Source organism: Pinus tabuliformis, chromosome Q (assembly GCF_031772625.1).
Source record: "Pinus tabuliformis cultivar Carrire ecotype Pingquan chromosome Q, CPIR1, whole genome shotgun sequence".
Classification (NCBI taxonomy): Eukaryota; Viridiplantae; Streptophyta; class Pinopsida; order Pinales; family Pinaceae; genus Pinus; species Pinus tabuliformis.
Genome location: NC_142296.1, coordinates 127,433,467 through 128,010,182, shown reverse-complemented (window position 1 = coordinate 128,010,182; position 576,716 = coordinate 127,433,467). Strand labels below are relative to the sequence as shown.

The 576,716-nt window shown below is 38.5% G+C and overlaps 2 protein-coding genes and 1 pseudogene across 2 annotated transcripts; 1 reads left to right on the top strand and 2 right to left on the bottom strand.

Annotated features, from left to right (window-relative positions):
• Nucleotides 1-151,170: 151,170 nt before the first annotated feature.
• LOC149218580 (KH domain-containing protein At4g18375-like) lies at nt 151,171-152,638 on the top strand (annotated as a pseudogene).
• A 28,001-nt stretch (nt 152,639-180,639) lies between these two features.
• On the bottom strand, nt 180,640-490,810 carry SPY (Tetratricopeptide repeat (TPR)-like superfamily protein). Its single transcript, XM_089384094.1, has 18 exons — nt 490,599-490,810; nt 489,647-490,224; nt 456,787-456,948; nt 456,511-456,686; nt 456,351-456,426; nt 424,454-424,582; nt 423,986-424,105; nt 423,799-423,867; nt 423,608-423,689; nt 379,180-379,274; nt 324,015-324,079; nt 292,882-293,080; nt 290,247-290,441; nt 289,861-289,955; nt 289,549-289,684; nt 220,137-220,354; nt 209,392-209,519; nt 180,640-181,731 (listed from the first exon to the last, which is right to left on the bottom strand). Exons 2-18 carry the CDS (start codon nt 490,169-490,171, stop codon nt 181,307-181,309), a joined length of 2,895 nt encoding a protein of 964 aa, XP_089240220.1. The 5' UTR covers nt 490,172-490,224; nt 490,599-490,810; the 3' UTR covers nt 180,640-181,306.
• On the bottom strand, nt 225,093-228,384 carry LOC149218579 (uncharacterized). Its single transcript, XM_089382420.1, has 2 exons — nt 225,903-228,384; nt 225,093-225,778 (listed from the first exon to the last, which is right to left on the bottom strand). The coding sequence occupies exon 1, from the start codon at nt 227,834-227,836 to the stop codon at nt 226,148-226,150; it is 1,689 nt and encodes a 562-aa protein (XP_089238546.1). The 5' UTR covers nt 227,837-228,384; the 3' UTR covers nt 225,093-225,778; nt 225,903-226,147.
• Nucleotides 490,811-576,716: the final 85,906 nt, after the last annotated feature.

The following is a 576,716-nucleotide window of genomic DNA, read 5'->3' as shown; positions in this document are numbered from 1 at the left end:
TGAGGTTCATACCTCATGAACCAAAATTGAAGAGCTAATTTGGAATTTATGGGAAGGATTTTTGGCACATTTTTTAAGGGTTTTGGCTTATTTGGGAAGGTTTTTTTGGTTTATTTTGGAAGTATTTCGGCACACATTTTGAAGGTTTTTGCATTGTTTAGAATATAGATTACATACATGTTCTTGAGGGATGATTTTTTTCCCCTTTGAATTGTGAATTTCAGATCTATGTAGAGGGTCAAATTCTAGTGTGAAAGGTCGAATTCCAGGCTTCTCCTAAGAGCAGTGACCTGTCCCTATTGAGGCTGAATTTCATGACCAAAGTTCTACTACAAAGAAGGCCAAACTCAAGTCTATTTTGAGGGCTAAATCTTGGAGCATTTGAAGGCGAGTTTGAGGTATGTTTTAAATATCTAGCAATGTTCTCTGTTAAGGAGGTTGATTTCTACTGAGAAGGAGGTCAAGCTCAAGGATCAATTGTTGAGGGAAGTTATGTTTCTAAGAAGCCCACATTTAGGAAGCTAAGTGGTTGTGTGAAGGATAGAGGAGAAACTACCAAAATGGCATACTTTCTTTGACTAATATTTAATCTTATACAAGCTTTGGTGCTAATAAATCCGGGATTTGGTGCTTCCTTTTATTTGTTGTTGACCAATCAAGGAGTTGGTTCTTCCTTTTAGTTGATGCTGATAAATTTGAGTGTAATATTTGTACATATTATGAAAGCAATTTTGAGGTTTTCACGTAAAAATACATGTTTCCAGTATATTTATGTGCTTTTCTTTATACTTGTGGATGCATTTACAAGTTTTTGAAGTTTAAAATAGTTAATACTAATTCACCCATCCCTCTCTCAGTATTGTTGAATATTCCAACATCTTGGACTTGTATGACATTTCACCTACCTACACACCAACCCCAACGGAGTAGGTGCCTAACATTTCCCATATTAATATGAAGGGGTGTACATAAGTCCAAGAAGAGAGATAAAATGAAAAGGTGTACAACAACCAGTGGTTGGATGTGCTCTCTAAAATGGTGGTTTAAGGAAGACCACAAACCAAATGAGGTAACATAAGTTGAAGTCTTCTACAAAGTGGAAGTGCTCCTTGATGATGGTTTAAGGATGACCACAAACTAATGAAATGGATAGAAAAGGCCAAATTATTCTATTAGTAGTGGTTTAAGGTGGGCCACCAACCAATTCATGCTCATGGAACATGAATCTGTGTATGGCTACATCTCCAACTCTAGCATTAGTTGACTCTAGCTCTAGGCTCTTGTTCAAGCTCACCTGATATTACTTCGAAACTAGTAAATGGCCATCAATTCCCCCCTATCAAATACAAGGTGAGAGGATGAAGATATCTCCACTACAAGACATTTCAATATTCTATAATGAACTCTAAGGTATGATCAATATATCTTCTTTTTTGTTGAAGACCATTTCCAAGAAGTGATTCATCAAATCTCTCGTGTTTGTAACATATATTTGAATGATGAGTATGTTTCCACAATACTTAAAAGGGTGAAGATTCAAACAAAAATATTTCACATGGCCAACCCGATCACAATGTTGGCATTTAACAATATGAAGTGGTTCTAGAGTAGGTGGAGATGAATCAACCTAAACAAACCCAACTATCTGAAACTTGACGGGTTTAGAGTAGTCTAAAATGTGAAAGGTAACATCATAAGGGGAATTTTGAGGTATAAAATGGGCCTCAAAACAAAAAATATATTAACCAAATAACTTGATAAGAACCATAGGATTCAAGATTATGATGTCATCTCCAAGGGTAAATATTTTGGAGGGAAAAGAATAAAATTAACTTTTTTTAATTGTATTTTTTCATATCTCTTCATGGGTTTACTCAAATTTCAAGTGTAGACAACAGTTAGATGCTAAATTAAATTTCACATCCAACGAGTACCCACTCTACATACTTGTGACTAGATGCACATTGAAAACAATTGAAATTTCATGAAAACATAATGTTGTACATGCTTTTTTCATGTATTCTTATTTTTTTCAATGTGGGTCTACTCAGAAATATGCATAATGGGTACTTATTAGATGTGTAATTTAATTCCACATCCAATGGGTATTTACACTTTACATTTGAGTAAACCTATGAGAGGATAAGATGAAAATTCAATTAAAAAAATAGTTTTCTTTCTTTTTCTTTCAAAAGTCATCTCTTATTTTACTATTTTCCTTGGGAGGCCTATTTAGACCTAAAATTTCCTCTAATGTCTTTCCATATCCAAGACTGATTTTTTTCTTATTACTGATAACTTCTTCCAAAGGTCCGATAATGGGTTTGGGAAGTGTATTATGAACTTATGCATATTCATGTGAATCTACTCCTCAAATCTGGTCAAGTGTCAAACGCTTATGGGAGTCTTTCTCTAACTCAAAAAAAGAATTGTTATAAACAAGAACTAGTTCAGAATGATGACTCTTCAATTGTATTTCATCTTGTTGGAGCTGACAGGTTTGAATATCAACAACACTAGCTTTGTCAATTTTGACTATATCATCCATAATAGAGAGAATGAAATTATTCAATAACTCTACTACTCCACCGATTATAGTCATTTTTCAACAAATAAGGCTCAATAAATTAAAGGTTTCGGCTTCAACCAAAAATGCACCTTTCCTTTAAAAGCTAGAGATGATGCCAACTTTTCCAATCTCCTTCGAGAACTTCCAATCTCCCAAGGAATATCTCCATGAGGAACAATAAAAAAATAATCATGACAACCAATTAGAAAGAGGCCATGCCCACTTTGGCCTCCATGCAAATTTTCACAAGAGATGAAGAATTGTTATAACAATTAGTTATTGGCCGATGTAATATGAGTTTCTTCTCAAATTTGAAATCTTAATAACACTTTCCAAGAAAGCTTCTACAAAAACCATATGTCAAGCTCATCACCACTTCTTTAGTAACTCCAAACACTTTAGATAAAAATAAATGCTAGATGAATGAGAAAGACTATGATAACGGGCTACAGATTTCAAGCTTCTCCCAAATGAAGGCAACAATTGTTGCAATTCACCTTGAACCCAAGCTCAAAGGATAAAGGCTTACACATTAATCCCAAGATCATTGTGACAGACCTACAAATTCCATAGAAATTCTTGTGCAAGAAAAAATCATTTCATTTCTTATAAATGCAAAGCGCAATTATTTCCTTCATTTGAAAAGTATATTTTCTTATAGGCCACTTCAACGAGGTGTCAAATTTGAATAATTTATAGAATGAAGTGCAAACTTATGTAGAGAACCCCTGGAATTGCACATAGGTTCCTAACCAAAGTTATGGTTAGAACCTTAGTTGATATTGTGAAAACCCTATGTAGAGACTTAGATTCAAAGAAATATTTAGGAACATGAAAGGATAATAACATAAGTGAAATGGCCACAAGTCCTCTTCCTATGGGTTGTATCCTTTGATGCATGAGGGTTTTTGGACCATAGTAAAATCGAGAGCCAAGAAAAGTTGAGGATTATTTCAAGTGTTTCCCTCTCCTTTTGCATGAGCCATCAATGGAGAGTTGAGAATGGGCACAAAAGAGTCTAAGTGCAAAGAGAAACAACTGAAAGAAAATAGTGAGGTTGTTGACTACACTCCATGGACAAAATATGGCATCAAATCTCTAGCTAAGAATAATGATTCCCCTCTCTCTTCACAATGTGAGATATTGAAGTTGAGGTATAGAGAAGAAGAGAGAACACATACTCAAGATGAGTGGAATGTAACTAGGGCACTCAAAGAAAGGAAATGGTAGTCACATGCACCTTTTAGCAAATCCATTGAAAAGGAGGCCATCAACACTAACTGAAAGAGTAATAAAGATTCAACCTATACATGAAGCCAAAGAGGAAGAAATATTGCTTGCATTATGTTCTCAAACCTTTATTTTTAAAGTAGTTATAGTCAACGACATCAAGCAAGCAGCACATTGCTTAAAAAAATTATTCATACTCTCATACTTGAAAGTTGTTGAGTTGCATGGAAATATCATTCAAGCACAATGGCTTGATTCCCTTTAACAATTCAAGAAAAAAAAGGAGTTGAATTTCTTATTCCAACCGACGTATCAGCTCAAGGCCTTTGGGCATAAATGTGTTGCAGATGGATGACATGCAAATGGAGCATAGCCGTAACAAGTCTGAAGTGTGTCTAAGTTCTAACAGGGTTGGATTTGTAAGTAAATGGATGAGAGGTCAAACAAAATAAAGGAGGAACATGGGCTCGCTTGTGTAACCCAGTTCAGCAAATTACAATGAGAGTAGATTTATTTTAGCATCGAACTCCCCCATTTTAGAGATAACATCAAGTACGCATATATCATTACTAGTGAAACAAACAACACTCAAGGAATCTATGAGGGAAATGATCTGGTTAGGCAGGTAATGCACAGAATGGAAGAGTGCCCAATTCAAGGAAGACCAGAAAACTAGTGGTTGGGGAAGGTCACACACCATGGATTTGATACCATGTCAAACTCACATATGATACACATTAATTCATTGTGTGACCCCTTTTTTTCATTTTCTAAGAGGTACCTTAGACTTCTATGATAGCTCACATTCCTTCACACCAACCCTAATATATTAGTTGTCCAACACTTAGGAATTAAGGCATAGTAGGTGGAACCAAATATCCTAAGATGACTTACTAAAGGAATGTGGCCATACCACATTTCATGAGGAGTCCTATTTCTGAAAGCATGAGATTGACATATATTTCACATAGAACTGCATCATCCCAAAACATCAACTTTACATTTTTGAAAAACATCATTGAGAGAAACATATTTAAGATAGTCATGTTCATTCTTTCGATTACAACATTTTATTAAGGATTGTATGGAACAAAAGTTTGATGTTGAATCCCATGTTGGCGAAGATAGTTTACAAATTCATTAGAAGTATTTTCTTTTCCATTATCAGTATGAAGGGAGCCAATATGTGATTGTGCATCATTTTCAATCATATATGAAAAATTCTGAAAGTTTCAAAAGCTTTTGATTTACTTTTCAATAAGTACAATACATCCTGGTGTAATCATCAATGAAAGTAATCATATATCTATTTTCATTTGTAGAAGGAACAAGCATAGGGCCACAAAAATCAGAATGAATCAGCATTAGTTTTCTACATGAGTATGGAAGTAGAACCATGAAATGGTCATTCGCTATGTTTTTCTAGGATGCAACAAGCACATTGCTTCATTCCTTATAATAGTTGGCAAACTAGAAACACCATTCCCTTACAACAAACGAACATTGTCATAATTAAGATGTCCAAATATTCCATGGCATAGATGATTGGATGGAAATGTACCTCCATTGTACTGAGAACTACATGCAGAATTCTATGTAGGAGAAAATGTTCCTTGCACCTTTAGCAGTCTTTCCTCCTCAACTCCAATCATGGTAATTGTGTTGTCATATTATTCCCTTATCTCTACTTTTCCATCAAACATATGAATGGAGTGTTGTTGCAGACGAATGTGAACAAGGGACTACAAGTTTCTTTGTAGCTTTGGAAGGTATAGTACATCATGTAGAAGAATGTTAGGAAGTCTAGGAAGTTTAAGTGTGATGGTGCCAAATTTAGATGGCTTGAGACTTGACTTGTTTGAAAAGTATACTAGTCCATCTACATTGCCACTAAGGTATTCAAATAAGCCTCTCCAAAATTCATATGGAAAATTGCACCTATATCAAGCAGCGATGCATCTTTCCAAGAAGCAAATGAAGTATAAAACAAGTCTTTAGTTACTCTAATATTGCAATGGGTAACAATATATTGTGTAGATTCATGTGCTTTACCTTTTGTTGGATATGGTTTTTTACCTTTGTCTTCTTTATGATCTTTCTTGATTCTCTTCTAGGGGATTATGCATGTGGATGCATCATGTACATGTTTGTCAAAGCAAATGCGGTGGAGATAAAAGCTTTCTCCTTAATAATGTTTACCCACCCTGTCTCTTAAATTGTTTCTTACAAATCCTCTTCCATTACCTCTTCCTTTAGGAGAATCACAAGATTGATTCTTCTCTTTTTGTGAATATCACATTACTTCTTCAAGATACTAGTATTTTTTCTTCCTCTTCCCGAAATATTTGTCCCGATCTAGAAACTTCTCCACAAGAGAGTCAAAGGTAATCGCTTTAAGTTGCGCACTAGGTTGTAGGGATTGAAGATAGTGAGAGGATGTGGTATAGAGGGCCTTAAAAAAGGCTATGAAAGGTATGTCAATATGAAATCCAATAGCATTTACATAATGCATGATGACTCTAATTTCATAGGCTATGGCCAGGGGGTCATTGTCTTTCAATTCAAGGTTGAAGATTTTGACCAATAACTAAACAACTTCCAATTTTGAGTGTCAGTCATAGATCTTTTAGATTTTTAAATGCACAATAAGAACTTGTAATTGAAAATACATGATGATTCATCTCTTCACTTATATAAGCAACAATCAGGGCATACGATTTTTTGTCCTTGTTCTCCCAAATGGCCAGTTTTTAATCTGATGTGGGCTTGGCAGGTTCGTTATCATCCTTGCCTTCATAAATGCATTTCCATAAGTCATTACAGATAAGGGTGTCTAATATTAATGGACCATTCTTTGTAATTTTATATTCCAATCAACACTACTCCAACTATAGAAATGAGTGAATGTGTTCTTAACAACGCTATCAGTTGAAAATATTTTGAAGGTTTTGTAGTAGACTTGAAGTGAGAGGTTAAAAATATTAAGAATTTTTTTAAGCTTCCTGATGGTGATACAAACACACTCCTCCTAACTTACTTCAATAGTTTCTCTATTACTTTTAATGATCAAAACAATGATCAAAATATCAATTCCTTCTTCCCGTAGCTAACTTTGTGATTTAGCATTTTTCCTAATTTAATATGATCGTAATCTATTGCATCCGTGAAGGGAAGGACCACCCACACATATGCATCCATGAAGGGGAATTTTACACAAAGAATATTAGCATGGCATTTGTGTAAGGATGAGATGCACAAATCAAGAATGGTCCAAATGTTTTCTCTCATCATCTAGACTATTTGATTTATTTAGGCATTTTCAAGTGTTGGAGGGGTATGTTATTCGCCCTATTTTGTATTTTGATATATGCTCATCTCTCTGCTATTCACGGAGAATGTCTCTGGGTCATCTAGACCTACAGATAGGAAATATGTATTTGATCTATGGAAAGCTCTGTTTTTTCTGTTGAAAAAAAAATCACCACACATGCTCATAGTATGTGACTCGTGTGCTCTCATATCTATTATACAACAGTTGTCAACAACAAAAAAGGAAAATTGGTTTATATAACATCAATTAACAAGGGAAAATGATACTAGTGGGCCACACCTCACAACCAAAGTTTGCTTTGAACGCAAAGTTGTTATCTTCCATGGGGTTTGAAAAAAGGTATTTGAATCGCTATGGGGATAAGTGTAAACATTGAATTGATAAATAAATATGAAATTGAGGGATACTTCTTTTGAAGAATTCAAGAGTATGTTTTTCACCATCAACCATTCATGGAGGCACTAGAAGTGCGTGGGAGAAAAATTTTCAAATGGTAGACAAGACAAGAGAAAAAGAAGGGTTTTTAGGTTTCTTTTTTCTTTTTTCAAACAAAAAAAACACTTCAATTGATTTAATAAGAGAAAGTACATTGGTCCAATAATAGAGCTTCTCATTTTCGTCCATTTGAAAAACTTATAAACTTTTACCAAACAGTTCTCTATAGAAAAACATAAAGCTATCTTCATTCAATAAATAGATGCTTAATAAAAAAACAGAGGAAAGTAATCCTAGAAAACAAAGTAGGATAGGAGTCCTCTCATGAAACCAATATCGTGAAGTACACAATGTATTCTCTCTAGAAGAAAAACCAAGGAAAATTCCTTGCTCTAGAAACAAGAAGCAGATAAAAAACAAATGGCAAAGAATGCAAGAGATCATCTTAGAAAACTAGTAAATTAGAGTTGAATGTATCCTGACCCCTGCAAAATGCCATTGTCATAAAATTGAAAATTGATCTGGTCGGACTCCGAGATGCATCCATCCTTGGTAGAACAAGCACAATACGGCTTCAAAAATTTAGTGAAAATGAAGTGTCAAAATTGATCTAGCTATGAATGAGACGAGGGAGAAGAACGGTAGAGTAATGCCCAGCCTCTCACTTCACTAGGTCACGCGTTTGAGGAACCAAAATGGAGAGTGACGCTTGCATGACAAGAGACTAACAGGTATGGGCAAGAGATAGCGATAGTGGAGCATTTCAAGTCTGAGCATGATAGTGGATTGTTTCATTTTAGGTCTTTTCCGGAGACTGGACCATTTTAGGGGTAACACTGGCCTCCACTACCATTTTTTTTCAAGCAAAAAACAACGATATTTCATTATAAATTAAAGTTACATATGCAAGATTTTGAGAAGCTTCAAAGTCCCTAGTAGATTAACCAATGCAGAATCATTAGAACACAATGCCTACAATAGAGCAAAAGAAGACTGAATGTCTGAGAAACCTAGCCACCAAGAAGACTAGCATTGTGGATATCATCTGTCACTAGATCGAACATGGAAATTTTATGTCACGATCAGTAACTAGTGATCTACCAGCGAAGATAGAAAGATAAATAGTGAGTTGAAAAATAGAGAAAATGTACACCTATTTGTTTGTGACATCACCAAACCACTAGTATAGGAGGTCATCATCGCCGCCCCTATTCCAAGGAATGGTGTTTTTTATAAGGTGAAAGATCCCTCGCTATGAATAGATCTGTCAATCAGAAATTTAAAGCATATCTACCTGTCCTTGACTGTAGTCCCTCTCTTGGAGAAGGAGCATGCCAATGAATATTTCTCTATGTAAATACAACAGAAAGAGATGGAGGGGAAAGTGGCAATTAAGGCTCAAATCCACTCCATTCAGTGGGAGAGTGAAGAAACAGTAACCGAGGAGAGACCATTGACCCAGTCAATGGTAGTATTTGAGAAACCTACGATCAGAATCTGGTCAATAGCCAACCATTTGGCACACCCAATCACCCCCATAATGCTAAAACCTCTGCCCAAATATTAGATCCAAGTCCAAGTCCAGCAGACCAGAAAAAAATGAAAAGCCATAGCATGGCTGAAATAGATAATATCACTGCATACACAAACATTAGTCACTATTGCACCATCAAAGTAACCTATAGGGAATATGTTCTCAAGGTTCCTTTCAGACCATCTGCAAAGGTGGGGTGGAGGGATCCAAGGACTAGTCTCCATGAAATAGGTATCGATAGAGAAAGCAGTGGACAATAGATCAGGATATTTATTCTCAAAGATGAAGGTGTTTTCGCTACACCAAATTCCCCAGCAGATGTATATAGGAAGAGCCTGAAAGACCTTATTGAGGGACCAGGTTTGTAAGCACACAAAAAATAGATGATTGGTCCACTGGAGTGGTGATCTTGAGAATATTCAAAACCTCCCTCCAAACAAAAATCGAGAAGGGAAAGAGAAAAAAAGAGATGATTCACCTCCTCATTAGCATATCTGCACAATGGACAAAACCTAGGCACTATGAATCCTCTCTTGATTAATTTTACCCAAGTGAGGATTCTATTATGGAATATAAGCTAGATGAAACATTTTAATTTCACTAGGGCTTCCCATCTCCACATGCTAGCCAACCAGATAGTACTTGGGTTCCGAAGGGAGGGATTTATGATGAATGAGTAGGCCACCTTGGTAGAGATAGAGTTTCCATTTGTGTTTCCATCCCAGGAAATATTGTCAGCATGAATGGAAATGGAAATGCTAGCTTGCAACAAGTGAAGATGGAACCTTTCCCATTCGAGCACCAATTCTTGATCCGAATAGAAAATGGCATCAACCCATGGTATTCATCCACCCATGGAATTTACCCATGGTATTGTAAGTGACATCCACCCATGGTATTTTCCCATGGTATTGTGACATCCACCTATGGTATTCATTCAGCCATGGAATTGACCTGTGGTATTTTAACATCCACCCATGGTATTCATTCACCCATGGGATTGACCCGTGGTATTGTAACTAAAAAGCATTATAAGTAACAAGTCGCATTTTGTAAAAGGACAGTTTATCTGCCACAATGTAGATTTTACAACTATTCTCCGTTTTAATAAAAAAATCTTTGTGGTTTTTCTTATTGGGCATTCTCCTCTTTCTATTATGGCATTTCAATTTTTCACATGTTGGGGGCTTCTCCCCCAAAATCCATTTCAATCTTTTAGATCTTGGGGGCCTCCCCCCAAGATCTGGATCAGTGGTATCAAATAAGGTTACGATTCCATGGGAATGAGGGTTTCATGAATATTTCAGTTTCAAATTTTTGCAGCAATAGTCAACAAACTTCATGCACACACTACGACCTCCACAGAGCACTTTCTTGGGCCAAACAAGAAGAATTTTTCTTTTTCCATTTTTTTGCAAGATTTTTTTTTTTTTGCGGCGAGTTTTTAGATCATCTCTAAAACATTTGATGAAATATTTACAAAAAAATAACATATCTGGATTCCTTGCGAAAAAATACTAAAATTCAAACAAAAAAATCGACCGAATCGAAGTCTGGATGAGGGAGATATCGCTGATTTAAAATCAACTATGTTGTAGAATGTTTTCTGATGACAATTGGTGGACGATGACTCTCCTATCATTTTTTGAAGTTTTTGTGAATAATTTCAGAAAAATGATTGTATATTTGAGCTCCTCTTAAAAAATCACCCAATTTCGAAAACAAAATGGGTCGAATCGGAGTTTAGATGTGGGAGATATCGCTGATTTAAAATCAACTATTTTTTAAGAACTTTTGTAACGAGGGAAAAATTGCAGCACGAATATGAGAGTCTAGAGTGTCAAGATAAGGATTTCCAACACGTGGGAAGATGAAAAATGGTCCTTCTACTTCCAAAAACAAGTTATAATAAATATTATGAGCTATATTGACCGAGTTATGTCCATTTTAATTCTGGAGCAACATTCGATGTGCCCTCCCACCCCACTTTAGTAGGCACTTGCTTCATATTCATCAGTTTCAGCATAACAGCATTTGGCTTGGGTTATTTGGAGACGTTACCTCCCACCCCAGGCTATGTAGGCACCTACTACTCCATCAACAACCAACATCACAGTTATGGGTCAACCGCACAAAATCTTTGTCATCGAAGTCCATTTGCTAGGCCACACACTGTTAGTATCACAGTTGGTCACAAGCATTACAGGGTATCTCTATCCTCGGATCTTCATTTTTCATGGTTATGGGTCGTCCACAAACCCACACTTCATCGAAGTCCATTTGCTAAGTTGCACACTATCAGTATCACAGTTGATCACAAGCATTACAAGGTATCTCTATCCTCGGATCTTCGTTCATCATGGTTATGGGTCATCCACAAACCCACGCTTCATCGAAGTCCATTTGCTAGGTTGCACATTGTTAGTATCACAGCTGGTCACAAGAATTACAGGGTATTTCTATCCTCGGATCTTCGTTCATCATGGTTATGGGTCATCCACAAACCCACACTTCATCGATGTCCATTTGCTAGGCCGCACATTGTCAGTATCATAGTTGGTGACAAGCATTACAAGGTATCTCTATCCTCGGATCTTAATTCATCATGGTTATGGGTTAACCACATAAAACCTTTCTCTTCAATGGCTCTTCATATTCAACAAAGGCTTCACAGGAGGTAACTTCACGCAATGGGGACCATTGCTTCTTAAGGAGAGAGGAATGATCCGAATAGAAAATGGCATCAACCCATGGTATTCATTCACCCATGTTATTCATCCACCCATGGAATTGTAAGTGACATCCACCCATGGTATTTTCCCATGGTATTGTGACATCCACTCATGTTATTCATTCAGCCATGGAATGACCCGTGGTATTGTGACATCCACCAATGGTATTCATTCACCCATGGAATTGACCCGTGGTATTGTAACTGAAAAACACTATAAGTAACAAGTCACATTTTGTAAAAGGACAGTTTGTCTGTCACAATGTAGCTTTTACAACGATTCTCCATTTTAATAAAAAAAATATTTGTGGTTTTTCTTACTGGACATTCTCGTCTTTTTATTCTAACATTTCAATTTTTCATATCTTGGGGCCTCTACCCCAAAATCCATTTCAATCTTTTAGATCTTGGGGGCCTCCCCCCAAGATCTGGATCAATTCTAGGGGCAAGTCTAACTCATTCGCATGCAACCAGTGAGTAGTAGATGGTCCAGCATCCAATGGGAGGTCGATATCAATGAAGTGGAAGTAGCCCTGCCCCTGAAGAAAGTGAATCAAGGGAGGCGAAAGAATATGTGCTCCTTCCATACCAAAAATGGCATCATGCCCCACAAGGTTGTTGTTGCCATAGCCAACCTTCCACTTCAGGTTGTTGTAAAACCATGGCTTGGTTTTCATTAGAATGCACTAAATAAAAGAAGTCCATTTCTTCACTAGCGCCCTAGCCTTTACCCACTCCTCCATATTAGCATTATTAAGGTATTTTGTTGTGATAATTTCATGCGAGATTCTAGATCCCTTGAATTTCGTCCATAAGTTCTTTGTTAGTAGTGCCATATTGAAGAGCTTAGTGTATTTAATACCCCAGCCGCCATCCTCCTTTAGTATACAAATTGCAGAGAGCTTGCGAAGGTGGTATTTAGATCTATTTCCATCCCCAACCCAAATGAATTTAGCGATAATAGAGTAAATCTTCTTGAACACTGACATGGGAAGGAGAAAGAGGTGTATCCAATAAATAGAGATTCCTTCAAGAACAACCATAGTCATGACCATCTTGCCTCCCAGTCAAAAACATTTGTTCTCCCAAAGATTCAATTTCCTTTGGATTTTCCTAGTGATCTAAGACCAATCCCTTTCCACATAGTTGCAGTGCTTCAAGTAGAATCCTAGGTAATTGAAGCCATCAGCCATTGGCTTGATGCTAATCCCATACAGAACAATAATTTGTTTGGTTTCCTCATCCTCAAGACAATCCATTATGAGCTCAGATTTTTCTGTTTTAATGATAAGACCTGAGGCATTCCCAAACTTCTTAAAGACTAGATGGAAGTAGTGTCATTCTGCCAACATAGATAGTCCCATGCAAAGGACATCATCCACAAATAATAAGTGTGAAAGATGCTAGTTAGAAGTGACCCTGCAATCAGATATCAAACCATCTTGCTTAGCTTCTAATATTCCTCTGCTCAACCTATCCATTACCAGGATGAAGAGGAGGCAAGAGCGAACAACCTTGCCTCAACCCTCTGAAGATCCTAAAGAAGTTTTTAGGCATGCCATTAATCAGAATGACCATTTTTATGTTGTAACATATGCCATAATCCAATTAATGTGTCGTCAAGGGAGTCCAATCCTGAATAAAATTAATCGGAGAAGGTCCCACTCAACTCGATCATATGCTTTAATGAGATTGATTTTCAACAAAATGGCTTTTAATTTATTGGGTTTTAGGGAGTGGATGCATTCCTAGGCGATTCCAATTGCGTCCCGTATGTGCCTATCTACAAGAAAACCAAATTGTTCTGCAAAAATGTGTTCGGACAACATATTTTTGAGTTTTTTTACTAATAACTTAGAAATAATTTTATATGTGATGCTGCAAAGAGAAATAGGCCTTGTTGACCTTGCTTCCTACACCTACTTACAAGTCAATGAGAAAGGCCTTCAACCCCACAAGGTGTGGTTGGTGACAAGGAACTCAAAGAAGGAGTTGTCACACTAATACTGACTCTCTCCATTTGAGATATCTCCTAGGTTCGCTAAGGGGGGTGGTCCCTAATGAAAAGCTATTTAAACAAGATGTGAGTTTCTAAGAGAATTGTTAGATTTAAATAGATATACTCTTTAAGATTTATAAGCAAAAAATTGATATGAGAAATAACCATCATAATATAAGCATCAAATACATAAACAACCAGTGCCTTCCAAGCATTTTCTATTTAAGAGATGAAATTGTATTTTGCCTAAAATGAAGTGAAATGCTTTCAAATGGAAAGCCAAAATAAACCTGAAAGGTGAAACACTAAATTGTTAGCACAATATATTATAAATGCTTTCAAGATAAATAAGTCTACAAATGAAAGCATGGAAACTATTTTGCTCAAAAGGATACAAAAATAACTCAAATGTTAGACCAAGATGACAACAATGTATGTTACAAAAATAATCTACAAGAGTCTAGGCCAAAGAGTATAAACAAGCTCTCCTCTTTGAATAGTCATGACTTAGCTATTTGAAATAGCCAAATATTGATAAATGAAGTACAATACGTAAAAAATAAATTTTTCCAAGTTTGATATTTTGATGCAAGAAATAAAAGCTTTAAGACACTTGAAAGAATCCTAGCAAGACACAAATAAGATATAGATGAGACTTTAGAATTCAAACATGCGGGTTCTCCTTGAATATTTTTCAAGAATGGGTTGATTCCTTCGAGAATTTCCTCTCACGCTTGAAACACTTGACCAAATAATGATTTAGCTACAAAAATTTACCACAAATCATTAAATCGACATGAAATTAAATAAGTGCAATGGAAATAATTCCTAGTGATACATTTATTATCCACTAGAATATATCTTTTCATAAAGAAAATAATTAATTCTTATGCTAATATGAGATAGTTGCCTACTAACATAACTTGAAACAAGCATGAAAAAAATAATGACATGAGGAAATAAATAGAAGCATAACAACAAGTCAAGAATTTACCACACATGCAAGGAGAAGAATACCGTCACACATTACCCCAAAGAATGTTGTATTATATTGCAAGTAGTGAATACAATCCCGTAGAGTCTCCTCAAGCACAATCGCTTGTATTACAGGATACAATGTGAGAACCCATGGCTCTATTACATAGAGAGTTGGGAGCAAATAAAAATGAAGAATGACAATGACAAATGGCAATGAAGTCAATCCCAATGTAGAAGTGATTAAACAAGTGGCATGAGGTGAAAATCCCAAAGAGAAATTCGAATTTATTGAATGGAGCTCCAACGCCAAGTGTAAAAATCGAATTCTAGCAAGTGGACATCATTTTCTTCTTCCCTTATGTGCCAAATTTGAATTTTATGATAGAATGACAAGTGTATCTAGGTGGTCACCCATGTGGGAACAATTTCGCACAAAAATCTCCACAAAATATTCTCTCAAATCCTATCAAATGTGAGTTAACTTCACAAATTCGAATTTCCAAGTACGCAATTTTCTCTTTTAATGCCAGAAATTAAATTTTATTTGAGTACATGTCATTTCCTTGATTTTAGAAGCCCACATCACCTTGGGACTTCACTTTAACTTCCCCATAATTTTCCACCTTATTTCCACAACATTTAGCATTTGTGGATATTTATTTTTCTCCATTTATTTAATTTTTGGCTTAATTAATTGCTAAATTTTCCACTAAACTTAGAAAAAGTGGGTTTCGAGAGTTAAAACACATTTTTAACACTTCAAAGTGTGTCATAGTAGAAATTTGAGGGTGATAAGTGTAAATTCCATTAATCATACCCAATGCGACTTCTCTAGAATACACTTATTACAATTTAAATACAATTTTATTTGCAATTTTTTATTTGTGAGAAATCTAAAAAATTAAAAAATAACTATCTAGACCTAACCAAATTCCACGAAACTTTTTGTGTGATCTATTATGGCAATATACATCGAATCTAGAAACTAAGATGTGTTAGAGGCTCAACCTTCAAACTGTCACCCTGTCTTTGGGGTAAAAAGTGAGTGAAAAAACCTAGAAAATTATCCGCCTCTGAAAAAGCGATAACTAAGCAAATAAAAAAGACACTCCAAGGTGTACTTGTTTGTTGATCAAGTCCCAACATCATAGGTCCATTACGTACTCAAAACTCATCATTGCTAGTATCACTTATTACAATGCCCCATATGGTGTGAAATCTAGGTACAAGAAAGATGATGAGAAGATAGAAGTAGAGTTAAAAAACTTTGTTGATTAATGATATTTGATGGTACAAGTGTCCTCTCGATCATCCTTAGGCATGGATTCTTCATATAATCATCAGGTGCCACTCCAGTGGTCAACATTTGGCTCCATATGGGGATGCATGCTAGATATGAAGTGATACTGTGCAAGAACCTGGATCTGCATCCACCGACAAAAGACATATATCAGCAGTATCCATTCAATATATCATCAAATGAAATAAAGTACCGAAAAGAAAAAATGGAAATTTATTCTAAAAGCATAAATAACAATTTATTTATGAAATAAAATGACTTAAACAAAAATGACAAGGGATAAGGTTAGAAATATGATACAAAAGATGCCCTATAGCATCTGATGTCCTCAATGAAGTTCATGCTAAGAACTTGCTTACTTTGACGAAAATCCAAGGGTGGTTTTTTTGATGTTCCCTGTCCAATTCTGAATATTTAAGGACTTTGATCAATCCCAACATTATGTTGTACATGGCCATTAGATTTACCAAATCCTTTCAGCTTTTTTCTTTTCTACTTAACAAATTGTGATGTTGATGTTGAGGTGATCAAAGTAGACCTTTCTGTGCCATTTTGAAGATGCTCTAATGGAAAATTCAAAGTATCCAAGACTTCTTTGAATTGCCTTTGTCCATTCTGTTTATGCTCTGACATGGGTGATGGATCAATCTCATAAGTATAAACTTGATTCTCCTGAGTTTCGTTGCTATTCAAGTCTCCATCAATTAGCCATTTTTTAATGGAGTAAACAACCTCTTGATAATGAGGTGAAGATTGCTTTAGTGGATTAGGAGGTTTATGATTTTTTTTTGTTTTTTTCCCATTCGTCATTTAACCTAAGTTGAATTTTTGTACTTGTAATCTTTCCATTTCATCCAATCTATTCTGAAAAGTGACTTGATTAGCCTTCATAACAGTTATTTCCTTGGCATGATTTGTTTCCATAGTGTTGATTAATTTCACTTGTTTTACTTCCATGGAGAGCAACTTCTTTTAAAGAGTGGCCATCTAATTAGAATGATTTACTTCTATGGTCTTTATTACTTGTGCATGATTTTCCTCCATGGTCTTAATGTGTTGAGATTGGTTGAGTTGCATATCCGTAATCATTTGAGTCAACCCCTTAATGAGATCCTTATCACTCTCATCAACTTTCGCTTTGATCTTTCTTTCATCTCCATATTTTTCTTCAAAGGCATCAATGATTGATTCTAGGGAATCAAAATTGTTAGTACATAATTCTATTAACCAATCCATAGCATCACCATCTAATGAAAAGGTGAAAAGTATCATTTTAATATCCTCATGGTTAATATCATGGCACCATTTTCTCACACAAAGGAGGAAATTCCTAAGGTGAGTTTCAGTACTGATGGCATTGTTACCTAGAAAACTAGGAAACTCTTCAATAGCCTCAATGGATTCATCGGGAATGAAATTTGGATAGCCTGAAATGTTAGTAAAATAACAAGGGGCAAACAAATCATTCATGATGCCATGCTCACTTGACCCTGAAAGAGAAAATGGATACTAGAGAGAGGCTCATGTCCAATATTAGCAAGAAATATATAAGAAGCAAGCTTCAAGCAAAAATCCTTGCAGAAAATGAAATAAGTGGAATCGCCACTTGACTAGGTATCTAACTCTAAAATCCAACATGCAAAAACAAAAATTTAGTCGATTTTCCAGGTACAAGAAGACTCGTCCCTGGCAACGACGCCAAAAATGTTGACCCTACTGCCTACACCTACCAACAAGTCAGTGAGAAAATTATTCAACCCCACAAGGTATGGTTGGTGGTAGGGAACTTAGAGAAAGTGTTGTCACACTAATCCCGACTCTCTCCGTTTGAGATATCTCCTAGGTTAGCTAAGGGGGGTGGTTCCTAATAAAAAGTTAATTTAAAAAGGATGTGAGTTTCTAGGAGAATTTTTAGAGTTAAATACATTATCTCTTTAAGATTTATAAGCAAAAAATTGATATGAGCAATAAGTATACAAATTAAAGCATGGAAACTATCTTGCTCAAAAGGATACAAAAATAACTCAAATGTTAGACCAAGATGACAACAAAGTATGTTACAAAAATAATCTACAAGAAGCTAGCCCAAAGAGTATGAGAAATCTCTCCTCTTTGACTAACCATGACTTAGCTCTTTGAAATAGCCAGACATTGATAAATGAAGTACAATACGTAAAAAATAATTTTTTCCACGATTGATATTTTGATGCAAGAAATAAAAGCTTTAAGAAACTTGAAAAAATCCCTGCAAGACACAAATAAGATATAGATGAGACTTTGGAATTCAAAACATGCTGGTTCTACTTAAATATTTTTCAAGAATGGGTTGATTCCTCTGAGAATTTCCCCTCGTGCTTGAAAAGCTTGACCAAATAATGATTCATCTACAAAACTTTACCACAAATCATTAAATCGACATAAAATTAAATAAGTGCAGTGGAAATAATTCTTAGAGATACATCTATTATCCACTAGAATATTTCTTTTTTCGAAAGCAAATAATTAATTATTATGCTAATATGAGATAGATGCATATTAACATAACTTGAAACAAGCATGAAAGAAATAATGACATGAGGAAATAAATAAAAGCATAACAACAAGTCAAAAATTTACCACACATGCAAGGAGAAGAACACCATCATACTTTACCCCAAAGACTATTGTATTATATTGCAAGTAGTGAATACAATCCCACAGAGTTTCCTTAAGCACAATAGCTCGTATTACATGATATAATGTGAGAGTCCATGGGTCTATTATATAGAGAGTTGGGAGCAAATACAAATGAAGAATGACAATGAAAAATGGCAATGGATTCAATCCCAATGTAGAATTGATTAAACAAGTGCCATGAGGTGACAATCCCAAAGAGAAATTTGAATTTGTTGAATGGAGCTCCAATGCTAAGTGTAAAAATCGAATTCTGGCAAGTGGACATCATTTTCTTCTTCCCTTATGTGCAAAATTCGAATTTTATGATAAATAACAAATGTATATGGGTGGTAACTCATGTGGGGACAATTTCTCACAAAAATCTCCAACAAATATTCTCCCAAATCCTCCAAAATGTGCATTAACTTTACAAAAACGAATTTCCAAGTAAGCAGTTTTCTCCTTTAACGCCAGAAATTCGATTTTATTTCAGCACATGTCATTTCCTTGATTTTAAGAGTCCACATCAACTTGAGAATTCACTTTAATTCCCCCATAATTTTACACCTCATTTCCACAACATTTAGAATGTGTGGATATTTATTTATCTCCATTTATTTAATTTTTGGCTTAATTAATTGCCAAATTTCTTATTAAACTTAGGAAAAGTGGGTTTTGAGGGTTAAAACATATTTTTAACACCTCAAAGTGTGTCATAGTAGAATGTTGAGGGTGAGAGGTGTTGTATTTCGTTACTCATACCCCATACAACTTCTCTAGAATACACTTATTACAATTTAAACATAATTTTATTTGCAATTTTTGACTTGCGGGAAATCTAAAAAATTAAAAACTGACTACCTAAACCTAACCAAATTCCACGAAATTTTGTGTGATCTAATATGGTAATATATATCGAATATAAACACTAATATGTGTTATGAGCTCAACCTTCAAATTGTCACCCTTGCTTTGGGGTAAAATGTGATTGAAAAAACCAAAAATTTATCCGCCTCTGAAAAAGAAGGGATAAGTAACCAGATAAAAACAACGCTCCAAGGTGTACTCATTTTTTGATCTAATCCCAACATCATAGACTTGTTACATACTCAAAATTCATCATTACTAGTATCACTTATTACAATTCCTATTGAGTTTAGAATCTGGGTATAAGAAAGATGATGAGTAGATAGAAGTAAAGTTAAAAAACTTTGTTGACTAATGATATTTGATGGTACAAGTGTCCTCTAGATCATCCTTGAGCATGGAGTTTTCATATAATCATCAGGTGCCACTCCAGTGGTCAACATTTGGCTCCATATGGGGGATGCATGTTAGATATGAAGTGATAGTGTGCAAGAACATGGAATCTGCATCCACTGACAAAAGACATATATCAACAGTATCACTTCAAAATATCATCAAATGAAATAAAGTACCAAAATGAAGAAATGGAAATTTATTCTAAAAGAATAAATGACAATTTATTCATGAAATAAAATGACTTAAACAAAAATGACAAAGCATAAGGTTAGAAATATGATACAAAAGATGCCCTATAGCATCAAATGTCCTCAATGAAGTTCATGCTAAGAACTTGCTTACTTTCAGGAAAATCCATGGGTGGCTTTTCTAATGTGCCCTGTACAATTCTGAATATTTGAGGACTTTGATCAATCCCAACACTATGTTGTACATGGCCATTAGATTTACCAAATCCTTTCCTCTTTTTTCTTTTCTTCTTAACAGATTGTGATGTTGATGTTGAGGTGATCAAAGTAGACCTTTCTGTCTGATTCTGAAAATGCTTTGATGGAAAATTCGAAGTATCCAAGACTTATTTCACTTGTCTTTGTCCATTTTGCTTATGCTTTGACATGGGTGATGGATCAATCTCATAAGTATAAACCTAATTCTCCCGAGTTTCCTTGCTATCAAAGTCTCCAGCAATTAACCATTTTTTAATGGAGTAAATGACCTCCTCATAATGAGATGAAGATTGCTTCAGTGGACTAGGAGGTCTATAATTTGTTTCTTTGTTCTTTTCCCATTCGTCATTTAACCTACGTTGGAATTTTTATACTCGTAATATTTCCATTACGTCCAACCTATTCTGAAATGTGACATGAGTAGCCTTCATAGCAATTATTTCCTTGGCATGATTTGTTTCCATGGTGTTGATTAATTTCACTTGTTCTACTTCCATTGAGAGCAACTTATTTTGAAGAGGGGCCATCTGATTAGAATGATTTACTTCCATGGTCTTTATTTCTTATGCGTGATTTACCTCCATGGTATTAATGAATTGAGCTTGGTTGAGTTGCATATCCTTATTCATTTGAGTTAACCCCTTGATGAGATCCTTATCATTCTCATCAGCGTTCTCTTTGATCTTTCCTTCATCTCCATATTTTTCTTCAAAGGCATCAATGATTCATTCTAGATAATCAAAATTGTTAGCAGGTAATTCTATGAACCAATCCATAGCATCGCCATCTAATGAAAAGATGAAAAGTCTCATTTTAACATCCTCATGGTAAATATCATGGCACCATTTGCTCAAACAAAGATGGAAATTCCTAAGTGAGTTTCAGTACCGATGGCATTGTTACCTAAAAAACTATGCAAATCTTCAATATCCTCAATGGATTCATCTGGAATGAAATTTGGATAGACTGAAATGTTAGTAAAATCGCAAGGTGCGAAAAAATCATTCATGATGTCATGCTCACTTGACCCTGAAAGAGAAAATGGATACCAGAGAGAAGTTCCTGTACAAGATTAGCAACAAATCTACAAGAATCAAGCTTCAAGTAGAAATCCTTGCAGAAAATGAAATAAGTGGAGTCGCCACTTGAACAGGAATCCAACTTTAAAATCCAACATGCAAAAACCAAAAGTTAGTTGATTTGTTAGGTACAAGAAAACTTGTCCCCAACAACGGTGCCAAAAATGTTTACCCTGCCGCCTACACCTAGCTACAAGCCAGTGAGAAACTACTTTAACCCCACAAGGTGTGGTTGGTGGCAGGGAACTCAAAGAAGGGATTGTCACACTAATCCCAACTCTCTCCGTGTGAGCTATCTCCTAGGTTAGCTAAGGGGGGTGGTCCCTAATGAAAAGTTAATTTAAAAAGGATGTGAGTTTCTAGGAGAATTGTTAGAGTTAAATAGATTATCTCTTTAAGATTTATACGCAAAAAATTGATATGAGCAATAACTATCATAAGATAAGCATCAAATATATAAACAACCAGTGCCTTCCAAGTATTTTCTCTTTAATAAATGAAATTGTATTTTGCTTAAAATGAAGTGAAATGTTTTCAAATGGAAATCCAAAATAAACCTGAAAATTGAAACACTAAATTGTTAATACAATATATTATAAATGCTTTCAAGATGAATAAGTCTACAAATCGAAGCATGGAAACTATCTTGCTCAAAAGGATATAAAAATAACTCAAATGTTAGACCAAGATGACCACAAAGTATGTTACAAAAATAATCTACGAGAAACTAGGCCAAAAAGTATGAGAAAACTCTCCTCTTTAACTAGCCATGATTTGGCTCTTTGAAATAGTCACATATTGATAAATGAAGTACAATACGTAAAAAAAAAAAAAAAAAAAAATAATAATAATAATAATAATAATAATTCAAGTTTGATATTTTGATGCAAGAAATGAAATATTTAAGAAACTTGAAAGAATCCCTACAAGACACAAACAAAATATATATGAGACTTTGGAATTCAAAACATGTCGGTTCTCCTTGAATATTTTTCAAGGAGAGTTGATTCCTCCGAGAATTTCCCCTTATGCTTAAAAAGCTTGGCCAAATAACGATTCATCTACAAAACTTTACCACAAATCATTAAATTGACATGAAATTAAATAAGTTTAGTGGAAAGAATTCGTAGAGATACATCTATTATCCACTAGAACGTTTCTTTTCCTAAAGCAAATAATTAATTCTTATGTTAATATGAGATAGTTGCATACTAACATAACTTGAAACAAGCATGAAAGAAATAATGACATGAGGAAATAAATAGAAGCATAACAACAAGTCAAGAATTTACCACACATGCAAGGAGAAGAACATCATCATGCTTTACTCCAAACACTGTTGTAATATATTACAAGTAGTGAATACAATCCCGCAGTCTCCTCAAGCACAATAGTTCGTATTAATGATACAATGTGAAAGCCCATGGCTCTATTATATAGAGAGTTAGGAGAAAATCCCAATGAAGAATGAAAATAACAAATGGAATTGGAGCCAGTCCAAATGTAGAAGTAATTAAACAAGTGGAATTAGGTGACAATCTCAAAGAGAAATTCGAATTTGTTAATTGGAGCTCCAATGCCAAGTGTAAAAATCAAATTCTAGCAAGTGGACATCATTTTTTTCTTTCCTTATGTGTCAGATTTGAATTTTATGATAGAATAGAAAGTGTATAAGGGTGGTAACCCATGTGGGGACAATTTCTCACAAAAATATCCACCAAATATTCTCCCAAATCCTCCCAAATGTGCATTAACTTCACAAATTCGAATTTCCAAGTAAGCAATTTTCTCTTTTAATGCCAGAAATTTGATTTTATTTGAGCACGTCATTTCCTTGATTTTAGGAGTCCACATCACCTTGGGACCTTACTTTAACTCCCCCATAATTTTCCACCTCATTTTCACAACATTTAGCATGTGTGGATATTTATTTTTCTCCATTTATTTAATTCTCGCATAAGTAATTGCTAAATTTCCCACTAAACTTAGGAAAAATGGGTTTTGAGGGTTAAAAACACATTTTTAACACTTCAAAGTGTGTCATAGTAGAATGTTGAGGGTGAGACGTGTAAATTTCATTACTCATACCCCATACAACTTCTCTAGACTACACTTATTACAATTTAAATACAATTTTATTTGTAATTTTTGACTTGCGAAAAATCTAAAAAAATTTAAAATGACTACCTAAACCTAACCAAATTCCACGAAAATTTTTGTGTGATCTAGTATGGTAATATACATCGAATCTAGACACTAAGATGTGTTAGGAGCTCAACTTTCAAACCGTCACCCCATTTTTGGGGTAAAAATTAAGTGAAAAAAACCCAGAAAATTATCCACCTCTGAAAAAGAAAGGATAATTAACCAGATAAAAAAAAAAAAAACACTCCAATGTGTACTTGTTTGTTGAATGAGTCCCAACATCCTAGGCCTGTTACATACTCAAAATTCATCATTACTAGTATCACTTATTATAATTCCCTGAAGGGTGTGGAATCTGGGTACAAGAAAGATGATGAGAAGATAGGAGAGTTAAAAAACTTTGTTGACTAATGATATCTGATGGTACAAGTGTCCTCTCGATCATCCTTGGGCATGGAGTCTTCATATAATCATCAGGTGCCACTCCAGTGGTCAACATTTGGCTCCATATGGAGATGCATGCTAGATATGAAGTGATAGTGTGCAAGAACCTAGATCTGCATCCACCGACAAAAGACATATATCAGAATTATCCATTCAAAATATCATCAAATGAAATAACGTACCGAAAAGAAAAAATGGAAATTTATTCTAAAAGCATAAATAACAATTTATTCATGAAATAAAATGACTTAAACAAAAATGACAAGGGATAAGATTAGAAATATGATACAAAAGATGCCCCATAGCATCATATGTCCTCAATGAAGTTCATGTTGAGAACTTGCTTACTTTCAGGCAAATACATGTGTTGTTTTCTAATGTGCCCTGTCCAATTCTAAATATTTGAGGGCTTTGATCAATTCCAACACTGTGTTGCACATGGCCATCAGATTTACCAAATCCTTTCTACTTTTTTCTTTTCTTCTTAACAGATTGTGATGTTGATGTTGAAGTGATCAAAGGAGACCTTTCTGTCCGATTTTGAAGATGCTCTGATGGAAAATTCGAAGTATCCAAGACTTCTTTCATTTGCCTTTGTCCATTCTGCTTATTCTCTCAAATGGGTGATGGATCAATCTCATAAGTATAAACCTTATTCTCCTAAGTTTCCTTGCTATCCAAGTCTATCAATTAGCCATTTTTTAATGGAGTGAATGACTTCCACATAATGAGATGAAGATTGCTTCAGTGGATTAGAAGGTTTATGATTTGTTTCTTTGTTCTTTTCCCATTCGTCATTTAACCTAAGTTGGAATTTTTTTACTTGTAATCTTTCCATTTCATCCAACATAAGATGAAAAGTGACTTCATTAGCCTTCATAACAGTTATTTCCTTGGCATGATTTGTTTCCATGGTGTTGATTAATTGCACTTGTTTTACTTCCATGGAGAGCAACTTATTTTGAAGAGTGGTCATCTGATTAGAATGATTTACTTCCATGGTATTTATTGCTTGTGCATGATTTTCTTCCATGGTCTTAATGAGTTGAGCTTGGTTGAGTTGCATATCCTTAATAATTTGAGTCAACCCCTTGATGAGATCCTTATCATTCTCATCAGCTTTTGCTTTGATCTTTCTTTCATCTCCATATTTTTCTTCAAAGGTATCATGATAGATTCTATAGAATCAAAATTGTTAGCACGTAAGTCTATGAACCAATATATAGCATCACCATCTAATGAAAAGATGAAAAGTCTCATTTTAACGTCCTCATGGTTAATATCATGGCACCATTTTCTCACACAAAGGTGGAAGTTCCTAAGGTGAGTTTCAGTATTGATGGCATTGTTACCTAGAAAACTAGGCAACTCTTCAATAACCTCAATGGCTTCATCCAGAATGAAATTTGGATAGCCTGAAATGTTAGTAAGACCACAAGGTGCGAACAAAGCATTCATGATATCATGCTCACTTGAACCTGAAAGAGTAAATGGATACCAGAAAGAGGCTCATGTCCAATATTAGCAAGAAATCTACAAGAAGAAAGCTTCAAGAAGAAAATGAAACAAGTGGAGTCGCCACTTGAACAAAAATCCAACTCTAAAATCCAACATGAAAAAACAAAAAGTTAGCCGATTTGCTAAGTACAAGAAGACTTGTCCTCGACAATGGTGCCAAAAATGTTGACCCTGCCGCCTACACCTACCTACAAGTCAGTGAGAAAATACTTTAACCTCACAAGGTGTGGTTAGGATTATTACGCTAATCTCAACTCTCTCCATTTGAGCTATCTCCTAGGTTAGCTAAGGGGGGTGGTCCCTAATGAAAAATTAATTTAAAAAGGATGTGAGTTTCTAGGAGAATTGTTAGATTTAAATAGATTATCTCTTTAATATTTATACGCAAAAAATTGATATGAGAAATAACTATGATAAGACAAGCATCAATACATAAACAACTAGTGTCTTCCAGGTATTTGCTCTTTACGAAATGAAATTGTATTTTTCTTAAAATGAAGTGAAATGCTTTCAAATGGAAAGCCAATATAAACCTGAAAAGTGAAACACTAAATTGTTAGCACAATATATTATAAATGCTTTCAAGATGAATAAATCTACAAATCAAAACATGGAAACTATCTTGTTCAAAAGCATACAAAAATAACTCAAATGTTAGAGCAAGATGACAACAAAATATGTTACAAGAATAATCTACAAGAGGCTAGGTCAAAGAGTATGAACAAGCTCTCCTCTTTGACTAGTCATGACTTAACTCTTTGAAATAGCTAGATATTGATAAATGAAGTACAATACGTAAAGTAAATTTTTCCATGTTTGATATTCTTATGCAAGAAATAAAAGCTTTAAGAAGCTTGAAAGAATCCCTGCAAGACAAAAATAAGATATAGATGATACTTTGGAATTCAAAACATATAGGTTCTCCTTGAATATTTTTCAAGAATGGGTTGATTCCTCTGAGAATTTCCAATCATGCTTGAAAAGATTGACCAAATAATGATTCATCTGCAAAACTTTACCACAAATAATTAAATCAACGTGAAATTAAATAAGTGCAGTGGAAAAATTTCCTAGAGATACATCTATTATCTACTAGAAGATTTCTTTTCCTAAAGCAAATAGTTAATTCTTATGCTAATATGAGATATTTGCATAATAACATAACTTGAAACAAGCATGAAAGAAATAATGACATGAGGAAATAAATAGAAGCATAACAACAAGTCAAGAATTTACCACACATGCAAGGAGAAGAACATCATCACACATTACTCCAAATACTATTGTATTATATTGCAAGTAGTGAATACAATCTCGCAGAGTCTCCTCAAGCACAATAGCTCGTATTACAGGATACAATGTGAGAACCCATGGCTCTATTATATAGAGAGTTGGGAGAAAATAAAAATGAAGAATGACAATGACAAATGGCATTGGAGTCAATCTCTATGTAGAAGTGATTAAACAAGTGGCATGAGGTGACAATCCCAAAGAGAAATTCAAATTTGTTGAATGGAGCTCCAATGCCAAGTGTAAAAATCAAATTCTAGCAAGTGGACATCATTTTCTTCTTCCCTTATGTGTCAAATTCGAATTTTATGATAGAATGACAAGTGTATATGGGTGGTCACCCATATGAGGACAATTTCCCACAAAAATCTCCACCAAATATTATCTCAAATCCTACCAAATGTGAATTAATTTCACAAATTCAAATTTCCAAGTAAGCAGTTTTCTCCTTTAATGCCAGAAATTTGATTTTATTTGAGCACATGTCATTTCCTTGATTTTAGAAGCCCACATCCCCTTGGGACTTCACTTTAACTCCCCCATAATTTTCCACCTCATTTCCACAACATTTAGCATGTGTGGATATTTATTTTTTTTCCATTTATTTAATTTTTGGCTTAATTAATTGCTAAAATTTCCACTAAACCTAGGAAATTTGGGTTTTGAAAGTTAAAACACATTTTTAACACCTCAAAGTGTGTCATAGTAGAAATTTGAGGGTGATACGTGTAAATTTCATTAATCACACCCCATACAACTTCTCTAGAATACACTTATTACAATTTAAATACAATTTTATTTGCAATTTTTTATTTGTGGGGAATCTAAAAAATTAAAAAATGACTACCTAGACCCAACCAAATTCCACGAAATTTTTTGTGTGATCTATTATGGTAATATACATCGACTCTGGACACTAAGATGTGTTAGGGGCTCAACCTTCAAACCGTCACCCCGTCTTTGGGGTAAACAGTAAGTTAAAAAAACCTAAAAAATTATCTGCCTCTAAAAAAAAGGATAATTAACCATATAAAAAAGACACTCCAAGGTGTACTCATTTGTTGATCGAGCCCCAATATCATAGGTCTGTTACGTACTCAAAACTCATCATTGCTAGTATCACTTATTACAATGCCCCATATGGTGTGGAAAATGGGTACAAGAAAGATGATGAGAAGATAGAAGCAGAGTTAAAAAACTTTGTTGATTAATGATATTTGATTGTACAAGTGTCCTCTCGATCATCCTTGGGCATGGAGTCTTCATATAATCATCAAGTGCCACTCCAGTGGTCAACATTTGGCTCCATATGGGGATACATGCTAGATATGAAGTAACAGTGTGCAAGAACTTGGAATCTGCATCCACCGACAAAAAACATATATCAGAGGTATCCATTCAATATATCATCAAATGAAATAAAGTACCAAAATGAAGAAATGGAAATTTATTCTAAAATCATAAATTGCAATTTATTTATGAAATAAAATGACTTAAAACAAAAATAACAAGGGATAAAGTTAGAAATATGATACAAAATATGCCCCATAACATCAGATGTCCTCAATGAATTTCATGCTAAGAACTTGCTTACTTTCAGGAAAATCCATGGGTGGTTTTTCTGATGTGCCCTATCCAATTCTAAATATTTGAGTACTTTGATCAATCCCACACTGTGTTGTACATGGCTGTCAAATTTACCAAATCCTTTCCACTTTTTCTTTTCTTCTTAACAGATTGTGATGTTGATGTTGAGGTGATCAAAGTAGACCTTTCTGTCTGATTTTGAAGATGCTCCAATGGAAAATTCGAAGTATACAGGACTTCTTTGACTTGCCTTTGTCCATTTTGTTTATGCTCTTACATGGGTCATAGATCAATCTCATAAGTATAAACCTGATTCTCTTGAGTTTCCTTGCTATCCGAGTCTCCATCAATTAGCCATTTTTTAATGGAGTAAATGACCTCCTAATAATGAGGTGAAGATTGCTTTAGTCGATCAGGAGGTTTATGATTTGGTTTTTTGTTCTTTTCCCATTCATAATTTAACCTAAGTTGGAATTTTTGTACTTCTAATCTTTCCATTTCATCCAACCTATTCTAAAAAGTGGCTTGATTAGCCTTCATAACAATTATTTCCTTGGCATGATTTCTTTCCATGGTGTTGATTAATTTCACTTGTTTTACTTCCATGGAGAGCAACTTATTTTGAAGAGTGGCCATCTAACTAGAATGATTTTCCTCCATGGTCTTAATGAGTTTACATTGGTTTAGTTTCATATCCTTAATCATTTGAGTCAACCCCTTGATGAGATTCTTATCATTCTCATCAGCCTTCGCTTTCATCTTTCTTTCATCTCCATATTTTTTTTCAAAGGCATCAATGATTGATTTTAGAGAATCAAAATTGTTAGCACGTAATTCTATGAACCAATCCATAGCATCACCATCTAATGAAAAGGTGAAAAGTATCATTTCAATGTCCTCATGGTTAATATCATGGCACCATTTGCTCACAGAAAGGTGGAAATCCCTAAGGTGAGTTTCAGTACTGATGACATTGTTACCTAGAAAACTAGGCAACTCTTCAATAACCTCAATAGCTTCATCGAGAATGAAATTTCGATAGCCTAAAATGTTCGTAAAATAATAAGGGGAAAATAAATCATTCATGATGTCATGCTCACTTGACCCTAAAAGAGAAAATGGATACCAGAGAGAGGCTCATGTCCAAGATTAGCAAGAAATCTATAAGAAGCAAGCTTCAAGCAGAAATCCTTGCAGAAAATGAAATAAGTGGAGTCGCCACTTGAACAGGTATCTAACTCTAAAATCCAACATGCAAAAACCAAAAGTTAGACGATTTTTTAGGTACAAAAAGACTCGTCCCCAGCAACGACACCAAAATTGTTGACCCTGCCGCCTACACCTACCTACAAGTCAATGAGAAAATTCTTCAACCCTACAAGGTAAGGTTGGTGGCAGGGAACTCAGAGAAAGTGTTGTCACACTAATCCCGACTCTATCTATTTGAGCTATCTCCTAGGTTAACTAATGCGGGTGATCCCTAATGAAAAGTTAATTTAAAAAGGATGTGAGTTTCAAGGAGAATTGTTAGAGTTAAATACATTATCTCTTTAAGATTTATAAGCAAAAAGATGATATGAGCAATAAGTCTACAAATCAAAGCATAGAAACTATCTTGCTCAAAAGGATACAAAAATAACTCAAATGTAAGACCAAGATGACAACAAAGCATGTTACAAAAATAATCTACAAGAGGCTATGCCAAAGAGTATGAGCAATCTCTCCTATTTGACTAACCATGACTTAGCTCTTTAAAATAGTCAGATATTGATAAATGAAGTACAATACATAAAAAATAAAATTTTCCAAGTTTGATATTTTGATACAAAAAATAAAAGCTTTAAGAAACTTGAAAGAATCCCTGCAAGACACAAATAATATATAGATGAGACTTTGGAATTCAAAACATGTTGGTTCTTAAATATTTTTCAAGAATGGATTGATTTCTCCGAGAATTTCCCCTCATGCTTGAAAAGCTTGATCAAATAATGATTCATCTACAAAACTTTACTACAAATCATTAAATTGACATGAAATTAAATAAGTGCAGTGGAAAGAATTCTTAGAAATGCATCTATTATCCACTAAAATATTTCTTTTTCTAAAGCAAATAATTAATTCTTATGCTAATATGAGATAGATGCATACTAACATAACTTGAAACAAGCATGAAAGAAATAATGACATGAGAAAATAAATAGAAGCATAACAACAAGTCAAGAATTTACCACACATGCAAGGAAAAGAACACCATCATGCTTTACTCCAAAGACTGTTGTATTATATTGCAAGTAGTGAATACAATCCCACAGAGTTTCCTTAAGCACAATAGCTCGTATTACATGATACAATGTGAGAGTCCATGGGTCTATCATATACAGAGTTGGGAGCAAATACAAATAAAGAATGACAATGAAAAATGGCATTAGATTCAATCCCAATGTAAAAATGATTAAACAAATGCCATGATGTGACAATTCCAAAGAGAAATTCGAATTTGTTGAATGGAGCTCCAATGCTAAGTGTAAAAATCGAATTCTAACAAGTGGACATCATTTTCTTCTTCCCTTATGTGCCAAATTAGAATTTTATGATAGAATAACAAATGTATATGGGTGGTAACTCATGTGGGGACAATTTCCCACAAAAATCTCCAACAAATATTCTCCCAAATCCTCCCAAATGTGCATTAACTTTACATAAACGAATTTCCAAGTAAGCAGTTTTCTCCTTTAATGCCAGAAATTCGATTTTATTTTAGCACATGTCATTTCCTTGATTTTAAGAGTCCACATCACCTTGAGACTTCACTTTAACTCCCCCATAATTTTCCACCTCATTTCCACAACATTTAGCATGTGTGGATATTTATTTGTCTTCATTTATTTAATTTTTGGCTTAATTAATTGCCAAATTTCCCACTAAACTTAGGAAAAGTGGGTTTTGAGGGTTAAAAACACATTTTTAACACCGCAAAGTATGTCATAGTAGAATGTTGAGGGTGAGAGATGTAAATTTCATTACTCATACACCATACAACTTCTCTAGACTACACTTATTACAATTTAAATACAATTTTATTTGCAATTTTTTATTTGCGAGAAATCTACAAAATTAAAAACTGACTACCTAAACCTAACCAAATTCCATGAAATTTTTTGTGTGATCTAATATGGTAATATACATCGACTCTAAACACTAATATGTGTTATGGTCTCAACCTTCAGACCGTTACCCTGGCTTTGGGGTAAAAAGTGATTGAAAAAAAACAAAAAATTTATCCGCCTCTGAAAAAGAAGGGATAATTAACTAGATAAAAACAATGCTCCAAAGTGTACTCATTTGTTGATCGAATCCCAACATCATAGGCATGTTACATACTCAGAACTCATCATTACTAGCATCACTTATTATAATTCCTGTAGGGTTTGGAATCTGGGTATAAGAAAAATGATGAGAAGATAGAAGTAGAGTTTAAAAACTTTGTTGACTAATGATATTTGATGGTACAACACTATGTTGTACATGGCCATCAGATTTACCAAATCCTTTCCTCTTTTTTCGTTTCTTCTTAATAGATTGTGATGTTGATGTTGAGGTGATAAAAGTACACCTTTCTGTCTGATTTTGAAGATGCTCTGATGGAAAATTCGAAGTATACAAGACTTCTTTCACTTGCCTTTGTCCATTCTACTTATGCTCTGACATGGGTGATGGATCAATCTCATAAGTATAAACTTGATTCTCTCAAGTTTCCTTACTATCCAAGTCTCCAGCAATTAGCCATTTTTTAATGGAGTAAATGACCTCCTCATGATGAGATGAAGATTGCTTCAGTGGACCAGGAGGTCTATAATTTGTTTCTTTGTTCTTTTCCCATTTGTTATTTAACCTAAATTGGAATTTTTGTACTCGTAATCTTTCCATTGCATCCAACCTATTCTGAAAAGTGACATGATTAGCCTTCATAATAGTTATTTCCTTGGCATGATTTGTTTCCATGGTGTTGATTAATTGCACTTGTTTTACTTCCATGGAGAGCAACTTATTTTGAAGAGTGGTCATCTGATTAGAATGATTTACTTCCATGGTGTTTATTTCTTATGCATGATTTTCCTCGATGGTCTTAATGAATTGAGCTTGGTTAAGTTTCATATCCTTAATCATTTGAGTCAACCCCTTCATGAGATCCTTATCTTTCTCATCAGCTTTCACTTTGATCTTTCTTTCATATCCATATTTTTCTTCAAAGGCGTCAATGATTGATTCTAGAGAATCAAAATTGTTAGCAAGTAAGTCTATGAACCAATTGATAGCATCGTCATCTAATGAAAAGATGAAAAGTCTCATTTTAACATCCTCATGGTTAATATCATGGCACCATTTGCTCACACAAAGATGGAAATTCCGAAGGTGAGTTTCAGTATTGATGGCATTGTTACCTAGAAAACTAGGCAACTCTTCAATAGCCTCAATGGCTTCATCCGGAATGAAATTTGGATAGCCTGAAATGTTAGTAAAACCACAAGGTGTGAACAAATCATTCATGATGTCATGCTCACTTGATCCTGAAAGAGCAAATGGATACCAGAGAGAGGTTCATGTCCAAGATTAGCAAGAAATCTACAAGAAGCAAGCTTCAAGTAGAAATCCTTGCAGAGAATGAAATAAGTGGAGTCGCCACTTGAACAGGAATCCAACATGCAAAAACCAAAAGTTAGTCAATTTTTCAGGTACAAGAAAACTTGTCCCCAGCAACGGTGCCAAAAATGTTGACCCTACCGCCTACACTTGCCCACAAGTCAGTGAGAAACTACTTTAACCCCACAAGGTGTAGTTGGTGGTAGGGAACTCAGAGAAGGGGTTGCCACACTAATCCCGACTCTCTCCGTTTGAGCTATCTCCTAGGTTAGCTAAGGGAGGTGGTCCCTAATGAAATGTTAATTTAAAATTGATGTAAGTTTCTCGGAGAATTTTTAGAGTTAAATAGATTATCTCTTTAAGATTTATATGCAAAAAATTGATATGAGCAATAAGCATCATAAGATAAACATAAAATACATAAACAGTTAGTGCCTTCCAAGTATTTGCTCTTTAATAAATGAAATTGTATTTTGCTTAAAATGAAGTTAAATGCTTTCAAATGGAAAGCCAAAATAAATCTGAAAAGCGAAACAATAAATTGTTAGCACAATATATTATAAATGCTTTCAAGATGAATAAGTCTACAAATCAAAGCATGGGAACTATCTCGCTCAAAAGGATACAAAAATAACTCAAATGTTAGACCAAGATGACCACAAATTATGTTACAAAAGTAATCTATAAGAAACTAGGCCAAAAAGTATGAGCAAACTCTCCTCTTTGACTAGCCAAGACTTGGATCTTTAAAATAACAACATATTGATTAAAAAAAAAAAAAAAATCCAAATTTGATATTTTGATGCAAGAAATAAAATATTTAAAAAACTTGAAAGAATCCCTACAAAACACAAACAAGATATATATGAGAATTTGGAATTCAAAACATGTCATTTCTCCTTGAATATTTTTCAAGAATGGATTGATTCCTCTGAGAATTTCCCCTTATGCTTAAAAAGCTTTACCAAATAATGATTCATCTACAAAACTTTACCACAAATCATTAAATCGACATGAAATTAAATAAGTTTAGTGGAAAGAATTCCTAGAGATACATCTATTATCCACTAGAAGATTTCTTTTCCTAAAGAAAATAATTAATTCTTATGCTAATATGAGATAGTTGCATACTAACATAACTTGAAACAAACATGAAAGAAATAATAACATGAGAAAATAAATAGAAGCATAACAACAAGTCAATAATTTACCACACATGCAAGGAGAAGAACATCATCACGCTTTACCCCAAAGACTGTTGTAATATATTACAAGTAGTGAATACAATCTCGTAGAGTCTCCTCAAGCACAATAGCTCGTATTACATGATACAATGTGAGAGCCCATGGCTCTATTATATAGAGAGTTGGGAGCAAATCCCAATGAAGAATGAAAATGACAAATGGCATTGGATCCAATCCAAATGTGAAAGTAATTAAACAAGTGGCATGAGGTGACAATCCCAAAGAGAAATTTGAATTTGTTGAATGGAGCTCCAATGCCAAGTGTAAAAATCGAATTCTATCAAGCAGACATCATTGTTTCTTTCCTTATGTGTCAAATTCGAATTTTATGATAGAATGGCAAGTGTATATGGGTGGTAACCCATGTGGGGAAAATCTCCCACAAAAATATCCACCAAATATTCTCCCAAATCCTCCCAAATGTGCATTAATTTCACAAATTCAAATTTCCAAGTAAGCAGTTTTCTCTTTTAATGCTAGAAATTCGATTTTATTTGAGCACATGTCATTTCCATGATTTTAGGAGTTCACACCACCTTGGGACTTCACTTTAACTCCCCCATAATTTTCCACCTCATTTCCACAACATTTAGCATGTGTGGATATTTATTTTTCTCCATTTATTTAATTTCTTGCATAATTAATTGCCAAATTTCCTACTAAACTTAGGGAAAATGGGTTTTGAGGCTTAAAAACACATTTTTAACACCTCAAAGTGTGTCATAGTAAAATGATGAGGGTGAGAAGTGTAAATTTCATTACTCATACCCCATACAACTTCTCTAGACTACACTTATTACAATTTAAATACAATTTTATTTGCAAATTTTGACTTGCGGAAAATCTAAAAAATTAAAAATGACTACCTAGACGTAACCAAATTCCATGAATTTTGTTTTGTGATCTAGTATGGTAATATACATCGACTCTAGACACTAAGATGTGTTAGGAGCTCAAATTTCAAACCATCACCCCATTTTTGGGGTAAAAAATGAGTGAAAAAACCCAGAAAATTATCCGCCTCTGAAAATAAGGGAAAATTAACCAGATAAAAAAAACACTCTGAAGTGTACTCATTTGTTGATCAAGTCCCAACATCTTAGGCTTTTTACATACTCAAAATTCATCATTACTAGTATCACTTATTACATTTCCCTGTAGGGTGTGGAATCTGGGTACAAAAAAGATGATGAGAAGATAGAAGTAGAGTTAAAAACCTCTGTTGACTAATGATATCTGATGGTACAAGTGTCCTCTTGATCATCCTTGGGCATGGAGTCTTCATATAATCATCAAGTGCCACTCCAGTGGTCAACATTTGGCTCCATATGGAGATGCATGCTAGATACGAAGTGATAGTGTGCAAGAACCTGGATCTGCATCCACCGACAAAGGACATATATCAGCAGTATCCATTCAAAATATAGTCAAATGAAATAAAGTACTGAAATGAAGAAATGGAAATTTATTCTAAAAGCATAAATAACAATTTATTCATGATATAAAATGACTTAAACAAAAATGACAAGGGATAAGGTTAGAAATATGATACAAAAGATGCCCCATAGCATCATATGTCCTCAATGAAGTTCATGTTGAGAACTTGCTTACTTTCAGGCAAATCCATGGGTTGTTTTCTGATGTGCCCTGTCCAATTCTGAATATTTGAGGACTTTGATCAATCCCAACACTGTGTTGTACATGGTCATCAAATTTATCAAATCCTTTCTGCTTTTTTCTTTTCTTCTTAACAGATTGTGATGTTGATGTTGAGGTGATCAAAGGAGACCTTTCTGTCCGATTTTGAAGAATCTGCTATGATGGAAAATTTGAAGTATCCAAGACTTCTTTCATTTTTCTTTGTCCATTTTGCTTATTCTCTCACATGGGTGATGGATCAATCTCATAAGTATAAACCTGATTCTCCTGAGTTTCCTTGGTATCCAAGTCTCCATCAATTAGCCATTTTTTAATGGAGTAAATGACTTCTTCATAATGAGATGAAGATTTCTTCAGTGGATCAAGAGGTTTATGATTTGTTTCTTTGTTCTTTTCCCATTTGTCATTTAACCTAAGTTGAAAATTTTTTACTTGTAATCTTTCCATTTCATCTAACCTAAGATGAAAAGTTACTTGATTAGCCTTCATAACATTTATTTCCTTGGCATGATTTGTTTCCATGGTGTTGATTAATTTCACTTATTTTACTTCCATGGAGAGCAATTTATTTTGAAGAGTAGTCATTTGATTAGAATGATTTACTTCCATGATCTTTATTTCTTGTGCGTAATTTTCTTCCATGGTCTTAATGAGTTGAGCTTGGTTGAGTTGCATATCCTTAATCATTTGAGTCAACCCCTTGATGAGATCCTTATCATTCTCATCAGCTTTCACTTTGATCTTTCCTTCATCTCCATATGTTTCTTCAAAGGCATCAATGATTGATTGTATAGAATCAAAATTGTAAGCACATAAGTCTATGAACCAATCCATAGCATCACCATCTAATGAAAAGATGAAAAGTCTCATTTTAACATCCTCATGGTTAATATCATGGCACCATTTGCTCACACAAAGGTGGAAGTTCCTAAGGTGAGTTTCAGTACTGATGGCATTGTTACCTAGAAAACTAGGCAACTCTTCAATAGCCTCAATGGCTTCATCCGGAATGAAATTTGGATAGCCTGAAATGTTAGTAAAACCACAAGGTACGAACAAATCATTCATGATGTCATGCTCACTTGACCCTGAAAGAGCAAATGGATACCAAAAAGAGGCTCATGTCGAAGATTAGCAAGAAATATACAAGAAGCAAGCTTCAAGTGGAAATTCTTGCAGAAAATGAAATAAGAGGAGTCGCCACTTAAACATGAATCCAACTCTAAAATCCAACATGCAAAAACCAAAAGTTAGTCGATTTTCCAAGTACAAGAAGACTTGTCCCCGGCAACGGTGCCAAAAATATTGACCGTGCCGCTTACACCTACCTACAAGTCAGTGAGAAAATACTTTAACCCCACAAGGTGTGGTTGGTGGCACGGAACTCAGAGAAGGGGTTGTCACACTAATCTTGACTCTCTCCATTTGAGCTATCTCCTAGGTTAGCTAAGGGGGATGGTCTCTAATGAAAATTTAATTTAAAAAGGATGTGAGTTTATAGGAGAATTTTTAGAGCTAAATAAATTATCTCTTTAAGATTTATACACAAAAAATTGATATGAGAAATAACCATCATAAGACAAGCATCAAATACATAAACAACTAGTGTCTTCCAGGTATTTGCTCTTTACGAAATGAAATTGTATTTTGCTTAAAATGAAGTGAAATGCTTTCAAATGGAAAGCCAAAATAACCCTGAAAAGTGAAACACTAAATTGTTAGCACAATATATTATAAATGCTTTCAAGATGAATAAGTCTACAAATCAAAACATGGAAACTATCTTGCTCAAAAGGATACAAAAATAACTCAAATGTTAGGCCAAGATGACAAAAAACTATGTTACAAAAATAATCTACAAGAGGCTAGGCCAAAGAGTATGAGTAAGCTCTCCTCTTTGACTAGCCATAACTTAACTCTTTGAAATAGCCAGATATTGATAAATGAAGTACAATACATAAAGTAATTTTTTCCAAGTTTGATATTTTTATGCAAAAAAAAAAAAGCTTTAAGAAACTTGAAAGAATCCCTGCAAGACACAAATAAGATATAGATGATACTTTTGAATTCAAAACATGTGGGTTCTCCTTGAATATTTTTCAAGAATGGGTTGATTCCTCTGAGAATTTCTCCTTACACTTGGAAAGATTGACCAAATAATGATTTTAATTAAATCAACATGAAATTAAATAAGTGAAATGCAAATAATTCTTAGAGATACATCTATTATCCACTAGAATATTTCTTTTCCTAAAACAAATAATTAATTCTTATGCTAATATGAGATATTTGCATACTAACATAACTTGAAACAAATATGAAAGAAATAATGACATGAGAAAATAAATAGAAACATATCAACAAGTCAAGAATTTACCACACATGCAAGGATAATAACACTATCACTCTTTACCCCAAAGACTATTGTATTATATTGCAAGTAGTGAATACAATCCTGCAAAGTCTCCTCAAGCACAATAGCTCGTATTACATGATACAATGTGAGAGCCCATTGCACTATTATATAGAGAGATGGGAGGAAATCCCAATGAAAATGACAATGAAAAATTGAATTGCAGCCAATCCCAATGTATAAGTGATTAAACAAGTGGCAAGAGGTGACAATCCCAAAGAGAAATTCGAATTTGTTGAACAGAACTCCAATGCCAAGTGTAAAATTCGAATTTTGGCAAGTGGACATCATTTTCTTCTTCCCTTATGTGCCAAATTCGAATTTTACGATAGAATGACAAGTGTATATGGGTGGTAACCCATGTGGGGACAATTTCCCACAAAAATCTCCACCAAATATTCTCCCAAATCCTCCCAAATGTGCATTAACTTCCCAAATTTGAATTTCCAAGTAAGCAGCTTTCTTCTTTAATGCCATAAATTCTATTTTATTTGAGCACATGTCATTTCCTTGATTTTAGGAGTCCACATCACCTTGGGACTTCACTTTAACTCCCCCATAATTTTCCACCTCATTTCCACAACATTTAGCATGTGTGGATATTTATTTTTCTCCATTGACTTAATTTCTGGCTTAATTAATTATCAAATATCCCACTAAACTTAGGATAAGTGGATTTTGAGGGTTAAAAACACATTTTTAGCACCTCAAAGTGTGTCATAGTATAAATTTGAAGGTGAGTGGTGTAAATTCCATTACTTGTACTCCATACAACTTCTCTAGACTACACTTATTACAATTTAAATACAATTTTATTTGCAATTTTTGATTTGCGAGAAATCTAAAAAATTAAAAAATGACCACCTAGACCTAACCAAATTCCACGAATTTTTTTTTGTGATTTAGTATGGTAATATACATTGAATCTAGACACTAAGATGTGTTAGGGTCTCAACTTTCAAATCGTCGCCCCGCTTTGGGGTAAAAAGTGAGTGAAAAAACCCAAAAAATTATCCTCCTTTGAAAAATAAGGGATAATTAACTAGATAAAAAAAACACTCCAAGGTGTACTCATTTGTTGATTGAGTCCCAACATCCTATGCCCGTTACATATTCAAAACTCATCATTACTAGTATCACTTATTACAATTCCCCCTAGGGTGTGGAACCTGGGTACAAGAAAGATGATGAGAAGATAAAAGTAGAGTTGAAAAACTCTGTTGACTAACGATATCTGATGGTACAAGTGTCCTATGGATCATCTTTGGGCATGGAATCTTCATATAATCATCAAGTTCCACTCCAGTGGTTAATAGGCCTATAGTCAAAGAAGCGAGAGGATTGAGCTTTTTTAGGAATGAGTTCAAGAAAAGTGGCATTGATTGCACCTGATATATTTCCAGTAAGTCAAGATTCCTCTTCCATATCAATGAGATGGGAAGCCATAAAGTCAAAGAAAAAAATTAATAGCTTGATAGGCTAGCCATCCGGACCTGGGCTTTTGTCCTTCGCTGACTCTTTAAGGACTCCTAGAATTTCTTCTACGAAGATAGATCTATTCAGGAATTCTATGACTTCCTCATTGACCATGTGGGGGAATAGTTGGGAAATTTCCCTTTGGTTTTCAACACTAACCACTTCCAAAGTAGAATATTGTCACACCAAGAGGTAACTCCATGAATTGAATTGTGTTTTTCATTAAGATGGAACATGAATATATACATGGAGAGGGAAACTATTGGGTTTCATCTACCAATGTCTCTTCCTCTTCCAATTCTGTTTATTTTGTTATTTACAATATTTACATGGATTTAACTAATCCAAAATATTAGGTGTCATCATTCCCCCCCATAATCTGAAGGGATGTTGGTGAGTCCAAGCATCATTCTGAATCTTTCAAACTTTTCTCTTCCAAGCACTTTGGTGAATATGTCTGCGATCTGCTTATTTGTGGAACATGTTGAAGAAATTGTAACTAGGTTCGGTCTTTATAATGACATGATCTTTGTAAATAATGAAATAAAATAAGTATAATTATTTTTGTATACCTTGTTGCATGGGTTTCATGAGCAAGAGGTTTATTTGTTAGTGGCTCGCATTGAGAGGCTTAGGATTTATTATTGAGTCAAAGAGTCAATGTCATGTATGAAGATCTCTTCTTGAGCCTATGTTAATTATATACAAATCTATAGAAATGTTTAACAACCCTCCAAAGACAAGCACAATCCCTCTTCAAGAAGTCAGCCTCCAAACAATAGCAAAAGAATTCATGTCAGCTCACCTATGGAGACAAACCCATTCAGCATGACCTGTCGTTTCATTTATGAAGGTCAAACTTCTATAAATAACCTGCTGATATTTTCACATAAGGACAGGTTCGGGATCTTGAATACCTCTAAACTTCGGTGGTAATTACATTGGGTAATTATTGTAACAACTCGGCTATCTCTGAGATTTTCGGAAGTCACCACAGTGGTTCAGTATTTCAGATAAATCAGCCTCTCTGTATTTTTCATATGGGTACCCCAAAAGTAAAGTCTCGGCATCCTCACAATCATCATGATCACTGTCTCGGCATACTAGACAGATTCAACATATCTATAATGATAATGATCTCGATGCAGGAGGAGAACACTCTGTCTCGGCATACTTCTAGATGCAGTCATGATATCTGTATATTTGTGATGAGGAGATCTCATAGTGACAAGCTCTGTCTCAGCATACCTCTATATGTAGTCATGATCCATTATGATCTTGGTATAGATCTAGTCATGATCTTAATGGAGATGTAGTTACAATATGAAGATCTCAATGAAGGTATAGCTATGGTGCCATAGTAATGATCTCGCTGGTATGATGAATATCTCATTGAAGGCGCAGTAATGATGACCTCAGTGAAGCAGTAGTGATGATGATGATCTCAGCAATGACAAAGAATAAGATTGGTGTCTTGGTCTTAGAGTGGCTTAATAGGTCAAGGGTCATGGTCTTGGTATTCATCAATTGGAATCTCTATAAGAAGAATTTTTTGTAGCTTTTCCTCTCAAAGAGTGAGAGGTTTTGGCCCTAACAGAAAGCCAAGATCTTGTGTTCTTGTCTCTTTTGTTTTGGTAGCTATTTGATGAACTAAGAAGACACACTCTAATAATAACAAGTGAAGTGTGTGCTAAGAAGGAAAAGTTAAAGTACCTCACAAATAATTATCATGGCAAGAAGAATCATATTAAACTTAACTTTACCTAGATTCTTCAACATGGTAGCAAAGCTAAGGTGTTGAAGTCAAAGGAAGGGAAGCAAAAAGAGACATTCAAGGATCAAGTTTCGAGAAGGGCATCAAAGCAAGTTGAAGTTCATCAAAGAAAAGGGTCAAGATCTACATTGAATAATCAAACCTTGATTTTGATAAAACCCTAGATCAAAGAAGCATTCTACAACAACAAGAGATTTTGTTTTGGCAATCATCATCAAAAGGCCACCAAGACCCTCATCAAGTTGTCTACAAAGCAAGGTAGCTCAAAGGACCTCAAAAATGAATATCACATCATCTTGGAGAAAGTTGAAACCTTAGAAGCAGTGTTGATCTACACTACAAAAGAAGGCAAAGCATATTGAAGGCAATAAGGCATGGTCATCTTCAAGGATATAAAAACAAGCAAGGATTGTCTCCTTTCCCTACAAGAAGATCATACGAGGAAGCATAAAATCATCCTCATCAAAAGGAGTAACCTTTTATATTGAAGAAATGATTTTTCATCTGAAAGAAGATAATCCAAGAGGAAGCTCAGAATACATATTCTTCAACCATCATCAAAATGATCAAGTGGAAGAGTTCATCTTGTCAAGTAAGTATCTTTTATTTTATAATCAAGTTTGGTTAAATGACTTCGTGTGTGCAAGGATATCTATAAATCGGTTGGGTCATTGAAATTCCTTGCATAAGAAAGGAGGATAGATATAGTCCCCAGAAGAGAAGTCATTGATGTCCATGGAAAAGTCTCTGGAGGTCAAGCATTGTTTGCATGCATGTAAAAGGAACAAGGGACTCATAGGATTCTTATGAAATTAGTCAATGGTCCTATCATCCCTATGTAGTAGGAGAGAAGACATAAAAGAGATATATGAAATACTAGAAGATATATTCTCTGAAAATGCAGTAAAGAAGGTCCTATCACTTAGACCTGATCTACACAAAATTGAAGTTATCAAAGAGTGAAGGTATATCTTCATGAGATCTCAATTGGGATATCTGGGAGAAATGATAATAAGATAATCATCATTGTTCTAATTGATAAGCAAGGTAACAAATGACAAGAAAGTTACCTCATTCAACTTGTGGTCTCTATGCTAGATAGAAAAACGCAAGTTGAGGGAAAAAGTGTTGAAGGTTAAAAGAATCAAACATTTGCAGAAAGGAAAGGAAAGTTTGGTCCTCAAAACAATACAAAACAATATAGCTAAGATTCAATTCTATAGAAATATTGTGAAAATAAAGCTCATATCACCAGAAAGATGGAGGAAGATGAAGAAAAGGGCTAAGGAAAGAGGGAGTAATAGATCTCTACTATGATTGAGATGGTATCCCTCACAAAAGGGTATTATTATAAGCTCTTAAATCTTTAGTTATAGATATAACCATGATAATAAGATTCATCATGGCATCATGGAAGCATTAGAAACAAGATCTCATGATATCACCATGGGGAATCATGAAGGACAGAAGGATCAAAATCCATGGCAGTCAAACATGAAGGATATAGCTCTTGGGAAGCTCATTGGACATTGAAGGAAAAGAAGATGTCATCCAGGACAAGGCTCATCATACATCAAGACAAAAAGGAAAGATCTGACAAATGGGGATATGCGAGATCCTCAAGATTTTCTAATGAAATCCTCATCGGAGGGTTCACCAATTTAGAAAGGAAGCAAGTGTTTCATCAGAAACTCCAACTTGTGGAATTCATGGATGATGTTATGATGCCATATGAGATGAAGCAGATTAAGGGGTTCAAGATCTTTTCAATCAAGGAAACTATTGAAAGAATCCTAGATGACCTAAAGGTAAAATGAGGTATGTATGCTCATATTTAATATTACAAAGTCATGTCGTATGGTTGCAGGAAGCATGGATCACTACTTCTATCTTGAGAAGCATGATCAATAGAAAAAGGATATCCTCCTCTAAAAGGATGCAGGAAGGCATAAGTCACACTAGATGAAATCAACATAATATGTCCTCATATGAAGTATGAGGTGGTTGACTACAATTAAGAAAATCTGACTAAAAGCTCCTGGGAATGGAATGTGTGAGAAAGGAAGAGATAGTGAGATATGAAACCATGATGAAAGTGATCAACATCCAAAGTACCAAGAATATTTGACTAAGAAATATCCCAAAAAGATATGAAAACTCTAATTCAAGTCTGAATAAGATAGATATCATTGACAATGGATATCTTTGGGAGATGTGTCAACATGTATGCAGGATGTTGATACCTACAGGAAGATGTCATGATGAAGAGCCATCTCATAAGGTACTCTTTAAATTAATGTTATGTATTTATTTCTTGAATAATATATGGATTAGTTCATGCAGGGCTACTAAAATAAGAATTGTAAGTACAAGTACAACTAGCATTCATGTAGTGGATGGAAATTCCTGAAAGAAACATGATGAGGAAGAAGTAGCCATATGACGAAGGTTCCAGATATATATCAAGAATGCCACTTTCCATGAATAAAGGAATCACATGATGAACCAAGAGGGAAAGTGATGGATGGTTAATGCCCTACAAGGAATAAGCTCCACTGAATTTCATGAAATAAAGGAAAGAAATTAATCAAGTAGTTGAAGGACCCATGAAGAATAAGTTGTTGATGAAAAGAGAGTCCCTAATTAAGAGGGAGCTTTGACAAGTATCTAATTAAGAGGGAGCTTAGGCAAGTTCCTGGTCAAAGGGAACTTGGGTACATTCCTTTACAGGAATGGGCATATCTTCTCTAGTTGAGAGGGAGAGATAGACACAACATTCTTGTCTTCACTTGGGAAGAAAGAATGGAGGATTGGGTAATCATCTAGCATACGATGCTCTTTGAGGATGGGTAGGGAATCTAAGATAAGAGTAGGCAAGAAAACTGATATTCTTTGAGGGTTGGGAACCCAAGACAAGAATATTCCTAGAAGGTCATACTTAGTGAACACCCAAGTGGGTATGCACATTGAGAGACAATTATGAAGGTGTCTATAGTCATTGGTCTCGCCCAAATTGTGCTCCAATCTAAAAGAGTTGTCAGTCAAGGCCTTGTTGTGGAAACAATGTTGGTTATTATGATGCTATACAAATGGGTTACCAATATTATTCTTCTTATGAGAAATTCTTCAGATTGAGAATAACAAAGTACCATTATGAATAGATCCCTAGTTAAGAGCGAGTGTTGAAGAAAGTGTAACTAGGTACGGTCTTCATAATGACATGATCTCTGTAAAGAATGAAATAAAAGAAGTAAAAGTATTTTTGTATACCTTGCTGCATGGGTTTCATGAGCAAGAGGTTTATTTGTTAGCGGCTCCCATCGATAGCCTTAGGAATTATTATTGAGTCAAAGAGTTAATGTCATGTATGAAAAGCTCTTCTTGAGCCTATGTTAATTATATACAAGTCTATAGAAATGTCTAACAGCCCTCCAAAGAAAAGCACAATCCCTCTTGAATAATTTGGCCTACAAACAATAGCAAAAGAATTCATGTCATCTCACCTATGGAGACACACCCATTCAGCATGACATGTCAGCTCATTTATGGAGGTCAAACTACTATAAATACCCTAATGAGATTTTCGCATAAGGACAGTTTTAGGATCTCAGATACCTCTGAAACTTCGGTGGTAATTAAAGTGGGTAATTACTGTAACAACTCAATTATCTCTAAGATTTTTGGACGTCACCACAGTGGTTCATTATTTCGGATACATCATCCTCTCTGTATTTTTCGGATGGGTACCCTAGAAGTAAAGTATCGGCATCCTCACAATCATCATGATCATTATCTCAGCATACTAGATAGTCTCGACATATCTATAATGATAAGGATATCGATGCGGGAGGAGAACACTCTATCTCGGCATACCTCTAGATGCAATCATGATTTCAGTATATTTGTGATTAGGAGATCTCATAGTGGCACACCCTGTTTCGGCATACCTCTAGATGCATTCGCGATCTCGACATGATCTCGGTATAAATCTAGCCATGATCCTAATGGAGATGTAGTTACAAGATGAAGATCTCAATGAAGGTATAGCTATGGTGTAGTAGTAATGATCTCGTTGTTATGATGAATATCTCAGTGAAGGTACAGTAATGATGACCTCAGTGGAGCAACAGTGATGATGATGATCTCAACAATGACAAAGAAGAGGATTGGTGTCTTGCTCTTGGAGTGGCATAATAGGTCAAGGGTCATGGTCTTGGTATTCGTCAATTGGAATATCTATAAGAAGAATTTTGTGTGGATTTTCCTCTCAAAGAGTGAGAGGTTTTGGCCCTAGGAGAAATCCAACATCTTGTGTTCTTGTCACTTTTGTTTTCGTAGATGTTTGATGAACTAAGAAGACACACTCTAATAATAACAAGTGAAGATTGTGCTAAGAAGAAAAAGTTAAAACATCTCACAAATAGTTATCATGGCAAGAAGAACCTTATAAAACTTAACTTGCCTTATATTTTTCAACAGAACAATGGCGTAGGTGGATTGTCTTGTCCTCAACATGATGTTGGATCAAATGGTAATTTGTATTGATGTGCTTCATTCGATCATGGACTTTGGGTTCTTGTCCAATTTTATTGCAGAAGTGTTGCCAATAAAAAGAGGAGTTGAATGCACTTGTTTCTCCTACAAATCTTCCATAATTTTTTTGAACCACAGAATTTATTTTGCTTCTTCAGTTGTTGCCACATATTCTGCCTCAGTTGTAGAATCTGCTAGAACTGATTGTTTACGTGACCTTCAAGAGGCAACTCCTGATCCAAGACTCATAACATAACCTGAAGTAGATACCCCAATTTCTTTATCTCCATCGAAGTCTGAATCAGAGTATCCAATCAAGCTCAATTCGCCCACCTGTATGTACTTAAGTCCAAAGTCTTGTGTACACTTCAAGTACTTTAGAACTCTTTTTGTAGTAGACAAATAACCCTCACAAGGCTTTTGCATAAACTTGGAGAGGATTCCAACAACAAATGAAATGTATGGTTTGGTACTAGTCAGGTAGTTGAGACTTCCTACGAGTTGTCTATACTTCATTGCATCCTCAAATTCTTTTCCTTCAGTGGGTGTGATATTTTTTGTTCCAATGGAGTAGTCAAAAGATTGCACTCAACCATGCCAAAACTATTCAGCATATCTCCAATGTACTTCTTCTAAGAGAGGAATATAAACTTCAGATTTTTAGTTACTTCAAAACCAAGATAGTAGTAAACATAGCCCAAATCTGTCATTTCAAAACCTTCCTCAATTCTTTCTTTATGGATGCAATGTAGCTCTCGTTGTTCCCTGTCGTCAGAAGATTATCTACATATACCACAATATATACAAATAATTTTCGAACTTTCTTGACAAACAAATTTGCATCACCAAGATCATAATGTTTGAAATTGAGTTTCAGAAGATGTTAAGTTAACTTCTCGTACCAAGCTCTCAGTGCTTGCTTGAGGCCATACATGGATTTTACAAGCTTGCATACTTTGTGTTCCTAACCCTTCACAACAAATCCTTCTAGTTGGGACATAGACACATTCTCCTTCAAATCTCCATTCAAGAAAGTAGTTTTTACATCCATTTGATGGACTTTCCAACCGTTTTGAGCTGCCAAGGCAAAGAGTTTCTAGATGGTAGCCCATTTTTCATGGTGGAAAAAGTCTCCTCATATTCGAGCCCTTCCTTCTGTGAAAAACCTTTTTCCACACCTTGATTTGTGCTTGTCAAGTTAGTCATATGCTTTATACTTTTTCTTGAAGACCCACTTGCACCCTATTGGTTTGGTTCCCAATGGAGGATCAACTAGCTTCCAAGTGCCATTATTTATCAAGGCATCATATTCTTTCTTCATCGCTTCTTTACATTCATCATGAGAAGCGACTTCTTTAAAGGAAGTTGGTTCAAAATTTGTAGAAAAATTCAGTTCACAACCATAAGAAACATCCATATAAATAGGTGAATCAGAATCATCTACATTACCTCCATTTTGTCTAGTTGAGCTTCTTGTTCCTATCTTTCCAACCTCATCAAGACGAAAAATTTCAAGTGTCTTTTTCAGCCGTTTTGGAGGACCTTTCAGAGATGGCCCAAGCTACTCAGTTGACTCAGTTGGGGCTGAATCAAGATTTAGTCTCCCAATTTTATGAATCATGTCACTCAAAGTGTCATCAATGGTTGGAGCTTCATGCGGGGGAGAGAGTGCTTCAGAAGAATATTACACATATTGATGTAATATAGGAATCCCCCCTTCAAGATGGGAATCTCATTATCAAACTCTTGAAAATACTTTGCGTGACTGAATCTATCCAAGCGATTAAGCTGCCTCTCAACAACATTGTCAATCTTGAAAGATTCAATAAATATCACATCTCTAGATACTATAAACTTCTTGTTAACTTCATCATGGGGACGGTGTGCTTTGGAGGTAGTTTATTACCCCAAGGAGATAGACTTGTGACTCCTTGCACCGAGTTTTTTCTTTTTTTCCTTGGGTATCAATGCATTAATAGGTGGAACCAAAAACCCTGAGATGCCTTACCGAAAGAATGTGGCCATACCACATTTCATAGGGAGCTTTGTTTTTTATAGCATTAGATGGACACGTATTCTTTATACACATAGCACATAGAACTGTAGCAGCCCAAAACATCAATTTAACATTCTTGAAAAACATCATGGAACGTACCATATTTAAGATTGTCTCGTTCATTCTTTCAGCTACTTCGTTTTGTTGGGGATTATACGACACATTTTTTTTATGTTTGATCCCATGTTCAGAAGATAGTTTTCAAATTCATTTGAAGTGTATTATTTTCCATTATCAGTGTGAATAGAGCCAATATGAGAGTGTGCACCATTTTCAATCCATGCATGAGAGTTCTTGAATGTTTCAAAAGCTTCAGATTTGTTCTTCGATAAATAAACCCAACACATTCTAGTGTAGTCATCAACAAATGTCATCATAAAATGCAACAAGAAAATCCTAATTTAATGTTGTCCTTGAATTAAATTAAGAATTAAATTGTAATTCCATATCTCATGACATCTTGTAATAGATAACTAAGTTAATTTGACTTAATTGGCTCAGTTAATTCGAGTTGAGGGTCTAACTAGAGTCATGTAGAGTGTCTCCTACTTTTTAGGAGCCCTGGTTGAGTTTATTTTGAATTGTAAATATTTAATTCAGTCTAACTGAATTAAATTCAGTTAAACTAGTTCCAACTGATGGAGGAATTAGCAGGAGATCCAGTAGTGGGGTGTAACTAGTAGTGATCAACCAGTAAACTAAATATTCGCTCATAATTAACTCATGTGTGTTAGATCAGAGAAAGACCCAGTTGAGATTGGAGTTTAGGGACAATGTACTATCATTTGTATAATCATCTGAATTGTACAGGTGGTGCATGCAATCATAGGAATGCCTATGAGGATTGCGCAATTCATATTTTTTCAATTTCCCAATTAAATATGGGATAATTCCCAAGGAAACTGTGCAAGGAAATAGGAGCTTGGCAGGCAGCAAAATTGGCTAAGTATTGGCTTGATCTTGTCTGGGAAGCAGTAAGATAGATAGAGATAGTGTAGAGGTTTCTCGGGCTTGAGAAAAGCATTATAATATTCTCATATTTTCTAATTAATGCAATATGCAGATAGCAAGGGTTTTTAGTTGTGGCTTTCCCCTGAAAATTATTGGGTTGTGAGATTGAATTGTTTTTCTTTTATGCTTCATAATTTCATCGATCATTTATTCTTTCCACTAATGAGTAGAATAGATTCAAGTCAATTTTTTTAGCATATTATAATATGCAGTTTGAATCTACAAGCAATTTCTAACATGGTATCAAAGTTGAAATCACTATAGGAGAGGAGAATATGAGTTTGTCTTTTGCAGGAGAAATCGAATTTGCAGTATCATACTTTAGAGCCAGCAGGATGTCACTCCACGGATTGAGACTCGATTATGCCCTCGAGGGTAGTTCGAACTATATTGCTTGGAAGAACTAGATGGAGGTAGTGTTGGGAGACAATAGGCATAAGGAATTCATAGAAAAAGATATTCCTAAGGCGGTTGATGCTCAAGATCTAGAAGAGTGGAGAAAATATGTGGAAAAGGCAAGAAGGATTTATCCTAGAAGGAGTTAGAGATCATATTGTATCGTAACCTCCACGGTAAGGAAACTCCATTTGCAGTGTGGAAAGCCTTGACAGACTTGCTTCAAAACAATAGTGACCACAGGAAGTTGGCACTAAAGGACAAGCTCATAAAAATCAAGATGGAGAAGGGTGACACAATAATGAAGTACTTAACCAATTTCACCTAATGTTGGTATGAGCTTGAAAGTGTTGATGTTATAGTTGTTGAAGACGATTCAATGAGCCTAGCACTTCTAGGTCTTCCCAAGAGTTGGCACAGCTACCAGGACTCAGTTAATGGGAGGGAGAAGCTACCATAGTGGGAGAGATTATGGTCTGACTTGGTACAAGAAGAGATTCGATGGAAAACCAGAGATGGATCCTCATCCAAGCATGATGATGAGGAGAATTGTGCCTTAGCTAGAAAGGCGAAGAAAGGGAAGGGGAAGTCATCCCATTATAAATCATATTCCAGTAAGTGCAGAAAGAAGAAGGACATTTCGAAGATTAAATGTTTTCACTATCACAAGCTGGGACATTATGCCACAAAGTGTTTGCACAAGAAGGCTAGTAAGAATCCCTTACGAGGAGTAGCAAGTGAAGCTCTTGATTCACAATTTGAGCTAGATTTCACCCTCATCACTTGCATGGTGACATCGGCAATGGGTAGTGTGTTGTACTTGGATAGTGGAGCCTCATTCCATATGACTTACAACAAAGATTTCTTTAGTGACTTGGAGGAGAAGGGCCTCCAGATGTACATCGAGATGAGACATGATGGGAGGTATAGCATGATCGGCATTAGTTACTCCTCTCACATTAAAAGATGTCATGTATGTTCCAGGTTTGAATAATAATTTGGTTTTAGTTGCCATGTTGGAGGATCGTGGCTATGATGTGATATCTAGCAAGGGAAAGGCTTCCTTCGTCACGTAGCCTCAGGATAGGTGTAGCAGTTTAGGGTTCGGTTGAAGAACCTCTATAAATTGGATGTAGAAGGTTTCATTTCTTTTAGCACATAAGAAGAGAAGGTGTAGATCTGAGACATTGGTGAGTTGTGGCATAGAATATTGGGTCACTTGCACCAAGAAGCTTCGAATATCATGCAACAAATTTCTACAGGACTTCCCAAGGGTACACTAGAGAAAAGATATTTTAACTCCAAAGGAGGAACCTTAGGATGATGTGGAGAAGCCACATGCATAGGAGAAGAGAGTGGAAGCACCCACTCATGCAGAGAATTCCAGAGATGGAAGGAAGCACACTAAAGAGTCGACAAGATTGATGCATAATGCTAGAGAGAATGTGGGAGAACCCATATCACAGCGCAAGCAAAGAAGGTCACCATATCAGTACATTAGCTACATGGTTCTGATGAGTGAGAGTGTAGAGGTTGAACCATCCTCATTCGAAGAAGCAGTGCAGCAACCAATATAGGTTGATGCCATGGTTGAGGAGTATGACTCCATTATCATAAATAATGTTTGGGAAGTGGTCCCAAGACTAGTAGACAAGTCAGTGGTGAGTTCCATAGGCTTTCAAAGGTAAATAAAGCAGGATATGGGATTTTGGAGAAACACAAGGCCAAACTTTTGGCTAAAGGGTTCTATCGGGTGGAGGGAATTGAATACGATGAGACCTTTTCTACAGTAGCAAGGTACTCTTCAATCATATCTATGTTGATTTATAGTAGCATCGGATGTTCTCTAAGTCTAAAATTTTGTAGGTAGGCTTGGGCATATGTATTCCAAAGAACCCAAAATGCATTTTTGGAAATTCCACCCAGAAATAGTTGTATTAAAATAATTAATTATTTTTAAAGGGACCCTAAGTATAAACTTAGGAAAATAAAATAATTAAAGGGTATTAATATAATTTTGGGTGTAACTTCTAGAAGAATACGAAGATCAAGGAAAAATGATCTTAGCCATTGATTAGCTTCTAATATGAGCCATTGAATATCAATGAGGAGATTATTTAAGGAGGCTTGAGGGTCACTTGGAAGACACACATAGAGTTCAGAAGTTTGATTTTCTGAAGCAGAGCAGAGGAGTTATTGGGAGAATTTAGATATTGAGATTTCACATTGAGGGGCAAGGATATTTGGGTTGGAGTATCTTCTCTAGAGCCCAGGATACACAGCAGAGAGGCAGAGAGATACCAGGAGGAGGTAGTGTAGACCTAGGAGCGGTTGATGCTAGGGCAGAAGGACCCACACAGAGCTAGAAGGGCCCACACAGAGCTAGAAGGGCTCACGCAAGAGCAGCACAGTAGCTTCCAGCGCAAAGGTCCTATTTTTTTAAAGGAGTTGTCGTTTCTAAGTCAGGAGGGATGGAAAAGGCTCCTGAAGGCAAATCGATTCTCAATTAGGTTGACACAGTAACTTAGATGTTGATGCAGGGGTAGCATAGAAGTAGACGAGGAACTCGCAGTTCAATTGTCAGATCAGCCGGGATCAACAGTGTTGAGTGAGGTAATCTCACCAATATTTCCTGCCAAGTGATTTTCTCTATAACTAGATTGTCGGGAGGGCATCCAGAGTTGTATTCAAAAACTACTACTTAATAATATAAAAACCCTCAGATCTGTTGCACCAGTTTTCCCACATTGGGTTTTTCTAGGGACATTTGTCCATAAAATATTGTGTCACTTGTGTGTATCTTTCTATATTGTTATGTCCTTGTTTTGGGCAATTTAATTAATTAATTGAAGGTTGCAATTGTATTAGATTTGATATTTGTTGTAGGAAGCAGTAGATAATTTGTTTCAGTAATTAACAAATAGGAGAAGTTTAATCAGTTGTTGCAATAGTAGATTCGAGTGGGATTCTCGAATTTTCACAATCTATTCTAGCATTGTTAGTGTAGATGGGATGGAAGATACATCAGATGGATGTGAAGACAACATTCCTCAATGGTATGGTTAAGGAAGAGGTGTATATTGAGCAGCCAGAAGGATTTGAGACCTTCAACAGAGATTCACATGTGCACAGACTCAAGTGAGCACTATATGGACTCAAACAAGCACCATGTCCTTGGTACACCAGGATTGACAACTATTTCACCAGGTTGGGCTTCACCAAAAGTGAAGCAGATGTGAACCTTTACCATATTGTGGTTGAAGGTAAATTTTTTATTATAGTATTATATGTCGATGATTTTATTCTAAGAGGTGATGAGAAACTAATAAAATCTTGAAAATAGGATCTTGCAAGATAATTTGAGATGAAGGACCCGGGGATCATGCATTACTTTCTTGGTATGGAAGTATGTCAAGGAGATGAGGAATTATTTGTCTCTCAGGGAAAGTATGCTAACGAGATACTGAAGAAGTTCCACATGGAGACCAGGAAACCCATGGAGACTCCTCTAGTAGGTAATTAGAGGAAGGAAGATGCTACTTTAGGGGAAGTAGTTGAGTCTACTCTTTATAGACATCTTGTGGGTTCACTTATGTATTTGGTGAACACATGACCGAACATGTGTTTTGCAGTTCCTTAGTCAAGTCATGGTTAAGACAAAAAACTTTATTGGAAGGAAACTAAACATGTGTTGAGATACCTCAGAGGCACCACTCTGTTTGGTCTTTGGCACTGACAGATAGAGGGAATGAATTTTCAAGGCTTCACATATGTAGATTAGGCATGGATTCCATCTGACAGCAAGAGAACATTAGGGGTTATCTTCAGTACTGGGTCAGCAACATTTTGTTACTACAGCAGGAAGCAGAGATCAGTTGCACTTAGTTCAACAAAAGAAGAGTACATGGTTGTTAGTCAAGCCGCTTGTGAGGCTATCTAGATGAGAAATATCCTTGCTGGGTTATTTGGTCCACAGATGGATCCTATAGTGATTTACTGTGACAATCATAGTTGTATCAAATTCTCTGAGAATCTAGGTTTTCATCATCGATCTAAGCATTTGGACATCAAGTATCACCATCTATGAGATTGTGTGCAGAGGAGAATCATGTTGCTGGAGTACATTCCTATTGAGGAGCAAGATGCAGATATATTAAGGCATTGTCAAGATGCAAATTCTAGTTTCACAGAGGTAAGATCAGGGTAGAAGATAATCCTTTTCTTGTTGAGAGGGAGTGTTGAAAATGCAACAAAAAAATCCTAATTTAATTTTGTCCTTGAATTAAATTAGGAAATAAATTGTAATCCCATATCTCATAACAACTTGTGATAGTTAACTAAGTTAATTTGATTGATTTGGCTTATTTAATTTGAGTTGAGGGTCTAACTAGAGTCATGTAGAGTGTCTCCTAATTTTTAGGAGCCCTGGTTGAGTTTATTTTGAGTTGTAATTATTTAATTCAATCTAACTGAGTTAAATTCAGTTAAACAAGTTCCAATTGATGGAGGAATTAGTGGGAGATCCAGTAGTGGGGTGTAAGCAGTACTGATTAGCCAATAAACTAAAGATTCACTCATAATTAACTCATTCATGTCATTTCAGAGAAAGACCCCTTTGAGCTTGGAGTTTAGGGACAGTGTACTATCAGTTGTATAATCATCTGAATTGTACAGATGGTGCATGAAATCAGAGGAAGGACTGTGAGGATTGTGCAATTCATATTTGTGGAACTTCCCAATTAAATATGGACTAATTCCCAAGGAAACTGCGCAAGGTAATAGGAGCTTGGCAGGTAGCAAAATTGGCTAAGTATTGGCTTAAGCTTGTCTAGGAAGCAGGTTGATAGATAGAGATAGTGTAGAGGTTTCTCGGGATTGAGCAAGGCATTGTAATCTTCTCATATTTTCTGATTAATGCAATATACATATAGCAAGGGTTTTTAGTTGTGGCTTTCCCTAGAAAATTATTGTGTTATGTGTGATTGAATTCTTTCTCTTTTGTGCTTTTTAATTTCATCGATCGTTTATTGTTTTCACTAATGAGTAGAGTGGATTCAAGTCAATTGTTTTAGCATATTACAATCTACAGTTTGAATATACAAGGAATTTCTACATATATTTATTACCATTTGCATAAGGAACAGATATCGGTCCATATAAATTAGAGTGAATGAGTTCAAGTTTTCAATGTGCTCTAGAATGAGAATCATGAGAAGACTATTCGATGTGATTTCCTAAGATACAAGCATCACATTGTTTAAGTTTCCTAGGAATTGTAGGCAAACTAGTAACACCATTTTTCTTCAACAAACAGAGGTTTTCATAGTTCAAGTGTCCAAATCTAGCATGCCATAAAAGACTTAATTGAAATGTACCTTCATCATATTGAGAGTTGTATGAGAAGTTATGTGGATTAGTAGAGGTTCCTTGCAGCTTCAGAAGTATTTCTTCTTCTATCCCCGTCATAACAAGTGAGTGATCTAATGCTTTTCTGACCTCATCTTTGCCATAAAAAATGTGAATGGAGTGTCCTTGCTAGCAGATGTGAACCAAAGACAAAAAAAATTCCCTCGGCTCCGGGAGGTATAGAACATCATGTAGAAGAAAGTCTGGAATACCATGCAATTTTATCCTGATGGTTCCAAGCCCTTATGGCTTGAGTACTAACTTGTCTGCAAAGTATACTGCTCCATCAAAATTGTTAATGAATTCTTAAAAGAAATCTCTCCTAAAATTCATGTGGGAAGTTTCTCCTGAATCAAGCAACCAATCATCTTTCCATGAAGCAAGTAAAGCATTGAATAAGTCTTCAGTTACTCCAATATTGCAATGTGCCACAACATAATGAGTGGACTCGAGTGCTTTACCTTTCCCTTTGTTAGTTGTTTTACCTTTCCCTTCATTTCTTTCTTGCTCAATCAGGTCCCAAGGCAACTTACAAGTGGAAGCATCATGACCATCTCTATTGGATCGTATGCAATGAAGATCAAGCTTTTCTCCTCGGAATTGCATGCCCCCCTTGCCTCTAAAATTCCTCCTTCCTCTTCCTTTTCAGCCACATCTTCCTCTAGAAGAATCTTGTGCATTATTCTTCTCCTTTTGTGCAAGGCACACAACTTCTTCATTAGACTGGGGATTTGTCTTCTTCCCAAAATCCTTCTCTCCTTCAACAAACTTCTTCTCAAGGAAGTCAAAGCTAATCTCTTTAAGTTTACCACTTTCTTGTAATGACTCAAGATGATGTGAATAGGTGGGATATAGTGCCTTCACATAAGCTATGAGAGGAATATCTATTTTAACACCAGCGGATTTTATGTCATGCATAATCAATCTTACTTCTGATGCTAAGGCAATAGGGTCATCATTTTTCAACTCAAGGCTAAACAACTTGATCATTAATTGAACAACTTCAAGTTCAAAGTGTAAGTCATACAATTCCTTAAACTTCTTTAAGACTTCAAAATCATTTGAAAATGAAGAAATATGGTGACTCACCTCTTCATTTACTGATGTTGCAATCAAGACATAGGCCTTGTTTTTATTGTTTTCCCAAATGGCAAGCTCCTTATGTGAAGTGGGCTTTTCAGGTGCATTGTCTCATTTTCTTTCACAAACCCCTTTCCACAACTCATTGAAAATGAGGATGTGGTTTATATTCGGTACCACTCGGGATAGCTCTCTTTTCCAGTGATAACTACTCCCACTATAGATATGAGTGAATGCATCATCTGAAAAAATTTCTTCACAACTTTACTTGGTGTCTTCTATTTAAGTAACAGGTCAATTTAATATGTGAATGACATACCTTCACTCTTTATTACGAAATTATGACTTATATGATGATTCCTTCCCTACCATACAACCATTCCATACCATATATCCATTAAAAATAAGAGCTCAACCATAAATGAATCACATTAGATATATATATCAGAACCTCCTTTTTTTTAAAAGTCCATTATTTACCACTCCATGTAAAAATCGCAACGCACAACTAAATAGGCATTCAAATCAACTCAGATAATTAATATGAAATATATGAATTATATATATGCACTCATTTAAAAACCTTAATGATTATATATATGCATCCATGGTCTTCAAAAAATGGCTAACGCACAATTAATTTTACCAATACCAAATGCAACGCTTTAAAATTTCATCGCAACATACCAGGAGTTATGCATGGAGACTACACATCATTTTGTATTCCTTCGACCTTCAAATAATTAAAATAATGATTCAGATCAGGTTCAAGTTCAATTTAAAAGTAGCAATGATTGATTCACAATTCATAACATTTATAAACAATACAAAAATGATCAATGCTCCACTCTCTGTTCCAGCGTTAATTCAATCCAATGACAATTGTTTTCCCTTCAACCAATGTAGGAACCCAACATTCGATTCAATGTATCAGCTTCACTGCAATGTGGTGTACTGTTCGGGCTTGAACTCAGTCATTGAAACAAAACAACCAAAACATTCCAAACTTCAATGAATTTAAAAACATACCATCTCTGTCTAGCGTTCGATTCAATGTAGTTAGCATTCACCATGGTTCTAACAATGATCAACATGAATCCATTATTCAGATTCAGCTCCTTCGATCTCAATGAATATTAAGAACCCACAAGTTTTTTCTATCTGCCATGGATGAGCCTTCACCACTATATCGATCGTTTCCTTGTAATGTTGCTTCTGTGACTATCAACAGTCCTCAACATAGAAAATAGCGAACAGTGAGGAGATAAAGCATTCAGTGCACATCGCAGGGAATCAAAGACATATTCTTTATCAAGGGAGTGAGGATTTACAAGGACCGGGAAACTAAAAATAGGGTTGGCTCTGATTACATGTCAATCCAAGAGGTAACTCCATGAATTGAAAGTGTTTTGCATTAAGATGGAACATGAATATATACATGGAGAGGGAGACTATTGGGCTTCATCTCCCAATGCATCTTCGTCTTCTAATTCCCTTTATTTTTCTATTTACAATATTTACATGGATGTACCTAATCTCAAAGATTAGGTGTCAACAAAAATTATTTTCGAAAGTGTCGAATGGCTTCATGTCAAATATCCTGAAATGACATAAGAATTCGACCCTCAGAGTCCCGAATGTTAGATTGATTTGATCCCTCTTCTTTTTGAAGCAAACATGTGGAACTATTTTGTATTTTTATCACCTACCTAGACCCAAGCCAATCTACTTTTTATTCTTCATTCGCCTTCCTAAAACTTTAATATATTTTCCTGCCATGCTGATAAATCCAAAATCATCCTCTTCAGTTGTTCAAAGAAGCATACAAGTAGCAAGGGATCCCCGAGTCTAGCAATTTCATTGTCTATAAGGACCAGTTTCTTGGATTGTTGATTCATGCGATTGACAACCCAAGATTTGACTAGGGGTTTCAAGCATCTAAGCTTGTATGTAACGACATCCATCTTTTTAGGGAGAACAATGTCAATATAAGAAGTCCATGAATCATGTATCAGGTCTATAAGCTTTTCCTCCTAGAGCCACGAGTGATAAAATTTGAAGGAAAGAGCTCCAGTGTTGTATTCCCCTTCCCATTCTAAAAATATGGCATCGTGATTTGAGGTCCCAACAAAAGTGGATGAAGAGGTCATTTTTTCAAGTCTCAGTAGCAAGGATCCATGAACCAGATACTTGTCAAGCCTATTTGCTATACCATCCCCTCCAATCTATCCATTTTTCGAAGTAGGACCAAGAGGACAGGGAATGATATCCATCAATTATTTACATTGAAATACCTCTTTGGAATATCGCTCTAAAGGATCAGCTCTACAATTTTGTCCCCAAGTCTCACAAGCACTCAATATGAGATTCAAATCGTCCACGATGATGAGTGAATGTATATCAAAAATTCCACAGGCATTTAGATTCTTCCAGAAGATGTTTTGATATGGAGTACATGTGTTAAGAAATTGAAATCTCAATGGATACCCTCTAAAATAACCAGATAGAATAATACATGTCGAGGAATTATTTGCCTTGATCGATAAGAATTTTGGATCCCACAAAGTTGCAAGACCCTTAGATATGCCCAGTGTGTTTGTAGCACAAATTTCCCAATTTGGATAAACCCTATGATGAATTTCCAACGAATTTTTCTTATTGATCATGGTTTCCTACAGTAGAACCATGGTTGGTTTTTTAGATCAAATTAGTTTAAGTAATGATAATCAAGTACAAGACGATCCCAGTCCTCTAACATTAAGTGACATAATCTTTATTTTAAAAAGGATATAGAGGGATGGATTTCTCTAAGAACTCGTGCTTCGATTAGATCATAGGCATCATCATATGGGGCAGATGTGCCAGTATCAATGGGAGGATACAGATCCTCTTCTAGGGCTTTAGAAAAATGAGTATTAAGGTCAATATTATTCCTTATACATGTAGAAATATTTTTGTATTTCACCCCCCTCTTTTTCTTGTTCTTTCCATCTTGCTTCAAATCAGAAGCAGAGTTTTCTTGTCTTCTTGGAAAAAAACTATTTTCACTGTGAGAGGGGCAAGAGCCAAAGACTCTTCACCCACAAGGTTCTCTAGTTCAGAGTCATTGGAGAGAGGTGAGGAGTTTTCCTCAATAGTAGAAAAATTACCAAGAAGATAGGATGATGTCGCCCTTTGGTCAATGGGTTGTGTACGCTCTGTCTCAATGTGTATTTGGCCTAAAGAGGAATCAAGTTCCTTGGCAGTGTCTGAACAACCATTTATCTTTTCTCCGCCTATCAATTGGTTTATTGAAAAATAAATTAACTCAGACAAATATATAAAGCACACATAATAAACTAGACACCAAATAATGGCACAAAAGGCATCAACCTCATGGCTTCCTCAGGTATACTCTCGCTTTTTCATTAAAATAATTGAATATAGTGTTACAAATAAATAGATGAGAGACAGTGTTCTCAAGATAGTGCGTGCTATCTTAGACACCTTTGGTTGAGATAATTTCTCACCAGACACACCAATATAGGAGTTACCTAAACTAACCCCTATCTTAGAGAAACAACCCAAGAGTTAGGCACAAATTCCTAACTTGGAATATTTAATTTATTTATTTATTTTTGGATTTATTATTGTTTTGTGAGAGAGGCTAACATTCCCCCCTTCAATGATAAATCCAAAATAAGAACAAGGAATCATCTTCCAAGTTCTCATGTTGATCCTCAAAAACATTGCCTGAAAAACTGCCAAAACTAGATGTTGAAGAAACTGCAATATGAAGATATCGAGTTAGCTGCATGATTGATTCATCTCTGAATGTCGCTTGAAAACTCCATCACGTGCCAAGCTATAAAAGGATTCAACTATCCTTTGCTTGAAAACAGCATCCAGATTCCACTGACACAATTTGATGAACGCCCACTGGCGTATTTGCTAATGATGATCGCCCACTGGCTGATGAGTTGAAAAACAACTCAATGTTTCTTTTGCTATGATGAAAGCTTCTCACTGCTACTTTTGTTGTCGATCGCCCACTAGCGAATTTGCTGATGCTCATTGTTGAAGAATATTCCCACTCGCTGATGAAGATGCCCACTGGCTACTTCGCTGATGTTGTCGATACTTTTAGTCTGACAACCACTTGTCAATTTCATTGGCATTCCCCCCCTTTGTCAGCTGAAAGGAGAGACCATCTTCTTCAAATTATATCTGAACTCCCCCCCTTCAAGTGTAGGAGATTTTCACTATTGTACTCCCTCATTCATCTGCATGAGAGTACCATCATCCGTTCACTGTTGGTTGCACTATGTGTGATTTTAGTCGGTTGTAGAACTGAGACAATATTTTGACTGTGGATGACCATTCCCAAGGATCAATCCATTCATACAGTATCTTCAATCTGGCTAATTTTTGTTGGTTGCGACATTTTTCTGAGGAATGATTGGGCTTGCCACAATGGCGACAAGAATGGAGATCAAAACATTGATCTTCCATATGACCGGTTCTTTGACAATGAGAACATTTCGGTTGGACTTCAACTTCAGGTTGTGTGCAATTTGTTTGTCTGCAACTTTCTTAGAACCTACTGAGGTGAGTTGTGCAAGAAATCCTGCATTGACGAACTTAATTGGCTTGTAATAATCTGGGATATGTAAGTTGGTGTCATCAGTGACATATCCTAAGCCTCGTCGATTCTTGTTTTTCAATTTCTTCCCAAGGCTTGATGATGGGTATGGAAGAAATTTTAACTGGAACAACTTCGACACTTAAAGTTGTTAGGATGAATGACTGATCATCTGGATGGTTCAAAGACTTGAAAGTATCACTCTTTTCTTGAAATTCATTCCTTTGAAGTTGAGACTCGAGTTGAAGAAACTCAATGGTTTCATGTGTTTGTCATAGATGCTGTGAAAGATCAGCAAGAGTTTCTTTGTTGATGTGCACCATGTCTTCATCACTAGAGATTATCAAACTGTGAAGAATGTTTAAAAACTAAATATGTTGCGCCATCTGAACTTGCTCACTTGAAATCAGGCTCTCTTTTCATAGATGTCATGCTGTGAACTGCTTTACTTGATTTTGTTACTTGCATGACAGGCTCGCTTGCTATGGGACTTGAATGGCACGCTCGCTTGATTTTTTGCTTATTGTACTTGCTGGAAACACTTGCTAGAGTTGTATAACTTTCTTGCTTAAACTCTGGAATTCACGCTCGCTTGATGACGATTATGTTTGCGTGAATGCTCACTTGCCTTACTTGATGACTTCACACTCACTTACAGGAATATCTACGCTCGCTTGATGTCGATATCAACTTGCTTGATTGGTGTTAGAGTTGAACTTGTTTGGTTGCTTTGATGGTTGTTGCAATGAACTTCACTCTGGCTCACTTGAAGGTTTGAACTTTGTACTGTTTTGACACAAATTGCTTGAATGAATACTCACACTCGCATGCAAGGGATGTGAACTTGTTTGTTTCATTTAGAGTTAAAACTCGTGGACTCACTTGATTGTGCTTTAAGTGAAGGGTGTCGAACACCATCGAAAATGCACCCAAAAAGCTTACAATGATTTTAATGACTCCCATAAAACAAGGAATTCACTTGTCTTAATTTGACTAAGTTGAAGAGAATTGACGCGCTTGACTTCTGATCAAATCAAAATGTGGGTGTCGGTTTCAACCGAGAATGCACCCTTACAATTCAATGCAATTGGAATTTGATTTACAAGTTCTTAAATTTGTTTGCAAGAATGTTGATGTAGACTTTGCGTTGAAATGCTTTAACTTGATTAAGTGAATTTGCTTGTTGAGGTAGAATGTTGATGTTGACAATCTTTGATTATGAGTTGTAGTTGCATAGATGCATGTGTTGAGTTTAATTATCCTTCCTTCAAGCTATTTTGTTTCAAGTGTTGTGCTTGCCTGCATTGAACTTTATGCGTGTTAAATGAGATCATTTATGTGTCAAAACTAGACACAAATCAAAAAGCAACAACATGAAGCATGCACCATCATCAACACACTCTTCGTGTACCTAAGATCCCCTTATCCAATTTCAAATGGATCTAGGACACAATCACCACAAAAATGATATGTTTTTATTAATGATTGGAGTACATCATTTTTCAACTTCTGAAGCAATGAGAATGTCAAGCTCACAAATGCTTGAAGCAACTTGTCTTCAAAAATTACCTGCACTGACTCAATCTCTCAAAATAAAATATTACTTTGAAGTACATGATTGATTTTTCTCTAAAAAAAAATTCACTTATCACTCCAAATACAAAAATATTTATAACTCCAAAATTACAAAATATACCCCTTATTTCTCCATTACAAATAAATAATTTTATCCACTCCTTATCTCTCCTAAAAATCACTCATTTAAAAAATATACCTTTATTATTCCACTCACTTATCACTCAAAATAAAAACACACCTTATCACTCCAATAATTTCTTTTAAACTCCCATTGAATAGAATTTTATGAAATTCTTTTAAAAAGGTGAATTAAAATGTGAATGGAGTCACTTTAAAAATGAGCATATCCCCTTTAAAAATTTCAAAGCAAACTTTAAAAAAAAAAATGTATTTTGAGAAGTCACGTAAGACAGCATATGGTGAAGTCCAACTTGCATTGTACCTTGCAGAAAGAGATCGAGCTACAGGCCATGCACAGTTTGCCCGCAAAATTTTTTAACGTTCCACAGCTTCATTGCTCCAGATCAGATTTTTTTAATTCTCCATAGCTTTACTCCACGAATACTCATTACAATACTATGATATCATCTTTGCGTAGGTATTCTCACGCACAGGACTTCTCCAACCTTCTGCTGGGCGCATTTTATCTACTGAAGGTCTCGCTCCTTCCTGGGCTTGATTTACACCATTCAGATGGGCGTGTCATCCTTAGCCCTTCTATTCATTCCACACACTCCTCTTCACTGACACACTTAATATTTACCTTGCTCTAATAGCACATATTGAAAAAGAAATTAACTCGGACAAATATATAAAGCACACATAATAAACCAGACACCAAATAATGGCGGAAAAGGCTTCAGCTACATGGCTTCCTCAGGTATACTCTCTCTTTTTCATTAAAATAATTGAATATAGTGTTACAAATAAATAGATGAGAGACAGTGTTCTCAAGATAGTGTTTGCTATCTTAGACACCTTTAGTTGAGATAATTTCTCCTTTGGTTGAGATAATTTCTCACTAGACACACACCAATATAGGAGTTACCTAAACTAACTCCTATCTTAGAGAAACAACCCAAGAGTTAGGCACAAATTCCTAACTTGGAATATTTAATTAATTAATTTATTATTGTTTTGTGAGAGAGGCTAACACAGTTGGCCTTCCCAGACATCGATATAGGAAAGATCTAATGGCGATAGTTAGGTGTGGTAAACTGCTCGAGGACTAGCGAGTTGAGGTCAGTGGCGATTCTTGTTCATACCAGTTCCTTTGTGAGGTTAGGAGCCCTATTAACATTTGTGTCCACATTTTTCTTTCGAGGGAGATTCCCCCAATCCTGAGAGGACACTCCGCAATAAGGTGTCCAATTTTGTGACATCTCATGCATCTAAATGGGATTCCCTAATAGTCCACCTTTTGTCATATGTAAAAGGAATCCTAGAATATGTCGAGGGTTTCCATGAGACCACCAGCCAAGTCAAGTTCCACCAAAAACCAAGCAACTCTCTTATCAAGAATATCGACACACCTGTTATAGACATTTTTGGGCCCTACAACCCCAAGCATGAAATGTCCATAAACCAAGGGCTCCTAAGTCCCTAAAAGTGTTGTTCTAACCCCTAAAGGAACAAGGTCAACAGATTACAGCTTCTCCCAGAAGTTCTCCATAAAAAACTGCTCAGAATTGGTCAAAACAGGATCATTTCAGCTGCTCCACTGGCTAGGTGCGTTGCATCTCACCTAAATGCACTATGTGGGTGCGTTGCATTTCAAAAATCCCTTCTGTGGGGTGCGATGGGCGAGAAATGACAAATGGCAGTGTCATTCCGCGAGGTGGAGAGGCAATGGAAGCTTCCAGAATCTTCTCCTGTGACACTTGCCTCACTGAATTCAACCAAGGATGAGTAAGAGGCCATCAGTCTCCAAGTGGAAGCAAGAACTATCAGAGAGAAGACACTAATCAAATCACAAGCTGACTCATCCCCCTTACAGATATCTATATATGGATCCCTCATCCCAGAGATCCAGAGGCTGGAATTTTGCATATTGTAAGGAATTGTTGTTGGTTTCTTGAGATAAACATCAGATTGTTGGGTGATCTAATCTTTGTTTGAGGTGAAGAGGGGCTTCTTTGCTGGGAGGTTGATGCTGGGTCAGAACAACTGGTTGTAACTCCTCCTGGATATTTTCTTGTTTATCAATAAAAGCTATTCGATTTTTCCTCCATGCTTTTGTATCATTGATGCTTGCTACATTTGTATGGTCAATTTACATCTGATCCTAGATTGTTTATGATTATAGATCCATGTCTTTGTATAGTGCTATGCTTCTGTGATCTTACAGGTACTTTGTGAAGCTGGGCGTGCAAGGGAGCAGGTAGCTGAAGGACTATCAAAGAAGAGAGGGATCAAATCGAGAGATTAGCGCAAGACAGAGGTTGGTCTTTCTGTTCCTCTCTATCTATAATTCATAAAGGAAAAACTAAAGTAGCTTTTCTCTATTTGTTTCTAAGGCAGTTGTCACACCTTAGTGGGATAGAGCAGTTCTATATAGAAACTTTTCCCTGTAACAAAATGGCGACTCCACTGGGGAAGTAATTAGTTTGTTTGTTTATCATTCTTTGTTGTTTGTTTCATAAACTTACAAGTAGCATTCGAACTGCATTTGCCATAAAAAATGAAAAGTAGATAACTGCTACTTCAATCCATCTACTGGATCTGTTTATGATTTAAACAACTAATTCACAAACTATCTGATTGCCCTTGTGATAGCTCTTAGATCCTCCTTATATCCACCCTTGATTGTTGCATTACTGATTGCTTTTTGCTTGACCAAAACTCAAGAACTGAACTGCAAACTGTGACCCGGAACCCAAACAGAGTCTCATTTCTAGCCCAGCGCAGGTACTATTCAGAGATTCTGAATTTCAGCACACTTCCCGAGTGGACAAGATGCGCTGCATTTCAGATTCTCTGTGTTACAGGTGCGCTGATTAGACTAGCTCTGTGCAGTTGTGGCTTCTGTGGTTCATTCTTTCCAGTTCTATTCCTGAATTTTGTTGCTTGTGATCAGTATATGTCTGTTTGAAACCCCTTTTCCTTGCTGTTATTCCGCCTCCTTTGTACAAAATAACTGTAGATGTTTTTGTGTGTTTGTTGAGTCATTTACAGTTCTCATTTGCAAAAGTAGCATAATCGTACTGTCGTCATTTGATTTGAAACTGTCGTAAGTGTCGATTTCAATCATAGGAAAGAGTCTCTTTGCTGTTGATGGTCGATTATCCTATTACTATTGCTTTTGGTCTGAATTTGTAATTTTCTAGTGTCTAGAACAAGTATTCATTTCGAAATCGTAAGGTGTTGTGATCGTCTCCATTTTTTATTTCGAAAAGAAACTTGTTGATATTTGTCGCTTGAAAAGAAATTCAGATTTGTGCATCAACTTTCTTTTTAGCATTCATATACTAAGAAAGTCGAAAACAAATACATGCATGTGCATTTGCATATAGACAGTCTGATTGGCTTGATTTAGGAAAGTGCATTTAGAGTGTGCTCTTTGCTCTTTGTGAAAAGATTATGTCTTTCTTTTCCCTAGTAGCTAGGATTTTCATTGCACAAAGAGATAAAAAGTTTGTTTATCATCTTAGATTGCATTTTAGGAATTACATCTACATCTCGTGGTGAACCTGAAAGGCAAACTTCATAAACAAGATCAACTTAAAATAAATTCAATGAATCTAACAAGGCTTTGGAACTTAACGCACAAAATTTAGAAGTCTAGGCTAGAGACGTATTCCGGCGTCGTAAGCCTGGTAACTGTTGCTCTCACTGATGGTTGGGTGATTCCTCCACTTTGAGACGATAAGTGCCAGTACGGACTTGTGCTCCCACGTACCATCGAGTATATTTTGGGAGACCCCAATAGGCTTAATCCTTTATCCATAGGAAGCCGTGTCTGCTTCCCTATCGATCGCAATGCACTGAACACAGCATTCGAGAAGATTGACTGCCATACCGTAAAAAGTATTCTGCAATTTTGCGATTGGTTTGGTAATCCCTCTACCTAGATTTCCATAGCAGTCCCTTTCGTTCCTTTTCAGACTCCTTAACGGAAAAGGTCCATCTGAGCACTTGTCACTTCAGGCTCATTAAAAATCGAAGGAGACTAGAGTCATCTTTTGTTTTTTCTCGACACTTAAAAATTGAAAAAACAAGTTGTGTCAAAGCGTCTAAAATTTATTTTAAATGGAATATTCATTACCCTTTTCTACGTTGATCTTGGGTTGAGAAAATGGAATACACCAACCAAGGAATTCCCCTTGGAGGAAATCCTAGTCCTTTCTCCTCTTGGGGAGATGTTGGTGCACCCCATATGGCCACATTGTCGCTTCCAGGACTGACAATTGGTTTGCCTGTATGGCTCTTCTCAACCTCTGTCGTTCAGAACACCACAATTCCTGAACAATCGAACCAACAACTAGACGAGTCCAGAGTTACCCACCAACCTTCTACTTCCTCTAATTCTTCCTCTCCTCCTTCCTCTTCGCTTGATGGGGCTGGTAAAGCCAAAAGTCAAGTACCTAAGGAGAAGAAGGAAAAGAAGAAGAAAGAGAAGAAGAAGAAGCAGCCAAAAGCGAATGGGGGCAAACAAGTGTCCTCTAGCGAAAATCCACACACTGCACCGACCAGGCCTAAATCGCCATGTGTCATTTGCAAAGGAGACCACTATCACAGAGATTGTCCTTGCATCCCTAGGATATTAAGGGACTGGTCTCCTCGTTTGCACAACCCGGTGTCGTCAACCTCTGATGATCATGTTGAAAACACACTGTCAACTAGTGAAAGTGAAGCCCCAGGACAAAAAGGAAAATATAGATTTCCTTGTAAACTGTGGGAAGGTGATCATGCCGTCCACCGTTGTCCCTTCTTAGACGAGGCTAAAAGAGTTTTGGACGATCGTCCGGTTTCACCGTTACGACTTCCTCCTGGATATAAAAAACTCTTGCTGAATCCATCACTAGTTGAAAATCTGGTTAGCCTGCTCAGGTGGTCAGCTGAAGCATCTGTCATTGAAGATAAACCATCTGAACCCATACCAGATGAAAGTCAAAAGGTCGAGGCGGCAGTTGACCCGGTCTTGCCTTCAGAGGTTCCATCTTCAGATGATACGGTCACTGAAGAGAACAAGGATGACACCTCCAAATTCTTTTCATAAGCACAGAATCCAACGAACATGGGGGCAATTTACCCGTTCTTTTACTGCAGGAAGGAAGTTCGTCAGAGTCGTACCTGGCCATCTATTCGGTCCCACCTCCAAGCAACCTAGTTGTCTCCTTCGACTGGAATCAACTAGGCAGACCCCGTTTACCAGCTAGAATACCATTCTGAATCATTGTTCAAATATATAGAATGGTTATCGCTGGTACCATCATAGATGAGGGGCTTCTGTGAGTATCCTTTCCTCAACTGGTTGGAAAGCGCTTGGTTCGCCATCGGTTTTGCCTGAAATGAGAAATCTAACAGGATTTGATAAAGGAACCAGTCGACCGTTAGGGATCCTTCCCAATGTGCCCATAACATTAAGAGGGAAAACCGTTCACATGAACGTTATGGTAGTTCAAGGACCCCTGGATTACAATCTACTCCTTGGACGAGACTATATTTATTGCATGAGAGCCAGTGTCTCATCACTCTTTAGAGTGATGTGTTTTCCGCACGAAGGAAGAGTGGTCAAGCTCGTAGACCAGCTTTCATTTCCCGAATCACGCATAGCAAATAGCCATGTACCATCCCTGAATGGTCTTTTCACGCAATAAATGTCTCAATCACCAGTCCGTCCACCTGATGAGTGCGAGTGATTCGGGGGGACATGACTGAAACCCAGGGGGCATGCACCCTGGTCTGCTTCGGCAGGAAAAATTTGGGTATAGGGTAGGTTTCCGCGAGAGAATATGACTAGTTTGTACCCCCGTCCATGATTGGAACAGGGGGTTATTCTAGAACAAGATCCTCTTGTAAAAGTTATGTGAGTTGGCGGGCATCGCCGCTCACCTTTGTTTATCTCGATAGACATCGCCGAAGAGGTGTTTTGTTTACGCCGTAAATAGAACAATCTTTGGTAACCTATAAGAGGTAGGCCTCTCTCGGTAAAACAAATGTTTTAACAGACTAAAGAAGGGGTACCTTGAAACTCTGTTTTATACCTGGGGGCATGCAAGCCTTTTGGCGTGCAAGCAAAGAGCGACTATTTATTTTTTAAATTTGTAGGTCCTCTAACCCTTTAAACTCGTAGGATTGGTCGTTTCCTAACTTGCATAAAGAAAGGATGTGGGGCAAAACTCTAAAATTTGTCGTTTCTATATGAGACATTCTTATCACACGACTGGATTAATCAAGCAGTGTTACCGCAAGGTTCAAGCTCATTAAAAAATAAACCCGCATCGAGCAGTGTTACCGCAAGGTTCAAGCTCGTTAAAAGATAAACCCGCATCGAGCAGTTTTAGCACATAGTTCAAGCTCGTTAAAAAATAAACATAAGCCATGAGCAAATGTTTCCCCCCGCGTTTAAGCTCGTTAAAAAATGAACTATTCCCCGGTAAATAACCATCGTGAATGTAGTACTTCAGCCATTAAAGCCTTGGTCGTGTTTGCACCGTCACCTCCACTTTTGCATTGGCCGATCATTCACCCCCATTTGATTGTTTACCCATTTTGAGGAACAGCTGTGAAGAGTGATCTCACTAGCCATCCTTGTAACATTGCCGTGATTGGAAAATTCCAAACCTTAACTGGAATCAGCTGCTACCCATTTTATCACTCGTTCCTCAAAAGATGAGTCTCCTTTAAGCTCTTTTCAACTGACTCGTAAAATATGAAAAGATTGCCAAGCCATTGGCCTCTCCAGCTCGTTAAAGGGACAGGAAGTGCTATCCCTCCTCTAGATTTTAATCTTTTTGGACCTGAGGGATTATTACACAAAAAGATCAAGCGCTTGTTTTGTTCGGCTCCTTAAAAGTATTGAAAATTCATCCCTTCTGTATTGTTTTATACTTTTTCGGACTTAAGGGATTAGATGACGAAAAAGGAATTTTGGAGTTTCCTTTACGTTCCTTCTCAGACTCTCTAAAATTGAAAAGGACCGAGTTATCTTTGTCGTTAAACTCATTAAAATTTTAATAGCAACAAACTTGTCTATAGACGAGAACGAGTTTCACTATCGCTAGGCTCGTTAAAACATAGTGATGGGTTTGCCCGAAGGGAAAATTATAGAACAAACATATGTTATCCTCCTCAAGCTTGAAAAAAATAAAGAGGTACTGGTCAACAATGACTGGGGAAAATTGGGAAGAAAACTTGAAGAAACTTTGTTGGTAGCAAGTCGCTCTTGAACATGACACTTCCACTCCGTGTCCGAGTCAGGTTGGGTTGTTTCATTCACCGGTCACATCACCATGGTCACATCATACCATCCACATTTGGGGTTAATGCTACCAATCCATCACATCAGTGTCGTCGATATGTTCAAGAGAAGTCATTCAGAGAATTCACCTGTGTCTCACCCACTACCATACATTATACTCCATTCTTTCATGACCGCCACCCTGAACCTTATATCACCAGATCGTTTTCGCCTCCATTAAAATCATTTGCTCCGTTCCGTGTCACTGATGTGGGATTCATTAAGGGCCTCCTGTGACGGATCACTTCTTGTCGACATCAGCTCATTATCCAAGAAGTTGATCTAGGAACACCCCATTCATTACTTTGAAGCTTGCATGCCTCAATGGCAAGTTTCTCACTTCCGGCGATAGGTTTACATCAATGGCCTTCGACCGAAAGATTTTGCGTGGTATTCGATGCCAAGTCCTTTATTCACACCACGTGAATTGTACTGCAGTACCTTGAGGGTCATTATCATTATCGGTGATTCCTCTCGCGCTTGTTAACAGTGTACATCATTGGCTGGTAATCAAGCGATGTCTTTCCATGTTTGACTTCAGAACATTTCTCACATGGATCGACTTGTACTTCGAGTGAAGATCGAACGAGATTGAAGACCCCGGATCTAGTTTCATCCATCCAAACTGCGATATATATTCAGGGAAATAAAGACATTAAATGTACATCATTGCTGCACAGATAATCATCCACTCAAAAGGATGATGGCTCTATCAGAATCATCAGTCTACACTCAGACAATTGTCTGTCCTATGTACATGAAAATGAATTTATAAAGCTGAGCATGGGAATGCCCGCCTCAGCTAGATCATGAAAATATTATGAAGATAATGTATTGTATTGTATATTATTACAGGTCTCCTCCCAGCATTGAAAGAACTTCGGATCCTCATAATAAAGCATTTCACCCGACATCAAAAGATTAACGACCCATGCTTTAGGGGGAAACTGTTATAGACATTTTGGGCCCTACAACCCCAAGCATGAAATGTCCATAAACCAAGGGCTCCTAAGTCCCTAAAAGTGTTGTTCTAACCCCTAAAGGAACAAGGTCAACAGATTACAGCTTCTCCCAGAAATTCTCCATAAAAAACTACTCAGAATTGGTCAAAACAGGATCATTTCAGCTGCTCCACTGGCTAGGTGCATTACATCTCACCTAAATGCACTGTGTGGGTGCGTTTGTTGTGGGGAAAAGTATCCGATGCGGATGACACTAACCCTTCTAAAGGTGACAGTCTTTAGCAACAACTGAATGATAAAGTTTTCATGTTCCACTTTATGAAAGTACAGAGAGAATAGTAAGAAGGTCAACCAACCTGGTGTCTTGCGCTTAGTCGATCCTTGTCCTTCTCTCTTTGTATCCTGCTCCCAGCTCTTTGCTCTCCTAGCCGATCCAGCTACATACAGATCCTGCACAAAACAAGAGAGCGAACTACAAGATACATGTACTCATAACTGAAGCATGGATTAGGGTGCATCAAATATACATGTAAACACAAAGCATCTATGTAAAACAAGTATATAGGAGAACATGCAAACTTTATTGATAGAAAGTAACAGGGTTCTAGAGGAAGTTACAACCAATGATGTTGGATCCAATCCAGCAGCACTTCCTCGGCAGCAAGAACTCTCCTCTTCACCTCTAGTAAAACAATCACCCAATAATCCTGGCGGTATACCAACATCACCTCCTTGCTTATACAAAATTCCAGCCTCCCTAGACCTCATAGAAGAGCTCTATATATAGGAGGGAAGAGGAAAGGATGAGTCAGCTGGAGGCTGGCATATAGCTGACTAGTGTCCTCTCCATCTTCAGTTAATCTTCAGTTCGTGTGTCCACTTGGAGGTCCTTGCTTACACATGGTGATCAAGTACCTCTTACTCATCACAAGGCGAATCTGATGAACCAAGTGTCAGTTTGGAAGCTTCCTGGGCAGTTGACACCTTGCAGGATGACTGTGCCACTTGGCCAATCTCGCCCAGCGCAGGTAGCCTTCATTGTTTTTGACTTCCAGCGCAGGTACAGAGTGGGACAGTTGCAATACAGCGCAGATGCTCAGTTAAGCAGCTGACATGATCCAAAATAAGCCTGTTTTGAAGTGTTTTCAGGTGGAGAACTGATTGGAAGTGCTGTTGTTTGATGACCTTGTTCTTTTAGGGGTAAGAACAACATATTTAGGGACTGAGGATCCCTGTAATTATTGACATTCCATGCTCCTTGACGCGAGGCACAAAAATGTCTATAACAGTTGCCCCCTAAAGTATGAGGCCGTTTATCGGGTGAAATGCTTTAGCTAGAGGATCCGAAGTTCGTTCCAGTGCTGAGGAGAGTGCCCTGTAATACAATACAATACAATACATTATTTTTCATTCATCATTATTCTCATGATCTAGCTGAGGAGGGCATTCCCATGCTCAGCTTTCTATAAATACATTTTGGTACATATGACAGACGATCGTCTGAAGATAGACTGATAATTTTCTGCTGAAACTATCATCCTTTGAATAGGATGATCATCTGCTGCAATGATGTACATGGCAAATGTTTTTATATTTCCTGAATATATATCGCAGCCCGGATGGATGAAACTAGATCCGGGGTCTTCAAACTCGTTCGATCTTCACTCTAAGTACAAGTCGATCCATGTGAGAATTGCGCTGAAGTTGAACATGGAAAGACATCGCTTGATTACCGGTCAATAATGAAAACCGTTAACAAGCGCGAGAGGGATCACCAATAATGACGATGACCCTCAAGGTACTGCAGTACAATTCACGTGGCGTGAAAAAGGACTTGGCGTCGAACGCCACGCAAAATCTTCTGGTCGAAGGTCATTGATGTATACCTGTCGCCGGAAGTGAGAAACTTGCCATTGAGGCATGCAAGCTTCAAAGTACTGATGGGGGTGTTCCTAGATCAACTTCTTGGATAATGAGCTGAAGTCGACAAGAAGCGATCCGTCAAAGGAGGGCCTTAATGAATCCCACATCAATGACACGGAACGGAGCTAATGACTTTAGTGGAGGTGAAAACAAACTGTGAAATATGATTCAGGGTGGCGATCATGAATGGATGAAGGATAATGTATGGTAGTGGATGGGACACGGTTGACACTTCCAGAATGACCCCTCTTGAACATATAACGACACTGATGCGATGGATCGGTAGCATTACCCCAAATGTGGATGGTGTGGCGAGGACCATGGTGATGAGACCGGTGAATGAAACAACCCAACCCGATAAGGTACGGAGGAAAAGTGTCATGTCCAAGAGTGACTTGCTACCTTTAAACTTTGATGTTCTCCCAATTTTTCCCCAGTCATTTCTGACCAGTACCTCTTTATTTTTGTCAAGCTTGAGGAGGATAACATATGCTTGTTCTATAACCTGCCCTTCGGGCAAGCCCATCGCTATGATTTAACGAGCCTAGCGATAGGGAAACTCGTTCTCGTCTAAAGACAAGTTTGTCGCTATTTAATCATTTTAACGAGTCTAACGACAAAGAAAACTCAGTCCTTTTCATTTTTAGAGAGTCTAAAAAGGTACATAAAGTTAACTCCGTAATGCCTTTTTCGTCATCTAATCCCTTAAGTCCGAAAAAGTATAAAACAATACAGAAGGGATGGTTATTCGGTACTTTTACGAGCCGAACAAGACAAGCGCTCGATCTTTTTGTGCAATAATCCCTCAGGTCCAAAAAGATTAAAATCTAGAGGAGGGATAGCTTTCGGTCGTTTAACGAGCTAGAAGGCCAAAAAACTCGGCAAACTTTTCATATTTTACGAGTCAGTGAAAAGAGCTCAAAGAAGACTCGTCTTTTGAGGAACGAGTGATAAACAGGGATAGCAACTGATTCCAGGTACAAATTGGAATTTTCCAATCACGGTAGTGTCACAAGGATGGCTAGGTGAAATCACTCTTCGCAGCTGTTCCTCAAAATAGGTAAACACACATATGGGGGTGAACGATCGGCCAAATGAAATGGAGGTGATGGATGAAAACACGACCAAGGCTTTTAAGGCTTATAAATTTGCGATCGCAATGGCTATTTACCGAGATAGGTTCATTTTTTAATGAGCTTGAACTTTGGCGGAAAAACTCTGCTCGCACTTTTCTATTTTTTAACGAGCATAAATTTCGTGGTAAAACTGCTCGATTCATGGTCAAATTTAATTTTTTACTTTTACTAGCTTTTCTCTTTTCAAATGTAGTACTTCATCTTCAATTGCTGCAACAAATTTTGTTAGAAATGGATAATATTTGCATGAAAACGAGATTATAACCCTAATATTTAACTTTAAACTGTGTAAAAAGTCATAAAAAGGTGTTTTTACCTCTCATTTACCATTTCATTTGCATTTTGCTTGTTGGAGCTCTGGAGGTGCCTCTTCTTCCTTGATTTTCACCAGCTGATTCCGGGAGATTCTGTGGACGATTTTCGGCGCCGTTTGGACCAGGTAGGAGCTAAACCTTAGCCCTTTACTTTCATGGTTTCCTTTTTTAGTTTCATGCACATTTTTCAGGGTTTCTGGGCCCCAGGGGTTTCATTAGAGCGCCCTGGCATCAGCGCAGGTTTCCCTTTCGAAACTTGCGCTGTATTTCAGGTGGTCTTAAAGCAGACTGCCTCTCAGCGCAAGGGGAAACTTCTCTGCCTGCGTTGGGCCTAGAAAGACTGATCCTACATGTGTTTTTTGATGATTTTTTCGCCAGTTTTTCATCAAAATTAGGAACTTACTCCTTCTCTTGTTTGCTTGCAGGGAACTTTGAACAAAATGTCCTTTACATGGCGAGAACGAGAACATGAAGCAGAGGACATGGTTGCACTCCATGACCCGGTTACGGTGAGCGCGCTTTGGAACGGTGGCCTACTAAAGTTCTTCCGTATCTCTAGCATGAGAGCACAGATTTCTTTACTACAGTATATGCTTGATGCTTGGGATCCTGTTAACCAAGTATTCCAGATTAGGGGGAAGTCCTTCCCTTTGACCATAGAGGACATGTACTTCTTGACTGGGCTGTCAAGGCGGGGTGCTCCCATTTCTTTGTCACTTAAAATGTCTGAACAACCGTCGACATCTAGGACTGTGCCAAACGACACAGCGACAGCAGAAGCTCCTGCTGCCATTCCAACGATGTTTGCCGGCATACCAGCCGTCCCGACTAGCTCTCATCAGCTAGAAGGAGTCCACCCAGGGACTATTATGGCAACTTGGTCTGTTCCAGTTTGTTCTTCCGGTATAATACCCGGTAATTCTTATGTTGAAACTAGAAAAATTGACCCCTTTGGGAATCATTTTGGACCATCCAGTCCTCAAAGGCCATCTATACCCTTGAGCTCCGGATTGTTACCGTATGGGGGGCAATATGCTTTTTCACTTCCCCTTTCGGGGGGATACCCATACGGCAGTTATCAACCGCATTCAGGTTTGACTGAAGTAACGACGAGTGGTTGGGTGCCTATGTTACCCCAACAACCGAGAGTTGTATATTCTATGCAACAATCTGTACCTATGTCTAGTATCCCGACGACGCCAGCAATTGTAACTGTGTCGCAAGTTCAATCGATGCCTGTTGTATGTCAACCCCAAGTTGTAATGCAACAGCCTATTGACCCCGCAACACAACCACAATCGCCAATTGCCGGGACGACACAGATACAAATGGGGACTATAACCCCGCATCTTGGTCCGTCGGTTAGTGTCGCACAGCAAAACATGGCTTCACAACCATGGATGGTGCAATACCAACAACCTCAGTTTCAACAGGTGTACCAACTCCTCCCATTTCTTTAGGGTGCTCCCATTTCTTTGTCCTAGATGTCTTTGTGCGGATTGTGTTCCCCAGCGGAGTCGCCAGTTCGTTGTGGGGAAAAGTATCCGATGCGGATGACACTAACCCTTCTAAAGGTGACAGTCTTTAGCAACAACTGAATGATAAAGTTTTCATGTTCCACTTTATGAAAGTACAGAGAGAATAGTAAGAAGGTCAACCAACCTGGTGTCTTGCGCTTAGTCGATCCTTGTCCTTCTCTCTTTGTATCCTGCTCCCAGCTCTTTGCTCTCCTAGCCGATCCAGCTACATACAGATCCTGCACAAAACAAGAGAGCGAACTACAAGATACATGTACTCATAACTGAAGCATGGATTAGGGTGCATCAAATATACATGTAAACACAAAGCATCTATGTAAAACAAGTATATAGGAGAAGTATGTAAACGGTTGCGGATTACTTGATCAACTAAAATACAAAAAAGGGGATTATGTTTCCCTATTGAATGAATTTTATTAGACGCTTTTAGACACAACTTTGCTTTTTCATGTTTTAAGAGTCGAGAAAAAGCTAAAGATGACTCTAGTCGCCTTCGATGTATTAACGAGCCTGAAGTGACAAATGCTCGGTTGGACCTTTTCAATTATAGAGTTTGAAAAGAGCCAAAAGAAACTGCTCTGGAGATCTAGGCAGAGGGTGTGCCAAACCTTTCGCGAAACCACAGAATACGTTTTACGGTACGGGTGGTCGATCTTCGTGAATGCTGTGTTCACTGCATCGCGATTAGTAGGGCGGTCGACACGGCTTCCTAAGGATAAAGGATAATTGCCTATAGGGGTCTCCCAATATACGCGACGGTACGCGGGAGCTCAAATCCGTATTAGTGCTATCGTCCCTCAGGAGGAATCACCCACCTTCGTAGAGATCGACAGTCACTACGTTTAACGACGCCGGAACACGTCTCTACCTAGACCTCTATTGTGAGCGTTATGTTACAATGCGTTGTTAGATTCATTCAATATATTTTAAGTTGATCTTGTTTATCAGTTTGTCTTTCAGGATCACCACGAGATGTATTGGTACAAATTCCTAAATGCAGCTAAAATGATAAGCAAGCTTTCACAATCTTTTTAGCTTTGAAAATCCTAGCTACTGAAGGGAGAGAAAAACAATATCTTTCCACACAGAGCACAAAGCACAAACTAATGCACTTTCTCCTAGATCAGACACCCAAACTTATCAAAAATGCAAATGCAAGATGCATGTATTTCTTTTCTTTTCCTTTAATGTTGATGCTAACAAAAGGAAAACTGTTGTATGACTTTCGAATTCAATTTGAAGTGTAAACAAACAAGTATTGTCTAAATGAAAAGACGCTTTACAGGTACTTGTTTTACACTAAAAATGTATGAATTCAAACCATAAAGCAAAAAACAAACCAACTCAAACAGCCATGAACAGTAATAACACTAACTCATAAGATCGCAAAGATACTTTTACAGTTCAGGATCTAAGAGGATGAAGATCTATCACAAAGAGTAAAGATTCATCTGTAGATTAGCTCTTTAAATCTTGAATTTGCTCAGCAAAGGAGCAAGAGTAGCAGTCCCTCTACTTCGCTTTTGATATATTCAAAAGCTTTTCGATTGGGTACTCTTTTCTTCAAGAAATGAATAGCAAAATACTACAAACACCAACAAGATACTAGGCTCCCCAGCGGAGTCGCCAGTTTGTTGTGGGGAAAAGTATCCGATGCGGATGACACTAACCCTTCTAAAGGTGACAGTCTTTAGCAACAACTGAATGATAAAGTTTTCATGTTCCACTTTATGAAAGTACAGAGAGAATAGTAAGAAGGTCAACCAACCTGGTGTCTTGCGCTTAGTCGATCCTTGTCCTTCTCTCTTTGTATCCTGCTCCCAGCTCTTTGCTCTCCTAGCCGATCCAGCTACATACAGATCCTGCACAAAACAAGAGAGCGAACTACAAGATACATGTACTCATAACTGAAGCATGGATTAGGGTGCATCAAATATACATGTAAACACAAAGCATCTATGTAAAACAAGTATATAGGAGAACATGCAAACTTTATTGATAGAAAGTAACAGGGTTCCAGAGGAAGTTACAACCAATGATGTTGGATCCAATCCAGCAGCACTTCCTCGGCAGCAAGAACTCTCCTCTTCACCTCTAGTAAAACAATCACCCAATAATCCTGGCGGTATACCAACAGCACCTCCTTGCTTATACAAAATTCCAGCCTCCCTAGACCTCATAGAAGAGCTCTATATATAGGAGGGAAGAGGAAAGGATGAGTCAGCTGGAGGCTGGCATATAGCTGACTAGTGTCCTCTCCATCTTCAGTTAATCTTCAGTTCGTGTGTCCACTTGGAGGTCCTTGCTTACACATGGTGATCAAGTACCTCTTACTCATCACAAGGCGAATCTGATGAACCAAGTGTCAGTTTGGAAGCTTCCTGGGCAGTTGACACCTTGCAGGATGACTATGCCACTTGGCCAATCTCGCCCAGCGCAGGTAGCCTTCATTGTTTTTGACTTCCAGCGCAGGTACAGAGTGGGACAGTTGCAATACAGCGCAGATGCTCAGTTAAGCAGCTGACATGATCCAAAATAAGCCTGTTTTGAAGTGTTTTCAGGTGGAGAACTGATTGGAAGTGCTGTTGTTTGATGACCTTGTTCTTTTAGGGGTAAGAACAACATATTTAGGGACTGAGGATCCCTGTAATTATTGACATTCCATGCTCCTTGACGCGAGGCACAAAAATGTCTATAACAGTTGCCCCCTAAAGTATGAGGTTGTTTATCGGGTGAAATGCTTTAGCTAGAGGATCCGAAGTTCGTTCCAGTGCTGAGGAGAGTGCCCTGTAATACAATACAATACAATACATTATTTTTCATTCATCATTATTCTCATGATCTAGCTGAGGCGGGCATTCCCATGCTCAGCTTTCTATAAATACATTTTGGTACATATGACAGACGATCGTCTGAAGATAGACTGATAATTTTCTGCTGAAACTATCATCCTTTGAATAGGATGATCATCTGCTGCAATGATGTACATGGCAAATGTTTTTATATTTCCTGAATATATATCGCAGCCCGGATGGATGAAACTAGATCCGGGGTCTTCAAACTCGTTCGATCTTCACTCTAAGTACAAGTCGATCCATGTGAGAATTGCGTTGAAGTCGAACATGGAAAGACATCGCTTGATTACCGATCAATAATGAAAACTGTTAACAAGCGCGAGAGGAATCACCAATAATGACGATGACCCTCAAGGTACTGCAGTACAATTCACGTGGCGTGAAAAAGGACCTGGCGTCGAACGCCACGCAAAATCTTCTGGTCGAAGGTCATTGATGTATACCTGTCGCCGGAAGTGAGAAACTTGCCATTGAGGCATGCAAGCTTCAAAGTACTGATGGGGGTGTTCCTAGATCAACTTCTTGGATAATGAGCTGAAGTCGACAAGAAGCGATCCGTCAAAGGAGGGCCTTAATGAATCCCACATCAATGACACGGAACGGAGCTAATGACTTTAGTGGAGGTGAAAACAAACTGTGACACATGATTCAGGGTGGCGATCATGAATGGATGAAGGATAATGTATGGCAATGGATGGGACACGGTTGACACTTTCAGAATGACCCCTCTTGAACATATAACGACACTGATGCGATGGATCGGTAGCATTACCCCAAACGTGGATGGTGTGGCGAGGACCATGGTGATGAGACCGGTGAATGAAACAACCCAACCCGATGTGATACGGAGGAAAAGTGTCATGTTCAAGAGTGACTTGCTACCTTTAAACTTTGATGTTCTCCCAATTTTTCCCCAGTCATTTCTGACCAGTACCTCTTTATTTTTGTCAAGCTTGAGGAGGATAACATATGCTTGTTCTATAACCTGCCCTTCGGGCAAGCCCGTCGCTAAGATTTAACGAGCCTAGCGATAGGGAAACTCGTTCTCGTCTAAAGACAAGTTTGTCGCTACTTAATCATTTTAACGAGTCTAACGACAAAGAAAACTCGGTCCTTTTCATTTTTAGAGAGTCTGAAAAGGTACAGAAAGTCAACTCCGTAATTCCTTTTTCGTCATCTAATCCCTTAAGTCCGAAAAAGTATAAAACAATACAGAAGGGATGAATTTTCGATTGCTTTAACGAGCCGAACAAAACAAGCGCTCGATCTTTTTGTGCAATAATCCCTCAGGTCCAAAAAGATTAAAATCTAGAGGAGGGATAGCGTTCCAGTCGTTTAACGAGCTGGAAGGCCAAAACTCGGCAAACTTTTCATTTTTTTACGAGTCAGTGAAAAGAGCTCAAAGAAGACTCGTCTTTTGAGGAACGAGTGATAAAAAGGGATAGCAGCAGATTCCAGGTACAGGTTGGAATTTTCCAATCACAGCAGTGTCACAAGGATGGCTAAGTGAAATCACTCTTCGCAGATGTTCCTCAAAATGGGTAAACACACAAATGGAAGTGAATGATCGGCCAAATGAAAAGTGGAGGTGACGGTGTACAAACATGACCAAGGCTTTTATGGCTGATGAATTTACGATCTCAAAAGGTTATTTACCGGTACTGGGTTCATTTTTTAAAGAGCTTGAATGCGCCAAAACACTACTCAAAAGCTTATGTTTATTTTTTAACGAGCATGAACTATGACGCTAAAACTGCTCGGATCTTTTGCATGCCCCCAGCATCATAATAATGCATGTCAAAGGAGGGTGCCCCCCAAGCTTCATTGTATTCAACTTGGTGATTGGAATGAAGGTTTACCTTTGAATTTTGAAAAGGGGATTTGTTTCATTTTTTAATGAGGTTGACATAATAAAAGAACTATCCTCATGACTCCTTGTTTCATTTTTTAACGAGGTTGACACGAGATAAGAACCGTCCTCGGTGCCCACTGTATTTACAGTATTTCCATTAGGGCGACGATCCATGCTGACAAAATATTTAGGAATCTTCTGAATCCGTTGGATATAGAAGATTTCATATTGTAGGTTTCCACTGTGGCTACTTCCGCCAGATTACTTGCCGGCGGTAGGGCAAAAGTACCCATTAAGGCAGGGTCTTTTAGGAGACCTACTCCGATATTTTGGAGTGATTGATTACTTTCATGGATCATTGTGCTGCTTCCCGTAACTTGAGAACTGTTGGGGAGAAATGTTTGTTGGTCGACGATTGTAATTTTTCCTTGAAAAGGAAATACAATCCTCCTGAAGTAGGTCGACACAACTGCGGTCATGGCATATATCCAAGGCCTTCCCAGTAGGATGTTGTAATCGAGGTTTCCGTCGATTACTTCAACATCAACTTCTACTGTTTTTCCTCCTAGTTCAACCTTAAAGTTATTTAGGATACCGTACGGAGTGTACGACCTACCGTCAAATGCTTTTAATGTCGTCGAAGATCGCGACAAGGTTGGAGATCCAAGAGTTTTCCAGCAACTCATCGACATGATACATGTCGATGCACCCTCATCAATAATCGTTCTATGAACAGTTTTGTTGAGTGCTTTCACTTGAATAAGGAAAGCTAATTGTGCTGGTAACTGAGGATCATATCCTTTGTGATCAAAGGATATAAGATTGGAATCTTTAGGATCCACTCCACCAATTGTTGATAACAATGCCTGCCTTTGGGATGGGCAATTTTGTAGTACCTCAAGAGTCGACATAGCAGATGGCGATTGGGCCAAATCCTCCACTACATTATAGTGTTGCGCCGCTCTGGCGCGAGGGTTGAATGTCGACTTGTGGACTACTCCCTTAGGCGGCTTTATTGTTAATTCATGCGTGAGGGGGGTTACAGCTTCTGCCGAAGTTGTTGTCGAACTACTGGGTTGATCTTTCCCTTTGTCGTTCGACACCGGCGGATTCCCATAATCTTTATTCCTAGTCGATATCAAAGCATCACTTTGCTTAGAAACCGACAGCATAAGCACTTGAGACGGGGAAGCATTTCCACTATCAACCATATTCTGACCTGGGGCAGGAAACGGATCAGTCAACACAGCTGAAGTTTGGGAACTTTTTAGGAACCTCTTTAACTCAGCTTTGAACGGACAGTTCTTTGTTGAATGATTTTCATCACATATTTGACATGGAGGAAATTGTTTCTTTTGCCCAGGAGGGTTTGAAGAAGTTTTTTGAGGGGATGATCCACCTTGTTTCTTCTTCTTCCCTTTGTTTTGTTTCTTCTTGCTTCCTGGTTGATTGGAGTTTTTGTCTTTATCCGTAGATACAGCGTTTACCTCCGAAGCAAGAATTTCCTGATTTGCTTTTTGATTCGAAGTCTTACGGGCTTTCTTATTCGAATCCCTTGTAGACTTAGCGTTTGCAGTTCCAATCACGCCATCACCGGCATGAGAGTCACTGTTCGATCCGGGAGGAGGAGGGATTGAAAATTCCGGTCTGGGGGCATCAGGTATCTTATCATAGAGCGTGCCCGACTGAGTATATACTAAGTCCAAATATTGAGCACGAGCAATAACCTGCTCCTCTGTTACGACGCCTCCCTTGGCCACATCTTCTGTAATTGCCGGCAGAAGTGACTTTATAAACCACTCAGCTAATAGCTGATCTGGAACATAGGTCTTTACCATTCTGCGACGACGACGCCACTCATGTATATGATCAGATATATGTGTGGCCGTTGTCTGCTTGAAATTGGTCAAGATCTCTGTTCCAGTTTCGTACCTTATAGGTAACTGAAAGTGTGTTAAGAAAGTCGTGGCTAGGGAACTAAAATTGTCGAAAGAGGCTCTAGGTAATTCAATATACCATTTGGCCGCCGGACCAGTCAATGTCCTCTGGAAAAGGCGAAGCCTTATCGAATCATCATTCAAGGTATTCGACGAACACCACAGATGGAATGTCATCACATGATTCGACGGGTCTTCGCCCGGATTTCCATTGAATTTAGGAATGTCCGAAGGAAGTTTGTGAGGAATCGCTGGCCACCAATGGGCATAGGCGATTGGATCGTTCGTCAAACGATGTATTGTATTGTATTGTATTACAGGGCACTCTCCTCAGCACTGGAACGAACTTCGGATCCTCTAGCTAAAGCATTTCACCCGATAAACGGCCTCATACTTTAGGGGGCAACTGTTATAGACATTTTTGTGCCTCGCGTCAAGGAGCATGGAATGTCAATAATTACAGGGATCCTCAGTCCCTAAATATGTTGTTCTTACCCCTAAAAGAACAAGGTCATCAAACAACAACACTTCCAATCAGTTCTCCACCTGAAAACACTTCAAAACAGGCTTATTTTGGATCATGTCAGCTGCTTAACTGAGCATCTGCGCTGTATTGCAACTGTCCCACTCTGTACCTGCGCTGGAAGTCAAAAACAATGAAGGCTACCTGCGCTGGGCGAGATTGGCCAAGTGGCACAGTCATCCTGCAAGGTGTCAACTGCCCAGGAAGCTTCCAAACTGACACTTGGTTCATCAGATTCGCCTTGTGATGAGTAAGAGGTACTTGATCACCATGTGTAAGCAAGGACCTCCAAGTGGACACACGAACTGAAGATTAACTGAAGATGGAGAGGACACTAGTCAGCTATATGCCAGCCTCCAGCTGACTCATCCTTTCCTCTTCCCTCCTATATATAGAGCTCTTCTATGAGGTCTAGGGAGGCTGGAATTTTGTATAAGCAAGGAGGTGCTGTTGGTATACCGCCAGGATTATTGGGTGATTGTTTTACTAGAGGTGAAGAGGAGAGTTCTTGCTGCCGAGGAAGTGCTGCTGGATTGGATCCAACATCATTGGTTGTAACTTCCTCTGGAACCCTGTTACTTTCTATCAATAAAGTTTGCATGTTCTCCTATATACTTGTTTTACATAGATGCTTTGTGTTTACATGTATATTTGATGCACCCTAATCCATGCTTCAGTTATGAGTACATGTATCTTGTAGTTCGCTCTCTTGTTTTGTGCAAGATCTGTATGTAGCTGGATCGGCTAGGAGAGCAAAGAGCTGGGAGCAGGATACAAAGAGAGAAGGACAAGGATCGACTAAGCGCAAGACACCAGGTTGGTTGACCTTCTTACTATTCTCTCTGTACTTTCATAAAGTGGAACATGAAAACTTTATCATTCAGTTGTTGCTAAAGACTGTCACCTTTAGAAGGGTTAGTGTCATCCGCATCGGATACTTTTCCCCACAACAAACTGGCGACTCCGCTGGGGAGCCTAGTATCTTGTTGGTGTTTGTAGTATTTTGCTATTCATTTCTTGAAGAAAAGAGTACCCAATCGAAAAGCTTTTGACTATATCAAAAGCGAAGTAGAGGGACTGCTACTCTTGCTCCTTTGCTGAGCAAATTCAAGATTTAAAGAGCTAATCTACAGATGAATCTTTACTCTTTGTGATAGATCTTTATCCTCTTGATCATCCCTTAGCCTGTACTTGACCTATAGCTTTTTATTTCAGCAAATACAGTGCATTTTTGAGCTTTTTATGACCCGGAATTCTTAGCAGACGTAACTCTCGCAAGTCAGTGCAGGCTGTCCACAGGCAGTCTGCATTACAGCGCATGTGCTCCCTTCGGGAACTGCGCTGAGAGTGAGATTGGCAGACTAGAACCTGCGCTGGTCCAGTTAGCCCTTGTCTTGTTCAGTCTTCCTTTTGTGTCTTGGCCCTGTTTGCACTTGTTTTTGGCTGATTGCTTGCTGGTTATTGTACTTGCTGTAAACCACTTCTCCTTGACTTTATTCCGCCTCAGTTGTGTGATGAAATTGTAAACGTTCTTTCAGTATTTCTTGTTTCAGTTACAATTTCCCATTGTGAAAAGCGAACCTAGTAGCTGTGGCCTCTTAGATCCTGAGCTGTAAAAGTATCTTTGCGATCTTATGAGTTAGTGTTATTACTGTTCATGGCTGTTTGAGTTGGTTTGTTTTTTGCTTTATGGTTTGAATTCATACATTTTTAGTGTAAAACAAGTACCTGTAAAGCGTCTTTTCATTTAGACAATACTTGTTTGTTTACACTTCAAATTGAATTCGAAAGGCATACAACAGTTTTCCTTTTGTTAGCATCAACATTAAAGGAAAAGAAAAGAAATACATGCATCTTGCATTTGCATTTTTGATAAGTTTGGGTGTCTGATCTAGGAGAAAGTGCATTAGTTTGTGCTTTGTGCTCTGTGTGAAAAGATATTGTTTTTCTCTCCCTTCAGTAGCTAGGATTTTCAAAGCTAAAAAGATTGTGAAAGCTTGCTTATCATTTTAGCTGCATTTAGGAATTTGTACCAATACATCTCGTGGTGATCCTGAAAGACAAACTGATAAACAAGATCAACTTAAAATATATTGAATGAATCTAACAACGCATTGTAACATAACGCTCACAATAGAGGTCTAGGTAGAGACGTGTTCCGGCGTCGTTAATCGTAGTGACTGTCGATCTCTACGAAGGTGGGTGATTCCTCCTGAGGGACGATAGCACTAATACGGATTTGAGCTCCCGCGTACCGTCGCGTATATTGGGAGACCCCTATAGGCAATTATCCTTTATCCTTAGGAAGCCATGTCGACCGCCCTACTGATCGCGATGCAGTGAACACAGCATTCACGAAGATCGACCACCCGTACCGTAAAACGTATTCTGTGGTTTCGCGAAAGGTTTGGCACACCCTCTGCCTAGATCTCCAGAGCAGTTTCTTTTGGCTCTTTTCAAACTCTATAATTGAAAAGGTCCAACCGAGCATTTGTCACTTCGGGCTCGTTAATACATCGAAGGCGACTAGAGTCATCTTTAGCTTTTTCTCGACTCTTAAAACATGAAAAAGCAAAGTTGTGTCTAAAAGCGTCTAATAAAATTCATTCAATACGGAAACATAATCCCCTTTTTTGTATTTTAGTTGATCAAGTAATCCGCAACCGTGGAGGAAAGTCAATTAAAACCCCGTCGTTCAGGGAGACTTGCGAGTCAACCACCTTTGTCTCCGGAACCGAGAGTAGTACGGACGAAGCGAACTCGCTTGACCAGGTCAAAATCTCCTTTTAAAGTTAGAACGGAAGTTCCAACAACATCCGAGATTCTGGTCACTCCCAATATTTCTGGAATCCCTGCCTCTATTGAAGAAGTTCAACAGCAACAGAAGGACAGTTGTACTGATCCTAGTCTGAAAACAAGTACTTGCATAACTGAACCAGTTCCATCTGAAACCGGTCCACAGAGTCTTGTTGTTCAAACAACTGTCGCTGTCGAACAACCCCTTCTTCGGCACCAGAAATCTTTTACGGACCTGACGGTCTGCCTCTTCCTCCTGGTCTGATTGCAATAGAGGAAATCGTAGAGGACCAGCAAGCAAATACTCCAATTCATTTTGGAGTAGGTACCACTCTTTTTCCTTCTGCATCAGAAGTTTGTCTATCGCCACTGGAAGTTCCTGAAGAATCGTTAGGAAGTTTATTGGATAGACTTAAAATGTCTGAACAACCGTCGACATCTAGGACTGTGCCAAACGACACAGCAACAGCAGAAGCTCCTGCTGCCATTCCAACGATGTTTGCCGGCATACCAGCCGTCCCGACTAGCTCTCATCAGCTAGAAGGAGTCCACCCAGGGACTATTATGACAACTTGGTCTGTTCCAGTTTGTTCTTCCGGTATAATACCCGGTAATTCTTATGTTGAAACTAGACAAATTGACCCCTTTGGGAATCATTTTGGACCATCCAGTCCTCAAAGGCCATCTATACCCTTGAGCTCCGGATTGTTACCGTATGGGGGGCAATATGCTTTTTCACTTCCCCTTTCGGGGGATACCCATACGGCAGTTATCAACTGCATTCAGGTTTGACTGAAGTAACGACGAGTGGTTGGGTGCCTATGTTACCCCAACAACCGAGAGTTGTATATTCTATGCAACAATCTGTACCTATGTCTAGTATCCCGACGACGCCAGCAATTGTAACCGTGTCGCAAGTTCAATCGATGCCTGTTGTATGTCAACCCCAAGTTGTAATGCAACAGCCTATTGACCCCGCAACACAACCACAATCGCCAATTGCCGGGACGACACAGATACAAATGGGGACTATAACCCCGCATCTTGGTCCGTCGGTTAGTGTCGCACAGCAAAACATGGCTTCACAACCATGGATGGTGCAATACCAACAACCTCAGTTTCAACAGGTGTACCAGGGATCTGAGCAACAGATCTTTGCAAATAGTGGGCAACCCTATATTCAGAACGGGTTAAACCAACCACTTTACAGTGGCCAAGCCCACCAGCCATATCAGTCATATCAACATCAGTTGCATTATGCTGGTGTGCAAAGACCTACTGCTCAGGCGATTCCATCATATCCAAGGTACGCCTCGCCAAACCTGAATCAACAGTTGCCATTCGTGGCAACCTTAGAATTACCAGATTTACATCGTTTGACGAACGATCCAATCGCCTATGCCCATTGGTGGCCAGCGATTCCTCACAAACTTCCTTCGGACATTCCTAAATTCAATGGAAATCCGGGCGAAGACCCGTCGAATCATGTGATGACATTCCATCTGTGGTGTTCGTCGAATACCTTGAATGATGATTCGATAAGGCTTCGCCTTTTCCAGAGGACATTGACTGGTCCGGCGGCCAAATGGTATATTGAATTACCTAGAGCCTCTTTCGACAATTTTAGTTCCCTAGCCACGACTTTCTTAACACACTTTCAGTTACCTATAAGGTACAAAACTGGAACAAAGATCTTGACCAATTTCAAGCAGACAACGGCCACACATATATCTGATCATATACATGAGTGGCGTCGTCGTCGCAGAATGGTAAAGACCTATGTTCCAGATCAGCTATTAGCTGAGTGGTTTATAAAGTCGCTTCTGCCGGCAATTACAGAAGATGTGGCCAAGGGAGGCGTCGTAACAGAGGAGCAGGTTATTGCTCGTGCTCAATATTTGGACTTAGTATATACTCAGTCGGGCACGCTCTATGATAAGATACCTGATGCCCCCAGACCGGAATTTTCAATCCCTCCTCCTCCCGGATCGAACAGTGACTCTCATGCCGGTGATGGCGTGATTGGAACTGCAAACGCTAAGTCTACAAGGGATTCGAATAAGAAGGCTCGTAAGACTTCGAATCAAAAAGAAAATCAGGAGATTCTTGCTTCGGAGGTAAACGCTGTATCTACGGATAAAGACAAAAACTCCAATCAACCAGGAAGCAAGAAGAAACAAAACAAAGGGAAGAAGAAGAAACAAGGTGGATCATCCCCTCAAAAAACTTCTTCAAACCCTCCTGGGCAAAAGAAACAATTTCCTCCATGTCAAATATGTGATGAAAATCATTCAACAAAGAACTGTCCGTTCAAAGCTGAGTTAAAGAGGTTCCTAAAAAGTTCCCAAACTTCAGCTGTGTTGACTGATCCGTTTCCTGCCCCAGGTCAGAATATGGTTGATAGTGGAAATGCTTCCCCGTCTCAAGTGCTTATGCTGTCGGTTTCTAAGCAAAGTGATGCTTTGATATCGACTAGGAATAAAGATTATGGGAATCCGCCGGTGTCGAACGACAAAGGGAAAGATCAACCCAGTAGTTCGACAACAACTTCGGCAGAAGCTGTAACCCCCCTCACGCATGAATTAACAATAAAGCCGCCTAAGGGAGTAGTCCACAAGTCGACATTCAACCCTCGCGCCAGAGCGGCGCAACACTATAATGTAGTGGAGGATTTGGCCCAATCGCCATCTGCTATGTCGACTCTTGAGGTACTACAAAATTGCCCATCCCAAAGGCAGGCATTGTTATCAGCAATTGGTGGAGTGGATCCTAAAGATTCCAATCTTGTATCCTTTGATCACAAAGGATATGATCCTCAGTTACCAGCACAATTAGCTTTCCTTATTCAAGTGAAAGCACTCAACAAAACTGTTCATAGAACGATTATTGATGAGGGTGCATCGACATGTATCATGTCGATGAGTTGCTGGAAAACTCTTGGATCTCCAACCTTGTCGCGATCTTCGACGACATTAAAAGCATTTGACGGTAGGTTGTACACTCCGTACGGTATCCTAAATAACTTTAAGGTTGAACTAGGAGGAAAAACAGTAGAGATTGATGTTGAAGTCATTGATGGCAATCTTGACTATAACATCCTACTGGGAAGACCATGGATATATGCCATGGCAGCTGTAGTGTTGACATATTTTAGGAAGATCGCATTCCCGTTTGAAGGAGGGATTACGATCGTCGACCAACAGAATTTCCTCCCTAATGGTTCACAAGTTACTGGAAGCATTCCCCTGATCCATGGGAGCGACCATTCGATAAAAGATATAGGAGTAGGCTTGCTAAAAGATCCCACAATGATGGGGACTTTCGCGTTGCCACCTCCTTTCCATGAAGGGAATATCCCGTTTGTAGCAACATGCAACATGGTATCTTCGTCAAAGGTCGCAGAGGACAAAGTCGTCATGGATCATCAAGTGGTATTGCCACCTAGCCCTATTGAAATATTGTAGCAATCAATGTTTCAGGCATGGGAGGCAAGCCCAAATGAATGCTCGTCAAGCGTTTGGGTAGATAGGTCCGAAGAATATGGTACCCCATTAGATCCATGGTCAAAAGTTCATGGGACTGACGAAGGAATCTTACAATCAATGATGATTGAGGGGGCACCATGGAATGATCACCACCATCGTTCCCTTCTTCCAGAGTGTGAAGAAGAAACTCATCACGACCTATACCACCCTTCAGTGTTTGAATTCCTAACAAATACTGTAAATACGGTCGATTCAGAGAGAAACCTATCCAATATTGAAGAGACCGTAGCCATAAACATCTCGACAAAATCTGATGTTGTTGAGAATATTCATGTCGGCAAAAGTTGTTCCCCTTCAGAACTGGAAATATATAGTGCTCTCTTTCGCGAATTTAGAGATGTCTTTGCATGGTCATATGATGAAATGCCAGGCATTGACTCGAGCATAGTTGAACATGAAATTAAAATGTATCCTGATGTCAAACCAGTAAGACAACGGCTTCGGCAGGTACATCCGAAGAAATCTGCTGCCATTAAGGCGGAAGTTGAAAAACTCCTCCATGCTGGATTCATCTACCCGGTTCCTCTAACCGATTGGGTATCGAATATTGTCCCTGTTATGAAAAAACAAGGGACGATAAGAGTGTGCGTCGACTATAGGGATGTAAACAAAGCTTGTCCAAAGGACAACTACCCTACACCCTTCATCGACCAGATAATTGATGAATGCGCCGGATGTGAAATCTTTTCCTTTATGGATGGATTTTCCGGGTATAATCAAATAAATATCCGCCCACAGGACCAGTCTAAGACTGCATTCATCTGTCCGTGGGGCACATTCGCTTATCGAAAATTACCCTTTGGTTTAAAGAACGCAGGGGCGACGTTTCAGAGGGCAATGAATTATGCCTTTCATGACATCAAGAACATTGTTCAACCTTATCTCGACGATCTTCCGGCTCATTCGCGAAAACGGACTGATCATCCGCGGCATTTGAGAGCAATATTTCTGCGTTGCCGACATTATAAGATAAGACTCAATCCACACAAGTGTGTGTTTTGCGTTGGTTCTGGTCGTTTACTTGGCTTTGTTGTCTCTAAGGATGGGATTCGTCTCGACCCCTGTAAGGTTCAGGCAATCATTAATTTGCCTCCACCTTCAAATTTACTTCAGATTCAGAAACTCCAAGGGAAAGCAAACTTTCTGAGGAGGTTCATTCCAAATTATGCAGAACTTGCCAAAGGTTACACTCATCTTTTGAAAAAGGATGTACCTTTTGTCTGGGACCAGGTTGCGCAAGCTTCCTTTGACGCTCTGAAAGATTGTCTAGTAAGAGCATCATTAATGTACGCCCCGGACTATCAAAGAGATTTTAACCTGTATCTAGCTGCAGCAGATACGACCATTGCGATGGTCTTGGTGCAAGAAGTCGATGGAATTGAACATCCTATATATTATTTAAGTAAAAACTTAAATGATACAGAAAGTAAATATTCCTATGTTGAAAAACTAGCGCTTGCTGCTGTTCAAGCGATTCAAAGGTTTCGACATTATGTCCTCTTTAGGAAAACTACCGTTTTGTCAGATTGCAATCCCATGACATATATACTGTCGCGACAGTTGCTTGGGGGCAAATATTCAAAATGGATAGCCATCCTTCAAGAGTTTGATTTAGATTTTGTAAAATCCAAATCGAAGAAAGCTCTAGTTTTCGCGGAATTATTGTGCGATCTCCCATCGTCGTCCAACGATGAAACATCAGAAGAGTCAATCGTGGATGAAAATTTGTTTCTGATATCAGTAAGCGATGAGTGGTATGGAGATATCATTGTTTATCTCCAAACCCAAAAATTTAGGCCTAATACCTCACACTCAGAACGGAAACGTATACGATACCAATCAAAAGACTACATGATCGTCGGTGATACACTTTACCGTCGGGGCGTCGATACGGTTCTGAGGAGGTGCCTTACCCATGAGGAGGCCGAAAAAGCCCTGAATGATTGTCACTCAGGCGCGTGCGGGGGACATCAATCTGGATATGCAACAGCACAAAGAATCTTACGAGCAGGATATTTCTGGCCAACTATGTTTAAAGATTGCATAATAGCTGTCAGAAGTTGCCATGCATGTCAGATCTTTGATAGCAAAACCAGAAGACCACCCGCACCCTTACAGCCGATAGTTGCTGTTGGGCCCTTCGCCAAGTGGGGCATCGATTTCATGCATTGTAACCCCACCTCGACCGGGGGCATGGGTATATTATAGTCGCTGTTGACTATTTTACCAAATGGGCCGAGGCGATGCCTACATTGGATAACACTGGTGAAACAGCTGCCCTTTTCTTTTTCAATCATGTAGTCGCCAGGTTCGGCGTCCCGCAAGCTATAGTGACAGATCATGGATCGCATTTTCGCAATCACATGATGGTTGAATTAGCTGCCAAACTAGGGCTATCACACGACAGCTCTACCCCGTATTATCCACAAGCCAACGGACAAGTTGAGGCAATCAACAAGGTCCTGAAGCGTATGTTGCAAAGGATGATCGGGGTTCACAAGAGAAGATGGCATCTAATCCTGTACTCAGCATTATGGGCTTACCGAACCTCGGTAAAGAACGCCACTGGGTTCACACCATTCCAATTGGTGTATGGCCTGGAGGCAGTCTTACCGATCCAGTGCGAAATTTCGTCTCTTAAACTCGCAATTGACCTCCTCCCCGGAACCTCAGAAGAAGAGGCTCGTTTCCTGGAATTGATCCAGTTGGATGAAAACCGTCGTGATGCCGCTTTGGCGAACGAGGCTCATAAGAAACGAGTCAAAGCACAGTTTGACAAGAATGTCAAACCGCGCAACTTCTCTGAAGGTGAATTGGTTTTGCTTTACGACCAAGAATCCGATAAATTAGGAGCAGGAAAATTTCAGTCCTTATGGATGGGTCCCTATATTGTTAAAAGGGTGTTAGCAAAAGGAGCCTACGAGTTAATGGATTATGACGGAATACCACTGGCGCAACCCCGTAACGGGTTGTACCTCAAGCGTTACTATGCCTAAATAGTAACCTGAGTGCTTTTGTTGTATTTTGTTTTCGCTAAAATGTTTGTTTCGGTAGTAATCCACCCTTCTCGTTTGTTGCAGATGTCAAATTATTCTGATACATATGTGGGATATGCCGACGGAGCGAGTCGTAGTACGCGGAATTTGTCCTCCGCTGCCTGGGCCATTTTTGATCCAAGCGGCGAGTTAGTGAGTTTCAGAAGTGTGTGTATTGGACGGTCAACAAACAATATCGCTGAGTATAGTGCGTTGATCGAACTCCTCTCTGATACCATCGCTCATGGTATACGCCGACTAATTGTTAGGCTAGACTCACAACTTGTGATACTACAACTCACTGGTATATATTCAGTCCGCAATCCAGCTATTTATCGTATGTTTCTAAGAGTTAAGATTTTGGAAAGAGAGTTTGATTCAATTCAATACCAGCATATTTCCAGAAACTTGAACACATTAACAGATTCATTGGCAAACTATGTATTAGATAGACATTTACAACATATATAAAAAGAGATGCATCGGTGCTATGTAAGTGGATCACAAATAAACTGAAATAAACTCCGAAAATCAAAATATATAAAGCTGTTTATAGTTTGTACATAATGTGCTGTAATCAAAACAAAATTGGTCATCTGACCTAGAACTCAAAAAGATGCTAGGGGGCACCCTAGCCTAGTGGTGCTCATGAAAGTACGTCACGGTCTGTGCGATCATGCGCAAGAGACGAGTCCATCGTCTAGGCACGCCGATGGTGTGCCGCTGCAACTGTAAAGGTAACTCGTCAATCTGTACATCCGGAAGACCACGAGTAAGGCTCTCAACCTGCTCCTGCACAGCTGCAAGTATCTCAGTATCACCAAGGTCGCGAATAACAACTCTCCTAGCAGGCTCTGCTGCTGGGGCAGCAACTGGCGATCGTGGACGAGCTACTGGACGAACAGGACCAACATCTGCATGCACCCAAGAGTTCGATCAGTTTTGAATAGTAAACATCATGAATGAAAACAATAAACAGTGATATGGTCAGAGATTTTACCAATAGCACCCCATTGCTCGCCGTCCGGAAGCACCAAGTCCGGATCACCTCGGTAGTCCATACCCACATATGGATACTCAAAAAATACCATCTCCTGACGCTCAAACCACCTAAAGAAGGACTCAGTGAATGTAATATGAGGTTGACCAGCATGCCGGGACATATGGTCAACCCACCTCTGCATGCGTGGCTCGGTCGGAGAAGGCACATCAAGCAAGATGTACTGAGGTTGCATCAATGGGATTTTCTCCAAGACAAAGGCAGTCAGAATAGAACCAAATCCAAAGTTCTTCAGCCCCCCGTCCTTTACCTTGGTCAATTGACTTTTCATCTGAATAAGTACTGCATCACACCAGTTAAACACTTTCGGTTGGAGACACTCCAAGGCGTGCTGCATATAAGATCTGTTGGCAACATGCAAAGCTGCGCTACCGGCCATCCTGCCAATAGTAAACAGAATGGACCTGAGAGACCTATCAGTAATGTCACGGATATTGATCTTGCCGTCTTTGCTCGGCTGTGAACCTTCCCGGCAATACTGACGGATATAGTCTCTGGTGGAAGTAGTCCCTCGAGACGTACCTGACAAAGAAATGGGAGCACCCCGCCTTGACAGCCCAGTCAAGAAGTACATGTCCTCTATGGTCAAAGGGAAGGACTTCCCCCTAATCTGGAATACTTGGTTAACAGGATCCCAAGCATCAAGCATATACTGCAGTAAAGAAATCTGTGCTCTCATGCTAGAGATACGGAAGAACTTCAGTAGGCCACAGTTCCGAAGCGCGCTCACCGTAACCGGGTCATGGAGTGCAACCATGTCCTCTGCTTCATGTTCTCGTTCTCGCCATGTAAGGGACATTTTGTTCAAAGTTCCCTGCAAGCAAACAAGAGAAGGAGTAAGTTGTTGCTTTGATATCGACTAGGAATAAAGATTATGGGAATCCGCCGGTGTCGAACGACAAAGGGAAAGATCAACCCAGTAGTTCGACAACAACTTCGGCAGAAGCTGTAACCCCCCTCATGCATGAATTAACAATAAAGCCGCCTAAGGGAGTAGTCCACAAGTCGACATTCAACCCTCGCGCCAGAGCGGCGCAACACTATAATGTAGTGGAGGATTTGGCCCAATCGCCATCTGCTATGTCGACTCTTGAGGTACTACAAAATTGCCCATCCCAAAGGCAGGCATTGTTATCAGCAATTGGTGGAGTGGATCCTAAAGATTCCAATCTTATATCCTTTGATCACAAAGGATATGATCCTCAGTTACCAGCACAATTAGCTTTCCTTATTCAAGTGAAAGCACTCAACAAAACTGTTCATAGAACGATTATTGATGAGGGTGCATCGACATGTATCATGTCGATGAGTTGCTGGAAAACTCTTGGATCTCCAACCTTGTCGCGATCTTCGACGACATTAAAAGCATTTGACGGTAGGTCGTACACTCCGTACGGTATCCTAAATAACTTTAAGGTTGAACTAGGAGGAAAAACAGTAGAGATTGATGTTGAAGTCATTGATGGCAATCTTGACTATAACATCCTACTGGGAAGACCATGGATATATGCCATGGCAGCTGTAGTGTCGACATATTTTAGGAAGATCGCATTCCCGTTTGAAGGAGGGATTACGATCGTCGACCAACAGAATTTCCTCCCTAATGGTTCACAAGTTACTGGAAGCATTCCCCTGATCCATCGGAGCGACCATTCGATAAAAGATATAGGAGTAGGCTTGCTAAAAGATCCCACAATGATGGGGACTTTCGCGTTGCCACCTCCTTTCCATGAAGGGAATATCCCGTTTGTAGCAACATGCAACATGGTATCTTCGTCAAAGGTCGCGGAGGACAAAGTCGTCATGGATCATCAAGTGGTATTGCCACCTAGCCCTATTGAAATATTGTAGCAATCAATGTTTCAGGCATGGGAGGCAAGCCCAAATGAACGCTCGTCAAGCGTTTGGGTAGATAGGTCCGAAGAATATGGTACCCCATTAGATCCATGGTCAAAAGTTCATGGGACTGACGAAGGAATCTTACAATCAATGATGATTGAGGGGGCACCATGGAATGATCACCACCATCGTTCCCTTCTTCCAGAGTGTGAAGAAGAAACTCATCACGACCTATACCACCCTTCAGTGTTTGAATTCCTAACAAATACTGTAAATACGGTGGATTCAGAGAGAAACCTATCCAATATTGAAGAGACCGTAGCCATAAACATCTCGACAAAATCTGATGTTGTTGAGAATATTCATGTCGGCAAAAGTTGTTCCCCTTCAGAACTGGAAATATATAGTGCTCTCTTTCGCGAATTTAGAGATGTCTTTGCATGGTCATATGATGAAATGCCAGGCATTGACTCGAGCATAGTTGAACATGAAATTAAAATGTATCCTGATGTCAAACCAGTAAGACAACGGCTTCGGCAGGTACATCCGAAGAAATCCGCTACCATTAAGGCGGAAGTTGAAAAACTCCTCCATGCTGGATTCATCTACCCGGTTCCTCTAACCGATTGGGTATCGAATATTGTCCCTGTTATGAAAAAACAAGGGACGATAAGAGTGTGCGTCGACTATAGGGATGTAAACAAAGCTTGTCCAAAGGACAACTACCCTACACCCTTCACCGACCAGATAATTGATGAATGCGCCGGATGTGAAATCTTTTCCTTTATGGATGGATTTTCCGGGTATAATCAAATAAATATCCGCCCACAGGACCAGTCTAAGACTGCATTCATCTGTCCATGGGGCACATTCGCTTATCGAAAATTACCCTTTGGTTTAAAGAACGCAGGGGCGACGTTTCAGAGGGCAATGAATTATGCCTTTCATGACATCAAGAACATTGTTCAACCTTATCTCGACGATCTTCCGGCTCATTCGCGAAAACGGACTGATCATCCGCGGCATTTGAGAGCAATATTTCTGCGTTGCCGACATTATAAGATAAGACTCAATCCGCACAAGTGTGTGTTTTGCGTTCGTTCTGGTCGTTTACTTGGCTTTGTTGTCTCTAAGGATGGGATTCGTCTCGACCCCTGTAAGGTTCAGGCAATCATTAATTTGCCTCCACCTTCAAATTTACTTCAGATTCAGAAACTCCAAGGGAAAGCAAACTTTCTGAGGAGGTTCATTCCAAATTACGCAGAACTTGCCAAAGGTTACACTCATCTTTTGAAAAAGGATGTACCTTTTGTCTGGGACCAGGTTGCGCAAGCTTCCTTTGACGCTCTGAAAGATTGTCTAGTAAGAGCATCATTAATGTACGCCCCGGACTATCAAAGAGATTTTAACCTGTATCTAGCTGCAGCAGATACGACCATTGCGATGGTCTTGGTGCAAGAAGTCGATGGAATTGAACATCCTATATATTATTTAAGTAAAAACTTAAATGATACAGAAAGTAAATATTCCTATGTTGAAAAACTAGCGCTTGCTGCTGTTCAAGCGATTCAAAGGTTTCGACATTATGTCCTCTTTAGGAAAACCACCGTTTTGTCAGATTGCAATCCCATGACATATATACTGTCGCGACAGTTGCTTGGGGGCAAATATTCAAAATGGATAGCCATCCTTCAAGAGTTCGATTTAGATTTTGTAAAATCCAAATCGAAGAAAGCTCTAGTTTTCGCGGAATTATTATGCGATCTCCCATCGTCGTCCAACGATGAAACATCAGAAGAGTCAATCGTGGATGAAAATTTGTTTCTGATATCAGTAAGCAATGAGTGGTATGGAGACATCATTATTTATCTCCAAACCCAAAAATTTAGGCCTAATACCTCACACTCAGAACGGAAACGTATACGATACCAATCAAAAGACTACATGATCATCGGTGATACACTTTACCGTCGGGGCGTCGATACGGTTCTGAGGAGGTGCCTTACCCATGAGGAGGCCGAAAAAGCCCTGAATGATTGTCACTCAGGCGCGTGCGGGGGACATCAATCTGGATATGCAACAGCACAAAGAATCTTACGAGCAGGATATTTCTGGCCAACTATGTTTAAAGATTGCATAATAGCTGTCAGAAGTTGCCATGCATGTCAGATCTTTGATAGCAAAACCAGAAGACCACCCACACCCTTACAGCCGATAGTTGCTGTTGGGCCCTTCGCCAAGTGGGGCATCGATTTCATGCATTGTAACCCCACCTCGACCGGGGGGCATGGGTATATTATAGTCGCTGTTGACTATTTTACCAAATGGGCCGAGGCGATGCCTACATTGGATAACACTGGTGAAACAGCTGCCCTTTTCTTTTTCAATCATGTAGTCGCCAGGTTCGGCGTCCCGCAAGCTATAGTGACAGATCATGGATCGCATTTTCGCAATCACATGATGGTTGAATTAGCTGCCAAACTAGGGCTATCACACGACAGCTCTACCCCGTATTATCCACAAGCCAACGGACAAGTTGAGGCAATCAACAAGGTCCTGAAGCGTATGTTGCAAAGGATGATCGGGGTTCACAAGAGAAGATGGCATCTAATCCTGTACTCAGCATTATGGGCTTACCGAACCTCGGTAAAGAACGCCACTGGGTTCACACCATTCCAATTGGTGTATGGCCTGGAGGCAGTCTTACCGATCCAGTGCGAAATTTCGTCTCTTAAACTCGCAATTGACCTCCTCCCCGGAACCTCAGAAGAAGAGGCTCGTTTCCTGGAATTGATCCAGTTGGATGAAAACCGTCGTGATGCCGCTTTGGCGAACGAGGCTCATAAGAAACGAGTCAAAGCACAGTTTGACAAGAATGTCAAACCGCGCAACTTCTCTGAAGGTGACTTGGTTTTGCTTTACGACCAAGAATCCGATAAATTAGGAGAAGGAAAATTTCAGTCCTTATGGATGGGTCCCTATATTGTTAAAAGGGTGTTAGCAAAAGGAGCCTACGAGTTAATGGATTATGACGGAATACCACTGGCGCAACCCCGTAACGGGTTGTACCTCAAGCGTTACTATGCCTAAATAGTAACCTGAGTGCTTTTGTTGTATTTTGTTTTCGCTAAAATGTTTGTTTCGGTAGTAATCCACCCTTCTCGTTTGTTGCAGATGTCAAATTATTCTGATACATATGTGGGATATGCCGACGGAGCGAGTCGTAGTACGCGGAATTTGTCCTCCGCTGCCTGGGCCATTTTTGATCCAAGCGGCGAGTTAGTGAGTTTCAGAGGTGTGTGTATTGGACGGTCAACAAACAATATCGCTGAGTATAGTGCGTTGATCGAACTCCTCTCTGATACCATCGCTCATGGTATACGCCGACTAATTGTTAGGCTAGACTCACAACTTGTGATACTACAACTCACTGGTATATATTCAGTCCGCAATCCAGCTATTTATCGTATGTTTCTAAGAGTTAAGATTTTGGAAAGAGAGTTTGATTCAATTCAATACCAGCATATTTCCAGAAACTTGAACACATTAACAGATTCATTGGCAAACTATGTATTAGATAGACATTTACAACATATATAAAAAGAGATGCATCGGTGCTATGTAAGTGGATCACAAATAAACTGAAATAAACTCCGAAAATCAAAATATATAAAGTTGTTTATAGTTTGTACATAATGTGCTGTAATCAAAACAAAATTGGTCATCTGACCTAGAACTCAAAAAGATGCTAGGGGGCACCCTAGCCTAGTGGTGCTCATGAAAGTACGTCACGGTCTGTGCGATCATGCGCAAGAGACGAGTCCATCGTCTAAGCACGCTGATGGTGTGCCGCTGCAACTGTAAAGGTAACTCGTCAATCTGTACATCCGGAAGACCACGAGTAAGGCTCTCAACCTGCTCCTGCACAGCTGCAAGTATCTCAGTATCACCAAGGTCGCGAATAATAACTCTCATAGCAGGCTCTGCTGCTGGGGCAGCAACTGGCGATCGTGGACGAGCTACTGGACGAACAGGACCAACATCTGCATGCACCCAAGAGTTTGATCAGTTTTGAACAGTAAACATCATGAATGAAAACAATAAACAGTGATATGGTCAGAGATTTTACCAATAGCGCCCCATTGCTCGCCATCCGGAAGCACCAAGTCCGGATCACCTCGGTAGTCCATACCCACATATGGATACTCAGAAAATGCCATCTCCTGATGCTCGAACCACCTAAAGAAGGACTCAGTGAATGTAATATGAGGTTGACCAGCATGCCGGGACATATGGTCAACCCACCTCTGCATGCGTGGCTCGGTCGGAGAAGGCACATCAAGCAAGATGTACTGAGGTTGCATCAATGGGATTTTCTCCAAGACAAAGGCAGTCAGAATAGAACCAAATCCAAAGTTCTTCAGCCCCCGTCCTTTACCTTGGTCAATTGACTTTTCATCTGAATAAGTACTGCATCACACCAGTTAAACACTTTCGGTTGGAGACACTCCAAGGCGTGCTGCATATAAGATCTGTTGGCAACATGCAAAGCTGCGCTACCGGCCATCCTGCCAATAGTAAACAGAATGGACCTGAGAGACCTATCAGTAATGTCACGGATATTGATCTTGCCGTCTTTGCTCGGCTGTGAACCTTCCCAGCAATACTGACGGATATAGTCTCTGGTGGAAGTAGTCCCTCGAGACGTACCTGACAAAGAAATGGGAGCACCCCGCCTTGACAGCCCAGTCAAGAAGTACATGTCCTCTATGGTCAAAGGGAAGGACTTCCCCCTAATCTGGAATACTTGGTTAACAGGATCCCAAGCATCAAGCATATACTGCAGTAAAGAAATCTGTGCTCTCATGCTAGAGATACGGAAGAACTTCAGTAGGCCACAGTTCCGAAGCGCGCTCACCGTAACCGGGTCATGGAGTGCAACCATGTCCTCTGCTTCATGTTCTCGTTCTCGCCATGTAAGGGACATTTTGTTCAAAGTTCCCTGCAAGCAAACAAGAGAAGGAGTAAGTTCCTAATTTTGATGAAAAACTGGCGAAAAAATCATCAAAAAACACATGCAGGATCAGTCTTTCTAGGCCCAACGCAGGCAGAGAAGCTTCCCCTTGCGCTGAGAGGCAGTCTGCTTTAAGACCACCTGAAATACAGCGCAAGTTTCGAAAGGGAAACCTGCGCTGATGCCAGGGCGCTCTAATGAAACCCCTGGGGCCCAGAAACCCTGAAAAATGTGCATGAAACTGAAAAAGGAAACCATGAAAGTAAAGGGCTAAGGTTTAGCTCCTACCTGGTCCAAACGGCGCCGAAAATCGTCCACAGAATCTCCCGGAATCAGCTGGTAAAAATCAAGGAAGAAGAGGCACCTCCAGAGCTCCAACAAGCAAAATGCAAATGAAATGGTAAATGAGAGGTAAAAACACCTTTTTATGACTTTTTACATAGTTTAAAGTTAAATATTAGGGTTATAATCTCGTTTTCATGCAAATATTGTCCATTTCTAACAAAATTTGTTGCAGCAATTGAAGATGAAGTACTACATTTGAAAAGAGAAAAGCTAGTAAAAGTAAAAAATTAAATTTGACCATGAATCGAGCAGTTTTACCACGGAATTTATGCTCGTTAAAAAATAGAAAAGTGCGAGCAGAGTTTTTCCGCCAAAGTTCAAGCTCATTAAAAAATGAACCTATCTCGGTAAATAGCCATTGCGATCGCAAATTTATAAGCCTTAAAAGCCTTGGTCGTGTTTTCATCCATCACCTCCATTTCATTTGGCCGATCGTTCACCCCCATATGTGTGTTTACCTATTTTGAGGAACAGCTGCGAAGAGTGATTTCACCTAGCCATCCTTGTGACACTACCGTGATTGGAAAATTCCAATTTGTACCTGGAATCAGTTGCTATCCCTGTTTATCACTCGTTCCTCAAAAGACGAGTCTTCTTTGAGCTCTTTTCACTGACTCGTAAAATATGAAAAGTTTGCCGAGTTTTTTGGCCTTCTAGCTCGTTAAACGACCGAAAGCTATCCCTCCTCTAGATTTTAATCTTTTTGGACCTGAGGGATTATTGCACAAAAAGATCGAGCGCTTGTCTTGTTCGGCTCGTAAAAGTACCGAATAGCCATCCCTTCTGTATTGTTTTATATTTTTTCGGACTTAAGGGATTAGATGACGAAAAAGGCATTACGGAGTTAACTTTATGTACCTTTTTAGACTCTCTAAAAATGAAAAGGACCGAGTTTTCTTTGTCGTTAGACTCGTTAAAATGATTAAATAGCGACAAACTTGTCTTTAGACGAGAACGAGTTTCCCTATCGCTAGGCTCGTTAAATCATAGCGATGGGCTTGCCCGAAGGGCAGGTTATAGAACAAGCATATGTTATCCTCCTCAAGCTTGACAAAAATAAAGAGGTACTGGTCAGAAATGACTGGGGAAAAATTGGGAGAACATCAAAGTTTAAAGGTAGCCAGTCACTCTTGGACATGACACTTTTCCTCCGTACCTTATCGGGTTGGGTTGTTTCATTCACCGGTCTCATCACCATGGTCCTCGCCACACCATCCACATTTGGGGTAATGCAACCGATCCATCGCATCAGTGTCGTTATATGTTCAAGAGGGGTCATTCTGGAAGTGTCAACCGTGTCCCATCCACTACCATACATTATCCTTCATCCATTCATGATCGCCACCCTGAATCATATTTCACAGTTTGTTTTCACCTCCACTAAAGTCATTAGCTCCGTTCCGTGTCATTGATGTGGGAGTCATTAAGGCCCTCCTTTGACGGATCGCTTCTTGTCGACTTCAGCTCATTATCCAAGAAGTTGATCTAGGAACACCCCCATCAGTACTTTGAAGCTTGCATGCCTCAATGGCAAGTTTCTCACTTCCGGCGACAGGTATACATCAATGACCTTCGACCAGAAGATTTTGCGTGGCGTTCGACGCCAAGTCCTTTTTCACGCCACGTGAATTGTACTGCAGTACCTTGATTAATCATTTGTATTTTTTGTATTTTAGCTATAATCAAATCACAAGCTGACTCATCCCCCTTACAGATATCTATATATGGATCCCTCATCCCAGAGATCCAGAGGCTGGAATTTTGCATATTGTAAGGAATTGATGTTGGTTTCTTGAGATAAACATCATATTGTTGGGTGATCTAAGCTTTGTTTGAGGTGAAGAGGGGCTTCTTTGCTGGGAGGTTGATGCTGGGTCAGAACAACTGGTTGTAACTCCTCCTGGCTCTTTTCTTGTTTATCAATAAAAGCTATTCGAGTTTTCCTCCATGCTTTTGTATCATTGATGCTTGCTACATTTGTATGGTCAATTTACATCTGATCCTAGAATTTTTATGATTATAGATCCATGTCTTTTTATAGTGCTATGCTTCTGTGATCTTACAGGTACTTTGTGAAGCTGGGCGTGCAAGGGAGCAGGTAGCTGAAGGACTATCAAAGAAGAGAGGGATCAAATTGGGAAATTAGCGCAAGACAGAGGTTGGTCTTTCTGTTCCTCTCTATCTATAATTCATAAAGGAAAAACTAAAGTAGCTTTTCTCTGTTTGTTTCTAAGGCAGCTGTCACACCTTAGTGGGATAGAGCAGTTCTATATAGACACTTTTCCCTGTAAGTACACCCATCATCAACATAGAAGAACTTCCCATTTTTCTTGGTAATCTCCATAATTGCCTTCTTAGTCCAAAGCTCCATTGGAAGGCCTACTAGCTTCACCCAAATCCATATGCGCTTAGGCACTTCTTTGATTGTGATAAATCCAACAGACAATTTTCGAACACTGAGGAAACCCCTGCCTTAAACGCATGGCATCGAAACAATTTTGTTTGCATCATTGTCTACCATAAAGTGTAATTCGAACCACCCATTCAGCAAAACACTAACTTTTGGTTTGTATCCTACAATGGATGACCAACTTTTCTCGAGTCGGGCCTATTACCCACCACCTATTGGTAGTATGGATAGGAGAAAATTTTTCTCCTAGTTGGTCCTCAGCTGGCAGCTAGCATCCTCTTGTAGACACCAGATAACTTGATGTACCATTATCTCTGCAACCTGAGCCATCCATGTGGTCCCTCACCCACTTGTTATGATTGTATGTTTGAAGGTGGGCCTCTTAACCTCAAAGATATGGATTTTCATTGGTATAGTTGAGTAATTTTCCTTACTTGTCATGGGCACTTTTGGACATGGATTTTGGTGGAGAGATTTGGCGGAAAGAGTGGGTTAGGTCTGTACTCTTGTCTCCACTTCCTACTTCTGTGGTTAGCCTTGGACCCTAGTCTCATGGGATCTACTTTACTGGTCATTAGCTTTAGGGTTGGCACTACATGGGAAATATCAATTTTGGTTACATGGTCCCACTTCCCGACACCATATACATCACTCCCTTCCTCCCATTTTAGCCTCATTCATCTATTTCCCTGTCCGAATACTACATGTGTCCACTGGGTCCACATAGGGTTAGCCTCCCCCCCCTTGTCCACACCCTAGGTAGGCCTTGAAAAGATTCCCATGAGGTTGATGTAGCTAAAAAGAAAATAAAAAGCATAATTTTACCACTCTCAATAGGAAATGTACCACAAAATACAAAAGATGGTCAGGACATAAAACTTTAACATGTGGGTAAAATCCAACCATGAGCTCTACCCCTTATCCATGGCCATCACCCTAGTTCCTATGAGCCCTAGATAAGCCCCCCTCCATAATTAAGGAACCCATGATTATCCTAACACCTGGTAGGCGATGAACTCCTCCACCTTAAGCGGGTGTCCATTGTTATATACTACACATCATGCTCTCATCCCTCGAAGCCCCGAGTAGTTATGAAGAAAAATCAATCAAAGGAAAAAGGCATATGAAGAAGTGTGGAAAAACAAAGGCCGGAGTAAATCATGTACCATGATTTTTTCCCTCCTACACTTATACACCCAGGTGTGGGCTTCTCTTATTATAGCTACCCTTGTACCATGGCATGCGACTTGGAGCATTCCCTCAATCCCCACTCCATTCTATCACTATATCATTAGACACCTACCACCTGATGGATGTAACATGAACATGTCACACTCTCTAAAGGTTGAAACCACCTAATAGGGTCCTTGTTTAACCCCCTTATTGATCTTGGAGACATTTTTTCATGCCAAAGCCCACTATGGAAGGGGGGCGTGCCACCATGAAGTGCCCCATCAGTTCCATGATTTGTACGTTGTTTTACATTAATATTCTGATGATTTCTTGTATTGGAGAGAAAGGGGACACGTTGGATCTTATGCAAGATTGCAGGTGGGTCTCCATTTGGGGTTTGTTCTCCCTATGCAGGGTCCTAACTTTCCAGAGGCCCACATTGGCGCTTCTAGGGTGAGCATTGAGAGCCATGGGCCTCCACCATAGAAGATAGTACTTCATGAAACCCCAACATCGTTCATTGATTAGTTATGTTCTACCTTTTGGATGAGGATAATGGACCTGGTTCACCATGTCCAGTTAGCTCCACACTTGCACCATACACTTGGCATATGTTTTAGGGCCCAGATGAAGATGTGTCTTACTACAAGAGACAAATGGAGGGCTTATGTCATCATCCTAGCCGATACATATGGTTTATAATCATTTTCGTTCCACGTAGAAACCCGTGAGGATGTCCTTGTGCCCCCACACCCACTTGGGAGCACCACAGGGACTTGCTTGGAAAAAAATGGGCCAACCCCTTCTCCACTATTTTTGGAGTCCATTTTCTCAACATGGCACATTTTGGACTTTATTAGACCCAATGGCTCATTTTATTGATCATTCATCCCTCTTGAGAGCCTTATTTTTATGTGATTGTGCAATCTTGGTGGGCTTGTCACCAAGGGAAGTTATTATTGCACATTATTTTATTATTTGGGGCTTAATTAGACCAATTAGGTAAATCAAACTCATTAGAGATGGTATAAATAGATGAGAGGTGATTCATTTCTCTCATCATCACTTGGATGGGGTTATTAGTTCTTGTCAGAATTTTTCATTCCCTTTTGGAGGACGATTTTGGTTTCATGGAATGAATTTTGATGTTTGGATTCTATCTTCTTGGTCTTGGAGCTTCATTATTGACATAATTTGATGATTGGATATACTCATTTGTACATGTAAGTGATATTTTTCATGTTTATTCTTGTTATTTACTTTGTCACGTAAATATTGTTAGTATTTTTGCTCTATAGGCCTAAAATTTATTGTTATTATATGCGAAATTGTGGAAATTTTGGTCTCTTGAAGTGTGGCATCATTGCATGTGTCATGTATGAATGGATGAATGTTCCTAGAGGTTAGCTTTGTTGAAAGACCTTGATAAGTCATCAATTATTGCATATCGAAGTATAAAATCTTCTGGCAGCTACTCTTATACCCTAATTTCCATGAAAAGTTATCTAGAGGTCTCCTTGATTAGGTATAGTCTCTCCAAATCACAAGTTCATCTTGACTCCATATCTTCCAAAGACAAGGAACCATTCCATCCACTGGTGGTCACCTAAACGCTTATTTTTCTTGCCTCCTCTCTCTCTTTTTAGGCCTAGCCATCATAGGTCACCTAGGGCTTCAAATAAATATCATTGTAGCCATAAAACACTTTGATGTTTTGTCCATAACTACATTAGGGTTTCCTCTAGAGGCCCTCCAAACTTGAAGCAATTCCGGCAGTGGGATCCCGAGATATAGCAAACCATAGCTATAGGATTGTTTCTTGCCCTAGGTTTCCCTTAGCTAGTGTCCTCATTTGGATCATTATATTTAATCCTCAAAACAAAATTTGTCCTTTGGTCCTATTCTCTTCCCTAATTAGGTCAAGCCCCTCCTTGGTCAATCAACTCCATACCCTTAACCTAATTCTGGGCCCACTTGGTCTTTTGTGGTCCCGCAACTTTATAACTCTAATTTCACAAAGATAACATAAAGGCCAATCTACACAAGGATTTTTGATTCTAGGAACCATCTTGACAAGATATATTCCCAAACCCCAGCCTCAAGAATCCTCTTATCCCTTCCTAGAGAACCCATCATCGTGCTTTCAAAGAAAGAAAACTATCTAATTGAGTCTATCTTGTGAATAGGCCTTAAGAATCACTCTATTAACCACTACGTGTCAACGACCCATAGCAGTACAACCCTTTTTTCACAAAAGGGATAGCGCCTAATCGATGTGTCTGTGTCGTCCAACTATTATCATCAGCTTGATCATCATGTTATAATGTAAACCCATTCTGCGTATATATGATGTAAATAATTTCAGCAGTTCCGTGTCATGTATGTAATTGCCTAGGTAAACCTACTTTTCTGGTGACGATCTACATTTTGGGAGGTTTTTTGTCTCACCGATCCATTTTCGGATGGTCGGTAGAGTTTTCCTCTAGTCTTACCCCAAAGCCGGAATGGATTTTTCCACTGGGATCTTAGGTGAGTCCTAATGTTCTAGATCGACTCTATGTAAAAGTGATTTGAGAATAGTCATAACTACTTGGTTAGGTTATTTTATTACAAATTGCTTGGTCTGCTGAATTATATTTGTGTTGCAGAAATGGGTAGTTTGTGAGGGTCTATTACTAATGGGTTTTCCCCCTTGTGATGTAAAAAAATATGAAAATCATGTAAAGTGTTTTGAGGGTTGAAAAAATAACTTGTCCCCTCATAAGTTAATAAATTAAATTTTTTGGCCAAGAATTTATTAAAATCCTAAGCCAGAAATTTAATTAATTCTAGGTCCTAGGTAAATTTAAAATCTCCAAAAGAAAAATATGTTGGTCCTTAAAAATAAAATTTTAAGAGGTCTAAAAACTAAGCTAAATTAATTATTTTGATAAATTTTAAACCTTTGATCCTTAAAATTAAGTCAAAGTCAAAATTTTGGGGAAATTAACTCAAAATTTTAATTTTTGAGTTAATTAAACTGCATTTAATTGAAAATTTTGAATTTCCCCAAATATTTAAATATTTCGACGAATGAGATTAAAATAAATTTTAATCTTCATCAATGGTCAAGATTTCTTTGACAAGGATCACTCAAACTAGCTGTTGGACGATTTATCTTTAAATAAGAAGTCATTTGTCAGTCGATCCATCTGATCTCTGAGTTATGTGCTAAGCAAAAATCTCTTGTGTAATTTTTCCTGGATAATAAAAAAATACTTTGGGGTTAAATTTCACTGGTGTTACTCTTCATGAAAATACTGTAAGATGTGTTGTTTTCATGCATAATTTTTTTGTAGCCATAGATGATAGCTTCCGAAGAGTGATTTGAGTACATGTATCTTGCTCAGTGGTTGGGATTTAAATGATAATTCAAATTTTGAATGTAATAGCAAGTATCTCTATTTATCTAAATTTTAATATCATTTTCTCACTCTATTTTAATGGTAGGATTGAGTTTTGCAGGAAAATCTTGATTTTTAGATCCTCTGGCGTTGGGGGAAGTTTTCAGTTGGACCAGCCAACTCTCATTTTATGTTTTCTGAAGAGCCTAGCCAAATTAGCTATGGACTTATCATAAGATTTTATATGTGATATACGGTTGGTTTTGAGTTAAGCACCTCCTTTAAAATTTAAAAATTAAATTTTTGTGTGAAAATTTGATAAATCTGGTTGTTGAAAGTCTTAGATTATCAGATCTGGAAGTGGAGTTGGACTTATCCTCCTCATATCTGGTAGATATACCATTCTTGTGCATAAATCTGTAAAAAAAAATTGGTTTTCTGACTTGGGTTTGTGGGGTTTTATTTAGTTTTTTGTATATCTAGGTTCTGGGTGTTTTTGTTCTCAGATACAGGTTGCAAATCTAAAAGAGAAGTTTGATTTGAAGTCGGATTTAAACCCTAGAGAATAAGATTTAGCCTCAATATTATTTTGTAGGGGCATTATTTTTCAGTCCAAGGGTTTGAAACATTTTTTTTAATCTAAAAATTTTTGTAAGGGTTTCACTGAAGTAGAAGTATAACATTTTAATCAAAATTTCTAGGAAATTTTCTTAGGTTTTATTTTGCTACCATTTTCTTTGTTTGCTACCTTATTGAGCCTCTAGAAAATTTCGAAATTTCTTTTTTTTTGTTGTTTGCATTTTGGAGTTTCTAAAAAAATTTTGAAATACTTTTGCTGTCTGGGGTTTTCCGTTTTCTGCTACTACAAATTTCGAATCATTCGTTGCCCACCTTTCTCTATTGCATTCTCCTTCATTGCACTTGCAAAACCCTGTGATTTCCTCATCACTTCATTGTTTCTTTATCGAACTACATTGCACCCTCACTGGCCCCTCAAAACTGTGCCATTCTCCTTGACCTGTGGATCCCTCTGTGTGCTGCCTCAAATCCATTGATTTTCCTTCCTTAGCCACATTGCAATTTCTCCTCTCTACTAGCTTGTGGCCTCTGCTCCTCGACCCTCATTTCCTAACCCTTCACGCTGCATCTCCAACTCTTAGTTTCTATAGTTGCATCCTTCATTCCATCTCCTTGCGTCCTTCATCCTCATCTCTTCGTTTCTCCTTCCGTTGTGTCATTCATCAAACGATGCCCTCATTTGTTGCAATCCATCCTCCATCTGTGTCGTCGTCAAGCCCTCCCGTCAAACCTACATAAACAACAAACAACACTTCAACCTTTTATTTTTTTATTTATTAGCATGAGCATGAGTTAGGGTTAGACCTTTTTTTCTTTTTCTTTATGAAATTCGATTTCATTTTTTTATTTAACTAGACTTTAGGTTAGACTTATTCCATTTTAAAATTTTGATTTTTTTGTTTATTATTTTTCAATTTCCCTTTTATTTTTTTTTTCTAATTTGATTTTATTTGTATTTTACATTTTATCATTTTTATGGTTTTGATTTTGTTTTGACTTTCATTCAAATATATATATATATATATATATATATATATATATATATATATATATATATATATATATATATATATCTAAAATTTAAAAATCTAAATATCTAAAAAAAATAAAAGATTAGTGACTTTGCAATTGAGAATAAAATAAACTAAAAGGGGATTTGCGCTTTCACATTTTATGTGGCCTATGGCCCATTAAAATTTTAAATTATTGACCCTTTGATTTAGTTTTATTTCTTTATTTTCCACATTAAAGGTATTGCCTAAGGAATAATTAAAATTCTAATTTAAAGTTCCTTGGTGTTTTTGGTGATTAAATGCAATTTTTGTGATTTCTCTATTGCCAGGTGCGATAAATGTTTTAAATCATATTGACTATTGGAGAAAGATAAATTTTATTAGATTGTCCTGCATGCTAAATTTTTTAGCATTTTACATTTAATTGTTCATGATCGTCGTTTTGCCACATTTATAATTTTTCTTTCGATAACTAGTTTTCATTTAGTCTATGGTTAATTGAATATAAGGCACTGGTCTATAAACATTTGTTTTATCTTGTGGTTGTGTCTTATTTATATTAATTGTCTAATATATCCATCTCAGTTGACCAATATTTTCTCTAAGTTCATCGTTAAAATCTCCTGGAGCCTGTGTTCCACAGGCTTTCTTCATCCATTCACCTTAGGAACTACCCCGCTTGACTTGTCTAGGAGAGAGTCTAAACGGAGTGAGTAAGGATTAGAGTGACAACCCTTACCCTGAGCATTGTCATGGTGCCTAGACACTTTGTGTGACAACACACTCCTTATCCTCTAGTGATTCCCCTTATACAAGTCTCCTCCCATCGGTGAAAGTCTGTAAAGAGTAGGGAGCTTTAGCTGAGGCGACAGTAGGCTATTGATCCATTGTTTCCCCTTGACCTAGTAATTGCTTCATAGTATCGTCCCAAATATGTCTAGGTCATTCACTCCCTATGAGGATGATAGACTCAATATAGTTCTTCATCAAAGGTTCATGTATTTGATCATTGACGTTTCCATCTTTGGTTAGAGGATCAAATTCAATCATCTTGGTTGGTGTCTTTCCCTTCTTCTAGGATTACTTTCTAAGGAATATGGGTCTCTTGTTTTCCCATTTGCCGCCCTTAAAATCCCTCATACTACTCCCATTTGTGTTTATTGATCTATTACATGAATAATCATAGAAAAACATGTTTCTATAATGATCAATTGACATGATGGTTGCATTGGATCTATGATTATACTTAGGACTTGACATTGTATCATATGCATGTTAGGGTAAGATGCCTTGCATGCTTGTTTTCTCATTAGAATTAACATCATATGATATTTTCATGGTAGATTAGCAGCATTTAGATTAAAATTTCATTTTATTTTCTTGTTGATTTTATGGCCTAATACTAAGCACGGATGATCATAAGACACCACAAAAACATGTTCCCCATGTGCTTGGTCTTTGATATATGTAGGTAATAGGTCTACAGTACCAAGAGATTGTTGGTGTTCTCAAGACCTCCCATTCGAGTAGTTTTGCACACCCTTCCAAGAGCTCATGTCCTAGTTGGAGCCGGATATTACCCACCACATGTGGGTAGTATGTATAGGAGAAATTTTTTCTCCTAGATGGTCCTCAACTGGTAGTTAGCAGCCTCTTGCAGCCACCAGATAGCTCAATGTGCTATTATCTCTACCACCTGAGCTAGCCATGTGGTCCCTCACCCACTTGTTATGATTGTATGTTTGAAGGTGGGCCTCCCGACCCCGAAGATATGGCTTTTCATTGGTATAGTTGAGTAATTTTCCATACTTGTCATGGGCACTTTTAGACATGGATTGTTGGGGGAATTTAGCAGAAAGAGTAGGCTAGGTCTATACTCTTGTCTCCACTATCTGATTTTGTGGTTAGCCCTGTACCCTAGTCTCATGGGATCCTTTACTAACCATTAGATTTAGGGTTGGCGATACATGGGAAATCCTGATTTTGGTTGCGTGGTCCCGCTTCCCGACACCATATACATCACTCCCATCCGCCCATTTTAGTCGCATTTATATCTTTCCCCATCTAAGGCCACATAGGGTCAGCCTCCCCCTCCCTTTGTCCACACCTTGGGTCGGGCTTGGAACGATGCCCCGGAGGTTGATGTAACAAAAAAGAAAAGAAAAAGCATAATTTGGTCGCTCTCAATAGGAAATGTATGACAAAATACAAAAGATAGTCGAGAGAAAATCCAAACATGAGTTCTACCCCTTATCCATGGCCATCACCCTGGTTCCTATGGGCCCTAGATGAGCCCCCCTCCATCAATAAGGAACCCATTATTTTCCCAACCCTTAGTGGGCAATGAACTTCCCCACTTTAAGGGAGTGTCCACTGCTATATACTACACATCATGCTCACATCCCCGAGAGCCACGAGTAGTTATGAAGAAAAATCGATCAAAGGAAAAAGGCATATGAAGAGGGGTGGAAAAACAAAGGTCAGGATAACTCATGTACCATGATTTTCTCCCTCCTACACTTATATAAGCCGGTGTGGGCTAACCTTATTATAGTTATCCTTGTACCATGGAATGCGTCTTGGAGCATTCCCCTGATCCCCACTCCATTCCATCATTATATCTTTGGCCACCTACCACCTGATGGATGTACCATGGACATGTCACCTCCTCTAAAGGTTGAAACCACCTAATAGGGTCCTTGATTAACCCCCTTATTGAGCTTGGAGACACTTGTACATGCCAAAGCCCACTATGGAAAGGCATGCCAACATGAAGTGCCACATCGGTTCCATGACTTGTAAGCTCTTTTACTTAATTATTCTAATGATTTGTAGTATTGGAGGGAAGGGGGTGCATTGGATCTTATGCAAGATTGCAGGTGGGTCTCCATTTGGGGCTTAGTCTCCCTATATAGGGTCCTAGCCCTCTAGAAGGCCATATTGGCACTTGTAGGGTGAGATTTGAGAGCCATGGGCCTCCACCATATTAGATAGTACTTCATGAATCTCCAACACCGCTCATTGAATGCTCGTGTTCCACCTTTTAATGAGAATGATTCACCTAGTTCACCATGTCCAAACGGCTCCACACTTGCACCATATAGTTGGCAAATGTTCTAGGGCCCAAATGAGGATGTATCTTACTGCAAGAGACAAAGGGAGGCATCATGTCATCATCCTAGCTCGTACATATGGTTTACAGGCATTTTTGATCCACTTAGAGACTCATGAGGATGTCCTTGTGCCCCCGCACCCACTTGGGAGTACCATAGGGACTTACTTGGAAAACAAGGGGCCAAGCCCTTGTCCACTATGTTTAGAGTCCATTTTCTCACCATGACACGTTTTGGACTTTATTAGGCCTCCTCAAAGGGCAAAGGACTCATTTTATTGATCATTTTTCTCTCTTGAGAGACTTATTTTTATGTTATTGAGCAATCATGGTGGGCTTGTCACCAACAGATGTTACTATTGTACATTATGGTATAAATAGATGATAGGAGATTCATTTCTCTCAACATCAATTGGGTGGGGTTATTAGCTCTTGTCAGAATTCTGCATTCCCTTTTGAAGGGCGAGTTGGGTTTCATGGAATGAATTTTGATGTTTGGATTCTATCTTCTTGGTCTTAAAGCTTCATTATTGGCATAATTTGATGATTGGATATACTCATTTTTACATGTAAGTGATATTTTTCATATTTATTCTTGTTATTTGCTTTATCATATGAATGTTGTTGGGATTTTCGTTCTATAGGTCTAAAATTTACTGTTATACTATGCAAAATTGTGGAAATTTTGGCCTCTTGAAGTGTTTCATCATTGCATGTGTCATGTATGAATGGATGAATGTTCCTAGAGGTTATATTTGTTGAAAATACCTTGATAAGTCATCAATTATTGCATATCAAAGTATAAAATCTTCTAGCAGCTACTCTCATGCCCTAATTTCCATGCAAAGTTGTCTAAAGGCCTCCTTGATTGGGTATAGTCTCTCCAAATCACAAGTTTATCTTGACTCCATCTCTCCCAAAGGAAAGACGATAATTCATCCATTGGTGGTCACCTAAACACTTATTTTCCTTACCTCCTCTCTTTCTTTCTAGGCCTAACCATCATAGGTCACCTAAAGCATCAAATAAATCTCATTGTAGCCATCAAAACACACTGATTTTTTATCCATAACTACGTCAGGGTTTCCTCTAGAGGCCCTCCAAATTTGAGGTAATTCCAACGGTGGGATCCCAAGATATAGCAATCCCTAGCTCTAGGACCCTTTCTTGCCCTAGGTTTCCCTTTGTTAGTGTCCTCATTTGGATCATTGTATTCAATCCTCAAACTAAAATTTGTCCTTTTGTCCTCTTATCTTCCCTAATTATGTCAAGCCCCTCATTGGTTGATCAACTCCATACCCTTAACCTAATTCTAGATCCACTTGGTAATTTGTGGTCGTGCAACTTTATAACTATAATTTCACAAAGATCACATAAAGGCCAATTCTCCACGTGGATTTTCTGGTCTAGGAACCATCTTGACAGGATCTATTCCTAAACCCTAGCCTCGAGAATCCTCAAAGCCAGCAAACTATCTAATTGAGTCTCTCTCGTGAATAGGCCTTAAGAATCACTCAATGTCCTCTTATTGATCCATTCGTCTAGTGATTCTCGTTATATCAAGTCTCCTCCCATTGGTGAAAGTCCGTAAAGCGTAAGGAGTTTTAGTTGAGGTGACAATGGTCTATTTCTCCATTGTTGCCCCTTGACCTAGTAGTTGCTTCATAGGATCCCCTCCAAGGACCCTTGCTAGTTTGAGCAGTAACAAGGCCAAGGAATGATTTTGGAATCTTCATACTATTGCATTAATGTGAATAGAATTTATAACATTAACGTGTGACCTTTGGTATTCATCTTCTAAAGTTAGCGCCTATTCTAATTGTTAAGTTTTCCTTTCTTTACGCATTTACAAATATTCACCCAATTCCTAAGGATTAGGTATCTAACACTATCCTCAAGGGACTCTCTTGGAAACAAGGCTTGAACCCATTATAAGGATATACCCATTATGAACTCAAGATATCAAATGTTGGAATTGAACCTAGCTGGGGAGGATAACATTTCTTCCAACCACTCAACTTATATCCAATAAACTATTTTATCAATTTATAAATATTGATGTTTCATGTATTTAATTTTGCAATATAAATTTATTATTCCTTTATCATGGTTTTGATTATAAAAATTATCAATAGGTTTTCAATAAATGTGAAACATATATTTACTTTTTTAGTAAATATTTAAATACAACTTAAAATATTTATTTATTTTTTATGAAGATAACCTAGTGGGTTAGTTTGAGTAGTTGAGTGTTTGAATTACAAGTAGGAGCGCACAAGGTGAAGCCCCCATACTAATTACCTTTGTAGTATCATTAGGCCGCACTCTATGTTCCCACTAGGTTAGGATGTCAAACTACAACTGACCAATCTACCTCGTGTACCATCCTCAAAATTTGGGCAAATGCCCAAAGGATTTCCCCAAGATGTTATTCCGCTAATTAACAAAAATGAAAATATAATCATAAAAATATTAGAAAATTACATTTAATTTCTCAAACAGAAAATTATAGTAAGTACTAAAATTCAATATTTTTTAGCATTTATATTTAGTGATCAAAAGTTATAGAGCTAATGCTTTTCCTTTAAATAAATTTGCAAACATTAAAATTTTATTACAAAAATAATGATTATATTTATGTAAATAATGTATCATTGTGCTAGCAAAATATAAAAAAATGTGAGTTTCATCAACTTGATTATGCAACTAAATTTATGTAACTTTCAAGATAATTAATTGTACTAGTTTCAATGTTCGGAAGTTTCACATTTTAAATCAATAATTTGGAAAAACAACCCCTATAGTGATTATTGAAATATAATCATTATTACAAAAATAAAGATTATATTTATGTAAATAATTTATCATTGTACTAGCAAAATATATAAAAAAAAATAAGTTTCATTAACTTGATTATTGTTAAAATTAGGTCATCTTATTTATGGCGGCTGATATTTTTCTTGGACTCCTCTCATCGAGAGGTGTAGGATTGATCTAAATATCATCCGATTCCGATAAGTATTCATGGAGTTATGAATTTATTTGTGTTATAAGACAATTCGTCAAGGTCGGCCAGCAACCAAATAACCCACACATGTGCTAAACTTTTTAGTATAAAAGGAGGTGACTTGATAGTCATTTCTACACACACATCACTATTGATTTCTCTCCACTTGTTCTGGGTTTTAGTGGAAGAGAAATCTAATAGAGGAAGCCCTTACTGTAGAAGGTAAGGAGCCCTAGTATGAGACCTAGATGCAGTCAAGAAGGAAGGCTACACGCTGCCCCATATGTTGGACTCTACAAGCCCTAACACAGACCTAAGGAGGATGCCCTAACGCAGTCTAAGGAGGATGCCCTAACGCAATCCTAAGGAGGATGATCTAGCAACAATTCAAGGGAGGAGACCCCTACTTATATACACTGCCTAAAGGAGCCTAACTGTAGTCCAAGGATGGAGAAACAATACAATGGACGAGGCCCTACTCGCCCCCCTTATATGCAGGTGTAATATTCCCTAATCGCAAGTCTACCCAACCCTAACCATAGGTCTTTCCAAGCCCTAGCGCATGTCACTTCAAGTGACCAAATTGATGGATGAAGGGCCAAGTATCTAGGGCTGAGAGGGTAGGCTACTAGGCCAAGTAGAGGGAAGCTAAACGTTGGAATTTGAGTGGCTGTTTGGGCACGTTGAGGACTCTGAGAGCTACAGCAAGCTAGGCTGTAGGCCATAGCAAGCTCTTGGAGTTATTCCATGGCTACGTTGAAAGGATAATGTGGCATGGGAGGAGCCTCTTCAAGGTTGGCCACTAGAGAGCTAGTATTTTTGTGTGTTGGGTGCAGTGACATCAACAACAATGGGACAACAGCACAATGGGACAGTAGCATGATGGGATAACAACAATGATGGAACAGCAGCAATGTGCACTAAAAAACATGGTTGGAGCATCATGCCAAAATGTGAAGATTGTTGTTGATAAAGCTTGCCTAGAATAGATGGAATAGTATGACAGTAGTATGGAAAACATGGAATAGCAATGTCACTAACATTGGGACAGCAGTGCTAGTAGTATAATGGCATAGTGCAATGATGGCACAACGGGACAACAACAACAGCAAGGACAACAAGCAATCATGGTGCAGCAGTATGAGCAGTATGATGTGAAGTGCTACAGCACAATGATGGGCATCATGACAATGTGAAGTGTAGCATGTTGTGTGCAGCACTTGCTAGCATAGTACAGTGATATTAAATGCTACAAAGAGATGCAGCATGATGGGCACAGGAAGATACAGGATGAGGCAACACTGGTAAGTGCAACAAGACAATAAGGTACAGCAAGATGTTCAGTACCAGAAGGTGTAGCATAAGGTGCAACAGTATGATGTGTGCGGCGTGGTAATGAGGTCCAGCGTAGTGATGATGGGTGCAGCACGATGCAACACAGTGAGGTGCAGCATGATCACAAGGTGCAGCACAATGCATGGTGATGGAGGCACCTAGGAGAATCAGTTGAAGCAACATGTCTTCAACTGACTTCAACTACCTCATGTATCATCTACTTAGAGATGATCTATGCTCTTATTTAAGATAAGTTAAAGTGTTGACTTTTGTTGTAAATGCACTCTCTCTCTCTCTCTGCTAAACTATTGAAGAACATATAAGAAGAATTGATCAAGGGTTTCCCCACATTGGGGTTTGTCCCTAGCTAGCGCCACATCTTGTGTCCTCTTGTCTTGGCTTGTCTTCTGCGATCTATGTTTATGTTCTATCTGTAATTTACTTTAATGTTGATGTGATTGCTAATCTGGAAAAGATATTGAGCAAACTGTGAAAATTGAAATAAATTGCTCTAAGCATAGAACATACCTAAAATTAACATGGTATTAGAGGTGAGGTGAAGACAAAGCCCAAGCAAGAGTGAAAGAGCAATCACCGAAGACAGTTGGGAAAGGAAAAAAGAATCAATGGATTCCTCATCCCTCTTCAAATTCACCAAGGGTGAAGTCGAAGCAGAGAATATTATCAGAATGTGTTGTGCCCTACAACAACCCCCCATTTCATATCATCTGTATTTACAAACAATTAACATATGAAATGGGTCCCTTTTAAAAAATTAATTGGTATTAATGAATTTGTTCGAAAAAGGTATGATAATCAAAAGTGTTTGTGAATTGGAGCCTTTTTCGAATAACAATGTTTCCAAAATAAAACAATCTTTTGTTATTGCGATAAAGCGATCGCAAGATCGCATATCGCAATGACAAGAGAGATGCATTTAAACGGCACTTCGGTCTTTGCCGATGCGATATCGCTATCGGCGATCGGCGGTATTCAATGCATACACAAAAAAGAGCACATATCTTATACCCCGATTCGACGCTATATCGGCGATCGGCTATCGGCACTGCCTCTTGTGGGAAAACGCTTTAAGTTATAAACCCCGACCCGATGCGATATCGCTATCGGCCGTCGGCGGTATCCCATGCACTTTCATAAGGCGCTCAGGTCTTTCCCCGATGCGATGCGATATCGCTATCGGAAGTCGGCAAATCACTTAATATGCATCTGGTAATGTGTTCACATGCTAGTCCGATGCGATATCGCAATCGGCGTTCGCCAGGGCTACTTTCAAACGATAGTGTAACTCTTTCCCCCATGCGATGCGACATTGTTCATCGGTAATCGGCATTTTCAAAAAAGCGATTGCTTTAAGCTTTAAAGTTATATTTAAATCCGGTTGATAAAGCGCAGATTTCAAAATGCCGTTAAATCCAGGGATAAGGTAATGCATGCGTATTTAATAACTTTGCCCCTTCGATTAACGAATACTTGCGTCCAAGGCATTATCATATCTGTTGCACGCGTTAGGAGGTCATTCAACTGAATAACAGTGTAAAGGTCATTTAATGGGTAGCAGGCCTTAAAAACACCATTAATGCATATGCGATCTCTTACCAGTGATTGGATCCGCAGCCACTTTTTGAAAATTAATAGCGCCACGCTTCTAGTGATATATATCTTTCCCTTTATGCTTTGTCTTCATTATTTCTCGTGTCACGATTTCTCTTGCACTTGTGTAGAGTTCGTTTATTGAGAAAAGCCTGAACATGATGGGGAAGAAAAATAAGAGGAGCTCTGGTTCCACTACAACACCTGTTGCAGGTCAAGCTGCTTCAATTTCGAAGAAAGGCCTAATCTCGGACACTACGTGCACTGGTCTTGCTAGGACCACATGGCAGGGCACATATAATCTGTTGGAGGCCGAGCAACCAAAAGTGACAGTGAGAACAGTTAGTGTAGATGTACTAAGGAAGTCTGATGCAACGCTCAAAAACTTGGCCGACTCCTTTTTACACAGAATAGCGGCCAGAGAGCAGGTTCTCCCTTACACAGATGTGGTGCGCTGGGTAATTGAAGAAATCCCCATCACTGATAGAACTTTCCATACAAGGGACGGAAGGATTTTCGGGTCATTCAAGCCTGATGACCTGAGGCGAATGTATCATCTGCCTGAACCGGAGCTAGTCTACAACAGAGCCTTCGTGGAGAAATTCGCAAAAGAAAATGAATCACCATCTGAACCCCTGCGAGATTGGAGGCAGAACCCAGCCAAGCACAAGCATGAAAGTTCGGGTAAGTACTCCAACGTTTCTTTGGCTTCTCCCTATTGCTATGCAGGGATTATGATGTGTAGATTGTGGGGATTACATGACTCCGTTAATATCAATATTGACATGGTTCCCTTAATGGAAGCGGCTATCAATGCTATAATCATGGATTGGGCCACTATTCTTTCTGATAAGTTGGTCGTAGCTGTTCATGAATTTAGAGCCAAAACTATAGTCACCGAAAGGAAAATCCAGCCATTTTATTATTCTGCTTACATTATGGATACCCTGTGTCTTAATTCTGAGTTTCCTGTCCTTGGTTGGAGATGGACCACCCAAGATCCAACACCCATTCATTTATACCATCAGAAATTGTGGAAGTCCTCTTACAAGGACCATTTGTACCAAATTTGTAATGGTTTCATGGTGCCCATTTACTATTCTATTTATGACAGACCCATTTCCAGAATTTCCTATGAAGCTTCTTTTGACTTACCAGCCGTAGCAAGTTGGTTCGGGAGGAGTATTTCACCTATATCAGAGTTTTTGGGAGTAAGGCTAGGCCACATGTCCTCCCTTTATATATCCCAGACAAGCTGTTAGCTCGGGAAATCTGCTACCAGATTATGGCCGAGAGTGTCACACAAACTCTCAAAGAAGAGAAGAAGAAAGGTTGGCCCTCTTTTCCTTTAAGAATTGGGGTTTTTACTCTGCTTAATTACAAGCACGTAGAAAAAGAAGCGACAAAACTCCAAGCTTTATCCCTGGCCACTCTCCCAAGCAGACTCTATGATCCAAAGCAAATTGCCTACATTGCCCTAGAACAAGCAAAATTAACAAAAGTTGATCATCAAGAGGATATGTTTGATGACCTGTTCGTAGGTGTCGAGACAATAAGCCAAGCCAAACAGCTTGCAATAATGAAATACAATGATGAGGCGTTGACAGAGTTTAATAAACTTAGGGAACAGAGGTTGCAAACTCTGCCCCTAGAGTTATTATCCACAACCCCAGTGCCTTCCTCAAGCGAGCCTGGTCGGCAACAGATACATTCACCTTCTGTTACAACTAAACAACAGGATAAACAACAGGAGGAAAGGCAGAAGAAGCTGCAGGCTGAGAAGCAGAGAAAAGAGCAAGCAGAGAGGCAGAAAAAGGAGCAGATAGAAAGGCAGCAAAAGGCAAAGAAGGAAGAAGAGCAGAGGAAGAAGAAGGAAGAAGAAAAACTGAAGAAAGAACTAGCAGATAGGCAGAAAAAGGAATTGGAGGAGCAGCAGCGGAAAACGCAAGAGGAGCAACAGCGAAAAGCACTTGAAGAACAGCAGAAGTTAGAACAAGAAAAAGAACGGAGCAAAGCCCATACAGAGCAACATAAGCAAACCTCCATCGATCCTGAATTGATTAAACAATGGAACCAATTCGATTCCATTATCAGTGGTAAGGAAGGCTCCAAAGACACAGGCTCCTCTAAAACAAGCGATGCGCCCGATACCACTTCTTCTCAGGTTCTAGGAGGAACCAGCGGCCCACCCATTTCACAGGATGTCGAGATAATCAATAAGGACCCTTCCGATCAAATTGTTCTCCAGGTGGAAGAAATTCCTCCCCTGGATATTTTCTACAGCCCAAAGCATAGAGCCGTTATTAAGCACTCTAAGAAAAGACGAAGGCTTGATCAACCTTCTATCTTGCCTGAGCAAACAGTCACGGGCAATATGGTCTGGAAGGAGGATTTGGATCCCTCCGATGATCTAACAAAGCTGTCTCAATTTGCAGGAGCTTATTCCGCAGCAACTATCGACAAAGCATCGGAGGTGAGTCTTCTGTTGAAGACTAAGGACCATGAAATATATGCATTACAGGCAGAGGTAATAGAAGCGAAAAACAAAGCAGCACAGGTGGAAGAGCAGTTGCTGGCTCAACAGCAGGAAAACAATTTGTTAACCCAGCAACTGCAAATTGAAAGACAAAAGATAAACCAAAGTGAAACGCAGAAGGCAAAAGAATTGTCGGAGGCATTGTCACAGTTGAAAGCATCAAATGAGCTGATGATGCAATCGAAAGATGAGCGAATAGCTCAACTATCAGCACAGCTCGAAGGTATCAAGAGCACACAGAATGTAAAAAATTTCAGAGTAGAGGCAACTCAAATAAATAGCGCATTACTGTCTCAGATCAGACTTCTATGTCAACAACTTGCTAAGGCTGAGCCATTATGCGAAATATCTACAACAGTGTGTGAGCAAATAGAGAAGGCCAGAAATGAGCTGGATCAGGCCGAAGATGCCATATCCGATTATATTGAGTGGCAAGACACTGACGAAGGGAAAGCGGCGAATTTGTCCCGAACCCATGAAGCGTACAAAGACATCCTCTTCACGGAATGGAACACTCAGGTAATGAAAGCAGAAAGGGCGGCTTCCAGGTGTAAAATAATTGCCAGCAATATGATCGACCTAGTCAATGATACACTTTATTTGGCAAACATGATCTCCAAGTGCACACCTAGAAGCATAACAACAGCAGATATGCTTGAAGAAGCAAGTTATCATGGCTTGGAGGAACAGAGGAAGTTAATTACCAGAGTAAACACTTTAACCTCTGAAGCATATTGGCTCTTTCTAGTCAAGCCACATACGCAAAGGTCTACTTTCAAGTGTTTAACAGATGCCCTCGGATGCCTGATCCCCAACATTCAGGATGCTACATATGATGCCCAGCTAACTTCGCGTCTCAACACTCCACCAGAAGTAGAGCCAATGCTGGCGATATGTCAGCTAAGGAGTAAAGGCAAAGAACCCACCGAATGAAGCATTGCCGCCAACTGCCAGATCGCCAAGAAAGATGGAAAAAACATTTATTGATGCCAATTTAATAGCTTTTCAGTTGTTTAGATATTTAGATTAGTATAGTATTTATAGACCCTTTCATTGTTTTGGAAAGGGTCGTAAAATTTTGTAATAGACTTAAAGGCTGAAGTTTGCACTATTGTGCTTCAGTCTATATTCTTTTGTGAAACTCGACCAATGGTTCTTAATTTTGATTAGAAGGCTGTTTTACAAAATTGCGCACGACTGTCTGTTGTTTGGAATGCTTTCTGATTTGAAGGAAGGACTGCGACATAGTGATTAATATACTGGATTGATCGAGCAGCTTACATGGTACTATTATCTGTATCTGTGTTCTTTCTTATTATATGAATTACTGTGTTATTATCTTTGTTATTGTTGAATGCATGTATGCGATATAACAGCGAATCTTCATTTCGTTTCACTATTGAATGTTCTGATGATTTGTTATCTCTTTCACCCATGCATGTATCAATGATATGAATGATTAAGTGTAGTAATTCGCTCTAATCGCTCTGCATAACTAATTATGCAGAGCAATGTTTAAATGATTTAAACATCTATGCTTAAAGTGTTAGAGTCATCTATATGCCTGCCTTAAAGCACAGATCATCAAACGCTACGCTTTACCAAGTGATAAGTCCCGGGATTAGTTTATAGTTATTACATTTCGCTTATAGATTAGATGTTCGCTTATTACCATCTTATGTCATAAGTCACTCATCCATCCCGTTTACTTATAATTCTTGGGAAACTGGTCCCATTATCCCCAGTCGGAACCACTATTCCAAACGGAAAAGGAGCTGCACTAAGGTCCGGACCGGGTGGCTTCCCCTTTGTTGTGGCAGCGATTTTCGAGGCCTCAACAAAATTGGCGCTAGAAGGAGGGCTTTAACTGTGAATGGCAAGCCGACCCAAATCGGCAAGTCATTCTAAGAGTAATTCTCCCTCCAAATCTCCTCGTTCTTCTCAATTACATGCTGGTTCGCCAGCCCATAACCAAGAAGAAGAGGAATCTACCACCACTGCTCAATCCCATCATATCCCAGAACAGCTAAGTCTTGAATCTCCTGAAGTCCATTCTCTAATCCATAAACTTCAGAGCTTCTCGATCTCACCACAGAAATCTGAGATATCAGAAAGCAGTGCGACTTCGCAGTTCAACCTCACTCATCCTCTTACCAGACTTCAGAGCGAAAAACTTGGTATTGAACCCACTGAGTTTCCTTTACCCAAAAGAAAAAAGCCAAAGAAAAATACTGAAGGATCTGACAGTGGGGATTTTTCCTCCACGTCCTCCATTTCATCTCCTCATCTGCAAAGTCAACCACCCACCCCTCCATTACAAATTGTTGTTCATCAGGGAACAGGAGCCTCAATATCCCAACCTATTCACTCTTCATCTTTAATACCTCACCAAACATCTGGAATCCCGACAGTAGTGACAACCACTGTCGCTAGCATAATGGCAGATCCATGGACTAGGCCGGGTGCAGTCAACATGCCTGGACCATTACATGATCTACCAGATGCACCCGAAAAATGGCTGCCTAAATTTAATCCAGATAATGGAACCCAAGCTGAAGAACACATCAACAACTTCATGTTAGCAGTTAACCTAAAAGGAGTGACAGAGCAAGATGTCGTAGTAAGACTTTTCCCTTACACTTTACAAGGATCAGCAGGATCCTGGTATTTTTCCTTACCCTCTGGTTCGATTACCAGTTGGAATACATGCCAAGAGCAGTTTCTCACCAAATATGGAGATGATAGGTCCTTAGCAACTTTAATAAATGACCTCTCCAATTTGAGAATAGAGCACAGGGAACCAATAAAGGAGTTTAACGCCAGATTTAATAAACTACTGAATAGAATCCCTACCGCTTCTAAACCAAGTGAGCAAATCCGAAGCGAATGGTACATCACTGCCCTACCTGCCAACATAGCTATCTTTGTAGACAGGGCTGGCAAACCTACCTTAGCTGAAAATATGAAAGAAGCACTTGCTGTTGAAAAGCGCATCAATGCTCTTGAAAAGAAAGCTGCTCTAGAAGATAGAAAAGCTAAAAAAGTCTCGTTTAAAGAAGATTCCAAGAAGAAAACCCCAAAGGACCCATATGACATGGAAGGTTTACAAAAGGTCCTTAAAACATTGTCTAATGAAATGGTTGAGATTAAAAAGCAGGTGGCCGAAACTTCAAGCAAAAGACCATTTAGGACTTTTAAGAAATCCGAATCAAAGCCACCTAATGTTATATCTAACGCCGATTCAGACCAAGAAGAAGAGGAAGAGGAAACACCTTCACAGACCGATGATGATGAAGAAGTAGCTGAATGTCACGGAATGTGGGATTTTATACTCCCAAACTCTGATACTGAGAATGAAGAAGAAGCCTTTCCGGTTACTACAAGAAGTAAAATTACCTCTGAACTTCCCCAGGCAACTTCAAAGAAGAGGAGCGCAGGTGCTACTACAGCAAAGGAAAAAGTTCCCCCAAAGAAGTCACCTGTGGTAGTTCCTCAAAACCAGCCTTCAACTTCTAGTTCTCCTTCAACATCCAAGACTCTAGTGGTATCCGATTCAATGGAATATAACATTGTTGATGATATGAAGAAAACCAAGGCAAATATAACCATGTTTGAACTCAGTAAACTGAAGCATCAGCAAAAGCTACTTCTCAAAGACTTAAACGTTGTTCCCTCTATTCCCCTTCCCAGTGCAAGAGCTGCCAACGATTCAGGCCAGCCTCCTGCAGGCATGGTTGAAATTACCGATTCAGTCTTAATCGGAGATAAATCAAATTCTCACACTCCACCCTTCCTGCTCACTTATGAGATTTATAATAGAAACCTACACAACTGTTTAATAGATTCAGGGGCCTCATCTAATATAATGCCAGCTTTAGTTTGCTCTAAGCTGAACATTGAACCCCAGAAGTCTGCCATTCATATTGTACAGTTGGATAGAACTAAGGTGCAGGTTGTGGGAGAAATTAATTCTGTAACCATCAGGTTGTCAGCCGACCCTAGAATTGTTCAAAGGATTGACATCTTAATCGCTGACATACCTGAATTTTATGGTTTGATTTTAAGCAGAGATTGGTCCGAAAAACTACACGGGTATATTTCTACAGATTGGTCACATATGTGGCTTCCCTACAAGGGAAAGCCAAATCAAATAAGGATCGATCGTGAGAAGCATATGACCCACACAGTTACTGAATTCGAGCAAGAAAACCAACCTGTGGCATTCAATAATAACATCTTGGGGAACTATTTAGCAGAATCATTCTTTGGCAACTTTGTTGCCCAACCATCTCCTTTTTCAGTCAATCATTTTACATCTCAAATAGAAAATTTTTCACAAACTGATCGGTCCAGGTGTTTTAATGATGCTGAGAAAATTGTAGATACTTTTGTTAATATTCCTTTATTTTGGTCTCTGTATTTTGATGGCTCTAAGTCCTCTGAAGGTTCAGGAGCTGGATGTGTATTGGTTAGTCCGCAAGGAGAAAAGACAATGTTGTCTTGTAGGTTAGAGTTTGAGTGCACTAATAATACAGCCGAATATGAGGCTTTAATCCAAGGATTATACAAAGCAATCGGCCTAGAGGTGCTATATCTAAAGGTATTCGGCGATTCGGAAATCATTGTCAAACAGGTTAGAAATGCAATTCATTGCCTTTCGACTCACCTTAAACATTACCAATCGCTCATTCAAGAGCTTACCTCACACTTTTTGGCATTCAACATTTCTTCTATACCTCGATCTCAAAATTCAGCCGCAGATTTACTAGCCAGTGTAGCTTCAAAGCTTCTACCTTCTGAAGACTACAGCCTTGATAGATTTTCTGTAGAATTACTTTTCAGACCTTCAATTCCTGACAATGTCACTAATTGGAGAGTATTTAATCATGATGATGATATTTTGCAATTTTTAACTTCTGAGAATTCTTATGATAAGCAAGTTATTGAGGAAGATGATCATGATTCCCAGATGAAAGAAGTGCCCAAAGAAAATTCGATCCCTAAACCAGTGGTAAAATTAGAAGATCTTTATGATATCAAAGACAGGTTTAAACCTGTAATTAACACAAACCTTCAAAGTTCTACCCTTAGGTTTGAATTGATAAATCTAGGAACCAAAGAGTCTCCTCAAAACATCAATTTAGGAACAGGACTATCTCAGAATGAAAAGGAAGCATTTATTAAATTGTTAAGAAAAAACAAACAGGTTTTTGCTTGGAAATATGATGACTTAAAGACATATGATACATCTATTGTCCAGCATACCATTCCTATGCTTCCTGATAAAAAACCAATTCAGCAAAAATTAAGAAAAATACACCCAAATTTGGAGAGCCAGATTAAGTCGGAGCTTAATAAGCTCTTGAAAGCCAAAATTATTTTTCCAGTCCGACATTCAAACTGAGTCTCTAATATGGTGCCAGTCAGAAAGAAAAATGGCGACATACGAATTTGTATTGATTTCAGGAATTTGAACAAAGCGAGCTTAAAGGACAACTTCCCATTGCCTACTATGGAACAAATTCTCCAATCGGTGGCAGGTTCTGAATTGATGTCTTTTCTAGATGGTTTTTCAGGGTACAATCAAGTTCTGGTACATCCTGATGACCAGCTTAAAACTACATTCAGAACAAAATGGGGAACCTATGCATATCAGAAAATGCCTTTTGGTCTTATAAACGCCGGAGCGACATTTCAGAGAGCTATGGACATGGCCTTCAGAGGGTTAATTAATCGATCAGTAGTCGTCTATCTAGACGATATTACTGTGTATTCTAAGAAGAGAGATAATCATTTGCACGACTTAAATCAGATCTTTCAGCGATGCAAAAGATATGGTATTTCTCTAAACCCAAAGAAGTCCTTCTTTGCTCTTGACCAAGGAAAACTCTTAGGCTTTATAGTATCCAAAGATGGTATTTATATTGATCCTGATCGGATTAATGAAATTTCTAAAATCCCTTTCCCACATAACAAAAAATCAATGCAGTCATTTTTGGGTCAGATTAATTTTGTCAAACGATTTGTTCCAGATTTTTCGCAGATTGTATTACCACTTCAGACAATGATGAAGAAGAATTCAGTCTTCAAATGGGGATCAGAAAAAAAGCAAGCTTTTGATGTTATCAAACAATCAATAATCAATGCCCCAGCCTTGAATACTCCAAATTTTTCTAATCATTTTACACTATATACTATTGCATCCAACACTTCATATGCCGCAGTACTCACACAACTGAATGATAACAACTTAGAAGCACCCATATCATTTTTCAGTTCAAATCTTCAAGGTGCCGAATTGAATTATTCGGATGTGGAGAAACAAGCCTTTGCTGTGTTCAAAGCAGTCAAACATTATAGACCCTTCCTTTTGAAAACCCACACGAAAGTTATAGTTCCTTTCCCAGCGGTAAGACAACTATTAATTCAGAAAGAATTGGGTGAAAAAAGAGCCAATTGGGTTACAGCGCTTCAAGAGTATGACTTAGAAATAAAGCCAGCAAAGATTGTTAGGGGCCAAGGTTTTTGCAGGATATTGGTAGGAGCATCAAACATTCACGAATCAAGCGATGAGGATCAGATTAAATCCATCAATCAGATAAGTGTCACTGATTCTGAATCTCAATATGCTGATTTGATATTTTATTTGAAGAACGGTTATGCTCCTCCAAATTTATCTTACAAAAATAAAAGGGCCATTAGGTTGAAAGCTAAGAATTTCACTCTCATTGATGATGTGTTGTTTAAACAAAATTATGATTCTATCCTGTTAAGATGTCTTGAGAAACCTGAAGCCCAAAAGGTTTTGCAGGAGCTACATGATGGACCAGCTGGGGGACATTTTGGAGCTGACACAACAGCTCACAAGATTATTCATGCTGGATATTATTGGCCTACTCTATTTAGAGATTGCCATGAGCACGTAAGAAAATGCCTTAATTGCCAAACGTCTGGTGGAAGACAACGAAAATCAGCTTTCCCTCTGCAACCTGTCAACATTGAACAGCCATTCGAACAATGGGGATTAGATATCATCGAGGAAATTACTCCACCATCTTCCAAACAACATAGGTATATCCTTACCGCTACTGATTATTTTACTAAATGGGTAGAGGCTATTCCTTTGAAGGCGGCAAATGCAGAGGCAATTATCGAGTTCATTGACCAGTTCATCATTACCAGGTTTGGTGTTCCAAACGCTCTTGTTTTTTATAATGCTTCCTATTTCTCAGGAAACGCTATATATGATTTTGCTATTAAAAGAGGGTTTAAACTGAAATATTCTTCCAATTATTATCCCCAGGGAAACGGTTTAGCCGAATCTACTAATAAGAACCTCATCAAAATCATTAAGCGAACTGTTGAACAGAATCATAGAAACTGGCATAAATCTTTGGTCTTTGCATTATGGGCTGATAGAATAACACAAAAGGCTTCTATAGGGACCTCTCCTTTCAATCTGGTATATGGAAAAGAAGTCGTGTTGCCTACAAATCTTGTTCTTCCATCTTTAGCCCTAGTGCAGTTCATTCAAGAGACTCCTTCTTCTTCTATCCAACTTAGACATGACCAAATTCTCAAATTAGAAGAAGACAGGGAAAAGGCCAGAATCACTCATGCCAAACATCAACAAATCATCAAAGCATCTTTTGACTCAGCATCATCCGATTCCAAACAACTTCAAGTTGGTGACTTAGTTCTCAAATGGGACAAGGCCCATGAGGATAAAGGCAAGCATACCAAATTTCAGAAAATGTGGCTTGGACCATTTCAGATCTGTGAAAAGATAGGCCATTCAACTTTTATATTGCAAGACTTATCAGGGTTGAGAGATTCTCTCCCCGTCAATGGCCTGATCCTGAAGAAATTCTTTAATTGAGAAGGTAACCCCTTCTCCTTTTGTAGATTTGTGTAGTTTGTAGGATTGGTAGGAAATAAAACTGTAGAGTATCTCCATTGACCTTTTGTTGTGTTTGAGAAAGCTGTCTCACAAAAATAATATAAATACTTGTTTTTAGATAATAGAACCCTCAATCAAAAGAAATAGTTTCTAGGAAATTAGATATCCTTGTGTTCTGAAACTATAATCTAAATTTTGAAGACTCCTCTCAAGAGGTAAAAGTTCTGAATCATTTTCTGTTTCCAAAACTAGTCTCCAAAGGTTATCTGTTAAAAGAAAGAGGCTAACCCATTTTCAGTATCTTCAACTCTTCCCCTGTCATCCATCTGCTCTTAAGGAGAAAATTGTTCACCCCATTCACTAAAGGTTATGATTACTCAGAGTGTAATTCTAAAATATAAAAGATTAAAGATAAGAGGTCTTATCATAAGCCTGCTTACCATGTTCATAGGGAAATAGGTTAACTGACATTACCAATACTGCCTACCAAAACAGGGTAATGGCTTGAAATTTCAAGACAAGGGGTCTCATCACGAGCCAGCTTGATCAGTTAAATTATTACCAGTGAATGGCATTGTCATAAACTGTCTACCAAACCAGGACAGTGGCTTTTTATCTTATTAATTACAAAGAAAAACAGATATGAAAACATTTTATGGATTCATTCTGTTAATCACACTCTTATGTGAATGGAAAAGTAGACAATACTATGGTTAAAAGGTATCCCTGTCGAGACTATAAATGTCTGCTGGCAACAGAGGCTCTACCTATGACAAAGGAGTTAATTATAAAAGTTGATTTGGGAAAGTTTTCTATTTTATCACTATGAACCAATAAAGACTTGTTTTAGAAACTTATTATGTATTTAGTTTCTTGAAACTAAATGGGACGAAGTTAACAAAATGGAATTCACTTTAGTCAGAACACATGAATATCTAGTTATATTAGAAATTTCTCCTTCTGATTGAGTTTCTATTTTTGAAAAGCTTGAATGTTTATGTTAATTTCAGAGATAACTGGTTCTACCAACGAATCGCCAATTGTTGTGCCCTACAACAACCCCCCATTTCATATCATCTGTATTTACAAACAATTAACATATGAAATGGATCCCTTTTAAAAAATTAATTTGTATTAATGAATTTGTTCGAAAAAGGTATGATAATCAAAAGTGTTTGTGAATTGGAGCCTTTTTCGAATAACAATGTTTCCAAAATAAAGCAATCTTTTGTTATTGCGATAAAGCGATCGCAAGATCGCATATCGCAATGACAAGAGAGATGCATTTAAACGGCACTTCGGTCTTTGCCGATGCGATATCGCTATCGGCGATCGGCGGTATTCAATGCATACACAAAAAAGAGCACATATCTTATACCCCGATGCGACGCTATATCGGCGATCGGCTATCGGCACTGCCTCTTGTGGGAAAACGCTTTAAGTTATAAACCCCGACCCGATGCGATATCGCTATCGGCCGTCGGCGGTATCCCATGCACTTTCATAAGGCGCTCAGGTCTTTCCCCGATGCGATGCGATATCGCTATCGGAAGTCGGCAAATCACTTAATATGCATCTGGTAATGTGTTCACATGCTAGTCCGATGCGATATCGCAATCGGCGTTCGCCAGGGTTACTTTCAAACGATAGTGTAACTCTTTCCCCCATGCGATGCGACATTGTTCATCGGTTATCGGCATTTTCAAAAAAGCGATTGCTTTAAGCTTTAAAGTTATATTTAAATCCGGTTGATAAAGCGCAGATTTCAAAATGCCGTTAAATCCAGGGATAAGGTAATGCATGCGTATTTAATAACTTTGCCCCTTCGATTAACGAATACTTGCGTCCAAGGCATTATCATATCTGTTGCACGCGTTAGGAGGTCATTCAACTGAATAACAGTGTAAAGGTCATTTAATGGGTAGCAGGCCTTAAAAACACCATTAATGCATATGCGATCTCTTACCAGTGATTGGATCCGCAGCCACTTTTTGAAAATTAATAGCGCCACGCTTCTAGTGATATATATCTTTCCCTTTATGCTTTGTCTTCATTATTTCTCGTGTTACGATTTCTCTTGCACTTGTGTAGAGTTCGTTTATTGAGAAAAGCCTGAACATGATGGGGAAGAAAAATAAGAGGAGCTCTGGTTCCACTACAACACCTGTTGCAGGTCAAGCTGCTTCAATTTCGAAGAAAGGCCTAATCTCGGACACTACGTGCACTGGTCTTGCTAGGACCACATGGCAGGGCACATATAATCTGTTGGAGGCCGAGCAACCAAAAGTGACAGTGAGAACAGTTAGTGTAGATGTACTAAGGAAGTCTGATGCAACGCTCAAAGACTTGGCCGACTCCTTTTTACACAGAATAGCGGCCAGAGAGCAGGTTCTCCCTTACACAGATGTGGTGCGCTGGGCAATTGAAGAAATCCCCATCACTGATAGAACTTTCCATACAAGGGACGGAAGGATTTTCGGGTCATTCAAGCCTGATGACCTGAGGCGAATGTATCATCTGCCTGAACCAGAGCTAGTCTACAACAGAGCCTTCGTGGAGAAATTCGCAAAAGAAAATGAATCACCATCTGAACCCCTGCGAGATTGGAGGCAGAACCCAGCCAAGCACAAGCATGAAAGTTCGGGTAAGTACTCCAACGTTTCTTTGGCTTCTCCCTATTGCTATGCGGGGATTATGATGTGTAGATTGTGGGGATTACATGACTCCGTTAATATCAATATTGACATGGTTCCCTTAATGGAAGCGGCTATCAATGCTATAATCATGGATTGGGCCACTATTCTTTCTGATAAGTTGGTCGTAGCTGTTCGTGAATTTAGAGCCAAAACTATAGTCACCGAAAGGAAAATCCTGCCATTTTATTATTCTGCTTACATTATGGATACCCTGTGTCTTAATTCTGAGTTTCCTGTCCTCGGTTGGAGATGGACCACCCAAGATCCAACACCCATTCATTTATACCATCAGAAATTGTGGAAGTCCTCTTACAAGGACCATTTGTACCAAATTTGTAATGGTTTCATGGTGCCCATTTACTATTCTATTTATGACAGACCCATTTCCAGAATTTCCTATGAAGCTTCTTTTGACTTACCAGCCGTAGCAAGTTGGTTCGGGGAGGAGTATTTCACCTATATCAGAGTTTTTTGGAGTAAGGCTAGGCCACATGTCCTCCCTTTATATATCCCAGACAAGCTGTTAGCCCGGGAAATCTGCTACCAAATTATGGCCGAGAGTGTCACACAAACTCTCAAAGAAGAGAAGAAGAAAGGTTGGCCCTCTTTTCCTTTAAGAATTGGGGTTTTTACTCTGCTTAATTACAAGCACGCAGAAAAAGAAGCGACAAAACTCCAAGCTTTATCCCTGGCCACTCTCCCAAGCAGACTCTATGATCCAAAGCAAACTGCCTACATTGCCCTAGAACAAGCAAAATTAACAAAAGTTGATCATCAAGAGGATATGTTTGATGACCTGTTCGTAGGTGTCGAGACAATAAGCCAAGCCAAACAGCTTGCAATAATGAAATACAATGATGAGGCGTTGACAGAGTTTAATAAACTTAGGGAACAGAGGTTGCAAACTCTGCCCCTAGAGTTATTATCCACAACCCCAGCGTCTTCCTCAAGCGAGCCTGGTCGGCAACAGATACATTCACCTCCTGTTACAACTAAACAACAGGATAAACAACAGGAGGAAAGGCAGAAGAAGTTGCAGGCTGAGAAGCAGAGAAAAGAGCAAGCAGAGAGGCAGGAAAAGGAGCAGATAGAAAGGCAGCAAAAGGCAAAGAAGGAAGAAGAGCAGAGAAAGAAGAAGGAAGAAGAAAAACTGAAGAAAGAACTAGCAGATAGGCAGAAAAAGGAATTGGAGGAGCAGCAGCGGAAAACGCAAGAGGAGCAACAGCGAAAAGCACTTGAAGAACAGCAGAAGTTAGAACAAGAAAAAGAACGGAGCAAAGCCCATACAGAGCAACATAAGCAAACCTCCATCGATCCTGAATTGATTAAACAATGGAACCAATTCGATTCCATTATCAGTGGTAAGGAAGGCTCCAAAGACACAGGCTCCTCTAAAACAAGCGATGCGCCCGATACCACTTCTTCTCAGGTTCTAGGAGGAACCAGCGGCCCACCCATTTCACAGGATGTCGAGATAATCAATAAGGACCCTTCCGATCAAATTGTTCTCCATGTGGAAGAAATTCCTCCCCTGGATATTTTCTACAGCCCAAAGCATAGAGCCGTTATTAAGCGCTCTAAGAAAAGACGAAGGCTTGATCAACCTTCTATCTTGCATGAGCAAACAGTCACGGGCAATATGGTCTGGAAGGAGGATTTGGATCCCTCCGATGATCTAACAAAGCTGTCTCAATTTGCGGGAGCTTATTCCGCATCAACTATCGACAAAGCATCGGAGGTGAGTCTTCTGTTGAAGACTAAGGACCATGAAATATATGCATTACAGGCAGAGGTAATAGAAGCGAAAAACAAAGCAGCACAGGTGGAAGAGCAGTTGCTGGCTCAACAGCAGGAAAACAATTTGTTAACCCAGCAACTGTAAATTGAAAGACAAAAGATAAACCAAAGTGAAACGCAGAAGGCAAAAGAATTGTCGGAGGCATTGTCACAGTTGAAAGCATCAAATGAGCTGATGATGCAATCGAAAGATGAGCGAATAGCTCAACTATCAGCACAGCTCGAAGGTATCAAGAGCACACAGAATGTAAAAAATTTCAGAGCAGAGGCAACTCAAATAAATAGCGCATTACTGTCTCAGATCAGACTTCTATGTCAACAACTTGCTAAGGCTGAGCCATTATGCGAAATATCTACAACAGTGTGTGAGCAAATAGAGAAGGCCAGAAATGAGCTGGATCAGGCCGAAGATGCCATATCCGATTATATTGAGTGGCAAGACACTGACGAAGGGAAAGCGGCGAATTTGTCCCGAATCCATGAAGCGTACAAAGACATCCTCTTCACGGAATGGAACACTCAGGTAATGAAAGCAGAAAGGGCGGCTTCCAGGTGTAAAATAATTGCCAGCAATATGATCGACCTAGTCAATGATACACTTTATTTGGCAAACATGATCTCCAAGTGCACACCTGGAAGCATAACAACAGCAGATATGCTTGAAGAAGCAAGTTATCATGGCTTGGAGGAACAGAGGAAGTTAATTACCGGAGTAAACACTTTAACCTCTGAAGCATATTGGCTCTTTCTAGTCAAGCCACATACGCAAAGGTCTGCTCTCAAGTGTTTAACAGATGCCCTCGGATGCCTGATCCCCGACATTCAGGATGCTACATATGATGCCCAGCTAACTTCGCGTCTCAACACTCCACCAGAAGTAGAGCCAATGCTGGCGATATGTCAGCTAAGGAGTAAAGGCAAAGAACCCACCGAATGAAGCATTGCCGCCAACTGCCAGATCGCCAAGAAAGATGGAAAAAACATTTATTGATGCCAATTTAATAGCTTTTCAGTTGTTTAGATATTTAGATTAGTATAGTATTTATAGACCCTTTCATTGTTTTGGAAAGGGTCGTAAAATTTTGTAATAGACTTAAAGGCTGAAGTTTGCACTATTGTGCTTCAGTCTATATTCTTTTGTGAAACTCGACCAATGGTTCTTAATTTTGATTAGAAGGTTGTTTTACACAATTGCGCACGACTGTCTGTTGTTTGGAATGCTTTCTGATTTGAAGGAAGGACTGCGACATAGTGATTAATATACTGGATTGATCGAGCAGCTTACATGGTACTATTATCTGTATCTGTGTTCTTTCTTATTATATGAATTACTGTGTTATTATCTTTGCTATTGTTGAATGCATGTATGCGATATAACAGCGAATCTTCATTTCGTTTCACTATTGAATGTTTTGATGATTTGTTATCTCTTTCACCCATGCATGTATCAATGATATGAATGATTAAGTGTAGTAATTCGCTCTAATCGCTCTGCATAACTAATTATGCAGAGCAATGTTTAAATGATTTAAACATCTATGCTTAAAGTGTTAGAGTCATCTATATGCCTGCCTTAAAGCACAGATCATCAAACGCTACGCTTTACCAAGTGATAAGTCCCAGGATTAGTTTATAGTTACTACATTTCGCTTATAGATTAGCTGTTCGCTTATTACCATCTTATGTCATAAGTCACTCATCCATCCCGTTTACTTATAATTCTTGGGAAACTGGTCCCATTATCCCCAGTCGGAACCACTATTCCAAACGGAAAAGGAGCTGCACTAAGGTCCGGACCGGGTGGCTTCCCCTTTGTTGTGGCAGCGATTTTCGAGGCCTCAACAGAATGGTGCAGCAAAATCTTCTAATGGCCTACCTAAAGATCACTTCAATGGGAAGTCCACGTCTAAGGGTGGAAAGAAAGGCAAATGCCTTGTTTGTACTAAGTTATGCCATTATGTTGAGGAGTGTCCGAATGGTAGGGACACATCACTTGATGATGATAAAAATCATCCCTGGGACATCTTCAATGATCGAAGGAATGCATGTCATCAAGGAAACAACCAACTCTTCAAAGAAAGCAAAGAACCCTAGTGCTTCAAAGCACTTCATCGGATAGAAGGGTGCTCTCCCTAATTCAGTAGAGATGGAAACAATCATGGGATTATACTTCGATTCGATGCAACCTATCCCAGAAAGGGTGAGGGAATGTTACCCCTTAATTGAATGAGTGTAACTTGATTCATTTACGGGAATCTCTTTATGTACATGATCGCAAGAAGAACCTGGTGTCCATTTCGACAATGGAAATCAAAGGTTTCAGGGTGGCATTCATCAATGGAAAGGTAAGTGTTTGAAAATGGAATTTTTCAAATATGTTTTTACTCATGGGTTCAGGGTTGGCAATTTGTATCAAATTTCAAGATGGTCCATTAGGGACCATGTTAGTTGACACATCTCATATATAGCACCGAAGGTCTACTTATTATGGGGCCCTACCCAATGTGAGTCAAATGGTGACAAGGATGCCTGAATTCAAGAAGAGCATGAAGGTACATGTCTGAGATGTACCGAAGGAAAATCTTGCAAGGGGACCATTCCCCTCATGTATGTTAAGATATTCCGACACATAGGAAATAGTTAAGTATAACTTGGTCTAGTATAGAGTTAGGTAAAGTGTGTTTATTTACTATGTACATTTTGTAACTTACAATCCGACGGTCACGATATGTAGTGATTCGACAGTTCATTCTCTCCTCGGTATTACAGACACTTTATCCATGGCTTAACACCTGATTGGTCCATGATCTCTATTTAAAGAGAATGGAGGGTCATTTGTAGGTTAACCGTGCATGAGACAAGCTTATGTAAATTTTCATTCTTTTATTAATAAATTGCCTGAAGTGGCCGCGTTGGCTCAGGCCGTGGACTGTTTCCCTCTTTGAGGGTTTTAACCACGTCAAAAGTACTGGGGTATTGATCTGTGATCTGTTTGTGAGCGGTGTCCTTTGGTGTTATGTCTGAGGAACTTACCCTGTAAATTCCTACATGGTATCAAAGCTATTTGAGGGCCGCGTCCGTTGGTGATCCAAATCTGAAGCCGGTAGAACTGCATCCGACTACCGTTTCCTAGATCTATTGTTTCTAACTGCTTTCGGGCTGAGAGGACTGCTCTGTTATGTTGGGAGCATCTATTCCAGTGAGGAACCCCTTTCGTTTCATGCGAAAAGGTTTCTGGTAACCCTAGCTACGTCATTTTTAAGATCTGGAGGTATACAGTGTTTATTTGCAGTTTACAATTATTTTCTCTCTGTTTATTTCGGTTTCGGTTTATTTAGCCTTTTTTATTACCGGATCTATACCTTTCATTTCTGCATATTCTCTTTGCCCCGCGACTCTGTGCGATTTGGGCAAATCAGAAATAGAAAGGAAGGATTTTTCTCATGCGTATGCTCTTTTCCGCTATGCCTTAGTGTGATCTCGGAAAATCAGAAACATTGAGGAAAATATTTAGTTTTCGGCTAAAGCTAACTTTGAGTCGCAAGGTTTGTTTTTTTTGTATGTCCTTGTTGAGTTTTTTGTTTTTTGTTTTGTACGGAAAAAGAGCTTTCTCAAAGAAAGCACGCAACCCAAAGCTTCAACCCCCCCTCTCTCTCTCTCTCTCTCTCTCTCAAACGTTTTGTATAGCTCACTTGGTTCAAAGCTAATTTATGAGAGTAAAGGTCTTGAGTTCAAGTCTCCTTTTTGTGGGGGCGGATTTTTCATTTCCGCACATTCCCGTACTTCGTCGGCATCTTCTCCTTTTTGTGGGGGCGGATTTTTCATTTCCGCACATGCCCGCACTTCATCGGCATCTTCATCAAAAAAAATGTCAAAAAGCCATAACTTCTTCATCCGGAAGCCGTTTTCAGAACCGTTTTTTTCGAAACAACCTAATTTTTCGAGATCTTTCCATTGGAACACTTAGTTTCAGCATCTATAGCTTCAGTTTCTGTTAAAATGGAAAGTCCATGCCAAGTTATTCTTGACAGCACCAACTACTTCCAATGGTGGTCCTACATTGTGGATTTACTTAGAAGTAAAGGTCTCTACAGAATAGCCTCAGGCCAAGAAACCAAACCAAAAGATGAAGATAAGGCAGCTAAATGGGAAAATAGGCAAGATCAAGCACGTGGGTTGATAGGGATGTCTATTTCTCTAGATCTTAGATTCCATATTGCAGAACTTGATACTCCTAATGAAGCATTGAAACAGATTACTAAAGTTTTTGGAATCAAAAATGAACTTAGAGCCCATCAACTTGAAAATGAGTTTCTTACATTGGACCCTAATAATTTTTCTTACATTGAAGATTTTTTGTCCAAGTTCAAGACCCTTAGACTTCTCTTGGAAGGTGTTAAGGTTAAGAAAGAAGATAGTAACCTTAGTTATTCCATTCTTACTAAGTTGGGACCAACCTACTCTGTGTTTGTTTCCACCTTCCATTCTACAAGAGAAACCTTCATTTCTCAAGGACAAGACTACAAGTCCCCTTCCTTTGATTCTTTTTGTGATTCTTTAATAAGAGAACAAGAAAAACTCTTACACCTTGGTCTTCTTAATCTTGGAAACTCTTCTAAGAAAGCGTTAGCCGCCCAGCAGCAACCAAATCCAAAGAATCCTAAGAAGTTGTATCGTAAAAGGAATGGTCCTAAAGCAAACAAGGGTCCTAAGCAATTTCAGCCTCAAAATGAAAAATCATTTCAACAAAATGATAAGACAAATAAAAACAAAGGGAAGAAGACTGATAGACATTGCAACTTTTGTAATCGATATGGCCACTTAGAATCCAAATGCTTTAACAAGATGGAAGCCTTGGAAGCAGCAATGAAGAAGCATAATATCCATTTGGAGCACTCTTCAACTTCAACTTCATCTTCAGGAATGGCACTTTCTGGATGTGGTTGTCAAGCATCTCGGTCTGGCTATGCACTGAATGTATCTTCTTCTTCTCATTCTCATGAGTGGCTCATTGATTCTGGAGCTTCTTATCACATGGCCAAAAACAAAGCCATTTTTTCTTCTTTAAATGATTGTAACACCAAAAATATATATGTTGGTGATGATAGATCTCTTAGTGTTGTAGGGACTGGAACTGTTCATATAGGCAATGGTCAATTTAATGATGTATTATGTGTTCCAACCTTATCCTGCAACCTTCTATCTGTATATCAGATAACTCATTCAGGTGAAGGTAAAATCGTTGAATTTTCACCTCACGATGTTGTAATTAAGGACCTAAGAGATCCTAGACAGATTTTAGCTACTGGCATTGCTGATGATTCTACAAGGTTGTATAAGTTTCACAACTTTGGGTCATCAAATCTTCCCTTGATATTTGTTGCTCATAATGATGAAGTGAGCAAACTTTGGCATGAGTGATTTGGTCACTTAAACTATCGCTCTCTTCAGAACCTATGTAAAGAAAATATGGTGACAAGTCTTCCAATGGTATCTTGCAGAGATGGTGTTTGTTCCGGATGTGTACTCGGAAAACATCATCGGGACAGTTTTGAAAAACGTGCCTCTTGGCACGCCTCAGCCCCTTTACAGCTCGTGCATAGTGATTTATGTGGTCCACTTCCAGTTGTTTCATTCTCTGGCTACAAGTATTTCTTAACTTTCATTGACGATCTCTCCAGACGCACTTGGGTATACTTCTTAAAACTCAAGAGTGAAGTATTTAACATGTTTTTGGCCTTTAAGGCCTTTGTTGAAAAACAATCTGGACATCAAATTCTTAAGCTAAGATCTGATAATGGCGGAGAATATGTTAACAACAAATTCATCAACTTTTGCACTGAGAATGGAATTCAAATGCAACATACTGTTCCATATACTCCACAACAAAATGGTGTAGCTGAAAGGAAAAATCGCACCTTAAAGGAAATGGCTAATTGTATGCTTCAATTTAAAGGACTTAGTCTTAATTATTGGGCAGAAGCAATTAACTGTGCAAATTAGATAATAAATCGCACTCCTACTAAGGTTTTAAAGAATATCACTCTAGAAGAAGCATGGAGCTCAATTAAACCAGATGTAAGTCACTTTCATGTTTTTGGAAGTGAAGCATGGGCCCATATTCCAGATGAGAAACATAAAGCTTTAGAACCTAAGAGTGAAAAATGTATTTTTGTTGGATATTCTAAAGATGTCAAAGGATATAGACTTATTCCACTTAAGTCCAAAAATGTTATCATTAGAAGAGATGTAAAGTTTGCTGAAAATATATCGACCTACGAGCCTAGTTCAGCGGATGTGCCACCTCTCCCTATCTCTTCTACTTTTGAAAATATTTCTTCTTCAGATGATGAAAGCGAGGATGAAAATCCTCCCCCACCTTCTCAGGATCCTCCTTCAGCTCCTCAGCTTCCAAAATGGGTATGTGCTACTCGGGATGCAGCAGGTGATCTTGCCGGTGATCCTACAGATCAGCAACGCACACGTTCTCAGTTTGATAGAGCCTCTTCTTTACTGGCTCAAGCTTCAGTGAATTATGATCCTGACACCTTTGCAGAAGCTTCAGGCCATCCAGATTGGGAAGCAGCTATGAATGAAGAATATCATTCATTATTGGCAAATGATACATGGGATCTTGTTCCTCTACCAAAGGGACGAAAACTTGTTAGATGCAAATGGGTTTACAGAACCAAGTATGGACCAGATGGGAAAGTTGATAAACATAAAGCTCGTCTTGTCGCTAAGGGTTTTTCACAAGTTGAAGGCATTGACTATACTGAAACCTTCTCCCATGTTGCCAAAATGAACTCTATCCGCCTTGTTCTTTCCCTTGCTGCCTCTTTCAAATGGGAAGTCCATCAGATGGATGTTAAATCCGCCTTCTTGCATGGGGACTTGCATGAAGAAATCTATATGGACAACCTATTGGCTTTATACAAACAGACTCCAGCCTTGTATGTTGGCTTAAGAAATCCCTTTATGGTCTCAAGCAAGCTTCTCGAGCTTGGTATGCCAAAATGGATAACTTTCTTTTAGAAAATGTCTTTTCTAGGTGTCATTCTGAAAATACTGTCTACACCAAGAAAGTGGGCAAGTCTCTTATCATTCTCGTTCTTTATGTTGATGATCTTATCCTGACTAGTAGTGATCCCAACCTTATAAACCATGTGAAGACTGGCCTTAAAAGGAAGTTTGAAATGACAGACTTAAGACACTTAGATTATTTTCTTGGTCTTCAAGTCTTGCAATCGAAGGAAGGTATTTCCCTTTCCCAGTGCAAGTATGCTTGTGATATTCTATGCCATTTTCACATGGAAACTGTAAGCCAGCCCCTTCTCCCTTTCAGTCTGGAGTCAAACTTTCAGTCACTTGTACTTCTCCTGAAGTTGATGCTACCTTATATCGTCAACTTGTAGGAAAACTTTTGTATCTAACCCATACTCGTCCTGACCTTTCCTTTGATGTTGGCCTTGTTGCTCGGTTTATGCAAAACCCACGTGGAAGTCATTGGAAAGTAGCTAAAATAATACTTCATTATGTTCGATGTACAGTTCAGTTTGGGATTCATTACAGTGCCGAAGCATCTCCTCTATTGGTTGGTTTCACTGATTCCGATTGGGCTGGTGACCCTGATGATCGGAAGTCTATTGCAAGTTATGTGTTCACTCTTGGTTCAGGACCTATTACATGGGCTTGCAAGAAACAAGGTGCCATTTCTCTTTCTTCAGTAGAAGCAGAGTATCGTGGTGCCGTAGAAGCTAGTAAGGAATCCTTGTGGCTTCGTCAGATCCTATCAGAGTTTGGCTTTCAGCAGCAACATCCGACTACACTTTGTGTGATAATCAAAGTGCCATTCAGCTATGCAAAGATCCAGTCCAACATCAGCACAGCAAACACATTGAACTGCACATGCACCTCATCAGAAAGCTCATTCACGACCATGTTCTTGAAGTGCAATATTTTTCAACAGATGATCAAGTTGCAGACATCTTTACAAAGGCTCTCACAGAGGCGAAGTTCACTAAACTTCGATTTATGGTTGGAGTTCAGGAAGTTGTCACTAAGGGGGCATAGGCTCTAGTGCCTCCTTCCTTCTCCTATTGTGTCATATTTGTAAATCCTTCAATCCTATCCCAAGTTGTTCTTTGTTAGGATATTCCGACACATAGGAAATAGTTAAGTACAACTTGGTCTAGTGTAGAGTTAGGTAAAGTGTGGTTCTTTACCGTTGTACATTTTGTAACTTACAATCCGACGGTCACGATATGTAGTGATCCGACGGTTCATTCTCTCCTCGGTATTACCGACACTTGATCCGTGGCTTCACACCCGATTGGTCCATGAATTCTATTTAAAGCGCATGGAGGGTCATTTGTAGGGTAATCCGTGCATGAGAGAAACATATGTAAATTTTCATTCTTTTATTAATAAATTGCCTGAAGTGGTCGCGTTGGCTCAGCCCATGGACTGTTTCCCTCTTTGAGGGTTTTAACCACGTCAAAATACTGGTGTATTGATCTGCGATCTGGTTGTGAGCAGTGTCCTTTTGGTGTTCTGTCTAAGGAACTTACCCTGTAAATTCCTACATGGTATCAGAGCTATTTGAGGGCCGCGTCCGTTGGTGATCCAAATCTGAAGCCGGTAGAACTGCATCCGACTGTCGTTTCCTAGATCTGCTGTTTCTGACTGCTTTCGGGCCGAGAGGACTGCTCTGTTGTGTTCGGAGCATCTGTTCCAGTGAGGAAACCCTTTCGTTTCACGCGAAAAGGTTTCCGGTAGCCCTAGCTGCGTCATTTTTAAGATCTGGAGGTATACAGTGTTTATTTGCAGTTCACTGTTATTTTCTCTCTATTTATTTCGGTTTCGGTTTATTTAGCCTTTTTATTACCGGATCTATACCTTTCATTTCTGCATATGCTCTTTGCCCTGCGACTCTGTGCGATCTGGGCAAATCAGAAACAAAAAGGAAGGATTTTTCTCATGCGTATGCTCTTTTCCCTGCGCCTTAGGGTGATCTCGGAAAATCAAAAACATTGAGAAAAATATTTAGTTTCCAGCCAAAGCTAACTTTGAGCCACAAGGTTCATTTTTGAAAATATTTAGTTTTTCGGCTAAAGCTAACTTCGAGCCATAAGGTTCGTTTTCTTTGCATGTCCGTGTTGGGTTTTGTGTTTTGTGTTTTGTAGGGAAAAAGAGCTTTCTCAAGGCAAGCACGCAACCCAAAGCAATTTTTCGAGATCTATCCACTGAAACACTTATTTTCAGCATCTTTAGCTTCAGTTTCCATTGAAATGGAAAGTCAATACCAAGTTACCCTTGACAGCACCAACTACTTCCAATGGTTGGCTTACATTGAGGATTTACTTAGAAGTAAAGGTCTCTTCAGAATAGCCTCAGGCCAAGAAAAGAAACCGAAGGATGAAGATAAGGCTGCTAAATGGGAAAATAGGCAAGATCAAGCACGTGGATTGATAGGGATGTCTATTTCTCCAGATCTTAGATTCCATATTGCAGAAATTGATTCTCCTGATGAAGCAATGAAACAAATCAATAAAGTTTTTGGCATTAAAAATGAAATTAGAGCCCATCAACTTGAAAATGAGTTGCTTACATTGGACCCTAATAATTTTTCTTGCATTGAAGATTTCTTGTCCAAGTTCAAGACCCTTAGATATCTTTTGGAAGGTGTTAAAGTTAAGAAAGAAGATAGTAATCTTATCTATTCGATTCTTACAAAGTTGGGACCAGCCTAATCTGTGTTTTTTTCCACCTTCCATTCTACAAGAGAAGCCTTCATTTCTCAAAGAACAGACTACAAGTCCCCTACCTTTGACTCTTTTTGTGATTCTTTAATAAGAGAACAAGAAAAACTCTTACACCTTGGTCTTCTTAATCTTGGAAACTCTTCCAAGAAAGCATTAGCCGCCCAACAGCAACCAAATTCAAAGAATCCCAAGAGGTCATATCCTAAAAAGAATGGTCCTAAACCAAACAAGGGTCCTAAGCAATTTCAGCCCCAAAATGAAAAATCATTTCAACAAAATGATAAGACAAATAAAAACAAAGGGAAGAAGACTGATAGACATTGCAATTTTTGTAATCGAGAGGGCCACTTAGAATCAAAATGCTTTAAGAAGATGGAAGCCTTGGAAGCAGCAATGAAGAAGCATAACATCCATTTGGGGCAATCTTCAACTTCAACTTCATCTTCAGGAATGGCACTTTCTGCATGTGGTTGTCAAGCATCTCGGTCTGGCTATGCATTAAATGTATCTTCTTCTTCTCATTCTCATGAGTGGCTCATTGATTCTGGAGCTTCTTATCACATGGCCAAAAACAAAGCCATGTTTTCTTCTTTAAATGATTGTAACACCAAAAATATATATGTTGGTGATGATAGATCTCTTAATGTTGTAGGGACTGGAACTGTTCATCTAGACAATGGTCAGTTTAATGATGTATTATGTGTTCCAACCTTATCCTGCAACCTTCTATCTGTATATCAGATAACTCATTCAGGTGAAGGTAAAATCGTTGAATTTTCACCTCATGATGTTGTAATCAAGGACTTAAGAGATCCTAAACAGATTTTGGCTACTGGCATTGTTGATGATTCCACAAGGTTGTATAAGTTTCACAACTTTGGGTCATCAAATCTTCCCTCAGTATTTGTTGCTCATAACGATGAAGTGAGCAAACTTTGGCATGAGCGATTTGGTCACTTAAACTATCGCTCCCTTCAGCATCTATGTAAAGAAAATATGGTGACAGGTCTTCCTATGGTATCTTGCAGAGATGGTGTTTGTTCCGGATGTGTACTCGGAAAACATCATCGGGACAGTTTTGAAAAACGTGCCTCTTGGCACGCTTCAGCCCCTTTACAGCTTGTGCATAGTGATTTATGTGGTCCACTTCCAGTTGTGTCATTCTCTGGCTGCAAGTATTTCTTAACTTTCATTGATGATTTCTCCAGACGCACTTGGGTATACTTCTTAAAACTCAAGAGTGAAGTATTTAACACTTTTTTGGCCTTCAAGGCCTTTGTTGAAAAACAATCTGGACATCAAATTCTTAAGTTAAGATCTGATAATGGCGGAGAATATGTTAAAAACACATTCATCAACTATTGCACTGAGAATGGAATTCAAATGCAACATACTGTTCCATATACTCCACAACAAAATGGTGTAGCTGAAAGGAAGAATCGCACCTTAAAGGAAATGGCTAATTGTATGCTACAATCTAAAGGACTTGGTCTTAGTTTTTGGGCAGAAGCAATTAACTGTGCAAATTACATAATAAATCGCACACCTACTAAGGCTTTAAAGAATATCACTCCAGAAGAAGCATGGAGCTCAATCAAACCAGATGTAAGTCACTTTCGTGTTTTTGGAAGTGAAGCGTGGGCCCATATTCCAGATGAAAAGCATAAAGCTTTAGAACCTAAGAGTGAAAAATGTACTTTTGTTGGATATTCTGAAGATGTCAAAGGCTATAGACTTATTCCATTTAAGTCCAAAAATGTTATCATTAGAAGAGATGTAAAATTTGATGAAAATATATCGGCCTGCGAGCCTAGTCCGGCGGTTGTGCCACCTCTCCCTATCTCTTCTACTTTTGAAAACATTTCTTCTTCAGATGATGAAAGTGAGGATGACAATCCTCCCCCACCATCTCAGGATCCTCCTTCAGCTCCTGAGCTTCCAAAATGGGTTCGCGCTACTCGAGATGCAGCAGGTGATCTCGCCGGTGATCCTACAGATCAACGACGTACACGTTCTCAGTTCGAGAGAGCCTCTTCTTTACTGGCTCAAGCTCCAGTAAATTATGATCCTGACACCTTTGCAGAGGCTTCAGGCCATCCAGATTGGGAAGCAGCTATGAATGAAGAATATCATTCATTATTGGCAAATGATACATGGGATCTTGTTCCTCTACCAAAGGGACGAAAACTTGTCAGATGCAAATGGGTTTACAGAACCAAGTATGGACCAGATGGGAAAGTTGATAAACATAAAGCTCGTCTTGTTGCTAAAAGTTTTTCACAGGTTGAAGGCATTGACTACACCGAAACCTTCTCCCCTGTTGCCAAAATGAACTCTATCCGCCTTGTTCTTTCCCTTGCTGCCTCTTTCAAATGGGAAGTCCACCAGATGGATGTTAAATCCGCCTTCTTGCATGGGGACTTGCATGAAGAAATCTATATGGAACAACCCATTGGCTTCATACAAACAGACTCCAGCCTTGTATGTTGACTTAAGAAATCCCTTTATGGTCTCAAGCAAGCTCCTCGGGCTTGGTATGCCAAAATGGATAGCTTTCTTTTAGAATCTGGCTTTTCTAGGTGTCATTCTGACAATACTGTCTACACCAAGAAAGTGGGCAACTCTCTTATCATCCTTGTTCTTTATGTTGATGATCTTATCCTTACTGGTAGTGATCCCAACCTTATAAACCATGTGAAGTCTAGCCTTAAAAGGAAATTTGAAATGACAGACTTAGGACACTTATACTATTTTCTCGGTCTTCAAGTCTTGCAATCCAAGGAGGGTATTTCCCTTTCCCAGTCCAAGTATGCTTGTGATATTCTACGTCATTTTCACATGGAAGACTGTAAGCCAGCCCCTTCTCCCTTTCAGTCTGGAGTCAAACTTTCAGTCACTTGTACTTCTCCTGAAGTTGATGCTACATTATACCGTCAACTTGTAGGAAAACTCTTGTATCTAACTCATACTTGTCCCGACCTTTCCTTTGCTGTTGGCCTTGTTGCTCGGTTCATGCAAAACCCCCGTGAAAGTCATTGGAAAGCAGCTAAAAGAATACTTCGTTATGTTCGAGGTACAGTTCAGTTTGGGATTCATTACAGTGCCGAAGCATCTCCTCTATTGGTTGGTTTCACTGATTCTGATTGGGCTGGTGACCCTGATGATCGGAAGTCTACTGCCGGTTATGTGTTCACTCTTGGTTCAGGACCTATTACATGGGCTTGTAAGAAACAAGCTGCCATTTCTCTTTCATCAGCAGAAGCAGAGTATCGTGGTGCCGTAGAAGCTAGTAAGGAAGCCTTGTGGCTTCGTCAGATCCTGTCTGAGTTTGGCTTTCAGCAGCAGCATCCGACTACACTTTGGTGTGATAATCAAAGTGCCATTCAGCTATGCAAAGATCCAGTCCAACATCAGCGCAGCAAACACATTGAACTGCACATGCACTTCATCAGAAAGCTCATTCATGACCATGTTCTTGAAGTGCAATATTGTTCAACAGATGATCAAGTTGCAGACATCTTCACAAAGGCTCTCACAGAGGCGAAGTTCACTAAACTTCGATTTATGGTTGGAGTTCAGGAAGTTGTCACTAAGGGGGGATAGGCTCTAGTGCCTCCTTCCTTCTCCTATTGTGTCATATTTGTAAATCCTTCAATCCTATCCCAAGTTGTTCTTAAGGGGGGATGTTAGGATATTCTGACACATAGGAAATAGTTAAGTACAACTTGGTCTAGTGTAGAGTTAGGCATAGGGTTAGGTAAAGTGTGTTTCTTTACCGTTGTACATTTTGTAACTTACAATCTGACGGTCACGATATGTAGTGATCCGACGGTTCATTCTCTCCTTGGTATTACCGACACTTGATCTGTGGCTTGACACCCGATTGGTCCATGAATTCTATTTAAAGCGCATGGAGGGTCATTTGTAGGGTAATCCGTGCATGAGAGAAACATATGTAAATTTTCATTCTTTTATTAATAAATTGCCTGAAGTGGCCGCGTTGGCTCAGGCCTTGGACTGTTTCCCTCTTTGAGCGTTTTAACCACGTCAAAATACTGGTGTATTGATCTGCGATCTGGTTGTGAGCGGTGTCCTTTTGGTGTTCTGTCTGAGGAACTTACCCTGTAAATTCCTACATTCTTAAGGGGGGATGTTAGGATATTCTGACACATAGGAAATAATTAAGTATAACTTGGTCTAGTATAGAGTTAGGTAAAGTGAGTTTCTTTACTATGTACATTTTGTAACTTACAATCCAACAGTCACGATATGTAGTGATCCGACGGTTCATTCTCTCCTTGGTATTACCGACACTTGATCCGTGGCTTAACACCCGATTGGTCCATGATCTCTATTTAAAGAGCATGGAGGGTCATTTGTAGGTTAACCGTGCATGAGAGAAGCTTATGTAAATTTTCATTCTTTTATTAATAAATTGCCTGAAGTGGCCACGTTGGCTCAGGCTGTGGACTGTTTCCCTCTTTGAGGGTTTTAACCACGTCAAAAGTACTGGTGTATTGATCTGTGATCTGTTTGTGAGCGGTGTCCTTTGGTGTTCTGTCTTAGGAACTTACCCTGTAAATTCCTACAATGTAGCAGGTCCATAGGTTTAGAACAACCCAAGGGGTTTGAGATTCATGATCAGGAATCTCATGTATGTAGGGGAAAGAAAGCCCTCCATGGCTTGAAGCAAAACACCCCAGGCTTATTATGAGAGGACTGATAGCTGTCTGATGAATTTGAGATTCACTAGGAGTGAAGCCGATCCAAACCATTGCTTGAAGGTTGTGGATGATACACCTCTCAAACCAGCACCTTCTGAAGGCGACCTCTTTCTGACGGGTGCAGACCCTCTCATTTGCAAAAGTAAAAGGGAGTTGGATTCCAGATTTGGAATGGTGAACTACAAACCCGTGACTACCTCGATGGATCTTAACTTTCAAAAGTTATGTGGTAAGGATACTGGACCTGTTTTGGGAAATGTCTCTGAGTTTCATAAACTCATATAAGCATTGATGTTCTTGGTGAACTCTCGTCCAGATATATGTTTTGCAGTTAGCATGTTGGGCACATATTTGGTTGAGCCTCACTGAATTGATGCCAAGAACCCTCCAAGATATCTTTAGGGCACAATCTCTCATGAATTGAGATACACTGTCGGAAATGTGAAGCTGCATTACTAATGGGCAGGCAGTGTGGAGGATCGCAAGATCACTTATGGGTGTTGATTCTCTTTGGGTTCTACTCGATATCCTGGATGAGCAGGAAGTAGAATATGGTTTCTTTGAGCACCATTGAGACCGAATACATAGCTACGACTACGACCTCGTGTGAAGCTTCCTGGTTGTGGAAGCTCTTCAATGAGTTGTTTGTACACATGATGGATACCACCATGATCTTTTGTGTCAACTAGGGGGGATTCGATTATTGAAGAATCTCGTATTCTATGATTGCTCCAGTGTATAGACATCAAATACTACCTTATCTGGGATATGGTACATCGATAAGTAAGAAGGCTCCATCGCCTTGAGACTGATATACAGGGTGCTGACATTCTGTCGAAGTCCTGGGGAAAGATCAAATTTGTGACTTTCCCGAACGACTTGGAGTCATTGAGAGACCCTCTTATGAGGGTCCTGCATGATGCATGCATTGAGCTCTTGGAGCTCCGAGAGGCTTGGGGTACTTCTTGGGGCAACAAGCGACCATAGGGCGACTCACCCTCCCCTAATGGTGCGCTGTGTACAGGGTGAATGGTTCAACCTTCCCCAGTGATACCCCATGCGACTTATGGACAAGATGAGTGGTTCTCTTGTCGAGACATCCTACCCATGCAGTCTGGGACTCATGGTAAGTACCTCTCATCTAGCCAATGAGTAGGGAAATGGGGTTAGAGACCATAGTAGTACTATCGATGGATGCATCGTTGTCTCTACCGTACTCCCTATGCTAGGATGACTTCCATTGACCTAGGATCAATGAAACTAATATGGGATCAGTATGAGTGGTTTGAGACACTCTCTTTTGATATTGCTTTGGAATCATAGAAATTGATCTAGGATCAGTATGAGTGGTTTGAGAAACTATCTTTTGATATTGATCTAGGATCAGTGTGAGTGGTTTGAGACACTGTTGGGCCTCAAAATAGTCCCTATTTTCACTCCATTATTCACCAATATCTTCACATTTTACCTTCATGTCACCTCCATTCCACCTCCACATCATTAAATTTACCTCATTATTGGGTCATAACTATGCTTTTCCAAAGTTTATTAATTCTTAACATTTTTAAGTGGATTTATGGCTAAACTTTAGAAAATAAGATGCTTATACTTATACCTAACAATTAGAATGAGTTTGTTGACATGTGTAGGCACAAAGGAAGCTTCCAGGGCATCTTTATGTGGCCTTGAATGATCAAATTCGAATTTGATCAGATAAGCCTCATGGAAAAGATCATGATCTCATGGAGAAGATCATGGAACTCATGGAGGATAGGGTTATGTGTCTAGATGGTTGAGAAATGTATGAAACTAAAGAGAGATTAGTGGATCATTATTATGAGTTTGTTATCTCATCTCATTGTATAAATAGGAGTACCTCCTCCATTCCAAAGGGAGGACTCTTGGAGCATTGTATCCAACTTATGATGGAATAGAATAAAGCTTCATTTTACATATATTTTCATTATGTAGTTTTAGATATAAGTTGTACATATATTTCCATTATGTAGTTTTAGATATAAGTTGCCTTAATGTAGTATATGGAATAGCTTGTCACTTTGTTCTTAGGAGAATTGAGCTCACTCTAGAAGGATCAAAGGAACATGTTATTTCATATTAGATCTTATTTCATTTAATTGCTTAGATGTTTGAGGATTTGTTTGTGATTGATGAATGAGTTTTAAATTAGAATCTTATCAGCATATGAGAGGATAACCAAGGGTCTAAGTTAGGCTCTCTCTCTATTTGATTTGCATGATAATTGAAATTCATTATTTTGCTTTTAAGTTTCAAGTTATTTCATTTCTTATGCTTATGGATGAATCTTAGTTTAGTTTGGATTAGTACATGAGAGGACAATCAAGAGACTAAGTTAGTCTTCCTCTCTCTTTGAATCTGAACAACAATTAAAGTTCATTCTCTTGTCTTCATTTCAAGTTTCTAGTTTTATGTAATCAATGATTTCTCTATGATACTGTAGGGAAGGACAACCAGGACCTCCTTAGTTAAGAGCCTCTTCCCTTGCATATTATATTGAATCGTAAATAATTTAGCTAGACATAGAGTTAGTTGCCTACTCCTGCATATATTTTGTTGGCATCATCACAAGCTTACGAGTTTCCCTAGTCGATAATTTAATGCAGCAATTTAAGCCCAATAAATTGCCCAACATTTTGACGTCGTTTCCGGGGATGGTGCTAAGGGATTAGGCATTAGGAATTTAATTCAATACTAGTATTTTTATTTAGAAAAACTAACTTGTGAAACCTGGTGACAGCAAGATCTTCACAAAGGAGTTCAAGTTTGAGTTTTCTGATGTTTTAGTATTTAGCTAGTTTTAAATTTAGTCCTTTTTAAAAACCCCCCTGCACAAATAAAAATAAATCAAGCGATTAGTATGCTCTCTTCCTGCGCTTCGTGCGATCAGGAAGATCAGAAAATCTATTGATTTATTCCAAATAAAAATACTCTTGCTGAAGAACTAATCTGCAATGCAACAATAAAGAATTTTGTGAATGAGTGAAAAATCATCTTAAAACAATATAAAAAAAAAAAAAAAAATTAAGATAAAACTTAATCTTTTTAAATTTTAGTTTTTTAAATAATAAAAAATAAATAATAAATAATAATAAAAAATTCCCATGTAATAACATATATATATATATATATATATATATATATATATATATATAGATATATATTATTATTATTAAAAAAAAAAAAAAAGAAGAAGAATTGACTTTCATTCTTTTGTTTTTTTCATGAACGATGAGATGGATTGTTATGTGGAGTGACTTAGACACTGTCCATGGCTCGAATTGATATATTGAATGATTTCCACAATACCATTCCCTCCATACCGCTGAATCATTTCTCCATTGGCATTGGTACTACCTTTTTGGTGCATCCCTATTGTATTACGACTCCCAATCAAATGACAAGGCTCATTATTTCGATATGTTGCGTTTCGATTGATGCTGGTAGGTTGTGGTTTCTTGTTCCTCTTGAACGACCAAGGAGAGTCAAGAAGGCGATTAAGGTTCAAGTCCACAAACACTGGAGAGCGTTTTCTTCTAGCTTATTTCTCAATAGCTCGCCTGTCATTACCAGGTGTGCTTCCTTAAGAGAAGGAGAAGACCCTATTTGTGAAAGGATTTTCTGCCATGGCAGGGTTGCACTCTGCGATTAGAAAGCGAACACGCTTGGAAAATGACCTTGCGGATACCAATGACAGAAATAAGAGGCGGAACCCTGACAGTGCTAGAGAGCAAGCTTGGCCTGTCGCTGATAGTGTTGTGTATCGCATATTGTGCCCTGGCAATGTTGTCGGAAATGTTATAGGAAAAAGGGGGTAAAGTAATAATATCTTTGAGACAAGAGACGCGTTCGAAAATCAGAGTTGCAGATGTTGTTCCAGGCATTGAAGAGCGCGTGATAGTAGTCTTCATCCCACCTCCCAGCAAGGAGAAGGAGAAGGATAATGAGAACGGGGGTGAAAACGAACCTAGTTGTCCTGCCCAGGATGCTCTTCTTAGAGTCCATTCTGTTATTGCCCAAGAATCTTTTGTTAAAGATAAAGATAACGACGCTGACAAAAAGGGGCAACAGAATGCTCGTTTGCTAGTTGCTAACAGCCAGATTGGAAGTTTGATTGGAAAAGGTGGAAATAACATTCAAAAAAATGAGAACCGAATCTGGTGCACAAATTCAGATACCGCGAAAGGATGAGTTGCTAGGCTGTGCTTTTAGTTTTGATGAACTCGTTGTGATATCTAGAGATGCAGCAGCTGTAAATAAAGCATTATATTTTGTTTCAGCATTTCTTTATAAACACCCACCCAAGGAGCAAATTCCTTGGAGTCTTATCTTACCCGCAACTGACCAAAGTTCAGCCGTTCCTGCTGGGTTGCCTGCATTACCTCCGGCAAATTATCTTCCACAAGGAGATTCACTGTTTTCACATCAAAATGTAGGTGCTCCAATTCTTGGTTATGCCTCACATTTATTAGGACTTGGGGGATATGGAAGTGAAGCTGGAAGTGCATGGCCTCTTAGTAACGCTAATCTTCCCATTCTTTCAAAAATTGGTAATTCTGCTACTAAGAAAAGTTCTGATGAGTTTTTATTCGAGTACTATGCCCAAGTGATAAAATTGGAGGGGTGATTGGTAAGGGTGGTAATACTATCAAAACCATGAGGAAGGATACAAGAGCAAATATTAAGGTTGAAGGCGAACAAGCAGAGTCAGATGAGCGTGTGATTGTAGTTTCTGCGACAGAGTCGGCTGATGATCGTGTTTCACCTACTATTGAGGCCGTTCTCCAATTGCAAGGAAAGACTACAGGAACCACTGATAAAGACGGTGCCATTTCTTCAAGGACTTCGGTTGCTCAATCCACTTCAAAAACGTTGTCAACAATTGTACCTGCGGTTTCAGTTTCATTTGCTGAGATGGGGCAAATGCTCAATCCATCCAAAATCTTCATATGCCTGCAATCCTGTTTTGTTTTGCATTTCTTTTGGTTTGTTTTGTATTTTTAGGTTTATTTTGTTTTTATTTATTTTGTTTTGATTCTGCTTTAATGTTTGTTATTATAATTATATTAATATATTAATCTAATTATAATATGTTATAATATGTTATGTTCGTTATGTTATTTGTATTAATATGTGAATATATTAAATGTATTAATATATTAATATGTAGGTATAATAGTTTTAATATATTATTTTTTTAATTATAATTTGTTGTATATATTTGTTAGTTATGTTATTAATTAATGTTTGTTATAAAAATTGTATTAATATATTAATATATTAATTGTATTAATTGTATTAATATATTAATATATTAATTGTATTAATTATATTAATATATTAATATATTAATTATATTAATATATTAATATCTTTTATAATTGCATTAATTAATATAGTTATAATTTTTTGTTATGTTGGTAATGTCTTTTGTTATTATGTTGTATGCTTGTCATAATACATTAGGTTATCATAGTCATGTTATGATTGTTAAAAATAATATAAAAAAATTTATGTTAAGTATTTTGTGATTGTTTTTGGCATAAAACAAAACTTTGGAGGCATGAAAATTGCGAGAATCATGAGAAATACAAGAACTGGATGAAAGCAAAAAAAACAAAACAAAAAACAAAAAAACAAAAAAAAACAAACACACTTTTCACAAAATTCACGCAGGTTTGAAAATAAATAATGGAACATTTGGAAGAATAATTTAAAAGAACATTTGGTGGATTATTTAAATGCTGATTAACTTGCTTAGAGTTGGCAATTTGATATTGTTGTATGCTTTTATAACGTACTAATCTGCAGGACACAACAAATCTATAATGCCAAGCTTTTCGCCATGCACAAAAGTCAGCGGACACAAACAGGGAGTATTACTTTTCATGGTTATTTTTAAAAAATGGATTGATATTAATATCATGATTAAGTCAATTTTAACACTTTTTTTGTCCTTAATTTGTTTTATTTGGTATGAAATTTTTTCGTAAGAATCATGAAGAAACTGGCCATTTCTTCTAGAGCACACTTATGTTCTCTTTGTACCAAGTTTTTTACAGGTTACAGGATAATCAAGTGACCATAAGGAGATTACATTGTGACGACAATTGGTATTCCAAAGACTAAAGTCATGACAGATTCTAAAGACAAATCCAACTCTACAACCACTCCTTTGCAACTCCCTTTTTGCAAAAGATTTTGAATTCCACCAATTGATAAACCATAAAGCATGACCTTTCCATATCCATTTTTCACAGCAAGAGTTCTTATTCATACACCATGCATTTCCTTACATCCATTCCTTACAAGATTATTGTCATTTTCCATGTCATTACCATTCCCCTTCATTTCCGCAAATAAAACCCTGCTTCTATGGATATCATTGAGTCAAAGTCCTAGAGTCTAAGTATCTTTGTAAAAAAAAACACCTAGAGACTTGCATGCCTTAATGGCAAGTACTCTTGCCAATGAACAATGGGAGTACATTAATATCCCTTGTTCGTTGGATCTTGTAGGTGACTCGACCACGACAAATTTATTTGTACCTACAAAGATGTGTTAGGTATCCTGACTCCCATTAGAATCAATGGTGGGAGCTCTTGTGTTGGCTAGAGGCATTCATTAACGGCCACTAAGTCAACAAATTCTTGCTATGTTCGACATCGACACATTTAATGACATAGTAAGATTTGTGCCATCGAGCGTTGAAGACTTGAAGACCCATATTTTGTAGCAGATGAAGCCAATTTCTTTTCATTGTTTTTCAGTTTGTCATAACTTGAGGACAAGTCAATCAATAAGGCTGGGAGGGCAATGTAACTTATATATTTTTTATACCTTCCAAGCCTTATAGATTTTCAGCCATATTTAGCAGACTCATCAGATTCATCATCCAGCAACAGATACGACTTTCAGCCATGTTCAGCAGACTCCTCAGATTCATCATCTAGTAGCAGAGGATCCAGCAGCCGATACGACAATGCAGATCCATCTTTCATCCACAACTTAAAGAATAAGCTTCAGAGCAGAATTGTGGCAGCTTAACATGCATGATTCATCCACCATTTTCCCAACCAAGTAAAGAAGACTACGAACAACAGTTTTTGCAGCCACACGTGCACGACTCTCATCTATTTTTGGAAGGGTAAGTTAAGGTATGATATTTTCTAACTTTTAACCATTAAATTACTTGAAAAGTTAGAATAATAATTTTTGGAAAAACTTCACTTCCTTTTCCCTTCCTTTCCCCATTTCACATAACTGCCCAAACCATCCGTTTAAGGGAAAGGATACATTTACATACATACTTTGCCACATTCATATAACATCCACATTCATATATCACATTCTTAACCCCACTTACCTTCAAAATATATTCACTATTACATGAGCATACAAATGGCTTTGACAAAAGTATTTAAAAGTTAATTGGATGCCAATACAATCATGGTTGTTACACAAGAACCAACCATGATGCATTCCAACAAAAATACTCTGCAATAAAAATCACATTATCAATATGCAAAGATCATACATTGAATGCAACAAACAAAATATGGTTGAAACACAAGAACCAACCAAGTTGTAGTTCATCAAAATAACGCTTTGCAAAAGTTAAGTAAATGATATCATGCAGAGTTTAAGCCAAAGCTCAAGTACCAAAAAGTAATGTAATAGATTGCATGAGGACATGCAATACCTTCAGTTTGGGGGAGATGTTGGGCCTCAAAATAGTCCCTATTTTCACTCCATTATTCACCAATATCTTCACATTTTACCTTCATGTCACCTCCATTCCACCTCCACATCATTACATTTACCTCATTATTGGGTCATAACTATGCTTTTCCAAAGTTTATTAATTCTTAACATTTTTAAGTGGATTTATGGCTAAACTTTAGAAAATAAGATGCTTATACTTATACCTAACAATTAGAATGAGTTTGTTGATATGTGTAGGCACAAAGGAAGCTTCCAGGGCATCTTTATGTGGCCTTGAATGATCAAATTCGAATTTGATAAGATAAGCCTCATAGAAAAGATCATGATCTCATGTAGAAGATCATGGAACTCATGTAGGATAGGGTTATGTGTCTAGATGGTTGAGAAATGTATGGAACTAAAGAGAGATTAGTGGATCATCATTATGAGTTTGTTATCTCATCTCATTGTATAAATAGGAGTACCTCCTCCATTCCAAAGGGAGGACTCTTGGAGCATTGTATCCAACTTATGATGAAATAGAATAAAGCTTCATTTTACATATATTTTCATTATGTAGTTTTAGATATAAGTTGTACATATATTTCCATTATGTAGTTTTATATATAAGTTGCCTTAATGTAGTATATGGAATAGCTTGTCACTTTGTTCTTAGGAGAATTGAGCTCACTCTAGAAGGATCAAAGGAACATGTTATTTCATATTAAATCTTATTTCATTTAATTGCTTAGATGTTTGAGGATTTGTTTGTGATTGATGAATGAGTTTTAAATTAGAATCTTATCAGCATATGAGAGGATAACCAAGGGTCTAAGTTAGGCTCTCTCTCTATTTGATTTGCATGATAATTGAAATTCATTCTTTTGCTTTTAAGTTTCAAGTTATTTCATTTCTTATGCTTATGGATGAATCTTAGTTTAGTTTGGATTAGTACATGAGAGGACAATCATGATACTAAGTTAGTCTTTCTCTCTCTTTGAATCTGAACAACAATTAAAGTTCATTCTCTTGTCTTCATTTCAAGTTTCTAGTTTTATGTAATCAATGATTTCTCTATGATACTGTAGGGAAGGACAACCAGGACCTCCTTAGTTAGGAGCCTCTTCCCTTGCATATTATATTGAATCGTAAATAATTTAGCTAGACATAGAGTTAGTTGCCTACTCCTGCATATATTTTGCTGGCATCATCACAAGCTTACGAGTTTCCCTGGTCGATAATTTAATGCAACAATTTAAGCCCAATAAATTGCCCAACAGACACTCTCTTTTGATATTGATCTGCGATCAATGAGACCAATCTGGGATCAATATGATTGATTTGAGACACTCCTTTTGATATTGATCTGGGATCAATTGGAACCGACTTCGGGTCAGTAAGAGTGATATGACTCACTCTCTTGGAACTGATCTAGGATCAATAAGAGTGGTATGACACACTCTCTTCATATGGCATTGACTTCAGGTCAGTGTAGAATCGTATGGGACGTTCTCGATCAATTCTTCTTCTTCATGGTTTAGCATAGTAGAGCAGTGCAGGGCACTAATGGCAGAGATAGTACAATCTAGCAGATGGATCAGCGGATGGAATTCTCCCTAGTTGAGAGGTAGTGTTAAAATTAGAAACTAGGGCCAAACTCCATGTGGGTCATCTTATTTATGGCAACTAATATTTTTCTTGGACTCCTCTCATTGAGAAGTGTAGGATTGATCTAAAGATCATCCAATTCCGATAAGTATTCATGGAGTTATGAATTTATTTGTGTTAAAAGACAATTCGTCAAAGTTGGCCAGCAACCAAATAACCCACACATGTGCTCAACGTTTTAGTATAAAAAGAGGTGACTTGATAGTCATTTCTACACACACTTCACTCTTGATTTCTCTCCACTTGTTCTGGGTTTTAGTGGAAGAGAAATCTAAGAGAGGAAGCCCTAAACGCAGAAGGTAAGGAGCCCTAGTATGAGACCTAGACGCAGTCAAGAAGGAAGGCTACACGTTGCCCCATACGCTGGTCTCTACAAGCCCTAACGCAGTCCTAAGGAGGATGCCCTAACGCAGTCTAAGGAGGATGATCTAGCAGCAATTCAAGGGAGGAGACCCCTACTTCTATATGCTGCCTAAAGGAGCCTAGCCGCAGTCCAAGGATGGAGAAATAACACGATGGAGGAGGCCCTACTCACCGCCCTTATACGCAGGTCTAATCTGCCCTAACCGCAAGTCTGCCCAGCCCTAACCATAGGTCTGTCCAAGCCCTAGCTGCAGGTCACTTCAAGTGACCGAATTGATGGATGAAGGGCCAAGGATCTAGGGCCGAGAGGGCAGGCTACTAGGCCGAGTAGAGGGAAGCTAAACGCTGGAATTTGAGTGGTTGTTTGGGCACGTTGAGGAGGCTGAAAGCTACAACAAGCTAGGCCGCAGGCCATAGCAAGTTGTTGGAGTTATTCCATGGTTGCCTTGAAAGGATAATGTGGCATGGGAGTAGACTCTTCAAGGTTGGCCGCTAGACGGCTAGTATTGTTGTGTGTTGGGTGCAATCACAGCAGTAACAACGGGACAACAGCAATGTGCACTAACAAACAGGGTTGGAGTAGCTTGCCAATGTGTGAAAACTGTTGATGATAAACGCTGCCTACAATACATGGAATAGTATCATAGCAGTATGGCAAACACGGAATAGCAATGTCACTGACATTGTGACAACAGTGCTAGTAGTATAATGGCATAGTGCAATGATGGCACAATAGGAAAATAGCAATAGCAAGGATAGCAAGCAATCATGGTGCAGCAGTATGAGCAGTATGATGTGAAGTGCTACAGCACAATGATGGGCATCATGACAATGTGAAGTGTAGCATGTTGTGTGTAGCACTTGCTAGCATAGTACAGTGATATTAAATGCTACAATGAGATGCAGCATAATGGGCACAGTAAGGTACAGGGTGAGGCAGCAATGGTAAGTGCAGCGAGACGATAAGGTACAACAAGATGTTGCAGTACTAGAAGGTGCAGCGTGGTAATGAGTTTCAACATAGTGATGATGGGTGCAACACGATGTAGCACAATGAGGTGTAGCACAATGCATGGTGATGGAGTTACCTGGGAGAATCAGTTGAAGCAGCATGTCTTCAAATGAGTTCAGCTACCTCATGTATCATCTACTTAGAGATGATCTATGCTCTTATTTAAGATAAGTCAAAGTGTTGACTTCTGTTGTAAATGTACTATCTCTCTCTCTGTTGAACTATTGAAGAACATATAAGAAGAATTGATGAAGGGTTTACCCACATTAGGGTTTGTCCCTGGCTAGCGCCACATCTTGTGTCCTCTTGTCTTGGCTTGTCTTCTGCGATCTATGTTTATGTTCTATCTGCAATTTACTTTAATGTTGATGTGATTGCTAATCTGGATAAGATATTGAGCTCACTGTGAAAATTGAAATAAATTGCTCTAAGCATAGAGCATACCTAAAATTAACAATTATGTAACTAAATTTATGTAATTTTCAAGATAATTAATTGTACTAGTTTCAATGTTCAGAAGTTTCACATTTTAAATCAATAATTTAGAAAAGCAACCCCCATAGTGATGTGTCAAGCATCACTATTGTATCCAATATGGGAGCAGAGTCAGTTGATCTTGTGGATCCCCCAACAGGACAGATAGAGGCAGAGGTAGCAACAGTTTATAAGTTTATTCTGTCAATGAAGCAATTGTTGATTTACCATTCTCATTGAACTTGACAATTCGTTACTCTAGGACTCCTCATTTTACATTTCATTTGGCTATTTACATGTCTTCACCATCAACTATGAACCAAATCCCATAATTACATGTGGCTCTAATACCACATTGACCTAAATGGAACTATGCTTAGGAAACCCACAAGCATAGCACATTTAGTTTATCTAACTATAAATGTCTTGATATTATTGTGTAGCACAAACAATCCACACAAACAATTGTACAATTGTTTGGACCTCAATAAACAACTTCAAAACTTTATTTCCAAAGAAAGATTGTACAAGTTATTAAGAACATCAAATGATCAAGTAACAACCCATACCAAAGGTCATGGTGAATACTAATACCCTAGGCTAAGGATGGCACATCGTTTCCTCTCGTGTCTATACATAATGCTTGCAATCATATATAGAAATGGGTAAGAGTAAGAAACAAAGGGTGTTGGGAGATGTTATGTTGCAACAAGAAAAATACATGCAACGTATTTGATGAGTTGATGAGTTGTCAAACTACACTAACACATTGTGATATTGTGGTTTGATGCTTCATACATGTTGATTTGGGGTAGCATCGGATGTGTTCTAGCCACGAAATTTGGTAGAGAGGTTGAAGCACGTGAGATCTCCAATACCCGGAAAGGCTTTGGGCAGATTCTAAACAGTTCATGAGATATTAATATAATTAATATTTTTAATAGAATCTCTAAATCTGAACTTAGATAAATTAAAATATTAATGTAAATTAATATGAAATTGTGTTAGAATGGTCCAAAAGACATGGATCAAGCTGGATTTAATCTTAGCCGTTGATTAAGGACTTAATCTCGACCATTGATATGTCAACGAGAAAAGTATAAGAGGAGGCTTGAGGGTCACTTGGAGAACACACCAAAGTAATCAGTGATTCTATTCTCTAGAGCGGGGTTTGCTAAGAGAGATAGAATTAGTGATCGAGAGTTGCAGCTGAGGGGCATTGAGTGCAGAAAGAAAGAGGCATAGATAGTACCGGGAGAGCAACGTAGTAACCGGGGAGAGTGACACAGAGCCAGCGACGGCTCACGCAGGGCCATGCAGAGGCAGCCGAGAGCTACGCAAAGCCTCAAATAGGCCAGCATTGTTGACATAGAGGGCCAGAGGACTGACGCAGGGCCTCCTAAGGCTGACGCAAACCCATCCAAGGTGATGCAGGGCCAGCGCTGCACAGAGAGGAGCTGACGTAGTCCAAAGAGAGGTTGATGCTAGGGTTTTTGGAGCAGATTGGTGCTTAGGAGCTGCCGAAAGGATTATCTAGGGTTTCAGCAAGAAGATTTGTTGGTACCATTTCATTGCCATCATTTTCTTCTAGAAATCCATCATTTGTCTATCTTTTTCTCCCATAAACCCCTCATAGTCCATTGAAATTGATTAATCAAAGCATTATAGTTGTTAATCATGATTCCATAGGCGCTAATGTTGGATCGATGAATCACCATATTCCAAAAGTCGATATGAGGAAGTTTGATGGCAAGGATCCCGCCACATGGATATTACAGATGGAGCAATTCTTCGGTCTCAATAATGTGCAAAATGCACAAAAGGTACGTATGGCAACTGTATATTTGGAACCAAATCAGTTTGTATGGTATCAATGGCTTTGTTCTCGTAAACAATTTATCACTTGGGCAATTTTTACGGAAGAATTGATAGCACATTATGAGGATACAAAAAGCAACGCTTTTTTTAGCCAATTGATAAGTTTCAAACAAAAGGGTTCAATAATGGAGCACATTGAAGAGTTCCAAAAATTGAACATAAGGGTAAAAGATATTCCAGAGGAGCATAGGATTGATGTGTTCATAGGGTCTTTAAAGGATAATATCCAACATGATGTTCGCCTTTGGGACCCTGATTCATTAAAGAAGGCATTCAGGTTAGCAAGAAAAATGGAAAGCAAAATTATGGCAACTAGGAAGCATACCATTCACAACTATAAAGACGGAAGTGTTGTTGCCCCTAGTCTTCCACAACCTACAAAGTTGACACCACAACAATTGGAAGAAAAAAGAGCAAAAGGGCTTTGTTACAATTGTGATAGCAAATACACAAAAGGTCATAAGTGTGCTGAGAAGAAATTATTCTACATAGATTGTGAAGAGGAAGAAGAAAAGGATCAAGAAAGGTCAAAAGAAGAGGATATACTCCAGGAACAAATCCTAGATGAAGAACAAATAAATCCGACCATATCTTGTAATGCATTGGCGGGAATTACCACTCCTCAAACCATCAAGATAGAAGGACAAATGAAGAAGAAAAAGGTAATAGTGTTGATTGATTCAGGAAGCACCCACAATTTTATTCATTGTAGGGTAGCAAAAGAATTGAATTGCTTCCTATATCCAGCACCAGAGTGTCAAGTGATGATTGCAAATGGAGGAACAATAAATTTCTCTGGAAAGTGCCATAATATCAAGCTATCCATGGGAGAATATGTATTGACTAGCCCAATGCTTTCCATTCCAATCGGAGGTGCTGATGTTGTACTAGGAGTCCAATGCCTACAATCCTTGGGTACAATAGCTTTTAATTTTCAAGAACTTTTCATCAAATTTTCTACGGAAGGAAAGGAAGTTGAATTAAGGGGTATTGCAGGGAAACCAGGAAAGATAATCAGCTCTAATGGCATGACAAAGCTTCTAAAAAAGGAGAAAAGAGGTGTAATTGCACAATTATGTTCGCTAGATGTTTCTACATTGGAATCATCTATTTCTCCAGATCTCCAAAAAGTCCTGGACAATCATTCCAAGGTATTTGAGATTCCCAAAGGTCTCCCACCTATGCGTGATCATGACCATGCTATTCATCTGATTCCAGGAAGTGTTCCTCCAAACATCAGGCCGTACAGATATCCCTATGTCCAAAAAAGTGAAATTGAACGTATGGTTGCAGAAATGCTGGAGGCTGGTATAATTCAACCGAGTCAAAGTTCTTTCTCAGCTCCAGTAGTATTGGTGCACAAGAAGGATGGATCATGGCGCATGTATCCAGATTATAGGGAGCTCAACAAGCTCATTATTAAAGATAAGTTCCCCATTCCTGTCATTGATGAATTACTGGATGAATTGCATGGATCAATTTACTTCACCAAGTTGGATCTTCGTTCAGGATATCATCAAATCAGAATGAAGATTAAAGACATTCCGAAAACGGAATTTAGAACTCATGATGGTCATTATGAATTTTTGGTCATGCCTTTTGGCCTTCCCAATGCACCTTCAACATTTCAAAGCTTGATGAATTCAATTTGCAAACCATTCCTTAGAAAATTTGTGTTAGTATTTTTTGATGATATACTAATCTATAGCAAGTCCTGGAAGGATCATTTTGAACATGTTGACAGGGTGCTACAACTATTGGAGGAGAAACAATTATATGCAAAAAGATCCAAATGTTTCTTTGGAGTCCAGGAGGTGGAATATTTGGGTCATATTGTATCTCATGAAGGAGTTAAGGTAGACCCTAGCAAAATTAAAGCCACTAAGGAATGGAAAATCCCCACATCCATAAAGCATCTGCGAGGATTTCTTGGGTTGACAAGGTATTATCGCAAGTTTGTTAAGACTTATGGGCGAATAGCAGCACCTCTAACAACATTATTGAAGAAAGATTCATTTTCATGGACTCTGGAAGCAACAAAGGCTTTTGAACATCTTAAAGAGGCAATGTGCCAAGCACCGGTCTTAGCTACACTGGACTTCACAAAAACCTTTATTGTGGAATGTGATGCTTCATGAAATGGAATTGGTGCTGTTCTAATGCAAGATGAAAGACCCATTGCTTTTGAAATTCGTCCAATCAAGGGAAAGTTTTTAAGCAAAGCTATTTATGAGAAGGAAATGTTGGCAATACTCCATGCACTTAAGAAATGGCGACCCTACCTAATGGGAAGACACTTCAAGGTAAAAACAGATCATGATAGCCTTAAATACTTTTTAGAACAAAGATTATCCTCTGAAGAGCAACAAAAGTGGGTCACAAAGATGTTGGGTTATGACTTTGAAATCATCTACAAAAAAGGGAAGCAAAATGTGGTGGCAGATGCACTCTCAAGAAAGGATGAGGATGTGGAAGCATTGTTGTGTGCCATTTCTATTATCCAACCAGATTGGATAAACGAAGCAAGGGAGGAATGGAAGAATGACGAAGAAGTGTGGGCACTTATTCGAAAGCTACAACAAGATTCCAGTACTTCTGATACATTTAGCTGGAAAAATGATTCGCTATGGTACAAAGATCGCTTATACCTCTATAAGAATTCCCAGCTAAAACAAAAGATTCTTATGGAATTGCACACTTCTCCCTTAGGAGGGCACTCAGGATTTTTAAAAACTTACCACAGGGTTAAGAAGGAATTTTTTTGGGATGGCCTTAAATCAGATATTCAAAAGTTTGTGGCAGAATGTTTGATTTGCCAACAAAATAAAGTTGAAACAATTAACACACCGGGTCTATTACAACCTTTATCCATTCCAAGCCAACGTTGGGAGGAGGTTTCAATGGATTTTATCACAGGTTTACCCAAGTCTGAGGGAAAGAGTGTCATCATGGTGGTAGTTGACAGACTTACCAAGTATGCACACTTTTGTGCATTATCACATCCATTTAAAGCCAGTACAGTTTCTACTGCATTTATGGAAACAGTTCAAAAGCTACATGGAAACCCAAAGATTATTGTAAGTGACAGAGATCCCATTTTCACTGGAAATTTTTGGACAGAATTATTTTCTTGTCTTGGTACTCAGTTAGCTCATAGCTCATCTTATCAACCTCAATATGATGGGCAAACTGAGATAGTAAACAAATGTTTGGAAGGATATCTTCGTTGCTTTGTATCTGATAAACAAACACAATGGGTCAAATGGTTACCTCTGGCTGAATGGTGGTATAACACTTCCTTCCATACAGCAACAAAAATGACCCCATTTATGGCACTTTATGGGTATCAACCACCATCCATCACATCATATTTAAGAGAAAATTCTAAGGTTCAGACAGTGGAACATCACATCAAACATCAACAACAAGTCCTCCAACTCTTAAAGGATAACCTCGTGTTGGCACAAAATAGAATGAAACAACAGGCAGATCAACATCGCAGTGAAATAAGTTTTGATGTAGGTAATTGGGTATTCCTACGGCTACAACCATATAAGCAAATGTCCCTAAAGCAAGCTAAGAAGGATAATAAATTATCACCAAAGTATTATGGTCTGTACAAGGTGTTGCAAAAGATTGGTACTATGGCATACAAATTGGAGCTTCCGGCAGCTTCTCGATTGCACCCAGTTTTCCATGTTTCATGTTTAAAGAAGGTTATAGGCGACAAGCTCCCAATTCAAACAATATTGCCAGAACTTGACGAGGAAGGAAAAATTATATTGGAACCAGAAGCAGTCACAGAAACAAGAACTCGACAGCTACGAAATCGATCAATTTTAGAGTATCTTATCAAGTGGAAGAACTTATTCGCTGAAGATTCCACATGGGAGGATGAGAACTTTATGCAGAAGTATCCAGAACTACTCAAGCGTTGAGGACAACACTTTTTTGAAGGAGAGGGGCATGTTGGGTCCCTATAATACTAGTGATTACCCCATTACTATTGTAGTTATACCCCTTATTTATATTGTTGTGCCCCTATTACCCCCATATTGTTATTTCTGTGCCCATAGAATTCCTCTATTGTTATTTTTGTAGCTTTATATTATTATTGTTAGGTCGGCTGGATTATATTGTGACTCCTTAGACTCCTATATATAGAAAGGAGGTTTTGTCATTTGTATCATCGAATAATTGTTCATTTATGTAATGTAAAGGAGGTTGCCCCCTTGAAGAGGTTGAATTCTAAGGCGTTGATCTATCTTTTCTATCTTTTCTTGAGCTAGTTTCATAACATTTACCCACATCAACCCCAACCCACTCAACAAGCATTACCTGCTCCTCCACCAATAAATCCACCACAATTACAACTTCCATCTAACCAACAACCTCCTAGACCTACTCAAATCCCTGCTCAACCTGTACCCAATCCAAATAATAGAGCAGAGAGACCATCGTATAATGTAGATGATGGACCATCATATCCCACATTACCCTTGCAAAATATCAATTTGAGGTCTGGTAAAATACTTCACAAAGAATCCCCAATAACTGATAAACAAGAAGAAAACAAAAAAAATGAAAATGAAACTCCAATTCAAAGGAAACAAAATGATAACATCAAAAATAAACAAATGCAACCGTTGCATCCACCACCTTTTCCAGACAGATTGGTCCAAACAAAACTTCCCATGTCTATACCACAGTGTGATGTTTTAGATGAGCTAAAGAATGTCTATATAAAAATTCCACTACTACAAGCCATAAAAGACATTCCCATATATACTAAAGTCATCAAAGAATTGTGCCTTAAAAAGCCTACTAGGAAAAGAGTTGATCCACAAACCATTCATGTTATTGGACATTTAGTTGGCCTTATGACAAACACCATTTCAATGGAAAAGTATGTTGATCCTGGTATTCCCAGAGTCACTAGAATCATTAACAACATACATATTCCAAACACCTTAATTGACCTTGGGGCCGCAATAAATGTGATGACTCTTGCAACAATGAAAACACTCCAGCTTACAAACTTGCAGCACACAACAATTGTTCTAGAACTCGCTGATAAGTCTAAAATGATTCCTGAAGGGATTTTGGAGGACATAATTGTTTCACTGGACTCTTGGGAGTATCTAGTGGACTTTTTAGTTCTTCAACCAAAATCCAATTTAGGACACCCTATCATCCTTGGTAGACCATGGTTAGCAACTGATGATGCATTCATAGGATGTCGATCGGGTAATATGATCATTTCATGAGGAACTGAAAGAAAACAACTCACTCTTTACCCATCAGCACAATCACCAGTAGTAGCACACAATTTATGGCTTGACGATAAATACAATGACAAGGAAGAAGTTCAATCTGTTTTCAGCATCAACCAAATCTATGATTTTCAAGAACATAATAATGATGATTTGGTAGAATTGTTCCTTTCTCAACCTGATGTTTCCGAAGAATTGAGAACTGACCAATATCATGCTGCAGATGAACTTTCGGCACAAAATTTTCAGGAAACATGCACCATTCATTCCTTGCAAACAACATTTCAGAACATTTTTCCTATCCAATCTATCACAAACACACAGAGCAAGACCATAGAGATTAGTCCAGGAAAAACTTTGAATATTGGCACTCACCTAGACTCATCTCAGGAGGAAAAATTGATTCAATTATTGAGAAAATATCAGAAAGCATTTGCTTGGGACTACACTGATATGCACGGAATTCACCCTGAAACATGCACTCACCATATTTATACGTATAGTAATATCAAACCAGTAAGGCAACCGCAGAGACGAATGAATCTCATGCTTTAGGATATTGTTAGAGAGGAATTACAAAAACTGTTGAAAGTCAATTTTATCTATCCTATCTCTCGCAGTCAGTGGGTATCCCCATTGGTAGTAGTGCCCAAGAAAAATGGTAAGTGGTGGATTTGTGTTGATTACAAACAATTGAACAAAGCAACCCTCAAAGATTATTTCCCACTACCATTTATTGACCAAGTGCTAGACACATTAGCTGGGAAATCATCATTCTCTTTTCTTGATGGTTTCAGTGGCTACAACCAGATCAGGATAGCCTTAGAGGACTAGGACAAAACCACTTTTACTTGTCCTTGGGGAACTTATGCTTATAATGTTTTACCATTTGGACTTTGCAATGCTCCAGCTACATTTCAGAGAGTTGTATTAGCTATTTTTGCTGATTTAGTTCATGATTGTGTTGAAGTTTACATGGATGATTTTTCAAGGCATGGTAATTCATTTGAGCATGCATTAGAGAATCTTGAAAAAGTTTTGAAGAGATGTATTGAAGCTAATCTATCCCTGAGCAATGAAAAGTATTTTATGATGTTAAATGAAGGGATAGTATTAAGCCACTATATTTCTTTTCAAGACATTAAATTTGATCCATCAAGAATCTAGATCATTGTCAATTTGCCAATTTTGAAGACTCAAAAAGAGGTAAGAAGTTTCCTTGGGTATGCAAGCTATTACAGAAGGTTTATTGAACATTTTAGTAAAATAGCTTCACCTCTGTTTAAACTTCTAGCAAAAGATACACCTTTCAACTGGAATGAGAATTGTCAGCAAGCATTTGAAACACTCAAAGAAAAGTTATCAACCACACCAGTCTTAAAAGGACCTAACTGGAACCTACCATTTCACATCTTTACAGATGCATCTGACACTGCAGTAGGTGCCTCATTAGGCCAAAAAGAGGAGTCTTTCCATTATGCCATCTATTTCATTAGTAAAAATCTAACACCTGCAGAATTAAACTACACAGTCACTGAAAAAGAAATGCTTGCAATCATACATGCTGTGAATAAATTCCGACATTATATAACTGGTTATGAGGTTTTTGTACATACTGACCATTCTGCCATTAAGTATTTAATGAATAAACCAGTAACTAATGGCAGAGTTACCAGATGGTTGTTATTATTACAGGAATTTAATATCACAGTGTTAGATAGACTAGGTAAGGAGAATCAGGTGGCAGATTTTCTTTCTAGACTGCAAAATCCAGGTGAGGGTGTTCCAGTTGAAGATTCTTTTCCAGATGAAAATTTATTTGCAATTTCAATAGTGAATCCTTGGTACGCTGACTTGGCCAACTATTTGTTCATAGGAAGAACACCTCCATATTTTACTCCAAAGGAAAAGAAGAAGCTAATCAAATAAAGTGTTCGATACTCATGGGTTAATTTATTTTACACTGGTTATGATATGATTATTAGACGATGTGTAAGAAATGATGAAATAATTGATATTTTAAAATCTTGCCATGATGAACCGTGTGGTGGGCATTTTGTAGCTAAAAGAACAGCATTCAAGATACTTAGTCTTGAATACTACTGACCATCTATTTTTAAGGATTCCAAGAAGTATGTGAAGAGTTGTGATAGCTGTCAAAGAATGTGCAGGCCAACAGCTACAGATGAAATGCCACTTCAGCCTCAAGTACACTTAGAGCCATTTGAAAAATGGGCTCTAGACATCATAGGACCCATCAATCCAACTTCTAAAGGTAAAAAGTACATCCTAGTATGTACTGATTACGTAACAAAATGCACTGAAGCCAAGGCACTAGTCCGAGCAACTGAACAAACAGTGGTAAAATTCCTTTTTGAAGAAATTTTTGTAAGGTATGGAGTACCAAGGGAGATAGTGACAGATCAAGGTACTCAATTTACTTCAAAGCTAGTTAAAGACATCACAGAAAAATATCAAATCAAGCACAAAAAAAGTACACCTTACCATCCACAGGCCAATGGACAGGGAGAATCCACAAATAAAACATTGGAAGGAATTATCACTAAGACCATAGCAATGAACAGAAAGAATTGGGAAGAGAAGCTCAAAGATGCACTCTGGGCTTATAGAATCACGTGGAAGAACACTACATGATTTACACCATATTAGTTGGTGTATGGCAAAGAGGTAATGCTTCCTATTGAATTTCAAATACACACTTATAAGATGGTTGCAGATTTAGGAATTGATCTCAATGCAGCCGAACAAGAGAGGATTCAGCGATTGAACCAGCGAGATGAAATGATGCAGCAAGCAAAGGAGACAACACTCCTAATGCAGAAACAAAAGAAGCAGTGGCATGATGTACACATCAAGAAGAAACAGTTCAAAGAAGGAGACTGGGCTTTACTCTTTGACTCTAAATTCAGAGATCATAAAGCCAAATTTACCACACATTGGATTGGCCCATACGAAATAGTTCAAGTTTATGAAAATGGATTAGTCAAGCTTATTACCATTGATGGAGAAGGCCACCCCTTTATTGTCAATGGCCATCGCTTGAAACTTTACCATAAGCCCATCAGCAAGGAGGATTTTCTTCAAACTGTATCTCAGCAAAGGGAGGTTGAGATATTGCAGCCTTCAGCTGTGATATCTCTACCTTAGTTCATTTTATTTCAATTTAAAAAAAAAAAAAAAATTATATATATATTTAAAAAATAAATAAATAAATAAATAAATTTTAATAATGGTTTAGATGTGAAAACCAGACTCTGGCACACTTTAACCCATAATTCTTACTTGAAAAACAATTCTTTGCTGGTAAGAATTCCTTGTTCTATTTGTTTACTGTTTGGTTTATCGCTTCAATAATGACTTGAGGACAAGTCAAAGCTTTAGTGGGGGAGAAGCATCAGCATTTTTGTTTTCCTTATCACATCTCCTCATTGTAAATTTTCAAAGAGTTAGTTTCAGCACTTCAGTATTTCAATAAAGAAGTTGTTTTGTCTTTGTTCTAATCAGAGGGATCTGTTCAAGCAATATGCAGTGGGACCTGTTCAGAAGACTATGTTACCAGCACTAATATTAGAGAGACCTGTTCAACAAACATTAAAGGGACCTGTTAAACACTGCTACATCAGGCTACTTCAACAAAGTGTCAACAGAGTTTCAAAGGTTTCTTATCATCAAGGCTACATCAACACCAAAGATCAAGGAAGCTGCACACACAACATTCTTCAGATCTCAGACGGACCTGTTATATCCAATTTTATCTGAGAAGGGACCTGTTATGGACAGTGAAGATCAATGCTACCTGTAGTAAAGATCAGTCCTACCTATGCATGCCAACTCAACTCTTGGTCAACCATCAAAGTGTAATGTATTGTTGTAATTTTTATTTTTAACATTTAAAATTCTTGAATTATTTTAGTGTTAAATATAATGATTATGATTGCTTATAATCAATTTCAAAAACACCCCTATACCCATCACCCTTGTAACATTCCTAACTACTATCATTTCCCAACACATTCTAGTCTATCGCCATATTCCTCCTACGATTTTTAAATCTTCTCCTACACCACCCTTCAAACCTTGTCATTGAATCGGCCATCAAACCTTATCATCGATCCATCATCTTCCTAATCGGCGAAGTACCAACAAGTAATGGACAAGTGGTGAATCATTGGAGAGCCAAGTGTTAAACGATTTCATTCATTTTTTTGAATCGGCCAAGTTATAAAATGATCGTTTGACCCAAGTCGACTTATGCAACAACTATCCGTTATCATCACTCCAGGACTCCTTATATGTCTACAGCGTTCTCATGATTGTACCTATGCAAACCAATACAACACCTCTGTCTTTGTGATATGAATGCGCTCTGCATTATCATTATAGTAAATTGGGTAAGGTCGGTTGTTAAGTTTCATTTCATTCTCAGTTCGTAAAAAGGGCGTTACCATACTAGTAATTCAAACTCTGTGATTTCAAAGAAGGCCGAGAACAGCAGGCGCTACAAAGGGAGAGCATAGTAATTGGGCTCACCACGAGTTTCTACCTCCGCCATAATCCGAGGACATTAATCCGGTTGTTGCCCAAGTCATTGAAGAAGGAGACCCCGAGAACAGAGGGCGCTACCAGGTCGGTTGAGTGGAGCGCAAAACAGAGGTAACAAATCAAGAGACCCTTGTTGAATTATTAAGCAAAAACAAAAAGGGTTAGAACAGGAGTTTCTTTGTCAAAATGACCAATAGAGCAGAGCCTACGACATTTGATAGTTCCCAATATCATGATGACTGTCTTACAATTCTAAGGGAAAAACATTGGTTATCCTTCCTAGAGAAGTTTAATGGGAACAATGAAGAAGTAACCAAGCAGTTTGCATTTACATTTAATGGAGAGAGCATTGATAGGCAACTTCTCTTTTAGGATTTCAGAGGATACCATAGCACAAACCCTGGGAATCAGTCTAGAAGCAAAAAAATATTTCAAAACAAAACAATTTAAGGAAAAATCATGGACTCAATTCATGTCTAGGTCAAGGGTTTCCTCTGTCAACTGGAAAAAGGGTGTTCCTAGAAGCTGGCTGATGCATCCATGGGACGAAATGATGTACATTATTCAGAAATTTATTACGTGTGAAGGTCGTTACAGCATAGTCTATCTATATCACATTAAACTCCTGTTGCACTTAAAAGGGCAATGCACCATCAGTTTACCTTACTTCCTCTTACAGAGTTTGACCAAGATGTCAAAAACTATTCGAAAGCAAAAGGGTAATGAAGATAAAAGTTTATGTCATTTTGGGTTGATCAAAATGCTAATTGAATTTGAGTTGTAGAGGAGGGGAAAAACATGGAAGTAATTTTTGGTTGCTAATCAAATCAAAGATAGCGAAGATGAACAGGAACAGCAGCAAGAACGCACTGAGTATATGCTTGATATTGATGAGGAAATCCCTATGCGCAAGTCAAGCAATGTTCCTCCACACAGCAGTAGTGTAAGGATAAGAAAGATGAGGCAAGAAGTTGCCCAGAAAATTGAGCAAGACAAAATTTTCACTACATATACAAGAAGATAAAGGAGAAGACAAAAGACCCAAACACAAGAAGATCAACCAGAGTCAAATGCACATGCACCGATGGACATTGAGAGCAGTGCTCATTCACAGCCAGAACGGGAAGCCGAAATGGAAGTCAAGGGTAACAATGGACAAGGGAAAGAGCCAACACCTGCAAACAAGAGACAAAGGAGGTTAGAAAAACAAATTGAAAAACTAAAAGAAGAATTGATGGAGGCCAACATGCTAGAGAAGGTAATCAAGAAAGAGAATGAAATGTTGAGAGCTTAGAGCAAGGAGACTCGGCAGAAAAATGAGAAGCTGAAGGAGCAAATCAAAGAACTCGAGGCTGAACAAACCGACATTTGCAAATGGGAAACCAAATGGTATAACCAAAAGAAAGCTCTCAAAGAAAAATACAAGAAAATGAAACATGAGCTCCACGTCCAGAAGAATGCCCAAGCTCAAAAGAATATAGATGCCTTGCTACAAGTGGCAAAGGCATAGGCAGGAATAGAATATAAAGGGAGCACATCAGGATTAGCATGAGGACATGTTAAATCATTGAACTTGGGGGAGATGTTGGTACCATTTCATTGCCATCCTTTTCTTCTAGAAATCCATCATTTGTTTATCTTTTTCTCCCATAAACCCCTCATAGTCCATTGCAATTGATTAATCAAAGCATTATAGTTGTTAATTTACATTAAATTTAATTTGTGAATTTTTATGTTAAAAATTAGGAATTTTCAACAAAAATTACAGGATGTCATGACTTCCTGTAAATGGTTTATGATGTGACACGTGGCATGGCAGGAAAGTCAAAACAAAGGATAGGAACGTGATCTGGAATGTACATACATGGTGAAAGATCTATTCAACAACGAATCTAAAGCTCCTAGATACATGGTCAACGCTAGTCAAACCCAGCCTTTTTGGTCACAAAAGCAACAAAAAGCTAGAGTTTCCCAAACTAATTTCGTTTTGCTTTGGAATTTAGTGAAGATTAGAAAAGACAAAAATCACTCTTTTGTAAAAGCAGAAACATCTGCATAATGTATGTACATTTGATTTAGAGGAAAAGCTAGTGAACATAGGATAGGAGACAAGCAGATAAAAGATTGTGTATTGTATTGTCCAGAACGATTATTATTCCTGTGTATTGTTTCCAAAACATTGCTCTTGCATGTGATTTCGACTTCCAGAACTTAATTACAGTCATCATTTTATCCTTACAGTGCTTATGCGTTAAAATTCTCATCGCTTGAAGTTTATTAAGTGTGCCATTGAAGCGTGGACGGGCCCTACGTGGAATTGGTATACTTTTATTTTCATTTCCATGGCGTTTTTGAATCTGAATAGTGTGAATAGCGTTTAATGTTATTTTCTTGCCTGTGAGTTTATTGATTTGATTAGAAGTTCTTGCAAATAATATTCATGGCGATAGCTTGAGAATTCGATTGCTAGATCATTGAACAATATCTTGTAAAAGATTTGATCGATCATTAGATTTCGAAGCATCTCTGTGTACTCCATTTTCATGCATTTAAAATTTCAGTGTGCTTAAAAGAACTTTTGATTTTCATGAATGCTTAGTGTGTTAGCTGGAAAGAGCTTTTGTGGATAATATCCTTGAAGAGGGTTGAAAACTCAGCTTAGCAACACGTTGTTTCTTTAGAACAGTTAGACAAATTAGATGATCTGAGTGTTAAAGTGTGAGAGGAAACATATTTCAACCTCCTGTAAAGGAGTGTTGTAGCCTGTCACAGTAAACACTTAGTTAGGTAGATGAGATCTTTGTAGGTCTATAGACTTTAGACACGTGCCTCTAAGTTTACTTACCTTGGTTGATATTAAATCTAGTCTAATTTAGCACTCTAGATTGGCCACTACAAGATTTGTCTCAAACTGAGAGGTATTACTGCCAAAGAAATTCTCTGTTGGGTAGGCCAATTTCGGCACCTAGATTGTACTATGATATTGCTTAATAAAAAAACCCTCATATAGTTGCACCGGTTTTCCCACATTGAGTTTTTCCCGGGACATTGGTCCAAAAATAATGGTGTCATGTGGTGTGATTGTTTATGTTTCCTTTAGTTGTTGATCTGTAATATGTTGAGCATGCACTAGTGTTTATTTTCAGTGTTTACATTGTAAATAACTTGTTCAGAAACATAGCAAGTAGGTAAGAATAGATCAGATAAAGTGCATGGAGGGTTTCTAAGTAAGTAGACATAGAAATCTCAACATGGCATCAGAGCGTAATTGCAGATCACAGGAGGACTAAGGACATCAGCTGAACGGAGCAATAGCAGCAAAAAACAGTTGTCTCGAGGTGACAGAGGTTGTTTCTAGCATAACAGCAATAAGGCAAGGGTGACGCAGTGCTTGCGTCATCAAGGACGAGCCGGGAAGACGTGGTGCAGAAGCTAAGGAAGGCAAAGGGAGCCTCACGCAGAGCCACGTAGAAGCTGGGAGGGCTGACGCAATTGGCTGAGGTTGGGTTGCTAGTGTCGGGATTGTGCAAAACCTATGAGCTCTCACCTTCAAGTTGTTGGGGTTTAAAAAGTTGCGAGAATATTGCATAGTGGCGTTAGTGAGGTACTGTAGTCAAAACAGTACCTGACAGAGCAAGGCCAAGAGGAGTGAGTTGCTACCAAGGGTTTCTAGCCGAGGAACCCGGATCAGTGGTGTGGTTGCACAAGACGATCAGAGTAGGGGGCATCTCGACAATGGCAGAAGGATTTCCGGGAGGGAAATCATGACTCATAGGGAGTCCAGAAGAGAACTTCCAAACGGGAAGTAGAGATTCGGAGGAGTCAAACAGATAACTTCCAAGAGGGAAGTAGAAGAGCATCATGGCACTACATGGAGTAAGAGACCAGGATAAACTAGGCGGAGCATCGAACTTCGCAGTCTGGAAGGCCAGAATCTTATTCGTACTTGACAGGAATCATGTCAAGGACTTCGCCTTGAGGGTTATAGCTATCCCAGTCGACCCCAATGATAACGACAAGTATAAGGTGGCAACGGCGAGGGCCAAGAGCATCATCCTTGACAGGGTCAAGGACCATGTAGTACCACACATTGTCGAGAAGGAAACGACATAAGATGTGGGAGGCCCTCAGGAAATTGTACCAGCATACTTCTGTGTAGAGAAGAATGTTGCTTAAGAATCAGTTGAGGTCGTATCAGATGAAGAAGGGAAAATCGATGACACCTTCCTCGAAGGACTGAATCAGATCCGAGATCAGTTCACTGCTATAGAAGCCACGCGAGATCAGGAATTGATGGTGAGGACAGCGTTGAATGATGATTCAGAAGACTAGGAGGTATTTGTCCAGAGTATATTGGGCAAAGGGACTCTCCCACCTTGATACGAGATATGGGTGGCTCTTCGCCAAGAAGAGATCAGAGAGCAGTCGAATACGGGTAGCAACAGCAAGGGGATCAAAGTCAAACAGGAGGAGGAAGATGTTGCCCTAGCATCTGACGAAAAGCAGGAAAAGCAGAAGAAGAAGGATCTCTCCAAGATCAATTACTTCCACTGTGTGGAGCTAGGTCATTATGCGACCTAGTGTCCAAGGAAGAAGAGTAAGGGAGAGTCTTCCAAGACTAAGGCAGCGCCAGCACAAGCAGAGAAGGAAGTTTTGACAGACGATCACTGTGCCATGAGTGCACACGCACTACTTGAGCGTAAGTGGGGAGACATTGAGTTGTTGTCAGACAGGCTACAGGGGATGAGGGGCAGGACCCTCGAGGTACCCAGCCTCCTAGATTAGACCTTGCTACGGGAGCCCCGAAAAGGAATAACATGACTGGCTGAGTCAGGTAGAGACGGATACGGATGGAGCGGCAGAGAGAGCTACAGTGCAAGAGTCCTGAGACAGCGCAAGGCTAGCAGGCTGCAGCAGTGCAAGAGGCACGGGAGTGTTGCACCAGTACAGGATGGCACAGAGAAGTGTGCAACGGTGCGAGATGCAGGGAGTTGTTGCAACAGCGCAGAGGTCAGAGAGGGTGCACTTGTCAGCAACAGAGGGAGCTTCAACATCAAGAGGGTCTTTAGCCCAACAAAGAGATCAGAGCTGGGAGATCAGCTACTTACTTCTTAGTAACTATGCAATGATGAGAGGAGGTGCAATGTGGATGCAATGCTAGGAGAAAGGACCAGCAACAGCACGGATGCAGAGGGAGTTGTCATACAAATGCAGCAGTGGCAATCGCAGAACCATGGGCAACAGTACAGGATATAGCAATGCAGAGGATGGTGGGCAGCAGGCCTAGCATCAGCACAGGGACCGATGCCGGATGATCCGAGCAATACGCAATAAGGAGTATTGCTAAAGCACAATCCTCGCTAAGAGGGAGTGCTGATTTGGGGTAGCATCGGATGTGCTTTAGCCACGAAATTTAGTGGAGAGGTAGGGGCACATGAGATCTCCAATACCCAGAAAGAGTTTGCGCAGATTCTAAACAGTTCAGAAGATATTAAAATAATTAATATTTTTAATGGAGTCCCTAAGTCTAAACTTAGAAAAATTAAAATATTAATGTAAATAAACATGAAACTGTGTGTTAGAATGGTCCAAAAGACATGGATCAAGCCAGATCTAATCTTAGCTATTGATTAGGGACTTAATCTCGGTCGTTGATATGTCAACGACAAAAGTATAAGAGGAGGCTTGAGGGTCACTTGGAGAGCACACCAGAGTGATCAGTCATTCTATTCTCTAGAGCGAGGTTTGCTAAGAGAGAGAAAATTAGTGATCGGGTGTTGCAACTGAGGGGCATTGAGTACAAAGAGACAAACATGCAAAGATAGTACCGGGAGAGCAACGCAGTAGCCGAGGAGAGTGACGCACAGCCAACCAGAGCTCGCACAGGGCCGCGCAAAGGCAATCAGGAGCTGCGCAGAGCCTTAGAGAGGCCAGCGTTGTTGACGCAAAGGGCCAAAGGGCTCACACAGAGCCTCCTAAGGCTGATGCAGACCCATCCGGGGTGATGCAGGGCCAACCCTGGGCAGAGAGGGGCTGACGCAGTCCAGAAAGAGGTTGACGGTGGGGTTTTTGGGGCAGATTGGTGCTGAGGAGCTACCAGAAGGATTATCCGTGGTTTCAGCAAGGAGATTTGTCTCCAACTGAGAGGTATTACTACCAAGGAAATTCTATGTTGAGTAGGCCAGCTTTGGCACCCAGATTGTACTATGATATTGCTTAATAAGAAAACCCTTAGATAGTTGCATCAGTTTTTCCACATTGGATTTTTCCGGGGACATTGGTCCAAAAATAATGGTGTCATGTGGTGTGATTGTTTTTGTTTCCTTTAGTTGTTGATCTGTAATATAGTGAGCATGCACTAGCGTTTATTTTCAGTATTTACATTGTAAATAACTTGTTAAGAAACATAACAAGTAGGTAGGAATAGATAAGATAAAGTGCATGGAGTGTTTCTAACTAAGTAGACTTAGAAACTTCAACACTACACAACAGTGTATTACACAGTGCTATTACTCTAAGTCACAACACAATGCACATTGTGATGTTGTGTTTTGATGCCTCCTACACACCAGTGCTAGTACTCTAAGTCACAAAACAATGCACATTGTGATATTGTGTTTTGATGCCTCCTACACAACAGTGCTAATACTCTAGGTCACAAAACAATGCTAGCTCACAAGGTTGTACAATGGTGTGAGCACTCCAGGTTGCAAGGAAATGCCAACATGCAAGGTTGCCAAACAAGATGTTTAACATGACCACCTTGATCACAAAAATAAGTAACCTATGTTGTTTGCCTTCTCAAAAAATCACTCATTAGACAACCAGCAACACACTCATACTCAAGTAAAACTTGTGAAACTTCTCCTTGGAACAACTCTAACAAATATTGTACTTGTTTGCATTTGAACTCATCGAGGAATCCCATAACAATAACATATTTATGGCTCTTGTCAGCCCCTTTTGACCATTCCTAGTACATGTGCAAGAAATATATTTAATTGCATATATATAATTTCTTCATCGACATCCATACAATGAAATGCACTAAGTTGATCAATCAGGTGGAAATATCGTGGACATGATTAAATCATAGTGGCCGCATGTTAATCACATAAATCAAGCCAGCTACCAAGATTTTGTTGTGCAGTCTGTGTTGCACGGGTACCCGCACCCGGGGGTGGGGTTCTCGAACCCGTCCCGGGTTCCCGCACCCAAGTACCGGATCGGGTACGGGTTCTTCCCAGACGAACCCAGAAGAACCGGGTTCTTCCATGAAGAACCGGGTTCTTCAAAAAAAAGAAAATTGGGTTCTTTTCCTTTAACGAGTTCTTGGGTTCTTGGGTTCTTCGGGTGCTTGGGTTCTTGGGTTCTTCGGGTTCTTCGTGTACTTGGGTTCTTCGTGTGCTTGGGTTCTTCGGGTTCTTCGGGTTGGGTTCTTTGGGTTCTTCGGGTTCTTTGGGTTCTTCATAAAAAAACTATATTAAAAATTTAATTTTCAAATAATTTTTTTTATTGAAATTTAAAAAGTGATATGCCATAAACAAATGATATGCCATAGAATATAGAATATATGCCATAAACGAATGATATCATTTTTGGAGTCATTGATGGTCATTGGTCTGGATTGTCCTTCAGAGATGGTTGTAAGGTCTTCTGAATGTTTCTCAAGGAAATTTTCTGCCATCATTTCCAAAGATTACAGTATCCAAAGACTGTCTTTGTTCACATGCCTTAGCATTGCTCTGTGGGCATGACGTGCTGCTCAAGGGTAATGAACCATTGTAAAAATTTATCAATAGTGATAAGTTTTTCAAAACTTATGAGCGACACATTATTCTGAAATCATATATGATTATGATATCTCAATATAATAAAAGGAACATTATGGGTGTACAATCCCACAAGCAGAATATCATATCATATTGGTTGTAGCTTTGTGGAAATATTTAATAGGGTGATGACCATAGTTGGAAAAAAAAGGGTAGTTGTTTGCACATTCATGAGTCCCTTCCTACCGCAGGAGACTCTTATGATTAGTCTCTCCATTAGTCTTATGCTATAAATTTATAAAAACAATTTCAAAACTTATGCCCAAGGTTTGTTAGAGTCTGAATGTAAATTATGAATCTCCTGTATTTGTGGATCTTCAATGCCTTTAATATTATATGGCATCGAAACCAGAACTGGAAAAGAGACCTCTTACTCTGTAATTTGAGCCTGCAGATTCTTGTGGAATGAATTTATGAAACATTCATTCCCGAGCCAAATAAGTTAATAACCATCAAATTATAAACTGTAAATGCACACATACAGGTTCAGACATTTTCTATCAAATACAAAGTAGGATTGAGACCAGCCATAAGCTGTAATCAGCTGATGTTGTTAAATGGCGAAGGGCTATTTTGGAAAATGGCTAAAGTAAGTATCAAAATCTGCCAATTTCTCACAGCATTCTGATAACATCATGTTAAGATTAAAACTAGGAAAATATGCCTAAATGAATAAGCGTGTTTTGTGAAAGGGTAAGGCTGCCACTGTTTTAACTTTTTGGGATTGCTTTACCACAGAGCACACCAGGCATGGGGTAGGTGGATGATTAGACATCAAGAAAAGTCTAGACCACTATCAGGTTGAGAAGAATCTCCTATGAAAAAATTGTGTTTTTATATGGAAGAGACTAAACATGTTTAAATGATTATCATTAAAGTTTTCTTGTTTAAAGTTGAAACAATATACAAATTCAAATTTCATATATATTATTAATTATAAATTTATAATTTATAAAATATAATTATTAAAATTTAATATCATTATATTACCCGACGAACCCATGCACCCTGTTTCCAAAAATGTTGTCCCCGTCCCCGTTCCGTCCCCGTTCCCATCCCCGTCCCGTCCCCGCACCCACGTTTCCTGGCAACATAGTGTGCAGTCAATTGAACTGAACTTGGCCTCTCCATTCACTATAGTTATTTGTCAACATTGTGCTTGCCACATTCAAGGTAACGAGGTATTATGCTCAAATGTGCACAAACCCTACCTCACACAAACGTGATATGAAACTATAGAGGAACTGTGGATAGTCATCTTGTGACATTGTAATATGGTAACAGCACAGACTCATGGGAGATACAAAGATGGGTTGACTTGCAATGATGATAGAAGAGCATCGTCCACTTGATTGAGCTAGCTGTTTAACTTCCCTTAAAATTCGGGTTAGTATCAACTACATTGATAACACTATGCATCAAAGTTGACCGTGTAACTTACAAGTCTCTTGTCATAGCATGTTTAAAGAATCGGAAGATGGCTCTAAATATGTGCTTACCACATCAACTGCATGAACGACATCATCAACTTCGTACATATGAAAAAGACATCAGCAAGTCAATTAACCATCTGGTCTGCCTATAATAACAATAGGAAGACATGCTTCTATATATTGCTAACATGCCCACGGGTGTGACTTCCTGACTTCCGAGTGTGGATTGAAATTGCACCGCCCCTCACCTCCAGTGATGTCATTAAAGTTCATCTATTAGTCTCGAACTAAAACGATTTGTTGATCTCGCTGACAGAACCAATAGAAAATACAACAAAATTTTGCTAGAAAAGTTATTTTGCGTTGATTAATTCTGAATTCATTCTTCTAATAAATTTCTATGATCTCTCCACTAATATCTATTTCGTGTTATTACAAGATGGTGTTCATGTTCATTGTGAAGATCGCTGATGTTCACAAGCCTGCCACCACACCACGAAGAGTTACAAATAAATATAAAATCTAAACACTTAACATTCGCAACTGCCAAGCTATAACAGCATACTAATCTATGTTTGCAAAAGACAACATAAAGTCTACCCCTGCTGGAATACAAGGGCGGGCAGCTCATGAGATCTTCGTCCATATTAGTTACAAGGACCTAATTAATCCAGTAAAATTTATATCGGTCCTTAATGTAATAATGCTTGCACGTAAACTTATCGTCTTCTGATATGTGATTAATGTAAACAAAATTACAGTTGGACATTTACAGTCGCATGCTAAAACAACACACATCTGCAGATAGAAACCACTACATATATGTCGTCCATTAGATTGAAAAGAGTAATGCCCATATTGAAAATTGTATAATAGCAAGATCAATTCCAACTCAGTTTGAGAAAGTAATATCTAAGATCAGCTAGCACTCATTGGCAGCTGCAGTATACATCAAGGGAACCCTACAATTAGCTTCCAATCAAAGCCTGTTTGGGGGGTTCTTCCAATTTTGAACCCGTGAGCTAATTTACATAGGTGGGCACAGTCATAATTGTTCGTAGTAGGATTCGGGTATTTTACAGCATCACTGATGAAATCTATACGAGATTCATACTCAAGAGTCAAGACACTACAATAAGAGTGCAGGTTAATCATAATGTTTCTTATACTCCATAAAGAAAATATGTGTTCCTTAAGGTAACAATAATTCCTTGATGGTATGTAGCTCCAACAACCTCTTACTCAGCATAGGAACTATAGCAAATAACATGTGCTCGTTTCTCAAAGGACAACAACAGTCATTCGGAATGTGCACCTTTGGAACCAGCATAACCTCCACCAAAATTGACTGAAATAAATTTCCTCTGACCTGGTTTTAATTGGTGACTTCCACGTTTGTTCAATTAAATGCAACCAGGGCCTGTAGGACACAACCTGAATATATTCAAACATCACTAATTACATTGGTTTCCTCATTGCTTCACTGACTGGGACTCTCCATTTAACTTTGTTTCAGGGTTGGAAAAAATGGGCATAGGTAGTGAAGTGGGATTCACACCATTTAAAAGAGAGGTGCGCGTAATGAAAATTTCTTTACCATTTGCATCATTAGGCATGTCCTCAACACCAACCCCTGACATAGTTGTGGACCCCTCTTGTAGGTTTTCCATGTTGCATCGCCTCAGGGAAGGAACATCCCCTTCACAATACCGGTGCCATAGCTTTCGGTATGTTGATTCCAAACCATGAACAAAGTTATGTCCATCAGAAATCTTGGACTTCAGCATCCGTTCCCGAAGACACATCCTCAGAGATGAGAGCAAAGGAATGTTAGAAGCTAACTCCAATGCCTTGCTGACATACTCATCTTCAGTTTGAACAATTAAATTTGTCAAACCTGCAAAAACACAGGTGAAGCTTGCAGTTAAAACTTCCATGCTATTTCACAAATAATCAGCAGACTCGTGCAATTTATTAGTTCTGCAAAAAAACACAAACAAGCGAAGGGAAAGTAGTAGTTTCTGCATACAAACTTACAAAAATGGAACATGAAAAACATCCACTTATAGCAACTAAATTAAACAACAGAATCCAGTAAAACAGATTACACTGGACAACACTTTTGCAGGTTTGTTTCTAACAGTAGAAACCCATGCTCAATGCTAGATTTTGATTGTAAAGCAAGGATTCTCTTATAAGTTTTCTGCAGAATTGGTCTTTAAAAAACTAAAGATAAAGATGCAATTCATAATAAAACCAACCCTACAGAAGGAACTGCTTAGGAGGGAGGCCATGAAGACCAAATTTGTAAATTTTTCAGCAAGCAAAATTAAAGTTCACTCTTCTCAATGGGATTTTGGTTCAATGCTTAAGCATAGGTGCCGAGAGTTCCCCCACCAACATTCACATCCCCCAGAGAGAAGTTCCCCCCTCGTGTACCATCTCACCTATCCAAGCAGATGGCCTCTAGCAGTTGGGCCTAGGTGCATGTCCTGGGCAGCTTTAGCAGAATCAATACCACCCACTGGCAGCATCTTACCCGAAGGGATCTTCCTCAAAGTGCTGAGAAGAGGCTATTGCCAAGGCACCCTTGTCCAACCATGATAAGAGAATGCATCTTGTCAAAGAAAGTACTTCATTCTAGTTAAAACAGTGGGTACGCATAATTAATAAACCAAGGAAAATTTGTAATCCAATTGCTTCAATTGGTATATGTTTAGAAGAGGGTAGACCTTTTGCATTTCCTATTTATATACTAAAACAGCTTCCATAATACAGTAGTATCTGGTTATCAAAATTTATTATTTGGTTTTCTTTTAAATAAAACCATTTTAGTGATCCTATAGGTACTGACTTGTATTGTAATTTAGGAGAACATCCATTTGTTCATGCAAGAAAGACATGAATGTTTCTACATCTATTCAAGATGTTTCACCCCAAATGCAAAATTAATAATTCTTCTTGAATAGAAAATAATTGGAGTTTCATTTTCTCTCAAGGGTTGTCTTTACACTGTGAAGCTAGAATGTAACAAAATAGCTGCTTGACCTCTTAGATGGACCTATTGCCATTAAAAGATACTATCCCTGCCCTTCTAGTCCTACACAATCACCTGAATCCTAGTGCATCAAGTTTGCAATACAAGACAACTAAAACACACGTGCCTTTTTCATTGTTTCAAATTTGGAATCCCATCATTCTTCACAATCAGATTAATGAAGCTTCATTCAAACTTCAAAGCCAAGGATAAATATAATTGCTGCAAGTGTCATGTTATAATCAGACTCTAAGAGCTATAAATGAGGGAAGGCAAGTTGCTATTTTAGGCAACATCCAGGTTCAATCTTGGACATAGTTTGCCAATAGACTATAGGATAATACCAGTGCAAATAGCAAGCGCTAGCCAAAAAGTTGTTCTCTGTATTTTATTTTCAGATGCCTCATCCAGTAAGATATAAGCAAATGACACCATTGACTTTTCAATGATTAAGGGATTAAAAGGAGATCCCTTTCCTCCCTTTCTACCTTTATCTGATACCCTGACCAGAAGTATCTGGCACTCCATATGCATGAAGCAGGGACTCCCAGGTAGCAAACCCCAAAAGTTTCTTCAGGACCCTGTCCTACCAGATTGATTCTCTTTTCTTGAGCCTATTTCAGCACTTTTTGGCACTAATTAGCCACGGAAAAAAATCGGTGATCACCATAACAGGCACCAGATCTGTGAGACCACATACATCCTCTTGCCATAGGGCCATTCAAGTATTTCCAACAGGGAAAGTTTGTCCTCATCATAGATCAGATCAAGCACCCAATCCAAGCCAGACTTGTAACATGAGATTCTTTTCTTCAACCTGCAATGTTAGGGAAAAATTTGCTCGTGGCTCCCATGCACCTCTAAAGATCACCCAGCCAACCCTCTCAGCCTTGCACGCTATCCAAACAACAGGATTAGATAGTGCAATAATTCCATGTCAGTAATTGATATCATGGCAGATATGTTAAATTATGGTATGTTCTATGCTTAGAGCAGTTTACTTATTTTTCTTCTTATTAGCCACAGATTAGCAATCACATATACATTAAGTAAAGTGCAGATAGAACATTAAATGATCAACAGAAAACAAGCCAAGACAAGAGACACAAGATGTGGCGGCTAGCCAAGGACAAACCCCAAGCGGGGAAACCCTTTGATCAAATCTTTTTATCTTCAATAGTTCAGCAGAGAGAAATAGTACAAAATCTGAATTCTGTAATTTTATATCAGCAGCAACAAACCATAGATCAGCAAAGTCAAACTTGGTCAAACTAGCTGAGATTGACCTCTAAAATACTTGGTCAATTTCCAGTCAGCTTGTCCTCGAACAGCCTGAAGAAACAGCCCTTGAACAGCCCCAAAAGTTCAGTCAATTTGCAGATTTCTGAAGTCAACTTGCAGCCCTAAACTAGGGCAGTCAACACCGGTCAAACCAGAGGTCAGATCACCTCGATTTTTGTGCCAAAAATTGCGGCCTGCCTAGGAGAGGCAACCACACCCAATCCACACTTCTGGAAGGTCAATGCTTGGTCAACATTGATCAAAGAGATGACTTGCTGCCCTAGCATCCTTCTTTTTGTGTCTTCCTTGCCCTAGGACGTCTTCCTTTCGACCACATGTGTGAGAGAGAGAGAGGCTCCTTTTATGCGTAGGAGAAAAAGAGAGAGAAGATGAGTGAATTGAATTGTCCAAATGAGGAGAATGCTCCTTGTATTTATATGCAAACATTGAGGTTGAATAGACATGACTGTTGGGCTTCTGAGCCTACATAAGTTTGCTGGCCGACCTTGACAATTTTTCCATAATCAAAATAAATTCATATCTCCATAAATACTTATCGGAATTGGATGATATTTAGATCAATCCTACACCTCTCGATGAGAGGAATCTAGGAAAAATATCAAAAGCCATAAATAAGGTGATCCACAAGGAGTTTGGCCCTAGTTGCCAATTTTAACACTCCCTCTCAACTAGGGAGAACTTCATCTGCAATCCGTCAGACCGTCGCTACTATCCATCCATCAAATGCATTGTCCTGTACAGCTTGACCCCACTCTACTCTGCTCTGCTTTGTTCTGCTTTGCTCTGCTCGAACTATGAAGAAGAAGAAATGATCGAAGATGTATCATACCATCTTCCACTGACCCAAAGTCAGTCTCAGAGTGTGAACCACTCCCACTAATCCCAGATCAGTATCATTGATCCCAGATCATTGGAGGTCTTCCTAGCATAGGGAGTATGGTAGATACAGCGATGTGTCCATCAATAGTACTACTATGGTCCCTATCCTCATTTCCCTGCTCATTGATCACATGAGAGGTACTTCCCATGAGTCCCAGACTGCATGGGTAGGATGCCTCGATAGGAGAACTAATCATCCTGTCCACAGGAGAACAAATCATCATGTCCAGTGGATGCCACGGAGAACTAATCATCCTGGCCTACAGGAGAACTAATCATACTGCTCCACAGTCGCCACAGAGAACGAATCATCCTGGCCCATAGGAGAACTAATCATCCTGTTCCACAGTTGCCACGGGGTGTCACAGGGGAAGGTTGAACCTTTACCCTGTACATAGTGCACCACCAAGGGATGGTGAGTCGCCCTGTGGTCACATGTCGCTCCAAGAAGTACCCCAAGCCCCACTGGAGCTCCCAAAGCTCAATACATCATACTCAAGCCTCATAAGAGGGTCTCTGAATGACACCAAATCGTTCTCGGAAAGTCAGGAACTTGACCTTTCCTAGGGGCTTTGTCAAAATGTCGACGACCTGTTCATCTATACTGATATGTTGGAGCCTTATGCTCCTCGTTGCACCATGTCTCGAATATAGTGGTGCCTGATATCGATATGCTTGGAGCGATCATGAAATACAAGATTCTCTGAACGAATCCCGCTTTGGTTGTCACACAGAACCACAGTGGTATCCAGTGTAAATCCAAACAGCTCACTGAAGAGCTTTCGCAACCACACTGCCTCACAGGAGTCCATGCTAGCAGCAATGTACTCTGCCTCGGCGGTGCTCAAAGCCACCGACTTCTGCTTCCTACTCATCCAGGATATCGAGGCAGATCCCAATGAGAAACAGCACCCGAAAGTGCTCTTTCGGTCCACCACACTGCCTGTCCAATCAGCATCAGTATACCCAAGTAGTCTCACATCTTCGGCAGTGTATCTCAACCCATGAGTGATTGTGACACGAAGATATCTCAACAGATTCTTGGCACCAATCAAATGTGAGTGGTGAGGCTCAACCATATGTTGACTATGTGTTGACTGCAACGCATATATCCGAATGGGAGTTCACCAAGAACATTAATGCTCCGACAAGTTGACGATACTTGGTAGCATTTCGTAAAATAGGTCTGGCAGCACTACCGCTTAACTTTTTGAAGTCAAGCTCCATCGGGGTAGTTACGGGCTTGCAGTGCACCATGTCGAATCTCTCCAATATCTTCACCACATATTTTCCTTGAGATAGGAAAATCTCCCTAGGTTTCTGCCAGACTTCCAGTCCTAGGAAATAGTGCATAAGTCCTAGATCTTTCATCTTGAACTCAGAATCCAGCTCCCTCTTACATTCGTGAATGAGAGGGTCTGCACCTGCTAGAAAGAGGTCATCAACATATAGCACCAGTATGAGAGGCTTATCATCTATAACCATAAAGTAAAGGTTAGGGTCGGCTTCACTCCTAGTGAATCCCAGCTTCATCAAGTAGCTATCGATCCTTTCATACCATGCTCGAGGTGCTTGCTTTAGCCCATAGAGGGCCTTCTTCAACCTGCACACATGAGATTCTCGATCATAAATCTCAAATCCTTCGGGTTGTTCCACATAGACCTCTTTGATCGAACCATGTAAGAACGCAGTCTTGACATCCATCTGCTGTAGGTTCCATCCTTGCGAAGCAGCAAGGGCTATGATTGAGCGAATAGTGGTATATCGTGCAACAGGTGCAAATATCTCGTTGTAGTCTATACCTTCCTTCTGGGAGAAGCCACGAGTGACAAAACGAGCCTTATACTTTTTTGCACTTCCATCAACTACATGCTTTATCTTGTAAAGCCATTTTGAAGAGACAACTGCTTTGTCCTTGGGTCTGGGGACAACATACCAAACATCGTTTTTCATAATGGACTCATATTCCTCGGTCATAACATCCTTCCATACTTGATGCTTGACGGCATCTGTGAATGACGAAGGCTCATTTTGGATGATCGTGCTCATGATGGTCAGGTATCCCTAATACCTGTTCAGCTTCTTACTTTCACGGAAGGTTCCTCGGGGTGCAATGTGTCCTTCAGCATCATCAAGTGTCCACCTAAGCCATGAAGGCCTCTTCATAGAAGAGGAAGGCTCTTGCGGAGGAGGATCAATAGGATCCATAGGTTCTTCCACATCAGGCATCATCTCATCTTCTTTTTCCTTCAGTTCGCCGGTGTTAGCTTCTTTAGATCCCCTTAAAGTAAGAAGATTGTCTACCTTGCTAAGAGCCATATCTTCGTCAAAGGTGACATCATGACTAATCTCGACTTCCCTTTGACCAACTACATAGATTCTATAGCCCTTAGTATTTTCGCTATAGCCCATGAAGATTCCTTTCTTTCCAGATGCACCCAATTTATTCCTTTTTCTTTAGGCACATGAAAATATACAAGGCATCCAAAAATTCTAAAATGAGATACGTCGGGTTTCTTACCGGTGAACATTTCTTCGAGAGTCTTGGAACCCAATGCTTGATGACGGCATCGGTTTTGTACATATACGGCAGTATTTGCAGCTTCGGCTCATAGAAACTTCAGAAGTCTTTGATCATGGAGCATAGCACGGACAACTTCCACAACTGTACGATTCTTCCTTTCCGCCACACCATTCTGTTCAAGAGTGTATGTTGTAGTAGTCTCCCTCTTAATGCCAGCCTCTTTGCAAAAGTCATGAAACTCATTGGATTCATATTCAATCCCATTATCAGTCCTTAAGATCTTGATCTTTTTTTTGGTTTGATTCTCGATCAAGGCTTTGAAATGCCGAAACCAGAACACTTCATCCTTCTTTTTCAAGAAGTATATCCAAGTCTTGCGAGAATAATCATCTGTAAAAATGAGGTAATATAAATATCCTCCCAAGGAGTTCACAGGCATCATACCGGATATGTCTGAGTGAACCAACTGCAATATATCGGAGGTCTTGCTTTGGCTTGAGGGGAATGGTCCCCTTTTGAGCTTCCCTTTGGCACATCCTGGACATACACCCTCTTGCTCTAATCTGAACGCGGGCATCCCCGTCACCATTTTTCTTACACCGGGTAGAGCTTTATAATGAAGGTGAGCAAACCTCTGATGCCATAGTTCGGACTGAAGAGATGTGTCACAAGACATGACACTCAGCAGACTTCCACCGACCTGATATAATGAATCAACTCGAAACCCAAGAGTAAAAGCATCTTTAAAGTTCTTTTTCCATACACGTACCTTGCCATCGCTGAAGGCCACCTTGTAGCCTTTGTCTTCCATTACCGAAATGGACACCAGGTTCTTTTTGAGATCAGGGACATATAATACATCTTGTAAGTGGAGGGTATTACCCTGATTCAATTGAAGAGTGACATTTCCTACGCCTTTCACGGGATATTTTGATTTATCTTCAAGAACAATTTCCAGGTTGGTTTCCTTCTCTATCAGATTATAGAGAGCTTCTTTGTAACCAGTGAAGTGCTTTGAGGCACCACTATTAATAAGCCAATTTCCCAGCGAGTCCGGGGGAGCAGTAGTAGATAGAGCTGCTGGTAGATAATATTCATCTTGCTTATTGTTAACAGTTTTAGATTCATACCTGGAATTTCTTGCCTTCTTGAATGGTTGTCCTCTTCCTAGATTTCCGGCACTTCTTTTACATCTATCATTTGACCTGCCATTCCTTTGATTGCCTTGAGAGGGATTTTGATCATCGTCCCAGTGTGAGTCCCTTTTATCAGGGCACTCCCTTGCATAATGACCCGTTTTATTGCAATTGTAACATCATCCTTTTCTTCCACTCTTTGGTCCAGCCTTTCCTTTGAATTTAGCCCTGGAATTGTTTCTTCTTTTAGTATGAGAAGAAAAGGCAGAGGGATGACCTTTAAGTATGGGCATTTCTCGCTCTTCCATCCTCGTTTCTTCTTGAATGCATCTGGCCATTAATTCCTCAAATCCAAGAATTAAGTTATTGTTCAGAAGAGTAGTCCTGAATAAATACCATTCAGATGGCAGTCCTCCAAGAGTTGTGAGTGTCATTTCCCTGTCAAGTATTACTTCCCCAATAGATAGGAGATCATTCTTGATCTCGGTGATCCTTAAGAAATATGCTTGCATACTCTCATCTTTGCCTTTCTTAATTTCCTTTAGCTTATTTCTAAGAAACATGACTTGATTTGCATCATTAACTTTAAATAAACTCACCAGTCTATCGTAGATTTCCTTGGAGGTGTTCAGTGCAGAAACATAGGGCACCAAGCGTTTGTCGATAGAGTCCCGGATGATCTTCCTTGCTTTGACTTCTCCCTTGCTCCATTTGTTCCTAGAAGCAGCGGATGCATTTGATGGAGGCTCAACAATCTCGCCTCTCACATGGTCCAACACTTCCTGCTCTTCTAATGTTAGATCGAGAGACATCTTCCACCCCTGATAGTCAGACTTCTCACGGAGTTTGTCTTCAGCAGGGAAGTGTGTTGAGGACCCCATGATTTCTTTTTAAGATAGCCTTGCCAACCTTCTCTTCAGTGATTTCTCTTGCTCTTGCTCAGGCTTTGTCTTCACCTCATCTCTGATACCATGTTAAATTATGGTATGTTCTATGCTTAGAGCAGTTTACTTATTTTTCTTCTTATTAGCCACAGATTAGCAATCACATATACATTAAGTAAAGTGCAGATAGAACATTAAATGATCAACAAAAAACAAGCCAAGACAAGAGACACAAGATGTGGTGGCTAGCCAGAGACAAACCCTAATGCGGGGAAATCCTTTGATCAAATCTTCTTTTATCTTCAATAGTTCAGCAGAGAGAAATAGTACAAAATCTGAATTCTGTAATTTTATATCAACAGCAGCAAACCCTAGATCAGCGAAGTCAAACTTGGTCAAACCAGTATTTTAAAAGCCGGTCGGCTCGGAACCGACTCAGCCGAGTTGGTTCGAGTCGGTAAAAAAATTTGCGACTCGGCCTTCAAACCGGTTCGGTCGGCCGAGTTAAGACTGATCTGGCCGAGTCATGGCATGACTCGGTTAGGTCAATCTTAACTCGACTGACATGGCCGAGTTTGTATCAACTCGGCCAGGTCACTTCCTGTTGCCAGCAAACCCCAAAAACGCAATTTTTTTTTTATTTTTTTATGTTTTTTCTGAGTGTGGGGGACTCCAAATGGTTTTATTAATTGGTTTTTTGGTCTTTGGGGTCCATTCCCCTCTCCTAGTATTGATATGCTATTCAAATTTCATGGTAATGTTAAATTCTTAAAGTAAAAGTGACATTCTCCTTAATCTTCATTTTCATCCTTTTACTTAAATTTTTAACATTACCATGAAATGACTCAAGATGTTTGAGAGTGGTTCCAGCCTCATTGGATTTCATATGGAGAAAGTAGAATTTTAGATTTCATTCAAAATCCAGCAGACTTATCAGTTTTTCAGGATTTCAGGATTGGGGGATTGCAATGTTTCCATTGAATTTTGTCATGTATTAGGGTATGGAACTCGTATTTAATCAAGAGCACCAATCCCTCTATGTACCTTGATGTTAGTGACATTGGTTGTCGAACTCCTCCGATATTCGCTCCCAAACCGAGAGCTTCTGAAAATGTCGCTCTCGCTCCCCACTTTCGCTCTCGTTCCCAAGTAACACTGAGCCAGATGATGTTGGCAACTCTAGCAGTAGCCAGTGGTAATAGTCACAGACTTTTGTTGTAGAGGCCATTTATAGCCTCCTTGGTTATGTGTTTTTGTTTTGATCTCTATATCATCAGTGTGTATGTATTGAACAGTGCACTGGGTGCCATTTTGATATAATGGATACATTCATGAGCCTACTTTGATCATACGTTGTCTTATATCTATATTCTAATGCTGTGTGTTTGGAAACATGAATGAAAATCTTTAAAATTATGTGTTTTTATAATAACAAGACATTTTTTCAGCTCAGCATGTCTCTAATAAGGGCTGAGATTAAAAGGGTTAGGGCCTCTTTAGATAATCTTGGGCGCGCAACACTCTCAGCACACCTAAAGCTAGCCAGCATCATAAGCGAAAATCTCTGGTCTGTTATCGTTGCCAGGGCTGCTCTGAAAAGCATTAATGAAGGACAAGTTACTGAAAAAGGAAATTGTCCAATTTACTTCACAAATCGCAGTTTAAAAATGAAAAATTGGGCATTTCCACGGATAATTCAGCATACGCAGTAGTGTTGTCTAAGTAGTGGTTTAGATATCTGTTATGGAGCCAGCAATCTCCGTACGATTAGAAGAGATACGCAGAACGCAAGAAGCCTCGGCAACATTGACAGCAATAACTTCAGCGATGCCCATAGCACTGTGAAACCTGCGCAGAAACAAACTAACAGCAATCAAGGGTTAGATCCATTAGTTCAGCAATCAAGGGTTAGAACCATTGATTGTTCAGCTGTCGCAGTAGAAGGCTCGGACAGCGCCGGTGGCAGCATCAACAGTCTGAACTACGGTTTTGAAATCGGTTATGAAAATTCGGTGGGCAGCGTGGATAACATTACTAAGAACACAGGCAAACTTCAAGATTATCCAATGTGCAGCAACAAGGAACCGATTGAGGACAGAACGCAAATCAAAAATCTTATACCGGACTGCAACCATGAACCTGCGCAGAAACAAAGTAACTTGACGGGCAGCATAAATACGCATGAGACTATTGAGAACTTGGAGGATCTTGCGCAGAAGAGAAACTCTATTTTAAGTAACCCCGTGGACAGCAATCAAGATTTAGACAAACATAATGTGTTGGACAATTGTAATAACCATAACTCACTTGTAAGCATAATTAACAGCAATCAGGGGTTAGAGGACACTGATTTAATCAGTAGTAACAACAATGAAAGTTTAAAGAAAGATGGAACATCTTCGGTCAACACCTCTGAAATGAAATTAAAAAGGAAAGTTGTAAATCTGTCTTCACAAGATTTAGAACCCGAAGTCATTAAAGTCCTCAGAAAAGGTCTGGGATTTGCTGTTACCCCGAAAAACCTTCCTATTGAGAAAATGATTTGAAGCATAGAAGATGGGATTAACAACCTTCCTTTGGAAGATAAGGAAGCATTAAGGCAAGAGTGCTCCCTTATTATGAGAAAGGCCAAAGCTCCCAGAAGTAATTTGAGTAAAGCAGAACAAAGGGCCTTCAAATCCCTTCGTAACAATGATAAAATTGTGGTTCTCAAGGCAGATAAGGGAGGAGCAGCCGTGATCTTGGATAAAGAAGATTATATATACAAAATGAACGATCATATCAATTGTGGTAGTTATAAGAGGCTGAGCAATAACCCCATCCCTGAAAAAGGTGAAAAAGGCAATTTTGGAATCCAATCTTGATGATAAATTAAAAAAGAAATTAATTCCCTCTAGTGAATGCATCCCTAGGATTTATGGGTTACCCAAAATCCATAAAGATGGAGTCCCTCTTAGACCCATAGTCAATACCATTGGATCCCCAACCTATGAGCTCGCTAAGTATGTTGCTAAAATCCTCAAGCCCCTTGTTGGAAAAACTGATTCTTTCATCAAAGACTCCCATGACTTCGTGAATCTCATTAAGAATGAGAAGATAGAACATGATGACATCCTTGTCAGCTTTGACGTAGTGTCCTTATTCACCAAGATTCCTCTTGAAGAAGCCATTCAAGTTATAAAGGATGTTACTGATCCAGGGACTGCAAGGTTGGCTGAAATCTGCTTGCGATCAACAGTTTTCACCTTCCAGGGAACATATTATGAGCAGACATCTGGAGTGGCAATGGGATCCCCCCTTTCGCCAATCGTGGCCAACTTATACATGGAATATTTTGAAAAGAAGGCCCTAGAATCTTACCCTTTGAAACCAGCATGGTGGAAGCGATTCGTCGATGATACTAATATAAAATGGACACATGGTAAAGCAGAGCTTGAAAAGTTTTTTATTCACCTAAATTCCATCTCTTCAGAAATAAAATTCACTATGGAGCTTGAAGAAAACATGAGCATCCCTTTTTTAGACATCCTCATCATCAGAAAAGAGGACGGCTCCATAGGGCACAAAGTCTTCAGGAAGTCAACCCATACAGAAAACTACCTCCACGCTGATTCCCACCATCATCCAGCCCAAAAATTTGGTATTCTAAACACTCTTGCTATCAGGGCCCTTCGAATTTCTGATGGTGATCATCTGAATGAAGAAAAGAAGCATTTAGTCTCAACCTTTAAGGGTATAGGCTACAAAGAAAATGAGATTAAAAGAGCAATTCAAAAAGCCGAGAAAAAGATGTTATCTCATGAGCCCAAGGCCCGAGATCAACTGGAGGGTGGTAGGGTTTCTCTACCTTACATTCATGGAGTTACAGATAAGATTGCGAAAATCCTAAGAAGGAAAAACATAAGAACGCAATTCTCAGCACCTGGAACTATTAGACAAGGTATGAGATCTGTCAAGGATAATATTGATAGACATCAACTTAAAGGGGTCTATAAAATTGATTGCTCATGTGGGAAAAGCTACATTGGTGAAACAGGTCGCTCCCTGCAGACCAGACTCAAGGAACATGGAGCTGATATTAAGAATGAAAGGTCTCGTACTTCCGCCCTAGCTGAACACTCCTCAAAAACTAAGCACCATGTCTGCTTGGAAAGCGCCTCTATTATCGCTAGGGAAGAGCAACACCATAGGCGAAAGATCAGAGAAGCTCTTGAAATTATCAAACACCCGCATAATCTCAACAGAGACAATGGTATGGAGATTAGTGGAAGCTGGCTTCCCCTAATCAGAGAAATTAACTCGCTTTATTAATATTAGTATAATAATTATAATAATAATAATAATTAGTACACAATTAATCATTTACATTATTAATTTTGACAATGACCTTTATCATTAATTAATTAATTAATTACCCATATTAATTACGTTATTCCTAATAGTAAAATATCTATTTTAATATAATAATAATTATTATTAATATTTATTCATTTAAATAGTTTAACTAACATTAACCCATAATCTCCCAAAATATCAAAAAATTTATTGGTAATAATTCTAATTAAAATAAAAATAACATTATTCTAACTCATATGGTATATATAAACTAAATAATAAATATTAAATATTATATTCAATATTCTAGGATTTATATTATCAATATTATATATTAATACAATAGTCTATGATTAATTTGATCAATTCCAATTTTGATTATTAATATTATTAATATTAATTATTATTAATTATTATATTAATAAATAATTATTATTAATATCAATAATATTGACAACTAACAATAAAATTTCTTTACTAAGCTATATGGTAACCTTTAAAAAAAAAAAAAAAAAAAAAAATTCAATAAAAATTATTCAAGCTTATATTATAATAAAATTCTAAATGTTAATTCAATTTTTTAAAGAATTAATATTTAAAATTAATTTTGATCAATATAATATCATGAATTCTAATTATTATTAATTATTATAATTCTTATTATTATTATTTCTAATTATTACATTAATGATAATAATAATTATAATTACAATTATTAATAATAATAAATTATTATTAATATTTACTATAAATATTAAATATTAATTCAATTTTCTAAGATTAATACTTTTTAACTTAACTTGATCATTATAATATCATTAATACTAATAATTATTATTAATTATTATAATACTAATTAATTTTATTATTAATTAGCATATTAATAATAATTAATAATAGAATTAATATTAAAAAAAAATAATAATAATAATAATAATAATTAATTAATTAATTAATTAATTAAATAAATTTAATCTGAGACTGCCGACTCTCATTTAAAATTTTTTTTTCAAAAATTGAAAGCCGACATTCATCACATCTCTCTTTTCTCCTCATTACTATTTAATCCCGCCAAAAGGTTCTTCTTCTATCAAGCATTCAAGTTGTCCTGATGATGGATCCCGGTTGGGATTTGAAACGTTGGCAGAAAATGGTTCTTACTGTGGATTCTCCGGTAACTAAGTTGAAAATATTTAATGTATTTTTTACAACGATTGAGTCATTGAAATCGAGTCGGCTGAGTCGATACCGAGTCGGAGTCGACCCTCGGCCGAGTCGGAGTCGACCCTCGGCCGAGTCGGAGTCAGGGTCAGAGTCGGTGTTTTAAAACATTGGGTCAAACTAGCTAAGATTGACCTCTAAAATACTTAAGTCAATTTCCAGTCAAATTGTCCTCGAAGAGCCTAAAGAAACAACCCTTTAACAACCCCGAAAGTTTAGTCAATTTGCAGATTTCTGAAGTCAACTTGTAGCCCTAAACTAGGATAGTCAACACCGGTCAAACCATAGGTCAGATAACCTTGATTTTCGTGCCAAAAATTGCGGCCTGCCTAGGAGAGGCAACCACACCCAATCCACACTTTTGGAAGGTCAACGCTTGGTCAATGCTGGTCAAAGAGATGACGTGCTGCCCTAGCGTCCTTCTTTCTGCGTCTTCCTTGCCCTAGGACATCATCCTTTCAACCACACGTGCGAGAGAGAGAGGCTCCTTCTATGTGTAGGGGAGAGAAAGAGAGAAGATGAGTGAATTGAATTGTCCAAATGAGGAGAATGCTCCTTGTATTTATATGCAAACGTTGAGGTTGAATAGACATGATTGTTGGGCTTTTGAGCCTACATAAGTTTGTTGGCCGACCTTGACAATTTATCCATAATCAAAAATAATTCATATCTCCATAAATCCTTATTGGAATCCGATGATCTTTAGATCAATCCTACACCTCTCGATGAGAGGAATCTAGGGAAAATATCAGAAGCCATAAATAAGGTGATCCACATGGAGTTTAGCCCTAGTTGCCAATCTTAACAAGATACTTATTCCTCTTTCTCTACCTCCAATGTGTCTTACGAACATCTAACAAATCTCTTGCACTCTTTCTTGTTCTCTTTTTTTGCTTTACTTGATGTATTGTTTTGTTTTATGATTTCAAAGTAGCCCCAAGGCATTCCTATACCTTTGAATCAGTGATTGTACTCCCTAGTCCCGTTGACCTATCTTTTTGGTTATTTGTTGGATATTAAATTATAGAATTTTTAGATAAGGATGTTGTTGAGCTTCTTTAAAGCAAGAAAGTGCACTACCAGGTACCTTGTTGTTTATGACATTGCCAAGTGTCCTTATCTTAATATGCAATCATTATCCATTAGCAGAACTTACGCATGGACCTCCATAATTAGCTTCATGAGACAACGTTTTCCATAGATATGCCTATCTCAAGGTAAGGACCCAATCATGTAACTGTACAACAGTGAAACCATAGTATTCAAAACCAGAACCGGTGACTAGACCAGTCCACCTATCAAACCAGAACTAGTCAAACCGAGACTGATTAGATCTCAACGAACCGGTCTTTAAAAAAATACATTAAATAATTAATTTTTAATGAAAATAAAAACTATTTTTTAGATTTAAAACCATGATTCCAAACCAATAGAGACAATATGCAAATTTTGCTCATCTATATGCCAGATAAAGGTGAATATGTCAAAATGTCATCGAGTGCAATATATATCAGCAACAAAATACACAATCAATGAGGTTCTAAATGTCCTATAGAGCCCAAGAAAAATGCTACAAGAAATGGGGCCACTAGCCTACTACAAGTCTGCATATCAGTGATCACCATGATCAAACTCATAACCACTACTAGACATGGGATCATCAACATGAGCTATATAAACATCATCTAGCTCAGAGTCTGAGGACTCCTCAGACTCCTCTGCAACCTCAGTAGTAGTAGTAGTAGCAGCAAAACTAGACATCAAAACTACAAATCATTGATCAACATGATCACTCATAAAACTCATCATTGATTCAACACCATTAGAAATGGGACCATCAACAAGAGCTATATAAACATTATCTAGCTCAAAGTCTTCAGACTTGGATTGCCCAACCTCGTAATATGGTAGAAATTGAAAAAGTTTAACATGCCTAACCAATGATTTTGGTTTGAGTGAAGCCTTCATCTCCTCAACCTTATAATATGGTAGAAAAATCTTATTAGCGTGCCTCAGCATTTATTTTCCTTCTAGTGAAGGGTGCATTTTTGTTAAAGATATGGTAGAGGAGTTCATCAATCAATCCACCAACATCAACAAAGTCCAAAAATCAATGCCACCAACATCAAGGTACTTAATAGATTTTGTGCTCTTGATCAAATGCCAATCTCATACCCTCACGCATGACAGAATCAAATGGAAACATTGCAATCCCCCAAATCCTGAAATCCTAAAAACTATAAAGTCTGCTGGATTTTGAGTGAGATCTAAAATTCTAGTTTCTCCATATGAAATCCAATGAGGTCGAAACCACTCTCAAATATCTTGAATGTCATTTCATGGTAATGTTAAAAATAAGTAAAAGTATCACTTTTACCTTAAGAATTTAGTGTTACCATTGATTGTCAGCATTGCTAGGGTTGAGACGTGTGAGGCAAACGAGAGGGGAGGCATGCTTTCAAAGGCTTGGATGGGCTGCTTTTGGAGGGAAACAGCCCCTAGTTTCCGACAAAACCGATTCAAAAAGCACAAAACTGCCTTCCATGGGGTCTGTGGCCAGCATGGCAATAAATCGACTGGTTTATGGCCGGTTAGGCCCAAAAACCCTATCTCGCAAGGTTCAAAACCAGTTTTTCTACCGGTTGGATGGCTCAGCCTAATGAACTGGCCAATTTGACTGGTTTACGGCTCAAACCAACCGGTTTTGAATACTATGAGTATAACTCCATTACCAAGAGCTCCAATTGCCGATTGCCACCATCTAAAACATAAACACTATAACCCAAGTGTGCCACTGCAAAATTCAACACCGATCCACTAAACAACAATTGCCTTTAGTTATGAATTCAACCAAATGTATTTCATTATGGCTACAACATTGTTTACATTACTGGTATTCCACACCAACATATATGGTATGTGTCATAACATTGTTTTTTGAGCACTGGCTATAGACCATACATCTAGATACCATCACCTTTTCAATGACCATATATCTAGATCACCCAGGTCATGCCTCTATAGGGTGTTAGCTTGAAGATGGCCTTCTATTCTAAGCACTTTACGGCATTCAAGGATATTCGCATGTTCAAATTCCACACGCACACACACACTTAGTCATTGGAAGCATGAACTTAAGATTCCCTTCTCATTTCATCCCATCTATAAACATATTTGAAGCAATCCACGATACGGGAACATAAACTTATATACGAATTTAAGACCATCTAATCTAAGGTCACATGGGAGGGGAACCTCGTAATCTTCTCCTCATTGAGCATTAGTTAATAATAAATATATGACCCTTTTCTAATGGCGCTAGGATATAAACCCATATCTGTATGGTTCGATTGCCTTGGGTCCAAAGAGAGAAAACGACAATATTTATTTATGTACAGACATTCTCATCATTTGTCGAACACCACGCTAAGGTATCTCCATATAATGTGGTACATGTGATCCCTTGTTCTCATCCTTGGTCTTTATTTTAAGCTTGCAACTAGAAGCAAGGATTCAATCAATTATTTGATCAATTCTTCAATAGCATAATTACATATATAATAGTAGCTAAGTCTGCTAGAGCGTAATTACATATATAATTATATTGATTTCGGTAACTAGGCAGCCTTGAGAAATATATAAACCCCCCAAAAGAAAGAAATGCATAATGACATATATAATATGAGAGATCAGGTGAGTCACTAACTGCACCTCATCCACAACAGGGAAGTCACTAATCATATCTCTCCCTGCTCGTATCTCGCCCTAATTCTTCGGCTCTAAGTGAGAGCTTTCAATCAGGGACAGACATTACCGAGGCATAGCCAAAAGGTTCTACCTTTCTTTTCAGATAGCATGATACATAATGTGACGTATATAAGTAAGGTGTACACCGGAAGATTGTAGCCACTGCCGGAAAAAGGAAGGATCCTATGTGGCATTGTAAACACTATGATGTGGATGAGCAAACAGATTAAGTGTTGGAAACTTCACCCAAAATTACGTTCAAATGGTTAAAGACCAAGGAAAAAGGGCAAAGCAGCAGGTCATGGTAATTCTGCAAAAGGAAGATGTAGCAGTGAAGCATGATGTTGTCCCTCCCTCCAATTTTCGGCTCTAGTTCCCGACTTTTGACCAGGGGAGCAAGGGGAAGCAACAGCGGGAATATCAAGTAGGTAAGACCAATAGAGAATAAGTTTCCATCCATACATCCATACATATGCAACCCGGTTGGCTAGCATAATAGCATATACAATGGCAACTCTGCTATAAAGAGATTTTTTCTCTCTTGCTCAACCTCAACTGCGTGCATCACCGACCTAAAATACAAGTAACATCAAGCATAAAGCCTCAAGCCGAATGTCAAGGAGCAAGTAACATCAAGCATAAAGCATTCCATAAGCCATTAATAATTAAAGGCGCATTCCACCATTTCGGTTTCAATAAATGAATTGGTTTCGACTAACCCAAGCAAGTCTTATACAAGCTCTCAGCACTAATCGATTGTCGTATGCCCCTGCCTCTATTGAATCAATGTACATAAACATGTTCTTTCTATCCATCCTCCAATCCATCCCAGGTAGTAAATACTATTTTTTTGTCGCGGTAAGGTTAATCATCCAGGTAGGAACGATTGTTGCGTATGTGCGACCCCCTGAACCCATCTATCAGTCGAGCATGTTGTTCTCGTTGACCCAGCAACATAAGCAAAGGTATAGATTGCAAGGCTAGATCCATACGCAACAGTTTCTTTCGATCCAGCACCAATTTCTTTTGTTGGTTCAGTAGGTTAAGCTTAAGATTAGTAGCACCGTCACTATAATAGTTGCAGGAGCAGTTCAAGGTGCAGATGAAGCAGCAGCATAGGCGGAACATCTGACTCCATAAATAAAGAAGGCCCGGAAGATCCAAGATTAAGATAGAGAACTTCAACGATTATTAAGTAGTCGCAGAGAAGGGAAGGGAAGCTGGAACAACTCCGCTACCATTGACCCAGCAGTTGGACCAGGTTAATGACATATAATGACTCATCCTTTCTACTTATATATCCCTCAAGGTTGCGGCTGGGCATCTTTTCATTGATAGAACCCTGGACCAGTGTTGCGAAAATCGCGATATTATCGCGATAACAATAAAAAATCGTGAGTTTTTCAAAATGCCGATATTATCACTCGATTATGACGCAATTTTTTTCCAAAAAATCGGTGAAAAAATCGAGCTAAATTCAAAAAATCGCAATAATTTCGAAGTGATCGTGATTCGATGGGAAGTTATTGTGGGGGTTGCGACAACGTGTTTTTAAAAGCGAAAACACGATTTTTTTTTGTCATTTTGAACAGATAGTGGCGTGGATTGAGAGTTGAGGAGGAGAGGAACCCTGGAAGGCGTCCACTAAGGCAGAGGAGGAGGAAGCTTGGAGATTTTAGCATCCCAAGCAAGAGAACTTCGTCCTGGGATCAAATTTCTCCAGAAAACTATGCTTTCCAGGTATGGGCACTAAATTTGGCCATTTTGTTTTGGTTTTTTTCTTGTTTTTACTTGGTTTCTATAACCCATTGTTTATCAAAGATTTTTGAGTGGATTTGATGGTTTTTTTTTTTTTTTTTTTTTTTTTTTTTTTTTTTGTTACAGAGTGGAGAGAGTTCATTTTGGATTGAGTTGAGGTTTTTTTGTTTGTTAAATTGTCAAAAATTCAATGAGTTGTTTCTTGTATGTAAAAAAAAATTATTTTTGTAACTTCCAATTCTTATTGTGCCATAGGTTCAACTTCAAAGTTCAAACTTCATCTTACATTAAAACTCAAGAGTTCAACCAAGTTACAAACATGTCAAGGAAATTGGACCCTCTGTGGGAATTTGGTGAACCTGATGGAGGGTTTGATAGATTGAACTTGTCTTGCAAGTTGTGTGGGCAGCATATGTCAGGAGGGTTTATAGATTGAAGTATCACCTTGCACAAATCCTTGGACATGATGTAGGGACTTGCGAAAATACAAATGCAGAAATCATTCGAAGAGCCATGAGATCATTTGAAGAATTAGAGCAAGAGAGAGTGGCCAAAGCAGAAGTGAAGAAGCAACTAGCAAGGAGGGTGTTAGGCTCAAGTGAATATAGAAGTGGCACTTGTTCTACTTCAGCATCAATGTCTACAACCAACCCTGTAGCTGCCTCATCATTTTTTGTTCCTAGAACCACGGCTGGTTCACAACCATCTATCACTTCAATGCTTAAAAAGAAAAGAGAAAGAACAAGTTGGCCAGTCGTTGGGCAAGTTTCTCCTTTGGAGTGATATTCCTATCAAAGTTGCAAGGAATAATCCATTTTTCCAACCTGTTGTTGATGCTATTGCAACTGTTGGTCCAGGGTACAAAATCCCTTCTTATAATGACTTTCGAGGCCGAATTCTTCAAGATGAAAAAGTTGACTGCACCAAAAGATTGGAGGAGTTTAGGGCATCATGGGTACAAACAGGATGCACTGTGATGTCAGATGGTTGGACCGACCAAAAGGGGAGAACGCTTATAAACTTCTTGGTTAGTTGTCCCAAGGGGACAATGTTTATGAAATCTATTGATGCATCTTCACATATCAAAGATGCAAAAACTTTATGTGATTTGCTGGATGTGTTTATTTTGGAGGTGGGTGCAGAACATGTTGTCCAAGTCATAACGGATAATGCTGCAAATTATGTTGTTGCTGGCAGGGTGCTTATGCAGAGGCATCCTATTTTATTTTAGACACCTTGTGCTACACATTGTATTGATTTGATGTTGGAGGACATAGGAAAAATTTCCTTTGTCAAAGATATTGTTGACTCATCAAAAAGCATTACAAAATTTATATATAATCATACATCTATGCTTAGCTTAATGAGAAAATTCACCAACAACGAGTTGGTGCGCCCCACCATTACACGGTTTGCCACCAGTTTCATATCTCTTCAATCCCTCTTGAATTCTATGTGGGATGTGAAGAGAATGTTTCTTTCATATCAGTGGTGTGATTTGACAGTGAGCCGCAAACCAGAGGGAGAGGTCGTATGCATATTAGTTTCATACCAAGAAGACTTTTGGGCGGTAGTGCAGGAGGTGTGCACCGTTACTGAACCTTTGGTAAAGGTTCTTTGATTAGTTAACGGTGAGAAGCCCGCAATGGGCTATTTGTATGAGACCATGGACAGGGCCAAAGAATCCATTCGGGCTTACTATGATGATAAGGGACATGAGGAGTTTCAGAAACAACTCCTTCTATGGGAAGCGATTGATGAACGATGTAACAACACACTCCATCATCCCATTCATGCTGCAGGGACCTACCTGAACACCGCATTTTCTTACCCATGTGGGTTTGTAATTTGTATTTAATGTTGAGATCATGGATGGATTCTTAACCTATGTTCAGAGGATGGTGCAATCTCTAGCAGAACGTGCAGAAATCTCCAAAGAAATGGAGATATACAGGATGGCAAGTGGCACATTTGGCTTTGAGATGGCTGTGACTGATAGGACAACTACAATGCCAGGTATTTTTTAGTTTGTTTCAAATTTCATTGTCCCTTCAAGTTCATAACTTCGTTCTTTGCTTCAACTTTCAAATTTCATTTTTTTCTTATGTTTATTTTATTTGTAATTTTGTTGTAGATGCATGATGGAGAATCTATGGTGCCAGAGTACCCCACCTGCAAAAGCTTGCCATTCAAATCCTTAGCCAAACATATAGCTCTTCAGGATGCGAGTGCAATAGGAGTGTCTTTGAAAAAATACACAACAAGAAGCGCAACATGTTAAACTTAAAACTTAAAATATTGCAAATTTCCAATTAATTTTTTGAATTCATTAAACAATATTTTTTTATAATTATTGCTTTATGATCTTTGTACATGTTGGAGTCCCAGCGACTTAATGACACGCTCTACGTCTACTACAATCTTCGATTGTGGGTGAGGCAACTTGAGAGGATACCTGCAATGGAGGCCATCTCATTGGATGGGATTGACACCACTATTGCATGGAGGGTCGAGGCCGAGAGGCCTCTCATGGATTCTGTCGATGATTGGTTAGAGCAGGAGATAGTGGAAGGCGTAGAGGGGGAGGAGGAGGAGGAACAACAGGAGGAGGAGGTGACACCACCTACTCGGGCTACCCCTGCCACCAGTAGAGGACGTGGTCTACCTCCTCTAGCTGCTACTTCTTCAGGTTCTAGAGCACAGCCGAGTCCACTACCAACTCCACTGGCATCTACATATAGAGGTAAAGGGAAAGCTATTGCATTTTCTCGCAAGAGGGGCAGAGGAAATCAGTAGTATTGTACTTTAGTTATTGGGTTCATTTCATTGTATATGACATTCTAACTCATGATATGAGATACATTATTATATCTTTTGTTGATATTTTGAGGCTGAGTTGGGACTCAAGAGTCAGGGCTTACTATTCAGGACATGATTCACTGTTATATGCTATGTTACCGGATCCGTCCACCCTGGGAAGTGGATTCGCGGATCCCCGGATCAGAAACGGATTCGGATTCAGATTCACTTGGATGCGGGAGAAATCAGTTTTTAACGAGTGAAAATATCTTGGTAACAGTTTTTAGCTAGTGAAACTATCTTGGTAATGCCCTGACCCTGTATTTCACTCTAACCCTGATCGCTGCTCGCTGGAAGCTCAGACAATACATGCACGTGCAGCGAATAAGACGGCCAAAATGATGCGATTGGTATTAATATCAGTGGTTTTGGTATCTACAGACTTGGTAGTATGAGGCCGCTACTTAGTTTTCTATTTATCTGTGGGACATATGCAGTTTCGCACATTTCAACTCATTATATTTTGGATATGTTATAATATTAATTTAATTATAAACATGTTATATTTTATTTACATTAATTTAATTATAATTTTATAAATCTGTTACATTAATTTAGAAATGTTATAAAAGAACACATATAATTACATGGTGTTTATATTTTATATATGTTAAAATATTATAATTAAATTATAAATCTGTTATATTTTATTTATATTAATTTAATTATACTTTTATAGCTATGCTATATTTTATTCACATTAATTTAATTAAAACTTTTTCAATATGTTAAACTTAGAAATGTTATAATTTTATAAAGTAATTTTCTTGTGTATATATATTATAAATTAATTATTCAAAATATAAAAAATTTGTTATTTTATTGTCCATATACATTATAAATTAAAATTATTTAAAATATATCAAATTTGTTATGCACAAGTTTTAAAATTTGTAGATTATATTTTATATTAAACTTTTATATATTGTAAGTTTATTATTTAATTCATATAAAGTAATATGTGTATTATATTATTATTATTTATCATTTTAATGGTTTTGTAATATATTATAGTTTATAATATAATTTTTATAATTAATGTTACTTTAATTATGAAGTATTGTATACTTTTTCATGAAATTCATCTACACAATTCAGCTTGAGTGGGCCTGATGATTAAGAGTATGTGTTTCCTCCTATGGGTTCAGAGGTTCAAAACTAGAGGGGTAGAGTATGTATGCCTTCGTAGACTTAGCAGTTAAATCGCTACATGGAGGTGGGTCCATTGTCCCACAAACAAAGGGATCTCATACACCAATTTGGTGTCTGGCTTGGCCGTGACTTTAAAATTGGATAATAATAATAATAATATAAACTCTATCGTTGTTGATGGATAGTGATCACAATAAATTTGGACATTAATATCAAAATTTTATTATAAAAATATATTTATATTAATCATACTTGCCGTTTCCTTGCCGTATCTGAATCCTAGCTTTTCAAAAATCAAGCGGATACGGATCCGCATTCGAATCCGTATTCGTATCCAAATCCTGGTAACTTAGGTTATATGTGATGCAGCACCAGAAATGATATTACACACCTTATATATCAGTTCTTTTATCATATTTATGTGTCAATGTATTTATTTTATGTTGTAAATGCTTTAGATATTAAAAAAATTGGAAAAAAAAATGAATTTTTTGTATTTTACGATTTTTTCCCGATTTTTACGATTTTTTCCAATTTTTTCCCGATTATTTCCCTCGTCGATATTATCCCGATAACGATTTTTGCAACATTTCCCTGGACGTTGTCTTTGCCCGAGTAAAAGTAGCAATCCCACCGTCTTTAGGTATAATAAGTAAGTTCATCTTGTCTGGATACAAATCCAATTCTTATGAACCGAGTGGACCTTGAACCAGTAGACCCTGCAGCAAAGGCATAGCTAGTAGCAACTCTACCTATTGATCAAGAGTAGCAGTTCGATATTTAGCTTCAGTTCCCAATCCAGTTCACTAAGTTGCAGATTGTCCAGTGATATAGTCTATAGTTCCATCCCTAGTGGACTAAGTTGATCCCACAGAAGTCAATGTGTCATCCGGACCAGGTGAAGCCTATCTAATGCCCATTAATGAAGTTTCTCCAATCCAGTAACAGATCCTACACCAATTTACCTCATTTACTAAGAATTATCTATTTTAGTTGCAGTTGATCCAATTCAACCAGCATTAGCTTATTTACCAGCTAGTATACCGATACCCGAAGAGGAAGAGATAGCAGTATAAGAGCAAGCAATGGAAAACTAGCCAGCGAGGTTCTCCTTCCCCTCAACCCCCTATTTATTGGTTGAGCCAAGCCTTCGTTTGACTTACTTAGATTTTATTTCCTTAAATAGTTTGGTGGAAGTAAAGCAATTGATAGTTTGGTTGATGTTACCTAAACCTACCTCTTGAGACTGATTCACTGTACTGATTAACCCTAACTTCAAGCCATAGTATGGTGGAATAATAACCATAACCCCCAAGCAAGAGTACGGGAATAATAATCAATCAGGTGATAGTTATCCAAAGCACTGATGAACTGAAACTGACCTAAAACCAAGCCATCTAATTTGTCTATTGGCCCGTTGTCGTTAGTGCGATGGGGGGCCACACTAAACCCCAAACAGTCAAACAAAACTCGGAAAGAGTGCACATACGTCACTCACTCAGATTGTATGGACCAACACCTACTCACCACGGCAACTTCCATAAAGACAAAAGAGACCCATTTCTATTTAGCCTTACGCCCACCCACATCCATAAATAGGGGTAAGGTACCCACGATCGATTCTTTCGCAGTGATTGACCCTTCCTCGTCCAAATGGCTTGCCCACAGTCAAACTCCCTTCCCTTTGTGGGCAACGCAGCAACATATATAACGCATATGTCTCTAAGTTGGTAAGTCTATCTGATTGTCTCGCTTGTTGTCCTTGTGCAGTTATCGTTCCTTCACCCATGCGTATCTCGTTTATGGGGCTTTAACAAAGGTTTAATGGGTATATGAAATTGAGCTATTACAGGCTTCGTATTGAGATAGTTCACTGCATCCCATGGCTAAACAAGTTTTCCAATTATGCCACTTATAGGAGCTAGTGAGACCCACCTATTATCAAATTAGAGGCAGATACCACTACCTATTTTCTACTACCCCAACAAGAGATGTTGTGTTCTCTTCAAGGAAACATTTGGACACCAATCTCAATGTCTACAATCCCATCCAATCGAGAAAAAAAATGATAGGAAAAGATCCATGATACTTAAATTCCTAGGTTGGTGCATCCTTATGTCTTGTCTCACTACCCCCCAAAAGGTTGACCAACATCCTCATAACACAAGCTATCATTCTAGAATATAGGGTGTAGAGAACCATAACAACAAAAAGATCAATTCCAACAAACTCTGGATTCAAGCTCCTCTCATCCAAAACATTACTCAAGAGTCATTTGAGTAGGCAGGGTTCAATCTGAAGTTTCTTCTCCATGACCTCGTAGTAGAAGCATTGGCATCTTCAGCACTACATTCCCCCTAGGATCATGTAGCGAGGCACTTTCACAATATTTATGACTCCAACAAGGAGCATGTTTAGGTGTCCCAACACTCATCCCTGACAAAAAGTTCTAGCTCTAATGGGCCTTGACATTCTCTCTTCAGTTTCTAGCATTTTTCTTGCGCTTGTACCTATATTCTCTTAGCTAGACACTTCGACTGTTATCCTCACTAATTTAAGTTTCAATATAAGAGTTGCATTTACACCCCATTTTGTACCTAACTCTGATGCACTATTTGAGGGCCGCTGGCCTACTTTTGTTCTCATTTATTGGATGTCAATCATCTATGATAAAGATCACAAGGTGAAACCTCATGCAACATGAGGGGTATCACAACAACAAAAAGAAACTTATTTTACGAATTTTTTTTTTTGCAAAATGACCACAACCATGCTTCTACCATGAATTGCTATGTAATTTGGTACACAAAATCACTACTCTAATCCAAAAATGCAAGATATTATCACAAGTTTTCCACATCTTACCTTGGTTTCAACAGCTAAATTTATCGTTATTTAAAATAACTTCACACTTATTTCAGTATTGATATGGACCAGCATTTACTTTGAGAGTTCAAGAAAACTATATTTAATTTTTGTCATTTTTTTCACCTGTGGACCCACCAACCTCAAAAAAATGCAGATTACTCTGTTTGGGAAAACATAAATGTCATGTCATTGCATAAACCACTTGTGCCGAAAGCAACTATGTGGTCTAGCATGTTCTGAACTGGTATTTAGGTGCAAATTGCAATCAATTAAACAGGCAATCAAGGAGTCCTAATTGTGCCATATGCTCACATTTTGCATTCAATCAAATGACAGAAAAGCTATTTGAATTCTCTAAGAGTTGCTTTCACACCCTATTTTGTAGCTAAATTAGATGCATTATTTGAGGACCATTGACCTGCTTTTGTTCTCATTTGTTGGATGTCAATCATCTATGACAAAGATCACGAGGTGAAACCTCATGCAACAAGAGGGGTAACACAACAAAAAAAGAAACTTATTTTACGAATTTGGAAATTTTTGCAAAATGACCACAACTATGCTTCTACCATCAATTACTATGTAATTTGGTATACAAAATAACTACTCTAATCCAAAACTGCAAGATATTATCACAAGTTTTCCACATCTTACCTTGGTTTCAACAGCTAAATTTATCGTTATTTAAAATAACTTCACACTTATTTCAGTATTGATATGGGCCAGCATTTACTTTGAGAGAGTTAAAGAGAAAACTATATTTAATTTGTCATTTTTTCACCTGTGGACCCACCAACCTCGAGAAAATGCATATTACTCTGTTTGGGAAAACATAAATGCCACATCATTGCATAAACCATTTGTGTGGAAAGCAACTATGTGGTTGAATAGCATGTTATGAACCAGTATTTACTTGCAATCAATTTAACAGGCAATTAGGGAGTCCTAAGTGTGCCATATGCTCACATTTTAAATTCAATCAAATGACGGAAAAGCTGTTTGAATTCTCTAAGATTTGCTTCCACACCCCATTTTGTATCTAAATTAGATGCACTATTTGAGGCCCATTGACCTACTTTAGTTCTCATCTGTTGGTTGTCAATTATCTATCACAAAGATCATGAGGTGAAACCTCATGCAACATGAGGGGTAACACAACAAAAAAAGAAACTATGAATTTGATTTTTTTGCAAAATGACCACAACTATGATTCTACCATGAATTACCATGTAATTTGGTACACAAAATCACTACAATCCAAAACTGCAAGATATTGCCTCAAGTTTTCTGATTTCCACATCTTACCTTGGATTCAACAGCTAAATTTATTGTCATTTAAAACAACTTCACACTTATTTCAGTATTGATATGGACCAGCATTTACTTTGAGGCAGTTAAAATGAAAACTATATTTAAGTTTTGTCATTTTTTCACCTGTAGACCCACCAACCTCGAGAAAAATTCAGATTACTCTTTTTGGGAAAACATAAATCTCATGTTGTTGCATAAACCATTTGTGGAAAGCAAGTATGTGGCCGAGTAGCATGTTATGAACCAGTATTTAGTTGTAATCAATTAAACAGGCAATCAGGGAGTCCTAAGTGTGCTATATGCTCACATTTTACATTCAATCAAATGACAGAAAACTATTTAAATTCTCTAATCAAATCACTTTGGGACTTTCAGCATAATGAAAATCTTCCTAGGATCCTAGGAGAGAAAGAGGGTGTACCACACAATTAAAAAAGGAGGTTAGAACTTGATAACTTTGCATGTTGCAAGATTGATAAATATTTGAATTTAAAACTGTAGCATTCAGTGCACAGAACTCCAATCCAGAATATAAATAACTTACCAACTTGGTGCAGAAGGCTTACACCCACATTGTGAGCATGAACAGACCCTGCCATGGTAACACATGGAACGCCCATATACAACGATTCACATGTGGTGGTCGTTCCTGCATATGGAAATGTATCCAAGCTGCCAATGACAACAGTAGAGCAGGCAATCCAATTCAGGAAAATATGATAGAAGAAAACAAAAACAAAAAAGCGAAAAAAAAAGATTTAGGCAACCATTCTGAGTACAAGTCTTAAAATCACTATTCTAGTCCAAAAATGCAGGTCTCTTGAAAAATTAAGGAATACATTCTACCTGTAATACGAACACACAAAAGACTGTTGAAATTCATATAAGCAAAATCTCTCGTGAAATTTACACTGGCATATACCCACCTATGAAAATTTAATTATGTCAATGCATGCACTTAGGAAAGATATTGTTTGATTTGCACATCATAACCCAGAGACATTCAGAAACACCAAATCAGATCCTCAGTTTCCATATTCATAACCCTGATAGCATATCAACTGGATTCTAACCAAGTTTTATTTTTCCTTGTACAGCACATTCCTCATTGTTGTATCAAATATTGGCTCAGAGCTCAGAGAATTATTGTAAGAGCATGAAGTGAAGTCCAAAGTGGGAGTGCCCTTTTCCAAAAAAAGTCAAGAAGGAAGTGACCCAAGAATGTTTTGTGTATGATATATATCTTTAAATGTTATGAAACATTATATAACCAAAGATACATCCAAAATATCAGACAGCTGGAGAAAATATGAAAACATAAATATTTGTGCTACTTGTAAATGAATAGTAAATTGTCACGAAATTAGAAATATCACTCCTAGTAGATTAATCATTTGAGCATCAATGATTTAGTACAAAAATACCATCCACTATATAGCAGTTACAAACAAAGTTTCAAACCAAAAAGTTAGAGGCAGACAATGTATTTACGAGGAAATGTGAGAGCTATAAGGCTTCCACCTTTTGGTTTCAAACTTTGGATTTACAAGTAGGCACTGGCTTCCACAGGTAGTCAAAAATCAAAAAATTCAAAGAGCTCTTATTTTTCTTCTTTTCCTAAAATTTTAGGGCCTGAAATTTTCAGCCCCTAAAATTTCGGGCCCCAAAAATTCCAGCCCTTCAAGGCAAGCCATTAGGGTTAGCATTTGAAGTCGAATTCAACCAGGGCATGAGCGTTGAGCTGGTTGGAGCACGCTCTACCTCGTTGAGTCTTAAAACATCCAAATCTAGCAATTTGCATGGTTGGAAATCCCTCCCTAGTGATGATGTCATCAACCCTAGGTGATTCTAGGGCTAGAAAAACCCGAATTCTGCATCAAGGCTTCAACTTAGGGCTTGTTGAAGGCTTGTGGCTCCAATTTTTTTTATCATATTTTTCTTACAAGCCTTTTCCTGGTTTTATATGCCTAAGTGTGCCATTTGTGTAGCCTATCATCCAAACCCTAGGCTACAAGCTTTCCTTGTGGGTTCCTTAGAGGGTACACTATTCCTTGTTACATTGGACTGAACCTTGTTCTTAGTTTGAGTGCCCTACCTGAGCCTATTAAAGTTGTCACCTTTGAGCTATTGCCTTGGAATATCTGTTAGGTGACCTTAAGGTTTAAACTGTGAAGCCTCCCATGTGGTGAAATTCCACTAAAGAGCAGGAGGTGGATTGCTGAGGTGACAGTGGCATCCACCTCATTTTTGTCTCTTGATCTGGCTTTTGCCTTGTGAGCCATCTCCCAAGACCTGCTAGATTTTGAGGCAACAACAACCATGTACAATTCCACAAAATCATATGCAGTGTGTTAGAGAAAACAATACTTTGTTTCAATTTTCTTTTGGTGTGCCTCCTAGCTCTGGAATTCTATCTGCAACCAATTTCACTTCAAGTGCTTCCACTTGAATTTAGAATTTATAGTACAAGGATAATATCAATACAATCCACAAATGAACATAATTGTCAAAAACATGGTAATAGGAATAATACTCACATCTGCCCAAAAATCCACACAAATCTGCAAGGTACTTTCAGTTGATGGCATTCCTACAAAATAGCACCAGTAATGATATGCACAAAAAGGTTGTATTTGAAAATCCATGTTTTGTAGGTTCTTGCAATTGATATAGTGCAGTTTGGTGAAGGTCAATGTTTGGTAATCCTTAAACAACACTTATATTGCATGTTGTATGAAGCATTTTGGAGCCAATATTTTTAGTTTAAGAAATACTTCTCTCGACTCCATGCACAGATCTGCTTGAAATTGTTGTTGCTCAATCATCTAGAGCAGTGAAACATGAATCTCCGATCACTCGCAATTCAAATTCTGCTCTTGCTTCAAACAATCTGATTCAACTCTGGGTGAGTCAAACTCACATTGACCGAATTTGACTCATGGTCAATGCGAGTTTGACTCACAACTCACAGATTAATTGCAATTTAGGTGACTGAGATTATTTTCAGCCCTCGAATCGGCGAGCACAGGTTTTAACTTTTAGCGTTGCCACATTGTTTTCCGCATGGTTTAGTTAGGTTAAAAATTAGATGTCGGTCCATAACTCACTTCTCACTGCTCAGACCTGGCAACTCATGCACCAAGAGGGTAACAGAGGCATGATTTCAATTTCAGTTTACTTCGCGTAATAGAGGTGTAGTGTAATAAAGACATAGTGTGCGGTGTGCTCCAGCGTTGGCTTCAGCGTGTGCTCTGTCATAGATTTCAATAGCAAACCATTATCGTATCATTTCAGCAGCAATCAAGAGATTTCAGTTACCACTTTTTTACTGATTAGTATGAAGTATTTTATAAACTTTTAGAAGCAGATGCTTCTGGTTCTATGTAGTCACTGGTTAGGAGTCAGTGCTCAGTACTTTGGATCATGTTTGGACTCATAACATATTTGAGATACTTATTCATTCATGATATTTTGGGCATCTATTGATATTATGCATTGTTTGGATATGGCTTTATTGAATATCAATGAAAAATGTGTTTTTTTCAAATTCGATATATGTGCATATCTTTATTTATTGAATTTCCTGGTTTTTTCCCGACTTTTTCCAGATTTTTTCGTGATCCAGTCAAAACTCTTCGCTCTTTTGCCTTGCCAATTTATTGTCGATTCCGAGTCTGGTAACATTGTTCTAGAGAGACTCTATGCAACTTGTGTGTCTCTCTTTCATCTTGGGTTTAACAATTATCAAAACAATCGTCCAACTATCATTGACCAACCACTTGGCTTTATTTCTGGAGATTACAGAGACTCTGTCCACAACTTCATCTTCCTTGGCTAGGTAAGCTTTTGCATGCTTATTAAGACATCACTTTTAGCATTCCTTAAGAAAATTGCATTCTTGTCTGTAAGCAATATTTATCGGAATTGGAAAACAAGATCAAATCCTACAGTCCAATACAGTTTACCCCCTGAAACGTCTAAAGTTAAACAGTTGCCTGAACTTCACCAACAAAGAGCTTCAGGCTGATTCCAATCTTAACTAGTCCCCAACACATCAATGATTCAAACCTACTCAGGGGGTAATATGGCCACAAAAGAATAGGAAAAACATTTGATTCAAATTTTTCTAGATATGACCTTACATGTTATAAGTGAGCAAATTGTACATAATTGGTATCTAATAGTTTGGATTTATAATGACATGCATAAATATATATTTATTTCTAAATTTTTCATGTTCTACTTGTTTTTTGATTCACTAGTTTAATTGATTCTTCAATCTAGCTTCCTAGCAGATTCCAGTCTGATCCCACTCTAACTTTCACTCGATTCCATTTTTTAAATTATTGGTAGAGTACTCACTATCACCTCACAAAGATTTAATGGCAACAATTCATATTCAATCTCCTCAGTAGAACTAAGAAAGGATGGAAAACCTAAACTTGCATTGTTTTGTAGCCACCAACTCAACATCCTTACAACCATACCAATGGGTATGGTGCATAACAGGAACTCGTACCTTTGAGGCCTCATCAGGGCCCAAGCTTTGTCAAATTGGGAACCCCTCTTTTCTAAATTTTGGAGTGGCAAGGCACTGAAATTTCATCATTGTCCAGTTTTATTTCATAATTCTAGAAATGGGAGAAAGTTCCATTGCATTGCTCGGCTATGATATTTTCATCTAGCCTTATGACAAATTCTGGGTAATTAATCTCTCTATGCATACTGACAAACAGATGAAGACGAAGCTCTCTTTTCTTTCATACTTTCATTATAAGTTGGGTCTCCAAAATTGCTCATGCTTTCATTATGAGTTGGGTCTCATAAATGGCTCTTGAGTGCTTTTGTTATTTCTTGAATGGCTTCTTGGTTGGCCCAACCACCCTAATCAGGTTCTTTTCAAGTTTGAGTCAAGGTACCATTTAAGAGGTTTATCCTCTAATTGTCCTCAATATTTTGTTTGGGATTCTTTTTGCAAAAAAGCACTTAACTTTTTGGTCCAATCCTTTGAAGTTTTCATTCAATTGATCTCTTCTAAGATCACATTCAATCCTTAAATCAACACTGATTTGTTGATCAAGCCATTTTAACTTGTGAGTTGTTTATGGTTACATCTAATCAACCCCAATCAAATGATCAAGACATTTTATATCCCAAAAGCCACTTATTTAAGCGTCTTCATTTCCCAATCAAGCCTGATTTCATGATTGTAGCCTCAAAATTTGGCAGGTCTTGTGAAGGGAGCTCACAAGGAAACAAACTAGACCAAGGGACAACAATGAGATTTGGCCCATTGTAACCTCAGCCACTACCTCCTGCTCTTTCGTGGACTCTCACCACTAGGTAGGCTTCCCTGTAGTAGGTCACCTATGAGAGATATGCTAAGTATAAGATATAAGGTGACAAGATAGGTTTATAAAGGACAACTCTTCTTAAGCACAAGGCTCAACAAGAAAGATAGGGAAATTTGCATCCACCAATGTGGCCTATTTAGGGCACAAATGATTTAGGGCTTGTTGAACAGCAAGCCAAATGGATCAACCTAGAATTACAAGGCCAAGAAAAGGCTTCCAAATCATAAATACTAGCAACCAATGGAACAAGAAGCCTTCAACAAGCCCTAGGTAGAAGCCTAGGGCAAACTAAGGCTTTTCTAGGGCAAGATCTACCTAGGGCAAAAGAATTTAGCCTTGAAATGGATGAATTAGCCACTAAAAGGGGTTGATTTTGAGGCAACTAACACATCTTCCAATGTTGAATCCTTCCACAAGCCAACGCCTTGAACCCTAGGCCAATTTCGTCCCCTAACCCTAGCTAAGAACTTATCCTTAAAGGGCCGAAAATCAATTTAGGAGAGAGAAAGTGAAGTTTAAGATAAGTTTTGAAGGTAATCAACAAAGTGACAAGGTCAGTGCCTAGCCCTTGGGATGATGGAATCTATGGGATTGTAAAATATGCTAAATCTTGGCAAGGAGTAAGGGAATGATGAAACCTAGGTCTCAAAAGCATAACTATTACTTTTGTGAGGAAACAAAATCAATTGGGAGAGCTAATTTATAGGTTCACCAATGGGATGCTATTCACATTCTACTAGTGAGTAATGCATACAATATTATCATCTAGATTCCAATCAATTATTTTCAACAATAACTAGCACAATTAAAACCCTAGATAATTAACAATTCCCTACATTAGACACAAGAATAAAAATTTATCAGATCCAAGGCACATTTAGAAGATAGAATGCATGTACAAGCCTTTATTGCTCCAAAGTACAATAGAATCCTAGATAATTAACCATTCCCTACATTAGACACAAGAACAAAAAATTTTCAAATCCAAGGCACATTTAGAAGATAGAATGCATGTACAAGTCTTTATTGCTCCAAAGTAACATCTCCAAGACCAAAGAAATAGCTCCAAATACCAAAGTACACCATAGAGTCACATCTCTACAAGAAAACAAGAAGGTTGAAATTCTCCAGGAGGGTCGAAATAGTCACAAGTAATGATGATCCAATACAATGAGCCTCTCCTCTATTTATATGAGAAGTAGGACTGCTAATTAGCCTAATAAAGCCCCTTAAACAAATTTGATGCTAAAATGTACTTGGATTACACACCAACCCACTAGGCTTTATCATAATATGCCCTAATTAGCCCACATGTGATCAACAATAAATGCTCTAAATGCCACATCCAAGGGTGATGAGGTGTCCAAAAGGAAAAAGACGCATGTGAAGTCCATGATTTGAGGGTTGGCCCTCAAATTCACCTCATTACTTCCTGTGGGGTCCCAAGATCTAGTTGGGGCACCACAAAGTGGTCTCCATGGGTCTCCAACTGCTAAATAAGGCCTATTTTGGTCCAACGTTAGGGGGTTCTTAGGTGCAACAAGCCCTCCCTAGTCTCTCAATGTGAGACCATCCTCATCTGGGTTTTGAATTAACCATTGCCTATTAAGGTGTGTCAAGGCAAGCCTAGGGGCATGCTGGGTCTAGTTGTGTCATCATGAATAATCGTCAAATCTGGGTCAAGTCAACCAACATCATGGGTTCTAGAGGCGCTCTATGACATGTTTCATCCAATGATGCTGCTAGGAGGCTCAAAAGTCTCAAAACTTCACCTATTTGTGCCAATGCACTTCTCTGGAGGGCTTGGGTACATATGGAGTAGGTGCCCAAGACTTGGGTTGCTAAACCACGTGACAAGAAAAACATGGATTCTACTGAAAGCAACCAAACATTAGGGACCAAGATCAATAATGCATCTAAGTGAACCAAGTTTGAATGTTAAGGAAACTAAATACTTCAAACAAGGATCCCCTCCTAAAATCAAGACCTTGATCTCGCAAAGGTGTTTTCTCCTGAGGCAGGGGTGACTAAAGGTCAACCCTATTAAGTGCTTTCAAGCCCTACGGGGAGGTAATATTTCCCTTGTCCACCCTTCAATTATAGGTGCTAGTGAATAGTAATGATGGTAATGGAGGGGAGAGGACTTCATGGCCAAGTGTTAGGCTCAAAGGGACCAGCTGATGGGGGTGTCTCCATCCTAAGTGTACAGATGTCAGGAGGGAGCATTCGTGGATACATGAGTTATCCATTCGACCTTGGTTTTTGCGGCTTTTACTTCTTAATTTTTCTTTGTATTATTTCATAAAACTCAACAACCGCCGCCAGGCCACATGACCACCACCCCCTGTTGTTGTCCCTATATTGATTACTTGAGCCAATACAGTCAACCCATTGACACAAAGAACATTAGTTGTCACCATTGCTCGACCAGGCACGCAGCCATCGCTACCACCGCTCAAATTCTCTCTGTTGCCAACAATATCAGTCATATTTTGACTGCCCATTTCCTATAATCTACAATTTGATCAAACTCAAACGTTTAAAATAAATAAATAATAGTGTTCCACATTTTCTGTACCATCATAATCAGTGCAACCCATCAATTCTTACAGTCACAACAGTATGATATTCTTTACAATTATAATTGGAGAAAGAACTCTCCTATATAAAAAAAGGGGTGATAATAAAATAAATAGATAAATAAAAAGGTAATTTAAATATAAAGTAAAAATAAAAAATAAATAAATCAAATGGCTTCAAGTGCCCTACTTATATAAAGTGTCAAAAGTTGAAACACTTAAAAAGTAGAAAGGAAAAAAAAATACAAAAGGAATAATTAAACCCTAAAGCTCAATTCAAAAGTTTTGAAGGATAAAAGGGGTTACTTTTAAAACCTTAAGTTCACCTAGATAAACGCAAATGGAGTCTAATTAGGAAAGAAAGGAAGGAACAAACGAGAAAGAAATTGAGTCGAAGTCAAAAATGAAAAAGGGAAGATTTACTAAAAATTTTAGTATATGTGTCAATGCGCTATTCAAAATCAAAGGATCGCTGGCGGGAAATGATGTTATCATCTCTATTGATCCTACTCAAAATAATAATTATGTTAGTACTAAATGTGCTAACCAATTAGTGATTCCTAAATCAAATATAATTGAAATGAATTTCGTTGACACAAGTGACAAACAATACGACATAAGCAATCTACAACTAAATATTGGAGACTATACTTTTGTCTCGCAATTCACTATTAAAACCTTATTTTGCGACAATAGTTATATAATATTGGGTTCACCTTGGATCGAATCGCTAGGATCTTTTATCCTAAATATGAAGAAAACGTTTTTGACATTTTCATAAAAAAAGAAAAAGATAACATTACAAGATGTTATAGTGAAACAAGATTTCGTAACACCAGAAGATATGCAAGATATCGCAAAAGTAATTTCTCAATAAAGCAAAAAAGTAATACAAAATATGCACAGGGAAATTGAAAAAAAAGCACAACTGACAAGAATGAAGAAGTTACTCGCCTCAAGGACCACAACAAGAAACTATTGACGCAAATTAAGAAACTTAAAAATGACAAGAAATCCTTGAAAAACAAACTAGAAGAATTCAACATGAAAGACATATCAAAGTCTTCGGACACAACCGTCCATGTTGAAGAAAAAGGAATGAACACCAAGCTAGCCAATATCAGAACTCAAGAAGATGACAACCATGTTGAAAGGAAAACATATTCAAAAGATTTTGTAACCAATTCGACAAATTAAGAAACTTAAAAATGACAAAAAATCCTTGAAAAACAAACTAGAAGAATTCAACATGAAAGACATATCGAAGTCTTCGGACACAACCGTCCAAGTTGAAGAAAAAGGAATGAACACCAAGCTAGCCAATATTAGAACTCAAGAAGATGACAACCCTATTGAAAGGAAAACATATTCAGAAGATTTTGTAACCAATTCAACAACATCAGAACCTAAAGTAAATCAAAACCTTGCCACACATAATAAAGGAAGAGAAAACTAAAAGAGCTCCTTATCTACATACGAATCATAGGAATAGACATCTCAATCAATCTATGAATCTGTATCACTCAAAACGTAAACAACAAATTTATGTTCATAAGGATATTGAAGTGCACACAACTTAGTCCAGTGATAACGATTCATCACAAGTTTCCAATACTCAAAAGATTCCATGGAAGATTAACTTGGGATGGTCAGATCCCTCCTCTGTGCGACAATTTTATATATCACTCCAAAGATCATATCAACTTGTATCAACAAAAATGACAATTCTGAGACAAGAAGACAGTCGAAACAAAAAAGGGATCAAGCCTTTTCATCAGCGAGCTTTGAGGACAATGCTTTTTGAGGAGGAAGGCAATGTTATGAATAAAATATATATATAAATAGTGATGATAATTGTAATAATGATTAGTTTATTAGTAACTAGTACTGAAGAGGCATGTCTAAATGGGACATGACCTTCCATGAAGAGATACCTTCCTAGGGTATATAAACAGGCCCTCACTCTCATTTGTATCATTCTCATTCATACATTTTAATATATATTCTTCTATTTTCAATGGAGATCTTTATATTCCAAGTCTTATGGAGTATTTAACTAAGTATGAACTCTGTTCGTTACAAGAACAAAGAAGGGGACGCTCTCAAAAGTTGGATTAGCATTGAATAGAGGCTGTTGGAGGAATACAGGGAAAAACTCGACTCCTCTTCTGAATATCTTCATACCTCTTGGCTCCAGTTGGACTGAAGCCTGACTATCTTTTCATTTCATTTTCTATGCAATGATTACATGATTTTATTTCAGACTCTCTTCTAGCAGACTTATAAGCTTATTTCTGATATACATTCTGAATATCTTGAGAAATCTATTTTTGTACCTTTATGGTTCAATGATCGGACTATTGTAATGGACAGTAGAGACGCCTTGTATGCCTCTCTTTTTTGGACTCCTCACAGTTTTGGCATCACCCAGTCGGAGTGCTTATCAGCATCTATAATATAATATTGTTTTTTATATAAGTTTATTGGACTTTTTCCTTTGAAAGAAAAAGTGCCTTTTGTCCCCGACTTTTTAATCAAGCCTGATGTTGAAATCAGGCCATTGGGTATATTATTTGAAATCCTTTTAACAGCCCAATGATCTGGATCTTTGTTTGATAAGTTTGAAGATTCTTTTAAAGAATGCAAATTACCAAAACTTGAAAACATGAGCAAGAGAACTTAAGAGCAGAAATGAACAGCAGAGAAAACTAGAAAGAACTCATCCAGAAACGTCTCTGAAGTTCATCAGCTTTGAGACCTAAAGAATCCCATCTACCCTAAATCCCATCCTCAGAATGAGGGGAAGAAGCCAGTGGGTTTCCTTAGGATATGTATTTTTTTTAAATTTAGAGAAGATGAAGATTAATTACTATTATGGTCGGCTAAAATTAAATCGCTAAGTACATTCTCATATCTGCAAGTAATGCAGTGCCATCCAGTGAATAACATACAAAAGAGGCTTAAGAAAAAGAAACCCATGTTTAAAACCTTGAAAATGGGTGCAGATGAGGCCAGGGGCAATTCCTGGGTGATTTTGATTGCATAGATACATGAACAGGTGTAACTTTCTATAAACAGCATTTCTCCAAAAAAATCATAAACCTTATGACTAAGGAATCGAGTTAAAAAAAAAACAACTAGTACTGAGAAATGTAAAGAGTCTCATTTTTAAACTTAATCTAGCACCACTCAATACAAAGAGCTATCTGCTTAGATTGAAAAGAAAAGAGTGAAAACAATTAAATTCTGGAAAACATCAAAACATTTAATTCTTATGAATCTATGCAATGAATCAATAAAGCACAGAATTCCCTCAAATACACCCAGCAAAACAAATTGGAGCAAAGGCCTCGTACCTGATATCCATTAGGGAGTATGCTTGCATGTGATCATGGTTAAGCAAAATAAGAGGTAAAAGATCAACACGCAAAGACTCTAATCCGAGATTCTCCAAGGTTGAAAGAAATCTCTGCCTCACACTATCACAGCAAAAGGGCTTACACTTAACAACAAGTCGTGATGTAGGAATTGCACACAAAATCTTTGCCCATACACGCAAAACTCGCGGTGTTATCTGAAGCCAAACAAAATAACTGCACAAAGTTAGAGTTGTTCTGTACATCACAGTGCAGTATAAGACTAGCACATGAGGATCACCTACAACTAGTAGAACAGAACAATCTTACAAATGTAATGTTTTCATCATAAAGGAGCATCTTTCTACAAAAAATTTGCTAATCACTTCAAAAATGCAAACACAAAAAGTGGAAATATATATCTAGAGAGCAGCACTCCTAAATTAGCAAAAACATTTCTTAAGCAGGATGTCATTCCCTTCAGGAAATAATCATTAACAAAATATAACAGCTTATAAACAAACAGACATGATTAGACCATAGAAGCCACAGACCATAAATCAAGATACCAAACCAAGAGGGTACAATTCCTACTCATGATATAACCTTAATAACATGAAAATTGAAGATAGCCATAATTTTTTAAAACATGGGTTCTGGATATGAGAAATCGGCATATATATATATATATATATATATATATATATTGCGCTGGTTTCCAAAACAAGGGAACAGCAGAGATGAACGGGTGTTCAGAAGGGCAAGAGCACAACCCCAAATTTTCAAGGCGATGAAAAAAGTTACTATAACATAATAAATATTTAAATTTTTCACAATTTAATGTTATAAATGTATATTATATGAATTTATTTATTGTACACATAATGATATATAAGCTTATGGTTATATTATATAATTTTATATAACTGACAGTTGAAAAGAATACCAAATTAGAATGTTGAATAGATAGGAATAAAATACATAGGAGATGATAGATTATAAGTTATGACTACAAAGAGCCTAAGAGGTAGATATATTGTATGTGTATCATCATGTAAATCCTACGAGTGATTGGCTGGAAGTTTGCAAACCCAGCAAGCGCTTGGCTGGAATTTGAAAAATTGGAGAGGTAATTTTTTTTTACTCAGTGATTTTTTGTTTCAAGACAATAAACAACAGATATTAGTCCAGTTTAGCTCATAGTCGCATTTCTGCGATAAAGTGCATTTTTCAGCAGGTTTATAAGTTTTCCAGCAAGAACTTTTGTTTTCATCTCCAAAATCTTCAGTCTGGGAAAGGAAAAACAAAATTTTCTTGGCTGTAAGTGTCCAAAACAGCAACATATTTTCACCAACATTTTGATTGAAATTTTTGTGCTCTGATGACTACTTTGTCTACCATTATGTTAAGAGCATAAGCTGAAATATTTTGGGAAGAATTATAGCATGTTGAAACAGCGTATGTTGGCCATTTTTAAGTACAGGTATTTGGATTAGCTTGTGTTGGTCAAGGAAACATGACTAACCACAAGTGGAAATGAACAGACAAAGTTTGATGAGTAGAATATAGAAGCATTAATGCTGGTAAAGTTTTTAATGATTAATGAAATGCTTCCTGGAGTTCATACTAGAGGTGATGTTACAACGATTTGGAAACTACTAAAGGATTTACAAGAAACTTCAGATAAATAAAGAGCATTCTTCCTTAAAAATTTATTGTTTTCAACTAAGGAACATGGCATGTCAATTAGGGGCCTTATGTCCGTATCCTGCATAGATCCTGTTACCGCAAAATCGAGCAGGCCAAATGCAATGCCTCACTCGGTAGGTCAGACCTCATGGCAACAAGAGATCAGCTACCATTGTCACCTCATCAGCCTTTTTCCAGCTATTTAGTGGTACTAAAAACACAAGGTAGAGTTCCCTATAAGGACCACCTAAAAGGTATTCAATAAGAAGAGTTCAAGGTGATGGATGGAGTATAATGATTGGGATAGCATACTGGCAAAGCCTAGAGGGCTAAGATAATCTTTACCAATGTACAAGCACTTTGTCCCTAGACCACTTAAGTAAACCATAAGGCTGTTATAAGTTAGGGTTTGATAGATTTTCAATGATAGGACATGCAATGTCACATAACAGCCAGAAGGAATAGTCTTATAATGACTAATAAACAAAGAATTGGGACTATCAATTAGATATGTAGAGTTTAAAGTTTAAAATGGAGTTTTTATTGATGAAACATGCATAAAACAGCAATATAACCAAGACGTCAGCCCTAGAAATAGGGTTTTAAACATGTAATAAATGCTAGATTTCGCCTTTTTACAATTATTAAATGCAATCCCTATTTAGAGGGCATTAACACATCAAATAAAAATGTCTTTTAGCAATATTTCAAAGAAACCCTAACCCTAGCCCTAGATATCTAGAATTTAAGAGAGAAGAGAAAGAAATAAGCCGAAACAAGATTACTTGGAAGCAAGAGTGGGAGCGGGGATGTTTGCAAAAGAATTTACTTTCTATTTCATGTCTAGAAGATAAGGGAGATAGAGTTGCTTTTATAGATGGAAAAGTTATGGTATGGTATAGAGGCTCTAGCATCAACAATACAAAAATCAATGGGATTCATGAAAGAAGACTCTATAAGTTATTTACACCTCTCTCTCAAGCCTTGGTTCACATAGCAGATTTAAACACCTTCATTACAAAATCTTACCAACACTAAACACAATGATGAATGCCATCCCTCAGCTAAAGGAGGATCATGAAGGAGTTTGCAAGGGATATGCATTAGGTAAAAATGTTAAGAAACCATTTGGAAGCATTGCTTCAAGATCAAAAGAAATCTTGGATCTCATTCACTCTGATGTCTACGGTCTTATGTCTACAAAATCTCTTGGAAGTCATCTATACTATGTAACTTTCATTGATGACCGCTCAAGGAAAACTTGGATCTATTTGCTAAAGTCCAAGAATGAAGTATTCAAAAAATTTCAAGAATTCAAAGCAGAAATAGAAAATATTACAAAAAGAAGGACAAAAGTGCTTAGATTTGACAATGGAAGAGAATATACATCAAAGGAACTCAGCTTTCTGCAAGGAGGCCAGAATTAAAAGGAAGCTAATAGTTCGATATAATCCAGAGCAAAATGAAGTAGCAGAATGAAAGAATCATACAATTGAAGAAAGTGTGAGAACCATGTTACATGATCAAGACTTACCTCATTTTTTGTGGAGTGAAGCATCCAAAACAGATGTCTACATTCAAAGTCAAGGTCCTCACGGAACACTTGACAACATGACTCCTGAAGAAGCATTCACTGGGAAGAAACCATGTGTAGACCATTTCTAGGTATTTGGTTGTCCTATTTACATTCACATTCCAAAAGATAAAGGGAAGAAGTTGGATCCTACAACCAAGAAAGGCATATTTGTTGGCTATAGTAACACTTCAAAGGCATATAGGATCTACATACACGAGGGGCACCGAATTAAAGTAAGTCGACATGTCATCTTTAATGAGAGCATTTCATATAAGAAGTCTAAAGATCTCCTGATTGATTTCGATGATGAGGAACTACCTATATTTGAAGAATATTCTAGGGAGGAAGATCATTCCAATCATGAAGAACAAGGTCATAGTGAACCTGTGTAGCAATCATAATTCCTGAAATAGAAAGAGACCTAATTGGTTGAAGTCTACTCTTCAAGATGCCGAAGGACATGCCGCAGGTAAGGGTACATTTAGGTAAACCAAGAAGCCTAAAAGGTATTCAGTGAATTCAAAGTTGATTAAAGCAGAACCATCCACCTTTGAAGAAGTTGTCAATCATCAAGAATGGAAAGATGCTATGAATGAAGAATATCAATCAATAATGAAGAATGGAGTTTGGAGTTTGGGAAATTGTTCCTAGGCCGAAAGACACACCAGTGGTGACTTCCAAGTGGCTCTACAAGATTAAACATGCAGCAAATGGAAGTATTCACAAATATAAAGCAAGGTTTGTGGCTAGGGGTTTCTCCCAACAAGAAGGCATCGATTATGAAGAGACATTTGCACCTACAGCAAGATACACAACTATACGTTCGTTGGTCTCTTTGGCAGCATCTATGGGATTCTTAAATGGTACCATTGATGAAGAAGTTTATATTGAACCCTTGGAATTTGAAGTACATGATAAAGAATCATGTTTCTACAAGTTGAAGAAGGCACTATTGGCCTTAAGCAAGCTCCAAGGGCTTGGTATGCAAGGACGGACACATATCTACAAAGATAGGGCTTTTCAAAGAGTTATGTTTATTTGAATCTCTATATCAAGGTAGTGAAGGATGAACTCGTAATCATTCTTCTATATGTGAATGATCTTCTCATAATGGGTGTTGAAGGTCGTATTCAAGAATGCAAGAAGCAATTGGCATTAGAATTGGATATGAAGGATCTAGGGTTGATGCACTATTACTTGGGGTTGGAAGTTTGGCAAGGACCTAGTGAAATATATCTAGGTCAAGGAAAATAAGGGATTAAGATGTTGTAAAGGTTTGGCATGATGGACTTGTTGAAGAAAGTGTAACTAGGTTCGGTATTTACAAATGTTATTTTGATCTTTGAACTTGTCAAGAAAAAAAAGAAATATTATTTTTGAAAATTATAAGAATGAGTTTCTTGCTCATTCCATAGGTATAGGGAAGTCAAAGAGTCAATGACATGTGTAAAGAGCTCTTCTTAAGCATATATGAAAAGTATACAAGTCTAGAACAATGTTGCACACATCGCGATCGGGATTTAATCGGCGCCGGGAAAAAAGCGGAAAAAATCGTTAAAATCGGGAAAAAATCGGAAAAAAGCGGGAAAAAATCGTTTGGCACAAAAATATTCATTTTTTTTCAATTTTTTTCAATTTTTTTAATATCTAAACCATCTACAACATAAAATAAATACATTGACACATAAATATGATAAAAAAACTAATATATAAGATGTTCAATATCATTTCTAGCGCTAAAATCACACATAACATTGAATCATGTCCTGAATAGTAAGTCCTGAGTCCCAAGTCCAACTCAGCCTCAAAATATCAACAAAAAATATGATAATGTATCTCATCATGTCATAATGTCATATACAATAAAATGAAAGTCTAATCCTATTGATTTCCTCTGCCCCTCTTGCGAGAATATGGCACAGCTTTCTCTTTCCCTCTAGATGTAGAAGCTGGTGCCTGTGGTGGTGGAAATGGCAGTGGAGTCTGACGTGCTCTAGAAGCTGAAGAACTAGTAGTAGCAGCTACAGGAGGCTGAGGTGGACGGAGACCACGTCCTCTACTGGTGGTAGTGGTAGCCCGGGTAGCCCGGGTAGGCGGTGTCACCTCCTCCTCCTGCTCCTCCAACTCCTCCTCCTCCTGCTCCTGCTCCTGCTCCTGCTCCTCCTCCTCCTCCCCCTCCTCCTCCCCCTCCTCCTGCACTAACCAATCCTCAGTGGGATCCATGAGAGGCCTCTCGGTCTCAACCCTCCATTCAGCAGTGGTGTCAATCCCATCCAATGAGATGGCTTCCGTATCAGGTGTCTTCTCTAGTTGTTTCACCCACAATCGAAGATTGTAGTAGACATAGACCATGTCATTAAGTCTATGGGACTCCAACCTGTACAAAGTTCATGAAATAATAAATTAATAATTAATATTATAAAAAAAATATTGTTTAAAACTTTAATGAATTCAAAAATTTATTTGGAAATTTGCAATATTTTAAATGTTTAAGTGTTAACCTATTGCGCTTCTTGTTGTGTATTTTTTCAAATACACTCCAATTGCGCTCACATCCCGAGGAGCTGCATGTTTGGCTGAGGATCCGCACGGCAAGATTTTGCAAAAGGGGTACTCTGCCCCCATACATCTTCCACCATGCGTCTACAACAAAATTACAAAGAAAATTTTAAATAAACATAAGAAAAAAATGGAATTTGAAGAAACAATGAAATTTGAAACAAAGTTACAAAGTACATACTACAAACTAAAAAATACCTGGCATTTTAACCGTCCTATCAATGACAGCCATCTCAAAGCCAAATGTGCCCGCTGACAACTTATATTGCTCAATTTGTCTAGAGGCCTCCATACGTTCTTCTGAAGTTCTCACCATCTTCTGGACACAGGTTAATAATCCTTCCACGACCTCAACATCAAAATTAAACCCACATGCATAAGAAAATGCAGGGTTCAGGAAAAGGCCAGCAGCATGAATGGGACGATGGAGTGTGTTGTTCCATCGCTCATCAATGACGTTCCATAGAAGGAGTTGTCTCTGGAACCCATCATCTCCCTTGTCATCATAGTAGGACCGAATGGCTTCTTTGGCCCTATCCATGGCTTCATACAAATAGCCCATTGCGGGCTTCTCACCATCAACCAACCGAAGAACCTTTACCAAAGGTTCTGTAACAGCGCACACCTCCTGCACTCCCGCCCAGAAGTCCTCCTGGTATGAAACTAGTCTGCAGACGGCCTCTCCTTCTGGTTTGCGGCTCATTGTCGAAGCACGCCACTCCTCTGAAAGAAACATTCTCTTCAAATCCCACATAGAATTCAAGAGGGATTGAAGAGATATGAAACTCGTCGCAAACCGTGTAATGGCGGGGCGCACCAACTCTTTGTTGTTGGTGCATTTTCTCATCAAGCTAAGCACAGATGTGTGATTGTAAATAAATTTTGTGATGCTTTTTGATGAGTCAACAACCTCTTTGACAAAGGGAATTTTCCCAATGTCCTCTAACATCAAATCAATACAATGGGCAGCACAAGGTGTCCAAAATAAAGTAGGATGCCTGTCCATAAGCATTCTACCAGCAGCAACATAATTTGCAGCATTGTCCGTTATGACTTGGACAACATTTTCTGCACCCACCTCCAAAATAAACACATCCAGCAAATCACATAAATTTTTTGCATCTTTGATTTGATGAGTTGCATCAACAGATTTGATAAACATAGTCCCCAAGGGACAACTAACCAAGAAGTTTATAAGGGTTCTCCCCTTTTGGTCAGTCCAACCATCTGACATAACAGTGCATCCTGTTTGTGCCCATGATGCCCTAAAATCCTCCAATCTTTGGGTGCAGTCACGCTTTTCATCTTGAAGAAGCCGGCCTCTGAAATCATGAAGAGAAGGGAGTTTGTACCCCGGGCCAACACTGGCAACAGCATCAAGAGTAGGTTGGAAAAATGGATTATTCCTTATAATGCTGAAAGGAATATCACTCCAGAGGAGAAATTTTGTCATCAACTTGTCAGCTTTTTCTTTTTCAGTTCTTTTTAGCATTGAACCAATAGTTGGTTGTGAACCAGGTGTGGTTCGAGGAACAAAATATGATGATGCAGCTACCGGATTGACTGACGCTGCAGTAGAACCTGTGCCACTTGGCCCACTTCCTTCAACTGACCTTTTTAGTTGCCTTTTGAGTTCTTCTTTGGCGTCTCTAGTGTGCTCTAATTCTCCCAATGCTCTCATGGCTTTTTGGATAATTTCAGCATTTGTCTTTAGACAGGGCACCACATCATGTCCAGGGATTTGTGCAAGGTGGAACTTCAACCTGTACACCCCCCCGAATATTTCCTTTCCACACAACTTGCAATACAAGTTTTGTCTATCATTCGGAGTTTTAGGGTCACCATATTCCCAGAAAGGATCCAATTTCCTTGGCATGTTTGTTTTTGAATTTTGAATTTGCAAACCTATGGAAAAATAAGGATTAGGAAATAGGAATTTAGGATTACATAAATGATAATAGTAAATACAAATTACAATTTAGCATTTGCAAAATTACAAGCTAATTATTTCCAAAATCCCAATTTCTAAACCCAAGTTACCCAACCAAATGCCAAAAAACAATGAAAAATCAAAAAAAATAAACAATGTTTAAAGAAAATGAGAAAATAAAAATCAAAAATTGGTTCTCATAGTCATAACAAATAACCCATCCCAAATCAATGAAAAATTTCCAAAAATTCTTTAAAAACAATGAAAAACAAAGTTTTTATAGAACCAAAACAAAAAAAAATTAATCTACATACCTGGTTTATGGACAAATTGGCGATCTTGGCTTGGATTCCTCCTAAAATCGCTTCGATTCGCTCCCACAACGGACGGCAACCCTCTCCCTCACTTCCTCTCCTTCTCCTCCTTCTCCTCCGCGGCGGACTGCTGAATGAACAAAAAAAATTTCGTTTTTTCCATATAAAACCCCGCTGCCCGCGCCCCTCGCGATTTAATGCGAAAAAATCGCGATTTTATCGAAAAAATCGCGATTTTTTGAAAAAATCGCGATTTTTTCGATAAAAATCGCTATAAAAAAAAAGCGGCGATTTTTTGGATAAAAATCGCGCTTTGAATCGGCAATTTAAAAAAATCGCGATTTTCCGATTTTATCGCGATTTTATCGCGATGTGTGCAACACTGGTCTAGAACAACCCTCCAAGACAAGCACAATCCTCCAAGACAAGCACGAAGAAGTCTGCCTACAAAACGATGAAGAAAACAGTTTAGTCGGCCTCAAAATGAATATTAATGACAAGTTGGATCAGAAATAGGGACATTTCGGTTCACCCTAACATGTTGGCTTATTTACAGAGACCTAACTACTATAAATAGGCATGTAGGGTCACCACAGAAAGGCAGATTTTCGGATCTCTGAAACTTTGGATGATGATAGAGGCATAAAACTTTGGACGGGTATAAGAGTGCAGGAATCTCGGTCAAGTCACTTCGGACAATCTCAATGTTTCAGGTCTCGGATGAGTAATAGTCTCTGTGTTTTCGAATGGGTACTGCAAAGATAATGTCTCGGTCTCTTCACTCACTGTCTCGACATACGACTCGGTCATAGTCTCAAGCATACATATGATTAGAATGATCTCGAAAAACACCCATTGTCTTGGCACATAACTGCAGTCACAAACTGTCTCAGCATACTAAACATGGTTACAAGTTACAACCTTGATGTATTGGTGATGAAAAGGATCCCTGTGATCACACTGTGATACAATCTATCTAAGCATACTTCCTAGATACAGTCATGATCCTAGCATAGATGCAATTGTGGTCTCGATGGTGACTCAATAAAGATATCAATGGTGTAGTAATGATCTCAGTGCAGCAGTGATGATGATCTCAATAAGAGTGCAACCATGATCTAAGTGAAGATGGAGATATGATACAACAGTCATCTCAATGAAGGTGCGAGAATAATGATCAAGGTAAAGCAACAATGTTGATGATGATCTCAACAATAAGAAGAGGATTGGTGTCTTGGTCTTGGAGTGGCCTAGTAGGTCAACGGTCATGGTCTTGGTATTCATCAATTGGAATCTCTATAAGAAGAATTTAGTGTGGGTTTTCCTCTCCAAGAGGGAGAGGTTTTGGCCCTGGCAGGATGCCAACATCATGTGTTCTTGTCTCTTTGTTTTGGTAGCTAATTGATGAACTAACGAAGATACACTCCAATAATAATAAGTGAAGATTGGAATAAGAAAAATTGAAAAACACCTCACAAATAGTTATCATGCCTAGAGGAATCTCATTATCTATAACTGTCTAGATTTTTCAACATGGTAACAGAGCTAAGGTGTGGAAGTCAAAGGAAGGGCAGCAAAAGAGACATACAAGGATCAGTCCTCAAGAAGGGCATCAGAGTAAGATTAAGGGTTTTGTCAAGAATAAAGGATCAAGTCTACAACAAGCAGTCTACATTAGCAAAGAACCTTTTCTCCACAATCATCATCAAAAAGGTCACCAAGAACCTTATCAATACCAGTACAAAGCAAGATAACTCAAAGTCAAAGATTATCATCTTGGAGAAGGTCGAAAATCCGAGGAGCGGTCCTAATCTACACTACAACAAAAGGAAAACATAGTACCTTTAACAATCTCAGTGCTAGCCTCAAAATTTGGGCGTCATTACAACCCATGTCATACCTCAACAGTCTTAATGACTTAAGCAGTTTCAATGATTGGTATTGAACAATGCTCAAAGGCCACAAAGATCTTTGCTCATGCTAGTCAACTCAAGCAAGGTTCTACTCCAACAAGGAGCATTGCAACAAGGTTACAAATATATACAGTCACAACATACATTACAGCAATATCACTTCAAAAGAAGAACACAATGCCACATCTCGGGTGGACATCATGACAGTGCTCTCAAAATTCTTGATTTCGATTCCATACCCTCACAATCAAGGAATCAAATAATCTCAACATATCATAAAAGACAGTAGTGCTTGGTGCTGAAAAATGCAAGTCTCAAGAAAGGCTCTAGAACTCTATTGTACCAAGCAGCTCAAGCAAGAATCTCATTGAAGGAGATCACTCAAGAAACCATCAAGGTAAAGATTTCATCTACACATGACAAGTAAGTATCCTTTTATTCTATATTCAAGTTTGGTTAAATGACTTCATGATTGCAAGGACATCTATCAATTGGATGGGTTATCAAGATTCCTTGCATGAAGAAGGAGAAAAGACATAGTCCTCTAAGTAGATGAAGTCATCAAAATGTCTCCTCTGAATTTATGAAAAGGGGATATTTATGAAAGATTCCCTCACATAGCAAAATTGGAGACATCAAATTGATGGGGATGATAAACACATTCTCTTCAGGTGCAATGAAGAAGGTCACATGAAATTTAATCTACATGAAAGTAAAGGGTATCAAAGGATGTAGGATATCTTCCATCTACGGGACCTAGAAAGGAAGATAACCATAATGGACTAACAATGAAGGTAACAAATGTCCATGAACAAGAAGGTTACCTCATTCAAAACGTGTGGTTTCTATGCAAGATAGAGAAGGACAAGTTGATGGAAAAAATATTGAAGCTTAAAAGAAATCAACCATGTGCAGAAAAGGAAGGCAAGGTTGGTCCTCAAGCAAGACAAAATAAGTATAGATAAGATTCAAAGCTATAGAAATATTTTGGAAGCTCATATCACTGAAAGATGGAGGACGCTGAAGAAAAGGGCCAAGGAAAGAGGGAGTAACAAATATCTCCTAAGAGTAAGATAGTATCCCTCACAAAAAGGTCCTATCATAAGCTCCAAGATCTTGTGTTATAAGATCTGAAAATGATAATAAGATGCATCATGGCATCATGGAAGCATTAGGAACAAGAGCATGTAACATCTCCATAAGGATCATGAAGGACAAAAATCCATGGAAAACAACATGTAGGATATATAGCTCTTGGGAACCTCAATGGACATTGAAGGAAAGAAAGGAGTCATCTAAGGTTCATCATACATCAAGTCAAAAACAAAACATCTGCTAGTTGGAGATATACAAGATCCTCAAAATTCTCTGATGGAATCCTCATTGTAGGGTTCACTAATCTAGAGAGGAAGCAAGTGTTTCAATAGGAACTCCAGCTAATGGAATCCATGAGATGATGATGTGATGACATGAAGCAGATCAAGCGATTGAAAATCTTTTCAATCAAAGAAGTTGCTGGAAGAAGCCTCGATGACTTGAAGAACAAGGTATGTATGCTTATGTTTAATATTATAATGTCATGTCATAAGGTTGCAAGTAACATGGATCATTGCTTCTATATTGAGAACCACGAACAACAGAAAAAGGATTTCTTCCTCTGAAAAGATGCAGGAAGGCATTAGTCACACTAGATGAAATCAACATAATACGTCCTCACATGAAGTATGAGGTGATTGACTACAATAAAGAAACTTTGATTGAAAGCTATGGAGTGTGTGAGGAAGGAAGAGATCATGAGATATACAACCATCATGAAAGGCAATCAACATCCAAAAGACCAAGAAGATTTGACTAAGAAATCTCCCAGAAAGATATGAAGACTGATAAAAGTCTGAAAAGAATGAAGACCCTTGATAATGGATATCTTTGGGAGATGTGACAATATGTGTGCAGGATGTTGATACAGACAAGAAGATGTCATGATGAAGAGCCATCTCGTAAGGTATGATTTAATTTAATATATTTTCTTGAATAATATCTAGATGAGTTCATGCAAGGCTACTAGAAAGAGACTTGTAAGTACAAGCCCAAACAATATACATACGATGGATGGAATCTCCTAAAAGAAACATGTAGAGAAAAGAAGTAGCCATATGAATAAGGTTCCAGATATGTACCAAGAAGGCCATTTTCCATGAAGAAAGGAATGAAATGACGGAATAAGAAGGCAAGTGATCAATTGTTGTTCCCCTACAAGGAAGAAGCTCAACTAAATTTCATGACATCAAGGAGAGAAGTTGATCAAGCAGCTGAAGAACCCACAAAGAAAAAGTTACTGATATATAGAATAATCCCTAGCTAAGAGGGAGCTCTGACAGGTCCCTGATCAAGAGGGAGTTTGAATTAAGATCACCCCTAATTGCAAAGGTGTGACAATGGTGTTTTTCCATGTCATGTGTCATGCACTAGACCAAGACTAACAGTCGTAAGTCTAGATGAAGACCATGAATGGAAATGTAGACACGTGATAGACACAACATTCTTGTCTTCACTTGGGAAGAAGGAATGGGAGGATTGGGTAATCATCTGGCATCTGATACTCTTTGAGGATGTGTAGGGCATCCAAGATAAGAGTAGGCAAGAGGATCGATATTCGTTGAGGGTTGGGAACCCAAGATAAGAATATTCCTAGATGTGCATACTCATTGAACACTGGGGTGGGCATGTACCTTGAGAGACAATGATAAAGGTGTCTATAAATCACTGGTCTCGCCAGCAATGTAGCTCATGATCTCGTGGATAGATGGAGTTGTTAGTCAAAGCCTTGCACTATGACAATGTTGATTGATATGATGCTATACAGATGTGATAAACAATCCCATTCTTCTTATGAGAAATTATTCAGATTGAGAATGACCAAGTACCATTATAAATACCTCCCTAGTTAGGAGGGATTGTTGAAGAAAGTGTAACTAGGTTAGGTATTTACAAATGTAATTTTGATCTTTGTACTTGTCAAGAAAAAAAAAACGACATTATTTTTGTAAATTATAAGAATGAGTTTCTTGCTCATTCCATAGGTCTAGGAAAGTCAAAGAGCCAATGACACGTGTAAAGTGTGAAAATTTCTTAATCTAACAAACCAGAAATCCTACTGCGGTAAACTAACTTGCATTACCTCCTTGTGTTTTTCATTTAAAAAGTTATTTTCAGAAATATTCAGAAAATATTAATGCAAATACACTGCAGCCTACACCAATATGCAAATCAAGTACTGAAAAATAAATGAGACAATCATGCAAAGGACACACTTATTTTTGGACTAAACGTCCCCGTAAAAACTCAATGCGGGAAAACCGGTGCAGCAACTCTGAGGGTTTTCTATCATAGTTTTTAAAACCGGAACCGATGACCAGACCGGTCCACCTAATGAACTGGTTTACCGACCGAAACCGGTCTAACTGGCACTGGTTTGGTCTAAACGAACCGGTTTTTAAAAAAACATTAAATAATTAATTTTAATGAAACAAAACTATTTTTAAGATGTAAAACCATGATTCCAAGCCAATAGAGACAAAATATGCAAAGTTTGCTCATTTATATACCATGTAAAGGTGAATATATCGAAATGGCACCAAGTGCAATACATATCATCGACAAAATAGCAAAATACATAAGAAATGAGGCTCTAAATGGCCTATAAAGTCCAAAAACAATGTTGCAAGCTATGAGGCCATTGGCCTACAGTCCTACTACAAGTCTACAGCGTACACATGATCAATCATCAAGTTCATCACCACTACTAGACATAGGATCATCATCAGGAGCTACATAGACATCATCTGGCTCAGAGTCTGAGGATGGCTCAGCCTGATTTGCAACCTCAGTATCAATGCCACCAATGACAATAGAAGTGGACCTGATGGAAGCACGAGTTTGTCGACTTGCACAACTAGTGCCTTCCATTGGTTCTTTGCCTTTCCTTGATGTCGCTATTGATCCTGGTTCTAATGCCGCCACATAATCTACTTCATCCCCCGCTAAAGCCATGTCGATATCAAAATCAACCTCAAACACAGGATCTTCAATCTCCTCCACCCATTCTGATGTTGGATCAATATCGTCCAACACAATGAGATCTAGATCAGGTGTTTTTCTCATCATTTGGTTCCTCCTCAGTCGAAGGTTGTATTGCACGAAAACAAGATCATTTAACCGTTTTTGTTCCAAACGATTTCTCTTCTTCGTGTGTATGCGCTCAAAAACAGACCAATTGTGCTCACAACCTGAAGCACTGCAAGTTTGACTGAGGACTCTAATTGCAAACCTTTGCAATTGAGGACACTGGCCACCAAATCACACCCACCAATGTGCTACAAAGAAAAAGACATTAATTAGTAACTAGTTTATAATTTGAATTGTAAAGAACGTAAACAATTTTAACTTGAAAAGAAAAACAAAATGGAAATTGGAATTGCTTACCTAGTTGGTCCACATCTCTTGCCATCTTTGCCAAGTTTTTGCCAAAAGTACCACCTGCCATATTGAAAACAGTAAGTTGTCTATGTATTTCCAACTGGTCTGCATGGCTGGGGACCATGCGTTCCAAGCAATCAATCAATCCAGCTCTGACCTCCCCATCATGCAGATCTCCTAGCCGATTTTTATAGTGATACTTTGGGTTCAAAAAATACCCAGCTAGATGTATAGGACGATGGAATTGATTGTTCCGTCTATTATCAATGATCTCCCATATACAGCCATATTTAGCTAACCTGTTCTTGTAAGCTGCCCGTATCTACTCCTTTGCCTGGTCCATAGCCTCATAAATGTAGCCCATGGCCAATTTTTCCCCATCCACCAACCTTAGCACCTTAACAAGGGGCTCGGTAATTTTCACAAGCTCTAGAGACCTTTTCCAAAAATAAGTGTCTAACACTTTCTTTTTGGTGTCTTTTCCATCTGGTCTACGAGCCCACCAAGATTCAGACCATTCTTCAGAGGAAAACATTTTCTGCAAGTTTTTATGTTGACCATTGAGACATTGCAACGTGAGGAAGTGAGTTGCAAATCTTGTAATTGCAGGCCTAACAAGCTCTTTGCCCCTAGTGTGTTTCCTCATTAGGCTCAATACCCATGAGTGGTTGTAAATGTATTTTGTAATGCACTTGGCATGCTCTATAGTGTTTTTTACCCACTCCACTTTGCCTGTATCCTCTAGCATGAGGTCTATGCAATGTGCAGCGCATGGAGTCCAAAATATGGTCTTATATTTGGTCTCAAGCATCTTTCCAGCAAGTACATAGTTTGAGGCATGATGACCTGCACAACATGCTGCTCCCCAACTTCCTGAATAATGTTATCCAAAAGCTCAAATAGAAGGGTTGCATCCTTTACCTTATCAGATGCATCCACTGATTTCAAAAACATGGTTCCTTGAGGGCAAGAAACAAGGAAATTAATGATAATGCGGTTCTTTCCATCGGTCCATCCATCTGACATAATGGAACAACATGTTTTGAGCCATGAATCTTTAAACTCAACCAAATGCTCATCAATGGAAGATATCTCTTTTTGCAAAAGAGCTCCCCTCAAGTCATGCATACTAGGGCCTTTGAAGCCCTTTCCTGCAGCTATAACAAAGTCTCACATAGCTTGGTAATAAGGTGAGCGAGCAGCATTAAATGCGATATCTGAATCATACCACCATTTACCAATGTATTGATGAGAAGTTTCTTTGCATTGTCTTTTCCAATGTTGATCCAAAGTGGGTTGAGAACTTGGCTGGGAGGAAGTGGGACTAGAAGAGGCAATGTTGGCAGAAGATGAGAAATGACTTTGGATGTTTGTTCTCTTTGTTCCTTTTGATGGTTGGCCAACAGAAGGATGAACATAGTGAAAGGGGTCATTGGTGGAAGGGATAGAAGAGGAGTCTTGAATCTCATAATCATCATACCCACTCTCTTTCATGGCTTCTAATAATTCTCTCTTCCTTGCAATGTCATCTTGGATGGCCTTCTCCCTAGCCTTATCCTCATAAAATTTTTCAAGCTTGGAAATGTATTCTCCCCTAATACGACCTAACAATGCATTTGGTGCATCACATGGCTTTACTTGGCCTCTTATCCCAGCTAAGTGTTGTTTCAACCTAAGAATACCCCCACCTCCAATAGATTTATGGCATAATTTGCATATCATTTTTCCATCAATTATATCACAATGAGCCCATGCACTGTCCTTTCCTTTTCGAGCCATGTTTGCTTGAAATAATAACAATTTGCAAAGAAATCTGCCATTAAAAAAAAAAAAAAAATTGCAGCTAAGCAACATGGAAAACCAAAGATAATGTAGGAAAAAAAATGCACATGCAAGCTACAAAATTTGATAGCATAGATGATTGATCATTGAAGTGAGAAGTTTATAACACATTAAACAAAACAAAACAAAACAAAATCATGGACAGCAGACTCAAATGAGGAATTTTCAAGTGCAAATCCTTACCTAGAAATGCAAACTAGCTTCCCTAGCCTCCTCTTGAAGATGGCAACTCCACTGACAGCTACACACTATCTCCAAAATAGCTCCAACTCCAACTCCAAGATGACTACTTCAGCAAAAACTCAACACTCTCCATGCTCACAAACAAACTCACAAACACTCCAAATCAGTTGTGTGAGAAAAATGAGAGTGAGAGGAGCCTCTTATAGGCTTGGAGAGGGTGTTTTTTGGAGGGAAAACACCCTTAGTTTCCCCCCAAAACCCCTAAACCACAATCAGAAATACGCTTTTTGCAAGTTAGAGTGGGCATGCCTAAAACCGGTCGGTTCCATCCTAAATAGGCTGGTTTTCACCGGTTAGGGAAAAAAATTGGAGAAATGGCCTTTCCAACCGGGTTTTTTGGCCGGTTTAGACCGGCGGCCTTGCTAACCGACCGGTTAGACCGGTAACCGGTTTTTAAAAACGGTTTTGAAAACTATGTTTTCTTTTATTAAGCAGAAGTTCTGAATACAAATGTTGGTTTCCCTCTCGACAAACCAGTGACAGAGAAATACAATGGCAGAAAACCTAAGCGAGTTTTACCTCACTTCACTTGGCAGATTCTGGTTGATCTAACAGCAAGACTGGCTAGCCCCAGCAACAACTACACTACCCCTTCGCAATAACTGCATGGACCTCTCTAAGGCTCTGTGTCAGCGCTTCTACCCACCACGTCAACTTTCCCGGTTGTTCTAGCAGTTCCCGACTGTTTCAACGTTCTATGTGGAAGGCAGCTCTCTCCCTCTACGTTGGCCCTTCTGGCTCTGCGTTAAGGCTACAAGGGCCCAGACTGGCCTAACGTCAGCTCTCCTGGCTAGTGCACTGCCTCCACAAGCTTCTCTCTGCGTCTTTGTCAATATTCCCGAACTATCACTGCCCCTAAGTTACACGATCTCCCCAATCGATTTCCCTCCTGAGAACTTCTCACCTCAGAAAATTGATTTCCTCAATCTATCTGTGTGTCTTTTCCAACTAACCCCAAGCCTCCATTTATGCTTTGCTTGTTGAGAAATCAACGGCTAAGATTAAATTAGACTTTATCCTCGTCTCTTAGAAGCTTCTCACCCATATTTTCATTAATACCCATTAATATTTTAATTTTCCTAATTTTTGACTTAGGAACCCCATTAAAAATATTAATTATTTTAATAAAATACAATCCGGGTGGAATTTCACCATACAATTTCTGGGTCTTGGCAATCTCATGTGTTCTAGCCCCTCCACAAAGTTTTGGAGCTAGAGCACATCCAATGCTACCCAAAAAGCAACATAAAGAGCCCTTCTTAAGCATATATGAAAAGTATACAAGTCTAGAACAACCCTCCAAGACAAGCACAATCCTCCAAGACAAGCACGAAGAAGTCTGCCTACAAAATGATGAAGAAAACAGTTTAGTCGGCCTCAAAATGAATATTAATGACAAGTCGGCTCAGAAATAGGGACACATCGGTTCACCCTAACATGTCGGCTTATTTACAGAGACCTAACTACTATAAATAGGCATGTAGGGTCACCATAGAAAGGCAGATTTTCGGATCTCTCTGAAACTTCGGATGATGACAGAGGCACAAAACTTCGGATGGGTACAAGAGTGCAAGAATCTCGGTCAAGTCACTTCGAACAAGCTCAATGGTTCAGGGCTCGGATGAGTAATAGTCTTTGTGTTTTCGAATGGGTGATGCAAAGATAATATCTCAGTCTCTTCACTCACTGTCTTAGCATACAACTCAGTCATAGTCTCAAGCATACATATGATGAGAATGATCTCAGCAAACACTCATTGTCTTGGCATATAACTGCAGTCACAAACAGTCTCAGCATACTACACACGGTTACAGGCCTTGATGTATTGGTGATGAAAAGGATCTCTGTGATCACACTATGATACACTCTATCTCAGCTTACTTCCTAGATACAATCATGATCCCAGCATAGATGCAATTGTGGTCTCGATGGTGTCTCAATAAAGATATCAGTGGTGTAGTAATTATCTCAGTGCAGCAGTGATGATGATCTCAATAAGAGTGCAGTCATGTTCTAAGTGAAGATGGAAATATGATACAACAGTCATCTCAGTGAAGGTGCGAGAATAATAATCAAGGTAAAGCAGCAGTGTTGATGTTGATCTCAGCGATAGGTGTCTTATTCTTGAAGTGGCCTAGTAGGTCAAGGGTCACGGTCTTGGTATTCATCAATTGGAATCTCTATAAGAAGAATTTAGTGTGGGTTTTCCTCTCCAAGAGGGAGAGGTTTTGGCCCTGGCAGGATGCCAACATCTTCTGTTCTTGTCTCTTTGTTTTGGTAGCTATTTGATGAACTAACGAAGATACACTCTAATAATAATAAGTGAAGGTTGGAATAAGAAAATTTGAAAAACACCTCACAAATAGTTATCATGCCTAGAAGAATCTCATTATCTATAATTGCCCTAGATTCTTCAACAAGACTGCAAACCTATGACAACCCCCAGGATCATAAATTTGAAGAGGTTAAGAAGTTTCGATTCAAGCCCTGTGAATCCTACAAGATATAGACAATTAGTTGGCTCTCTGATGTATCTTCTGAACACTCAACCAAACATTTGCTTTGCAGTGAATATTCTCAATCAATTTCACATAAGCCTAAATATGATCATTGGATAGCAGCCACGCATATATTGAGATATTTGCAAGGAACAACACATTACTACCTGAAGTATGATAGAAAGAATGATGTCCAATTGATTGGATATGCAAACTCTGATTGGGGAGGCAATGAGACAAATGGAAGAAGCACTATGCAAGGATATTTTAGCTTGTGATATCATGGATGAGTAGAAAGCAAGAGTCAATTGCTTTGAGTAGTGTTGAAGTTGAGTACATTGCAACATGTGAAGTTAGTAGAGAAGTTGTCTGGTTGAGGAAGTTGCTATTTGACTTGTTTGAAGGACCGATGGACCCTACAGTTATACATTGTGATAACACCAGTTGCATAAGGTTGTCTGAAGACCCAGTATTCCATGGAAAGACAAAGCACATAAACAACAAGTATCATTACATACAAAAGTTGGTGCAAGATGGAGTGTTACAGCTACAGTATATCTCCACCGATGAGCAGGTAGCTGATATTTTGACAAAATATCTTCCTAATAAGAAGCTTGTATTTGAGAGAAAGCTTGGATTGTTTGATATCTCCTCCCTAGTTGAGAGGGAGAAATAGACACATCATTCTTGTCTTCACTTTGTGAAAAGAGAATGGAGGTTTGGGTAAGCATCTAGTTTCTAAGACTCTTTGAGGATGAGGTAGGGCATCCAATACGTAAGAGTAGTTGAAGAGGAAATTCCTTGAGGATGTGTTAATATCAAGACAAGAATTGTCCTAGAAGGACATATCTTGTGAACATCTGGGTGGGGTATGTGCCTTACGAGACAATGATAATGGTGTTCATCAGTCATTGTCTCGCCAGCATTCTGCTTTGAGTTTTTGGAGAGATAGAGCTATTAATCAAGGCCTTGCTATGTGACAATGCTAGTTGGTATGATGAGATGCAATGAGATATGCTGAAATAATAGCTTATAATATGGCTTACGAATCTGACTCTTCTTATGAGATCTCTTTAGTAAGAGAATGCCCATGTACCATTATGAATACCTCCTTAGTTAAGACGGAGTGTTGAAATATGCAACTAGGGCCGGTCTTCATAAATATGAAATGTACTCTTAATTCTTATATATTGTAAAAAGAAAGAAAAATTATTATTGTTATTTTTTGTAGCATGGGTTTCATGCTCAAGGTCATTTTTATATGTCAAGCAGCGATCGAGTGCTTCTAGGGTTTGTCATAGAATCATGAAGTCAATAGAGTCATTGTCATATGAAGATGACAACATTAGACATCTTGTAACATGTGAAAAATGTCAAAATACCCTTCCAAGACCAAGTCGGCCTTGCAGCTAAGAATTCAGCCTTGCAGCAAAGAAGCCGGCCTCATCAGGTCATGTCGTCCTCCTTAGAAGCCTATATATAGGAGAGAACTCGACCTCCTATGATCACTCACTCACTCTCTCATCATCTAAGCGAAGAAGAGGCAGATGAAACGCAAGAGAAGAAGAATAGAAGAAAGAAGGACGAAGTTTTCTGGTTGATTCTCTCTCTCTCTCTCATACACATGCAAAGATAAGCCTAGGGTTTTGCAACTACAAGGTCAAAGTTGTCAAGTTGTAGAAAGAAGTTTGAAATTGGTCAGAGAAAGGAACTTTAGATCACCTACTAGTCATAGAAGGAGAAGCAGCCCAAGCGAAGGAGCAAGGAAGCCTTGGTAGCCCTAATTTCCCTCAAACATGTAGAAGCAGCAACTGTTGCAGGGGCCGAAAATTTCAAACCTACAGTGGAGGCCGAAATTTTGTAGTTGGGGGTTGAAATTGTGTAGTTGGAAGATATTTGAAAGGGTTTGACTTGGATAGAAGAAGCACATCATCAAAAAGGCTTGGCTTCGTCTTGGAAGGGTATCGGTCTTGGTCTAAAGGTCTTGGAATTCGTCATTTCTAGAATCTATATGAAGAGAAGAGATTTGTGGGTTTTCCTTTCAAGAGGAGAGATTTTGGCCCGAGCTTGCAGCCTACATCATGTGTTCTTGTGTAGTATTGATCTTCATGTTTTTGGTAGTTGTTTCATCATGCTTTTGGTAGTTGTTTCATGATAAGAACAACATAATAATAAGTGAAGAAGCTAATAATCAAGAAAAAAGTAAAAAAGACATAACAAACACTTATTAAGTATATGAGTAATCACCCTAATTATAGCCCTATTATTTCTCAACAGCAAGTGGGAACAAGTGAGCAAATTAATATAATCAATCACAATCCTCACTTACCTATGGAAGGAGATATGGAAATGCTCCCATCATCCTTTACCATTAATAATTTCAGTGATGAAAAGGATCCAATTAAAGAATTATATGGAAAAAAACCATCTCAAGAACAAATCTTGGAGACTATGAAAAGTAAGGGACACAATTATCGCAAGAAAAATAAAGGTCAAAGCAATGAACAAACTGCTTCCAAGACTTATCAGTGAGGTTTGAAGATTGATTGGGTCACATTGATAAATAATGCAAAAAGCATTGTTCATGTTCCTGAACTTTTGAAGATTTCATCTCAAAGAACAGAATTTTTGAAAGCTATCAGCATAAGTCAACAAGATAAGGTTGAAATGCATCATAAAGATGAAGAAATTAAATTGAACGATCTAAATTATTACATGACAAATGAAGACCATCATCCTTTCTTCATGACTTTGATGGTTAATGATCAATTGTCGCATAATTGTATGCTAGACTCAAGGGCTTCAACAAATCTCATGACAAAGAAAGTCATGGAACAGTGAACCTAAGGATCTCAAGGCCTTATTAGAATATATGCTCCATGGATTCAAAGAAGATCGAAGTTCTTGGTGTAATCAAAGATTTACAAGTATGCTAAGCAGCATTCCCATACAAGATAATTACTATGGACATTGCTATTATAGATGTGCCTAAAGTACAGGGAATGCTTTTATCTCGAAAATTTGTAGCTGACCTTGGTGGTTGCAACCTTATGCTATTATCCCTTCAACTCAGTGCAGCACAGTCAGAATTTACATGGAAGTTGAAAGGAGGTATCATATTGGAGATCCAAGGGAACCCAACAATGCAAAAGTTGGTGAACCTCCCAGAGAATATAACGCAGTATTGACTATTTTTATTGAACCTGTGATAGAAAATGCCAAAGATATCACATCATCAATTATGAATAAGAAGCGGAAGCATAAGAGATGTGATTGGTCTATACAATGCAACATTGGAATGCTTCAATGTTGAATTTCCACGACCTTGGATCTAGGTTAGAGTCTTAAAATCACTGATGCTACCAAACCAAGAATCTCAACCATAAACTACTTTTTACAACGGAAATATAAAACAGTATATCACATATGCACAAATATACACGGTTTTTAACAAAATTGTACAATATGTACAATCCCAATCTTGGTTATATAAATCAAATCTGAATAATACAACATTCTATGGTATACAAGATACAATGACAAACTTCATTACGCAACTTCGATGTCGTATCTTCTCCTGTAGGTCCTTCGCTCTCGTACTGCGCACTAGTAGTACCGTAGTCCATCAAGGCCACTACGCATCGAGACTCCAAGAGGGTTCCACCTAACAATGTTGCAAGTCACTTATGCTACACATACATGGGCTCATCAAACTTCTCTCTAGGTTGGCCAATAGATGAGCTCCAATCTGCCTTCTAGTAGCTTCTTTCATCCATCAAAGAGCTACTCTTTAGGTTGCAAACTTCACCCAATCACGTACCAACAACGTCCTTCTTGTATGTTGCTTTAGGGCTACTTTGGGTAGCCAACACACTACCCTCCAATCAATGGTACCCAATCACGTCGCTGCAAGATCTGCTCCGATGAAGACACAATCACCCAATCTCGTCTTCAAATTGGATCCCACAGGCTGCAAGGTAAACTGATCCAATCTGGTCAACACTTGACCCAACACTTCTCCACAAAACGTTGTTGTCCTCCACTATTTGCTTGTTGCTCCTGCAACTCTGGTTAAGGCACAAACTTCAGTCCTTAACCCTCCACACAGTCAGCAACTAAGCCCTTCAAGGACTGCGGTCTTCCAAGGATAGACTCCTCCACACCCACGTTGTCCAAAACAATGGTTGTCCTCCTCAACGTTGCCTTGGAACAACTCTAGCTGTTGGCTATGGCCTACAGCCTAGCCCAGCAGCAGTTGTAGGTCTTCGGCCTCCCTCAAACACTGCCCAAACAGTCCCTACACAACCTTGTTTTGTCCCTCTCTTCCTTGGCCTTGATTTCCCAGCAAATCGGCCTTGAAACAGCCCTCAAACAACCCTTGAAACAGCCCGATGTCTCCTACAGCACTCGACCTCCACCACAGAATTTCCCATGTTGTCCCTTGGCCTCCTTCACGCTGCTCCTTGACCTCCTTATCTAGCTGTGACTTTCCTTCTATTTCAAAGCTCCTTTGTATGAGTGTTGCTCACAAATGGATGCTTAAAACACATGTTCTCACCCTCTATTTATAGACATAATGAGGGGCTTCAACGAATTATGAAGAGACAAACCTATTGGAATTATTTACACCAAGCCTACATGACTTGGCAACCAATAATTAACTTGTCAACTTCAAAAATTCATTTCTCTCTAACGCCAACTAGAAATAGGATGATTCTCGTTGGCGTTTGAATCGCCTTATCGAGCACTATCATCCTCATCCATCACATGTCGATTTCTCATCACGGTTTTGGCCCAAATCACAATGGGCGAGAAACCCCACACTTGGGTTCCAAGCCCACAAGCTTCCCTTGTGGTGCTTGCCCTCCAAACCCTGAACCCTAGGGCTTGGAGTACCTCCCAAGCTACACAAATCAACACTCCTTCTTAGCAAGGGAGGTACTTCCAAGACTAGAAAGTCTATCGTCATCATCATCACTGCTCACAACACTTGCCCAACTCTTGGCGCTCACAATCGCAGCAATCCCTGTACGGTGAACTACGCCCTTCTCGGAAGTTTCATTGTCATTGCTGGAAGCACCCTACTTCTTCTTCTTATCCTGTAACATCTTCCACTCTCTCCATGATTCCTTCTTGGCAACTATAGGAGCACCCTTGCTTCCCACTGTCCACGTGCTCTTCTTGGGTTGCAGAGTCTCCCTCTGAATCTGCAAGCTCCCTCTCGAACTACACTCCATCTGAGTCTCTGGAACCTGAACCTTCTCAGGAAGGTGTAACTTCTTCTTGAGAACCTGTACCTACTCCTCTAAAGCGTACACCTGCTCTTGCTTCTCTAGAACTTATACCTGCTCCACCTGCTTCTTTCCATGATCCGCAGGCTTGCCTGTCAACCTGTAGAGACCATGCTCTCTCACTCCAAGTACAATCCCATCAGACTTAGAGCCCTTTGGCCTGATTCTTTCCTTCCCATCCTGGAACAAGACCTCAAACCCTTTCCTCTCGATCATCGAGACGGAAATCACACTATATCTAAGTCCCGGTACAAACAGTACATCTTGGACTCACATCACACGTCTTGTCTCCATCCTAGATGGCACAACACCAGATCCTCGGATCTCCTACTGACTCTTGTCGCCCAACACCATGTGCAACTTAGAGTCCCATTCAGCTAGAGTCCCAAAAACCTCTTGTGACCCTATCATATGCTTCGTCGCACCATTGTCCATGTACCATCCATCCTCATTGGCAATACCCTGCAAGAAATGAGAAATCATATCAAAGTCCTCCTCTTCCAATCTCCTGGAGAGATCATTTATCTCAGCTAAAGTGGCAACACCGGCGACCTGCTTTCCTTTCTTCTTCTCATCAGTTCCCTTCTTCATCAGACATATTGACGAAAAATGACCCATCTCGCCACAGTTAAAACATTTGACTTTACTCAAGTCCTTCTTTTGCTTACCCTTCATTTGCGATGCAAGTGTCATGTCATCATCTGAAGCCTTCTTCTTCAGATGAAAATCCTCGTCCCGCCACTCTTCCTGAATGAAGTCATCCCATAGCCTATACTAGTCTGGCAGCTTCTCTCTGGCAACGATCCCTTTGATGAAGGGCTTTCAATCTTCGGTGAACCCTTTCAAGGCAATCCTTACCATACCTCCATCTGAGGTAGACACACCGATGGCAACAAGCCCATCTTTGACCTGAGACAATCTGATCAGATACGAGATCACACTTTCACCCTTTATCATCTTGGTGGACTTCAACTTATCCTCTAATACCAACACCTGGTTCTCGTTCTTATTCTAGAACAAATTCTGAAAAGCCATCCACATCTCATGTGTATTGTTCTTCCCAAACAAATGAGGTATTAGGGCATCCGTCATACCACATAGGATGATCAATCTCGTCCTCACATCCAAATCTTCATATATTTGCAGCTCCTTAGGGTCAGTTGGCTTCTTGATCTCTTTCTCGACGAACTACCAGAGTCTGTTGACCTGTAAGACCAACTTGATCGTTTCATTCCAAGGACCATAGTTGGACAACCCCTCCAACCTGTCCTTATACCAGAGACATACCTACAACTTCGACATTGTAGTGAGCCCTTCACTTACAATGTGACCAACTCCCTCTCACGTTGTACTTCACTGCACATAACTTTGATTTACTTACTTCCAAAGTGGCTCAGACATGCTCTGACATCATGTTGAATTTCCACGACCTTGGGTCTAGATTAGAGTCTTAAAATCACTGACGCTACAAAACCAATAATCTCAACCATAAACTACTTTGCACAGCGGAAATATAAAACAGTGTATCACATATGCACAAATATACACGGTTTTTAACAAAATTGTACAATATGTACAATCCCAATATTCGTTATATTAAACCAAATCTGAATAATACAACAGCCTATGGTATACAAGATACAATAACAAACTACATTGCGCAACTTCAATGTCGTATCTTGTCCTGTCGATCCTTCACTCCCGTACTGCTTACTAGTAGTGCATTAGTCCAAGTGTTGAAGTTTCTAAGTTTAATTAGATAGAAACCCTCAATGTCGTATCTTGTCCTATCGATCCTTCGCTCCCGTACTACTCACTAGTAGTGCATTAGTTCAAGTGTTGAAGTTTCTAAGTTTAATTAGATAGAAACCCTCCATGCACCTTATCTAATTTATTCCTACCTAGTTTTTATTTTCTTTAACAACTTATTTACAATGTAAATACTGAAAATAAACACTAGTGCATGCTCAACATATTACAGATCAGCAACTAAAAGAAACAAGAACAAACACAGTACATGACACCATTATTTTTGGACTAATGTCCCTGGAAAAACCCAATGTGGGAAAATCGGTGCAGCTATCTGAGGGTTTTCTTATTAAGCAATATCAGAGTACAATTTGGGTGTCGAAACTGGCCTACCCAGCAGAGAATTTCCTTAGCAGTAATACCTCTCGATTTCTGACAAATCTACTAGCTGAAACCCCGGATAATCCTTCCAGAAGCTACTCAGCACCAATCTACCCTAGAAACCCCAACGTCTACCCAATCTAGACTGCATCAACCCCAAGAGGCCCTACATCAGCTCTATGAGCCTCTGAGTTAGCTAAACTAGCCCCTCTGGTGCTCTGCGCGGTACTTAGCTGCCTTTGCGTGGCCCTGCGTGAGCACTAGCTACTCCTGCGTCTCTCTCTCTAGTTTCTCTGCTGCTATCCCGACACTATCTCTGCCTCTCTGTCTCTCTGTACTCAATGCCCCTCAACTGCTCTCTGATCACTGATTCTATCTCTCTTAGCAAACCCTGCTCTAGAGAATAGAATGATTGATCACTCTGGTGTGTTCTCCAAGTGACCCTCAAGCCTCATCTTATACTTTTCCTTTTGACATCTCAACGGCCGACATTAAGTCCCTAATCAATGGCTAAGATTAGATTTGGCTTGATCCATGTCTTTTGGACCATTCTAACACAGATTCATATTAATACACATTAATATTTTATTTTCCCTAAGTTTAGACTTAGGGACTCCATTAAAAATATTAATTATTTTAATATCTCCTGATCTATTTAGAATTTGCCCAAACCCTTTCTGCATACTAGAGATCTCATGTGCCCCAACCTCTCCACCAAATTTCATGGCTAAAGCACATCCAATGCTACCCCAAATCAACATCAAGGCCACTACACATGAAGACTCCAAGAGGGCTGCCACCTAACAATGTTGCAAGTCACTATTGATGCACGTACACGGGCTCATCAAACAGCTCTCTAGGTTGGCCAATACTTGAGCTCCAATCTGCCTTTAGTAGCCTCTTTCTTCAATCAAAGAGCTACTCTTTAGGCTGCAAACTTCACCCAATCACGCCCCAACAACATACTTCTTGTATGCTACTCTAGGGCTACTTTGGGTAGCCAACACATTGCCCTCCAATCAATGGTACCAAATCACGTCACTCCAAGATATGCTCCGATAAAGACAGAAGATCACCCAATCTCGTCTTCAAATTGACTCCCACACGCTACAAGGTAAACTGATCCAATCTGGTCAACACTTGACCCAACACTCCTCCACAAAACATTGTTGTCCTCCACTATTTGCTTGTTGCTCTTGCAACTCTGGTTAGGGCTCAAACTTCAGTCCTTAACCCTCCACACAGTGAGCAACTAAGCCCTTCAAGGACCGCAGTCCTCCAAGGATAGACTCCTCCACACCTACGTTGTCCAAAACAGTGGTTGTCCTCCTCAACACTTCCTTGGAACAGCTCTAGTTGTTGGCTATGGCATACGGCCTAGCCCAGCAGTAGTTGTAGGCAATGTTGCATTAATCGTTATCGGGATTAAATCGGCGCGGGGAAAAAATCGGGAAAAATCGGAATTATTGGGAAAAAATCAGAAAAAATCGGGAAAAAATCATTTGGTACAAAAATATTCATTTTTTTTTCATTTTTTTTCAATTTTTTTAATATCTAAACCATCTACAACATAAAATAAATACATTGACACATAAATATGATAAAAAAAAACTAATATATAAGACGTTTAATATCATTTCTAGAACTAAAATCACACATAACATTGAATCATGTCCTGAATAGTAAAGTCCTGACTCCTGAGTACCAACTCAGCCTCAAAATATCAACAAAAAATATGATAATATATCTCATCATGTCATAATGTCATATACAATAAAATGAAAGTCTAATCCTATTGATTTCCTCTGCCCCTCTTGCGAGAAAATGCCACAGCTTTCCCTTTCCCTCTAGATGTGTTGGTGTCCGTGTTGGTGGAGATGGCAGTGGAGTCTGATGTGCTCTAGAAGCTGAAGAACTAGAAGTAGGAGCTATAAGACGTAGACTGCGTCCTCTACTGGTGGCAGTGGTAGCACGGGCAGGCGGTGTCACCTCCTCCTCCTGTTCCTCCTCCTCCTCCTCCTCCTCCACCTGCTCCTCCTCCTGCTCCTGCTCCTCCTCCCCCTCCACTACATCTTGCACTAACCAATCATCAGCAGAATCCATGAGAGGCCTCTCGGCCTCAACCCTCCATGCAATAGTGGTGTAAATCCCATCCAATGAGATGGCATCCACATCAGGTGTCCTCTCAAGTTGCCTCACCCACAATCGAAGATTGTAGTAGACGTAGACCATGTCATTAAGTCGTTGGGACTCCAACCTGTACAAAGATCATGAAATAATAACTAATAATTATAAAAAAAAATATTGTCTAATGAATTCAAAAATTTATTTGGAAAATTGCAATATTTTAAATGTTTAAGTGTTAACCTGTTGCGCTTTTTGTTGTGTATTTTTTCAAATACATTCCAGTTGCGCTCACATCCTGAGGAGCTGCATGTTTGGCTGAGGATGCGAATGGAAAGCTTTTGCAAAAGGGGTACCCTGCCACCATACATTTTCCACCATGCATCTACAACAAAATTACAAATAAAATTTTAAATAAACATAAGAAAAAAATGGAATTTGAAGAGACAATGAAATTTGAAACAAAGTTACAAACTAAAAAATACCTAGAAGGAGTTGTTTCTGAAACCCATCATCTCCCTTATCATCATAGTAGGCCCGAATGCCTTCTTTGGCCCTGTCCATGGCTTCATACAAGTAGCCCATTGCGGGCTTCTCACCATCAACCAACCGAAGAACCTTTACCACATGTTCAGTAACGGTGCACACCTCCTGCACTCCCGCCCAGAAGTCTTCCTGGTACGAAACTAGTCTGCATACGGCCTATCCTTCCGGTTTGCGGCTTATTGGCAAAGCACGCCACTCCTCTGAAAGAAGCATTCTCTTCACATCCCACATAGAAATCAAGAGGGATTGAAGAGATATGAAACTGGTGGCAAACCGTGTAATGGCAGGGCGCACCAACTCTTTGTTGTTGGTGAATCTTCTCATCAAGTTAAGCACAAATGTATATGATTATATATAAATTTTGTAATGCTTTTTGATGAGTCAACAATATCTTTGACAAAGGGAATTTTCCCTACATCCTCTAACATCAAATCAATACAATGGGCAGCACAAGGTGTCCAAAATAAAGTAGGATGCCTGTCCATAAGCATCCTACCAGCAGCAACATAATTTGCAGCATTGTCCGTTATGACTTGGACAACATGTTGTTCACCCACCTCCAAAATAAACACATCCAGTAAATCACATAACGTTCTTGCATTTTTTATTTCTGCAGATGCATCAACAGATTTGATAAATACAGTCCCCTTGGGACAACTAACCAAGAAGTTTATAAGGGTTCTCCCCTTTTGGTCAGTCCAACCATCTGACATAACAGTGCATCCTGTTTATGCCCATGATCCCCTAAAATCCTCCAATCTTTGGGTGCAGTCACACTTTTCATTTTGAAGAATCCAGCCTTTGAAATCATGATAAGAAGGGATTTTGTACCCCGAGCCAACCCTGGCAATAGCATCAACAGTAGGTTGGAAAAATGGATTATTCCTTACAATGTTGAAAGGAATATCACTCCAGAGGAGAAATTTTGCCAACAACTTGTCAGCTTGTTCTTTCTCAGTTTTTTTTAGCATTGAACCGATAGATGGTTGTGAACTAGGTGTGGTTCGTGGAACAAAAAATGATGATGCAGCTACCGGATTGGCTGATGCTGCAGTAGAACCAGTGCCACTTGGCCCACTTCCTTCAGCTGACCTTTTTAGTTGCCTTTTGAGTTCTTCTTTTGCCTCTCTATTCTGCTCTAAAGTTTCCAATGTTCTCATGGCACTTTGGATAAGTTCAAAAGTTGTATTTGTACAAGGCTCCACATCATGTCCAGGGATTTTTGCAAGGTGAAACTTCAACCTGTACACCCCCCCGGACATCCCCTTTCCACACAACTTGCAACTCAAGTTTACTCTATCATTCGGAGCATCAGGTACACCATATTCCCAGAAAGGATCCAATTTCCTTGGCATGTTTGTTTTTGAACTTTGAAGTTGCAAACTTGAAGTCTTGAATGGTGTTTTGGTGCAGTTGTGAACCTATGGGAAAATAAGGATTAGGATTACAATTTAGCATTTACAAAATTACAAATTACAAATTTACAAATTACAATTTAGTATTTTAATTTTTAACTTTTACATTGATGATTGTACAATGAAAATCCAAGTTACCCATAACCCAACCTAAAACAACCATTCCAAAGTTCAAAGTTTCAAACACAAATTACCCAACCATTCCAAACCCAAGTTACCCAACCAAATGGCAAAAACAATGAAAAAAACATAAACAATGTTTCAAAAAAATGAAAACAAAAAAAAATGGTTCCCATAGTCCTACCAAGTTACCCAACCCAAAACAATGAAGAAATACAAAAAAATCTTTAAAACAATGAAAACAAAAGAAAAATGGTGCCCATACCAAGTTTCCCAACCAAAAACAATGAAAAACATACAAAAACAATGTTTTTAAACAATGAAAACAAAAAAAAATTAATCCACACACCGTTTCTATGGAGAAACCGGTGGTATCCTCTTGATTTCCTCCTCTAAGCACTTAGATTTGGCAAAAAACCCTCTTCAGCTTGGTTTCCAAGAGCTCCTCCTCCCTCTGCGCGCGACTGTCCAAATGAGCGCATAAAAAAACCCAAAAAAAAGTTATAAAACTATGTTGTCGCGACCCCCAGCGATTTTTTCAGTTTCTATCGCGATTTTTTCAGTAAAAATCGGCAAAAAAAAATTCCAGCGATTTTTTCATTTAATATCGCGATTTTATCGGCAGAGGGAAAAAATCGTGCTTTTTTCCATTTATCACAATTTAATCGCGATTTTCACAACACTGGTTGTAGGTCTTCGACCTCCCTCAAACACTGCCCAACACAATCTCTACACGGCCTTGTATTGTCCCTCTCTTCCTCGGCCTTGACTGCCCAGCAAATCGACCTTGAAACAACCCTCAAGCAACTTGTTGTCTCCTACAGCACTCGGACTCCACCACAGAATCGCCCACACTGTCCCTTGGCCTCCTTCAAGCTGCTCCTCGGCCTCCTTATCTAGTTGTGGCTTGCCTCCTATTTCAGAGCTTCTATCTATTAGTGTTGCTCACAAATGGATGCTCAAAACACATGTTCTCACCCTCTATTTAAGGACATAATGAGGGGCTTCAACGAATTTGAAGAGACACACGTATTGGAATTATTTACACCAAGCCTACATCACTTCGCAACCAATAATTAACTTGTCAACTTCAAAAATTTATTTCTCTCTAATGACAACTTGGAATGGGATGATTCTCGTTGCACTGGAATCATCTCACCGGGCACTATCATCCTCATCCATCACATGTCGATTTCTCATCATGGTTTTGGCACAAATCACGATGGGTGCAAAACTCCACACTTGGGTTCCAAGCCAACAAGCTACCTTTGTGGTGCTTTTCCCTCCAAACCTTGACCCCTAGGGCTTGGAATACCTCCCAGGCTACACAAATAAACATTCATCATCCTAAAAGGATCAACATTCAACAAGGTGTTGAAATATGTAACTAGGTTCGGTCTTCATAATGACATATGTAATCATGATTTTATGTATTTGATGTAAAGAAAAAAATAAGTTTATTATTATTGTTATTCTTGAGGCATGGGTTTAATGCTCAAAGGAAATTTATTTTTAGGTCAAGCACCCATTAAGTGCTTCTAGGTTTGTCATAAATTCAATTGAGTCATTGTCATGTATTGAAGACCCATTTGGGCATTTTACATATTGTAAAGAAAAAATTATTTGAGTCAAAAGACCCTCTAAGACCTCATCATGATGCAAAAAGATCAAGTCGGCCTACACAAGTGTATATCCTTATGCCAAACTACTACTCTCCAACTTGGTTGGGAAAACCTGCACCTAGGGGTGGGGTTAGGGCCAAACCCCATATAGATCCAAAGGTACAAGGGGGGTATATGAAAGCATTAGACAAGCTAGTCCCTGATAGGGAGTGTGCCAATTTGCGTCTTGAATTAGGCAGATACTTCAGTTGCACTGGTTTGTTTGGTTCTTTGCATGCAATGGAAGATAGAGACAAATTTGATGCTCTCACATGGTGGGAAGCATCTGGCGGCATGGGACTTTTGCCAAAATTGGAAAAAAAAAAAATCACAGGTTGTAAATACTTTTTCCGCAGAGAGGTGTTGGAGCACCTACAGCTTCATACATAATGTGAGAAGAAACAAACTCAATGAAAACCGGCCAGAAAGCTTGGTTTATGTGCACTACAACTTGAGGTTGTTGTGTCATTATTGTGACTGGGCTTATGAGGATCCAAGATATAAAATTTGGGATAACCACCCAAAGGATGATAATTTGGAGGATGGCACTCTACATCTTGAAGAATTGGAAGTAGAACTTTTGAGAGATGGTGATGAAGCAACAACAACCATGCCACCCCCACCATCCAGTAGCAGTTCCAGTGCTAAAGTTTCAACTATTGTTCCTTTGTTGTCGTTGCCTCCATCTACATCCTCACGTGCAGGGCATGTGCCTTCTAATTCTGGTCGTGCGACTATGCGGGAGGAGACACCTAGAAGACCACCAATAGTACCACAATTTGCTCAATTAGACATTTCTCATGGCGGCAAAAAGAAGCTGTAGATAATAGATTTTACTTGTCTTTTCTAGTTTCTAGTAGTTTTTATAACTGTTGACTCTTTCATATTTATTATGATATTTTTTGTAAACAATATATGACAATTTAAGTTTGAAGCTAGTAATTATAATTCATTGGTAATGAATTATGAATATGATGCTTCGTGAAAGTTGAAAGTTGTTTCATTTACTTTCATTTTATAATACTTCATTTCATGTTAGATATTATTTGTTGTAATGGTTACACTTAGCTTACAAGTACAACTTTGGTGATAAATGATGATAAATGTTATATATTGGATTTTAAAAACTTGCAACTTTAAAATTGATGAATCATGAGACTCAATATGTCGTATGTTACTAACTTGTGGACGTGGTTGATGAAGATTACAACTTCTAGATGATTGTTGTTATATGGTCCAATCTATGTTTTTTATGTTTTTTATACCTAATTCATCATTCTACATGCTTTGTTGACATATATGCATCAAAATATAAAAAACATATATATTATATAAGAATTCACTGCCTGAATCGCTCCCAAACTGGGAGCTTCTGAAAATGTCGCTCACGCTCCCAAGTAACCTTGAGTGAACAGGTCTACCTAAAAGAAGCAATTCAAACTAGTACAAGACCAAGAAGTTCGATCAAGCTAGAATAAGAAGCCTAATACCTAGTGAAGGATAAGAAGGAAGAGCGAAGCACTTTTTGGACTGTGTTTGGGCTATATTCCTCCACATGTGTGAAGATCAAGGCATCATACTGCAGCAACAAGTACCGAATTGGAAGTCACTTCAAGAGGGCCAAGTTTTGGGTCAAAGGAAATCTATCTAGCAAGTTGAATTGTCAAGAAGAAAGAATCTATCCAAGCGAAGGTGAAAAGAGAAGGAAATCATCATCTCTTCCACTCGTATTAGGGCTAGATTTTCTGCAGAAGAAACTATTCAAGGCTAAAAATTGCAGAAGAATCTTCTGGGAGGACGAAGTTGCAGAGGAATTTGTTGGAGATCAAAATTGCAGAAGTTGTTGAGGAATTGCTGGAAGGATAGCTCATCAAGAAGGAAATAGTCGACTTTGTCTTGGAGGGACTATGTCAAGGGTCATAGGTCTTGGAATTCATCAATTGAAGTTCTATAAGAAGAAAAGAATTCTTGTGGGTTTTCCTCTCAATCGAAGAGGTTTTCACCCTGGATGATTGGATATATCTTGTGTCCTCCTGTCTTGTTGTGCTTTATGGTTTGGTAGTTGTTTGATGAAAAAGCACACCAAGTGAAAGAAGAACCTAATTAAGTTAACTAAAATACATCACAAGCAGTAATCAAAGTAAGAGAAATCACTTAATTGTTGCCCCCTAAATTTCTCAACATGGTTTCAAAGCTAAGTTGACTACATCAAGGAAAGGGGACTTAAAGAAGGATACACAAGCATCGAAGCACAAGGAGATCATCAAGAGCATCAGTCATCAAGAAGGACTAACCCTCTCATCATCTCGAAGAAAGTAATTAAGGAGCATCAAAGAAGACCTCAAAACCCTATCTCATTCAAATAAGGGCTTTTCAATTGAAGCATTATTGGGAAGCTTACACATTGAACAATCTTCATCATAAAGAAAAGAAGACCTCAAGGACACGACATCCACTCAATCAAAGAAAGACCCTACATTTGAAGCACCTTACCCTGAAATGACTCTGGATCTTTAAGAGTGGTTCCAACCTCATTGGATTTCATATGGAGAAAGTAGAATTTTAGATCTCACTCAAAATCCAGTAGACTTGTCAGTTTTTCAGGATTTCATGATTTGGGGGATTGCAACGTTTCCGTTGGATTTTGTCATGCACTAGAGTACAGGGCTTGTATTTAATCAAGAGCACCAAGTCCTTTACGTACCTTCATGTTAGTGACATTGGTTGTCACTCTATCATGACCTTACTAAAAATGTACCCATCACTCAAACAAAATCTTGACTTCACATGCTACATTTTTTCTATCTTATGTTAATTGCTTAGAGGGTGATACTAATGACAAAGACCCCAAGATACGCAACGATTTTGATGATATGTAGCTATTTGTTGTAGCATGATTTTTTTGGATACTAAAGGCCATCTAGAGTTTATTTGTTGATATATTTTTAGTTCAAATATGGATTATACTCGATGTTATTTTGGTTATGTGCACCCTTACATGCTATATAAATGAGAACTTGTAACTTATGGACATGGTTGATGAAGATTATAACTTCTAGATGATTGATGTGATATGGTATAATCGATGTTTTTATGCTTTTTATATCTAATTCATCATTCTAGATGTTTTTGTTGACATATATGAATCAAAATATATAAAATTATATATCATATAAAAGTTCACTCCCAACCCGGGAGTTTTTGAAAATGTCATTGCCCACTCCCACTTCCAAGTAACCTTGATTAAGAGGGAGTGTTGAACTATGTAACTAGGTTCGGTCTTCATAAGGAAATATGTAATCATGATTTTATGTATTTGATGTAAAGAGAAAAATAAATTTATTATTGTTATTCTTGAGGCATGGGTTTCATGCTCAAGGGAAATTTATTTCTAGGTCAAGCACCCACTGAGTGCTTCTATGTTTGCCATAAAGTCAATTGAATCATTGTCATGTATTGAAGGCCCATTTGGGCAAGTTACATACTGTAAAGAAAAAATTATTTGAGTCAAAAGACACTCAAAGACCTCATCATGGTGTAAGGATCAAGTCAGCCCAAAAGAAGCAATTCGAACTACTAGAAGACCTATATAAAGGAGACTTCGGCCTCACTTGGGAGACTCACTCACTCAAGCATCAAGCAGTTCGATCAAGCTAGAATAAGAAGCCTAATACCTAACGAAGGAAAGGAAGGAAGAGAGAAGCACTTTTTGGACTCTTTTTGGTCTATATTCCTCTACAGGTGCAAAGATTAGGGCATCATACTGCAGCAGCAGGTACCGAATTGCAAGTCACTTCAACACGGTCGAGTTTTGGGTCAAAGGAAGTTTATCTAACAAGTAGAATTGTCAAGAAGAAAGAATCTATCCAAGCGAAGGTGGAAAGAGAAGAAAATCATCATCTCTTCCACTTGTATTTGGGCTAGGGTTTTTGCAGAAGAAACTGTTGTAGGCCAAAAATTGCAGAGGAATAGATAGAAGGAAAGCTCATTAAGAAGGAAGGATTTGACTTGGTCTTGGAGGGTCTTGCTCAAGGGTCATAAGTCTTGGAATTCACCAATTGAAGTTCTATAAGAAGAGAATAAATCGTTGTGAAAATTCTTCTAAAATGTCGAAGTTGCAGAAGAACTTGTTGGAGGTCAAAATTTCAGAAGTTGTTGAAGAATAGATAGAAGGAAAGCTCATTAAGAAGGAAAGATTTGACTTGGTCTTGGAGGGTCTTGCTCAAGGGTCATAGGCTTGGAATTCGTCAATTGAAATTCTATAAGAAGAGAAGAATTCTTTGTGAAAATCCCTGAATCTAACACATTAGAAAACCCTACTGCGATTTCTGGTTTATTATCTCCTTCTTGTTCTTTACATTAACAAGTTATTTAATTTCATAAATATCGAAGTAAACACAAATGCAGCCTTCCCAAATATATAGATCATACACAAAAGTAAACAGAAGTGATAACACAAGCGACACCGTTATTTTTGGACAATCATACCCGGAGAAAACCCAATTTAGGAAAACCGGTGTAGCATAGAGAGGGTTTGTATTATTAAGCAGATTTCTGAATACAACTAGGGTGCCAGAAATGGCTCACCCTTCAGAGAATATCCTTGGCAGCAGCACCTCTCTCCGGAGACAGATATCCTAGCAAATCAGCAACCGAATGATCAACACCACAGTGACTCTGATTGTTCCTTGTGCTGGACAGCGAAAGCTGCACCAAACACTGCTCTGGAACTACGCCACCCTCTCTGGAACTGTCACCCTCTCTAAGCTCAGGATATGTTGATCAGCTCCCAGCCTGCCCCACAGAATCTCCCAGCGCTGCCTCCAAAGAACTTTGTGTCCTCTACGGCCCTCTGCATCCTTTGTGTTGGCTCCTCAAGCCTCTGCGTTAGCCCTTCTTGGGCCTGCGCTGCCTCTTTTGGCACTTCACTGCTCCTCATAATTAGAACACCATTACAAAATTATGTATTAGACCCACTCAGAGTGTGGACAAATATTTGTAATCCCCTCTTGAGTCTATTATTTAAATTTTCTGGAAAAAAAAAAAAAATAAACAAATAAATTGTCAAAAATAAAATGAGAGGAAAAAATAATTTCTCTCCAAGTGGGAAAATTAACAAAAAATTATCGAGGCTATTTTTCAAAGGAAAATTCAAATCAAATAAAAAAAAAAACCTCATTTCCAAGGCAAAATGCCCAAGTCAAGAAATTTGTTGGACCAGGAAGACCATTTTCGCAGCAGATTGATTTTTTGGGGACAATTGATTAATTATTTCACACAAGTTACAACAATTTTAACTTTTGAAGATTCTCCAAAGGACCAAATGCACCTAGAAGTTCAATTTTCTCAACAGGTTGAATTTTTGGAGATTTGTGCAACTACTATCAAGGGGTAAAATTAATTTGACAACAATCAAGCATGGGATCAAGTCAAACTAGTCGTTTTTCCACTTGGAGGAGTGAGTCTAGAAATCTTATTTTTTCTATATAATGAAGCCTAAGGCTCCTCATTATTCATCTTATGATGAGATGATGTATTGAACGAAAAATCTAAAGCAAGTTGTGAGTCAAGTTGTTGGATGTATTTTATTTTGCAATAATAAAGTCTTTAGGGTTCAATTAATGGTGTCTCTCATTCAATGATCTATGGTATGTGTTGAATATGTTTTAAATCTCTAATTGGTTCATTTTGAGGATTGTTATTTCATCAGCAAATGGTTAGATTAACTATTTGTATAGGTATTTTGCATTAGTTACCGAGCTAGAGCAAGCACTCTAAATTTGGTTGATCTAGCAGGTATCTCTAGATCTCTTGGGTTTCTTGTGTGAATCGAATCCTTATGAATTAACAATCTATATTTTAAGTGTGTAGAGAAATCATCAAATTATTTAGTCCTTGAAAGCCCCAAGTACAAAGACTTTGAAGTGACTCCACTTTGTTTGGCCACTTGGCTTATCTCACAATTGTTATGGCATGTGTTGAATATGTTTTAAAGCTCTAATTGTTCATTTTCAGGATTGTTATTTCATTAGCTAGTGGTTAGATTAATTATTTGTACAGGTATCTTGCATTAGTCACTGGGCTAGAAAGCACTATAAATCTAGTTGATCTAGTAGTTATCTCTAGATCTCTTAGGTTTCTTGTGTGAATCAAATCGCTATGAATTAACAATTTAACTTTTAAGTGTAGAGAAATCATCAAATTATTTAGTCCTTGGAAGCCCCAAGTACAAAGACTTTGAAGTGACTCCACCTTGTTTGGCCCCTTGGCTTATCTCATAATTGTGTGCAGCAACTTGGCCATGGCATAAAATTAAAAACTTATTTCTCCATTCAAAATTTGTTCTAATTGAATTGTGCAAATAAAGTTAAATCCGCTAGTTAGAGCTTGTAATTTAAATTTGTGAATATTGTGAATAATTTTGTACATTATTTTATTAATCCTAGGGTTTTATATTTTTTGCTAGTTTACATAATTTTTGGGGTTTTATTTTCAAATTTTGAAGATCTTGGGATTGGCTCTATTTATGTAGTTTGCAGGTGCAATAACTTGAGGATTCAAGAATAAATTCGAAACTTGAGGGCTTAATCCCTCACCTAGCCTAGATAGCTTGGGTTTGGGCACTTAGTCACTCGAGGAGGAGTCGTCCAGATATTTGAAGAAGAGTGTTCAACTTGTGAGCGATCTGGTGTCTAGAGACCTTGATCCACCATACCCAAGTCCTAAAATTTCAACAATCAAGCTTTTAGAGGGATTGCTAGCCCTAGAGGGCCTAATTTACTGCATAAACCATGTTTTTTACAAAATTTGACATCTGAAGTTTTGTGCAAGTGAATTTTTGTGATTATGGTCATTAATTTGAGCCTTGATCTAATATTTGCACTTGTAGGTAGTTGACAAATATGAAGGAACTATGGATGGAAGTTCCAGAGAAGCATATGTGCAGAAAGAAAGAAGAGACCGTGAGAGATGCAACTATACTCACGTAAGAAAATGAAATCAACATTTGATGACTAGATGAATTGGTTGTGACATCTCCATAGAAGGTATGAAGGCCTTAATAAGGTTTGTAAAGAAAGGAGACCCTTGACATTGAAAGTCTTAGAGATGTGTTTATGCAGGATGTTGATATTGAAAGAAATAGTTGTCATGATGAAAGGCCATCACAAAAGGTACATTTGATTTCATGTTCATTTTTTATTTTTGAACAACATCTGGATGGATTGATATAGGGCTACCAAAAGAGAGTTGTAGATGTCACCTACAACTAGCACTCATGTGGTTGGATAGAAGATCCTGAATGAAACATGAAGAGGTCACTATACGAAGAAAAGTCAGATGTGGACTAGAGGATCACTTTCTGATGAAGAGAAGGATGACATGACTGATATGACTTGTGATGGATGGTCGATGCCCTACAAAGAACTAGAAGATGAAAGCTCCATAATGATGAAAATGAAAGGAGGAGCTCTACAAGAAGTTGATAGTATCAGTATCTCCACCAAAGAGTTGAGTTGTTGATGGTAACATGAAACTGCTTAAGAGGGAGTATGGACAAGTCCCTAGATAAGAGGGAGCTTGGGTACATTTCTCTTAGAGAAATGCGCATATATTCCCTAATTGAGAGGGAGAGATGGACGCATCATTCTTGTCTTCATTCCGTGAAGAAAGAATGGAGGATTGGGTAAGCATCTCACATCCGATACTCTTTGAGGATGCGGTAGGGAATCAAAGATAAGAGTAGTCATAGAGGAAATTGGGGTATATGCCTTGAGAGACAATGATGATGGTGTTTGTCAGTCATTGGTCTCGCCATCATTATGCTTTGATCTTGTGGAGAGAGAGAGTTGCTATCAAGGCCTTCCTAGGTGACAATGTTGGTTGGTATGATGCAAAGAAATGACTTACCAATCTGACTCTTCCTATGAGAATTCTTCAGATTGAGGATGTCCAAGTATCTTGTATGGATTATGAATACCTCGCTAGTCAAGAGTAGGGTTAAGGCGGAGCACCCCACCCCTTCTAGTTGCTCCTGGAGCGTGCTCCGAATGGGAGCAACCCTAGAGCGCACTCCAAGCGAGGGCGACCCTAGAGCGTGCTCCAGAAATTTGCTCTCGCTCCCGAAACTCGCTCTCATCGCACTCCTGTAAACAAGAAATTGCTCCCTTTTTTCACAGATTTTTGTCACAAAGATGTTCCAAATGCAATTTATTTTCAAAGAAAAAAATATTTTTTGAGTAGGGTAGCCTAATATTCAAGCTTATGGCCCCAGTATTGATATAAGGATGAAAATGAAAGATAAAGGAGAATGTCACTTTTACTTAAATTTTTAACGTTACCGTGAAATGACTCGAGATGTTTGAGAGTGGTTCCAACCTCATTGGATTTCATATGGAGAAAGTAGAATTTTAGATCTCACACAATATCCAGCAGACTTGTCAGTTTTTCATGATTGGGGGGATTGCAACGTTTCCATTAGATTCTGTCATGTACTAGGGTATGGGACTCGTATTTAATCAAGAGCACCAAGCCCTCTATGTACCTTCATGTTAGTGACATTGGTTGTCGAACTCCTCTATCATGACCCTACCAGAAATGTACCCATCAATCAAACAAAATCTCGACTTGAAATGCTACATTTTTTCTATCTTATGTTAATTGGTTAGAGGTTGATATTAATGACAAAGATCCCAAGATAGGAAATGATTTTGATGATATGTAGATATTTGTTGTAGCATGATTTTTTTGGATGCTAGAGTTCATCTAGAGCTTATTTGTTGATATATTTTTAGTTCGGAGATGGGTTATGCTCGATGTTATGTTGGTTATGTGAACCCTTACATGCTATATAAATGAGAACTTGTAACTTGTGGACATGGTTGATGAAGATTATAACTTCAAGATGATTGATAGTATATGGTGTAATCCATGTTTTTATGCTTTTTATATCTAATTCATCATTCTACATGTTTTTGTTGACATATATGCATCAAAATATATATATATATATATATATATATATATATATATATATATATATATCATATTAAAAATTTGCTCCCAAACTTGGAGCTTTCGAAAATGTTGCTCCCCAATCCCACTTTAGCTCCTTTCTTCCAAGTAACCTTGATTAAGAGAGAGTGTTGAAATATGTAACTAGGTTCGGCCTTCATAAGGAAATATGTAATTATGACTTTACGTATTTAATGTAAAGACAAATAAATTTATTATTGTTATTCTTGAGGCATGGGTTTCATGCTTAAGGGAAAATTATTTTTAGGTCCAACACCCATTGAGTGCTTCTAGGTTTGTCATAAAGTCAATTGAGTCATTGTCATGTATTGAAGACCCATTTGGGCAAGTTACATATTGTAGAGAAAAATGTCTTTGAGTCAAAAGACCCTCAAAGACCTCATCATGGTGCAAAGATCGAGTTGGCCTACACACACACACACACACACACACACACACACATATATATATATATCATATTAAAAATTTGCTCCCAAACCTGGAGCTTTCGAAAATGTTGCTCCCCAATCCCACTTTAGCTCCTTTCTTCCAAGTAACCTTGATTAAGAGAGTGTTGAAATATGTAACTAGGTTCGGTCTTCATAAGGAAATATGTAATTATGACTTTACATATTTAATGTAAAGACAAATAAATTTATTATTGTTATTCTTGAGGCATGGGTTTCATGCTTAAGGGAAAATTATTTTTAGGTCCAACACTCATTGAGTGCTTCTAGGTTTGTCATAAAGTCAATTGAGTCATTGTCATGTATTGAAGACCCATTTGGGCAAGTTACATATTGTAGAGAAAAATGTCTTTGAGTCAAAAGACCCTCAAAGACCTCATCATAGTGAAAAGATCAAGTTGGCCTACACAAGATGACAAATCGGCCTAAAAAGAAGCAATTTGAACTAGTAGAAGACCTATATAAAGGAAACTTCGACCTCACGTGGGAGACTCACTCACTCGAGCATCAAGAAATTCGATCAAGCTAGAAAAAAAAGCCTAATACCTAGGTAAGGAAAGGAAGGAAGAGTGAATCACTTTTCGGCTATTCTTGGTCCATATTCCTCTACACGTACGACGATTAGGGCATCATACTGCAGCAAGTACCGAATTGCAAGCCACTTCAAGAGGGTCGAGTTTTAGGTCAAAGAAAGTCTATCTAGCAAGTCGAATTGTCAAGAAAAAAGAATACATAGAAGTGAAGGTGAAAAGAGAATGAAATCATCATCTCTTCCACTCATACTGGGGCTAGGGTTTCTGCAAAAGAAACTGTTGGAGGCCGAAAATTGCAGAGGAATCTTCTGGGAGGTCGAAGTTGCAGAAGAACTTGTTGGAGGTCAAAATTTCAGATGTTGTTGAGGAATTGTTGTAAGGAAATCTCATTAAGAAAGAAAGGTTTGACATGGTCTTGGAGGGTCTTGCTCAAATGTCATAGGTCTTGGAATTCATCAATTGAATTTCTATAAGAAGAGAAGAATTCTTGTGGGTTTTCCTCTCAGTTGGAGAGGTTTTGGCCTTGAAAGATTGTTGAATTTCTTGTGCCCTCTTGTCTTGTTGTGCTTTATGGTTTGGTAGTTGTTTGATGAAAAAGAACACTACACATAATCAAGTTAAAGAAGTCAATTAAGTTAAGTAAAATACATCACAAGCAGTTACCAAAGTAAGAGAAATCACTTAATTGTTGCCCCCTAGATTTCTCAATACAAGGCACCTTAGACAAGCAGCCAATGGATCCCCTTGTGAGAATACAACTTCAGCGGATTGGACTACAAAGATGACATTTGTTGGCATAGGGCATCATTTGTATTGTATCTCTAATACTATTCTCCGAGATTAGGTTTTATTTATGTTGTTAGAATAGGTTTTATTTCAGCATTTATATGTCATTAATTTTAGATTTCATTGTTGTATTGATAGAGTAGAAAGTTCTATTCTAGCATTTGATGATGTATATGATGATTTTGATTTGTATTTGAATAGATATCTCCCTGATGTTGTTATGATTTCTTGGATGCAGATTATGGATTCTCACAATCCTTCACTAAAGCAACGTGTCCCCAAGTAGAGCCAGATGTTGACCACACTTGTGTCAACAGTTCTAAGACGCAGAGTACACAGCAATGGATAAAAATTTTGAATCATTTCCATCATTGTAACCCCAAATTCTGAATTTTTATTGTAAAAGTTATTCTAGTATGCCTTTGAAGCCATGTATCAACACCTATGTAAGCCTATGATTCTTGCCAAAGGGTTTCACTCTAGGGACTTTTTTAACCTCCCTAATTATTTGTGTTTCTAGACACGAATAATTAGCAGAGTTTTTCTCCCACACATATCCCAAAGCTACAGTGGGGCTCATTGATAAGGACTTAGGTGAGTCCTAGTGTTATTGAGTCTATGTATTTTTATCACACTAGATCATGTGTTGTGTGTCGTAGAATTTGGTTGTCTAAAGAGGTTGTGTCTATGGGTAATATTCCCCTTATAAGGGTTGATTATTGTAATATCTTGATGTAAAAGTGTTGTCTAGGATTATTTTCGTTGAAAAGCTCCTCATAATTAGAACACCATTACCAAATTATTTTTTAGACCCACTTAGAGTGTGGAAAAATATTTGTAATCCCCTCTTGAGTCTATTATTTAAATTTTCTAGCAAAAACAATAAGAAAAATCCAGAAATTGTCAAAAATAAAATGAGAGGAAATTAATTTCTCTCCAAGTGGGAAAATCAACAAAAAATTATCGGGCCTATTTTTCAAAGGAAAAATTCAAGTAAAATTTAAAATTTAAAAAAAAAAATTAATAAATTAATCAATTATATAAAATAAAAATAAAAATAAAAACCATTTCCAAGGCAGCATGCCCAAGTGAAGAAATTTGTTGGACTAGGAAGACCACTTTCCTAGCAAATCGACTTTTTTGGGGCCAAGTTATTAATTATTTGGCACAAGTTAGGACAATTCTAATTTTTGAAGATTCTCCAAAGGACCAAATAACTTGGAGGAGTCTATAAATCTCATTTTTTCTATATAATGAAGCCTAAGGCTCCTCATTATTCATCTTATGATGAGATGATGTATTGAACAAAAAATCTCAAACAAGTTGTGAGTCAAGTTATTGGATGTATTTTATTTTGCAATAATAGAATCTTTGGGGTTCAATTAATGGTCTCTCTCGTTCAATGATCTATGGTATGTGTTGAATATGTTTTAAAGCTCTAATTGGTTCATTTTGAGGATTGTTATTTCATTAGCCAGTGGTTAGATTAAGTATTTGTACACGTATCTTGCATTAGTTACTGGGCTAGAGCAAGCACTCTAAATTTGGTTGATCTAGCAAGTATCTCTAGATCTCTTGGGTTTCTTGTGTGAATCGAACCCCTATGAATTAACAATCTATCTTTTAAGTGTGTAGAGAAATCATCAAACCCCAAGTACAAAGACTTCGAAGTGACTCCACCTTGCTTGGCCCGTTGGCTTATCTCACGATTGTGTGCAGAAACTTGGCCATGGCATAAAATTAAAAACTTATTTCTCTATTCAAAATTTGTTCTAATCAAATTGTGCAAATAAAGTTAAATCCGCTTGCTAGAGCTTGTAATTTAAATTTGCGAGTGTTGTGAATAATTATGTAAATTATTTTACTAACCCTCGGGTTTTTTTTCTAGTGTACACAAATTTTGGGGTTTTATTTTCAAATTTTGAGGATCCTGGGATTGGCTCTTTGTTGTATGCCTTGGACCATCATTACAAGGGTTTTCAAGTGATATTTGAGCACCATGTTGCCATCATAATTTCTCTAATCTCTAGGGCTTGTAAATCTTGGTTTTGTGGCTAATGATTAATCACTTATCTTGCAGGTCTAGCGTTAACCTGGAGAAGGGTTTTAAAATTTGATATTTTCTCTAGCCTTCCTAACCCTAGCCGTAAGGCCTAGGTTCACTAATTCATCTAGTTGCAAGCTCTAATTGGACTACTAGGCCTAGGCGTAAGCTTTTGAAGGATTAATCCACCATCAAAGTCATTCTAGGGCTAACACATTGGTGTTTGTAGGTGTTTAGAGGGTTTTTCTTGCTCATTTAAAGGCTAAACATCATAATCTGTGGCTTGAAAATCATGCAACAGGCATCCAAAGAGGGTCACATGCTAAGGAGGATTGGTCAGTCCTAGCCATGAGGATTTAAGGTATTGTTTTCCTGGGTTTTCAAGTTGATCTTTGTAATTGCAGGTGTTTGGAGAATTTACATCCCATCTTTAAAGGCCATCCATTTTCCCTTTGGTGCCTCAACTCTCAAATCTTGGCACTAGAAAAAGGTCGTAAGGCATCAAGGGTTTGCTCTCTCCCTACCTTCACTCTTTATTGATTGTCATATTGTTAAAATTGGCAATTAGGGCCAAACTCCACCTTGGACAGCTCATATGATGGAGATGATGCTTTTAATGGATTCCTCTTTCCGAGGGGTGTAGGATTGATCTAAAGATCATCTCATTCTGACAAGTACAAATGGAATTATGAATTTATTTCTTCTATGAACAAATTGTCAAGGACGGCCAGAAATCTGATGTAGGCTCATGAAGCCCAACAGACGTGTCTCTTCACCCTCAACGTTGTGTATATATAGAGGAGTCATTTTCCTCATTTGGTCACTCATCTTTCTCTCTCCTCTCCTCATTGGTTCATACTGCAAACAAGAGCAGCTCTTCTTCTCTATGCGTTGACTTGGGTTGACTAAAATTGTAGCTGAAATTTCAGATCTGTTTTTGGGCTATTAGAGGGACATTGACCAACATTGACTGAGGGTCAAACTTCATCTTTTGATTGCGTTTTTCAGACAGGAAATTCATTTTCTTAGGTCGTAGCTCCTAGCACAAAAATCGAGGTGTTTGCAACTATTTGACCAGTGTTCACTGCAAATCCATTGAACGCAGAAGTTGACTATGCGTTGACCAAGTTTGACCAGATTGTTCGAAACTGTTTTAGGTTGATTTGGACTATCTTTGAAGGACGAGTTGACTGGGTTTGACCGAACTGAATTGAAGGAGAATTTCTGTTCGTTTGACCAACATTGACTTTCTGGTTAGGGCATCCTGTTGACTGGAATTTGACTAGACTGTTCTGATAATATTTGGGCAAGTAAATTTTGTACATTTCACTCTGTCTCTCTGTGCTGAACTTTTGAAGAATAATAAGAAGAATTGATCAAAGGATTTTCCCCACATTGGGGTTTTTCCCTGGCATCCGCCAAATATTGTGTCCTCTTGTCTTGGCTTGTCTTCTGCTTATTATTTATATTCTATCTACATTTACTATCAATGTTAATGTAATTGCTAATCTGGAAATTGATATTGAGCTAATAAGAAAATTGAAGTAAATTGCTCTAAAGCATAGAACATACCATTGTTATCTAAACTTAACATGGTATCAAAGTTGAGCTGAAGACAAAGCCCAAGCAAGAGTGAGAAGAGCAATCACTGAGATTTGTTGATGAAGAACAAGATTCAATGGCCTCCTCATCTTACTTCAAATTTGACGACAATCTCAATGATAAGTCTGATTATCATATACGGAAGATGTCTCTTGACTTGACCTTGGAAGAGCATGATGCTATGGACTATGTCCAGGGAAAGATTGTTGAACCTCCTTCAAATGCACTGGCTACCGCTAAGACAAAGTACAAGAAAGGTGAAGTCAAAGCTAAGAAGATCGTCAGGGCTTCTATTCATAAGCATTTAGTTGCTTACATCTCCGATTTGGGCACATTTAAAGAGATGTATAACAAGTTGGTTAGCATGTTTAAAGCTAGCAATGCAAACTAAGTCCTCTTTCTCAAGAACAAGTTGAAGGACATAAAGAAGGGAAGAGAAAAGATATCCAATCCTACTTCATGAGGATTACAAAAATAAAAAATGATCTTCTATCAATTGGAGAAGCTATTGTTGATAGGGAGCTCACTCCCATTGCCCTTGAAGGTCTCCCTCGTGAATGGGATGTGTTCAACACTACTATCCTCAACAATGAGCGGATTCCAGGTTTTGATGAGTTGTTGACTAGATGTACTCAAGAAGAAACAAGGATGATAGAAACAGACATGCCTTCAAATAGGAATGATCCTACTGTATTCTCCGCTTATGCTAAAAAGAAGAACAATGTAGGTTCAGAGAAGCAATGTCAACAAAGACTAGGATTCAAATATGGAAGAAAGGGTAGATGCTTCATTTGTAACAGGTTTGGCCACTATGCTAGGGAGTGTCCTAATAAAATGGATACACCTCGGGATGATGACAACAACAACCGCAACAATTTCAGGGGCAACAAAAATCAAAGGAATGGCAGATTCGACAACAAGAGAAAAAGGAATCCTCCTACTACTCAACATGGAAATGGTCGACCTCCCAAAAGATCAAGAAACTCCAGGTATGATGAATCTAATGTTGTAGATAACAAGCAAAAAGAATTTTATCTTATATTTGCCCTCTCTACCGCCTCTCCTCCAAATACCTTGGGAAATTGGTTGATTGATAGTGGTGCCTCAAGGCACTTCACTGGGTATAAGGAAGCTCTTTCAAATCTGATAGAAAAGGATACAAATTTGGAAATCATTCTTGGAGACAATGCCACATATTCCATGAAAGGAGTTGGGAATGTTACTCTTCAATTGAATCAAGGTAAAACCACTATTCTACAAGAAGTACTATATGTACTCGAACTAAAGAAGAACCTAGTATCTATCTCGGCAATGGAGGACCAAGGATTCATGGTAGCATTCATTGATGGAAAGGTACATGTTTGGAAAAGAAATTTCAAAAAAGCATTTACTCTTGGATTCAAGGTTGATAGCCTATATCAAGTTGGAGGAAGTCCATTGGGAGCTATGTCTTGCGACACATTTCCTGAATCTGAATTATGGCACCGCAGGTTTGCTCATCTACATTATAAGGCTCTACCCAATGCAAGGAAGATGGTGACAGGTATGCCCGAATTTAAAGTAGAACATGAAGGTGTTTGTCAGGGATGTGATGAAGGAAAACATACAAGGAGACCATTCCCCTCAACTGATAGCAAGACTACCAATATTTTGCAATTGGTTCATTCTAATCTATCTGGTATGTTGCCTGTGACATCTTTGGGAGGATATTTATATTATGCTATCTTTTTGGATGACTTCTCTCGCAAAACTTAGATTTATTTCTTGAAGCAGAAGGATGAAGTGTTCACATGGTTCCGCTCTTTCAAAGCCTTGGTCAAAAATCAAACAGGGAAGAAGATCAAAATATTGAGGGTCATCAATAGAACCAAATATGAATCAAACGAGTTCAATGACTATTGTAAAGAAAATGGCATTAAGAGGGATACTACTACCGCATATACTCTTGAGCGAAATGGAGTTGTTGAAAGAAAGAATTGTTCCATTATAAAAGCCACCCATGCCATGCTTCATGATCAAAGCCTTCCGAAGTTCCTATGAGGAGAAGTTTCCAACACTGTTGTGTATGTTCAAAATAGATGCCCACATCAAGCATTGGAATCCAAAACTCTCGAAGAAGCTTTCACCGGTAATAAACTTGATGTTTCACACTTTATAATTTTTCGTAGCCCCGTGTATTTTAATGTGCCAAAAGAAAAGAGAAGCAAATTGGATGGATCTAGGAAGAAAAGAACATTTGTGGGCTATAGTGAAACTTCATAGGCATATAGAATCTATGTGCCTGGTCAAAGAGAGAAGTGGAAATAAGTCATGATGTCACCTTTGATAAGGATGCTGCCATTGGGAAGATTAGGAAACTTCCTATTCCAAGGAAGGAAAAAGAAGCAAATACATGAAAGTAGGGAGAACCACAGGATGAGCCGATGCCGAATGTTGAAGAACCGATGGATCCCATTGATCCACCTCCTCATGAGCCCTCCTCAAAAAGTAGACCCTCATGGCTTAAGGATACTATCGAAGATGCCGAGAGACATATTGCACCTCGGGGGACATTTCGTGAAAGTAAGAAGCCGAATAAGTACCAAGGGTACTTAGCTCCCATGAGCACCATTGTTCAAACCGAGCCTTGCACATTCGAAGAAGCTGTCAAGCACGAAGAGTATGAGTCAATTATGAAGACTGATGTCTCGAATGTGGTCCCTAGACCTGTTCAAGAATCTAGAGCAATAAGGTATATCAAGATTCTTTATTACTTGATAACAATTTCTAGAGTTTTTTTACTTTTTCTTGTTAGCTTAATCTTCTTCTTCTTATTATTAATGCATGTGTGTGTACTTCATTAAACTGCTACCAAAACATAAGAACAAGAACACAAGATGTTGGCTCTCTGCCAAGGCCAAAACCTCTCCTCTCAAGACAGAAAAACCCTTTAGTAAGTTTTCTCTTATTGAATCTTCTTTCTTGATCAATGCCAAACCCTAGACCCTTGACTAGAAGAACCTCCAAGCACAAGTCAAGTCCTTCCTTTTCTTTGCACTACGTTTCCCCGGCACTTTGTCTACCTCCTTCCAACACTTCATTCCCCGACACTTCGTCCTTCTTTCGGCACTTCGTTCTTCCTTCCACAGTAAGTGGATCTTCTAGAAGAGATACTTTTCCTTAGTGATATCCTTCACCTAAGGATACTCATTCCTTCTCTTGATCATCCAAGTTCCTTCTTGGTGTATGGTGGCAGGCTTACTATGACAGCACTGCAGCCCTAATTCTCACACGTGTGGGAGGTACCCTAGAGAATTAGGGTCCATTTTCCTTTGCTAGAGAGATAAGCTTCTTCGCTTGACTTCGGAGGCATTGTGGGCCTAATTTCAAACCCAACCAACACTAATTCATGAACTATTTCATCTTGTTGTTATACCCTTAGAATTACCCACCTCTTCTTCGCATGTGTGACTGTTTCTAGCCCTAGAAACAGTCCTCTTCACTTCGGTATTTCTTCCTCCTTTTTAGCTATACTTGTAGACCCTTTCTTCGTCCCTTCCTCACCCTTTTTCTCGGCTACGTTCGTTGATTTCAGAGAGATGGATGGCGTCATAGTGGAGTGGACAGCCTCTATATATAGAGGATTGTCCCTCCTTTTAGGCCAACTAGAAGGCCGACTAAAAGACAGATTGTAGGCCGACTTATTGTCTTACTTTGGATGGCTTCTTTGGTGGTGCCTTTGCATAGGAGGAGACTTGACTTTGCTTGGAGGTATTCTCTTGACTTTAATACATATTCATACATGGTGTAACATGCCCTTAAGGCCTTCAAAATTTCCTTTTGACTATTTGACTCACCTATAACACTTAACATGTGCTAGACCTACTTCAATGAGCAAGAACTCATTGGCATATATTATAAAAATAATATTTCTTTTCTTGAATAAGTACAAATATCAAAAGTACATTTATGAAGACCAAACCTAGTTACATTTTCTTCAACACTCCCTCTTAACTAGGGAGATATTCATACAACATTACAAGGTGTTTGGCTATTATCAATCTTGAAGAATTCACATAACAGAAATTGGATTTTAAATCCATTTGTTATAGCATCATATCCATCAGCATTATCACAGTGCAAGGCCTTGACTAACAGCTCCATCTCTTCATGAAATCATGAGCTACAATGTTGGCGAGACCAATAATGATTTATCGACACCACCATCATTGTCTCTCAACGTACATACCCACCCGAGTGTTCTCTGAGTATGACCTTCTAGGACTATTCTTACCTTCGGTTCCCAGCGCTCAAAGAATATCGGTCCTCTTGCCTACTCTTGTCTTGGATGCCCTACACATCCTCAAAGAGTATCGGATGCCAGGTGATTACCCAACCCTCCCATTCTTTCTTCCCAAGCGAAGACAAGAATGTTGTGTCTATCTTGTGTCTACATTTCCATTCATGGCCTTCATCTAGACTTACGGTTGTTAGTCCTGGTCTAGTGCATGACCCATGAGATGGAAAAACACAAATGTCACTCCTTTGTAATCAGGGGTGATCCAAAACTCCCTCTTGATTAGGCACTTGTCAAATCTCCCTCTTAACTAGGGACTCTTTCATTCATTAACAACTTCTTCTTCATGGGTCCTTCAGCCGCTTGATCTCCTTTCTTGCTTGATGTCATGAAGTCTTTGTTCGAACTTCTTCTACGTAGGGCAACATCCATTAATCACTTTCCTTCCTAGTTTGTCATGTCATTGCTTCCTTCATGGAAAGTGTCTTTCTTGCCATACATCAGGTTTTCTTGTCATCTGGGTACTCCTTTGTCATTTGTCCATGCTTCGGAATACTCTTCTCATGGATGCTTCGTTTTGCTTGCTTGTTTACATGCTTCGACCTAGTAGCCTATCATGACTTCATCCTGATATTGCTTCAACATTGCTTTTTCTTTTGCTGGATGGATTCTTCATCATGACATCTTTGTTGAGTAGAATCAGTTATCTGCATCTTTCATATCTCCAAGGCCTTCATAGGTGTCAAGGGTCCTTCCTTCCTTTGTCAAAGTTGTCCTGCCTTCTTTTCGGAGATATCTTCAAAATATCTTGTCAAATATCGATTCTCAGTCATCATGGTGTTGTTCACATGCTTGATCTCTTTCTTCATTTGCTTCTTCTTAGATAGATAGGTCAACCATCCTATGCTTCTTGTGAGAGTATTTCTTCCTTGCTTGTTTCCTAGACTAGTCAGCATTTCTTCTTGCTTCGTAGTCAGCAACCTTATACTCCTTATGTGAGAATATTCTTTTGTTGACCTTCATTGCATTGTAGTACATGCCTTTGAGCATGTCTTTGGTGAAAGAGATTCTTTCATACTTGATCATGTTATAGAACTATTCCCATGACTCAATAATATACAAATGATAACATGACTAAACTTTGACACATACATACCTGATCTTGATTCTCCTTTGATCATCTTAGCTTCATTTGGTTGTCCTTGGTGTGGCCCTTCTTGCTTCATCTTAGCTTGCCTGCATATCATCCTTTTCTTGAATCCCATGAATGGGATTCCCAATGAGACATCTGCTTTGGTTTAAGAACCTCCTTTTGAAGATTCCATGATAGGATCTTAGAGATGTTGATCAGTGGTTATCATTGATGTCAACCCAAGCAGCACCAAGGGCTACCCCGATCTTGTAAGGGAATTTTGACTTGACAACTCATATTATTTTGCGTCAAAGATCTTCTCGATGGATTCTACTCATCGAGATGTTTCTGTTGATATATGGTACGCCTCCCATTTCTTCACGATTTAAAAGTTATTTGCATTTGAAGTTAGTAACTCCAATTAGTGGGCTAAAACCCTACGGGGTTGTGGCATGGCACTCATAGATGGTTGTGGTCATTGAATAGTCAATAATTAATAATAAAAAATTGCTCCTAAAATCCCTCCAACGTTCGCTTGTTGAGGACCCTCTCAACCCAAGACATTCATATAAATAATGACCCTCTTATCCTCCTCTAGTAGGGATTTTGTGACTTCAAACAGGTCATTATGGCATTTTCGCTATAACTTTTTTGTGCAAAGCTTCAAAAGCTGACATTAAAACCCATTTGAGCCGAAATATTGATGAACCTCGTGACCAAATTTCAGATCTTGTTTCGCTATATTTTCGGAGATATGATATGAAGAAGTTAGGGGTTTTGCAGCCTCCTGAATTCCATGTCAAACAGGTGACGTTGGTAAAATCGTCATAACTTTCTCTCTGAGTATTGGATTCAAATTTCGTAAATAGTCACAGAAAGAGGACAGATTGTAGTTTGTTGAGTATCATTTTCACGACCTAATGTCGCAACAGTGACACATGGCACTTCATACAAGTTCGCTCTACTGAACCAGTCTATAATCAGGTCATCATGGGAGATTGGGCATAACTCTTTCTTGAAGAATCCAATCTTGATCAAACCTGTGGGGTTGGAAACAGGACTCAGAGGGCTACCACCGGAAGGAATTTCAAACCCTGGAGATCCGAAATTAAATAGATACAATAGATTCAATATCGAGCTCCTAGAAGGCAAGAAAAAACATGCATTCAAGGATCACTGCAGTAAGGACCACACATCAATAGTCAAGGGTATGTCTCCTAGAGCAAGGTATGTATGATTAGCTTTTACATTTGAATTTTGAGTATCATCTCTGACATATGTTTTTGCAAGACAACGTAACTATATATAGTGTCTCGGTCATATCTCTATGTCTTTATATGTCACAATTAGTTTTTCGGATGTTCTATTCTTGATACTACACATTTTACGCTACACCAAGTTTGCTAAATCTATATGATGTTGTAAGTTCATGTTACTTGTCTTGTCATAGTTGATGGAGTGGTCTCTGTTGTTGTACTTAGAACTGTTAAAATTTGGGTACCAAAAGAGAAGTAGTTCCTTAAGGCTTTGATCTTTGACCTATGGAAAAGTGTCCAAATTTATTTTTTACTTTTCTCCTAAAGTGACTTTATAAGTGGTAAAGTCAATTTAATTTAAAAGTGACTATATAAGTGGTAAAGTTACATTCTAATTTAAAAGTGACTTTATAAGTGGTAAAGTTACATTCTAAGTTAAGAGTGACTTTATTAAAGTGAATGAAGAATTAGAAAGTGAAAAAGTAACTATGGAAATAAAAGGCTAAGTGGGTCTTTATTTAAGTTGGTGAGTTAAAAAATAGAAAGTGAGAATTAAATGCACATTTATTCTCATCCCTAGATCTAAATGAATCTCAGCGATTAGATCTTAGGGTAACCCAAAAGGTCATTTAGGGAATAAAAGGAGAATAGAAGAGAAAAAAGATAAATTCATTCTTTCATGAGCATTTGAGAAAGAGAAGAGAGCAAGGAGAAAATTTTTGAGTAGTGAGGAAGTGAAGAAGAACAGCAAGAAGACATTTCAGCAAATCTGGGCAGCAACATTTATTGGCATGCATCCCAAAGAAAAACCGTACAACAGGAGAGGCACAGAAATCGAGGAAGAGGGACAGCAAGTTCTAGGCACAATTTTCAAGGTTGGTTGTACAGCTTTTAATGTTGTTTTACTGTGTTTTCAGTTTCTCTGTAAAAGAATTTTTAGAAATAAAGAAGAGCTCTCAAACTAGTTACCCCCAAGAGTTGTAGGGGGTTTTTCCAAGGTCACATTGACCAAAAAGTCACTGTGTTATTTCTGTGTGTGGCTGTCATAATTTTGTTGTGTTTTATTTCTGCAATTTCAATAGTTGTGTAATCTCTAAATTTGTGTTTTCATAAAATTATTGTCATTTCTAGATTTTAGAATTTTTATCATGTTTGGATTTAAATCTAAATGCATGGAGTGATAAGGAAAACTGATAACCGAAGTGGGGGTTGAAATTTCTTCATGGTATCAGAGCTTGGTTGGCTGAAAAGTGCAATTTGGGACAGCAAAGTGAAAATTACAAGAAGTTGATTTTTACACAGAAAACAGAAACCTTTACCACATATTTGAAAATTTCGGTTTGGTAAGACAGTGAAACATGTCTTTGGGTTTGAAAGTTGAACATAGGTTGGATGGGCAGAACAACTACAATGCATGGAGGAAGAGAATCCAGAGCATCTTTGAGGACGCAGAAGTCTAGGGCATTATGGTAAATAGCACACAGAACCCAGTAGCAGTACCTGCTGACCCTGTATAGTTGGCAGAGTTTAACAAAAAGAATGTTAAGGCAAAAAGATTGATTCTGGAAGGAATCAAAGATCATGTCATTCCTCATGTGAGAGGAAAGACTTATGCACATGAGATGTGGACAGCCTTGACCAGTGTTTACCAGAGCTCAAATGAAAACAGAAAAATGATCCTAAAGGAGAAACAGAAGGCCATTAAAATGGTTAAGACTGATAGTGCTACAACATACCTCACAAAGATCACTTCAGCGAGAGATGAGTTGGCAGCCGTAGGTGAGATCATTGCACCCACTGAGTTGGTGAGAATTGCTTTGAATCGTCTTCCCAAGACTTGGGAGAATTATGTGGATGGCATTGTTGCACGGGAAAACCTTGCCGATTGGAAGAGGTTGAGGGATGATTGCATTCAGAATGAGATCAGAAAGAACCATCTTGGGGGAGCCAAACAAGTGGAGGAGGATGACAATGTGGCATTGTTAGCAAGAAGCAAGAAGGGCAGAGCAAAAAAGCAAGCTTCCAATAGTGGAGGCAAAAGCAAAGGTAAAGGCAAGCAGCAAAACAAGGAGAAGGACTATTCCAATGTCAAATGTTGGAATTGTCAAAATTTGGGACACTATGTTGTTGTGTGCCCAGAGAAGAAGAACAAGAAAGGGAAAGACAAACCCATGGCAGCTTCTGCAGAGATAGAGAGCTTCTCAGAGAGATTTGATCGGGAGTTTGGGTTCATAGCTTGTGAGGCCACTAGTGCAGGATCACCTGCCATACAGATTCAGAGGGAGTGTGCATTCCCTGCTACTAGCAGAGCATCTTCTAGCATTTGGTATGTTGACAGTGGCGGGAAGCGCCACATGACAGGAGTCAAAGAGTACTTCTCAGAGTTTTCAGAGGGTGACACTGATATGGAGGTAGTACTTGGTGAGCACAGCATTGTTAGAGCAGTCATTGTGGGGACATTAACATTTGATAGGGAACCCAAACCTCCCTTGAAAGTGTTAGATGTTCTATATGTGCCTGGAATGAAGAAGAACTTGATATCTGTCTCAGCGCTTGAGGGTAGAGGGTATGATGTGTAGTTCAAGAGAGGGCGGGTGATTATATATCCTAGGGGAGCTCCAGCCTCTTCAACTACAGAGATTGGTGTGCGCCATGCCAAGGTGTACAAGTTCTCATTCCAACCCCTGATGGCATTGAGTAGCAGCACCCAAGATAGGACCGACAGCAGATCTAGCAGTTCAGAGTTGTGTGAGATTTGGCACCGCAGGATGCGGCATATGTATCATGGGGCCCTGAGTACATTGTGGGAGATCACCACTGGTGTGCTCGATTTCAGTTCTGATCACCTTGATGTATGGAGAGGATGTGCTATGGGGAAGTTTGCCAAATCCCCTTTTCCCAGCAGTGACAGTAGAGCGACCGGGATCCTTGACTTGATTCATACCGATGTAAGTGCTTGGATGTCTCATGTATCCTTGAGTGGCTATGAGTACTATGTTTTATTCATTGATGACCACTCCAGGAAGTCCTGGATATATTTCTTACAGACCAAGGGTGAGGTCTTCAAGTGGTTTCAAGAGTTCAAAGCTCTTGTGAAGACCCAGACAAGTGGGAAGATCAAAGTCCTCAGGTCGGACAATGGAGGGGAGTATACCCTTGGTGAGTTTGTTGATTTTTGTGCTGAGGCAGGGATTAGGAGGGAGTTCACATTTCCTTACAACCCCCAACAAAATGGTGTTGCAGAGAGGAAGAACAGGTCCATTGGAGGAGTTGCCAAAGCCATGCTTCATGATCAGGGGTTACCTTTATTTTTGTGGGCAGAAGCCTGCAACACTGTTGTGTACTTGCAGAACAGGAGTCCACATTGTCCCTTGGGGAATGTGACTCCGAAGGAGGCTTTTTCTGGGAAGAAGCCTGATGTTGGGCACTTTCGTATCTTTGGGTGCCTTACATATTCCTATGTCCCCAAGGAGAACAGGACCAAGCTAGAGCCCACTGCAGACAAGGGCATCTTTGTGGGTTATAGCAAGACCTCGAAAGCTTATCGGATTTATATTCCCATGCAGAGGAAAGTGGTTGTCAAGCGGGATGTGAAGTTCAAGGAGGAGAGAGCTTTCAAGAGGTCACAAGAGTTAGAGTATCTAGAGTCACCAAACCCTCAGGAGCAGTTGAGTCAATCACAGGGATCCAGTGGTCAGGGATCAAGAGGTACATCGATTACAGTGTCAGGTCCATCAGTGAGCAGTGGCTCTCAGAGTCAGGTGGGTGATTCTTCGGGCAGCATGCAGGGCAATCCGCAGAGCAGTTCACAGGGTAGTCCACTAATGGACAGTTCACACGTTACTTCAGCATCTACAGGCATAGGTTCAAGCCTGAGGTCAGTTGACAGGCCTTCAGGAGTTCGGGCTTCTGATGATGATGAGGATTCTTTCACTCCGGTGGGAGATGTATGCTCAGGGAAGTGGAAGCCCAAGTGGCTTCAAGATACCTTGCGTGAGGCCACATCAATTGCTGGGCCAAAGAGACAGGTTAGAGAGAGTAAACCACCTGAGCGGTTCTGTAGTTACATGGCATTGGTAATAAGCATTGTTGACTCTAAGCCTTCTAGTTATGAGGAGGTAGCTAGCCAGCAGGTCTGGAGAGAGGCCATGATGGAGGAGGATTCTTCTATTATGAAGAACGATGTTTGGGAGGTAGTGTTGAGGCCTGAAGTTAAATGTAGCATAAAAACTATGGTTGAAGCAAGAAAACTAATAGCTTGAAGACTTAATATGTTAAAATACACGAGGTATTTAATAATAATAATTTATTAATATATAAAATTGTATAAGATGATTTAAGATGATTTGAATGTTACAATGAGACCCTGCTTTTATACCTCAGCAGGTGACCTTTCGTGAATGAGCATGTCTTTTAGACATGCCTTTTCACCTAACTTAATGACTATTTAACCTAATTAATATTTAATTATTTAATATTTATATTTATTTTATTTATTTAATTGTTATGAATTATATTCATAACATAGCCCCTTCCTTCAAAATCTTTGTCCTCGAAGCTTTAACGCTGGGGTTTTCTTCACTTAGTGTATGTCGTCTCAATGTCTATAATCTGACCATCCTCTCGTCTTATACGTCATCAGTAATATTTCCTTGGATTTTATTTTTTTTAATAATAATTCTTTTAATAAGTCTAAATTTTTTTATTTTGTTTAATAAGTCTAATTTTTGTTTTTTAATTACAAATTACATTATATATATATATATATAGAAATGTATATTTTAACTTACCAAGCCCTGACCGAATCACCGTTTCCGAATTGATACTGGGGTAGATATATGTTTTGCAGTTAACACTATGTGTCAGTTCATGTGTGAGCCCAGGAGAGTGCACTGGGTGGCTGCATAACACATTCTTCGTTACTTGCAAGGGACTGTGGATTTTGGTCTAGATCATAGACAGAGTGGTGGAGTGAGACTGGCAGGGTACACAGATTCAGATTGGGTAGGTTGTGCTTCAGATAGGAAGAGTACTTCCGAGTGTTGTCTTGGGTTGAGTTTGGCAGTTGTGTCGTGGATCAGCGGGAAACAACAGTGATTTGCATTGAGTTTAGCTAAGGCAGAGTATATGGCTGCTACTTTGGCTAGTTGTGAGGGCCATATGGCTTTGCAAGATGTTGTTTGGTCTATTTGGTCAGGCATTGAGACCTTCAGTAATTTACTGTGATAATCAGAGTTGCATAAAACTCACGGAGAATCCAGTTTTTCATGACAGGTCAAAGCATATTGAGATCAAATATCACTTCATTAGAGACTATGTCCAAAAGGGAGCTGTTAAGCTTGAGTACATTTCCACAAATGAGCAGGTAGCGGACATTTTCACTAAAGCCTTACCACGAGGTAAGCATGTCTACTTCAGAGACAAGATGGGAGTGGTGAGGAACACTTTCCTCGGTAAGAGGGAGTGTTAAAATTTAGGTACCAGAGGACAAGTGGTTCCCTAAGGCTTTGATCTTTGGCCAAAGGAAAAGTGTCCAAATTTATTTTTTACTTTTCTCCTAAAGTGACTTTATAAGTGGTAAAGTCAATTTAATTTAAAAGTGACTTTATAAGTGGTAAAGTTACATTCTAATTTAGAAGTGACTTTATAAGTGGTAAAGTTACATTCTAATTTAAAGGTGGCTTTGTTAAAGTGAATGAGGAATTAGAAAGTGAAAAAGTAACTATGGAAATAAAAGGCTAGGTGGGTCTTTATTTAAGTTGGTGAGTTAAAAAATAGAAAGTGAGAATTAAACGCACATTTATTCTCATCCCTAGATCTAAATGAATCTCAGCCATTAGATCTTAGGGTAACTCAAAAGGTCATTTAGAGAACAAAAGGAAAAGAGAAGAGGAAAAGATAAATTCATTCTTTCATGAGAATTTGAGAGAAAGAGAAGAGAGAGCAAGGAGAAAATTTATAGACAATGAGGAAGTGAAGAAGAGTAGAAAGAAGACATTTCAGCAAATCTGGGCAGCAGCATTTATTGGCACGCATCCCAAGGAAAAATTGTATAGCAGGAGAAATGCACAAAAATCGAGGAAGAGGGACAGCAAGTTCTGAGCACATTTTTCGAGGTTGGTCGTACAGTATTTAATATTGTTTTATTGCTATAAAAATTTATGTTTTGGCTATTTGCTGATTGGCACGATTTCTGAGGTGGAGTTCAAGCACGGAAACCGAGATAAGTTGTAATTTGTGGTTGCCAGATTTTTACTGTGTATTTCAGTTTCTCTGTAAAAGCATTTTCAGAAATAAAGAAGAGCTCTCAAACTGGTTTTCCCCAAGACTTATAGGGGGTTTTTCCAGGGTCACATTGACCAAAATCACTGTGTTATTTTTTGTGTGGGGCTGTCATAATTTTGCCGTGTTTTATTTCTGCAGTTTCAAAAGTTGTGAAATCTCTAAATTTGTGTTTTCAGAAAATTATTGTCATTTCCAGATTTTAGAATTTTTATCATGCTTGGATTTAAAACTAAATGCATGGAGTGATAAGGAAGACTGATAACCGGAGTGGGGTTGAAATTTCTTCAAGAACTTGGTCCATCACAAGTCTAAGGTCTGTCATCAGTTTTTATTGTATATATCTTTAGGTCAGTTTTGGATATAGTCTTGCATAGAGTCCAAGCCTATATCAAGAGTGGGAATCTTTTCTACTACTGCAACAAGTCAACAACAAAAGTGACAAGCACACTTTAGGTACGCATTCTAATTTTATTTTGTATTTATTCATTATTATGCACTTACATGTGTTTTGCAGGGAGAGGTAAGTTGAAGGGTATTTTGTTTTGTTTCAGGATTGGTTTCGCTGGGCAAATTTTGCATGCAGATGGAAGAAGATTCAAGTACAACTTCAAACAAGAATTCAAGAGCTAAAGTATCAAATCAAAGGAGGCATTGCAGCGAGACATCCTTTGAAGACATGACAACCATCTGCATATTGTGAAGAAGTGTCAAGGCCAAGAGTCATCATTGTAAAGTTGTAAAAGAGTCATTTGTAAAAGTGTCATCATTGGAAGAGTCATTATTGTAAAAGAATCAATCTGCCTAGAGTCGAAAAGACATTGTTGGGAGGTATAACAGTCTCTATTGGGATGATGTCATGGTTGGGTTGCAGGTCATAGTGTGATTGGGTGTTCAGTCAAAATCATTGTAAATCATATTGTATCGTGGATCATTGTCCCTGGTACGGGAATCCACACTCTTGTCTCATTTCAGTGATTATAGGGTGGCAAGGAGGTGCTAGGCAAGTGCATGAAGTCGCCTACAGGTTGGAGCCTACGAACACTTCAGGGTGGGAGGTTGGTCTAGGATGTTGGGGCATCCATTCATTTGACTACTGAAGAAACTAGGGTGTTGGGGTGTCCTTCCAATGGGAGCTGGACAAGAATGATTTTCTAGAATTCTAGGAAGTTGTTGCTTTCATTTTAGTTGGGGTTGAAGATTAAAGAATTTATTAGAAAAGCATTCGGTGGTTTTTGACTCGGAGGGGGTTTTCCACCTAAAATTCTTGTGTCTAGTGTGTTCTTTTATTTAATGTTTTTACTGCATAAACATTAATAATAATTGAAGATTAACTAATGCTCTGAAAAGATTTAAAAGGCTAATTGTTAAGGAATATTGATTCACCCACCCTCTCAGTATGAGGTCCTACTCTAGGTATGCTCCTTCTATATGAATATCTTGAGCTATGTTCATCATGTTCCTATATTCTAGAATATATTTCTAACCACGCATTTTTGTTCTCATTTATGAATGCTCTTTCTACATGAGTATCTAGAACTCTATGTACTTCATGTTTCTAGATTTAGAAGGTGTTTCTAGCCATAGTAGAGATTCAGAGGATCTTCCTTCTTTTGCTTCATTTCTTCTTCTTTCAACTCTTCAGTCATGTGAGCTTCTTCCCTCTTTCTTTCATTGTTGTTGTTGTCCTTCTTAAGCTTAAGACAATTCTTTTTGTAGTGTCCATATTATTGGCATCCAAAACATTGGATTTTGGATATGTCTTTGTTGTTTGTTCTTCGTGGACCAAATTTGCCAATTTTCCCTTTCTCTTGGCCATGGTAGCAAATGCTTGCTCGTTTGATTCCACATCTTGCTTTGCTATAAGTCTAGTTTCCTTTGTCCTACATAGAGACCACATTTCACTAAGTGTGGTTGATTCCTTCTTGGCATATACACTTGATGTGAAGTTGCGCCAATCCTCAGGTAGAGCATTAAGTACTAGTGACTACAGTTGTCATCTCTTTGTCAGATATGACTTTCCCAAGCTCTTGAAGTTGATCTCTCATTTCAGAGATTTTCATGAAGTACAGAACTACTCATTCCTTTGTTATCTTCATCTTGTTCAATTCATTCCTTAGAGATACTACTTCTCAGGTTGTGGATACCGAGAATAGCTCTAATAGCTTATCATGAATTTCTTTTGATGTTTCAAATTTGGAGACATAAGGAATGAGAGAGTCTTTGATTGATTCTATTAGAATCCTTTGAGCTCGTCTCATCCTTATTGTACTTAGCTGAGGCTTGAGTTTGTTCCTTAGCAGGGATAGTGATATTCCCTTTGACATGTTCTAGGAGTTCATTCTCCTTGAGAAGTAAATCAATCCTCTTCTTCCATGCAAGAAAATTATTGGTACCTACCAATTTGGTGCTTTCCTTGCAAAAAGACATTGATGTATATTCAAAAGGGGACATATACTTAGCTGATAGATTTTGAGATGTAATGGATTTGCTTCCTCCTTGAAGACTTGATGGCTTGCCTTCCTAGGATCTTGATGTTCTTCAAGTTGTCTTCTCCAAGTGGACTTGCTTGATGATTAGATTTGCTTGATGACTTGTAGCTTGATGTAGGTCCTGCTTCAATCTGCTCTTCTTGGTAGGTGCCTTTATGTAAGGCTCTTCTTCTTGCTATGTAGACTTCCTTGATGAATGATGGATTGTACACCTTCTTGTCCTTGAAGTGAATGAGACTTCTAGGTTTGATGCTTCAACCTTTTAGATGTCCTTCCTTGATGAGCGTTCTTGAGATGCCCTTCCCTTCATTTGTCACCTTAGCTCTGATACCATGTTGAAGAATCTAGGGCAATAAGGTATAGTAGGATTCTTCGTTGCTTGATAACAATTTGTGGAGTATTTATACTTTTTCTTGTTAGCTTAATCTTCTTCTTATTATTATTAAAGCATGTGTGTGTACTTCATCAAACTACTACCAAAACATAAGAACAAGAACACAAGATGTTGGCTCTTTGTCAGGGCCGAAACGTCTCTTCTCTTGAGAGGAAAATGCTTCGGTAAGTTTTCTCTTATTGAAGCTTCTTTATTGATCAATGCCAGACCCTAGTCCCTTGACGAGAAGAACCTCGAAGCACAATTCAAGTCCTTCCTTTTCTTTGCACTATGTTTCCCCAGCACTTTGTCTACCTCCTTCCAGCACTTTGTTCTCCAACACTTCATCCTTCTTCCAGCACTTCGTTCTTCCTTCCACTGTAAGTAGATCTTCTAGAAGAGATACTTTTCCTTAGTGATATCCTTCACCTAAGGATACCCATTCCTTCTCTTGATCATCCGAGTTCCTTCTTGGTGTATGGTGGAAGGCTTAGTGTGACAGCACTGCAGCCCTAATTCTTGCACGTGTGGGAGGTACCCTAGAGAATTAGGGTCCTTTTTCCTTTGCTATAGAGGTAGGATTCTTCGCTTGACTTCGGAGGCCTTGTGGGCCTAATTTCAAACCCAACCAACACTAATTCATGCACTGTTTCATCCTATTGTTATACCCTCAGACTTACCCACCTCTTCTTTGCACGTGTGACTATTTCAAGCCCTAGAAACAGTCACCTTCACTTCGGTATTTCTTCCTCATTTTTCGCTATACTTGTAGACTCTTTCTTCGTCCCTTCTTCACCCTTTTTCTCAGTGACCTTCGCTGATTTCAAAGAGATGGATGGCATTATATTGGAGTGGACAACCTCTATATATAGAGGACTGTCCCTCCCTTTAGGCCGACCAGAAGGCCAACTAAAAGATAGTTTGTAGGCCGACTTGTTGTCTTACTTCGGATGGCTTCTTTGGTGGTGTAACATGCTTGAATGAGCTTCTTTGGTGGTGCCTTTGCATAGGAGGAGACTTGACTTTGCTTGGAGGTATTCTCTTGACTTTAATACATATCCATACATGGTGTAACATGCCCTTAAGGCCTTCAACATTTCCCTTTGACTATTTGACTCACCTATAGCACCTAACATTTGCTAGACCTACTTCAATGAGCAAGAAATTCATTGGCATATATTATTAGAATAATATTTCTTTTCTTGAATAAGTACAAATATCAAAAGTACATTTATGCAGACCGAACCTAGTTACATTTTCTTCAACAAGACCCAAGAAGAAATCTGTTGTCACCTCCAAATGGCTCTACAAGATCAAGCATGGAGCTAATGGAAGTGCTGAAAAGTTCGAGGCCAGGTTTGTTGCTGGAGCCTTCTCTCAAAAGGAAGGTGTGGACTATGATGAGATATTCGCACCAGTTGCCTGATATACCACCATCCATTCGATCATTACCCTTGTTGCCTCACAAAGATGGAATTTACATCAAATGGATGTCAAGACCGCCTTCTTGCATGGTTCACTTAAGGAGGAAGTCTATGTTGAACAACCATAGGGGTTTGAAGTTCAAGATCGAGAGACACATGTATGCAAGGTGAAGAAAGCCCTCTATGGGTTGAAGCAAGCTCCAGGGCTTGGTATGAGAGGATCGACAGTTATCTCATGAAGCTGGGTTTTACAAGAAGTGAAGTTGATCCAAACCTTTACTTTAAGGTTGAAAATGATAGAACTCTCATCTTGGTACTTTATGTGGACAATCTCTTTCTAACAAGTGCAATCCCTCTTATTTATCAATGCAAGAGGGAGTTGGCTTCCGAATTCGAGATCAAGGACCTAGAATTGATGCACTACTTCCTAGGCTTGGAGGTCTGGCAAAATCCAAGTGATATTTTCCTTTCCCAAGGAAATATATTGTGAAGCTACTTGAAAGATTTGCGATGGTGGATTGTAAGTTTGTGACTACTCTGATGGAACTTAACTTCAAGAAGTTATGCGGAAGTGTTGCTAGGCCTGATTTGGGAAATCCTTCTGAGTATCGTCAACTCGTGGGGGCCCTGATGTTCTTGGTGAACTCCCATCCACACATATGCTTTGTTGTGAATACATTGAGTCAATTTATGGTTGAGCCTCATCACATATATTGGATTGTTGCCAAGAATCTCTTGAGGTATCTCTTGGGCACAATCACCTATGGACTGACATACACTGCGAGAATTTGAGGCTCCATGGTTATTTTGATGTTGACCGGGTTGGCAATGTGGTGGATTGTAAGAGCACATCGGGATGTTACTTCTCACTAGGTTCTACTTCAATATTTAGATGGCAGGAAGCAGAAATCGATTGCTTTGAGCACCGTTGAGGCCGAATATATTGATGCTAGTATGGCCTTCTGTGAAGTTGTTTGGTTGAGGAAGCTCTTTAGTGAGTTGTTTGGGCATGTGTTGGATACCACCGTGATCTACAGCGACAACCAAAGTAGGATTTGTCTTTCTAAGAATCCTGTGTTTCATGACCGCTCCAAGCATATTGATATCAAGTACCACTTTATCCGAGATATGGTACAATGAGGAGCAATAAGGCTTCGTCACATTGGGACTGATGATCGGATCGCAGATATTCTTATGAAGCCCCTGGGGAAGGTCAAATTCTTAACCTTCCGTGAACGACTTGGAGTCGTGGAGAGACCCTCTTATGAGGGTCCCATTTGAGTTGGATATTGAGCTCTGGGAGCTCCAGGGAGCTTGGGGGTGTTTTTTGGCGTTGTGTACAAGGTGAGTGGTTCACCTTCCCCTGAGATACCTCATGATGGTTGATATATGCATAGGATGAGTGGTTCACCTTCTCCTATGGCATATGAGCAAGATTACTGGTTCACCTTCTCCTATCAATACATCATACCCATGCAGTCCTGGACTCATGGGAAGTACCTCTCATCTGGCCAATGAGTAGGGAAATGAGGATAGCAACCATAATACTACCGATGGACGCTTCGTGTACTGCCGTACTCCCTATGCTAGGATGTTTGATATTCATCTCGGATCAATGGAAACTGACTTCGGGTCAGTGGAGAGTGGTATGATACACTCTCAATCATTTATTCCTCATTATTTCTTCATGGTTCAGTAGAGCAGAGCAAAGCACGGATGTCACAGATGGTACAGACTGACAGATGGTTTGGCAGGTGGATTTCTCCCTAGTTGAGAGGAAGTATTAAAATTGGCAACTAGGGCCAAACTCCACCTTGGACAGCTCATATGATGGAGATGATATTTTTATTGGATTCCTCTTTCCGAGAGGTGTATGATTGATCTAAAGATCATCTCATTCTGACAAGTACAAATCGAATTATAAATTTATTTCTTCTATCAACAAATTGTCAAGGTCGGCCAGAAGTCTAATGTAGGCTCATGAAGCCCAACAGACGTGTCTCTTCACCCTCAACAGTGTGTATATATAGAGAAGTCATTTTCCTCATTTGGTCACTCATCATCACGCATATTTCTCTCTCCTCTCCTCATTGGTTCGTACAGCAAACAAGAGCAGCTCTTCTTCTCTATGCGTTGACTTGGGTTGACTAAAATTGCAGGCTGAAATTTCAGATCTGTTTTTAGGCTATTACAGGGACGTTGATCGAGCATCAAACTTCATTTTTTGACTGTGTTTTTCAGGCAGGAAATTCATTTTCTTAGGTTGTAGCTCCTAGCACAAAAATCGCGGTGTTTGCAGCTGTTTGACCAGCATTGACTGCAGAGCCGTTGACCACAGAAGTGGACTGTGTGTCAACCAAGTTTAACCAGATTTTTCGGAAGAGTTTTGGGCTGATTTGGACTATCTTTGGATGCCAAGTTGACTGGGTTTGACCGAGCTGAATTGAAGGAGAATTTCTGCTGGTTTGACCAGCATTGGCTTTCTCATCAGGGCATCCTGTTGACTGCAGTTTGAGTGGACTGTTTTGACAGTATTTGGGCAAGTAAATTTTGTATATTGTACTCTCTCTTTGTCCTGAACTTTTGAAGAATAATAAGAAGATTTGATCAAAGGATTTTCCCCACATTGGGGTTTTTCCCTGGCATCTGCCAAATATTGCGTCCTCTTGTCTTGGCTTGTCTTCTGCTTATTATTTATGTTCTATTTGCATTTACTATCAATGTTAATGTGATTCCTAATCTGGAAATTGACATTGGGCTAATAAGAAAATTGAAGTAAATTGCTCTAAATCATAGAACATACCATTGTTATCTAAAATTAACAGATCTGAAGCAATCCTAACAGTGGCATAATCACATCTGAACTAACCATAATAAGCCTAAGAACCATAAAGATATTACACATAAATTTAAGAGGCTTAAACATATTTGCTTTAGATATCTTGCTTGAGATTTTGAGATTGATTCTCTTGTGACAGTAGGGTGATCTTAACTGCCAGTGATATCTCTTGAAGTCTGGTGCATTGATTAGTCTTTGGTTGTGAGGATAGACTTGTCCTTTTGCATATTCTTCTCTAGTTGGGTTGCTAACTTTGTGTCCATCCTAGCTTGCATAATCGTATCAGTGCATGATTAGATTTTAGTTACATCTCATTTGCATATGTGTTTCCTGCATTGCATCTTTTATTCCATTTCAGTTACTAATATCACTGTTAGTAATCTCATCTCGCTACTTATAGCTGTCCTCTTACTGTTTTGTAATCTTCTTTGGTTCAAAAATTGCAAATTTAATAATTGAAAGAAGGTTTCTAACAAGCACACACAAGTGACAAGAGGGTATTGCTATCACTACCATAATCATTGTCATCGTGCTTATCTTATTGTGCTTTACGTTTCTCTTGTTCCTAATTTTTATATTATAAGTAAAAGGAATTCTAATAAACACAATAAGATCATCTTAAATAGCATTGTTTCATTGAGAAATCTTGAAGTGCTTCATTTACTGCTATTGGCATCTTGTTTTCTTGTATTAATAAGTGATATTTAAAACATCGTGGTCTAATATTGTCATATTGGAGCATTTTACATATTTGTAATCTCATTGAAGCAATCTAGCATAATTTGCATCTTCATCCTAAGTAGAACTGCATAGCTAAAATTTACCTCCAAGTATAAGTTTGGTTGAAAGACATTTAGGACCACCTTCACTCCCGATTTGCGATGCTTGACCCTTGCACTGAAGTTAAAAAAGGTGACTTGCAGTTCTCTTACGGGCAATCCGTTGTACGAATGGAGGCATCTTGGTCATTAGAACTCCACGGGAGGTATCATTAATGAGACCTTAGCCTCCTTCCCGTGGACTTCATTCTACAACCCTGTGTGAGACTTGCTTCAAAACAATTATGGTGAAGGCTCTCACTTAGACTAGGCATTTAATTAAAAATAACCAAGATCTTGCATCTCATATTAGATTAGATCTTGCATTTTATCTAGGTTAGATTTTGCATCTCACAATTGCAGCAACTGTTCAACCGGGAACTTTCATATTGATCTATGTTGTGCAAGTAATTAATCTTGAGGCATTGGTCTATCATTCATATCTTAAGAATCTAATTGGCTAAGCTTAATAATTTTACTTGTCACATAATTCTAATTCAAGTTGCTAGGATATTCAGTTGTATTTCCTGAACTTGTCGGTTTCCAACGGATTCCTCATCATTCCATCTATAGGGACTACCCCCATTAGCCTGCATTTAGGAGATAGCTTAAACAGAGTGGGCAGGGATCAGAGCGGCCGCCTCTACCCTGAGCATTGTCGCATTGGATGTACAATTCGGGCAACAAAAGACCCCAAATAGGTCAAAGGGACTAGCTACAACAGTATGGAAGACCAAGTGGGAGTGCAAAAGCCACTCCTACGAAATATATAGAAGAAGCATGCTAAAGCAGATCTAAACTATGTTATACAAGATAAGAGTTGTAGTCTAGGGCAATGAAGCAGAAAAGCACATCGGTGGTGCAGAAACATTCAAGTACTGCTGAGAAACCAAGAATAATGCCTCCACTAAGCGAGGGGTGGATGATGTATTGCATGAAGAGTGCCGATAACACACCCCCAAATTCTCTCAATCCTAACATATGAGGCCAAAGAGAAGAAACTAATGATAGGTCTGATATATATCTCGCTGTTTACATGACATGGCCCATGTCCACTCACTTGACACTTGCAACAGAAATACCAGAAACAAATTTTGAGAAGATCTTCCAGCAGCTTCCAACCAGTAATATATTCTGAGCGGATACAGATTTACAGAAAGCTGATCCCGGATTCCTCCATAGATGGATTGTAAATACGACTCTAGCCAACTATAGCTAAATCCGAGAAAACAGAACAAACATGTTGGAAAAGGAATCATTCGGACCAGCCCCACATTGTACCTACTTCATATCTTCTATATTTAATTTATGGTTGGCCAATGAGTTTTCTCCTACACATTTATGGTAAGGAGAGTGGAAAAACAGATAAAGGTAAGGCAGATAAATACGACTCTAGCAAACTATAGGTAAATACACAAAAACAGAACAAGCATATTGGAAGTGGAATCATCTAGCCAACTATAGCTAAATACATGAAAACAGAACAAGCATATTGGAAGAGGAATCATTAAGACAGGCCCCACATTCCACCTACTTCATTTCTTCTATATTTAATCGATGTCTGACCAATTTCTCCTACACATTATTAATGATCGCAAAAATTTAACTATTTAGACATAGTAGATCTGGCAGCGTAGAAAAACAGATGAAGGGAGGACAGAGATAACAAATTAAAAGTATAAGCCTGGGAGGAAAATGACATAAAATTTAAGATCACATGCTGAGGTGCTTCAAAAGTAGAGAGCTTGCCTTGGCGAGATTATTGAAGCTTCCAAAGGTAATGAATCCATTAGAAAGAGCAGGTGTTTCTACAACAGGCCCTGCTTCTGGAGATGGTGTGTAGCAGAGGAAACATCCTGGCAATCTTACAAGCTCTTCCACATGCCTGTAAACAGAAAAAGCTAAGAATGCATAACACTGAAATTTAACAACACCTAATCATACCTGTGGCCCAATATAGTCAAATACACAAAGAAAAGATTGCCAAAATGTTAAACCCCTCAGAATTCACAGCTAAAAGTGAGATAAAAATAAACTAAGAAATATTAAAATTTCACTGACTTCTGTCTTGTTTCCAAAGGATCTGCCAATGAATCTGTAAATCGATAATCAATGGTCGGCAAACCAGTTGTATTTGGATAACCAATCCATGTAGCCTGCAAACAAGCACCCTTAAGTTAGCTCTTTCCTGCATTTATTTTCATAAAAAAACCAGGGAATTAACTCAGATGTATCATGTCCATTATTATCCGTATATAATATTTCCGCTGCAAAATCATGACCAAAAACATAACTTGCATTTCCCCCTGATTGACTTAGTTTATTTAGTACTCTCACTAATTTACAGATCCTCAACATAGGGTGTAGATATTAGAATAGTGACACTGTTTTAACCAACTTTCTTGCAAGCATGTTCATATGGAAGATGAAACATGACATCATCACACCTGTACTGGAGCAGGCCTGCAAGCCATCAATCCAAGCTTGTTATTAGCTGTATGACCTGTCAACTCTACTAAAATGTCAACTTTGTCTTCTCTAACAATGCCTGCTACCTTCTTCTCATCAATTCCATATATATCTCGCCAAAGCCCACCTTTCTTCAGAACTCTTTCTCTAAACCTATGTGTCTTTGCATCTGCCTGCCACATAAAGTACACTAGAAGTATCAAGCTTTCAATAATAAATTGACTTATTTTAGGCCTCACAACAATAAAACAGAGTATAAATCATGCTCCAAATCCTCAACCAGCTACTCTAGTTTTCCTCAAAGACATGACCGGAGGCAACACAAGGGTGGCGCCTATCAAGTTTAAAACAAGAACACAACATGGAAAATAAGAGGATAGAAAGGAAAGAAAGGGAAAGGGAGAAAAAAAAATTTAGAGAGAGAAAATGTTACAAGTTACAAGAAAAGAAGGGGAGGAAAGAAAATGAAAAAAGGAAAGGATCATGAGAGAAAAACTTTAAAACTACAAATGACTAACAAACACTAGAACTTTAAAATGCATATAATTACCAACACTTCCTAGCATCCACATTTTTGGACAACAGGAATATTGATAATGGGAAACAAAGCACGAAGTGAAAATCAGAAAAAGTTAGAATGGCAAGGAAAATGGAAAGAACAAGGCTGAAAAGAAAGAGGAAAAGGGAGGGACGGAAGGATGAGAAGAAAAAGAGAAATGGATGGAAGGATGAGAAAAGTGGAAAGAAAGATCATGTAAGACACTTTCTGTGAAAATTTACTGGCAACCATAAAAAAAAATATAAACTATGAAGTCTAAACGATCTTAATCCAAGCAATAGCCATAAAATAGACAGAAGCTAGACAGTGGATGCGTCCATGACACAAACATCTTGAATGCTGCTAGAACAGACAAAATATGGTGTCCAAGCACCAATGCTTACGCTAGAGAAGTCATTAATCAAAAAGCATTATGGGTAAATTTCTTATGGGTAACTTTAGAGGTTTAAATTTGAAAACAAGCTTCTAGAACCAAATGATTGTGAAACAGTTAGTATCTAAAATCATAATCCATGATAATGAAATCTCGAAGGAAGTATTGAAAAATGACTTATTTATCAACAATCCAGATCTATAGCCATCAGAGACACAGCTCTATGCAACACAAATCTATAACCAACCTACCTAGAATTTTGGGGACTTGATTAAGATATGTTAAACCTATTAATCACATAGAGAATTAAACAATTTTTCCAAAGAATGACTAATTTGATACAACTAAATATCAGGAAAGCATTTTTGCATTGTAATTGAAGGTTCATTTCAAAATGCATGATTCTCAAACAATGAGTTGATATTACTTATACAAGGGAACTTACTAGTGTAGACAATGGTGCAATCCTCACATCTGGCTATGGCCAACTCATATTGTCACATTAATTCATTTGGTTAAGCATTAATGTAATCTTTTATTATAATAACATGTTATGGTTAAGGCCAACCTAGTCAACTAATATGTGGACCGATAACCCCTCCTAGGGAGGGTTCCCTACCACTTGAATTGTATATAAATGCCCACTCAAGAATCATTTGTAAATCATCACCTTGTAATCTTCGTGATCATTGTTTAGACTACAGGCATCATCCATTTATAAAGTGTTTTGTGCCTATGGGCACCTGTATCTTTGGCATTCACTTGTGCTTTGGCAACTCTCTCTCTCTCTCTCTCTCTCTCTCTCTCTCTCTCTCTCAAATGGGTTTGTTTCTCTCTGGCACTCTTATGGATCAGCTCTAGTACTGCTGTTTGGTGCTATTTGGCTAATATTTTCAGGTTTCTCAAGGGAGGAGCTGTTATTTTCTTCATTTATAGCAGGTTTTAGGGTTTTCTGGTGGTTCCATTTTGATATGATCCTTCTCCTCCCCCTCCCCTCCCCCCACCAACACACATAGGTATCAATAACTTGCGCAATAATCCTCAAATTTAACAATACCTTGACCATCTACAAGATTAGCTTTCACATAGCAAACAAGTATATAATAAGAGAATCAAGCCTTATTCCTGCAAAATATAAAAATGGTGCCCTTAAGTGTTTTCGTTTTATTGCTTCAACTCCAGAGAAATGTAAATCTTACAAGTAAAAATGAAAGCCCATTACTTGACATGGTCTTGGCTTTAGCTATTATTGATAACACATCAAAACAATTTCCTTTGCATTGAAAAGAATGGCCACAGAAATGTCCATGCAGGGAGATGACATCTTTCAACAAATCTAAAACGCAGTCCAAGCCATGAATCTCCAGAAAATCTTTTATGTCAGGAATCACTTGTAGCATATACAATTCATGAATGATAGCACCCTGGGTAATACTTCTAGACCTGGGCTATAGAGTTCCTTGAAATGATATTTCATATTTAAAATCAAAAAATAAATCTAGGTGAGGTTATTGGTTGGCTAAACGCGAATTACCAAATAAAGAATCATCACAGAGAGTAAGTTAGTAATCTCTGATGGAGTTTCCCTTCAGTATATTTCCTTTCATGCTTCGTTCATTGGGTAAAATGATATACTCGATAAAAAGTAGAGCTGTATTCAAAGAATTGAATCCTATATTACCTTAACAACTGCAGAATAAACGACCACCTTGTAATTGCTATAATCATGGCATGCAAGAGGTGCTTCTATGAAATATGAGACTGAATGTGTGAAGTAATCTGGTGATACGTAACCAATAACTAGTTGTCGTTCAGGATCCTTAGGATTATCCCAAGTAGTGTACTGAGGATAGAGATTCATAAACCGTTTACCCCATTCCCTGCAAGATCACAAAGAAACAGATAGGTTAATTATAAAATGATGAATTCTAACAAATAAGGCCAAAATGCAACTTATAAAGAAACAACAAATCAAGACAACGGATTGCAGATTGTACAGTGAAGGAATATCATACTACTGTTATCAAGTGCTAAGCCCTATCTAAGCCCCATGTTAACCCAAAAACCCCTTATTAAGTCATAGATATTCAGTTATTACCTAAGTTGCAGGAAATCCTGGCAGGGGAACAGTTTCCATATGGAAACAGAAACGAAACACGGAAACGCGTACGGTACGGCCCAAAAACACATTTCTGGCCGTACTGGCACGTTTCTCGAGGTGGAAACATGGCCAGTATGGCCGGAAACGCATTTCTGGGCCGTACGACGCCGTTTCGACAAGCACCTTGACACTTTTTTTAATTTTTTTTATTAATTTGTCTTCTAATTTTTAATTAGGTTTTTCTAATGCCTTCTAGTTGCTTCTAGATGCCTGTCTAAAGTTATAAAAGTGAACTTTTGCCCTAGTGTTGATTTGCAATTCATCAAGAAGTTTGAGGCATATGCAGTCCATGGTAATGTTAAATTCTTAAAGTAAAAGTGATATTCTCCTTTATTTTTCATTATTTTTCATTTTTTTCAGTTTCATCCTTAAAATGAAAAATAAAGGAGAATATCACTTTTACTTAAATTTTTAACATTACCATGAAATGACTCAGGATGTTTGAGAGTGGTTGCGCCCTCATTGGATTTCATATGGAGAAAGTAGAATTTTAGATCTCACTCAAAATCCAACAGACTTATCTGTTTTTCAAGATTTCAGGATTGGGGGGATTGCAATGTTTCCATTGGATTTTATCATGTACTAGGGTATGGAACTTGCATTTAATCAAGAGAACCAAGCCCTCTATGCAAGGGAGACTCCCAATAATCAAGAGCATCTAGGGTACTAGGGTACGAAACTTGTATTTAATCAAGAGAACTAAGGTCATTTGACTATGTAGGAGGAGACTCCCAATCAAGCACGAGACAAGAAATTAGAAATTTCTCGTGGCTGACTTTGGATATTTCTATTTTCATTATGTGATCATTCATGAGTAAATGTCATGTAAATTTATAGACTTATAGTTTATGCATTGACAATTGACAATTTTATCATAATGTAATAAATTAGAATGTATCATATATGCTTTATGATTGCACATATTTCTTAAGTGTCCTACTATCTATCTATCTATATATATAGATATATATATATAGATATATATATATATATATATATATATATATATATATATATATTCGCGTTTCCCCGTTTCCAAAATTTGGGGAGGTCGCGTTTCATATCGCTTCCCGTTTTGGAAAATCATACCCGTTTCCCCGTTTCGTGCAACTTAGTAATTTTCTGTTGGGACTCCAACGGCCAAGATTAAAACTTAATCAAGGGCTAAGATCATATCTGATTCAATCTGTGTGAGTTTCTAGATGATTCACACCTTATCTCAATTAATTTTGATTAATTAGCCACTTTTCCTAAGTTTACACTTATGGTATATTTAAAAATAGGCTAGTAATCTAATTGAGACAATTCTAAATGGGGGGCGAGAACTTTTGGGCGGGAACTGAAGCTTTGCTACCTTCAATGGCGATCGCTCCTATTCGGCTTGTAGGGACTTCCTCCCTGGCTCATAATCGATTGCTCGATGGAGATAGCATGTCGGCAGGCGCTCCCTCTCCCCGAGGAATAGAACCACGTCAGGAAGAGGTAACAACTAGTTTTATTCATATACAAGATGGGTTTTTATGGCTTAAGACACACTTTCTAGCTCTCGAGCTTCCCGGCGGGGGCACTATCCTCCTGTTTGCCTTGTCTGAGCGTCTATCACGACTTCTCCTGCCACTGCTCAGTGGAATGGTGGCTAGGGCACTGAGAAAGCCGAGTTTTGTGGACGACATACCATTTCCTGTCCTGCATCTGCCTCCCCCTGTCATCTGTTTGTCCACCAACTGGATGTTGTGTGCGTGGTTCCGGGACCTGGGTCTTTATGCGCCCGGGTTCCAATCTACTCTGGATATTTCCTGTGCGCGGGAAAGGGTACTGTCTACAGAGGGCCACATTTTTCCTGGAGCTATGACAGAGCACTCAAATAATGACCCTAATGAGCCAAATCTGAAAGTAGCAAGAAGCAGAAAATATACAAAAATCTGGGATGTAGTGTGTCCTGTTGGAAGTTTGCCCATTACAACGGATTGTATCCCCATCCCGCCTTATGCAACTTGCGTAGGTGAAGAATGGATAAACATTTTCATCAAAAAGACTGGGGGCAGCCATCATTGTATGAGGCTTCGAAAGGGGTTGAATATACAGGAACTAAAGAAGGTAATACGGAACCAAATTGGGATCCCCACCATTTACCAAAACCTGATTTTCTCTGGTCGCTATCTACAGGACCCCCTCACTCTTCAGGACTATGGTATAAACAATGAATCAACCATTTTCCTAAATCTGCGTCTGCGTGGAGGTTGCAATGGAGACAGCTCAAAAAACTCTGGCTCTTTTCGTGATGCAGTCAAAGGAAAAGGCAAACTACAGCAGAAAACAGCACCGGCACCTGAGTTACCAGGTCCCTATATAGTGGAACAAAAAATGGAATCCCCTTCGCTCCAAGTGCATCTACCAGAGGTAACTGAACTACATACGGAACTATCCAATAAAGCTGTCATTTGTAGATTCAATGGTTATTGGCCAAAATCCAATGATCTGCATCATTGGATTTACAATACATGGACAACAAACTGTGATATACATTTATGCTCAAAGGGTTTTTTCATTGTTGGCTTCAGCTCAGCCCAAGATAGAGACAGTGTTATCAATCAGGGGCCTTGGTTTTGGGGCAATGCTGGCCTCTTCATCACTCCTTGGTTCGATGAATTTGATGCAAACACTATGAAAATTTCCACAATACCTGTTTGGGTGAGGCTCCATAACCTTCCTCTACACTTTTGGCATTACAAAGTTTTATCAGCTATTGGGAATTCCCTAGGGAAATTCCTAAAAATTGATGAAGACAGAGTTAGCAAAGGAATTGTCACTTTCGCCAGAATTTGTGTTGAGATGGACCTGAGTCAGGGACTGTCTGATCACATCACATTGAACTACAACAATTCATTGAGGAATCAACCACTCAACTATGAGAATACTGCTTTCAAATGTCGCAGCTGCCTGCAAACTAGACACCTCCAATATATCTGCCCGCTGACCAGAAAGGACACCAAAGGAAAAAAGAAACAACAAAAATGGCCTAAAGGCTGGCAGCACACTAATCTGATGGAAGAAGAGGAGGACCTGCAGTCAGAACTGCCAGAGAACCAAACGGAAACTGGTTTATACACGGGTCAGCAAATTAATCAAGATGATTCTGCCCCAGATACTGATATGGAGCCAAAAAATATTCATCAGCAACCAGAACCTCAATTGGAAGTTAGGGGAATAAAAAGAACTCATGGATCGGAGGGATCTGAATCCGACAAAGAGATACCTTTGACCACACCGGAAAACCAGCTGGCCATTATTCCACCCACTTCCGAATCGGAGGGTTGGAGGAGGGTGGAGAAGAAAAAGGGCAAAAAAGCATAGGCCTGCTGATATTTATTTTGCTTTTTATTGTAACTTTTTTGTCCCCTTCATGGACAGTTTCTGCATATGCTTGAGCATCTACTACATGTAAATTTGTCATATGAATAAATTACGGATTTTTTCCTCGGGGAAAAAGAGACAATTCTAAATGGAATTTCCAGAAACGATTTCTAGGTTATGGAAAACTCGTGTTTTAGCCTCTCCACAAAGTTTCGAGACTAGAACAGCTCTGATGCTACAAAAACTAACACTCTGCTCCATTGGATCTTTTTATCAATAATCATTCCAAGGAATTTAGAGAGATATCTAAGGGTACTCCACCTAGTCAAGATCATGACCATGCTATTCATTTGCAACCTAGAAGTGTACCACCTAAAATTAGGCCTTACAAGTATCCATACAGATAGAAGAGTGGGATTGAGCATATCATTCAAGAAATGTTAGAGGTCGGCACCATTCAACCTAACCAAAGTGTTTTCTCTTCACCAGTGGTGATGGTTATAAAAAATGATATTTCATTGCGTATGTGTCCAAATTACAGATAGCTTAACAAAATGACAATCAAAGATAAGTTTCCTATTCTTGTCATTGATGAATTACTAGACAAATTGCATGGAGCAATTTTCTTTACTAAGATGGATCTTTGTTTTGTATAGCATTAAATCATAATGATGCAAGAATATATTTCCAAAACAGTGTTTAGAGCACATGAACGTCGTAATCAGTTTTTGTTTATGCCATTTAGACTTACTAATGCACCTTCAACATTCCAATGCTTAATGAATTCTATTTTCAAACCCACCCTTATAAAAATATGTTACCATTTTTTGATGAGATACTAATCTAGAGCAAATCTTGTGAAGAGCATGTACAACATGTTGACAAAGTCATAACACTATTGCAAGAGCACCAACTATATGCAAATCCTTCCAAGTGTGCCTTTGAGGTTCAATAAGTGGAATATTTGGGTCATATTGTATCGTGTGAAGGGATCAAAGTGGATCGTGAAAAAATCAAAGTTATGAAGGAATGCACAATCGCCAAAACCTTCAAGAAAATCAGAGGATTCATAGGATTGACAAAATATTATAGCAAGTTCATGAAGAAATATGGTCAAATAGCAACACCCCTAACAAAATTATTGAAGGAAACATTTTCTTGGACTAAAGAAGCAACCAAAGCTTTTGAAAAACTTAAAGAGGTTGTCTACAACTCTCATCATGGCCACACCTGACTTCATGAAAACATTCACTGTGGAGTGTGATGTCTTGGGTCATGGCAGTGGGTGCATTTATTATGCAAGAAAGAAGGCCCCTTGCCTTTGAAAGTAGTGAACTTAAGACGAAAGAACTTACTCAAAGCCATCTATAAGAAAAATGTTGAACATACTAAATGCAATGAAGAAATGGTGTCCATACCTAATAGAAAGGCACTTCAAAGTAAAACAGATCACTATAGTTTGTAGTACTTCTTGGAGCAAGGAATATCTTCAAAAGAGCAACAAAAATAGGTTACAAAGATGATTAGTTATGACTTTGAAATTATCTACAAAAAGGGAAAACAAAATATTGTGGCAAATACACTCTCAAGGAAGCAGGAAGACACAGAGGGTTTACTATGCATTATTTCCATTCCACAGTGTGACTAAGTGGAAGAAGCAATAATAGTTGGAAGCAAGATGAAAAGATATGCAAGATCATTCAACAACTACAGCACCCCGATGCAATAGAAAAATTTGTGGAAGAATGAATTGATGCGGTATCAAGATCGCTTATACTTTTGTAAGAATTCTCAACTCAAACAAAAGGTCCTTTTGGAATTACACACTTCTCCTATAGAATGACACTCATGGTTCTTGAAAAGATACTATAAGATCAAGAAACTTTTTTGGCATAAGATCTCAAAGCATATGTGCAAAAGTTTGTGGCCATGTGTGTGGTATGCCAACACAATAAGGAAGAGGTAATCAAGACCCTAAGGCTCCTACAACCATTAACCATACCAAGCCAGTGTTGAGAAGAAGTTCCAACGGATTTTATTACAGGCTTACCCAAATTTAAAGGAAAGAATGTCAGTATCATAGTGGTAGATCGAATGACAAATTATACCCATTTTTGTTCTCTTTCTCATCCTTTTAAAGCAAGTACAATGGCAAAAGCATTCATGGAAACAGTGCAAAACCTACATGGAATACCAAAGATAATTGTAAGTGACGAAGATCCAATTTTCCCTGGAATTCTTTGGACTAAAATATTTTCTTCTTTGGGAAATCAATTGGCTCACAACTCATCTTACCATCCTCAAATAGATGGGAAAATTGAGATTGTGAATAAACGTTCAGAAGGATATCTATGTTGCTTTGCATTTGACAAATAGACAAAATGGATCAACTGGTTTCCATTGGTAGAATGGTGATACAACACATCCTTGCATACTTCATCAAAACAGTAACCATTTATGGCACTTAATGAAAGGGATTGTAAAGGCTCAAGTAGTGGAGGACCTCATAGGGAACCAACAAGAGGTTCTCAAGCTATTGAAGGACAACTTAGTTAAAGCACAAATAGGATCAAACAACGAGAAGATGTCCCTCTAGCAACAAAAGGAGGACAAAAATTTAGCCCAAAGGTATTATGGCCTCTATATGGTGTTGCAGGGGATTGGAGGTATGCCTTACAAATTGGACTTTATTGCATCTACACATGTAAATCTAGTCATCAGTGATTCCTGCTTAAAGGAGGTAATCGATGAGAAGATCTCGATCCAAACTATTTTAGCAGAGATTACTGAAGAAAGGAAACTCATAGTAGAACCAAAAAAATCCCGGAAACAAGGATTAAGCAGCTCATCAAATGGAAGAACCTACTAGTGGAAGAGTAGACATGGGAAAATGAGTTGTTCATACAAAAACACCTGCAAATAGTCAAGTGTTGAGGACAACACTTTTTTGAAGGGGAGGAGCATGTTAAGTCCTATATAAGCCCCATGTTAACCCTAAAACCACTCGTTAAGCCCTAGATATTGAGTTATTACATTTCTACCATTATATTGCTATGTCGGCTAGAACCTTTCATCTTACCATTTTATTACAAATGTACATATTGTCTCCTACACACACACATGCTAAGAAGACCTAGTCTTACGATAATCAAATATTGAATTATACATTGTATTCATTATAAGAGGTTTTACCCTCAAACTGGGCACTAATTATTGGTTTCTTATCATTTTTAAGGTGCAAGGTTCATAACATCAAGTACACCAAGATAAGAAAGGTATAGGTTGATAGGCACCCCCATTCTAAAAAGACAACAATTTGCACAATTATATACTCATACAAAGAGAAGTTATAGTCATTAAGTAAATCAGCCAACGTATAAGGCAGCTGACCTAGTGAATTGTTTACCAATTTGGATATTAATGTCTTATATTACAACATCTAAATGTATGAAATACAATAGGAGACACCAGAACGAACACCAATATAGTGTTGTGTAGACTTCGGTATCAATGCACAACAATCCTTCCACCCCAAAGGCTTCCTCAATCCCAAAATTAGTAGATCACAAGTCATATTTGGGAGGAGACATACAAGACAATCGTGGGGTGATTCGTAGTAGCAAGATTCCAATGCAAATACAAAAACAAATATGATTTGAAAGTGAAAAGATACGTAATAAAAGAATTTAGTATGGCTCCAACACATAACTATACATCTCGTAGACACAAAAAATGCAGTGTTCCGCAGGGATGTGTCCCCCAAGGTCGAGTGCACGTACCCCACATACCCCATGCACCTGGGACAGTGGGACATATGCGAGTGAGTTTCCCCACGCACCCCCTTTGGCGAGTCATGGGGAGACACACGAGGATGCAATTCCCCAGTGTGGTTGATCAACTCCCCAAATGGGGTGCTTCTAGGCATTCACCCCTGGTGCGTCCCCCTCAATTTTTTTTAGTAACACTTAATGTAACAAACAAACAAACCAAAAAAAAAAATTGAAAATTCAAGTATTAAAAAGCTTAAAAATAAATAAAAAATAAAACTACACTAAATATTAAAAATTAAAAAGTTATAACTTACCTAGGTTAACTTACCTATTCATTTCCCAAATTCTCTTTCCTGTTGTTGAGCTCAATTGAGTGCTCTCTAGTCGTCGTTGAGTTGTGCTCTCTCACTCATCGTCGAGCTATGCTCTCTATAACAAACAAGGTTTGTATACGCAGTGGACTAATCTTCAAAAGAATTGGATGACGTAAACATCCATAGTAGGACAAGTAATTGTATATTGAATAGTGTATAAAAGAATTCATGAGATAATTACAATGAGGGTGAGGGCTTGCTTATATACCCTAGGCAGATACCTCTTCACCAATGGTCATGTCCTTAGGGACATACCTATTCATTAACTAATTACTAGTTATTTAATCATTATTTATCATTATTAATATTTACATTATTTACATTAATTTATATATATATATATATATATATATATATATATATATATATATATATTCATAACATTGCATTCCTCTTCAAAAAGATTGGTCCTCAATGCTTACTGATGAAAGGGCTTGATCTATTTTCTTGTTTCGAATATCTTCTTGTCTCAGTACTTTCATCTACATTGATCAAGACGATATGGTCCTCTAAGTGATAAACAAAATTGTAGAACTGAGAATGGATCTGACCATCCTAAATTAATATTTTGTGGAACTTTTTGGTGACTGGAAATTTGTAGTGAATTGTTATTATAGGATTGGATTCTGCAAACTTCAGTATTCCTTGGAATATAAATGTGTTGCTTCTGTTATGAATGGTTCAAATATGTAGACTGACTTAGTTGTCTACTCTTGTGATTCGGATGTTAATAAGGAGCTCTTGCAATTTGATCTTGCTCTAATCTGTTTGTGGTGATTTGTTGATTTACTTCAGGTATTGTTGTTGTTGAGTTGGTTATTGAATCATCACTTGGAATTTCCATTGTTTGGACTACAATATCTGAATTGGTTTTAACTTCTATAGGTCTCTCTTCTTCTTGAGTTATGATGTTGACTAGATTGGTATTTATTCCTTTACTTTTCAACTTGGACTGAAACGACTAGCGACTTCAATACTTCTTCTTGAAGTTGTTCTAACTTGTCATTTAGTGACTTCTTGTCACTTTTAAGCATTTTTATTTGTGTAAGAAGGTTTTGGTTATGATTCCTTAGACGTAAAAGTTCGTCATTTTCTGAATCGTTGATTTTGTCCTTAGCATCCCCCTCATTATATTTTATACTTTTGATTTGTTCTAATAACCTTTGATTCAGGTCTTTTAAGCACAAATTTTTTTCTTCCTTTTCTGATAGATTCTTGTTGAATTTCTTATATCTTAGGACTTCTTGACTTTCTCAAGTAATTTTTATTATGGTCCTTTAGACGCCAAATTTCTTCATTACTTTCTATTGATTCTTCATAAAATCAATCTTCAAGATCTTTATATTTGTTTTCTGATGCTTCGTTCTTTTGTTGTAATTCTGTCCGTTCTTCCTTTAATCTTTTCATTTGCATCTGCTCATTATCTTGACGTTCTTCTGTACTTAACAATTTTCTACGCGTTGCACAATTTAATTTGCACATTTTTTGAATATATGTATATCCAATTTCATTTAGACAAAATGGACATTTAGTCCAAAATGTAGAATTTTGTATGGAATCCGTAGCTCCTTCATTCATTTTCGAATTGCACTCCATTTGGCTTTGATTTTTAAACATACCTTTTGAATTTTTATTTATTTAAATAATTTCCTTGCACTTGTACTTCAAACCTATTTTTCAACTTCTATAATATATATATATATATATATATATATATATATATATATATATAATAGAACTATAAAAAAAATTATTGGTCTCTCATAAAAATATTTTCCCTTCTTTATAAAATAATGTGAATTAATTTTCTTTTTCCCACTTTAATAACCTTAGAATATAATGTGGCCTAAATTGGCCATTTAACCTTTTAATGTTTTGGTCAACGTGACTTTTGTTTCAATTTACTTTGTAATTCCTTCTATAAATTTAACTTAAGACAAAAATGAACATTTTTTCCAAACCCTTCAATGTTCAAACCGGTAAACATTTAGAACATTGGCAGTAACAAGATTTGTACAGACGCGTTTGTTTGCAAAGCCTTGTAATTGTAAAGACGTGGTAGCTTGCTTTTGTAAGGCAGCGATGGCTCAACTTCAACTGGCTGGACGAAACGGAATTGCAATATAGATGGGTCTAGGAACAACGTTAGCAAAATTTGTTGAGCGGTGAGTGAGTGTGCGACAAAAGGGGACTGTTGTGATGGTTGTGGCAGCGATGGAGGGAAGATAGACAGCGGTTCTAACGAATCGTGTGATGGAAGACAAGAATTTGCAGCAGTGTCAGCTATGGTGTGTTTTGTTCCGTCGACGGTTAGGCAGATGCGGCAATCTGACGGCCAATGTGAATTTGTTTTTTTAATTTTTATATCAACATTTTTTTTCAAACTTTTTTAATTTATTTTTTTCTCAAATATATATATACAATCTTTTTTGTTAACCTTTTTTATCTTTTTATTTTTCAAATATATATATTTTTTATGATTTTTTTTTCTTTTATTTTTTTATATAACTTATTATTTTTAAAGTTTTTTTTATGTTTTATCTCTTTTTCTCTTTTTTTCAATATTTCTGACCTCCTTTTTTTAGATTGTTTTTCTGATTATTTTTTTTCTTTTTTTAATACATTTTTTATAATTATTTTTTTCTTTTATGGCCAAGGGCCAATTGGTAAAAATGGAGAAACTCCAAGCTCTGTGTAGTGAAACGCTTCAATTGTATGAGAACAAGGTTGACGGAGACTTTAATGGCCAACATCTAGATCAGCGAACGTGGCTCTGATACCACTGTAACGAACAAGATTCGTATACATAGCGGAGTATCTTCAAAAGACTTGGAAGATGTAAACATTCATAGTAGGACAAGTAATTGTCTATTGGATAGTTTATAAAAGAAATGGTGAGATAATTACAATGAGGGTGAGGGTCTGCTTATATACACTAGGCAGATACCTCTTCACCAACGGTCATGTCCTTAGAGACATACCTCTTGATTAACTAATTACTAGTCAATTAATCATTATTTATCATTATTATTGTTAATTTTATTTATATTACTTATATATATTTTATTCATAACACTCTTTTGTCGTCGTCGAGCTCTACTATCTTACCCACCATCGAACTCTTCTAGAATGATGAATGAGGAATTTAATTGTTAAATAAATGTAGATTATAGAATGATGAATGATATGGATCAATGTATTTGAATATTTCATTATTGAATCTTATGGTATGGATGAATGATGAGTATGGCATACGAATGATGTATGTATCAAAATGAATGATGAGGATCGATCAATGTATGTCATTATTTAATTCAATTATGAATTTAAATTTTGTGTGTGTATCAATGTATTACTATTAGTTTATTTATGATTTCATTATTGAATATGAACTTGAATTTATATATATATATATATATATATACACTAGGTCAGCTGCATTATTTGTTAGTGTGATTTACTTAATGAATGTAGCTGCTCTTGATTTGAATATATCAAATGTTCAAATTGTTGTCTTTCGAGAATGGGGAAGCCATTTAACTTGTACATTACTTCCAATGGTGTATTATATTTCCTGTGTCATATATGAGTGTCTACTTCAAGGTGGATGGTTATTATTGATCCCTTTAGCCTTCGTTGTAACATCTGCAGTGCTTTGGCCTGATTTGGTGTTTCCTTGTAACTTTAATTTTTTCTTTGTCTATTTGTTAATTTATGGTATATTCTATGCTTAGTGTAGTTTACTTCGATTTCTTCTTATTAGCCATTGTTTACCAATTACACAAACATAAAATAAAATGTTGATAGAACATTAATAGATCGACAGAAAACAAGCCAAGACAAGAGACACAAGATGTGGCGGCTATCCAAGGACAAACCCCAATGCGGGGAAACCCTTTGATCAATTCTTCTTTAATCTTCAATAGTTCAGTAGAGAGAAATAGTACAAATTCAGAAATCTGCAATTTTATGACAGCAGCAGCAAACCCTAAATTAGCAAAGTCAAATCTAGTCAAACAACCCCGAATTGACCTCTAGTCAACCTTGAAGAACTCAGTCTTCAACAGCAAACTTCGGCAGCCCAAAACAACCCTTGGTCAATGGTCAAAACAGCAGTCAAAGATCAATAGTGTACAGTTAGCCCTAACCAGTCAACGCTGGTCAACACTGGTCAACGCAGCACCCAACTAGCATGCATAGGTCAGCCCTTGGTCAACACTTGGTCAACGCTTCATTTAGCAGCCCAGCACTTGGTCAACGCAACCCCAGAAAAGTCAATGTTGCCCAGAAAGTCAACGCTACCGTAAACAGAAAATGCGTCCTTCCTCTTGCACTTGTGAGAGAAACTGCTCCTTTACTGGCCCAATGAGATGAGGAGAGAGAAGATGAGTGTTGAGATGACGATGATATGAGGCACAATGAATCCTTGCTTTATATGCAACGTTGATGTAAAGTTGGGCGTGTGCCACACACTTTATCTTGTTGGTCGACCTTGACAAATTGTCAAGTATACACAAATAAATTCATATCTCATTAAATACATGTCAGAATCGGATGATCGTTAGATCAATCCTACACCTCTCAACGAGAGGAATCAAGGAAAAAATCAACTGCCATAAATAAGATGACTCACACGGATTTTGGCCCTAGTTTCCAATTTTAACACTCCCTTTCAACTAGGGAGAACTCCATCTACTAATCCGTCTGACCGTCGGTACTATCTCTGCCATCAAATTCATTGCCCTGCACTGCTCTGCTCTGCTCTACTGAACTATGAAGAAGAAGAAGAAGAAATGATCGAGGATGTATCATACCATCCTCTACTGACCTGAAGTCAGTCTCAGAGAGGTCATACCACTCTAACTAATCCCAGATGAATGGAGGTCATCCTAGAATAGGGAGTACGGTAGATACAACGATGCGTCCATCAATAGTACTACTATGGTCCCTAACCCCATTTCCCTGCTCATTGATCAGATGAGAGGTACTCCCCATGAGTCCCTGACTGCATGGGTAGGATGCCTCGACAGGAGAACTAATCATCCTGTCCCTAAGTCGCCATCGGGTATCACAAGGGAAGGTTGAACCTTTCACCCTGTACATAGCACACCACTAGGGAAGGGTGAGTCGCCCTGTGGTCACATGTCACTCCAATAAGTACCCCAAGCCCCTTGATGCTTCCAGAGCTCAATGTATGCATCATACACAACCCTCATAAGAGGGTCTCTCAAAGACACCAAGTCGTTCTCGAAAAGTCAAGAATTTGACCTTTCCCAGGGGCTTTGTCAAAATGTCGACGACCTGCTCATCTGTACCGATTTGTTGGAGCCTTATTGCTCCCCTCTGCACCATATCCCAGATATAGTGGTACCTGATATGGATATGCTTGAAGCAATCATGAAATACAAGATTCTCTAATAAACAAATCCCGCTCTAGTTGTCACACAGGATCACGGTAGTATCCAATCTAAATCCAAACAGCTCACTGAAGAGCTTCCACAAGCAGACCGCCTCACAAGAGGCCATACTCGCAGCAATGTACTCTGCCTCAGCGGTGCTCAAAGCTACCAACTTCTTCTTCCTGCTCATCCAGGATATTGAGGCAGATCCCAAAGAGAAACAGCACCCAGAAGTGCTCTTTCAGTCCACCAAACTGCCTGCCCAACCAGCATCGATATATCCATGTAGTCTCACATCTTTGGTAGTGTATCTCAGCCCATGAGTGATTGTGCCACGAAGGTATCTCAACAGATTCTTGGCACCAATCCAATTGTTGGAATTTCTAAGTCTAACTCGTTAGAAGCCCTTCATGTACTTTCTGATTTATTCCTACATACTTGTTCTGTTAATTAACAAGTTATTTACCATGTAAATACTAGAAATAAATACAAGTACATGCTCAACACATTACAGATCATCAACTAAAGGAAACAAAAACAAGCACACAAGTGCACTGTTGTTTTTGGACTAATGTCCCAGGAAAAACCCAATGCGGGAAAACCGGTGCAGCTATCTGAGGTTTTGATTTATTAAGCAGTTTCAGAACACAATATGGGTGCCAAATCTGGCTCACCCAACAGAGAAAAATCTCCACAGTAGTACCTCTCTACTCTGAAGTAGATATTCCGGTTGAAACCCTGGATAAACACTCCAACAGCTCCAATCTACCCCACGAAACCCCAGCGTCAGCCTCTAGGGACTGCATCAGCCTCTCTCTGGCCCAGTGTTAGCCTTGCGTCACTCTAGCTTGGCCTATGTCAGCCTCTAGAGGCACTGCATCAGTCCTTTGGCCCTCTGTGTCACCCACGCTGGCCCTCTAAGGCACTGCGTAACTCCTGGCTGCTTTTGCTTCACTCTCTCCCAGCTTCTGCGTTGATCCTCCTGGTACTATCTTTGCCTCGTTGCTTCTGTATTCACTGCACCTCAACTGCAACTCTAATCACTCTCTCAACTTTCTCAGCAAACTCAGCCCTAGAAAGTCGAAATCTTGATCTCTTAGTGGATTCTCCAGGTGACGCTCAAGCCTCCTCATATACTTTTCTTGTTGACAAATCAACGGCTGAGATTAAGTCCTTAATCAACGGCTAAGATTAACTTTGGCTTGATCCACGACTTTTGGACCCTTCTAATACAATTTTATATTAATACTCATTGATATTTTATTTTCCCTATGTTTAGACTTAGGGACTCCATTAAAAATATTAATTTTTTTAATATCTCCCAAACTGTTTAGAATCTGCCCAAACAATTTCTGGGTATTGGAGATCTTATGTGCTTTAGCCTCTCCAATTTTCGTGGCTTCGGCACATACGATGCTACCCCAAATAAACACTCCCTCTTAGCGAGGACTGTGCTCTAGTAATACTCCTCACTGAGCATCACCCTAATCATTCGGCATCGTTCCCTGTGCTAATGCTAGGCCTGTTGCCCAACATCTTCTGAGATGTTGCATCATGTACCGCTACCCATGGCCCTGCCACTCCCACTGTTGCATCTGTACGACAGCTCCCTCTGCATCTGTGCTAGTGCCCATAGCCCTGCCACTACCACTGCTGCATCTGCACTGCAACCCCTCTCATCACGCTGCATTGTGTTGACCATAGCACTGTCACTACTAATTGTTGCACTGCAACCCAGTTACTGAGAAGTAAGTAACTGATCTCCCAACTCTGACATCTCTATTAGGCTAGAGACACCCATGATGTTGAAGCTCCCTCTGTCGCTAACAAGTGCTCCCTTTCTGACCTCTACTCTACTGCAACTATTCCATGCATCTTGCACCGTTGCATACCTCTTTGTGCCATCTTGCACTGGTGCAACACTCTCGTGCTTCTCACACTGTTGTCTCACGTTGTCTTGGGAATCCTGCACTGTAGCTCCCTCTGTTGCTCCATCCGCATCCGCCTCTACTGACATCCGCCGGTACTGCTCCTCCTCTTCGGGGCTCCCATAGCAAGGTCTAATCCAAGAGGTTGGGTACCTCAACGATCCTGCCCCTCATCGCCAGTAGTCCGTCTGACTACAGCTCCATGTCTCCCCACTTCCGCTCAAGTGGTGTGTGTGCACTCATGGCACAGTCATCATCTGTCTCCACTTCCCTCCCTGCTCTTGCTGGCGCAGCCTTGGTCTCGGAGGCCTCTCCTTTGCTCTTCTTCCTTGGACATTGAGTCGCATAATGACCCAGTTCCCCACAATGGAAGCATTTGACCTTGGAGAGGTCCTTCTTCTTCCATTTCTCCTGCTTTCCCTCAAATGCTAGGGCAGCATCCACCTCCTCCTCTTTCTTGATTCTAATCCCCTTATCACTGCTTCCCGCCTTGCTCAACCTTCTGATCTCTTCTTGGCGAAGAGCCGCCCACATTTCCTCCCAATCTGGAAGGGTCGCCCTGCCTAGTATGCTCTGAACAAACACCTCCCAGTCTTCAGAGACTGTGTTCAGGGTTGTTCTCACCATCAATTCTTGAACTGGCGTGGCCCCTATGGAAGTCAGCTGATCTCGGATCTCCTTCAATCGTTCGAGGAAGGTATTGATCCATTCTCCTTCTGCATATGGTATGACTACAACTGATTTTCTAGTAACATTCTTCTCTGCACAGAAGTATGCTCATGCAATTTCTTTAGGGCCTCCCACATCTCATTTGTCATGTCCCTTTCGGCAATATGTGGTTCTACATGGTCCTTGACCCCGTCAAGGATGATGCTCTTGGCCCTTGTCGTTGCCTCCTCGTACTTGTCGTTATCAGATGGGTCAACTAGGATTGCTATCGTTCTCAAGGCAAAGTGTTTGACACGATTCCTATCTAGAACAGATTAGATTCTGGCCTTCCAAAATACGAAGTTTGAGGCTCCGTCTAGCCTGTCCTGGTCTCTTACCCTGTTCACTACCATCTCGTTGCTCCGCTACTTCCCTCATAGAAGTTCTTGGTATGACTCCCTCTAAACCTCGATTTCCCTCCTCGAAACCCTTCTGCCAATGTCGAGATGCCCCCACTCCGATCGTTAGTGCAGCTGCACCACTCATCCGGATTTCTCGGCTAGAAATCCTCAGTAGCAACTCCCTCCTCCTTGGCCTTGCCCTGTTAGGTATTGTTCTGACTACAGTACCCCTTCAGCACCACTCTGCAACTTACCCACAGCCTCCTAAACCCCAGCAAACTGAAGCTTAGAGCTCCTAGGCTCTACGCAATCAGGTATTCGCTAAAATGCTCCCCTAGCCAACTGCGTCAACCCTCTTGGTCTCTGTGTGGAGTTATGTGAGCTTTTTCTACCCTCCTCAGTCTTTCCGCTGGCCTCTTTTTGGCTCAATCTTGATGACACAGGCTCTACGTCACCCCTTCCTTGATGCTACTCTGCTAGGAACAGCTTATGTCACTCGGGACAGTTGTTTTCTGTTGTTGTTGCTCTGCTCGGCTGATGTCCTCAGTTCTCTTGTGATCTGTAACCACGCTCTGATACCATGTTGGAATTTCTAAGTCTAACCCATTAGAAACCCTTCATGTACTTTCTGATTTATCCCTACCTGCTTGTTCTGTTAATTAACAAGTTATATACCATGTAAATACTGGAAATAATTACAAGTACATGCTCAACACATTACAGATCATCAACTGAAAGAAACAAAAACAAGCACACAAGTGACATCGTTGTTTTTGGACTAATGTCCCCGGAAAAACCCAATGCGGGAAAATCGGTGCAGCTATCTGAGGGTTTGATTTATTAAGCAATTTCATAATACAATCTGGGTGCCAAATCCGGCTCACCCAACAGAGAAAAATCTCGGCAAGAGTACCTCTCTACTCGGAAGCAGATATTCCGGCTGAAACCCTGGATAAACACTCCGGCAGCTCCACAGCTCCAATCTACCCCACGAAAACCCAACATCAACCTCTAGGGACTGTGTAGCCTCTCTCCGGCCCAACTTAGCCCTACGTCACTCTGGCTTGGCCTGCGTCAGTCCTCTGGCCCTCTGCGTCACCCACACTGGCCCTCCGAGGCACTGCGCAGCTCCTGGTTGCCTCCACGAAACCCCAGCATCAGCCTCTAGAGGCACTGCATCAATCCTCTGGCCCTCTGTGTCACCCACGTTGGCCCTTTGAGGCAATGCACAGCTCGTGGCTACCTCTGCGTGAGCCCTAGCTACCTCTCCATGAACCCTTGGTTGCTTCTGCGTCCCTCTCTCCCGACTTCTGCGTTGATCCTCCCGGTGCTATCGCTGCCTCTCTGCTTCTGTATTCACTGCCCCTCAGCTACAACTCTGATCACTCTCTCAACTTTCTCAGCAAACCCAGCCCCAGAAAGTTAAAATCTTGATCTCTTTGTGTATTCTCCAAGTGACCCTCAAGCCTCCTTATATACTTTTCTCGCTGACAAATCAACGACCGAGATTAAGTCCCTAATCAACAACTAAGATTAACTTTGGCATGATCCATGACTTTTGGACCCTTCTAACACAATTTTATATTAATACTCATTAATATTTTAATTTTCCCTGAGTTTAGACTTAGGGACTCCATTAAAAATATTAATTATTTTAATATCTCCCAAACTGTTTAGAATCTGCCCAAACCATTTCTGGGTATTGGAGATCTTATGTGCTTTAGCCTCTCCACCAATTTTCGTGGATAAAGCACATCCGATGCTACCCCAAATCAACACCAATTGTGTGGTGAGGCTCAACCATAATGTTGATTCAACGTGTTGACTGCAAAACATATATCCGGACGGGAGTTCACAAAGAACATCAATGCTCCGATGAGTTGACGATACTCGGTAGCATTTTGTAAAACAGGTCCGACAACACTACCGCTTAACTTCTTGAAGTCAAGCTCCATCGCGGTAGTCACGGGCTTGCAGTCCACCATATCGAATCTCTCCAATATCTTCACCACATTTTTTCCTTGAGAAAGGAAGATCTCCCCTGGCTTATACCAGACTTGTAGTCTTAGGAAATAGTGCATCAGTCCTAGGTCCTTCATCTCAAACTCAGAAGCCAACTCCCTCTTACATTTGTGAATGAGAGGGTCTACACCTGTCAGAAAGAGGTCGTCAACATACAGCACTAGTATGAGAGGTTTGTCATCTTCAACCTTAAAGTAAAGGTTAGAGTCGGCTTCACTCCTAGTGAATCCCAGCTTCATCAAGTGGCAATCGATCCTCTCATACCACGCTCGTGGTGCTTCCTTCAGCCCATAGAGGGCTTTCTTCAACCTGCACACGTGAGATTCCCAATCATGAATCTCAATCCTTCGAGTTGTTCCACATAGACTTCCACTTTGATCAAACCATGTAAGAACGCGGTCTTGACATCCATCTGATGTAGGTTCCATCGTTGCAAAGCAGCAAGGGCTATGATCGAGCAAATGGTGGTATATCGGGCAACAAGTGCAAATATCTTGCCATAGTCTATACCTTCCTTCATAGAGAAGCCACAAGCGACAAAACGAGCCTTATACTTTTCAGCACTTCCATCAGCTCCATGCTGTATCTTGTAAAGCCATTTCAAAGTGACAACTGCTTTGCCCTGGGGTCTGGAGACCACATCCCAGACATCGTTCTTCATGATGGACTCATATTCCTCAGTCATAACATCCTTCTATACTTGATGCTTGATAGCTTTTTCGAACGATGAAGGCTCATTTTGAATGATCATGCTCATGATGGTCAAGTATCCCTGATACCTGGACGACTTCTTACTTTCACGGAAAGTCCCTCTGGGTGCAATGTGTCCTTCAGCATCATCAAGTGTACCCCTGAGCCATGAACAAATAAGAATGAGGGTTCGCTTATATACCCTAAGCAGGTACCCCTTCACTAACAGACATGTCCTTACAATAGGTCTCTTCAATACTAACTATTAGTTAGTTAATCATTAATTATGATTCCTATTATTTACATTATTTTTTATTATTTTTATATAATTTGTAATCATAACATTGCCTTCCTCTTCAAAAACCTTTGTCCTCAAAGCTTACTGATGAAAAGCCTTGATCTCTTTTTCATCTTGTCGTGGAACTGTCATCTTTGTTGTTACAAGACGATATGATCCTTGGAGCGATAAATAAAATTGTCGAATCGAAAATGGATCTGACCATCCTAGATTAATCCTCTGTGAAATCTTCTAGTCACTGGAAATTTGCAATGAATTGTTATCATCGGACTGGATTCTGCAAACTTCAGTATTCCTTGGAACATAAATTTGTTGTTTATGTTATGAGTGATACTGGTACGTAGATTGATTAAAAAGTCTGCTCTTATAGTTCGGATATCGATAAGGATTTTTTTTTTGGTTGGATTTCCCCTTAACATGCATGTGTCAGTTTCCTTATTTACTTCAGGTATTGTTGTTGTTGAGTTGCTTATAGAATCTTCACTTGAAATCTCTGGCATTTGAACTGCAACTTCTGAGTACATCTTCACTTCAATGGGCTTATCTAGTTCTTTAATTGTGATATTGAATGGATCAGTATTCGTTCCCTTATCTTCAACTTACACTGTTACAACTGGAGACTTTAATACTTCTTCTCGAGTAAGTTGTTCTAACTTGTCATTTAGTGACTTCTTGTCACTTTTAAGCTTCTTTATTTGTGTAATAAGGGCTTGGTTATGATTCCTTAGATGTAAAAGCTCTTCGATTTCTGGATTGTTGACTTTATTTTTAGTCTCCTCCCCATCTTTTAAACTTTTGATATGTTCTACTAATTTTTTATTAAGGTTTTTCAAACGTAAAATTTCCTCTTCTTGTTCTGTTAAGTGTTGCTTGAGTTCTTTCTTGGTGGTCTTAGCTTTCTTAACTTGTTCAAGTAGTTTTTCATTGTGATCTTTGAGGCGCTGAATTTCTTTGTCTTTACCATAAATGACTTCTTCAAGCTCCTTTTGTTTCTTTGATATTGTTTCGTGATTCTCTTGTAGCATCAGTTTTGAAATATCCTTAAAGTTTTCTGATGGCGACAATCTTCAGTTTGACTTCATTGTCACTTCTTGAAATGTGATCATTTTTTCTTCTAAGAAAACATCAAAATCCTTTTTTCTAAGTTTAGCATGAACGTACCCAATTCTTTTAACCAAGGTTGACCAAAAATTATGTCAATCTTTGGGTTAAACATAGTTACGACTCGGAATTGAGAGATGCATTCATAGTGGTCAATTATTACTTGTAAATCATTAATTTCATACTCTTTTTGGCCAAAACTATTTGTTCTTTCTCCTATGCTTGACTCTAGAAGTAATAGTTGATTCGCCAAATTAACATTGACGTAATTTTTCTCGTCACTTGTGTTGATAGTGATATTAATCCCCTTTCCTTGGATATTCCCTTTTAATATAATTAATTTACAATCTGCAATTGGAAAACTTTTATAGGAAAATGTTCCCTGTTTCTCGATTATAATCCCATTCTTTTGTATTCATTAATTGGATCCATATTGCCTTTATCGAGATGAGATTATGGTTTGAGGGTAACCTTTTCCCCATCTCTATAATAATAATAAAAAAAAATTTATATATATATATTTTCAATTCTCAACAATTTTTTTTTTAAACTCTATTGTTTTTTTCTAGATATACTTGTAATCTTTTTTTTTCTTTTTGAAAAGTTACAACCCTAGTTAAACGTGGCTATTTACCTCTTTGGGGTATAATATAAAATATATGTCCACTTATGTGTTGTTGACTCTATTAATTTTCTCCACGTAAAAAGTAAAACTTACCATTCACATAACGAGATTTTGTATTCTTTTTGTTTTTCTTTTACCTTGAAAATACCATGGGCAATTACCATGGGTTGCTAAAACCACGAGCTGGTAAATCACTTAATGAAGAATCAAGATAATCTCATCTACTCTTCCTTCTTTTACGTATAGCTTTAAAGATATTTGGAAAGACTCCTTATAACTTTATCATGCACTTTCAATAATGTAGAACCTTTTTATATATATGAATGTTCTCCTTCCAAATTTACATCGGACTATTTTTTTTTTACTAGAATCATTGAAATGCCAATGGCCAAAGGCCTTTCTTTTTTAATTAAATAATTCTTTTATTTTAACTCTCCTTTTATAAAAAAAAGGACAAACAAACAAACAAACAAAAAAAAAAAAAAATCCAATTCTATTTTTAACTCCTTTTTTTTAAGTGGCCAAGGCCCTGACCAAAAATGGAGAAACTCCAACTTGTGTAATAAAACACTTTAGTTGCGATGACAAGTTGATGACCAAAGGTCGTGATCTGCCAACATGGCTTTAATACCAATGTAATGACCAAAAGTCATATACGCAGCGGAAATCTTTAAAATACTTCAAAGACATAAATGTCCATTGTAAGACATGTAACTGTATATTGATTATCGTATATTGCATTGATGTAAGATGATTACAAATGAGAATGAGGGCTTGCTTATATACCCTAGGCAGGTACTCCTTCACTAACGGACATGTCCTTAGAACATGTCTCTTCAATACTAGCTTCAAGTTAGTTAATCATTAATTATGATTATTATTATTTACTTTATTTTATATAATTTTTATTCATAACAGATAATTATTTCCAATGATTACTTAACTAATTTGTCTTGTATCGCATTCATCATTAAGAAATTACACATAGAAAATCTCAACAGTAAAACAATAAAAACAATAGGATCACGAAGAGACAGCCAAATACGAGACAAAAATTATCCTAGGAAAACACCAATCCAAGGGAAAAACCTAACGACCTTTTCTTAGAGAAATCTGTCCAATTCAACAAGGAATACAATCTGAATTCTCCAGCCAAATCAAGTCAAACTGACCAGTAACCAAACCAGGTCTAACCTAGTCAAAAAGAGATAAGTAGCCTCAGAAATTTCAATCAACTATGTCACAAAATATTTTGGCCTTCCTCAGAGATCTCAGTCTGCCTCAAGAGAACTCTGCCTGCCCAGAAAAATTCGGCCTACTGCCCAATTCAGTGTTGCTTCCTTGGATGAATTCCCACGTGTGAACAAAAGATACAAAGTGATATGAATTGCTTCCTGAGGTGGAGAATGAATTGTCATATATATAGTGAATTAATTAGCCTGAAAGGGTGTGTTAAATGGTTAGAACGACTTCATCATTAGGAGGGTCGACTTGATCTTTTGGAGACACCTGTAATTTTGAAAATTTGAATTTCCTTCCTTTGAAGCCGATTATGTTTATCATTTCTCATATATTTTTTAGGGCTAAATATGAACTACGAAGACTGATCATAGCTACAAAAATCAACAACGGGTCCTCCATTTTGCACACCCATTGCACTTGTCTTCTTTCCAGAGACAGAGGCATCCTCTATGTTCTCCGCATGGTTATTAATTACTCTAGCCTTGGAGATAATCCCATCATATTTGACATTTACATCCACTAGATGCAATTCAAATTCTTCAAGAAACTTCTAGTGACCTTCTTATATCTTGTCCTTGTTATCCTTTTGAAAAAGTAACGTAACCCCATCTATCAAATTTTGATGTCCTCCTAGATTACAAATATGATTTATCTCATTATCAAGCCTCTTCAAAAGATCATCTTTTCAAACTCCCCACGGAACTAGCATGCCTCCTGAAAGATCAACTTCACAAATTGCGACAGTCCCCTATAAATTATTTATCATCTTCAAAGGATCAATTTCACATCTTTCAAAAGTCCCCATGAACTATTGAGCCTCTTCAAAAGATATCTTTCGAAAGTCCCCCAATGACCTATTAAGCCCCTTCAAAAGATCATCTTTTGAAAGTCCCTAATAAACTATTGGACATATTCAAAAAGAAGATTCAACAGATAACAAAAAGCACATTGAGCCTCTTACAAAGAATAGCTTGATCAGGCCACTTAGAATATAGCACTTCAAAGTAAGTCAACCTCCAAGCCATTTGAAAGATGATTCAAAACTTTAACTTAAAAATGTCATTAGCTACCTCAAGGGTAACCTTTTAAAGCATAACATAGGGCTTGGTCGTAAAGAAAATGGCCTCGCAGATTTTGAATGCCACTTGAACTCAAAAATTTTGAAGACAATTTAAAGAACCCTACACTGTATCGGTGCTTGCCTTGTGGGTGTGCCAATATGTATAATGACTCAAACTAACGCCACCACCACTTAGGTTCAAATGCATATCAACATTATCAAAAGCATAATGTAAATTTGAACTAAATAAACTCTAAGGTGATTCCAAATTACAAAGCATGTACCCTAACCGTGCACATGCACACAAGCATCATGCATTCACCGTGGATCCAACTCCCACTTCCATTCATCAACAAAATACAAGCATATCTTTAGAAATTATACAAAATTTCTTAAAAACGATGGACCAATTATGGTTGAAAAAGTTGGTCCAAGGAAACTAGTCCTTGGCAAGCATTTTTCCACCCAATTATAAGTTATCCTCTCTAGATGCAACCACCAAGTTGGGCAATGAGGCCACCAAGGCGAAGGAAACAAGTTATGAACACTCAAGTCACTCTACCAACACAATTGCTCGGAAGCTCAACCAAACTATTTACCACCAAACTTTCTAGGAAACCATAAAACTAACCAAACCCAACCATGGCACTCTCTTCACTACCCTAAACACCAAGAATATACCCTTTTCTTTAGTAAACAATCCCCCAAGCATAATAGAATGTCTTTCCTTTCTCTACTCAACGCTCCCTCAAGAAATTCTCCTCCCAATTTAGTGTTCTCAATGTGTGAAAAGGATTCCAATCCATCTACCTTCAAGGTCAATCCAATAGAGTGATCTCTTGGCTCTTCAACACTAGATGGGAATACCTTTCTCTCAACCAAGCCTCTATGCTGCTTTGTAAACTTCCATCTCTCACCTCAATTTCATCATCTTAACATGTTGAACTCTTTATGGTCCCCCTTAGATTCAAATCACAGTGCTCAATACAAGGACACAGCTACAAAACTCCAGGGTGCATGAGTATGGAGAACAATCCCACCAGTTGCTCATGGAGAAACTGAATTCTAGTGCATAACATGGGAATATATGGAATGAATACACCCTCCTTAAGCCTCGAACAGGAATGATCAATTCAAAACTTGCATGACAAAAGGACAAGGGAAAGAGATAGATCAATTTCCAAGGGGAATGAAGTCTCTTACACTCCTACTAGCTTGTACTCAACCCAATGCTCCCATAACAATGAAAGGTGGAATTCTCACCAACCACCTCCTACAACCCTTTGTTGGTAATATGTAAACAAAATTTAACCTTGGAAATAAATTAATTTTTACGTAAAGGGATATTATACAAAGGATAAAAAGTTAAGTTTAAGAAAAGAAAGGATTAAAAGGACATTTAAGCCATCACAAAAACATATGTTGATTAAACCAGCATCATATATTGATCTGAATAGTTGATGGGATGAATTAACAATGGAATTTAAAGATAAAATGGATCAAGTAACCAAGAATGGGGAAGAACCCAAATCTAGATTAGACAAATTGAAAATTGGAATGATAGAATCTCTATCAAACTTAGACATATCAAATACATGTTGCAATAATATCATTTTCTATAATCAATTACATCTTAAAACTTCCAAACCCCTCCAAATTACACCATACATACTACTTGATTACATAACCCTACTTTGACACCTAGTTATGCATCTACAGTGTAGTTCAATCCACAACCTACTTATACTAATATAACCCAAAGAATTCCACACTTAAGATTTAAAACCAACATTGGGTTGTGCATGGCCATCACCACCTATGCATGCTTAATCGCTTCATATTATGCTCTCTAATCCATACCCATTGAGTTGTCTAAAGATTAAAATTGGAATGTTGAGATTTAATGGCAAGGATGCAAGTTGAAAGTAGGATGGATGAAAAAAATAGATCAATAGTTTGAACTACACAATGTCTTAGCCAACATTTAAAAAATTAAAATCATAGTTTTAAAAATAAATCGGTTTGAACCAAAAACCAATCAAACTGACTGATCGGCAACCTTCAGCAAATGAACCAATAGAAAAATACATTTTGGAGACTATTTAGTACCGATTAGGTACCAAACCACCAATTTGGTATCAGTTTGATTTGGTACCTAATCGATACTAACTAGCATGAACAGATCGATTCCACTCTAAACTGGGTCCATCATATCTCATATATGTGGGGGGATTATGGGGCCCATAGTGGTGATTTTTCATATGGTTTTAGAGGAAACTAGGGATTGTGTCCTTCACAAACCCCGCGCCCTCCCTTTCTATAAAACCAACACTCCCCCTCTTAAACCATAAACCTAAACAAAAAACCCAACTTGACCCTAGCAATGTTGGCAATCAATGGTAATGTTAAATTTTTAGCATTATCATTAATCGTTTCAGGATGTTTGAGAGTGGTTGCAACCTTATCTAACATCATATGGAGAAAGAAGAATTTTGTATCCCACTCAAACTTTAATGGACTTAATATTTTTCAGGATTTTAGGATTGGTAGGATTGCAACATTTTCATTGAGTACTATCATATATGGGGTCATACGATTGTCATTTAATCAAGAGCATGAAGTTCTTTATGTAACTTTATGTTGGTAGTATTGATTGTAGATTGGTGGTATTGATTGTTGAACCCCTCTACCATGGCCTCAACAAAAATGTACCCTTCACTCAAAATCAAAATAATTGGTAAGGCTTGTTAAGCTTTATCTACCATATTACAAGGGTTGAAGAGATGAACCCTTCACTCAATCTAAAATCATTGGTTAGGCATGTTAAGCTTTTTCAATTTCTAGCATATTATAAGGTTGAGGAATCCTAGTTTGAGGGCTTTGAGCCAGAGGATGTTTATGTAGCTCATGTTGATGATCCCATTTCTAGTAGTGATGAGTTCGATGAGTGACCATGTTTCTCAGTGATTTGCAATAGGCTCAATAGCTTGTAGCATTGTTTTTGGACTCTAGAGGCCATTTAGAGCCTCACTGATTATTTTATTGTCGATATATATTGCACTCGGTGCTATTTTGATATATTCACCCTTACATGGTATATAGAAGAACAAACTTTGCATATTTAGCCTCTAATGGTTTGGAATCATGGTTTGAAATCTTAAAGATAATTTTTTTCCATTAAACATTAATAATTTTATGTATTTTTTCCAAATCTGATTCACTGAATCCAGTTCAATCTGGTTCTTGTTCAAAACCAAATTAGATAGGTGGGCCAATTCAAAACCCAGCTTCAGTTTTTAAAACTATGATTAAAATCACTTGCATACATACATTTAGAAGCCCTTGTATATAATCAATTCATGTGGAAGAAATACTAAAAAATTAATGCATATTATAATTGGGACACACTTAAAGCTAATGACATTCAAATATCTCAAAAATGAAGAAAAAAAGATGTTCACAAAATTAACCAAGTTTCATCAAAAGAGTAATGTGATGAGCATACCATGAATGGGAAATTCTAACAACACGGGTATCAGGTTCAACATAGAGGCAATTGAAACAGTACGACATATCCAGACTAAAACAATACGTAGGGAAAGAGATAGAGATGCACAATATTATCACTACAGATCAATATTGTGGGCATTGCGATCGGGATTAATCGGCAAGGGCCCGAAACCGGGATAAAATTGGAAAAAAATCATCAAAATTTAAACAAAAAATAATAATAATAATACAAAATATATATATATATATATATATAAAATACAAAAATCACAAATTTTTCAAAATGAAAAAATCGTCGATTTAATCGGCAGATTTAATCGTTTCAGGCAAAAAATCGCGATTTTAGCAACACTGCTATAGATGGCACTATAAACAAAGCAGATCTGGCTGAAAATAGACTAATGAAATAGCAACCAAGGTCCTATGAGACTAACAAAAGAGGATACACAAATCAACACAACCCTATTATAACCATAACAGGCAAAAGTACATAAATCAACGCCACTTTCAAAATGAAAAAATATCTTGATCTATTAAACCACAACAGAAATCAAAATTCATGATTCATAAATGATAAGGACAATAATTGTCACAAATGTGGAGAAAATTGGTCATCAAATCAGAGAGACATATCCAAACAATTATATGATCACAAGACCAGACATGGAGAAAAGGCAGAGGTTTCTGATGAAGAAGACATACTAGAATCTGATAGTGACAAAACCACACCTTAGATATCATAGCGACAATCACATGCACTAGGCAACCTTGAAACAAAGAAGAATTGTTGCTCCAAAAGAAAGCATTAGATTTAAAAGAAGACATGAACGCACCTACAACTCAATACACTCCAACTCAGAAAAGAAAAGATGACAAAATCCAAGATTGTAGGAATACAAACCTAGGATCTTACTGGTGGCAATAATCAGAAAACTGCAACATGGGACCCTAAAACTCAAAGAGAGCATAACGAAACTCACATAAGGATGTATCAATATTGATAGCCTCTAGACACACGCATAATTTTGCCAATATCAAAATGATTGTAGATGATTGAGAAGCCATTGATGTTGGAAGATTCCACAAGGTTTGTGTACAAATGCACAATTTAGAACTACAGACAGGATTTTACACATTACCACTAGGTGGGATGGATATGGTGATAGCAAGAGTATGGTTGATATAGTGGGGCACTTACATCGTGAACCTCACAAAGCAATTCATTAAATTCAAGAGGGAGGAAAGAAATATAAGTAATATGGGTCCAAAAACCTATGTCACTAGGTAGATTTGCTAAAACCAGTGAAAAAGGAAAATTTCAAAGAAAACTCAATTACATATCAAGAAACCACTTTACAAAACGAACTAGAAGAACTTGGAGGCATTATAACCACATTACAAACCAACTTTGCAAACATTCACAACTCAAAACCCCTCGCATGATAATCATCTACATCTGCAGATAAAAGTACAAGGGAGAGCGCACCAAAAACAGGAAATCCCCCAAGATAGCTCTCCTCGAGAATGCTTCAAGCAGAGAGCATCATTGAAAGGAGAGGCAACATAACATAAATAATATGTAAGAATAATCATAATAATCAAGTATAATAAAAATATAACAGTAATAATTAAAACATCAAGAAGCATACCCCTTCACACTAGTAATGATGTAATGTCTATATCAGTGTTGTGAAAATCGCGATTAAATCGCGATTTAATGAAAAAATCGTGATTTTTTCCTTCTGTCGATCAAATCGCGATTTTTATATGACAAAATCGCCAGTATTTTTTTTTGCCAATTTTTACTGAAAAAAAATCGTGATTTTATGAAAAAATCGCGATAAAAACGAAAAAATCGCGATAAAAACTTAAAAAATCGTCGAGGGTCGCGACAGCATAGTTTTATAACGTTTTTTTGGGTTTTTTCATGCAATTTTTTTTTAAAGAAACAAATAATTTTTGAGTGGGGCAGCTTAATGATCAAGTCTAGGCCCTAGTATGGATATGCTATTCATAGTAATGTTAAATTCTTAAAGTAAAAATATGAAAATGAAGATTAAGGAGAATGTCACTTTTACTTAAATTTTTAACATTACCATGAAATGACTCAGGATGTTTGAGAGTGGTTCCAGCCTCATTGGATTTCATATGGAGAAAGTAGAATTTTAGATTTCATTTAAAATCCAGCAGACTTATCAGTTTTTCAGCATTTCAGGATTGGGAGATTGTAATGTTTCCAGGTGACACCACCTGCCCAGGCTACCCCTGCCACCAGTAGAGGACGTGGTCTACCTCCTATAGCTCCTACTTCTAGTTCTTCAGCTTCTAGAGCACATCAGACTCCACTACCATCTCCACCAGCAGAGGCACCAGCATCTACATCTAGAGGGAAAGGAAAAGCTATGGCATTTTCTCGCAAGAGGGGCAGAGGAAATCAATAAGATTAGACTTTCATTTTATTTTATATGACATTATGACATGATGAGATACATTATCATATTTTTTGTTGACATTTTGAGGCTGAGTTGGGACTCAGGAGTCAGGACTTACTATTCAAGACATGATTCAATGTTATGTGTGATTTTAGCGCTAGAAATGATATTAAACATCTTATATATTAGTTTTTTTATCATATTTATGTGTCAATGTATTTATTTTATGTTGTAGATGATTTAGATATTAAAAAAATTGAAAAAAAATGAAAAAAAAAAAAAGAATATTTTTGTACCAAACAATTTTTTCCCGATTTTTTCCGATTTTTCCGATTTGTTCCCCGCACCGATTTAATCCCGATCGCGATTTTCACAACAATGATATATATATATATATATATATATATATATATATATACCCCTTCACACTAGTAATGATGTAATGTCACACTAGTAATGATGTAATGTCTATATATATATAGATATACCCCTTCACACTAGTAATGATGTAATATATATATATATATATATATATATATATATATATATATATTACATCATGATTCATTACTAGTGTGAAGGGGTCACTAGCAATGATGTGAAGGGGTCACTAGTAATGATGTAATATATATATATATATATATATATATATATATATACATCATTAGTTTTTGTATCATATTTATGTGTCAATGTATTTATTTTATGTTGTAGATGGTTTAGATATTAAAAAAATTGAAAAAAAAAAAAGAATATTTTTGTACCAAACGATTTTTTCCCGATTTTTCCCGATTTTTTTTCGATTTTTCCGATTTGTTCCCCGCGCCGATTTAATCCCGATCGCGATTTTCACAACAGTGATATATATATATATAATGATGTAATGTCTATATATATATATATATATATATATATACCCCTTCACACTAGTAATGATGTAATATATATAGATATATATATATATATATATATATATATATAATTACATCAAGATTCATTACTAGTGTGAAGGGGTCACTAGCAATGATGTGAAGGGGTCACTAGTAATGATGTAATATATATATATATATATATATATATATACATCATTACTAGTGTGAAGGGGTATATGTGTATATATATATATATATATATATACTGTCACAAAGGATTGTAATTCATCATTCAATTTATAATTCAATATATATTTTATACATTACACATCTTTGTGGTAATTTCGTAACAGCACCAAATGTGCTTGAAGTTGATACACTACCTACCAATAATGAAATAACTTGTATGCCATATTTCTTTGAGGCAAGCCATTACTGTTCTTGCTAAACATAAATTTAATTAAAATACATGTTGCTACTGATTGTCTTGACTAGTTTAATGACACTATTTTATATTTTACCTGTATAACAAAAAGCATGTTAATACTATCTTCATCCATTTCAATCTCTGGAACATGCATCCTCTCGATTATGACACATAATATCAACGCAATAAACTTAGTAAATCACTTTATCTACCACATCAGCTTATGGCTTTTTATCTACTGGAATTCGTATGGCTTTTGACATAACTATTTTTTCCATGCACAAGCAGGAACCTACTCCTGGGAATCATTTCAAGTAACCTTAGCTGGGACATCAGACATGAGAAACATGTAAATACATCCATTTGAAACAAATAAGTCCAAAGCAAGCATTTGCATCTGAGCTAGCTTTCCATTTGTCATAGAGTAAGCTTTTGTACTGTTGTCATTTTCATATTTTGGGATAAGTTTTCAGGGTACAAGAATAAAATGAAAGTGAGACCTGTGTGCAATATAAAGCTTATCATCTTCGCCCTCATAGATGTAGTTCATGGCTAGCAAGCGATTCTGTAAACACCAAAAAAACGATTTACAGATTGGAAGTATCAACATGTATTTGCCACAGAAAGAAGCCAAGATCAGTTTTGCTTCAGAATTATAAAACCATAAATCTAGGGCAGCTACTCCAATAACTGAAAGGCATGCTTTTTGCAAACATAAAATATTAGTTTGAAATATCATCCAATCTACCAATTGCTGTGAATTTTAAAACCTTGTAAAACAGTCCCTGCACTTCAAATTCATTAGTTTGTATCCTTCATCACATTTAATAAAAACCTTTTCGTACCTTTCAAGGACTATATTCATACCAACTCCCATTACAGATAGATTTCAAAACAATGTAAAATAGTCCCTGCATTTCAAATATATCAGTTTGTATTCTCCTATGCTGCACTGGCTGTGGGGTCAGAGGGTATGGGGGGACGAGTTTCCAGGACGGCTAGAGCGCACCCCCAAATTTCCAGGGGACGGCAGGTTGGGGATGGCAAGTGCAGCAACTAATTTTTATATTTATTAAAAAAATAAAATTTAGTAATTCAGCATAAACAATGAACATGAATGATAAAATTTAAATTATAAAAAGTAGAACTATTACTAATTTTGAAATTCAAATTACAAAAAAATACTAATAGACTAATAATAATACTATCTAATCATTATTGCGTATCACAAAAACAATTCTCGTCATCATTGCTCATTATCGAGAACTTAAGAAGTACTATTAGTCTGCTACAACACAATCTACTAATGTCTACATAATCTTTCTATGACGTTGCGATGCATGATGAATCATTTCAAAATTTAAATAGCAGCCAGTGTTTTTAAACTCAGCCAGTTCAACCAGTTAGAACCCCATTCCAGTCCAACTTGGCCCTTAACTCGGATCGGGGACTGGTTGTTGAAGAATGTAACTAGTGGCAGTCCTCATAATTGTACTTGAATCATGATGTAATATATTTGTCAAAAGAAATTTTTATTATTATTAAATTGACTTATTAAAGCATGGATTTCATGCTTGGGTCAATGGTCATAGGTCAAGACTTCATTGTAGGCTTCTAGGATTTTTGTTTAAGTCAAAGTCATATTTCTTATGTAAGAATCCCTTCTTGGGTTCACGGTGTCAAAGATAAATATTAAAAATCTATCTTGTCATGTCAAAACCTCCTCCATCAAGTCACATTCCAAGTTGGCCTCTAGAATGATTCTCTACAAGTTGGCTTCCACAAATTATTCATGTTGGCTCATTTACAGTCAGAAACAACTATAGATACCCATGTGAACTCGATGGCAGAGAGAGATTGCAGAAGTTCTGTTATATTGCAGAGGTTCGGATATATTGTAGATATAGCGAAGGAAGGATGAGTTAGATCTTCTACAGGATTAAAGTATTGATTGCAGGATCGAAGCACTGAGATATTACAGGCCAAGGCACTAAAAGCTATTACTGGACCAAAGCATGACAAATTGCAAGAATGAAGCATAGCATGAATATAGGACCAAAGTTTGTCAGACTACAGGATCAAAAGTTTGGTATGATCATAGGAACAAATTGAGGTATCACAGTATTGAAGGACCAAAGTGTTACAGGACTGAGGTATCACATCTTTGCAGAAATGAAATGTTGAATACAGGACTCAGAACTGAAGCATGATATGTCACTTAGGAACAAGGTTGACTTGATGGATGGAAGGAGTCTTTGGTCTAGGTAATAAGGGTCTTGGTCATCTCAACTTATTTTGAATCTACTGAAGGAAGAGTTCTTGACTAGGTTTTCCCCTACCTAGGGGTTTTTCCCTGGCTGTGCGCCTACACCTTGTGTCCCTTGTCGTGATCTTCATTGTTTTGGCATTTGTCTTGATGAAAGAAACAGAATAAATTATAAGAAATCTAATAAGAAGCAAAGTACAATCACAAGCAAATGTCAAAGTATAAGACAAATCTATCTAAAGAATTTGATCACTATAATGCCCTTGATTTTTCTACGTGGTATCAGAGCGAGGTTCATTTGCATAAAGGGCAGGAAGGAGATCACAAAGGCTACTAATCATGATAGATAAGTCAGGAAGGGTTACCGAGCTACTAAAAGAAGTATAGCAGAAATCTGGGCACTATAAATAAGCCCTAACCACTGTAATAGGATCATAAACATATATATGAAAAGTGAAGGCCTAAAAAGATTTGTTTAAGAGGACCGAAAAGGATAATTAATCAGCCCAAAGAAGGTTGAGTCCATCAAGCCTAGGATCGAAGTGCTGGGCACATTCTACAAGGACTGAAATCATCATTAAAAGAAGTCTGAAATCTGGTGCTATCTCAGAGATCCAAATTTCTGGGTACTTTCTGTAATCAAGGAATAACCTTTATGATCAAGCAAGCTAGTGCAAAGTGTTTATAGGACTGGTTGGAAGATTCACCTTATCATTATAGGAAAAGAAGACGAGTCTCCTTAGACCTGGGCATGAGCCACAATCATCTTGTGAAAGGGCCATTGAAAAACGAATTGTCATCTATCCTTAAGCTCACTACAGTCACCCTAAGAGAGGAATCAAAAGTTCTGGGCATAAGTATTTAAAGAAAGCCGAAACTCCTATTGTAAAGAAGCTTCAGTCATTTGAAAAAGGAGTCGAGCCTCCTACCTGGGCTTAAATGTACTCACTATCATCTTAAAGGGACTAAGACATTTTTACAGACCTGTGCATTAAGAAACAAATTAAATTTGATATCCATCTAAAGGAGAAATGAAAGCAGATTTGTACATGCATATCTATAGTGATGGAAAGGACATCAAGCTTAAATTGAAGAAGAAAGCAAGCAATAGAAGATCATCGTGAGGTCTTGTAGCTGTCACTTATAAGAATCATACATGTCTGCTATGAAAAGAAAGCATTTGACAGTCTTGAAGGCGATAAGAAGATCATGGCTTCTAGTAGCAGACATTGAAGGAACCTTCATAGTTATGAAAGATAGTTATGAGGGATAGTTGTCTTCATTATCAAAAGTTATTGCTATTAGACCCTAACCTTAACTTGCTTGTTCCCTCATATAGAAATCCTAACCCTAATCACTCATTACTATTGACTTTTACAGTTTGTAAGTAGTCTAGGGTATATAGTAATACCTAGTGATGATTGATGAGGATGCTAATTTGATTATTACTAGATCTAAGGATTGTACTTGGAAACCCTAGGATTACATCCTCCATTAATCCATGAAAACCCTAGATTGTCAAATTGACATCATGTTTTTGGTATCAAACATTTTGCTTGGTTGTATTTGTCAATTAGTATTGCAGGTATAAAAATTATAGCTAAATTCAGAGGGAGCACTTCAAGGAAACCCTACAAGGTTTGTAAAGGAGTAACGCAAGGTATGTAAAAAGTTGTATTCATTGAAAGTATGATCATTTTAAAAAATTTGCTTGGTATTACTAACTCTCTCATGTCTAGGTTTTCGAATCATAAGATTCTTGTTAGGGTGATTAATCATTAGATTGAATCTACCCTCATTATATTATCATTCTTGTGGAACCCTAAAAAGGTTCATTGTAAAACCCTAACCTAAGGGTATGTCAATATTTATGAAACCCTAGTCTACTTAGGGTTGTTGATGAAGTCTAGAAATCCTATTCTTTTGATGTTCAAGGTTTTGGTATTGTTATGATGGAAACCCTAGTTATTTAGGGTTTGTTGTTAATGTCCAAGTTATGTAACGAAACCCTACAACTTTAGGGTTTGGTAAATTAGAGTCTATAAGCAAGACCCTTGTATTAGCTAAAATGAGGTCCTAGGAATGAAATCCTAGGTGTATATTCGTTTGTATGATCGAAACCCTAGTCTAAATGAAATTGTTGTATATCTAACTTCGATATATTGATGTTTGTATCTTGGGTTTACCTAGTAAGTATGAATAATAAATGCTAGTGCATTCTAGATATGTATATGTGAATAAGCTAACTTAGTTTCTAAAATCTAGCGCTTGTAACAAAACCCTAGTACAGATTAATTTTCTAGGGCATGATGATATTGTTTTTTATTATTGATGTGATTTAGCCTTTATGATAAAATCTAGGGTTTGCAACAAACCCCAGTAGTGTCTGACATGTAAATTTTGAAAATTGTTGAAACATTAGGTGCATAGTAAAATTGTTATTTGATTGAATTGTTGATGTCTAAGGCTTTGTGTCTCGAAGACGGAATCTAGGGTTTGAATCTGTCATATATCTCTAAAAAAAATATTGAGGCCCTAGATATAATGTGACTGACTTGACTGAGTTTCTAGCAAGAATTTGAAGTCTAGTATGTGTCTCCTATTGTTTATGATCCTAACTAAGTTTAGGAATTTGATGTCCAAAGTTTGAATGTTTTGATGCTTCCATTATGATATAGTTAACTTCATGCTTCTATTTGTATTTGGTTATACTTGCTAATAAAGTTTTGCAGTTACATGATCTTCAAGATGTTGAAGATGTTTGTAATTAAAGATATTCAATAGTAATGATGAGCATGATGAAGGAATCTATAAATGACGATAAAGATGTCATAAGAAAGAATGAAGATTCTTTGATATTGAGAGGGAGTATAGATAGAAGGAAGAGTACATCTCCCCAATTGAGAGGGATGGCATAGTGAATACCTTAAAGAAAGAATAAAACTAAAGATTGAAAGTAGTACAGATAGACTTGCAAAGTATTGAGGTTATATTTGGTGTTCTTGAAGAAGTGAATGAAGAAAGTGGCCTATGCAAAAGCTCCCCACCAATTCTTAGGAAACGTGGAGGGACATCGAGGTCTTAAAAAATTATAAATATAAAATATAAATCGATGAATCATATAACTAAAACAAATTTAAAATGAAAAGCATGACCATTGATATCAATGTTTTAAGACTCTGACTCCGACTCCGACTCGGCCGAGGATCGACTCCGACTCCGACTCCGACTCGGCCGAGGATCGACTCTGACTCCGACTCCGAAACGGTAATGACTCGGCTGGCTTGATTTCAATGACTCGGTCGTTGTAAAAAATACATTAAATATTTATTTTTTTTATAAAAAAACATAATTTTAAAGAATTTAAACATAATTTTAAAGATTTTCATTCATGTTTCCAAACACACAGCATTATAATATAGATGGAAGACAACATATGATCAAAGTAGGCTCATGAACCAATCCATTATATCAAAATGGTACCCAATGGCAATACATAGTCAACTGTCATACATGATCGAAGACTCAAAACAAAAAACACATAACCAAGGAGGCTAGAAATGGCCTCTACAACAAAAGTAAATTGTGACGGTGACCAGACTCCAGTACTAGTACTACAGTACTACTGGCTAGTAGCTACTGCCAGAGGAGCCAAGATCATGTCGATCAATCTCTGGATCATCATCATCAGAGTCAGACGGGGGGGCCCATGGCTCCTCCTCATTATCATCATCCCCAACTGCAACTGTAGAAGTGGTACCACTAGCAGGCTATGCAACTGCAGCAGATGCAATCTGAGATAGAGTAGATATGCGGCTGCGCTTCTGTCGTGGCTGAGCAGAGGAAGCACCTACAACTGGAGTCCTTGCTGGCTGTGAGACTGAGGCTGGTGGATTGGGATCTGCATTCAACTGAACAGGCTGAATTTGAACAACATGTTCAAGTTCAACTGATGTCTCCATATCTAAATCTAAATCAAGATCCTCATCAGGATCAAACTCTGCTGGACAACTCTCCACTACCCAATCTGATGTTGGATCAATGTCTTCCAACACAATGGGATCTGAATCAGGTCTTTTGTTCAGCAAATGGTTTCGTCTGAGCCGAAGGTTGTATTGGACATAAACTAGATCATTTAACCGTTTTTTATCCAAACGGTTTCTCTTCTTTGTGTGAATCCTCTCAAAGACAGCCCAATTGCACTCACACCCAGATGCACTGCAAGTTTGACTCAAAATACGAATTGCAAACCTTTGCAATTCAGGACAATGGCCACCAAAGGCCTCCCACCATTGTGCTGCAAAAAACATAGGAGTGTAATGAGTTAGCTCAACAAAATTACAAATTATATCTAACTTTCAAATTATAAACGATTTAACAAACTTAAAAAACAAGTAAAACTATTAAGAATTTGAAAATTGAAATTTTTGTTTACCTGGCTCATCTGCTTCTCTTGCAATCTTTGCTAGGTTCTTCCCAAAGGTACCTACTGCATTGCTGAAGATATTGGCCTGTCGGTGTATCTCCAGCTGATCAGACTCCAATGAGATCATGCGTTCAATGCAATCAACCAGTCCATCTCTGACCTCCCCCCTCAAAGCCCCTGACTCCTTAGCTTTATAATGATACCGTGGGTTCAAAAAATACCCAGCTGCATGTATAGGGCGATGGAGTTGATTGTTCCATCTTTCATCAATGATTGCCCAAATGGGCCCATACTTTGCCACTCTATCCTTGTATACCGTCTTTATTTGCTCCTTTGCTTGATCCATAGCCTCATAAATAAAGCCCATAGCCAACCTTTCCCCATCCACCAACCGCAACACCTTAACTAGTGGCTCAGCAAGCTTCACAATCTCTGTTGCCTTTCTCCAAAAAGTTTCTTCATGGACTTTCCTTTTCAATTCTTTGCCTTCTGGTTTTCTAGACCAATTGCTTTGATTCCATTCATCACTGAAAAACATCTTTTGCAAGTTTCTATGTTGGGAAAGCATAGATTGCAATGTCAAAAAATGTGTAGCAAATCTAGTGATGGCAGGCCTAATAATATCCTTGCCCCCAGTGTGTTTCCTCATGAGGCTCAAAACCAATGTATGATCGTAGATAAATTTTGTTATGCTTTTGGCATAATCTATAGTGTTTTTGACCCAATCTAATTTTCCAATATCCTCAAGCATGAGGTCTATGCAATGTGCAGCGCATGGGGTCCAAAAGATGGTCTTGTGTTTTTCCTCTAACAGTTTACCAGCAAGAACATAGTTAGAGGCATTATCTGTGATGATTTGAACAACATTAGCCACCCCCACCTCCTCAACAACCTGATCCAATAGCTGAAACAACAAGTGGCCATCTTTTATCTTATTAGATGCATCCACTGATTTTAAAAACATGGTTCCCTGTGGGCAGAAGACAAGAAAGTTTATGATGGTACGGTTTCTTTGATCAGTCCATCCATCTGACATGATGGTACACCCTGTTCTTGCCCATGAGTCCCTGAACTCTTGCAAATACTCATTAATGGATTGAATTTCTTTCTGCAAACGAAACCCCCTTAGCTCATGCATAGTAGGGCCTTTGAAGCCTTTTCCAGCAGCATGTATGGCATCAAACATAGGCTCATAATATGGTGAACGAGCAGCATTAAAGGGGATATCAGCATCATACCACCATCTAGCTATGTAATCACAAGCAGTCTCCCTCAATTCTTTCTTCCAATGGTCATCTAAAGTGGGCTGCATTTGAGTTTTACTAACTTCAGGACCATGTGCATCTGATGGAGAGGAGGGAGTGAAATAACTTTTGATAGTCACATCACCCGTTTTCATTGACATTCTACCCTTTCCCTTATCTTTAACAGAACCAAAAGAGGGAGGAACATATCGGAAAGGGTTGGATGTATCAGTTTGAGGGATAGAGGAAGAACCCTCAAAATCATAATGGGGGTTGGCAGCCATCATTTTTTGTATCTCCCCTTCCTCCCAATTTCAGCCTGTATGTCTCTTTGCCTAGCCTTATCTTCTTTAAATTTCTCAAAGTTGGCCAACAAATTCTTCCTAATCTCCCCAATTTCTGGTGAGGTACATGGGGTAATTTGGCCTCTAATCCCTGCCAAGTGTTGTTTCAGCCTATTAATGCCCCCAGGACCTTCCTTAATTTTCCTATGGCAAAATTTGCATTGCATTTGACTATCAACCATTTCAACATATGCCCAAGCAGGATCTCTTGCTCTAGGTGCCATTTTTTGACTAGGAAATGAAAGCAAACAATCTGAAAATGAAAAAAGAAAACCTTGATTCAATGTTCATTTATTTGACAAAAAACACTCTCTAAGATTTCTAGATATGCACCTAAAATTTACTAAGCAAAAACAGATTTATAGAGGTGAAAAAAAAATACCTCCAGGCACAAACTGCCTCCTCAAGCTTGCTCCAAGAATCAGCTCCTCAATGCTGCTCCAAATGGCTGCCCAAGAAGCTCCTCACTCCAGCTACAATGCTCCTCCAAGACTCCTCACTGCTGCTCCAAAACAAGCTCAAGAACTGCTCACTAACTCTCAAAGAAGACTCTCACTCAAATGCATAAGATTGTTGTGAGTGAATGAGAGCACTTGGGTGTGTTAAATAGGGTTTGGGGGGGGAAATGGACCCCAAAAATCATTTAGCAAATTCATATACCTATTTGGAGTCCAAACCAACCAAAAAACCATTTAAAAATCCATTAAACTTTTATAAATCCGCTGTAATACGTGTTGTTGGGCGGTTTCTTGTGACTCGGCCGAGTCATAACGGAAACGGCCGAGTTGGCCGAGTCAGCCATGACTCGGCCAGCCGGACCGTTCCAAAGGCCGTTTCAATGTTGGAGGTTGTGGCTCGGATCAACCCGGCCGTTTCGGTTTCGAAACAGCCGTTTCTTAAAACAGTGGTATGATTATAACCGTAAACCAAAACGGTCGGGTTGATCCGAGCCACAACCTCCAACATTGAAACAGCCTTTGGAACGGTCCAGTTGGCCGAGTCATGGCTGACTCGGTCAACTCGGCCGTTTCCGTTATGACTCGGCCGAGTCACAAGAAACCGCCCAGCAACACGTATTACAGCGGATTTATAAAAGTTTAATGGATTTTTAAATGGTTTTTTGGTTAGTTTGGACTCCAAATAGGTATATGAATTTGCTAAATGATTTTTGGGGTCCATTTCCCCCCCCCAAACCCTATTTAACACACCCAAGTGCTCTCATTCACTCACAGCAATCTTATGCATTTGAGTGAGAGTCTTCTTTGAGAGTTAGTGAGCAGTTCTTGAGCTTGTTTTGGAGCAGCAGTGAGGAGTCTTGGAGGAGCATTGTAGCTGGAGTGAGGAGCTTCTTGGGCAGCCATTTGGAGCAGCATTGAGGAGCTGATTCTTGGAGCAAGCTTGAGGAGGCAGTTTGTGCCTGGAGGTATTTTTTTTCACCTCTATAAATCTGTTTTTGCTTAGTAAATTTTAGGTGCATATCTAGAAATCTTAGAGAGTGTTTTTTGTCAAATAAATGAAAATTGAATCAAGGTTTTTTTTTTTCATTTTCAGATTGTTTGCTTTCATTTCCTAGTCAAAAAATGGCAACTAGAGCAAGAGATCCTGCTTGGGCATATGTTGAAATGGTTGATAGTCAAATGCAATGCAAATTTTGCCATAGGAAAATTAAGGAAGGTCCTGGGGGCATTAATAGGATGAAACAACACTTGGCAGGGATTAGAGGCCAAATTACCCCATGTACCTCACCAGAAATTGGGGAGATTAGGAAGAATTTGTTGGCCAACTTTGAGAAATTTAAAGAAGATAAGGCTAAGCAAAGAGACATACAGGCTGAAATTGGGAGGAAGAGGGAGATACAAAAAATGATGGCTGCCAACCCCCATTATGATTTTGAGGGTTCTTCCTCTATCCCTCAAACTGATACATCCAACCCTTTCCGATATGTTCCTCCCTCTTTTGGTTCTGTTCAAGATAAGGGAAAGGGTAGAATGTCAATGAAAAAGGGAGATGTGACTATCAAAAGTTATTTCACTCCCTCCTCTCCATCAGATGCACATGGTCCTGAAGTTAGTAAAACTCAAATGCAGCCCACTTTAGATGACCATTGGAAGAAAGAATTGAGGGAGACTGCTTGTGATTACAAAGCTAGATGGTGGTATGATGCTGATATCCCCTTTAATGTTGCTCGTTCACCATATTATGAGCCTATGTTTGATGCCATACATGCTGCTGGAAAAGGCTTCAAAGGCCCTACTATGCATGAGCTAAGGGGGTTTCGTTTGCAGAAAGAAATTCAATCCATTAATGAGTATTTGCAAGAGTTCAAGGACTCATGGGCAAGAACAGGGTGTACCCTCATGTCAGATGGATGAACTGATCAAAGAAACCGTACCATCATAAACTTTCTTGTCTTCTGCCCACAGGGAACCATGTTTTTAAAATTAGTTGATGCATCTAATAAGATAAAAGATGGCCACTTGTTGTTTCAGCTATTGGATCAGGTTGTTTAGGAGGTGGGGGTGGCTAATGTTGTTCAAATCATCACAAATAATGCCTCTAACTATGTTCTTGCTGGTAAACTGTTAGAGGAAAAACACAAGACCAACTTTTGGACCCCATGCGCTGCACATTGCATAGACCTCATGCTTGAGGATATTGGAAAATTAGATTGGGTCAAAAACACTATAGATCATGCCAAAAGCATAACAAAATTTATCTACGATCATACATTGGTTTTGAGCCTCATGAGGCAACACACTGGGGGCAAGGATATTATTAGGCCTGCCATCACTAGATTTGCTACACATTTTTTGACATTGCAATCTATGCTTTCCCAACATAGAAACTTGCAAAAGATGTTTTCCAGTGATGAATGGAATCAAAGCAATTGGTCTAACAAACCAGAAGGCAAAGAATTGAAAAGGAAAGTCCATGAAGAAACTTTTTGGAGAAAGGCAACAGAGATTGTGAAGCTTGCTGAGCCACTAGTTAAGGTGTTGCGGTTGGTGGATGGGGAAAGGTTGGCTATGGGCTTCATTTATGAGGCTATGGATCAAGCAAAGGAGCAAATAAAGACGGTATACAAGGATAGAGTGGCAAAGTATGGGCCCATTTGGGCAATCATTGATGAAAGATGGAACAATCAACTCCATCGCCCTATACATGCAGCTGGGTATTTTTTGAACCCACGGTATCATTATAAAGCTAAGGAGTCAGGAGCTTTGAGGGGGGAGGTCAGAGATGGACTGGTTGATTGCATTGAACGCATGATCCCATTGGAGTCTGATCAGCTGGAGATACACCGACAGGCCAATATCTTCAGCAATGCAGCAGGTATCTTTGGGAAGAACCTAGCAAAGATTGCAAGAGAAGCAGATGAGCCAGGTAAACAAAAATTTCAATTTTCAAATTCTTAATAGTTTTACTTTTTTTTTTTAAGTTTGTTAAATCGTTTATAATTTGAAAGTTAGATATAATTTGTAATTTTGTTGAGCTAACTCATTACACTCCTATGTTTTTTGCAGCACAATGGTGGGAGGCCTTTGGTGGCCATTGTCCTGAATTGCAAAGGTTTGCAATTCGTATTTTGAGTCAAACTTGCAGTGCATCTGGGTGTGAGCGCAATTGGGCTGTCTTTGAGAGGATTCACACAAAGAAGAGAAACCGTTTGGATCAAAAACGGTTAAATGATCTAGTTTATGTCCAATACAACCTTCGGCTCAGACGAAACCATTTGCTGAACAAAAGACCTGATTCAGATCCCATTGTGTTGGAAGACATTGATCTAACATCAGATTGGGTAGTGGAGAGTTGTCCAGCAGAGTTTGATCCTGATGAGGATCTTGATTTAGATTTAGATATGGAGACATCAGTTGAACTTGAACATGTTGTTCAACTTCAGCCTGTTCAGTTGAATGCAGATCCCAATCCACCAGCCTCAGTCTCACAGCCAGCAAGGACTCCAGTTGTAGGTGCTTCCTCTGCTCAGCCACGACAGAAGCGCAGCCGCATATCTACTCTATCTCAGCTTGCATCTGCTGCAGTTGCACAGCTTGCTAGTGGTACCACTTCTACAGTTGCAGTTGGGGATGATGATGATGAGGAGCAGCCATGGGGCCCCCCGTCTGACTCTGATGATAATGATCTAGAGATTGATCGACATGATCTTGGCTCCTCTGGCAGTAGCTACTAGCCAGTAGTACTGTAGTACTAGTACTGGAGTCTGGTCACCGTCACAGTTTACTTTTGTTGTAGAGGCCATTTCTAGCCTCCTTGGTTATGTGTTTTTTGTTTTGAGTCTTCGATCATGTATGACAGTTGACTATGTATTGCCATTGGGTACCATTTTGATATAATGGATTGGTTCATGAGCCTACTTTGATCATATGTTGTCTTCCATCTATATTATAATGTTGTGTGTTTGGAAACATGAATGAAAATCTTTAAAATTATGTTTAAAATCTTTAAAATTATGTTTTTTTATAAAAAAAATAAATATTTAATGTATTTTTTACAACGACCGAGTCATTGAAATCGAGCCGGCCGAGTCATTACCATTTCGGAGTCGGAGTCGGAGTCGATCCTCGGCCGAGTCGGAGTCGGAGTCGGAGTCTTAAAACATTGCTTCCAACTATGAACATTGAATATTGAATAATATAAAAGTCAAGTTTGATACATGAGCGGCAGCTTTCCATTCAACGAAGGTGCAGCCAGAAGGTTGCTTGGCGATGGTAGTTGTGTTCAGTTCAACAAAGGAGCAAACAGAAAATGAAATGTGAAATGAACATAATGTAAACCCTTCACGGTCGGTCAACAAAGATTAAAAATTACGATTTTTTTGTCCCTTAAAAAAAATTGCAAATTTTTTCTAGAGAAACGACCCCTCAACACCCCTTAAGACCCCTTTCACCTATGAAATGACCCCAATTGGAGGAAACAAACCCAAAAAATGGAGAAAACGACCCCTTTCAAGTTTCCTCGTGTATCTTGTTTTTTGGGAGCATGGGGAAACGTCCCCCTCTCGTCCCCAAGTCCCCGGAGCGCGAGGGAGCAAGGAAAATCGACCCTCAGGTGGGGGGACGTGACCCCGTGGAACACTTGATATAAGCAACATCAGAGTGATTTAGGACACCAAACGTTTGTGTTTTCTTGTATATATATTCGAAAACTTATTAATTGGGGTTGTAATTGTACAGATAAATCTCTCCATAAGAAGGTTGAACACTTTGGAAGCATGCTTGGACAAATGGATATATCTGATTTATTTTATTATGAGAGATGAAGCATCTAATGGCGGATGCTTGGGAGGACATATGTCTGGCATATGTGTTGATGTCTAGATTCTGAAGAGGGAGGGTGGCGTTGGTCATGGAGCTTCAACCTTGGATATGCACCTAGATCCCTGGGTTCATCGTTAGCAAGTAAGCCTGATGGTACCTAGAGTGGCTGAAAGCTTGAGTCCATCTTAATCCCACCCAGATAGATTACCCTAGTCAGGTATCTACATCGTAGCACTGAGTGTGCTAGAACTCTTCGTAGTTCATTTCATCTTGAGATCTTCCATGTACCTTTATACGTATGCAATTATGAATACCTCCCTAGTTAAGAGGGAGTGTTGACTCGAGTCATGATGTAATATATTTGTCAAATATAATATTTATTATTGATTTATTAAAGCATGGATTTCATGCTTGGGTCAATGGCCATAGGTCAAGCCTCCATTGTAGGCTTCTAGGATTTTTGTTTAAGTCAAAGTTAAATTTATTATGTAAGAATCTCTTCTTGGGTTCATAGTATCAAATATAAAAATCTATTTTGTCATGTCAAAACCTCATCCATCAAGTCACCTTCCAAGTTGGCTTCTAGATTGATCATCCGTAAGTCGGCTACTAGAAATTATTCATGTTGGCTCATTTACATTAAGAAACAACTATAAATGCCCATGTGAACTCGATGGCAAAGAGAGATTGCAGAAGTTCGGATATATTGTAGAGATAGTGAAGGAAGGATGATTCGGATCTTCTACAGGATCAAAGTATTGATTGCAAGATCGAAGCACTGAGATATTACAGGTCAAGGCACTAAGCGATTATTGGACCAAAGCATGACAAATTGCAGGAACGAAGAATAGCATGACTATAGGACCGAAGTCTGTCAGACTACAGGATCAAAAGTTTCGTATGATCCCACAAACGAATTGAGGTATCACAGTATTGAGGAACCAAAATGTTACAAGACTGAGGTATCACATTTTTGCAAAAACAAAATGTTGAATAAAGGACTCAGAACTTAAGCATGATATGTCACTTAGGAACAAGGTTGACTTGATGGATGGAAGGAGAGTTTGGTCTAGGAAATAAGGGTCTTGATCATCTCAACTTATTTTGAATCCATTGAAGGGAGAGTTCTTGACTAGGTTTTCCCTACCTAAGGGTTTTTCCCTAGTTGTGCGCCTACATCTTGTGTCCCTTGTCATGATCTTTATTGTTTTTGCATTTGTCTTGATGAAAGAAACATAATAAATTATAACAAATCTAATAGGAAGTAAAGAACAATCACAAGCAAATGTCAAAGTATAAGAGAAATCTATCTAAAGAATTTGATCACTATAATGCCCTTGATTTCTCTACACTAGTTTGGTATTGGACTAATCCGACTGACTGAGCCCAACTTGACCCAGACCAGCGCGGCCGCAACAAAAAAATATGACACTGTGAACCCCAAATAAAAATGTTTTGCTTTTCTAAAACCCTAGCCCCTCCCCCTCTCCCATGGCTATAAATGTAACCCAACCCCATCATATTTCCTCACAACTATTTCATTGCATTTGTGTGAGCATTTGTGAGCAATTAGAGTTGGATTTTAGAGCAGCATTGACGAGGTTCTTGGGCGATCTTTGGAGCAGCCTTGAGTTGTTGGCTTTTGGAGCAACATTTGTCATTGAGGAGTTGGTTTTTGGAGCAACAATGAGGAGGCTATAGGTATTTTTTTTTCACTTCTAAAATCTGCCCTATTTTTCTTTATTTTTTCAAATCTAGAAATTGAAATGAGTAAATTTTCTAGAAAATATTAAGAGTTGTTTTTCTTTCTTTTCAGTTTCAAATTTTTGCCCTTTCATTTCCAATTCCAATTATCTGAAAATGGCTCCTAGAGTGAAAGACGTTGCTTGGGCATACGCTGAGATGATTGATAATCAAATGTATTGCAAATTTTGTCATAAAAAAAATTAAGGGAGGTGGAGGGAACATTCGCAGGCTAAAACAACACTTGGTCAGTATTATACGCCAAATTGTCTCATGAGCAACACCATCAGAGCAAATTGGGGAAATAAGAAAGGAGTAGCTAGAAAATTTTGAGAAGTTTGAGGAAGAAAAAGCTAGGCAAAAAGCAATAGAGTGAAAGACAATGCTTGGGCATATGCTGAGATGATTGACAATCAAATGTATTGCAAATTTTATCATAAAAAAAATTAAGGGAGGCGAAGGGAGCATTCACAAGTTGAAACAACACTTGGTCAATATTAGAGGCCCAATTGTCTCATGAGCAACACCATCAGAGCAAATTGGGGAAATTAGAAACAAGTTGCTAGAAAATTTTGAGAACTTTGGGGAAGAAAAAGCTAGGCAAAAAGCCATAGAGGTTGAAATAGGGAGGAAGAGGAGTCTAAAACGAATGATGGTGGCCAACCCCAATTTTGATTATGAGGGTTGTTCATCCATCCCTTCCACTAATGGATCCAACCCCTTTCGCTTTGTTGCTCCCTCATTGGAGATTATTCATGTTAATTTTTAGACAACAATGGTATGTTCTATGCTTTAAAAAAAATTACTTCAATTTTCTTATTAGCCCAATATCAATTTCCAGATTAGCAATCACATAAACATTGATAGTAAATGCACATAGAACATAAACAATAAGCAGAAGACAAGCCAAGGGAAGACACAATATTTGGTGAATGCCAGGGAAAAACCCCAATGTGGGGAAAACCCTTTGATCAGATCTTCTTATTATTCTTCAAAAGTTCAGTAGAGAGAGAGCACAATATATAAAATTCACTTGCCCAAACACTATCAAAATAGTCCAGTCAAACTGTAGTCAACAGGATGCCCTAACCAGAAAGTCAATGTTGGTCAAACCAACAACAATGCTCCTTCAATTCAGCTCAATCAAACCCAGTCAACTCGGCCTTCAAAGATAGTCCAAACAGCGCAAAACAGTCCTGAAGAAATCGATCAAACTTGGTCAACGCACAATCAGCTATGCGGTCAAAGGCCCTACCGTCAACATTGGTCAACCCACCCAGAAATCCTACAAATCTGCGTTATAGAATCTAGCTTGCCCAAACAAAAATTTTCCCAAGAAAAACACAGTCAAACAAGGTCAAATGATGCCTGGTCAACGCTGGTCAAACTTGCTCCAACGCAGGAATACAGAAAACTCAATCAACCCTTCGCATGGAGGAGAAGAAGGCTACCAGAAATTTGTACGACCCAATCAAATGAGGAGAAAGAGAGATATGTGTGAGATGGTGAATATCCAAATGAGGTAGATGCTCCTTCTATTTATATGCAACGTTGACGATGAAGAGACACGACTTTTTGGCTTCTTGAGCCTACATTAGATTGTTGGCCGACCTTGACAATTTGTCCATAGAGAAATAAATTCATAATTCCATTTATACATGTCAGAATAAGATGATCTTTAAATCAATCCTACACCTCTCGGAAAGAGGAATCCAACAAAAATATCATATCCATCATATGAGTTGTCCAAGGTGGGGTTTGGCCCTAGTTTCCAAATTTAACACTCCCTCTCAACTAGGGAGAACTCCACTTGCCAAACCATCTGACAACCTGTACCATCCCTATCATCCCTACTTTGCTTTGCTCTTCTCTGCTAAACCATGAAGAAATAATGAAGAAGAAATGAGCGAGAATGTATCATACCAATCTTCACTAACCCGAAGTCAGTCTCCATTGATCCCAGATCAATATCAAACATCCTAGCATAGGGAGTACGGTAGTACACAATGCGTCCATCGGTAGTACTATGGTCCCTATCCTCATTTCCCTACTAATTGGCCAGATGAGAGGTAATTCCCATGAGTCCCGGACTACATGGGTAGGATGTATCAATAGGAGAAGGTGAACCACTCATCTTGCTCATATGTGATAGGAAAAGGTGAACCACTCATCCTATGCATATATCAACCATCATGGGGTATAACAAAGGAAGGTGAACCATGTTGATTTGGGGTAGCATCAGATGTGCTCTAGCCACGAAAATAGATGGAGAGGCTAAAGCACATGAGATCTCCAATACCTAGAAATGGTTTGGGCAGATTCTAAACAAATTGGGAAATATTGAAATAATTAATATTTTTAATGGAGTCCCTAAGTCTAAACTTAGGGCAAATAAAATATTAATGTGAATTAATATTAAACGGTGTTAGAAGGGTCCAAACGTCATGGATCAAGCCAGAGTTTATCTTAGCCATTGATTAGGGACTTAATCTTGGTCGTTGAATTGTCAACGAGAAAAGTATAAGAGGAGGCTTGAGGATCACTTGGAGAACACACCAAGAGATCAAGATTTCGACTTTCTGGGGTTGGGTTTGCTAAGAAAGTTGAGAGAGTGATCAGAGTTGCAGCTGAGGGGCAGTGAATACAAAAGCAGAAAGGCAGAGATAGCACCGGGAGGATCAGCGCAGTAGCCGAGAGTGAGGGATGCAAAACCAGCCAAGGGTTCATGTAGAGCCATCCAAGGCTCACGCAGAGGCAGCCAGAAGCTGTACAATCTTCATAGGGCTAGCGTGAGCGACGCAGAGGGCCAAAGGACTGACGCAGTGCCTCGAGAGGCTAACGCAGGTCAAGCCAAAGTGACGTTGGGCTAATGCTGGGCCAGAGAGAGCTGACACAGTCCCTAGAGGCTGACGCTGGGGTTTCATGGGGTAGATTGGAGCTAAGGAGCTGCCAGAGTGTTTTATCTAGGGTTTCAGCCAGAATATCTGCTTCCGAGTAGAGAGGTACTACTGTCGATATTTTTCTATGTTGGGTGAGCCGGATTTGGCACCCAAATTGTATTCTGAAACTGCTTAACAAAACAAACCCTCAGATAGCTGCATCGATTTTCCCGCATTGGGTTTTTTCGGGGACATTAGTCCAAAAACAATGGTGTCACTTGTGTGCTTGTTTTTGTTTCCTTCAATTGATGATTTGTAATGTGTTGAGCATGTACTTGTATTTATTTCCAGTATTTACATGGTAAATAACTTGTTAATTAACAGAACAAGTAGGTAGGAATAAATCAGAAAGTACAGGAAAGATTTCTAACGGGTTAGACTTAAAAATTCCAACAAACCACTCACTCTGTACACAGCACTCCACTAGGGGAAGGTGAGCCACTCACCCTATGGTCACTCATAGCTCCAAGAAGTACCCCAAACCCCCGAAGCTCCCAGAGCTCAACATCCAACTCAAACGAGACCCTCATAAGAGGGTCTATCCACGACTCCAAGTCGTTCACGAAAGGTTAAGAATTTGACCTTCCCCAGGGGCTTCATAAGAATATTTGCGACCTGATCATCAATCCCAATGTGATGGAGCCTTATTGCTCCCCATTGTACCATATCCTAAATTAAGTGGTACCTAATATCAATATGCTTGGAGCGGTCATGAAACATGGGATTCTCAAAAAGACAAATCCCATTTGGCTGTTGCAGAAGATCAAGGTGGTATCCAGCACATGCCCAAACAGCTCACTAAAGAGCTTCCTCAACCAAACAGCTTCACAGGAGGCCATACTAGCAGCAATATATTCGGCCTCGGCGGTGCTCAAAGCAACCAATTTATGCTTCCTGCTCATCCAAGATATCGAAGTAGAACCTAGTGAGAAGCAACATCTCGATGTGCTCTTATGATCCACCACACTGCCAGCCCAGTCAGCATCAGAATAACCATGGAGCCTCAAATTCCCGGCAGTGTATCTCAGTCCATAGGTGATTGTGCCCCGGAGATATCTCAAGAGATTCTTGGCAGCAATCCAATGTATGTGATGAGGCTTGACAATAAATTGATTCAATGTATTCACAACAAAGCATATGTCCAGACCGGAGTTCACCAAGAACATCAAGGCCCCCACGAGTTGACGATACTCAAAAGGATTTCCCAAATTGGGCCCAACTGCACTTCCACGTAGCTTCTTGAAGTTAAGTTCCATCAGAGTAGTCACAAACTTGCAATCCACCATCCCAAATTTTTCAAATAGCTTCACAATGTATTTTCCTTGGGAAAGGAAATTCGCACCTAAGTTTTTCCAAATCTCCAAGACTAGGAAGTAGTGCATCAATCCTAAGTCCTTCATCTCGAATTCGGAATCCAATTCCCTCTTGCATCGATAAATAAGAGGGTTTGCACTTGACAAAAAGACATCGTCCACATAAAGTACCAACATGAGAGGTCTATCATTTTCAACCTTAAAGTAAAGGTTCGGATCAGCTTCACTTCTTGTAAACCCAACTTCATCAGATACTTGTCAATCCTCTCATACCAAGCCCTGGGAGCTTGCTTCAACCCATAGATGGATTTCTTCAATCTGCATACATGTGTCTCTCGATCTTGAACTTTGAACCCCTCGGGTTGTTCAACATAGACTTCCTCCTTAAGTCAACCATGCAAGAAGGCGGTCTTGACATCCATTTGATGTAAATTCCATCCTTGGGAGGAATTAAGGGCAATGATAGAATGGATGTTGGTATATCAGGCAACTGTTGCAAATATCTCATCATAGTCCACACCTTCCTTTTGAGAGAAGCCTCGAGCAACAAACCCGGCCTTGAAATATTCAGCGCTCTTATCATCTCCATGCTTGATCTTGTAGAGCCATTTCGAGGTGACAACAGATTTGTCCTTGGGTCTAGGGACCACATCCTATACATCATTCTTCATAATCGACTCATACTCTGCGTTCATTTGTCCTTGGGTCTAGGGACCACATCCCATACATCATTCTTCATAATCGACTCATACTCTTCGTTCATAGCATCCTTCCATACTTGGTGCTTCACAGCTTCTTCGAATGAGCACGACTCAGTTTGAATGATGGTGTTCATGGAAGTTAAGTACCCTTGGTACCTCTTCGGCTTCTTACTTTCACGAAATGTCCCCCTTGGTGCAATATGTATCTCAGCATCTTCGAGAGCTTTCCTAAGCCATGAGGGTCTCCTTTTTGAGGAGGAGGGCTCATGAGGAGGTGGATCAACGAGATCCATTGGTCCTTCAACATCGGGCATCGGCTCATCCTGCGGTTCTCCCTGGTTTCCTATATCTATTTCTTTGTCCTTCCTTGGAATAGGAAGGTTCCTAATCTTCCCAAGGGCAGCATCTTCATCGAAGGTGACATCATGGCTTATCTCCACTCTCTTTGGCTAGGCACATAGATTATATATGCCTTAAAAGTTTCACTATATCCCACAAATGTTCCTTTCTTCCCAGATGCATCCAATTTGCTTCTCTTTTCTTTCGACACATGAAAATACACAGGGCTACCAAAAATTCTAAGATGAGAAACATCAGGTTTCTTACCAGTGAAAACTTTTTCGGGAGTTTTGGAGTCCAATGCTTGATGAGGGCATCTATTTTCAATGTACACCGCAGTGTTGGCGGCTTCTCCCCATAGGAACTTGGGAAGGCTTTGATCATGAAACATGGCACGAGTGGCTTCTATAATTGAACGATTCTTCCTTTCAACAACACCATTTTGCTCTGGAGTATATGCGATAGTAGTCTCCCTCTTAATGCCAGCCTCTCTACAATAGTCATTGAATTCATTTTTTTCATACTCGATTCCATTATCAATCCTCAATATTTTGATCTTCTTCTCTGTTTGATTTCCAACCAAGGCTTTGAAAGAACGGAACCATGTGAACACTTCGTCCTTCTTCTTCAAGAAATAAATCCAAGTTTTGCGAGAGAAGTCATCTACAAAGATAGCATAGTATAAGTATCCTCCCAAAGATGTCATGAGCAACATACCAGATAGATCATAATGAACCAATTGCAAAATGTCAGTAGTCTTGCTATCACTTGAGGGGAATGGTCCCCTTGTATGTTTTCCTTCAGCACATTGCTGACAAATACCTTCATGTTCTACTTTAATTCGAGCATACCTATCACCATCTTCCTTGCATCAGGTAGAGCCTTATAATGCAGATGAGCAAATCCCCAGTGCCATAATTCGGATTGAAGAGATGTGTCGCAAGACATAACTCCTAATGGACTCCCTCCAACTTGATATAGGCTATCAAACCTGAATCCAAGAGTTAATGCTTCTTTGAAATTTCCTTTCCAAACACGTACCTTTCCATCAATGAATGCCACCTTGAATCCTTTGTCTTCCATCGTCGAGATAGATACCAGGTTCTTCTTTAGATAGGGTACATATAGTACTTCTTGTAAATGAATGGTGTTGCGTTGATTCAATTGAAGAGTAACATTCCCAACTCCCTTCACGGGATAGGTGTCATTGTCTCCAAGAATGATTTCCAAATTTGTATCCTTCTTTTATAGATTTGAAAGAGCTTCCTTATACCCAACAAAGTGCCCTGGGGCAACACTATCATGTTGAAATTTCTAAGTCTATCCGTTAGAAATTTAATATGTATTCTTTGGTTTATTTCTTATACTTGTTAATTACGAAAAAGTTATTTAAAACATATAAATAACGAAATAAACACAATACAGTCTCAACCATCTACAGATCAACAGCTAAAAGAAAACAAACACACAAGTGACATTGTTATTTTTGGACGACTCGTCCCCAGAGAAACCCAATGCGGGAAAATCGATGCAGCAATTCTAAGGGTTATATTATTATGCAGTATATCCTTGAGTACAACTAGGTGCCAAACTGGCTCACCCGACAGAGAAAATAATCCAGTAGTAATACCTCTCTATTCGGAAGTAGGTATTTAGAAAACCTGACCCACAAAACCCTCTCCAGCACCACTGAAACACTGTGTCAGCCCTCCTAGCCTCTGCATCAACCTCAGAACCCTATGTGTCAACTCTCTGAGGCGCTGCGCAACCTCTAGTACCAGTGTTGCAGGAAGCGCCCCCCCCCCGGATCCTAGGCCGGAATCGCGTCCCGTACGGAAGCGTTCCGGAAGCGCCAAAGGAAGCGCGATTCCATTTTTTCCGAAGCACGATTCCGCATTTTTTGAGCGATTCCTGGTTTTTTAGAAGCGTTGCCCCCGAAGCGCGCTTCGGGCCTCCGGAAGCGCCACGCTTCGGGCCCGGAAGCGCACGCTTCACGAGCGCTTCGGAGCACTTCCGAAAAATCCGCGCGGGCAAGGAATGACACTTCAATTTTTTTTAATTTTTTTTAAAAGTTAACTTAACTTGCAATGAGGGGGTGGGTTAGGGTGAGTTTAGGTGAGGAATGAAAAGCATAAAGCTCCCATTCATTCCTCATTTTCTCACTTTGAGTTTATGAGAGTTGGAGAAGAGAAGAGAGGAGAGGAGAAGAGAAGAGAAGAGAGGAAAGGAGAGGAGAAGAGAGGAGAGCTTGGAGGAGTGAAGAAGGAGGAGCTAGGAGAAGGAGGAGGAGCTTGGAGCAAGAGCTTGGAGGACTTCATCTACAAGAGCTAAAGAGGTAAGTTCAAACCCCAAACTCCCTTGTTTTTTTGAAAAAAAAATTGTATTTTTCTCCTCCCTCTCCTACTCTTTCCCATTGTTTCTACTTGCTCCTTTATTTACAGGTTGTCCACCACCTATATCCATATTCCAAGATGGTGTGCTTTTGGCTTCTATGTATCATTCCACTCTTGGTTTTAATGATGGCAAGGGTGAGGAATAGAAGGGAAGAGGAAGGGGATGAACTTGGTCCTAATAGTAGTGACCCAATGTATGATGAGGAGGAAGGGTTTGAAGAGGAAGGGGATGAACTTGAAGGGGACACTGAAGCACAAGATGGGAAAGGTACATCAACACCCTTGTGGAACTATGTGACCAAACTTGATGGGGGAAAGGGTGGTGGATCTTACAAATTTGTGTGCCCTCATGGTTGTCATGGAGGAAAACCATATTGTGGTTCATATACCCGTCTGAGGAGGCATCTTTGTGGGGTGCTGGACAGTGATGAAAAAAAGGGTTCTGTGGGGGTACAAATTTGCCCAAACATTTCAACTGAAGAAAGAAGAAAATACATCCAAATAGAGATGGCTGCACAACAAAAAAACAAGAAACAAAAAACTCATTCTGAATCAAGTGCAACCTCTAAATTTGGTAGTTGCCCATCTCCTCATGGTACTTCTGCAACCTCTGGAGGTAGAAGAACAATAGGGGATTTCCTTAATGTTGCTGGGAGGGATGATGTGGATGGAAAGATAGTCCCTTTTCTTTGTGCTTGCGGTGTACCATTCAATGTGCTTCGCTCTCCCTATTGGCATGACATGGTAAAGGCCATCAATGAAGCCCCAAAAGGATACAAGGCCCCCAACTATGAGAAAGCTAGAACAGTGTTATTAGAAAGAGAAAAAGCTAAGGTTCAAAGAGCTTTGACACGTTTTACACATGAGTGGGTGGATTCTGGGGTATCCATTGTATCAGATGGGTGGACAAATATTAGAAACCAACATTTGATAAATGTTCTTGGTGTTTCTTCTAGTGGTGCAGTATTTATTGCATGTCATGACTCCTCCTCCATCAGTGCAACTGCACAAAACATTGCAGATCTCCTATTGAAATCAATCAAAGATGTTGGTCCGAATAATGTGGTTCAAGTGATCATAGATAATGCAGCAAATTGTAAGGCAGCAGGAAAAATTATTGAGCGTACTCATCCACACATCTTTTGGTCTGGGTGCCTGGTTCACACATTGAACCTTTTGATGCATGATATTGTGAAACACAAAGATTGTGGGTGGATTGCTGAGGTTTACAGGAAAGGGAAGCAGCTCATTAAATTCATCACAGGGCATACAAGGGTAAACTACTTCTATGGCACTTACTCCAAGTTGCAATTGCTTAAAATTGCAAAGACAAGATTTGCTAGTTATTACCTCACCTTTAGGCGGCTAGTGAGGGTGAGACAAGCTTTAACTAATCTGGTGTGTGCTGAAACATGGGATGAAATTAACACTGACACAGATGGTGCTAATGCAGTCAAGGACACTGTTCTTGACAGTTACTTTTGGTCACAGGTTAAATATGTTTTGCAATTCACCAAACCAATTTATTACATGATCAAGTTTGCAGATTCAGATCGACCAGTAATTGGGGAGGTGTATGAGCAAATGGATAGCATGTTGGGGCAGATTAAAGACATTGTTGAGCCTAGAGATACCACCTTGTACAATTATATTCGTGTAGAGGTGCAAAACCGATGGGAAATGCTAAATATTCCATTGCATGCATTAGCATATGTTTTGACACCTAAATACTATCATCCATCATGGCTTTCAACACCAGCACCTGGGGGGGGAAGCAGGAAAAAACCACACCAAGATAGAGAGGTTCACGAAAAATATATGGCTGCATTGAGTAAATTAATCCCTGATGAGGAGGAGGCTGCATTGGTACGAAGACAAGTGAGCAACTATACGCTCAACACTGGTCCATTTGGGAGCATGCATGCAATTCAAGATCGAGAGACTTTTTCTGCTCTTGAGTGGTGGAACATGCATGGAGGGGGTACTCCACTTCTACAGAGTTTGGCATTGCGAGTGCTATCACAGGTGGTAAACACTTCTTCTGCAGAGAGGTGTTGGAGCTCTTATTCTTTCATCCACAGTGTTAAAAGGAACAAGTTGAATTTAGACCGGGCAGAGAGCTTGGTTTATGTTCATTACAACTTGCGATTGTTGTCCCATTACTGTGAAGATGCAAAGTCTAATAAAGACTTGTTGATTTGGGACAAGAATCCAGAGGAGCCCAATTTGGAGGATGGAGTGTTGCGACTAGAGCAATTAGAGGATGCTCTTATCCAGGTATGTCCATTGTGGTATGAATTTTCCAATTTTCCCTTATAAAGCATTTCTCTAATTCATGTTTTTAATTTTTTTGTTAACTAGTGTTTTTTTTTTTTGCATGAATTTTTTGAGCGATTCTAGGATGATGATGACCGTGTTGATATGCCACCACCCCCACCCTCATCTGGTCCCTTGGTTCCTAGGTTCCATGGTTCAACACCAACAGCAGGGGGTTCTTCTTCATCAGTTTCAGTGCCACGACTTACACAGGGACCATCTTCTTCATTGCCACCACGTGGAGGCCCGCCATCACGTTCTATTCGTGGTGGAAGGGGGAGAGATTAGTAGATATATTCACAATCTACTACTTTTTGTCATAGATTACTCATTAGACTTGTAGACTTGTGAATTTGAATTTTGAACCTTTTTGGCTTGGCGGTGACCAAGTGACATATTTTGTAAACATTATTATTTGAATTTTGGACATGACAAATGTTGACAGTTGCTCACTTGCTAGATAAATCATAATATGCTCTATGTTTTATGTTTTATAATATGCTTAAATGTTTTATGTTTTATAATATGCTTAAAAATTTGATGTGGGTTTGTAATAGCTAGAATATAGATGATTGTTGTACATACTAGTAACTACAATGGAATCATGGATGCCATATCTATCTTGATTTATGCAAAAATATGCATGTTTTCATGTCTTCTACAATTAATTTGGTATTTGGGATGTTTGTTTTGAGTATAAATGCAAAAAAATATAAAAATATATATATATATATAGCAGACGCTTCCGCGGACGCTTCGCTTCCTAGATTTTTGGAAAATGGCGCTTCCGCGCTCCCGCTTCCGCTTCCGCGCTTCCGCTTCGCTCCCGCTTCGTGCAACATTGTCTAGTACCCTATGCGTCACTCCTGCTACCCTCTGCGTGGATGACGCAAGCCCTCTGGGCCCTGCGTTGTCTCTGCTAGGCTCTGTGTGGCCTGCTCTTCCTTTTGTGTCTGCCTCTCTGCCTCTGCGCTGGTCTCTCGACACTATCTTTGCCTCTCTATGCAGTACTTACTGCCCCTCGCTCTGATCACTGATTCGATTTTACTTAGCAAACCCCGCTCTAGTAAATCGAATGACTAATCACTCCGGTGTATTCTCCAACTGACCCTCAAGCCTCCTCTTATACTTTTATTGTTGGACCTTCAATGGCCGAGATTACATCTCTAATCAACGGCTAATATTAGATCTGGTTTGATCCATGTCATTTGGAACCTTCTAACCCAGTTTTATATTATTACCCATTAATATTTTATTTTTCCTAAGTTTTACACTTCGGAACTCCATTAAAAATATTAACTATTTTAATATCTCCTAAACCGGGAAGAATACGCCCAAACCATTTATGGGTCTTGGAGATCTCGTGTGCTTTAGCCTCTCCACCAATTTTCATGTCTAGAGCAAATCCGATGCTACCCCAAATAAACACTCCCTCTTAGCGAGGATTGCGCTCTAGTAATACTCCACACTAAGCATCACTCTGATTATACAACACCGGTATTTGTGCTGATGCTAGGCCTCCGCACCCAACATCCTCTACATTGTTGCATCTTGTACTAATGCCCATGGCCCTGCCATTGCCACTGTTTCATCTGTATGGTAGCTCCCTCTGCATCTGTGTTGTTGCTAGTCCTTTCTCCCAACGTTGCATCTGCACTACAACCCCCTCTCATCAAGTTGCATCGTGTTACTGCATACTGCTACTACACTACAACTCAATTACTGAGAAGTAAGTAATTGATCCACCCAACTACTAACATCCTTGTCAAGCTAGAAACGCTCTCAATGTTGAAGCTCTCTCTGCTGCTAACAAGTGCTCCCTCTAATGACCTGTGTGTTGTTGCAACAACTCCTTGCATCTCGCACCACTGCAAACCTCTCTATGCCATCCTGCACTGTTGCAACACTCTTCGTGCCTCTCACACTGTTGCAGCCTGTTAGCCTTACGCTTCCCAGGGACTCCTGCACTATAGCACTATCTGCCGCTTCATCCGCATCCGTCTCTACCGACATCCACCAGTCCTGCTACTCTCTCTTTGGGGCTCCTGTAGCAAGGTATAATCCAAGAGACTGGATACCTCAAGGATCCTGCCCCTCATCGTTTGTAGTCCTCCTAACTACAGCTTGATGTCTCCCCACCTCTTCTCTAGCGGTACATGAGCACTCATGGCACAATCGTCATCCTCCTCGACCTCCTTCTCTACCTTTGTTGGCGCTACCTTAGAGTTAGACGCCTCTCCCTTACTCTTCTTCTTCGGACACTGGTTCGCATAATGACCTAGTTCCCCATAGTTGAAGCACTTGACCTTGGAGAGGTCCTTTTTCTTCCTCTTCTCCTGCGTTCCCGCAGATGCCAGAGCTACATCCTCTTCCTTCTTGATCCGAACTCCTTTGCTGCTACTTCCCACCTTGCTCAACCGCCTGATCTCCTCTTGACGAAGAGCCACCCACAATTCTTCCCAATGTGGATGATCCACCCTACCCAATATGCTCTGGACAAATGTCTCCCACTCCTTAGAGACTGTGTTAAGTGTAGTCCTCACCATCAACTCTTTATCTAGCGTGGCTCCTATGGAAGTTAGTCGGTCCCAAATCTCCTTCAACCGACTTAGATAGTGATCTATCTGCTCCCCCTTCTGCATTTGGTATGACCGCAGTTGATTCTCAAGTAACATCTTCCTTTGCACGGAAATATGTTGGTACAACGTCTTCAAGGTGTCCCACATTTCCTTTGTTGTCTCCTTCTCGGCAATATGTTGGACCACATGATCCTTGACCCCATCAAGGATGATGCATTTTGCCTTGGCCATTGCCTCCTCGTACTTCTCATTAGTTGTCGGGTTGACTAGGATAGCCATTGTTCTCAAGGCGAAGCCCTTGATGCAATGCCTATCTAGAATGGACAAGATCCTGGCCTTCCAGACCACAAAGTTGTACGCCCCATCCAACCTATCCTAATCCCTCAGCCCATTCATGGCCATCTCTTTGCTCTTTTGTCAACTCCTCTGAGTCTCTCTACTTCCCTCTGGAAGTTCTCTCTTCAACTCCTGCTGAGTCTCTCTACTTCCCCCCTGGAAGTTCTCCGCTGGACTCCCTCTAAGTCACGATTTCCCTCCTGGAAATCCTCCTGCTAATCATCAAGTTGCACCTCTTCGATCTTATGTGCACCTGCAACACTGATCTCGATTCCTTGGCTAGAAATCTGCCTCAATAGAAACTCCCTCTACCTTGGTTTTGCCCTGATAGGTACTATTCTGCCCATAGTACCCCACCAGCTTCTTCCCGCAAACTGCCCACAGCTTCCTATGCCCCAGCTACTAAAGCATTGAGCCTCTAGGCTCTACGCAATCCCGGCACTAGCAAAACAGCGCCCTCAGCCAACTGCGTCAACCCTCTTGGTCTTTGCGTGAGCCTCTTTCTGCCCTTCTCAATCTCTGTGTTGGCCTCTCTCTAGCCCGGACTGATGACGCAGTCCCTCTGCGCCAACCCTTCTTCTATCGCTTTCTGCAAAGAACAGCTTTTGCCACTCGGGACAGCTGTTTTCTGCTGCAAATGCTCTGCTTCAGTTGATGCCTTCATCTCTTCTGTGATCTACAACCATGCTCTGATACCATGTTGAAATTTATCAGTCTATCTGTTAGAAATTTAATCTGTATTCTTTTGGTTTATTTCTTCTACTTGTTAATTATGAACAAGTTATTTCAAACGTAAATATATCGAAATAAACACAATACAGTCTCAACCATCTACAGATCAACAACGGAAAGAAAACAAACACACAAGTGACACTTTTATTTTTGGACGACTCATCCCCAGAAAAACCCAATGTGGGAAATAAACAATACAATTTCAACCATCAAAAGTTCAACAGCTAAAAGAAAACAAACACACAAGAGACACTGTTATTTTTGGACGACTCGTCCCCGAAAAAACCCAATGTGAGAAAACCGGTGCAGCAATTCTGAGCGTTATATTAATATGCAATATATCCTTTAGTACAACTGGGTGCCAAACTGGGTCATCCGACAGAGAAAATAATCCGGCAGTCATACCTCTCTATTCAGAAGCAGATATTCAGAAAACCTGCCCCACGAACCCTCTCCATCACCACTGAAGCACTGCGTTAGCCCTCCTGGCCTCTGCGTCAACCTAAGAACCCTTTGAGTCAGCCCTCTGCGTCACTGCGCAGCCTCTGGGACCCTGTGGATCACTCATGTTGCCCTCTAGGTGGATGACGCAAGCCCTCTGGCCTCTGTGCTGTCTCCGCTGGGCTCTGTGTGAAATGCTCTAACTTTTGTGTCTGCCTCTCTGCCTTTGCACTGGTCTCTTGGCACTATATCTACCTCTTTGTCCAGTACTCGCTGCCTCTCGTTGCTGATCACTGATTCGACTTTACTTAGAAAACCTTGCTCTAGTAAATCGAATGACTGATCACTCTGGTGTATTCTCCAACTGACCCTCAAGCCTCCTCTTATACTTTTCTTGTTGGTCCTTCAACGGCCGAGATTACATCTCTAATCAATGGCTAAGATTAGATTTGGCTTGATCCATGTCATTTGGAACCTTCTAATCCAGTTTTATATTAATACCCATTAACATTTTATTTTTCCTAAGTTTAGACTTAGGAACTCCATTAAAAATATTAATTATTTTAATATCTCCTAAACCTGGAAGAATCTGCCCAAACCATTTCTGGGTCTTGGATATCTCAGGTGCTTAAGCCTCTCCACCAATTTTCATGGTGTTTCCTTATACCCAGCGAAGTGCCTTGAGGCACCACTATCAATCAACCAATTTCCCAAGGTACCCTAAGGGGAGAAAGTAGAGAGGGCAGATATAAGATAAAATTCTTTCTGCTTGTTATCTACAAACTACAACATTAGATTCATCATACCTGGAGTTTCTTGATCTTTTGGAAGGTCGACTATTTCCATGTTGAGTGGCGGGAGCATTCCTTTTTCCTTTGTTGTTGAACCTACCATTCCATTGACTGTTGTTGCCCCAGAAATTGTTGTGGTAGTTGTTGTCATCATCCCGAGATGTATCCCTTCTATTAGGACACTACCTAGCATAGTGGCCAAACCTGTTACAAATGAAGCATCTTCCCTTCCTTCCATCCTTGAATCCTGGTCTTCCTTGACATTGCTTCTTTGAACTTGCATTGTTCTTTCTTTTACCATGAGCGGAGAATGCAGCAAGATCATTCCTATTTGAAGGCATGTCTCTCTCTATCATCCTTTTCTCTTCTTGAGTACATCTAGTCAACAATTCATCAAAACCTGGAATCCTGTCATTGTTGAGGATAGTAATGTTGAACACATGCCATTCACAAGGGACACCTCCAAGGGCAATGAGAGTGAGCTCCCTGTTAGCGATAACTTCTCCAATTGAAAGAAGATCGTTTTTTATCTCGGTAATCCTCATGAAGTAGGATTGGATATCTTCACCTCTTCCCTTCTTTATGTATTTTAACTTGTTTTTGAGAAAGAGGACTTGGTTTGCATTGCTAACTTCGAACTTGCCAACCAACCTGTCATACATCTCCTTACATGTGTTCAAATCAGAGACGTTTGCAACCAAATGCTTGATAATAGAATCCCTGACAATCTTCTTAGATTTGACTTCACCTTTCTTGTACTTTGTCTTAGCGGCAACCGGTGCATTTGAAGGAGGCTTAGTAATCTTTCCCTTCACATAATCCATAGCATGTTGCTCTTCCAAAGTCAAGTCAAGAGACATCTTCCATGCATGATAATCAGATTTATCATTGAGCTTGTCATCAGATTTGAAGTAAGATACAGAGGCCATTGAATCTTGTCCTTGTCCAACAAATCACAGTGATTTCTTTTCTCACTCTTGATTGGGCTTTGTCTTCACCTCAGGTTTGATACCATGTTAATTTTTACATAACAATGGTATGTTCTATGCCTTACAACAATTTACTTCAATTTTCTTATTTACCCAATATCAATTTCCAGATTAGCAATCACATAAACATTGATAGTAAATGCAGATAGAACATAAACAATAAGCAGAAGACAAGTCAAGGCAAGAGGACACAATATTTGGCGGATGCCAGGGAAAAACCCCAATGTGGGGAAAACCCATTGATCAAACCTTCTTATTATTCTTCAAAAGTTCAACATAAAGAGAGTACAATTTACAAAATTCACTTGCCCAAACACTGTCAAACTAGTCCATTCAAACTGCAGCCAACAGGATGCCCTAACTAGAAAGTCAACGTTGGTCAAACCAAAAGAAATACTCCTTCAATTTAGCTCAGTTAAACCTAGTCAACTCGGCCTCCAAAGATAGTCCAAATCAGCCCAAAATAGTCTTTAAGAAATAGATCAAACTTGGTCAATGCACAGCCAGCTCAGCTGTGAATGCCGGTCAACCTGCCCAGAAATCCTTGAAATTTGTGCCAAAGAATGTGGCCTGCCCAAACAGAAATTCTCCCAAGAAAAATGCAGTCAAACAAGGTCAAATGTTGTCGAGCCAACGCTAGTCCAACTTGTTGCAACATGGTCAACGCAAGAAAGAAAAAACACAGTCAACCCTTTGCACGTGTGGAGGAGAAGAAGGTTGCCTGAAATTCGTGCAACCCAATCAGATGAGGAGAAAGATAGATATGTGTGAGATGATGAATATCCAAATTAGGTAGATGCTCCTTCTATTTATATGCAACGTTGAGGGTGAAGAGACATGACTTTTGGGCTTCTTAAGCCTACATTAGATTGTTGGTCGACCTTGATAATTTGTCCATAGACGAAGTAAATTCATAATTCCATTTATACATGTCAGAATGAGATGTTCTTTAGATCAATATTACACCTCTAGGAAAGAGGAATCCAACAAAAATATCATCTCCATCATATGAGCTGTCTAAGGTGGAGTTTGGCACTTTTTGCCAAATTTAACAATTCAAGATAAGGATAAGGGTAAAAAGAAGGGTTGTATCAAAAGTTATTTCTCACCCTCCTCTCCTTCTCATAATGCACATGGTCTTCAAGCTCATCAAAGTCAAATTCAGCCTACTTTAGATGACCATTAGAAGAAGGCATGCAAAGAAACTACCTATGAATACATAGCCAGATGGTGGTATGATGTTGATATCCCCTTCAATGCTTCCTGTTCACTGTATTATGAACCTATGTTTGATTCCATCATTGTTGCTGGTAAGGGCTTCAAAGGCCATAGTATACATGAATTAAGGGGATCTCTTTTGCATAAAGAGGCTATGTCCATTGATGAATATTTGGAAGAATTCAAATGCTCATGGGTGAAAAGAGCATGTACCATCATGTCAGATGGATGGAGTAATCAAAGGAACCATACCATCATAAATTTTCTTATCTTTTGCCCATAGGGAACCATGCTTCTAAAATCATTTGATGCATCTGATATGGCGAAAGATGCATACTTGGTGTTTCAACTTTTGGATGAGGTTGTTGAACAAGTGGGAGTGGCTAATGTTGTTCATATCATCATAGATAATGCTTCTAACTATGTTCTTGTTGGTAAAATGTTAGAGGAAAAACACAAAACAATATTTTGGACCCCAAGTGTTGCACATTGCATTAACCTCATATGCTTGAGGATATTGGTAAAATAGATTGGATCAACAACACTATAGAGCATGTCAAAAGCATAACGAAGTACTCAATCATGGGCTTTGAACCTGATGAGTAAAAATACAGGGGGCAAGGATATTGTTAGGCTTGCCATCACTAGATTTGCATCTCACTTTTTGACATTGCAATCTATGCCTTCCCAACATAAAAACTTGCATTAGATGTTTTTCGATGATGAATGGAATGAATGTCAATGGGCCCACAAAAAGGCAACAGAGATTGTGAAAATTGTTGAGGCACTAGTTAATGTGTTGCAGTTGGTGGATGGGGAAAGATTGGTTATGGGTTTCATTTACGAGGCTATGGATCAGGCAAAGGAGCAAATAAAGGAAGCATACAAGGATAGAGTGGCTAAGTATGGGCCTACTTAGGAGATCAATAATCAAAGATGGAACAATCAACTCCATCGCCCAATACATGCAGTGGGGTATTTCCTGAACCCGAGGTATCATTGTAAAGCTCAGTTGTGAGTAGATTTGACTAGGGAAGTGAAAGATGGATTGTATGACTGCCTTGAGCGCATGGTTCCTGATGAGAGTGAGTAGCTAGAGATACACCAACAAATCAATTGTTTCAGTAGAGCCACAGGTACCTTCAGCAAAAACCTAGCAAGAATTGCAAGAGAAGCAGATGAGCCAGGCAAACAATTTCAATTTTCAAATTCTTATTTTGTTAAATTGTTTATAATTTGAAAATTGTATATAATTTGTTGAACTAACTCATTACACAACTATGTTTTTTGCAGCACACTGGTGGGAGGCATTTGGTAGCCAATGTCCTCAATTGCAAAAGTTTGCAATCCGAATTTTGAGTCAAACTTGTAGTGCTTCTAGGTGTGAGTGCAATTGGTCTGTCTTTAAGAGGATTCACACGAAGAAGAGAAACCAATTAGAACAAAAACAGTTAAATGATCTAGTCTTCGTCTAATATAACCTTTGGCTAGGACGCAACCAATTGTTGAACAAAAGACTTTGATACATATCCCATTGGGTTGGAAGGTATTGATCCAACCTCAGATTGGGTAGTAGAGACTCAACCTGCAGAGCTTGACCCTAATGAGGATATTGATCTTGATGTTGATATGGACTTGGATGCATTAGGGACTTATCAGGTAGATACAGATCCACTAATACCAGCCCCAAGTCCTCCAGTTGCAGGCACTTCCTCTACTCAGTCGCGATGCAAGCGCATGGCTCGTTTATCTCAGCGTGTCGCTAGTGCTAGTGCTACTATTTCTAAAGTGGCAATTGGAAATCTTGACGAATAGGAGGAGGAGCCATGGGTTTCCTTGACTGACTCTGATTCAAAGTCCGAGCCAGATGATCTTGTCATGTCTAGCAATAGTGATCACTGATGATTCATCATTGATCATGATGATCAATGAGATAGTATCTGTATTAGTGACTTGTAGTCCTGCAGTTGTATCTATTTGTCGTAGATGCCATTTAGAGCCTCCTTGGTTATGTGTTTTTGTCCTGATCTCCATATATTACATGTATTGGACAGTGCACTGGGTGCCATTTTGATATAGTAGATATACTCGTGAGCATACTTTGTTCATATGTTGTCTTCTTTCTATTACTATAATGCTTTGAGTTTGGAAACATGAATGAAAATCTTAAAAAATATTTTTTCGTTAAAAATTAAATATTTAATGTACTTATCACAAAGATCGAGTCAGTGGAATCAACTCGTCTGAGTCGGAGTTGACCTTCGCCCTGTTCCAAGTCCGAGTTTGAGTTTTAAAGGATTGATAGCAGCGAAATTTTAAAGCCTAAAAGAAAAATTTTATAAAATTGTAAACGTGAACAAGTGATTAAAATTTAATTATAAATCCCCAAATTAAGAGTCGAGAAAACCATGGATTATAAATTATAAATTAGTCATAGACTATAGTCCAAAATGGCAAAATTATACATAGTCACTAGTGTAGGTGCCAAATGGAAAAATTAAAATCTCTCAAAACAACAAAAAGGGAAGTATGAGGCAATATCCAGTGTCCACAATAGCATGAAGCCTGAACCTACTCAAAAAATTACATCTTTTGCATCAAGCCTATCTGAAAATGCTTGAGCCTCACTTTCTTCTCTCCCATCATCATCAATGCTTTGCAACTACAACTCAATGTCATCTAATGGTACATTAACCAATCCTGTATGGATAGATGGCCCATCATCATCATCATCAATCTATGAAGCATCCTCAAGATCTACATCCCACTGTGTTGTAGGTCCCTGTAAATACTCTGGAGTCTTCCTTGTAAGAAGGCGAAGACTGTTGTGCACATAAACTAGTTTCTCCGCTCTTTTAGAGGTAAGCCTATTCCTCTTAATAGAGTGGATAAAACTAAATGTAGACCAATTCCTTTCTGCAACTGAAGAACTAGCAACCTGAGATAGTAAACGCATAGCAAGAGTGTGTATTTCTTGAGCATTGTCCCTGTTAGCCCTGAGATGCAGTGCTGCTATTTTAACGGAAATGTCCCATGTTTTAGCTCCGATGGTCCACGTCTCCTCTTGCTCTGCTTTGGCCATACGCCTATAAAAACCCAGGACCATACAATTATCGCAATACAAAGGAAAACACAGGAAAACCCGTAGCCGAACCATAAGCCGGACTTCAAAAATTATACACCCGCGCTCATAAATATCGGCGGGTCTGCTCTTGGTTCATCTCCTTTCCACTGTGCTCTCCATTCTCCGATCTCCAATCAGATCGATCTCCGCCGCCTGACCAACATCCCGATCGTCGATCCACACCATCCAACAACCCCCGTACCCCACTTCCCACCAGTCACCTGGGGAGGAAATTCGTTGGCCTTGTCAGTGTTTTTGACAGCCGGACAGTGAACTAAAATAACAGAATGCATGGCCGAAAAGGGAAAAAACAACAGCATGATGCAGCGAAACCAACAGAAACGATCATGGAACATCGTTGGCACGAGTGAACCACCTAACAGCTTAGCGAAATTACCAAAATTTGATTACCGTGTTTGTTAGAAACAGAGCTCTCTGAGCTCATGTTTGTCTAGTTACGACATCAAGTAGTTAGAATATAGAGGGGATAAATTAAGACATCTCGAGCCTTAGAGAGTTCGAGAGTATTGTAAAAAGCCTATAAATCGTTGAAAGTTCGAAGTAAGACGGGTTCAACTTTTGGAGATTGTGGATACTCTGTTCCTCCCAGCATCTCATCTTCATTCCAGTAATACAAGCTTCTTTCGCTGTTACATGTTCAATTGCCATCATTCTCCTCTGTTCTAAGCTTGTACTTGAATAGGTTATTCATGTTTTCTTCTGTGTCGAATGCCAGATAACTGTCATCTTATCTCTGCGATGATAAATTAGATTTGTAAGCTTCATTTACTTTCTGTAGCTAGCCATTCATATCTGTTTATGTATCTATCTGTTGATACAATCAGGATTCTCCATCTATTCATTGAATCTATAAACTATTGAGCATTAGTGGTCGAAAGCCTTGTCAAGTTGAGGGTGTTCATGCATGTCTTGAGTGAAAACAGAGTTGAAACAGTCATCTGACTTGACCCAAACCCCAATACATTCCAATAGTTCAGAGAATGATATTGAATATTTATATGTTTCCAGGCATCTCCGAGCTACAACCTAGGAGAGTTTCCTGGAGTGCTAACATAATTGGCGTCGTTGCCGGGGAGAGGAGACTGAAGCTCAGCTTCCCTGGGGGACGACACAAATCCAACTTTGATGATAGACAAAGTCTGGACACTATTTGGGTTGTAGTCATCTATTTGGCGACTCTACTGGAGGACGAACCGCTTGGCGACTCCACTCCATAGTTCTAGCTCAATTTGTGAGGCATACTCGCAGAAATCCTCAGAAGCCACGAGCTGACCCAATACCTGACCCTGAAAAAATCCTCAAAGAAAGAAAGACGTTATAGAAAGGAGCATCAGGTTCAGGTAGCTCTAAACAATATTCTATATCTCTTCAAGAAAATCCTGTAATAGAACAAATACATGTTGAGAGTATAGCATCTAATACTAGCAGTGAAGAAAAAATCTCAAAGATTCATAGAGCTCCTTATTCTTTAGGTTCTCCTTTCGTTGTAAGCCCAAAGGAAGCCTCTCCTCCCATCCATCACACTCCTTTAGTCTTATCAGTCACTCCTCAACCCTCTGTCATTTAGACTTCCAGTACCCTTATAGCCACCACAGCTATGGCAGCACAAACCAAAATGGAAAGAATCATAGCTGCTAGGTATGGACCTCTAGTACTGCCCACTCCTTTGAATGCCATGCCTACTGGAGAATATCAGAAGTATATGCCTAAGTTCACTGGGACTGAAGGTGTTACAGCTGAGGAACATCTTGAATCATTTTATAGCTATGTTGATAACTTGGACATTAGTGAAGATGATGTATGGATGAGAGTCATTGTCCAAAGTCTAGATGGAGGGAATAGAAAATCGTTCAGAGAACTGACCCCAAGGTCTATAGCAGATATTGAGGCTTTAAATTATGCATTCCTAAAGCATTGGGGGGATAAGAAGGATCTACTCTACTACCACACTGAGTTTGGGAACTTAAAGAGGGAAAATGGTGAGTTGTTGTCAAATTTTAATAAGAGGTTAACTGCATGTACAGCAAGATACTCGCTGAAGTAAAACCCACCACTACCTCTGCTAAACTCACCTATGCCAGTGCCTTTGATTCTGACTTCTGTCTATTGTTGAGGGAGAGACGATGTGCTACCTTGGCTGATATGTAGGATGCACCCTTGGAAGTAGAATCAAACATCATAGCTGCAGAGAAGCTCAAGGGGAATGTTGATAGGAGGAGATAGAGGAGCAAATCTTCATCATCTTCAGATCCCAATATAGATAAAATGACCAAGATGATAGAGTCATTAGCCTCTGAAATCTCCAAATTAAAGGTTGACCAGCACGCTGGGAAAGGAAGAGTTCCTAATACCTTTGCTCCTAGAAATCCAAATCCATATAGAAGAGCTAATGAGCAGTTGCAAATTCTGCAAAGAAGAAAAGATGCCAAAGAAAACCAAAGGGTGAAGACCCCTTTCCGGAATGTAGTCATGGAAGAAGATCAGTTTGAAAAAGATGATGAGATCCATTGTCTGGAAGACAAAGGCAGTGCCTCCTTTTCGACCTTAGTTGCCTATGAAAAGTCATTATTCAATGACCAAATCAGCCAATAGTGGGATGGTGGAGCTGTTCTGCAAACTGATGATCAACACAGATATAACCTGAGGTCGAAGATGAATAATGCCAAGGAAACCCCTGTTCAGAGAGTTGTTGTCCCTGCAATACAGCAAGCTAATACGCAGAAACGACCAGCTGTTGATCCCATCATCCTCAAAGCTCCAGCTCACAAGGTAAGAGGCCTTGACAAGTCTCCTTCTCCTTTCAGTTTTGAATCAGAAATTCAGAAGCTAAGCATACCTATACCTCTAATGGAACTAGTGAAGAATGAGTCCTTCAAGAGATCTATCCTCGAGGCCCTTGACCCTAAAGCCATCCAAGCCTCCACTGACTATGTAAATCTGCAAGACGACAAACCAGCTGTTATTCTCAACCCAATGATTGAAAATTGTGATGACAGCTCCCCATCATTCTATGTCTCTTTGATTCTCCATGACAAAGTCCTTCACAACTGTCTTCTGGACACAGGAGCCAGCCATAATCTAATGATCCAGATCTTGGGAGGAGGCCCTCAAGATCTAAAAGATTGAAATGGATCTCGGGAGGAGAGACCCCCAAGATCTGAAAACTTGAAATGGATCTTGGGAGGAGAGACCCCCAAGATCTGAAAACTTGAATTGCCAGAAGAAAAATAGGAGAATGCCCAATAAACAAAATCACAAAGAAACTTTGATTTAAAATAGTAATGAAAATAAACCAGCTAGGGCGGTGGTAGCTTATCTCTGAGAAGAGATGTGGTGCTACATGCCTCTGAACTGTAAAGGCTACATTGTGGCGGACCATCTGACCTTTTACAAAATGTGACTTGTTACTTATAGTATTTTTCAGTTACAATACCACGGGTCAATTCCATGGGTGAATGAATACCATGGGTGGATGTTACAATACCACGGGCGAATGCCATTTACAATACCATGGGTAAGTTCCATGGGTCGATGAATAATATGGGTGGATGAGTACCATGGGTGGATTTTACAATACCACGGGCGGATGCCATTTACAATACCATGGGTAAATTTCATGGGTCGATGAATAATATGGGTGGATGAGTACCATGGGTTGATGCCATTTTCCATTCGGATCATTCCTCCCTCCTTAAGAAGCAATGGTCCCCATTGCGTAAAGTTCCCTCCTGCGAAGCCTTTGTGGAATATGAAGAGCCACTACAGATAAGGGTTTTATGTGGTTAACCCAAAACCCTGATAAACGAAGATCCGAGGATAGAGATACCCTGTAATGGTTGGGACCAACTGTGATTCTGACAGTGTGCGGCCTAGCAAATGGACTTCGATGACAAGGATTTTATGCAGTTGACCCATAACCATGATGTTGGTCGCTGATGAAGTAGCAGGTGCCTACATAGCCTGGGGTGGGAGGGCACGTCTCCAAATAACCCAAGCCAAATGCTGCTATGCTGAAACTGATGAATGTGAAGCAGGTGCCTACTAAAGTGGGGTGGGAGGGCACGTCTCCAATAGGAACCCACTCCGAATGCTACTCCAAAGTTAAAATGGACATAACTCGGCCAATATAACTTAGAATATTTATTATAACCTATTTTTAGAAGCAGAAGGATCATTTTGCATCTTCCCATGAGTTGGAAATCCCTATCTGGACACTATGAGATCTCAGATTCACGCTGCAATAGTTCCGTCGTCACAAAAATTCTGATAAAATAGTTGATTTTAAATCAGCGATATCTCCAACATCCGAACTCCGATTTGACCCCTTTTTTTTGAAATTGGGTGATTTTTTCGAGAGGAATCTAGATCGGGTATTTGTTTTTGTAAATTTTGTACCCAATGTTTCAGATCTGATCTGCAAAGTCGCCGCCCAAAAAAAATTCCTGCAAAAAAATGAAAAAAAGAAATATTCTTCCTGCTTGACCCAAGAAAGTGCTCTGTAGAGGTTGTAGCACATGCCTGAAGTTTGTTGAATATTGCTGCAAAATTTGAAACTGAAATATGCATCAAACCCTTATTCTCATGGAATCATAACCTGCTCTGATACCACTGATCCAGATCTTGGGAGGAGGCCCCCAAGATCTAAAAGATTGAAATGGATCTCGGGAGGAGAGACCCCCAAGATCTGAAAACTTGAAATGGATCTTGGGAGGAAAGACCCCCAAGATCTGAAAACTTGAATTGCCAGAAGAAAAATAGGAGAATGCCCAATAAACAAAACCACAAAGAAACTTTGATTTAAAATAGTAATGAAAATAAACCAGCTAGGGCGGTGGTAGCTTATCTCTGAGAAGAGATGTGGTGCTACATGCCTCTGAACTGTAAAGGCTACATTGTAGCGGACCATCTGACCTTTTACAAAATGTGACTTGTTACTTATAGTATTTTTCAGTTACAATACCACGGGTCAATTCCATGGGTGAATGAATACCATGGGTGGATGTTACAATACCACAGGCGGATGCCATTTACAATACCATGGGTAAGTTCCATGGGTCGATGAATAATATGGGTGGATGAGTACCATGGGTGGATTTTACAATACCACGGGCGGATGCCATTTACAATACCATGGGTAAATTCCATGGGTCGATGAATAATATGGGTGGATGAGTACCATGGGTTGATGCCATTTTCCATTCGGATCATCTACTGCCCAAGGCTGTCATGGATGAGTTGGGTCTTGACATTACCAAGCCTTATCATGACCCGTTTTCTTTTGAATCTAGAAAAGTGAAATGTTTGGGATTAATCAAAGACCTAGCCATCACCTTGTCTTAGCTGCCCATGAAGAGCATGATGATGGATATTGTGGTGGTAGATGTACCCCCCAAGTTTGGCATGTTGCTTTCCAGAGGTTGGATCAAGAGATTAGGTGGAACATTGCAAAATGATCTGTCCTATGCTACTGTCCCAGATTTTGGAGGTGAGAGTAAGAGATTATACAGAAAAGCTCAGTTGGCTTATATCATTAGTGATGAAAGGAATCCCAATAATCCCATCTATGCTGTTGACACTAATTTTGGAGCCTATATTCTTCAGATTGAAGAATCGCAGTTGGCCTCCATGCAGCTTAGGAAACCGGTTTGCCAGATCACAGAGGAAGGAGGCCCACAAATTTGGAACATGTTCTTTGATGGAGCTTGCTCTAAGGAAGCTGCAGGGGCAAGTGTAGTCCTTGTGTCCCCTACACAAGAACGCATTCATTTATCTTTCAAGTTAACTTTTCAGGTCACAAATAACATAGCAGAGTACGAAGCCCTGATATTGGGCTTAAACGCTACTAAAGAAATGGGCATCAAAAGTATAAAGGTGTTTGGAGACGCAGACCTTATCATTCAACAGGTGAACAAAACTTTCCAAGCAAAACATCCAAGGTTGAAAGCATACAGAGATGAGGTATGGAAGCTCATGGGTTCTTTTAATAGTTTCAGCGTTTCTTACATCCCTAGAATGAAGAACCGACTTGCTGATTCCCTTGTTGTGTCTGCTAGCATGTTTATTCCTCCTTTGCCTCCTAAATTGACTTATGAAGTTTAGATGAAATATAGACCATCTCTACCTAACAATGTCAAATACTGGAAAGTTTTTGAAGATGATGATGAAATTAATAGGTTTTTCCAAGTCATTGATGAATTTTCTGAAATGCACATTGACCAAGAAAACAAAACCATTGAAGAATGCAACCAATCTAAGCTAAAGGACGAGATTGGTCAGGATAGCATTGTTCAGCTGCCTAGTAACCATATACCCAAAGGATTGGTGCCCCTAGAGAAGTTGTTTGATCATAATGATGTACCTTATAAGCTTGCCAAAAAAAAATGAGTGTGCAGTTCATAGACATAATGTAGGGATTCCGACCATCCAAAGTACATAAATCTATCCACTCACTTGTCTTCTGCCCAAAGTTCTGAGTATTGCACCCTGATGAAACAATTTCCTGATATTTTTGCTTGGGAGTACAGTGATCTTAAGACCTATGACACCAACATCATTCAGCATAAGGTTCCACTATAGAAGAACACCATCCCTTTTAAGCACAAATTAAGACCTATCAGCCCTCTCTTATTGCCTTTAACTGAAAAGAAAATCAAGAAGTTGTTGGATGCCAAGATCATTGTTCCCCTAAGGTATTCAAAGTGGATAGCTAACCTTGTGGTAGTAAGAAAGAAGAATGGAGAAATCAGGCTTTGTGTTGACTTCAGGAATCTGAACAAATGCTCTAAAAAAGACAACTACCCCCTGCCTAAGATGGAACACTTGCTGCAAAAAGTTTCAGGGGCTAGAGTCATGTCTTTGTTAGATGGATTTTCAGGTTACAATCAGATTGTTGTGCATCCAGAGGATCAGGAAAAGACCGCCTTCACTACTCCTTGGGGCATTTTCATGTACTCCAATATGCCTTTTGGACTAATGAATGTTGGGGCTACTTTTCAAAGAGCCATGGACATAGCCTTTGTGGGAGAGAAGGACAAGTTTGTCCTTATTTACCTTGATGACATAACAGTCTTTTCCAGCAGTCACAAGGACCATTTGCAGCATTTGAAGAAAGTGTTTCTAAAGTGCAGACGTTTGGAATTTCTGTGAACCCAAAGAAGTCCCAATTTTCTCTAGAAGAAGGCAAACTTTTGGGACATATTGTTTCTGCTGAAGGTGTGAAGATCGATCCAGCAAGAGTTCAAGCAATTCAGACATTGACCATCCCAAGGTCAAAAAGTGGCATTCAAACTTTCCTGGGTAAGATTAACTTTGTCAGGAGGTTTATTCCAAACTTTGCAGAGCTAGTGAAGCACATCACTTCCATGCTAAAGAAAGGATCATAAATAAATGGATAGATGGTGCAAGAAGCTCTTTTGAAGCCATTAAACAAGCTATCATGGAAGCTCCCACTCTAATCAGTCCCGATTATACCAAGGAATTTTATATCTTCTCTTTTGCCTCTTATGATACACTTGCGGCAGTTCTATTGCAGAAAAATGATGAAGGTGTACAGCACCCTGTGGCCTTTTTCAGCAAAACTCTGAGGGATGCTGAACTAAGGTATGACCTTATTGAAAAACAAGCTTACGCTCTCATAAAATCTTTAAATGCATTCAGACTTTATATTCTGCATTCCAAAGTGGTCGCGTATGTACCTTCAGCCTTAGTAAAGATGTCCTAACTCAGCGAGATATTGATGGAAAGAGAGCTAAATGGATTGCAAAATTCTTAGAGTTCAACATAGAGGTGAAGCCCACCAAGCTTGCCAAAGGCTAGGGCTTGGCTAAGCTTATGGTTGAGGAAAATTGCAATTTGTTAGACATCAATTGCATGGGTTCAAATTCAGGTGGTGAGCGGACAGAGGAAGCAATAGAAGAGCAAGCGCAAAATCAGTCTTTCGCTGAAAATCTAGCCACCTATGAATGGTATTCCAGTGTAGTTCATTTTTTACAGAAGCTAGAAGTCCCTCCAAGGCATAGCTCAAGTCAAGCCTAGGCCATTAAGCTCAGATCAGCCAAATTTTTCATTAATAAAAACCTGCTCTATTGGAGAGACCCATCAGGGATCCTCTTGAGATGTCTAGACAAAGGACAATTTGTGGAAGTCATGCACCAATTCCACTCTAGCATCTGTGGAGGGCATCATTATTGGAAAACCACAGCCCACAAGATCCTGAGAGCTGGGTATTATTGGCCTACTCTGTTCTCTAATGTGTTTTCTTTTGTGAAGTCTTGTGACAAATGTCAGAGGTTTGTAGGAAGACAACAGCTAAAATCTCTGCCCTTGAAGCCAGTACACGCCAATGGTCCCTTCCAGCAGTGGGGCTTGGACTTCATAGGTGAGATCAATCCACATTCCAGTGGCCATCACAAATGGATCTTGGTAGCCACTAATTATTTCACCAAATGGATTGAGGCTATACCCACTAAAAATGCTAATCATCAGGTTATCATAAAGTTCTTGTATGAGAATATTTTCACTAAATTTGGTTGCCCAACCAAACTAGTCACTGATAATGCAGCAGTTTTCAGGGCAAAAGAATTGGTGGACATGTGTGAATCCATGGGCATTCAATTGGTGCATTCCACCTCATATTATCCTCAAGGAAGTGGCCTGGCAGAATCATCTAATAAGAGTCTTGTAAGGATAATCAAAAAACTATTGGAGGACAACAAAAAGAACTGGGATTCCAAGTTGAAGTTTGCATTATGGGCTGACAGAGTTAGCAATAAGAAGTCCATAGGAAATTCTCCATTTAAGCGGGTTTATGGCGTTGATTTTGTTTTTCCTATCTCGCTGATTCTTCCTGTGACCAAATTCTTGCAAGAAAAACAGGATGAAGAGAACAACATGGCGAGGAGAATGAGTAACTTGGTTGAATTACAGCAAATCAGAGAACAACTGGTTGAGAAGTCAAGAATTCATCAAAAAAAGATCAAAGAAACCTTTGATAGAAAGGCAAAAATGGACAGTTTTCAGGTTGGTGACTGGGTTCTCAAATGGGATGCATTGAAGATAAAGAAGGGAAACCATGGTAAATTTGATGCCTTATGGACGGGACCATTTGTCATTGCTCAAGTTCAGATGACCAATACTTTCATTCTGTGCAATTTGGAGGGGAAAGGTGTTTTTGATTGCCCAGTCAATGGGCGGTTTTTGAAACTTTACTTCATATGGGACTTTCAGGCCTTAATATTGTAATAGGTTTTTTTTTCAGTTTTTGTTTTCTATGCAAATAAACTCCATGCCCAATGGAACACTAGGAGATAAGTTTGTTTTGGTTGTTACTGAAAAGGTAGTAGTCTGCAGTTCTTGAAACCTCACAGGGAGGCTTTCATCCCCAGAAGGAGCCAATGTTAGCCCTGAGGTACAATGCTGCGATTTTAACGGAAATGTCCCATGTTTTAGCTCTGATGGTCCACGTCTCCTCTTGCTCCGCTTTGGCCATAAGCCTTTAAAAACCCGGGACCATACAATTATCGCAATACAAAGGAAAACACGGGAAAACCCGCAACCGAACCATAAGCCGAACTTCAAAAATTATACACCCGCGCTCATAAATATCGGCGGGTCCGCTCTAAGTTCATCTCCTTTCCGCTGCGCTCTCCATTCTCCGACCTCCGATCAGATCGATCTCTGTCGTTTGACCAACATCCCGACTGTCGATCAACACCATCCAACGGCCCCCGTACCCCACTTCCCACCAGTCACCCAGGGAGGAAATTCATTGGCCTTGTCAGTGTTTTTGACAGTTGGACAGTGAACTGAAATAACAGAATTCATGGCCGAAAAGGGAAAAAACAATAGCACGATGTAGCCAAACCAACGGAAATGATCATGGAACATCGCTGGCATGAGTGAACCACCTGACAGCGCGGCGAAATTACCAGAATTTGATTACCGTGTTTGTTAGAAACAAAGCTCTCTGAGCTCATGTTTGTCTAGTTACGACATCAAGTAGTTAGAAGACAGAGGGGATAGATTAAGACATCTCGAGCCTCAAAGAGTTCGAGAGTATTGTAAAAAGCCTATAAATGGTTGAAAGTTCGAAGTAAGACGGGTTCAACTTTTGGATATTGTGGATACTTTGTTCCTCCCAACATCTCATCTTCATTCCAGTAATACAAGCTTCTTTTGTTGTTACATGTTCAATCGCCATATTCTCCTCTGTTCTAAGCTTGCACTTGAATAGGTTATTCATGTTTTCTTCTGTGTCGAATGCCAGATAACTGTCATCTTATCTCTGCGTTGATAAATTAGATTTGTAAGCTTCATTTACTTTCTGTAGCTAGCCATTCATATGTGTTTATGTATGTATCTGTTGGTAAAGTTAAGATTCTCCATCTATTCATTGAATCTATAAACTATTGAGCATTAGTGGTCGAAATCCTTGTCAAGTTGAGCGTGTTCATGCATGTCTTGAGTGAAAACAGAGTTGAAACAGTCATCTAACTTGATCCAAACCCCAATCCATTCCAATAGTTCAAAGAACGATATTGAATATTTATATGTTTCTAGGCATCTCTAAGCTACAACCTAGGAGAGTTTCCTGGAGTGCTAACAGTCCCCATACATCCTCCATCATCCACTGGGACTTCTTTGTGCCATGCCCAATAAATCTTCCTCTGCGGCTTTAAAGAAAGTGGGGCTACTGAGCAAAGCAAAATCAAGAAACTATTCTCCAAAATTCGAATATGGTTGCCTGCTATGGTGTATAGGTTAATTTGACAACTCAGTGCAAAATTCCAATCACTGGACTAGATTCCTCTTTCTGAGAGGACCAAAATTGACCTTTGAAGCAATGGATTCAAATAAGGGAAAGTGTATTTTTGAAGAGAAGCCCACAATGTCACATTTGAACAAGTAAACCTAGAGGACAAATTGCCCCTCCTCCAATGCCTATATTTGGCTCAATACAAATTGCAGGTCATCTCTTCACACGTGCGAGCAAGAGGAAGGAGAAATTTCAGGGGGGGGAAATTTTGTTTTGACCAATACTTTGACTCATTTTGACTTTTGGAGATTAGGCATGGTTTGACAAATTTTGACTTGGGTTTTTGGACTATTTTGGGAGGCCGAATTTCTTGGCACAAAAATCGAGACTTTGTGGGCACTTTGACTATATTTGACTTTATATCTGCAACTAGGGTTTTGGTTGCCTCTGACTTTGACGTTGACCAAGTTTGAAAGAGAATTTTGGGACTATTTTTGAGGATCTTTGACTAGTTGATCAGGTTGCATTCTTTGACTGCTAACCAAGTACATTTGGAGGATTGTTGACCGTTGACCACTTGTTGTTGTTGCTACCGTTGACTTTGACCAGATTTGACTAACATATTTTGGATTTTTTGTTGGTTGATCTATTGATAAGTCAAACTTTGATTTTGACTCTTATTTATAAAATTGGGCTTGCTGTACTCTGTCGGACAACCACTTATAATGGATTGTATGTTGAAGCATGATATATTGGACTCTCGAGTCTCTCCACACAAGTCCAATCAACTGACATTAAACTAGAAATCAATCATTGCCACCACAAAGAATGGTAATGAGGTCAAAAAGATCTAACCACCTCTATTTCAACGTACACTTTCACATATGCTTTGTTCAATCCATGGTAATTCATATCATAACCATAGAATGCTAAAATTACTCTCCGTTTAATATCCCTTCCAAATGTGTTAAAAATTCCGTTTTCAACAAGCACCAACAATAGCCCTTTATATTGCTAGTCACAAAATAGTCAATAATTTTATGAAGAAAATCTATACTTTTTTTACTTTTGATTGGCTCTAATTTAGAATGGCATATTTAATAATTCAAGCATTGATTATGAGGAAAGTTCATTTTTATTTGCATACATATTGAATTTTATAATGGCTTTTATGGGCACATTCAATCCCAATATCAATTTTTCATTTCTGTTTCCGATTGTTGAATAACATCACTTCATGTTTTTCATCATTCATATGGAGAAAGCCATAATTATTAAGCACCCATAGAAGACAAGTGTCAACTGCCATGTAGGAAGGATTCATTAAGGAACCTGCGGCATTCTGTTGGAGGTATAATCTCTATCGTTTCATGTATTTCATTAATGGAAACTTAGAGGTAGGTCAATTAAAGGAAGTTTGATGGTAATTGCATGTACTTGATGTTAATTTCTTAATTCCAGATCTCAATTTAATTTCCAGCAATATTTTATACCCGAAAATTATTTCTGCAATTACTAAATATAAAACACACTGGAATTTTTAACAAAAAATTAAGTAGCAGAAGCACACATAGTGGAAACCTTTCACACAGCAAATAACCCTCCAATTACTCTTCACTTTTATTATCTGAATAATGAGAGCTCGCTTACTAGGTAGAAAATACAAAAATTTTACAGCAAACTTAGAAACCAGCAATTCTGTCACAAAAACCCCATTCTGCACCAAGCTGAATATTCCTCCACTCATGCAGCCTCTGCAGCTCCTAAAACCCTCCCATGTGTGGCCTGTCTCACACAAGCCCTCCACATGTGCAGCTCATATGCTATTATCCTCAAATGTGCGGCCTTTCTGCAACTTAATTCACTCATATGTGCCACCTTCAACAATTTCTGGTGCTCAGAAAATCAAATTCAGCATTAGCCTCCACTCAATCCTCCTTATGGAATTTCCTAAGTTACCAGGATTCGGATTCGGATCCGGATCCAGATTTGGATACGGATCCACCAGTTTTTTGAAAACCCAGGATCCGGAAACGGCAAAGAAACGGTAAGTACAAGCAAATATAAAATATTTTGTAATTTTTAAAATTAAAATTTATATAAATATAAAAACTAAAAACTAAATTTATACAAATATTAAAAATAAAAACATATACTAATTTTTTAATATATAATTTTTACATATAATAAATAATTATTATATAAATAATTCTTAATGTATCATTTATAAATATTAATTAAACATTAATTAAATTTATATAAAAAAAGAAAAAAGCATATGTGATTTTTTAAATATATAACTCCAATTTAATACTTTAAAAATAATTATTAAATTAATCATAATATAATTAATGCATCATGAACACTAACTTATAATTATTTATATTAAGCAAATTATTAAACTTACAGTTATTTTAGAAAAGTTACTTTTAAACTTGAAAAGGAACTTTAAAATTGATTAAAATATAAACTTACTTTCTGAACTTTAAAATATCTTCTAAATAAATAAGAGTTCACGTCACATGTATTAAAGTTTATAATGTCTTTAATACTATTAAAGTTTAATAAATATGAGTTCACGTCAGTCACGTGTATTAAAGTTTATAATAAAGTTTATAATCTCTTTAATACTATTAAGGTTTATAACATGGTCAACATAGAAATAAAACTTGCATTAAAGTTTAAAGCGTCTTGTATGTCGCCACGAACTTGCATTAAAGTTTATAGAAGAGTATTAAAATTTATAATATGTTCACAGTTCAACATAAAAATAATAAATTTTATGTCGCCCAGCAATTCCTTAGTTTATTTCCGCTAACAGATTTATTAATCTATTTCTTACCATTCCATTGACTTGCATTGAATTTCTCGTTTTGGAATTTTGTGCTCCCGTATGTTGATGATTTTTTACCCACGAAAAGAAGATAGGCGGATCTCTGCGGATCCGGATCCGTCTCCAATCCAGGGATCCGCAGATCCAGCCATTAGGAACGTAAGTCTTTTGTTTATGCTTTAAGTTATATAGATACGCAGACTGATTGAGATGTCTACTCTTGTGATTCGGATGTAGATAAGGAGTTATTGTGATTTGATTTTCCCTTATGATGCATGTGGCAATTTCTTGATTTACTTCAGGTTATGATGTTGTTGAGTTGGTTACCAAATCTTCACTTGGAATTTTCATCATCTAAACTACAACATTTGAATATGTTGTTCCTTCAGCAGGGTTGTCATCTTCTTGAGTTGTGATATTGACTGGATCGGCATTGGTTTTTTTCTTCAACTTGGACTGTTATGTTTTAAGTTTTTGAAGCTTCTTTCGTGACAAGTTCTAATTTTCTTATCAATGATTTTTTATCATTTTTAAGTTTCTTAATTTGAGTAAGTAGACTTTGATTATGATTTTTGTGACGTAACAGTTCTTCAACTTCTGAAATAACTTTATTTTGGCATTCAAGCGTCAACATTTAAAACTCTAATTTGTTCTAATAATCTTTGATTAAGGTCTTTTAAGTGCAGATTTTCTTCTTCCTCCGATAAATTCTCATTGAATTTCTTCTCGAGACATTCATTTTCTTCTTATAATTTTTTCTTTGTATCTTTGGACTTCTTGACCTTTGCAAGTAATTTTTGACTATGGTCACTTACACGCAAGATTTCTCCATTACTTTTTGTTGATTCTTCGTAAAACTGATTTTTGAGATCTTTATATTTTTTTTCTAATGCTTCGTTCTTTTGTTGAAGTTGGGTGAGTTCTTCCTTTGATATTTCAATTTGTGTCTGCGTTGATATTCTTCCAAAATAAACAATTTTCGACATGTTGGACAAAATGTTGCACAATTTTTTTAAAACTGACGAATCCTCAAATCTTGTTTTACAAAATGGACATCTAATCCAAAACGTATAATTATGATTAAATCCTTTTTCATCAGTGCCTGAGGCTGAAACCATTTTGTTTTGTTGATAAATTTTACATAAAACTATACTTTGACATCAACTATAAACTGAGCCTTTTAATATATATATTAATAACTTTTAATCCTCTTTTAATTTAATATCCGTGTATATATCTTTTTAAGATCGTGAAGCCTTTTAATACTTGTATTTAAAAAACTTTACGGCTTCCTTTTATTAAATAATCCCTCTTTAAATATTATTCAAATAACCATGCATGTGAAAAGTGAACTATATTCTCTTATATTTCCCCGACTCAATTATATAAGTGCATTTTTTCTTATAAAATCAATTTATAAAAAAACCCTTAGCTTATTCTCCAATCGACACAACGCTTCCTGAAATGGCAACGTTTGATGGCCGCCAACGATTATCAATTCAGATCCCAAACAATGTTTAATACACTGAAACCCTTAACGAACGAACACGAGTTTAGTAACCTATACACTTGACCAGTGACAATTAATCCTCTATTGCAATGAATGCCCGCATGTGCAGTGGCATGTCTTGAGCAGGCTTTCCCAATAGCGAGTATAGTTTAGTTCAGCAAATTAATGATCCAATCATTTACTAAAATCCCTTCCACCTCAACAAATAATCCTCCACATACTCAAAATAAAAATGGTGGCTAGGTAGCCCCAAGGGTTAGCTCAATTGGTCGAGTTCCCATCATTAAAGTACCTTGTTAATGGGAGGTCATAGGGTCAATTCTCCTCGACACCCTTGGGGTTAGGCTCTATTAATGAGCCAACGGGAAGTAATCCTTACGGGTGGATCTTCCCCGATAGTTACTGTGGACGTAGCGACCACTAATCTCCGACGTTCGTGAACCACATTGAAAAAAAAATGGTGGCTAGGTAGTACAATATGAACAACGCAAACGAATTTGACGTGGATTAAATGCAAGGGTGTGATAATTCAATTGTACGGCGGTATGCAACAACGCCATGAATTATTTGTTATGTGCAACAGGATTGAAATTCAATTGTGGCTAATGTGTATGCAATTTGGTGCGGTTGTAAGATGAAAATATATATGGTGGCAATATTATTTTTGTCGGGCAAGTGGCGTCGAGAGCAATTGTTGTGTGCAATGTACAGAAGATATGATATGAGATGTTACAAATGAGGACCCGCTTATATCCCTAGGCAGGTGCCCCTTCATGAATGGCCATGTCCTTAGAGACATGCCTCTTCAATATAGTAATCATTATTATGATTATTAATATTATTTATATTATTTTTATATATATTATATTCATAACAAAAGGTATAATGCACCACTTTTATCTTATCATTGTAGAAGAAAAACATCCCTTTCACCAAGCGTTTGGTGAGAATCAAGGCTACAAGGGTAGATCCTTGGCATGAATTATCCTATCGCATGCCTCCACCCAAAGGAACATGGGTAGATCCTTGGCATGAATCATCATCTTGGTAGCTCCAATAATGGCCCTGTTTTTTTCTCTCAGCAACCCCATTATGTTGTGAGTTGTAAGGTATTGTCAACTCCCTCTTGATTCCTACCACCTTGTGAAAATTATTGAAGTCATTGGAGGTATACTCACCCCCATTATTCGACCTCCAAAAACTTTGATCTTCCTCCCTATCTGATTCTCCATGAGAGACTTACACTCCTAAAACTAATTGAAGACCTCCTCCTTGGCCCTCATGAAGTAGATACATGTCCTCTTAAAGAAATCATTAATGAAGATCACATAGTAATTGTAACCACTCAAGGATGCCACTAACATAGGACCACAAACTTCTCTATGTAACAGATCCAATATCCCCTTGGACCTGATCTAGCTCCTAGGAAAAGCACCCTTGGGATACTTGCCAAGTGCACATCCCTTGCACACTCCCTACTACTCTACACAGAATACCAAAAGACCAATAACAATCTACCTTAGTATCGGTAAAGCTTTGCGATGCAAGTGACCCATCCTCCTATGCCACAACTTCCACAGGTTGCAACTGCCATGAACTAGAACTCGTATAGGTTGAGCCTTCAACATGTACAAGTTACCCTCTCTACCTCCAACCACTCATCTTGAATCTAGGATAGATTCTCTTAGCCTAACAAGTACCTATACATCATAGAAATAGACCACATAGCCCTTGTCCTCCATGGCTTGGACTAAAAGTAAATTTTGGTTAGTCCTAGAACATACAAAATATCTATTACCTCCACAGGAAATCCTGATTGCAGCTAAAACCGAATAGTCTAAGCTCCCTCTACACCATACTTGGCATTGTTGCCAACCTCCACATGTAGATCCAAGTCATCTTACAACAAACTATTGAAAGGTTATTGTGCTCCTGTCATGTCTCTAGAAGTGCATTGTCCATGAACAAGGCACCCTTGGCTATAGTGCCAGAAAGGCAAGACAAAAATGAGAAATCCTTCTCGAATCTTGCATCAAACTCGTTGACTTAAGTATTTGCAAAGGCTACAACCTATTACGCCTTTCCCTTAACTTCCTGCTTGTTCAAACACTGAGGCATAATGGCCACTCTTGTGGCACACAAAGCATTTCACTTTGCTCAAATATTTCTTCTTTCTAGCCTATGAAGTAACGTCCCCACTTGTACCCTTCTTAACCTTCCCCTTGTCATTCCTTGCCTGACTAGCAAGAGCATGATTCTCATCATCACCCCTGCGTTGGCCTCTTGTAAGAGATATGTCTTGAATCTCTTCTGCAATGAAATCAACCCACAATTTGTCCCAATCAAGAAGTTTCACTTGTGCCACATGCCCTTGATGAAAGGAACACATGGCTTAGCGAAAACATTCAGGTTCATCCTTACTATCTCTTTATACATCATAGTCTCCCCAACTGCAACCAACCACAAACCTGTGTCATCTTACTAATATAAGAGGTCACAATATCTTATCTAGTCATCTTGGTACCCCCGAGTTTCTCTCTCAGCACCATCTTTTTGTTGATGCCATCACTCTCATATAGCTTCACCAAAGCCTCGAAGATCTCCCTTGTTGTATTCTTTTCGGATACGTGAGGAATTGCATGATCCTTCATCGCATCCAATAAAATCCTTTTGGCTTTCACATCCTCCTGATTGTGGATGACCAATTCTGCAACATCTATACGCAAGGTGAGTTTGGTGTTGGCAAACTCTCATATGCCATTCGCCAGAATTATACATCTCTTGTAAACTTGTATAAAATTTGATCTTCCTTCCTTTAGAGCTATGGCTCTAATACCATGTTAAATTCTTAATTCCATATCTAATTTTAAATCCTAGCAATTTTTTATACCCAAAAAATATTTCTGCAATTATTGAATAAAAAACACACTAGTATTTTTAACAAGAAATTAAATATCGAAAACACGCATAAAGGAAATCTTTCACAAAACAAATAACCCTCCAATTATTGTTCACTTTTATTATCTAAATAATCAGGGCTCCGTTATTGTGAAAATCGTTCAAAGAGAAAACACAAAAATTTTACAAACAAAATTGGATGCTCGCAAATATGCCCCTAAAAACAATCAACGCCCAGCTGAATTTTCATCCACTCGTGTAGCCTTTGTAGCTCTTGAAACCCTTGCAAGTGCAGCCTGTCTCACATGAACCCTCCATATGTGCAACTTGTACGGTATTCTTCTCACACAGCGCAGCCTCTCTGCAACTCAATTCACTCACACATGGCACCTTCAATAATTTTCGGTGCTCCATAAATCAATCCAACCTTAGCCTCCAATCTATCTTCCTTCTAGATTTTCCCATCACTACTGCAACACTTCTTTCTCTTCGGCCCTGAGCATCACACATGTTGTTGTCATTTCTTTCTCGTCTCCTTAGCCTTGATTTTATAATTTCTCATTGAGGTAAATCCCTAACCTTAATCTCCAAAGTGATGGATGCCTAGGATTAGATCCTAACCCACTTCAGATCAACAATTAAGATTATAACAAATTCACTAAAGTAAAGAATTTACTTTTCCTTAGTTTCTTTAACTCAATAGCCAACATAACTGATTATGTGTTTTTCCTACGTCAGACTTAAGCTAAATTACAAAAGCAACTTACTAAATAAATTGAGCAAGTATGCTAAGGAGACTTTGGATGACTCTTGCATGCTTGACACTTAGCCAATGCAGATTGCAGAAACACCTATCCATTGCTACAGTTATCAACACTTGATAAATGGTAGCCTTGTCCGTCATTCACACCCTTGCCAAAAATTGCACATTGATATTCACAATTGTTGGCACCCTGGTATGGAACATCGATCTATACAATATGAGGAAGGTCTATTGAGATTTTGGGTGGCTTGTCTTGCATATGTGAATGGGGTTTGGGCTTTTTGTTCAATTGGCTTTGAAGTATGGTGCAATCTGCTCAAAGATGTGGTATATATGGCTTTTAGGGAGTGGTGCATGTAAACCATCAATGGTTTTCAGCCAACATCACAAATAGTAGTGTTGACGAAAATGACTAGACAAACATAATGGTTTTATAAAAAGTAATCTTTCACTTTCTATGACAGAATGAGTTTGCTAAGGAACTCTTATGGTGGTTATGATTAGAAGTATGAAGAAGTTTGTTTCAGTTGCATGTACGTTGGAATAAATTCTTCATGATACATACTGATTATGTGTGCTAGTATATTTCTTTTTCAAATGGGAAAATTGTGAGATCTTGTGTTACAGAAAATTTTATGTCCTGTAATTGTTTGCAAAGGAACTCTTATTTTTCTCTCTTGTTTCTGATCTATCAAATGTGCTAAAACTTATTTCTATTGGATCTCTGCCATATTATACCATGATGTTAATAGATGGAGTTTCCTTAATCAGATTTTTCAAGGCCATCAAGCGGGCAGCATTCGAAAGATTTTCCATATCCAAATGTGATGTTGCATCCAGTGAGCTTTATGTAATATTCCAATTTCATCATATTAAATCCTCCATTAACCTTGTTTTCATCCATCACTTCCACAAGCTGCTAGTCATATTTTCTTTAGATTTAAAATTTTGAATCCTTTAAACATCAAATTTTAAATTTTAAATTCTAGATTCTTGAAATTTTAGCATGCACCAAAAATGTTTGCATTGGATTGTCCTCTCTTATAACAAAATTCTTGCGAACTTCATGTTTCTAATCATTTGTTAAGCTTTAGAGTCCTTGAATTACTAGTATGAATCGTATAGACTATAAAGACCTCTAATGAAGCGAAAGGACTAGACAAGTGAGTAACATTTATGAATCGATAATATCCACAAAATACTCCTCAATACTACAAGTAAACTATAAAAGAATAATCAAGAATTTCATTGGGAGCACAAACAAAAATAATAATAAAGATTGTTAGCAATTCATAGATTATCACAATTGTGTTCCAACTTCCAACCACATTACATATAAAAGAACAAACAAATAACCAACAATGCAAAACATACTTGACCAGCATTCCGAGAGTCTGGATCAATTTGCAAACACCGCTCATATGCCTCTATCGCAAGCATGATATTACCTGCATCCCTGTGCAAAACCCCTGTAAAGATGAACATGCACATGCACACATGAAAAGTCAATAAAATATTTTATACCAGAAAGAGAAACAACATGAAAACACGTCAATGAAGATTAAATATAAAAACAATAACAAGCCTGTGTGATGAGTGTAGAGTTGTTGTCTAGTGAACAGAAACAACTGAGAAAATGCAGAGTATTTTTTAAGGATTCAAAAATTATCCCTATGTATAGCATTCTAGACAACTATTTTGGTTTGAAAAATCATAGATATACATATGTAGGTGAAGTCAATAAAAAACATATAATTTACTTTTAAAATTTGCAAGGTTTTGGTAAATATATTATCAATTTAATCATATTTATTAAAAAATATGTGAATTTTAACCAAATTGGCAAATATTTTTTCACAAAAAAAGGCCAAAATAGCCAATTGGTGAAATTTTAACCTTAAAATAACACCCTGAAAAAATGTGTCCAGACAAACACCAGTATGTATAGCTCCGAGGGTTAGCTCAATTGGTCGAGTCCCCATCATTAAAGCACCTTTTCAAAGAGGTCACAGGTTCAATCTCTCGACACTCTCAGGGTCAGGCTCTATGGTTGAGCCAGCAGGAAGTGATCCCTTCGAGTGGAACTTCCTGGTACAAATATTCCGTGGATGTAGCGGTCATCAATCTCCAGGGTCCATGAACCACATAGATAATAGAGAAACAAAAATAGAAGAAATAATAATAAATAAATAAAAACACCAATACGTATAGTAGAAAGCAATGCTGCAAACATGTCGGCAAATACATCACCAAGGATCTGGAAAACAAGTTATCAAAAAACAACGGGGAAAATATTAGAAAATATCAGCAAACATTCAAAAATACAAAAATATTCATTTTTTTAAGTTTTTATTATTTAAAGATCTAAAGAAACCCCCACCCTCTAGCCCTACTATGGGAAAATGTTTTAGAAAACAAACTACAAAAATGTACAAAATTATATAAAAAGAGCTAAGTATATCACGCATTTAAAAATTAAATAAATAAAACTTTTTGAATAATATAATAAAACAAGATGTACAGCAGAGTTATATGGAAAAAAGGGAGCTGCACACACCAACGCCACCAGCACCACCACAGTGAAAAAAAAGTGCTGCAAATGCGGTCCTCTAGCCTCTATTCTAACAGCAACAAACATGAACTAAACAAAAACTGTGCAGGGAGGCTGATGAAAAGGTCCAAAATTCTCGAGTCGGCAATATTTTCCATTTTCAGGCAACATGTTGCTGATATGTATTTTCCATTTTCAACTGACATTTTCAAAAGCTGAAATGATCACCATTTTTCCCAGTGATATTATTGCCAGGCTAGCAGAATTGTGATATATTGCTATGTTGGCAATATTTCGCTGATATTTGCAACACTTGTAGAAAGTACTAACACATTCAAGATAATTAGCATACTTGCACCTAAAAATAATCCAATCAAATTTCATGGCATGAATTGAAGTTAGAATAAGCATCGACCATAATTGTCTTGAAGGCCATTTTCAATTTTGAAAAGGTAATGCATGTCAACAATAAGCTAGAAAATCTTGGCCACCCCATCAAAGCACAGAATTAGGTCCAATCATTAAAATTAATGTGAGCTGGCAAACTTCACAATCTAGAGACAACAATTTTGATGGGTTGTCAAACAAAAAGAGAGAAACTATATTAATGTCCACTAGTATCTAAATATAGGTCAATGGAACTCAAGCGTATAACAAATATTAATAGCCAAACGAGGGGTGCTTAGAAAAGGTGGAAATATATGTAAAAAAGGATAAAACCTCAAATATGCATAAAGAACACTCGTGTGAAGGAAGATAAAGAGAGCAAAAAACGTAATAGAGTAAGGAACGAGTCAACCACGCACCCTCTATTCCTTGTTTGGATCAAACAAGCCTAAACCATCAACCACCATGAAGACAATGAGAGCAAAAAAGTTAATAATGGAAGGGACAAGTCAACCAAGCACCCTCTATTCCCTGTTTGGATCGGAGGAGCCTAAAGCATTAAGAACTATGAAATCACCAGTAATGCAATCGAAACAGGTTTCAACTAGAGGACAAGAAGAATTTTGCAAGGCACTAAGTAGACTATACTGTCTCATAGATCCACAACAAACTTTATGATCTTTGTAACTGTCCTTGTACTCTCAAACAATAAGAAAAAAGGCATTGTCCTTCATTTCTTGTTGGGTTTTCCCACATCAGATTTCCCATGCCAAGTTTCATGTTCCATTGTGCGCTTTTGCTATTGTAGCTATGTTTTCATGTTGCATTAGTTAAAAATTCCATTCGTTTGTGTTTTATTCCATGTCAAATCACAGAACATACAAAATGAATAGTAGAGGAATCAGGCATAAGCTCGCTAAAGTTGTTGCAAGTTTTAAATCTTTTTTGGCAAGCCAATAATTGGAATATCCAAGGTCGTTCATTGATCGACACAATGAGTAAAATGCATAGGAGTAGCCTTTCTTACCTCATTCTTATGTTATAGAAATGTTATGATTGATATATGTAGGTTGAATTTTCTAAGCTAATGGAATTTTCTTTTTATTGGGTGAGTATTACTTCACCCAACTTTCAAGAGATAAAGCCTCGAAAAAATAAAATAATAGACTTCAAAAACAAAAATTGGACATTATAAACAAAGAAAGCAGAAGATGGTGGGTTTCACATGAGTTCGAGCAAAAATACTCCCTACTCAACATCAAAGTACATAGTTTTGCAATGCTTACATGTCACATCATACAATGGAAATAGTTTTCAATGGCTCACCCAACAAGGTGACATTGCACTCAAAAACTCCTAAAGGTATTAAAAAGGCACCCAACATAAAAGAAGGAGATGTACACCATAGTGCACAAAGTCAAACATAGAAGGCATTATCTGTACATGCTTATGCATTACTTCCACAATTTAATACATTGGGAGCAGTGTTGCGCAACAAAGACAACAATTCTCTAAAAATATTTTACTAAAGCTATTTCAAGGTAGCAAACCAATGACAAGGACATGTCCACCACAACATTAGTAGTCAAACATTCAAAATATTATCTACAACAAAAGAATCTGATGGTCATTAACCACAAACCATTCTAATACTTGTAGACACATTCCAAATTTCAAAATAAATGACAGTTGCAGTGGGTTATATATTTGTAGCATTATATACTTGTAGCAATGTAGCCTACTGAGAGTGCACAAGAAAGAAATGCAACATGATGTAACAAATGTTTTCCCAACGTTAGTTTTCAAGGTTATTTTGAAAGTGCTTGCACCATGTTTAGGGGTGCTTCAGGTAATGCTAGGTGCATGGTGCATGGATGACCCTCGGTTCTTCTGTGACAAACATGCACATGTGGAGGTTGGTTGCACTTGGATTGCTAAAACTTGCATGGGTGCTTATGTGGCTTTCTTTTTTGGAGTGTTAGAGACCTTTACACAGCTTAGTGACATTCTTTATACTGGCCACATTGAGGTCAAATACTTGCTTGTGAGGATGTTTTGCTTTGGACGAGGTGTGCTTGGCATTCTAAAGGAGAGTGTTGAGCCCTAGGTAGCATGTGTTGGAAATATTGTTGTCACTGATATCAAAGGCAAGGAGAGACTACAGATATCTAAGATAAAGATCACAAGATGGTGATTGTTGGAAATATTGTTTTTGACTTTTGATGCCCAATTTGGATACCCTTTCTTTGAAGGTGTTTTCACTCTAAAGACCTAACTCAAATGGGGGCATAGATATATGGTTGAAAACCTTATTTTGAGACATTTCCGATAGTATATGGCACTTCCCCTCAAAATCCATAGGCATGAAAGATAATGTAAGGTCGGCCCAATCAGAAAGTATATGTCGACTCATCTAGTTTTTACACTAAGTAATAGGGCACGTCCCTCAGGGTCTCATGTCTCGTATTCCATTTGTCGAACATGAAACATGGCATAAAATGTGTCAAAAACATGTTTCGAACGTGTCGAAAACATACCCTAACGTGTTTCACTTTTAGGACACTTGTCCCACAAAAACAGCGTTTAAAAACGCACGACTTGGTTTTTTTGGGGTTTTTTGTCATTGTTTGTGAGGAATTACGTCGAAGTCGACTTTTATATGCAATGTGAGTTATTCTATCGGATTCGAGCACACAGTGTTCACATCGAGTTGGAGTTAGAGGAGTCGAGCGCAGAGTGTTCACAATTTTTTCAATGTGAGTTGCCTTGCATTTAGAGTTGGTGATTGAGCGTGCGACTGGGCGTTTTCCTTGTGTTTGGAGCGCATGCAATTGAGCATTCCAAGAAAGGGGTTACTGTGCGTTGAGGGATTCGTAGGCAAACCATACTATAACTTATAAGTAAACATTATGAAACCCAAGTAGCGACTCTCAAACTTAAAATTTATTATGAAACTATGCATTGCGAGTATGTAACCCAAGTAGCAACTCACTAATTCCACTTTTATATGTTAATTACTTGGGCTCTTGTTGCTTCTGCATGGATGCTTCATTAATGAACTCGAAAATGTTTGCTTAATTACGGCCTACAGGTGGTAACTCTAAGTTTCGTTGGCCTGTTTCTAACGTCTCAAGCAACTATATAGCTTTGTAATAAACCACTACAACAAAACTCACTCTGTCAGTATAGAAAAGAGAGCAAAGAAAACAACAAATCAACGCAGAATACACACAAAGTCAAAATGTTCACCAACATACAATCTCTTCACTACAAAAATCATTGCATGCAAAAGGATATCGAACTTTTTGTGCGCTTAAAGAAACAAGCCATTAACAAAGTAAATACCACTATCATTAAAAAAAAAGTGAAACAGTTACATATACAATCTGTTCCAGCACTGAATAATTCAATGGTAATCTCAAGGATATAAATAAATAATAAAATTTCCCCATGAAAATATATTTGTTAATAGGGGGATCGAAACAACCAAACCTATTATGTTGCTAGAAACCACATGTTATCGGAAAATGAAATGTAAAGTAGCAATTAGTGTTGTAAACTTGTAGGCCATTTCACCAAGTGTCATAAGCTTCTTCACTTAAACATGAAAGAATACAACTGGAGTTATTTTCTTTTTCATTTTGCATTAGCATATTGCAACCTTAATTGTTTAATTGTTTTTTTTGTAGGTGAAGGATTTCGCAATTGTTGCAACTTGCAAGTCATTTTTTTACACCTGTGGATTGTGTAACAGCAAGAAGTTAGCAATTAATGGCTCAATCGTCCATGGCAATTGGCAGAGGCCAACGGAAAGGTGAAGGGTGGTGTTGTTCATGGTCCACCTCCCCCCCCCACCCTCCAAGTTTTCGAGTATTTACTAGTGACAGTGCTTCAAGTGAAGCTTTAGGTGCTTCTAAGCCCACATATGACCCTATTGTAGCAAGAAAACAAGGACAACAACAAAAAATACCCTCTATGGAAGTATGTAACAAAGAAACAAGGGCCAAAGGTTGGTGGGGCAGGGAATGTCCTTTGGTCTTGTAATTTCTACAAGGGTGAATTTAAGAGCACTTACTTTTGAGTTAAGGGTCATTTGTTGGGCCTTCCTTGTGGAATTGGAGCATGCAAAAAAAGATCAGTGCTAAAGAGGGAATGGATTTGGAAAAGGAGGATGCAGCTGGCTTGGGAAATGTGGTCGCAACAAGCAGGAAAATTAGAAAAAATGAAGATCATCTTCCATTATTGAGGAATACATCTAGGACTAACAGAATTGGTAGTGGAGTTGAAGTTCAGCCAACAAAAATGAGGGTAGTCCAAACTTATATTCCAATGGACAAGATTTATCAGCGTGAGAAGCGAGATGACATTGATCTTAGAGTTGCATTCTTTTTCTATCTCAACTTCATTTAATTTAATGTTGCAAGATCACCTTTGTTTATTGAGATGTGTCGAGCTTTAGTTGATATGGGTCCAACAAGGTATGTGCCTCCAAGTTCAAAGAAGCTTAGAACCACATTGTTGGTTAAGGCAAGGAAGGAGGTGGATAAAAATCTACAACCTATTAAATTAGCATGGATCTCATCTGGCGTCAGTATTGTTTTTGATGGATGGATGGATACAACACGCCATCCTCTCATCAATTTCATGGTATATTCCCAAAATGGACCGGTCTTCTTGAAAGCAATGGATGCTCTTAGAAAATACAAGGATGCACAATATATGGGTGAATTGTTTATTAAAGTTATTGAAGATGTTGGTGTTGAATGTTGTGTGCAAATCATCACAAATAATGCACTTGCTTGCAAATTCGTTGGCATGATTGTGGAAGCTAAATATCCACAATTATTTTGGACACCAAGCATTGTTCATTCCTTGAATTTAGCACTTAAATCTATTGCTTCAAATGTGACATGGATTTGTAGTCTTATTTAGGACGCACGCCATATTCGAAATTTTGTACAAAACCATACCAATGTCGTTACAATATACAAAGAGTACACACATCTATCAATGTTGAAAATTGCAGATACTCGATTTGCTTCCTCATTCATCATGCTTAAGAGGTTGAATGAGATGAAGGTCGCTCTTGGGGCCATGGTTATTTCAGATCTTTGGTCTTCTTGGAGAAAGATGGATCAATCTACTTCAAAAAAGGTAAAGGGCACAGTGTTAGAAGATGGTTGGTGGGAGAGGGTGGATCTTACCATAAAGATCATTAACCCTATCATTTCTTTCTTGTTGTTTGCAGACACAGACCAATCCATCTTAGGAGAGGGGTTTCACTGCTAAAATAAGCATATCAAATCTGAAATTTTCTTAGTCAAGCCCTAAAAAAATCCTAAAAATTGATTTTTCTCAAGTTTAGCAATTTTTACTATTTTTAGACATTTTTGGACATTGGTGCTGACATCAGTATTTGTTGATCTGTGGATTAACTTAGTGCTGAAAATTATACTTCAGATCTGAAATTTTACTGAAATATATATCTTGAGAGAGCTAACATACATATTTTCTAAGTTGGCATATTTTTGTGAATCTTGGGCAAGCATACATTGTTGGCTTGGCATTTTCTTACTGTTGTTATAACATTGATCAAGTGTGAATTTTTTGAATATTTATTGCTGACATACACTGTCATAAATCTGTGATCAGCATCTTGATTGACTATTGTTGGCATTTGACATCTTGGTATCTTGGTATTTTGTTGAAAATTGCACATCATATAGGTTAGTTAATCATTCAAGCAGCGGGTGTTCATCCGGTCATTTGGTTTCAATTCATAAGAAGCAAGAACTTGTGACTCCACTAAGGCACTGGTCTCATAATAGAAAATCTAATTTAATCGTAATCTTGCTTAATTCCAACCAAATGGCTAGGCCACTCATCCGTGTCTCTTAGGTAAGTTGATTTCTCAACTTACTTTCCTTCACCTCATTCCATAGGGACTACCCCACATAGCCTGTTGTTAGGAGACAACTAGAACAAAGTAGGCGGGGATCAAAGTAACAGAGCTCGTCCTGAGCGTTGTCGCGGTGCCTGTACAATCTGGGTGACAACAGGCCCAAAAGAGAGTTCCTTTATATAAAGGAGTATCAAGAAAATTTTATTCATATAAAAATATTCTCCGATGAAATTATATTTTTATAAAAGAGTAAAAGTTAAAAAAATATTTGAAGGGAAAAGTTACAGGTATAAAAGAGTATTATAATAATCCCTATATACAAAGTTAAAAGCTTTTTAGAATCTATTTAAATTAACAAAAAAAAGGGAAAGGTTATAAAGTATAGAAGGGGTATTAATGGTGATAATCTCGCTTTTTGTGCACCACTATTAATAAAAGAGGTGAGTCAGAAAATAAGCGACACTATCAACTATGAATCCCATATATAAGTCAACATTTTGGACTACATGCCATTTCGTGAAATGGAATTTAAGTATGGTCCATTCTTAAAAATTGCTAACGTTGTTGTCCAATGCTTGGGAAATTATCTATTATCAAAAAATAGCAAGGCAATACACAAATACAAATAAAAAAAATTAGACAATGATGTTGGAAATACTGAGAGGGGAGCTGAATGAGTATTGCTTTTTCCGACTATTGTTTTACCAGTTAAACAATTTATATTCAGAACACAAGATGAACAACAATAATAAATGCTTTTATTAATATAATCTTTGCAGTAAAATAGATACAATATATAAGTGGTTGCAATCAGTTGCCAAGCTCCAACTCAGACTTTGGTGAGGCTCCAACCTCAAAGCACCAACTCTATTTCGCCAAGACACCAATCTTGGACTTAGGAGCACCAACTCCCAAGGACTTCAATCCTTCCATTTCCTGAGACACCAGTCCCAAAGACTCCTATCCTTCCTACTTCTAAGGCATCAACCCCAAGGACTCCAATCCTTCTTACTTTTGAGGCACCAGCCCCAAGGACTCCTATCCTTCCTACTTTTGAGACACCAGCCCCAAAGACTCCAATCCTACTTACTTCTGAGGCACCAGCCTCAAGGGTTCTGACCCAATCTTGTCAAGGTTCATTTGATAATAATGTTCTGCTCTCAGAACTCTTCTCTACTGAGTTCTATCTGATTATAGCTTCACTGCAGTCTCCAAGCTACAGCATCAATGACAACCAGTATTCTTATGAAAAAGTCTTTACAACTCTGCACACTGCCCACACATAGTCTCCAATAGCCTTCATGCTCTCTGATAATGTCTTCACACAGCTTTAGTCAATCTACTGTTAGTTGCACTAAGCTCTGCATAAAGAACAACTTCCTATTCAAGCTTATGTTCTCTACTGGCACCTTCTCCCCTTCGACTGTCTGTTGTCTTGTTGGCCCTTCGGCGCTCTTTCTATTCTGCTGGATCCTCTTTCTATTTTGCTAGACCCTCACATGGCCTCTGTCTCCTCCAACTTATTTCCACAGCATTCAACAGCAACAACAACCTTTGCTCTCTGTTTTTCCTGTCTTATATGTTCCCCATTCTTCTGTCTCTCGGTTTCCCCTCTTCGCTGGCCCTTTGGCTTCCTCAACGCTCGCTTGCTTCTTCAGCTTCCCAGCTTTTGGTTTCCTCTGTCTATTCATGCTCACAGGACACGTTAAGTCATGAGAGAGTGCCAAATAATCCACGAAGAACACATCTTCCCGGTTAAAACTGTAACAGCGCTCCTTTCGACAATGATAGCAGGCATACACAGAGCTTTACGGTGTAACGGACATGCCACGTCCTATCGCAATCGCAACCGGCGTAGTTCAGCCTCCTGAACTATCGGGACCGTTCCTTAATGTATTTTTGCCTCACAAGCCCAGCGCAATACATTTTTGAGTTACACAAGAAATATATGAAAAACAGGCGAAAAACGCTAAAGGCAGACTTCAAATTTATTTTACCCACATCTATTCCTGTATCGGGTCCGCTGCTTAAATCGCAATCGGCGATTCGCGACTTCCAGAGGTCCTTTATATGTCGGGCCCATGACACCACTGATGGCCAACGACCGATCCACTTGCGGATGCGATATTGCATTGAACCATGTTGCAATCGGACCATCAGGTCCATGACTTACATCGCAATCAGTGCTCAGGAGAGTGAAATTCCTTTGTGTATTGTTGCGATGGGCAAATGTGATATAGCATTCAACCATAACACAATGCCGCAGCAGGTCCGCACATATCATAGTTATATGATATCCATATAAATATCGCAGTCGAGAGTTTGGGGTTGACAGCCCTTTATACATCGCGATTACCGCGGATGCGATATAACAATAGGGTGCGATATAATAGGACCATTGAGTCCGCATACATTATCACAATCAAAGGTTTCAGGGGTGACACTTAGATAGAACCCACCGATATAATATATTGCTCTGCCTCCGATAGTGTATTTGGTCTATATATATATATATATATATATATATATATATATATATATATATATATGCTTTGGCCTCTGTTTGCGCCTCTGATAGTGTTAAACGCATATAAGCATGGTTTTTGTTGCCGATGGTGTATTTGCATATATAACCAAGTCTTCCGCCTGTGTTTGCATTAAAAGCATATTTATATGGTTTTCGGCCGCCAATAATGTTAAAGCACACATATATGGGTTTTTGGTCGCTGATAGCTCCCGATAGTGCATTTTTTGACATTCTTGCTCTGATAGCTCCCAATAGTTGTTAAATGCATCCATTGCTCCTCCGATGGCTCCCGATAGCGCAGTTTGTTTCCTCTGTAGCCCTGATAGCTCTGTTCGCTGCCTCTTGGCTCCTCCGATGGCTCTGTTTGCTCCTCTTGGCTCCTCCGATGGCTCTATGTGCTCCTCCTCTTTGGCGCATATATATATGACATATACATATATGTCTCCTCTTGCTCTAATATGCCTCCTTGCTCTGATATGTTTGTTTCCGCATATATATATGATATATATATATGGCTCTTCCTGCAGCTCCTCTTAGTCCAATGTGGCTCCTCTGGCTTGGTAGTGTTTTTCGAAGACCTCCTTGTATATATGAATGCCTCTCTTGCTCTAATATCCTGTAATATGCTTTGATATGCCTCCTTTGGTAACTCCTCGTGCTTATGGCTTGGCTATCTTGATGGCCTTGCTCCTGTCTCTTCATGGATCACTCGGCTTCCCCTTCGCTTCATGTCATCCTCTAATATCTAGAATATTGCCATATTGACATCAATGACAACCTAGGTCAACAGATGAATTCGCAATACCTCAACAAAACAAGAAGGTATCAAAAAAGAAATATAAAGATCTAGAATATATGTTTTACTGGTCAACACAAAAGCACGAGAAAATTCTCCATCTAAGTGACCATTTTTAAAAATTACTTGTAAAGATCAAGAAAACAAACGATACAAAGCATTATAATAAAAACTTAGAAAAAGAAAATGAAGAGCTCAAGAAAGAATTCAAAAAGAATCTATCAGATAAAAAAAAAAAAAAAAAAATTGTGCTTAAAAAAGTTAAAAACCTTAATCAAATGTTATTAGAACAAATCAAGAGTTTAAAAGATGAGAATAAAGACATTGAGAATAAATTCAACCATCTAGAGAGTGAAGAACTTTTGCACTTAAAAATCATAATAAAAATCTACTTAACCAAATTAAGAAGCCTAAGAGTGATGAGCAGTGGTTGGAAAACAAAGTACGACAATTGATCGAAAGGGAAGCATCGGAGTCTTCAAAAGTAATTGTCCAAGTTGAAAAAGAAAAAGAGAACAAACACTGATCTAGATAATATCACAATTTAGAAGGATTACAATCCAATTGAAGTGAAGACATACTCTGATGCCACAGTGCAAACGGAAGATCCAGCAAAAGTGATTCATATACTTGAGTAAATCAAGAAATCATGAAAACAACGATAACAAAAAACCAAGTCACAAGAACTCATTATCGACATCCAAATCATAAGAGCAGACATCTCAATCAATCAACATATCAATATCACAGATGAAATCAATCAACATGTGTTCCGAAAAATATTGATATCAACAAAATTAAGTCCCAATGCTAACAATTCATCTTTAGAAGACTATAAGCACAATGTTCCATAGAAGATTGATTTGGTATAGCTAGATCATTTTACAATTCGATAATTATGTACCACAATTAAAACTTCATATTGTCTTGCATCATTGAAGATGACCACTCCAAGAATTAGGAAAGTTGCGATGACATTACAAGACAACAAAAAAGATATCAAGCCTTTTCATCGATATGCTTTGAGGACAAAGTATTTCTAAAGGGTTAGGCAATGTCATGAACATAACTCTATATAAAATAATATTAAATAATAATGATAAATAATGATTAACGAGTATAGCTATTTATAAAAGGGCATGTCCCAAAAGACATGACACTCCTTACAAAAAGGCACTCCCGCCTACAGGGTCCTTATTATATAAAATCATATCAATCGTACTCAAATTTTTATATATAAATATTATTTATCTTATGATGGATATTATCACATTCCAGATATTCTGGATATATTTATGTGAGAATGAACTTTGCTCGTCACAAAAGTGTGTTGTTTTGAGATTGTGATGTGTGAAGTGCACTAGTCTAGGATTATATTCTAGGGAATGATGCTACGAGGTTCATTAGGGCATGAAGGCTAAATTTGACTAGGGTTTGAAGTTATGTCTGGGTGTGAAACAAGGAGAAGCATTGGAACATGAAAGTTAAAGGTATGATGATATTGTGAAATGCATGAAGTATGAAGCACGCAAGTGAATCAAAGCACTCTATGTATGAAGACCTTAGGTTGGTGCCTATACAACTCTCACTAAGTTGGTGTTTCCAATAGGTTGGTGCCTACACGATATCTTGTTGAGTTGGTGCTCAGTTAAGGAGATTGGTGTCTCCAATAGGTTGGTGCCTACAAACATTTATAAAGATAATCTTTTGTGTTTTTCTCCTACAAGTTTTTCCACATTAAACTGTTTGTACTATGTTTTGAGTTTACATCCATCTAATGTTTTGAAGTGATCGTATCAGGTCAAAAGTGTTAGAAAATGTAACTAGGTTAAGTCTGCATTATTATCTTTGTACTTATGTCATTGTATATTTTATGTAAAAAGCAAAAAGGAGAAAAAGAAAAAATTTATTTTCAAGCATGGGATTCATGCTCAAGAAATTATTATTTTATTAGATAAGCATGTTCTTCATGCTTCTAGGAATTGATGAGTTGAGAGTCAAAGTCTTATTTGGACCTATTGTAAAGAAAACAAAAAATATTTTCTAAATATGTAATTTGGGTCAAAATCCCTCTAGATGCCAAGTCGGCCCTGCCCCAAAGGACATGTTTATTCGGACCCCTCTAAATAGTAAAATTAGAGGGAAGTTGGAGCTCATTTGGACACACAATTCGCTTGATTGGTTCTGAAATTTCGCAGAAGGAGGAGAGTCGAAGTCTGGGATTGAAGAAGAGTTTTATTTTTTAAGTTTGTTTTGTGGAAGGCCTGCCTTATCGCATCTCATGTTGAAAATTTCTTGTTGGTCTCTTGCTGATGGATTTGTTGTGCAAAAAGGAGGAGAGATTGACTTGGCATCTAGAAGGATCATGGGTCTTGGATATATCACTTTGTTCTGATTCTATAAGAAGAGAATTTTTTCTAGGTTTTCCCCTTGGAAGGGTTTTGCCCTGGCTTGGAGCCTATATCTTGTGTTTCTTGTGTATTGTGATCTTCATGTTTTTACATTTGATAATTGTTTGATGAAGGACATAATTAAAATAATAAGAAGCAAACAATTTTCACAAACAGTTATCAAAGAAATACAAATCTAATTTAATATGCAAGCCTCCCAATTTCTCAACAAAAAGGTCCATACAAAATATTAAATGAATGTAGCTCCACATGTCATCTTCTTCATTTATCTTTCTCATGCAAGTTGCATGCAATGAAACACTTGTGTTCTCCATAAACAAGGGCACTCACCAAGAAAATCAACCCCAATAAAATAATAAATTGCTTAGTCAAAGAGGCTGGACGAATTACCAAAAAGAGGTGAAAAATAGCATGTATACAAACCAAGTAATGAGGATGCTCCCATATACAAGAGTGTGGATGCCAAGTGTCATGATTAAAGCACTCTTCTAGAAGTCCCTAGAATAAGGAAAATATAGAATATTCTCTCCAAGCTAGTGTGCCCTTGGAATGTGGGGTTCCTTGCCCACTTAATTGGAATATAGCAATAAAATATACCTTCAAACAAGTGTGCCCAAGTCAAGAGTACCTTCTACCCACACAAGAACCTCCATCAACATTAAGTATTCATGCTTGAATTTTCCTTTAAAGAGAGGGAAGAAGTGTGCCATTGAAAAGTAAGCATTGTTGCCATGTCAAACCATGAATAAGCCAAAATAAGAAGTAGGTCATGGAAACCTATCCAATGGTCCAGTTTATCTCCTCAAAACACATGCAAATGGACCTTAAAGTGGAAAAAATTGGTTACAACTCAATTCACATGTGTACAGTGGTATGAACAAGCATATGCTAAGTGTTGTGTTGCACTGCGCTTGGGGACGAAGCGACAATAGGAACAAGTTTTTGGTATGGCTAGAGCGCACACCCAAATTTTCTAGGGGACGGCAAGTTCGAGAGTGGCAATAATATAATACAATATTATATTATTTTATATTATATATATATATATATATATATATAAAGATAAATCATAAATGATAAATACATCATTGCAATAAAATTATAAACATTGAACTAGCTAAGAAATCCAAAATTCATATTAATAATTACAAAATGAAATACATAATCTCAAATCAAAACTTCAAGTTGAAGTTTTTAGTTTTGAACCAATCCCTTTTTGCACAAAACTGAAAAATGCTATGAATTAGATTCTAAAAGTTGCAAGTTTCATAAGCTATAACAATTCCAGCTATTTGTTCATGTGAAAAAATACATGGCTGCCATTCCCTCTATCACCCAATAGATGATGATATGCTTTTTGGCAATTTCCTCTAAAACAAATGCCACAAATCTTACACATCTATTTTTTGGAATGCTCTTGTCCATTCTCATGTAGTGTCATGAACCTCAACAAGGGATTTTCAAAAATTAAAAAATATATATATTAAAAAAAGGAGAAGAGAAAGAAGAGATCAATTGTTTTTTTTATATTTTTAAAATATATGGATTAGCAAACTGGTGTTCAGATTTGTCTATAGTAGATGAGATTTGGTTGATCTGAGTGAGATTTGGCAGAGATTTAATTCTTTTGTGCCAAATTCATTGTCATTCTATGCTTGCCAAGTTTCTTCTCTTCTTATTTGGGATCACCTAAAAGATGTTCAATAAGAATAGCTCAAGGTGATTGGATAAGGTTTAATGAGTGGCTTATGTGATCTTTCACCAAATTCAAGTGCTCTATTCCTAGACAAAATATAGGGTTGTTATAAGTTAGGGTTTTGCAAATTTTCAATGATAAGGCAAGAGATATCATATGATAGCAAGAAGAAAAGGTCTTTCAATGACAAGTCAACAAGGGAACAAGACCTTCAATTAGATATCAAGGTTCTACAGTTTGCAATGGAATTTCTATGGCTGAAACATGCATAGAACAACAAAAAGGATGATGAGGTCAACCCTAAAGATAGGGCTTAACATGCAAAGAATGATAGATTTTGATTTCAAATGGTTATTTAATGCAATTCCTACTTTAGGAGGAATGACACATCAAACATAAATTACTTTTGTTGGAATTTCTAAGTCTAACTGTTAGAAATCCTTCATGTACTTCTGATTTATTTCTACCTACTTGTTCTGTTTAATTAACAAGTTATTTATCATGTGAATACTGAAAATAAATACAAGTACATGCTCAACAAATTACAGATCATCAACTGAAGGAAAAACAAGCACACAAGTGACACCGTTGTTTTTGGACTAATGTCCCCGAAAAAACCCAATGCGGGAAAACCGGTGCAACTATCTAAGGGTTTTATTATTAAGCAGTTTCAGAATACAATCTGGGTGCCAAACCGGCTCACCTAACAGAGAATGATCTCAACAGTAGTACCTCTCAATCAGAGACAAATATTCTGGCTAAAACCCCGGATGAACAATCTCACGGCTCTCAGCTCCAATCTGCCCCACGAAATCTCCAACGTCTGCCTCTTGGGACTGCGTCAGCCTCTCTGGCCCAACGTCAGCCCAGCGTCACCCCAACTTGTCCTACATCAGCCTCTGGAGGCACTGCTCAGCCTCTACAACCTCTGTGTCACCCACGTTGGCACTCTCTGGCACTGCGCAGCTCCTGGCTACCTCTGCGTGGGCCCTGACTGGCTCTTCGTGGCCTCTAGCTGGCTCTGCGTCCCTCTTTCCCGGCTTCTGCGCTGATGCTCTCGGTACCCTCTCTGCTTCTGTATTCACTGCCCCTCGGCTGCAACTCTGATCACTCCTTCGATTTCCTCAGCAAGCCCTGCCCCAGAAAATCGAATTCTTGATCAACTCGGTGTGTTCTCCAAGTGACCCTCAAGCCTCCTTTCATACTTTTCTCATTGAAAATTCAACGGCCGAGATTAAGTCCCTAATCAACGACTTAAGATTAACGTTGGCTTGATCCATGACTTTTGGACCCTTCTAACACAATTTTATATTAATTCACATTAATATTTTATTTACCCTAAGTTTAGACTTAAGGACTCCATTAAAAATATTAACTATTTTAATATCTCCCAAACAGTTTAGAATCTGCCCAAACCATTTCTAGATATTGGAGATCTCATTTGCTTTAGCCTCTCCACCAATTTCCGTGGCTAGAGTACATCTGATTCTACCCCAAATCAACAACTTTTTAGCAAATATTTCACATAAAACCCTAACTCTAAAACAATAAATATCTAGGAATTAAGAGAGAAGCAGGGTAATTTATCAAAGAATAATTTAAATGGGCAAATGGAGTCTACTAGGGAAAATACAATGAGAACGACTTTGTTGAACTGGGTGGGATAACTAAGGCATCCACTTATAAACCTTAGTGCCTTCTTTGTGAGGGGGGATTTTAAGTTTAAGAGATGCACACTCAAAGTTCTCTTAAAGGATTCCAAGAAAACAATTTCACATATCATAAAGAAGCCATGTTTCAATTTAGTGATTGAAATCAAGGCACGTATATAAACCCTACTACACAAATACAACATGCAAAATATACAAAATGTGGTAAATTTACATAATTTTTCACAGAATCACTTCAATCATTCCTGAGAAACCATCTCCAAGAGCAATTTGCACCACCAAAGATCACATTTCAGCCAAATAGAGACACAAGGACTAATGTGCATTCCCAAAGAGAGAAGAGTGTGATGAGTGAACGATGATGATAAAATGATATAAGGCCTCCTCTATTTATATGAAGTCTAAAATGCCTTATTTCAATAATTTTACAAGCAAGGCCCTAAAACAAGTTTGTTTCAGCATTCAACAAGACTAAGGTCATGAGCAACCTCAATATAGCTCAAAAACATAACAAAAATGCCAAAAATATCCAACATATGTGGGAAATAACGATCTCCACCACCACATCATCCTCCATAAATACTCAAGTTGCCTCAAAAAGTGACAAAAATGGATCATGATTGCTCCTCACTCCAAAAAAATCTTGAAGTCCATGGGTATGTCTCCACAAAGTGCCTCCTCAACCATGACATCATCAATATAATAACCTATGTCACCCTTCTAGTGTTAAAACTTAAGAGCTTGCTTTTGTATCTTGATTATCAATACCCCTTCATGATGTAGCAATTTCTCACTCATGGGGGTTGGGACTTTCAAGAGTTGCTTTCTTTAGATGAAGCATTAAATGCTTGAAGAATGAGGTGATGGTTAATGAGGGGGTAGACCTAAATAATGTCCCAACCATCCTTTGCATTTTACATTTTCTTTCATTGTGGTTTTATATGCCAAGTTTCTAACCCCTGACTCAAGGATGTGGATAAAAGGTGCCAATCCCAATGACCAATGATTACCAACACAAAGAATGGAGATGAATAACAAGGAGAGATGAAGAGTGGTAAGTATGGATTATCTTGGACATGCTACATCAATCAGTGGTTACCCAATAGTGCCCTTCTTGAACCCTTAGGCCTCAGAGGAGCATCCACTGAACTAGAGTCAAAGATTAACCTCTCAGGTCAAGTGCGGAATCAAGAATACAATTAAGATTAATCAATCATCCAATATGCCCTGTGATCCATATTAGTATGCCCATAACATTAATTGAAAGCACATGATTGCTAGAATGGTTAAAGTACCTACCGAAAGACAACCCTCCTTCCTTTAGGAAGAAATGCCAGATGAGAGAGAGATCTCACCAAAGCCGTAGGTGGAGGATCTTGGCATAATGTTATGTGCTGAATCTGCTGATGATCATAGGGATGTTGTCTGGCTGGCTGGCTGTCCAAAGAGTTGAAAATTTCTCCTAGGGGTTAGCCACTTTTAGTAGGTATAGTGACCTCACACAATTTCTCTCACTTCAGGTTAGCCCTTTTCTAGTCCCAAAGGTTATCCATAAGCGATTAAAGCTTCAATTATGAACTTTTGGGGGCATTCCTAACTGATTCAAGGCTTCAAATCTGCAATTGAACATTGTTGTTTTGTACTAAAATACTCAGAAATCGACAAAAAATTCTTCAAATCAACAACCTTGAATTTTGTATTTATAATTAAGTAAAAAATATAAAAAGTTGTAAAAAGCATAAATCTGCTATAGTTTCCCCTTTCTGCAATAAAAGTTGTAGAAGATAGAACTAATTAGCCTAATACACAGGAAAAACACTTGATACCAATGTTTTACTCTTGGTTATTCCCCTTTAAAATCTGCAATTAAATTCGGAAAACGCAATGATATTCATGTGTTTTGCCTTAAAAAGCTTAAAAATCAAATATATTCCTTGTCATTCGTGAATGGGGTGACTGAAATAGAGACTTCCAAGTAGAATGAAATTATTTGAATCTCGCAAGTTCAAGTACTTGAGAAATAAAATCTAAACAAATAAAAGCTTTGCAAAGACAAATTTGTTACACACATTTATGCATATATTGGACTCGAAAAGATGCTGATTGGATCTTCATTACTCATAGATATAGAAGAACAAAGATCTTGAGGGATATATGTAAGCACCCCAACATCTTGCTATGCATGAAACTCAACTGGTATAATAGCACAATTGCTTGCTCAAAAATGTATGTCTCGAATAAATTAGAAGGATGCATGAACTTGGAAGGATGAAGACACTGATGGTTATCTTCTTTCCTTACAGCCATACTTATAGCCAATAGATACTGAAAAGGGAGAGTATCAAGAACAATGCTGACCCTTGCTTCAGAAAGTATTGTAAAAATCGAAGAGGATGTTTTTCTCATGCACTGTAAAAGCACTAATAAGCCACTGTAGAGCGCCATGAAAGCAACTGCAAGCACTAAGACCTGCCTGGAATATAGCAAGTGGGGACACCCTCCTTTTGTTAAATTTAACCTGCTCAATCTTCAAATCTGACAATGAAGAACTGTGACCATTTCCCATGTTTGGATAAATTACTCCTGAACCATCAACGTCTAAACAATGAACTGATGAAAAGTTCACTTTCTAATGTATCCATGTTACAATTGGCAACTAGGGCCAAATTCCACATTGGACAACTTATTTGATGGAGATGATTATTGCATTGTATTCCTCTTTTCGAGAGGACCAAAATCAACCTAAAGATCATTAAATTTGGATAAGCAGAAATGTGTTTTTGAATTTATGCCCACACGTGCAAATTGTCAAGGTCGGTCACATCATCATCTAGGCTCATGAAGCCCAATGGACATGTCACTTGACCCCATGTTGTCGCACAAAATGTCTAGGCACCGCGACAACGGCTTAGATCGGGGGTTGTCACCTTGATTCCCAATCTCTTTGTTTAAGTTGTCTCCCTACAATAGGCTAAAGGGGGTATACCCTACAGTAATGGAATGAAAAAGAACTAGTTGGGAACCAACCAGTTCGGGAGACACAGCAAAGCGACCAAGTACTTGATTAAGATTTAGCAACACTTATAGGATTTGATTAGATTTAAACAATTGATACCAGTGCCTTATGGAGTCAACAATCTTGCTAGGAAATTAAGACCAAGTAATTGATTAGCAAATGTTGTTGGATGAATAACCATCTTATATGAAAGGCAAATCCTGAAGCTAATGTGAGATGCAGCCATCTTGGTAAATTTTATTTAAATGCCTATGTAAGTTTAAACCCTTCAATCATTTCTATTGAGCATGATTTCGTAGTAATTGGCAGAGAAAAGATAAGGTGAAGCACACTAAGGTGTGATTAACGATACCTCTCCTGAAAATCTAACATACCTGATACCTCTGACGTTGCAAAGAGCTATGGCTCTGACGACTGCAAGGTCACCGTTTTAAGTACACTATTAAAAACAGGCTTCTCAAGCAAAAATGGATGGGTACCTATCTCTCTATCGACCAGGCTTGGAAGTAAATTTTAGTTATGCAAAACTAACTTAATATGTAAATGCACGAGATTATGAGACGAAGTTAGATTCAAGAATTAGAAACGCTTATGTCGCAATCTATCAAAGCCCTTAATCACCAAAACGAAATGCTCACTTTACTAGATAGAGACTGAAAGATAAACCCCTTAAAATATTATAATTATACCACAAGCTTACTTCAAATCTTTTTGATATAGTTATAGCTCAAAGAGAACAAAAATTTCTTCACAATTTAATATCAATGAAAACAAACATACTCAGCTTAAGAAACAAATGAGATGCAATTTATCACAATTCTATGACAAAATACTTTAATAATTACTCGATATTTAACATGCAATAAACATCAAATAATTCAAGCAATTAATATGACAATCAATCTCAATAGATGTAAAAAATGCTCAAAATCTTAGCATGCAAAATATTCTAGCAATTAAATTTCGAATGATCTAAATACCATGAAATTCAAATGTTAAGCAATTCACAATCCTAGAATTAAAATGATTTTTCTTTAATGACTCAAATCGAGGAAAATTTGTCACTTTTCTATAGTCAATCTTTAGAGAAGATTTAAAAGATATTAAGAGTGTTTGACTATAGAGAAATTAAAAATTTTAACACCACAAAATTTTCCTTTTAAAGCCCGAAAACCACCAACACCAAAAAAAAAAACCCAAGAAGGAACTTTAGATTAAAAATTTAATTCTTCCTTAGGCAGTTTTTAATGTGCTAAGTTTTATGAAGCAAATTTAATGTGACAAATGATAAATTAAGTTTCTTAATGTGACAAAAGTAAAAAATCAAAAGGGTTTAATAACTTAAATTTTTAATGCACCAAAGGCCACATAGAAATTTAAATTTTTTAATGTGAAACCACAAAGTCCTCTTTTCATTTAAATCTTTAGAAATATCAAAGTCACATTAATGAAAAAAACAAATATATATATATATATATATTATTTCAAGCAAAATCAAAATGTCAAAAAATATCAAAATCAAAAAGGAAAAGCAAAGATTAAAAAATGAAATTCAATTTCCAAAAGAAATCAAACTCATAACAAAAAAAATATCAAAATCAAAATGTTTTAAGTTTTCTTTTTTAATTTAAACAAAATCAAAACAAAAAAATAAAAAATAAAATGAAAAGTCAAAACAAAAGATTAAAATGAAAAGCAACAAAACTAAAAATAGAATTTATTAAAGGCCTAACCCTAATGAAACTAAAACATAAGAAACAAAAAGAAGAAGGTAAAGAATGAAATCGTTTTTTGTTTGGTTGTATGCAGGTTGATGGCGGAGGATGGAGGCGGATGAATTTGAGGGAGCAGCAACTGCAGGTCTGTGTGAGAAGGGAGAGGCGAGGAAAGGAATGTGACAGGGTAGCCGGCAAGGAGGAATGGCAGCGAGGGAAGAGCTATAGGACGAGCAACGATAAGGGAAACGAAGGTCGGGAGTAGGAGGAAGGGTTAGAGCTCGAAGGAACTCAAGCAACGCAAGGATAACCGCGAGGAAGGGAGGAAAGGGAGATCCGCCTACAAGCCAAGAAGGTTAGGGTAGTGTGTAAAGAAAGACGCAGAGAAAGAAGAAGTTGCGGGGAAATAAGGGAGCTTTGCTGATCCGAGCAGCGATGAGGGAAAATGGCAGCAATGGCAAAATAAACCGCAGAGCGTTAAAAGAAGAGAAAAACGCAGGCAGCAAGAGCTAAGGCAACAAGGACGAGGGAGAAAAGAAAAATGCAGAAATGAGAAGCAGAGAAATGGATAAACAAAGTGAAAACACAACAGCAAAAGAAAAATGCAGACGGAGGTGGCTGCGATTTTTTGAAGAGCTTCAGGGCGGCATACAGTAGCCCAAAATCTTTAAAAAAAACCCCAAAAACAATATTTTATTAAAATGATATGCCTCTGCTTCAAATTTGTCCTTGAAAAACTTATAAAAATCCTCATATCTAAATTTGACACCCTCAAACTGAAAATAATTTTTGAATAATGTCCTTGCAAAATGGTATTGAGGACAAATCTTACCCTCCAAGGCCTACATCTGGCTTCAAATAAAAATTTTCCTTTAGGTATGCACCTGCAAAAAACGAAAACAAAACACCCATAACCTAGATATACAAAAATAAATAAAACCCCAGAAACCCAAGTCAGAAAACAAAAACAAAAAATATAGATCTATGCACAAAGATGGTAGATATATCAAATCTGAGTATGAGTCCAACTCTGCTCCCAGATCTGATAATCTAAGGCTCTCAATAGCCAGATCTATCAATTTTCCACAAAATATTTAAAAATAATTTTTGAAACCACAGCGCGTTGAAACCCAAAAGACTTTTGCATTTATTCAAAAAAGTATACAAGAGAGCTTGAGAGCTTAGTACATGATTGAGAAGATCAAATGAAAAGACAAACTGACACTAACCTCTGATTTATAGGTAAAATATCCAACGGCTAGTTGACTTGATCCTTGTCAAATTAATCTTGACTGTTCATTGTAGAAATTTCTGTTTTCCCACCCCGGTTTTCAGTTTCTCCTTATTTCTCCCATGTAGTTAAATGCCCATTCCCATAACCATACATTTAACAGACTGAAAAAATAAATATCGCTGAAAACACAAATTATGGAAATTTTTCAGAATGCTGGAAATTGCAGAATTAAAAATCAGCAATCAAAAACAGCCATTAAAACACATTAAAACACTGATATTTTTGGTCAACTTGACCCTGGAAAAACCCCCTACAACTCTTGGGGAAAACCAGTTTGAGAGCTCTTCTTTATTTCTGAAAATTGCCTTTTTACAGTGAGAATTATTCAGCAAAAAATCAGCAAGCAAATTTACAACTTATCTCCTTTCCCGTGTCTCACAGCAATCTGGAAATTACAGCAAACAGGACAGCAATAAATGTTGTACGGCCTCCGTTTTGTGTGCAGAAAAATCAGCAAACTGCTCCTCGATTTTTGTGCAAAAATCTGCCTTTCACTATGTGCTGAATCAGCTGTACAAATCTGCTCAACTGCTGCCTTGGAATGTGTGCCGAGCTGCTGTCTCCTTCTCCTCCCTGCTCAGAAATCTCTCTTGCTCTCCTTCTCCCAATCTGCTCATGAAAGAATAAATGACATTTTCCTCATTTTCCTCCTTTAATATAACTCCAAGTGACTTTTGGGTGATCCAAGTGACTTTTGGGTGATCTCTAAATCCAATGGCTGAAATAGATTTAGATCAATGGCTGAAATTAAATGCTCATTTAAATCTCACTTTCTATTTTTTAATTCACCCCACTTTAATAAAGACCCACTTAGTCATTTATTTCCAAAGTCACTTTTCCTTTCTAATTTTTCATTTACTTTATAAAAGTTACTTTAAAATTAAACTTAGTAACTTTATCACTTAAAGTCACTTTTAAATTAGATTTAACTTTATAAAATTATAAAGTCACTTTAGGAGAAAAATTAAATTCTTTTGGACACTTTTCCCTAAGCCAAAGATCAAAGCCTAAGGGAACCACCTGTCCTCCGGTACCAAATTTCAACACTCCCTCTTACCGAGGAAGGTGTTCCTCACCACACCCATCTTGTCTCTGAAGTAGACATGCTTGCCCCGTGGTAAGGCTTTGGTAAGAATATCTGCAACCTGCTCATCAGTGGAAATATACTCAAGCTTCACAGCTCCCTTTTGAACATAGTCTCTGATGAAATGATATCTCATCCCGATATGCTTTGACCTGTCATGAAATACTGGATTCTCCGTGAGTTTAATGCAACTCTGATTATCACAGTAAATCACTGAAGGTCTCAACGGCTAACCAAATAAGCCAAACAACATCTTGCGAAGCCAGATAGCCTCACAACTAGCTAGACTAGCTGCCATATACTCTGCTTCCGCTGAACTCAGTGCTACTGACTGTTGCTTCCGGCTGAACCATGACACTACTGCTGAACCCAACCCAAAACAACACCCTGAAGTGCTCTTCCTATCAGAAGCACAACCTGCCCAATCAGAATCAGTGTACCCTGCCAATCTCACTCCATCTCCCTGCCTGTAGTCCAGACCATAATCCACTATCCCCTGCAAGTACCGCAAAATGTGTTTTGCAGCCACCCAGTGAACCTTCCTAGGCTCACACATAAACTGACTCATCGTGTTGACTGCAAAACAGATATCTGGTCTAGTGTTGACCAAATACATCAAGGAACCAATCAGCTGCCTGTACAATGTGGGATCCACCAACTCGGAATCCGAAGCATGAAGCTTCTTCCAGTTGGTGATCATCGGTGTCGACATTGGTCTACAATCCTCCATGTGGAATCTGCTAAGGATGTCCACAATATACTTCCCCTGCCCCAGGAAGAAATGCCCCTCCTCCTGCCACACCTCCAAACCCAAAAAGTAATGCATCAAGCCGATGTCCTTCATCTCAAACTCCGCCGCAAGATCTCCCTTGCAGTGCTCTATGAGTCTCTCTGCACCTGTAATGATCAAGTCATCCACATGCAGCACCAGAATGAGAGGCTCCTCACCAATCACAATAAAGTAAAGATTCGGATCTGCCTCACTCTTTGTGAAACCCATCCCCTGCAAGTATGCATCTATCGTGGAGTACCAAGCTCTGGGAGCTTGCTTCAGGCCATAAAGGGCCTTCTTCAATCTGCACACATGGGACTCCTTCCCATGCACCTCAAAGCCCTGTGGCTGCTCAATGTACACCTCCTCCTGTATGAAGCCATTGAGAAATGCGGTCTTCACATCCATCTGGTGGATCTTCCAACCCATCTCTGCTGCTATCGATATAATGGAGCGGATCGAAGTATATCGAGCCACGGGAGCGAAGGTCTCCTCATAATCAACTCCCTCTACCTGGGAGAACCCTCTAGCCACAAACCTCGCTTTGAATTTTTCAATGCTGCCATCTGCAGCATGCTTTACCTTGTAAAGCCATCTGGAAGTAACCACGGATTTGCCCTCAGGCCTCGGCACCACCTCCCAAACATCATTCTTCATGATAGAAGAATACTCCTCCTGCATGGCCTCTCTCCAGACCTGCTGGCTAGCTGCCTCCTCATAGCTAGAAGGCTCAGAGTCAAGGATGCTGGTAACCATTGCCATATAGCTACAAAACCTCTCAGGTGGTCTACTCTCTCTGACCGGTCTCTTCGGCTCAGCAACAGATGTGGCATCTCTCAAGGTGTCCTGAAGCCACTTGGGCTTCCTCTTCCCTGAGCGCACTTCTCCCACTGGAGAATGAAACTCCTCCTCATCATCATCATCAGTAGCCTGAACTCCTGACTGTCTGTCTGCTGTCCTCCTGCCTGCACCTGAACCTGTAGAAGCTGAGGTACCGTGTGAACTGTCCATCAGTGGACTCCCTAGTGAACTGCTCTGCATGCTGCCCGGAACACCACCCCTCTGGCTCGGCGAGCCACTGCTCACTGATGGACCTGACATCCTCATGGATGTACCTCCGGATCCTCCTGATCCCTGCCCACTGGATCCCTGTGACTGACTCAACTGCTGCTGAGGGTCTGGCTGATCCAGATACTCTAACTCCCGTGACCTCCTAAAGGCCCTGTCCTCCTCGAACTTCACATCCCGTCTGACAACAACTCTCCTATGTGCAGGGATGTAAATCCGAAAAGCCTTTGAGGTTTCACTGTAGCCCACAAAGATACCCTTCTCTGCGGTGGGCTCTAGTTTGGTCCTCTTCTCCTTGGGTATATAGGAGTATGTAATGCATCCAAAGATATGAAGATGACCAAGATCAGGCTTCTTCCCAGAGAAAGCCTCCTCCGGAGTCATGTGCCCCAAGGCACGATGCGGACTCCTGTTCTGCAAGTAAACAGTTGTGTTGCAGGCCTCTGCCCACAAGAACAATGGCAACCCCTGATCATGTAACATGGCTTTGGCAGCCCCTATGATGGATCTGTTCTTCCTCTCTGCAACCTCGTTCTGCTGGGGGTTGTAAGGAACAGTGAACTCCCTCCTAATGCCTGCCTCCGCACAATAGTCAACAAACTCTCCAAGGGTGTACTCTCCTCCATTGTCCGACCTCAAGGACTTTATCTTTCGACCTGTCTGAGTCTCCACAAGAGCTCTGAACTCCTGAAACTGCTTGAAGACCTCACTCTTGGTCTTCAAAAAATAAATCCAGGTGCTCCTGGAGTGATCATCAATGAATAACACATAGTACTCATATCCACTCAAGGAAACATGAGACATCCGACCGCTCACATCGGAATGAATCAAATCAAGTATCCCCGTCGCTCTGTTGTCACTGCTGGGAAAAGGGGATTTGGCAAACTTGCCCATCGCACAACCTCTGCAAGTATCAAAGTGATCAGTACTGAAATCTGGCACACCTGTAGTGATCTCCCGCAATGTCCTCAAGGCTCCATGATACATATGTCCCATCCTGCGGTGCCAAATCTCACACAGCTCAGAACTGCTAGCTCTGCTGTCGGTACTACTGCTCAATGCCAAAAGGGGTTGGAATGCAAACTTGTACACCTTTGCATGGCGTACACCTATCACTCTAGCTGAATCAGCTGGAGTGTCCCTGGGATACATCAACACCTGTCCTCCCCTGAACAGTACCTCATATCCTCTGTCCTCCAAAGCTGAGACGGATATGAGGTTCTTCCTCATCCCTGGCACATAAAGAACCTCTGACACCTTCAAGGGAGGTTTGGACTCCCTCTGAAATGTCACTGTCCCCACCCCGACTGCTCTAACAACTCTGTCATCACCGAGTACTACCTCGATATCAGTGCCACTCTCTGAAAGCTCTGAGAAGTACTCACGAACTCCTGTCATGTGACGTGAAGCCCCACTGTCCACATACCAGATACCTGTAAATGCTCCGCTAATCGAGGGAAAAGCATGCTCCCTCTGAACCTGTGTGGCAGGTGATCCTGCACTAGAGGACTCACACGTAGTGAACACAAACTCTCGGTCAAAACGACCAGCAAAGTCCTCAATCTCTGCTGAAGCTGCCACGTCCTGGTTCTTCCCCTTCTTCTTCTTCTTCTCCGGACACACAACTGCATAGTGTCCCATCTTTTGACAATTCCAACACTTCACCTTGGAATAGTCCTTCTGTGTGTTCCCCTGTTTACCTTTACCTTTGCCTTTGCCCCCACCACCGCTTGTGAAAGCCTGCTTCTTCCCTTTGCCTTTCTTGCCTCCTGCCACCAGTGCTACGTCCTCATCCATCTCAACTGGCTTGGCTGCCCCAAGCTGTCCTTTCCTGATCTCTGTCTGAATGCAATCATCCCAAAACCTCTCCCATGTGGGAAGGGTCTCACGTGCACAAACCCCATCAGCAAAGTTCAACCATGAACGGGGGAGGCCATTCACTGCAATCCGCACCAACTCAGTGGGTGGAATGGCCTCTCCAATCGCTGCCAACTCATCTCTCACATTAGTAATCTTTGTGAGATATCCAGCTGCACTATCATTCCCCATCTTAATGTTCTTCAGCTTCTCCTTCAGGACCATCTTCCGGTTCTCATTGGTACTCTGGTAGAGATTGGACAATGTTGTCCACATCTCATGGGCATTGCTCTTTCCTCTCACATGAGGAATGCAATGGTCTTTGATTCCGTCTAGAATCAGCCTCTTACCCTTATTGTTCTTCTTTTTATACTCAGCCAACTGAGTAACATCAGTGGGCACAACAACAGGGTTCTGTGCGGTATGCACCATGATATCCCAGACTTCTGCCTCCTCAAAGATACTCTGCATTCTCTCCTTCCAAACGCTGTAATTTATATGCCCATCCAGCCTATCCTCCACCCTCAATCCCAATGACATCCTGCTGTCCTAAAACTGAAAAATAGCACTACTGTAGTAAAGATAAAACTGTTGTTTATGAAAAAATCAGCTTGCTGGAATTTTCTGAATGAAAAATCAGCAACTGTAATTTTTCCTTTTGCTGTCCCAAACTGTCCTTCAGCACTCAAGCTCTGATACCATGTAGAAATTTCTGTTTTCCCACCCCGGTTTTCAGTTTCTCCTTATTTCTCCCATGTAGTTAAATGCCCATTCCCATAACCATACATTTAACAGACTGAAAAAATAAATATTGCTGAAAACACAAATTCTGGAAATTTTTCAGAATGCTGGAAATTGCAGAATTAAAAATCAGCAATCAAAAACAGCCATTAAAACACATTAAAACACTGATATTTTTTGTCAACTTGGCCCTGGAAAAACCCCCTACAACTCTTGGGGAAAACCAGTTTGAGAGCTCTTCTTTATTTCTGAAAATTGCCTTTTTACAGTGAGAATTATTCAGCAAAAAATCAGCAAGCAAATTTACAACTTATCTCCTTTCCCGTGCCTCACAGCAATCTGGAAATTACAGCAAACAGGACAGCAATAAATGATGTACGGCCTCCATTTTGTGTGCAGAAAAATCAGCAAACTGCTCCTCGATTTTTGTGCAAAAATCTGCCTTTCACTATGTGCTGAATCAGCTGTACAAATCTGCTCAACTGCTGCCTTGGAATGTGTGCCAAGCTGCTGTCTCCTTCTCCTCCCTGCTCAGAAATCTCTCTTGCTCTCTTGCTCTCCTTCTCCCAATCTGCTCATGAAAGAATGAATGACCTTTTCCTCCGTTTCCTCCTTTAATATAACTCCAAGTGACTTTTGGGTGATCCAAGTGACTTTTGGGTGATCTCTAAATCCAATGGCTGAAATAGATTTAGATCAATGGCTGAGATTAAATGCTCATTTAAATCTCACTTTCTATTTTTTAATTCACCCCACTTTAATAAAGACCCACTTAGTCATTTATTTCCAAAGTCACTTTTCCTTTCTAATTTTTCATTTACTTTATAAAAGTTACTTTAAAATTAGACTTAGTAACTTTATCACTTAAAGTCACTTTTAAATTAGATTTAACTTTATAAAATTATAAAGTCACTTTAGGAAAAAAATTAAATTCTTTTGGACACTTTTCCCTAGGCCAAAGATCAAAGCCTAAGGGAACCAGATGGGCATTTGCCCTTAGGCTTTACATACAAACGTAGTCACACTGAGATTATTTACATTTTACATATGCACAGTGGGTTGACATCTTCTTAAAATTGCAGACTGGTGATGAAATCCGAAAGGCGCAAACACTCGAACACGATGGATCCCTTTTGCGAAAAAAGGGGTGTACTGCTATGGTGTCGTTTACATAGAGTGTTCAACACCCCCAACGACTTGTATAAATATGAGAGACCTCAAACCTCATTTGGCATCAGCTCATCTCACACATTCTTCTCTCCTCATCTGTTTGGTTTGTATAGCTATTGGGCAGCTATTTTCTCTCACACGTGTGGCAAGGAGGACGAATTACAGGCTGAAATTTCATAATCTTGTTGCAGGTTTGACCAGCGTTGACCAAGGATGCATTGACCAAGTTTGTCTGCAATTATTGGGTCAGAATTTCGTTTTTGGAACGCTGCATTGATTGGCACAAGAACCGAGGATTGTTTTGGGCCGACTTTGACCACCGTAGAAAGCCAAGTTTGACTGGGTATGATCCAGCTACATAGAGGATGATTTGTTGTTGCATTTAGCTCGGACTCGGAATAGGACAAGGGTCATCTCTGACTCAGTATCGACTTGGACTAGTTGATTCCAATGTCTCGGTCTTTGTAAAAAGCACATTAAATATTTAATTTTAAAGAAAAATCATATTTTTAAATATTTTCATTCACGTTTCCAAACTCAAAACATTAGAATAATAGAGAGAAGACAACACTTGATCAAAGCATACTCATGAATATATCTATTATATGAAAGTGGCATGTAGTGCACTGTCCAATACATGTAATATATAGATATCAAACCAAAAACACATAACCAATGCTGCTCCAAAAACCAACTCCTCAATGCTACTCCAAAGATCGCCCAAGAACCTCCTCATTGTTGCTCGAAAAACCAACTCCAACTACTCACAAACTCCTCACAAATGCTCACATAAATGCAATGAAATAGTTGTGAGGAAATATGAGGAGGTTGGGTAACTTTTATAGGCGTGGGAGAAGGGTAGAGGGGCTAGGAAATAGTTTAAACAAAAAAAAAAAATTCAAGTCTGCCCAGCCCGCTTTTTTCCCCGTCGCTGAGAACGACCAGTTTAAGCCGAGCTTGGTCAATCTGGCCGGTCCATTACAAAACTGATCGAATCGGTGACCAACTCAGTCGATTCGGTAACGAACCGGCCGTCGAACCAGATAATTGACCTAATCAGTGCGGGCAGGGGTATGTCTCGGTCAACCAGGTCGATTCCTAGGCAGAACAACCTAGTTTTAAAACTATTGCGTTGACCTTTGTTGAATTTTTGGTTAGGGCAAAATTTGACAGTTGTTGACAACAAATTTGACAGGGTTGTTTTCACTGTGATTTGGCAAGTCAATTTTGACCATTTGATATAATAATAAGAAGAATTGATCAAGGTTTTTCCCTGGCATTCGCCAAATCTAGTGAACATTGAAGTAATTGTGCTAAACATAGAACATACCATTGTTAACTAAAATTAACACGGTATCAGAACCCAAGTGAAGACAAAGCCCAAGCAAGAGAGGGAAAAGCATTCAATAAGAGAGATCTATAGGACAAGTCTCAATGACTTCTACATCTTACTTCAAGTCTGAGGACAAGCTCAATGACAAATCTGACTATCATGCATGGAAGATGACTTTGGAAGAGCATGAAGTATTTGACTATGTGCAAAGAAAAGTGGTGGAGCCTCTTCAAATGCACCGATTGCTGCTAAGACGAAGTATAGAAAGGGTGAGGTCAAAGCAAAGAAAATTTTGATTGATTCCATTCAAAAGCATTTGGTTGCCCATATTTCTGATTTGGGAACTTCTAAGGAGATATATGAGAAGTTGGTTGGGATGTTCAAAGTGAATAATGCAAATCAAATCCTCTTTCCATCCAATCCTTCTTCATGAGAATAACTCAAATCAAGAAAGACCTTCTATCTATTGGAGAAGTTCTTGCAAACAGGGAGCTCACTCTCATTACACATGGAGGTCTTTCAAGACCTTGGGATGTATTTGTCACCACTATTCTCAACAATGATAGGATACCTGGTTTTGATGAGTTATTGGCTAGATGCACTCAAGAGGAGACTAGGATGATGGAGAGAGATAAACCCTCAAATGGAAATAACCTATTGCTTTCTCCACTCATGGAAAGAGGAAGAATAATGCTAGTCCAAGGGGACAAGTCAAGGATCCAAGAAGGGATTTAAAAAAGGAAGAAAAAGAAGGTGCTACAATTGCAATAGGTTCGGCCACTATGCTAGGGAATGTCATCACAAGAAGAATTCTCCAAGGTATGACGACGACAACAACCACAATAATTTCAAGGCAATGGCAATCAAAGGAACAACAGGTTCAACAACAAAGGAAAGAGGAACGCTCTCGCTAATCGAAATGGAGATGGTCGACCTCCCAAAATGACAAGAAATGCCAGGTATGATGAAAGTAATGTTGTAGAAAAACAAGATGAAATTTATCTTTTTTCTGCTCTATCTACTGCCTCTCCTCCAGATATGTTGGATCATTAGTTGATTGATAGTGGAGCCACAAGGCACTTCACTGGGGGCAAGGAGGCCTCTCCTCCGAATATGTTGGATCATTGGTTGATTGAGAGTGGAGCCACAAGGCACTTCACTGGGGGCAAGGAGGCCCTCTCAAATTTCGTTGAAAATAAGACGAATTTGAAGATCATACTTGGAGATAATGCCACCTACCCCGTGAAAGGGATAGGTATTGTCACTCTTCACTTGAATCAAAGTCAAGAAGTTCATCTACAAGAAGAACTGTATATGCCCAATTTGAATAAGGACCTGGTATCTATTTCTGTGGTGGCAGATAAAAGCTTCAAGGTAGCATTCATTGATGGAAAGGTATGTATTTGGCAAAGAAACCATAAAGATGCATCTACTCTTGGATTTAGGGTTGATGGTCTCTATCAAGTTGGTGGAAGTCCTTTGGGAGCTTTGGCAAGCGATACTTCTCTTCCATCTAAGTTATGGCACCGGAGGTTTTCCCAATTGCATTACAAAGCCTTACCTGGGGTAAGGAAGATGGTCACAGGTATGCCCAAGTTTAATATGAACCATGAAGGTGTTTGTCAGGGTTGTGCAGCTGGGAAACATACAAAGGGACCATTCCCTTCTAGTGAAAGCAAGACAACCGATATTCTTCAATTGGTCCATTCTGACCTGTTTGGTATGTTGCTCATAACATCATTGGGAGGATACTCATATTATGCAATCTTTGTGGATGACTACTCTCGCAAAACATGGATCTATTTCTTGAAGAGGAAGGATGAAGTGTTCAAATGGTTCCGTTCTTTCAAAGCATTGGTGGAAAATCAAACAGGGAAGAAGATCAAAATATTGAGGACCGACAATGGAACCGAATATGAATCAAATGAATTCAATGACTTTTGTAGAGAGGCTGACATTAAGAGGGAGACAATTGTTCCATACACTCCTGAGCAAAATGGCGTTGTTGAAAGGAAGAATCGAACAATCATGGAAGCCACCCGTGCCATGCTCCATGATCAAGGCCTACCAAAGTTCTTATTGGGAGAAGTTGCCAACACTGTTGTATATGTTCAAAATAGGAGCCCGCATCAAGCATTGGATATCAAGACACTCGAGTAAGTTTTCACTGGTAAGTAACTGAGGAAGTTTTCACTGGTAAGAAACCTAATGTTTCTCATTTTAAAATTTTTGGTTGTCTCGTGTACTTTCATGTGCCTAAAGAGAAAAGAAACAAGTTGAAAGCATCTAGGAAGAAAGGTATATTCGTTGGCTACAGTGAAAATTCAAAGGCATATAGAAACTATGTTCATGGTCAAAGAGATGTGGAAGTAAGCCATGATGTCACCTTTGATGATCTATGGTCAATATTAAATGATCTCGAAGTGACATGTCAGCCTAGCCTCCAACAAGTCGGCTTATTACCTTGGGAGACAACTATAAATAGGCAGTTCGCATTCCATTCTAGACACGAAATTTTCAGTGGCGGGAAGTCTGAAGTCTGAAGTGCGAAGGCCATAATAGAAGTCCTAGAACCAGCAAAGTGAACGAAAAGAGCAGCGAAGTCAACAGACTTATTTTGGGATTGTTTTTTGGGTAGAACTCCTCTCACACGTGTGGAAAAAGGGGATTGTTATCAATGCAGAAAAAAGTGAAGTTTGTTGAAGAAGCCAAGTTAGAAGAAGAGATCATTTAGGTCAAGCGAAGGAGATTAAGGGGTTGGATTGCCATAGATATCTCACATGTGTTGTATTTAAGGTTCCCAAGGAAGTCGAAGTAAGGTACAGGTCTGAAGCAGTGAAGAGGAAACCGAATTCTAAAGGGTAGCCGAGTAGGAGGGAGAAGCAGAGGTTTGACTCAAGCAAGAAGGATCACATCAAGGAAGATTTGTGACTTGGTCTTGGAGTGGAAAATAGGTCAAGGGTTTGGTCTTGGTATTTGTCAACTGGAATCCCTATAAGAAGAAGAATTTGTTCGGGTTTTCCTCTCAAAGAGTGAGATGTCTTGGCCCTAGTTGATAGCCTATACTCTGTGTCTCTTGTCTCTTTATGGTTCATGCATTAGTAGTTGTTTGATGAAGAAGAACACTAATAACCTAAATAAAAGAAGATCCTAATCTAAAGAAGTAAAAAGCACTCACAGGCAGTTACTAATAGAAGAGAAATCACTTAATTGTTATGCCCTAGATTTCTCAACACGGACCCTCTCATTTATTAATGCAAGAGGGAGTTAATTTTTGAGTTCAAGATGAAGGACCTAAGACTGATGCACTACTTCGTAGGCCTGGAGGTCTGGCAAAAGTCAGGCAAGATTCTCCTTTCTCAAGGAAAATACATTGTGAAGTTGCTAGAGAAATGTGGGATGGTGGATTGCAAGTTTATCTCTACTCCGACGGAACTCAACTTCAAGAAGCTATGTGGAAGTGTTGTTGGGCCCAAATTGGCAAACCCTTCCGAGTATTGACAACTTGTGGGGGCCCTGATGTTCTTGGTAAACTCCCAACCAGACATATGCTTCGCTGTAAATACTTTGAATCAATTTGTGGTTGAGCCCCATCACATACATTGGATTGTTGCTAAGAATCTATTGAGATATTTTCATGGTACAATCAACTATAGGCTGAGGTACACTCCAGGAATTTGAGGCTACATGGATATTCTGATCTTGACTGGACCAGAAATGTGGTAGATAGAAAGAGCACATTAGGATGTTGCTTCTCATTAGGGTCTGCTTCCATTTCATGGATTAACGCAAAGCAAAAATTGGTTGCTCTAAGCACCGCTGAGGCCGAATATATTATTGCTAGTATGTCTTGTTGTGAAGTTGTTTGGTTGGGGAAGCTCTTCGGTGAGATATTTGAGCATGTGCTGGATACCACAGTGATCTATTGTGACAATCAGAGTGGAATTCACCTTTCAGAGAATCCTGTGTTCCACGACCACTCCAAGCACATTAATATCAGGTACCATTTTATCTAGGATATGGTACAACGGGGAGCAATAAGGCTCCAACACATAAATATTGATGAGCAGGTTGCAAACATCCTCACGAAGCCCCTGGGGAATGTCAAATTCTTAGCCTTCTAAGAGAGACTTGGAGTCGTGTAAGGACCCTCCCATGAGGGTCCTGCTTGAGTTGGACATGCTTTGGGAGCTTTGGGGGGCTTGGGGTACTTCTTGGAGCTATGAGCAACTATTGGGTGAGTGGTTAACCTTCCCCTATAAGTACGTTGTGTACAAGGTGAGTGGTTCACCTTCCCCTTGTTGATTTTTGGTAGCATCGAATGTGCTCTAACTCTCAAATTTTGCAAGGAGGCTTAGGCACATGTATTCCAAAGAACCCATAAAGCTTTTTGGGAAATTCCACCCAGAAACAGTTTTATTAAAATAATTAATTATTTTTAAAGGAACCTTAAGTCTAAACTTAGGAAAAGAAAATAATTAAAGGGTAATAATATAATTTGTGGGCGTAACTTCTAGAAGAAGACAAAGAACAGGCAGAAATGATCTTAGCCATTGATTAGCTTCTAATCTGGGTCGTTGAATGTCAACGAGTAGATTATTTAAGAAAGCTTGAGGGTCACTTGGAAACACACACAGAGAGTTCAGAAGTTGGATTTTCTGAAGCAGAGCAGCTACCGGGAGATCCTCAATAGTGGTTGTTGCAGTGAGAGGCGAGGATAGTTGGGATAGAGTATCTTCTCCAGGACCCAGGATAAGAAGCAGAGAGAGGCAGAGAGACACCAAAAGGGTTGACGTTGGGCCAGAGGGTCCCACACAGAGCTTGACGCTGAGCCAGAAGGGCTCACGCAAAGACAGTGCAGTCATCCAGAGCAAAAGTCTGAGTTTTGTAGAGGAGATGACATTTCTGAGGTAGGAGGGTTGGAAACTGCTCCAGAAGGCAATATGTTTCCCAATTGAGCTTACGCAGAGCCTTTGAGGCTGACACGGAGCCTACATAGGGCCAGCGCAGGGATAGTCGGGGACACTCGGGATTTGCTGCCGAAACAGCGAAGATTTGTCGAGTAGAGTGAGGTAATCTCACTAAGTTTTTCTGGCAGTTTATTTTCTTTGTAACTGGATTGTCGGAAGGGCATCCAAAGTTGTATTCAGAAACTACTGCTTAATAATATAAAACCCTCAGAGTTGTTGCACCAGTTTTCCCGCATTGGATTTTTCCAAGGACATTTTTCCAAAAAATATTGTCACTTGTGTGGATTTTTCTCTATTGTTCTATTCTTGTTTTGGGCAAATTAATTAATTAAGTGAAGACTGCAGTTGTATTGGCTTCGAAATCTGTTGTAGGAAATAGTAAATAATTTGTTTCGGTAATTAATAGATAGGAGAAGTTTAATCAGTTGTTCCAGTGGTTGATTCAGGTGGGATTCTCAAATTTTCACATGGTATCATAGCATTGCAAGTGAAGCAAGAAGAACAATGCCAGAGAACCCAGAGTTGAGCAGAAGTGGGAGATCAAAAAAGCTACAGGAGGCAGCGATTCAAAACCCAAGATGGTTTGCACAGTCCTAGCCGGAGGGCTGATTTTCGAGGCAGTCTCTCTCTGAGTGAGTCGACAGAGAGGAAGGACTCCTAGTTCGAAAGTTTGTCATGAAAAAGGGAGAAGCTGGTGGGATGCAGTCCTTTCTTCAAGACGTTTTGCTAGGCAGAAAGACATCAAAAGAGAAGAGAAGCACGGTTGAGGGAATTTCTTCCTCAATAAGACTTCCCACCAAGAAGTTCGTTTTCTTATTGGTTGGGCAGCAACAGTAAGAACTAGAGAGGAGACTTTTCGACATTTGTGGTAGAGATGGCAACCAATGGCTTGAAGAATCAGGATAGGTTGGACAAAGCATCCAACTATGTCATCTAGAAGGCTAGAATGTCATTCCTTCTAGATGAGCATATCCTCCAGACATATGTCGACAGTGTGGTGGTTGAACCAGCCGATTTAGATCCGGTGAATAAGTACCGGGCTGAGATGGCGAAGGCAAAAATAATGATCCTCGACAGAGTTAAGGATCATGTGGTCTTTCACATCGCTAGCAGAGGGACTGCTAAGGAGATGTGGGACGCATTGTCTACATTATATCAGGGATCTTCCAGGCAGCGGATGATGTACTTAGAGCAGAAGTTGAGATTTGCACAAATGAAAAAGGGGAGCGTGTGGATCCATTCCTCACGAAGCTTCAAGAGACCCATGATGAGTTATTTGTTGTAGGGTCTACACCTCAAGACTCAGAGTTGGTTAGACTGGCCCTCAATTTTGTCTCAGATGAGTGGCAAGTCTTTGTCTAAAGTATCCTAGGCAGGGCAACTTTGCCGAATTGGGATGAGATGTGGGCAGCTCTCAAGCAAGAGGAGCTGAGGAGAGACTTGGTCAAGTGTAAACTTGACAGAAGCAGCAACATTGGGTCGAAGCCCAAGGAGGAGGATAGTGCAGCTCTTGCATCGAAGGGACAACAGGAGTAGCGGAGATGTAAGAAGGACGTCTCGAAGATAAATTGCTTCAAGTGTGGTGAGATGGGTCACTATGCTAGTCAGTGTCCTCTCAAGAAGAAGGACAAGGGTGAAAAGCATGATCCGAAGGTTGCGCCTGCAAAGATCGAGGAGGAGGAGTTTGCCATGACAACTGAAATACCTCCAGGATGGAGGTTAGATGACTTGGAGATGTAGTTCGAAAGAGCTACAGATGGGCAAGATCCTTGAGGAGCCCACCTTTTGGATCAATACCTTGCTACAGGAGCCCAATTTTGTGGTAGCAGGATGGACTAGTGTCAGATGGTGCCGAGGGGCGTCAGAGAGAGTTGCGGTGGCTAGGAGCATCAGAGACTAAACAACGCAGATCAAAGTTGGCAATAGTGCAAATGGCACAGAGCAGAGGTCAGCAACAGCGCAGAAGATTCAGAGGGTCAGCGCAAAGACTACCAGCGGTCAGGCTCCAACATTCACATGGTATCATACTGAACACCGTTAGTTCAGTAATTTGGGATGTTTTTCCATTGTTGATGGAGTAGCAGCAACAGTTTGCAATGCAGTGACTGTTGGCAGTGGCAGTGCCAGCGACAGCACGAATGCTAAATTTCAGAGGGAGTTGCAGTACGGATGCAGTTGCTAAATTTCAGAGGGAGTTGCAGTACGGATGAAAATCCTAAATTTCAGAGGGGGTTGCAGTATAGATGCAGATGCTAAATTTCAAAGGGAGTTGTAGTACGGATGCAGTGTTGACAGTGGCAGGGTCAGCAACAGTACAGATGCAGCGTTTGAGCAGTGGTTGGTGGATAGCAGGTCAAACATTAGCAGCGCAGAGGGAGATGTTACAGAACAAAGTGATGCTCTAGCAGGATTCATTGCTAGAACACATTCCTCGCTAAGAGGGAGTGTTGATTTCTGGTAGCATCAGATGTGCTCTAGGTCTCAATTTTTGCAAGGAGGCTTAGGCACATGTATTCCAAAGAACCTAGAAAGTGTTTTGGGAAATTCCACCCAGAAACAGATTTATTAAAATAATTAATTATTTTTAAAGGGACACTAAGTCTAAACTTAGGAAAATAAAATAATTAAAGGGTATTAATATAAATTGTGGGTGTAACTTCTAGAAGAAGACGAGGATCGAGCAGAAATAATCTTAGTCGTTGATTAGTTTCTAATTTAGGTCGTTGAATGTCAATGAGGAGATTATTTAAGGAAGCTTGAGGGTCACTTGGAAACACACATGGAGAGTTCAAAAGTTCAATTTTCTGAAGTAGAGCAACTGCCGAGAGAATTTTGATAGTGAGTTATTGCATTAAGTGGCAGGGATAGTTGGGTTGGAGTATCTTCTCCAAGACCCAAGACAAGCAGCAGAGAGAGGCAGAGAGACACCAAAATAGTTGGCGTTGGTCCAAAGGGTCCCACGTAGAGCTTGACATTGAGCCAGAAGGGCTCACGCAGAGACAATGCAGTCATCCAGAGCAGAAGTCCGAGTTTTGTAGAGGAGCTGACATTTCTGAGCCGGGAGGGCTGGAAACTGCTCCAAAAGGCAAGACGTTTCCCAGTTGAGTTGACGTAGAGCCTTCTGAGGTTGACGCAAGACCAGCACAGAGATAACCGGGGACAGTTGGATCAGTTGCCGCAACAACCGAGATTTTCTAGGTAGAGTGAGGTAATCTCACTAAGTTTTTCTGCCAGTTTATTTTCTCTATAACTGGATTGTCGAAAGGGCATCCAGAGTTGTATTCAGAAACTACTGCTTAATAATATAAAACCCTCAAAGTTGTTGCACCGGTTTTCCCACATTGGGTTTTTCCAGGGACATTTGTCCAAAAAATATTGTCACTTGTGTGGATTTTTCTCTATTGTTCTATTCTTGTTTTGGGCAAATTAATTAATTAAGTGAAGGTTGCAGTTGTATTAGCTTCAAAATTTGTTGTAGGAAATAGTAAATAATTTGTTTCGATAATTAACTGATAGGAAAATTTTAATTAGTTGTTGCAGTAGTTGATTCGGATGGGACTCTCGAATTTTCACACCCTTGTGATACCCCATGATAGTTAACATGTGTGTAGGGTGGGTGAGTGGTTCACCTCACCCTACGATTGATGACACGTGTGTAGGGTGAGTGGTTCACCTTCCCCTATGATTGTTGATATATGCATAGGATGAGTGGTTCACCTTCTCCTTGTTAAATTATGCAACTAGGGTTAATTCCACTTTGGACAGCTCATTTGATGAAGATAATTGTTGCATTAAATTCCTCTCTTCGAGAGGACCAAAATCAACCTAAACACCACCCATTTTGGACAAGCAGAAGTTGGAATTTTAATTTATTCTCACTCATGTAAAATTGTCAAGGTCGGCCTCACATTTATGTGGGCTCATGATGCCCATTTGACTTGTCTTTTAACCCACATGGATTCATATAAATATATGAGACGTCAAACCTCATTGGGCATCTCATGCACTCAACACACATCCTCCCTCTCCTTCTTCTATTGGTTCATACAACTTAGAAGTGGAAGTCCTCTCTCTCTCATGCGGAGTACAGGTGGTTGTCTCTGATTGGGCCGAATTACAAGGCTGACTGCAAGACGTTGACCAGCGTTGACTTGGGCTTACATTGCTTTGGTGTCAAAATCAAAGCAATCCAAGCTCCTTGATCGAAGCCCTAAATAGTTGAAGTTGACCACAGGCACCACCTCTATATTGAACAGGTTTGACTGTTCTAATTCGCACTGTTTTGGGTTCATTTTGTTTAGTAAAGAAGGCCACATAAATCCCTCCAAGACTGAGCTCCTTTGTTGATTATTGGACTGTTGTACTATCATTGGTTAGGGCATTCTTTGACAATGGTTGACTGTTGTTGACTTGAGCAGACTACAAGCAAAACAGATTTGACTATAGCTAATTCCATTGCTTGGCATTTTTACACTATTTGGATATTGAATTAAAATTCAATAATGTACTCTTTGTTGAATATTTGAAGACAATCTAATAAGAAGAAGATTTGCAAGGGTTTTCCCCACAATGGGTTTTGCCTTGGTCGTTGACCAAATTTGTGTCTCTTCACTCTCGTTTCTTGGTTGTCTTTCTACGTGCATTTGTTTATTTGTTCTATCTACTATTGCTCTACTGTTATTGAAAAATTGAAGAAGCAAAATTGAGAAATTGAATGCTATTAAATATTGCCTAAGTAATAGTTGCAACATAGAACAAGTGATGAAAAATTAACACTCCTATGGCATATGAGCAGGATGAGTGGTTCACTTTACTTTATGGATGCCCCAGCCTACATCCTGCCCATGTAGTCCGGGACTCATGGGAAGTACCTTTCACTGACCAATGAGTTGGGAAAAGAGGATAGGGACCATAGCACTACAGATGGATGCATCATGTTTTGTCGTACTCCCTATGTCTAGGATACATGGTGTTCAACAAATTGATCTAAGATCAAGTCTGATTGGGGTTCTACGCTTAGTTATGTGGATTGACTTTTACCAGTGGAGAATGGCAAGGTCGTGTGACTCACTCTCGATCGATTCTTCTTCATTATCTATATCAGTGTTCAGCAGAGTTGAGACGAGATGCAAAGATGGTACATGATGACAGGATGGTATATTGATCGATGTCAGATATTGGCAAGTGAAATTCTCCCTAGTTGAGAGGGAGTGTTAAAATTGGAAACTAAGGCCAAATCCCACTTTGGATAGCTCATTTGGTGGAGATGATTATTGCATTGTATTCCTCTTTTCGAGAGGACCAAAATCAACCTAAAAATCATTTAAATTGGATAGGCAGAAATGTCTTTTTGAATTTATGCCCACATGTGCAAATTGTCAAAGTTGCCCACATCATCATGTAGGCTCATGAATCCCAATGGACATGTCACTTGATCCCCAACAACTTGTATAAATATGAGAGACCTCAAACCTCATTTGGCATCACCTCATCTCACACATTCTTCTCTCTCTTCATCTGATTGGTTCGTACAGCTATTGGGCAGCTATTTTCTCTCACACGTGTGGCAAGGAGGATGAATTACAGGCCGAAATTTTAGAATACTGTTGCAGGTTTGACCAGCGTTGAACAGGGGTGCATTAACCAAGTTTGACTGCAATTTTTGGGTCAGAATTTCATTTTTGGAAGGCCGCATTGATTGGCACAGGAACTGAGGACTGTTTTGAGCTGACTTTGACCACCTTAGAAGGCTGAGTTTGACTAGGTATGACCGAACTGCATAGAGGATGATTTGTTGTTGCATTGAACTACATTGACTTTCTCGTTAGGGCAGAATTTGACTGTTCTTGCATACAAATTTGGCAGGGTTGTTTTGACTGTGATTTGCCAAATCAATTTTGACTTTTGTACTCTCTCTCTGTGCTGAACATTTGATATAATAATAAGAAGAATTGATCAAGGGTTTTCCCCATCTTGGGGTTTTTCCTTGGCATTCGCCAAATCTGGTGAACATTGAAGTAATTGTGCTAAGCATAGAACATACCATTGTTAACTAAAATTAACAATCCACAAATAGTCAATCCTAAATGACAAAGTCTTTATGAGAAGTTCATCCTATAATGGATCCATGAAGCAATGATGCTAAACCAATGAACTCATGAAAGGTTCATCTGCTAATGTATCCATGAAGAAGCAATACTGAATCAAACGATATGAACATTTGAGTAGTTTGTTTTGAGATATAACAGGACCAAATCTGAAATTGAAACCTAATCACTATGAATACAATGGGGGAGTACAAACACAGCTCCTAGAAAATACTGAGAACAACATAAAGAAATAAAGAAACAAGAAGTGGTGCTACCATGACACATATAAAAGACCATGGCACAAAACAAAATAATCAATAGCATGCCAAGAAAGAATGACTGAAAAAGGAACATCTGGCAATGGAGCTAAAGATGTCAAGGGCTCATGAGTCTGATGACCGATGGCGAGGGGGGCAAATTAGGCATTGGCTCATTGTCAAAGTACCCTAGAACCAGCAATGGGTATGGTCATATGGTCCTGGGGGGAATGTAGGAGCATGGGATACTCCTAGTATCCAAGGTTGAAAGAAAGAAATTCTGAATAGATCTTTGACCGCCCCTGTGTAACTGGGAGGTAATCAAATGAGCCGAGAGCACCCTACTTTGGAACCATCTGGAGCTGGTCCCTCTGGTGCTCTGAGGACATGTGAGCTAATGTACAGTTCTGCATCACCGAATTGGTCTCAATGATATCCACTGATCTCTCGGAGGGGGAGGCTAAGGAGAGACCCAGGATATCACCCTTCTATTGTCAGAAAAATGCAACCAGAACAGTTTACCAAACTATCCAAACATCCACCCAATTTTCAATGTCAAATATCTCATGTAATTTGAACTTTTAGCAATCATAATGATAAGCAGGAAGCTTTCACCATAGGTAGAAGGCAATTCCCTCAAGTTCAAAATACATGCTTCTAAGAATTCTACTGGTAGGTAACATGAAAAAATGTATGTAGCTCAATATCCAAACAGTGTTTCATACCATCTGCAACTCTTAACAGAATTAGAAGGAAAAAAACAAAAGCTTTTGTTTTTCCTATAAGCACTACATGACATCTACTGTCTCCTGAATTTCCACCATGAATGTACTAATGCAATTCATATGGAAGAATACACACAAATCATATTAACCATCTATGTTCTAAGAATTATAATATTTTCTCAAAAAATATTTTCAGCAAGACCACATTTAAAAGATTTTCGTCGATGCGTTTCAAACCCTCAGTTGTCGTTCATCATCAGGACTAAGATGGAGATTCTGATCAAGGCATGCAAATAAATACTGTAGAGAGGAAAGAAAAATTCAAACAGTTAAAATCAGATGGTTAAAACCCAATGGTAATTTAATAATAAAATAGTAATATATTATTGAAATTCTATAATGTCTAAAAACTTGTTAAATATAAAATAAAAAGTTTTTAATTAAGAAACAATTTTGAAAAGGAGAAATTATTGCAAGGAAAACGGAAAAGATCAAAAATTGAAAATTAGGAACCAAGAGAAGTCAAACAAGGAATATCATCATAAATGTGTAAAAATTAATCAATATAAAAATTATTAATAAACAAGGTCAAAATTTGAAAATACATTCAAAGAAATGAAAGAATTATAATAAGGGAAATTTAATCATCAAATCTATTTAAGGAGCAAAGAAGTTCAATAAGAAGAATACTATTATCTTTTAATTAGAAGATAGCATATATATTAATAAAGGAAAAAAGAAGAATAAAATGAGAGTAATGATAAAAAATATTAAAACAATAAATAAAATAAGAATAAATAATTTTTAAAAGAAATGAATAAAATTAATAAATAAAAAAATTTAATTAACAAATATTTTATTAAAAAAATCCGTTTTAATTTTTGATCTTTTCCGTTTTTCTCGCAATAATTTCTCCTTTTTAAAATTGTTTCTTAATTAAAAACTTTTTATTTAATATTTAACAAGTTTTCAGACATTATAGAATTTTAATAAAATATTGTTATTTTATTATTAAATCACCGTTGGGTTTTAACCATTGGATTTTAACCGTTTGAATTTTCTTTCCTCTCTACAGTATTTATTTGCATGCCTTGATCAGAATCTCCATCTTAGTCCTGATGATGAACCACAATTGAGGGTTCAAAACGCATCGACGAAATTCTTTTAAATGTGGCCTTGCTGAAAAAAATATTGAGAAATTATAAACCACAGAAACCTGAATTCAGAAATTATAATATTCTGAGAAAGGCGTTCAGCCATCAGGAATAGAAAAGATGCATACAGATAAATACGAAGGAATTAATTCTCAATGTGAAATCAAAGAGTAACCAATGACTGTCTCAAATACAGAATAGTCTGCAAGTCCGCATATACTGCACAAAACCGCCAGAGTTAAAATAGCTTGCAACTCCATGCCCAAGAAGGGATATATCCAATCCAAGAGATTGGAAAGAAATATCCCATGATAAGTATAAAATTTAAATAACATATATATATATATATATATATCACAGGAATGTTCTCCTAACTTTGCAGACAACATTTCGATCAGCCAATTATGCTTGTAATTTCGACAACACACAACACCAGAGTCCAGCAACAGAAACAATTTTCTGACATTGCAATTTAACATCCCCAGTCAACTAATGCAGAACAGTGTTTCATCTCTACAAATAATTAACAGTGTCTTTAGGGACATCTCGGCAATATATTTAAATAATTACTGGGAAAAGTTGGAGAAGACTAGAAAACAAAAGCTCAGTATAGTCACCTAGATTATTATAAGCTTCTGCATATGCAGGATTTGCCATTATAGCCTTTTCAATCATGCTTGCAGCAGCATCCATTTTACCCTGCATTCATAAAACAAACTAGTGGTATGTCACCTTCAATTTACTATGTAAAGATGTGAAGCATTCTAACAGTCTAAACAAGAACCCATATAATAAAAGATAAACAAACCTGGACAGTGTAGACCACACCAAGATTATTAAGAGACTGTGAAAAACTAGGTTTGATCGACAAAGCCATCTGCAGAACATAAGGAGACTCTTAAGTAATACAGGTCATCACCTCAGCTTGCAGTTGTGACAAACAATGAGGTTTGAGAAAACACAGCCAAAAGTCAAACATTGTATAGACAGCTCACCTGGTAGCACTCCACAGCTTTGTCAAGATTATCCCTGTCTTTGTAAATGACTCCTAAATTATTGCATGCTTCCGCACAATGTGGATTGAAGTGCAGGGCAAGCTCATACATCACAATTGCCTTAAGACAGACAGACATATAGACAGATAAACAGGGAAACAATTTGAGTATACACAATAAAGGATGCCATGACACTATCAAGATGAAAGAAAAATTAATTTATTAGCATATGTATTTATCTCAATATTGAAAAAGGCCAATGAACTAAACAATATAGACTGCTAAAAAAAAGAAACTAGAAAGACAAAATTCAAAATACCAACCAGAATCAGCAGAACCACTGAAAACAAATCAGTAAGTTTGTTTGTATCCATACGAGGAAAAGTAATTACAAATAATGCATATTTGCCATCAGATTTCAGACTGACATGGATAGTTTAAGATGGTCAACCCTCAAGTTACACTTACCATGTCAAATTTTAGTAGTTCACCATATGCGACACCAAGATTATACATAGCATCTGCATAGTGCCAATTATAAAGCAATGCCTTCTTGTAATGAGCTATACCCTGATGTATATCTCCTTCAAGCTTCACCTGCATTGTATTACAGTTTTCAGGCATGTTCAGAGCTTTAACATAGGCATCTCAGCATATCCAAAATTAAAATCCACAATAGAAACTGTAACCTAAAGGATTAACAATATCATAGGATATCCAAATATATAAATATGGTACTTCACATTATATCACACCAATCAGCGTCCATTACTCTGAATTTTGAACAAGCTCTGGATGATGTCTCAAACATGACTGCCTAATGTATTTGCAGGAATTCACAATTACAATCGTGATATATGAGGGTGTCAGACCAAGTGCATGAAATAAAGGAGACCATCACTGGCAGATAAAGTTGAAGCCACAAAGTAGAAGACCTTTAATCATCCATGTGCTCATACTTGGTAGAAAGTTGAAACTTAAAAGTCATATTAAACAACCATTAGAAACACAATCTTTGGCCTAGGAGTCTAGGACTAGATATCAAGTCATAAGGGTTACTTACAGATTGCCCTAGTGTAGCAATGCTTCTTTCGCACCTCCACATATGTCTAGACTCTATAGTATAATTCATACAAAATATGAAATGGTTGTTAACCGTGACACTTAACGATTGCAATAGCACTCTTTGAAAATGGAGAGGATCACCTTTCAGAAGTAGGTGGCAATGTCTGCAAGAAAAGATATAACTGCGTCCAGTGTCATAGACCGAATCTGCTAACTTTGGCCACTCAAAATAAGTAGAGCTTAAAGGCATTAACACGAAAAAAATGTGTAGAAGCCTACAAACGTGATGTAAAATCTCACTACAATCTTGTAGTGAAGTTAGTGATGAAGAAAGAAGTGAATTTTAATCCTGTACCTGATCAGAGTAGACTTGGAAAAACTGGAATTATCATCTAGAACACCTAAACCCTTCTGTGATGAAAATCCTTTTTTGGAAAGGGATAACAATAACATTATTGAAGAGTCATAACAAAATTTCAAACAGCAGACTGCAACAGGAATAATCTATGTGACACGAATAAAAGTTCAGTACGGTCAGTAATAGCTTTTTCAATTGCCCATGTTAGAAGTATGAGAATTAGGGAACTTGGTAAATTTTGTTGTATGGTTGAAAGGAAGCATATAAGATACAACGTGCTACCATGGACAAAATATCAGCATAACAGCATACAGAACCTCAACGACTGGATCATCTAACTAAATCTTGTAAATGTCAAATAGGCATGAACCTCAACCAGTATGTACAATTCCAATACACTGAATATTATGAAAGGAAACTTCAGTTCAAAATGCATGTGGGCACCAAACTCAGTTTGCGTAATGGTTAAGAACATGTGTTTTCTCCAAGGCAGTCACAGAGTCAAAACCAGAGAGGGGTAGCCCGGTAGGGTATGCACACCTTCGTAGGCTTTAGCAGTCAAATTGAGGTGTGGAGGGGATCCCTTCTCCCACAAACAAGGGTGTCTCATACATCAATTTGGTATCCAGCTTGGCTGTGACCTTAAAATTAGATGGTGATTATTATTATTATTATTATTATTATTATTATAATAATAATATTAGAAACCATATGTTACCAGAACTTCAACTCTATGAACAATAACACTACCAATATAGTGTTAGTTGTGAAATTAAAGTGTGAAAATGAAGGCACTTGGAAGAGATGGATGTAAAGTTAAGCTCAATATCAGGGTTGCGGGGGAGCGCCCCCCGCACCCCCCCCCAAGGAACCCACTCCCGAAGAGCGCTCCGCTTGGGTGCGGAGGGGCAACGACCTCGGGTGCGTGCTCCCTTTAAAAAAAAATCGCTCCTTGGGAGCAAACAAGGGAGCGGTTGGAGAGTGTTCACTTCTTGACCGCTCCCACAGAGAATTTTTTAAGGTGGGAGCGGTCGGGTAACAATCGCTCCCCCCTTAAAAAATTCGCTCCCTGTGGGCGAATTTTGCAGGCCGCACAGCGGGCAAGGGAGGGAAGGGAATGGCCAAAAGAAATAAAAGGCCCTCCTCCCCTCCTATTATTCACCATGTGATGTCCTTAATGAATTGACAACCAATGGACTTAGTAACCTATTTGTCCCCGTAGGCTATAGTCCTTCAAAAAAGGAGATAAAAGCCCCATCGTGGGCGGGTTTTGGGTAAGTTGGGCGAAAAATCCAAATCTGGGGTTTTGAGTAAGACACTTAACCACTTAAGAAAATACTTGAGCAGTTACGACCTTCAATGAGTATAGCAACATCTGATACAGGAATAGACCCCAGGGACAGCTTAATGGCGAATTAGTCTGCAAGTGTGAGTAAACTTCCTTTACCCTCATTTGATGGATCATCTAAATGTACATCAAGGGCTTGGGTGCAAAAATTGGACACCTACTTCAAGCTCAATCCTATAGCCGAAGCAGATGCACTTCAATTTGCCACATCACATCTAGAAGGGGAAGCACATGAATGGTGATATCATGGTCTAGTGACCCTAAGACATGCTAACATCACCTCTTATGAAGATTTTACACAAAGGTTGATTGAAATATTCGACCGAAAGAACCCAAAAATCCACTTCAGAGAACTAGCACTACTTAAGCAAACAGGGTCACATGAAGAGTTTATTGCAGAATTTGAACACACCGTAGTTATGGTAACAAATATATATGAAGAGCGATTAGTTATGTTGTTCAGTAAAGCATTAGCTGAGCCCCTACAAGGATGGGTCAAAGCATTCAATCCCACCACTCTTCAAGAAGCCATCAAGAAGACTCGAGACTTGGGTAATGCAGTCATTAAAGCTAAGGCTCCGTCCAAGCCTTTCATCCCTCCAAAAGATAAGGAGAAGCCTTTCCAACGTAATGGGCCCAAAAGAGACAGACTAGATGAGGAAACTCAAAGTGAACTAAGAAGTGTTGATTTGTGGTAGCATCGGATGTGCTCTAGCCATGAAAATTGGTGGAGAGGCTAAGGCACATAAGATCTCCAAGACCCATAAATGGTTTGGGGAAATTCCACCCGATTGGAAAGATATTAAAATAATTACTATTTCTAATGGAGTTCATAAGTCTAAACTTAGGAAAATTAAAATATTAATGAGTATCAATATAAAACTGGGTAAGAAGGTTCTAAATGACGAGGATCAAGCCAAATCTAATCTTAGTCGTTGATTAGGGGCTTAATCTCAATCGTTGAAGACTCAACCAGAAAAGTATAAGAGGAGGCTTGAGGGTTAGTTGGAGACATACCAAAAGATACACATCATCTCAAGGAAAATCGATTCTCAAAGAGAAGGAGATCGATTTCAGAGGAAGAGTTGCAGGGTGGAGGAAGAGGGGGGATTAGTAGCAGTCAGGAAGCTCAGCAGAAGTGACGCAGAGACTCTAAGAAACAGTGTAGAGGGAGACACAGATCAGAGAGACGCAGGGATGACGCAGAGAGGGACCCATGCAGAATTACGCAGGGCTGACATAGTAGAGAAAGGAAGCTCTCCACGGTGTCAGAAAGTCTTGGAGAAAAGTCTCAAGTGTTTTCTCCCAGTGTCTATGTAATTTTTTTTGTAAAAGTGATTGTTGCTGAAGATTAATAAAACCCTCCTCTGCTGCATCGGTTTTCCCGCATTGGGTTTTTCTAGGGACAATTGTCCAAAAATAATTGTGTTGATGTGATTGATTCTTGTGCATATATTTGTTTCTGTATAATGGTGTGATATCTACAGTAGAATTTATTTTGATATTTACTGAAGGGATTTCATAAATAACTTATTGGGAATAATAAGTAGGTGAAATAAATCAGTGGTTGCAGTGATAGAATTTCTGTTTAGAAATTTTCTTAAGGAGGAAAAAGCTAAGTCTTACTTGCAAGGAACCATGGGAACCTAATCATCGTTGATTAGGAAAGGGGAAGATTCACTACATCGAAGTACTCTCTGACGACGAAGAAGAAGAAGAGGCCACTCCAAGAATCGACGAAGAGTCACTGCAAAAGGAAGCAAAGGATGAAGAAAACCCTGACAGCTCCAAAGAAGGACCGCCACAAGAGGAAAGCCTTAGCAGAGAAAAGAAGACACGACCACAAGTCAAGATTGCAACTCTTTCAAGCACGCCCAAGTATTACACCTTCAGGGTCAAGGGAGTTGTCAAGGGACAACACATCACAGCACTAATTGACGGAGGAGCCACAGACAAATTCATGGATGCAGCACTAGGCAAAAAGGGGACTTCCTACCAAAGAGTTTGCGGGGCTAGGTGTGATAGTTGCAGACAGGTACAACATGGATTGCACACAAATGATCCCAGGTTTGAGTGTAACTCTTGGTAACTCTACTTTTAACAGTGATTTCTATGTGATAGATCTTGCAAACCTCAACATGGTACTGGGAGTTCAATGGTTATATTCATTTGGCAAACACACAATGGATTACCAAGCGTTGGAAATAGAATTTAAAGCACCAAATGGCAATAAGATTGTATTAAGAGGCATGTCAAATGGAGGGTCACAGGTCGTTTCAGCCAGAATGATGGAAGCCCTTTTTAAGCACGAGGATATAGCATATGCAGCATAATGTAAGGTTATGACCCAAAAAACTCTCGGCAACAATAAACCACAATACAGCATTGATATTCAGCAAATACTAGACAAGCACGCTCTAGCGTTTGATGACATTCCTCCAGGATTACTCCTAAAAGAAGATTTGAGCATACTATTGAGCTGGAAGAAGGAGCTAAGCCTGTAATCACCACAATGTACCGACATCCGAAGAAGTTCAAAGACGAGATAGAAAAAACTATCCAAGAATTGTTAGCTATGGGACATATCCGACCCAGCTCAAGCCCATTCACATCATCTGTGTTTTGGTGAAAAAGCAACCAGCAACTAATAAAGTTTTTGTTAGTATTCTTTCATGACCTCCTCATCTATAGTAAGACATGGGACAATCATTTGAGACACCTGGATCAGATTTTGAGTATCATGCAGGAGCAATCCCTTTATGCCAAAGCATCCAAATACGAGTTTGGGTTGCCAGAGATTCTTTATTTAGGGCATACGATCAGCGCACAGGGGGTACAAGTCCACGAGAACATCCAAGCAATAGTTGATTGGCCTACACCTAAGACACTAATAGAGTTACAAGGGTTTCTTAGGCTCTACAGCTATTATCGGCGGTTCATTAAGGAGTTCTCCCAGCTAAGAGTGCCCCTGATAGATTTGACAAAACAAGGGGAATTCAGGTGGAAAAAAGCAGCTAACAAGCCATTCAACAAGCTCAAACAAATAATGAGCCCGTGTCCAATACTTAGCCCTTCCTGACTTTGGCCGACCATTTATATTAGAGTACGATGTGTCCAAAGAAGGAATGGGAGTCGTCCTAATGCGAAAAGGTCATCCAATCCCATTCGAAAGTCGGAAGCTAGAAGATATAGAAAGGCTTTACTCCATATATGACAAAAAAATGTTGACCATCATGCATGCATTGGCAAAGTTTAGACAATATCTAGTGGGTAATAGGCTCATAGTTAGGACAGACCACAACAGCGTGCGACATTTCTTGGGACAAAGAGACGTGATTGAACAACAACGAAATTGGTAATCAAAATTCAAGTTTACGGAATGACAATGAATATGTGAAAGGGAATAAAAACGTGGTGGTTGATCACTCTCCAAAAAACCAACAGCTTGCACCCTCATGGAGCTCATAGAACACTGGAAGGGCCACCTCTCTGCCGAATATGCTAAGAACCAGTTTGCTTGCACACTTTTCAATAGGGTTATGTAAGGTGACAGGTACAAAATAGTCAATGACATCATTTACCATAAAGACGAGATATATTTGGTCCCTGAATCTACACTTAAGGAGAAAATTATGATGGTTATACATAATATTCCTTCGGCAGAACACCATGGGTTCTTCAAGACATACCGACAAATCCAAGACTGATTCTCGTGGAAGAGAATCAAGGAAGATGTGATGAAATACGTCAAGGAATGCGTGACATGTCAGCAAAATAAGATTGAGCATACACCTCCTGCAAGTCTTCTCCAACCTCTACCTATTCCAAAAGCAAAAATGGGAAAGCATATCAATGGATTTTATCACAGGAATACCCAAAGCACAAGGAAAGGATTGCATATACACCGTGGTGGACAGATTCACTAAATTCGCACACTCTTTTGTTATCTCAGCAGATTACTCAGCCAAGGAAGTGGCAAAACTCCTCTTCAAAGAAGTCTTTAAATTACATGGGTTGTTGAAGAAAATAGTCAACGACCATGAGCCAAGGAAGTGGCAAAACTCCTCTTCAAAGAAGTCTTTAAATTACATGGGTTGTTGAAGAAAATAGTCAACGACCATGATAGCACATTCATGGGCGCTTTTTGGCAGGAACTTTTCAGACTAGTTGGAACTGAATTAACCCCTAGCACCAGCTCTCACCTACAAACTGACAACCAAGCTAAAATTATAAATAAATGGATTGAAGGGTATTTCCACAACTACGTGACACGTCAACAGAAGGCATGGATCAACTAGTTGTACCTTGGGGAGCATTGCTACAACACCACGTACCACCTATCCATTGGAATGACACCCTTCAAGGCTCTGTATGGGTATGATGCACCCCCCTTCATCGATAGAATCTTTGGAGACAGCAAGGCACCTCTTGCCAAGGATTGGATACAAGATTGTCAGGACATTCTTAGGGTACTCGAGGAGAATATTCAGGTTGCTGAGAATCGACAAAAGATGTACGCAAACCAGCAGCAGATACAATACAATTTTGAGGTAGGGTATCTTGTTTTCCTACAATTGCAGCCTTATCGACAATGTACACTCAAGAAGAGCAGGGCAGAGAAGCTGAAGCCAAGGTTTTATGGGCCTTACAAAATTCTCCGAAGTGTAGGTGAAGTGGCATATGACTTGGAGCCACTGAGTGATAGCAAAATCCACAATGTATTTCATGTATCGTGCCTCAAGAAAGCTATAGGCCTGCAGGTCACCACTTTTGTTGAGTTGCCACCATTAGATGGGGAAGGACAAATGGAATTGATTCCAGAAATGATCATGGTCGTTCGAGAAAAGAAGTTAAGGGGAAGGGTAATTCCATAGTACCTCATCAGATGGAAGAATTTACCAAAGGAGTATGCGACATGGGAAGGGGAAAGAATTCTGCAGCACCCAGATTTGCAATTGCTTGAGGGCAAGCAATTTCGGGCAAGGGGGACTATGATGTCCTCAACGAATTGACGACCAATGGACTTAGTAGCCTATTTGTCCCCGTAGGCTATAGTCCTTCAAAAAAGGGGATAAAACCCCAAAACCCCCATTGTGGGCGAGTTTTGGGTAAGTTGGGCAAAAAACCCAAATCTGGGATTTTGACTAAGACACACTCAACCATTTCAGAAAATGAAACCCCTCAACGAAGTCTATAAATAAAGGAGACTTGGATTCATTTTGGAGCATCAAGTGTGGATCATTTCATCTATTTTTGAGCATTAGCTTTAAGGGTTTTAAAACACCTTATGTCTTGTCAATTTCAATGGTGAAAGATTCCACCCTAGTTGACACATTTCTTTATTTCTTCTCATTTTGTTGGCACAGGAGCACCATCTGGGAAAAGCAGCGAAGTTTTAATCTTGTTGTCCCTTGTTCTGGCACAGGTATATCTTGAAGAAGACAGCAAAACTTTTTATGATCTGAATCTTGTCTGGCATATGGCAATTTACGAGAAAGATAGCGGAATTTTTTCTTTACCATGTTCTTGGTTTGGGCGCAAACGTACCATTTGAAAGATAGCAAGACCCTCTATGGCTATCGCTCATGATCTAGGATTCAAAAAGGAACAACGGGAAGGATACCCGAAATTCGAGGACACTTGATCAAACTCTCGAGCCAAATCTCTCAAGGAACAATTCTAAACTCACCGCCTCTATCCAAGCACTAGCGACAATAAATCAGAAGCCTAAGGAGTATTCTCAAATAGGAGAACATATGTTGTGTGAATCTGAAATCTCTTTGTGGTAACAGATATTCTCCTATACAGCATCTAAGTGAAATGTGAAATCAAGGAAGGATCTAGCCGAAGGAAGGAATAGTCTTCTATGCAGGCTGAACACCATCTGTGGAAGAAAGTGACTACTGTGCAAGATCAAGATATCCACGAAGTGTCTCTGTGAATCCAATTTTCTGAAGCTCGGGACCTGTCACAAAAAAGTCTGAATTCTCTTAACAGAACCGAGGCCAGTCCAGAAGTGACTTTGGCCCTTGCAAAGGCAGCGCTAAGGGTAGTCTTTTCATATGGAACATTGTAGAGGATATACAAACTGTAGTCAATTATTTCGTTAAAAGATTATGTGTATTGAACTAGTTTTGATTTTCTACTATGGATACAAGTTATATTGTTTATCTGAACGTATATATCGTATTGTTATTTTGAGGTGTTTAATATCAATTGATTTTCTACCTCGTTGGAAGGAATGTTAGATGTATTGTTTTACCTGTTGAATTAGAGAAGGACAAAATTATCGTTATAAGAAATTTTTAGGCAAAATTACTCTAGCACACTACACACCACATGCATTGAGAGAGAGCAAGAGAGGGATTTTGGAATTGGAGCTTGAGTTAAGGAGGATGATTGAGTTTAAGATTGAGAGGATTGCTTGGGAGCTTGAGGAGCTTGCAAGGGAGATTGGAGCTTGGGATTGAAGGCCAAAGAGGTAGGATCTTTACTCTAATCTAGCATTTGTACTTTTTCTATGTTCATTGTTAAATGAAAATGTTCTCTTCTCTCCTTTGTTTTAAAAACCGGTCGTTTTAACTTTGACTCGGTCGAGTTGGTTTGAATAATAGCCCCACCGGGTCAACTCGGCCTTTGAACAGTACTGGCTAGCCAGGTTGTTACCGAGCCGACCAAGTTGCCTAACGACTCGGCCAACTTGGTAACAACCTGGTTGGCTCGGTAACAACGGCCAGTCAAGTCACTTCAGCGGCATTTTTTTTAAATTAGATTTTTGGGGACCCCAAAGCCTAACGTAATTTGCCTTTGGGTCTTTGGGGTCCATTCCCCTCTCCTAAACCCTATAAAACCCACCCACCCCCTCTCATTTCCTCACAGCCATCTCATTGCATTTGAGTGAGAGTTTGCGAGGAGTTGTGGAGTTTGTTTTTGGAGCAACAGTGAGGAGTCTTGGGCAAGCATTGTAGCAAGAGTGAGGAGCTTCTTGGGCAGCCATTGGAGCAGCATTGAGGAGTCGGTTTGTTGGAGCAACCTTGAGGAGGTAGTTTGTGCCTAGAGGTATTTTTTTTCACTTGTAAAAAATTGTTTTTGCTTATTTATTTTTTTGTGCAAATCTGGAAATTGAGAAGAGTGTTTTTTGTGAAAGAAATGAGCATTGAAGCAATGCTATTTTTTTTGTTTTCATTTTCAGATTTTTTCCTTTGAGTTCCAAGTGAAAAAATGGCACCTAGAGTGAAAGATGTTGCTTGGGCATATGTTGAAATGGTTGATAGTCAAATGCGTTGCAAATTTTTCCATAGAAAAATTACGGAAGGTCCTGGGGCCATTAATAGGCTGAAACAACACTTGGCAGGAATTAGAGGCCAAATTACTCCATGTACCTCACCAGAAATTGGGGAGATTAGGAAGGATTTGTTAGCCAACTTTGAGAAGTTTAAAAAAGAAAAGGCTAGGCAAAAATAATTAGAGGCTGAAATTGGGAGGAAGAGGAGTATACAACAAATGATGGCTAGCAACCCCCATTTTGATTTTGAGGGTTCTTCTTCTATCCCTTGTACTGATGCATCCAACCCCTTCCGATATGTTCCTCCCTCTAAACAAAAATTTCAATTTTCAAATTCTTAATACTTATTTTGTTAAATCGTTTATAATTTGCAAGTTGGATATAATTTGTGATTTTTTTGAGCTAACTCATTACACTCCTATGTTTTTGGCAGCACAAGGGTGGGAGGCTTTTGGTAGCCATTCTCCTAAATTGCTTAAGTTTGCAATTCATATTTTCAGTCAAACTTGCAGTGCTACTAGGTGTGAGCGCAATTGGTCTGTCTTTGAGAGGATTCACACGAAGAAGAGAAACCGTTTGGATCAAAAACGGTTAAATGATCTAGTTTATGTCCAATACAACCTCCGACTCAGACACAACCAATTGTTGAACAAAAGACCTGATTCAGATCCGAATGTGTTGGAAGACATTAATCCAACATCAGATTGGGTAGTGGAGAGTCGTCTAGCAGAGTTTGATTCTGATGAGGATCTTGATTTGGATTTACAGGTGGAGGCATCACTAGAACATAATGTTCAATAGAATGCAGATCCACTTGTACCAGCCTCACGGCCAGCCCCAAGTCCTCCAATTGCAAGCGCTTCCTCTGCTCAACCACAACAGAAGCGCATATCTCGTCTATCTCAGCTTGCAGCTATTGCACAACCTGCTAGTGCTACCACTTGTATAATTGCAGTTAGAGATGAGGAGCAGGAGGAGCCATGGGCTTCCCTGTCTGACTCTGATCCAAAGGTGCCAGATGATGTTGGCTCCTCTAGTAGTAGCCAGTAGTACTGGTCATAGTTTACTTTTGTTGTAAAGGCCATTTCTAGCCTCCTTGGTTATGTGTTTTTGTTTTGATATCTATATCATCATCATGTATGTATTGGACAGTGCACTGGGTGCCATTTTGATATAATGGATATATTCATGAGCCTACTTTGATCATATGTTGTCTTCTATCTATATTCTAATGTTGTGTGTTTGGAAACATGAATGAAAATCTTTAAAATTATGTTTTTTTACAAAAAAATATTTAATGTATTTTTTACAATGACCGAAGTCGGAGTCGGAGTCAGAGTTTTAAAACATTGCTTCTCTCTTTCCCATTCTCATTCCTCCATTTTATTGCAGGGAAGAAACTATAACTCCACCAAAGTTCAAATATCAAACACCTTGGCTATATGGCTTAGCATTCTCATGATGTTGGTTCCTTTTTTGTTATTATGGTGTTGGAGAGTAGAAAGAGGGTTGATCATGATAAAGGATGAAGAAGTGGGTAGTGGTGGATTCGTAAACCCTGGAGAGGAGGAGTACCTTGGTTAGGAGGAAGAGGAGAGTGGAGATGATGATGGCACAAAAACGAAAGCAAACCAAACCCCATTGTGGAAATATGTTTCTAGGCCTGAAGCCGGGAAAGGGGGGTGGAACCTCCAAACTTACATGCCTCCAATGCAAACACTTACACGGGTTCATACACCATGCCAGAAAGCACCTTTGTGGGAAAATGCCATGGGATGTAGGTAAACAAGTAGGAATCAAAACTTGTGTAAGTGTGACAGCACAACAAAGAGACAAATACGTAAGGGAAGAGGAGGAAGCCCAATATAAATCTAAAAGATCAAAGGGTGACTTTCAACATGATAGCCCATAATCACATAGACAAAGAACTCCATCAGCATCCTCCCATGGCAGTGGATATGGAAGCATAGGAACAATGATCCCTTTAAGGCGTAGAACCATATCATATTTCCTTGTCGAATGGTGTAGGAATGATGTGAATTCAAAAAATTATGGTTTCTCTATGCATGTGGAATACCATTCAATGTTCTTCGCTCACCTTATTGGAATCAAATGGTTTATTCCGCCATTAATGATGCCCCCAAAGGATACAAGAGCAATGGGTATGACAGGGCTAGAACCTTGGGACTTGATCATGAAAAACCAAAAATAGCACATGCTTTGGGTAAAATGACAAATTCTTGGAATGAGCATGGGGTATCCATTGTATCTGATGGATGGACAAATGTAAAAGGCAAGCCATTGATAAGTGTTATTGATGTGTCTACGTGTTGCAATCTTCCTTTTAGCATATGATTACTCGGAAAAGTTCAAGACCAACATAGACATTGTAGAACCATTACTTTAAAGTTTAAACAATCAAACGTATTGGCCCATACAGTGTCATCCAAGTCATCACTGACAATGCTTCTAATTGTAAGGCAGTGAAAGCAATTATTGAGGATAGATACCCCAACATATTCTGGTCTGGGTGTTCGGTTCACACAATGAACCTTTGATGCATGATATTATTAAGAACAAACACCTTCAATACAAATGGATTGGTGATTTGTACAAGAGAGGCAAGAGAATGATAAAATTTATTACCAATCATAGCAATATCCATGGGATTTTTCACAATCACTCAAGTTTGGAGTTGTTGAAGATTGTGAGGACTAGATTTGCTAGCTATTACCTCACCTTCAGACGCGTTTTAAATGTAAGAGAGTTATTGGCTAGCATGGTATCAAGTCAACACTGGCAGGTATTAAAGGACCGGGCTCCAACCGCAGTTGACAAGCAAGGTTTTGAACAGGTAGAGGACATTGCTCTTGATGGTCTGTTCTGGACAAGTGTGAGGGAAATTTTAAAATTCACCAAGCCCATTTATAACATGATTCGTTTTGCAGATACAAATGCACCAGTGATTGGGGAGATGTATGAGCAAATGGATAACATGTTGGGGCAAATAAAAGATATTGTTCAGAAAAAATATCCCAACTTGTATGATAGTATTCACAATTGTGTGTGTGCACAATGGAATAAACTTAATGTTCCACTACATGCCTTAGTGTATATCCTTATGCCAAAATACTACTCTCCATCTTGGTTGGGAAAACCTGCACCTAGGGGTGGGGTTAGGGCCAAACCCCATACAGATCCAGAGGTACAAGAGGGATATATGAAAGCATTAGACAAGTTGGTCCCTGACAGGGAGGAGTGTGCTAATCTACACCTTGAATTAGGCAGATACTTCACTAGCACTGGAGTGTTTGGTTCTTTGCATGCAATGGAAGATAGGGACAGATCTGATGTTATCACATGGTGGAACGCATATGGCGGGCAGGCACTTTTGCCAAAATTGGCAGAAAAAAGTGATTTCTTTTTCAATTCTTTTTCAATTCTTTGCCTTCCAGTTTGTGAGACCACTGGCTTTGATTCCATTCTACACTAGAAAAAACCTTTAGCAAGTTTCTATGTTGTGAAAGCATAGATTGCAATGTCAAAAAATGAGTAGCAAATCTAGTGATGGCAAGCCTAATAATATCCCTACCCCCTGTGTGTTTCCTCATCAAGCTCAAAATCCATGAATGATTGTAGATAAATTTTGTTATGCTTTTGGCATGATCTACAGTGTTTTTGACCCAATCTAATTTGCCAATATCCTCAAGCATGAGGTCTATGCAATGTGCAGCACATGGGGTCCAAACGATGGTTCTGTGTTTTTCCTCTAACAATTTACCAGAAAGAACATAGTTAGAGGCATTATCTATGATGACTTGAACAACATTAGCCACCCCCACAGCCTCAACAACCTCATCCAATAGCTGAAACAACAATTGTCCATCTTTTACCTTATCAAATGCATCAACTGATTTTAGAAACATGGTTCCCTGTGGGCAGAAGATAAGAAAGTTTATGATGGTACGGTTCCTATGATCAGTCCATCCATCTGACATGATGGTATACCCTGTTCTTGCCCATGAGTCCTTGAAATCTTCAAATACTCATTAATGGAGGCAATTTCTTTCTGCAAACGATGCCCCCTTATCTCATGCACAATATATCCTTTTAAGCCTTTTCCAGCAACATGTATGGCATCAAACATAGGCTCATAATATGGTGAACGGGAAGCATTGAAGGGGATATCAGCATCATACCACCATCTACATATGTAATCACAAGCAATCTCCCTCAATTCTTTCTTCCAATGATCATCCAAAGTGGGTTGCATATGACTTCTACTAGCTTGAGGACCATGTGCATTTGATGGAGAGGAGGGTGTGACAGTGAAATAATTTTTGATATTAATATCACCCTTTTTCATTTAACCCTTACCGTTTTTCTTGAATAGACTCAAAAGAGGGAGGAACATATTGAAAAGGGTTGGATGCATCAGTACAAGGGATAGAGGAAGAACCCTCAAAATCAAAATGGGGGTTGGTAGCCAGCGTTTTTTGCATATTCCTCTTCCTCCCAATTCCAGCCTCTAAGTCTTTTTGCCTAGCATTATCTTCTTTAAACTTCTCAAAGTTGGCTAACAAATCCTTCCTAATCTCCCCAATTTCTGGTGAGGTACATGGAGTAATTTGACCTCTAATCCCTGCCAAGTGTTGTTTCAGCCTATTAATGCCCCCAAGACCATCCTTAATTTTTCTATGGCAAAATTTGCAATGCATTCGACTATCAACCATTTCAACATATGCCCAAGCAACGTCTTTCACTCTAGGTGCCATTTTTTGACTTGGAAATGAAAGCAAAAAATCTGAAAATGAAAACAAGGAAATAGCATTGATTCAATGTTCATTTCTTTCACAAAAAACACTCTTTTCAATTTCCAGATTTGCACATAAAATTCAATAAGCAAAAACAAATTTTTACAAGTGAAAAAAATACCTCCATGCACAAACTGCCTCCTCAAGATTGCTCCGAGAAACCAACTCCTCAATGTTGCTCCAAATGGCTGCCCAATAAGCTCCTCACTCCAGCTACAATGCTTGCCCAAGACTCCTCACTGCTGCTCCAAAAACAAACTCAACAACTCCTCGCAAACTCTCACTGAAATTCTCACTCAAATGCATGAGATGGCTATGAGGAAATGAGAGGGGTTGGGTGAGTTAAATAGGGTTTAGAAAAGGGAAATGGACCCCAAATACACATTGATAAAATATAAACCTGTTTGGAGCCCCCCAAAACAAAAATTTTAAAAAAATTGTTGTTTTTGGGTTCACGACTGTTGTTTTCCAACCCGACCGAGTAGGCTCGGACTCGACCGAGCCGGCTGGGTTAATACCGAGTCTAACAACTCGGCCGGCTTGGTATTAACCCGGTCGGCCAAACCATTTCATTGGCCGGGTTGACTCGAGGAGGCTATGGCTCGAAACAACTCGGCCAAGTCGGTCCCGAGCCGGCCGTTTCTTAAAACACAGCCTACAACTTCATCCATAATGTGAGAAGAAACAGACTCAATGAAAATTTTGGGCAAAAAGCTTGGTTTATGTGCACTACAACTTGAGGTTGTTGAGTCATTATTGTGATCGGGCTTGTGAGGATACATCATATACAACTTAGGACAACAACCCAAAGGAAGATAATTTGGAGGATGGTACTCTATATCTAAGAGAATTGCAAACAGAACTTTTGAAAGATGATGATGGAACAACACCAGCCATGCCACCCCCACCATCAAGTAGAAGTGCTCAAGTTCCAACATCTTTGCCTGCACTGCCACCACCTCCATCTACATCCCCCTCACGTGGAGGGCATGTGGCTTCTGGTTTTGATCGTTCGACTATATGGGAGGAGACTCCCAGTAGACCACCACAGCCTTCTTAGAAACTAGACATTAGTCGTGGCAAGAGGCCCAAGCATTAGCAACAGCGAATGGATTTATTTGTCTTTTGACTCTCTTCTAGTTTTTAGTAGTTTTTATAATTGTTGACTCATCCAAATTTATTATGATATTTTTGTAAACAATATACGACAATTTAAGTTTGAAGTTGACAATTATAAACCATTCGTAATGAATTATGAAAATATTATATGATGCTTCATGAAAGTTGAAACATTTCATTTCATGTTAGATGTTCTTTGTTGTAATGGTTAAAAGTACAATTTTAGTGACCAATGATGATAAATGTTATATATTGAATTTTAAAAGCTTGAAACTTTAAGATTGATGAATCATGAGACTCGATATGTTGTATGTTACTAACTTGTGGACGTGGTTGATGAGGATTATAACTTCAAGATGATTGATGTTATTATATAGTTCAATCCATATTTTTATGTTTTTAATATCTAATTCATCATTCTACATGCTTTTGTTGACATATATGCATCAAAACATATAAAATTATATATTATATAAAAATTTGCTCCTGATTCGCTCCCAAACCGGGAGCGTTTGAAAATGTCGCTCCCCGCTTTCACTCTCGCTCCCAAGTAACCTTGCTTAATACACCATCATTACAAAATAAAATCATTCAAAACCTGGTCAATGAACACTGCAGTGCAATGTGCAAATAAATTTAGCTACCCTAAGAATTGCATGAAGAGACTAATAGTACTTAACACATACTCCCTAGGAAAAATGCACATAAGTCAATGAACTTTTCGACGAAGTCCAGTCCATCCTTGATAATCTTGTTAATCTCTCTAGAAAAATTCCAAAGCCTAGATGACTGATATCCTTATGATCTCAATTAGACAAGTAAATGAATGAATTTAATTAATGTTGAAACTAAATTTCAGACCATAGCATCAATACACAGTTTCATACATACACAAGTGATTACTCCTTTATAATCAGCTTTTCATTACTTTGAAAAATTCACAAGGAAACCTTCGTAAGTTAGAAAAAAAGCAGCTACACACTTACAAAATCACCTTGAATTGGGTTGTATAGACCTACAGAGAGCACTGCCTATCTGTACGGGATCCATATTGTAAAATCTTGTGATGCAGTCTGGATTCACCTATGTCTAGATCCCTACTCTCTCTCTCTCTCAACCCACTCCATTGTTGAACTGTGTCAACTATGTGTGAACTCTCTATCATGAGTTGTCTTCATACTTTTAGCTATAAGACCAAAAACCTAATCTATTTTTTAGTCTACTCCTAGTCTAAGTCATGCATGTCTAAGATACACTTTTTTACGACATAATAATCAAATATAAGGCGTTTCACCTTTTTTACTCATGTGAATTACAAAAGAGGCTTACTTTCAAAAAAAAAAAAAATCTTGAACTACTTCTTGAATGTTCACAACAAAACTATCCAATGTTCCTATTCAAGTTGTATTTCTTAACACTCCCTCATAGCAAGGAATTCTAAATCAATCCAAGTCAGTCTCTAAATGCCTCAAACTTCCCTTTTGCCAAAGGCTTGGCCAAATATTAGTTATTTTTCGATCTGTGGGAATATACTACAGCTTTGTTCGTCCCTTCCAAATCTTGAAGCATCACATTCGACTACGAACGGCTTGGAGAAATCTGGAGTTGTCAGTATCGGTGTAGTTGACATTACTTTTTTTAGATTCTCGAAGCATTTGTCTACCTGGTTATTCCATTGGAAATCGCTCTTTTTTATCAAATTTGTCAATGGCATCGTCATATGTGCATAGTTCTTTATGAATCTTCTGTAATACCAAGTTAAACCTAAAAATCCTCTTTGTTTTGAAATGTTCTTGGGTTTGGCCATTCTTTGATCACTTTAATTTTGTTGGGATCCACTTCGACTCCTTTGGATATGACGTGTCCCAGGGATTCAACTTCCTTCTGCCCAAAGGTACATTTTGATAACTTTGTATAAAATTGATTCTTCTTTAATACGAAAAGTACTTCCTCTAGATGCCTGAGGTGCTCCACCCGACGAGGATATCGTCAAACAAGACTGATACGAATTTACGCAAGTATCGGTGGAAGAGTTTGTTCATGGTTGCTTGGATGGTGGATGGTGCATTTGTTAAACCAAATGGCATTACCTTAAACTCGTAGTGCCCTTCATGAGTTCTAAACGCAGTCTCCTTGATGTCTTCTAATCTTACTCGATTTGATAGGAGCCTGACCTCAAATCTAATTTTGAAAAATATTATGCGCCATAGAGCTCGTCTAGCAACTCAGCAATAAATGGAATGGGGAATTTGTGTTTAATAGTAATTTTGTTTAATCCTCGATAATCTATATATAACCGGAAGGATCCATCCTTCTTCCTGACTAACACTACTAGTGTAGCATATGTACTTCTGCTTTTCGTAATGACTTCGCACTTTAACAGGTCTTGTATCAACCTCTCTATGTCTTTTTATGATGATGGGGATAGCGATATGGTTTTACATTTACTGGTGTCGAATCTGGTTTGACTTCAATGATATGTTCAATTTTCCTTTCAGGAGGTAATTCCATCGGTAATTCTTGAACTACCTTGTCATATTTCCGGATTAAGGTTGTAACTTCAAACTGTTGATGAACTCATTCCATCAATAATAACTCTAACCGTCTGCATTATGCGACGAATAGTGGAGCTCCCTTGCGAATAAGCCTTTTCATTTGCCGAGCAGAAATGATTTGGGTAGGGGGGGCTTGGAATCCGACCAACTTATACTTCCTCCCATTCATTTTGAACTTAATGAATTGTTTTTGGTGATTTACAGAATACGTCCCTAGTTTTTGCAACCACTGTAGTCCTAAGACGGCATCTACACCTCCTAAGGGGACTATATAAAAACTGGACTCCATTTCTTATTCATTTAGTTGCATTTTAACTTTATGGCACTTCCCTATTCCATCTATTTATTTTCCATCTGCCACCATAACTTTTAAATCTACAACGGGAGAGGCAAAAATGTTTAGCCTTTTTGCGACATTGACATCTTTAAAATTGTGTACTTCCTGAATCCATCAACAGAATAATGTTTTGCTTCTTAATATGTCCTTTAAGCTTTAATCTTTGTGGTTGAGCTATCCCTATGAATCATGATAACTGCCAGAGAAATTCTTGGCATATTCTCTTCTTTTGGGTCTAAATTAGGAGTCTCATTTCTTCATTATTTTCTTCGTCGGAGCTATTCTTTGAAGATTACTCTTCTTGTTCAGCTTTATAGTTGTAAAGTTTTTGCGTAGATCATATGCTTCAACTTCCAGGTTGTTGGATGCGATCATGACCTTCTCCTGTTCACCTATTCGCGGGTTTGCTCTGAATATGACGTCCATTTTATTTACCAATGCAATGGCGCCCTTATGGTCCTTACCATCGTACTTAGGTAATTCCCTCTTAATTTTGTGGCAGTCTCTTTCGAGAAACTTTGTATAGTATTGAGTTCCTTGGAAATGTATATTCGGTATTAATGGGACTTCGTGCATCCTATTCGCTTATCCCTTTATCCTAGGAAAACTTATGCCTTAACTTTTAGTCCAATTTTTGGGGTTTTTATATTTTTGGAGTTAGGATTGGAGTATGCAAGTTTTTTCTTCAGTTCTCACGTATTTTTTACTCATCCTATCCCTAGAGTAAATAAAAATGTTGACTCTAACTCTATTTCAAACCCTACAACTCCACTTTTGCCCTAATTAACTAGAATCAAAATAGAGTTTCTTTTCTCTTAGTTGTGCATGCACAAGGAACCACACTTACTGCACATTAGTCCACTTTATGAGAGTGTTATTTAATTGTATTCAAGTCAAGCAATTTAATATAAGTGAATTCGAATTGGTCTTCCAACCACTTAATCTATTTGAATGTTATTTCATCCACCCTTCTTTCTTATTGTCTTGCATTTGCTACTGTGTTTTTTTTCACAATTAGATCTTGTGTTTGTGCTTAAAATCCTACTCTCTCTACCTTTAGCCCTGAGCTTGTTCACATGATCCGGTTATATGCATGTCTATGAGGTTGTCCTATTATTGTATCATTTCTTTTGTACTTCATTTTACCCTAGATTTAGCTTTAACATTTTTTAGGAGTTGCATTTGCACTCCCACATGTACTTGTACTGGTTGCATCCTTCAATCCCATTAATATTTATGGTCAATTGTTGGACATTATTAAAGCTATCTTATCTTATCTCTCTCCTCCTCATTCTTCATCTTTCTATTTTCTCTCTTGTCTTGAAAACGTTAAGGTTTCTTGGAGCTTTTGTAGCATCTTCAATATTAGGGTTAGGGTTTCATCCTTTTGAGAAACTAGCACTAGGATCTTGGGATTAAACCCCCAATTATACTTGTTGAAGAGTGAAAAAGAGAAGTCTTGCCTTAGAGGACTTGCTAGTGTGATGCTTGCTTCTTGAAGATCCTTACTAAGGTTATCTTTCTTGGTTTTCCTTAGCTAGGGTTTTGGAGAGCTAGAGGAATGCACTACCCTTGAGATAAAGTTATGGAACTCTGGTATGTACAAGAACTTCATCTTTATATATATATATATATATATAGACACAGGTGGCCAAAATTCTATTATTGTAAATTTTATTTTCAGTTATTTAATCTTCATGGTTTGGTAATTTCCAACAAGTGTTTTAACATTAACCTTGAGGAAGATAGGGCAGGATCTACTGTTGTAATTACGGCTATCAAAAAGTGATTTTCAGATCTACTTTATGCATGATAAGACTGCACTAGAGGGTTGAAACTTGTTGGCACACATTTAGTACCTTTTTCTCTTGGATTGCCTTGTTGATTGAGGTTGTTAAGAGGTAAGATATTTTTTGTTGTTGCTCCATATTTCCTAATAGTCCCAAGGCGAAAAATTCGCACGATAAAGATTCAGGAAACCTCTAGGAAAGAGGTGAAATTTCTAGAGTTGCTTTAAGAGCCCCATTTCACAAGATTTCTACAATGAACTTCCTCCAGTCCATTTTGTGTTCTATGTATAAACTATGGAAGAAAAAGTTTGGTTCCTCTAGTTGATGAGCCCCTCCACTTCACACATATCTCTGCTTGTTTGGTGAACAGTGTTATGGGTAACATCAGCAATTGAATGACCCCCCTCTCCCTTTCCATATGTTAATATTTCATACATCAAATACATTTTGTCAGTAAATAAACTTTGAATAGAATATCATAGATACCACTTCCCATGTACCCTATTAGGTTAATAATTACTTAAGCTCAACGCCGAGGGGATTTAGGATAATAACAATATCAATGTCAAGTAACAACAAAGTGGTGAAGCAAAATCCTTCAACCTGCTCAAGCATAGAATCAATAAGTGGGCACTTCATTAGGTCACCCCTTTGATCATGCTCCATTGAAGCAGTTGTGCTTAGCTTCCCACACAGCATTCGATCCTAGGCCAACCCAACAAACCTGATTATAAGGTGGAAAATATATCAAAATCATTATAAGGGTATAGCTCTAGAGAAAATCTAATTAGGAAAAACTAGCCAGAACCATCTTATCCTAGCTCTCTTCATTTGCATCATATTTACTGAGTGTTGACCACTATGTGTCAATGGCCCATAGCAATACACCCCTTTTTTTAGCAAAAGGAATAGCACCCGATCGATGTGTCTGTGTCGTCCAGCTATCATCATCAGTCTAACTTCCAAGATGTTATGTAAACCCATCCTACATGTGTATAATGTATCTCAGCAGACCTGTGTCATGTATGTAACGACCTAGGTAAACCTACATTTCTAGTGACGATCTCCATTCTAGGAGGTTTTTTGTCTCACTGATTCATTTTTGGATGATCAACAGAGTTTTTACCTCCAGTCTTACCCCAAAGCTAGAATGGATTTTGTCACTAGGATCTTAGGCGAGTCCTAGTGTTCTAGATCGAGTCTATGTAAAAGTAATTTGGGAATAATCATAACTATTTGGTTAGATTATTTTATTACAAATTGCTTGGTCTATTGAATTATACATGTGTCGCAGAAATGGGTAGTCTGTGAGAGTTTGTACAAATGGGTATTCCCCTTTGTGATGTAAAAATGTGTAAATATTGATGTAAAATGTTTAGTGCATGGTCCCTCATAATTAGAAAACCATGAGTAAACATTTGAGAGTTGGAAAATTAATTTATCCCCTCATAAGTTAATTAAATAAAATTTTTGGCCCAAAGTTAATTAAAATCCTAAGCCATAAATTTAATTAATTCTAAGTCTTAGGTAAATTTAAATTCTCCAAAGGCAAAATTTGTCGATCCTAAAAAATTAAATTTTAAGAGGCCCCCGAGACTACGGTAAATTAATTATTTTGATAAATTTTAAACCTTTGATCCCTGGGAGTGAAGTCAAAGTCAATTTTTTTGGGAAATTAAAGTGCATTTAAATGAAAAATTCGAATTTCCTCGAAAATAAAGTATTTCGATGAATGATATTAAAAGATATTTTGATCTCTATCAACGATCGAAATAACTTTGACGAGGATCATTCGAACAGCCGTTGGAGGATTTATCTTTAAATATGAGGTCATTTGTCAGTCGATCCATCCGATCTCTGAGTCGTGTGCTTAGCAAGAAGCTCTAGTGTAATCTTTTTCTAGATAATAAAGAAAGACTTTGGGGTTAAATTCTGCTAGTGTTACTCTTCATGGGAATGTTGTAAGATGTTTTATTTCATGCATAATTTTTTCTAAAGCCATTGATGATAGCTTCTAAAGAGTGATCTGAGCACATGTATCTTGTTCAGTTTGTTGGGGTTTGAATAATAATTTTAATTTTGAACGTAATAGCAGGTATCTCTATTTGTCTAAATTTAATTATTATTTTCTCGCTCTATTTTTAATGGTTGGATCGAGTTTTGCAGGGAAATCTTGAGATAGATTATCAGGCGTTAGGGGATAGTCTTCAATTGGACCAGCCAACTCTCGATCTGTATTTCCTGAAGAGCCCAGCTAAATAAGCTCTGGGCTTATCATAAGATTTTTGTTTTGTGATGCATGAGGGTTTCGAGCTAGCACCTCCTTTAAAAAAATAAAAAATAAATAAAAAATTAAAAAAAATAAAAAAAAAAAAATCTAAAAAAAAAAATCTGTGCAGCATAATGATAGATTTGGCTAATTAGAGCCTTCAGTTTGTAATTATTGTAATTATCTAACTAGGTTTTTGGGTTTTTTCCGATTTTATCATTGTATATATCATTTGGGTGTTTTCTTGTTGTTGTGCAACTGCAAATCTGGGGAGAAAGATAGTATAGAGTTTGGATCTAGGCCGTGAAGGACAAGATCCGAATCTCTAGGGTTCATTTGCATATTTCTCAAAGGGTTTTACGACACATTTTCATAAATAAAAAAAATCAAAAAATTAAAAAAGAAAGATGGGCATCACACTGCTTCATCTCTTGCCTTCTTCCCTTGCTGCCATCCTTGTGTCCCTTCCTCCTCAACCCTCATTGCATCCTTTCTTTGTTGCAAAGCACTCCTTTTCCTTTGTCGGTTGCTCCTTTTATTCTTGCAGTCACATTCATCTTCTTCCCTCTACTACTACCTACGTTTTTCGTCATCGTTGCTTGACGTACACCTCCTCTCCCTATCGACGTCCCTGCATATCCTTTCGTTTCTTTGTTGTAGCACCCATCTCCATAACCCACGCGACTCCCTCTCCTCTTCAAACTGTGAACTCCCTTCCCTGTCCTAGCTACCTGAGCTCCCCTCTTCGTTGCTTGTTGCCATCTCATCCTCTTCTTTTGAGCTCCATCCCTCGCCCTATCCTCCCTTCCGCAAACCTGCAATCATCGCTCCTTCTCAAGTCCATACGCCGCCTGCCTGCACAAACATTCGATTTCCTCTTTTTTAATTGTTTCATCTTTTGGATATGTGTTAGGGTTATTTCTTTTCCTTCTTTTTTAAAATTTGATTTTTACATTTGTTTTAAACTTTGATTAGGATTCAATTTTATTAACAAATTTGATTTTATTATATATATTCTTTTAGTTTCTTTTCACTTTTTATTTTCTTTTTTGATTTTCTTTTTTGTTTTAATTTTTTATTTTAATTTTCTCATGTGACTTTGGTTTTATTTGTGTTCTAATTTCTTTTTTGACTTTTTTTTTATTTTGATTTTGTTTGATACAAAAACTAAAAAATAAAAAATAAAACATTTTTATGTGACATTGAAATTTCTAAAAGAATTAAATCAAAAGAGGACTTACGCTTTCACATTATATAATTTAAACTTTTTATGTGGCCTATGGCCCATTAAAAATTTAATTTATTAACCCTTTTGACTTTTTTTTACTTTTGTCACATTGAAAAATTTAATTGATCATTTACCACATTAAACTTTCTCATAAAGCTTAGCACATTAAAAATTGCCTAAGGAATAATCAAATTTTTAATCTAAAGTTCATTCTTGGGTTTTTATTTGTGTTTAAGGGTTTTTGGAGTTTAAAACTTTTAAAGGAGAATTGTGGCATTGACATTTTTATTTATCTATAGTCAAACACACTTAAAATCATATCTAAAGATTGACTATAGGAAAATTAACAAATTTTCTTCATCTGGGTCATTAAAGGAAAATCATTTTAATCCTAGGATTGTGAATTGCTTAGCATTTAAATTTCATAGTTCTTCATGGTATTTAAATTTTTCGAAATTTAATTGCTAGAAAATTTTGCATTCTAAGGTTTGGAGCATTTTCTTATGCTTTACATCTAATTGTTCATGATCGTCTTTTTTATCACATCTCTAATTTTCCTCTGAATAGCTTGATTTTGTTCCTTCAAGTGGGTTCATGATTAATTGAGCATCTAAGGAACTGGTCTAAAAATCATTTCTATCTTGTGGTTGTGTCTTATTCATCTCAGTTGATATATATCAATAACTCAGTTAATCAGAGCTTAACTCATTTTCATTAAGTTATTCAGCCTTAAGTCTCTTAGAGCCTGTGTTTCGCAAGTTTTCCTCATCCATTTACCTGTAGGGACTACCCCCCTTGACTCATCTAGGAGAAAGTCTAAACGGAGTGAGTAAGGATTAGAGTCACAGCCCTTACTCTGAGCGTTGTCGCGGTGCCTAGACACTTCATGCGACAACACCAAGCTCTACATTACAAGCAATAAGAAATTGAAGCTATGTTTGATTGTTAGATTTTAAATACCCCACAACTAATTTAATGAATTTTCGGCAATGAAAGAAACTGAAACTGAAGTGTTAATTTTAGGTATGTTCTATGCTTAGAGCAATTTATTTCAATTTTCACAATTAGCTCAATATATTTTCCATATTGGCAATCACATCAGCATTAAAGTAAACTACAGATAGAACATAAACATAAATCGCAGAAGACAAGCCAAGACAAGAGGACACAAGATGTAGCGCTAGCCAAGGACAAACCCCAATGTGGGGAAACCCTTGATCAATTATTCTTATATGTTCTTCAATAGTTCAGCAGAGAGAGAGAGATAGTACGTTTACAACAGAAGTCAGCACTTTGACTCATCTAGATAAGAGCATAGATCATCTCTAAGAAGATGATACATGAGATCAATTGAAAACATGTTGCTTCAACTGATTCTCCAAGGTGACTCCTTCACCTATCGTTGTGCTGCATTTCATCATCATGTTGCACCTCATCGCATTGCACCCATCATCACTATGCTGCATCTCATCACGCTTCATTAATCATAATTGTACCCATCACTGTATTGCATTATGTGCCATTGCTACATCATGTTGTAGTAATGACCTATGCTCTGGCTGCACCTTGCTTGCTTACTGTCCCTAGCATGCTTGTTGTCCTTAGCATGCTTGTTGTTGCATGCTAGTTGTCCCTTGCATGCTAGCTGTAACATTGCATGCTTGGTGTATTCGCTGCTAAGTACCATACAACTGTCCCAATGTTAGTTAGTTATCCCTTGCATGTTGCTCTCCTTCAGAGATAAATGCTCCAACAGTTCCCGATAGTTCTGGTAGTTTCGGCTGTTCCCGACAGTTCCGACAGTTCCCAGCTGTTCCCGGCACTTCCCGAAGTTCCCGCAGTTCCCGGTTGTTCCCAGCGCTTCCCGAAGTCCCGCCAGTTCTGGCAGTTCCCCACAATTCCGGCAGTTCTCGCACTTCCGGCAGTTCCGGCTGTTCCCAGCACTTCCGGTAGTTCTGGCTTCTGCCCCCTAGATTAGGGCAGTGTTATCCCTTAGGATCCCTCCTCCTACTAAAACCCAAAGACAAGTAGAGAGGAAGAGATCCCAAGTGTGTTGAAAATGACTTCAAGGCCACCTCTATTTATACTAAAATGTTAAGCACAAGTGGGGTTTATTTGGCTGCTGGCCGACCTTGACAAATTGTCCCATAACACAAATAAATTCATATCTCCATGAATACTTATCGGAATCGGATGATCATTAGATCAATCCTACACCTCTCGGTGAGAGGGATCCAAGAAAAATACCAACTTCCATTAATAAGATGAACCACATGGATTTTGGCCCTAGTTGCCAATTTTAACATGAAGCCTTCAGATGCATTCACCAAATATACCGAGTATTCTAACTAAACATTCAGAGGAAAATAAAATCTGAAGACACAACCACGTCAAAACACATAACACCATATATTACATAGGAAACCCCAACTGAAGAGAACCTACTAAGTGTGTGTTCTTTATTTCTGCTTCAGCAAATTTTCAAGCTTCAAAAAAATTACAAACAAGGGGGGAAACTTCCCTTTGCCTCAGCAACTCCTGAAATTCACCCAACGCCCAAGAGGACTGCATCTTGGCCTTCTCTAGCTGCATGTTGTACAAAATACACATGGCCCTTTTGCGCTGAGCAAATCGCCTTGGCTGAAGGTGATAGCCTGCTGAAAAAACTAAGGGTTGAATGACCTATTTTCCTTGCTCTCTCTGCATTGGTCTGAGTGTCATAATCGTTGAACACACTCACTAAAAATGTTGAGCGAAACACACACTTCTAATGCACTAAATTGATATCTCCACTAGCTACTTCATCTCCTCTTTATAATTTGACCTGGGCCCCACCTAGCAAACAGAATGGATGAGATTTACTTTAATTGTAAAGCTGAGATCTCTTTATAATTTGACTTAGGAAAAATAAATTTTCCCAAGTCAATACATAGGATATAAATAAGATCTGCAAAAGTGGAATTATGTGGGTCCCTCCACTAGTCTAGGCATCATAGACTAGGCAAAACTCTTGCTCTCTAACTCCATTCGATACTCCCTCTTAGAGAGAAAGGCATTTTGTACTATGCCCAATTTTTCTCTGAAGTAGACAAATCTCCCTCTTGGCAATGCCTTAGTTAGAATATTTGTTGTCTGCTACTCTATAGGCATGTACTGAAGTCTAACTATACCCCTCTAAACACAATCTCTTATATGAAGGTACCAGATCTCAATGTTCTTGTAGAAATCACGAAACGCTGCATTTTCAGAGAGCTTAATGCAATTCTGATTGTCCCAATGTATGACTGTGGGCTCCAACTCCTGACTAAACAACCCAACATGTAGCTTCCTCAACCAGATAGTCTCACAGGGTGCCAGGCTGGCAACCATGTACTCGGCCTCAGTTGAGCTTAGTGCCACTGATCTATGCTTCCAACTAAACCAGGAAACAGTTGTTGACCCAACATTGAAGGTGCAACCTGAAGTGCTCTTCCTATCTATAAAGGTCCCTGCCCAATCTACATCTATGAAGTTTTCGAGCTTCACTCCATCAACCTGCCTATACAACAACCCATAATCTTTTGTGCCCTAGAGATACCTCAACATGTGCTTGGCAACAACCAATGCAGTTTGGTAGGCTCAATTGGTTAACTACGAAGCAAATGTCAGGTCGTGTGTTCAACAAATACATCAACGACCCTATAAGTTGCCAGTAAAGTGTGGCATCAATTCACTCTGCTCTGGTAGCATCCACCTTCCTCTAATTAGTGACTAGAGATGTGGTCATGGGCCTACAACCCTACATGTGGAACCTCCTAAGAATCTCCAGCGTGTACTTGCTCTGTCCCAAGAAAATCTTCCCATCACCCTACCACACCTCCAACCCAAGGAAATAGAACTCTTTTCCAAGGTCTCTCTTACATTCTTGGATCAAGTTGTATTCTCCTGTCAATATCAAGTCCTCTACATACAACACTAGAATGAGCGGGAGGCCTCCAACCACAATGTAGTACTCCACCATGGCATCTCACCACACCTACTGAGAAGTTACCTCTTTTTAGCAAGATGGCTCTGAGTCTAGCTGCTAGCAACTCAGTCATTAGTGCCATGTATCCTGTATCGCTTTGTGGTTGCCTACTTTCTCTAAATGTGGATCTAGGGGCTCCAACTCTCTCCTGAGCCTCCCTGATCAACTGATCTGCCCACTTGGCTCAGCTTCTCCCTGTGTTGGGAGTCACTGGCTGAGGGGTCTCCACTCACTCCTAGTCTTGCGCTTTCACCTCATCTACATGCTACTCGACCTGCCCAACAACTAGTTGACTAAATCTGTGGAGTTGGTTGCGCCTCCTGATTGGGAGCCTGTTGCACCTCCTCCTGTGTTGCAGCTTGCTCAAGCTCCAAGGACTTCTTAAGAGCCCTTTCCTCCTCGAACCTCACATCACACCTCATCACATTCTTCCTGAGCGTTGATACGTACACCCTGTACGCCTTAGACATGTCATTGTAACCTACAAAAATGCCCTTCTTTGTCATGGCCCCAACTTCTTTCGGTTCTCAGAAGGCAGATGGCAATAAACAAGACTGCCAAAAATTGGAAAGTGAGATGCCTCAAGCTTCTTGCTTATGAAAGCCCCCTCTACTGTGACTCTACCTAGCACCATGTGTGGAATCCTATTCTGCTAAAACACTACAGTGTTGCATGCCTCTGCCCAAAGGAACATGGGCAGTCCATGTTCATGCAACATGGCCTTAGTCACTCCAACAATGCTTTGTTTCTTGTGCTCAGCCACCCCATTCTATTGAGGGTTATAAAGTGTGTTGAGCTCCCTCCTGATGCCCTCCTTGGCACATAAGTCCCTGAAAGCATTGGAGATGTACTCCCCACCGTTGTTTGACCTCAGCACCCTAATCTTTTTACCTATATGGTTCTCCACCAAGGCTTTGAATGCAACAAACTTCAAGAAGACTTCATCGTTCTTCTTCAACAAGAAGATCCAAGTCTTTCTCGAGTGGTCATCAATGAAGCTGACATAATATCTGTATCCCATAAGGGATGGAGAGGAAAATGGTCCACAGACATCTGAATGAACCAACTCCGAGATGCTCTTGGCCCTGTTGTCTCTACTGGGGAAGGATGTCTTGGCATACTTGCCAAGTGTGCAACCCTTGCACACGTCATGCTGGTCAACACTGCATTGTGGCAGTCCTGTGGCTATCTCCCTAAGAATCTTTAGCGCTCCATGGTGCAAGTGAGCCATATGCCTACGCCAAAGCTCCCTAAGGTCATGGCCCTGCTCATTGCTTCCTCTGTTGCTCAAGGTTGCGGTTGTCTCACACTGAAGCCTATAAAGGTTCTTCACCCTAACTCCAATCTGCTTGGTTGCTTTGAAGTTGGAAGGCTTGATGAAGGTCTTTCCTCTCTTGAAGATAACCTCACAACCCTTGACTTCTAGGTTTGAGATTGAAACAAGGTTTTTCCTCCAGCCCCAGGATGTAGAGAACATCTCTGAAGTAGAGAGGGTTCCCGGACTCCCTCTCAAACTTGACAATACCCATGCCCTTGGCTAGGTACTTGTCATCATCACCAAGCTCTATATGAAACTGCATTTCTTTCTTGGTCAACTGGCTGAAATACTCCTTGTTCTTGGTCATATGATAGGAAGCTCCACTATCAATATACCAGATGTTGCTAGCCACTAAGCTTTCCATGCAAGCTATGAGTAAGAACTCCCACTCAAAGTGAGAAGAGAACCCGTCCACATCTGTTGATGCTGCTACATGGTCCTTCTTGTACCCCTTCTTCCTATTTGGGCAGTGGGCACTTGGTGGAGTAGTACCCAAACTGATGGCACGAGAAGCACTTTATCCAACTAAGATCCTTCTTCTTTTTCTCACCTTTCTTGCCCTTGGCCTTGCCTACTTTGCTAGCTAGAGCAAAGTTCTCCTCTTCCTTTGTCTTTAGATAAGACTTAGGTTTGGCCTACCTCCGGATCTCCTATTGGACACAGTCACCCCATAGTCGCTCCCAATTCCGAAGCCTTTCTCTGCCACTCACTACATCAATGAAGTTTTCACATGACTTGGAAAAACCCAACAGCACAAAGCTAACAAGGTCTTTGTCCACGACTATCTCCCCAACTCCAGCTAGCTCGTCCCTCATTTGAGTGAACCTGGCAAGGTATGAGACCACAAACTCAAACATCACCATCCTGATGTTTCTAGAATCTAAGTTTTTCCATGAATAAGAGTTTTCTGGCCTCACTCAAACCCTGGTACAACCCTATGATGGCTGCCCACATGGCCTGAGCGATCTTCCTAGACAGGTGAGGTATGATGTGGTTTGTGACTCCCTCAAGGATGATTCTTCTAGCTTTCGCATCTTTCTTGTTGTGGAGGCAGCTGCTGAGGGTCAGCTGGTTGGACCGCTGGACTGTCCACAAACTCCCAAACACCTTGCTCCTCCAGCACTACACCAATCCTCTCCCTCCAAGAACAGAAATTTGAGGCCCAATCCATGCAGTCCTCAAACCTCAACCCCAGATACACCATGCTCCTGTTCAAACTGCTCAGAAAAACACTAACACTGAGCTGTTACAGGAAAACCCTAGCGCTGGTCTGACTGGTAAACTGCACCTTTGCTCCCTTTAAAGTTTAACCTGCTAGTGAGGAAGTAAACACTGCTTCTGGTCTTCAATCAAAGGTTGTGCTCTACTACCATGTTAGATTTTAAATGTTCAGCAACAAATTTAATAAATTTTCAGCAATGAAAGAAACTTAAACTGAAACCTTCAGATGCATTCACCAAATATACTGACTATTCTTACTACACATTCACACCAGAAAATAAAATCTGAAGACACAAGAACATCAAAACACAACACCATAAGTTACCCAGGAAACCCCAACTGGGGAAAACCTACTAAGTGTGAGTTCTTTATTTCTGCTTCAGCAAATTTTCAATCTCTAGAAAAATTACAAACAAGTGGGAAAAGTTTCCTTTGCCTCAGCAACTCCTGAAATTCACCCAACGCCCAAGAGGACTACGCCTTGGCCCTCACGGCCTTCTCTACCTGTGTGTTGTACGGAATACGTACAGCTATTCTGCACTCAGAAACTCGGCCTGGCTAGAGGTGATAGCCTGCTGGAAAAACTGAGAGCTGAATGACCTCTTTTACTTGCTCTCTCTGCGCTGGTCTGAGTTCTCTAATCACTAAACACACTCACTGAAAATGCTGAGTAAAACACACTTCTGATGCACTAAATCAATATCTCCACTAGCTGCTTCATCTCCTCTTTATAATTCATTATTCAACCTGGGCCCCACCGAGCAATCTCAATGGCTGAGATTTACTTTAATTGTAAGGCTGAGATCTCTTTATAATTTGACTTAGGAAAAATATTTTTTTTCTAAGTCAATATATAGGAAATAAATAAAATCTGCAAAAGTGGAAGTCTGTGGGTCCCTCTGCTAGTGGGTCCCTTGCTCTCTAACTCCATTCAACAGTGATATTATGCTTACTCCGAAAGAAATTGGTAGAGATTTGTAGTTTAAGGTATCATCATTAATCCAACCAAAAGTTTGACGTGTAATAAAACAATTGTTGCTATGGAGAAGACAGTGTGAGGGGAAGAAGCAAGCTACATTCAACACTCCTCTTGATAGCCATTTGGGGTCAGCAAGGGTGTAAATCATACTTATATTAATGTTAAATGAATCTATTGACCAACGGGTTCCCAATCACATATTCTATCTCTGACATTCTAGCTGTATGCTTGCATTTTTTCCATATGCTCCTGCAAAAAATAATTGCATGGATGATGCAACCAATCTTCCAACAAGAAATTAGAAAAACAGGGTGCAACTTTCAATTTTGAGGATGACAAAAACATAAATCTTCATTGCAAATGTATATATGGTACCCAAATCAATGGTTTGCACATTTTATCAGTGACGAGTCCAGAAAAACAGTTCAAAATAAAGGTATATTCTCACAATAAATAATAAGGGTATCCAGTATCCTTCAAGCATAAAAATATCCAGAATACGTCAAGCAAAAGCCATAGTATAGAAAAAAAGAGTTCATGTCTTAGAAATTCAAGTCTTAGTCTTAGAAAAATGTGTATCCTTGTTTATTTTAGGACTACAATGCACATTAAGTTGCACAACTTAATTCTCAATAATGACAGAAGCAAAATCTAAGGTGGTTTCACATTTTACCTTTGTACCAAGGTCTGTAAGGGCTATAGCCATGTTATTCTTAGCAATTTCAAAATTTGGAGATACAGCCAAACACCTGGCAAGGACATATTTGTGAGAGATCAAAAACATATCGTTCAACATTTACATAGAAAGTGCAATTCTTTAGAAAGATTACTACCTCTCATAACACGCAATGGCTGCATCCAAATCTCCACGGTTCTTATATATCACACCCATGTTGCAATATGCTTCAGCATACATAGGCCTTTGCAATGCAGCTTTTTCATAGCAATTAAGTGCCATATCATATTGCATCATTTCCGAATAAACCACCCCCAAATTATAATAAGCAGGCTGCATTTCAAAACATATTAGAATGCAGATTACTAGTCTCAAAATTGTATAGAAGAAAACAACTGATACATCCTCAAATTCAAAGAAATTTTTTACTTACAGCATAGCGGCTATCTGCTTTTAGAGCTTCATAGTACTTCTGAATTCCTTCATGGACATTTCCTGCAAGTTTCAAACTGGTCCCAAGATCTGTCAAGACAATTGCCAAGTACTCCGCAGCAAGCTTGTATGTAGGATCCACTACAAGAGCCTTCTGATATGCCTGATACCAACAAATGAATTTTGTGCAAATCCAAGATCAGCCATACAGACCTTGTGCAAACAAAGAACAAGATATGGCATGTACTCAATTTTTGAAATTGTAATAAGACTATACTCTTTTTTTGACACTGATTGTGAATTTACATATAGATATGTGATTCTATGTGTGTATCTATATGTGCATGTTTGTAAATTGTAAGTATGTTTGAACTTTGAACTGCATTGGTGATCAAAGAGGAACCTATAAGGTTTTGTAAAGTGGCTATTTCTGCTTTTGGAATTCTTTTATCTTCAAGCTATATAACAATAGGCAAATACTCCACATAGAAACTAGAAAGCGACAAACAGATTTGTAGCAAAAGGCAATCATCTAAAAAAACTACTGTGAATCATAAAAACCAAGATGATCAAGTTTAAAATGTGCTCTGTAGGACCCTATATTTTAGGCAGATAAAGAATTTTCATATTCATATACCAGGCAGTATACCACTGAATAAATAAATTTAGTTCTGATCAGCTGCAATTAATAGAAGCTGAATTGAAAGTAAAAAGTTGATAATCTGAAACATCAGCATTCAATAAAATATCTACCCGATTAACATCATAAAATTTAACCCATCTCACTGGCCTAACATCTTCTCCTGGAATGCTTTAATGAGAATCACCTAAATAAAGAACTTGAAAAATGACTCATAATTCAGAAGAATACATTGTATAAATGCAATTTGCACATGCAAGAAAATAAATAACGGAAAAAAGATAAATTAGAAATGAGGGAAGCAAAAGTAGAAAAATGAAACTAGAACAAAGACAAAAATAAGAACTCAATGCAAAAAAAAAAAAAAAACAGGTTACAAAGATATTAGAAAATGAGGTAGAATTGAAATGATTGAATTTATATTTTTAATATCCAGAACCAACATAAAAGGACAAATTTATCAACCACACGCCATTGTGGGTAGTAATCCTGTGTGGAAAGGAGCACCCATTTCATGAAGCTTTTCATACTGCAAGACAAGAATTGAATAGGGTCTAGAACACCCTAAGACTTGCATGCCGGGTGATCCCCACACCATGGAACATCCTTGGATAGAATTTGACTATCTTGCAAATGCACTAGCATGGTCCATGGCTTCATTAAAAGGGCCTTTTGGCACATACTTAATCAAAAAGAGTCAAGTTAGCCTCAATGCCTGGCATAGATCATTAAATAAGCACTTCAATCATTAAATAGTATTTGATATTTAGGCACAAATCCGAAGTGCTTAATAATAGTTAGTAGACATGTGAGTACATTTAATTAGACACTATTTATTCAGATCCCAGTTGGATAAGTTTCGTGTTTTGACAAGGAAATCTCCTCTGAGTAGATATGTATTTCAGTTGACATTCTCAATGGCATCAAATTAAAGGGGTCCAATAAGGCCACCTTATATCCTTGTACAAGCAAGTAGAGATCTCTTCTGCATTTCACGAACAAGTTTGCAGTTCAAAGATATTTTCCTCTTCGCTTGTGTTCATCTCAGACCTGACTCACAATATATCCCTATGAAGAATCCATTAATAGCTGCTTCAACTCTATGCTACATGAAAATGACAGCACTTTGCAATAAAAGTACACCACAACTAGCCACATATGAAATGGCCATAGCTTTCTCTTACAACATTCCAATGTGATCTAGTAAGATTTGCATGAAATGATATGATGACAAAAATGTAATGAGCATGTAAGCTAACAATAGGATTGTCATTTAATAACCACCTTAGCTCATTAATTAGAAACATGATAAAACCCCAAAGTTAGTTATCCATTGCTTTGTCTATTATATATGCTTGATAGTATGATTTACAATTATAGTGGTCAGTGTATTACCAATTGAAGATATACCAGACAATTAAGCAATTAGTTAGAATGTTGCAAGTAAATACAGCTTGAGTGGGCCTAATGGTTAAGAGTATGTGTTCCCTTTTAAGAGGTCACAGGTTCAAAACCAGAGGGGGATAGAGTATGTATGCCTTCGTAGATTTAGCTGTCAAATCGCTGCGCAGAGTTGGGTACTTTATCCCACAAACAAGGGGGTCTCATACACCAATTTGGTGTCTGGCTAGGCCGTGACCTTAAAAATTCGATAATAATAATTGTATATGGCAGTTATGTACAATAAGAATGACTCAAAAGACATTTGATATGAAATTGAATTTGACATGCTTTGTTAATTGTGAATTTGAATAGGCATATTGTTTAGAAAAATGTGGATTTTGTTTGACAACTGATACTAATTTCATCCCTGCATCTCATACACTTAATGCATCTTAGTACAGATGAAGTTGGGGTTTCAACTTTTCAAGGGTATACACCGGTTCTATTGCTCTTTCCAAATTTGAATATTGTTAGACATTTAGAATAAGAGATTCAACAGGAAAAAAAAGCTGGAAAAATTCTATTAGCTACGCTGGCTGCTAGTTTTAGTGTTTTTACTAATTCATGTGTAGATGAGAGGTTAGAAGCAATGTTGCAGTTATTGTTATTGGGATATTATCGGCAAGGGAAAAAATCGGGAAAAATTCGTAAAAATCGGGAAATAATCGGGAAAAAATCGTAAAATACAAAAATATTCAATTTTTTTAATATCTAAAGCATCTACAACATAAAATAAATAAATTGACACATAAATATGATAAAATAACTAATATATAAGATGTGTAATATCATTTCTAGTGCTACATCACACATAACAGTGAATCATGTCCTGAATAGTAAGTCCTGGCTCCTGAGTCCCAACTCAGCCTCGAAATATCAACAAAAAATATAATAATGTATCTCATGTCATGAGTCATAATGTCATATACAATAAAATGAACCAAATAACTAAAGTCTAATAGACTAATACTATTGATTTCCTCTGCCCCTCTTGCAAGAAAATGCAATAGCTTTCCCTTTCCCTCTAGATGGAGATGTCAGTGGAGTTGGCAGTGGACTCTATTGTGCTCTAGAAGCTGAAGAACTAGGAGCTATAGGAGGTAGACCACGTCCTCTACTGGTGGCAGGGGTAGCCCGGGTAGGTGGTGTCACCTCCTTCTCCTCTTCCTCCTCCCCCTCCTCCCCCTTCCACTACCTCCTGCTCTAACCAATCATTGGCAAACTCCATGAGAGGCCTCTCGGCCTCAACCCTCCATGCGACAGTGGTGTCAATCGCATCCAATGAGATGGCCTCCATATCAGGTATCCTCTCAAGTTGCCTCACCCACAATCGAAGATTGTAGTAGACGTAGACCATGTCATTAAGTCGTTGGGACTCCAACCTGTACAAAGATCATGAAATAATAATTATAAAAAAAAATATTATTTAATGAATTCAAAAAATTAATTGGAAATTTGCAATATTTTAAGTTTTAAGTTTAATATGTTGCGCTTCTTGTTGTGTATTTTTTCAAATACACTCCAGTTGCGCTCGCAACCTGAGAAGCTACATGTTTGGCCAAGGATTCAAATGGCAAGCTTTTGTAGAAGGGGTACCCTGGCACCATACATTCTCCACTATGCATCTACAACAAAATTACAATGGAATTTGAAACAAACTAAAAAATACATGGCATTTTAGTCGTCCTATCAATCACAGCCATCTCAAAGCCAAATGTGCCACCTGCCATCCTGTATGTCTCCATTTCTTTGGAGATTTTTGCACTTTTTGTTGGAGATCGCACCATCCTCTGAACACAGGTTAAGAATCCATCCATGATTTCAGCATCAAATATGAACCCACATGGATAAGAAAATGTGAGGTTCAGGTAGATCCCTGCAGCATGAATGGGACGATGGAGTGTGTTGTTCCATCATTCATCAATCACTTCCCATAGGAGGAGTTGTTTCCGAAACACCTCATCTCCCTTATCATCATAGTAGGCCCGAATGGATTCTTTGGCCCTGTCCATGGCCTCATACAAATAGCCCATCGCGGGCTTCTCACCATCAACTAATCGAAGAACCTTTACCAAAGGGTCAGTGACAGTGCACACCTCCTGCACTCCCGCCCAGAAGTCTTCCTGGTATGAAACTAATCTGCATATGGCCTCTCCCTCCGGTTTGCAGCTCATTGTCAAAGCATGCCACTCCTCTGAAAGAAACATTCTCTTCACATCCCACATAGAATTCAAGAGGGATTGAAGAGATATGAAACTAGTGGCAAACCGTGTAATGGCGGGGCGCACCAACTCCTTGTTGTTGGTGAATTTTCTCATCAAGCTAAGCACAGATGTATGATTATATATAGATTTTATAATGTTTTTTTATGAGTCAACAATATCTTTGACAAAGAAAATTTTTCTTATGTCTTCCAACATCAAATCAATACAATGTGTAGCACAAGATGTCCAAAATAAAGTAGGATGCCTCTCCATAAACATCTTGCCAGCAGCAACATAATTTGCAGCATTGTCCGTGACTCCGTTATGACTTGGACAACATGTTCTGCACCCACCTCCAAAATAAACACATCCAACAAATCACATAAAGTTTTTGCATCTTTGATGTGAGGATGCGTCAATAGATTTCATAAACATTGTCCGCTTGGAACAACTAACCAAGAAGTTTATAAGGGTTCTCCCCTTTTGGTCGGTCCAACCATCTGACATCACAGTGCATCCTATTTGTGCCCATGATGCCCTAAACTCCTCCAATCTTTTGGTGCAGTGAACCTTTTCATTTTGAAGAATTCGGCCTCTAAAGTCATCGTAAGAAGGGATTTTGTACCTTGGGCCCGCAGTTGCAATAGCATCAACAGCAGGCTGGAAAAATGGATTATTCCTTGCAACGCTGAAAGGAATATCACTCCAAAGGAGAAATTTGGCCAACAACTTGTCAGCTTGTTCTTTCTCAGTTTTTTTAAGCATTGATGTGATAGATGGTTATGAACCAGGTGTGGCTCTAGGAACAAAAAATGATGAAGTAGCTACCAGGTTGGTTGTAGATATTGATGCTGAAGTAGAACCAGTGCCACTTCCTTGTTCACCTGAGCCTAACACCCTCTTTGCTAGTTGCTTCTTCGTTTCTTCTTTGGCCTCTTTCTCGTGCTCTAATTCTTCCAATGATCTCATGGCTCTTCGGATGATTTCTGGATTTATATTTTTGCAAGGCCCTACATCAAATCCAAGGATTTGTGCAAGGTGATACTTCAATCTATAAACCCCCCCGACATATGATGCCCACACAACTTGCAACTCAAGTTTATTCTATCAAACCCTCCATCAAGTTCACCAAATTCCCACAGAGGGTCCAATTTCCTTGGCATGTTTGTAACTTGGTTGAACTCATGACTCTTGAGTTTTAAATTTGTAAGATGAAGTTTGAACTTTGAACTTTGAACTTTGAAGTTGAATGGTGAACCTATGGTAAAATAAAGATTGCAAATTACAAAAATTTAAAAAAATTACATACATGAGTAACATGACAAAACACATTGAATTTTTGACAATTTAACAAACAAAAACACCATCAAATCAACTCAAAAATACTTGATAAACAATGGGTTATCCAAACCCAACCAAAAACAAAATAAAAAAACCAAAACAAAAAACATAAATTTGGTGCCCATACCGGTTTGCCGGAGAAAATTGATCTCCTCCTCAGCGCTCAATCCACTAGGGTTTTTGAGTCGTTTTTCTCCTCCAATCAGCTCCCAATCGACCAAGGTTTTTCTCTTAGGTCACTCCCAATCCAACGTCGTCGTTGTCTAGCCAAATGAATCTAAAAAAAATGGTTTTTTGGTGTTATAAACCCTCTATCTGCCGGCCCAGTGATAACAACACTATCGAATCGTGATTTTTTCCCAAAAATATATATATATATATACACGTTTAAAAATCGGGCGATAATATCGTTAAATTATAAAATCGCGATAATCCGATAAAATCGTGATTTTCGCAGCACTGGTTAGAAGAACTGAACTTACAATATCATAAGGAATTTCAATTTAGCATCTACATTACACATTCCATGTCATGCACCTAGATTTATTTAGATGAATGTTCAGAAGTAGTAAGGTTGATATGTTGTAAATGTGTTGTTATAGGGACCTAAACAATTTTGAAGAATGTTAATGGTACTTTGATTATGTCTAAATAAGCCTCAACTTTCTCTTTGTTGCATGTTATCTTCTTAATTAAGTTTACACACCGTTACATTTAACATCAAATATCCAAATCAGATAAACATCTTAAAAGGAGAGATAGCTCTAGATGTATAGTATCCCTATCATAGGCTATATTATGCCCATTCTTATTTTGCAGACATGGAATGGATAATTCAAAATCTCTACACATTACTCAAGATAAAAAGAATGGTATATATGGATGGCAAACGGATATGTTTCCTTCCATCCATGACATTTATGTCACTAGCATAGATCCATCTTAACCCAGATCCATTAAGCAAACTAGCTGCTTAAAAGATCCATGGTTGACATGGTTCTTTGATAGCTTTATTTATTAATTTATTTACTTTGGTCATTTCTTTCTTTCTTTTGAGATATTACGTGTTGGATGTTATTTTTTTTAATTAGCATTACCCACATATATCATACAGACATGGAGGTTCATCCACCCTGCATTGCAAGACCAATTCACTTCTCTCAATGCACTAATATAATTTTTTAATATAGTCAAAACTTTTATTACATTAAAAAACATCCTACATCTTTGGCTTGTGACATTTGACCAACATAGACAATAACACCCATTATCTTGGTATGCACTCCATCAAAGACATCACCCATTGGCCACACTATAAGCAGCTTGTTAACTCCACCCAGCTCTCACTTGCCTATAAGTTTCACAAATAACTCTATAAGCATGAATCTACAACTTGTAAACGAAGCCATCCAATATCCTCAACAAGCTCACTGATCCACTTGCTACTGCCACTACTTTGCATTGCATCCCCCCAATTCATCTTAATCATGCATTCTCAATACCTAACTTGCTTGAATGCAGCCCCCCCTCTCCCCCCCGCTAAAGCATAAACATCATCCAACCCTCTACAAACATGATCTGTATCTAGAAGAAATCCAGTATCCCATGCTAGTCATTATTGAGGCTCTAATAAAGGGTCACGTACTTTTCTCAAGCCAAGATACAGAATCCCAATCACAATTTCACCTACTGCCCAAGAGGAACACCCTTCCCTAGTTGCAGAAACTAGTGCAACATAGATTTTAATATATTCCGATACATATTGATTCAAAAAAAACAAGCAAAATGTCAAATTAGTTGCAAAATATATGAAAACATAGATTTTTGTAGTAGATTAACTATAATCATTCAAGCATCAACCATTTAGTAGCTGAAACTTATAACATTGTCATCAAATGATCAAATATACCATCAACCTTCAACTTTTAACACACAACATTTGTCATCGATAAAATGTAACAAATAACATCTACCATGAAATTAAATAGGGTATTGTTCCCAAGGGATCGTAACATACAGTGTTGTCATTAAATATTTACAAAGTGGGTCATAATAAAAAATAATAATTCTAAGTTCTAGAATTAAAATTCTAAACTAAAAAAGACACATTTCTTTACTATCTACTAAGCCTTCCTCTTGCAATGAGCAACTTCTAATTTATTTTCCCATTGTCTAATGACAACAAAAGTAGGTGGAATTGGTCATGCAACCCTAGGATGAGCACAACATGCTACCGACCCGCAACAAACAGTGAAGGTTGTGAAGCCAAAGAAGAGACTTTTCAAATCCTACTAGCATCGACAACGATAGTAGAGGGGGATTTATACACATAGAGGAACTTCTGTATAGGTTCAATGTGACATGCAAGAAGTACTTTGAGATATTTTCAAAAAGTAATTCTATTTTGTAATTCACTGAAGTAGATAAAATAGAAGTCTCATATTTAGCAGTGGAATCTAAATTGGTATCTCAAGTGTGACTTAGATTAGGAAAAATCTTAAAAATAGATTCTCCACTAAAAGTACCAGCATAGATCCATCTTAACCACGGATCTAACATGAGCCGAGAGGGAACAAATTTCTTCACATGCAAACTTATTTTAGAGTGCAAAAAACAATGTGTAATTTTTTTATTGTTGAAATTGTATTTTTGAATGTTATAGAGATTACATAACGTGTGCATTGAGTCATTTTACCAGTGCACATTAAACTGGTTTTTTTGTCATTAATATATTTCAAGTATAAGTCAATATTAATTCATATTAAAATATTTTATTCGTAACCACAAAGGATATTTTATTCTATACAATATTAAAATATGTTTTTTTAAGATTTATTCTCTATATATAAAGATATATGAAGTTGATATCACGTGTTAAACTATTTTTGAAAAGTACAAGTTTTAAAAATCTTATACATATATACTTAGAATTATTTTACATGAAATTATATTAGTTCATATGAACAACTAATTAAATATGCATAGCATAGCCGACATTGTTTTTCTATTTTGAGAATATTTTATTATTATTTTAAGACGGACAGACATACTTACACATCGCCTTCACACTGGGCTGTAGAATGAGCCTCTCGGCTCAATAAAGACAGGGCAAGGTAGACCTTTGATCACACATGAGCATTTCAGCAAGTTAAGCGACATAGAGGGAGAGAGTGCAAGTAGCCAGGAAAGAAGTGTTTCCAAGTACCACGCAGTTCTATACAACATATGATAAAATTCCATACAGTACTGTATGGATCTATACAATTGTACCAATCTGAAAATGTTTGTATGGTTTATATGGACATACTGTAGATCCATACAACAAACGATTCGCTTAGTTCAAGGTATTTTTGGAATCCATACAGTGTTGTTTTTTGGGCAGCATGTGTAAGTTTTTTGAAGGAATGAAAAGCTAATTTGAAAAAGTAATTACCTATTGTGTGAAATTAATTTTTATGCTTTCGCTTTTTAATTTATAGATATAGTGTGATTGATGCTATGATCTGAAATTCAATTTCAACATTAATTAAATTCAGCAATCTACATGTTTGATTGAGATCATGCAGGCATTACCCACATAGGGCTTGAAATTTTCAAATGGTATGAAATCAGCTTATCTAATTGAGATTCTCAAGGATTTGTAGTGGTAAATTGACAGCTAGAAAGGATCAGCAGCTAAAGGGTTTCAAAGTTCTTTTGTATTGATTTGGGATTTTGTGCAATAGATCTTAGAGATGGCAATAGCAAACCTCCACTTTGAGGACACATTGGATGATGCCTCAAATTTCCTAGCATAAAATGTGAGGGTTACACTCTTACTAAAAGATAATGATCTTTGGAATATTGTCAAGGACATTATGACTTTGCCTACAGATCTGCAGGACTTGGCAATTCAAAACAAAAAGGAAGGGAAGGCCAACCAGATGATCTTGGATGACATAAAAGGCGATCTAATCTCTCATGCATCAAGAAGAAGATGGCAAAGGAGATGTTTGATGCCTTGGTTGATCTTTTCCAAAGTCAGAACATAAACAGGAAGATGATATTGTGGAACCAAATCAGATCAATAGAAATGACTAGATCAAACACAATCACCAATTACCTTACGAAGATCACACATATTTGTGATCTGTTTGAGCAGATGGGGAGAAGGTTGTAGATGAAAAGGTAGTGAACATGGCACCAAACTGTTTCCCAGCTTCATGGGAACCATTTATCAAAGTTTTTGTACTCAACAAAACCTTCCTAACCTTGAGAGGCATTGGGATGAGTGTATCCAGAAGGAGACTTGAATGGAGTTAAAGGTTAGTAGGATGACTGGTGATGAGAAACTTGCTCCATTTGGGCAATCAAATAAAGGCATAGGTGAAGGACCCAACAAGGTTAAGGGAAAGAGTAAGGAGTCAACTCCATACCAAGGAAAACACTTTAGTAAAATCAAGTGTTTCATTTGTCATAAGCATGGTTATTATACATCACAAAGTCCAAAGAGGAGGAAGGGTAAAGGGAAACAGCAATAGAAGTAGGTAGCAATGTCTACAGAAACTCAGATGAACAAGTTTGCTGCCAATTTTGAGAACGATTTATCGATGGTATTTCACCTTCTACCAGTGCAATTCCAAGGGATGCACGGTATGTGGGCAGTGGGGCATCTCAACCTATGAAATGAGCGCGGCAATTGATTTCTAGTCTGAAGAAGCAGGACTCAGGGGTACAAGGTAAGCTTGGTAATGATGCTAAGTACCTAGTAGCAAGAGTTGGTAATATTTCCTTTCAACTCAAGTAATTCTTTCGATTTTGATGATGTCTTGTATGTTCCATGTCTCAAGAAGAATTTGCTTTTAGTTTGGGTCATGGAGAACAAGGGCTTTGTGGTGGAGTTCAAGAACCAGCAGGTCCTCATTAGGTTGAAGGATTGTAGCCTAGATACATCTAAGGTAATTCAGGATAAAGAAGGAAATTTGTGCAACGGTAAATTTGTTTGAGCTTTGGTGCATAACAGCGATAGGTTGTGACAATTGTGGCAAAAGAGGATGGGACATCTACATCACAAGGCATTGCCTATTTTTTATTGAGATAGTCACAAGTCTTCCAGAGTTTAGTATTGAGAAGCATTGTGTATGCAGAGGGTGCAGGCTTGGCAAGCATGCCAGTAATGTTTTCCCAAGCAACAAGCATAGCTCTAAGGGGATTCTAGACCTAGTATATTCAGATGTTTGTGGACCAATGTCAATAACATCAATAATAGGAAATGTATTCTGTTTCCTTTATTGATGAATTTTCTTGCAAGACCGGTTCTAATTCTTAAAGACCAAGGATAAGGTCTTCAGCAGGTTTCAAGAGTTCAAAGCTCTAGATGATAACCAGCCAAGGAAGACGATCAAAGTCTTGAGATCAGAGAATGGGGGAGAGTATACTCCAAAGATTTCAAGGGTTTTGCAAGGAGGCAAGAATCAAGAGGGAGCTAACAATTCCATACAAGCTGCAGTAGAATGGGGATTGCAAAATGGAAGAATCAATCCATCATAGGAGTTGTTATGGCCATGACACATAACCAAGACTTACTAATGTTTCTTTGGGCAAGGGCATGCAACACAACAGTTTACATCCAGAATCACTATCCTCACAATATCATGGAGGACAAAACACCAAAGGAAGCATTCACTAGTGGCAGGCCAAAGGTGAGTCATTTCTGCATCTTTGGTTGTCCAATCTAGGGTTGCGGGTGAGCCCCCCTTCCCCCAATCGAATCACTCCCGAAGCGCGCTCCAAGCCGGAGCGACCTGGGAGCACGCTCCCGCTTTAACCAACAAACCAAAAAAAAAAAATTCGCTCCCTAGTTTTTCCACAAATTTTTCGTCACCAAGATGTTCCAAAGGCAATTTTTTTCAAAGAAACAAGAGTTTTTTAGTAGAGCAGCCTAACATTCAAGCTTATGTCCCTAGTATTGATGGCACTCGTATTTAATCAAGAGCACCAAGCCCTCTATGTACATTGATGTTAGTGACATTAATTGTCGAACTCCTCTATCATGACCCTACTAAAATTGTACCCATCAACTTAAAAAAATCTTGACTTGACATGCCACATTTTTTCTATCTTATGTTAATTGCTTAGAGGGTGATATCAATGACAAAGATCCCAAGATAGGCAATGATTTTGATGATATGTAGCTATTTGTTTTAGCATGATTTTTTTGGATGCTAGAGGCCATCTAGAGCCTATTTGTTGATGTATTTTCGGTTCAAACATGGATTGCACTCGATGCAATTTTGGTTATGTGCGCCCTTACATGTTATATAAATGAGAACTTGTAACTTGAAGACTTGGTTGATGAAAATTATAACTTCTAGATGATTGATGTTATATGGTTTAATCCATGTTTTTATGCTTTTTATATCTAATTCATCATTCTACATGCTTTTGTTGACATATATGCATCAAAATATATAAAAATATATATTATATAAAAATTCACTCCCGACCCAGGAGCTTTTGAAAATGTCGCTCCCTGCTCCCGCTCCCAAGTAACCTTGGTCCAATCTATATATGTGTACTAATGGAGAAGAGGACCATTTTGGAGAACTCCAACATAAAAGGCTTATTTCTGAGTTACAATGAGACTTCAAAGGCTTACAAGGTCTATATCAAGGTCACTTGGGAGCAGGAGCGGGGAGCGACATTTTCAAAAGCTCCTAGTTTGGGAGAGAATGGGGAGCGAATTTTTATATAATATATATTTTTATATATTTTAATGCATATATGTCAACAAAAGCATGTAGAATGATGAATTAGCTATAAAAGAACATAAAAACAAGGATTGAATCATATAACATCAATCATCTAGAAGTTATAATCCTCATCAACCACATCCACAAGTTAGTAACATACAATATATTGAGTCTCATGATTCATCAATCTTAAAGTTTCAAGCTTTCAAAATTCGATATATAACATTTATCATCATCGATCACTAAAGTTGTAACTTGTACTTGTAACCATTACCATTACCAAGTAACCAAACAATAATAAAGAATATCTAACATGACATGAAATGTTTCAACTTTCAACTTTCGTGAAGCGTCATATTCATAAATCATTACCAATGAGTTATAATTGCCAACTTCAAACTTCAAACTTAAATTATCATATATTGTTTACAAAATATATCATAATAACTATGAAAGAGTCAACAGTTATAAAAACTACTAGAAACTAGAAAAGACAAGTAAATCTATTATCTATTGCTAATGCTTGGGCCTCTCGTCGCTACGAGAAATGTCTAATTTCTAAGAAAGCATGTAAAATGATGAATTAGTTATAAAAAGCATAAAAACATGGGTTAAACCATATAGCATCAATCATCTAGTAGCTACAATCTTCGCCAACCACAAGTCCACAAGTTACAAGTTTTGATTTATATAGCTTGTAAGGGTGCACATAACCAAAATAGCATCGAGTGCAATCCGTCTCTGAACTGAAAATACATTAACAAACAGGCTTTAGATGGCCTCTATCATCCAAAAAAATCATGCTACATCAAGGTACAAAGAGGGATTTGTGCTCTTGACGAGTTCCATATCTTAGTACATGACAAAATCGAATGGAAACATTACAATCACCCAAATCCTGAAATCCTGAAAAACAGATAAGTCTGCTGGATTTTGAGTGAGATCTAAAATTCTACTTTCTCCATATGAAATCCAACGAGGTCGGAACCACTCTCAAACATCCTGAGTCATTTCATGGAAATGTTAAAAATTTAAGTAAAAGGACGAAAATGAAAGATAAAGGAGAATGTAATTTTTACCATGAAATGCATATCAATACTAAGGCCACAGGCCCGATCATTAGGCTGCCCCACTCAATAATTCTTGTTTCTTTGAAAAAATTGTGTTTGGAACCTGTTTGCATAAAAAAAATTGCAAAAAAAGCAAGGGAGCAAAAAAAATTTCAGAGAGTGCGCTTCAGGGGCGGGATTGAGAGGGAGAGACGCTCCCCCACAACCATGGACTATAGCCCATATCAAAGGAAGATAATAGTGGGAAGAGATGTAAAGTTTGAGGAAGCCTATTCCAGTGACAGAGGATGAGGAGCAAGAAGCTCCAAGAGTTAAGCCAGAGTCACCAATGATTTCCAAGGCAATAGAATAACCTTCGACAAAGGAAGGGGAGACAAAAGCCCCTTCAACTGATGTCAAGAGACCTTGATGGTTCAATTAGGCATTAAGTGATGCTTAGGAGCACATTGAGAGTCCCAAGAGCACAATCAGAGCGAGCAAACCTCCAACAAAGTTTCTAGACTAAATGGCATTGATGAGTGGTATTCTAGATTCTAAGCCTTCTAATTTTCAAAAAGCAATAACTTTTATAATACGATATTAAATAAGAACAAACATTATTACAGATATGGGTTCCATTTTTAAATTGATGGTTCGATGAGCGGTGACTAAGGTTTTTGCAGCTCATTGATCAATGGTGAATTATAGTGATTCAGAGAAGAAATCTATTTCTATTGAAGGAATGACAGCTCAAGCCACGGTCTTGTACAGTGCAATGTTGAAATCTAGATTTGTTCTTTCAGTTGTCCAAGAAGCTCTGACCCTTGATGATCCTTTGAAAGAGGATGCCTTCAGATGTGAAAAAAAATTGTAAAGCAGGGTTTGGTCTGCAGATTTAATGGGTTTTGGTCGCGATTTACTGATTTCCACGAGTGGATTTCTAATTTATGGGAACCACTCGTAACTAATGATCTAAATATTTACCCTTTAGCTAGAGGTTTTCTTGCTGTGGTTTTTTATAATATTGAGGATAAGCAGAATATTTGTGAATTTGAGCCCTGTTTTTGGGGCAGTGTTGGCCTTTTTATGCAGCCCTAGTCTCCCACCTTTGATCCTGAACCGATTACGACGTCAATCTCCACAGCTCCTATTTGGGTAAGGCTAACGAACCTTCCCTGCATCTTTGGAACCTCCCAACGTTATCTTCCATTTCTAATGCATTAGGGAAATTTTATTGTCGTAGCCCAAAATTTGATTTTTTTTATAAAACCCCTTGTGTTTGTATATGTGTTGAGATGGACTTCAACAAGGGTTTTCCTGCTGAGATTAATCTGACGGCTCCAGACTATGTGTGGGTACAAAAGTTTGACTCTGAAAATGTTTCATTTTGATGTCGAATGTGTTATGAAACAAGGCATGTAATCAAAAATTTCCCTAAGCAGTTGCAGAATAGTAGTTTGGAAAAAAATCGAAGGCCCAAATGGTGGGAAGGAGCTCAGATCGAACATCATATGATATACAAAGAAGTAGAGACTCGGGGTAATAAAGAAGTAGAAGAAAAATAGAATGAAGTTATTGTCAAAGAAGATTCACAGAAGGAAACAAAAACCAGTCAGGAAGAAGTGTATGAGGACCCTTCGGAGTCGGCAATAGTTGGAGTGCATCATAATCCAGTGAAAGTCGGGTCCCCCTCTAAATCCCCAAGGAAAAATGTTGGAAAAGCAACTTCTTGGGTGGCTCAGGAAGATAAGGAAGAAACTGAAGACAACAATGTGCATTCATCGAAAGGTGATCTATCGGATACAACAAAAAATGTGGGTTGGATTCAAGTGGAGAAGAAGTGCAAAAATATTTTGCCAAGGAAAACCAAAAGCCAATCAAAACTAAATCAAAAAACAGTGAAAACGGAATGTAAATGTATTTGGATCTTAGAAGTGTTTTGGAAAAGATTTAGTTGAAACGAGACTGAAATTTTTGTATCATGGGGTAATCGCTTGAGGGATTGGATTGAGCGAGCCTCAGTGCTCAATCTCAAACTTGGAAGGAATATTGGTGATTTGAAGAAATGTAACGGTTCTAGGCCAGATCCTAGCTTCCTTTTTTTAATAAAACTCTCATACTTGTTTCTTTGTAGAAAAAAAAAATCAAAAGGCAATAGACCATCAAGTATGGTGGGATGCCATCGTGGAGGAATACAACCCTATCATGAAGAATGATTTTTGGGACATAGTGCCAAACCAGAGGGAAAGTCACTTGCGAGTTCCAAGTGGCTCTACAAGATCAGGCATATTGTAGATGGCAACATTGAGAAATCTAAAGCAAGGTTGTAGCAAAAGGGATCTCCCAATGATAGGGAGTTGACTACGAGGAGACTTTTGCTTTAGTCACCAAATACACTTCTATTAGAGTTGTTATGTCCTTGGTTTCAATTATGGGATGGAGAATACATCAAAGGATGTGAAGACTACTATCAATTATGGTACCATTGAGGAAAAAGTGTAGAAAGAGCAACCTCAAGGTTTTGGGGTAAATGGAAAGCAATCCCATGTATTTAGGCTTAAGAAAAAACCATGTATGGACCACGGTATTCAAAATCGGTCGGTTCAAACCGTAAACCGATCAAACCAACCGGTTCATTAGGCCACCTAACCGGTTGAAAAACCGGGTTATCTAAGCAAACCCCCCCCCAAGTTTTTTGATCTGACCGGGCATAAACCATCTAGTTTATGAAAAAACTAACCAGTTTTCCCATAAACTGGTACGTTTTATCATCTATCGACCAGTTTATTACCAGGTCGGTCACATATCCTTTATCTTTCATTTTCATCCTTTTACTTAAATTTTTAACATTACCATGAAATGACTCAAGATGCTTGAGAGCGGTTTCGACCTCATTGGATTTCATATGGAGAAACTAGAATTTTAGATTTCACTCAAAATTCAAGATTTCATGGTTTGGGGGTTTGCAATGTTTCCATTTGATTTTGTCATGCATGAGGGTATGAGATTGCCATTTGATCAAGAGCATGAAGCCCTTTAAGTACCTTGACGTTGGTGGCATTGATTGTTGAACTTTGTTGACGTTGGTGGTCTATCATGGCCTTAACAAAAATGTATCCTTCACTCAAAGGAAAATAATTGGTTAGGCATGCTACGCTTTTTCTACTGCATTATAAGGTTGGGGAAATGAACCCTTCACTCAAACCAAAATCATTGGTTAGGCATGTTAAACATTTTCAATTTCTATCATATTATAAGGTTGAGCAATCCAAGATTGAAGACCTTGACCTAGATGACGTTTATGTATCTCTTGTTGATGATCCCATTTTTAGTAGCGCAGAACCAATGATGAGTTTCCTAAGTGATCATGTTGACGAGTGATTTGTAGTTTTGATGTCTAGTTTTGCTACTACTACTACCACTACTACTGATGTTGCAAAGGAGTCTTAGGAGACCTCAAACTCTGAACCATATTATTTATGTAGTTGTTGACGGCGCTGGATCCACCAACATTCAGGGGATCTCCCCGGTATGAAGTCCCAACTAGATCTCACACCATTTGGGGTAGGAGTCCCATTCGGTATGATGGCTCGGTTGCCATTATCTTAAAGATATACCTTAGCTCTTGCTTGTCAACACATGAGAGTGGTATACTTAGTCTTCAAACAACGAGGTTTGTGTGCCTGGTGAGTGCTTAGTGTAACTTGTGTCAAAGTTCTTTCACTGCAGAGGGGAAGGGTGAGAGTAAGTCTCAAGTCGAAAGGGAGTAGTCCCAACTCATGTAGAGACACCACACAGCAGGATTTGGACAGCTTCCGGCGGAGTAGTCCACACGGATGCGACAATCACAAACACAAAGTGAACAAATAGCACATACAACACCCATCGGAGTAGTCCACACGAGTGCGACGGACGTTATAACAAGTTTACAAGAATAAGTCTGTCTAGTGTCCAGCGGAGTAGTCCACATGGGCGAGACAATGATAACAACTGATACAACACATTCCCAACAGCATATGCACTAAAATAACCGAAATAGTTCAATTATTTTTGTTCAAGTTAAAGCTACATGCATTACAAGCGTCCAAAGAATAGTCTTACAAACGAATACAATACATGTGTAAAAACGTGCTAGTCTATGACAGGCTTATGAATTAAGCGAAAGTTCCAAGACACATTCGTACACCATACATCAGTAGCCCCAGTGGTGGAGCATTGGAACCACTGCTCGATCCTCAAAGAAAAGTCCTTTGCATGTACAAATGAGGGGTATATATAGCCAAGGGTGAAACTGGCCCTTGTGACTCTTCGACTTCCCTCATGATTGTTCGACTTACATGACTCTTTAACTTCATTTGTGGGTCTCTTGGACTTCCAAGTTACATTACATTGATTACACAAGTATGACCCAAACTAGTGATGTGGTCGAGGCGACTCATGACACAACTCGCAATAACACTGCTGGTATGCACATGCTAGCTGTGTAGTTCGTGCCAAGTTGCTGTGTTGTTGAGTGATGAGTGTGCTCGTGGTGTACCATAGCTTCACTGCCGCATGGCAAAGTGCGTGGAGTCTTCACTGGCCTTGGTGTTCGCTTGATGGTTCATGCATGTGCACATGTCTCCTTCGTTTGCTACTTGGTATGCTTTGTGTGTTCGTCCAATTGCAAGCAAGTCTTTTAGCATGCGCTCCTTGTTCATGATGTTCGTTGTCGCGCCATGTCTCATCCATGTACCTGTTTCTGCAATCACTCATGACGAGACGACATCAAATCCAGAAATCCTCTAGTCTACCATGATGCATTGTCTTTCATTTCCGGGTGCAGGTGACCGGGAGAGAGGACAAGGCACTGAAACTGCACAAAGCACATTTCAGGCCGGGATGCGAGGCTCCAGGGCACTGTCAAGAAAAACTGTGTAGAGGTCACAGAGAGGCTAGGTTGAGCAGTCTGGGACGACAGTCACATATGTGGAATCTGGCTCAGCTGGGAGGCAGAATTGCGCAGTTTATCCGGGGAAGGCAGTGTGGGCAGCAAGAGGCACTGGTAGTGAAAACTGAACAGAATTCGGGCTACGGGAGCCTGTTGGTCAGAACCAATGTTTTCATATGCACATGGTCCTCTCCATCAGATGCACATGGTCCTCAAGCTAGTAGAAGTCATATTCAACCCACTTTAGATGACCATTGGAAGAAAGAATTGAGTGAGACTGCTTGTGATTACATAGCTAGATGGTGGTATCCCCTTCAATGCTTCCCGTTCACCATATTATGAGCCTACGTTTGATGCCATACATGCTGCTGGAAAAGGATTCAAAGGCCCTACTATGCATGAGCTAATGGGGTATCATTTGCAGAAAGAAATTTTCTCCATTAATGAGTATTTGAAAGATTTCAAGGACTCATGGGCAAGTACAGAATGTACCATCATGTCAGATGGATGGACTGATCAAAGAAACCGTACCATCATAAACTTTCTTATCTTTTGCCCACAGGGAACCATGTTTCTAAAATCATTTGATGCATTTGATAAGGTAAATGATGGACAATTGTTGTTTCAGCTATTGGATGAGGTTGTTGAGGAGGTGGGGGTGGCTAATGTTGTTCAAGTCATCACAGATAATGCCTCTTACTATGTTCTTGCTGGTAAACTATTAGAGGAAAAACACAGAACCATCTTTTGGACCCCATGTGCTACACATGGCATAGACCTCATGCTTGAGGATATTGGCAAATTAGATTGGGTCAAAAACACTGTAGATCATGCCAAAAGCATAACAAAATTTATCTACAATAATTCATGGATTTTGAGTCTGACGAGGAAACACACAGGGGGCAGGGATATTACTAGGCCTTCCATCACTAGATTTGCTACTCATTTTTTGACATTGCAATCTATGCTTTCACAACATAGAAACTTGCAAAACATTTTTTCCAGTGAAGAATGGAATCAAAACCAGTGGTCTCACAAACTGGAAGGCAAAGAATTGAAAAAGAAAGTTAATGAAGAAATATTTTGGAGAAAGGCAGCAGAGATTGTGAAGCTTGTTGAGCCATTGGTTAAGGTGATGCGGTTGGTGGATAGGGAAAGATTGGCTATGGACTTCATTTATGAGGCTATGGATCAAGCAAATGAGCAAATAAAGAGGGCATACAAGGATAAAGTGGCTAAGTATGGGCCCATTTGGGCAATCATTGATTAAAGATGGAACAATCAACTCCATCACCCTATACATGCAGCTGGGCATTTTTTGAACCCACAGTATTCATTATAAAGTTAAGGCGACGGGAGCTTTGAGGGGGGAGGTTAGAGATGGATTGATTGACTGTATTGATCGCATGATCCCATTGGAGTGTGATCAGCTGGAGATACACCGACAGGTCACAACCTTCAACACTGCCTCAGGTACCTTTGGGAAGAACCTAGCAAAGATTGCAAGGGAAGCAAATGAGCCAAGTAAACAAAAATTTCAATTTTCAAATTCTTAATACTTATTTCGTTAAATCGTTTATAATTTGAAAGTTGGATATAATTTGTAATTTTGTTGAACTAACTCATTACACTCCTATGTTTTTTGCAGCACAATGGTGGGAGGCTTTTGGTAGCCATTGTCCTGAATTGCAGAAGTTTGCAATTCATATTTTGAGTCAAACTTGCAATGCTACTGGGTGTGAGCGTAATTGGTCTGTCTTTGAGAGGATTCACACAAAGAAGAGAAACCGTTTGGATCAAAAACGGTTAAATGATCTAGTATATGTCCAATACAACCTCCGACTCAGGCGCAACCAATTGCTGAACAAAAGCCCTGATTTAGATCCCACTGCGTTGGAAGACATTGATCCAACATCAGATTGGGTAGTGGAGAGTCATCCAATAGAGTTTGCTTCTGATGAGGATATGGATTATGAATTACAAACGATAGCATCACTCGCACATAATGTTCAATTGAATGCAAATCCTGATCCACTTGTACCAGCCTTAGCCTCAGAGCCAGTCCTCCAGTTGCAGGTGCTTCCTCTGCTCAGCGACGACAAAAGTGCATATCTTGTCTATCTCAGCTTGCAGCTGCTGCACAGCCTGCCACTGCTACCACTTCTACAGTTGCAATTAGAGATGATGATGAGGAGGAGCCATGGGGCCCCCTGTCTCACTCTAATGCAAAGATTGATCCACATGATCTCAGCTCCTCTAGCAGTAGCCAATAGTATTGGTCACAGTTTACTTTTGTTGTAGAGGTCATTTCTAGCCTCCTTGGTTATGTGTTTTTGTTTTGACCTCTATATCATGATCATGTATGTATTGGACAGTGCACTGGGTGGCATTTTGATATAATGGATATATTCATGAGCCTACTTTGATCATATGTTGTCTTCTATCTATATTCTAATGTTGTGTGTTTGGAAACATGAATGAAAATCTTTAAAATTATGTTTTTTATTATTATTATTATTATATATATAACGTATTTTTTACAACGACAGAGTCGTTGAAATCAAGCCGACCAAGTCGATACCGAGTCAGAGTCGGAGTCGGAGTCAACCCTCAGCCGAGTCGGAGTTTTAAAACATTGGTCAGAACTGCGCAAATCTAGGAGGCAATCAAGCAGGACATGACTACATAGTTTCCGGGTTGAGCATGGTGTCAAGCAGCAGTTAGACTATCCATGAAAACTACGCAGTTTTCAAGAGTGGAGAGCAAGCCAGCAAGGGGGCTGCCTGAAAAAACTACGCAATTTCCAGGGGCAGTGCAGTGACAAGCAGCGAGTGCATGTCCCTCATGTCTGCACAATTTCTTCACGCAGTGCAGGTAGGCTGACAGCTTCTGCGTAGTTTTGGAGATGAGTGCAGCCCTGGGAAAATGCTCAAGTCAAATTTTATGGTTGACCAGCAAGAGGCTTGATGGATAGGCTTGCAGGAAGCGTAGACTGAGATGGCTTCTTGGGCAACTTCTGCGTTGTTCTGGGTGAGAGTCAACTGGGTTGATTCCAGAATTGCGCAGTGCAAACTGCATAGAGAGCAGCCTCAAGCTTTGTGCAGTTCTAGGCAACAGTGCTTGGTCACTAAGGGCTGGGACTGCACAGTGCAACTCAATGGAGGTTTGGCTGATGGAGGGTGGTTTGGTCGACAGATCTTTGGAAAAATGGTTAAGTGTGTGAGCGAGTGAACTCGTGTATACATGACCTTGCGAACACACTCAACATGACTCGACGACAAGACACCTCAAACCAACAAGACAACATGTCTCAGTGTGACTGTCTAAAGGTTGAGAGCGATAAGTGCAACACTTGAGATAGATCATTGAACGACCGTGACGACATTTGCACGACATTGTTTACAACTTTGTGTGTGAGTGCAATAGATGTTTACATAGCGAACACAACTCGTTGAAATTTGGTACCAGAGGACAGGTGGTTCCCTTAGGCTTTGATCTTTGGCCTAGGGAAAAGTGTCCAAAAGAATTTCATTTTTCTCCTAAAGTGACTTTATAATTTTATAAAGTTAAATCTAATTTAAAAGTGACTTTAAGTGATAAAGTTACTAAGTCTAATTTTAAAGTGACTTTTATAAAGTCAATAAAAAATTAGAAAGTAAAAGTGACTTTGGAAATAAATGACTAAGTGGGTCTTTATTAAAGTGGGGTGAATTAAAAAATAAAAAGTGAGATTTAAATGAGCATTTAATCTCAGCCATTGATCTAAATCTATTTCAGCCATTGGATTTAGAGATCACCCAAAAGTCACTTGGGTCACCCAAAAGTCATTTGGAGTTATATTAAGGGAGGAAAAGGAGGAAAAGATCACATTCGATTCAATTCTTTCATGAGCGGATTGGGAGAAGGAGAGCAAGAGAGATTTCTGAGCAAGGAAGAGAAGGAGACAGCAGCTTGGCACACATTCCAAGGCAGCAGTTGAGCAGATTTGTACAGCTGATTCAGCACACAGTGAAAGGCAGATTTTGGCACGATTTTCGAGGAGAGGTTTGCACAAAAATCGAGAAGTTTGCTGGTTTTTCTGCACGCAAAACGAGGGCCATACAACAGCATTTAATGCTGAAAGTGGGCACGAAAATCAAGGAGACCGTACAACATTTATTGCTGTCATGTTTGCTGTAATTTCCAGTTTGCTGTGAAGCACGGGAAAAGAGATAAGTTGTAAATTTGCTTGCTGATTTTTTGCTGAAAATTTCTCACTGTAAAAGGCAATTTTCAGAAATAAAGAAGAGCTCTCAAACTGGTTTTCCCCAAGAGTTGTAGGGGGTTTTTCCAGGGTCACATTGACCAAAAATCTCAGTGTTTAAATGTGTTTTAATGGCTGTTTATTACTGCTGATTTTTATTTCTGCAATTTCCAGCATTCTGTAAAATTTCCAGAATTTGTGTTTTCAGCAAATTTATTTTTTTCAGCTTGTTAAATGTATGGTTATGGGAAAGGGCATTTAAATATATGGGAGAAATAAGGAGAAATTGAAAACCGAGGTGGGAAAACAGAAATTTCTACACTCATACACACAAAGACAACCCTTCGATATCACCAGAACAAGGTCGCAAGCATGACATAGCAATCAACATGCCGAAGACGACAATTGGTCAAACAAGCGAAAAGGAAGCAAGACATATAGAGGAAATACATGAAATGACTTTTCTGTGTTTGCACACATGCATGTTAATGAAGACAAGATGATATGACAATGACAAGCAGTCCTACAAACTCAACTAAAAGATGTACTTCGAAAGGTGTTCTTTACTTACCATACTTACCCTCGAGATGATCATGCATCCGACAGAGTTTGTGTTATGTAAAAAACTAATTAATTTTAGGTTTATTGTTTAATTTTAGGTTTAGTTAGACGAAAGGGCACAATCATAAGATCATGCCCTTTCCCAAAGGGTGCCATGACGGTATATAAGCCAGAAACTCATTGTAAATGATCATCATCTGTAATTCATCTTATTATTAATAAAATATTTATATATCTATTTCTGCGTTTCATAACTTCTACGCTTCATCTGGTATCAGAGCCAACACGAACTGGTGACACCCACAAGTTCTGCTGGCCATCAGGCCCTATTGGGTTTCCATAAACCGTAGCCACGTGTGGGTTGTACGTCTGTCTGCGGTACGTGTGTGTTGTACGTCTGTCTGCGGCACGTATGGTCCATACGTCTGTCTGCAGATACGCTAAACTAAACACTGTGATTTCCAGCCCAAGATCGAGTGGCATTTTTTTTCTACCTGTGGTGATAACACTAAATTCCAGCGTTTGTTTTATTTGTGGTGACTTACGCGTTGACGGAGAGAGCCTCAATAATTAACGTTGAAGTCTGATCCCTGTTCGACTGCGTGGGCTTTGCGGGTAACAGTGTAGAAGGTCCTGTCATTTGTCTGCGCTGAACCAACGAATTCTGGCGTTTGTTTTATACCTGTGGTGAGTCGTGCGCTGAGAGTCCAGTTGTGGTGATAACGCTGTAAGCTCACGTTTTTTTTAATTATCTGCGGCATCCTTGTCCGACGGGAAGATTCGAACGGTCAACGGAGGTGACCCCCCACCAGCGGACATGACGGTGGATATATAAATATATATATATATAAATAACGTACAATATATATATAACGGTAATCTATATATAACATATATATAATTATATTATATATTATATATAATATATATAATTTAATTAATTAAATTTATTTTAATTAATTAAAAGTTATATATATATATATAAGTTAATTTAATTAATCAAATTTATTTTAATTAATTAAAATTTATTTTAGCTAATTTAACAAAAAAAAAGGGGGAGGAAAAATATTTTAGCTAGCAAATAAATACACGCCCCTGCAAACCCGCTCAATGTCGACAATGACAATGGCGGATTTCCAAAAAAAATTGTTGGATGCAGAGCATAAGATAAATAGCAACCACGATGAGGTCAATAAAAGATTAAATGAATTCCAGATCAAGCTTGGGGAGCAAGCTTATGAAATCAAAAATCTTCACGATACGACAAATTGAATAGAAATAAAGATGGAAAATTACCATGTTCAGACAGAAGCAGGCATCAGAGAGGTCTTAACAATGCTAAAAATTATGTGTAAAAGGTCGAATTGTACACCCGACCAACTACTAAAAGAAGGTGAAGAGAATCAAGAACACATCTCGTCAGATTCAACTAAGTCCACAGACTCTCAGACAAAGTTGAATCCCCAAAAAAATCAGCGACACCCCACCAAGAAGCGAGTAACACAGCCTTTACAAACAAGCAACTCTGGGATAACTTTACCAATCAACACCCTTTTTTCGCTCAACCAGTAGCAACATACCAGCGAAGGGCAAAAGTCAAGATGCCTAAATTCGATGGAAACGAAAAAAACAATGTTGCATGGATAAATAAAGCAGAAGAATACTTTGAGATATATGACATCAATGACGATGACGAAAAGCTCAGGCATGCATCCATGAAAATGGAACGAGAAGCATATAACTGGTATATGTGGTGGAAAAAAACAACACACGTCATTAGCTAGAGAAAATTTAAAGATGCATTCTTCAAAAGATTCCAAGGTGTAAAGGAAGAAGAATTCTTTTCAAAACTCATCAAATTACGACAAAAAGGAAGTGTGGATGAATACACTCAAGAATGGGAGACCTTAGTAACACGAGTACCTGGGTTACAGAATCTCGTCTAATCTAGTCATACATCTCGGGACTCAAAACCCATTTACAAGCAGAACTTAAGATGCATGACATTACATCTATAGAAGTAGCAAGACGAAAAGCAAAAACAGCCGAAAAGAAATCCGAACCAATATTTTGGTCAAAATCGGAAAAAACTTATGCAAGACGAAGGATACCCCAGTATGTGGACTCAAATAATACAAGATATGTTCCACCACATCGTCATGAAGATGAAAAATCTAATGTGGAAATGCAAAGGATAAAAGAGGGTAAATGTAAACGCTGTGGTGAGAAGTGGGACCCCAAACATAGATGTGCTAAAGGAAAAGAACCAAAGAACCTATATAATTGTGAAGCAACCAATGATTCAAACAGTGAAGATTATGACATAGAAGACACAGAAGACGCCCACGAATTCTCACCAGAATTAGATGATGGAAGTATTCCACAAGTGTCATTATCAGCTATGACAGGTATATCACAACCTCAGACTTTAAAGTTAAAAGGACACATAAAGAAGAACAACGTAGTGGTTCTCATCGACTCTGGAAGCACACAATTTTTTAGATGCAACCGTGGCAAAGAGACTCAATATCTTTTCATTTCCCTTACCAAACACGAAGGTGATGGTAGTTAATGGTAAGAAGATTGAAAAGGTAGGGAAATGCCATAAGGTCAATTTGCAGATTCAAGACTTTAATCTAGAGTCTCCATTCTTCACGGTATCGTTAGGAGGAGTAGATGTAGTCTTAGGAATCCAATGGCTACGAACTTTAGGTACTTATGTCGCCACCATCAAGTAGAATTTATAAAATTCAAATGGGGAGGTCAGAAGTACAAGCTACACAGATTCCAAGCACCAAAAAATCAAGTTACATCATCATCCCAGATGATGAAGCTGAGTCGAAAAGAAGCACCTGCTTATGTAGTACAATGTCACCAATTAGAAATGTTATCTACAAATATGACCAGTGAAGAGTCACCAGAGATACAAGATCTAATTAGGAAACATGAAGAAGTATTTCAAGACCTACCTATGAAGATGCCACCTAATAAGGAAATTGAGCATACAATTGAAGTCAAGGTAAGATCAGACCCCGTCAACATCAAGCCATACCGATATCCACATCACCAAAAAACGGAACTTGAGAGATTAATCCAAGATCTTTTAAAATGTGGGACCTTGATCATCTTGGAATATATAATCAAGTAGAAGGACTTACCAAAGAAGACGCTTCTTGGGAGAATGAAGCACCTTGTCAACAACATCCGTCGTTGCGTATGCTTTGAGGACAAAGCATTCTTTCAAGAGGAAGGCAATGTTATGTAAAAAACTAGTTAATTTTAGGTTTATTGTTTAATTTTATGTTTAGTTAGACGAAAGGGCACGATCATAAGATCATGCCCCTTCCCAAAGGGTGCCATGGCGGTATATAAGCCAGAAACCCATTGTAAATGATCATCATCTGTAATTCATCTTATTATTAATAAAATATTTATATATCTATTTCTGCGTTTCATAAGTTCTACGCTTCAGTTTGCATGCGGTCCTGATCTTTTTCCATCACTTTGTCTCTTGGTCCTTCTCCTCAACTCCTTGGGAGTGATCTCAGCATGTCACCATTTCCTGTAGTGACTGAGAGATAAACCAGCGCAGTTTCAGCAGGCAGTGACTGTTGTCGGGCTGAAGCCCTAGGAGGCCCATCTGCGCAATTTCTGAATGCAAGATAGGTAGGGCAACTTGGACAACATTGTGCAGTTTTGAGGCACAAGACACTGCTACGAGATGGGGTCTTGGGAGGACACCTCTGCGCATTTTCAAGTTGCAAGGCAGGCTAAGCAACTAGGGGACAATATAGAGCAGTTTCTGGAGAAAATAGGTTCTGGCTGGGAGACAAACACTAGAGGAAACCACTACGCAGTTTGGATGCCAAGGGAGGCTGGGGTCTCTGCGCACTGCGGAGTTCCAGCATGCAAGGGAGAAAGCTTGAGGGTTGCAGAAGCAAAGTGCATAGTTCGGGGAAGCTGGATGAGGTTAGGTTGCTCAGGACATGAGCTAAGTGTGAGATCAGTGAAGCATATGTAAACAGTGATAGGACTCGACTATGATCACGCACGAACACTTAGTGATACAACGTAGACCGTCCAAAATGTATAAACATACTATGCTTGATGCAACAACCTCCATGACAAGAGTGTGTGGAGTGTGAAACATGTCTACGTGATGATAACAACTCATGCCCGCATGCTTTCCCTTGAAGCAAAACAACATCCCCTTTGCATGACAAACAACAATCCCTTTGCCCAAAGATGACACATACTGCATAAAGATGAGAACGTGAACAACTATTAAGATCAAGGAGGGGAAGCTTGAGATCATCAGCTTACCAACAAGTGACCAAGGACGATCGATCGCAAGATCCAAGGCAAGCTCTGAAATTTGCATGCGAGCTAGATTTTGGAGGGTGGTTGTAGCCGCTACAACAATAGCTCATGTTAATGATCCCATGGCTAGTAGTGGTGATGAGTTTGATCATGATGAGGAGTGACCCTGTTGATCACTGATATGTAGACTTGTAGTATGCTAGTGGCCCCATAGCTTGTGGCATTGTTTTTGGACTCTAGAGGCCATTTAGAACCTCATTGATTATGTATTTTGTTGTTGATATGTATTGCACTTGGTGCCATTTTGATATATTCAGCTTTACATATATAGATTAGCAAACTTTGCATATTTTGTCTCTATTGGTTTGGAATCGTTGTTTTAAATCTTAAAAATAGTTTCTCATTAAAAAATAATTATTTCATGTATTTTTTTGAAGACCGGTTCATTGAGATCTAACCAATCTCGGTTTGACCGGTTCCGATCTGAAACCTAGTTTGATAGGTGGACCAGTCTGGTCACTGGTTCCGATTTTGAATACTATGGTATGGACTTATACATGCACCAAGAGCATGGTATTCCAGATACACAACAGCAATCAAAGCCTCCTCTTTATGCCCCTCCTAGGCAATGGAAACAAAAGGTCCCAAGGAAGGTGACACTAGATTAGGGGCATGTGATAACCACCAAGGTGAAGCATGGGAACAAGAATATGATAATGATTAATGTACCACATATTTGATGACCCGCCTTTATCAGATGAGTAGGCTAGATGGAATACAGCACTCACCGGAGCATGAATGGGAGGCATCTAAGGCTAGCTATTTGTGGATCACCATAGGGTTGCTAGCTGGCAAGTTGAAAGAATAGGAAAATAAATCTCCTAGGATTTACCCCCTTGGGTGGGTAATAAGGCCCAAGAAGGAAATGGAAAGCCCTACCCCTAAGAAAAATACTACATACTATCTACGATCATCCAAATCATCAATTGACAAAGATAATTTTGGACAAGTGGTTAGGGACATGGGACTAGTCAATGACAAAATTCATGGAAAAAAGTATCTTAACATAACTGTATTTTCTGGAATCAAGGAATTTTACATCTGCAATAGACATTTATGGGCTTTCAATGAAAGGAAGGAAAATTTTATAAAAGCAATCTCACTAAGCACAAGAATGCTTCATGAGCATTTTTTTAATTGCAAGAGCACTCTCGCTCACCCAAGGAAACCTCTAGGCTCACTTATAGAGTACTCTAAGTTCCCCTTGTTCACTCCAAAAGCACTAGAGAAATGCACTTCCGAGAGTGCCTCCCATGGAGGCACAGAGCACTCCTTCTTAAGCCAAAGAGTGTTCCCAAACAAGTTCGTTATAAGAGTGTGTTATCAAAGGTGCTTCCAAGACTCTCACACTCAAAACATTCAAAGAGGTCAAGATTCAACAATTGTGGGAACAATTCACTAAAGCAAAAACAACAAAATTAAAACTAAGCAAGTAGCATGAGGTAGCAAAAAAAGCAATTTACTCACAATCGTGATTCAAAGTATGCATCCAAATGAAGGAAGACCATAATGTAGAACAAGGTCAATGTACCTCAACTATTCTACCTTGGGCCCAAATAGTAAAAATCAAGGGGAAATCCAAATGGCCACAAGTGACATGTTTTCATTTTTCCAATGGGTGGACCGTGGAACATACCATGAAATCACTTGACCTATTATGCAACATTGAAGACATCAAGGTCCTGCATGAGCAATAGAAGCACAAAAGGTAGACATCAACAAATTCATTCATAAAGGTTCAACTACTAACTGATAATATGAGAACCACCATCAAGAATGCCATGAAATTTGTAAAGAGAAATAAATTACCATTTGCAGCATTTCAAGTGAACAAAGCAATAATGTCATGGGAGGAGGCAATCCAACGATGTTTGAAATTTAAAATAGAACAATTCATGGAAAAGGCAATTTAACTCTTAGTAAAACAAAGATTGCCTTGCAAGATTTGCTACCACGGCCCTAGAGTAAATAGAACAAATTACCCAAACCAAACAAGGATTATGCAACACAATCTCAAAACTTGCTAAATTCAAACTGCACAATACTAACTCTAGATTTGCGAAAATTATCAAGGTTATCCAGACACATGCACAACAACCACCAATAGTAATCAATCTCAAGGAATTGACAGAGCAACTTAATTGCTTGACTATGGACTCTATACTGACTTTAGCATCCTTTACTTTCAAATCTACAAATCATGCAAAGCCAAGAGGCCTTCAAACTTTACAAGATTCTTAAAGCAATATTTTACAAAAAATACTTGGGAGAGGAGCATTCCCAGGGGCATTCTATACACATATATTTATATATTATAATACAAATATTTTCAAACAAAAAGGGCTTGTACAACATGACCTAGCTCATCGGTAAAGCTAGGGTGATGATATTCCCCCAACCCCACCCACCCTAATTACCAAAAAGAAAAAAAGAACATGTTAGCCCCTTATAAGCCACCATGACTATGCAAATGGAACAAAGTATTATGATGGAAAGAGTTCCTAGCGTTAGTGCCAACACCTTCAAAAAATGTATAGAATGCCAAATTAGTTGTGGAGAATGTAGACTTTAATGCTAATAATATGTCATATGATATTATTAAGAGCTTGGAAATGTGATTCATAGTAGATTAGAACATCAACAACTTAGTACAAGTCTCAAGACTTTGTAAGCAGTGGTAACCTGTTTAGAAGTTACAAAGTCAAAAAATATAACATGAAGTAGAATAGGAAATGAAGTTGAACCAAAGAACATCAGCGATCTAGTAATTATAACGTTATGAACCAAATTGGGAGTAGAATATGAAATGTAATAGGCCATCGTCACCAAAGGGTTACAGCATGTATAGAACAATGTTTACGAGCTAGGCCATGTACCTAATTTATAAAAGAGATACTAGAAACTCAAAAACTAAATAGAGTCTATGACAAGTAAAGAAATCAAAAAACAGAAACAATTCTACTATCTATTGTTTTTTTTCTTGCCATGAGCAATTCTCAAAACCGTAATCAGCAATGAATGAAATGATTTGATGACAGTTGGAATAAGCAAGGAAGATGGATTGGAGTTTTTATAAGCTCTAACACTACTCTATAGTGTATGGGGCCTACTAGGGCCTCCACATAGTCTGCAATATTTTTAGAAAAAGGAAATAATTAGTCACCTTTCAACCATATGGCGAGTGTTCCCATGAGTGCTAGGAACATTCTTGCGAGCACTTGGAAGTGTAGCTGCCCAAGTCAAGCACATACTCCTACAACACTATATCCAACACAAGAGCAAGAGGGGCAAGCAATGTTTTTAAAACCGGAACCGGTGACCGGACCAGTCCACCTAATGAACCGGTTTACCGACCAGAACCGGTCTAACCGGGACTGGTTTGGTCTAAACGAACCGGTTTTAAAAAAATACATTAAATAATTAATTTTTAATGAAACAAAACTATTTTTAAGATGTAAAACCATGATTCCAAGCCAATAGAGACAAAATATGCAAAGTTTGCTCATTTATATACCATGTAAAGGTGAATATATCAAAATGGCACCGAGTGCAATACATATCATCGACAAAATAGCAAAATACATAAGAAATGAGGCTCTAAATGGCCTATAAAGTCCAAAAACAATGTTGCAAGCTATGAGGCCATTGGCCTACTACAAGTCTACAGTGTACACATGATCAATCATCAAGTTCATCACCACTAATAGACAAAGGATCATCATCAGGAGCTACATAGACATCATCTGGTTCAAAGGCTGAGCATGCCTCAGCCTGATCTGCAACCTCAGTATCAATGCCACCAATGACAATAGAAGTGGACCTAATGGAAGCACGAGTTTGTCGACCTGCATGACTAGTGCCTTCCATTGGTTCTTTGCCTTTCCTTGATGCCACTATTGATCCTGGTTCTGATGCCACCACATAATCTGCTTCATCCCCTGCTAAAGCCATGTCGATATCAAAATCAGCCTCAAGCACAGGTTCTTCAGTCTCCTCCACCCATTCTGATGTTGGATCAATATCGTCCAACACAATGGGATCTAGATTAGGAGTTTTGCTCATCATTTGGAGCTCCGATTGCATTTATTGTTTAACCCCAAACCATGAAATCCTGATAACCATTAAGTCTGCTGAATTTTGAGTGAAATCTAAAATTCTAGTTTCTCCATATGAAATCCAATGAGGTCGAAACCACTCTCAAACATCCTGAGTCATTTCATGGTAATGTTAAAAATTTAAGTAAAGGAATTACCGAACAACATATGATAAATATCCAATAATGCTCCCATGAATAGATTATTGTATGACATCTAAATTGCTAGGGTTGGAATCTAGAAAGATGCCCTAGAGGTTTTGAATATGGACAAAAGAAGCTAGCTTTTAGCATTTAGATATCTAAGTGGACAAGAAAGACAAATCACCATAAGTAACAAGTTTACCCTGCAAGTATTTTGGACAGGGAAACATTGAACAATTTGATTGGACAAAAAGAAAGCATTCTGAATAGGAAGAACCAAATCTACATGTTTTGCTTTTGCAATGTAGCCTTTTGGAAAGCAGATACTAACATGGATTCCACAAAATTTATGGTAATGTGAATGCCACATTAAATAAATAAATAAAGACGATAAACTGCCACGAAAATGAATCCAATATGATCTGTTTGTTAAAAATGGTGTATGTTTACCCAGTCATTCATTTGGGCAGTTCTAAAGAGTACCGATTCTTTACAAGAAATATCTTTGTCTGAAATAAACCAACCCTTGAATGTTATCGGGATGCCATACCTAAGACTCAAGAGTGCCTATTTGATGGAAGGCCAGCAAGTTCAAACTCCTACCAGTTATGTTCCAGGTTTCTTTGTAGCAGACACGTGTAGAAGTGTGACACTACGATTTAGTAGATGTTCATGCCATGTTAGTCAATCCATGTCATCAGCATTAACTGACATGATAATTCCTTATAAAAGCTTGGTACATTAACAACAAAATTTTGAAAAGTTGACTTCGGTTGAAACTTCACAGGTCCAAAGGTGCCATCCAAAAAACCGTGTTAATCAATTGTATATGGACTGACATAGTTTTTATTTTCTTTTTTCAAGCAGACATCATGTAATTTTCACATTTTTATATTGATGACATGATTGCTGTAGATATATTTTGGTCATGCCAGTAATGTTCAAATGCAACCGGTTTCAAAATCCATTATAAAACACCTACTACTATACAGATGCTAGAACAAGCAAGTGACGAAAAAAATAAGTACAGAAAATAAATAAATATATAAATAAAAAGCAACAACACTAAAACTCCAAACAGTGTCAGATGTGAGAAACAAACCTCTGCTGCTTCTAGCAAGTGCCCTTCATCCTTGTACAAAACTCCACAGTGCGTGAGAGCACAAGCATTCTGAGGATCAAGCGCAATAGCTTCTGCAAAGCATTCAAATGCCTTCGGAATAACACTTTGCATTTGGAGACAAATTCCTTTTCCAATGTGAGCCTCGACATTGGTAGGCTCTGTTTCCAGAACAGTTTCATACAGACCAAGTGCATCCGCAAACTTATTCCTCGATCGCAGTATATTGGCATACGACAGTGCATCCTTCCCTTGAAACCTTCTAAGCGATGAGGACGAAGGGGAGGAGGCAGGACGAGGAGCAGAAGTAGAAGTAGGGCTGGTACTAGAAGTACTGCTCATTGAATGATGGCTCGTTGAATGATGACTCACTGCTCCATCGGCATTCGAAGGCAACGGCCTCTTCGAGTGCTCATTGTCGCCTGCAACATCCCCCCGCTCCCTTCCAGCATTCACAATCTGAGACTGAGTGACTTGAGGTTCTGTCCATGCCATAACTGGACCCATTCCACTCTTCAACGCCCCCAGTTTTCCATACTGCTCCACTTCACAACCCTGCTCTGCCAAAATGAAAAATCATGCCTACGGTTACAAACTTATTTCAGAAAGCCAATCATGTAGTAACCCCGCTGAAAGCCATTAAACCAACGACGGATTTAATCCATCATAGGGTTTAAGTTATTCTATGTAAATGAAAGCCAATCTTGAATATAATAACAGTTGGGTATTTAAACATACATCATATACAGATATGTCATTCCAAACATCTCCGAAATTCACCTCAACATTACATAAAATCCTCAGGGAACCTCACGCAGAATTTATCAGAACAACAGGAAGTGACCCTAAATGCAGATTGCCACCACATTCAAAATAAAGACCCTAGAATCGAAATCTAGCAAATGCAGTCAGCATTTGAGATGAGAAGCTTTACCTCCGGGCCCTGCAGGACAGAGTGCGGATGGCTACTTGGTCTCCAAAGCAGGACAGCAACAGTCGAAACAGACTTTGAAACTCTGAAATGTTGAAGCTCCCACCAAATTAATAAATGCGTAGAGGTAAATATAAAAGGAGAAATAAAGCGACTCTTGATCACTAAATTAGGTAAAAATGGCCCGATAAGACGCAGGGAAACGAGGAGGGCTCTGTTACCTCCTCACCAACACCGAATGCTAATTCCTAAAAAAAGGGAAGGACCACTTCCCTATGTTCCACATTCATGCACACCCTTTCTCATTCTATGTATACTTACATATATTAAATTATTAAAAGTAGAAAAATGTGTGCCATTTACTTTACGGGCCTTTTCAATTTTTGAAAAGTAAATGAGAGTGAAAACGGTGTCATGGTTATGGATGTTGTGGTGGTCATTGCGAACGACCGCCTGTATATAATATATTACTTTTTCGCAAGCGTACCGACAATGTTAATTTGTGTTGAGAGTTTTAAGATTCGAACATATCACCTCTCAAAGTCAATATTAGTCCATAAAGGATGTTGAAGCTTAACTATAAAGTTAATATAAATAGCAATATTGTCTATCTAATATTTCTAATATATAAATTGCAGATATAATATTTTCTATCTAATATTTCTAATATATAAATTGCAGATATAAAGTTATATATATAGCAATATTGTCTATCTAATATTTCAAATATATAAAATGCAGATATTTTGATTTAACTTTGTTTTAGAAAATAGGTTTGAAAGATTTGATTAGTTTTAATTAAAAACCTTTAAGATTCTTTTAAGAATGGTGGGTTATGATTTAAATGTTAAGATAATCCATTATTGAATTCTATTTTAAATCATTGTTATATTTTGTGTGTTGTTTAACTTATATCATAAATGTTTAGAGTTCAAACTTTAATACATATAAAGTAATAAAATAATTTTTTAATCATTACTTTGAGTTTGATTTTTAAAAAGGTATGAATAATAATTTATATTAATATAGTATAGAAACTTACTTTAACATTGAGGAGAAAGGTTTGTCATGTTATGGTTTGGTGGTAAGTTAGATAAATTATTGTAATGATTGCCCCAGTAAAGTGGTAATTTGATTATTTGTGCTCTTATGTTGACATATTCAACACTAGGTGAAAGTCTTAAAATAAGTTGATAATGCATGGATATGGTGAAATTTTTTATTGTGGCTTAGTTGCAATGAACATTTTAGTGAAGAGAAGGGGGGAGAAATTTGAACCTTAACAATGACCTGGGCGCAAGTCTCAATCCCAAAGTGTGTGCTCTTGTCTATGTGTATTAAAGTTTGGGTGAAAGTCCTTTAACAAATTGATGGCCCGTGGATCTAGCCATAATATTTCTAACACCAAATAATTATGGCCTTAGTTGTAGTAATCATTTCAATGACGAAAAAACATGGAAGGGGGATTTGAACCTTACACATCTCTCATATAAGAATACCAGCATTACTAATTGGTTATAAGATAATCCTCCCTACTTTTGGTGGACCTTAAGGATAACATGGGTAGGCTTTAATCCAGATTTATATGTGGAGTCAACGTCATGTGTGCCTCACATGCTATTAGGGTACCCATGGCTACCTTAAGGTAATGAGTAAATATATCATTTGGAAGATGTTGAGGAGAGCACGGGTCAACATTCGTCCATACAGATGTGGGAAAGGATTGTGTTGTGTGTGAAATGCACATTCAACCACTACCTTTAAATCTTTGCATTATTGTCTTTAGTTCTTAGATATGGCCCTCATGGGAATGGAACCTCCGTTATTGAAGACAAATTCATCCTTCCTTGCCATTATGGGTGGATATAGAGTTATAAAACAATTTGTGAGGCTCAAGAGTGACAACTCTCCATATTAAAGTGTTGAAAACCTCATAATCAACATTCTATTTATATTAAGGTTTATTTGTTCAAAAACCTTCCAAGCTTAAATTCAGGTGGTCAGGTATCATTCCTTAATTGCACGTACAGTTATGATAAACTAACTTTTATGTAGCTCTCCATTCAATTAAAGTGGCCCTGACTAAAGTTTTGAGTAAGTAAACTACTATGAGGTTATAGATGTGTCCCATGATAAGTGTGAGATGGTTGAACTTGTATTGATGTTAAGATCCATGTTCAAAAACTCCAAGTAGGTGCAAATGAGGTCATGTGCAAGTTCTAAGTCAATTTGATAACATAGAAATGCCCCTTGTGTGGTTGCTTAGCTAAAGGATGGTTATAACTATGGTAGGCCTCAAGAAGAACCTCAAGGTGGCCTTTTGCCCATGTATATATGTGTGTGGGTAGTGATATATGTGGCTTCTATAAAACCGCTACCTCTAGGGATCCTTATAGTTGCCATAAGGTATTATGTACATACAACATTTGACAAAGTTTAAGGAGAACATAAGGTAGGCTTTAGTTTACATATCAATGTGTCAAGGTGATGTCATGCATAACTCACGCATTTGACCTCTACTTTTGAGAACCTCATAACAACCTTGGACTATTAAATGAAGTCGCCATGACAAAAGCTCTCTATAATGATATGGAGTTAAAGAACAACTTTTTATGCACAAATATGACAAGTATTTAAATTAAAGTGTTTAAAAACCTCAAAATCATTTTTTTTCATTAGGTTTTATGTTCAAAATCATTCCCAAATTTACCATGGCATGGTGTCTTTCTTTAACCACAGATAGAGTTATGGCATGGTAGAGTTGTAATAGGCTATAAATGTAGCTCTCCATTCAAAGAAAATACCTAAGTGAAATAATGAAGTTAATCATAACAAGTTCATAAGTGTGGGGTTTAGTGATAAGGAATGAGATGATACATGTGTAATTGTGACCCCAAGAAGTATCCCAAATAGATTAAAAGCAATGGTCATTGAAGACAAATTAGCAATGTTAATTGTTGAATGAGTCAAATATTTTCTCTCTTGGAAATAGCTTTTGGTTATAATTTTTTCACAAGAACCAATGAGAAGTTAATTGTAACACCCCAACTTTGATCCTCGAAAATGTAATGCAATGTAAATATGTAGTTTAGGCTGAGCCTAAAAGCATGGCCGATGACTAAGAAAAGTGTTATTAATAAAAATAAAAAAGATGTCATTGGCTGAGAGACGAAGGGGACACAAATGATGGGAGACTACAAGAGAGGAATGGGAGGGGACTAAGGGGTCCAAAAGGGGCCAAATCTTGGATATAACAATATTTTATTATAAGCTAAAATACCTTACCTTAACTTATGCTAAAGACATATCAACCTTGGAATGTGTGATAAGGTAGTTGGAAAGACTTCTTAGAGTGGCAAGTTAAATACATGCATACATAATCCTTGCATTAGGGGGTTGAGGAGGATTCTCATGCTCATTCTTGCCATGCTTCTATCCAAAATTTCAAGGTGGTATGAACTATGAGGAGGAGAGAAAAACCGATAACGAAAAGGAAAAGGTATCTTCATATAATTATGTTATCAAATTACCTGAGGAGAGTCCCTTTGGATCGCAACATTGAGATCTCCTAGGAAGACTATGATGGAGGCCAAGAAAGAGGTGTGATGCGTCGAGGGATTGCATTGCAATGAATGAGATCCACTATTTGGGTTGTGTAGGCTAAGGGGGAAAGAGAGCTAGTGATTTGGGATGGTTGGGTGAGTGAGAAGGGCATGCAATCAATGGGAAATTTTGGTTGAATGAGAGAGCTCATGAGTCCTTTTGGACTCGTAGACCTAGGCTGGGGGTGGCCTGTTACAGAAATATTTGGTGTAGCAATGCCTATGGTTGGGATGAAAAGCCGATATCAACAACCAATCGTTGTACAATCTTTATAAAAATATACATGTGTCGATTTTTCTCTCTATGATGTGTTATTATTATGTAATTATTTTTGAAAATATCATGAATGATACTTATTTATAAGTATTACAAATCTACAATTAACTACATGTGTTTGCTTGTTTGTTTCTATGTAAAAAAAAAAAAATACTATATGACAGGGCAAATTATTGTATGGTATGGTGCAGTGAAGGAGATTGAGAGAAATTTCCAATGCCCCTCCATCCTAGCAAACATAGGGCTAGATGGGTATGTCAGAAATTAGTATTAGAGCTACATGTTCAACACCTGCCCTGCATGGACCAGAAGTAGCATGTTGAAAAAGAAGGTTGCAAAGGTAAAATTTTAAAAGGACGATTGTGAAGTGATTAACAAACATTTCCTCAAGGGGAATTTGGAAAAGGTACTCACAATTTATTAATGAGGGAGGAGATATGTAACTTTCCCATATTGGGTATGTGTTAGGCACACATAGGCCTTAACTCCATTGAATATGTGTTTGTAGATTTGACCCATGAAAAAATTGGGTAATTTTTTAGAGATTGAGTGGAATTAGGTAAAATCTCCAATTTATAGTTAAATTCCATAAAGGAATTCAAATGGAGGATGTCAAATTGACAATTTTCATGGGCCAATTGATTGAACTCAATGGAGTTGCAAACTAGTTGTGGGAGAAATTGGGTAAAATCCCCAAATCTTGAGGAGGAATTTGGTTGAATTTCACCTTCCTTGCAACTCAAACTCCCTTAAAGATATATGACCATTGATTTACACCTATCTTCCACCATCTAATCAAGCATGTAATCATGAAGCTATGCACGAAGAGGAAAGGTGCGGGATGGGATTTTCCCATCATTGTAGGCAAGGAATAAGTGTCAAATGTATTGGTGTTAGAAGAGGTGGGGCCCTGTTATCCCATTAAGGGTATGGACATGCTAGGTGGATAGTCAGGTATAGGTGGAGCTTATGAAAAAAAAAAGAGGAAGAGAGAGAGAGTATGAGTGTGACAAAGTGATGGCAAGGTAGATCAGGGTGGGGAGGGAGGTGATGTGGCATATTCTTAGGTTGTCATGTGGGCCCAACCACATTAGTAGCCACATCATATAGATGTCATGTCATAAAAAATTATCCTATGTTTAAACTAATCTTGGCATAAGTGATCATATGTTTGAAAAAAAAAAATACCGAAGTCTAGAGCCAAATTTTATTTTGGGCATAATAAGAGCATAAAAGCTTAGTTTATAGTGAAATGTTTTGTGTATGTCTATAGTGTCAAGGCATAGAGAAATGTCAATGAGGACCACTTGCCAATTATGCACCAATTTTCTTGACATTCCAAATTGGAGAATTTTAAAGAATGGAGTCATGCTTAGTGGTAGGAGCGTTGTTACTAATGAGATTTTTATAAGGTGTCATTAAATCATGCATGAAAATACACAATGAAGGAATTGACTAGATTTCAAGGAGATTAGAGTGGAGGTACTAAAACAAGGTTAAATCCACTATTTCAGACAATTTTTTATGGATTTTTTTAATGTGATCCCATATGACAAAACTCAAAATTTTTCTTTATTTGACATTTTATCCATTGTTGTTTGGAGACTTTTGAAGAATGATATTTTAGAATTGAATCCACAGGTGTCATTTTTAAGGTCTACGTTTCGAGTCACAAACTAGACTCATCATCAGGACAGACATGTCGAGAGAAGAATAATGAGAAGATAGATAGGAGAAGGAAAGGAAAAATCAGAAAGGACCCTTAATAATTAAAAACAAAAAATGAGACTCTAGTTTAATAATTAAAGTACAAAAACAAACAACAATAAAACAAAAAACAAAAACAAAAAGGCAAAAAATAAACAATACCAATAATGTTAAAAAGCAAAAAATAAAAAATAATAAGTAAAACAAAAAAGGAAAAAGATTAAAAACTAAAAAGAATAATTGAAACCAAATATAAAAATAAATTAAAGTCAACATTAGTCCATATCACCTTTCAAAGTAAATATTAGTCCATAAGGATGGCGAAGCTCGACTATAAAGTTAATATGAATAGCAATATTGTCTATCTAATATATAAAATGCAGGGATTTTGATTTAACTTTGTTTTGTAAAATAGATTTCAAGGTTTTGATTCATTTTACAAGGTTTGAATTTTAATTAAATATCCTTAAGATTCTTATAAGAATGGTGGAGTTATAAGCAAAATTATGATCTAAATGTTATGATAATCCATTATTGAATTCCATTTTAAATCATGGCTTTAAATTGTTATATTTTGTGTGTTGTTTAACCTACACTATAAACCGCTAGAGTTCAAACTTTAATACATATAAAGTAATAATATATTTTTTAATTATTACTTTGGTTTGATCTCTAAGAAGGTATGAATAATAATCTACATTAATACAATATAGAAACCCACTTTAACAGTGAGGAAAGAGGTTTGCCATGTTGTGGTTTGGTGGCAAGTTGGACAAATTACTATAATAATTGCCCTAGTTAAAGTGACAATGTGAAAATTTGTGCTCCTATATCGACATATTCAATACTAGGTGGAAGTCCTAAAATAAATTGACAATGCATGGATACGGTGAATTTTTTTATCGTGGCTTAGTTGTAATGACCATTTTCGTGAAGAAAAAACATGTGAATGGGGGATAAATTTGAACCTTAACAATGACCTTTGTTCAAGTCTCAATCCCAAAGTATGTGCTCTTATCTATGTGTATTAAAGGTTGGGTGAAAGGTGAAAGTTGTTTGGAAATTTAATTAACCTTAAATTATTTTCATAAATTATCATTAGGGCTAGTAAGTTGATGAAGTGTAAGTGTATTGTATATACTAGAAGTCTTTAGTTATTCACACCAATTCTAAATTAAGCTGAGTTATCGAAATATAAATTCTAAATTAAGTTATTGAAATGCACATGAGCAAAGCAATTTTTCCTAGAAAATAAAATGACCACACTCTTTACTAAAGGCTACTTATGAAAAATCTCACACTCTGCTTCAAAAGAAAATCTCACAACTCTGCATAGAAGTAAATCAATCCACACTTATTGTAAATGAAAATTAATTGCACCCTTATAAAAATTATTTCTAACTATGAAATCCACACAACCAATAAAAATCTCAGACTTATAAATCAATCTCACACTTGTAAAATGAAATATAATTCATAAACACACACCTACACTCTATTATGTATCTAAAATATGCTCTGTAAGAATCAACTTATCTATCAATCTAACACACTCTTACATGAAAAACCAAAATAAATCAAATCTCTGCTTAAATATGTTCACACTTGCTCATTACTTATAAATCACTCATGCTTGAAATATAACCCGCAAACAAATCCTCTATTTTACGAAATATAATTTTACTCTAAGTACAAACTCACACTATTGTTATCACTATTGTTAAATTTAATTCATGTGCATCTATAAACAAAAGGTATGATTAGTAAAACAATCATAATTTGAATCTGAAGGAAATAAAAAAACGCATCTACTCAATTGAACAAAATAGAAGGCTTATGAAATTATACAAAAATTCTATCTACTGAAAATGAACAAGAATCCTTATTGCCTGAGGGGGCCCTCCATGAGAAGTAGATAATCACACTAGCAATTAAACAGTTAACCATGCATGGAAACGAAAAGGTTCTTCATAAACTGAATATTAAAAACCGAGTTTTAAGTCTTTACTGTCACATAAAAATATCACTGTGTTTCTGTCTGCTGCAAGGTCTTTTTATAAAGGTCGTATCATTAAATGTTCAAAGCTCTATGCCTAACCTTGCTAACAAAATGGTAAAATTAACTATGAAAAGATAATATAACAAAATTCGCTCACGATTTTCTATTAACAAAGCAAATCATCAGGTGTATATCTCGTTCCTCGCTTGCCTGTTATAGCTGACAGAGTTGACCTTATCCTTTGTCACGTAATTGGAAGCTTCGTTTATCAATCTAGTTCATGAAGGTAGGAGGGAATCATTAAATGCATTGATCGCCACTTTTTAATATATTTCTCTCTCCAGCTGTAACCTTGGAACCTATCAAACCATGGACTTGGCTACAGAATCAAACATTAGCTGCTTAATCATCCCAATTCGATAGCTAAAGCAAATATTAGACTAATAATAAAGAACATTATCAACTTATGGAATACAATATAATTATGATGCAGGAGCATCCGACTGAAAAGGCGACAACTGGGAAATGTTTTTTGTTTTTTGTTTTTGCTAAAGAGAAAGAAAAACATTTTGAATTATTTTTTTTATTTTTGTTTTATTTTAGGGTTGACACAGCCATTGTTCTTTAAAAATTAGGCAAGCAAGTAAAGATAGGATTAGTTAAGAGCATGTTTAAAGAAACTGTTAGATAACTGAAAGGTAACTGAGGAACAGTTCCTCAACTATAAGAAACTGCTAGTAATGCATTGAAAAAGAAAAACCAGAACCTCATGGAGGGGCTGCCATCCAGAGAGAAGAGAGGACTCAGGATTTGTAATTTTACAATTGTCTTGAATATCTATAAAATAAAATGAATCTAGAACCTGTCATTAAGGAAGCAAGATAGTTTTATTTTTCCTGTGCATTAATGTTTCAGACATTGTGTTGAAAGCAAAATAATGAAATAACTCATTAAGAAGCCGAATGACATTGACAAAAATCTTGTGACAGAGGGCATCTCAGACCAGGAACCAGACAAAGGCAAAGCCAGCATAGACAATACATTTTTTTCTTTCCTCAACAAAAAACCAGGTACTTTTATATTCGGCATTCAAGCATACCTGTGCATTCATTTCATTTCCAATTTAACAGTTCATTGTATAAATTATATAACCCAAAAACTATGGAGGGCTCCAAAACCCATGAAAACCGAAAACTGCAATGCACAAGCCCAGACTAGTCAAACTGCGAGGGCATGAAAACCCTTGAAACTACACAAATACTAGTCAAACAACGAGGGCATGAAAACCCCTGAAACTACACAAATACATAAAGGAAGCAAAACCCCAAGGGTTATACCCAACTAAAGACAGAGTAAGCAAAGGAAAGATACAACCACAGAAAGACCCTACCCAGATTTTCCCCAAGCTTGTGAAAACTCCTAAGGACGAGGCCGTGGAGTAGCGTTACAAAAACAAGGCTGCAGTTAAGTAGGGCCAACGAGACCAACAACACAGTGAGCAGATTAACCAAGAAGGGAGAGGGAATTTACCTGGAGAAGGCCTGACTCCACGACAAAGGACGAGAACCGAGACTCTCACCAGAGGGTTTCTCCCAACAGGAATGCCATAAGAGAGATTCATCTGCTCACCAAGGAGCCAAAGGGTTAGAGACTTAAAAACGAAAGGAGGAAATGAAATTGGAACAAGTAATTACCTAAAATCGAGTTCTCTAAGCCGTCCAGCGCAGTAGTAAGGAAAGAACCTGTGGTTACATAGAGCCAAATCATCACCAGACCCAACATCAAGAAAAAAATCATCACAAACAGAGTAGAGACAAAGCATGAGCCGGGTGACAGAGATGAAACAACTTGCAGGTGGAAAATCGACCTGAAAACCTCCAAGAACCAGCGAAGTAAACCACCACAAGGAGCAAGCGAAGGCACAACGCTAACAAACCACCACCCGGAACAAGCAAGGCACAACACTAACAAACCACCATACGAGACAAGCAAGGCACAATGCTTACCAACCATCACAAGAACCAAGCGAAGGCACAACACACCCACAAAGCCGAACCAGACCACGACAAATGCAATAATGAATTCCAAAAACCCTCGGCACATGTGATAGGCCGTGATTACAAGCCCAAGGCCAGTACAAAGGGTAGGCCGAAAACATAAATCACATTAAAACCTCACACCAAAACCCTACCACTGTTTAATTCGAATAACAACAAGAGTTAAACGGTCGTTGCTACGTGTCCCTCCTCGGGATTACCACCAAATTATATACCTTCCATGCCATAAATCTTGTGATTTAATGCCCATTGAGTGATAATGATGGTAAAATAAGAATAAAATAGGTGAAAAAGGGTATAAAAAAGAAGCAATTGTGAGGCTCAACATTCCCCCACACAGAGGTCATTACATGTCCTCATGGAAAAATTCAAAATTGATAGCCTTTCTCTGTCATTGCACTCCTTCAGAAACTTGAGCCAGAACATCCAAGTTTGTTTTCTTTACCTTCTTCTTAGCAACTGCCATCCTAGGCTTCTTCATCAAAATTTTGTATTTCAAACTTATGACCTTCCTCTTGAGAGACTTGTTCTTTTCTTTTAGCTTTTTATTCTTATCATACCACAGAGCAAGATGTAAGAGAATGTTTTCATTTTGAGTCCTTTGTATTTCATTCTGCACTTTCAATGTTTCATGTTCCTGTTTTAAGTGTCTGTTTAGTGTCTCCAATTCAAAAATTTCTTGTTTGAGAGTATTCACAATTGGAGGTTCTTGTGGACTATCAAACTGAATTCCTTGATTTGAGGATGCAGTGGCCTTTTTTGTAGCTTTCTTCTCCAGAGACTCAATGTAGTCATATATCTCCTGCTGGACTGGGTCAATCTCTGGTGTTCTTCTCACTGTATTAGCAATTGGTGATAAAGTTGGTGATAAAACTGGTGATGGAACTATAGGCGATGGAATCTTCAGTTCTTCATCTTCCTCCAAATTGACAAACTCTACATATTGTCGAGATGATTCCTTTGTTGATTTGTTGAGTCTGGCACTTCTCCTAACAGTAGATGAATTTTTAGTAAGAGGATTTTTCTTTTGAACTTTTGCTTGTTTAGTCTTTGTTGTTCCATTTCCTCTTATTTCTTTTTGGGTGTATTTTCTTCTTTTTCACTAGCTTTCTTTCTTCTAACACTTTTCTTCTTTATGTTTTCTAAAACATTTACAAGGGGAATTTCATCTTCTGAATGTTGCTCTGGTTGTAGAAGTGGGTTATCAGTAGGGTTTTTCAGACAATTTTCTTCTGCTTCTCTTTACCTTACTGCTACTAGGTTCTTCTTGCTCTATATCCTTAAAATGATTTCTGATTAGAAAACTCTCGGAGTTATCTCCTAAACTCTCAAGATGGACTTCAATAAGCATTTTTACAAGACCGTGATGATACATAGTATTCTCAATTAACTGTATTTTTCTTTGAGTATTACCAGACATCTTCCTCAAACTATTAAGTAGAAAATAAGTTAAATTGATTTCATTTCCTTCAAGAAAGTGCATCATTAAACGAAAATGGTAGAAAAATCGTCTACCAAATCTACCCTCACAAGTAATGAACTTCTAAATAAATAATAGTAAATTCCTCCATTTAATTTTGAGAGTTGTGCTTGGAATACCCTTTTTAAAAACGATAGATCCATACCTGGGTTCTTTAGAGATGCCTTCCATTCATTCCCTTCAATTCCCTTGTTTTTGAACCACCTCTCGCCAACCCTGGGTAGTCCAGTTACCTTGGCCATGAAGGATTTTGTCACCACTATTTTGATGTCCCTAATTTCTTCTTTAGTTCCATCAAAGGCTCGGGCAAATTATTTGGTTACTCTCTATCATAGCCATCGAATTTTTCTATAAAATCGAACCACTGTGCTTGTTGTAGCATTTGTTTAACTTGTGGGTACCCTTCCATAAAATTCTTTCCATTTGGCTCTGTTCTAACAATGACTCCCATGTTGGTGAAGTTTTACTCCACAATTGCTTCTTTGACAGGGTTTTGGAATGATATCAGTTTTGGAAATATGAGTATGGACGAGAGTGAAATGGTAAATGGAAATGAGTAGAACGGCTCTTGAGAAAACAAAGTATGAATGGATATGAGTGAGTAGAATTATCAATGAAACAAGGTTTCGAAAATGAAGTGTTTGTGTAATGATGAATGGCAAATGGGCTTTTTCGACTAACTTCATTGATATGACATGATATTTATAACTCAGTCTGAAGTTAGAACAGTAATCATTATTTCAAATGGCGGTACAACGTCTATATTATTTCATAATCTAATGTTTTTACCTTTATTATTAAATCCAATATTTACATACCTTCAAGTTTTTTATTCTAATACTTGATTATTCTTTTTGAATTGTCCTTAGGTGCTTTCAATTGTAGGCTTGATCATTCCCTTTTGCTAAAATCTTCAATTATCCCAGTTAGTGATTCCTATCAATATCAGTTGTAGAATTTTGTCAAAGCTGCAGATTCTCGACAATTATGTAGCTACATATTCTGAAAAGAAAAGAAGGATATAAAGAAAATGGGATTAGAACAGGGTTTAAAAAGAAAATCCAGGGTGCCAAGAATTCATGGTTTTCATCCTAAATTTTCTGTATAAACATGCCAACAAAGTTGGTTTCCATGTTTATAATTTTTTTTTATTTTTTTAGAAAACAAAAAGCTTTACAAATCAAGTTGGAGAGGAAGGAAAATCCTTCCTAATCATCTTCAAATCAATATTGTCTTGTAGATTTTTAACATTTCTTCCTTTGTCAATGGCTTATGATAAATTTTCAATCAATGACCATTTACAAGGAAGGTCACTCTTTCTTCATTAATGGTTTTGATCCTAACTGCACCATTATCAAAGATAGTTTCAATCTCATAAGGCCCAAGCCAATGAGTTTGAAATTTTCCTTGAAAATATTTAAACTTTGAGTTTAAAAGTAATGCCCAATCTCCTGGCTAAAATTTTCTTTCCTTTATGTACTTGTCATGCCACCTGGATCTTTGTTGTTGAACTATGTTGGTTCTTTGAATAACATCTTGTCTTATCTCATCTAGTTCATTCAGCTGCTCCATTCTTTGTTTATGTGCTTCAGATAGGTCAAGACCCAATTTAATTGTTGTCTTGAAGGTCTTTACTTGGAACTCAATAGGAAATAAGACTTGCTTCCCATAAACAATTTCATAGGGAGTATGTCCTGTAGTGTTTCTCCATGTGGTACGGTATGCCCATAAAGCTTCTGGAAGCTTTTCTGCCCAGTCTCTTCTATGCAGATGCACAATCTTGGTAAGAATTGCTTCAATTACTTTATTTATTTTTTGACAATAACGGTTAATTTTATTTAGGGCGGCAAACAAGCTGCCGCATGCTCTTACAATACAGCGAAGTTAGAGACAGAGTCCTGAAGAAATCTGTTTGGGTTTGGGTTTGTTCGCCTCTCATCCGGAATTTTACCAGTCCGCCCGATGTTCGGAATCCGTGTTTTGAACGATTTGTCGACTTTGACCTGAATTCCCTCAGAGCTGGCTGTTGGACAGGGTGGAACAACGCACAGAGCCAGAGGACTTCCTTGGGCGAATCCTGATCTTGCTGTACATAAGGGCATCGGTGCTATTGATTGGAGGAGGAACCTGATTATCCACGTCTACTTTGGAGAGACTGCTTCTGCAACGAGGAGCTTCATCGCAGTTTTTGCATCGCACAGAGGTTGCTGCCTTTCGGAGATGAGAATCTCTGATTATGCTGAGCACGGCCTTCCGATTTGAATGTAAAGTAAAGATCAAAACTGGAACTGAGTTGCCCCCTTGAAGGTCCTTTGTGGGCTCTTGAAAAGCAGGTACTCGACAGGAAACAGAGGCCATTGAAAGGAAGACTGAGATCGGCCTGAGACCACCGATTTAATTAGTTTGAATATACAGTGATATGAGGTCCCGTAGAGCAGGGTAATGAGGAGAAAAGAGATAGCCCTTAGATCAAATAGGATAGGAGGTCTGGTCAGCAGATACATTAAGGAATGGAGCATGAAGATTCAATCGAGTTGACCACCAGAGATCTCCGAGTACAGAGGGAGCCAAGATTGGCCTCCATATCAGCTTGAGTGTTGAGATTCCTTAGAATGTGGAAGAAGGAAATTTTATTGAACTTGGGCAGTAATAGCCGGATTTTTTTGATAATAGTGGCTAAATGAACCTGATGGGAGGTCTTAGGGTAGAGCAGAGCCTGGATGATAAGTCTAGAATCTCCAAAGACAGTGAGAGAGAGGATATTTCTATTAATCGCCAGATTCAGCCCCTGCCACAGTGCAAGAGCCTCCGCTCTGTTGTTGGTTTCGATTCCCAGACCCCAATGGAACCGCAATTCCGGAGAACCTCCAGGACTCAGAAGAACTCCACCACTGCCAGCAACCCCAGGGTTTCCTTTAGAGGCCCCGTCGAAGAATAAACAGTGATCATCCAGGGCCGATCTCCACTTAATGAACTCCAGTTCTTCCAGCCTAATCTCCCAGTTGGCATGGGCGAATGCAGGAGGCAAGGACCTTTCCTTCAAATTTGGAACCAGATTTTTGAGCCATTGCTCCTCCTCTTTGACCAGACTCATTTCATTCCTTGGGGAGGTATTGGCTTCCAAAGCCTCGCCCAGCAAAGCTTTGATTTTAGAAATAACTCTTATAGAAGTGCAGCTTTCTTCTCGGAAAATTCTATTATTCCTTTCCAACCACAGTTTCCAGCAGATGAATTTAGGGATCCACATCCAAGTTGTTTTAAGAAGACTTTTTTTTTTAAGGCAGAAGGGAGATAAACTGGCCCAAGTTCGGAACAGAGAAGGAATGCTATCTGGGAAATCAAGGTTAGCTGGATCTAACAACAGAACTCCCCTCCAGACTTCTTGAGCAAAGGGACAAAGCAGCAACAGGTGATTGACAGTTTCTTCATCAGACAAGCAAAGTGGACATCTGGAAGGCCCTTCCATCCCTCGTCTACGCAAATTATCTCTGGTAAGAATGCTTTGGTGTGCAACAGTCCAACAGAAGAAGTCAATTTTGGGGAGAGATGGGAAATCCCATATAAATTTCCATTGAGCTGGATTAGGTGGAGCATATGGGACAGCCATAATTCTTTTATAACCTTCGGAAACAGTGTAAGAGCCGGAGAGGGAGCCCCAGCCTCTTTTGTCTTTAGTAGTGGCCTTTGAAGGAGATTTTCCTTGGAGCAGATCTAACAGTAAAGAAGCTTCCCCCTGCAGCATAATGGGGACCTCCCCCAGATTCCAACAGTCCCAGGTTCTATCAGGAGCTTCCTTCCAATTCGATATATCCCACAGAGTGTGCAAATTGCAAGACTGAAGCCAATCTTTGATGTTTGCAAGACCTTCCACTTGGTTCAATGGTTGATCACCCAAAATCGAGTCTTCCCAGATTTTGATTTTTCTTCCATTACCAGGGATCCAATAAAGATAATGGCTGAATTGCTCCCTAGCAGAACTGCAAAGATTGAAGATCGGGGATCCTTTTAGAGATCTTGGGGGCTTATCCAGGCATCTCAAGCGTTGCCCTTGGAAGTATTTCTTCCAAATGACTCTTTTACTCCAGCTAGATTTTCCAGAGACTAAATTCCACAGAATCTTGGATCCCAAAGCAAGATTTTGAGCAGCCAAGTTACGCAGATGGAGGCCTCCTTCCAGATATGGTCTTTTGAGAGTTTCCCAATTCACTAAATGGATCCTTCTATCGTTGTTATTCCCACCTTCCCACAGGAATCTTCTCAACAGACTGTCCAATTTGCTGAGAAAGGTTTTGGGGGCAAGGAGAATAGAGTTTTGATATAGAGGCATACTTATAAGGACCGATTTCATAAGGGTGACTTTCCCTGCATTATTCAGCCAAGAGGCACCCCAAGCTTGGATTCTATTCTTTATCTTATCGAGCAGTGGCAGCCAATGAGCAACTTTAGGCTTAGATTTGAAGATTGGGATCCCGAGGTATTTAAATGACTCCCAATTTCGAATTCCATCCATTTCTAAAAGTCTTGCAATATCAGACAGCTCCTTGATCGAGCAGTTCCAGCCATAGATAGAGCATTTTCGATAGTTGATTTTGCTGCCCGAGATCAACCTGTAAATGTCCAGCTCCCTCTTGAAGGATCTGGCAGAGATTATGCTGGCTCCTCCGAGCAACAAGGTGTCATCGGCGAACTGGGCATGGTTAATGTCTTTCACCTTGTGAGTAGTTCTGAGGCCAGGCAGAGTATGATTCTGCTGATTATGATCGAGTTGGAAACTGAGCACCGAGGCCTGAACAACATATAGGAGCGGAGACAGAGGACATCCTTGTCTCAGGCCCCTAGAGGCTTGGAAGAAGTCAGTAGAACGGCCATTGACCAATGGCGCGATCCATGGTGAGGCAATACAGGCTTTCACCCAGTTTATGAAGTCTGTTGAGAAGCCTAGCTTCTTCATCACAGTGAACAAAAATTCATGTCTCACCCTATCAAATGCGTTAGCCAGATCGAGCTTAATAACCATACCTTTCTCGTTTCTTTGGCAGCTAGAGTGAACTGCTTCTTGCACCAGCACAATGTTGTCCAATATCTTTCTTCCTTTTATGAATCCGCCTTGATTTTCAGGGATGATGTCTAGCAGTATGTTTTTAAGCCTATTGGCTATTATTTTGGAGACCAACTTATAACTGGAATTGCATAGGGATATTGGCCTAAATCTGCTGAAGTCTGAGGCGCCTTTCTCTTTTGGGATCAAGGCGAGAAAGGCCGAATTGATGCCACCGCCCAGCTTTGCACAGTTTTGGGACTTTCTGACCATTCTCAATATGTCTTTTTTCATTGTTGACCAGCAAGTCAATAGAAACCTGATAGAGAACCCATCTGGGCCTGGGGCTTTATCAGGCTCCATGCTGTCCAGAACATCCTTTAGCTCTTCCATACTAATCGGAGCTGTCAACATGGCATTATCCGAATCCTGAACGCACTTGGGGATTAATTCAATCGGATAGGCATGAGGATCAATAGCTGGTTCTTCAGGAGCCGAATAAAGATCTTGATAGAAGGAATAAGCAGCTCTCTTAATGCCTTCGAAATCCTTAATCACAGTATTTTGGTAATGTATCTCTGAAACTGCTTTGAAATTCTTTCGGGCTTCGGCTTGCTTATGAAAGAAGCTGGTGTTTTTATCTCCGGACTGCAACCATAGATTCCTAGACTTCTGTCGCCAAAATTCTTCCTCCTCCCTGCTAGATCTATGAACCTCTTTTTGAAGCTCGACTTCTTTTTGGAGAAGACTTTGAGAAACAGGACTATGCTCCATATCTAATTGATGAGCAGCAAGCCTGTTTAGAGTTTCTTTTCTTTTGGCAGTAGGGGATTTCAATCTTTTAGCCCACTCTTTAAGGTTTCTTTTTAGGACCCTGATTTTCTCTTCCCAAACAAAGAATGGAGAACCGTAGACGGGCCTATTCCAGGATTCAGAGACCACCTCTTGGAATCCTTCTTGCTGGATCCAAAGAGGGCTGAAACGAAAAGGAATGGGACCTAGATTGCTATCCAGGGAAAGTTCGAGGAGGATGGGCTTATGATCAGAAGTGAGATTTGGAAGAATTTTAGAGGTGGCCATAAGACCGCATGTCAGGAAAGTAGTGTGGACAAGGAATCTATCCAAACGGGCAGCAATGTGATTGGGGGCTATTCTTTTGTTGGACCAGGTGTATTTACCGGAAGATGGTTTAATATCCTCCAGGTCCCAGCCCAGCATTATATCTTCAACCCATTCTCTGGCAGGGTCCCTGACAATGGAGCCTCCCTTTTTCTCATCAAGAGCAAGGGTGACATTCAGGTCACCTGCAATAATGATGTTTCCAGGATTTTGCTCTAAAAGAAATGAATGAAGCGAGTTCCAACAGATTTTTTTCTCGCTTGGCAATACAGGAGCATAAACATTAAACATACTTACTTGCTGACCAGAATCCTTGTGGAGGAGCTGAGTGAAAAGCCAGTGGGGGCTACTTTTTTCTTGAATAAGATCATATATGGCGCTGTTCCAGAAGGTGGCTATTCCACCAGAAGCGCCTCTTGCACTAACCGCTCTTCCATGGCCTTTTTTCCAAAAAGCTTTACTAGAATGGAGGAGAGGAAGATCCTCCAGCTTTGTCTCCTGGATGAGGAGGATTTCAGGCGAGTATATTCTCACTATATCTTTCAAGGCTTCCTCTTTCGACCTGCTACCTAAACCTCTGCAGTTCCAGGAGACGTATTTCATTATTTACTGACTTGGGGGGATGAGGCTCCTATTGGAGCCCTGTTACTCTTGCGCCCAGATCTGGTATTCATCATTGCTTTGAGAGTTTTTTGGGAACCTTGGAGGACATCTATATAAGTTTTTTCCTCTCTCTGTTTCTTCTTGGATTTCCGCCCTCTAGTCGTCTTGATAGGAGTGACTAGCGAGTTGTCAGTTTCGGAATCTCTCTCTTCTGATTCTCCCTCAGAGTCTGAGGCTAGACTGATGTGCTCTTCGTTGCCTTCATTTCCCCTCTGACAATCCTCAGCTGGTGGAACAGTTGATTCAACTTCATTTACTTTCACTTGCTTCTCCTTATTTTCTGTTTCCTCTTGGGTCTCCTTGACATCCATCTTTTCTCCTGAGGAGGAGCCATCTTTAGAAGCAGCAGCGGCTTTTGAATTAATTTGAGGCTTCCCCATTGGAACGGAGTTGTTCTGCCCCGGAGGCTTTGGAACAGCCTTTCCCTTTCTGATTTCTTTCCATCCTTCTTCTTCAACCGTGTTCCCTGTTGAAGCTTTTGGGCAGTTTCGCTGGAAGTGTCCATGCTCATGACAGGTTCGGCATTTGAAAGGCAACTGCTCGTAGTCCAGCTTCTGGTAGTGCTGCCATTCTCCAACTTTTAGTTTGATCGCTTCTGGCAGACCTGCTTCCAAATCGACTTCCACGCAGATTCTAGCGCATGTATATTGGCCCTTGTGATCAGCTTTGTCAATGAAACGACCCAGCCCATTACCAATCTTCTGCAGGGATTGATAGCTCCAACAGTGTATCGGGAGATTAGGTAATCGAACCCAGACTGGCGCCTCCTTGGGGACATCGACAGATGGGTCAAAGTCAGGGCTCCATTTGTTAAGATACAGTCCCTGATTTCCCATGAAATACGGCCCGTTTCTGAACACCAGATCGCGATCTTCTTTGGTGGTAAATTCAAAAATGAAATAGCCTCGTCCCACAGCATAACAAATCACGTTGTTTTTCAGCTCAGGTCTCCAGTTTCGCTGAATCCATTCGTCCGTGGTTTTCGTGGAAAGCCAACGGCCCATAAACTGCCCTACCAGGCCTCTGTCAGACAGAGCAAGAGCGATTTTAATCAGTTGACCCTCTAGAAGTGCTATCTCTGGTATTTCTTCAAGCTTTTTTATGAATTTCGGCACCTCAGAGTTTTGGAGCTTCTTCCCTTTCTGCGTTAAGAGTCTTCGGAATGCTTCTTTAGAGGATGATGGAGGGGTGGGAGCAGACTCCCCACCCCCAGGTCCGCTCATGGCCGCATCCAAGCTTGATGGTGGCGGCAAACCTAATCCCAGCTCCACAGTTCAGAGCAGAGTGCGCACGCGTTTTGAATTTTTGCTTCAATTACTTTATTGGTGGATTCCACCTATCCATTTTCTTGTGGACGATATGGAGTGGACTTCTAATGTTTGATTTTATATTCCTCCATTATCTTTTGTACCAACTTGGATGTAAATTGAGTGCCTTGATCTATCACAATTTCCCTTGGATGTAAATGAAACTACAACATTTTCAGTAGCAAAAGAAAGTTTGTTAGCTTCTACCCATTTTGTAACATAATCAATGCAAACAAGAATGTACCTTTTTTGTCTGGATGGCGGATTAATTGGACCAACAAAATCTAGAGCCCATTTCTCAAAAGGTTCAATGAGTGCCTGAGGTTGCAGAGACATTTCATTAGAGGGAACATGCTTCCCCATTCTTTGACAACTATCACATCTCTTTACATATTCTTTGGCATCCTTGAAAAGGGAAGGCCAATAATATCCTAAGAGAAGGATTTTGTAAGCAGTTATTTTATCAGTGAAGTGTCCTCCACATGGTTCATCATGTCAAGACTTTAATATCTTTGGTACTTCATCTTCTCTAACACGTCTTTGAATAATCAGATATGGCCTTATTTTGTACAATTCTCCATTTGTCCATGAGTAAGATGCACTAATTTGAATTACTTTTCTTTCCTCTCGAGGAGACAAATATAATGGTAACTTCCTTGTAGCCAAATAGTTAGCAATATCTACAAACCAAGGAGATTTAATAGATACTGCAAAAAGATATTCATGTGGAAAATTGTCTTATACAGGTACATCATTATTATCATTTTGAATCCTAGATAGAAAGTCAACAACTGTATTTTGTTTCTTAGGTCGATCCAAAATAGTAATATTGAATTATTGTAACAACAGTAACCATCTTGTAATTCTATCGTTAGTAATTGGTTTATTCATTAAGTACCTAATTGCAAAATGATCTGTATATACAAAGGTTTCGTAGCCAATGATACAATGTCTGAAATTATTAATGGCATGGACAACAACTAAAAACTCATTTTCTGTTACGGTATAATTTAACTCTGTAGGAGTCAAATTTTTATTGGTATAGTAAATGGTATAAGGAGTTAAATCTTTTTGTCCTAATACGGATCTTAATGTTGTATCTGAAGCATCGGTTGAAATGTGAAAAGGTAATTTCTAGTTTGGCCCTCTTAGAATGGGTGCTTCAGAAATATTTTCTTTCAGTGTTTCAAAAGCTTTTTGGCAATCAGAATTCCAATTGAATTCACAATCTTTTGTGAGAAATTTGAAAAGTGGAGAAGCAATTTTTGTAAAGTTTTCTATGAATCTTCTATAGTAACTAGTAAAACCAAGAAAACTTGTAACATGTCGTTGACAAGTTAGAATTGATAACTTAGAAGTAACTTCCACTTTAGAGGTGTCCACTCTAATTCCATTCCCTAAAATATGGTGTCCTAAAACAATCCCCTTAGTAAACATCATAAAACATTTTTCATGGCTTAATAAGAGATTTGCTTCCTTACATCTAATGAGAACATTTTCCAAATTTTCAAGAACTTCTTCATAAGAATTTCCATAGACAGTAAAATCATCCATGTAAACTTCCACACAATTGTGAATTAGATCATAACAAATTCCTAAAACTGCCCTTTAGAATGTTGTAGGTGCATTACACAACCCAAAAGGAAGTACTTGGTAGGCATAGGTTCCCCATGGACAGGTAAAAGTGTTTTCTTTGATCTTCTAGAGCTACCTAGATCTGGGTATATCCACTAAAACCATCTAGAAATGAGAAGTATTTCTTTCCTACCAATGTGTCTAAAACTTTATCTATGAAAGGAAGTGGAAAATGATATTTTAAAGTAGCTTTATTCAATTCCCTATAGTTAATGCATACTCTCCATTTTCCATTCTTTTAGGAACAATTACCAATGGTGAAACCCACTTGCTATCTAATATTGGATAAATGAAATTCACATTTAACAATTTTTATAATTCCTCTTTAACAATTTCTCTCAAATTTGGATTCATTCTTCTTTCAGGTTGTATGATTGGTTTAGCATTTTTTCAATGTAAATATGATGTATACAAGTATTAGGATCAATTCCTTTTCATGTGAGTGTATTCCCATGCATAAGCAAAGAAATGTTCTTGTAACATCTTTATTAAGTCTTTCTTTTGAAATTTTGCCAGATTATTAATGATATTCAAGGTTTTTTATGGGAATATTTTTATTGGAGAGTTGCCAAAATTTCCATAGAATGTAAATATAATTGACGAGATGATAAATATTCAATATTACATTGTTCCTGAAATTTTTTATTAGATTGACAATATGACAAAGACTCATTATTTTCCATTAAATTCAAAATCTGATCTTCTTCATCCATTTGTGAAGTAACAAAGATTGATCGTATATCAATATCATCATCTATCCATTCTTCACTTTCTACTTTTATTCTTGTTTTTGTAGGAGGATATAATGTGAATTTCTTTGTTGAACCTCCATCAGAAATAAACATATCAAAAGATCTACAACTTATAAAATCATCAGCTGTAGCTAACCATGGTCTTCCTAGAATCAATGGATGTCCTCCTAAATTGCTCTTGGGTGTTAGAATCATAAAATCAATAGGATACTGTTATGCTCTTAACCTGCAAAAAGATACCCAAATACAGAATATGCAAAGAAAGATACCCAGAACATAGAACAGTGAGAGACAACAACAAATATTTTATTATTCAGAAAGCAATGTTCACTGGCCTCTTCGAGGGGGCAACCTCCAATAGAGCAGAGCTCGATACAAAAATAAGACACGATACTCCTCGCAAGGAGTCTCTATCCTTTATATATGACTCCTACATGCAATACCATGGATCAATACCATGGGTTTTATTAATACCATCTATCTAATACCATGGCCCATTTGCAACTAACTGTGGTCCCGTCATTAATTGCGGGTTGACCACTTACAATTATTAATACGGGCTTTATTGACTCTTTACTATGACTCGATCCCACTACATAAATAAGGGGGTTAGGGTGGGACCCTAACATGCCCTCCCCCTTAAGAATAGCCTTGTCCTCAAGGCTGAAGCTGCGGAAACTGCTGAAGAATAGTGGCTGGTTCCCAAGTTGCATCTTCCAGAGAGGTGTCTTTCCACTTGACGAGAACTTCCCTAATCATGCGGCCACGCAGATGCCTTTCTCGTGTGTCTAGGACCTGTTCAGGTTGGAGCCAGATTGACCCTTCCTCGTCCAATTCAGGTAGACTGGTTTGAATTCTGCAATTGTTCCCAATCACTTTCTTGAGGCATGAGACATGGAAAACTGGATGTATTTTTGCAGTAGTCGGCAAAGCCAGCTTGTAGGCTACTTCTCCAATGCGCTGAAGTACTTGATATGGTCCGTAGAATTTTGGAGATAGTTTCTGACAACCCTTGTCTTTGAGTGATGTTTGATTATATGGTTGCAATCTCAAAAAGACTTGATCCCCTTCTTGAAATTGGCGCTCTGAGCGATGCTGGTCTACCTGTTGCGTCATGCGGTTTTGAGCTTGATGAAGATTCTCTCTAAGATGGGCGAGCATGGTTGCGCGGTTATGTAGGATTTGATCCACTGTTTGTACCTTTGAGCCCCCCTTGATATAAGAAGTAGGGGAAGGAGGGAGTTGACCATATACTGCTTCATAGGGAGTCATTTTGGTGGTGGCATGATAGTTGGTGTTATACCACCATTCACCCAGAGGTAACCACTGTACCCAAAGATGTTGCTTTTCTGAAGTGAGACACCTAAGGTAGGTTTCCAGACATTTGTTGACGGCTTTCGTTTGACCATCCGTTTGTGGATGATAAGAAGTACTGAGTTTTAGTTGGGTGCCTTGTAGCCTGAAGAGTTCCTGCCAAAAATTACTGGTGAAGATCGAGTCGTGATCGGACACAATAGAAGTGGGCATGCCATGCAATTTGAAGATCTGATCCATGAAAGATTGAGCGACCAAAGTCAGTGTAAACGGGTGGGGTAGGGCGCAGAAATGAGCATACTTCGAAAGTCTGTCCACAACCACCATGATGACTGACTTGTTTCCTGACTTTGGAAGACCTGTAATGAAATCCATAGAAACCTCCGTCCATATTGCTGCCGGGATGGGCAACGGTTGTAATGTGCCTGGTGCTTTGATGGTCTCCCCTTTGTGGCGTTGACAGACATCGCATTCTGCTACAAAAGTGAGGATGTCCTTTTTCATGCTTGTCCCAAAAAATGATCTTCTGGTGTGAGCATACGTCTTCTGAAAGCCTGAATGTCCTGCAATGGGGGATGAGTGCAATTCTGCCAAAATGCGACTTTTGAGGGTGGATGTTGGTGATATTACGACTCTGTTCCTGTAGTGAAGAATCTCATCCTGCCATGAGTAGCCCTTGGTGGAATTTGGATCCGCCTGCAATTGAGAAATGAGTTGGGAGAGCCCGGGATGTGAAAACCATTCCCTGCTAGCCTCTTCAATCCAATTTGGAATGGGAAGGGAAATTGCTAGCAGGGTACTTTCCTCCTCAAATTGGCGAGATAATGCATCTAATACACTATTTTCTTGCCCTTTCTTGTAAATGATCTCATAATCATATCCCAGCATTTTGGCGAGCCATTTATTTTGTTGTGTGGGAGGATAGGCGTTGCTCCAAAAAATATTTAAGACTATGATGGTCTGTGCGGATTTGGAAACGTCGCCCCAATAAGTAAGGTCGCCAAGTCTCTACTGCATGTAAAATGGCCATCATTTCCTTCTCATAGGTAGATTGGCCCAGATTCTTCCCACTTAGTTGTTGGCTTGTGAAGGCCAAAGGTCGCCCTTCCTGCATTAAGATCGCCCCAATACCCGTACCTGAAGCATCACATTCAATGACAAAAGATTTGGTGAAGTCAGGTAGTGTTAAGATTGGAGTAGAACACATGGCATTTTTGAGAGTTGTAAATGCCGGTTGTGCGTCCTCATTCCAAAAGAATGAATTTTTCTTCAGGAGTTGAGTGAGGGGCTTCACTATGCGACCATAATTGTAGACAAATTTGCGATAATAGCCTGTGAGACCCAAAAATCCTCTGAGGCTCTTCAAGGTCTTAGGTTGAGGCCAATCCTGCATTGCCTGGATCTTTTTGGGGTCCACCTTGACACCTTCACGCCCCACAATGTGGCCCAAATACTCAACTTCTTCCATGCCAAACAAACACTTGGACATCTTGACAGATAATTTATGCTTGCGGAGCAGTTGCAAGAGTAGATCGACATGCTGAAGATGTGCGGCCCAAGTGCAACTATAGATGAGGATGTCATCGAAGAAGACAAGGACACATTTCCTGAGATATGGTTTGAGAAGGTGGTTCATAAGGCTCTGAAAAGTAGATGGGGCATTACAAAGACCAAATAGCATGACCAGGAACTCATAATGGCCTTCATGAGTTCGGAAAGTAGTCTCTGGAATGTCGACTTCCTTCATGCAAATTTGGTGGTAGCCTGAGCGAAGATCTAGCTTAGTGAAGAATTGAGCCCCATTGAGTTCATCGATCAAATCATCAACCACCGGGATGGGAAATTTATCTTTGACTGTCAACTTATTGAGGGCCCTGAAGTCTGGACACATCCGCTACTCCCCATATTTCTTGAGCACAATGACCACCGGTGATGAATAAGGACTAATGTTGGGACGAATGACACCGGCTTCCAAAAGTTCCTTGATTATTTTTTCTATTTCATTCTTTTGGGTGAACGGATATCTGTATGGGCACGCATTTGGGGATTGGGCCCCTAGAACCAAGGTAATGCTATGGTCATGTTCCCCTCTCGAGGGTGGAAGCTCATGAGGCTTGTCAAAGACCAGCAGATGGTTATTTAAAATCTGTTGCATCTCAGGATGAACTGGCAGAGACTTGGTTTCGACTGCGTGGATGGCATTAAATTGAGCTATAACTCCATGATGGACCTTTTTTAGCAATTTTTCCATCCTATGCGAGCAGATGATAGAGGGAGCTCCCGCCTGGAGGCTACGGAGGGTATGTGTGGAGTTGTTCTGCTTAAAAATCATATATAATTCCTGGAAATCCATTGTGATTGGCCCAAGAGTGCGAATCCATTCAGCAACGAGGACAATGTCGCACCCTCCCATGTGTATGGCACAGATGTGGGTCTTCAACTGATAATCCCCCATTTGAAGTTTGACATTTTCACAGCCGCCTTCACATTTCATTGTGCCCCCATCCGCAATTTGGACTTTGAAGTTAGAAACTACTCGTACAAAACAATGCACTGCTTCCGCGACTTTTTGATGGATGAAATTATGTGTACTTCCACTATCAATCAAGACTACTACTGGGCGATGTTTAATAAAACCTCTGCTTTTGAGAGTTTGAGGTGACGAAATCCCTGCCAAAGCATGCAGCGAAATAACTAGTTCGTCATGGACATTGTCCTTTTGGTTGTCCTCTTCTACCGCCTCATGTTCCTCCCGTGGTGGATCTTGCTCCGATGAGCTGTAATTAGTGGCATCAATTTGAAAAAATTTGGGCTTCTTGCATTTATGACCTGGGGAGTATTTTTCATCACAGTAGTAACATAATCCTTGCTTTCTTCTTTCGGCCATTTCTGCAGGTGACACCTTTTGAACCTTAAGTGTTTGAGTCATGCTGTGAGCCTATGGGGGGCGACCCTTAGCGGTGAAATTTGGGCGACTGTACTGGGCTGCTAATGCACGTTCCACGTTACGAGCTACCTTGCAAGCCTTCGTCCATGTGGGAGGGTGGTGCAGTAGGACGTGGGCTTTTATGGCTTCTTTAAGACCACTGATAAAACATTCCGTATAGAACACATCTGAGAGACCCCTAGTGCGGAAGGCTAAGGCTTCAAAGGCTGTAACATATTCATCCACTGTGCCAGTCTGTCGGAGCTTAGTAAGACGACCCAAAAAATAAGATTCCTGGTCAAATCGTTTTGTAAGAGCTTTTTTGAAGGTGGTCCAAGTCACAAAAGTTCCATTGCAACGTTGATGCCATTCCCACCATTGCCACCTTTCATTGTCCAAGTACATGCTCGCCACCATAAGTTGAGTCTCATTATCTAAGATGTTATTCAGAATGAAATACTGCTCCATTTGTGCTATCCATGCTGTCGAGTGAGAACCATCAAATTTATGCATATCCAACTTGGGAGGTCGCGGACGGGATTGTTGGCGGGGGCCCCAGAGGTGAAGAGAGTGGCTAGACTCACCCTCACGGTGTCCATTGCCAATATATGCCTCCTCATGGGCTTCCTCCTTGCCCTTCGGGATTATGCTAGTTAGTATGTCAAGCTGAATTTGGAGGGATTGCAAGGATTGTTCAAGTTTGTCCATCCTCTCATTGGCCATAGCTTGAGCTCTAGTTTCTACCATGCACCGACCTGATGTTCTTGAAATTTGGGACAGCCAAATTTTTTTTTCACTAAGAATTGAATGGTACCACCGTGCTCAGCTTGTTGTCCTGATTTTGATGGGTTAGATCACCAAACAGAGTTTTACTCCTTCCTTAGGAATATTGCAGTCGCCGAATCCTCAAAATGTCAATGCTACCAAAAGTCCTGCGAAAATCATGCCCCGGTATAAGAACCCCACACAAATACTCAGATCAAGTGGATCTGAGAGATCTGAATGGCGGATCGGATAGCTCTAAGCGGCAGAACAGATTGCTGCTGCGGATTTGATGGATCTAATAGATTGGAATGGCTGGTCTGCTAACTCGGAACTGCGGGACTGATGTCTGTTGCTGTTGCACCCCTTTGTGCGAGCGATTCTGGTAGAGATGATGCGTGATCCCAAGATAGAAAAGGGAACTATGGTATCGAGGAGTGTCAGGTGCTACATATCACAATATACATAAGGGTCTGACAGTAGTACTCGGCCCAATGTTTCAGGGCTCTAACTAAGGAGGATCAACCGTACCCTTAGCCGTACAACCCGACTACCCTATCGTACGGGCGAGTAATCTCTCCGAGTGCTGTTCTCGATGTACTGTAGCAGCAAGACGACCGATGGTTTATCTATGGCTAGGTTGCAGAGGAGCTAAGGGGCTTCCGATATACCCAGAAGGTACTTGGAAGACAATCTGTAAGAGGTTCTGTCTAATGCGCTACTACTCGAAGGGGTACCCACAGGGGTTACAAGGGAGTCCAACAAGCGTGACCACCTCTTGTATTTCCTGCGTGCATGCCTCCCCAAATCCGCAGGTTTATGTGCTCAACAACAGATCCCATGGTTTAAAGACGCCAGAACACGTCTCTAGCCAAAAAAAAAATTGCTAAGAAATGGAGATCCCACCGGCCCTGGAAAGAGCTCTGATACCACTTGTTATGCTCTTAACCTGCAAAAAGATACCCAAATACAGAATATGCGAAGAAAGATACCCAGAACATAGAACAGTGAGAGACAACAACAAATATTTTATTATTCAGAAAGCAATGTTCACTGGCCTCTTCGAGGGGGCAACCTCCAATAGAGCATAGCTCGATACAAAAATAAGACACGATGCTCCTCCCAGGGAGTCCCTATCCTTTATATATGACTCATACATGAAATACCATGGATCAATACCATGGGTTTTATTAATACCATCTATCTAATACCATGGCCCATTTGCAACTAACTGTGGTCCCGTCATTAATTGCGGGTTGACCACTTACAATTATTAATACGGGCTTTATTGACTCTTTACTATGACTCGATCCCACTACATAAATAAGGGGGTTAGGGTGGGACCCTAACAGATACTCCCAATAATCTAAGGATACAAATATGTCTTCTAATACACCATCAAGTTTAATAGCAGATATGTCTTCTAATTGCAACAATGTAGGTGTATATTGAAGATTAGGAAGTTTCAATTGATTCATAATTTGTTTATTCGTGATATTTATAGTTGCTCCCAAATAAATCAATGTATTTGGAATTTCAATACCATTTATATGTGTTTTCACAATGGGACTTCTTGGATCAAAGTATTTATGAATTGTTGTTTAACCCATCACGATGTCTACAATTTTTCCAACTAGTTGAATTCTTTTAGCTTCTTTTCTTTTCCTTCCTGGTTTTTTAATGCTTAACTCCCTAATTGTCATTGCAAAAATTGGCATTTCCTTAATGACTTGTAGCAAAGGGATTTTTATATAAACATTCTTCAGTTCATCTATCATATCATAATCAGGCAATAAAGTATGTTTTTCTACCCCTTTATCAATTTTTGATCTCTGAGGAAAAGGTGATGTTTGGACAGATATTGAAGGTTGTTCTATTATAGGAGTTGAGTTTATTGGAATATCATCAGAATGTACAGGGGTGGTTTGTTTTTGATAATTTCCTTCTTGACTAAGAGATTTCTCTTTTTCAGACAGATTCTCCTTTTCAGATTCCATAATAACAACTGACGGGGACTTCTTTTCCAATACAATACCATATCTAAGTTGGACATTGTTTAGATCTAGTGGAGTTATCATGTAGGTTTGGAAATTTTGTCCTTCCATATTGTAAATAGGTTGTGAATTTTTATTATTATTTGGATTTGGAAGTGGTTGAGCAGGCAATTGATTTGGTCTTTGCGAGAATGGTAATGAAAGTTGTGGATTCGGATTCTGAGGTTGAGTTGGTTGAACATGTTGAGGAAAATATTGTGGTGGAAAAACAGGGTAAGGTTGTTGATATTGAGGATATTTTCCATAAGGATTTTGCCATCCTTGTGCCCAAGGTTGAGACCAAGATTGCTAAGACATGGGTGCAATCCAATTGTTGTGTGATGGTTGTGCAAATGCTTGAGTGTTAAATCCCTGAGTCATATTTGGTTGTGAATTTTTCCATGGTCTCTTAGCAATAAAACAAATGGGATCTACTAGATTTGGTACTATTTCGTCTTGATAAACATCTTTAAGACCCCGTATTAAAGGACATTCTTTTGTATCATTATTTTATGCACATATAACACATGTGTATACACTTTTTAAGTCAAGATGACATTCTCTCAGAGCATGTTTCTTTCTACATTTGGGACAAAATATTGGCAATGCAACTATTTCAACATTTTTCTTGTTTTGCACTTTAAGGGTATCTATTTGTTCACTAAGACTTCCCAAAATGTCTATTTTAAAATTGTCAAGCAAATTGCCTAATTCAACCCTACTTACAGTCCGAGCTGCAAATTTATTAATCCTAGACATGAGAGGATATCTTGGATTTTTCCCAGTTCTTGCCTTACCTCTTGAAATGTGTATGCATAACTCACAAATTTCTCCAAATGATAACTGAGAAATATCTCCCTTACCCATCAAATTGAGAATATCAATCCACTCATCTCTGATGGATTTTAATAAGAGAGCTTTCAAAGTTTCTTCATCTAGTTCATGTATTTTAGCCCTTTTAACATTATAAGCAAATCTTTCAATGAAATCTTCAAGATTTTTATCTTCTTTCTGCATCATTTTAAAATATTCATCCTTAAGATTATGGGGCATACAATAGTCCTTATATTTATCTAAGAATGTAGTTTTCATTTCTTCCCATGTTCTTATAGAATGTGCTCCTAAGCCCATGAACAATTTTAATGTTGCATCCCTAAGAGTTGTTGGAAACAATTTCAACTTTTGAGGGTCGAGCAAGTAATCATAAGATCTACACAAGACTTCAAACTCAAAGAGAAATGTTTCAGGATCCTCACTTCTTAATCCATGAAAATTTGGAAGGGTGGAGGGTGAGATGTTTTTCATTGTAGTTGGTGTATCTTCATCGAGGATAAAAAAATCCAAAGGGTTTTGGATCTCCTCTACCTCCTCCTCTCCCTATTCCCCCACCTCTATTTCCTCCTCTTCCTCCTCCAATCTTAGGTTGTTCACAATTAACATGATATACCCCTCCTTCCACTTCTCTAGCCATTGTACATTCTTCAAAACTAATATAGGGCTCCAAAATTAGGTTTTCCAATTCTTCTTCTAGCTCTTCTAGTTCTAGTTCTTCTATCAATGGTAAGTTAAAATAAGTTTCTTCCTCTTCTTCTTCACTAGGGATCTCTAGCTCTTGTCCTAAAAGTATTTCTCCAATTGAAGATAGGAAAACTACTCCTTCTATTGGGGATGTAGGATCTTCTTCTTCTATTACTGCTTCGATTGATGAGGTTGGTGAATCTCTAGGTTGGATTTCAGATCTAAGTACCTCAAGAAGTTTATGTTTTCCTGCAAATGATGGAATATGAGTTTGAGTGGGTGGTGTGGCACTACGAGGTCGTGGTGGGGTGAGTGATGATGTTGGAATAAAACTTCTACATCTACTTACAAATCTACCTCTAGAATATATTCCCCTATGCATATCATTTAAAAAAAAAAAAAAAAGACTCCTAATTACACTTCCCCGACAGCGACGCCAAAATGTATGGTAATTTAATTAACCTTAAATTATTTGCATAAATTATCGTCCAGGGCTAGTAAGCTGATGAAGTGTAAGTGTATTGTATATACTAGAAGTCTTTAATTATTCACACCAATTCTAAATTAAGTTCAGTTATCGAAATATAAATTCTAAATTAAGTTATTGAAATGCACATGAGAACATAATTTTTTCCTAGAAAATAAAATGGTCACACTCTTTTACTGAAGACTACTTATGAAAAATCTCACACTTTGCTTCAAAAGAAAATCTCACAACTCTGCATATAAGTAAATCAATCCCACACTTATTGTAAATGAAAATTAATTGCACTCTTATAAAAATGTATTTAATTATGAAATCCACACAACCAATAAAAATATCAGACTTATAAATCAATCTCACACTTGTAAAATGAAATTTAATTCATAAAACAAACACACTCTCTGCTATATATCTAAAATATGCTCTGTAAGAATCAACTCATCTATCAATATAACACACTCTTGCATGAAAAACCAAAATAAATTGAATCTCTGCTTAAATATGTTCACACTTTCTCATTACTTATAAATCACTCATGCTTGAAATATAACCTGCAAACAAATCCTTTGTTTTACTCTAAGTACAAACTCACACTATTGTTATCACTATTGTTAAACTTAATTCATGTGCATATATAAACAAAAGAGATGATTAGTAAAATAATCATAATTTGAATATGAAAGAAATTAAAAACGCATCTACTCAATTGAACAAAACATAAAGCTTATGAAATTATACAGAAATTCTATCTACTGAAAATGAACAAGAATCCTTACTGCTTGAGGGGGCCCTCCACGAGAAGCAGGTAATCATGCTATCAATCAAATAGTCAACCACGCATGGAAACGAAAAGGTTCTTCATAAACTGAATATTAAAAACAGAGTTTTAAGTCTTCACTATCACATAAAAAACATCATTGTGTTTTTGTGTGCTGCGAGGTCTTTTGATAAAGCTCTTATCATTAAATTTTCAGAGCTCTATGCCTAACCTTGCTAACATAATGATAAAATCAACTATGAAAAGATAATATCACAAATTTCGTTCACGATTTTCTATTAACAAAGCAAATAATGAGGCATATATCTCGTTCCTTGCTTGCCTGTTATAGCTGACAGAGTTGACTTTATCCTTGCCCACATAACTGGAAACTTAGTTTATCAATCTAGTTCATGAAGGTAGGAGGGAATCATTGAGTGCATTGATCACCACCTTTCCATATATTTCTCTCTCCAGTTGGCACCTTGGAACCTATCAAACCATGGACTTGGTTGCAGAATCAGACAATAGTTGCATAATCATCCCAATTCGGTAGCTAAAGCAAATATTACACTGATAATAAAGAACATTATCAATTTATGAAATACAAGACAATTAGATACTTGCCATGCCATAGATCCTGTGATTTGATGCCCATTGAGTGATTATGATGGTCAAAGAAGAATAAACAAAAAGAAGCAATTGTGAGGCTCAACACAAGTCCTAGAAGAAATTGATGGCCCATGGATATGGCCATAATATTTTTAACACCAAATAATTATGGCCTTAGCCGTAATAATCACTTCAATGTCAAAAAAACATGGAAGGGAGATTTGAACCTTACACATCTCCCGTGTAAGAGTATCAGCATTACCAATTAGTTATATGATAATCCTTTCTAATTTTGGTGGGCCTTAAGGATAACATGGGTAGGCTTTAATCCAAATTTCTATGTGTCGTCGACATTATGTGTGCCTCACACGCTACTAGGGTACCCATGGCTACCTTAAGGTAATGAGTAAATATGTCATTTGGAATATGTTGAGGAGACCATGGGTCAACATTCGTCCATACTGATGTGGGAAAGGATTGCGTTGTGTTTGAAATGCACACTCAACCACTACCTCTAAGTCTTTGCATTGCTGTCTTTAGTTCTTAGATATGGCCCTCATGGGAATGGAACCTTGGTTATTGAAGAGAAATTCATCCTTCCTTACCATTATGGGCGTATATAGAGTTATAAAACAATTTGTGAGGCTCAAGTCTCACAACTCTCCATATCAAGGTGTTGAAATCCTCATAATCAACATTCTATTTATATTAAGGTTTCTTTGTTCAAAAACCTTCCAAGCTTAACTTTATGTGGTCAGGTATCATTCCTTGATTGCAGGTACAATTATGATAAACTAACTTTTGTGTAGCTATCCATTCAACTAAAGTACCCCTTAGCAAAGTTTTGAGTAAGTAAACTACTATGAGGTTATAGATGTGTCCCATGCTAAGTGTGAGATGGTTGAACTTGTATTGATGTTAAGATCCATGTTAAAAAACTCCAAGCAGGTGCAAATGAGGTCATGTGCAATTTCTAAGTCAATTTGATAATGTAGAAATGCCCCTTGTTGTGTGGTTGCTTAGCTAAAGGATGGTTATAACTATGGTAGGCCTCAAGAAGAACCTCAAGGTGGCCTTTCGCCCATGTATATATGTGTGTGGGTAGTGGTATATGTGGCTTATATAAAACCACTACCTTGAGGGATTCTTATAGTTACCATAAGGTATTAGGTACATACAACATTTGGAAAGTTTAAGGAGAACATAAGGTAGGCTTTAGTTTACATATCAATGTGTTAAGGTGATGTCATAAATAACTCACACATTTGACCTCTACCTTTGAGCACCTCATAACAACCTTGGACTACTAAATGAAGTCGCCACGACAAAAGCTCTCTAGAATGATATGGAGTTAAAGAATAATGTTTGATGTCGAAATACGACAAGTATTTAAATTAAAGTGTTTAAAAACCTCAAAATCACTTTTGTTTCATTATGTTTTATGTTCAAAATCATTCCCAAATTTAACATTACATGGTGTCTTTCTTTAACCATGGATAGAGTTATGGCATGGTAGAGTTGTAATAGGCTATAAATGTAGCTCTCCATTCAAAGAAAATACCTAAGTGAAATAATGAAGTTAATCATAACAAGTTCATAGGTGTGGGGTTTAGTGATAAGAAGTGAGGTGATACATGTGTAATTGTCACCCCAAGAAGTATCCCAAATAAGATTAAAATCAAAGGTCATTTAAGACATAATTAACAATGTTAATTGTTCAATGAGTCAAACATTTTTTTCTCTTGGAAATCACTTTTGGCTATAATTTTTTCACGAAAACCAATGAGAAGTTAATTATAACACCCTAACTTTGATCCTCAAAAATGTAATGCAATGTAAATATGTGATTTAGACTATGAGCCTAAAAGAATGGCCAATGACTAAGAAAAGTGTTATTAATAAAAAAAGAAAATATGTCATTGGTTGAGAGACGAAGGGGATAAAAATGATGGGAGACTATGAATCCACAAGAGAGGATTGAGAGGAGGCTAAGGGGTCCCAAAGGGGCCAAAGCTTGGAGATAATAATATTTTATTATAAGCCAAAGTACCTTATCTTAACTTATACTAAAGACATGTCAACCTTGGAATGTGTGCTAAGGTAGTTGGAAAGACTTCTTAAAGTGGCAAGTTAAAGACATGCATACATAATCCTTGCATTAGTGAGTTGATGGGGATTCTCATGCTCATTCTTGCCATGATTCTATCAAAAATTTTAATGTGGTATGAACTACAAGGAGGAGAGAAAAACCTATAACTAAAGCGAAACGGTACCTTTGTATAATTATGTTGTCAAATTTCCCAAGGAGAGTCCCTTTGGATCCCAACATTTGAGATTTCCTAGGAAGATTATGATGAAGTCTAGGAAAGAGGTGTGATGCATCAAGGGACTGCATTGGAATGAATGAGATCCACTATTTGGGTTGTGTAGGCTAAGGGGGAAAGAGAGCTAGTGATTTGGGATGGTTGGGTCAGTGAGAAGGTCGTGCAATAAATGGGAAATTTAGGTTGAATGAGAGAGCTTATGAGTCCTTTTTGACTCATAGTCCTAGGATGTGGGTGGCTAGTTACAAAAATATTTGGTACAACAATGCCTATGGTTGGGATGGACATTCGACATCAACAACCAGTTGTTTTATAATCTTTATATAATATACATGTGTCCGTTTTTCTCTCTACAATGTGCTATTTTATGTAACTATTATTGAAAATGTCATGAATGATAATTATTTATAAGTATTACAAATCTGCAATGTTTTCCTCTTAACTACATGTGTTTTCTTATTTGTTTCTATGTACGATGTTTTATTATATGACAGGGCAAGTCACTGTATGGTATGGTGCAGTGAAGGAGATTTGAGAGAAATTTCCAATGCCCCTCCATCCTAGCAGACATAGGGGTAGATGGGTATATCAGAAATTAGTATCAAAGCTACATGTTAAACATCTGCCCCGCATGGACCAAAGGTAGCATGTTGAAAAAGAAGATTGCAGAGGTAAAATTTTGAAAGGATGATGGTGAAGTGATTAACAACATTTCCTCAAGGGGAATTTGGAAAAGGTACTCACAATTTATTAACCAGGGAGGAGATACATAATTTTCTCAGATTGGGTATATGCTAGGCACACATAGGCCTTAACTCCATTGAATAGGTGTTTGTAGAGTTGACCCATGAAAAAATTGGGTGAATTTTGAGAGATTGAGTGGAATTAGGTAAAATCCCCAATTTCTAGTTAAATTCCATAAAGGAATTCAAATGGAGGATGTTGAATTGATGAATTTCATGGGCCAATTGGTTGAACTCAATGGAGTTGCAAAGTAGTTGTGTGAGAAATTGGGTAAAATCCCCAAATCTCGAGGAGGAATTTGGTTGAATTACACCCTCCTTGCAACACAAACTCCATTTGTTAGGTCCCTATAATACTAGTGATTCCCCCATTACTATTGTCATTGTAGCCCTTATTATTATTATTGTGCCCCTATTGTCCCCATATTGTTATCAGTGTGCCCCATAGAAGCCCACTATGTTTTCCAAAGGAAAAATCGTAATCTTTCATTATGTGGAAAAATTAAATGTAGTAGATGCCTGTTGGCATATGCAGTATTTGAAGATCATATAGAACTTTGTACAATAATTAGTTGTAAGCAAAATTATGGCCTTGCCATTTCTAGTATCAAAATGCAGAAATTATTGTCTCTTTAACAACAAAAAATATAAATATATACATATTGTTTGTGGCTATGTAGTAACTCAAAATAAACTAAAATACTTGGGGCCTTTCCACCCTATGGTATTCCCGATCTATGTATGGCCTGTGATGATACTGATAGATCTTTGTATCTTGTTGTTCAATGATTATCCACAAGCCTTGGGGAAGTAGCGAGCCCTCCTTGGAAAGCTTGTCAGCATCTTCATTATGTTCCCTATATATATGTTGACAAGAGACCATATTAAAACCTGTTTTGAGATTGAAAACTTCGTCCAAAATATTTTGAAGGGATATAGAATGGCAATGATTTTTAGTATTGAACCAATTGATGATGATTTGTGAGTCTCCAAAGATCTGTATGGAAGTGCAATTATGTGCAAGTTCAAAGTGAAGCAAATGTCTGAGAGTGATAAGCTCAGCATAGTTATTTGTTCCTTCCCCAAGTCCTAATTGGACTTTGTAGAAATGTTGATTCAAGAGGTATAAACAAAAACCTCCGCCACTTCCATAGGGTTGTGCAGCCTCGTCAAATAAGGCCCACGACCATGATTTGTCAATGCGACTGGGTCCCGAAATTTTCTGAGTGGGTGTCGATTCCTCTTCGGGAATATCATGGAAGACTGCCACTGCCTTGGTAGTGAGCAGAGGCCAGCAGACGGACTCATTCTTGAAGATAAGGTGATTTCGAGCGAGCCATAAGGTCCAGCATATAACTAGGGGTAAACATTGAGCTTTTTGTCTATGGTGAACTGTAATCCATATGTGCCAAGATTGAAGAATTGAGGAGCCCTGCCATGCATTGCTCATTGAGAGTTGATGTGTAACCTCTTGCCAGAATTGTGTGACAGATGGGCAGAGAAAGAACGGGTGCTCGTTTGATTTAGATGATTGTTTGAATAGAATACACCAGCTCGGCCCGTATATGGATCTGTGCATAAGATCTTCTCTTGTGGGTGTTTTGTTACTTAAAACACTGCACATAAGTAGATGGGCCCATGGAGGAGCTTTCAATTGCCATAGCTGCTGCCACCATTCGATAGTATGCAATGGCTTACGGGTCTGTAGAAGATGGGTATAACCCAGTTTGGGGATGTATTTCCCGTGGTCAGCAGGTGTGCAAACTAATACATCATGGTCCTAATTGAGGGTTATATGTGCTTCGAACAGTGTCCCAAGATATAATTCCCATGTGTGCTGCCAATGTACAAGAATATTTAGCTCTTGAGCTGATCGCCAACGCTGACTAAATATGGAGATGTGATCATGATCGGCAATCTGAGTGATCGTCAAGATGTTCCGGAGTTTAAGATGTTGTAATAGGTCTGGGGCAAAAGATATCTATTCCCCCTCCTATCCAAGGATCGATACCCAAGCGCACATATGTACCATTGTTGATGCGCCATGCCAATCCAACTCTAATGAAAGGCATTGTTTGTAATATTGCTTTCCATACAATGGAAATCCCCCCACGGGTCTAGTCTTGTGAACGGACCTAGTCCAGAGTCTACTGCAACCAAATGTATTTATGATATGTCACAGTCATCCAGAGGTTTTTTGCAGTGAAAAGAGACCAGTTCATCTTGGTTGTAACGGCTTGGGAAAAATAAGGTAGATCTTTTAACTCCTACCCCCCCATTTCTTTGGCAGGGCAATGTGCTTCCAGCTTACCCAAGCAAATGTTCTACCTTCCTTATGGCCATTCCATAGATATAGACATCATATATGTTGTATGCGACTGAGAATTCCCTGAGGGATCCAGGCGAGAGACATCCAATATACCGGGGTGGCTTCCAGAACAGATTTAATAAGGACAAGTCTCCCTGCTCTTGAGAGTAATCTATGGTTCCAAATTTTCAACCTCTTTTTAAGTTTTATCACTAACCAGATCCAGTCAGCAATCCGATAGCTGTGGGTTTTTATCCGGAACCCAAAGTATTTGAGACCATCCGAGAGGTTGTGTGGTTGGTAATGAAAGTACAGTTGGGCTGCTCTGACTTCCTATGGGGTAGTATGGGTCAGAGTAATCATATATTTTGTCTGATTAGCAGCCATGCCTGTAGCTTTTTCAAAGAGGTTTAGTCGCTCATGGAAGGTGGCCATGTCCCTGATGCTACCATCCAGGAATATCAAGACATCATCAACAAAAATCAGGTGTGTGAGATGGCAGAGCTCGTTCATTCTTAGGCCTTTGAGTCTGCCCTCCCTTTTTGCAGAGGCAATGAGCCTACTGAGACCTTCCATCACTAAAAGGAATAGAAGAGGAGACAAAGGACACCCATGCCTCAGCCCTCGTTCAACATGAAAGAATTGGGATGATGAGCCATTTATCAGAATGCTGAAGGAGGCTGTGTTAATGCAGCAGATAATCCAGTTTGTGAATGCCAAGGGGAATCCTAAGTGGATTAGGATCATCTTGATGAAGAGCCAGTTTACTTGGTCAAAGGCCTTGGCAAGATCAATCTTGAGGATAATGATTTTTAGATTTTTAGATTTTATAGAATGAATGGCTTCGTGGGTTGTGCCTATGGCTTCATGGATCTGCCTGTTATGGAGGAAAGCAAATTGCTTAGGGGAAATATGGTGGGATAGAATGGGATGAAGCCGGTTTGCTATGATCGTAGTGATGATTTTGTATAAGGTATTGCAGAGTGAGATGGGACAGAAACCATTGAAGGATGTAGGCGAGTCCAATTTCAGAATGAGAGCAATGAAGGTGGTGTTGATGGCCTCATACATTCTTCCAGTAGTCCCGCATTCTTCGACAACATTGAGAAGGCCATTCCCGATGAGGTCAAAAAAAGCTAAGTAAAATTCAATAGGCCAACCATCCGGCCTAGGGCTTTTACCTTTCTGGAACCATTTTAGTGTCCCTTCAAGTTCATCTCTGGTGATTAGTGAAGTGATCTCATTGGTCATATCCTGATTGACAAATCTGGGGAAATGCCCTGCGACCCGGATGATCTTAGCAAGGTTAGAGACATGAGGTTCCTTAAAAAGCTGTTGGAAGTGTGATATGCCCAGTTGTGAGAGCTGGTGGAAGGTTTTTGCAGTACCTCCATTAGGGATGGGCAATTTCCAGATAGTATTGGAGGATTTCCTTCCCTTGGCGAAATTATGGAAGTACCTAGGGTTCTCATCTCCTGCTTTGAGCCAGATAGCACGGCTCTTGAGTCTCCAAGTTTCCTCATGTTCCTTCAAGATCTTTGCTCTTTTATTTTCTAGATCAATCAGATTTGATTTGGCTTCAACATAGATGAAACCCCTGTTGTTGTCATCATTAAGGTCCGCCAATGTTGATTCCACAGAGGGGAGGATATGGATATCCTTCTATTGTTTTTCCTTAGCCCATTTGATAGTGAGCTTCTTGAGCTGAAGAAGGTTTTGACAAAATCCTTCAGCCCTGGATGATATTATGAGGGTGGGTTTAGTGTCCAGTAGTTGGTGACCAGCTCGATGAAGGAGGGATCCTAAAGCCAGACAGAGTTGAAAGAAGCCCACTATTGTTATTGTTATATTATTATTGTTATGTCGGCTTTGATTATATTGTGACCCCTTAGACCCCTATATATAGAAAGGAGGTTTAATCATTTGTATCATCCAATAATTGTTCATTTGTGTAATGTAAAGGAGGTTGCCCCCTCGAAGAGGCTGATTTTTAAGTTGTTGATCTATATTTTCTATCTTTTTGTGAGCTGGTTCATAACATTTAGTATCAGAGCTTTGGATTCTAGGGTTTCGCTGCTCCTAATAGGTCATCGTGGAATTTTCACTATAACTATAAAAACCCATTTGAGCCGAAGTCTCAATGATCCTCGGTATGAATTTCAGATCTTTTCTCGCTATATTTTCTGAGATATGATCTAAGTTATGGTTTTTGTAGGCTCCCGAATTACATCCCAAACAGGTGACCTTGGGAAAACCATCATAACTTTCTCTTTGAGTATCATATTTAAATTTCGTAAGAAGTTACAGAAAGAGGACAGACTTTAGTTTTCTTTGCATCATTTTCAAGTCCTAAGGTTGAAATGGTGACATGTGGCACTTCGTGCAAGTTTGCTTTACTGAAAAAGTGTATAATCAGGTCATCTTGGGAGATTGGGCATAACGATTTCTTGGAGAATCCAATTTCAATCATACTTTTGGAAATAATGAGGGGGGGGTTGAATCAGTATTTATTTTTCCCACTATTGTTTTACCAGTTAAAACATATATATTCAGAACACAAGATGAACAGCAAGAATAAATACTTTTATTAATATAAACTGTGCAGTAAAATAGATACAATATATAGATGGTTGCAATCAGTTGCCAAGCTCCAACTTGGACTTTGGTGAGGCTCCAACCTCCAAAGCACCAACTCTATTTTGCCAAGACACCAATCTTGGACTTAGGAGCACAAACTCTCAAGGACTTCAATCCTTCCTACTTTTGAGGCATCAACCCCAAGGACTCTAATCCTACTTACTTCTGAGGCACCAGCCCAAGGACTCCAATCCTTATTGCTTTTTAGGCACCAACCCCAAGGACTCCAATCCTATCTTGTCAAGGCACTATTTGATGGTAATCTTTTGCTCTCAGAACTCTTCTCTGCTGAGTTCTGTCTATTTACAGCTTCACTGTAGTCTCCAGGCTATAGTATCAATGACAACCAGTCTTCTTAAGAATGAGTCTTTACAACTCTGCACACTGCCCACACATAGTCTCCCATAGCCATTTTGCTCTCTGATAATGTCTTCACATAGCTTTAGTCAGTCTTCTGTTAGCTGCACTAAACTCTGTATAAAGTACAATTTTCTATTCAAGCTTATGTTCTCTTTGTCACAGTGAATGCTTCAGCATGACTATTTCTCTGCTGGCTGTTTCTCCCCTTCGACTGCCTACTATTATGTTGGTCCTTCATCCCTCTTTATGTTCTATTGCACCCTCTTTCTGTTATGTTGGACCCTCACACGGCGTCTATTTCCTCCAGCGTATTTTAGCAGCTTTCAACAGCTGTAGCAGCCTTCACAACATATTTTAACAACTTTCAGCAGTTGTAGCAACCTTCACAGCGTATTTTAGCAACTTTTAGCAGCTGTAGCAGCCTTCACAGCTTATTTCAACAACTTTCAGCAGCTGTATCAGCCTTCACAGTGTATTTCAGCGACTTTCAACAGCTATAGCAGCCTTCACAGCATATTTCAGCAACTTTCAGTAGCTGTAGCAGCCTTCACAACGTATTTCAGTAGCTGTATCAGCCTTCACAACGTATTTCAGCAACTTTCAGCAGCTGCAGGAACCTTCACCAGCATTCACCAGCAACTTCATACAACGCTTAACCACCTCTGCTGCGTCTGCTAGCATACATTCTGGTTCTTTGCCACAACCACAATAGCTCCAACCACAACAGCTCTCTGTTTTTACTGTTTTATAAATTCTCATGCCTTTGTCCATTCGTTTCCGCTTACTCAATGGCCCTTTGGCTTCCTCTTCGCTCGCTTGAGCTTCGGCTTCCTCAACACTCGCTTGACCTTCCAGCTTCCCTCCTCCATTCGCTTTATCTTCCTCATGATTACCTTCGATTGATGGTGTCACGAAAATATAATGTCGTCACGGAGGTGTTTCAGCAACGCCGAAATATAATTTCATCACGGAGGTGTTTTAGCAACGCCAAAATATAATTTCGTCACGGAGGTGTTTCAGCAACGTCGAAACTGGTGTTTCAACAACGCCGAAACTGGTGTTTCAGTAACAGAGAAATTGATGTTTCAACAACTTTTCTCCAACTTTTTCAACAGTGTTCAACCATTGTTAAGGCATGCATACATGGGTTTTACAAGCCCGATAATGTAACCTGCTCATACAATATAAACTCTACCTTTTTCACTCCGTTAGTGTATTTGCATATGAGTCTAAGTCTTCCGCCATATGCATGTTTATGCCGTGGATAGTATTAAAGCACTCTGTGTGCTCCACTTGGCTCCTCTTGTGTGCTCCTCTTGGCTCCTCTAACTCTGTCTGCTTCCTCGATTAGCTCCTCTCGTCTCCATCTGCTCCTCTGGTGGCTCTGTCTGCTCCTATTTGCTCTGATGGCTCTCTGCGTCCTCCGTTTGTTGTTAAACGCATCCATTGCTCCTCTGATGGCTCCTGATGACTCTGATATGCCTCCTTGCTATATGGTTCCTCCTGCAGCTCCTCTTAGTCTAATGTGGCTCCTCTTCATGAATGCCTCTCTTGCTCTGTCTCTTCATGAATCTGTTTTGCTTCCCCTTGGCTTCATGTCATCCTTTAGTATCCAGAATATTTCCATATTGACATCAACGACAACCTAGGTCAACACATACTGGTGCTCTTGTGAAGAGGACTCAAAGGACTAGCACGTTTCGCAAATCCGAATTTCATAGATACATTAGATTCAATATCGAGCTCATACAAAGTGAAAAAATGTGTGTAGTTTTTTAAAATTTTGCATAAGTTTGGTTAGAAAAATTAGTTTGAAGGAATTCCAAGGGAATAGTGAAGCATAATTATCATTAATCGATGCCCCGAAGAAAGAAAATGGAAACACCTAGTAAGCAACCTGAAAGCTCTAGCATGACTCGTGAAGAAGAGGAAGAAATGCAACATGATATATCAAAATTACGAGACCAAGTGCAACAAAATTCACTCTCACAAAAAGTAACAAAAGCTAAGATGGATGGTTTACAGAAAGGTGTGGAAGTTAAGATGGATGGCATGGAAGATAAGTTGGGTGGTTTAAAGAAAGGCATGGAAGCTAAGATGAATGGCGTGGAAGCTAAGGTGAATGACGTGGAAGCGAAAATGGAAGATTTGAAGACAGATTTGGCAAAGTTACTACAAGAAATGTTTACTAATGGTGAAAGGGTAGTAAAGGAAACTCATGATGAGAACAAAAGAAATGTTAATCATGATTTCATAGACTATAACATTGAATTGAAGATGCACCATGTTCCAAAGATCGATATGAGGAAGTTTGATGGCAAGGATCCCGTAACATGGATACTACAGATGGAGCAATATTTCGATCTCCATAATGTGCACAAAACACAAAAAGTATGCATTGCAACTTTATATTTGGAACCAAATCAATTTGTATGGTATCGATGACTTTGCTTCGTAAACAAATTGTCACTTGGGCAATTTTTACGGAAGAAATGATAGCACATTATGAGGATACAAAAAGCAACACTTTTTTTAGCCACTTGATAAATCTCAAACAAAAGGATTCAATGATGGAGCACATTGAGGACTTCCAAAAATTGAATATAAGGGTAAAAGATATTCCAGAGGAGCATAGGATTAATGTGTTCATAGGGACTTTAAAGGATAACATCCAACATGAGGTTTGCCTTTGGGAACTTGATTCATTGGAGAAGGCATTCAGGTTGGCAAGAAAAATGGAAAGTAAAATTATGGAAACAAGTAAGCCTACCACTCAAAACTATAAAGATGGAAGTGTTGTTTCCCCTAGCCTTCCACAACCTAGAAGGTTGACACCACAACAATTGGAAGAAAAAAGAGCAAAAGGGATTTGTTACAGTTGTGATAACAAATACACTAAAGGTCATAAGTGTGCTGAGAAGAAATTAGTTTACATAGATAGTGAAGAGGAGGAAGAAAAGAAACAAGAAACGTCAAAAGAAGAGGATATACACTAGAAACAAACCCTAGAGAAAGAAGAAATGAATTCGACCATATCTTGTAATGCATTGGCTGGAATTACCACTCCTCAAACTATCAAGATAGAAGGACATATCAAGAAGAAAAAGGTAATAGTGTGTATTGATTCGGGAAGTACCCATAATTTTATTCATTGTAAGATAGGCAAGGAATTGAATTTCTTCCTATATCCAGCACCAGAGTGTCAAGTGATGGTTGCAAGTGGAGGAACCATAAATTTATCTGGAAAGTGCCATAATAACAAGCTATCCATGGGAGAATATATATTGAATAGCCCAATGTTTTCCATTCCAATGGGTGGTGATGATGTTGTACTATGAGTCCAATGGCTACAATCATTGGGTACAATAGATTTTAATTTTCAAGAACTTTTCATGAAATTTTGTTCAGAAGGAAAGGAAGTTGAATTAAGGGGTATCGCAGGGAAACCAGGAAAGATAATCAGCTCTAACAGAATGACAAAGCTTCTAAAGAAAGAACAACGAGGCGTAATTGCACAATTATGTTCCCTAGAGGTTCCCACACCGAAATCATCTATTTCTCCAGATATCCAAACTGTCTTGGACAATCATTCCAAGGCATTTGAGACTCCCAAAGGCCTCCCACCTATTTGTGATCATGATCATGCTATTCATTTGATTCTAGGAAGTGTTCCTCCAAACATGAGGCCTTACAGATATCTCTATGCCCGAAAGAGTGAAATTGAACGTATGGTTGCAAAAATACTAGAGGTTGGTATAATTCAACCTAATCAAAGTTCTTTCTCTGCTCCAGTAGTATTGGTGCATAAGAAGGATGGATCATGGCACATGTGTCTGGATTATAGGGAGCTCAACAAACTCACTATTAAGAATAAATTTCCCATTCCTGTCATTGATGAATTATTGGATGAATTAAATGGATCAACTTACTTCACCAAGTTGGATATCATCAAATCAGAATGAAGACTGAAGACGTTCCGAAAACAACATTTAGAACTCATAAGGGTCATTATGATTTTTTGGTCATGCCTTTTGGCCTTACCAATGCACCTTCTACATTTCAAGGTTTGATGAATTCCATTTTCAAACCCTTCCTTAGAAAATTCATGGTAGTATTGTTTGATGATATACTAATCTACAACAAGTCTTGGAAGGATCATATTCAACATGTTGATAGGGTGCTCAAACTATTGGAAGAGAAACAATTATATTAAAAAAGCTCCAAATGTTTGTTTGGAGTACAGGAGGTGGAATATCTAGGTCATATTGTATCTCATGAAGGTGTTAAGGTAGACCCTAACAAAATTAAATCCATTAAGGAATGGAAAATCCCCACATCCATAAAGCATTTGCGAGGATTTCTCGGGTTGACAAGGTATTATCGAAAGTTTGTTAAGAATTATGGGAGAATAGCAACACCTCTAACAACATTATTGAAGAAAGGTGCATTTTCATGGACTCCAGAAGCAACAAGGGCCTTTGAACATCTTAAAGAGACAATGTGCCAAGCACCGGTCTTAGCTACACTGGACTTCACAAAAACCTTTATTGTGGAATGTGATGCCTCAGGAAATGGAATTGGTGTTGTTTTAATGCAAGACGAAAGACCCATTGCTTTCAAAAGTCGTCCAATCAAAGGAAAGTTTTTACACAAAGCTATTTATGAGAAGGAAACGTTGGCAATACTACATGCACTTAAGAAATGGTGACCCTACCTGATGGGTAGACACTTCAAGGTAAAAACAGATCATGATAGTCTTAAATACTTTTTAGAACAAAGATTATCTTCAAAAGAGTAGCAAAAATGGGTCACAAAGATGTTGGGTTATGACTTTGAAATTATCTATAAAAAGGGGAAGCAAAATGTTGTGGAAGATGCACTCTCAAGAAAGGATGAGGATGTGGAAGCATTGCTTTGCGCCATTTCTATTATCCAACCAGATTGGATAAATGAAGCAAGGGATGAATGGAAGAATGACGAAGGAATGTGGGCACTCATTCAAATGTTACAACAAGATCCCAGTACATCTAATACATTTAGCTAGAAAAATGATTCGTTATGGTATAAAGATCGCTTATACCTATGTAAGAATTCCCAACTAAAACAAAATATTCTTATGGAATTACACACTTTTCCCTTAGGAGGGCACTCAGGATTTTTAAAAGCTTACCACAGGGTTAAGAAGGAATTTTTTTGGGATGGCCTTAAATCAGATATTCAAAAGTTTGTGACAGAATGTTTGGTTTTCCAACAAAATAAAGTTGAAGCAATTAAGACCCCATGTCTATTACAACCTTTATCCATTCCAAGCCAACGTTGGGAGGAGTTTCAATGGATTTTATCACAGGTTTACCCAAGTCCGAAGGAAAGAGTGTCATCATGGTGGTAGTTGACAAACTTACCAAGTATGCACACTTTTGTGCATTATCTCATCCTCTGATGCATGCTAAAAGCCAGGCTCCTACTGATGCACCAGATTTGCATATATCAATATATACATATATATATATATATATATATATATATATATATATATATATATATATATATATATATATATATATATATATATATATATATTGATAAGCTCGATAAAAAGCCACTCATACAAATGCAATAGGCCATGCATGCCACTGAAGACAAGCCAATAATGAATGCCCTTTAAAGCCAATACAGTTTCTATTGCATTGATGGAAACAATTCAAAAGCTACATGGAAACCCAAAGATTATTGTAAGCAATAGAGATCCCATTTTCACTAGAAATTTTTGGACATAATTATTTTCTTGTCTCGATACTCAGTTAGCTCATAGCTCATCTTATCATCCTCAATCTGATGAGCAAACTGAGATAGTAAACAAATGTTTGGAAGGATATCTTTGTTGCTTTGTCTTTGATAAACAGACACAATGGGTCAAATGGTTGCCTCTGACTAAATGGTGGTATAACACTTCCTTCCATACTGCAGCAAAAATGACCCCATTTATGGCACATTATGGATATAATCCACCATCCATCACATCATATTTAAGAGAAAATTATAAGGTTCAAGCAGTAGAAGGTCACATCGAGCATCAACAACAAGTTCTCAAACTCTTAAAGGATAACCTCACTTTGGCGCAAAATATAATGAAACAATAGGAAAATCAACATCGCAGTGAAAGAAGTTTTGATGTAGGTGACTGGGTATTCCTATGGCTACAACCATATAAACAAATGTCCCTCAAGCAAGCTAAGAAGGATAATAAATTATCACCAAAGTATTATGGTCCATACAAGGTGTTGCAAAAGATTGGTACTATGGCATACAAATTGGAGCTTCCTGCAGCTTCCCGAGTGCACCCAGTTTTCCATGTTTCATGTTTAAAGAAGGTTATAGGTGACAAGCTCCCAGTTCAAACAATATTGCCAGAACTTGACGAGGAAGGAAAAATCATATTGGAACCTGAAGCAGTCACAGAAACAAGAACTCGACAACTACAAAATCGATCAATTTCAGAGTATCTCATCAAGTGGAAGAACTTACTCGCTGAAGATTCCACATGGGAGGATGAGAATTTTATATAGAAGCATCCAAAACTACTCAAGCGTTGAGGACAACACTTTTTTGAAGGAGAAGGGCATGTTAGGTCCCTATAATACTAGTGATTCCCCCATTACTATTGTCATTGTAGCCCTTATTGTTATTATTGTGCCCCTATTGTCCCCATATTGTTATTAGTGTGCCCCATAGAAGCCCACTATTGTTATTTTTGTGCCCTTATATTATTATTGTTATGTCGACTTTGATTATATTGTGACCCCTTAGACTCCTATATATAGAAAGGAGGTTTAGTCATTTGTATCATCCAAGAATTGTTCATTTGTGTAATGTAAAGGAGGTTGCCCCCTCGAAGAGGCTGATTTTGAAGTCATTGATCTATCTTTTATATATTTTTGTGAGCTAGTTCATAACACCCTTAAAGATATACGACCATTGATCTAAACCTTTCTTCCACCATTCAATTAAGCATGTAATCAGGAAGCTGTGCACAAAGAGGAAAGGTGTGGGATGGGATTTTCCAATCACTGCAGCCAAGGATAAGTGTCAGATGGATTGGTGTTGGACGAGGTGGGGCCCTGCTATCCCATCAAGGGTATGGACATGCTAGGTGGATAGTTAGGTATAAGTGGAGCTCATGGATAAATTAAATAAACGAAAAAAAGAGAAGAGGAAGAGAGAGAGTATGAGTGTGACAAAGTGATGACAAGGTAGATCGAGGTGGGGAGGGAGGTGATGTAGCATATTATTAGGTTTCCATGTGGGCTCAATGTGCCACATTAGTTGCCATGTCATATAGACATCACATCATAAAAAATTATCCTATGTTTAAAATAATATTGGCATAAGTGATCTCATGTTTGAAAAAAAACCTCAAGTATAGAGCCAAATTATATTTTGGCAATAATAAGAGCATAAAAGCTTAGTTTCTAGTGAAATGTTTTGTGTATGTCTATAGTGTCATGGCATAGAGAAATGCCAGTGAGGGCCAATGGCCAATTATGCACCAATTTTCTTGAAATTCCAAATTAGAGAATTTTAAAGAATGGGGTCATGCTTAGTGGTAGGAGCCCTCTTACTAATGAAATTTTTTACAAGGTTTAAAAAAATCATGCATGAAAACACCCAATGAAGGAATTAGCTGGATTTCAAGCAGATTAGAGTGGAGGTACTAAAACAAGGTAAAATCCACTATTTCGGGCCACTTTTTAGGGATTTTTTTAAGTGACCCCATATGACAAAACTCAAAAAATTTCTTTATTTGACATTTTATCTATTGTTGTTTGGAGACTTTTGTGGTTGAGTTTGGAAGAATGATATTTCATAATTGAATCCACAGGTGCCATTTTTAAGGTCTACATTTTGAGTCACAAACTGGACTCATCATCAAGACAGACATGTATAGAGAAGAAGAGAAGAATAATAAGAATATAAATAGGAGAGGGAAAGGAAAAATGAGAGACGACCCTTAATGATTAAAAATAAAAAATGAAAGTCGGATTTAACATTTAAAGAATAAAAACAAGGAACAATAAATAAATAAAACAAAAACAAAAAGCCAAAAAATAAATAAAACTAATAATGTTAAAAAGCATAAAATCAAAAATAAATAATAAAATAAAAAGGGAAAACAGGGAGAAAGATTGAAAACTAAAAATAATAATTGAAACAAAATAAATAAATAAGTAAAAAGAATAAATGAAAACAAATAAATTAATTAATTAAATGAATAAGATGAATGGACACTAAAATATAAGATAAAACAAGGGCTACATAGTAGCTAGTACCTATCGCTTAGCTTAAATATAGCTTAATTAAATTAAAAAACACTAAAGACAAAGATTTAATCACAAAAATAAAACTACTAATAAAACATTGTATTGTTGAATGCCATCACCAAAAATTAAGAAATATGATTAGCTAATATTGTTTATATTAATATACATACACTTTAATATATATGTTTATTTGTTTTATAGATATTTATGTGTTATTTTTTCATTAATATATATAATTTTTATAGTTAAATTTATTAAAATATATTTTTTGTCATCTTAAATTGAAAATATGGAGAAAAAAACCTATAATTCATGAAAATGGAAATAGTAGAAAATGGAAAAAAGAAATCAAAATAAAAAAGGAAACTAAAATTAAAAAATTATAACTCATAATAAGACCTCAACCAATCACCTTACAAATAAATAAATTTAAATAATAATAGAAAATAACAAAAATTGAATTCTCTATGTTAAACTATGGATAAGCAACAAATTTTTTCGGTTAAAGGCAAACTAATGCAAAGTCAAAGGAACCATCCATAACAAAATAAATTAATAATAGAAATAAAATAAGATAAAATATAGAGAGATGAAAATAAAATAAAATAAGATGAAGTATAGAGAGATGAAAATAAATAAAGGATAATAAGTAAAAATAAATCAAAGCAAGACAAAAGTAATAAAATAAAATAAACTCAAAGTAAAACAGAAGAGGCAAAATAAGAATACAAGTAAGGGAGAGGAAGAAGGAAGAATAAAGTAAGGGCAAGAAAAATAATAAGGGGAAGGAAGAGAAAAAAGAGAAGAGGGAAAGGAAGGGGAAGTGGGGGAATGGAAAGCAAAATGTATAGTTTAAAGAGGAGAGAAGGAGAAGTTAAATGAGTGAGATTAAAGGCATCCAACTATTGCTGACCTCAACCCCTCCATCCCTGTTAATATTGTTGGGATGTTTAATGATCTCTAAGGCTTCCCTAAACTTGCACTTGAAATAATGATCTTCCTTAGTGATAATTTTAGTGTCTTCAAGGCACAAGTGGTGCTTAGTCTTGGATGAGTGTTCAACAAGGGTGGAGGAGTGAATTCTTTCCTTCTTTATGTCAACCCCATGTTCCTTGAGTCTTATTTTGAATGACTGACCAATCTCCCCAATGTAGCACATTCCACAAGAGCAGTTAATCTTATAAACTCCTTTGAACTGAAATTGGTCAACTTTATCCTTGACAGATCTCATCTTGTGTCGGATGGTTTCAAGGGGCTTGAATGATGTAATAATACCATTTCTTTTAAGGACTTTTGCATTTTTTTAGTATTACCATGGATATATAGGAGGAATTTTATTCCTTTAGGGGCAAGGGAATCAAGAGAGGGAGAGTTCTTTATGGCTTTCTAGATAGCTCTACAAATGTCTTTGTAATTGTAGCCAATATCAAGAAACACTTTTGTAAGGTGGTCAATTTCTTGCTAGAAATACTCTTTATCAGATAATCTTGAGGCTCTAGTGATTAGTGTGTTTAAGATACCCATTTTTTGTGTAGGATGATGGTGAGAATCAACATGGAGATAGTTATTTGTATGAATCTTCTTTCTATATACTTGATGTCCTATGCTTCCATATTCTTTCCTTGTGAGAAGAACATCCAGAAAAGGAATGGTATTATTGTCTTCAAGTTCCATGGTAAATTTGATATCCTCAGAAATTCCATTAAGATGTTCCAAAAACTTATCAAGTTCCAATTTACCATGGGGCCATTTTACATTGGTGTCATCAACGTATCTCTTCCATCTTTTTGGTTTTAAGTGGTAGGTGTTGATGGCCTTCTTTTCAAACATTTCCATAAAAAGTTGGCAACAATGGGTGATAAGGGAGAGCCCATTGCAACACCAGTAGTTTGTTCAAAGAATTCCCCTTGGAAACTGAAAAAGGTTGATCTAAGACAAATCTCAATAAGTTTAGCTATTTGGGGGTCAGTAACACCTTTGACAACTTCAATTGCTTCATTAAGAGGAATTTTGGTAAATAGTGAAACAATGTCAAAGATCACAGTTAAATCATTAGGTTCATACCTATCATCCTTGATAAGATCAACAAAATGTTTTGAATCCTTAATGAAGGAGTCAATGTTACCAACAAGAGGGCTAAGGATACCGACTACATATTTTGCTAACATATATGTGGGAGAACCAATGGTGTTCACAATAGGTCTCAATGGAATTCCCTCTTTGTGAATTTTAGGGAGACCATAAATTCTTGGGGTGATCTCATTGCATGGAGTTAATCTCTTTTTCGGATAGTCGTCAAGATTTGAATCATTGATGGTTTTCATGACCTCTTTAATAATTCTTGAAGTCAGATTATGTTGTAGCTTCTTGTAACTACCACTGTTATAGAGGTGATCTCTCATTTTTAAGTTATAATCCTCTTTGTCCATAATTGTTATTGCCCCACCTTTATCTGCATTCAAAATAACAATATTTTTATTATTTCTTAAGTTTTTAAGAGCCAATAATAATTTGCGACTTAGATTGAACTTTGGGGGTTTGGCTTTTCTCATGATGAGAATGCAATGCTGATGAATCCGCTCTTTGTATACATCATTTAATCCTTGAATGCTATCCTCCACACCACAGATGATGCTTTCGAAGGGGATCCACTTTGGGGAAATAACGAACCCTAAGCCCTTACTAAGTACAAATTGGATAATCAAGATAGATAATTTGCTTTATTGGAGTTTTTCTAGAACTTCTCAATTTGGGAAATAACTAGTTTGGCTAAAAATTCCAAGTGTAGGAAAAATGCAAAGTTGTCATTTTTCATATTGTTGTAGATTTTGATTGATTCAACATATTGAAGACATGAGAGTTTGTTAGTTTCTAAAAAACCTAGCAACTAATTTGATGTATTTTCAGAAGTGAAAGAGTTGGATTGAACTTTCAAAAAGCTTACATCAAATATATTGATTTTTTCTAACTGTATAATGCAACAGAAAATAAAATTGAAGACATAAGCAAATAAAAAAATGAACATAAAAATTTACCCAGGAAACCCCAACTAAGGAAAACCTGCAAAGTGTATATGTTATTATTATTTATTCTCAACAATTTTTTCTGTTCGTAAATTACAATGAACAGGGAGAAAATTCCCTTCTTTCTCGTAAACCCCTGAAATGTTTGTTGCGCCTAAACTGGTATGCACACAATCTATTTGGCCTCTCCTCCTACACGCATCCCTCTCTCAGCCTGCACATAGTACATAATTCGTACAGGTATGTACATTCTTCTGCATGGCCTTTATGAGCTAAAACTCAGCCTCTGGCTATAGAAATCAATTAGCTGGAGAAATCGACATTGGTATGGCACCTTTCCTTTTGCCCTCCTATGTTGGTAAATGATGCCCTAGTGCTAAGAAAGATGGATACAATAGTTGATATGAACACACACACACACACACATTTGATGCAAATAGAAAAATTTCCCACCAGCTACCTTATTTCCCATTTAATAGCTTGACTTGGGCCCACAAAGCATTCACAAGACTGGTGGATTGTGGGCCCCTCTACTAATTTTAATGCACTTCTAAACTTGGCTAAACCCTTCCTCTATAACTCCATTCAACACTCCCACTTAAAGAGGAAGGTGTTATGTACTACACCCAATTCATCTCTAAAGAAGACAAATTTTCCCCTTAACAATGCCTTGATCAAAATATTTGTCGTCTCTCTTATCTAGGGACGTATTGGAGTCTGACTTTACCCCTCTAAAACAATATCTGATATGGTGGTATTGGATCTCGATGTGCTTGGAGGGGTCATGAAATATTGGATTTTCATCGAGCTTAACATAACTCTAATTTGTAGATTTTTACTGTAAATTCAATAACTTATGTGATATGCTAAAACACAAGACAATAATCTACTCTACTCTTCAGTGGAAACCAAAATTGATCGATGAAAACAATAAGCAGAAAAGGAAGAATGTCAATTGCACATAACACAATATTTTTCTAGGGAAAGCAATTGCTCAAAACCCCAACTATATATATTGTATTAACCAGAAGATCTGAAAAGAAAATACAATGCTTGTTCAACCCAAACAATTCCTACACAAGTATAATCTATCTCTCTGCTTCAAAAACCAGCTCATGTCAACACTTAGCCAAATTTGTTGCCTGTCAAGCCCCTACTTCCTTGCGTAATTCATGAGAAAATTAGCCCATTTTTAATTGCGAAATTCTCCACCCATGACTACGCAATCCATCCATAGACCCTCAACTCATTGCATGCACCATCTGTACAACTCGGAAAATTATACAACTGATAGTACATTGTCCCTGAACTCTAATCTCAATTAGGTCTTCCTTTGAATTGACATGCACAAGTTATTTATAAGCAAATCTTCAATTAAGTGGTGTGGCAGTGAAGATGCACTAGTGCCGTCCCCACTACTACACCTCCTACTAGTTCCTCCAACATTTAGAACTAGTTTAACTCACTATAACTCAGTTACACTACGTTAATTAATTACAACTCAGTTACACTGAGTTAAGTAATTACAACTAAAAAAAACTCAACCCGGGTCCCTAAAATTCAGGGATCACTCTATATGACTCTAGATAGACTTTCAACTCAAATTTCCTAAGCCAACTAAGTCAAATTAACTTAGTTAGCTATTACAAGTTGCTATGAGAATAGAATTTCGATTTAATTCCTAATTTAATTCAAGGACAAATTAAATTGGAATTTCTTGTTGCTATTTTTAACACCCCCTCTCAACAAGAAAGGGATTATCTGCTTCCTCGATCCTGCCTCTGTGAAACTCGAATTTTCATCTTGACAAATCCTTTGTCAAAATATTTTCATCTTGCTCCTCTGTGGGAATGTACTCCAACATAATTCTCCACTGCACACAATCTCGAAGATGATGATACCGGATATCAATATGCTTGGACCGATCATGAAAAAATGGATTCTCAGAAAGTTTGATACAACTATGATTATCATAGTAAATCACAGTTGGACCCATTTGCTAACCAAACAAACGAATAAGAATCTTCCTCATCCAGATAGCCTCACAAGTTGGTTGACTAGCAGCCATGTACTCTGCTTCTTTTGAACTGAGTGTAACTCATCTCTATTTCCTGTTCTACTAAGAAATAATTGTTGACCCAATACTAAAGATCCCCCCTTATGTGCTCTTCCTGTCAGACGGACTCCCTATCAATTTGCATCATTGAAGCCTTGAAGCTTCACTCCCTCTGTCCGTCTATACCAAAGACCATATTGAGTAGTGCCTCTGAGGTATCTCAACACATGTTTGGTTGCCTTCCAATACAACTTGGTCGGCTTAACCAATGCTTAACTAAGCTAGTTAATTACATAACACATGTCTGATCGTGTGTTCAAAAAATACATGAGTGAACACACAAGTTGCATGTAAATAGTATCCTCCACTACTTCACCAGAAGTAGTATCCTCCTTCCTCCAGTTACTTGGCTAGAGGAGTCTCCATGGGTTTATTGCTCTCCATGTGGAACCTTTTGAGTATCTCGTTGGCATACTTGCGCTGAGAGACATAAATTTCCTCATCACCTTGCCATACTTCCATACCCAGAAAGTAGTGCATGAACCCCAAGTCCTTCATTTCGAACTCTCTTGCAATATCCTCTTTGAAGACTTGATCAACTTATCATCACCTGTCATAATCAAATCGTCGACATATAAAACAATAATCAACAATTTACCTTCGACCACAATACGGTAAAGGTTCACATCCACTTAACTTTTGGTGAAGCCCAAATCGGTGAAATAACTATCGATCTTGGTGTACTAAGCACAGGGTGCTTGTTTCAGTCCATACAATGCTCGCTTGAGTCGGCACACATGCGACTCTATGTTGAAGGTCTCAAATCCTTCAGGTTGCTCAATATACACCTCTTCCTCAACCATGCCATTGAGGAATGTTGTCTTTATATCCATCTGATGTATCTTCCATCTCATCTGCGCTAACAGTGCTAGAATGGATCTAAATGATGAGTACCTTGCAATAGGAGAAAAAGTATCATCATATTCAATCCCCTCCACCTAATAAAAACCTCTGGCCACAAACATGGACTTGTGGTTCTTCACACTACCATCCACCGCTTGCTTTACCTCGTAAATCCATCTGGAACTCACCACTGACTTGTCTGCCAGTCCTGGGACCACGTCCTAAACATTGTTCCTGAAAACAGAGTCATACTCCTCAACCATGGCATCAACCCAAACTGGTTGTTGCACTGCTTCCTCAAAAGAGGATGGGTCAATCTCTACACATCCGCTAATCAGAGGCATGTAGCCAGTGTACCTCTCCAGTGACCTCCTGTGCCTGCGTTGTGATGTGGGTTCTCCCACATTCTCTCTAGTATCATGAAATAACCTATCAACCTCTCTCGTATGCTTTCTTCCACCTCTGGAAGACTCTGCAAGAGTGGGTGGCTCCACTTCCTTCTCCTTTGCATGTGGTTGCTCCACATCATCCCGAGGTTCCTACTTAGGAGCGGAAAGATCCTCAACCACATGTAGTTGAAGCTCCCTCTCAACGGAACATCTCATGGCCTTCTCTTCATTGAATTTTACATATTTGTGAACCAATGTCATCCTGTTGGTTGATAGTTACAGTTGATAGTTGTGAGGTGTATAAGTGTACCCCACAAAAATTACCAAGTTTGTTGTTGGCTCAAGATTTTTCCATGCATCTTTGGTCACATTGCAGTAGACTGATGAACCAAAAATCCTGAAGTTTGCCACATTTGGTTTCTTCCCTGAAAAGGCCTCTTTTGGTGTACTCATCCTAAAAATTTGAAGAGGGCTTCTGTTCTACAAATAAATAGCGATGTGCATGCTTCAACCCAGAGCTGTAATGGTAGGCCCTTCTCATGTAACATTGTCTGTTGCACTCCCACAATACTCATGTTCTTCCTTTCATCCACCCCATTTTGCTGTGGGTTATGAGGTTTTATAAACTCTTGTCAAATGCCTTATGATGCACATAAGTTTTTAAACTCATTCAACACATACTCTCCATCGTTATCACTCCTGAGAGCTTTAACTTTCATGCCAATATCTTTCTCAACTAGTGCTTTAAATTCACAAAACTTTGCAAAAGTCTGATCTTTCTTATGCATGAAGAAGATCCAAGACTTATGAGAAAAATCATCAACAAATATAACATAATACATGTGCTTGGTCGTGGATGTTGTCGAGAATGGTCCACACACATATGAGTGAACTCGATTAAGGATTGCCTGTGCTCGACTATCTTTGTCATGAAAGGAAGCTTTGGTTTTCTTTCCCAATGTACACCCTTTACGTGTGTCTACCTGCTCTAGTGTACCCTTGGGAATACCGATAGAAATTTGTTGCATGATCTTCAAAGCATCATGGTTCAATTGACCCAACCTCCTATGCCACAACTCACCGATGTCTCGGCTTTGCACCTTCTCTGCTTTCGTGCTCAAGGCAACACAATATTATACCTCCAACTTGTAGAGGTTCTTCACTTGAACCCCCATCCTCTTCACGTGTCCCATGGCTATGTGACGAAGGAACGACTTTCCCTTACTAAATATCACATCATAGCCTCTATCCTCCAACATGGAAACAAATACCAAGTTCTTCTTCAAACCAGGAACATACATAACATCTCACAAAGTTAGGGAAGGACCTGACTCCCTCTGAAAGGTAATTGTACCAATCCCGATAGCGCTATACCTCTGATCATCACCCATATCGATATGCATCTAGAGATCCTTCTCCTCCAAGTTACTAAAGAGCTCTTTATTAACGATCATGTGGAAAGAAGTTCCATTGTCAAGGTACCACACATTACCCATCATTGATGACACCATACAAGCAATGAGGATAAAGTCCAGTTCGAATTGTGAAGCAAGAGCCTCACTTGCTGCTCCTCCTTAGGGCTTCTTACCAACCTTCTTGAGTGGACACTTTGTGGAAAAATGTCCTAGCTTGTGACAACGAAAGCTTTTGAATTTCGAAATGTCCTTGTTCTTGCCACCTTGACAAGAATTTGATTTGAAATGGGATGACTTCCCCTTCCCTTTCGTTGCCTTAGCAGCTAAGGCACGATTATCCTCATCATCATGCTTTGATGAGGATCCATCTTTGGTGTTCCGCCGAATCTCTTCTTGTACCAAGTCGAACCACAACCGCTCCCACTCTGGTAGCTTCTCCCTCCCATTAACAAAGTCCTGGTAACTGTGTCAGCTCTTGGAAAGTCCTAGAAGTGTTAGGCTCACTGATCGTCTTTAGAAATAGTAATCCTGACACTTTCAAGCTCATTCCGACATTGGGTGAACTTGGTGAAGTACTTCGGAATTGAGTCACCCTTCTCCAACTTGATCTTTCTGAGCTTGTCCTTCAGTGCCAACTTCTTATGGTCACTGCTATTTTTAAACAGGTTCATCAATGCCTTCCACATTGCAAATGGAGTGTCCTTACCATGGAGATTTGAGACAAAGTGATCTCGAACTCCTTCCAGGATAATCCTACTCGCTTTCCCCCACACTTTCTCCATTCATCCATATATTTAGCATCAGATACTGGAGGCTTCACAATATCATGATCTATGAATTCCTTGAGGCCATTGTCTTCCAGCACTGCCTGCATCCTGTCCTTCCAAGCTTTGTAATTCGAGCTGCCCTCTAGGGCATACTCAAGTCTCAAACCGTAGAACGACATATTGCTGGCTCTGAAGTATGAACTTGAAAATTTGATTTCCCCTGCAAAACAAACTCAAATTCTCCTCTTCTATATTATCTTCAGCTCTGATACCATGTATATTTTTACTGTAGATTCAACAACTTATGTGATATGCTAAAACACAAGAGAAGAATCTACTTTACTCTTCAGGAGAAACCAAAATTGATCGATGAAAACAATAAGCAAAAAAGGAAGAATATCAATCACACATAACACAAAAATCTTCTGGGGAAAGAAAATTCTCAAAACCCCAACTATATATATTGCATTAACCAAAAGATCTGAGAAGAAAATACAATGCTTCTTCAACCCAAACAATTCCTACACAAGTACAATCTATCTCTCTGCTTTACAAATCATCTCAAGCTAACACTTAGCAAAATCTGTTTCTTGCCAAGCCCCTGCTTCCTTGCGCAATTACTAAGAGAATTAGCCCATATTTAATTGGTAAATTCTCCACCCATGATTACGTAATCGGTCCATAGGCCCTCAACTGATTGCATGCACCATTTGTATAACTCGAAAAAATATACAACTGATAGTACACTCTCCTTGAACTCTAATCTCAACTGGGTCTTCCTCTGAACTGACATGCATGAGTTATTTATGAGTTAATCTTCAACCAAATGGTGTGGAAATGAAGGTGCACTGGTGCCCGTCCCCACTACTAGACCTCCTACTAGTTCCTCCAATAGTTAGAACTAGTTTAACTGACTATAACTCAGTTAGACTGAGTTAAGTAATTACAACTCAGTTAGACTGAGTTAAGTAATTACAACTCAAAAGAACTCAACTTGGGCCCCTAAAATGTAGGGATCACTCTACATGACTCTAAATAGACTTTCAACTCAAATTTCCTAAGCCAACTAAGTCAAATTAACTTAGTTAACTATTACAAGTTTCTATGAGAATAGAATTTCGATTTAATTCTTAATTTAATTCAAAGACAAATTCAATTGGAATTTCTTGTTGCTATTTTTAACACTCCCTCTCAACAAGAAAGGGGTTATCTGCGACCTTGATCCTACCTTTGTGAAACTTAAATTTGCATCTTGACAAAGCCTTTGTCAAAATATTTACATCTTGCGCCTCTGTGGGAATCTACTCCAACATAATTCTCCTCTACACACAATCTCTAAGATGATCTTACTGGATATCAATATCCTTGGACCGAACATGAAAAAATGGATTCTCAGAAATTTTGATACAACTATGATTATCACAGTAAATCATAGTTGGATCCATTTGCTGACCAAACAAACCAACAATAATCTTCCTCATCCAGATAGCCTCACAAGTTGGTTGACTAACAGCCATGTACTCTGCTTCTGTTGAACCGAGTGCCACTGATCTCTGTTTCCCGTTGTACCAAGAAATGGTTGTTGACCCAATACTAAAGATCCCACCTGATGTGCTCTTCTTGTTAGATGAACTCCCTGCCCAATCTGCATCAGTGAAGCCTTGAATCCCCGCTCCCTCTATTCATCTGTACCAAAGACCATACTGAGTAGTGCCTATGAGGTATCTCAACACATGTTTGGTTGTCTTCCAATACAACTTGGTTGGCTTAAAAATTGCTTGACTAAGCTGTTTAACTACATAACACATGTCCAATAGTGTGTTCACCAAATACATGAGTGAACCCACAAGTTTCCTGTAAATATTAGCCTCCATTACTTCACCAAAAGTAGCATCCTCCTTCCTACAGTTACCAGCTAGAGGAGTCTCCATGGGTTTATTGCTCTCCATGTGGAACCTTTTGAGTATCTCGTTGGCATACTTTCCCCAAGAGACAAAAATATCCTCATCACCTTGCCATACTTCCATACCCAGAGAGTAGTGCATGAGCCCCAAGTCCTTCATTTCGAACTCTCTTGCAATATCCTCTTTACAAGACTTGATCAACTTATCATCACTTATCATAATCAAATCGTCGACATATAAAACAATAATCAACAATTTACCTTCAACCACAATATGGTAAAGGTTCACATTTGCTTCACTTTTAGTGAAGCCCAATCCAGTGAAATAGCTATCGGTCCTGGTGTACTAAGCACAGGGTGCTTGTTTCAGTCCATACAGTGCTCACTTGAGTCAACACACATGCGACTCTCTGTTGAAGGTCTCAAATCCTTCAGGTTGCTCAATATACACCTCTTCCTCAATCATGTCATTGAGGAATGTTGTCTTTACATCCATATGATGTATCTTCCATCCCATCTACGCTAACAGTGCTATAATGGGTATGATTGATGAGTACCTTGAAATAAGAGAAAAAGTATCGCCATATTCAATCCCCTCCACCTGAATAAAACCTTTGGCCACAAACCTGGCCTTGTGTTTCTTGACACTACCATCCGTTGTTTGCTTTACCTTGTAAATCCATCTAGAACTCACCACTGACTTGTCTGCCGGTCTTGGGACCACATCCCAAACATTGTTCCTGACAATGGATTCATACTCCTCAACCATGGCATCACTCCAAACTGGTTGTTGTATTGCTTCCTCAAAAGAGGATGGATCAATCTCTACACATCCGCTCATCAGAGGCATGTAGCCAGTGTACCTCTTCAGTGGCCTCCTCTGCTTGTGTTGTGATGTGGGTGCTCCCACATTCTCTCTAGTATCATGCAATAACCTATCAGCCTCTCTTGTGCACTTTCTCCCATCTCTGGAAGACTCTGCAAAAGTGGGTGGCTCCACTTGCTGCTACTCTACATGTGGTTGCTCCACATCATCCTAAGGTTCCTCCTTAGGAGCTAAAAGATCCTCAACTACGTGTAGTTGAAGCTCCTTCTCAAGGGAACATCTCATGGCCTTCTTTTCATTGAATTTTACATGTTTGCGAACCACTATCATCCTGTTGGTTGGAAGGTACACTCGATAGTTGTGAGGTGTATCAGTGTACTCCACAAAAATTCCCAACTCTGCTGTTGGCTCAAGATTTTTCCGTGCATCTTTGGTTACATGGCAGTAGACTGATGAACCAAAAATCCTGAAGTGTGCCACATTTGGTTTCTTCCCTAAAAAAGCCTCTTCTGGTGTACTCATCTTGAGAATTTGATGAGGGCTTCTGTTCTACAAATAAACAACGATGTTGCATGCTTCAACCCATAAGTGTAATGGTAGTCCCTGATCATGCAACATTGACTGTGCCATTCCCACAATACTCCTATTTTTCCTTTCAGCCACCCCATTCTGATGCACATAAGTTTTTGAACTCATTCGACACATACTCTCCACCATTATCACTCATGAGAGCTTTAAATTTCTTGCCAATATCTTTCTCGACCAGTGCTTTAAATTCACAAAACTTTGCAAAAGTCTGATCTTTCTTATGCATTAAGAATATCCAACATTTACGAGAAAAATCATCAACAAATATAACGTAATACCTGTGCTTGGTCATGGATGCTGTCGAGAATGGTCCACACAAATCTGCATGAACTCGATCGAGGATCGCTTGTGCTTGATTTTCTTTTTCATAAAAGGAAGCTTTGGTTTTCTTTCCTAATGTACACCCTTTGCGTGTGTCTACCTGCTCTAGTGTACCTTTCGGAAGACCAATAGAAATTTGTTGGATGATCTTCAAAGCACCATGGTGCAAGTGACCCAACCTCCTGTGCCACAACTCACCGATGTCTCAAATTTGCACCTTCTCTACTTTCATGCTCAAGGCCACACAACATTCTACCTCCAACTTGTAGAGGTTCTTCACTTGAACCCCTATCCTCTTCACCTACCCTGTGGCTATGTGACGAAGGAACACCTTTCCCTTACTATATATCACATCATAACCTCTATCCTCCAAAATGGAAACAGATACCAAGTTATTATTCAAACCAGGAACATACATAACATCTCGCAAAGTTAGGGGAGAACTCGACTCCCTCTAAAAGGTAACTGTACCGATCCTGGTAGCGATATACCTCCCATCATCACCCATCTCGATATGCTTCTGGAGATCCTTCTCCTCCAAGTTATTGAAGAGATCTTTGTTACCGAACATGTGGAAAGAAGTTCCATGTCCAGGTACCACATACTACCCATCATCGATGACATCATACAAGTGATGAGGGTTAAGTCCAGTTCGAATTGTGAAGTAAGAGCCTCACCTGCCACTCCTCTCGAGGGTTTCTTTCCGACCTTCTTGAGCAGATACTTTGTGGCAAAATGTCCCATCTTGTGACAGTGAAAGCATTTGAATTTCGACATGTCCTTCTTCTTGCCACCATGACAAGAATCTGATTTGGAAAGGGACGACTTCCCCTTCCCTTTCTTTTCCTGACCAGCTAAGGCACAATTCTCCTCATCATCATGCTTTGATGAGGATCCGTCTTTGGTGTTCCACCGAATCTCTTCCTGTACCAAGTCAAACCACAACCGCTCCCACTCTGGTAGCTTCTCCCTCCCATTAATAGAGTCCTGGTAACTGTGCCAACTCTTGGGAAGTCCTAGAAGTGCTAGGCTCATTGATCATCTTCGGCAATAGTAATCCCGACACTTCCAAGCTCATCCCGACATTGGGTGAACTTGGTCAAGTACCTCAGAATTGAGTTGCCCTTCTCCATCTTGTTATTTCTAAGCTTTTCCTTCAGTGCCAACTTCATACGGTCATTGCTATTTTGAAACAGGTTCATCAATGTCTTCCACATTGCAAATGGAGTGTCCTTACCGTGGAGATTTGAGACAATGTGATCTCGAACTCGTTCCAAGATAATCCTTCTCGCATTTTCCCCACACGTTCTCCATTCAGCCAAATCTTTAGCTTCAGATGTTGAGGCTTCACAATATCATGATATATGAATTCCTCGATGCGATTGTCTTCCAACACTACCTCCATCATGTCCTTCCAAGCTATGTAATTTGAGCTCCCCTCTAGGGCATACTCAAGTCTCAAACCGTAGAATGACATATTGCTGACTCTAAATTATGAACTTGCAAATTCGATTTCACCTTCACAACAAACTCGAATTCTCCTCTTATATACTCTCTTCAGCTCTGACACAATGTATATTTTTAATGTAGATTCAACAACTTATGTGATATGCTTAAACACAAGAGAAGAATCTACTCTACTCTTTAGGGGAAACCAAAATTGACAGATGAAAACAATAAGCAGAAAAGGAAGAATATCAATCGCACATAACACAATATTTTTTTGGGGAAAGCAACTTCTCAAAACCCCAACTATCTATATTGCATTAACCAAAATATCTGAGAAGAAAATACAATGCTTGTTCAACCCGAACAATTCTTGCACAAGTACAATCTATCTCTCTGCTTCACAAACCAGCTCAAGCCAACACTTAGCCAAATTTGCTGCCTACTAAGCCCCTACTTCCTTGCACAATTACTGAGAGAATTAGCCCATATTTAATTGGGAAATTCTCCACCCATGACTATGAAATCCGTCAATAGGCCCTCAACTGATTGCATGCACCATCTGTACAACTAGGAAAATTATACAATTTATAGTACACTGTCCCTGAATTCTAATCTCAACTGTTTCTTCCTTTGAACTGACATGCATGAGTTATTTATGAGTGAATATTCAGTTAACTAGTGTGGCAGTGAAGATGCACTGGTGCCCATCCCCACTACTAGACCTCCTACTAGTTCCTCCAACAGTTAGAACTAGTTTAACTGACTATAACTCAATTAGATTGAGTTAATTAATTACAACTCAAAAGAACTCAACTTGGGCCCCTAAAATTTAGGGATCACTCTACATGAATCTATATAGACTTCCAACTTGAATTTCCTAAGTGAATTAAGTCAAATTAACTTAGTTAAGTTTTACAAGCTGCTGTGAGAATAGAATTTTGATTTAATTCCTAATTTATTTCAACGACAAATTAAATTGGAATTTCGTGTTTCTATTTTTAACATAATTGTCATAATGTATGACTGTGGGCTCCAACTTCTGATTGAACAACCCAATAAGTAATTTCCTCAACCATATGACCTCATAGGCTACTAGGATCGCAGGCATGTACTCAGCCTCAGTTGAGCTCACTGCCATTAATCTATGCTTCTTGTTGAACCAGGAAACGGTTGTTGAACCAACACTAAAAGTACAACCTAAAGTTTTCTTCTTATTTGTTGAACCCCCTACCTAATCTTCATCTATGAAGCTCTAAAGGATCACACCATCAACCTACCTATACAACTACCCATAATTTATTGTGCCCTTGAGATACCTCAACATGTGCTTGGCAACAACCTAGTGCACTCTGGTTAGCTCAACCATGAATTGGCTCAACTAGTTAACTGCAAAGAAAATGTTAGGCTATGTGTTCACCAAATACATCAACGACCCTATAATCTACCTATAAAGAGTGGCATCAACACACTTTGCTTTGATAACATCCACCTTCCTCTAGTTTGTGACTAGAGGCATGGTCATGGTCCTTCAATTCTGCATGTGGAACCTCTTCTAATGTGTTTACCTACCTTGTCCCAAGAATATATCCCCATCACCCCGACATACCTCTAGCCCGAGGAAATAGTGCATCAACCCTATATCCTTCATCTCAAACTGCTTTGCAATATCTCTCTTGCAGTCACTGATGAGCTTCTCATCCCCTGTTAGTATCAAATCATTAACATATAACACAAGAATGAGAGGTTGCCCCCCAACCACAATATAATACAAGTTAGGGTCAACTTCACTCTTGGTGAAGCCCAATCCAAGAAGGTAGTTGTCTATCCTGACATACCAAGCCCTCGGTTCCTGATTGAACCCATAAAGAGCTCTCTCCAGCCTACAAACATGTGTATCTATATTGAAAGTCTCAAACCCCTCAGGTTTCTCAACATAAATATCTTCCTCAACAACTCTATTAAGGAAGGCAGTCTTTACATCCATTTCATGGACCTTCCACCCCATCTGTGCTACAATCGCCAATATGGTCCTAATTGATGGCTACTCGGCCATGGGTGCAAATTTTTCATCATAGTTTATCCCCTTGATCCAGAGAACAATTTGGCCACAAATCTAGCCTTGCACTTCTCCACACTCCCATTAGTCCCATGCTTGATCTCACACACCAAACGTGAACCAACCATTGATTTGCTAACTTGTATTGGCACTATATCCCACACGTCGTTCATCATTATGGAGGAATATTCCTCCACCATGACATCTCTTCATATTTGTTGAGAGGTTTCTTTATAGCAAGAAGGCTCTAAGTCTATCAACTCGATCATCAATGCCATTTACCTCATGTATCTTTACGGTTGTTTACTTTGTTTGATTTGGAGCTGAGGACTCCAACTCTTTCATGAACCTCCCTGATCAACTGATCCATCCACTTGTCTTGTCCTCTCTGTGTTAAAATAACAACAAGAAATGATAAAAATAGAATCCAGTATATTCCAATTTTAATTTGTCCTTGAATTAAAATTCGAATTTAGTCTCACTAGCTGCTTGAAAAATAATTAATCAATTTATCTTGAGTTAATTAGTTGGAGAAATTCAGGCTAGAAGTCTTTGTGAAGTCATGCATGAGTTATCCCTTAAATTAAGGAGATTATCCCTTAATTAAGGAGATAATATTGAGTTATATTTGAGTTGTAATTAGTTAGCTCACTTTACTAAGTTAAGTCCAGTTAAATCAGTTCCAAACTGTTTGAGGAACTAATTGTGAGTTATGAGTCAGTTGATGCATGCATGCACTAGTGTACTCCAGATAACTGAAGATTCCCTCATAAAAGACAGATGCATGTCTATTAAGAGAAAGACCGCATGAGTTTTCTTATAAAGGAAACTCATCCATGCAGAAGGAATAAGGTTCCTTGAGGATTGCACAGTTTTACAGGGTGTGAGATTAGTGTGAGTGATCAGTGTTACACTTGGTAACAATTGGATCACCTAGGAGAAACAACGTAAGGAAATAGGAGGTTTGGAGGGTAGAGGAGAAGGTTTGTGAGAAGCCTTGTTTGCCTGTGAGCATCCAAGAGGATTGTACTGAGAGCTAGCTAGCTGTGAGAGCTAAGGCTTTGTATTATTCTGATATATTTCCACCTTGTATGATAATACAGATAGTGGGGTTTTTAGCTGAGGCTTTCCCCTGAGTATTCTCTGTTTTTCATGTGCTTTGATTCTTCTCTGGTTATATGTGTTCCGCTTGATATTTCTCAAATCTTTTAAGCTTCCGCTAATTGATTGTAGAAGTGGATTAAAGTATTTTGCTTTAGTTATATTGCATTATCAGGTTAATCTAGAGTCATAATTTCTACATGGTATCAGAGCTAACTGATCTACAGAGAAATTTCTACATGGTATCGGAGCAAAGGTTATCAGAGCTGTGAACAATATACTGAGAAGAGAATTCAGAGTTTGAAGTTCGGGGTTGCAGGTGCAAATTGAATTCATATCATACTTAAAAAAAAAAAAACAAACAAACAAACAACGAGATGGGACATTATGTGACTAATTTCCCATCGAAGAAGTCCAAGAAGGGATCCTCAGAAGGATCGGAAGGTGAGGCATTAGCCTCTCAGTTCGAAATGGACTTCACCCTCATCTCATCAAAAGTGTCATCGATGATGGGTTGTGGTTGGTTTCTTGACAGTGGAGCCTCATTCCAAATGACCGACGATAAAAGTTTAGTCAGTTCCTTGGAGGAGAAAGGCCTCAAGATGCACATAGAGATGGGTGACGATGAAAGGTTTAGTGTTTTAGGAGTGGGCACGATTTCTTTTCAAAGGGAGCATGGAGCTCCCATCACCTTGACAAATGTGAAGTATGTGCCTAGACTGAAGAAGAGTTTGGTATCGATTGCGATGTTGGAGGACAAAGGCTACGATGTTGTCTTCAATAAGGGAAATGTTTTCCTTAGACACATCACCACGGGACAGGTGAAATAGATCGGTTCACGAGTTAAGAACATGTATGCTCTTGAGGTTCAAGATGCATGCAAAGCCTTGAGGAGCAAGGCAAATGTTAGAGACTTGGTGGTTGAGAGGGAGAATAAATTACCTCTTAACATACAACCCTAGAAGAAGTCTCAGACAATTGTGGAGGAGCCACAATTGGAGATGCTGAGAGGAGATCGAGTGGAGGCATCCACTCATGTAGAGACCTCCAGTAGGGGGGAATTCTGAGCCAAGTCAGCAGAGGGATCACATGCAATCATACCTCCAGGTGTGAGGTGGGGTGATATGAAGTGATAGTCCTAAGAAGGCTGAAATTGGGCAGGGTTCATTGAGAGGTTTTATCTCATGGATCGTACCTTGCTACGGGAGCCCAAAGTACAGAGTAGCGGGAGGAATCAGTGGGATTGATGTAGTTAGAGATCAAAGTGAAAGAGGCTAGAGCAGTCAGATACTGAAGAGTGCAGAGAAAGATTGATAACAATGCAGAAAGGCTGAGTCAGCATAAGCGTAGAGTTTTCAATCTACAGAGGCAATAACAGTCAGAGACTTTGATGACAGATGCATCATACTGATTCAGGTTGGATGTTTTTTATGTTTCTGGAGTTGCTGGAGCAACAACAATAGAGAGAAGTTTTGCTTGAAGAACATTCTAAAGTTTCAGGATCGGGATCGAGTTGAATTCCTTTCTTGTTTAGAGGGAGTGTTAAAATAGCAACAAGAAATGATAAAAATAGAATCCAGTATCTTCCAATTTTAATTTGTCCTTGAATTAAAATTGAGAATTAAAATTCGAATTTAGTCTCACTAGCTGCTTGAAAAATAATTAATTAATTCATCTTGAGTTAATTAGTTGGAGAAATTCAAGCTAGAAGTCTTTGTGAAGTCATGCAACAGTTATCCCTTAAATTAAGGAGACTATCCCTTAATTAAGGAGATAAGATTGAGTTATATTTGAGTTGTAATTAGTTAGCTCAGTTTACTGAGTTAAGTCTAGTTAAATTAGTTCCAAACTGTTTGAGGAACTAATTGTGAGTTATGAGTCAGTTGATGCATGCATGCACTCAACAAGTGTACTCCAGATAACTGAAGATTCCCTCATCAGAAACACATGCATGTCTATTAAGAGAAAGACCCAGTTGAGCTAAATGTCAAGGATAGGTTACTATCAGTTGCATGAGTTTTCCTATAAAGGAAACTCATCCATGTAGAAGGAATAAGGTTCCTTAAGGATTGTGCAATTTTACAGGGTGTGAGATCAGTGTTACACTTGGTAACAGCTGGATCACCCAGGAGAAACAGCGCAAGGAAATAGGAGGCTTAGAGGGCAGAGGAGAAGGTTTGTGGGAAGCCTTGTTTGCCTGTGAGCATCCAGGAGGATTGTACTGAGAGCTGACTAGTTGTGAGAGCTAAGGCTTTGCATTATTATGATATATTTCCACCTTGTATGATAATACAGATAGTGGGGTTTTTAGCTGAGGCTTTCCCCTGAGTATTTTATGTGTTTCATGTGCTTTGATTCTCCTATGGTTATATGTGTTCCGCTTGATCTTGCTCAAATATTTTAAGCTTCCACTAATTGCTTGTAGAAGTAGATTAAATTATTTTGCTTTAGTTATATTGCATTATCAGGTTAATCTACAGTCAGAATTTCTACATGGTATCAAAGCTAGTTGATCTATAGAGAAATTTCTACACCCTATGTACTGGGAGTCACTAGGTGAGTGGACCGACAAATGTTCATGACAAGAATACCATGAATAGAAAGCTCAAAAATCAACAACATAAACCTTACATAAAGTGATCGTTAGAAAATCTTCAGATAAGATCATGTCTATGTAAAGAAAGTGCTCAACAACTATAAAATAGTTCATAGTAACCAAGCAACTATAAGTGTAAGAAAATACACAGTCAAAGATAATATCATGCCAATACCAACGAAACAAGCATAGAGTTAGCACGTCATATACCATCCATGTGTTGCAAAATGAGGTTCATAGCACAAGACAACACATGAGTAGATTGCACATCAAAGAAATCTCAGGAACATTCGATCCATCAAGAAAATAATACCCATGGCACCACAGCATAAAATATTTGTCCAATCCAATAGTGGAAAATAACAATTACTCCTTGCATATATTAGAAGAGCATAAGTCCTTTCAAAACAATATTGTCCCAAAATAAGTCCTCGACTAAAAGTCCTTTACAATGTGTCATGAGGGTGTATTTATAAAATGAGGGTGACCTTTGGCCTACCCCTGACTCTTGGGCTTCCCCATGACCTTTCAACTACCTTGTGACCTTTAGACTTCCTCATGACTCTTCTCATTCCAAAATTGTCCTATTCTATCCTAATTTTCCAAAATCACAAAATGAGCAAAATCTACCCTATCAACTTAATAATAGAATGTCCGGGAATTTCAGGTGGTGTTGCTCAATTAGGTAAGTGCACCAAAGCTTGTATTCAGCTGTAATGGGGGCGATATGTGGTTGTTCCTCATTGTTTCTGTGCATAAACTCAAGGGAATCCGGTATGAGGGTGGTCCTTTTGGTATTCACTTGATTTCTGAAGGTCACCAACTTTGTATACATTCTTACCGGTTCAACCATGTAGCGTGTGATATTCTCCTTTATAACGGGTAGCTCATCTGAGCAGGATGCCTGCCTATATGTGTCGATGAATGCCTGAACTTCCTTTAAGATGTCTTCTTGCTTTCTCATTTGCTCGATTACTCTGATGGACGAGACTCCATGGATCTCGATCATTGATTCCAGGCCATTGAAAAGGTGTCTATATGAAGCCAACACTCTGTCTACATCTTTGGCCAGTTTGTCTTTTGACTAGATCTTGATGCATAGCTGGACTTTGGCATTTTGCATGGTGATCCAATCCTTCTTTGGGACTACTGTTGGTGCCCCTGGATACTTGATGGACCACTCGTGTATACTATCCAGAGTTGTAATGACTTCTTTTATCATAGAAACCCTCTCTTTTGTATGGGTTTGTATGGCCAAGATTGTTGCTACCGTGTGATGTAGTTTTGAAATTTCTTCATAGACCATCTCCATGGCTTCACTAAGCGTCTCGACCTCATCTTTGATTGTAGCCTATAGCTCTGTTGTACTGGAATGTACTAAGCGGAGAGCTGCATTTTCTTCCTTTGCCTTCTTTCTATATTGTTCTTCCCTAACGGCCTTCTTCTCCGATGCATAAAACCTGTTTTGGAGCTATGTAATTTGTTTGCTCGTCTTAGAAAAATTATGCTTAGTCGCGGTCACAAATGCAGTTCTAGCCGAGGCGTTCATCTTGAGATTAACTATGGTGTCAGGAAAAATTTCTTTAGCTGTGGTGACTGACAGGGGTTCTGCAGGGTTTATAGCATAGTATTTTCTCCTATCTTGTGTGATCTTGAGGCTAACTTGGTCAAAGGTGAGCTTGGTGAGATTCAATACCTCTTCTTCTTCTTCTTCTTCGAGAATGCCCAACTCTTGTAAGGGAAGATATCCCCCGGTGAGGGGAGTAGAAGGGGGAACGTCTAATGGAGCCAGTTTGATTTGTTCGAAGTCTAGCTCGGTTGCTTTACTGGTTTATCCCTGCTCCTTTCTCCTTTCCTCCTCCTCTTTATTCCAATTCTCTTCCTCTAAACGTTTCTTCTCTTCTTCTTATTGCTCTTGCTTCTTCTTGAGTTCCTCGACCTACCTGAGCCTTTCTTCCTGTTATTTTAGCTCTTGTTCCTAATTCTTCTTCTCTTCTTCTTCCCAGGCTCTCTGCTCTTCCTGCTACTTTTCTTCCTTTCTTCCTATTCCTGTCACCTCTTCTTCTCAAGATGGTCCTGGTCACCAGAATCTTATGATTGTTTGAGATTTTCCTCTCTTTTCATTTTGAGCTCTTGCTTCTTCTTTTCCCGGGCTATGTTAATTTGTTCCAACATCTCATTATCCTCTCTTGTTTCTGGGTCACTCAGGGTGTCTTCTACCTCTTTCTCCTTCTTCTTCTTGAGTTTCCCTGTTGCCTTCTATTTCTCTTACTTCATTTTGAAGGTGAATGACCTCTCCTGGAAGATCACATTCTCCTGGGAGTGTTCGAGGAGCTCCTCGTCCCTTGCTTGCTGCTTGTTGGGGCTGAGTTCCTTGGTGGCATTGTACCAGTTCCTGACTCCATCTTCATGATCTTTCCTGGAATGCGAATATGACTAGTTAAAATTAGCTCTCTTGCAGTGAGCAACTACAACCTTCTCGGGGTCCTACGTACAATATTTTAAGGTCACAAAGCAAATCCCCTTTAAGGCCTCGGCTTCTGCCTCCACTTATTTGATTTTTTATACCGCATAGGCCCCGATGACAAGAGGGAAAGTTGGCGACGATTTCTTCTTTCCTTTTCTTAGTGTTTTTGAGAAGCCCTGCGTCATCTGGTAACATACTTCCCGCAAGAGCACTTTATCTGTGGCGAACCTGGGAAGAGCATGCAAAGCCTTATAGGAACCGAAAAATCTAATAAATGTCCTCTCCTAGATCAGGAACCAATCCGCCACCTTGACAATGGTTTCCATGGCCCTCTTTGACATACAAGGTGGTTCTTTTCCGAATAGTCACTGATATAGTGGAGCAATAAATGACTCAGAAATAACATCAATCATACCCTTATATCTGGTGTCCCAAAAGATATTGTAATGATGGTGTACTAGGCTAGCTATAGACGCGTTCCAATTGTAGCTCTATTTGTTGAACTAAAACCTTACACACATTACGTCTAGTGGGTATGAGGCCATATATAACTCTGGTGGATGGTCTGGCTCTGGCTTCTTAGCTGTAATTATATTTGTTCTCAAGGCCAACATGAGAATGTTGGCCCAGTTAAAGACTGTTTCTCGGGTGGTGAAACCGTACATGATGGGGACCCATGTCCCATGGAACACATGACAACTTACTCTCTTGTACAGATGGTTCATCATGGCGGCGATCAACTAATAAATATTCCTCAATCCACCCGTCCTATAAATTTGGTCAGTCCTAACCCAAAACTTGGATAGGTCTTGCCACCATTCTCTAAGAATATCCTTAGTAGGAGTCACAAAACTGGTGAGCCACCGAGTGTTGAAGGTTTCCTCCTTATAGAAAACCTGTAGTAAGAAACAATATCTGCGGAGGTGATAACTGCAAGTGGTGTGCCAGTATGATCCCTTACTTTCCATGAATTTGTGTGTGTGTTGTGTATGATCCAGTCAATCGTCTCAACACACAAGAAAACTAGAGGGTGCGATGCTACCTTGTGAAGCTTTGACCTCTTAACGTTTAAGTACACTGCTAAGTCCTCTTGGCTCTCTAGTATATCTGGCTTGGCGAACTCCTCATAGATGTCATACCCTCATGTTTTTATTAATATTTCAAGTTGTGTCCCCGTAGATGTGGGGTTCATCGTACTGATGGATTTCTTGTGAACTGATCCCAGAGATTTTACGGGAAAAATTCGTAGCTGGAGGCGCCATATTGTCTTCTAAAGAGGTGATGGAGATGCAATTAAGATCCACGTCACTTGGCATATCGAACAAACAATCCCACAATGAGAGAGACGACATGAGAATAAAACAAAGTGCCAGAAATAAACTACTATTTTCAGAGCCTGGGAGAAGGCATTTTGGCAAGTCGCGAGGATGAGGAGGCCGCAAAGGTCATGCGGAATAGGGTGCGACCTAGCGAATGAGTAAGATAGGCTTCGGGTTGCAAGGTCACAGGTCGATCAGGTCAAGCAGGTCACATGCCACATGGGTCACATAGGTCACAAGTCGCTCTGGTCACGCAAGTCATATAGGTCGCATTGTTTTTACTATTGTGGCCTTAGGCCATGCGACCTACGTTTTGGGGGATTTTGGGGAGATGAATGCGGCTTAAGAGGGGTCCTTGGAGATTCCTCGGGGAAAATGGCTTGGCTTGCATGGATAACAGGCTAGCTAGGGACCAGGAATGGGCATGGAAGAAGCTCAGGGAGGCTCATGAGGCTACACAGTCATTCAATCAAGGTTTGCGATGAAAATGGAGTTAAGTTATGGATAAAACCCCCCCAGTTGGGAATTCGCAAAGTTGGGGCTGAGGAAGATGACACTTGGTAGAAAAGAATGATTGTTGGGGAAGCGAAAAGGTCACCTACCTACAAGGGTCGTGCATGTTTCTTAGTCACTAAGCCTCCCTGTTTTTCATGCGACCAAAGAAACACTATACAAATGAATGATCACACCAGTATTTATAGTTTAGGTTGCACGTGTGGGGGGTTGCATGGGTCACATGGGATGAGTTGGGGCAATGTGCGACCCTTGTGACCTTTTCAACCTCCAAGGTTCGCTAGATCGCATGGGTTAGAGAGGTCGCATGACTGGGTGATGAGACCTCCGCAACCTTGCGACCCAATGACTTATTGGTCGCATTGTCACACGAGTTGCATAGGTCACACATTAGGTTAGATTCTCCATGAGACTTATGCGAACCACCGATTCAGTGAGGTCACAGGGGTCGCATGGGTCGCAAAAGAGAAATCAGTCGCATCATGGCGCTGCGACTTGGCGACTAGACTTGGTTATGGACTTGGTTTGGTTTATGAGAGAGAGACTCGAGATTTTTTTGGACTTTTCTGGGGGTTTTCGGGCTCCCGAGAAGACTCTAAGGATGGGTGGTAGTTATGGAAAAGGTAAAGGGGCTTAGAAATTTCGAAGAGTTGGAAATTTTGGAGGGGTTGTTGTACCAGTTACAACAGGCTCATTAAAAATACTTCGAAGTACTCGTTCGAAGGATGAGCTTACAGAACAAGCACATGTTATCCTCCTCAAGCTTGTAAAAAATAAAGAGGTACTTTCTAGTAATGGTGGGGGAAAAGTGAGAAAGAACATTTAATTTTTTATTATTATATAAGGCAGTATGTCACTCTTGAACATGACACCCCATCACTTTTTATGTTCGGGTTGGGAAATCCATTTGTCTCCTAATTAACCATACCTCATTGAAAGTCTTTAGCTGGGTTTGGGTATTCTGTTTTGAGTCAAATGCTGCCAAGTCACCATGTCATGTCTTTGATATGTTTAATAGAAATCCAACCTTAGTCAAATTACTTTTCCATTCATAACCTTCAGTTTCGTTGACCATCCCTGAGTCAGTCCTAGATTACTCTATACTGTTGTTCTTTAAAATTTGACATGAGTTTCATGTCGTAGGCCCTCCTGGGACGGGTCACTTCCTATCGACTTCAACTCACTATCTAAGAAGTTGATCTAAGAAGTTGATCTAGAAACATTTAGTACCTTGGAGCCTGCATGCCTTAATAGCAGGTTTCTCATCTTTGACTATAGGTTCTCATCATTGACCTTCGATCAAATGATTCTATGAGTGTTCGACATCAACACAACTATTCACACTTTGTAGTTTGTACTGGAAGTACCTTTAGAGCCATTGTCATTATTGATGGTTTCTCTCGCACTTGTTAACGATTCACATCATTGATCGGTAATCAAGTAGTTTCTACCATGTTCGACTACGAGACATTCAATCGCATGGTTAGATTCATACTACAGATCAAGAGATGGAGATCAAGACCCTAGATCTCGTTTCATCCATCCATGTTGTGTGGAGTTATTAAATATTCATGATTGTGAACATAGATCCATTGATGGCTGAATCCATACTATGTATTCTATTGACATGGATCTTCAGATGTATTTCCATACTGGTTCTTTGACACATTTATAATCTGAGTATGGGAATTCTTACCTCAGTGATGATTATATATTGCATTGTAACATTTGTTTGATTGTTTCAGGTTCTTGACTATAGTCTTTAACCCAAACCTTGGCATGATAAAGTGTTTCAATCATCAAACATCTCTTCTGACTTTTCACTTTAGGGGGCAATTTGTTACACATCATTTTTTCACATTAGGAAAATGACCATCGATTTGGATCTTTCACTATCCATAAATGTGTTCCAAATCATCCCCTTGCAAGACTAGAATCCAAAGTATCCCAAAGAAAGTGAAATTATTGGATACCATGGTTCAAAACCTTGTTTTTGGCTTCCTACCCAATTCCCTAGTCAATCTCTACACATACACAGAAGAGTCCATTAGAAACTACGCATAAGTGTGCACTATCTTACACTATGACCTGCGCACATGACTTAACGAATGTAAAGGTAAAAAGTAAAGTCTAGAATCATTGTTAGTCGTATCTATTCCAACTAACAAGGTTTGAATGGATGCCTATTTAGCCTTGATACCTCCCATCATGGAGCTACCCCATCTCTTTTTGGAACTCCTATCCCGCCATTAGTGGATCTCATCCCTTGGAAAATGGATCCCGAAATTCCCTTCCTTGGCCTATGAAGCTAACCTAGGCCTCACGATTGAAAGGACTATTAGAAGTAGGCTTATGCTGTAGGAATAAGGTTGGAAGGATATTCATTCAAGGAGAGGGTTGGAGATTGTGGGAAGGGACTTGTAACATCAAAGCTTCAAGGTTGTAAGGTTATTCTCCGTTTTATTAATATAAAGCCAACTATTCCTTCTCAATTATATCTCTTTTGATACAATTTGTAGGATTCATTGATCACCTACATAGGTTGTGATTGCATATTGATAAGTTTATGATACATGATTGGGTTAATTAGTTCATTTATCTCTTATGCTATATACTGGATGCTTTGATCTCGTGTATGTTTTTGCCTATGCAAATCTCCTTCAGGACATCACAGGGAAGCTATGGGGACTTCATCAAAAGCTCTAAAGGGGACTTCATCAATCGTTTCGATTAAATGGTAAGTGGCCTCTATCATAGTATTTTTTTCAATTAATCATAGTCTAGAGAAAGGTAGAAGTTCCTAGTTGTTTGTTACTAGATTTATCTGAGGTCTAGGGAGATTGCTCTTGTCTGCAAGAGGGATAAGTCCACATAACACCATCCCCATCACATTCACCTCCTTAAACAGTTCCTTTGTTTTTCTCTTCTATGCTCTTATTCAAGTCTTGGATTTTTGAGCATAGGAGGAATTCCTACGTGCCGTGGGGGAGAGAAATTGTTCATTTGTTGCATTTCTATCTGTTTTCTTTACTTTGGTATTTTGACATTGAGAATCAATATTCACTCTAGTTACTAAATCCTCATTGCATACTTTATTTTCTCTAATTTTATGAGTATTTGGGTCATTGTATCCATTCCTTCTACATCTCGGTGAAAAGATTACCATACCTCATACATGCCAAATGTTTAGGAAATAACCCTTTAGGGTCAAAATATTTGAGGGGTTCTAGTTCCCTTATGTTGAATGTATTAATCATTTCAGAAAATTATATTAAATGGGAGGAACTTCTTATCGTCACATTGGATACATTAAAGTGTAAACAAATAATTTTTTTCTTTTTCTTTTTGTCAAAAAGGGTAAATCATGTCGCGTAGTTCATGCAGAATTTAACCACAGAATATTGATCAAAACCAAATGTGAGAAGAAGAAAAGGATGTCCCTTTTATCCATATAACCTAATATAAGTACGATCTTCCTTTTGCACACAATTCCCTTTCCTTTGACTAAATATTCTTCTTCCTGAGTTATTCATGATGGTTCTACTCTAGTCAACACATGTCTAAATTCTTTAAGAATTCTGTTTTGAATAAGGAAAAAGTGGAACGGTACCCTATGTTTCTAGAGAACTAGGTACCAAAACTGAATAGGTTATTTCTGAACATCAAAAAATTTCAACAGCCTCTCTAACAAATTGCAAAAATTAACCACTAGGAAAATATATGCAATCATGAAAAATATTTGAGTATTGAAGTAGTTGACCAACTTGTATGAATCTCATTCAAGATTACCTCAACCCAATAAAATATAGCTTCCTTTTTGAAGGAAAAAAAAACATATAATACTGACTTGGGAATGTGAGATGTAAACCCTCATCCCATCAAATGTGCAAATAATCGTGGAAATATCAATACATTTCTTCCATTAGAGATATATCAATAGCTAGGAAGGTTTATCGACATTTGAGCTAATGGAACTAAGAAATTATTTATTAAATTTGGCCCACCACCCTAAGACTCGAGAAATGAGTATGCGCTAGGAAGCTTGAGATTCCTATTAGGGTCGAGAAATCATAACATCCTTATGAAATCATTAGGAGTTAATGTGACTAGATTCATTCCTTCAACTATTTCTCTACTCCTTGAATCAAATCATCAGACAAACCATGAAAATATATCCTTGAAATGGAATACTTCAAGTACGAACTCAACTTTTACCAGACCAATTGTCCAAGCCTTTTTTTAGAGTTTTCGCTTAAGAGTTAAAATTTAAGAATGATTGATATGCAATTGACCAATGAAAGTCTTTATCTTTAGGTGCGGGAGAATTGACAATATCTCCACAAAAATTCTCTTTTCTTCTTATCACTGCTTGTTCCTTATTCTTCTAATACACTTTGTTATATGCGAGACTATCACTTCATGGATTATCGACCTTGGATATTTAAACGATAAATTGAATATCATTTTTAAAACAACTTTCATCACATACCATCTTCTTTGGGACATGGACGTATCATAAATGGAAGTTAATTAAAAAGGCTAGTGCTTGATGGAATAATGAGATAATCAATCCATAGTAACCTCAAATAATCACCTTTCACCTTGTAAATCGAAATCTCAATAATAATTCATAAGTAACCCTCGAGAAGTGTGTAAGGTGCATAATTAGGAAAACTAAAATTTCAATACATATAGAAGAGTTATATTGGAGTGAAGAGATAAATATGTTCTAGGTTAACATACATATTCTCCTCATCAATAACTTTCCTTTGACTATTCATTTTCCTAAATCTGAGTTATGGGCTGAACATTATGGCCTGTGAAACTGTTGGCCAATTTTGAAAAATTTTCCCCATTATTCTAACTTTTTGAGACCTTATGTAGGTTCATAAGATGATTCATGATTTGTTGTACCAAAAATCCTAGTAATAGGAAACAATGTCTATATCATCTATTGATAGTACCCACTCATCCTTGGGAAAGAATTTCCATGGAATTTGTGGGAGGTTTACAAACAACCAAGAAGGGACATGACTACTTGTTCTAGAAGAAATGAACTTTTTCTTTGGACATGTTTGGGTGCACTTTGGGATACCAAGAAGTGTCATTTAAGATATGGACACAAGATTTCTTAGTGCATTTTGGACTACATTTAGTGGGAGAAGATGGACACAAAGTTGAAGATATTTCAAATCTAAATCCATGGTTGTGTTCAGTTGTCCAAGAGATTTATATTGATTGTTTTTGTGTCCTAATTTGAGCTCTAATTAGAGAGTTGTGTCTCTTGGAAGTAAATTGATGCATAATTTTTCATATTTAATAATTTAGTTATAACTTTCTCATACATATTTTGTTTTGCAGTTGCAGTATCTCATTGGAAAGCCCTCATTAAGCTCCTTAATTTATGCTATTGGAAAGCCCTCATTAAGCTCCTTAATTTATGCTACATGAACTATCTATAAATAAGGCACAAATGGTTTCATTTGATTTTACCACCCAAAAATGTTGTTTAGGGCCTCAAAAATGCCTTGCAAGTTAATGACCTGAAAATAGGTGACAATCCCAAGAAATTAGAATGTCTTTTTATTGTTTTGGAACCATGAATTAGTTAAAATACTTTATAACTTTGTTATGTAATAGTTTATAGGCATATGAGTTTTATTTGCGTGCTATGAACCACTACATGGATAGTGCTAGTATGTATATATACATCCTTCAGGTCTCATTGGAAACACACTAAGTTTGTGTGTCTTTCCTTCAACACTTGGCATCCATGCAACTTATTTTCTTTGTCTTTCAGTCTCCACTTGGGCCTCATGGTTCATGTGGTTCCTTACTAACCTTCACTAAGATGGGAGGGTCCCATTTCATTTTCCACCTTTCCACGTGGCATCCTTTTATTGGCCGTGACTACATGCAGGGTTAATTCCCCATTTCTTCTGAAATCATGATACTTGCACACTTGTGGATCTCACGACTGAACCAAAAGTAGATCAATGGATAATAATCAATATCAAGTGAAAAAATGCAACATGGTTTTTTTTAAAACTTTCATGATTGATGGATCAAAAGGCCTCGATTGACTTGTTTGATGGTGAAGATCCATATCAGGTAGCAACATGCATGGTGGTTTATAACAACTTGCATTTTCAATGGATTAGATGGCCATGATTAAATTGATTCAATTGTGGAGATCCATATTAGTCGTGGACTTGCACAATAATTAATTTTTATTTATGTACTCGATAGGTCCAATGATTTATATTGATTGCGATCAAGAACTTATATCAATATTATCCATGACTATTCACATTGTTTAATTTTTACTTGTGCACCTCATGAATCTAACAATGGATGTCCTCCCAACTCGATGGCTTAGATCAATATTAGATTAGAATATGCAAGGAGGATTAGTAACCCATCAAATTCCAATGACATTTAGTCACGACACAAGTCTACTACCCGTCCTCCTCCACAGGCGAACACAACTGCCACCTAGTATTTCATAGTTTTAATTTCTTTTTGTTAAGTTGACTTATTTCCCATAATTTCTATTGCATAAAATTGAAAACTATGCTCCTATAATTCACCTATCCATTCACTAATTACAACCCTGTAATAATCCACTTGAATTTCTTAAATGCATATTTATTGTGCCTTGTGGATTTCTTCTTCCCATTTCAATCTAGAATTGAGAATTTCACCCCATTTCAAAAATCCTCCTCCATTGTTGATTCTGCAATTTGGCTCGGATAATACGACTTCTAAAATGATGTTTTGTTAAATCTTTGGTCGAACCGTTAAATGTTTTGTTTTGTTAAATGATGTTCCAATTGTTCCTCATATTTGGTCGAATATTTGAGGATTTTCCTATTTCCCCTCCCTCAGGAATTTTCTTAAGTAGTTTCCATGCAATTTGTAACTTCACTTTAGGAAGCAAAGTTTCACTCATATAACCTGAGTGTTGTAACCTTCTCTTTGATACCACTTCATAATAGCCTGAGTTACCCATTGAGGCATATTATATTACCACCTTTGCAATTCTGTGCTCTAATTTTTTTCCTTAGTTTCATTTCACATACTTTATATCATACATTTCTAATTCATTCTATTATGTAATGCATGCATGTAATTAATTGTAAAATAATGATAAACATATACAAACTAATAATTATCCATGATAAATATTTTGTAATATCATGAAATAAATATAGTGAAATACACTTCATCATAATAACACTTATCTTTGAAATGAAGCACCAACTAGTTGCAGACCTCAGATGTTCCACCTAGCCATAGACCACATTACTTATACTCTCTCAACAATGGGTCACCTCTAATCTAGGGCTATGAATCCACGAACCTAAAAGGCTTATTCAATTCAATAAGGTCCATAAACTACTAAAAAAAGGTAATAGATTAGGTACCTAACTCCAACAACCACGAATCTATAGTCTCTCATCTCCCGTATAAGGCCAAAATGGAATATGAAACTGATATTGCGCAATGAAAGGTGGTGAGCATATCATATATGCTAGTTTTGAGGTCCTTACTTATCAAAATGGATTAGCATGGACCAATTCGGTGAAAAAAACAAATACAAGGACCTAGAACTTTTGTTGCATATGAAAGAAGAAAAACACAATATAAAATGATAATGTTAAGCATTAGATTTGTTAAAATAGCTCATATCAATGACAATACAACAGTGGGTAAAAAATATTATATAGGTGAAAAAATGACTTTTACCAAGTTATTGTGTCATTTTCACCAAGCTCTTATTTTTAGCCAATAAAATCCCATGAATGCTAGGCAGATATTATAGGGGTTCCCATTGTTGGAATTCAATTTCATAAGGTGGAGGTAACTCCTTATCCCTTACTCTTCAATTCCATCAATTTCTTTTCCTTTTCCTTGCCAAATTTTACTCTTGGGTGATCCCTTATGTGAATTGAAGGCACACTCACACCTTTACTTCTCATAGGGAAAAGCTATAGGGACCTACTTGCTTCTTGCATAAGGAAAATGCGTGAGTACTTTCTCTTGACATTCTCACAAAAGGGAGTGAGTGTCCCCAAAAACTTGCCAAGGAAGATTTTAACTTGCAAAATATTTTGATAATTTTTAGTTGGCTATAATGTGGTGAGAAATAAAGCATGGGGACATTGATAACCATGTCCTAGAGGATCCATAGGCCATGAATTCCCTATGTGATTATGAGTTACTATTTTTTTTTTGCATTCCCAATTTGTGACCAACAAAAAAAATTGTTAAAAAAGTTGATAAGATATTAGGTACTAGATCAAGAAGCATTTTTTTTATGTGGTTCATGTACCCTAGAGATCAGTGCTTGCTACATCCACAAAATATTTGTACCAAGAAAATCCACCTGAAGGGATCACTTCTTGCCAGCTCAACCACGAAGCTTGACCCTAAGAGTGTCGAGAGGATTGAACTTGTGAGCTTTCAATAGCAAAGGTTATTTAACGAGGGGGTTCAATCAATTGAGCTAACCCTTGGGGCTGGTTCAAGAAGAATTGATCTTATAGTATGAAACTATTAATCTAGAGGTGTAAGACTTATATTTCATTATACACTTATCCCATTATGGGGCAACTAGTAAACTTGAAGGGAGGTGGACATAAAAAAGGTACATTAACAATCCAAGAATATATCAACACATATTGTTCAACGAGAAATTAGGAAAATGAGATCCCAAGTTTCTATAAACAACACTAAAGACCTAAGCCTCAATATAATAGATTAAATGTCTAGTTTTGTAGTACCTCACCTAGCCTTGAACCTACACATGTACTATGGGGTGGAGTGCTTGTGTCCTAACATAATTGATTGTTGTATGGGGCTCTTAACAAACATGAAGGCCCATTTGATAGACTACAAAATGGGGTGAAAAACGAATAATATCTATAGAAGCATGTTGTGCACCTTCTTCTTTGATGAAGTTCTACTAATGCATCCATGCTATGTATTCTTTTCACCTGGTATGTGAGAGCCTATGATGCTTCGATGGCTAGACTTAATGCATAGAATTGGAGGCGGGGGTGCGACCAATGCATTCAATGATGAATTATTTGACTAGCAATCCCACTAGGTCATAGGGTTTGATAGTTACCCATACATTGGCATAGATTTTTGGGGAGATTATGAGCTAGCAGTGCCTCAATATGTTGAAAATAGCAACAAGAAATGATAAAAATAGAATCCAGAATATTCCAATTTTAATTTGTCCTTGAATTAAAATTGTGAATTAAATTCGAATTTAGTCTCACCAGCTGCTTGGAAATAATTAATTAATTCATTATGGATTAATTAGTTGGAGAAATTCAAGTTAGAAGTCTTTCTGAAGTCATGCAACAATTATCCCTTAAATTAAGGATATTATCCCTTAATTAAGGAGATAAGATTGAGTTATATTTGAGTCGTAATTAGTTAGCTAAGTTTACTGAGTTAAGTCCAGTTAAATTAGTTCCAAACTGTTTGAGGAACTAATTATGAGTTATCAGTCAGTTGATGCAAGCATGCACTCAACCAGTGTACTCTAGATAACTGAAGATTCCCTCATCAGAAACTCATGCATGTCTGTTCAGAGAAAGACCCAATTGAGCTAAATGTCAAGGACAAGTTACTATCAGTTGCATGTGTTTTCCTATAAAGGAAACTCATCCATGCAGTCAAGGGAAGGTTCCTTGAGGATTGCGCGGTTTTGACAGTGTGTTAGAGTAGTGCGTGAGAGCAATGTTACACTGGGTGAAGGAGATCATCTCAAAGGTAACTCCGCAAGGAAATAGGAGCTTGGAGGGTAGAGAGGAAGGCTTGTGATAAGCTTTGTTTGCCTGTGAGCATCCAAGAGGATTGTATTGAGAGCTGGCTAGCTGTGAGAGCTAAGGCTTTGTATAATTCTGATGTATTTCCACCTTGTATGATAATACAGATAGTGGGGTTTTTAGCTGAGGCTTTCCCCTGAGTATTTTCTGTGTTTCATGTGCATTGATTCTTCTTCTTATGGTTATATGTGTTCAGCTCTAGTTCAACTCAATCTTTAAGCTTCCACAAGTTTGATAGTAGAAGTAGATTATAATATTTTACTTTGGTATATTGCATTATCAAGTTAATCTACAGTCAAATTTTGTACATAGATCTCAGAGGTAGATTTGTAGAGAATTTGTAGGAAATTCTACATGGTATCAGAGCCAAGTTTATTGGAGCTATGAACAGTATACGGAGAAGAGAATTCAAAGTTTGAAGTGCGGGGTTGCAAGTGCAAATCGAATTCATATCATACTTAAAAAAAAATTTAGAGATGGGTGACAAGTCTAAAGTGAGATGCTTTAATTGTCACGAGATGGGACATTATGCGACTAATTGCCCATCGAAGAAGTCCAAGAAGGGATCCTCGGAAGGATCGGAAGGTGAGGCATTAGCCTCTCAGTTTGAAATGGACTTTACCTTCATCGCATGCATGGTGTCATCAATGATGGGTTGTGGTTGGTATCTTGACAGTGGAGCCTCATTCCACATGACCGACGATAAAAGTTTATTCAGTACCTTGGAGGAGAAAGACCTCAAGATGCGCATAGAGATGGGTGACGACGAAAGGTTTAGTGTTTCAGGAGTGGGCACAGTTACTTTTTAGAGGGAGCATGGTCCTCCTATCAACTTGACATATGTGAAGTATGTGCTTGGATTGAAGAAGAACTTGGTATCGGTCACGATGTTGGAGGACAAAGGCTACGATGTTGTCTTTAGTAAGGGAAAGGTTTTCCTTAGACACATCACCACAAGACAGGTGAAACAGATCGGTTCACGAGTTAAGAACCTGTATTCTCTTAAGGTTCAAGATGCATGCAAAGCCTTGAGGAGTAAGGCAAATGTTAGAGACTTGGTGGTTGAGAGGGAGAGTAAATTACCTCTCAACATGATGTCCCAGAAGAAGTCTCAGACAATTGTGGAGGAGCCACAATTGGAGAAGTGGGCAAAGGGATCACATGCAGCCATACCTCCAGGTGTGAGGCGGGGTGATGTGAAGTGATAGTCCCATGAAGGCTAAAATTGAGCAGGGTCCATTGAGAGGTTTCAACTCATGGATCGTACCTTGCTATGGGAGCCAAAAGTACATAGTAGCGGGAGGAATTAGTGGGATTGATGCAATCAGAGATCAAAGTGACAGAGGCTAGAGTAGTCAGATACTGAAGAGCGTAGAGAAGGATTGACAACAGTGCAGAAAGGTTGAGTCAACAAAAGCACAGAGTTTTCAGTCGACAGAGGCAATAGTAGTCAGAGACTTTGATGACAGATGCATCATACTGATTCAGGTTGGATGTTTTTTTGTTTTTGGAGTTGCTGGAGCAACAACACTAGAGAGAAGTGTTGCATGCAGAACATTCCAAAGGTTCAGGATCGAGATCGAGTTGAATTCCTTTCTTGTTGAGAGGGAGTGTTGAAAATAGCAACAAGAAATGATAAAAATAGAATCCAGAATATTCCAATTTTAATTTGTCCTTGAATTAAAATTGTGAATTAAATTCGAATTTAGTCTCACCAGCTGCTTGGAAATAATTAATTAATTCATTATGGATTAATTAGTTGGAGAAATTCAAGCTAGAAGTCTTTCTGAAGTCATGCAACAATTATCCCTTAAATTAAGGAGATTATCCCTTAATTAAGGAGATACGATTGAGTTATATTTGAGTTGTAATTAGTTAGCTCAGTTTACTGAGTTAAGTCCAATTAAATTAGTTCCAAACTATTGAGGAACTAATTGTGAGTTATCAATCAGTTGATGCATGCATGCACTCAACCAGTGTACTCCATATAACTGAAGATTCCCTCATTAGAAACTCATGCATGTCTGTTCAGAGAAAGACCCAGTTGAGCTAAATGTCAATGACAGGTTACTATCAGTTGCATGTGTTTTCCTACTAAGGAAACTCATCCATTCAGTCAAGGGAAGGTTCCTTGAGGATTGCGCAGTTTTGACAGTGTGTTAGAGCAGTGTTACACTGGGTGAAGGAGATCATCCCAGAGGTAACTGCGCAAGGAAATAGGAGATTGAAGGGCAGAGAGGAAGGCTTGTGAGAAGCTTTGTTTGCCTACGAGCATCCAGGAGGATTGTACTGAGAGCTGGCTAGCTGTGAGAGCTAAGGCTTTGTATAATTCTGATGTATTTCCACCTTGTATGATAATACAGATAGTGGAGTTTTTAACTGAGGTTTTCCCCTGAGTATTTTCTGTGTTTCATGTGCATTGATTCTTCTTCTTATGGTTATATGTGTTCAACTCTGATTCAACTCGATCTTTAAGCTTCCACAAGTTTGATAGTAGAAGTAGATTATAGTATTTTGCTTTGGTATATTGCATTATCAAGTTAATCTACAGTCATATTTTTTACATAGATCTCATAGGTAGATTTGTAGAGAATTTGTAGGAAATTCTACACAATATACTATTTAGGGAACCACTGACAAGTGGAAATTTTTTATTAAGAAGTTATCAATTTTTAGATGATATAAAAGTGCAAAAGGTAAATAAATAATTTTGATGTGAAGCATGAATAAAAAAATATTTGATGACACAAATGTGGAACCAATGTGTCCAGAAGGATTCCCATGGCATATATACAAGGGTAGAGGGGAGGACTAGCTTGGGGGAGAGGCTAGAATGGTGTTGTAGTCAACATAGAGGAATTTGGTGTTAAATTATTTTATACCAAATTTGATTGATTTTACTTCAATTATTTATTAAAATCCCATAAAATATATATCTCAAATATTTATGAAATTGTTGATAAAATAAACACTGGTAGATTAAATTTCAGAAATAAAAAATAGTAGAAATAAAAAGGAGACTTAAAGCACACTACAGAAACAAATTTGTGCACAACACAATCTTCCTTCATAATAAATTTCTCAGGAAATTCTAGGCCTAGACCCACAAAGAATATATCAAAAAATACAACCGTTAGGAACATGCTAACTTGGATCCATTGGGAAAATAAACCTCAAGGAAATTGACCTTTGGAAATCAACCTTCCCAAAGAAACTCGGCCCAGAGAACTAGACTTGTCTCACCAACAAATAAGCCCCCTTTCTTCTCATCTTGTACAACCCTTGTGCACTTGAGAAAATTGACCTCTCTAGATATTTTGACCTCCTCTACAATTCGACCCTCCTCTTCATCAACTTGACCTTCCTCTTTCTTGAAATAAATGTCCCTGAATATCCCCTAAAATTATCTGTCGTACTTATCCTCACTTATCTTTAGTCTAGTCAAGCCTCTTGCTCTAGAGAAAATTTCTTCATTCACTCTTTGTTTCTTCACCTCTCCCTTATGCTTATTTTATTATTTCATTAAGCCAATATCCCTAACCCTAATATCCTAAGTGATCAATGGCTAGGATGAGATCCAAAGCCTCACTTGAGATCAATGGCTGAGATTATATCTAAGCCACTTAAATAATTATATGTATCCTTAGAACTTTTTCTTAATAGTCCGAAATAATTAATTAGATTAATTATTGTATTTTTAATAAGTTATCCTTATGAAAGAAATCATAAAATCACTTACTCCACCAAGCAAGAACCTAAATAGGCAATCAAATATATTCTACATGCTAATACACAAAGCCAATGTAGAATACCTTCTAATGTTGTAAAATCAACACTCCCTCCTAATAAGGA

Coding starts and splice junctions, on each gene's coding strand:
- SPY (XM_089384094.1), bottom strand. CDS start 490,171: ATGGGTCCAGTTATGGCATGGACAGAACCTCAAGTCACTCAGTCTCAG. Junction 456,687..456,786: donor AAGCAGATAGCCGCTATGCT/GTAAGTAAAAAA, acceptor TTTGAAATGCAG/CCTGCTTATTATAATTTGGG. Junction 456,427..456,510: donor GCCATTGCGTGTTATGAGAG/GTAGTAATCTTT, acceptor TGTCCTTGCCAG/GTGTTTGGCTGTATCTCCAA.
- LOC149218579 (XM_089382420.1), bottom strand. CDS start 227,836: ATGCCAAGGAAATTGGATCCTTTCTGGGAATATGGTGACCCTAAAACT.